We start from the raw sequence: 576,716 nt of genomic DNA on the forward strand, positions 1-576,716 counted from the left end.
CCCCTCACTCCGCTGAACGTGCCTCCTACATCCCCCGTGACCTGCAGACACTAAATCCTAAGTCACCCCCCTCCCCCGTTTTGGAGTTTTCCGGGAGATTCCCGCACCCCTGATGGCGCCTGGCTCCGTGAGACGCTCTCTGCACGTCTCGCATGGCACAGCTTTCTGGTTCCTTCTACAGCTGTGGCTGCTCCCCATCTCTCCGCCAGGCCCCTCCCCTGTCCGCAGGAGTGTCCTGCAGGCGTGGCTCCTCTCCTCTCCCCCCATCTCGGCATGTGTGGCGGCTCTACTTTTCTGCTCCCAAACGTGCCTCTCTCTCTATATATATTTTTTATTGATTTTTTACAGAGAGGAAGGGAGAGGGATAGAGAGTTAGAAACATCGATGAGAGAGAAACATCGATCAGCTGCCTCCTGCACGCCCCCCACTGAGCATGTGCCCACAGCCAAGGTACATGCCCTTGACCGGAATCGAACCTGGGACCCTTGAGTCCGCAGGCCGACACTCTATCCACTGAGCCAAACCGGTTAGGGCCAAACGAGCATCTCTAGCTCACTCTCCCTGAGCACCCAGTTGTTCATCGGAACATCTGAGAGGCTCAAAGATGAGAGGCAATCGCAAAGGCCGTTGCCGAGGCCGAACTTACGATCCTTCCCTCCCGCGGCAGCCCTGCTGGGCCCTCAGTGTCCACCGGCTCCCGGAGACCCGCTGCCCGCCCTCCGCTGTGCAACTCAGCCCAGGGGCCCTCGACTCCGCTGCCCCTCAGCCCCCATGGCCAGGCCATTGCCAGTTGCTCTCCATCTCATTTCCTTAGAAGCTTTGGACTCTACGGTTTTTAAAAAAATGTATTTTTAAAATTGATTTCAGAGAGGAAGGGAGAGGGAGAGAGAATCATTGATCGGCTGCCTCCTGCACGCCACCTACTGGGGATCGAGCCCACAACCCGGGCATGTGCCCTTGACCGGAATCCAACCTGGGACCCTTCTGTCCTCAGGCCGATGCTCTAGCCACTGAGCAAACTGGCCAGGGCTCACAACAGATTTTCCCATCTTCACTGTCACATCCTGATCCAAACCACAGCCATTCCTCCCAGGACCACAATCGCCTCTCAAGTGGTTTCCCCATGCCCCCTCCAGCGTGCCTCCGGCCCGAGGTCCCTGTCACGGCCACTGTGCCCCCGGTGCTGCCCCCTCCGGCCCGAGGTCCCCGTCACGGCCACTGTGCCCCCGGTGCTGCCCCCTCCGGCCCGAGGTCCCTGTCACGGCCACTGTGCCCCCAGTGCTGCCCCCTCCGGCCCGAGGTCCCTGTCACGGCCGCTGTGCCCCTGGTGCTGCCCCCTCCGGCGTGCCTCCGGCCCGAGGTCCCTGTCACGGCCACTGTGCCCCCGGTGCTGCCCCCTCCGGCCCGAGGTCCCTGTCACAGCCACTGTGCCCCCGGTGCTGCCTCTCGCTCAGAGATGGGGGGGCCTGCAGTGGGTCACAGCAGGGCTGCAGCCCGGCGCCCATTTCCAGGGCAGGAAGGCGGAGCCGTGTGTAGGCTGGAGGCCCCACAGACACAGAGCCCAGCCAGGCCTCCTCCCGGATGGAGAAGAGGCTCTGCAATCTGCAGTATCAGGTTTCGGAAAACACAGGGTCAGGGTCAGCAGAGCAGCTGGTCGTGGGGAAGGCCAGGCCCAGCTAATTTCCTGTCAGAGCGGCCGAGGCCCCAGCCCGCTCCCCCCGGTCCGCTCCGGGCTGGCCACAGGGGAGGAGATGCCGGGAATGGCTCGCATTCCTCTGGCTGGGGCTCCATGGACCTTGGATGGACCTCGGGGACCGCGGGGAGTGAGGAGGTGGAGCTGCTGGGGCCAGAGGCGGGGGCTCTCTGCGGGGACCAGGCATCTGTTGTGGGTCCATAGGCTGGAGTGGGGCAGGGGCTGCGGAGCAGATGCAAGGCAGTTGCTGAAGCTTTAGGACAGCAGTTCTCAACCTGTGGGTCGCAACCCCTTTGGGGGCCGAACGACCCTTTCACAGGGGTTGCCTAAGACCATCGGAAAACACATATATAATTAGATATTGTTTTTGTGATTAATCACTATGCTGTAATTATGTTCAATTTGTAACAATGACATTGGGGGTCACCACAACATGAGGAACTGTATCAAAGGGTCGCGGCGTTAGGGAGGTTGAGAACCACTGCTTTAGGATAACTGAGCCCAAATCACGTGTCAGATGAGGAGGCAGAGGCTCGGTCAGGACCAGATCTCACCAGGGTCAGGCGAGCGTCCAGGTTCTAAGTCCTGACAGCCCCCTGGCCGGGCCTGCATTGCCGAGAGGCCAGCCTTGCTGAGCTGTGGACAGCGGGGGACACAGGCTACGCTTTCGCTCCTCCTGGAAGGGAGGCGGGGACTCTCACTTCCAGACGGGGACACGTGCTCCCCCGGTGGTCAGTGGAGGGGTGGCGGCGTGTGCAGAGGGCGTGAGAGTCCCGGCTCCACTGTGGGCTCCAGCCCATCCCGGGCCAGGCAGTTAGACAGACGTGAGCAGAGCAAGGACGAGGGGCCAGGACAGAAGGTCACGGGGGGAAGCCCTGGGTGCCGAGCAAAGGACCACTGTAGGGCGGGACCTCGCCCCCAGGTGACCTTCCTCCCCTAGAGACACCATCTAGGCCGGTGGTCGCCAACCGTGGTCCACGGGCCCCTGGTGGTCCGTGAGGTCCGAAAGGTTGGCGGCCGCTGCTCCAGGCCTCAGTTGTATTGCAGCTCCAGACCCAGAAAAGCAACAAAACCAGACCAGTGGCCCAAGGCTGACCTCAGGACCAGCTGTATTGGATAATGACCGCCCGCCCTGGTGCTGACCAATCAATCAGTGGAGACCGAAACCCTGAAAGGACCCACCTGGAAAACTGCTGAGTATGCGCCTGAGATCTCCCCTGGGACCTCCCCTAAAATCTCCACCCTTAAACCCTGAGGACGAGGACCCGGCGCGCCCTCCCTCCTGGGAGCACGCCCGCACCTCCTTCTCCCTCTCCCGCCGCCCCTCAGATGCGGTACCATTACCTTCCTCACTGCCAAGCTCCAAGGGCCCCTCCTTTACCTCTATAACTTGTTTCCTAAGCCCATTTCTTCCAGGAATTACTTTTCCTACCTCTGTGATTTACCAAATAAATGTTCTCTTGTAGTCGGGGTCCCGGCTCCGAATTCTTTCCTAGCCAGAACCCAAGTACGGAGGTTGCTGAACCCAGGCCCAGTCTGAGCCCATGAGCCTAACACCTGGTGCTGTTCCTGCACCACCTACAACAATTCCACCCCCAGAGAGAACTGTATACCCTGGTCCAGTCCCAGGAGGGTGAGGCTGTGGAGATGGGCTCCTGGCCTTGCATCGCCCCCCCAGGGACCTGGCCAGGAGGGGGGACACTGTCATGGTCCCTGTGCTCTCCATTCTCCGGCACCAAGACCGGCCGGCGGGCTGAAGTGTGATGCTGGGGAGGGGGAGCCCAGGATGCAGGCTCACAAGCCCGGATTCACACTGGCTCCATCAGACATTATGTGGCCTGACTGGGTCCCCTCACCTCTCCACACCAGCTGCAGGGAGGGGAGGGGCTACTCAACCTCTCCCTCTCCAGCAAGTTGTAAAGTGAGTCTGTGACTTGAGCAGGGCGTCTCCTGCCTGATTCTGTGGGACACAGCCCCACCCAGAGCCACACCCTCTCTCCACCAGTGCCCCCCGGGGAAGCAGGCACCCACTTGTGGAGTTAGGGGCAGGCCTCTACTCTCTCCCGGACTCCAGGCACTTGACCCTCAGGCTGGGCCTATTTTTAGGGGTCCCAGGCATTAACCTGACTGCCCTTTCCCCTTCCCCACCCTCTGCCCCCTCCAGTTAGGTCCCAGTCCTACAGGCGTGTCTCTGAAGCTTCCACCATATCCTGCCCACGGCAGCCCAACTGCCCCTTCTTCCCAGGCCGCTGTGCAGGGAGAGCTCTCGAAACACACATCACAACCTGGCCTAACTTCCTTCCTTTTTAAAAATATGTTTTTATTGAATATTTAGAGAGAGGAAGGGAGAGGGATAGAGAGATAGAAACATCAATGATGAGAGAGAATCATTGATTGGCTGCCTCCTGCACTGGGAATCAAGCCCACAACCCGGGCATGTGCCCTGACTGGGAATCGAACTGGGGGACCTCTTGGTTCATGGGTCGATGCTCAACCACTGAGGAACACTGGCAGAGCTTTCCTGCCTTCTTTAAAAATTAAATTTATTGGGGGTGACATTGGTTAATAAAATTATAGTTAACTTCCTTTCTTGCCCTCCTCTAATTCACCTTCGCCCAGCCAGCTCCTTCTTGTCATAGACTCAGCAAAGATGTCATTTACTCAGGGAAGTCTTCTCTCATCCCCAGGGCTAGGCTAGACTGGGATCCCCCCCCCCCCCCCCCCCCCGGCCCTCCCGCCTTGCTACAGGCCCCTACCTGTCCCCGCCCTGTCACAGCTTGGGTTACACTAGATTTCATAACTTGCAGGTATGGATAATCGCTTGTTTGCCTGGGGATCAAAGTAGCCAGAACAGGCATTAGCACGCAGTGAGCATCAATAAACACACAATGAATGACGAACAGAAATGAATAGACAGATGTGTGGAAAGGTTCCTTCCTACAGCTGGGGTGTCTGGGGAGCATGTGCACCGTCGGGGCTTCCCCGGCACCTCGCATATGGAGGCTCTGGGCAGAGCCGTGCCTTCCAGCTGCTTCCCACTGCTGAGGCGCCAGGGACAGAGCGGGGCAGGCCTCCAGCCCCACCTGCTAAACTCAGCTGCCCCAGGAAATGTAGGTGTTGAGACAGGTCTCCGAAGGCAGGTGGAACCCAGACAATGGCGGGCTGTGTCCCATAGGGTCTGCATGTCTAAGTGCCTGTGTCACTCGGGTGAGGACAGTGTTTGCCTGTGAGTGAGTGAGTGCACTTCCCCCATCCCCCAGCAGCTCCTGGCCCAGCTCGCCCTGAGCCCACGCCTTCAAAGGCACCTCTGCTCTTGGCCTCCCTCCCGCCTCTCCTGGGGCCATTCCCCACCTGGTGTCCGTCCTGGGCGCCTGTGCCCCGGGCACACCCGTCATTGCACATGTCACCGTAGTTTGTCTGTATGACGTTGCACCAGTGTCTCGTTGCTGTTGTAACAAATCACTACCAATTCAGTGGCCTAAAATGACACAGGTTTATTATCAGCTCTGGAGGTCAGAGTGCAGCATGGGTCTCGCTGGGCTGAGATCAAGGTGGAGGCAGGGCTGTGTTCATTTCTGGAGGCTCCAGAGGAGACTCTGCCAGTGTCCAGAGGCTGCCCGCTCCTTGGCGCATGACCCGTCCACTTTCATGCCAGCAATGGCTGGTCGAGTCTGTCTCATGTCACATCACTGTGCCTCCTGCTCCCACTCATGACCTTGTGATGACATTGGGTCTATCTGGAGTATCTCTTAAGATCAGCTGTCAGGCAGCCTGAACGCTCTTTGGCATGTCAGGTAGCAGCTCACAGCCCTGGGGACTAGGACTTGAACGTCTGGGGGCCATCATCCTGCCCCCCACAGACGGCCTGTCTCTTCTCGCGGGTGAGCTCTGGGCCTGCGCTGTCTCCCACCCGCCCAGAGGCCCTCCGTGCCCAGCCTGCACCAGGGGGTCATGACCTCCTCGCTGAGTGAAGCGGATTCAGCCAACAGTTTCTGAGACTCCGTGTGTGCCGGGTACTTCTACATACAGCATCGCAGGTTTTGTTGTCAATCCTCACTCGAGTATATTTTTCCATTGACTTTTAGAGAGAGTGGAAGGGAGGGAAAGAGACACAGAGAGAAAAACATGGATGTGGGAGAGACACACCGATTGGTTGCCTCCCACACGAGTCCTGACCAGGGCCAGGGATTGAGCCTGCAACCGAGGTACGTGCCCTTGACCAGAACTGAACCCAGGATGCTTCAGTCTGAGGACCGATGCTCTATCCACCAGCCAAACTGGCTAGGGCATATTACAGTTTTAATCCCCATTTTACAGTAGAAGAAAATGAGGCTCCGAGAAGTTAGGAACCACCAGAGGCCAGAAAGCTGGTAGGTGACAGGCCCAGAAGCCTAGCATGCACTGACCTCAGGTAGGAAATGCTGACAGCGTTGTTCCTTTGGGTCTAGAGCTTGAAAAGAGAGAAACCTGAGAACCCAGGTGTTGGCCACGAAAACGCAGCTCACGGGGTTCAGCCGGCCACGCTGTGTGCACTGCTGCCCACTGCTGCTCGGAACTCCGTCTGGGCGGGAGACTCCCGTCGGCCTTGACTCTTCCTTCGACCTGAACCACAGGGGCCAAACCCACGTCCCCGTCTGAGTTCCCTCCCAGCTGCCCCCAGCTCCTGCCCATCCGTCCTCACGGTGTTTCCCTGTAAATCTCTTGCACATAGAGCCCTGGCCTCCGTTTCTTCACGGACCAGCACCAGCAGGAGTGGTTTGAGGAGACAGTGTAAGAGGGGATTTGGGACCGGCTCACTCAGGGGCGAGGGGCAGGAAGGTGACATCCTGGCTGACAGGGGCCCCAGATGCCCCTGGTGCCAGGGAGCAGCTCAATGCTAAGCAGTTCCCTGGGGAGGACCAGGGAAACGTGGCTGGAGGAGAGGAGGCTGTGCAGGTGCGACGATGCAGGCGTTCGGCACCTATGGGGGAACAATGCCTTTAAAAACTGGCCGGTTCCTGCCAGCTCACGTGACGTCCTGCAGGGGATGAAGCGGGACTGCAGAGGCGAGGCAGCGGCGACGGCGAACACGAAGTGTGAAAGGCAGACAGCTCTGTGGGAGCCCACGCAGGCCTTATCTCTCGCCCTGGAGAACGACAGAGTTGAGTGACAGGCTCAAGACAAGTTGTCAGAGCCGCAGAGCTCAGCCAGCACGTGAGGGTCAGGCCCTGCTGGTGAAGACCAGGAGCCCTGAAACGTGAGACGGAGGCATGTGGATGGATGCCCCCGAGGGTGTGGGGGCTGCAGCCTCCCTGCCCCCCTCCTCTGCTGCCCTGAGGGGCCACAGCGGCCTCACCCCAGCAGGGCAATAGGTGCTCCCTCAGGAGTTGCCCAAGGACAACAGTTAGGGTTGAAATTCCAGAATAATCTGGCTGGGGCCGTGCTGGGCCTCAGGGAGGTCAGAGAAGCACGGGGAGGAACAGGACCTGCACGGGGGCTGGCAGGGGCCAGGCGCACCGGGTTGGGTTTTGACGGTGCCTGAGGAAGGGGCTGGAGCGGAAGGTTGGATAAGCAAGAATCCATAGACTCGAGGGCACTTCTGTGAGACGCAAGATTTAAAACCTCAGCTGGGATGGCAGGGCAGGGGGCAGGAGCCTCTGCTGGGGGCTCTTAGTCTGGAGCGCAGTGGCCAACATTTAGCCAAGTGTTGATGCCCCAGTTCTCCTCGGGGAGGAGAGGAGGACATTAAGGGCCGAGGAGAGTGGGCATGTGGGATAGATGTGCTGCATCAGGCCAGTGTGACGGGCGAGGCCAGAGGGCGGGCCAGGGGCTCGGGCGCAGAGAAAGCTGGGGAGGGGCTACTAGAGAGAGGTGTCCCTGTGGGCAGACCAGACGGGCGGCAGACACAGCTCTGCTTCTCAGCTCCCAAAAGCAGACAGGACGGAGGGGCAGGAGGCAGGGCCAACAGGAACCCCTGGGCCCTGCTCACTTCCCAGACCAGAGCCAGTTTTCAGAGATGGGACCCACCGAGGAGGCGGCCAGGTGTGTAGTATGTACCTATCAGGCCCTTTTCAGAGCAGGGCCTGCAGGGCCCGGTGGTAAGAGGAGTCCTCGCCGGCAGTGGGCTCCCTTGTACCCGGGTGTTTGGTTAGAATTCATTCATGTGTGCTGGCCGCTGGAGCAGCCCCCACATTGGGTGCCTGGCCTATTGGTAGGAGCAGAGAAGGCCAAGCAGAAACCTCTGAAACGGCCTCGTCCCGCCTGGGACAGCCATGAAAAGGAATACCTCATCCCGGGGGAAGTGGCAGGAACAACTTAACGGGTGAAGGAGTGGTGGTCCTACTGTTTCTGCATTTAACCACCGGTCTGACCTCTGCAGACAGCGGGCAGAGCCTGGAGGAGGCTTGTGGCGGCCTGGGCTTCACCAAGCCGCAGCCCCGCTCCGGCCGTGGCCGCGGTGCCGGCCCAGAGCCGCTGCCAGCGCAGCTCGTCAGGCCTTCGGTATGTGCGCATTTGCAGTCATTTGGCGAACGTGTTCTTTTCCATTCCAATTAGAAAAGAAGGTCGGAAACAGCTCACACCCATGTGGGAGAGACAGCGGTATTCATTTACAGTTTTGCATAACAGGGCTATGGCAACTGTCTCGCTCTGTCAGAATATAATCCCCGGAGATCGGGACTGTTTGGATCCCACAGAACACGGCCTGGTCCCGTGACGTCAGTGGCAATGCTGATTACACAGGAGGAACAGGGGGCCTCTGTGCCGGAGGCCACAGCGAAGGCACATGCAGTCAGAGACGAGGATCCAAGGACCTGCCACCTCAGTGCAGGTTTTAGGGTTCAGTGGTTGGGGGTGTGCCTGGATGTCCCTTTCCAGGTGAAGGAAATTGCTGCATCTTCTATCTCAGCACAGCGAAGAAAACAGTGTCTGGGACCCCTCTTTGGGCTTAGAAACGACACATTTTCTGGGTGACACGGGAGGCTGCTGGCCGCAGGTGGGTGCCCTGACAGGAAGAGGCTCTGTGGAAGTCCGGGCGGCTGTGCAGGCAGTCCTGCCGCTGGGTCACACGCTGGCGGACTCTTGGGTGGGAGGTGTCAGTCTCAGGACAAGGAGAGGGTGTGGGATGGTGCTTGTGGCAAGTCCCCGTGGAAGAATCACAGAGCAAGCCCGGTCCTGGGCAGCGGAGGCTTGCAGCCTTCTGAGAAACAGTTCTGGGGGAACACGGGACCCCAGCACAGCAGGCGCAGCGCCTGGAACCGCGTGAGCTGGGTCTGTTGGATGCATCGGCTCATGAAGTTGGATGGGCCCGGCCACAGTCCATCATCCAACGGAAAGGCTGCCTTCAGGCCTGTGCCTGCGCAGGCCGACGGCACGAGAAAGTGGCTGCTGCGTGAGGATTCCGCAGGCAGAGCCTGTGCCCTGCTTGCACCTTTGGCCACCTATCGGGTCCTGCACAACCAGCTGCCAGGAGAGGGAGCGGGGGCTGGGCTGGTAGGTGGGCCGACACGGCACAGTGGCTGCAGGACAGCGGTGGGAGGGAAGGAGAAAGTGCTCCCATCAGGTGCAGCTGTGGGGACAGTCCTTCCGTGGCCAATGGCCTGGCCGTGTGGTCGGGTCCTGGCCAGAAAGGACTGGAGACGGGCCAAGGAGGTGTGGGGAAAGGGGTGCAGGTGGACACACAGAGAAAGCAGGAGTGTGAAGATTCTAGCACCACGTGCTAATGCAGGTTAGAAAGCACCAACATGGGAGGCAGGAAACAAGCAAATGAACGACGTGGACGGTTACACTGGGCAGCCCCTGTCACTGCTACAGTGGAGCCAGCACACGGGGCGTACAAGTGAAGCAGCCACTGTGACGGAGGCAGAAGCCATGAAAGGGGTAGCACGGGCCCAACAGCTCGGACTCCCACACACCAAGGCCACGCCAGGTCCTGCCGCCTCAATGTCCAACCAGCCCGTCAGCCGCAGCAGCCAGGGCTGAGCCCCTGATGGCACCGACTCGCCTCAGGGCCAGTCAGGTACAGTGACCCGACCATTCTGGTAGGGCCGGCGTTCCTCTTCCTTGGGATGAGACCGGTTCGGGGTATGGGCTGGCCTTTCCTGACCACAGAGCCTCAGTCAGCACATCCCAGGACTTTACCTGGTGCGAAGGCAAGGAATTCCACCAGCACAGCATCCGGGACACAGCGAGGGCCTGTTGAACGACAGCTTGTGGCTCCCTCGGTGCCCTTTGCGTTCCTGCGTCCTGGGACCAGGAGGGTTATCTGCCCGTGATCAGATGCAGGGCTGGTTTACACCACGGGGGCTGGAAGGAAAGTGTGTGGAACCTAGGTGATCCACTGGGCACCCCGGGTCACCCCCACCGTAATTGTGCAAGGACATGGGCAGCAACCCCGACGGAAGAAGGGTTTGATTACCAAGCATTTAGGCCCTTTCCTTCCCGCTGGGTGAAGGCAGGGACACATGCCAGGGAAAGCCATCAGCATCTGCCAGGTTGTGGAGGGTGAGAGGATTCAGGATGGAGGGAGGAGGGAGAGCTGAGATTACCTGCCTTGACAGGGGGTAGTTAGGCCCATGACCTTCCCCTTTCTCTGTTTCCCTGAGGAACAGAGGCCCAAGGGGAATGGGTGAACTGCTCTCTGAACTGGTGGAAAACCAGATCTGTGTGGCACAAGGGTGGGTGGTCTCGGCTTGCAGGGGTTGTTATGCTGGCCCAGCGGCCGTGTTCTGAAACCTGTCACTTAGCTTGCACCGAGGCCATGCTTACCCGTGGGCCTGCTGAGGACCCAGTGGCCAGGATCCCAGGCCCGTGCTGGGGTGCGGGGTCCTCGGACGATTCCCGGGGCCTTGAGGACTTCTCACCGGCCTCGCTGAGCTTCAGAACCGCACTGCAGCCTAGGGCCCCTCTGCCCAACTTGCCTCCCTCCCTTTCTCCTTCCCAAGGATCGTACGTGCACCATGGTCTCTGGCTAGCCTCCCTGCTTCTCAGAGGGCTGGACCAACACCGGTGACTTCGAGTGGTCCTTGGACCAGGAGCTGCCATCACCTGGGAGCTTGGCAGAAACACAGAATGTCTAGCCCCACCCCAGACCTACCAAATCGGAGTCTTCATTTTAGCAGATGACTCAGACACGCATTGTAATTTGAGAAAACGCTGTTTAGATGATTTGGTCTTTTCCAGCAAATCCTTTAAATCTCAGTTTAGAACCTGAGTTTTTGCAAAGGCAAACAGTTGGAATCACAAAATTACAGCTTACTTGGGCCCTTCATTTTGCAGGTCAAAGCCCAGCTAAGGGACTGGGTGAGGGTCATACAGTGAATTAGAAGAGAGCCGCACCCGTCTCTTCCTCCCACTGCAGGCGCTGCTCTGAGCAGCTACTTCCTCTAAGTCTGCGTGGTTCAGTCTGGCAGCACTTGGAAATGGGGTGTAATAATTTAAAAAATTTGGTCTTTGTCCTGGATTCCTGGCATAGAGTTCCTAAGACCCCTAGAATTTCCTGATGGGAACATCTTGTTATTCACCTGTGTTTACGTAATTGAGTGACTGTGGTGGGGCCGGAGCGGCAGGATGGGGGCTGGTCACCAGAAAGACCGAACTTGTGAATAGAGCCTGAACGTTCAGCTTTTGGGGAGAGGGAGGCAGTGAACAGATGAGGTCCTAGGAGGGGGGCACGCCCTGAAGCAGGCGAGTCTGCTCTGAAACTTCTGCCGAAAATGCTCACAAATTGTCGCAGGCCACAGGTGGTGGAACTGTGACCCCAAAGCGGTAAAGTACTTACCAATCCCTCCCAGCTCAGCACAGCCAGGCCCTCACCTAGACTGCAGCCTCGCATCTAGAACCTGAAGCCCACGCCTGCTGTCCTGTGCCCGAGGCTCCGTGCCCAGCAAAGGGCAGTGATGACGTAGCAGCCTGAGGTCGGAAATGGTCCTGCTGTTTCCCATGAACCTCTAGTCCCACGTGAGTCCTGAGCGCTGTCCCGCGGGCGCCCTGAGCTGCAGAACGACTTCATCTCACAGAAAACGAGGGATGCTCTTTCTTAAGAAATAACTTTAATTCCAGGTGGTTAGTGGATGTAAGGCAGAAAACGCCTTTATGAAAGTTAAAAGAATCCAGTTACAAAAGAAGCACTGGGTATAGTGTCAAACAGCCGAGGGTACAATGGGCTCCGTATTTTACATAGTACAAAAATTTATTTCATATACAAAGAAAAATACAAAGAATGTGCAAAAACCATTTTCACAGGTGGCAATTTATAAAATGAAAATGATAGAAAAATCCTTCATATTATTCCCTCAATTTCTTATGTCACAGTTATATTTCCTACTGTGTAGATCATTTTAAATTTGAAAATCTGATTTATTTTTAACCTATAAAGACAAAGTAGTTTTTTAGTTTGTAAAAAGGGAACCATTTCATTAAGGAAATCTTATGTAATTTTATATTAAATTATAAGCAGACTAACTGAAGAAGGATATAGCAATCATATATACATATTTTTGAAATATTAGTTTGGTATTTAACATATTAACAGTTCAAAACAATGTCCTGCTCTAGCTCCCTGCCTCCCTGGCCACTGGGGCCTCAGAGGAGCTGCTCTGTCCCCGAGAACAGCCTCCTTGGGTCCTAAGCTGGACAAACACAAGGTTATCAAAAGGAAGGGGAATCTGAAAGGGGTGCCCGCGGTCCACGTGCTGAAGCGCCGTGTGGGTTCCAATCGTGGGCGTGGGCTGTGGAGACGCCCTCGGCACAGGTGTTGCGAGGTCATGAACAGCTGGTCTCTCCCACCTCCCGCTTCGTCCGGAGGTCAGTGCAAGCGCTTGTTCTGCCGTGAGTGCGTCCGGCTTCCTGCAGGTTGTTGTGAAGGAAGCTGTCAGGGAGTGGAAGACCCGCAGGAGCACAGGGTCCTCGGGCAGCTGCGGCCCGCGAACCCAGTGTTTGGAAGCAGACTTTCCTGCGCTGGCGGGGCCATTGCTGCATCACCCCCGGACCACCTGTCCATCAGGACACTCCGTGTGCCCTCACTCTGCCCGCCTGAGCACCGATGTTCTTGCCGCAGAGCCCGGCGGCCGGGCAGAGACCCTGGAAGGACCTTCTGCAGCACCAGACGGCTGAGCATTTCTAAGGTCAGGTGCTAAGAGTAGGAGCCGCCGATGGGAAACCTATTCTGTGCAGAATGTAACCTCTGGAGGGTTTTGATGTTTGCTTGTCAGAAAGCTCTCCAAGGAAGTGATGACCTTGGGGAACCAACGGACCCAGGTAGGTGCACCATTGGCCTGGGGATGGGTGCCAGTTGGCTCAGGAAGCACCTCTGACCCTGACCACTAAGACCCTGTTAGAACAACCCAGTGCAAGGCACGGAGTCCTGGGGCTCTTGACCAGACCTGTGTGGCTCATCCACTCAGGCCAAGTAGACACAGCAATGCTGAAGGAGGGGGCTGGGCAAGACCGGCCAGGAGAGCCTCGGGCCCCAGGCTGACTCATAGAGCCGAACAGGAAGCTGTCCGCTCCTCGAGGACTTGTGCACTTTCCTGATTCGAAGCATGAGTCTCTCCTCTCTCTCCCACTTGGGTGGGCATCAGGCGTCAGAGATGCAGCTCTGGATCCGGTCCATCCACTGTTGGGCACTCTGTCCATCCTGGGCACAGAAGTTGTACACACGTTTGCTGGTCTTGAGCTAAAACCAAATGAGGGGAGTGAGAGATGAAGGGCAGGCTGTTCTAAGGCTTTGGGCAAGTAAGCAAGGCCATCCCTGTGACCGCACGTCCCCGCACTGCCCAGAACTGCATCGCTCTCCCTTCACTGCCATACTGTCAGCGCCTATATGTTCACTTTACCTTCTAGTCCCCAGAGTCACCATTAACATCCCCTGGCAGACTGACATCTGCCGGAAGGTGCTGGCAGGAAAAGGAGACGCACGAGGACCACCTTGACATCCTCCCTGACTGAGGAGAGGGCTGGGCGGCGGAGCCTCTGGCGTGTCCCAGGCCCTGGAGCAGCGCATGAGGTGCTGAGTAGCACCCTGTGCTCCTCGGGGAAGCCGAGACTCACCCAAACGGAGATCAGGGTGGCTTTTGTGTCCACTCCACCCCCTTCTCTGGTCTCCAGTCTCCAATTGGGGCCACACTGGAAACCCAGAGTTAGGGTTGCAGCCTCACAGCCTGAGCCAGGCCCGGAGTATGACCTCTGCCCTTTATGCAGCCCTGCTGGGCTCTGGGGACTAGATAAGTCACATATCATGTGGCCCATAAAATGCCCAAGGCCCACCTACAGCTGCTGAAGATGTCCGGGTAGGCAGTCACCATGTGACTGGGACAGTTTTTGTGGACGGTCAAGCATGAAGACACTGGGCATGAACGAGGTAGCACCTGTACCCAACAGCAGGTGGCGAGTGAAATAACAACACTTAGCAGGGAGCTCATTTGCTTTCAGGTGTGACTGGACACCTTTTGAAGGGCCCTAGGTGCAAAAGCACGTGCAGCTTCTGAGACATGCGGATAGCAGGGGAGGTCAGACATGCGGATAGCGAGGGAGGTCAGACATGCAGACAGTCGGGGGAGGTCAGACATGCGGATAGCGGGGGAGGTCAGACATGAAGATAGCGAGGGAGGTCAGACATGCAGACAGCCAGGGGAGGTCAGACATGCGGATAGCGGGGGAGGTCAGACATGAGGATAGCGGGGGAGGTCAGACATGAGGATAGGGAGGGAGGTCAGACATGCAGACAGCCGGGGGAGGTCAGACATGCGGATAGCGGGGGAGGTCAGACATGCGGATAGCGGGGGAGGTCAGACATGCAGACAGCCGGGGGAGGTCAGACATGTGGATAACGGGGGAAGTCAGACATGCAGACAGCCGGGGGCAGGTCAGACATGCAGACAGCCGGGGGAGGTCAGACATGCGGATAGCGGGGGAGGTCAGACATGCGGACAGCCGGGGGAGGTCAGACATGAGGATAGTGGGGGAGGTCAGACATGCGGATAGCGGGGGGAGGTCAGACATGAGGATAGCGGGGGAGGTCAGACATGAGGATAGTGGGGGAGGTCAGACATGCGGATAGCGGGGGGAGGTCAGACATGAGGATAGTGGGGGAGGTCAGACATGTGGATAGCGGGGGGAGGTCAGACATGAGGATAGCGGGGGAGGTCAGACATGCGGATAGTGGGGGAGGTCAGACATGCAGACAGCCGGAGAGGTCAGACATGCGGATAGCGGGGAGGTCAGGGTGGGACAGAGTGCTGAGTTCAAGTTCTGCAGCGATCCGATGGCCGGGGTCTGGGACCCATGCTCCGTCACCACCTGTTGCTCCGAGGCTCCACGATTCTCAGAGGAGGTGGAGATAAGGAGCTCGTGTGGCGCCCGAGAAAGACAAGATCAACTTACATCAAAGAAAGCCTTGTCACTCGTGTGCTTCGGGGCCCCCATGCTTGGGCCCGCGGGGAGGACCATTTCCACTTCGGCCAGATCAATGTGGCCCTTACAGCTGGTGTCCTCTCCCGAGTCATAGTATCGCAGCTGGAAACAAAGGGTGCAGAAGATGTAAAGGACAGAGAGGGAAAACGGCCTGGCTCTTCTAACTGAACTATGCTGAGGAGAATAGGCAAGAAAAGCTCAGAGGGAAGGGAGGGGTGGGGGTGAGAAGAGATCAACCAAAGAACTGTGTGCATATATGCATAACCCATGGGCTCAGATAATAGGGGGGCGGGAGCATCCTAGAAGGGGGAGCAAGGGGGATATATGTAATACTTTCAACACAAAGTATATAAATAAAAAAGAATAGACAAGAAATGAAAAACAGCCTAGAAATTCCTAGCCAAATTCCTAGAAATTGATAAAAGATAAACAACCTAGTAAAAAAAATGGTCAAAGGAGCTCAACAAGCACGTCACAGAAGAAACACAAATGCTCTACAAACTCCTGCAAAGATGAGCAACCTCACTGACCAAAGAACAGGAAGTGAATCAGTGAGATTTCACTTTCACCTACATTAAGAAATGTTAAACATGGCTGATAATATCCGGTTGAACGTAAAGCACTACATATTCTTAGTGGGGATATAACTTGTTAGAGATTTTTGGAGAACAATTTGGCAATATCAACTAAAATGTAAAGTGTCTGTGCTTAGTGATACACCCTTCCCACCTCTACAACTTATCCTATAGAAACACTCTCGCAACTGTGCCAAGACACACATACAGAGGTTTTCTTTACTGTTTTTATCAGGTAAAATGGAAAAGATGTATCTGTCTCTCAATGGGGTGTTGGTTAATTACAAGGCAGGACAGCAATATATGGAATAGCATACAGCTTTTCAAAAACAACAAAGGTCTGTATGAACTGGCAGGAAAATATGTTCAAATATCCTATATAATAAAAGGCTAATATGCAAATGGTCCCCTCGGGAGTTCGACCGACTGGGAGTTCGACTGCCCTCTATGACATGCACTGACCACCAAGGGGCAGCGTGGAATGAAGGAAGGCCCTGGCTGGCAGCTGGAAGACCCTGATCAGCCCTGATAGTCGGCCAGGCCTGAGGACTCTACCCATGCACAAATTTCATGCACCGGGCCTCTAGTATTATATAAAAAAGTGAATTCCCAATTAGCATGTAGCTATAAAATAAGTTTGAAAAACAGAGTAAGTAGCATAACATTTGATTGAGTGGTATTTGTACCAGGACTGTCCTGTATACACTCATTTAACCTTCCTAGCAACTCAAACTACATACAATACATCTACGTCTACACACAGATGTATAAAATATTTAGAGAAATAGATACCAAATTGTTAATAGTTACCTCTGGGAGTTGTGGGCTCAGGGGGCTCTCCCATCTTTATGAGGTATTTGAATTAAATACAACAAACATGTATGTATTACTTTTGGAATATGAAAAGAAATGAGGAAAACTTTTTTAAAATGAAAGATGCTGGTGAAAAGCCTTCCTGGTCCAGTCAGATTCCCGCTCTCACTTCCCAGCAGGAGTGCCTGGAGCCTCGGGCACTGAGGTTCTGGCTGGGATGTTCCTGTCTCTCCCTCAGGCCTGGTGTAAGCAGGGAAATGGAAAATCTGTACACCTTTCATACTGAAGCAATCCCACAGATTGGTAGGAACACAAGTATAATTTGACATAATTGTAAATTACAGAAAGACTATGACATTCTCCTGTGGTATATTTCGTGACTTAATGGAACTTTTATACATAGTGCAGACTTGATTTCAGGGACTGTTAAGTCTAAAAAAGGCTTGATTGCATATTTGGAAAGAAATTCTCTACATTCCTCCCCAAAGACTGCATAGCCTTTATGGAATCCTTTGAACGGAGGGGATCTCTGCATAACATCTTCACCTGGAAGGAGTTTCCAGATGCGGGTCCAACCAGAGCACAGGTTGAGGGTAACTGTCCTTATCGCTCTCCATAGGCTCCATTTTAGAGACGGTGCACTGAGAATCAAAACACGCCCCTTCGCTTCCAGGGACATGGGAGGCCATGCGACTCTCACTAGTGAAGGTGCAGAGGGGCTGGGGGGTTGGCTAGGTGTCCCCCTCCCCTGGCATTGCTGAAGTCAAGCTTATGACACTAGGATGTGTGGGCTGCAACGGCAGTAGCTAAGAACCTAACAACAGGCAGCAGACTTCCCGACAGGTCAGTGAAGTCGATCTCGTGCTTGCCCACTGTGGGTTCCAGGTGTGCGTGGGCCTGTCCATCTGCCTGTTTCGGGGCCCCTCCCTTGTTGCTGCCGTCTATGAGGAAGAATCATGCCTTCTTTAGAACCCTGTGCATGGCGGGCACAGGGAAGGTGTGCAATCCCATTTGTCGAATAAATGAGTGCCCTCAGCTGTGCGTGGATGCTTTAAGCTGCCGGCCGAAGGTAATGTGTATTCTGGGAGTGCTCACAGGCTCCATATGTGCATATAACATGCAACACACTGAAAATCTCAAGGTCTCCCAGTGCGGGTTTACGAGCAGAAGATATTTGAGCACTAAAAAGCAGAGTTTGCCCGGCTGGTGTTGTTCAGTGGTTGAGCATCGATCTATGAACCAGATCACAGGTTCAATTCCTGGTCGGGGCACATGCCCGGGGTCGGGCTGGATCCCCAGTGTGGGGTGTGTGGGGGGCAGCCAATCAGTGACTCTCATCATTGATGTTTCTATCTCTCCCTCCCTCTCCCTTCCTCTCTGAAATCAATAAAAAAAATATATTTTTAAAAAAACAGAGTCTATTGCTCTTAATGCGCTGGGCTCCGCTGTCACTGTCCCCGCCAGCACACGCCAGGCAGAGCCACTCGGGAGCCCTCGCTCAGGGACACGCTGATGTCAGGAGAGCACTGTACACGGGGGATGCCCCATCTGCACACAGGCGCACGGCAGCTAGGCAGCCGAGAGCGATCTCTGTAGGCTGTGAGCATTACCTGGTGTTTTGTTACATCCAGCACGAACCAGCGGGGCTTCCAACCTTTCAGCAAAGCCCCTCTTTTGTAAAGTGTTCCTTCAAAGGACCTAGAAGAAATGACAACAGGGCAGTTCATTTTGATTTTTCATTAAAAAAATTTTGTAAAGGGATGTCTGCAGATTTTGTTTGTTAAATTTCTATTTCTCTCAATTGATCCCTAAAAAAGAAAAAACAAACAAACCAATCAGAGTTCTCCCTAGAATGTTTCTATCGGACCTTTGGGGAAGGCTGCCACTTTCTGCTGGCATTACCAAACTTGTGGGGCTTGGCGCTCTCGGTGGCCACCTTGGGTGCCATGCTGGGACTGACGCATCCCCGGAGCCAGCAGAGCTGGCCAGGGAACAGAAGCCTCCCAGTTTCCGGGAGTCAATTTCTATCTGCGTGAGCTAGCAGGAACTGGGTTTCTGTTTGCCCCTAGAGAAGTGCTGACTACCACAGAATCCCTTAGGAGATCTGGCAGACAGGAGGGAATAAGAATCAGGACTCAGCCAGATAACTACTAGCTCTTGGCATATTCTAGTTGTAATTTTGATCTTTCCTCTTCAAAGAACCATCTAACACATTGAAAACAGAAACAAAGAAAGACTCAAAGCAAAATCAGTCTACAGAAGGCCATGCTGACTGGCCCAGCCTGTTAAAGGGCCGGGCGTGGCAGAGGCAGGTGGGGAGAGCCCCGCAGCCTGCTCGTCGCATCACCTGTTCTCGTCGTTCTTGGACGTGTACTGGCTGTACAGCGTGGCGGCTCTGCGGTCCACGCCATTGGACGGGGAGATGCTGGCGCTCTGCTCCTCTGCCATGCTGTCCGGGAGGTGCAGCAGGGACCTCTTCTGATAGGGAGGGAGGTTGGTGGACACCATACCTGGGGAGCCTGGAGGGTGTCTCTGGGGCTGAAACAGGAAGAACAGGAGGAGGAAAGCTTTAGCAGACTTTAAGCTGCTCATCCGGTAATTTCCTTCCTAAAAATTTATCTCAAGGGAAGAAACGGAACCAGTAAGCAAAATGTGCATAAAAAGATGTTTATCCTGGAGTTGTTTATAATAATAAAAGACTGGAAACAAGCTGAATGCCTATCATTACGGGACTGGTTAAAAAACACAACATTTCCGTACAGTGGAATTCTAGACAGCCATTAAAATCGATGCCTCTGGTTCATTATAGTGACAAATGGGAGGACATGTGTGCCACATGTTATGTAAAAACAAGAAAGCAGGCTTTAAAATAGTATGTGTAATAAATCCCTTCTACATGTGCACTTAGAATAAAACGAGTTTGACAGCAATGTTGTTTATTTCTAGGTCATAAACTATGGATGATTTTTATCTTCTATTTTATAACTTTCTGTGTATTGTCTTATTTAAAAGAATAAATATATCACACTTCCATAATCAGAAAGAAAAAGACAAAAAACTATATTTTTCCTGAGAAAAGAAGTTAGGCGTCCCCACCTGTGGCCTGAGAACAGCTCCTGACCTGCCACTGAAGGCGAGAGACAGTGCCCGAGGACCCTTCAAGTCACTCCGGCTTTCTTCTGCCCTCCTCTCTCCTTGACCCACTGTGACTTCTGACCTGCTGACCTCCCTGCTCCCCAAGGTGCTCTCCAGAACACTGTCCCAGCTTCCCGGGTATTGCCCTGCAGCCAATCTGATGTGGGTTTGCCTGGTGGCCGCACCAAGTAGCAGCTGTGTGATCCCTGTGCCTGTCCTCATGTCTGAGGTGGACCCACGCCCTCACTGTGTGCATGGTGCCAGCACAGGCCCTTGCCCATGGTACGTGCTTGATAAAAGTTTCTTATGTCAGAAACAGGAAATGGGGCATATGAAACAGGAAACGGAGTATTTGGTTTTAAAGTATTTTGATAAATGTTTCCTAATTCAGAAACAGAAAACGTGTGTGTGTGTGTGTGTGTGTGTGTATGTGTGAACAACAGAAAACAGCATCTTTTGTCTTTTTAAAATATTTTATTTTCCCTATTATTCCTCTGGAGCAAACCTGGTCTTGGCATCCCCTCCTCCCTCATGTGGTAGAAGATCAGCTGAAACCACAGAGGCTCTGAGATAGAAGAGAACCAGTAATTTCCCGTGGATGCGGCCCTGAAACATCAGTGTTATGTCACTGTGGTGAGGTGAGGCACTCAGGAAGTATTCGGGGATTTGGAACTTTCTGCCCTGGAACCCCAGGGCACGGCCCTCCCGTTGCCCCATCCTTTGGCCATCAGCCCCCCTGGGTCACCTGGCAGCGGCCCCACCTGACCAGCACCCTCGCAAAGCTCAGCAGTAGCTCCTCAGGGGGCTGTGCCAACTCACGCGGTCTGCTCTGGGCTCTTCTTTGAGGTCCACGGCTACCCTTTCCCACAGCTGCTGCCACTTCTCGGGGGTTTGGTTCAATTTGTGCTCCAATCTTTCAATTTCCTGCAAAGTAATTAAAGGGGTTTTCGGACAGATCAGTATTTCATCGAAGCCATGTCTCTGCACTGGCGCAGATGAACGGGGGGTGGGGGTAGGGGTGGGGAGGGGGCGGAGTGGGGGGGACGGACGGACGGGACACGGGCAGCTAACGGGAGTGGTAAACACGGCCTCGGCTTCCTGAGCCAGGAACAGCGTGCAGCTCCAGCTGATGGGAGGCACGAGGCAAGGGTGATTTATGAGGATCTGTAACCAGGACGGTTTATACAGAACTGCTTCAATACGGAGAGAAATATGTATCCCAAACACCCTGGCCAGCCCCCTGGAAATCTGATGGCCACAGCAAAAGGTCAAGCACTGGGCCAGTGTCCAAACCCTAATAGCTGAGGTAGATGGGAAGTCTGTCCTTGACAGAGGAACCCCTCAACTCTGATGATTGAAACCAGATGTGGAAAGAACAAGTCAAGAAATTCCTCAGGAGCAGTTTCCTGCGGCTGGGGGAGCTGGCGGTCAGCACAGCGCCGCTCCAGCGCTCTCCCCAGCACGCTCCTGGTCGGGGCGACTGAGGCTCTTCAGCAGCTGCCTGGCCCCCCGCTCTCCTCGGGGCTGCTGCTCTCGCCAGCGTGGCTACTGCCAGGACGGTTTCTCTCCAGAAGATTCCTAGTGGAAGACACTGGCAGTACTCCCACCAGGCCATCAGCTGCCCACACTGGTGGCCAGAGGAAGCGGAGCACCCACAGAAGCCATAACCCAGGCCTGACTCAGGCTGCCTGGGCAGCTAAGACAGCTGGGAAGCTGCAAATTGTTGCATTTGCTTGACCGCTTCCTCGAAATACTGGAAAACTCAGCCTGGTCCCCCACTGCTGCTGGGGAGCAAGTCTGGTTCCTCCTCCCCCTGGAGCTACCTCGACCAGAGTGGGGAGAGCTGCGCCCAGAAGTCTATGAGCCGGTCCATCTGAACCAGCCGGGTTCCCCAGGCCTCCTTGACTCCGCGGAGCCCCAGGTGTGTGTCTACACACTGCTGACTTACACTGAAGAGGCTGGTCAGAGCGTCGGGCTGCGTGCAGCTGATGTCGTCATAGCACGGCCACACTGTCCTCCTCTGGCTCTGCGGCCCAGCACCCCCGGCCAGGTCACAGTCCTCAGGGGGGAACTGCTTCGGGGCCAGCATCATCCAGTCATATGACGGCCCTGTGGAGAGGGTCTCCTCGATGTAGTAATCCCACTTCTTGAGGCTGGAGACATTCACGTTGGGCTTCAGGGCCTGTTTAAAGAAAATTGTGAAATGTGGTTTCATCTTGACCCCAAGCTTATTTGCAGGCCAGCCCCTAGAATTTGCAGGGTCTCGGGCAAGAGTATGAATAGAGGTTCAAATGTCACATATCTAAGTGTTTAAATGGACACATCAAAATAAATGGTTACATAAACTATATTCTACCCTCCTACTTTGACGAAGATAACTCCGTAATGACCTGGAAGGCCAGGCTCAAATCTGGGGCTCCTGGAATTCTACACCGGAAAGTGTGGCCCTGAGGAGCTGGTCCCACCCCAGCCCTCAGCCTGACCCCCTGCTCCTCCCACCCATCTCTCTCCTATAGTCTGAGGGCCTTATATGAACGTGTGTGTATACCCCAGCCCAGCAGCTAAAATCTGTCCACTTCTTGCCAAAACACTTTGTCGTAGCTGCCCTTTGGGCCTAGGGCGACATGCACTGGTTTGGGAGACAGACTCGGAGAAGTGGGCGGTGAGTAACTGGAATTTGGGTCAGAAATTTTGAGGCACCAGAGGGTGGTTTAGATGAAGGAGGGGCATCTAAGCATGTACTCTTGGTTTCTCATATCCCTCACCCCATGAGGAAGGGGCACCGGAGAAAGGCCAGCTGGGGTCCTAATGCACGGGGCCAGGGCAGGGGCCTCCGTGCCCCTCAGTGAGGTGCTACTGCTCATCAAACCAGCCTGTCCCACCTCAGAGCCTCATTCACAGAGGTGTGCATGGCAGAGCGTGGCTGCCCTGGGAATCAGCCTTCCTGGACCGGCTCCAAACACCCCTGCTTCCCACAGGGTTCCCCATGACTTTGGCACAGATGGACTTAGAGAACTCTTCCCCAAGTATTTTAGATTTTTCAGTTTAGATGACCTGTTGAGGTTTCTTTCTTCCTGGGGAAAGCTGACTTGCTTTGATGTTCCTGAAGGTATCCCTTCCAGGTTTTGGGGGCCAGATCCCAATTTTTTGTGGTCAAGAATTTGGTGAACAGTCTCCATACCATCATAACCCCAACCCATATTCTATCAAACTTTTGAATAGCTTCTGGTCCGACACCTAATCAGACATTTATAAAAAGTCTCAACAGCGGTGTACACTCAAAGTAAGGGAAACTTTGACATAAAATATTCAGAAAATGAAACATAAATGCTTTTTACCTCAACTTCCACTGGTGAATATAAATAATTAAAGAAAACGGGACTCCTCTTGTGCATTCTGTCAACACATTCCCAAATACAAAGTCCTTTTTTGGCGTGCTTATCTCCTTTATCATCAAATAAAGTTCCTGTAAGTCCAAAGACATTCAACAAAACTCAAATCAGCATGATGTGTGTAGCAGACGAAAACTGGAATATTTCTTGTGGCTCCACAGACAGCAATGTATGTGCAGAAACCTTAGGAAATAACTGCAAAGCTAAAGATAGGAATGAACTTCACAGTCACAGGGACACAGATCCAAATGGAAGGGAAGCAGCTGACAAGGCTTCCAGCATTTCCAGGACATCATGGCTCTCTTCCAATCTACATTCTGCACCTGCATTCTACATTCCTCACCTACACCGGGGCCCCAGAGGCGAGCCAGGAAACATGCTACACATTCTTGCAGAAAAATGGAAGGACTTAGAGTTGATCTAATGAAACTCAGTTAAAATAATTTTATGTTTCTTTTTTAAGTCATTGGATGTCTATTATGAAGCCATTTCAAGTGTTTTCTTGTTTAGTAGTTTATATACACCGCAAATCATGGTCATGGAGACCTGGATGACAGAGGGTGTGGTCTGGACTCTGGGTGACTTAAAAACAAAAGCTGAACTTAGGGGAGGACTTTCAGGGGTTTTCTGACATTATTTTTGTACCTTTCAAAAGTCAGTCTCTTACATGACCCCACTTCGTTTTATTTTTATTTTCTATTTTTTAAAAAATATATTTCTTATTGATTTCAGAGAGGAAGGGAAAGGAGAGACAGAAACATCAATGATGAAAGAGAATCACTGATTGGCTGCCTCCTGCATGCCCCCTACTGGGGATCGAGCCCACAACCCAGGCATGTGCCCTGACCAAGAATCGAACTGTGACCTTCTGGTTCATAGGTCGATACTCAACCACTGAGCCACGCAAGCTGGGCCCCACTTTGTTTTTAATTGAGAGGAATATGTGTTGGGGTGAGGCAGGAGGTATTTTTTTTTAAAGGCTAGGACGGGTGCCTCTCTTGCTTTGAATTGAATGACTCAGTCAAAAATCAATAAGCATTTTACCAGTTTATCATAAAAGAATGTCTTAAGTCCAAGGCTGCACAAAATCCCATGAAGGCCCCCAAGACTAATTAATGTTTTCTTCTCTATCTTTGAACTGCAGAGCCCAGTACAGTAGTTCTCAGCGTTGGCCACATGTTAATAACACCAAGGGCTTTAATCTCTGAGGATGGGCCCCAGAGATTAGTTGTTTTAAAAGTTCTCCAAGTAATTCCAGCGTCCAATGTAACCAGCTCTATTTAATGCCTTCTCAACACATGGGTGCTTAAGAAATTAAGGTTTCCGATTAAGACATGTGGAATGGCAATTCTATAAGTCAACAAAGGTCTGGAAGTACTAACAGGTGGGAATGGTCTCACCAGTGCTGTCTCCCTTACCAAAAGTATGAAGTATCTTACTAGACAATTTTCCTAATCCTTACTCAAGGATATCTTTTTATTGATTTTAGAGAAGAAGGGGGAAGGAGAGAGAGAAACAGCAATGTGAGAGAGAAACATCAATCAGTTGCCTCCCATATGCACCCCAACCTGGTTATATGCCCTTACTGGTGTACGGGATGATGCTCCAAACAACTGAGCCACATCGGCCAGAGTTATTAGACGATTTTAATAGCATGCATTAGAGAGCAATATTTACTGTTTCATACTTTAAATTGAGAACATCAGTAAATATTTTCAGTCACTAAAAGAGTCCTTGTTATGAATACATAGGTACATATAATATTCTGAAAACTGCTGATTTTTAAAAATTTGCCTGTCTTCTCAGTCATGTGTATCCTCCCCTTCCCTCTCCCTACAACAACAAAAGAATGTAAAATCTTCTTGGAAAATGTTTTCACAGGGGCTTACTGAGTTTCAGCATTTACTCCTTACAACTATTAATGCTGTGAAAAATTATAACAAATAATGATGGTATGTCTAAAATTTACTGAGTGCTTACTATGTGCTAGCAATTGTGCTAAGAAATTTACAAATATTTCCTACTGTGCTCACCATGGCTCAAAGGGCCATTTTGATGAGGAAACGGAAGAAACTCGAAGTACTTAACTCGTCCAAAGAACTCAGTTGGTGCTGGAATGTAACCCAGGTCTGTTTCTGCCAGAGCCCATGGCATTTTTTTTAAAAAAAATTTTTCTTTATTGATTTCAGAGAGGAAGGGAGAGGGAGAGAGAGATAGAAACATCAATGATGAGAGAGAATCACTGATTGGCTGCCTCCTGCTCCCCACTGGGGATCCACCCTGCAACCCAAGCATGTGCCTTTGACCGGAATTGAACCCGGGACCCTTCAGTCCATAGGCCGATGCTCTATCCACTAAGCCAGACCAGCTAGGGCGAGCCCACAGCATTTACTGCTACTCAAATGCCTCCAAGGGCAGTGCCTTTCCTACCAGAGTGTGCCAGGAGTGAAAAAACAGTCAAATGTTTCTCCTCAAACAGGGGTGCCACTTTGAGATACTAAAGTAGTAAGCAGATTTCACTTTTCAGAGGTGCTTCAGGGATGACCACTTGCAGGGCCTCAGGACTAACACACACATCATCTCAGAATCTGGGCCCGTGTTCACATCCACTCTGCTCCCCTAGTTCAGGCCGAAACCCCACAATGGCCTTGCCATACCTGAGGCAGTTATGTTAGTAGAGGTTTTAATAAAAAACACACAAGTAACAAAAAAGATAAAACAAGAGCATGCAAACACATACCGTGCTCTAATCTTTCATAGTCTGAATCCAGGAGAAATGTTTTAAAGCGATTAGATACGTAGTGGAAAGCCAAGAACTTTAAGTAATAGAGGTTGAATTCAAACTCGGTTGGATACTGGTTGTGAACCTGAAACACACAAGGCAAAGAAAAGAGTAAGAACCAAACCAGACAAAACGTGGAGGCCGTGCCTCTGAGCGCTGACCGAGGTGTGCAGGACACTGTGTCGCCACTTAACTGCATCCCCGCCATGAGTGAGGGTGGGAGGGAACCAGTCTTTCTGTACCTTGCATGTGCCAGACGCCTTGCGAGGGCTTGTTATAACAATCTCATTTACTCTCCACACTGCTAACATAATCTCACTTATTCTGCATAACAACACTGCAGGATCAGCAATGTTTTTCTGACTTTATTGAGACATACAACACTGTGTAAGTTTAAGGTGTACACGTGATAATTTGATATGCATGTCTCTTGTGAAATGATTACCACAGTAGGGTTATAGTTAGCAACTTTCAAGTATTATTACCTACTAGAGGCGCCTCGGCCTGGCCTGCGGGTTCGAGCCAAAACCAGCTCTCCAACATCCCTCTAGGGGACCTGGACTGTAAGAGGGCACAGGCCAGGCTGATTGGGGCTGGGGAGGGGCGCGGAAGGTTGGCCGGCTGGGGAGGGACTGCGGGAGGGTTCCAGGGTGTGTCTGGTCCATCTTGCTCAATCCCGACTGGCCAGACCCCAGCAGCAAGCTAACCTATCAGTCAGAGCGCCTGCCCCTTGGTGGTCAGTGCACATCATAGCGACTGGTCAACTGGTTGACTATCTGCCCCCTAGTGGTCAGTGCATGTCACAGCGAACGGTTGAGTGGCCTTAGCATATCATTAGCATATTACACTTTGGTTGAACGACCAACCAGCCGACTGGACACTTAGCATATTAGGCTTTTATTATATAGGATAGTCATCATGCTGTGCATTGGGTCCTCAGAACTTCTTATAATTTTAAGTGTTTACCCCTTGACCCACATCTCCTCATGCCCCCCCCCCCCCCCGCCCCCAGACCCTGGCAACTACCATTCTGCCCTGTTTCTATGAGTTTGGCCTTTTCAGATTCCACATCCAAGTGAATTCATATAGTATTCATCTTTCTATGACTTATTTCATTTAGCATAATGCACTCAAGTTTTTGCAAATGGAAAAATTTCCTGATTTCCTTATAGCTGAATAGTATTTCTTTATCCATTCACCCATTGATGGGCACAGGTTGTCTCTATGTTTTGGCTATTGTGAAAAATGCTGCAGTGAACAGGGGAATGCTGGTATCTCTTTGAGATTGTGATGGCATTCCCTCAAATATATACTCAGAAGTGGGTCTGCTGTGTCATATGGTAGTTTTATTTTCAGTTATTTTGAGAAACCTCCATACTGTTTCCATAGTGGCTGTACCAATTTACATTCCCACTAACAGCAAATATGGGTTCCCTTTTCTCTGCATCCTCACCAACAATTTTTACCTCTTGTCATTTTGATAATAGCTGTCCTAACAGGTATGGGGCGATATTTCATTGTGGTTTTGATTTGCATTTTCCTTATGACTAGTGACGTTGAGAACTTTTTCATGTACCTAGTGGCCATTTGTATGTCTTCTTTGGAAAAATGTCTATTCAGTTCTTCTGAATAGAGACTAAGGATGAGCAAGATTAAGCAGTTTGTCCAACATCATTCAGCAGGAACCAGTGAGCCCAAATTTGAACTCTGGCTTGTTTGGCTCCAAAATCTGTGCCCCATTAACTACCTTACATCAAGCAAGGCACTTGACAGATAGAAATGAATGTGAGTTATGGTTCTTGCTTTCCAGGCACATGTGGTGAATTAGTATCCTATCTAATAATAGACAAACATGGTAATTGACCATACCTTTGCTACGCTGCCCATGGGCTAATCAGCACGATATGCAAACTAACCGCCAACAAAGATGGCAGCTAATTTGCATACTGCAGGCAGGGCAAGTCAGCGCCATCCTGCCTGCCTCGCCGCCATACAGGCCTGCTATTTGCCACCCGGGGCGGTGGGGTGGGACAGCGCCATCCCGCCTGCCCTGCCGCCACCCGGGGCGGCAGGTGTCCCATGTGCGACCTGACCCGGGGTGGCCGGGCAGTGCAGCAGCGATCTGCCGGCCTGCCCGGCCGCCGTCCGGGTGTCCCATGTGCGACCCAACCCAGGGTGGCGGGGCGGGACAGCGTGGCTCCTCTGTCACCCCAGCTCCCTTAGGGGCCTAAGCCTTTAGTTGGACATCCCCCGAGGGCTCCCTGGCTGCCAGAAGGATGTCTGACTGCAAGCTTAGGCCTGATCCCCTTGGGAGTGGGCCTAAGTCGACAGGTGGACATCCCCCACGGGGTCCTGGACTGCAAATGGGCGCAGGCTGGGCTGAGGGCCCCCCCGCCCCCTGCCCCGAGTGCACAAATTTTTGTGCACCAGGCCTCTAGTCTATAATAAAAGCATAATATGCTAATTAGAGCAGACATCCTTCTGGACGTCCCTTTGGAGACCTTCCGGATGAAGCTGGGGCTGCGAGGGAAGCTGGAGCTGGCAGCTGGGGGAAGGAAGGCCTACTCTTGCACGAATTTCGTGCATCGGGCCTCTAGTGTAATATAACAATAAAAGTTGTACTTACATAAGTTTGGCGGTGAAAGGAATGAGAAGAGATCATTTAGGGAGATAGCAAGGGAGGTTTTCTGGACAAAAGAAATGTGTGCCTGCCTGAAGGCAATGTAGAAGGAGCCATACAGAGAGAACAAATTATAGAGAAAGAACTGATAACTAAGAGAATAAGGCCCTGGGAAAACAAGAATGAACAAGGCTGAGGGCCCAGAAATAGGGAACAGTCTTGGAGATGAGAAGGGACAGAGGAGTAGATAAAACAGAAAGATATGTTCACATGCCAAGGGAAGGCAGAGGAGCTCATGCCTTTTAACCCTACATTTTCATCAGTAGATAGGCAGTGAGATCACTGGACACAGCCATAAAGATAAGGGAATGCCATGGGAGGGAGGGAGGGAGGCTGAGCGGGGACCAGTCCCCAGGCCCCAGCATACTTCAGGAGGCTTCATGCAGACTCTGTGGAACCATCTTCTGTTGGCAGAAGGTAGGCTGATGACCTTGTGACACTCTCCAACCCCCACAGCAAGCTCACCTCTGCATTCTTCAATCTCTTGGGACTGGTTAGAGAATTTTGTTTGTTTGAGATAAGTTCCAATCATAGTTGTCCTTGCTTAAAAGCTGTTTTAAATGAACACTGCTGGCAGGCTGTCCAAGAGCCAGCTTTTCTCTCCATGTTTAACTTGGCAATGTGGACCCATACTTTTCAGCCAAAGTGAGCAGGCATGTGGATAATATGCCAATTGCCCAATAGATCAATGGGAATTTAAAGTCATAATCCGATATCACTGATTTATCAATTGGGTAGAAATCTAGTTTTCTATGATGATTAAAAGTTTTTCTTTTCTCCAACACTTCTTATTGGCTTTTTAATTGAACTAAAATTTTAGTTCAAAGCAATACAAAATAATTTTAGGAAGACTTAAGAGAGTTGTACTCTTACGCAAAGGAGCTGCGCTTCTGTCTGAGCCACTGCCCTTCCTGTTGCATCAGACTCCATGGACAGGAGAGCTTGGGCAGCTGTGACAAGGCTCTGAAGGGCTAGGGAGTGCGCCATATGCCAGGTTTTTCAGAACTGTAAGCATATGTATTACGTATGAATTTCCTCGTCAGTGAAAACGAAAGGAATAAACATGGGTTTCCTGTGATTATGTTATATGAGCAACGAATTATAAAGCTTAAGCATACTTGAAGAGTTTATATGCATAATTAAATAAAACAAGTTGATCTAATACATATTTAATGATCAATATTATTTTGCAGCATAAAAATAAGTTCATGTAAAATGGTTATTATAATTAGTAATACTTTCTTTGCCGGGGTCCAACCCCAGCGGGTCCAGGGGTTCCCAAAGGTGTGGACGGAGTCGGCGAAGAAGGAATGACACGGAGACAGCGTTCAGTTGATCAGCAGCCTAACCAGGATCTCTAGCCAAGTTCTGGTCAGGATCTCCAGTGAAGTTCTGGTTAGGATCTCCAGCCAGGTTCTGTGTCCATGTTCTCTTGCTAGGTTCTCCAGGTTCTCCAGCCAGGTTCTGTAGCCAAGTTCCCTAGCTAGGTTCTCTAGCCAGGTTCTGTCCAGGTTCTCCAGCCAGGTTCAGTCACTAGGTTCTAGTCAGGTTCTCTTGCCAGTTTCTGTAGTCAGGTTCAGACCAGGATCTTTTGCCATGTTCTCTCCAGCGAAGTTCTGTCTGTAGGTTCTGTGTAGGTTCTGTCTTCTTGGTTCTGTCTTCTAAGTTCTGTGATCTAAGTTCTGTGTTCTTGGTTCTGTGTTCCAAGTTCTGTGATCTAAATTCTGTGTGTTACATCTGTATTTATACCAGTTGATTCCAATCCTGTCAATCTCTATTCCAAAGGTTAGGGCGTTTCTTATCTCCATTCCAGGGAGTAAAGATTATGTAGCTTAAGCATGATTGTTCATAGTTAAAGTGATTAATTACCCGCCTGGCACTTAGTTAAGAGGTTTTATCCCCTCCCTAACTTCAGGGGAAAATCCCTACCTGGGGAAACAACCTTTCTCAGAGACCTTGGTTAAAACACATAGTGCCAAGAAGGTGAGCAAACATATTAAGAACAGTATGCCATATATGCCAGGTCCCTTGAAACAGCAAGGATGGACCGGCTCCCGGCATTTCTTCTAGTTCTAAAATGAAAAATACAATTTTAAAAAACGAGCTCTCTTTCCTTTCTTTGTCAGCCCTCTGTGTCTTTGGTTCAAATATCAACCATGTCCTCTAGTGCCACAATCCTCTTTCAGACACTTGTCCCTATGGATACAAATGCACACCAGAAGACACGGGCCCTGGGTGGGGCTTCCACTAGGCCGTTCTCAGGGGTTCCTGGCTCCTTTCTGAAGCATCGTGCAGACCTATAGTTCCCTTCATGACCTGTCATTTAGTGCTATGGCTCCTGGCTCCTGGTTCAGAACAGCCCTTGAATTAAACTCAGGAGTCACAGGCCAGGCCCCGGGCTCACTGTGTCCAGGGAAGAAGAGTCAGAGCTACAGTATTTCCACGGACCCCGTCCACAACAGGCCCTAAAAACCCTTAAACACTTTTATTAAACAAAGCCCCAGAAAAACAACACATTTCCCTCATGACCATTCACCACAGAAACCGCTTGCCTCATACACATCTGTATTTTTCCTGGATTATCCTGATATTTAATACCCTGAGGAATATAATTTTGAAGACCCACTTCTGATGTAAAGTAGCATGGAAATGATAGTGAGTATGACCTTAAGTTGAACTTACAGGCATTTCAGGGAGATCACATGCTGGGACTAGAAGTAAAACTCCTCTACAAGTGGAAAAATGCTTTCACAGCCCATTGTACTGAGTGACTGGCCTCACACAGACCTTGAACTTGGGAGCACTAGTGTGTGTGTGTCTGCATCTGTGTGCCACACTGACACCTGTAGTTGCTAATGCTTTGAGTGGAAATACAATCTGCCCCCAAACTGGGGTCAATTATCAGGTCTATTGGAAGAGGAAGCAAAGATGCCGAGCAATTTGTTGTTTTTTTGTTTGCTTGTTTGTTTTTTACTTTTTTAGCAACAGTTTAAGCAACAAACATGCAAGAATTTCTCAATGAAAAATTGGATTGACCTGAAGTCTCGGTTGATTAATACTTAGATACCACATTTGGAATCTGACATTAAGAAACACAAGGAATTTTCTGAAATGTCTTTCTACCACAATAATAAAGACCTAATTGCATTCATAAGACAAAATACGGCGCTTAGATTTCCAGTAAGAAAGAAAAATGCCACCTCCGCCATTAGTCATAAATCCCAGGGACTCATGGCTTTCGTTTCCTCCTTTACATGGAACACTAGACTCTTCTACTGCACACACCACAGTGGGCTCCCAGGCACAGTCCCCATGCGCCACGAGGAGCTATAATCAACATACAACAAGCTGCACATATTTAAAGTGTACAATTTGATAAGTTTTGACATATCTATACACCTTTGAAACCATCACCATAACCAAGACAATGAACCTTTCTGCCTCCTCCTGCACATTTCTCCCTAAGCAACCACTGATTTGCTTTTATTTTATATAAATGGAATCACAAGTATGTACTTCTTTTTTCTGCCTTTCTCCACTAAGAGCAATTATTTGAGATATATGTATGTTATCAGTAGTTAATTCCTTTTTATGGTTAAGTAGTACTCCATTGTATGGATATTACTACAATTTGTTTATTCATTCTCCTGTAGACAGACATTGGGTTGCTTCTAGATTTTTGGTTATCCTATATAATAAAAGGCTAATATGCAAATTGTCCCCACGGGTGGAGTTCGACCGACCAGGAGTTAGATGTGAGCTGACCACCAGGGGGTGGCAGCGGCAGGCAGTCAGGGGAAGGGAAGTCCCAGCCAGCAGCCAGCAGCTGCTAGGGACCCTACCTGTGCACAAATTTTGTACACGGGGCCTCTAGTTACATATAAAGCTGCTATAAACAGTTATGCACAAGTCTTTGTAGGGCATAAGCTTTCATTTCTCTTGCATAACCGTCTAGTAATGAAATGCGGAGTCATATGGAAATGTGTATGTTTAGCTTTTTAAGAAATGACCGAACGGTTTTCCAAAATGGTTTTGCAACTGTATATTCCCATCAGCAGTGTTGGGAGTTCCAGTTCCTCCACATCCTTGTCCACATTTGAGGTAGTCAGTCTAAAAATATCAGCCATTAAAACAGGTATGCAGTGGAATCTCATTGTGATTTTAATTTGCATTTCATAATGATGATGTCAAGTATCTTTTCATTTGCTTATTTGCCAGCTGTGTATCTTTGGTGAAATACAAATGTTTTGCTCATAAGAAAAATAGGTTGTTTGTTTTCTTATTATTAAGTTTCGCATATACCATTTACAAATATTTCCTTCCACTCTGTGATTTTTCTTTCCACTTTCTTAAGTGATTTTTGAAGTTTTTAATTTTGAAAAAGTCTAATTTATCAATCTTTTCTTTTATGAATCATGCTTTTGGTGTTGAATCTAAGATATCCTTGCCTAACCCAAGGTCACAAAGATTTCTTTCTATTTTCCTTTAAAAGTTTTATAGTATTAGGTCTTATATTTAGGTCTATGATTCCTTTTGAATTAATTTTTATATTGGTACTATGAGTGGATTTTTTTTGGCATCTGGAAATCCAATTGGCATCATATGTTGGAAAGTCTATCCTTACTCTACGAATTGTTTTTGCATCTTCATAAAAAACCAATTTTCCATATATCACATATGCGTGGGACTATAGACTGTATTCTATTTCATTGATTTATTTGTCTAACTTTACATCAATTATTACAGTCCTGATTACTATAGTTTAGAATAAGCCTTGAAATCAAATAATGCTATTCCTTCAATTTTCTTCTTTTTCAAAGTTGGTTTAGAATATTCTAGAATCTAGATCCTTTGCATTGCCATATGGATTTTAGAGTTAGCTTGTCAATTTCTACGGAACAGCATCCTGGGCGTTTGATTGTGACTTCATTGAATCTTATTTGGGGAGAGTGGCATTTTAACAATATTAAGTCTTCTGACCCATGAACACGAGGTATCTCCTGATTCATTTAAGTCTTTACTTTCAGTAATGTTTCCTAGTTTTCAGTGTCTAGGTCTTTAATAAATTTTGTTAGATTTCTTTCATGTTTTTATGGTACTACTGTAAATGGTAATTATTTTTAAATCTCAATATTCCAATGGTTAACTTTTATAGATTCCATAAACAATTATATTGTTTCTGAATAAGATAAGTTGTACTTCTTCCTTCCTAACGTGGATGTCTCCATTATTATTATTTTCTTGCCTTATTGCATGGCGAGGACTGTTAGTACAACATTGAGAAGTGGTGAAACAGACATCCATGTCTTGTTCCTGACTGTAGGGGTACAGTATTTTGTCTATTAAGTATGATGTTAGCTGTAGGGTTTTAAAATAAATACTATCTATAGTTTGAGCAAGTTCCCTTCTATTCTTGGTATTCTGAGAATTTTTACAGGGAATAAATGTTATATTTTGTCAAATCCTTTTGTTGCATTTATTGAGATGACCATATGGTTTTTATTTTTAAATTTCTTAATATGGTGAATTACACTGATTGATTTAAAATGTGAAACCAATCACGCATTCCTGGGATAAATCCTGCTTAACCATGGTATATTATTTTTTAAATATATTGATGTAAATGGCTTTGATTTGCTAACTTTTTGTTTAGAAGATTTGAATATATGATCATCAGGGATACTGGTGTATAGTGTTCTTTTACTGTCTTCATCAGGCGAAGGTAACGCTGGGCTCACAGACTGAGTTGAATATATTCTCTCTGCATCAATTTTCTGGAAGAGGTTTTTTTTTTTTTTTTTTTTTTTTTTTTGTAGAATTGCTATTATTTCTTCCTTAAATACCTGGTAGAATTTACCAGTGAAATCACTTGGGCTTGAAGTTTTCAGCATGGAAATGTTTTAACTATAATTTAAATTTCCTTAATATGCCTATTCAAGTTATGTATTTTTTCCTGAGTGTGACAGTTTATGTTTTTCAAAGCATTTGTCCACTAATTGTTGATTCCTTTGGTACAAACTGTTCATAATATTCCCTTATGGTCATTTTAATACCTATAGAATCTGTAGTGATGTCATTTTTCTCATTTCTAAAATTGATAATTTGTGTCTTCTTTCTTTGATGAGTCTGGCTAGAGGTTTATCAATTTGATTAATCTTTTCAAGTTAGCACAGAGATTTTTGGGCCCTAAAGGCAAGTCTGCTTCAAATAAATTTAGCCTTATTATATTATGTAGAATGATAGGCATCTCAGCCAATAAATTCATTCTATATAAGCATTTCCCAAAATATGTTGATAAATAGAGTTAGGCCTATCTTAGGCATCATCTGAATTCTGTTGTTCAAAATAATTTTGTATGTATCTTTTCTTCCCCATTAAAAAAAACACTTCATTGTTGAGAGTATTATAGATGTCCTCCCCTTCTCCCCCCCCCCCCCCCCCCCCCCCATTGCTCCCTTCCACTCCAGGCCTTTACCACCCTATGGTCTGTATCCATGGATAATGCATATATGCATATAAGTTCTTTGGTTAATCTCTTCCCATCCCCCTCCCCACTTCCTTCTGAGAATTTGGTATGTATCTTGATGAAGATAAAAAAGAAACAGATTTAAAAGTCCAAGCTATGTGAAGCATTTTAGTTTTGTTTTCCATTATGGAGTGAAACCTGCCAATTTCACTTATTTTATGAGAAGAGAATCTGAAATGGAATTTGGAGGAACATGAATTTATAGAGTCTTATATTTTGCCATGGGCCATTCAGTACTTTGTAAAATTTAAAGGCCCATAAAAATAAACTATGACTCAAATACCAGAAAAGATCAACATTTTGAGAATAAAATATAATAAGTTAAAATTGGATTTGCTTTCAGTAACTACAAATGATCCTATAGAGAATGGTATCAATATTTTAGACACACCCTAGAAAAATAAGTAGCTAATATTAGTTTTTGTGTATTTTACAGATTAAGTTTAACAAACATTAATTGTGAGCCTTGTACCATGCTAATCATCTTACATAAGATTTTAAATCCTTTCTACATATATATAAACCGAAGCAGAGAGGTTTAAAATTGTTAAAGATCAAAAATTAGTGAGACTGATTACAAATTCAGATTTACTTTATGGCTCATATAGTAAAAGCTTTAATGCAGACACCAAACTCTTGAGTATGCCATGAACCCATTAGCTGCAGCTATTTTGCTAATATTACTGGATACATTTTAAAGTTACCAACCTGTGTAAGGGCAGCTGAGCTCCTCACACATGTGCTCACAAGGGAAGCTCATATCTTTAAAGGTAAAATAGCTTTTGTCTTTGAAATGAGACCGATCATAGTGCTGGCATACAATAACTGTGAGGAGAGTCATTACAAAGCCAGACCACAATGAGTCAATTTACAACTTGAATAAACTTTAGAGGCAAAATTATAATTATTTGTTTTTCTCAAAGTGGGAAATAATAAAAAAGTTCTAAGATGTCCTCAAAGACTTATTCCAATGCTGAAATAAAGGAGCTGCTCTCTTATACTTCATGTTTTCATTAATATTACGCATATTTTCCCCCTTGGTGTTATATCTTTAAAAGAAATTTTAGGCAAAGATTTCATTTTTGTACTTTGGATGTATTTTCCTTTTGAATGTGGTTCAACTATTTTAAGAAAAGGAAGCAGCCTGTAATGATATCATTCGAGCTAAGCCAATTTCTTTTAGCAGTAACAAAAAAATCTGCCAGATGTTGCTATTATGAAATAGTGATCTAGCATTTATAATTCATTGGACACCTGGATATACTGGCATAAACAATGGCTTTTTATATGATGAGGCAGCTCTAATTTAAGATCAATGCTTCATCTGTTTTCTTTGTAACTCTTATTAGCACTAATGCACAAGTCTGGGCATGTTTCCATGGACTGCCTTTTGGCCTTCGGCGTGTTAGAAATGGTGAACAGCAGCGAACATATTCCACCTGGGGAAGTTTCGCCTGCTGCCGCGTAATTTTGCACTTATTTTAAAAGTTGGGCCTGCCGCTGAGAGACTGAGGACAGCACTAATTTGAATTGTCTGGCAAAAGCCAGAGTCATGTAAAGCACCAGTGTTCACTCGAAAGGCATTCGGAGACGGCAGTTTCTAATGCCCAGGCCTAGTGTGAAGGAGATGATGACACACTGCCTTATAATTAAGTCAGCGAGAGTCAGAAGCACTATTTGTTAACCATAGTCTTCTAGAGTCTCTAGTTTTTCAATGAATAAACAATCCCTTTCAGCACAAAATAATTTGCTTTACCAAAGCTGATACCTATCATAGCCACCCACCCATGAAATCCTGCAATTAAGGTCAGATGCTCACTCTGCCACGACTTGTCTGCACTCAGGTGGTTATGTATGACGTTCTAGGTCAAAGCAGGGTTCAGACTAATTTTTAACGAGGTACAGCCAGATTTGAAATCATACAAAAGGGGTCTTTAGACCCGGAACAACATTATTTTCTACAGTTTGTGAAGCATTCGCTTAGAAATAACTGAGCTTTTTATTAAAAATCAAACTGTTTTCAAAGTCAGAACTAACTGGTTTACATAGAACATTTGAATTTTAAGTCCTTATTTAAAATAAAGTTACTTTATTTAAAATAAATACACCTCAAGTTAGTTTATATAATTTAACATGATGCAATTTTAGCATCTACTGTGATGTATTCTAAACATAATAGGAATGTAATTTAGTGCTTTGGTTTAGTGTATGTTAAAATGTTAAGAGGTACTCACAGAGCACAGCTGACTTTCCAATATTCTCGATTACTCCTATCCAGCCCACCCCACTCCACCCCAACAATACACCACAGGCTGTACATCCCAAGCAAGTATTGTTATTATCCTTGAGACACAATGAATGATGTTCCATCTGTGAGGCAGGTATGTCTTATAGGAGAACCTCCCATCTCTTACTGATTGTGAGTGGATTCTGTTGCTGACTGTGTTTAGCTACGTGGAAATCTACAAGTTGAACATGGACATTTAACACATTTAATAGTGCATTTAACTTAAGCCAAATCCAGCCATACAAACTCAGTCCCCTATATTTCTCCCTCAATTTAAGGGAAGGAATAATTTTTTTTAAAAAATTGATTTTACAGAGGGAGGAAGGGAAAGAGAGAGAAAAACACGGATGTGAGAGAGATACATCGATCGGGTGGCCTGCCATATGAGCCCTGACCGGGAATGGAACTTGCAACCTTTTGGTATATAGGACAATGCTCCAACCCACTGAACCACACCAGCCAGGGCAAGGAAAGGGATTTTTAAAAGGTAAAAAGCCCAAAAAGAGGTGGGAAGAATGGGACGAGAGACAGTAGCAGGCCAAGAAAATCCAGTAAATTTCTGAAAGATGGAAAATAGAAGAATAGCAATTATGTGATAGAAAATGAGAAGCTATACTGGGATACCCCTATAGGATGAAATGATTTGAGAAGGTAACAGTTTGCCTATAAACCCAGAAAGGCTCAGAACTCAGAGGCCCAAGTGCTGAGTAACATACAAAGGGGTGAAATGAGAGCGAAAAATGAGGACAGGTTCTAAGTCATAGAGGCGGTCGGAGACCTCATGCGATTACCTTTCTGCAAGCAAGAGATTGTTCTCTGGGAAAACCAAACTTCATAAGCTCTGGCCTTGGGAGCACCAGACACACTGGGCAAGCGATTAGGCTTGAGAATAAAAAAGCTTGTCAAGTACAGATCTGCACACTTGTCTGAGACTTCCCTGCTCTGCTCCAGAAAACAGGCAGGCAGGCTCAGGAGGACGCTGGGCGCCCAACACAACATCTTCTCTGGAGAAACTAAACAGCCGCCGTTCTCTTTTTCTGGACTCCAGCCTACCGACATGTTGGACTTACTAATTAAAAACACTTTGCAAGTTCATCGAAGTGTAATTTACATGTAATAAAATGTCCCAATTTTAAGCATTATAGGTTGGTTAGTTCTGGTCATTGTGTACACACTGTACAGTCATGTAACCACCACCACAATCAGGACACGGAGCAGTTCCCTCATCTAAAACTTAGTTCATGCCTCTCCGTAGTCCATCCTGTCCCCTGACCATTGGTCCCAGCCAAACACTGATCTGTGTTCTATAACTGTGGTTTTGCCTTTTTCAGAATTTCCTACAAATGAAGTCATTCAGTGTGTTGTCTTTTTTACCCAGCTTTTTTCCCCCATAATTGAGATTTTATTGTTTGTTTTGGGGATCAGTACAGAGACATTTCAATTTGTACACATTTCTTAACATACATACCAAAAATGTAGTCATGTAGTTGTGATTCTTTTCTAAAAAGATATTCCAGTGACTTTCCAGCTTAAAATTTGGAGGCTAATTTTCCTTAATAGAATATTAAGTACTAATATCTTCAAAGGTTGATACGCTGTTACATCAAAGTCCCACTCATTCACAATTTATTTTTTATTTTTTAATTAAATCTTTATTGTTCAGATTATTACATTTGTTCCTCTTTTTTCCCCCCCCATAACTCCCCTCCTCCCAGTTCCCGCCCCACCCTCCGCCCTCACTCCCCACCCACTGTCCTCATCCATAGGTGCACGATTTTTGTCCAGTCTCTTCCCGCATCTCCCACACCCCTTCCCCCCCAGGAATAGTCAGTCCATTCCCTTTCTATGTCCCTGATTCTATTATAATCACCAGTTCATTCTGTTCATCAGATTATTTATTCACTTGATTCTTAGATTCACTTGTTGATAGATGCATATTTGTTGTTCATAATTTGTATCTTTACCTTTTTCTTCCTCTTCCTCTTCTTAAAGGATACCTTTCAGCATTTCATATAATCCTGGTTTGGTGGTGATGAACTCCTTTAGCTTTTCCTTATCTGTGAAGCTCTTTATCTGACCTTCAATTCTGAATGATAGCTTTGCTGGATAAAGTAATCTTGGTTGTAGGTTCTTGCTATTCATCACTTTGAATATTTCTTGCCACTCCCTTCTGGCCTGCAAAGTTTCTGTTGAGAAATCAGCTGACAGTCGTATGGGTATTCCCTTGTAGGTAACTGAGTTTCTTTCTCTTGCTGTTTTTAAGATTCTCTCTTTATCTTTTGCTCTTGGCATTTTAATTATGATGTGTCTTGGTGTGGTCCTCTTTGGATTCCTTTTGTTTGGGGTTCTCCGCGCTTCTTGGACCTGTAAGTCCATTTCTTTCACCAGGTGGGGGAAGTTTTCTGTCATTATTTCTTCAAATAGGTTTTCAATATCTTGCTCTCTCTCATCTTCTGGCACCCCTATAATTCTGATGTTGGTACACTTGAAGCTGTCCCAGAGGCTCCTTACACTATCCTCGCATTTTTGGATTCTTTTTTCATTTTGCTTTTCCGGTTGGGTGTTTTTTGCTTCCTCGCATTTCAAATCATTGACTTGATTCTTGCGCTCCTCTGGTCTGCTGTCGGGAGTCTGTATAATATTCGTTATTTCAGTCCGTGTATGCTTAATTTCTAGTTGGTTCCCCAATATAAGATCGAGGGTCTCATTAGTTTTCTTGTAGATCTCATTAAGTTTATCGGCGGCTTCTAAACAGTTCTTGAGAGACCTTAAAAGTGTGGTTCTGAACTCTATATCTTCCATTGACAATTTTGTCCTGTTTCTTTGTCTCCGAATTTTGTTATGCTTCCTTGGTGCACCCCCTAGTGGTCTTTGTTCGCAGTCTTATAGTTAAATCTTGATTGTTGTAGCTAATTCCAGGGAGGGTTTGACCTCCAGGCCAAGTGGCTATGAGAATCAGCTGTGTCAGCAGTGAGAGAACTTCTGTCCTCTAGGGAGGTGCTAATCTAGCCTTTGCCTGAGGCTATCCGGCAAATGCCTCTGTGCAGGGCTTGGGCGGGGCGGGTCGAACAGGATCAACAGGGTGGGCCGGAGAGAGCAGTTATGGCGGCTCTCAGTCCTGTCCCCAGGGGCTCTGCCGCTGCAAAGCTCAGAGAGAAAGCTGCACTCCCTCCGACCGAAGCCAGACAGTCCCGCTTCTCCCTTTTGAGTCTGGGTCCCTAAAGACTCGCCCGTATCTGGAGCTCAGAGTCTGCGACTCCCTCCCGATTGAAAACGCCAACCGCGCCCTCCGCCGCCAGCCGCTCCGCGCACTCTGCACCTCAGAATTTGACTTCAGCACTGCGCCTCCTCTGAGTGTCCGTATGCGTTTCTCTTTCCTCCTAGTTGTAGGACTTCCACTCAGCCAGCGTTCCTGTGGTTCTGGGTGATGTCCCTTCCGTTTTTTGGTTTCACTTTTGAAGTAGTTGTTCAAAGCAGCAAACTCCGGCGTTAACCTATGCCGCCATCTTGGTTCTCCCGGTCTTCCACAATTTAATATCATATGCTCTAACATAATCAAATTTCAATTTTTCACAACACTCTAACAAAGGTACTAGGAAAACTGGACTACCACACCAGAGATGTTACAGATGCACACAATTCTGACAGGGAGAGCCAAGATCAGCAGTGGTTTTCTTTAGGAAACAATGCTACCAAAAACATGGGAATAGAAGTAAGTTAAAATGTTCAAGACATAGCAAATGCACAACTGACTCCAAATTGCCATTTAGTTTGCTTTGTATTAGAAGATATAAAAACTACCCTCATCTATTGGATGTTAAGCTGACACCCAAGACAATCAAAGCCTCCCATATTCAATATCCCACTCTTTGCTGGTTGTACCCCAAAATAAACAACCAGCAAATGGTTTCACCTCTTAAAAAAAAAAAGCATTTACACTTAAAAAAATGGGATGAGGTAGAATTCCCTCCTTCTTAAAAATGTTTCTAGAGTTACTAAAAAACTTGCATTGACAAAACAGTTGATAAAACTATTCCTCTGGAATTGTACAAGAAGGGAGACAGGGACCACGGGTAAGACATGGTCTAAGATATTTATTAAAAAATAATAAAAATACGTTATAAAATCTAAAAAAATAAAGAAAAAAATAGAACAGACTGAAAACAAAGTAAAATGACAGATTTAAGCCCTAACATAGCAATAATTAAATGGAAATGGTCTAAATATATTATGACCTAACTATATGCTACTTATAAGAAACTCACTTCAAATATAAAAGTTTTGTTTGTACAAGTTTTATTTATAATAGCCAAAACTGATATTTCTTGGCTTCTTCCTCTCCTGCTTCATCTGAGGCCGGACTCTCCTGGATTTTAATTTCTCCATTTCCTGCAGGTAGATCTTCTTTAGGTTCCTGGTCAGCCACTTCGGCCTGCTTTCCCTTTGCTCCCCCTTTCCCTTTTGCTTGCACTTTTTTGTCTGAAGATTTATTTATTTTTGCCACCTTTTTTGGCTTTGTTTCCACTTTTGCAGGAACAGGTTTGGCTGACAATCTTGCCGACTTCCTCTTGGGCTCCTCCTTGGCAGAGCAGACCTTTCTCTTGGGCATCTGGCAGTGGGGTGGTGCGTGCTGGGTGCCTGAGGGCCATGTGCGCCTAGTGGCTTCTCAAACCTGGGCTGCCTGGCTGCTGCCACTTCTTTCGCTGCCCAAGCTACTTGGACCCGTGATGGGGGCAGTGGGAACTTTGCCTGGCTTTTTTCACAACCAAAATGATTTTAAGATTCACCATGTTTTTGTGTATATTATTATTTCACTCCGTTTGCTTGCTGAGTAGTATTCCTTTGTCTGAATACACCTGAATTTGTTCATCTGCTCACCAACTGAGGGGCAAGCTACCCCTTCCTAGTGACACCCATTCCCTTCCTTTCATTCTCTCTAAGCCCTAGAAACCATTTATTCTCTAGCTCCATATTCTTGTCATTTTGAAAATGTTATGTAGAAATGGAATCACATAGTGTGTAACCATTTGAGATGGCTTTTTTCCCTTTCTCTTCACACAATGCTATGGAGATCCATTCAAGTTGCTGCATGTATCAACAGGTCATTCCATCTTTATTGTTGAGGTGTATGCCATGGTATGGATGTAACAGTTTGCTTAGCCATTCACCTATTGCAGGACACTTTGTTCCCTTCCTGCCTCCAGTTTTGGCTATTATAAATAAAACTTGTACAAACAAAACTTTTATATTTGAAGTGAGTTTCTTATAAGTAGCATATAGTTAGGTCATAATATATTTAGACCATTTCCATTTAATTATTGCTATGTTAGGGCTTAAATCTGTCATTTTACTTTGTTTTCAGTCTGTTCTATTTTTTTCTTTATTTTTTTTAGATTTTATAACGTATTTTTATTATTTTTTAACCTGGTTACAAGTATAATACATCATGATACTAAAATCTTCGTTTTCTTTTTCCTGACTTCTGTGGATCACCTGAATACTTCTTAACATTCCATTTTGATTTATCTATAGTATTTCGGGTGTACAGCTTAGTGGTTAGACAGTCATATACTTTATATATTTTCCCACCAATATTTCCAGTACCCAGCTTTATATAGCTTTCTTAGTGGTTGTTCCAGGTATTATAGTCTATATCTCACCACACTTTACTGACATTTTACTGCTTTCAGTGAAGTGTAGAAACCTTACTTCCCTTTATGTTCTCCCATTTAAAATATAATGGTCTTGCCCTGGCCGGTGTGGTTCAATTGGTTGGATATCATCCTGTACACCAACAGGTGGTAGGTTTGGATTCCTGGTCTGGGCTCATACCTAGATTGCGGGTTTTCCCCAGTTGGAGTGCATGCAGGAGGCAACCAATCAGTTTTTCTTGCGCACATCAATGTTTCTCTCTCTCTCTCTCTCTCTCTCTCTCTCTCTCTCTCTCTCTCTCTCTCTCTCCCTCCTTCCCTCCCTCCCTCTCTCTAAAACAAAAAACAAAAAGCAATTGTCTTAACTATTTCTTTCAGGTATATTGAGAATCACATCAACCATCAAACAATTTAGAAAACTCAAGAGAAGAAAAGTCTACTGTATTTACCCATATTTTCCTTTCTGCTATCCCAAGATTCCTTCTCTTACCATTTATTTTCTTTTTAAATATATTTTTATTGGTTTCAGAGAGGAATCTTACCATTTATTTTCTTTTTAAATATATTTTTATTGGTTTCAGAGAGGGAGAGGGAGAGGGAGAGAGAGATAGAAACATCAGTGATGACAAGGAATCATTGATTGGCTGCCTCCTGCATGTCCCACACTGGGGATCAAGCCTGCAACCCAGGCATGTGTCCCAACCGGGAATCTAACCGAGACCTCCTGGTTCATAGGTCGACATTCAACCACTGAGTCACGCTGGGGGGGCCTATCATTTATTTTCTGTTTGAAAAATTTTCTTTAGCCATTTAGAAATCTATAATGCATTTCAAATAAATTTTCGTGAATGATGTAAAGGTCATAAAGATATCCAGTTATTCCAAAAGATAGAAAGCCACTGCTAATGGGTATAGAGTTTCTTTTTGGGGGTGATAAAATGTTCTAAAATTGATTGTGGTCAACGTACAAGTCTGAATAAAATACTAAAAACTTTTAAATTATATACTTTAAATAAAATTTAAATATTACACAGTGAATCAAAAAGCCGATTAAGTAATTAATAGAATAAAAGTCCAAAAACATAACTGTACACCCAATTGGTCTCTTCAGAAGACCTGGTTCTAATTATTATTCCTGAAAACATTCCCACCTTTCCTTCTAATACATGGCTGAAACCAATGTATTACAAAGAGGCTCACTGTTCTGACAAATAGTTTGATATGCCAGAGTCCATTCATTGCTGTGGTGCAGATGAAGCAAAGCTGGAAATGTTAACCGTTTCCCTTGGCCAATTTAGCACTGGTGCCAATGCAAACCCAGTGCCATCTGATTTTCAAGCCCAATCCTGACCAAGGCCCCATTAGCAGTTTTATCTAATGTGCCTGAGATGAAGGTAGGAAGGAGTCTATAGCATTCACATCTCCCCAACCCTGGTTCCCACTGGATTTTACTGGATTATATACCTGGTTTCTGTCTGGTCTCCTGATTAGCCCTGAGTAGGCCACCTAGTAGAACCAAGTCAGTGTTCTCAACCTCTTAGGCTGGCTTGGCTGGGCCCTGATTCTTTCTCTAGGGGTTAGGCTGTACTTCTTGTATTCCCAGGCACAAGCTCAAGTCCTCCCAAACTGGGAAGACTGCAGGCTGGATTTCAGGCCCTACCATTACCTACTCTAAGTCAAACCTTCTTGGAGAACAAGCCCACGTTTGCTTCTCTTCTTGGGAGACGGTAATTTAGAGTCTGGCCACTTCACATGGGGGGCCCAGCCAATAGCCAGGTCAGCTGTCGTAGTTTCAGAAACCAACTAGTTTTCTCCTCCATTCCCAGGAATCCACTGCTGAGACCTCAGGAAGTCTTAGGGCTGACTCCATCACTTATGGCAAGAAGGCACCTGGCACAGCTCTGCACATGCTACTTCTTTTCTTCCCTCATATCAAGTCAACTGAAGCATGCTCTACTCACCTGGTGCACACAGTCTAAGAATTGCAGGAAGACTGGGGTAAAACCACTACCCTGACAGTTGAGGGTCAAGCTGCTCCGCTGACTGAATTTATGACCAAAAGAGAGCCACTCTTTTTCAACCAACATCCGGAAGCCTTCAAGTGTCCTATAAAAGGGATCACTGAGTAACTGCACCAGGGATGTCACCTAAGGCACAAGCAGATGGACACTTATTATTTTCAGTTCTGAAAAAATCCTCTGGCTAAGACAAAGTACTTCCTTTTGATGATAGCTAACTCACCGGCAAAGTTACCTGGGCAGCAAACTTGTTCACTAACTGCTCCAGGACAGCCAATTAAATTAATCCCGCAAACTTTCTAGTAAAAATTAAAAGTCAAATTCATTTTGTCTACATGTTTTCTTTCAGGGAATCCAGATTTTAATCCTTACCTGGCTAGTTTGCCGACTGTGACTTTCTTCTAGGTTAATTAATGAGGCCAGAGGATCAGTTCAAACCTACTTTTCGGCAGGCGTAGATTAATGTCTGACTATAGTTCACATTCAGACCTTTCCTTTTCACTCTGGAGTAAGTAAGGGAGGAGCTTAGAGGGAACCAGGCAAAGGACTGACTAAACCTGGGAAGGACGGCCCACGTCCCACACTGCAGGCCAAGGAGCGCCATGTGCATGCCTGCCCGGTGCACCTGTGGTGTGGCACCCGATGCCCGAGCCAGAGCTGCAGGCTATGTAAGGCCTGGAAGCCCACAGCACAGGACACCTGATGGACACCAGGGGGTGTTAACACAGGACTTTTCTTTGTTGATACAAATTAGTCACTAATCAAAAGGTTCACCTGCAGAATTTAAAAACTAATTGAAACACAAATTCATACATATACAACCAAATATATGAGAATATGTGTAAGAGTTTACTTGTGCTGTGATGTCCCAGCCTTCTTCCAAACAGACCAACACGGAGGAACCATTCTCCAGGACCTCGGACACCACCACGGCCAGCTGCATGATCCTGTGAAGCTGAGACGGGAAGGAGCCACGATTAGAGCCAGGGCTTTCTGAGCACCCGGGACAGACAGACTTGTGTCAGCCTTAGATAACCAAACAAGTCAGGGGATAAAGCACTTGACCTAAACGTGAGTTTTAAACACTTAAAGTTCTTTGTCAAAATAAAGATTAAGCAATGTGTTCAGGGGACACATGATGAGATAAATTGATCTTAAATGATTTCCCCTGACGTAGAACATCTATAATTCCATAGAGTGGAAAAGTTAGAGATTCTAAGCATTCCCCCCTCCCCCCACCCCGTCAGAGTTACTAGACTTAACATTTGTTTTTCCATGATGATGTAGTAAGTACTATGATGATGTAGGAAGTTCTATTTTGGATCCTCTTAATTTTTCTGGAATTAGATAGTGGGGATGTTTGCACAACTTAGTTATTATACTAAAAGTCACTGAATTATATACTTTAAAAGGATGAATTTTATGATGAGTTATATCTTTAAAAAGGACACTCTTATTTGTCTGTATGGGAAGAAAACTTATACTTGTGCTTAGCTTTTAAAGCCAAGCCACTGACTCACAGTCTCCAATGAACCATAGGTTGTGAGCACAGCATATAGATTTCAAAGTCAAACGTGCAATGCATCACTTGACATAATTTGCAGAATGAATTCAACTTTGAACTGAAATAGAAAACCCCGTATTTTAAACAGAACTAGCTATTTTATTTATTTACTGGAGGCCTGGTGCACGAAATTTGTGCGAGGGGCTTGGCCCTCGTAGCCCTAGCTTTGTCCAGAAGGTTGCCTGGAAGGACGCCCGGAAGGTCATTCAGCTGTCTGGTCTAATTAGCATATTATGCTTTTATTATAGATTTTTATTATTTATATATTTTTTGAGCTAGCTATTTTAAATACAGGAAATAAGGCACACGTCCTCTCCAGCACTGGAAGCTCCTCACCTACTGTTCCTGTAGACAGCTATTTCCAGGCCTGAATTCTCTTGCACTTAGCACTTGCTCTAAGTTAAATTTTAAAATGCCAGTATCTCAAGTAGAGCAATGCTTTCTACTGTTTTTTGGGGGGCACTAACTTCTGGTATGAATCTACTTTGGAGTAAGGAGCAAAACACAGAATGTACCAGAAACACAGATAGGCTGGTGGTGGGAACAGTTTGGGCTGGGGCTCATAACTTAGGGACAGAAGAGAGTACTGATCAGCTCCTTTTGTGTGTTCTCAAAGGATCCGGAATAGCCTTAATAGTAACATACACTGACATAGACTTATGTATTATGTTTTTATTTAAAATTTTTACTGGGGGGGGGGGGGGTTGAGAGAGAGAGAGAGAGAGAGAGAGAGAGAGAGAAACATCGATGTATTCATTGGTTGTTTCTTTTATGTGCCCTGACTGGGGATCAAACCCACAACCTTGGCGTATTGGGACAAAGCTCTAACCAACTGAGCTACCCAGCCAGGGCTGATACCCTGATACAGGTTTACAACTAATTGTACTATACGTGGCTGTTTTTTTTTATAGTTTAAGTACCTTAAAAATAGTTACTGCACTGGGTACTCACATCTTTTTTTTTTTTTTTTTTTTTTTTTGCCTTTTAGTCCGATACACTGTGGGAAACAACTATTTTTCCTCCTCAAGGGAGGCAGGAGGCTTGGAGGCAGAGGGGCCAGGTGATAGAGGGGCTGGAACTCATGCGGGGGAAGGAGCAATGGCCACAGCATCAGGAGCCTAAAGACAAGGCTGAGGCTGTAGTGCAGACATGTTCTTGGCCCAATGTCTGCGTCAGTGTCTAAAACATGCGTGTCATAAATGTCTATGTGTGCTGGTTACCTACTTCTCCCCAATTTTGCAATAAGAGTTCAATTAAAACATCCCAAGCTTGACTCACCTGAAGGAAGGATATGTGGTTTTCCCTTAACCTTAGGGAAGCCTCAGGGCACCCAAAGTGCCTGCGGTGGCTGTTTTGGGGGTTAATCTAAAATCTAGAGACATGGACCAGGCAGAGACAAATGCAAGGTCAGAGAGTAAGAGAGAAGGGTCCTTGGAGTCCTGGACCCTCACTCTGTTGACAACAGAGCAGGAGGCCTAAAAATATATGCTGATTAAATTTATTGTATATAAAAAAGTGTCCACCTAAAAATAATGACCTCCCCTTAGCACCCTATGGAGACCAAGTTTTCAATTACAGAGAGAAAAACCTGGGATGGAGAAGTCTGCCTCTCTTCTCCTGTAGCATACGGGTTCCTGGAACCGAACGGCTTTTATGAAGGTACACAGTAAAGGCAGACGGCGGGGCGTGGGGGAACACAGTATTTCCCTCAAATGCCAACTCTGTATATCCTTGAGGTCAAAGGCAAGTCGCTCCAGACATTACCTGTGGAAACCACTCGGAGTCTCCCAGAGCCTTCAGGAAGGTCACGTCTGAGTCCGTAGGAATGGTGCTTGGGACACAGGCCCTCATCAACTTTTTAAAACTGGCTTTCACTTGTCGGATGTCATGAAATTCAACGGGAACAAACTCACAATTTAAAGCAAATTCTAACTTAAAGTTCTGTGGATAAAGATGCAGAGAATTAGGCAGATGAAGTGTCATGGTAAGAGAGCAGTGATTTCAACAGGGCAGTGCTTAAATGATATACAGCTATGGGGGCCAAGTAGCTGCAGAGGCTGCAATGGGTCAGGAAAACCAGTCTTGTGTGGCTAGGTGCCCAGATCGCTGGAAAGTCCTGCACTGAGGCCTACTGGTTTCCCTCAGCTGCTGTCATTCCGAGACCCTGAAGAGACTTCTGGTCGGTGGGAACCTGATGGGTGCTTGTAACATCATATATCAGCCAATATAAAGCCATGGACCTGAAGTCTGGAGTGGACCAGTGATACATGGACAGCACGGTTAATACAAAACTGTGAATGAAGTCTCCCGAGATGCACATTGTGATGAAAAGGCAATATGCTGCTGAGGTTCCAGAACTCTACAATTCAAGTTTGTAGAGATACGCATATTTATTTCTTATTAAGGAAGTAAAACAGTCATTGGAAAAATGAAAAAAAAAAGTGATGATAAACATTGAGAAGAAAATAAAAATTACTATCTTACTGCCCTAACATGTAGGTACTCCTTTAAAGTCAAAATAAAAAATTCTACACAGTAAAACATGAAAGGCTTTGCTGATTTCTAGCTTTGGGACAATATTTTTTCACGCATTAGGACACGTGTCAAGCTATATTTATTTGAATGTATTTATCATTTATACTTTTAATCCACGTGGAATTTATCCTATGTGAGGTTGCATTTGTAGTTAAAGAATGCTTACCTGATGGCACAATTGTATATTTTATTTTGAAAACTTAGTCACCTAATTTTGAAGATTTAAAAATTCTCTAACTTCTCTTGCTACACAATGAATTAATTTTCTTATATCCTTCCCACTTCCCTCACATTCTGCCCAAATGACACTACTGGGTCATCTGCTTTCCTAAGAGTAAAACTGCTTTCTGGAGGCTGGTTGTACAACAATGTGAATGTATTTGACACTATGGACTAAAGGAGGATAAATGTTACGTTATCTGTATTTACCAAAATTAAAAAAAAAATGCTGCAAGGACTTATTATAGGGTCCATGTTATGTTTTGTATTGGTTATTTTAGAGTACTTTTAAAACGGCCTATTAAAGTTTTAAAGTAAAAAGCAAAAACCCCCAAATTAAAAAAAATAGCATTTCTAATACGTATCAAGAAAAAAAGTTTCTTTATCTTAGTAATTCAACTTTTAGGAGTAATCTAAAATGTAGAGAAAGAACCCTATTGAATCATATCTCAATTAAAAATAATAAGCTATATGCTTGAAAACATGACTGTAATTTTATATACAGAAGATAAAGAAATGGAAACATTCAACAATATGGAATGTTGCATAGTGATTAAAATGATTATAAAGAATATTACAAACATGGAAACATGCTATGGTTAGAATACAGAACTTGGCTGTACGCATGGGTTCTTTTCTATCAGTTATTTTTTAAAAGTTATAACAGATAACAGATAGTTTACTTTTCAGGAACACTACTTTCCCTTCCATTCCCAACTACAAAGGAGCTAGGCATGCCTGTCTCATAGACCTGGAGTTATCAGCCATAGTGTTGAGACACTGTTAAGTCATAGGAACTTATTAGCAAGTATAAAGTATTAAAGTCTGTGAATCAGGAAATACGACCAATTCAAGATTACCCAGAGGAAGCCACTCTCACTCGCTTTCCTCGGTGTTTCCTTTGTTGGGAGGCAAGGAGTGGAGCTGCAGTTAGAGAGCACGGCGCTGGCCTGAACGTGGCTCAGGTCGGACAGGTATGGACAGTGCTCCATAGGCACAATTACATTACAACAAGCAAAACCTGAATGGGACGTACAAAAATCCCAATAACTGCTGTGCAAGGAGGGCGAGATTATGTTTTTAAAACGTAATTCTTTATTGATAAAAAAAAGATCAGAAAGAAAAAAGAAAGACAGAAAGAAGTGAAGGAGGAAGGGAAATAGGGTCCCCAGTGGCCGGTTTTTCTTAGTCATATGTGCACAGCCACACAGCAAACCTGAGGACTGATGCACAAAGGATATGGCAGAGATGAGCATTCAAGAGACAACCTGGGGGAGTGACTGCCATCATGAGTACGTGGTGTGCTCAAGTGCAGGGTGTGTACTCTGGGAGGCACTAGTGCCAAGCAGGCTGTGCTGGCTGCAACCCTGGGTTGCTGTTGAAAGGTGTTCCAACTATTTTCTGGAGAGAAAGTATCTGCTGTGTCAGAAGACACGTGTGCATATTTAAACATGGAGCATTACCCAGCAGTTTCATGACTCCTACCCTAAAGGCTGGTGACTAAGTGGCTGCAGCAGCCTCGGCAATGGGGGAAGAGCTTGCCCCCGAAGGGATGACTCAGCCACTGGCATCTTGAGGACCCAGCATGTGGGATCCTGCCCACAGCTCCGTCCACAGTTCAACCAAAGGTCTGTCTGCACTGTCCCGTGCCAACTGAGGTGCCAGCTAGACTAAACTTTGGGGGATTTTCTGAATTAACAAATACTTCTATTTTCCCCACACCTGTCAACAGCAATGGACTTTATTTTGTGCTGGGTAAATTGCAAAAACATTATCTGCTTTTGGAGATAGAGACTATCTTTATAATTTATAGGACCTGAGCATAGTGAAGCTCTTTAGCATAATAATTAAAAAAATAAAGGGGAGCCCAGCTGGCGTGGCTCAGTGGTTGAGCATCAACCTATGAACCAGGAGGTCACGGTTTGATTCCCAGGCAGGGCACATGCCTGGGTTGCGGGCTTGATTCCCAGTGTAGGGTGAGCAAGAGGCAGCCGATCGATGATTCTCTCTCATTATTGATGTTTCTATCTCTCTCCCCCCTCCCTTCCTTTCTGAAATCAATAAAAATATATTTCAAAAAATAAAGGGGCTTAGCATCTAATAGTTTGAATGTTCTGACATATCTCAGGACACGTGCCTCTGCCTATACAGCCTGTGAAGCTTCAAAAAAGGCAACTTCGAGAACACAGCCTGGCCTTCCCTCGCTCCAGTGCAGCGAGTACCACCGTCTTCTTCCCACTCTTCTACCTCCTGGCAGCTTTCTTTGTCAATAGGTTTTCAATAGCAAAACCTTCTGACTTGCCGTAGACACAGATTCCTGTGGAAGCTGAACTAAGATAGTGGAAAAACAGCCTGAGTAAGCCTTATTATTTCTTTTTTGTGGGTATACATTCCTAATATTCCTGATGTTTATGCTGATCTAGTTATGATTATGAAAAATACTTCTTTTCATAGCTAATAAACATGTAAAAGTGTACATACTTCTCTATCAAGGTACATGTAGACATACATACATATATAATGAGCTAAGTGTTTTTAATATTATTAACTCCAGGTTAAGAACCCATGCTGTAAAAAAAAAAATCCTAGGAAAGCTGATTTATGAGATAAGTTAACACTGCCTCCAAATATCTATAAAGTTTCTAAGTGAGAAAAAGAAATCTTACCCTTAGTTGTGACTTTTCACCAAATATATAAAGGGCTGGTTGGCGTTTCAAGAGCTGGTTTTGCAGATAGGCGCTGTTACTATAGGAGGCCGAGTGATCCTTGCCTGCCAGCCGGGCGCCAACATCAATGAAGGACGTTGGAGAACTGATCAGGCGAGTGCTAGAGCGAAGACTTGCCCATACACCTTTACAAAAGCCAAAATAATCGAGTGAGGTAATCTGATGTGGGAATGCCACTGAGCTGGGAAAAAGACGCATGCTCTGTAGGTATTGTTTTAGAGGTAACAGCAAGGTAATTAATCTAGGACCTAGATTCTAGGTAATCATGGATCATACTGGTCATTTGTCATTTACGTTTACGATGTATAAGCACTATTCAATACAGCATCAAGATTAAGCGTGGAAGGACTAAGCAGTCAGCCACGTCAATCCCATGACTGTATTTTGATGTAAAGTTAGTGTTTATGAGTAAACACTGGGATCATAAATAGGAAGAGCGCACTGGCACTGGGCAACAAAAATGCAGGCGGGGCAACGAGGAAGCCTGGGCAGGAGAATGTGACTCCATTTCTCTGGGCTTCATGAAATAAGAACATGCGTCCGCTTCAGTCAATCAATTCAACAAGAAATCTAGATTAAGAATGACATTAGAACTTTACTAAACCCACTAAAATCTCAGGCTGGATTTGGAATATGTGTGCATCATGCCAAAATGATGCAATTTAAAGTCAGTAAAGATTATATTACACTCTTTCCCCCCAGTACACTTAGTAATGTACATTGCACTGAATCTTAGGAGGCTTTATGTAAAATTTATAGTCAGAGGCAGATGTCTTCTAAGGGAAAGGTCAAGCTGAGCTGCTAGAGGAGTCTCATAAGTGACCTTAGTTACATTCATTAGAAAAATCAAGGATTCCTGTATGCAACTAGACTGTTGGATATTAAATATCCAAACCCCAAAGCACACGCTAAGTCTGACATGTGACTGGCAATGCAGCACCTTTACAACGTAGCCCCTTATAAGTCCTATAAACTGTGAGGTTCACCTGGGGGATGTGTCGCGGTATAAGATACCGCAGCTGCTTCCCCTGGGTGGGCTTCCTCTCCCGGTTTGGAAAGGCTCTTTGAGAGGCTTTCCTCTTTGCCAAATGTTAAATCAAGCCTCGTTTCTTGCCCAGAAGTCACTGTGATTATGTCACACTGGCTCCTCTCTTTATGAGCGATTATAGGGTCAGGAGACCAGTTCCTAAGAAAAGGTTTTATAGGTGATTTCTGCTTAACGTAGATGAATCTTTCTATGTAACCCCTAAACTTGTCTTAGATATTCTGGCAAGCTTTTGTAAATGAAATCACAGAGGAAATTCAGAATGGGGGTGAGAGTAAAAGATAATTTGACAGACAAATGTGATAAACATCACTGGTAACACACGTTTTCATATGAAGGTGGTTAAAAAGAATGACACATCATGACCGATAATACAGTACCTTGGTTATGGACTCTTCCCTTAGTTGAAGATTTGGGATTTGACTGAGTAAAACATGTATCTCTGTGCCCATGCACTAGGAGGTGAGGATAAAGGCAGAAGGAGGATAAAATGCACAGAGCAGCAAACATCAGAGCAAATCGAGTAAGAGAAGAGTAGGTTATTTAATTTTTAAAATCAAGTTAACATAGAAGAAAAGATGCAAATATAATAAAAAGAGAAGATTTGATTAACAAATAAAAAGCTGCACAGTCACACAGAAACGATGAACTGAGCACCTGCTAAATGAAATGCCAGCACCTGTTTATAAACGTGAGCGCAGTGAAATGAACGCACAGCAGCGAGTGGCACGGACAATTATACCAAATGGAACCAGCTTTTGAAGACTGTCATTGGGTGACAATAATAAAGTCAAGGAATTTAGTGACTACATTGGCCCTAGTGTTTGCGGAGGCTGATTGACGGGAAGTGCTACGTACTGTACAACACATTTGCTCTTTGAGCAAGGCCACCACATCAGGAATGAAGCTCTAGCAACCATTTGGAATAACTAAGAGCATGTTTTTGCAACAAAGCACTAAGCATTGCCACACTATCTTCTTTTTTCATCTGGAAATTACAGTTATTTTCCATAAACAAATAGTTATAAGTAGCAAAAAATCATGATCCTGTGACAATACCTAATGCCACTAAGAATATAGCTTGTGATGACTGAGGTAATGACTTCTTCTGAAATCCCTACTTACACCAAAATGATAGGCAGTATTAGAGATAATACTTTTGTAATTTGAGTAATATTGTGGGTTTGTGTTTTTTTCGACAAAAAGTACTTTGCAACTATGGCAAATTTTTACCTGATAATAACAAAAATAGTGAACAGTAAGTTACAGTGTATCCTGAGCAAAGGAACTGCTCAAATCAAGTAAGGAAAATGCTTCAGCATTCATTCAGGATTGAAAACGTTCACAGCAGTATTGTTAAGCTATACATTGCGACACTGCATAAAGTATGACATCACTTAATAAAAAAATCATTAGAAGTAATTTTCATTGCTGCCTTGTTCCTTTAGAAGGAAAGGAAAGGCACTGATGGCTTCAGTGGCTAACGGAGGTGAGAGAGCTGAGGCTGCAGAGGTGCAGGCTGACTGCACAGAGGGGAATGCTGCTGCGAGACAGAATGGAGACCGGGACACAGGCTGGACACCAGGTCTCCCATGTGCTGGCGGCCTCTCCTTTCTGTGGAGGTTTGAGCTTTCCTACTGAGCATGGGACCTAAAGGCTTACAATGAAGTTTGAGTTGCTGGTTCCTGATTCTGAAATACTGTTCCCTAAACTTACCACGCTTTCTTATGCTAGTGCCTCGACCTGGAATGATTTCTCCCTTTTTTCCACCTGACAAACTCTTTATGCCTTAAGCTCCAGAAACGAGAACTTTTCTGAAAACCGTTCCAGACTATTAGCCCAGAGCTGTGGAGAGCTCTATTGAAACTCTGATCACACTTCATTGGAGTTACGTGAACATTTGATCCTACTGGATTGTGTGCTCCAAAGGGCAGGGACCTAACCACATTTATTCTCATATCCATATGTATATGTAACATCTGATTATTTTCTTTTGAAAACTGATACACTGTGAACTGCTGTGGTCTTCTATATCTTCAACTCAATTATTTGCTTTGAAAGAATAAAAAGGCGGTGTTAAATAAATAAAAAAATTAAGCACTTTCCCCAGATAGAGGCTCATTAATGAAAAACTGCCAAGTATTTATCACGTAGCAGAAAAATCAGCAATGAGAAAATGGCCTGCAATACGGGGCCAGCAGAGGCTCTGAGAACTGTAATCCCACCTGGCAGTGGTGACCAAAGGGTGATGCTACTGCACTGGTGGTGAGGTCTACTCAGCTTCCTGAGTGACTCCTGCGTGGGAAATACTTGTAACACCAGCCGGCAGCTGTATTTTTTTCCAAACTGCAGCATCCTCCTTAATGGTCTGTGAAATCACTTTAGTATATATATTTAAAAAGTGAAATAGATTAAAACTGAAAATACTATGTGCACTGCATGTGGTATAGATGAACACTGTTTCATGAAACTTCTGTTTTGGAATACATACATTTTGCACTGTGACTCAGCCCTGAACTGTGATATAAAGTGAATATGCATATCTATAATAATAAAAGCATAATATGCTAATTAGACCTGACATCCTTCTGGACGAAGCTGGGGCTGCAATGGAAGTCTGGGTCCTGGGTGCCAGAGGGAAGCCGGTGCTGGCAGCTGGGGGGAGGAAGGCCTACTCTTGCATGAATTTCGTGCATCGGGCCTCTAGTACATACATAAGTAGAAAATGTATTTCTTACTGTGAGTCATGATAAAAAATGTTTGAAAGCTACTGGAAGATACTGAGCTTTTGCATCAGTATCTGGCTTAGGGCAACTGAAATGCAAATGTAGGCTTTTCTCCCATGCCAGTGGAGTATTAGGCAACAATAATGATAATAACCACAACAATGATAATAGAACTAACATTTATTGAGCTCTTATTATGAGCCAGTTACTAGGTTAAGTGCTTTACATAAATTATTTCATTTATTCCTTATAAATACTCTAAAGCAAGATACTATTTATCATCTCCATTTTACAGATGAAAAAAATAAGAGAATTAAGAGGTTTCCTAAATTGCTCAATATCATACACTAATTGGTAGGGCTGCAGTTTGAATGTAACTGAACTAGACTCCTTGTGTCTTGTCACCTAGGCAACGCTGTGAGCCTGGCCTCAGGGTCTGGCTAAGGGATAGCTTCAGGGAAAAAGTGATGTAGTTCATCCCTCATGGGAATGGATTGTTGTTCAGAGCATGAGTGTTTCCTAAGCACTAGGGTTGGTCTCTCTATTCTGTGTAGACAAAACAAAGAAGAGAAGGAAAAGAGATGGTTGGGTTGCATGTGGGGATGAGGTCCTGTACTTATTAATGTATGAGAGATAAGCTAGTCAGTGAACGCTGCACTGAAATGGCCTGAACCAAGCCTGGTCCCAGTTATGCTATTTGCTAAGTGACCTTGACACTTCCTATCTCAGAGCCTCTTAAAATATACACTGAGTGGCCAGATTTTTATGACTGGCCAGATCATTATGACCACCCCATCAGTATAATTAATGAAGTGAATTAGTTATGCAAATAATAATAATAATAATAATAATAATAATAATAATACCTTGAAAGTATTTGCTTAGGAAGTTTTCAATATTCAGTATTTTTGGAAGTGTCAATGAAGTACTGATGGGGTGGTCATAATAATCTGGCCGGTCATAATAATCTGGCCACTCAGTGTATATTCTGCAGGTTATTTCAAGGATAGAATAACATTTGTAGAGGAACTTGTAGGGTTATGGAAATGTAAAGAATGAACAATTAAAAACAGCCTCCAGCTCCTGGCCTGGTAGCTCAGTTGGTTGGAGCATTGTCCCGTACACCAAAGGGTCGTAGGTGTGATCCTCGGTCAGGACACGTACAAGGCAACCGATGGATGTTTCTCTCTCTCAGTGATGTTTCTCTCTGTCTTTCTCTCTCTTTTCCTCTCTCTCTAAAAATCAATAAGCATATCCTTGCACGAGGATTAAAAACAAAAAGCTGCCTCCATGTGGCTACTTCTCAATATACTTAACTATTGTATTTTTGTATTTAAGAGGCAGTCACAATTTTCTCACGGCATTTTTCTACTCAACAAAGTAACTTGTCCAAGTTGTGAGTTTATGCATTTTTCCTCCATGGTGCTCAAAAGCTATTTTAATTACAAATGAAAAGCAATGTGATCTAGTCACATTCTCATTTTTCTTAATGATTCTTGTGTAAAGAAGGCTGCTTCCCCTGCCTTACCAGATAGATCATCAGTGTGCACACTGAATGCAAAGTGATTACTGACAGAAAAAAAGGTGAAGGAGACAGTGGAGGTCAATCTCATCTGTGCAGAGCAGAAAGGCACACAGTGGAAATAACATAAGAAGGAAACCAGGAGCCGAAACCGGTTTGGCTCAGTGGATAGAGCGTCGGCCTGCGGACTGAAGGGTGCCAGGTTCGATTCTGGTCAAGGGCATGTGCCTGGGTTGCGGGCACATCCCCAGTGGGAGATGTGCAGGAGGCAGCTGATCGATGTTTCTAGCTCTCTGTCTCTCTCCCTTCCTCTCTGTAAAAAAATCAATAAAATATATTTAAAAAAAAAAAAAGGAAACCAGGAACTAAGAGTCTATGACAGTGAAAGGAATGAAAACAACAACAACACATCACACAGTGAAAATACACAGGAGAGAAGAAAGGAGAAGGTTTGAGGATGATTTTACAGATAGGAGGCCCTTCCCACGCAAGGTAAATGAGAAACTCCTGGAGCAGGGTACCGCTCTCTCCAGGAGACGGAAGAGACTCTGTCCCTGAGGGAGGTCCAAGGAAATGAACCATGTGCAGGGCATGCAGGTGTCTACGCCTAGTCTTGCCCTGAGTGTGTGTCTGCCTGCCATGTTCATAATAAGGAATCTTCTGGGACTTCCCAAACTTGCTTGCCCCAGTCTATTCCTGCTACTCTCTGTGAGGAGGAAGGACACTATCAGAAGACACAGAAGAAGCAGATCTAGGGATCAAAGATGTTGAAAGTATCTCATCTTCCAATGAATCAATGGGATCCTGGAAATCTGGGAGGCGTTGGGAGTAAAATTATTTAGGAAGGCTGTCAAAATAATAATTAGGGCCTAGAATACATAGAATGAATCAGAAACAAATTCAATAGGAGATTTTAACTCTAAAAGGTAAATACAGCCTTTCAGGTACTCTTGAGAAGAACAAAGAAGGGACTCATAATGAGAATGTAACCACTAGTGGGGATCCCTTGGTATAAAACAGCCAGAATCTGAGGCCAATATAAAAAAAAATAAAGGAGATAATGCAGTTGAAACAGACTGATGAATATCCATGAGCCTTAGGTACCAACATAGGGGGAGAGACAATTTTGTAGCTAAAATGTATATTGCAGGTCACTTGGTCCAGTTGGGGAACAGATAATGTGTTCCTGATGAAGTTTACAAAAACAAAACACAAGAGCCAGGCATGGGGCTCCAGCTAACAGACATGTGCTGGAAACGGAACTCTGTTGAATGGAAAAACTGCTGACAAGCCTTGCTGACAATATAAACTTTCAGATAGTGAATTTTAAAATAGTAAGAGGAATAGCAACCTTGAACCAAATTCGACAGGAGAGCTTGGCAACAGAAATACCAGGAACTTTAGGAGAAAGGCACTGTACTTTTAGTTCAATTTTACCAAGAAAGAAATGAGAGAATGAGGTCTGTATCTTAAACTTTAAAACAATAGTAATTTTAAAATTTAGAAAAAAGCTATATAAGACTCTATGGGTTCATCTGTGTCTCTTCCAAATTCGTATGTTGTAGTCCTAACCCCACTACTTCAGAACTCGACCTCATTTGGAAATATGACCTCACTGCAGATGTAATTAGTTAAGAGGAGACCAGACAGGAATGTGGTGGGCCCCTAATTCAGTATGATGGGTGTCTCTCTAGAAAGAGGACATTTGGAGACAGACACGCAGGGAGACTATGACGTGAAGATGACGGCAGAGATCTGGGTGGTGCTTCTACAGGCCAAGGGAGAGATGGCCAGCAAACAGCGGGAGCTGGGGAAAGGCCTGGCACAGATCATTCCTCACAGCCTCAGAGGGCACCAGCCTGACATTGTGATTCTGGATGTCTAGCCGCCAGGACTGTGAAGCAATAACGAAGTCACACAGTTTGTGGCCCTGTTTTATAGTAGCGCTAGCAAACTAACACAATGACCGTGAGGCCTAATTAGGAAGTTGACTGAAGAAGGTTGAAAGCTCTTAGGACATCCTACAATAGCAGAATGTGCTGATGAGGTTAAAAAAGAAAAAAGTATCCAAAGCACCACTATGGCTGCCAGGAGATGTGCACAGTAATCTTGGTTTTCAAAAGGAAACAAGTGAATTTTATAAACTAGAGCCTTGATGTTGATTCCGAACCAAATTCTGGAATAGATTATTAATGAACTATTTCAGATTATTTAGAAAAAGCACTAATTCCTACAATGAGTCATGTTAAATTAACCATAAACTCTTTAGTGCTGCAGTTATCAGTTTGAAAGACTGGAAAATACTGGATTAAAAAGATGGGCAGAGATTTAGAAATATGGGCCAGGTGAGTTTTAGTAGGAGGACTCATAACCAGTATAGATGAGTGATCAATCCCTTTCTTCAGAGAGGCCTCTATATTATGTTGCTGAAGACTTCTGTCCTCATCTCTGATTGTTCAACATTTTTTTAAACAACAAATCACAAATCACATGAGAACTAATGACAAGAGGCTTGGAAAAATATCTAATACAGTAGTGAACAGAATTAAGATCCAAATGTCTAAAACAATAGTCCATTATCAAAAAAGATGAAATTTTGTAGGTTTAGTACACAGTATATTTAGGTTCAAAAACGAACCCTCAAGACTAGTATATTTTAAGAACTATAGTTCATGTGAAGCAGACAAATAGATTTCAAATAATACTAATCTTCATATGGATCAGCCTAGTGATGGGGCTGTCCCTAATGTAATCTTAGGCTCCATGAGTTCAATTCTGTGGAGAATCCACAGGATGAAAAAGATAGTGAACTGGACTGGAACCATCTGAATTGGGGGTATTTAGAAGTAGATAAAAGATGAGAACAGTTTTAAATCTGAAGGGCTATAGTGTGGGAGATCTGATTTAAAATTTTCTAACCTTAGAGGGAAGAGTGAGGGTCATTATGTAAAAGTTACATGGTGGTAGTTTTTTAGATCAATATGAGAAGGAATTTTTAACAGTTTTTTACAAATGCAAAGGACTACTTTTGGGAAGAATGAGTTTCCCGTTACTGATGATGTTCAAGCAGAACCACGATCACATACTTGGTATGTTTTCAATGACTCAGCATTGCACGGGAGTGAGAGGAAGAGTCTAAGATTCTACTAATTCCACTGTGAAGTAGCACCTACTTACAATCAAGATACCTGGTCTGGAAATGCCTCTGAAAAGTAAAATCATCTAACCTAAACCTCCAGAGAACAAAGTAGACCACCCTTTGGAGCTAAACAAGCCAATGCTCAGCCTTTCTCTTCTTCCTCATGCCAGCAGCTATAGCCCAGAGAAAAACAAGGTAACCTGAATATCATTCTCCCGTATTCCTCACACTAACATTTCAGAGAACAGGAGTAAAAATCACAGGCATTGGAGGCACAGCCCTTGGGACTCAGATCACTTCTCCCAAGCTGGTTATGCTTCTGTGGTCAGTCTTTCTACCCTGCAAACCTGAAGCATCGTGGAGTCTTCCCAGGGCTGACCACCATTTAGACATGCTCCCCTCAACTCCCAATGCCTCCAGACTCATCAATAGGTAAGATTTCAGCAATTATTATACCTCTTGTCCCAGTACTAGAAATAAGTTTGATCATTCATTGAGAAAAGGGTAATTGCTAGAAATAAATTTGATCATTCATTGAGAAAAGGGTAATTAAAAACAATTTGAACCATAATTAGTTGATTTAAAGAATCACTATCTAAAAAAATTTTTTTTGCTTTTAAGATTGTATCAGTGCTCAGTTATAAAATCAGTCTTACTAACCTCCTCGAGCAAAGCTATTGGATGGGTTTACATCCAAATGTCCTGGCACTACCTGCTTAAGCACAGTGGACATTCTCGAAGTTCTCCTTTCAGTCCCTAAAGTCAGCCAAAAAGAAGAACAAAAACCATGTCGTTCGGGTTAACATTACTCAAATGACAAAAAGTTATCTTCATGTGTAGCATGTCTAATTGCTGCCAAACATTGTACTTTTTAAGTACCCAGAGCTTCAACAGAGATAACAGGGCACTGTTACTATTTCCTCAGAGATACATACATTTGCAAGATTACAGGGAGTTAGGTTTGGCAAGTGCAATCAGAGAATTTAATGATAAATGAAGCAAGGCATGCATGGTGTTACTTTACAAGAAAAGCCACTTTCTGCTTATGTTGAGCTAATTCAAATAGCTGATTAAGCCAAGGAGACCAACTTTTCAAGTCACATGCTCCTGTGTCTAACACATTAGGGTTACCTCTACATGAACCCTTTGGGGTTCCATCACATGATAACTGAAACAAAATATTAGTACAAGTCTTAATGGCTTCATCCAAATCTAGTGAAAACAAACTGTATTGCAAATCATAAAAGGCTGCAGAAATTTCAGGAATTTTAAACATGTTGATTTTAATAAACGTACATTTAATAAAGAGATGTTCACTTTATATACTTAACTTTGTAATAACATTTTAAAGTCTATGTAAAATAGATTCTAGGGGAAAAAAACCCCACATGACTTTATTTATGTTCTCCACACCCTCTCTCATTACTCTTTTAAAAAGGAAATAATTGAATCTCTAAATGTGGTTACTATTCACTAGACATTAACAATGGTGCTCTGAGTTCTAAGTAAAAGGAGCTAAAGTTACAGCTCCACTAGATAAAACGTTAAGGGGTCATATTGAACAAACAGTGCAAATAAGTAAGGGACTAATCCTCGGAATGAATCCGACATTTCAGAGCTGTCAAGAAGAAAAGAATGATCAAATCTTACCTGGAGGCAGAGCAAGTGCCGGCCTGACCGTGAGGGTGTTGTTGCCACGGAGTTTCTGATGGACAGAAACTGCACTCAGGATGGCTTGCAGGTACTTTTCTTGTTCTATGCTGTTGGAAGATTCTAAGGAGGAGGTAGGGGCTATTAAAGAAAAAGATACAGAATAAAACAACTTGTGTCTATGTTAATAAAAAAGGCACATATGTATTTTTTCTTTTTAGTCTTCAAGCTACCACACCCAAATGCAGAAACCAGCCCCACTTAAAGCTCCAAACTATCAGAAGCCTAATCCTCTTACATTGGTTTCACCACACCCATTTCTTGATTGCCTCCTCCTCCCAGAAAGAGCTTAGATCTGGAAAACCACACAGCCCCGTCTTGCCAAGAGCAGGTGCGGTTTCTCATTATCCAAGCAACTCAAAACGAAGATTCACGCAAGACAACATCTCCGTGATGGTCCCCCAACCACCCTGTCCATGCTGTTTGGAAGCAGAGGGTGGAGGGGATCCCCTGGTATCCGGGAACGGGCAGGTTAGAATTTCCCAACACCAGTAGCTTTATTCCAACTTCGCTGCATGGGCTTAAGGGAACCTGAACTTGCAGGGTTGTTTGTGGAAGAGTGGAGGAAGTTGGGGAGAAGACAGCAGCAGCTACTGCGAGATTCCTGTCCTACAAGATGGGCAAAAAGTAGGCACAGATGGAAACAACTGTGAGAGCAATTTTAAGGGGAGGGAGTCTGGGCCTGGGGTGTGTGGAGTGAAACAGAAACCACTGAACTTGGCTCAGACGCTTTACAGAGCAGCAGAGAGGCCTCACTAGAAGGACAATAGATATTAGCAACTTCTCTTACAACCTGAACGGAAATAATTAGAATTTTATCAATTTTGAGATGCAATTATTATATTTTATTATAAAATGCACCATTATTTTATGTGCTCAGAATAAAACTGTCATTTAAACTAGGACACAACTCTTTCTGATCACTTCCATTTTAAGATGCATCCTGAATTCAAAGAAATTAAAATATGAGCAAATGTGTAACCTCAAAAATAAAAAATTTAGTAACTTAATACAGTGGGGCCTTGACTTATGAGTGTCCCGACTAACGAGTTTTTCAAGATACGAGCCGTCTCTCGGCTGATTTTTTGCTTTGAGTTGCGAGCTAAAATTCGGGTTACGAGCCAGCTTCAGATACCCCACCGCTAGTTGGCGCAGCGAACGTCACAGTGAACGCCACAACATCAGCCCAGCATCACATGTCTCACTCGTTCACTTTTTGATTTGACATACGAGTAATCTGAGTTACGAGCTCCGTCACGGAACAAATTAAACTCGTAAGTCAAGACCCCACTGTATTAGATTTAAAAAATCAGAAACTAGTGGAATGAAATACTTTCAGTTTCTCCCATTTAAAAGCTCAGTAATATGCTCATCAATGCTCCTGAAATGATTCGCTCATTTTATTTAATCTACATATACTGTGTTCTATTTTACCCACCAGGATGGAAACAATTAAAAGCCAACTGCCTTCAAATATACCAATGTTGAGACTTCAAGCCAGGTAGAATTAATAAAATAATAATAATATAATGTTGTTTGTGTGTTGCCCTCAGTCAACTGAATGGTCAAAGACACACTGGCCAACTTTCAACTATCAGGAGGGAAACAGATGAGAATAAAGAGAGAAATAAAAAAGCACACAGTTTTACCAGCTGAACCACAAAACCTGACTTACCTCATCTTGGAAAAGGAAAAAATGCTGCCTCCCCTAAATTGGATCTGAGTGGCCCATTGTTTAATTTTATTGAGCATCCTACATAATAAAACCCTAACATGCAAATTGACTGAATGCGCACTGACCACCAGGGGGCAGATGCTCAATGTAGGAGCTGTCCCCTGGTGGTCAGTGCGCTCCCACAGGGGGAGCACCGCTCAGCCAGAAGCCAGGCTCACAGCTGATGAGCGCAGCAGCGGTGGTGGGAGCCTCTCCTGTCTCCACGGAGCACTAAGAAGCAGCGAGCAGGTGGGCAGTAAGGAGCGAGGGGTACCGGACTGTGAGAGGGATGCCTGACTGCCAGCTTAGGCCCGAATTTTGTGCACCAAGCCTCTAGACCAGCTGTGGGCAAACTACGGCCCGCGGGCCGGAACCGGCCCTTTTATGTAATGATGTTTACTTTGAATTTATATTAGTTCACACAAACACTCCATCCATGCTTTTGTTCTGGCCCTCCGGTCCAGTTTAAGAACCCATTGTGGCCCTCGAGTCAAAAAGTTTGCCTACCCCTGCTCTAGACTATTATAAGCTGGAAATTATGAGAAAGGTCAGCAACAATAGCTCCTGACTGCCTTCAAGGCCTCAGATTTGGTGCTCAGAAATATCCCCATAAAGAGAGACAGTAGAACTTATTACTTCTGTTTTCTTAAGTTGGCCATCTTCTAGCTTCCTAAAAACCCCTTTTCTTGAGAACTCCTAAGCAGCATTTTGGTCACTGGTTTGCTGACTTGTTTTTTCGTGTGTGTGTGTGACTTGTGGGATTGAGATAGGGTATCTCATACCACATGGGCCAGGATCCCTACTTGCCTCTGAAGCTGCTAAGTACATTTGAATACTTCCCAGAAGAAAAAAAGAGAATAGCATAATCTAGTTCCCAGCTGTGGATATTCTTGTCTGCTGAAATGAAAGTAGCCTAGAACCAAAGACTTTATTATGTTAATTTCTATTAAGAACCAAATATAGATAGGCATATCAAGACCTCAAATTCCAGGTGGAGCCCCACATGTCAAGTATAGATCTTGTTTAAGTTGTTCATGTTGTACTTAGCACACTGAGAAAGTCTATGTGTGAGAGGCATGGTGACAGGGAACAGTTGGCATTCCCAGATTTTACTCCTTTTATTTTTAGGTATACTCTGAAGTGAAGGGATCAAAATTGTGCTGTGAAGATGCTTACCTGCCTGAGGAGAGTTCTGAGATTTGAAAAGACCAACTACTCCCTTCCCATGGAATCCTCCAGCTCGGAGGAGCAGAGTACCGCTTCTTGAGTTCTTCCAACATACGACAGGCAGGCGATTGTGTCGGTAGCAGCGGGCTACTCTTGGTAAACTACTGTCCTGCACAGCTTGAGGTACAACTAAAAGACCAGGGTAGCTTCAGGGACAAGGAGGGAGAAAGAGAATGGTTTGGGTGGGTGAGGGTGGAGGGTGGGGGGAAGAGAAGGGAAATGAAATGGGGAGGGAGGAAGGGAAGAGGAGAGAGAGAGAGAATATGAGAATATGAATATCATAATTCCATAGTCATTTTCTAAGATTCAGAAACACTGGTTGAGGGTAAGACATATTTCAAACATGGAACTCAGTTTCAACTCAGTTCTTCAGGGGTTAAGCAGAAAAGGCCTCCATGGCGGAAACAGCTATCTCATCCACTAATCTGTAGTTTCTTTCTTTCTTTTTTGGAAATAAGCTCCTTTCATTGATACGGCAGACTTTTGCTGAATAACCTTAGCTTAAAAAAGAAAAGTGTTATGTAGAAGTATTTAAAAGACTCCCGCTAAACTGATTATCTTCTTTGCCTTATACATGACTTTTCATCAACTTGAAATAAAGATTAATATATCAATATCAACTTTATGAGAATGACAAGTCAAACTGTCACCTCATTAGACGGCTGAAATGATGAGAGAATAGAGTACACTAATATTAGACTGCCTGATATGGTGAAAGGATTAAAAATAAAACCAAGTGATTTTTTGGTATGAGAACAGTATGTTCAAATGTCAAAACAAGTTTAAATATTTTATCAACACTACAGGTTAATAATGTTTTAAGAAGACTAGCTCATATAATTACAAAATGTGATGCTGGGAAAATACACAGACAAGAGTACCCTGCTTTTATAGGTTAGTAAGTGTAAGAAGAGAGGCAGGTTTCTGAGTCATTTCTTTTCTTAGTTTATTTAGAAACTAGAGGCCTGGTGTATGAAATTTGTGCATGGGTAGAGTCCCTAGGCCTGGCAGGCGATCAGGGCCTATTGGGCATCTCACCCAGTCCCGGTTGGGGCTGGGCTGGCCGGGGCCTGCCAGCCAGGGCCTGCTGGATGGGGGGAGGGACCAGGGAGGTTGGCCAGTCATGGGAGGTTGGCTGTGGGAGCACACTAACGACCAGGGGGCAGCTCTTGCATTGGGCGTCTGCCTCCTGGTGGTCAGTGTGTGTCATGCCGACTGGTCGACCAGTCGTTCCGGTAGTTCTGTCATAAAGGTCGTTTAGGCTTTTATGTATATAGAAATTACACTAAAGAGATTTCTTATTAATAACATCCCAACCTCTAATTCTGTATCTTTCTTTTTTTATTGTGTTAAAATATACCTAACATTTAACATGTTAACCATTGTAAGTGTATGAATCGTTGACATTAAGTACATTTACAATATTGTGCAACCACTACAACTATTTATTTCCAGAACTTCTAATCCCTTATCTTGATATAAACCAGTGCTGAGAGGAAGGAGAGGAAATCCGGTTTTTGGTGGTGTAAATCATAACCTTCAATGACTTCAGTGAAAGCCAGATTAACTTTCCATACTTGAATAGGAGGTACCTTGGGAGCACTCTGAAGTTGCAGGCTATGCTCTCTAACCCATAAACTGATGAAGAGAAATCTGGCTGTGGACATAATCATCCATGAAGACTGGAAAAGCAGTTCCATTATCAGGGCCCCTATTTCTAACTCCACTTTAACATCTGTCCTCGTCCCCCTTCCCCTCCCCCATAACCCTGTTTCTAGACACACTGATTTTGTGTATTAGATAAGGGAGTATTGCTTAATGGCTTTGGGGCCGTTTCTAACTGGGAAAGAACCAGTGCACCCCTTCCCTGCTCACCCGTTGTGGACTGTCCCCTCCTTCCATGGGACATGCGCACCACATACCAAGCTCCACTACACACAGGTCTAAACTTCCCTGCTCCCAGGCCTGGGCTTGAGTGACAGCTGGATACCCACTAGTGCTGAGGCAAATATTGTTGAGCCTGAAGCCCAGCAAAGGTACTCCCAGGACCTTTCAGTTTGCAGGCCGACGCTCTATCACTGAGCCAAAACAGCTAGAGCATCTTTTACTTTTAATTGGAGCATTTAGTCAATTTAAAAGTAATATAATTACAAATATATTTGAATTTAAATTTACCACCTTACTATTTGTTCCATCTGTTCTATTTTTTCTTTTCTCTCCTTTCTTGCCTTCTTTGGGATTATTTGTTTATCATTCCATTTTCTTCCAATATATAACATGAGGTTTATATATTGTTTTATATCACCATAAATGCTTTATAACAAGTGTTCTAACAAATGGTCTATTAAAATTTTATTTCATTCTGACAGACTGAAATGATAAATGAGGGCTGTTTTCTCACTGGCAGGCACTAGTTTGATAGCAAGCTACCCCAACAGCAGGACACCACACCCTGATGCTATCACTTACACTAATCTACAAAGAGAATTTAGTTAGAAGGATAAAGTACCCAGGAAAATTACTGCATACTCAACAGAATCACAACCTTCCAGCACTTAATGCAATTGTTTCTATTTGGCCCAAATTGCAAACTATATTCTCAACTTGTTTTTCAAGTTTCACATTGGTAGTATTTGTAAACTTAAATTATCATTTAAAATGAGATATATATAGCCCAGCCAGTGTGGCTCAATGGTTGAGCGTCAAACCATGAACCAAGAGGTTGCTGGTTTGATTTCTGGTCAGGGCATGTGCCTGGGTTGTGGGCTCGATCCCAGGTAGGGGGCATAGAGGAGACAGCCGATTGATGATGCGTTCTCATCCTTGATGTTTCTATCTCTCTCTCTCCTTCTCTCTGAAATCAATAAAAAGATATTAAAAAATAAAAATATATAATGAGATATTTATAGTTCTTCAAGAACAGTGGGGTTGCAACTAATAGTAATATTAAGACAACTTTCTAAAATATGTATAAGGCTTACAATTTACAAAGTGCTTTCACAGAATTATTCTATTTAATCAAACCAGGAATTTATAGATGCCAAGAACTTGAGAATGATTGAATTTGTGGATGGTGGAAATATAGTTTTAAAAATATAAACCATGGCATAGGGCTTAACAGATATACAAACAGCAAGAGGTAAGAATAGAAAAAAAGAAAATGTGCTTATTTACATTCTTTAAGTAATATCCCTTGAAGATATTCTAATTAGACAGCATGAGAAAGCCCTGTCTACTCTTGGGTCAGCAAATTACAGCCTGTGGGCCAAAACTGGCTCTGCCCATTCACTCACTCACTGTCCACACTGCTTTTGTGGCAGCTGAGAAGTTGCAATCAGAGAACATACAGCTTGCAAAACTGAAAATATGTATATCTGGTCTTTTGAAGAAAAAGTTTGTAGACCCCTGGTCAATAGCAGACTTTCATCTTTCCTATCTGCCTGGGCAACTCCTATTCTTACTTCAGGTCATCTTCTGACATGCTAGAAGAGAGGCAAATGGGAAAAGACAAATAAGGGCAATTCATGAGCTACTGTTACGTTACTTTCTAATCTGATATAGGCACTGCTCAGTGATGTAACTGCACTTCCAAGAATGCCAATGAGGTGCTTGCTCATGCTTCATAAAGTGTCCCTTTATCACACATTTCTCTCTCTCTGGGCTATGATGCAATTAGCCCATTCAAGACTCAAATGGAAGAAAAGAAAGGTCTCTTTTTGGAGCCCAGGGACACACTTACCTCCGGCAGAGTGAATACATCCTGTTGGAGGCTGTGATTCGAAAATACTCTGGTTTTGAGCGAGAAGAGCTGCCACTTATGGTTCCCAAACCTAAACGCTGATAGTCTCTGAAACAGGCTTTTTCCACCAACTGTTCCATTGTAGACTTCTCAGAGGCCTTCAGAGTGGTACTTGTGGGGAGTTCACTCTCATCTGAAACTGTGATGGCAGAAACAGGTTTTTAAAAAAATGATATAACTCCAAGGAGAAGAGGAGCCTTAAACCAAGGGAGGTTTATATTAAGGCCACAGGTCTATGCATAGCACCAAATATGTAACTTCTGGGGGGAAGCATTATGGTCAAATTTGAACAGTAATGAATAGTCAAGAAATAAAATGCCAGGAGCTCAACTGACTCAAAATGTCAGCAGAATTAACTCAAAATGTCTAAAAAAAATACCATTTTGAATTCATTACTATAGTTTTGTTTCAGTCAGACTTGCTTATTAATGCCAACGTGTAGTGATTTCTATTTAGGACTCTATAGAATAAACACTCAACTTTGTCAGAGGCCAACCCATCAGTAAAATTAATCTTTAATATGAGCACGACACAAATTCATCACCAGGGTTTCAGTTAACTTTTCAAAGCATAAACTTTTATTAGAAGATTCTAGATTAAGCAGAAGTTCAATAGTGGGAAAAGACCTTTCTTAGAGAGGTCTGAAGAAATTATACATTTTTTTGGAAATATTTTTGTCAGAGGATGTGGTATACATGAAAAACTCCCTCATAATTTTGCAATCACAGGTTACAGAATACTTTAAGATTTTAGATGTGGAAGAATTTACCCAATAATCAAGTATTTTAGGGAGGATTAAAAAACACACACACCAACATTCCTAATTGGTACTGCATGTTCTAACTAAAAAAAAAAAATCCATTGTTAAAAACTGTCTGAATTTACTTTCTTATTTATTTTTAAAGTAAGAGAGGTCAAACTAAGCTTTCAAAGTTTTTGGGAATGTACTCAAAGTTATAATGTCAAAGGGAACACTATGGCTCTTTTCCATTAAAAGAATAAAACCTAACAGCTCATCCCTATAAATACTATAGATATTAGTTTGTGAACTACACAATGTAAAAATATTGTCAGGTATCAGTTTTGTGTTGCCTTTTATTTTTAGAGGAGCAAAAGAGCAATATATAATTTGGTCTTTTGGTGTAATATCATCTATAATAATAAAAGCATAATATGCTAATTAGACTGGACAGCTGAACGACCTTCTGGACATCATTCAGGATGTCCTTCTGGACGAAGCCACTGCGGCAGGGGCTGAGGCAAAGGCGGTTAGGGGCGATCAGGTAGGCAGGCAGAGGTGGTTAGGGGTAATCAGGCAGGCAGGCAGGCAGGCAGGCAGGCAGGCGAGCAGTTAGGAGCTTGCGGTCCCGGATTGTGAGAGGGATGTCTGGCTAAAGGGATTAGATCAAACCCCCAAGGATCGGGCCTAAACCGGCTGTCGGACATCCCCCGAGGGGTCCCTGATTGTGAGAAGGTGCAGGCCGGGCTGAGGGACCCCTAGTAGAATAATAGTTTTTGTTCCATGAAATCATAAAATCTTTGAATTAGAAGAGTCAATAATGATGGGAAGCAATAATTTTAAAGGGCTTTCCATGTGCCTGTGCAGAGGCCAGGGTTCCAACAAATGGTCACTTGAGTAATAGTGAGCCTTCTCATTGCCCCCAGAAGCAAGCTTGTAGGTATCCACACTAAAATGGACTGATCTCTCTCAAGATGATGCTTGATCCTCCTCCCCCCCCCCCCTCCTCCTCCTCCTCCTCCTCCTCCTCCTCCTCCTTCTTCTTCTTATTGTTATATAAGCACTGGTGATTGATTCTAATTCTGAGAAGGAAAAGGGTGCAATGGTATCCTGCCTCTCTATTAGATCAAATTCTCTCTAGCGTTAATACCATAAGCATACTTGATTCTGGGTTAAGGAATAGAAAACAGTCACTGGTTTGCTACTGGTTTCCTGCCTCTACATTCTTTTTTTAAAATCCTCACCTGGGGATATTTTTTCCATTGATTTCTAGAGAGGAAGGGGGGGGGGGCAGAATTGACATGAGACACATTGATTGGCTGCCTCCCACATGTGATCCTACCAGGGCCAGGGAAACTGCAACCAAGATATGTGCCTTTGAGCGCAAATCAAACCTGAGACCCTTTGGTCTGAGGGCTGATGCTCTAACCACTGACCTAAACCAGCCAGGGCTGCCTCTATATTCTTGACCAAGAGGTATCTCAGCTTTTCAGATTCTGCCCTTTTAAATATTTAGCAGCCACCTTTTAAAAAAATCATCTAAGAGTCCCTTTATCTTAGGTCCTCCGTTAAATTTTTTTTTTTTTAATTAATATCAGAGAGGAAGGGACAGGGAGAGATAGATAGAAACATCAATGATAGAGAGGATCATTGATTGGCTGCCCCCCAACATCCCACACTAGGGATCAAGCCCACAACCTGGGCATGTGCCCTGACCAGAAATTGAGCTGTGACCTCCTGGTTCAGAGGTTGATGCTCAACCACTGAGCAATGCCACCCGGGTTAGGTCATCCATTTTGATTAAGAGCATCCACAATATACTCACCACAACTCAAAATCTTCAACTTCAGATATCTAATGTCCTTATATTCTTATTCTTATTCCATAACAATAGAGGTACAGGGACTACTTTATAACTAAATTTCCTATGCAGTGGGGTTTCTTTCTTTCTCCCTTTAGTGAGACCCACATAACCATGGCCAATCAGAGCCAAAGATTTAGTAAAGGAGAAGTATAATTTAATCAATTTTAAACGAGTAATGGAATATTGGGAAAATAATTTTTTTTTTCAGTTCTAAGAAGCTGGTAAGTGCCTCCAGTCTTCCTATGAGATCTAAGCTTTTGTGAGTCAGGTTTAAGTGCAACTATGTCTTAGTCTCTTATTCTTATATGGAGAACGAATAAAACTGATTCATGAAGGAAAAACAGGTTCTCACATACCAGATATGTCATCTTCCTCATTCCATCCAGGACGACTCACTCTCTCTTCCACAATGGTCCCTGTCCTCTTCTTCAATAAATACTGACGCCCAATTGTCATTTTCCCTGCCCTTTTGGCACCTTTCACAATCGTTTTGGAGAAGGTGCTACAAGTTATAAAATGAAAGAGAATGTCAATTCAATCTGAAGACACCACTTATATTTTTGATACCTGCATAGATCAACTTGTTTCTTCTCCATTCCCACAGCTACTAGTTTTGTCCAGACCCTCACTAAATCTCTCCTCCTTGAGATTTCTTTTTACACATAGCGGACTAATTTTCAATAAAACACTGTCATCAGGACACGGTTTTAGGCAAAAGTGCAAGAACCTAGAGTTTGGCTTTTTGGTCAAGCATGCCCCCAATCCTCCCTGGCTGCCCACCCACTGTCTCCACCAGTTCCCACAAACGGTGCCTGTGGGAGTCCCGAAGGAAAGCCAGCCTGCGCCTCCTGCAGACCCAAACTCTCTGCTAACTCACAGGCTTTTCTTTGGGATCAGATGACAGTTATAGTTGGTGACACCTTACTTCTTAAATGTTTTAAGTGCTGCCTGGTGTCCTACCTTTGATACTGTAAACCTTTACAGATATAAAAAGAGTAATACTATTCCCCCCCCTTTTTTTTTAAAAAATATATTTTATTGATTTTTTACAGAGAAGAAGGGAAAAAGACAGAGAATTAGAAACATCGATGGGAGAGAAACATCGATCAGCCGCCTCCTGCACATCTCCTACTGGGGATGTGCCCGCAACCCAGGTACATGCCCTTGACCGGAATCGAACCTGGGACCTTTCAGTCCGCAGGCCGACACTCTATCCACTGAGCCAAACCGGTTTCGGCACATTCCCCTTTTTGAGAGGAGAAAAAAATAAGAAATCAGACATTTGAGCATCCTTTTGAGAATCGGCTTTAATCAAAGGCAAACTAGTATGCAAGTCACATGGACCTAAGAGTAGTTTATTTTTTGCTGATAGAAAATCTGGGTACAGAGTATTTATAATATAGGGAATTAAACAAATAACCTACTTCCTAAATAATCACATTGAGATGAAGGTTTCGTGTTTGGTTGTTTTTTGTTATATTCTTCTCTACCACAAAGAACACAACTCTTTTTTTTTTTTTTTTTTTTTTTTTTTTTTTTTTTTTTTTTTTTTTTTTTTTTTTTTTTATTGCTTAAAGTATTACAAAGGGTATTACATATGTGTCCATTTTATCCCCCCGCCCTAGACAATCCCCTAGCCTCCCCTATCCCCCAATGTCTTATGTCCACTGGTTATGCTTCTATGCATGCATACAAGTCCTTTAGTTGATCTCTTACCCCCCTACCTCCTGCCCCGCAACCCTCCCCGGCCTTCCTGCTGCAGTTTGACAATCTGTTTGAGGCAGCTCTGCCTCTGTATCTATTATTGTTCAAAAGTTTATAATGGTCTCTATTATCCATGAATGAGTGAGATCATGTGGTATTTTTCCTTCATTGACTGGCTTATTTCACTTAGCATAATGCTCTCCAGTTCCATCCATGACGTTGCAAATGGTAAGAGTTCCTTCCTTTTTAGAGCAGCATAGTATTCCATCGTGTAGATGTACCACAGTTTTCTAATCCATTCATCTACTGATGGGCACTTAGGCTGTTTCCAGATCTTAGCTATGGTGAATTGTGCTGCTATGAACATAGGGGTGCATATATCCTTTCTGATTGGTGTTTCTGGTTTCTTGGGATATATTCCTAGAAGTGGGATCACAGGGTCAAATGGGAGTTCCATTTTCAGTTTTTTAAGGAAACTCCATACTGTCTTCCATAGTGGCTGCACCAGTCTGCATTCCCACCAGCAGTGCACAAGTGTTCCTTTTTCTCCACATCCTCTCCAGCACTTGTCGTTTGTTGATTTGTTGATGATAGCCAGTCTGACAGGTGTGAGATGGTACCTCATTGTTGTTTTGATTTGCATCTCTCGGATGATTAGTGACTTTGAGCATGTTTTCATATGTCTCTTGGCTTTCTGAATGTCCTCTTTTGAAAGGTGTCTATTTAGGTCCTTTGCCCATTTTTTGATTGGATTGTTTATCTTCCTTTTGTTAAGTTGTATGAGTTCCCTATAAATTTTGGAGATTAGGCCCTTATCGGATATGACATTGGCAAATATGTTTTCCCACACAGTGGGTTTTCTCGTTGTTTTGTTGATGGTTTCTTTTGCTGTGCAGAAGCTTTTTATTTTGATGTAGTCCCATTTGTTCATTTTCTCTTTAGTTTCAAGTGCCCTAGGAGCTGTATCAGTGAAGAAATTGCTTCGGCATATGTCTGAGATTTTGTTGCCTTTGGATTCTTCTAGAATTTTTATAGTTTCCTGTCGTACATTTAAGTCCTTTATCCATTTTGAGTTTATTTTTGTGTATGGTGTAAGTTGGTGGTCTAGTTTCATTTTCTTGCATATATCTGTCCAATTTTCCCAGCACCATTTATTGAAGAGACTATCTTGGCTCCATTGTATGTTCTTGCCTCCTTTGTCAAATATTAGTTGAGCATATTGGTTCGGGCTGATTTCTGGGCTCTCTATTCTATTCCATTGATCTATATGCCTATTCTTGTGCCAGTACCAGGCAGTTTTGAGAACAGTGGCTTTGTAATACATCTTGATATCTGGTATTGAGATCCCACCTACTTTGGTCTTTTTCAGGATTGCTGCAGCTATTCGAGGTCTTTTTTTATTCCAGATGAATTTTTGGAGAAGAACACAACTCTTTTTGTGTTTTCTTGCCATTCAGTGAAAAGTGGTAAGGATTCTTTTGTTGTAAAATAGTTTTACTAGACCTGTCTTTTGTCATTTGAAATGTAAATCTGAGGGTTATGAAACATTTCTTAGATAATTGTTAGAAATCACAAAATACTGATGTTTCCTAAATTAAAGCCAATTGTGAATCACTTCAGGTATAACTTAAATTCAATGGGAGTTTTGAAAAATTTTTCTAATTAGAGCTATATCTCTGTTTTATATATATAGATAATTCTAAAATATTAAAAAATTTTAAATCACTATATCTCTTTTTGTAGCTGGATAATATAAACTTGATATAATAAGCTTAACTTTACATATAGATGTATATGTAATTCCCCTGACAGTTTCTAAACATAAAACATCATACAAGCTTTGTTTCTTCCACTGAGGGCTGGGATAGTGAATGTCAAAGGCTCCTCTGTGACTCCACAGTGCGAAGACAAGATGCCTATTTCACCTTCAGATACTCAGGAAGCTGTTCATGCTTCAGCATTTATACCTGGATATGTGTGGTCTCCTTCACTTATCACCTGTCAGTGGTACAGGTGGCTATCTATGCAATTGAGAAGCGATACACTGTCTGGAACCTCAACTCTTCTATAATGCCCAGCCTACCTCACTTTCAGGCAAAGGAAAAGCTTTCTTCTCCAAAGTCTGCAGAGTAGCCCCTAATATGTAATTTTTATTGGCAGATACCCAAATTCCAGATAATTAATGATGAAAGCCCCTGTATTTTATCACTAATTAAAGAAAATTTTAAAGCAATTGCTATTTTGTCATAACTGAAATTTAAGTTTAACATAAATTCCTAAAATTTTCAACAGAAAATAAGGGTTCCTACTAAAGAAATATGACAACTAAAATACAATGCTGGATCCTGGATTGGATCCTATACCAGCTAGGAAAAATGAGTAGTTACAAAGGATCATCAGCAAAATTTGAATTAATTTTACTGCGTGGACTATGGGTTAAATAAAAGTTCTACACCAATTAAATTTCCTGGTTGTGATTACTGTACGGTAGTTAGGTGAGATAATAATGTCTTTATTCTTAGGAAAGACAGAATAAAGAGGCGTTAAGTATGTAACTCAAATGGTTTAGAAAAAATACATATGAGAGAGAAAAGGATAAAGAAAATGGATCAAAGTATAAATAATTGTGAATCTGGCTAAAGGGTATACAGGAATTCTTTGTACTAGGCTGTAACTTTTCGGTAAATTTTGAAGTTGTATCAAAACAAAAAGTTACAAAAAAATAAAAAGGAAAAATAAAGGCTCCCATCTTTAGATCAAAGCAAAACGGTTTACTAGGCCTGGATATTAATCAAAACTGAATGGATTGCTCAAAGGCATTTAGAAAGTGGTCAATATGGAAAAAAGGGAAAATAGAATTTCACATTCTAAAACTGCATATGAGCAATAGACATGAGAGTCAAGCCTCTTGCAGCTTTTAGTTTTTGAAACTTGTTACATATACCAATTCTGCTTTCTGAGCTTGGTCCAACGGGCTTGACACAGTGGCAAATGGAAAGAGCAGTCTTCACACCTTGACCCAAAGGACAGGCCACTTCCCCAACAACCAGTGAGGGGAGGCTGAAATGAGGAAACCAGACTGTCTTCTTACCGAAAGGAAGTGTTCTTTTCTTTCTGTTTTGGTAAAATTATTTGCGGAGTAGTTTGTCCAGTAGCAAAGGCAAAAGTGGTGAAAATGGACTGAGGATATCGGAACTTCATCAGCTGCTTCTTAAAGATCTCTACTACTTCGGGACTCACTTCTTCGTCAAATGCTACTTTAATCAACTGGAGACAAAAAGAGATTAAATGCATTGGAAGCATTAAGGATTCCCAGATAATTTCTCCCAAAATTACTTAACAGTAAATAGTAATATTAAATGGCAAGAGTTTGGAGGTTGAAGGGACCTTGGATATCATGCAATACAATTTAAAATGTATATATATTTTTTATTGATTTCAGAGAGGAAGAGAGAAGGAGAGAGAGATAGAAACATCAATGAGAGAGAATCATTTTGGCTGCCTCCTGCATGTCCCACACTGAGGACTGAGCCCATAACGAGGGCATGTGCCCTGACTGGGAATTGAACCGTGACCTTCCTGGGTTCATCGGTCGATGCTCAACCACCGAACCACATCAGCTGGAAAAATTTTTAATTTTAAAAATAAAAATTATGGCACAGGGAGGTTTAATTGACATAGATGGTTAGTTGGCAAGAAAAATCATGTATTGTGAAAGTCAGGTTGCTTTCAGACTACCTTTTCTATGATGAGACAGAGAAATTAACTTGTAGTAGCTGAAGTAGAAACATGTCCTTCTCTATGACCTAACCAGGTCTCTTCCTACATACAGTTACAATAAACCTAATTAAAAATTCAGTGTGACTAGAATCCTAACCAGCATAGCCTGGCAACATTCTAATTTAGAGCCCTTTAGCAGTTGGAGCAGTGAAGAAATCCCCAGGAAGTCACAATCTCGGGTGATGGGAGAAGGTCTGGAGCCTAGAGACCTTCGGCCTCATATTTCCCAATTAGCATATGGAGGAAGAGGGAGGGCTTCTTGACTGGAAGAAATGAGGGAAGAATTGGAGCCCTTGGAAATCTGAGACAAAGCATGAAGAATAGCAACGGGAAAAACTAAGGAAAGACCACTCATCCAGTGACTGGTCTGCATCAGTAACTCCGCAAGTTCTGATACATTCAGAGCTCCCTGGAAAAAGCTACACTTTATTAGGGATGACTTAGTACCCATAGTACTTCAGCCCTAGCCGTAATGATCAGAACTTTACTTCTTCCACAGAAGAGCCATAAAGCATTTCCTTCTGAAACAGATGCCAAGAGAATTGCTTTCTATATGAAGGCTTCACACACAAACTGAGGCATGACTTGGCAGAGAACAAGAGTCAACTGTGCACCTGAATTTCTAAGATCACTAAGTATTGACAGATAATCTGCTGGTACTCTGAGTTGGCCACAGGGCTCAGGAAATGAGGGATTAAATCCAAGATGATTCATGTGTTTGCAGCCTTGAAGATTACCCTCTTGGACCTTCTGATCCTCCTCATCCACTAGCCACTAACCACATGACCACAGAAAGTGGCCGTGACATCATTTGCAGAAAACTTTTAAATAGAATGGCTCCCTTTCTTAATACCTGAAAAGATGCGGATGTGATCTGCAGTCCTTCTTGCATGTTCTGCTGTAGCTGGTTCTGCATTGTGATCTTCTTCTCCTTGGTGATGGAGGCGATCGGGAAACTTCGCATAACTGTCTGTTCACCAACTACAGGAAGACAAGGCCTGGGTTCAGCAACAGCATATTACTGCTCATGTCCAGAGTCCCTGCTGCTCACCTCACCAGACTCTGCTGGGGAAATGTCTCTGGAGAGCACAGCGCCCAGGAATGCAGTGAGAGAAACGCATGATGCAGAATCACATTCATTAATGTTACTGTGTGGCGCTGACTCCCAGGACACAGTTCTTCCCCAGAGGGAAGAAACGGGCACAGCCTGCCCGCCTTCAGTCTGTTTCCCCCGCCTCTGCATTCTATACAAGATCCTTGGTTTAAGGCAATCTTATAGGAAGGGTAGGTTTTACACAGAAAAACAGAAGTATCTTTAATATTGAAAAGGCATCTATGATATTTAATGTAAGAATAAAGCAAAAGAGAAAAGGTTTTAAGTGTGCATCTGTAGGTGGTAAAAGGTACTGTACTACATGCATGTGCCCGTGGCAGGGCTTAGGACCAAGATTTTTAGGAGTTTATGTATTAAAGCAAAAAAAGGAAAATATAAATAACTATAAACTATCTGAAGTTACGGAGATGGGTCTCTAAAAGAAGTGTCCCACGTGAGCTCACAGTTCCCCGTGGGACAGGAGTCACACACAGAATACAACATGGAATTAGCTCCTACGTGTGAAGGAGCAAGGCTTTCAATACTGTAGAAAGGGCGAAGATGTCTGCATGTTAGGTGGCTAGGGAATGATTCCTGGAGGAAGTGAGAGGGAAGGGGAGCTTTGAAGAGATTGTAAGAATGGATCTGAGACAGCCGCGCCAGCAATAGCACAGGAGCAACAATAGGCAAGGCTTTTCAGCTAGTGAGCAGACGGGGTGAGAACTGAACCAGGTTTAAGGGACTTAAGTGCCCATATACTTATCCACTCATTATCAGCAGAATTTCTCATTCCTTGGATCTATCAATTCCTAACCTGGAAAATTCTGATTATTCTCTTATGTTAAGCTCATACCTAGAGGCTAAACAAAATCTGGATATACATAGGATTTAAGTTCATGGATGTATTAAACAAACTTATATAACACTAGAGGCCCGGTGCACGAAATTCGTGCACTGGGTGTGTGTGTGTGTGTGTGGGGAGTATCCCTTAGCCCAGCCTGCCCCCTCTCACATACTGGGAGCCCTCAGGCGTTGACCCCCATCACCCTCCAATCACTGGATCGGCCCCTTGCCCAGGCCTGACGCCTCTGGCCTAGGCGTCCGGCCTGGGCAGCGGGGACCTGCAGTGGCAGCGGGGGTTGGAGGGGGGGCCGCGATCGCATGGGCTCCGCCCCTGCCTCTGCAGGATGCCTCTGGCTGAGGCGTCTGGCCCGGGCAGTGGGGACCCACAGCTGCAGCGGCCCCACGATCGTGGGCTTCGCTTTAGGCCCAGGCAAGGGGCCCCTAGCTCCTGGGACTGCCAGCTTCGACCGTGCCCAGCTCCCATCGCTGGCTCCACCCCTACTTCCTGCTATCACTGGCCAGGGCGGAAAAGGCACCTGATTCTCCGATCATGGCTGGGGGGCAGGGCAAAGGCGGCCCCCAGCTCTTAGCTCCCCTCTGGGTTTCCGATCACTGTCAGTGTCAGGGGGCTTCTTCCTGCTTTCCCTTTCGCCTCCCTGCATTGTGCCTACATATGCAAATTAACCGCCATCTTGTTGGCAGTTAACTGCCAATCTTAGTTGGAAGTTAATTTGCATATAGCCCTGATTAGCCAATGAAAAGGGTATCGTCGTATGCCAATTACCATTTTTCTCTTTTATTAGTGTAGACATGTAAAATGATCAGATTTCTGTGTGTCATTGAAGGAGACATATTAAGTTAGAAATTTAAAAAGAGAAATAAACTAAAAGAGGCAGATAAAAAGGTTTTCTCTGATAAGAAGAATTTTCCTAAATGTGAAATTAACCCCCAAATTGACAGGATAAAACAAGAGGACAATATAAGCTTTCACACTAAGTATGCTATTGATTTGTTTAAAATAAATAAATTAGAGCAATTTAAATGACCAACAGTCTCATATATTTATATGTCCAGTATGTATGTTTATGGCCACTGAACTCACAAAAGTCATAGTATAAAAAAATTATAAGTACTGGATACTTAATTTCTTTTAAAAATACATATGCTTATAGATACAAATGTAATTTATGTATAATAATATGACAGGAGAAGGCTGAGAAATTTTGCTCTATTTTCATTCTTTTTCAAAATGAGCATGACTATTCCTATTTCATTTAAAATTTATGTACTTTTTGTTTATTATGTAGTAAACAATATTTTATGATCAAGATAATGAACCATCCCTAATCGGTTTGGCTCAGTGGATAGAGCGTTGGCCTGTGGACTGAAAGGTCCCAGGTTCGATTCCAGTCAAGGGCATGTACCTTGGTTGTGGGCACATCCCCAGCAGGAGGTGTGCAGGAGGCAGCTGATCGATGTTTCTCTCTCATCGATGTTTCTAACTCTCTATCCCTCTCCCTTCCTCTCTGTAAAAAATCAATAAGATATATTAAAAAAAAAAGATAATGAACCATCTTGATTCTATGCACTGTGAAATTTTTTAAAAAGTGTTTTGTTAAATTGATTTCAAAGAGAGGAAGGGAGAAGGAGAGATAGAAACATCAATGATCAGAAAGAATCACCAATCAGCTGCCTCCTACATGCCCCATATTGAGGATCGAGCCGTCAACTGGGCATGTGGCCTAACTAGGAATTGAACTGTGACCTCCTGGTTCCTGGGTTGACGCTCAAACACTAAGCTACACCAGCCGGGCCAACTGTGAGTTTTTAAAGACACTGCATTTTATAGGTCTGAATCCCACCATTTAACAAAATGCATAGCACATAGTTAAATAGGTACTCATCAACTGCTGCTGGATGAGTAACATCAGAAGAGGAAAGAACTTTAGTGACTATTTATCCCAATGGTTCCCAGTCCTCAGTAGGCAACACAAGCACTTCTGGGGCTTAAAAATACAGAGGTCTACGTCTCCTATTCTTAGAATCCTAAGTCAGATTTGAATTCAATGTTTGAGAGTTGGGCCCAGAATTGCTTGTGTGTGTTTTTTTCCTAAGATTTCTAGATAATCCAAATTCATCAGTCAAGGTTGTGAACTACTACATCATCACTAACCAAGCTCATTTCCCTCATTTTATAACAGGGGAAATTGAACCCTAGTGAGGCCAGGAGACTAAGATGTCGACATCTTGATGTGGAGCTTCTTGATTTGGAGTCCAATTGTTTTACCTAAACCTAATATGCTTTTCCATCAACCAGTTTAAGATCAAATACTGATTTCAAAAAGATGATTCAGACTTGATAGGACCTGCTATTCCTTTCTAATAAAGAAGAGTGTGTAGGAAAGTAGAAAACAGAAATAGAAGTTGAAGGAATTTAGTGGATAGGAGAGAAGTTGTCTGCTAAGAGCCAAATGGGGTTAGTTGAAATGTGATGAGGGAGGTGGGGTTAGTTAATTAGTTGGTACAATCCTGGGCTTTAGCACATTGTTCCAAAAAGTTAGCTTTACAGTTAACTGTAGGGCTCAGAAAGGTGGGGCCATTCAGCAAGGGGCATTGTTAGCAACCAGATACTGTGACTATACCTAGTCACAATATGCTGCCAATGAAATTATGATCGTGTCAGTGAATTTACTGTTAAGAAGATACCCTTGGTTCTTCTAGTAAGAATCTATGATCCAGAAGCAGAACAGACTGTTGAACCTCAGATGGAAGGCAGGGGAGTGTGGGTGGGAAGAGATCAACCAATGAACTTGTATGCATATATGCATAACCTGGGGACACAGACAATGGGGTGGTGAGGGTCTGGGGGGTTGAGGGGATGAGCGAGGGTTGCAAGAGGTTAATGGAGAAAAAGGAGGACCTATGTAATATTTTCAACAATAAAGATAAAAAAAGAATATATGATCCAAATTATCATTAGCTGTGACAGACAAAAGTATTCTTAATAAACCCTTTGTGGCAAAAAGCTGACTTTGAATCTGGAAAGATCTGCAAATCAAATCCTCATGCAGCACATACATATCCATACTCTGATGGCAAACACCAGCCATACCTAGCTGATCGTGGGGCGTCCCCCTGAACAGAATTCTGTACGTGGTGAGGAACAAGGCTCCTTCGGCCGGCAGCAGCTGTGGGCCTCCCAGGAGGCCTCCAGTGGCTTCTTCTCTCCCATCAGGATCCAGCAGAACTCGAAGACCCTCACAAACAATTTCTTCTCCTGGCAGCAGGGCAGGTCTAAGAATCTTAGGCTAACAACAGAAAAAGCATTTTAAACATAACTCTTGTGGGGTTTCCAACACTTAGACAAGGTTGGTTATCTTTCCAAGTTACAGATCTAAAGAACTTGAGCCAGACATCCTAGGCAGCCAATATTGACAAAACAGATTTGGGAAGAGGCAGAAATGTCATATCTCTGTGCAAAGGTGGGAAGATTCTTTGCAGCATTGCTTATTAAAAGGAAAATCATTGGAAATTACTAAAATGCTTGAAACATCTATTCAATGCAATAATTTTTAAAAAAAGACATGAATCTATATGTGTTAATGTAGAATGATATCCAGAATACACTGTTAAGTAAAAACACCAGTTGTAAATATATATATATATATATATATATATATATATATATATATATATATATATATATATCACGATCCCCTTTTTGTTAAAAGTATAAGAATATGAGCCAACTGTTAAAGGTGGTTAAGGGTACTGGTGGGGTGGGGATAGGCAAGACAAGGGGACTTCAACTCTGCACAATGTATATTGCTTTAGTGCCTCAGTTATGTTTGTAAACTGAAAAAAACCCAACAACTTAAAAAAGTGGATGCATCTTTAAAAAGACCCACCCTTCTTGGCCCTTAATGAAGATTCACACAACAAATGGCCAAGTAATGAACATTCACACATCTTGGGAAATACAAAACCACAAGATTCACTCCTCTGAAGAGTTCAGTACTAGGAAAAAATCCATCTCTCTTGAATATCACTTATGCTTCCTTTTAAAGCAGTAAAAACAAAATAAATCAGCATTTTTCTTTCTTGGCTCTAAAAAGCTCGGAGCTAAATGTAAAGCCAAAGCCCAATAACCACTTTTCTCAGGTTTCTGATGACATTATATTTCTTACCCACCTGGCTTCTGATTTCTCCTCCGAATTTATTTTTAATAATTCTGTTGTATAGGTAAGCGGGTCCTGAACCCTAGCCCACAGGCTGGTGCCAGGCGAGCTGCAAAATCGTCAACTGGGAGGCTTGTTAAAGGACAGACCCCAGGCCAAGTCCTAGGGTGCTGCAGTGGGAAATAAGGAACCAGGAGGCTGGGCAGGGCTCAGGGCTCTCAATTTTTTAATCGACTTCCCAGATACTTGTGACGTATGCTCGCACTGTATAGAGATTGAAGAACCTGGTGTTCGTACAGTACTTGCCTTAAGTCCTTTTTTTGGAAGTAGGCAAGACATAAAATCCTGGCTTGGGCTTGGAAGTTAGAATGTTCATAATTTATGACCTGCCTGTAAAAGCAACTCAACAAGAGGCCACTGTTGCTCTTTGCTGAACAGTATCCTTTTTATGAGGAGTACATGATGGACTCCTCTGGAAGTGTAATGTATTATTAAAACTGGAGCTGATCTCTGTAAAAGGTTAGGAGAAGGCACTTCCTGGGGCACAGCAGTCTATTGTTGCTGTTTTTAAGAAGAGATGTTCTACCCCGGAAGCACGTGGTCTGACACATTACCTTCTGTATAGGTGGAAGTCTTCTACTCTCTCGATGTACTGCTTCCAGGGTCTCAATATGCATAGCTACAATTCCTAGGATGAGTCAGAGTATTCAAAACAAAAGGACACAAAACAAGCAGAATTACAACAAATTCTGGATATTTTAGAACTAAAAACTAATCATATTTTGGTGGTTCCTCAAGGAATTGAACATAGACCCAGCAACAACTCCTTAGGGATACACCCAAAAGAACTGAAAATAAAGATTCACACAGATACTTATAAGTGAATATTCATAGCAGCACTATCCGCAGTAGCCAGAAGGTGGGAACAATGTAAGTGTCCATCAACAGATGAATGGATAAACAAAATGAGGTATTCCCATAAAATAATTGGAATGAAGCTCTGATACCTACTACAACATCAATGAACCTTGAAAACATGCTAAGTAAAATAAGCCAGACACAAAAGGAGAAATATTATGATTTCACTAATGCAAATACCATGCCATCTTATTTTTATTATTATATTTTAAAAATATTTTTATTGATTTTAGAGAGGAAGGGAGAGGGAGATAGAGATAGAAACATCAATGATGAGAGAGATTCATTGATCGGCTGCCTCCTGCACACCCCCTGATCGAGCCAGCAACCTGAGCATGTGCCCTTGACTGGAATCAAACCCGGGACCCTCCAGTCCGCAGGCCAATGTTCCATCCCTGAGCCAAACGAGCTAGGGCTACTGTGCCATTTTAAATATATATTTTATTGATTTTTTACAGAGAGGAAGGGAGAGGGATAGAGAGTTAGAAACATCGATGAGAGAGAAACATCGATCAGCTGCCTCCTGCACACCTCCTGCTGGGGATGTGCCTGCAATCAAGGTACATGCCCTTGACCGGAATTGAACCCAGGACCCTTCAGTCCACAGGCTGACGCTCTAACTACTTAGCCACACCAGTCAGGGCTATTGTGCCATTTTATATAAGGGACTTGGGCATTCATGGATTTTTGGTATCAGTGAAGGGGTGGTGGTGTCCTGGAACCAATTCTCCATGCATACCAAGGGAGGACTGTAAATAGCATGGCTTAACTCCACGGAAGACAAGTATTACAGGTTGTTAGCTGAAAAAAGTAGACCCATAACAATTCTTACTCAATTACCTACAATATTATGGTTCTCTAATATCTGTAAAGTGATTACCTGGGATCATGCAATGAAGGCTCTTGATGTGGTCCTGAGTAACTCCACTCTCTGTACAAACTTTGTCAATAAAGCGGGTAATGAAACGCACAACAGAATTGGCAATGTCATTATTCTCTGAATCTTCAAACCCACTTTCTGTATCATAGCTCTCAGCTACACTTCCTGCAATACTAAGAAAGTCAAGGAAAGAAATCATAGTCAGTTCTCAAAATGTGACAAATTACTACCATATCACAATTTCCATGCAATTTAAACTTGCTCAGAGAGACGTCTACCTAAGCAGAAGGCTCACTCACAGCTCCTTTATAAGGGACAACAGTGAAACAATATTCTACTTTCCTACATTTGGAAGCTACTGCCAGAGACTGTCCTTTGGACGCCCCCCCCCCCCTTTTTTTTTTAAAGAATAAGGTACCTTCTTTGATTTTCCTAAAAGGAAACCAGGAACTATGGAATATAAAGCAAAAAAGGACACTTTCACTTATTATCTGATACTTGAACCTTCTAGAAAAAATTGTCCTCCTAAGTTAATTACCACATTGAGCCAAAGTAGCAGCTATCTTTGCCCTCTGGCAACTGGGGCACATGTTCCCTGGTAGGCAAAGTAAAAGATCATTTTTCAGCAAATAGCCCATTCTTCCAAATGGGAGAACCAAGCTGTTCTATGAACCCTTCTCTTGTCCGATATTTATCTCTCTTGGAGAGCATCACAACCCTTTTGGTCACGTTGAAACCATCATTCTACCATAGGTGTTACATTCACACTGGGAAGGGATTAAGTCTGAAGTGGAGATGTGAAACTTCAATCCCTGCCCTTGTTGCTTAGTCAACAGTTCCCACTTTGAACAAATGCTCGCCTCCTCTGCCTTCTTTAAGGCGGCTGAGTATGGAAAAGACTCATTTGCCTATTCTAACCTCAGTTCTCCTTCCCCCAAATCCAACCATGCTAGCCCATTCAGTGTTATAGTAAAGCTAAGCAATGAATATGGCATCATATCATCCCAAATCATTAAAGAACTTAGGTGCTTTAGCCCCTCACTATGTAAAAATCAGGTTGTAGAAAACGTCATGAAGGCAAAAAAAAAAAAAAAAAAAAGAAGTGAGGTAGGAAAAAGAGTGCTAGTCAGGAAGGCCTCTGGGGAGGTGACATCTGAGCTGAGAACTAGATGAAGGGAAAGAGTGATTCTTTCAGGGAAAGTGTTCCAGGTTGTGGGACAAGCACAAAGGCCCTGAGGAGATGCTATGCTCAGTGTGCCTGACATTAGGCTTAGCAGGGAGATAAGTCTGGCCGACAGAAAAGTGATAGGAAATAAGGTCAGAGCAGTAGCCAGTGGCCAGATGCCACCAGGCCTTGCAGTCCATGGGTTTCATTCCCAGTGGTAGGAAAAGTTGTTGTAGGGTTGAGAAGAAGGCAAGGATGAGGACATGATTCCAGGCAAATGTAAGGGATAACTGAGGAAAAGAGAGCCTAGAAACAAATAATCACTTTAGCAAGAAGGAGGTCATTAGTAACCTTTCAAAGCACTTTCTGTAAACTGCTGTGGCAGAAAGGAACGAAGGGCTGGATCAGCATCTGGTGAGACTGGAAAAAGCAGGTCAACAAAGAGAAGAGAGTATGGGAGGTGGTTAAGAAGTCAGATGAAGTGATGGTCTCTTAGTAGAAAAGAACTGAGCAAGTTTGAAAATGGTTAATTTTTAAAATATGTACAGCAATATTTGTCCAAAATAGCTTACATTCTCTGCTAAGCCAGGAAAAAGAGGGTCTGTGTGCCCACGTCTCGGTACCTGTTTGTGACAATGCTGTTGCTCCCACTCTCCCAGTCGCCGGGTGCTGAGGTCCGTAGGAGCTTGTTTTTACTTGTATCGAGTGGGACTAGCAGGTTGACCATGAGGTTGGCAAAGTGGATGGCCTGACTGAAGACGATGCTCTCCTCCCGCTGCACCAGCTCCTGCTGCGTGGATTTGCTCAGTGTCGGCCAGAGGCGGAGCTGCTCGGCCGCCAGGTCCATGGCTGTCTTCTCCTGATATTGGTCATCAGGAATCTTGTCCTAAAAATAAAGGGACACAATCCAAATGCATCACGAGTTTCCGAAAACATGGAAGATGTTCCCATAATTCATCTATTAAATGCCTATATCAGCAAAGGTGTAAACATACACACAAAACATAATAATAACAAAACCAAACCTAGTCTTCCTTTTCACCCAGATCCAGCAGGCCCTGAGTGGAACCATGTGACAAACCTGAGGAAGCAGTAGCAAAGCACAGATGGACAGGTGGATACACTTGTCATTGCTGACATTTCACTGCATTTATTTACCTCTGTGGCTCCATCCCTTTTTGGTTGCCAGTTACAACAAATTATCAACCTGAGAACCTATAAATGCTCAGGTATGAATGTTCAAGTATCATTACTAATACTCTTATACATTTCTTCTGTTCTTTTGGAGAAGAAGATGGAATGATCAAAGTCACAATACAGAACTAGATTTCCTTGTAAATGTGGGTGTCAAACATTATACATGAGGATATGGGTACCTGTGGGATTTTTAAGAGGGGTTTCCTGGTAGGGCGAAGAGTTAAACAATAACATGAACTGACAGCTGCATAGCATTTATAGCTGTGAATAGCTGGTCCACCTACATTGTCACGTGTATCTAACCTGGGGCTCAGAGACGGACTTCTCTAGAATACAGGATACAGAGCATGTTTTTGCTTTATGAATGCTTTTGAGAGATAACAATGTTAGCATTACAATACCAAAAGCACTCCACCAGCCCAATTATTTCTGGAACATGACCTCAAACTAACAGTGTTTATCCTTACCCAAGTGTATTTGGTGTTATGAAAGAAAAATCAGAGTTTAAATTACAATCACACCAACAGTGCACAACAATAATCTGGAGCATCAGCTAGATGTCAGATAGTGCTGTTTGTTATTAAAGTTCTGCTCTTACCACCCTCAATATCAGACCAAGAATATGCTTACGTTTACGAGGCACCGAGTATTTGAATACTGCTGTGTAGTTTCTATTAGATATCTCAGTAGCTTTATCTCACAAGATAGAAGGCCAAATTAAAATAGAGAATGATTGAAAGGGTCAGCAGTAAGTATTTGCCCAGCATACAAAATGAAAAATTTCTCTTAAAGTGAATCCACATAGACAATGAGGCTTTAATTGGCCTCATTGAATTAATGAGGATGAAAATTTCTAACATTTATTATTTACTACATGCCAGGCACTCTTCACTGTGCTTTACTTGTATTAGACATTAAAATCTCATATAGTCATATCTGTTCATCTTACCAATGAGGGAATTAGGCACAGAGGGTAATATGAATTACCAAGACCAGATAGCTAGTGAACATTTTAAAATTTCACAAAAATCTAAACTACTCTTTCAAATTAAAAACAAATTGTCTCTGTTCTAAAATATTTTTCTTAAAAAAATATGTTATACTGATAAAATATATAGGAGCATATAGAATATTACTAAAAGACGACCTTGATTCATTGTTGGCATTGGCATACTTCTGAGCAGGACTAATGAATTTTGCATTTATTTTAAAGTTGATCAACTTGAATTTGACATTTCTTCAAGAAGTTAAGGCACAAAGACATGTACCTAGGTATTTTAGGTGTGTTCGTTCTGTTCAATATCTTATAATTGTATCCAGGGAATTCTTATTTATTAAAATACTAGAGGCTTGGTGCACAGATTTGTGCACTGGTGGGGTCCTTTGGCCTGGCCTGCAGGGATTGGGCCGAAACCAGCTCTCCAACATGCCCAAGGTGTCCTGGATTGCGAGAGGGTGGTTCTCGGGTGATGCACCCTGGAATTGGGCTCCCTCCTCTCTGGTTCCGGGTGCATCACCCAAGAACCACAGCTGCCAAGTCACCGCAGCTTGGCAGCTCCTGCATTGACTGTCTGCCTCTTCGTGGTCAGTGCGCGTCATAGCTACCAGTAGGACGGTTGAACGGTTGGCCGTTCACTTAGGCTTTTACATATATAGATAATAAAATAATTCTAATGCTAAAGAACTGTACTGAGAGGTTATTACAGAAAAAAAAGAGAATGTCAGAAATCAACAGAAGAAAGATGCTCACCACATTGCTCCCTAAGTAAATGTCAAACACATCAGTAGGAAAGTGACTATATTTCCTTTTGCCCTGGGGACATTTGAATACACTTTCCTTGAAGCCAGGATCCTGACCCACACATGCACCTTCCTCCACCTCTCTTACCTTCTGCTTCAGATGCAGGGCATGATTGTCTTCCTTGGCTGAGAGATACAGGGAGCGAACTTGTTCCTGCACTGCATTGTAAAAGGTTGTCTCCCAAAATTGCTGATTTGTCCAAATGGGGTGGTCTTGCACACAGGTGTAAGCAAACTGGCTGACTCCGGGGGCCAATTTCTGTGAGAACACACAATATGAAATCTATCACCATGGGGCTGGTAGAATTATGACAGTTCTGAAGGTTACAGGGGCCACAGTTAACCACAGATTGCTCAAATGACTTATCTAAATAGTATCTTATGGTAGTATAAGCTTAGCAACTAGCAACTTACTTTAAAAAATGTTTTTATTGATTTCAGAGTGAGGAAGGGAGAAGGAGAGAGAGATAGAAACATCGATGAGAGAAAATCATTGATTGTCTGCTTCCTGTACACCCCCTTGGAGATGGAGCCCACAACCTGGGCATGTGCCCTGATTGGGAATCGAACCGTGACCTCCTGGTTCATGAGTTGACGCTCAACCACTAAGGCACACCTGCTGGGCAACTTACTCATTTTTTTAACTGGCAACTTTGGGCTTGCTAGAAAACCCTTTCAGATCTCAGTCACCTTACCTAACAAAATGAACATTTTAGCAACAGCTAAAAAGGAAAGCTATTATATGAATTAGAGACTATGCACACAGTAGGCACTGTAGAGTTGGTAGCTTTATTACAATTAGAACACATAAAATCCATTGCCTCCTAATTATAAAACTCCAGATAATTTAAAATTTCTTATACTTGGTTTTAGAATACCTTTTTTTTTTGGTGGTGGTGGGGAGTACTAATTGAAATGTGAGTGCGCATACAGCTTGGTCTTTCATACAGAGTGAGGGCATATCATGAACTTGAGACTCAGGAGTAACTGCACCCTCCCTGCTGCTCACTCCAGCCCTTGACCTCCCCACCAGGCTGTTGCCTGGCTCACTAGCGACTGTCCTAGCTTCAAGGGCATTTCCTGGTAACCAAGTCTGGGTACAGGAAGGTAATCTTGAACCAAACCTTCCTTTCCAGGACCTCCTGCTGGGCTTCAGAGTGGCAGTCTTCCTTACTCTGTGATTAACAACAGAGGGAAGGAAAACTAACTCTTGCAGGCACTCAAGGAACTTCATAAATATTTATATATCTCATTTAATACTAAAAATCTTATAAGTGCGTTATTATTGCCAATTTAAGGAAAACAGAAGTTTAGGGAGGTTTAAGTAATTGCCCAAGGTCATATAATAATTACATAAGTGGTGGTTTAAAGGGCAGACTTTGCTGGTTCCAAAGCCCCTGTTTTTATGATACCAAACTGTCTTGCAAAGGAACTGAAAGCAAATCACAAAACACATTAAATACCAGTTAGCACTGCTGTCTGTTCCTTTTTTCTGCACTTCAGGATTTTGTTTCCCAAAGTAATATTCTGCCTTGACACCTCTGATATGATTTCAAATTGATAATGCATTTTATTGTATTTGAATATTTTTAAAAAATATATTTTATTGATTTTTTACAGAGAGGAAGGGAGAAGGATAGAGAGGTAGAAACATCAATGAGAGAGAAACATTGATCAGCTGCCTCCTGCACACCTCCTACTGGGGATGTGCCCACAACCAAGGTACATGCCCTTGACCAGAATCAAACCTGGGACCTTTCAGTCCACAGGCCAATGCTCTATCCACTGAGCCAAACCGGTTAGGGCATATTTGAATTTTTTATAAGAGTTTATTTGAGCCAAACTGATGACATATGCCAAGGAGTAAAATCTCAAATACCCCCTGCATTTAAATTTCAGATAATTTACATTGCTGAGTTTCAGTTAATGATTTGAGTCATCTTTTCACAGCTATTGCTTTCACCTCTAAAAGATAAAAGATGTTTCAACATTTTTTATTCCATCATTTATTAGCAAACAGCAGGTAGCATTCTCAATAGTTAGACACTTTTTGTCCATTTTATTCTTTGGAATTGAGTTCATCTTTTTTCTATCAGTAGAACTAAAGTTTCTGATAATAAAAGTTTTCTTTTGAACCATTTTAATAAGCAGACTAAACCTAGAGCTGGAACAGGCACCAGGCATACCACGAAATGCAGTACCTGTGTAGTTAGAGGTGGTGTGGCTATATCAATTTGCCTACGAGAGTCTATGTACTTCTCTATCCCATGTGTAAGTTCCTTTCAAGAGGGGATGTGGGTTACACTTTTTTTTGCCCCTAAGAATTCTAAGGACTAACAATGACCTTGTAGCAGTGCACAAGCCTATTTTGGAAAGAGAGATTAAAGGCACAAAATTCAAGATAAAAGCATAATTCTCAACTGTCTTTCTCATGAAGACAGTCCTCTGTTACAAGCACCACTTGTTACAAATGCAATGTAACATAGCAGTTCTTAACATGTTAGAATTCTAAAATTATGTTAGTATAGATAAGCTCAGAAAAAGCGCTTAACAAATCTGTACCAGGCTCTCACTTAAAGTGCTTTTAGAGTCATCCACACACAGAAGTTATTAATTATAAATCTTATTACAACTTGGCATCTCTGCAGGAATTGGAGAGCACACCACAGCCCTGCCTTTCTCCTTCAGCATTTTTCTCACTGACGCTGCATATTTACTTTCCTTGGCACGGACCAGTTATTATCTTCCTGTTTGTTTACAAACTAAAAGTGAATATGCAAAAACTTGCCTAAATCTGTTGGACAAGAGTGAACTGTATATGTTCCTAGGCAGAAACATGGTGTGAAAGAGAGTGGCAGTAGCCCAAAGGGTCAGAACCCGCAGCTGGTTTACTCGGTGAGAATTATAGCAGGGTGAAGTGGTTAGAGGATAAACACTTGTTGGTGGCAAGACAGACACAAATGACCAAGGCATCTTAGACATGCATCCAGATCATTAATTCCAAAATACTCAAAATATTATTATTTTTCCAAACATGAAATCTGCCTGTTTTCTTTGTGGTTTCCTGCTATGTCTTTTCAACTGCAAGCATGGGGCACTGTGTCCCTGGACGTGAGGGTGGGCAGGGCCATGGCACTGATGGGCAGGTGTGTCCTTAGGACCAGCAGAGGGCAGTAGCACCTTGTTCTGCCTAGATTCCATCAGGGCTTCAGAAAGGAATTGCAAAAATGGAACTTTGCCGTCTGGCTGGGCTAGAAAGTGGGTGGTGAGAGGTGAATGCTGCATGTCCTCACCGTACACCTGAGAGACCCTATAAAGAAAATGGATTTACCCAAGGTCACACAGCAAGATGGGTAGAAGAGAAGAAAATAGAAATAAGGGTTTCCATTATTCTACGTCATTTTTGTAAGGTACAAAAATTAAGATATTTCACAAAACAAAGCCACAGTATAATTATCTAGAGAAAAATGCAATGCTACTGTTTAGGGTTTCAGATTCGGTATATCCTGTGATAGTAGCAGTTGTTTTAGGAAACAAAGAAAATAAGCCTCTGTGGATAAAACTATCTCCCAATTTTAATCACTTCTCTGGTTTGAAGAAAAAACTTTCCCAAGATGGTTTCTCATAATGGCCGGCATTCCAGCTTCATGACCTTTATTGCACAAGGAGACTCAGTCTACACGCAGTGTGGGGAGCGATGGTGGTAGGGAATGCTGCTGTCAAATGACATGTCTCCCTCCAATGTTGGCAAAAGTATTTACTTTAGACTTCATGATTCTTATGATTCTGTCCTAAAGAAAAAAGTGATATTTTGCCATGCAATTTTATGAAGTCAACACATTCTTAAAAGAATGTCTAAGAATGTGTTGACTTCCTTCCTTATCTAGAAGAAATAGCCTCAAATGTACTAGATTAAGCAATGCCATTCATTTTCCACAGAGCATTCAAAGGAAACCCAGCATGGGACAGGATATGGAGAATAAACTCACAGGCTCACCAACAAGCAGGCCAGATTCAAATCCAAATAAGTGGGCACAAATCATCTCAGAGATGAGTTGGTCAAGGGAAAGCTTAAGAGATCAGTGTGAGAGGCCTGTGTAAGGCTAGACATGTTTGCTCTCCAGGCCCAAGGCTCCAATTAGGGAGCTCAGAGGCAAATCAGGTTTCAGGGGAAAAAGCTAGCTGGTAGGATTGATTCCATAAATATATAATGGTCTTAAAGAATAATGCAGAATACAAAGATTCACTGTGTAAGTTGCTGAGTATTTCCTATCCATTCTGGCTCTGGAATACACATGTATCTCATTATACAGTTCAGGAGTGGCACCAGCCGTCCCTTTATGATTCTACACTGGCCCGACCAAGTCTGGATGTTAAGTCACTTTAGGAATTAATTTCTGAGTAGCTTCTGATGAGCTTTGAAAGTGCTTAGTCTTGAGAGACAAACAAAAGGAAGACAGAAAAAAATATGTATCTATAACCTATATTTGTCAAATCTGAAACATGCTTGCTTTGATTGGAGTCCACCGTGTACCTGTCTTGATCCCATTTCCCTCCTCTCCTAGAGGAAGCAATGACCCTAAATTAGGTATTTTTCATTCCCATTTATGTTTTTTTACCAGTATATATTCATAAAGAATATATGTAGGATTATACTGCAGGTTTCATTTACCCCTTACTGAAGTTTTTCAAAGTATACAATTCATGTAATATTAAACTAAACTATGTAATTAACTGGGACAAAACACAACTGGCTCTTTGTAAACACACTCAGAAGGGGAAGAAGAGAGTGGCCTATAAACAATGAGTATTTAGGATAGTGTGTGGATTAGCCAGTGGGATTTAGAGAACAGTGAGTAATCCAATTCGTTAAGCAGAGGAGATTGTGAAAAAGTAGAATTTCCCTGTTCTACTACCTGATCCTCTAAGACTGAACCTCAAATTCATAATGATCTAAACCAAACCTCTCCCGGGATGCCTAGAAGGTCCACGCACACAAGTTCTGCAGAAGAAGTACATTCATTCACCAGCCTTAGCCAGTGTTCATTGATGTGCCAATGTCAGCAGCTGGAATGACAGGGTTGAAGTCCTTCAACCACCTATCTTTCTAATGATTCTCTGTATTAGTACATATTGAGAGATCAAGAATAAATCAATTTACATTTTGTGTGGTTCAGAAATTAGTAGAAATCAAATACAAGCTTATTGTCAAATCCTTTGCCTGGGTTTGGTATTCTTAGAAATAAAAGACAGAATTCAAATCCAACCCACCTCCGTTTTTGGCAGGTTTTTAAACTTTGTATAAATGGTAACATATGTGTTTTATTCTGTACCTTGGGTTTTTGACACATTAAGTTGCTAGACTTATTCAGGTAATAATAACAAATAATAATTATAATAATTTAACCTGTACTGAGCCCTCACTATATGTATTTATTAACTTACTTAGTCCTTACAGAAATCTTATAATCTATTGAGGTGAGTACTGTTATTACCTCTGTTTTAGAAGGTGAAGAAACTGAGGTACAGAAAAGTTAAGCAATTTGTCCAAGAAAATAGTGCCAGGAGGTGGCAGAATCTGAGCTTGGATTCAAACCCAAGGGGATTAGCTACAGAATTTTGTTTCTTTTTTTTTAAAATTAAATCTTTATTGTTCAGGTTATTACAGTTGCTCCTCTTTCCCCCCATAGTTCCCCTCCACCCGTTTCCCACGCCACCCTCCGCCCGCCCCCCACTATCCTCATCCATAGATGCACGATTTTTGTTCAGTCTCTTCCTGCACCCCCCCACCCCTTCCCCTCCCCAAGAATAGTCAGTCCATTCCCTTTCTATGCCCCTGATTCTATTATAATCACCAGTTTATTCTGTTCATCAGAATATTTATTCACTTGATTTTTAGATTTACTTGTTGATAGATGTGTATTTGTTGTTCATAGTTTGTATCTTCACCATTTTTTTCTTCTTCCTCTTCTTAAAGGATACCTTTCAGCATTTCATATAATACTGGTTTAGTGGTGATGAACTCCTTTAGCTTTTTCTTATCTGTGAAGCTCTTTATCTGACCTTCAATTCTGAATGATAGCTTTGCTGGATAAAGTAATCTTGGTTGTAGGTTCTTGGTATTCACCACTTTGAATATTTCTTGCCACTCCCTTCTGGCCTGCAAAGTTTCTGTTGAGAAATCAGCTGACAGTCGTATCGGTATTCCCTTGAAGGTAACTGTCTGTTTTTCTCTTGCTGCTTTTAAGATTCTCTCTTTGTCTTTTGCTCTTGGCATTTTAATTATGATGTGTCTTGGTGTGGTCCTCTTTGGATTCCTTTTGTTCGGGGTTCTCTGCACTTCCTGGACTTATAAGTCTATTTCTTTCACCAGGTAGGGGAAGTTTTCTGTCATTATTTCTTCAAATAGGTTTTCAATATCTTGCTCTCTCTCTTCTTCTGGCACCCCTATAATTCGGATGTTGGTGTGCTTGAAGCTGTTCCAGAGGCTCCTTACACTGTCTTTTTATTTTTGGATTCTTTTTTTTCATTTTGCTTTTCCGCCTGGGTATTTTTTTGCTTCTTCATATTTCAAATCTTTGACTTGATTCTTGCGATCCTCTAGTCTGCTGTTGGGAGTCTGTATAATATTCTTTATTTCAGTCAGTGTATGCTTAATTTCTAGTTGGTCCTTTATCACAACTTTGAGGGTCTCATTAGATTTCTTGAGGGTCTCATTAAGTTTATTGGCGGTTTCTAGAAAGTTCTTGGAAAACCTTAAAAGTATGGTTTTGAACTCTATATCCAGTAGTTTGCTTTCCTCCATTTCTGTCATTTGTGTCCTGTTTCTTTGTCTGCATTTTTTTATGCTTTGCTGTGTTGATAGAGTGGCTTTCTGTACTAGGTGTCCTACAGGGCCCAGTGGCTCAGCCTCCCCAATTACCTGAGGTAGACACTCTTTGTGCATCCCCTTGTGGGCTTTGTGCACAGTCTTGTTGTAGTTAAGCCTTGATTGTTGTAGGTAACACTGGGAGGGATTGACCTCCAGGCCAATTGGCTGTGAGAATCAGCTGTGTCTGCAGTGGGAGAACTTCTGTGCTGGAGACACCCCTCCAGGGCAAGACTTGCTTCAATGGGGCTTTGGTGCTCACTGAGTCTTCCCCTGAGTGTGTCCTTTATGAATCCGAGGCGCTGCAATCTGGATGATCCCACTCTGACCACTGGGCACACTGGCTCCTGGATCTCTAAGGAGGTGCTAATCTAGCCTCTGCCTGAGGCTATCCAGCAGGAGCCAGCTGTGACGCAATGCAAGTTGCCCTGGGGCCTTGGGGCAGCTTCAGTTTGTTAGGTAATTATCAGATTGCAAAGGGCCAGGCCTTTCATATGCAAAAGCCTCTGTGGCTTGGGCAGGGAGGGGTCCCAGGGGATCAACAGGGTGGAGCGAGCAGTTATGGCTGCTCTCAGTCCTGCCCTCAGAGGCCCTGCTGCTCAGTGTTCCGGCAATCGCTGCAAGCACCCCTGAGAGAATGCTGCCCTCGAGTTCCGACCGATGCCGACCGAGTTCCAGTTTCTCCAGTATCAGTCTGGGTCCCCAGAGACTCGCCCGGAACTGGAGAGCTTGAGACACCCTCCCGACTGAAAAAGACAACCGTGTCCTCAACCGCCAACCCTCTCCGCATGTGCCTCTGTACCTCTGTATTTTACTTCCGCACCGCACCTCCTCTGAGTCTCGGTATGCTTTTCTCTTTCCTTCTAGTTGTAGAATTTCCACTCAGCCAGCCTTCCTGTGACTCTGGATGATGTCCGTTCTGTCTTTTAGTTGTATTTTTGAAGTGGTTGTGTGAGGCAGCAATCTCTGGTGTTTACCTATGCCGCCATCTTGGTTTCTCCGTCAGCTGAGCTCACAGAATTTTGTTTCTTAATCATTGCATGATTTAACTACTGCATGGAATTCCACTGTATGAATATATAACATTTCCTTGTTTCTTTAATGGATATTTGTATTGTTTCCAGCTTTTTGCTATTATATACAATGGTGTGTGAACATTATCTCACATGTCAACTGTCAATTTTGATTATTGGTTTCAGCACCATTTAACAGTGCCTGGAAGTACGTGAGAGGGGCCTAAGAAATATGATAATTCCCATTGTTATCTATAGCCATAAACATTTTGGGGTTACTGCATGTTGTTTATTTCTTCAATGAGAAATTATTCAATGCAGATTTTTTTGCAAATCTATTTTTAAAATTAACAATAATTCTTTAGTATAAAATATCTAGTCGATCTTTAAATTTTAATTCTTGTGTTTAAAAAGCTTTTCTGGTTTTAAAATTATTTTTATTATTTTTTATAAATAGTTTGACTTAGGAGGGACTCAAATAAGGTCCATATGTCACTATTCATTCATGTTGGTGAGGTCAGTTTTAATCTATAGGTTTCTCTACCATCTACAGATCTGTCCGCCTCCTGCCCCACTTGCAATCTGTTTGGTAAAGAAACGGAATCAGTTGTCCAACAGAGTTTCCATCAATCTGATATTTGCTAACTGCAACGCAGTTAATGTAGCATTTTTTTTTTTTTATCCTCTGTATTTACTGCAAATTGGTAGTTGGATCTAGACTAGAGCCTTGATCAGATTCAGGCTTGTTTGGCAAGAATACCAAGTCACTTCTGGTTGTCTCTTCTGCTGTGATATTAAAGGTTATTGATGGTCAATGCTCAGATTCATTAATAATTAGGAGTAATAAAATAGTGCTATTTTCATTCTAGCAATACTTCTTCACTTATTAGCTGGGATATTTCTATAAAGAGAAACTTGCCCTCATCAACTGTATAGTGACCCAAATAGTCTGTATTAGAAAGCAAGATAAATGCATGATTTTATTCCTTCATTTATCAGATTTTTAAAAAAAGTTATTTTTTAGCATCTATCACAGATGACCAATTAGCTTTTTTTTCATATTTTTATGAAATCATGGACTTAAAAAATATATTAGATTTAACTATTCTTAAACCTGTTTAGAAACAAACCAAAAAAGTCTACCCATATGTGTTTACGGGAAATTTGTGTTTTTCATTAACTCAATATACCAAACCCTATGGGATCCCTGTCTACAAAGTGCCTATGATCTTATACGAAGAGACAGGAACTCCACATGTGATGGCGGATGAACCTAATAATGTTGCTTGTAATAGCACTGTAAACTGGCAGAACATAATCAGCAAAAAAGACTAGTAGATACATAACAAGGTGTTTTCTCTGAGGTGTCAGAGCAAAAGGAGCAGCAGGAGAAAGGCATTGTGGGTCCTGGCACAGGAAATAAGGAATTTGGTGAGTCACAGCTCTCACTATGTGTGCTGGCAAATGGCCCAAAAGCTCAACAAAAATGTTTATTACAGCATTATCTTTAATAGCTATGCCCCTCTCCAAAGCTACCAATTTTAATGTCTAGCTATACAGAAGAAAGGTTAAGTACATTGTTAACACAGAAGAAAATTATGTTGCCATTAAAGTGGTTACTATGGCGATGTACTTATGAATGAATTGTTTATGCTACATTTCAGAAAACAAATCAAATATGCTAATATTATGTCTGGAAGTACACAAAGACTGGGAGGAAAAAGGCAAAATGAAAATGAAGTAAAGGTAACAGAATTTTAAAAAACATTTATTTTCAAGAGAGAGGAAGGGAGGGATGGAGGCAAGTAAGGGAGACAGAGAGAGAGTCAGAGAGAGAGAGAGAGAGAAAGAGAGAGAGAGAGAGAGAGAGAGGAGAGATGAGAGAGAAATAAGTGACCTTTTGGTGCACGGGACAACACTCAACTAACTGAGCCACATCAGCCAGGGAGAATTCTGAATAGTTTGTTTTGCTTCTTCAAAAATAATTTTAAGAGATTTAAAAAAATTAAATGAGGCAGACCGAATATTCTTTGATCTCTAAACCCCACTGAAATGAGAGCAAAGAAATTTTTAAAAAATATATAAGAACAAAAGAATGAGAAAGGCGAGAACACTAGATCAGCAAGTTAATAAAATTTTAGAAGTCATAAAATGTATTTAAAAGCAGTAACAAAAATTAAAGATCAGATAAAGCTGGCACCCCACACTACTTAGAGAAGGAAAAGCCCTTTTCACACTTTAAAAGAGTGAATTTTATGGTAGATGAATTATATCACAATAAAAATAATGAAAACAAGCCAAATGTTCATCAACTGGTGAACACAATGTGATATATATGTGTACAATGTAGGATTATCTTATATAATAAAAGAGAAACATGTAAATTGACCATCCCCCCCACGATGCTCACCAGCCAATCAGGAGTGAGTATGCAAACTAACCTGACAAAGATGGCAGGTTAATTTGCATACACAAGTGCCAGGTGGAGAGCACAGCGGGAGAGCTGGCAGCATGGGGGGACGTGGCTCCCTCGGTCGCTCCCCCAAGCCACGAGGTGGAGAGTAGAGTGGGAGAGCCAGCAGAGAGTGGAACAGCTTGGGGAACTTGGCTCCCCAAGCTGCCAGTCGGAGAGCAGAGAGGGAGAGCTGGTGGCTTGGAGGACTTGGCAGAGTGGGAGGCTGTGGGACGGAGACAGAGCAGGAAGGGAAAACCAAGAGCATGGGGAGCACCAGGCATTCTGGGAATAGTAGTTCTGGTGGCAGCCCCAGAACCTGAAGCAGAAGCCTAGAGCCTAGGGAGCACCAGGAATGCTGGGAATTGTAGTTCTGGTGGCAGACGGATCTCTTAGACCAGTGGTTCTCAACCTTCTTAATGCCGTGACCCTTTAATACAGTTCCTCATGTTGTGGTGACCCCCAATTTCATTGTTACAAATTGAACATAATTAAAGCATAGTGATTAATCACAAAAACAATATGTAATTATATATGTGTTTTCCAACAGTCTTAGGCGATCCCTGTGAAAGGGTCATTCGACCCCCAAAGGAGTCACGACCCACAGGTTGAGAACCGCTCTCCTAGACACTAGAGCGAAGTGAGCCTGGAGCAAGTTACTGTTGCGGTGGGGGATGGAGGGAAAGCAAAGGTGAGAGACATAAGTAAAATCAGTGTGTCTAGGAAAAATTAAAGGGAAGATATCCTAAAACTTCCAGGAAATCTCTACCAATGAAGCAAAGGAAAAAAAAATGCCTCTATTATTTTGTGAGCAACAAACTAAACTGGGTTGGGGGTCTCAGACAATTCGCTCATATGATTGCAAAGACAGACAGAAACTCCCGGATTGGAGAGGGCTCCTCTGAGGGCTCCCCGATTGGAGAGGGTGCAGGTCAGGCTGAGGGACCCACCCCCAGTGCACGAATCTTTGTGCCCTGGGCCCCTAGTTTAAAATAATAAAAGCATAATATGCTAATTAGACCGGACAGCCGAACGACCTTCCGGACATCATTCCGGACGAAGATGGGGCTGCAAGAGCCGAGCCCCTTAAACGAATTTCATGCATCGGGCCTATAGTATGGCAATAAAAAGACATGAGGTACTGATACATACTATACCATGGATGAACTTTGAAAACATTATATGAAGTGAAAGAATCTAAAATGTCCAGAATAGGCAAATCCATTGAGACAGAAAGTAGACTGAGGTGGCCTAGAGCTTGGGGAATGGGGGAAATGGGTGGTGACAGCTGATGGGTATGGTGTTTCATTCTGTGTGCATGAAAATGCCTTAAAATTAATTGTAGTGGAAGGGGATATACTAAAACCCATTAAATTGTATACTTGAAATGAATGAATTGTATGGTATGTGAGTTATATTTCAATAAAATGTATTTTAAAAGGTTGATGATAGGAGAAACTGGGTTGAGAACACTTGGAAACTATATTATCTTTGTAACTTTTGGTAAATGTCAAAGTACTCTAAAATAAAGGTTTATTTTAAAGAAAGGATGGAAAGCTGGTGTGGCTATGTTTACAGAAGATGATTTAGATTTCAAAACAAAGAATATTACTGCAAGTAAAGGTAATTTCATAATGGTAAAGGGCCAATTAATCAAGAAGACATAAACCCTAAGTGTTTCTGTACCAAATAAAAGAGCTTCAAAACACACGAATGAAATATGATAGAAATGCAAGGAGAAATAAATATACAACTATATTATCTTTAATAGCTATTAGAGAGAGATTACAATCTCTACATAATAAATAGAAATGGAAGCAGAATTAGACTTGAATTACAATATCAACTAACTTAACCTGATTGGCATTGATTGCACAATAGCAAACTACCCATGCTTTTCACATGTATACAAAACATTTACCAAGGCAATCTGCATTCTAAGTGATAAAATCAGTCTTAATACATTTAAAATTATTCAAATCATACAAAGTATATTCTCTGATCAAAATGGAATTAAATTATAAATCAATTAACAGAAAGGTATCTGGAAAATCTCCAAATATTTTGGAAACTAAATAATTAATTCATGGATCCAAGAAAAAATAAAAGGGGGCAATTAGGAAGTATTTTGTACTAAATGAAAAAAATTTAAAACATGTCAGAACTTTTGGGATGCCATTAAAGCAATACTTTGGGGAAGATTTATAGCACTAAACACCTGAATTAGAAAAGAAGAATGGTTTCAAATCAATGACCACAGCTTATACTTAGAGAAATTAGAAAAATCAAAGCAAAATAAAAGTCATAGCAAGCAGAAGAAATTGATGAAGATTAAAAAGTCATTAATGAAATAGAAAACAAAAAATAAAAAAGAAAATCAATGAAGCCAAAGCCAGTTCTTTGAGAAAATTAATAAAGTCAACAAGTCTCTAGCCAGACTGATAAAAATAAAAAGACAAAATTACCAGTATCAGGAACGAGAGGTAACATTACTAAAGATTCCATAGATATTAGAAGGATCATAAAGGAATATTATGAATAACTTTATGTCAACAATATTGACAACTTAGATGAAATGGAATCTCACTGGCACTTAATACGTATTTAGCAAACCAGCGGCTCAAGGAGATAGTGGGAGCAGTGGCCTGGCTGTATAAGGTCACAGCACAACAGCCAAGGCCCCTGTGGGAAGTCATGGAGTCGCTGGAAAACATCAGCACCTGCCTGAGGAGCAGGAAGCAGTTTGGGGATCTGCAGGGGTAGCGAGGCAGGCCGGGCACCTGGAAAGCTGGCTACGACCATTTAGCTCTAGATGTCCTGTATGTAGTAGTCAATTCTATATTATTAGGTTAACAAGACAAAGGTGTATCCCTGGAAGAGCACTTTTCTTTCCTGTGTGGGTAAACCTCAGAGTTTAAATCCTCTGATTTGGATGATGTTATCACTATCTTAGGGACTGTTCTAATGACAAAGAATCTAGAGGAAAAACACAGGCTCTGATTTAAGTAAATTATTCACTTGAATTTGATTACCAAGTAAATAATCTGATAAAAATGAACATTTTCTTTATGCGATTTTCAGTTCTTACTAGATGAAAGCAGAAACCACAGTACTATTGAATTATAATTTTGTAGTACATCTTTTCCTTCCTTTCCAGATACTCAACTTTTCCAGAGACAATGAAAAATTAAGTTATTTTGTTAGAATTATGGAAAGCCAAGTAAATCTTGAAAGCATTTTCCATAAACAACACAATCAACATCTTGGGGCCTAAATTTCTGAATTTCACTGAAGTTTTGACTCAAAAACTTAAGTCAAAGGACAAATAAAGATTCAAATTACAGGTTGCATCCATGATACAATCTACTATGGGTGAAGTAACTGCAATTGTTACTTCTGTGCCTACATTTTCTAAGGGTTTTATTTTGAAACTGTGGTCTTCCGAGAATGAGTGACGGACAGCCAGTGTGATTCACTAAGGTGGTGCCTGTGCAATGTGGAGGCCACAGAGCACTAAATACCGGGGTTGGACCTTGAAAACTTTCTGAATGATAGAATATTCTCAGATGAGTCACCTAAGCTCTCAGCTTAAGTTCTTTTTGAAGATAACCTTCTTGACTCGGACGTATATCTGATAGAGGTAGGCCATCCTATTTTTGAGAAGAAAACTTAGTATTATAAGCTGACTATATATAGTAGGAGAAGGAAATGTATATTTTGAAAGGAAATATGCCCTCGCTTTTGAGGAGAACAGCTCTTGTTCAATTTTAGCTTTCCTGTTTCTCATTTGTTTTGGAAAGATTCATTAAAACTGAGACTCTAGAACAGTGGTTCTCAACCTTGGCTGCACATTAGAATCACCTGGGAATCTTTTTAAAATCCTGATTTCTGGGCCTCATCCTCCGGAAATTCTGTTTCTTTGTTACTAATGTTGTGGCCCCACCCCATAACAAAGAAACAGAATTTCCCGAGGATGAGGCCCAGAAATCAGGATTTTAAAAAGATTCCCAGGTGATTCTAACGTGCAGCCAAGGTTGAGAATCACTGCTCTAGAATGAAGAACAAGCTGTTGACTTGGTACCTATTTCCCAGGAAGATTCATCTATTGATTCATATGGATTGGGTCAAAGTTATCCAAGTGTTTGCATGGGTAAGCCCACCACTATACCTAGAATTATCTAATTCTAGACAGTTAGTAAATAGCAGTAATTATCTAGGTAAAATCAACCAAGACGGGTCCAGGGCTAAGAAGAAATAGCTGTAAAGTTGTATGTTCTAGGACCAGAGATGGTTGAAGGGCCAGGGGATCATTTTCTACTTCTAAGACTTTCAGGAACACCACAAAATCCACTCACCACCCCCGCTCTCTCGCCACTATGTCCATTTATTAATGTCCAGAATTTTACTATTCCGATGTCATTCTTATAGCTTAAGGCCTAGTTCCTACTAAAGAGTAAATATCCTTGCAGGCTTGAGAATACCTTTATCCAACTGGCTGCTACTGAATATGAAAGAAGGCTTGGAGATTAAGTTTCCTTAAAAGGCCAGAAAAACAGTCATGAGGGAATTGGAAGTCTGACGCAAGAAAGAAGTAAGAAGCCTACTGAAGCTGGAAAAGGAACTGAACAAGGCTGGGAAACGACGTATTTCCCCAATATGCTGGGTCAACTCTCCTGGGAGGTCCAGGTTGGGTCCTTGGCATATGCAGAAAAAGGTTTCCAATTCATGCAGAGGTGGAGAAATTCAAATTCAACATACATAATTGGCAGAAGATTTTTTCTGCCTATCACCAATTACTTGTAAAAATGTGAGCACAAATGTGAACGTATATAGACACACATAAACATGCATCCCTTGTTAAACCTGAGTCACTTGTTTGAAGTACAGACTCATTAAGTGAAAAGAAACCTCAGAGAAAGTTTAATTTTTTCATTGACACATGGGGGATGCTAAGACACACAGAAGTAAAGGAACATAACCAAAGTCACAGAGCTAGTTAGAGCAGTGCTGGAACCAGAAAGCGATGTTTTATAAGGTACTAAATAATTTGGCCACATCCTTTCTTTCTCGACTTCCTGAGTATTAGTCACTTGTGTGGATGCCACCCTGCAGGGGAAAGAGCTAAATGCTCTGTGTGTTGAACATACTCTTTGCTTTCTAACTGCCATGACACTGGCTAAGCTATTTCTTCCACTTGGAATCTCGCCTTCCAATTTCTAATGGTTAAAATTGTACACATTCTACAAGGGCCAATTCAAATGCTAAATCCTTCAACATGTCTCCCCTGGTTGTTCCCTCTCTATTCCCTATCTGTTATAATCTGTGTCCCCTAAACTTCATATGTTGAAGCCCCAACCCCCAGTGTGGTTGTATTTGAAGGAAGTGATTGAAGTTAAGTAAGGACATAATGGTGGGGCTCTGATCTGATAGGATTAGTGCCCTTATAAGGAGAGAGACCAGACAGCGGGCACTCCTCCCCAGCTCCCCCTTTTCCAGAGCATATATGCAAATGAGGAAGAGAGATGTGAGGACATAGCAAGAAGGTGGTTGCAAGCCAGAAAGAGAGTCCTTAACCAGAAACCAAGTTGGCTGGAACATTGATCCTGGATTTCTAACCTCCAGAACCATGAGGAAATAAATGTCTGTTGTTGAAGCCAGCCAACCTATGGTATTTTGTTATGGCAGCCCAAACAGACTAAGGTACATCTTTATACAGAACTCTGTTTATACTTCTCTAATAATTTTTTCATTCTGTTTTTAAATTTAGGACTATTTTTGCTCAAGAATGTGCTGAAATGACCTGTTAGAGAACCTCTCTCAGAATTATATAAGATAGAGCAGCTTTGGGTAGATTTCAGTTGCCAATATGGTAAAATATAAATGCAATAAAGGGATTTGTATTACAACAAAAGTGATCAAGGTAGAGGGGGCTTTTAAAATAATATACTGTTACATAAGACATTGTATTATATGAAATCAGCTCCTATATTATTTCTATTTTTGCATGCTCATTAAGAGATGGTAATAAATACTTATTACAAGACTAACAATTTATTAGGTTCTAAAAATGAAGCATTAAAATATAATCAATTAAACATAAATAATTAAAATTTTTGTGTACATATAGTCTCTCTCCTAATAGCCTTTGATGGCAGAGACCATGTCTGGCACATCTTGGCATCAACTCAAATGTCTAAAGTATCTTAAGTATGGGTGGATATTGGAGACACATAAAATGCTTGTTGAATTCTAAAATGGCTAATTGCATATTTTCCAAGGGTTTCCCTTCTAACATTACAATTTTTATTCTAATTTTATTAGCGGGAAACATCACCCAAGAGTATACTAAAACCATCTAATTTCTCACAGTCATTCCAGATGGTTCTCTGACTCCTGGTAATCCCCTGCCATCAATATTGAAGCACTCCTCTGACAGAGGTTGCCTGGCTTCATTTCCCCAATCCTTAAATCTCCCCTGAAAGTGGCTGCTCTTTATCTTTATGTCTCACACATCATGTGAAAATCTATCAGTGACAAATGGGGACAACGGCAAAGCTGCAGAAATTGAAAACAGACCTCATGAGTTAGGGACAAGATGTTGTTTCCCTTTGGACATAAAGGGAATTTGCTGAGTCACAGAGTCGAGTATTTATAGCACCATGCAATTTATTTTCTGCTGTAATAACCTATTCTGTAATTCAGTAGCTCCTCCACAAGTCTCCATCAAAACTATGATTTCTAAAAAATGCTAACAATGCTGACTAATAAGAAGGAAACAGCACTACCTAAGCAAAATGAAACTAGAAGAGTAATCTATTTATAAAGTGTTCTTTAGGGACAAGTTGTTAATAAAATCTTTGCTTTTGCTACCCATAAAGAGTCATGAGTTCTGCATTTTCCATTCTTTCCTAAATATGTTATCAAGATGTACCTCACTGAAGGTCCTATCCTTAGGCCTTTCCCCACTACATCACACAATAAGAATTCACAACCAGAAGAAGCTAAAAGCTACAGTTTGTAAAGCTGGCATCCTATTAGCTCCATCTGGCTGCAGATATGTATTGTTTTGGTTGTCTAGAGTTTTTTTAAAATTAAGGCAACATTTAAAAATGAAGACAGCCTATCCTATATAATAAAAGCCTAATATGCTAAGTGTTGGGTCGTTCAGTTGGCCATTCAACCAATCAAAGAATAATATGCTAATGATATGCTAAGGTCGCTCAACCGCTGCTATGATGTGCACTGACCACCAGGGGGCAGACAGTCGACCAGTTGACCAGTTGCTATGATGTGCACTGATCACCAGGTGGCAGATGCTCCAACTGGTAGGTTAGCTTGCTGCTGGGGTCCAGTTGATTAGGACTGAGTGAGACAGGCTGGACATGACCTAGAGCCCTCCTACGGTCCTTCCCCGGCTGGCCAATCTCCTGTGTCTCTCCCTGGCCTCAATCCTACACCAGTGGGGTCCCTCGGCCTGGCCTGTGCCCTCTCACAATCTGGGCTGAGGGGACCCCCTGCCTGCTGGGGTCCAACCCCAGCGGGTCCAGGGGTTCCCAAAGGCGTAGACAGAGTCGGCGAAGAAGGAAGGACACGGAGACAGTGTTCAGTTGATCAGCAGCCTAGCCAGGATCTCCAGCCAGGATCTCCAGCCAAGTTCTGGTCTGGATCTCCAGAGAGGTTCTGCCTAGGATCTCCAGCCAGGTTCTGTGTCCATGTTCTCTTGCTAGGTTCTCCAGGTTCTCCAGCCAGGTTCTGTAGCCATGTTCCCTCGCTAGGTTCTCCAGCCAGGTTCAGTCACCAGGTTCTAGTCAGTTTCTCTTGCCAATTTCTGTAGTCAGGTTCAGTCCAGGATCTTTTGCCATGTTCTCTCCAGCGAAGTTCTTCTGTCTCTAGGTTCTGAGTAGGTTCTGTGTTCTAAGTTCTGTGTCCTAAGTTCTGTGTTCTAAGTTCTGTGTTGTGCCAAGTTCTGGTCTGAATCTCCAGAGAAGTTCTGCTTAGGATCTCCAGCCAGGTTCTGTCCAGGTTCTCCAGCCAGGTTCAGTAGCCATGTTCCCTCGCTAGGTTCTCCAGCCAGGTTCTGTGCAGGTTCTCCAGCCAGGTTCAGTCACCAGGTTCTAGTCAGGTTCTCTTGCCAATTTCTGTAGTCAGGTTCAGTCCAGGATCTTTTGCCATGTTCTCTCGCTAGGTTCTGTCTCTAGATTCTGTGTAGGTTCTGTGTCGAGGTTCTGAGTGTAGGTTCTGTCTTCTTAGTTCTGACTTGTTACATCTGTATTTATACCAGTTGATTCCAATCCTATCAATCTCTATTCCAAAGGTTAGGGCATTTCTTATCTCCATTCCAGGGAGTAAAGATTATGTAGCTTAAGCATGATTGTTCGTAGTTAAAGTGATTAATTACCCACCTGGCACTTAGTTAAGAGGTTTTATTCCCTCCCTAACTTCAGGGGAAAATCCCTACCTGGGGAAACAACCTTTCTCAGAGACCTTGGTTAAAACACATAGTGCCAAGAAGGTGAGCAAACATATTAAGAACAGTATGCCATATATGCCAGGTCCCTTGAAACAGCAAGGATGGGCCGGCTCCCGGCACCTGCCCCCTACAGTGCATGAATTTCATGCACTGGGCCTCTAGTTCTATATAATAAAAGGCTAATATGCAAATTGTCCCCTTGGGAGTTCGACCCCTCACTATGACATTCGCTGACCACCAGGGGATGGTGCAGAACATGGTGGGCAACCAGCAGCAACAGCGGGGTGCTGAGGGAGCAAGGGAAGGAGAAGGTGGGGAGGCTGGGAGGTGGGGAACCTGATCGGCCCTGATAGCTGGCCAGGCCTAGGGACCCTACCTGTGCATGAATTTCGTGCATCGGGCCTCTAGTTCTATATAAAAGCTAAGTTTCCAGCTTCTCTTGAAAAATTGAGATGTGTTAACAATATTCCTGCGTCCCTGCCTGGTGACCTCACCACATTGCTGCTCTTCCTTTGGCCTGCTTGGCTCATCTGCATTCCTGTTTGGCATCAGTAGGCATTTAGTTTGTAACCCTTGCTAAAAGCAGATCATACTACAGACAATATTCCATGTGGATCTCCTCTTAAAGAACTCTAATCAATGCCTGTCTGTTATGCTAGCCTACTAAGTGGCCTCTGTCCCTCCAGGCTCTCAGTCCTCCCCAACATCTACCCTGCTGTATGTTTCTGGAACACAATTACGTCACTGCCTGTTCCAGAGTATGCTATTGCTCGCTGTGAGTGTCGAGAATAATATTAGTCTAAACTCCTTAACATGACTTCTAGGCATTCTGTAATTTGAATCTAAATTACCTTCCACAACTAATGACTAAGTAGATTAAGACCATCCTAAAAGGAAGTGTCAAGAGGACTGCTATGATGTTCTGCCCTTTCCAACATTTTAATCAATGATGTGGATAAAAAGAAGGATGATGATTTTCAAATTTAAGGAGGAAAAGGAATAGGAAATATTTATAATTTGTCTAATCCATCCTGTGAGATGCTTGTCTTAATCCTTTTACTGCCATTGGCAAGTACTCACCAAGGAAAACAAAAAGATCTGGGGTCAATGGTGTTTTAAAATTATGCACATGTCAATCATAAATAAACATAAAGATCCTAAAGTTCTGTTGCCTTTTATAGCATAGTAAGCATTCCTAAAACATTTTTGTATATAGAATCTCAGTTTTGCAAGACAAAGAAGAAAAACAGGATGATGGATAAAAGATATAAATGAATCGAAGCAATTTTTTTTTGGCAAAAATTTGAAGATTTATTGAGATGGAAAAAATAGTTTAGCATTCTAATTCTAATGCAAACAAAATTTTGGGGCTGTAGGTAGAAAACTATTAATGAATGAATTGGGGTTACTCCATGATTAAAAATTCTCCCCTTTCAAGAAGTTGCAGAATTGAAGCACTGATTAAATAAGATCTGCATTTATTTGTAGAGGAGGCTATCTGCACAGCACTGGCACCTAAGGGTAAATTATACTATAATCACAAAATTTTTCCAGAGCACCGAGATGGGCATGCTGATGGGGGCTGGGTGGTAATTCTCAAATGTACGGTCAAGGTTTCAAAACATTGGGATGGAGCCACTGAAACAGCATGAAGCTATGCTAGAAAAACAAGTAACCGCCAATTGTGATCCAGCATTCCACTACAGAGAGAGTTATGCTGTAAAAAATGTAAAATGTACTAATTCCAAAAAGGTGATATAGTCCAGATAACTTTTTTTACTCAATCCTTCTAGAGGATTCACATTCCAGTCCTGGTGGACCCATCTCTCATGATAACACTTTGCACGGGCACGCCCAGATGTCAGCTGCAGTGTGCTTCCCAGAAGTCATGTCAGTTTCAGTTAACTTTTTTGGATGGGAAAGATAACAGATTTTAGCTTTGGCCAAGTGTAGTCTCTGCACACCAATTAAACAAATAAATTTGTTTTGTAAGAAAAAACACTGAAAACAAAATGTGTTCTTTTTGCACATCTTTCCTCGTAACACCACAGATCTTTATGAAGTGAGTCAAGCCCTAATTGGTTTGCTCAGTGGTTAGAGTGTCAGCCCTTGGACTGAAGGGTCTCAGGTTTGATCCCGGGCAAGGGCATGTACCTTGGTTGCAGGCATGATCCTGGTCCCAATCAGGGTGTGTTCAGGAAACAACCAATCAATGTATCTCTCACATATTGATGTTTCTCTCTCTCTCTGTCTCTCCCCCTCCCTTTCACTCTAAAAATCAATGGAAAATATGTCCTCGGTGAGAATTAATAAAAAAAAAAATGAGTCAAGTCATCAAACATGCAATTGGGAAATCAATCACTTAGCAGAGATTAAAAAATCCATCCCAACACAAATAAATATCTCCTTAACTCGAGAGACAGCAAAAATGTAAATGGCAGCCAGAGATCACTTCAGAAAGAGCATTCTAGGACTTGCTTGAGCAAAAACAAACCTCTTCATTATTTGTTAATCTATGAGAATTCTGAATTAGTACCTTTGTTACTTTATAAAAAATGTCCCACAAAATTCGCAGGTATCCGGATGAAGCCAGTAAAATTTCGATTGTAACCATGAGGAAGAAAAAGAATTATGAACCGGGGCACAATATATTGAATCACAGAGTTGTAACATTGCATAACTTCAGCAGATGTTGTAATATGTGAAGTAATTTAGCATGGCACCATTGATTAGCACTTCCATATGGGCATCTTATATTTGTGAAAATTTTAATACAGTTCTTTAAAAAAAATTGAGAGAGGAAGAGAGAGGGAGAGAGATAGAAACATCAATGGTGAGGAGAATCATTGATTGGCTGCCTCTTGTACACCCCCTTCCCCCCACTAGGGACTGGGGCTTGTGCCCCAACTGGGAATTGAACTGCAATCTCCTGGTTCATAGGTTGACACCACACTGGCCAGGCTACAGTTCTTATTTGTTTGTTTGTTTATGAGAGAGTAAGGAGGAAGGGACAAAGAGAGAGATACCAATTTTATTGATTTTTTTTAAGACAGAGAAGAAGGGAATAGAAACATCGTTCATGCATCATACTAGTATACTTCAACTCCCACTACCATCATCATCACCATCCTTGCTGCATCTTATACATAGTAAGTACTTAAATGATTGCTGAAGTAATTGACTCAAAATGAATTACAAATCTATTGGGAAAGATGTGCAGCTCCTTGTCTCTAAGAGTATGACCAGATCCAATTGTATAAAAATGTAACAAGAACTCTTGCCACCCACTCCCTTTAACAAGTGACTAGGGGTTGCACTCACATAGCTGCAATTCCTTAAAGGTCTCAGGTTAGACACCGGGGTTCTATTTATTGCCACTTCCTATTACTCCAGGACCAGAGTGAGGGGGGAGGTAAGGAGCCAAATGTCAGACTCAGCGATCTCATGCCTTCGAGAACAGTCAATGTTTTTTAATGTATATATTTTTTATTGATTTCAGAGAGGGAGGGAGAGGGAGAGAGGTCTGCAGCTCATGGTGGCTGCAGGTGACACAGGTTCCCTGTAGGAAGCAGAGGGCCTCTTCCTCCCATGAGACTATAACACTAATTAGTTATTTAAAAAAGACAGTATCAGACAAAAATTTAATTGATCTCTATTTTAAAATGAGTATAATTAAAAATTTCCCTTAAATGTATCTTAAATATAAATGTTATTTGAATCATAAATTACACATAGTCTAGGAAGGTCAATATAAGTAGCTCTAGAGAAGTAGCTCTAGAGAAGTGGGTAAAGATTTGATTGCACTAAAATTAGTTAACTCTCCACAAGAAAAATTTTATTTCATAACCTGAATTAATCATGAGGGGAACCTGGCATAAAACAATGGATGGCTCAGAACTAACGCAATTCCTCTTTGGAAATCAGCTCACAGTCTTGGTGATGCTTGTGGTGACTGGGATCACCCATTACCCCATTATTCCTTACAAAGTACAGCTCAGCACATGTTAATAATATAACGTATTATTATATGTTACATCAGATATTACATATAATATATGATGCTAATAAATTATTAAAAAGAATGAAAGGCTTTTGGAGGTTTAAGAAGTAAAAATGGCTTTGATATGGCTTACTTTTTTCACTCTGATAATATCTTTGTGGGTAAAAAAGTTGTTTAAAAAATTTCATAGTGAATTCTGTACACAAATCAAAACTATAAAGTATTAGAAAATTCATGAGGGAAAAAGTTGTTTCATGAGCTTACACCTTGATTTCTGCAGCCTAGATATTGGAGTTTCAGATAAGCCCAAGTCTTAGATGAGAAGAAGTCAGACTATGTCTTAAAGAAGAACTAAAAAAAACAACATGATTATATCTAGAAAATGTTATTAATAATAATTATTAATCCATGCATATAAAGCATTTAGCATAGTTCTAGTATGTTAGATGTATTCAATAAAAGTATTATTATTCTTTAATTTAATTTCTTTCTATGGCAAATAGCCATAATAGTTATCCTATATAATAAAGAGCTAATATGCTAATTAGACTGGATGGCGGAACGACCTTCCATAATGACCATTGGGCGGGGTTGGGGCCGCAAGGGCCAAGGCAGCCAGGGCTGTGAAGGCCTACTCTTGCACGAATTTTGTGCATCGGGCCTCTAGTATTAAAATAAACATTAATATATTAGTAATTGTCATAGTCACATGACAGTTTATAAATAGGGTCTTATGGATGTCCTATTCCTAACTGGGCTGTAGTGACATTGGGAAAATACAGAAAATTGCTTCTGTAGTTCTGTCTAGATCACATGCAACACAAGAGGCTATATGTAACCTTTGGTTTGGTGTGAACCATATTAAACAAATTAGCCAATATTAGTGGGGAAACTAAGTTGGGTAAAAGAAAGCAATTACACACCATCGTTATGCAGGACCTTTTCAAGAATATTTTTTTAAAATGGTGTCCAATCCATTCCACATACATATTTTAAATCTGCATTTATAACTCTCCTTTTAAAATTAGGCTGTTGCCCAAAGCACTTATGAAAAATGTCTAGAATTTAGCTGAGGACTTTATATAACCAAGATTATGGTATTTTCTTAGTATATAAACCACCCTTTACAATAATTGTACTCACACCATATTCTCTCAATTTCTTAGTATACAGACACTATTCCCCCTTAAGGCACCAAATTCCAGAACACAAAAACCAATATTAAAAACTAAGAAGAGAGTCGAGTCAGACCATCTTCCTGTTCCCCAGCATCTGGTTTGACTGCCACATTGAATGGTAATTTGTCCTTCAAACTCCACTCTGTTACACAATAATCTAGAAGAAATGGCAGGTCCCTCCTTCAAGGTGGATATTTCTCATAGAATAATTGGGGTTAACAGTTTTGATTGGAAATTGATAATAAATCTTGAGGTTGAAGGTTAATTGCTGGTAACAAATTATCCTTTGTGACTAACAACTTCCTCTATAACATTAATAAAAGTCTCTTGATTTGTGTAGTTTTCATGTATATTAATGTTGAAGGATGCTCTAAGACTGGCTGAAGCAGAAGAAATAACAGAAAGAGGGCTCTGAAAAGGACGAAAAGAGGAGGGAACAAGAAATGAGCCCAGGAAAGCATGGAAAGTTGACAGTCTAATGGAGAAAGCTTCAAATATTAATTATTACTAAATAGCCTGATGATCACTTATAAGTAACCACATTCCTTTAAATATTAGTTTTGCTATTAGTTTATCTAAACCATTTTTTGAAAAAGTGTGAGTGTAGAAGTAAAAACTCCTTGCTAGGTATACATTATTAAACTTCCTCGATGCGGCACACAAGGCCCTACATGGTCTAGCCACATACTGCCGTTTTTCCTGCCTCCGTCTCCAGCTACAACTCCAGTAAGGATCCCTGGTGTCTTCTCTGTCTGGAATATGTATGCCTTCCCTGCCTACCCACTCCCCATCTCATCCCACCTATAAGACAAATGCCTATTTATCTTTCAAGGCACAAATGTGACAATTTCTTTGCAGTGTTCCTTGTTGCGCCAGGAATAAAGGTATCTAAAATACATTATATCTGTTTTTGAACACTTATGTTGTAATTTATTTTACTAAACTACCTTTTTCTGTAAGTGTGTGCACTCCTCAAGGGCAGAGATCCTGACTCATTCACTTTTCATTCCTAGCACTTGGGCATTTTAGTAGCTCAATGCCAACTGAACTGAATTATGCTAAATTTCTTTTGGAATAGAGAAAGAACCAGAGTTGGAGTAGGCTGCCTTCTTTTCTGAAGAATAACCAAAGGGCCCCAAACCTTTGACCATAATATGAAAGAAGTTGAAAAGTCTAGAAAAATATTTAACGAATACTTGTAATTCTTCACTGAAAAACACAATAGTTAATATCCATTCTAGATCTTTGGAGTAAATCACTTTATAGCTGCCTTATAGCACTAGTTTAAACAGTGAACACAAACTAATATTAATGAAGAACAGCAACTCTAAACCAAGTATAATAATTCAATTTCTCAGAAGCAGAGGTTTTCCAGGTATTAGGAACAGAGCAGCCATCTAAAGCTGGAAAGAAAAAGTGAGGGAAGCAAGAAGAGGCTGTGATGAAACAGAGGAGAAAGGAATGGAATGCTAACTTGTACTAAAGGACAAGAAAAGAAATGAAGGGAGGAAATAAAAGCAAGACGCCATTCCTCTGGCCATTCTAAAATTCTGCTGTGCCGGAGGCATCTGCAAGAACAAGCACATTCATCTCTTTTCCAGGCCAAATCTGGATTCAGTCCAGTGTTGATGCCTGTCTTCACTCTCAAACGTTTTTCTGCTGACTTATTTTTAAGATTAGTATTTGATTTTACAGCAGAAAAAAAAAAGATGAAAAAAGACTCTCCTTCTTTGTGTATGTGTCAAAAATGTAATCCTTTGAGACCTTTTGTAGGAAATACAATGTACCCAGATCATGACGTCTAAGAACAATAAAATTCTTTTCCTCTTCTGTAGATTTTTAGGAAACTCTCTTATCACTTATTAATTAGTAGCAATCACAATATCATAAATATGATACTAGCTATCATTATTACTTCTATCACCTTCCTCTGGACTTTTTTTTTTTTTTTTTACCATGTTCTGTTAGATACACAGGCTTACACAAGAAAGACACAGATAAATAGATTTTAGTTTGTTCATTTTGGAGGGCAGGGGTTGGGCAGAATTATTGCTAGAGCCTGGTGGCAGGAAGGTCATCGCTCAGGAGATGGCTCAGGAAATTCTGTGGTTCCCATGCTTTAATGTTTACTTTTTGCTTCTTTGATTAACTAAGCTAGTTTACACAAATGACTTTTTACAGGTAGTGACCAACTTATTTTCCTATCGTACCACCCTGAATATACAATAACTAGGTCTTAAGTTTTATTTACATGTAAAATATATATTTCTTCAAACTAGGAAATGCTTTACATTTCACATTTTTCCTAATGTATTTATGAAAATACAATTAGTTTAATTATATATTACATTTTGAATTAGATACAAGCTGAAACAAAACAGAAGGTGACCTAAGCACTCTGGGGGTGGAAAATTCTTAATTAGTAATTAATCGTTCTAAGGAAATCATCTACCAACAAGGCAAACATCAATATATTATGCTCAGCCCTAGCCAGTGTGGCTCAGTTGGTTGGAGCATCATCCCATGTATCAAAAGGTGGTGGGTTTAATTCCTGATCAGGGCACATACCTAGATTGCGGATTTGATCTCTGGTCCAGGCACATATGGACGGTGACTAATCAATGTTCTCTCTCACATCGATGTTTCTCTCTTTCTCTCTCTCTCTCCTCCCGCCGACACTACTACCTCTTGCCTCCACCTCCTCCCACTAAAATCAACGGGCGTGTCCTCGAGTGAGGAATAAAATATATATATGCTAAGTAAAAGAAGGCAGACATAAAGAAACATATGTTATATGATTCCATTTATATAAAATGTCCAGAAAAGGCAAATTTATAGAGACAAAAGGTATAATATATTAGTGGTTGCCGAGGAACAGGGAGTAATTATAACAATTTGAAACTGGCTGTTAAGTCACCATCTTCAAGAAAGGCTTCATAAGTTAAAGAAGCATGAGTAGAGAAAAGTGAGAAAAAACAGTAGGGGGGAAAAACCATAACAAATTCCCAAGGATCTAAGATAGATCATGTTATAAGTGGAACATCTTTTATAATAAATAAAGCTCTAAAAGATTTATAGCTCATCTGGGCCAGTGAAATGGTCTGCTCTTATAAGAATGGTAAGGATATGTACACGATCTTTTCATTAAAAAGAAAATATACATGCAGTCATTAAAGAGAAATAGGTATATGTGCTATGTACCTATTTAAGTATATGGAAGGGTCTCCAAGATGTACTATTCAGTGAAAAAAAGCAAGGTAAGAAAACAGTGTGAATGGTTTGATAAGTTTAGTTTAAAAAAATGTAATTTTACCTGTATATTCTGGCAAAAATGCACAATTTTTCCCAACCAGGAAGAAATAACCATCAGAGGAAATGGGACAGAGGTGGGAAAGGGAGCTTTCATTTTGCACCGTGAATCTTTCTGTATTATCTGAATTTTCTAACCATGTATATGTATTACTTTTATTTTAGAAAATGCCCATTTGGTTGGTGGAATTACTTACTATATTAGAAAGAGTACTATAAGCTCCTACTGGCCATGAAAATGATTTATTCACTCTGCTGCCCACTATATATTGCCTGGCATAATAACTCTGTATGTTGAGACGTATAATAAACTTTTGCTGCATTGAAAAAATATACTAATAAATATTTTAAAATACTTTTAAAGTAAGTTTTAAAAAGACAAGCAGCTGAGTCCAATCTTTGAAGTCAGGCTGAGCAGGAGCCAGGAGTTGATACTGGCTGAGCAGTATGCGAACGGCTCATTTGCAGTCGGTGGCCAGGATAACACACTTTACATCTACAGATTTTCCTGAATTAAAAAATGCATATGACCCAGAAATAATTTCCCATAAGACAGAAATTTAGAAAGCATCTAAGAATCAGTATGACCCGCCCACCCCTTCCCACACCTCCCGTGTCAGTTATCAATGCAGAGCTCTTTTCTCCACATCTACCTTTCTTTGCTCTGCTTCGTGGTACAGGAGCTGGACCCGCCAACAGTCCTCCTTGGCCAGCGGTGCACTTATGCCAGTACAGGGCAGTGAAGCGACACTGAAGTCTGAGTGGTGTGCTTTTTCCTTCTGGCTCCTGTGGCATGCACCCAGAAATGCTCCCCACTTAGCAAGTTCCAGTGGTACCCCAAAGAGTGGCTTCCTGTGAAGTCTCACGGGCACCCTAGTGAGTGGATCCCTAGCAAGTCATGCCAGAACTCCAGTAGGCAGTTTCCTGCTTGCCATCCCTGGAATGTGGCACCTCCATGAATTTCCATGCCATCCACTGGCCACAGTCGCACCTCTCCAACAAGGTCTGGCTCTCAGTTTTGTGGGGGAAGGGCCCTCTTCCCAGTTTTCTCCTTTCCTGGGGACTCTGCCTGAGCCTAGAGGTACCAGCTGCTCCCTTTACCTGCTATGCTTGTATTCTATAGAATTCTCTTTAATTCTTAGTAGTTAATCCTGTTACTATTTAATAAAATTTAAGCTACTTAATTAAAATTTCCCTGCTCGTTTTACTGGTGTTTCTGATTCCTGACTGGACCTTACCTAATTCACACCCAAAACAAATCAAGCCAAACCAAACCAAATCAAATCAACCCAAGCCAACAACAAAGAATTCAATTGGTAAACCCACTCTTAAAACATACATCTGTATGTTAGGTTTGATAATACAGAGAAACACCATGGCATTTAGCCCAACTTGTTAACTAATTGCATTAACAACTCCCATAAAACTAAAAGAGACAGTGTGGTAGTTTTGCGATGTGTAAACGAAGCTAAGCTAGAACTATATTTTCCTGAATTCTCTTCCCTCTATGCCTCCAGAGAAAGTTGTCCAAGATTTGGAAGGCAAAAACGAAGCAGCAGCCATACATCTGGAGGTCAGTTTAGGATTCCAGGTGCTCTTGAGTTCATAGACTTTGTCACTGATCTGCTGGTTCACCTTGTTGACATGGAGAAGGAACTGAGCTCCGAGCTCTTCCAGTTCCTGCTGGATCTCTTCCTTCAGCTTCTCCTAGACCAGGGCCAGGTGCGTGTGCAGCTCCATGGCCAACAGTGCTCCTTCTCTTGCAGGTCACCTGCACTGTCGAGGTGGGAGGACGTAAGAGGTAGGCACAGATTCCAGTCTGTCACGGCAAAAACGCCTGCGTCATGTCCAGCTGTTCTTCCTGATTGCTGTCCCGATGACCTACAGAGACCTCAGGCCCTAATTCAAAGACTTCCATAAGCTTTTACCACAGCTTCCATAACACTGTAAGGGCTGGTCCCTATAATAAATTCCTTACTTCATACCACTATGGTGTTTCTGTTATCAGGGTCAAATCCTTACTAATATACATTGTAAAATGGTTAAATGATTCAAACCCGCCCCCCCCCCCCCCCCCAAATCATAAGGGACCTGTGTCACTTGAGCAATTGGGTTTCTACTATCAATTCTTATTTTCCCTATGTTTCTCCTTATTTATTTATACACAATATCTAGGTTTTAAAATAGCTTAGATGTTGAAGTGGGAAATTTTTTTTAATGTCATTTTCTTTAACAAATGCCCATGTGAGCACTCTTAAATGCTATGAAGCTAATTAGATATAGGATGAAGTAATCTAGCTACTCTGAGATACAGAGGCAAATTTCCTAGGTGGCTTAGGATGCAGGAGAGCCTGGCCTATTTTTGTGACAGTGTTCTCCATGCCAGCAGAGGAATGAGATAAAAAACTAAGAACTTAAGCTGGGCAGGAAGACCACGAGATAATGTCCAAACTCCAGCAATGTCATTAGTTCCACACCCAAATTCATTTGTTGACATTTTTGGGGTTTAGCCTTGTTTCCTGATCATGCTCAGTGTGACTTCCCAGTTCTCAGAAGTGTGAACCTCATAAATTCCACTTTCGGTTTTAGAAGCGGGCAAGTAGGAAAAAGAGGGATATTCAGTGCTTGGCAGCAGAGAAAGAGCTCTTGATTAGGGAGAACTTTAGGTTAAGACCTTTAACTCCAAGACTGTGGACATGCTATTTGAAATAGAGTTTTTAGAAAACTGGTCTTATCAATAAATACTTTTTGAGCACCTACTAGCTACTAGGAAAGTATCTAGGCCTCATCAGTTAGAAATGGTGGATGAAACAGAAAGGACAGGCAGAATAAAGAGTAAGACTACTGCTAGCATCTAGGGACATGATCTTTTCATGCAGAGGACTCTACCTGAGGCACATCATCTGGTGCCTCAAGACCTGGATATTTAATAAACTCAGGGAAATATGGAGTCACTTAAGCTGGAAGTCCTTCCATGTTCCCTGTTGAAGTCCCAAAGCTACTGTGTATGGCTCAGCAGTGAGTCAGCCTGGAGGCCACAGGCGTGTTGTTTCCCACTGCACATCTCAGAAGGATGTATTACATGTGCTGTGCAGAGTGTAACTATTTAAATTCTTCTAAGTTCTTCACAGGAATAGAGAGAATAAAAAGAACTTGCTGAATTTATTTGCCATAAAACTAATTTCTTTATGAAAAGACACGGAAGTGCTGGAGAGGATGTGGAGAAAAAGGAACACTTGTGCACTGCTGGTGGGAATGCAGACTGGTGCAGCCACTATGGAAGACAGTATGGAGTTTCCTCAAAAAACTACAAATGGAACTACCATTTGACCCTGTGATCCCACTTCTAGGAATATATCCCAGGAAACCAGAAACACCAATCAGAAAGGATATATGCACCCATATGTTCATAGCAGCACAATTCACCATAGATAAGATCTGGAAACAGCCTAAGTGCCCATCAGTAGATGAATGGATTAGAAAACTGTGGTACATCTACACGATGGAATACTATGCTGCTGTAAAAAAGAAGGAACTCCTACCATTTGCAACGGCATGGATGGAACTGGAGAGCATTATGCTAAGTGAAATAAGCCAGTCAATGAAGGAAAAATACCACATGATCTCACTCATTCATGGATAATAGAGACCATTATAAACTTTTGAACAGTAATAGATACAGAGGCAGAGCTGCCTCAAACAGATTGTCAAACTGCAGCGGGAAGGCCGGGGAAAGTTGGGGGGCAGGAGGGAGGGGTATAAGAGATCAACCGAAGGACTTGTATGCATGCATATATGCATAACCAATGGACATGGGACGCTGGGGGGTGGGGGAGGCCAGGGGATAGTCAAGGGCGGGGAAAAAAAAAGACACATATGTAATACCCTTTGTAATACTTTAAGCAATTAAAAAAAAAAAAAAACTCAAAAAAAAAAAAGAAAAGAAAAGACACGGACAGGAGAAACGTAATAAATGTAAGTGACAGAATCTTGAGATTCACTAAACATTCCAGAAAATTCTCAGAAGGTTCATAGACATTGTCAATGAAGTTAAACTCTAATTTCCACCCCTATAGATTTATTTCATTTGTCCATTTATTCATTCAACAAATCTTTACTGATTGACATTAGAATATCACATCAGGTAAGACAGACAATATCCCAACCTCATGGAATTTACTTTCTGTGGTGGGGGAAAACACTCAAAAGTAAACAAATAAATACATAACATAATTTCAGTTGGTATAAAGTGCTATAAAAAGTGAAGCAGGGATGAAATGGGTGGTTGTTTTAGATGATTTAGTATCAGAGATTAAAATTTCTATAAATAGCATACGATAAATGTTATAACAAATATAACCACAGATATGTCTTAGACATACTGGATTCATGTACTGAATACATTTATATAAATCATAATGAGCTTATATATATAGATCAATGAAACTTACCCTATAGAAAGCACTGGTCAAAGGGAGTAATGCTGCAGCAATGTTATACTCCTCTAAACTCGAACAATCCTTAGACAAAACAAAGAGAAATAAGTATTAATTAGCACATTTATCGGAAATGATAAACATATGGAAACAAAAATCTGGGATATACTGTTTATTGTCCAATGGGGTTCTTTTATTCCAAATTGTTACTAAGATGTACTAAGGTAAGTTTGGGAGAAAAAATACTGTCCCTGAAGCACATTCTTTTAGAAATGAGATAAAAATACATTTTGAGAAAGACATTTTGATATGCTCATAATGAATAGCTAGCTTTACTTACCTGTTTTCCAAAACTTGTTATAAAGTACGTAATTCATAGAAAACAATTTTTGGAGGCGTTTTTAAAAAATATATATTTTATTGATTTTTTACAGAGAGGAAGGGAGAGGGATAGAGGGTTAGAAACATCAATGAGAGAGAAACATTGATCAGCTGCTTCCTGCACACCCCCTACTGGGGATGTGCCTGCAACCAAGGTACATGCCCTTGACTGGAATCAAACCTGGGACCCTTCAGTCCACAGGCTGACGCTCTATCCACTGAGCCAAACCGGTTAGGGCTTGGAGGTGGTTTTGATACATTTAACTATTGCATTTCACTGAATCTAAATACACATTTTTTTTCTTCATATTTTAACTTCTCTGAAACTGGAATGCATTTTATAATTAATTGGAAATATTTTTTCTCTCTGAATGTCACATACAAAGGTATTTTGTTATTGATCAGGCAAGAAATACCACTGATGCTAAAATCCATTGGATGGAATGTTGTTGGAATAGTCAGAAAATCCTACTGATAATGTGAAATGGTATAAAAATAGTATGGCAATTTCTCAAAATTGAAAAATAGAATTGTCATATGATCCAACAATTCTACTTCTGGGTATATAACCAAAATAGTAGTGACTTGAACAGATATTTGAACATTCATGTTCATAGAGGCACTATTTAGAATACCTAATATGTGAAAACAACCCAACAGAGGAATGAATAAACAAAATGTGTGCATGCATGCATGCACAGAGGAATATTATTCAGTCTTAAAAAGGAAGGAAATTCCAACACACACTACAAGGATGAACCTTGAGGAGTTATGCTAAGTGAAATAACTGTATGATCCAAACTAAAGAGCTTCTGCACAGCAAAGAAAACCATCAACAAAATGAAAAGGCAGCTTACTAAAAGGGAGAACATGTCCAGTAAGAGATTAATGTCCAATATATTCAAGGAACTCATATAAGTCAATAGCAAAAATACAAATAACCCAATATAAAAAATGGGCCAAGAAATTAAATAGACATTTTCCAAAGAAGACATACAAATAGCTAACAGGTATATGAAAAGGTGCTCAAAATAATTAATTATCAGGGGAATGCAAATCAAAACCACAATGTATCACCTCACATCTGTTAGAATTGCTATTATCAAACAGACAAAAAATTACAAGTGCTAACAAGGATGTAGAGAATGGAGAACCCTTGTACAGTGCTGGTGGTAATGTAAACTGGTACAGGCACTATGAAAAACAGTATGGAGGTTCCTCAAGAAATTAAAAAATAGAACTACTATATGATCCAGTAACCCCATTTCTGAGTATATATCCAAAGAAAATGAAATAATAATTATTTTTAAAAAATCCTTACACAAGGATATGTTTCCATTGGTTCTTAGAGAGACGAAGGGAGAAAGATTGAATGGTTGCCTCCTACCCATATACTAGATGTACCAGTTAATAATGGTGGGTTTTGTAATAAAAGAAAACACGATAATTTCAAGAGAAACAACAAAAGTGCTTTATTCCAAGTAATGTCCACTGCTAGCTATACATTTCCCCCATCTTTCAGGTAATTTGTGGATACCATCCCAATAGAACTTTTCTTGTTTTTAGGCAAACCATTCAGAGACCCAATTTTCCACTTCTTCCTACTGCTCAGAAAGTGTGTGTGCCATCGATCAGAACAAGTGGTAATCTGAAGGAGCAAGGTCTGGTGAATACAGCAGTTGGGTTAATACTTCCCAGGCAAGATCTTTTAATGTGTCTTTAACTGGTTTTGAAGTGTGTGATGGTGTATTATCATGAAGCAAAATTACTTTGTGGTGTCTTCTGGAACATTCTGGTCATTTCACGATCAAAGCATGGTTCACATTGATTATTTGTTGTCGGTAGCCACCAGTATTAAGGGTTTCACCTGGTTTTAGAAGCTCATAATACACCACACCTTCCTGACCCCACCAAACGCAGAGCATTATCTTCTTTCAGAAGCGATTTGGCCTTGCAGTCGATGTTGATGGTTGACCTGGATCAACCCATGATTTCGTGCATTAGGGATTCTCAAAATAAATCCACTTTTCATCGCTAGTCACAATTCGATGCAAAAAAGACTTTCTTTCGTGCCACTGAAGCAACATTTTACTCATGACTTTTTGGTTTCCCATTTTTCTTTTGTTCAGTTGATGTGGCACTCATTTTCCTTCTTTTAAAATCGTTCCCATTGCTTGTAAATGATCGGAAGTTGTTTGCTGAGCAACGTTTAATCTTTCTGCAAGTTATTTTTGAGTTTGACATGCATCTTCATCCAATAATGCTTGTAATTGTTGGTCTTCAAACTTTTTCGGTTGATCTGGACGTTCTTTTTCTTTCACATCGAAATCATCACTTTTAAAGTGTTTAAACCGGCGTTCACAAGTATCTTGAGATGGAGCATGTTCACCATAAGCTTCCTGAAGTATACAATAACTTTTTCTTCAAAATAAAGTAATGAATTAAAACTTCCCACAAATGCTCTTTTTTTTGGGCATAAAATTCGACATTTTTAAGCGTAAAAATATCTATGATGTTAACACCTTCAGCAAATTTGACATATGAAGTTTTGAAGCTTGTTGCCAATATAACAAAATAGCATACATATCAAATCGCATATATATCAACATATGTGTAACTCCATCTATTGAAAAAAATCCGTATTATTAACTGGTACACCTAGTATGCCCAAATCGAGGATTAAAACTGCATGAGAGGACACTCAATAAACTGAGCCATCCTGCTAGGGCTGAAATTATTATCTTGAAGAGATTACCTGTACTTCCATGTTCATTGAAGCATTATTTACAATAGGCAAGGTATGAAAACAAATTGGCCATCAATGAACGAATCATAAAGAAAATGTGGTTTATATTCACAATGGAATATTATTCAGCCTTAAAAAGGAAGGAAATCCTGACATTTGCAACAGTATGGATGAACCTGGAGGGCATTCTGGTAAGTGAAATAAGTCAGACAAAGACAAATAGTTCATATTATCTATAGGTGGAATAATAAAAAAAAAAAGAACTCAGAAATAGTAAAATGGTGGCTGCCAGGGGCTGGGGCATGGGGATTAGGGGGAGATACTGGGAAAAGAGAACAAACTTTGAATTATAAGATGAGTAAGGTCTAAGGATCTAATGTATAACATGGTGACTATAGTTGATAATACTGTATTGTATAATTGAAATTTGCTAAAGGAATAGAACGTAAGTATTATCACCAAAAAAGGGAGAATATGTGAGGTGATGGATAAGTTAAATCAATTTTCGAAATCCTTTCACATTATATACATCAAATTATCAAACTATACCCTTTATATATACTACAATTTTACTTGTCAATTTTACTCTCTCTTAATAAAACTGGAACATAATATACTGTCAGGCCATGTAGAAAAACAGCATACCTTTTTCCTATATGGTATCACTGTATGTTCTCTATCATCTCCATGGATTTTATAAAATAATCCCAGAACACGGCAAAAGTGTGAATCATCTTTTTTTTTCCTGACTTATTCCTCACCCCTTTGCTTAGGACACTGCTATGCACAAGAATATCATCCCCTGTGTCCCAGCACATCTGAATTTCTTTAACAGAAATGCCTTGCATGTTTCTGAAGACTGTCATGAGGCCCAAGGCAATAAAGTTCAACACACTTGAGCTGTAATCTTCTCCCAAGGAAATGGTTGGGATGCCAAGATGCCTTTTGACTTTGATTTCACAGCAGGGCTTCATTTGTAATAATTCTGTCCAAACTTTAAATGACAACAGCTGTGATATGAAGTCCAACATACTCATTTATAAAAATTTCCCACAAATTAAAAAAAATTAAACAATGGGGAATTTCAATCCATGACCAATTAGCAGGGAACAGGCAATCATAAAACATTTAGGAGCTATTTATTATCTTACAAAATGTTTACACATTTTAGTGCATGTCTCAAACCTGAGCGCCAGTCAAATGCTGATTGCAAAATATAAATATAAAATTCTTTGCAAGTCACGTTAGAGACATTCTAAGTTAATTAGGTTGAAAAATGGAAAAATTTTAAAACAATAAGTCTACAGCTATTGACATAGTAATAGCATTCCGGAATAGTGCAGTTATCTTTTGGGGAATCAGTCCGTAAATACACATCCTGAACTCCCCAATGCTTTTGCCACATAATAGCAATGTAGTTACAGACATACCAGGCAATTTATAAGCTTGCAAGAACTTGAATATTTATACATGTTTTATTCGGAACTTTGCTATGTAGTTTTCCTTTAATTTTCCTGCTACAATTGAAGAGTGAGCCCTGCAATCTTAATTTCCCATTACCCTCAATTATTTCATACTTTTGATCTGCACACCTTTGAACTGCCATGGCCAGCATTCCTGTTTCATAAAACTCTGGAATTTCTCAAAAATGTTATATTTAAACATTAAAGAAAAAGATTGAAAGGCACAATGGTCTTTTGCAAAGATGTCATATAACTGACTTTTCTGTAGTTTAGTAGATGTAGCTCAGGAAAATTTTTTTGAATTTTCCAAATACTGAGAACATTTGCATCTTCTACATAGGGACAAAAATTAAAACTACCAAACCCAAAATATCCTCTTTATATCATACTAGTGGCCCAGTGCACGGATTTGTGCACATTGAAAGGAAATTAATTAGAAAGTGGCCGGCGGGGTAGGACTGGGCTAGACGGGCCAGACACGCCCTGGAGCCAACCTCCCATGGTCCCTCCTGGCTGGCAGCACCTGAGTTGGTGCTGCAGCTCGAAGGGCGTATGTGGAGTGAGTGGGGTTCCTCTGGCAGGTGAAGTCCTGGTCTGCGGGGATCGGGCCGAAACTGGCTCTCCGACATCCCTCAAGGGGTCTCAGAGTGCGAGAGGGCAAAGTTGCTGTCTTACAGGGTGTGGAATGCAAACACAAGTGTGCAGTAAACCAGATTCGGGGCTGACAATAACAACATAACCCACAGCGGAAGGTGGAATTGCATGGCCTGAGAGGAATAGGGCTCCCTCCTCTCTGGTTCCAGGGTGTGTCACCTGAGAACTGCTGCTGCCAAGTCACCGCAGTTAGGCAGTTCCTGTATTGAGCGTCTGCTCCCTAGTGGTCAGTGCACATCATACCTACTGGCTGGTCAGCCGGTAGCTCAACCTTTTATATAGATAGACTAGTGGCCCGTTGCACGAATATTCGTGCAATAGGCCTTCCTTCCCCTGGCTGCTGGCACCGGTTTTCCTCCAGCACCCGGGACCCAGGCCTTTGGTCCGGCTGCAGCAGTGAGGCTTGGCTTCTCTGCTCTGGCTGCGCCCAGCCCTTTTTTTTTCCCCCCAGCTCCTCGAGCAGAGGCCAGGGTTGGCTGGAAGGTGACCCAGACCCCCAGCCACTCCTTGAGTGGAGCCCAGGCCCCCAGCCCCTCCTTGAGCGGAGTCCAGGGCTGGTGGGAAGCTTGGCTTCCTCTGTCGCCGGGAGCAACCCAAGCCTCCTGCTCACTCCAGCTCGTGGCTGCCGCCATCTTCAGTCATCTTCAGTATTTGCTCTGTGCCTGCATATGCAAATTAACCGCCATCTTTGTTGGGTTAATTTGCATAGTTGCTCTGATTGGCTGGTGGGTGTAACAGAGTGGTGGAGTGATGGTTAATTTACATGTTTCTCTTTTATTAGTGTAGATTACTCTGCTGCTCAAAAATGTCAGCTTTGTTCTGACCATTACAGGATAGTGAGCACACTCTTCTTCCAGACTGGAAGCCCTCCATGGTATTGACCCAACTCCACACCCAACCGACCATGTGACTCCGCCTGCTACAAGCTTTCTATGTCATCTTCTAGTCCACATCATAGTTATTCCTACCACATCAAACGACCCTAGGGATACTGTTTATGCCTTGCTTTATCATTTACATTCTTCCCCCCCTTGGCACCTCCAAAGCATTCCCCCGTGTATTTCCCTAAGCACAAAATAAAGGGCTCTTGCTGTAGTGTCAGCCTCAGGTTATATTTTAATGCTAAATAAACTTATACAACCAATGAGAATGTATCAGAATTTTGAATATTATGGTTATATAACATGCACCATGACTGCCATTGGGATAGAAGGTGAATGCCAGGCTTGACAAATAATATCGAGCTTTGTCTTAAGTTTTTGAGAGACTGGCCCAAGTCTGCATCAAATTTTTTTTTTTACAATCCACTTTTATTTATTTACTTCTCAATAAGTTTAAATCCTAGAGGGGAATAATATTATTCAGATTCTGTGTCCAATGGCCTTAGCAGGAAGGTTCTCAGAATTTAGCATGAACCATGCAACTGTTTCTATGATCACAAGTTACCTTTCTCCAGGTTACTCTGGTTTTGTTTGGTTTGCCACCAGGAATCACTGTGTTATTTTTTGCTTTGTACACATAAGCACATCTCTTTATATACATAATCACATTTATATAGAATTCAGTTTCATCTCAAGCATAAACACCTTCACTTTTAAGAAGAGCTGTGTGTTCCCTCTGGTTTCGAAGACCCTGCTTACAGACATCAAGAGTGGCCTTGGACCACAACCTTCCCATTTGTTGCCACAGAAGTCCTGTCCCCAGGCTTCTGAAGGCTCCAAGTGGCGGAGAGCTGCTTTAATTTTACATGCCTGGAGACTAGAACACTGCACCTGGCGTACGGTAACAGCTAACATTTACTCAGTGCTCACTGAGTATCAGACATTCTTTAAGTATGGATTTACACAAATTATTTCACTTAATTTTTACAACTTCTCCAGGAGGGAGATACCAGAATTATTTTCATTATGCTGATGAAATAACTGATTCATTCACAAATTAAATACCTGGGGTTAGTTACACGGTCACAAATGTCGGAGCCTGAATTCAAAACCAGGTAGTCCTGCTCCAGTATTTGTGTGATATAAACCTCTGAGCTCTCTTGACCCTAAATGCAATAAGGTATGGAACTAAGCTAAAAATGGCACCTGTGGAAACACAATTCAGGCAATAGAAGAAGTCTTCTATTAATTATAAATAATATCCTCCAGAGAGTTTGAAACCATACTAAATCTATGAAAAAGCAATTGAAAATAGGAAATGTGATTGCTAAAGGGCTAGAAGAAACATCTTTTGTCATGATATATTCAGTGATTTTTTTAAAAATAAAGAAATATAGAGGATCAAGTCAATGCTTCTAAAATATGCCTAATGGGAATGCTGGGAATAGAGAACAGAGAAAGTAAAGGTAGGAGAAAGTAAAAGAAATAATGAAAAGGACTTAGTCCCCCTTTGCAAAGGGTTTGAAATAGGATAAATAAAAAGGTATTTGGTAGAATGAATAAAATGTGGCATATAGATATAAAGGAATGCTACATGAAGATGAAAATATAAATTACAGCTATATCCAACATCATGGAGAATCTACCAGATAATTTTGAGTCAAAGAATTAAGATAAAAAGAATATATCACCTCCATTAAAATCATCCTTCTTATCAAATTAGTCAGTACTGAACCCTATCTTCCTGATTAACATTGGCCTCTACCTCTATTTGTCTCATAAAAGCACCTAAAAATCTACCATAATGATGCCAAAGAATTGCTTAAATCAAATCATACTGACAAAGGAGAACCCAACAAAGTTAGATCAGGTAAAAAAAGAGAGAAGATAATCAGTTAAGCTAGTCCTATATAATAAAAGAGAAACATGCAAGTTAACCATCCCTTCACGATGCCCACCAGCTATGCCCACCAGCCAATCAGGAGTGATATGCAAATTAACCCAACAAAGATGGCGGAGGCCGGAGCCGGGATACTTGCGTCGCAGCCACGGTTACCATGCAAGCATCCTGGCTCTGGCCACTGCAGGCCTGTTGGAGATGCAGAAGTCAGGGGAGACAGAGAAGTCCGGCTCCAGCGCCTGAGGCTGGCTTCGGCCTGGGAGATAAAGAAGCCGCCTACCCTGTGATCCCAGGGTGCAGCCAGCTGAAGAAGCTGACCACACTGCATCCCAGGGGAGACAGAGAAGCCTGTGGCCCAGGAGACGGACAAGCCACCTGCCCCAAGGTCCCAGGCTGCAGTCACCCGGAGAAGCTGCCAGCCCTGTGGTCCAGGGTGCCAGCGCCTGTGGCCTGGGAGATAGGTTCCCTCTTCTCCTACTGCAGTCATTACTCCAATATTCCCCTTCTGAATTTCTCTCCTCTGTTGCAACCCAACTCCACTTTTCATCTGAAGGATGAAGGATACGGAACAGAGAGAGCAGTATTAAAAGCTTACATTTTTAAGCCGGTAAGGTTGGTACTTAAACATATAAATGGAAAACTAGAGTCCTTAGGGTAACAAAGGCTACAAAGGGAGGGGACAGGGACAGGGCATAACATATTATATCCAGCAACCCATATGGGGACTGAAAACTTTGCAATGATGACAATTAGTGAAGATATGAATCAACTAAAATAGTTGACAGGGACAATTCTCCCATCTTTGAAAATATCTACATCAAGTCTGTTTAAATAGATTTTCATCTGCATAATATAACAAATTCTGACAAGACCACCACCATGAATGTGGTCAGTGTTGTGCTGATAAATGTTTAACAACTGGCTCTCAATCAAAGAAAACAACACTCTGATTTATACTATTGGCCAATTTCTGTGGCATAAATTCTCCATCCATGGCTGATTTCAGCTGCTAATGTGATGCCACTAAATGCAGAGCTGAGGAGAAACATGCAGTAATACACTATTATATTCTACCAGAAAGACCCAAAAGATATAAATAATTTCAAGAGTCAGAACAGTGAAGTGTAGTAAATAATTGAGGAGTGATGAATTTAGAGTATGTATTACCTTTGGTTTTAATGTAATTTATTCACTTTTAAGATTATATAATTTAATTTTTAATAATGAACATGTTTAACAACCAGCTTACACAATTCCTGAAAATTTGTGAGCCAGTAAGAGCAGGCTCTAGCATAATACTGAGTGGAGTGTAATGGTTAAATGGCATGGCTCATGGATTTGAAAAGGGACTCAGCCACTTTCAGGTTTTACTGGTCAAGTTACCTGATCTCTCTATACCTCAGTGTTCTCATCTGTGTAATTATAGTACCTACTGTATAGAGTTGTTTAAAAGATAAAATGAAATCTGTGTATGACACAGCACAGTACCTGAAACAATAATTCACTCAGTTTGTTATAAACTGTTACTGCCTCAAAAAGTTGTTGACAAAATTACTCATGCTGAAAGAATGAAATTTTATTGATGAGAAAAATGCCTTATTTTGTGATCTACATGGAGACAGTCAATTTTACTTCCTAGGCAGTAGATGGTAATCTACTAACCAGAAACTGCAAGGGGAAAAATGACCTCAATCAGCATGATTGAGGCAATGTGTTATTAGCTGGATCATAAAGCAGAGAGGATGCCATACATTCTGGGATACATCTGCAGTAAGAGGCTTCACCTCAGGTATTAAGTCTGATCAACTAAGCATCAGACTTAAGATGAATGGTGAGAAGGATTCTGAGGCTGCTTCTAGACTTAGCAGGAATAGAACTTGAATACATAAGCAACAGTTACTATGGTTAATGATGGCAAGAAAAAACACACCATGATCTATACTAGTGATGGCGAACCTATGACACGCGTGTCAGAGGTGACACGCGAACTCATTTTTTTGGTTGATTTTTCTTTGTTAAATGGCATTTAAATATATAAAATAAATATCAAAATATAAGTCTTTGTTTTACTATGGTTGCAAATATCAAAAAATTTCTATGTGTGACACGGCACCAGAGTTAAGTTAGGGTTTTTCAAAATGCTGACACGCCGAGATCAAAAGGTTCGCCATCACTGATCTATACTAATAAAAGGGTAATATGCTAATTAGACCTCACATCTTCTGGACGACCATCTGCACATCCTTCCTGACAAAGCCGGGCCCGGGTGAAGCTGCCTGTCAGCAGTCCTGGGCACCAGTGCCTGCAGCTGGCTGCAGCCTGGGAGACAGAGAAGCTGCCCACCCTGTGGTCCTGGGTGGCAGCACCTGTGGCTGCAGCCTGGGTGAAGCCATCTGCCCACCATCCCCTGCGGCTGCAGCCGGCCTGGGCAAAGCCGGCCCAGGTCCCGTGTGCCTATGGCTGACCAGAGGGAGGGAAGCCCAGGTCCGAGGTGCCTGTGGTCGGCTGGAGGAGGGAATCCTGGGTCCCAGGTGCGGGGCTGAGGCAGAGATGGTTAGGGGCAATCAAGCCAGCAGCGGAGCAGTTAGGGATGATCAGGCTAGCAGGCAGAAGCAGTTAGGGGCAATCAGGCAGGCAGGCGAGTGGTTAGGAGCCAGCGGTTCTGGATTGTGAGAGGGATGTCTGACTGCTGGTTATCCCTCGAGGGGTCCCAAATTGGAGAGGGGGCAGGCCGGGCTGAGGGACACCCCCCCCCCGCCCCTGTGCATGAATTTCGTGCACCAGGCCACTAGTTTCATTATAAGTGCTTTAAAACAAAATCATTTGATGTCAAGGGATTAAGGGAGTCACTTGGGAAAAATAATAAAGGCTTTAAATAATTTTGCAAAAATGAGTCATGTAATACTTTAAACAATAAAGAATTTTTTTTTAATGATTATCTTTAGGATAGTGCTGTAAAAGCCAAACAAGGTAAGGTATCATGCAATTTTGTTACAAAAATTATTTTAGCCAGGCTGTTGTGGCTCAATGGATTGAGCACTGTCCCATAGACCAAGAAGTCCCGGGTGCAATTCCTAGTCAGGGCACATGCCCAGGTTGCGGGCTTGATCCCCAGTAGAGGGTGTCGAATCAATGATTCTCTCTCATCGCTGATGTTTCTATCTCTCTCTCCCTCTCCTTTCCTCTCTGAAATCAATAAAAACATATTTTAAAAAATTATTTTAAATACTTTTCCCTCCCACAAACAAAAATCAGATTCATACTTGGGTTCTAAAAAGATGAGCACATGATAAATATTATAACCTAAATTTTTATTAAAATAAAATTTTATAATTTCTTCTTTTAAATATAATGTAACAAACACTTTCCCTACTATTTGGTATGAAGTTTTAGTCCCTAATTTACATGGATTTATTGCTGATGATAGTAAAGTTATCTACTCTTAAGGATGTGAAGGATACAGGAGTGATCATCTCTGTCATATCCCTATATTTAATTCTCCAGTCTGGTGTCTGCAGAAACCAGACAGATCCTGGAGAATGAAAGTAATACAAACAAGTAGTAGCTCCAACTGCACTTATATAACAAAGATGTGTTCTCTTTGCAAAAGCGATGATCATGGCTTCAGGTATATAGTATGCAACCACTGATTTGGCGAATACATTCTTCTCTATCCCCATAGAGGAGGGGCATCTGAAACAGTCTTCATTGATATTAAATGGATAATGGTAAACATTTACAATTTTGCCTAAAGTATATTTTAACTATACCCCCTCCCATCCAAATTCAGTCTGAAGAAATTTGGACCATCATATAGAACATACATTGATGATATCATACTAATCAGACTGGATAAGCAAGAAGTGGCTACTATGTTGGAAACCTTGGTAAGACATACGCACTACAGAGGATAGGAGATACACCTTATGGGGTTTTGGCACTTTGGGATATCTCATTCAAAATAAAAGACAATCTGTTGCATCTTATATCTCCCATTCTGAGAAAGGAAGTACTACTTCTGGCAGGCCTCCTCAGGTTATAGAAGCAGCATATTCCACATCTGCGACTACTGCTCTGGCTCATACCAGGTGGCACAAGAAGCTTCTGGCTTTGAGGGGGACCCGGGCAGGAAAGGACTCTATAGCAGACACAGAAACCATCACACCTAGTGACCCACTTGGAGAGTCTGCAAAGGGTCACCGCATATTGCTGTAACTCTGAGCTCTGAGAGGTTAGAGGTTGTAGTCCCTGAAGAAGAGACATTTCTACCAGAGTACAAAACAAGAATCCATAAGCTACAGCTATCACCAAGGTATTTATTTATTATTTATAAAAATATGGGCCCTGGCTGGTTTGGCTCAGTGGATAGAGCATCAGCCTGTGGACTGAAGGGTCCCAGGTTCGATTCCAGTCAAGAGCACATGCCCGGGATGCAGGCTCAATCCCCTGTAGGAGGTGTGTAGGAGGCAACCAATCGATGATTCTCTCTCATCATTGATGTTTCTATCTCTCTTTCCCTCTCCCTTCCTCTCTGAAATAAAAATACATTAAAAAAAAAATATGGAACGTTTCACGTATTTGTGTGCCATCCTTGCGCAGGGGCCATGCTAATCTTCTCTGCATTGTTCCAGTTTTAGTGTATGTGCTGCCGAAGCGAGCACTCACCAAGGTCCTTTAGATTCCTAAAGCAGACAAGAAAAGAGTTACTATTTTGGCAGAGATAACTAAATCTGGATGCCAGGTGGAGGTAGGGTCAACGTTACACAATGGGAGCAAGAAGGAATATGTCCGTCACCTAGGTAAGCCCCTGGGTACATTTCGGCACTTCCTTGCCAAATTCTGATGGAAAATGAACAAGTGCAGTGAATCTGAGCTCAGAAAGACATGTGACCAGGGACTAAGACTCCTCCAGGATGAGGGCCTGGGTCATATTGCCAAGGAAGCCACTGAAAACAACAGAAGAGAATCAGGAATGGGTAGTAGAAGGGAGATAAGTAACATTTACAGCAATAGGGGAAAAAGTTTTTTCCATTTACCCTTTTCTAAGCTTCCCCCGGCGAGAGAGGCACACTAGAATTCCGAAGGAACTGTTCCTCAGTACACATGAAGAAATGAAGCTGAGTAGCACAAGGAGTAGACATGGGAATGCCCTATCCAGATCTCTTGAAGAAAAGACTTATTGCCCCCACGACTGGGAGTGCTGTCAACAGCCCTTTCTGGGGTGGCAGCCAATATTCAATGACTGATCAAGATGTGGGTATAAAGACTGAACCATTTCAGCTTAATGTGGGACAACTCCAGCTTGGGAACTCTGTGTGGGCTTAGCTAAGGTTCTCCTTGGGCCCTCAATATTGCTTGGCTTCTCCTTCTGCCCAGTTCTACTCCTTTTCCTTTCCTTCCACAGGTATTGATCCCAACAGCACTAAACAAATACCCCTTGTGCTTCACTCTGCCTCAGAATCTGTTTCCAGCCTGAAACAACTCCCAATGGAGTAGGAGCACACATTTTTGACTGGGGTTCCAATAGATCTGTAGTTTGAGAAGATCAGTAGGGATTATAGATATGTTTGAAAGGGAACAAGAATGAGCATCGAATGAATGCTTAAAAGGCTACTATACCAGTCTAGGTGGGATAATGATAGCTTTGATTAGGGTATTAGAGGTGGAGGTAGAGTGAAGTGGATGGAGTTAAAATAATTTTACAGGGTAAAAATTGATATAACTTGGTGTTAGGGTTGAGGCAGAAGGATTGATTTCTTAGGGTTTTTTTTTTTTTGTACAACTAATCAATGATGATGCCATTTGGCAACAGTAGGAGCAATGGAAGGGGTCAGGATTTAAGGTTAGGGGCAGAGGAGATGGATATCACAAGATCAGTTTGTAACTATTAAAGGTGAAGTGTCTTTGAGACATGAAAATAAAATATCAGGTAGCCAGTACAGATGGAAATTCAAGATATGGGTGTGGAAGAGATCATCCTTGAGGAGGGTATAGGATGTAATAAAAAACAACAACTACGTTTTGAAAAATTAAAGGCCAAGTGGAGAAGAATGAGCTTCCAAAGATGGAGAAGGAATGGCCAGGCAGAGGGAGGAAATGTAGGAAATGTTCATCATGGCAGGCAAGGAAAGACCCTCTAACTGATAAACTGCTTCCTCCACCTTCAAAGCAAGGAAAAGCTGGTGGACTTAACCATTAAGAGATAACAGTAATAATTTATATAGTTTACATAGTTTCTAAGTAGCTCCTATACTGCATATTTTATTTGCTTTCCTTTGCAGACCCTACCCCCAAAAGAGTACAGTTTAAGTTCCTGTGAGGAAAAAAGAGAGTGAATTATAAATCTGCCACATTTAGGACTAACAAATAAATACAACCTGTAGAAAAGCCTTCTGCATTACAAAGCCTTCATGTGTATAAGTCAGGTTATATAGAAACACAGTTCTTTTTAGCATTTTAAATTCATGTTATTACTATACTGCTTTTATAATATTAGCAAAGGATAAAATAACCAAGTATGTATATAACAAATTATCACAAATACTAGTAACTAGAGACAATTTTCTTCATGATTTATATTGTAAAATGAATGACAGCATAAAAGCAGAGAAAAACTTAGCTAGCTCTTAGTTTCAAGAAGAATTTTCTTTCTGCAATGCCATTGTAAATAGATAAACCTGCACATTGGCAGAAAAATTTAAATTATAAGACTATAATTATCAGCAACATAATTTATGAAAATCTTTTTTGAAAGTCAAATTACGAAGACTAAAATACATGAAAGTGAGACTTAACCACAGCTAACCATCCTTAAAGATAAACAGGCAAGGAATTATCAATCTTGTGGCTAAATATATTTTTTTCTGAAGCACTGATAAGACATTCAGTAAAATGTGAAGTGTTGCATAAGGCCAGGGTAGTAACATGAAAGCAGTCCTGGGAATCCTAAGAAAACAATGTGCAAGTTCTGAACATTTCCTTTTTAAAAAAATTTGAACTGGTATTTAAAAAAATTTTTATTGCCCTGACCAGGGCGGCTCAGTTGGTTGGAGTGTCGTCCAGTACACCAAAAAGACACATACCTAGGTTGCAGGTTCTACCCACATTCAGTCACGTCCATCTCTTTCTCCCTTTCTTTCTCTCTCTCTCCCTTCCTCTCTTTAAAACAAAACAAAAAAATTTTTTTAATTGAATTTATTGAGGTTGCATTGGTTAATAAAATTATATAAGTTTCAAGTTGAACTTATTTCTTCCTGACATATAAAACTAGACACTGATCTGAAGATTAACCCACTCTAGATTGGCTTTGGCCTTCTGAAACCCCCAAAACCATTTTCACTGCCAAAGGTCACTATCAAGGACTTCTTACTTGCCAACCAAATGGATAATGTTTAGACATTTAACTTCCATACTATTTGTTAAGGTTGAGCACATACTTTTTCTTCTCCTCCTCCCTGCCTTCTTTCCCTTCTCCTTCTTCTCCTCCTTCCTCTTCCTCCTCCTGTCTTCTTCTCCTCTCTTAAAAACTCACAAGCTTCTTATAAAATAAAATACAGGTAAACAAAAATGTAATTGTGTGGAGATGGATCATAACTAGATCTACTGTGGTGGCCAATTTTCTGAAACACAAGTGGTTGACTGGTGAAGAGTGAATTTGGCCCTAGCTGGTTGTGCTCAGTGGATAGAGCATTGGCCCAAGGACTGAAGAGTCCTGGGTTTGATTCCGGTCAAGGGCATGTGCCTCAATTTCAGGTTCCAAGGCCCTGGTTGGGGTGTATCAGGAGGCAACCAATCAATGTGTCTCTTTCATATTGATGTTTCTCTCAGCTCTCCCTCTCCCTCCACTCTCTTTAAAAATCAATGGGAAAATATCCTTGGGCAAGGATTAACCAAAAAGGAAAAAAAAAAAAGAGTGAGTTCGGCTGTGGTGCCCAGTACCTTTATTTCAGAATGTCAGGGAAGTATGAAATGGAGGGAGACCATGTCTTTCTAACCTTGGTGTTCTGTCCAGGGCTCCACAACTGACTGCATCTACTCCTAATCTTCCCACTCACTGTGCACAATGCCCACTGCCTTCTTTCTCTTCTCCAGTTTGCCTCTCTTCTCTTCTTAATCTATTTGCCTATCACAGACCAGCAGCATGAGTTTGACCTGAGGACTTGTTCAAAATGCAAATTCTCAGGCTCCACTCCACACCTACTGAATCAAAAATCAGGCGTAGGGACCAGCAATCTGTGTTTTTACTAACTCTCCAGTTACCACAATGCATGCTAAGCTTGCAGAATCACGGGCCTATAGGGTACCATGATTATTCTTTCTGATATGACTTTGAACCATTTTGGAAAAATTGGCCAATTTTTTACTTGATTTCAGATTCAGGTGAATGTGTGAAATATTTTGTGTTATTCAAATTACTCTACATTTGCTTAAGGTAACTAGCACTGGATTCTTTAAACCAAAATCTAAGTATTTAAAAAAATAAGTTTATCTTAAGTTTATGTTTATTGTATGTCTTCATTCTTTCAACCAATAAATATGAGCCTACAAAATGAAAACTTGTATATGGGCCCTACCATTGCAGTCACTCTGTTTTCAAAGGACTTATCAGCTAGGGCAGTGGTCGGCAAACTCTTTAGAAACAGAGCCAAATATCAACAGTACAGTGATTGAAATTTCTTTTGAGAGCCAAATTTTTTAAACTTAAACTATATAGGTAAGTACATTATTATTAACTTAATTAGGGTACTCCTAAGGCTTAGGAAGAGCCACACTCAAGGGGCCAAAGAGCCGCATTTGGCTCACGAGCTGCAGTTTGCTGGCCACGGAGCTAGGGGAACAAAGAGGCAGGCCCCACAAAAGCTAATGCAAATCAGTGTGTTTAACATGCCACACCAGCAGTGGAAAGAGGTATTATGGGAACATAGATGCGGAAGTGAATCCATTATAGCAATCAGAAAAGGCTTAATAAATGAGGGGTATTTAAACTGGACTAGAAGGCGAATAGGCTAGTAAGATTCATTTCTTTTCTTTCACATCATTTCTCTCTTATATGCCATTAGTTAGTGGCTGTAATTTGAAGAAATATTATTATAGTTATAGACCGAACACTATTTTATTGTTTAAACACTATAAGTATACTGGAAAAAGCACAGGACTGAACATCATCAAGATTTACTCTTATCTATAGTATGTCACTATTTGGTGCAGTGATCTTGAGCAAATTACTTCACCTCTCTGGATCTTAGTTTCTTCATCTAGGAAAGAACTTGAACTCAGTGATCTCGAATGACCTTTATTTTTATTTCTTATTTATCTAAACCCTTTTGAACTCCATTTCTGATTTCAACTGGTTCAATTACTAAAATATTCATCAAGAAAAGGAATACTTTTTTGTGTGTATAGCTATCTAGGCAAATAGCCTCTGTAAATACTTTGGCTACAGAGTAGATTCCAGAAGCTAGTTGTATGAAGTTTACAGAACAGTGTTAGGCTTGAAATGTGCTCATGACAGACCACATTAGGAAAGCGTGTCTTTAAAATTACATTGCCTCATCTCTAATGAGAAGTGTTTCACAAGGCCATGGCAAGTGGTCCAAATCTTGGCTGACCAACTTTCTGATGCGTTGATAGAAAAGTCATTCCTCAAACTGCAAAACCTGCTCTGAAGCATACCCCAATTAAAACAATAACAACAAAACACATACGGCCAGAATTGCATTCCACAATGGAGAGCTTCAGAGGTTTAAATTAAGTGGAAGAATGTCTGCTTTAGTTAGACTTTAGAGGGAGATTAGACTCTGAAAACATGTCTAGAATATTACAGAACAAATATAATTCTTAATGCACAGGAACACAATGAAAACTATTTACTATGGGTGTGAAAATTTGAACTTATCAAAAGTTGAGTAACTTTTTAAAAAATCCTCACCCAAGGATAGGTTGTTTTTTTTAAAATTTATCTTTATTGTTGAAAGTATTACAGATGTCCCCTTTGTTCTCCCTATTGGCCCCCTCCTTCCCATTCCCACCTCCCCTCCCCCGCCAGGATAAGTGAGAGAGAAACATTGATCAATTGCTTCCTGTAATCGAATCCACAATCTTTTGGTGTACAGGACGATGCTCCAACCTACTGATCTTATTCTTTAAAGAATGAAAAGTTATATGAAAAGGGGCATTATCTTTTTTATTCTAAAACAGGCTGTAGATTGTCACCATTGTCTAGTCTGGCTCCTCTTGGTACATGGAGATCAAGCTGTGAACTACAGGAAAAGGAATTTAGCAGAGGCCTTTGGAATATACCATCTTACTGGCCAAGTATCTGTACCTAATTGACTTTCCTCACCCTTTTATTTTTATTTATTTATTTATATTTTTTTCTTTTCACACTTGTAGCTAGAATTACTATCAAACTCCACTCATTGGGCCAGAGACTCTTGTGGTGTTTGCCAAGTCTTGCCTCTCATGTAGCACATTACCTACACTTGCGAGTCAATGGGCCACCAGTGGTTTCCTCACCCTTTTAAAAGGGCATCTCTTATTCATGGCCCCAAGTGCCTGCCTAAACTTCAGTCAAATGTTGCAGCAAGATCCAAGCTAAGTGGATTTCACTAAAGGCAGACATAGAGTTATAGACCAGAAGGTTTAGTAACTTGGACCGAATTTAATGCTAGTACCATTATTAAAAAGTGAGCTTTGCTAAATCTCTGGTAGGTCTTTGTTGGTCTCAATTGTTCTTTTTTTTTCTAACCAGTCTTCTATTACTAGGGTCAAAGGAAAATGAATACAGGTAAAGTGAAGCAGGACCGACTTCACTGAGGTTTGAGCATGCAATTCTAGAGCAATAACATCTAACAGAAATATTATGTGAGCCATATGTATAATTAAAATTTTCTAGTAGTGTGATTAAAAAACACAGGAATAATTAGTGTGATAATACATTTTATTTAAATCAATACACTTGAAATATAATCACTTCAACTTGTAATCAATATAAAAATAATTGTGAGATTTACACTCTTTTTTTCTGACTAAGTCTTCAAATTCCAGTATGTATTGCACACTCATAGCCCATCTATTTGGACTAGGTACATTTCTCGTACTTGGTATATAGTTCCACACCTTAATGCTGCTGCATTAGTCTGTAATACCCTTAATATCTAAGTTTTATAGACTCAACGTTATGGGAACTATGATTTTCCCTTTTCATTTTTTTTTCTTTCACAACAGCTTTTCCTTTGGCTTTTAATTTCTATTTTTGGAATATAACTTAGAATATTTATGATAGGAGATATCAAGCCAAGGCACTAAATGTCTTATGAAACTAAGAAATGTCAATCTCTGCACTTAAAGGAATTAGGAGGTTTGGATTTAGGTAATAAAGTGCTTCTCATAAAATTAGTCATAGATAAAAGGGAGGAGAGATCAATCTGAACTTCAAAGGATATTAAAGCCAGGCAGATTCAAAGGCTAAGATGTGGATCTTTTCCTTTTGACCTTGTTATTAAACTGAGTTGTCTGTTGCAAACTCTATAATCTTGAGTTGTATTTATAAAAAAGCGTTTCATCTTCTTTTTTTTTTTTTTTTAAATATATTTTATTGATTTTTTACAGAGAAGAAGGGAGAGGGATAGAGAGCCAGAAACATCGATGAGAGAGATCGATCAGCTGCCTCCTGCACGCCCCCCAGTGGGGAAGTGCCCGCAACCAAGGTACATGCCCTTGACCGGAATCGAACCTGGGACCCCTGAGTCCGCAGGCCGACGCTCTATCCACTGAGCCAAACCGGTTCGGCTCATCTTCTTTGTTTTTTCCTCTTTTCACAGTGAGGCTTGTTCATTTCTGTGCTGAATAGACAGAAAATCACTGATTTTCCTATATCTCTGACACTGGTGAACTTTTACATGTAGGCTTGAGAATTAGGAAAGTTTTGCCTTTTTCCTTTTTTACAACAAACTACCACTGCAAAGATCTAAATAGGGGGGAGAAAAAAGGATGACCTGACTCAAAATATCACAATGCTGTAACTACTGAGATTCATGTACTAGAATACATGTTCCTTTCCAATGGACAAGTTATATTTACCAATATAGATCATATACTAGACCACAAAATAGGTTTCAATAAATTTAAAAGGATTCAAGTAATAGAAAGCGTGTTTTTAGACCACAATAGAATCAAATCAGCATGATTTCACAAAGAAACCCCTGAAAGATTCACAAAGATGTTTACTATATAATCCAATTCTAAATAACCTGAGGCTTCAAGAAGAAATAAAAGAGAATGAGACAGAATTTTGAAATAAATGAAAATAAAAATGTATCTTATAAAAAATCTGTTAGCTACTGCTAAGGTAGTATGTAGTGGAAAAAGAACAGTCTCAAATCAATCACCTCAGTTCCTACCTTAAAAAAATGGAAAAAGAGTCAATTATACATGAAGTAGAAGAAAGGAAATATTAGATCAGAATTCAATAATAGAACACAAAAGCAATTGAGAAATCTATGAAACCAATAATGATTTGTTGAGAAATTCTATAAAATAGACAAATCTCTAGATAGACTAACCAGAGGAAAAAAGAGTAGACAACATATGATTGCTATGAGAAATGAGATTACTACAGATTCTATAGCTATTAAAAGGACAATAAGGAAGTATTAGAATATTTTTGCTTATAAACTGAACAACTTTGATAACACAAATTCCTTCTAAGCATAATCTGCCAAAGCTCTTAAAAAAAAAAAAGTAACCTGAATAAAACTACATCTATGAAATAATTAAACTTATAGTTACAAACCTTCCCATAAGAAAAAACCCAGGGCTGCATAGCTTAATTGGTGAATTCTACCAAATATGTAAGGAAGAAATAACTGCAATTCCAAACAAACTCTACCAGAAAGTTGAATAGAAGATACACTTGCCAACTCATTTTATGAGACTAACAATACCCTGCTTCCAAACCAGAGAAAAACATTGAAAGAAAACTATGGATTAATTTCCTCATAAACATAGATGGTAAAATTCTAAACACAGTTTTAGCAAATAAAATTCAAGAATATATTTTAAAAGTTAATGCATCATGACCAAGTAGAATGGAAAGCTGGGTTACATTAGAAAAACCACCTAATTCATCATGTTAAAAAACTGAAAAAAGAAAAGAACATATGACCACCTTAACAGACGCAGAAAAAAGCATTTTGCATAACCCAATACCCACTCTTGCATTTAATTTATGTGTTAATTTGGAGAGAATGACTATTTTATTACGTTAAGTTTCCTGTCCAATAACTGGTCCATTTTTCCATTATTTGTGTTATCATTCTTACCTAAAACTCTCAGTACCTTAGGTATCAAAAGATATTTCCTGAAACAGACAGTATCTATGAACAACCTAGGCTCTAGCAAATATATAAATGTTGTAAACATTGGCAAAGAACAGATAAAACTATCTTTTGGGGGACTGGTACTATTTATTGTATGCCTAGAAACCCAAGACACTTTAATAGAAACTAAAGTTTCTAACAGTATTTGGTAAAATGGAGAGAGATGCAATATACAAAGTCAATAGCTTTGAATTGTTCTGGCAAAAAGTAACTAGAAATGGAAGTGGGAAAAGTGATCCATTCATAATAGCAATGCAAACTATAAAGTACTAGGAAATACATTTAACAAAGCAAAACACTTTTAAGAACAGTTTAGAGCAGTGGTTCTCAACCTTCAGGCCCTTTGAATACAGTTCCTCATGTTGTGACCCCAACCATAAAATTATTTTCGTTGCTACTTCATAACTAATTTTGCTACTGTTATGAATGGTAATGTAAATATCTGATATGCTGGATGGTCTTAGGCGACCCCTGTGAAAGGGCTGTTCGACCGCCAAAGGCGTCGCGACCCACAGGTTGAGAACCGCTGATTTAGAGGCTTATTGAACTTAGTTGGAGGTCATTTGTTTCAGTATTAGATTGTGCTGCATTATGGTATGATCTTCATTTAAATCACTGGTTGCAGTGATTTAAACCAAGTACTATGTTTACAGCAAGCAAAGTGCACAGGAAATGTAGGTGGTTTGAGCAGCTGTGCAGTACTGAACAGAGGCACACAACCCATTAGTAAGTAAGCAATTGCAGTTACTTAAAAATGAAATAAAGTATTACTTTTCTTCAATTTAGGTGAATTTTTTTAATTTTTTATTATTTTTTTTTATTTTGTTTTATTGCTTAAGTATTACAAAGAGTATTACATATGTCTCCTTTCCCCCTCCCCCCCCTTGACATTCCCCTGGCCTCCCCTACCCCCCAGTGTCTTGTGTCCATTGGCATGCATACAAGTCCTTTGGTTGATCTCTTACCCCCCTCACCCCCAACCCTCCCCGGGCTTCCCACTGTAGTTTGACAGTCTGTTCAATGCTGCTCTGCCTCTGTATCTATTTTTGTTCATCAGTTTATAATGGTCTTTATTATCCATAAATGAGTGAGATCATGTGGTATTTTTCTTTCATTGACTGGCTTATTTCACTTAGCATAATGCTTTCCAGTTCTGTTAGTCAGGTGTAAGGACATAAATACACATTAAGTTGGCTCTACCTACTTAGTAAGCGAAGCTGTTAGGTATTTATGTTGGCCCAGGGAGCACCAAGAAATAATTGCTGAGAACTGAAGACTCTGAACTCAGAGACTTTAAGAACTTCTCAAACCTTTAGCTTCAGAAGTTAAACATAAGAAAATAAAAAATAAAAAACTAGGCAAAAGTAAATAATAAAATAGCAGAAATCAACCAGTAACTGAAGATTCAAAGGCAAAGGGTTTGTAGAGTAATAAAACTGGCAAAACCTGTTTAAAAAAATCTCCTTAAAAAGGAACAAATCAACAACAGACAAATGCCTAGGAAAAAATTACCAAGTTCATGAAAAATGAAAAATCTGAATAGTCTATAATCAGATATTTGAAATATGCTACAAGGAAACACTAAGTTCAGATGGCTTCACTAGTGAGTTCTAAGGATCACACTAGTTCATCTAACATGCATCTTTCAGAGAAGGGATGCAGAGAATACGCCCTACTTCATTTCCTGAAACTAAGCATAACCCTGCTCCCATACCAGTCAAGAACAATATGAGAAATTATAGGCTAATCTCAATCACGGAAACAATCATGGGAAAAATTCCTAACACATCAAGTTCAACAACCCATGGAAACAACTGATAGTCACAGAAAAAACATTTCATAAAATTCAACACCTTTCAATATTAAAACTTCAACACTTTTTGTATTAGTTTCAGGTGTACAACACAGCAGACAGACATTCACATAGGTTACAAAGTGTTCCCTCCGATAATTCAAGTGTCCACCTGGTAGTTATTAAAATTTGGTTAACTATATTCCCTATGCTTTACACCCCATGCCTATTTTGCAACTACCAATTAATAGGAAGAGGATATTTTAACCTGATATAGGACATCTATAAAAATATTTTAGAGCCGAAACCGGTTTGGCTCAGTGGATAGAGCGTCGGCCTGCGGACTGAAGGGTCCCAGGTTCGGTTCCGGTCAAGGGCATGTACCTGGGTTGCGGGCACATCCCCAGTAGGAGGTGTGCAGGAGGCAGCTGATCGATGTTTATCTCTCATCGATGTTTCTGACTCTCTATCTCTTTCCCTTCCTCTCTGTAAAAAAATCAATAAAATATATTTAAAAAAAAATATTTTAGAAAATATGAAGTTCAAATATTAAACTTTAAAAGAAGGACATTATCACTTTTATTTAATGTTATATTACAAATCCTTGACAGACAATAAAAAATATATATTAAATCCTTGAAAGACAAATCCTTAACAGACAATAAAAAATATATAAAAAAGATATAGTTTGGAAAATAAGATAAAAAGCATAACTATTACTGGATGATATGACTATCAACATAAAGAACTAAAAAGAATATGTAGATATATCATTAGAATGAAGAAAGTTTGCAACATTAATAAATTTACTATCTTCCTATATGTCAAAAAAAAGCAATGAGACTATATTGACTCTCTCTTTTTTTTAAAAAATATATTTTATTGATTTTTTACAGAGAGGAAGGGAGAGGGATAGAGAGTTAGAAACATCGATGAGAGAGAAACATCGGTCAGCTGCCTCCTACACAACCCCCACCAGGGATGTACCCACAACCAAGGTACATGCCCTTGACTGGAATCAAACCCAGGACCCTTCAGTCCGCAGGCCGACGCCCTATCCACTGTGCCAAACCAGTCAGGGCTATTGGCTCTCTTTAATAAGAATAACATTTACAGTAACAATAGTAACAACAAAAAATAGGGTAGCCAGAAATAGATCTAAGAAAAAATACACTAGTATATGACCTGCATGGAGAAAATAATATTGTTACAAAAGACATTAAAGGCTTATATACATTAAGAAATACACCATGTTTACAGATAGGAAGATCTGCAAAAATGTCACTTTTCCCCTTAGTCTGTGGAGTCAACATAATCTACACTAATAAAAGAGAAATATGCAATTTGGTGTTACTTCGCTACTCTCACCAGCCAATCGGATGAGTATGCAAATTAACCCAACAAAGATGGCGGTTAATTTGCAAACATAGGCGCCCAGCGGCCTGGGTCCCGGGAACATCATCAGCACCCAGGTCACTCCGAGGTAGTCCCTGTGTGGGCCCTGAGCAGCATAGGAAGGGCCTGAGCCAAGGGGCTCCTAGGCAGGGGCGGAGCCGGCCATCGGAGCTGCAGGGGGCCCCTGCCCAAGCCTAAAGCCTGGGCCAGAGGCGTCAGGCCTGGGCGGGGTGCGGAGTCAGCGATTGGAGGGGCCTGGGTGGGGAACGGAGCTGGCGACCGGAGGTGTCTGGGGGTCCCCTGCCCAGGCCTGATGCCTGGGCCAGAGGTGTCAGGCCTGGGCGGGGGGCAGAGCTGGTGATTGGAGGGGCCTGGGCAGGGGGTGAAGCTGGCGATCGGAAGGAGATGGGGGTCCCCTGCCCAGGCCTGACGCCTCACCCAGAGGCGTCAGGCCTGGGCGGGGGGCGGAGCCGGTGATCAGAGGGAGATGAGGGGTCTCCTGCCCAGGCCTGACCCCTCGGCCAGAGGTGTCAGGCCTGGGCTAGGGGCCGATCTGGCTATCAGAGGGTGATGGGGGTTGACGCCTCTGGCCCAGGTGTCAGGCCTGGGCGGGGGGTGGAGCCGGTGATAGGTGTGAACTACAGAGGAAACACCTTTTCTGACTGCTCATTGGCTAAGCTCCCTGTATGCCACTGGTAATAGTCTTAGTAACTTGGGTAATAAGAATCCAAAAAGGTGATCTAGGGTTTTTCACCACACTCCTGGCGAAAAAAACGGCGAAGGCCCGCTGCTGGAGGGCTAAGAAATGTTATATCCTGCCCTAGCCAGTTTGGCTCAGTAGATAATGCCTCGGCCTGCCGACCGTAGGGTCTGGGTTCAATTCTGACCAAGGGCATGTACCTAGGTTGCAGGCTCCTCCGTGGCCGGGGCCCAGGTCAGGGCTCATGCAGGAGGCAACCAATCAAAGTGTTCCTCTCACTTTGATGTTTCTCTCTGTCTTTCCCTTTCTCTTCCACATTCTCTAAAAATCAATGGAGACATATCCTCAGGTGAGGATAAAAAAAAATAATAATAAAGAAATGTCATATCCTATGAAAGACACATCTTGAAAATGCCTAAAGAAAGCTGTCATTTTTTCATGGTGAAGGGACTGGAGTCCGTGTTGATGAAAAAACCTTGGTGGCTACAGTGACTGACAGTGGCTGCAGCAGTGGGGTGATGGGGCTGGTGCCTTCCCCCTATCAGCCCAGTCACCTCCCACAAACGGAGGCCAGACTTCGGCTTGGGCCTGCTCCCCAAGGGGAGCAGGGAGCAGGCCTAAGCCGTCAGTAGGACATCCCCTGAGGGCTCCCAGTGAGAGGGGGTAGGCTGGGCTGAGGGACCCCCCATGAATTTCATGCACCGGGCCCCTAGTTTTATTCATGCTCATGGAATTCAAAAAGGTGATTCTAAAATTATATAGAAAAGCAAATATTTCCTAGGAGATATAGCATGGAGACTGGTCTTGCAGGTATTAAGAGTTATTATAAAACTTTAAGACTATGTGATGCTTTTGTGAAAACAGGCAAACAGATGAACAGAACAGAAATCCTGACAGACCCACATATTTACAGAAATGTGATATATGAAAAGGGGGCCATGACAAAACACTAGAGAAAGGTTATGTTATTAAATAAATTGTTTTGGCGGGCAACTGGTTATACATTTAGAAAAAAATTAACTGGATCTCTAACTCATACAATCCACACAAATCAATTTCAGATGGGTCAAGGATCCTATCTAATAATAGACAAACATGGTAATTAACCATACCTCCACTACACTTCTGATTGGCTAATCAGGGTGATATGCAAATTAACTGCCAACCAAGATGGCGGCCGGCAGCCACGCAGCTGAAGCGAACAGGAGGCTTGGTTGCCCTGGCGATGGAGGAAGCCAAGGTTCCCCGCCTGCCGGCAGCCCAGCTCTGAGCTCCAGAAGCAACAATGTTGCAATTATAGAAGCTAAACAAACCCCAGATACCTGCTTTCAGCCAGCCGGCCTCAGAGCTGGAGCCGCAACAAAGTTCCAATTACAGAAGGTAAATAAATCCCAGAATAAAAAAAAAATAGAAAAAAAGGAGAGACTGGGAGCTTCAGTTGTAGGCTTGGCCTGCCTGAAAACAGCCCTCAGCCCCTCATCCAGACTGGCCAGGCACCCCAGTGGGGACACCCACCCTGAAGGGGGTGCGGGCAGCCTAAAAACAGCCATCAGCCCCTCATCCAGGCTGGCCAGGCACCCCAGTGGAGACCCCAACCCTGAATGGGGTGCAGGCAGCCTGAAAACAGCCATCAGCCCCTCATCCAGGCTGGCCAGGCACCCCAATGGGGACCCCCACCCTGAAGGGGGTGGAGGCAGCCTGAAAACAGCCCTCAGCCCCTCATCCAGGCTGGCCAGGAACCCCAGTGGGGACCCCTACCCTAAAGGGGGTGGAGGCAGCCTGAAAACAGCCATCAGCCCCTCACCCAGGCTGGCCAGACACCCCAGCGGGGACCCCCACCCTAAAGGGTGTGCGGGCAGCCTGAAAACAGCCATCAGCCCCTCACCCAGGCTGGCCAGGCACCCAAGTGGGCCCCCATCCTGATCTGGATCACCGTTCAGGGCAAACCAGCCGGCCCCCACCGTGCACCAGGCCTCTATCCTATATAGTAAAAGGGTAATATGCAAACTGACCCTAACAGCAGAAAGACTGGTCACTATGACACACACTGACCACCAGGGGGCAGACGCTCAATGCAGGAGCAGCCCTCTGGTGGTCAGGGCACTTTCACAGGGGGTGCTCTGCTCAGCCACAAGCAAGGCTGATGGCTGCCAGTACAGCGGTGGTGGTGGGAACCTCTCCTGCCTCCTCAGCAGCGCTAAGAATGTCCGACTGCAGTTTAGGCCTGCTCCCCGCTGGCAAGTGGGCATCCCCCGAGGGCTGCCAGGCTGCCAGAGGGATGTTTGATTGCCATCTTAGGCCCAATCCCCCGGGGAGCGGGCCTAAGCCAGCAGTTGGTCATCCCCTGAAGGATCCCAGACTGTGAGAGGGCACAGGCCGGGCTGAGGGACCTCCCCCACCAGTGCACAAATTTTTGTGCTCCGGGCCTCTAGTTTAAATATAAAAGGAAAATTATTAAGCATTTAAAGAGAATATGGGAATATATTTTGGACCTCATGGTAAGGAAGGATTTCTTAACATAAGACATAAATAAAGTACAAACCATACAGGAAAGGACCAATGAAATTGATTGACTACATTAAAATTACAAACTTACATTTATCAAAAGATATCATAAAGACAAGGAAAAGACAACCAAAACCTAGAGATACCTGAAACATAAAATAATTGGTGTTCAAAACATATTAAGTACTTTATAAATCAATGAGAAAAAAACAATGCAAAAGAAAAAAGGGCAAAGTAACAAATAGCATTTCCTTACATAGAAAAAATGCAAAGCCAATAAATAAGAAAAAATGTTCCATTTTATTAGTTATGAGGGAAATGCAAATTATAACTATGATATACCCTTTACAATCACTAAAATGGCAGAATTAAAAAATTAAGACTTTTTAATAGCAAAAGTCGGCAAGGATGTGAATAGGAACTCTCACACATTGCTATTAAGACTGAATTTGTAAAGCTATTTTAGAACATGTCATAATCTATTAAACTGGAGTTGCACAAACTCTATGACTGAAGGATGACAAAATAAAAACAATGTGTACATGGTGAAGCTTGTTGACTGTGAGGTTCATTATAGCTTGACCTAGTTGAGCTATTCTGTTGAGAAACTCCTAATTTAGGATCTTTAGTAAAATCCTTTTCTTTTTGGCTAGCCCCAATTCTCGGAGAATTGTCTTCCGATGTCTTGCCTTGAGGGCAAGCTTCCAGAGTTCTGGGAGCTGAAGGGAATGTGGACTGGTATTCTCAATATTTGGCATTCACTTACCCCCCTTGCTTGTAACAAAACAGAATTTCCCTCAGCCAGACCTAGTGTCTCCCAGGCTAGTGATGTCCTCTCTCCTAAGAATAAATACACAAACAAACCTCTAATCTTCTGCTAGGGTGAAGGAGAGGCAGCTGGCAGTTTACACAGAACCAGAAAAGGATCGGGGAGGGGAATGCAACTGTATCTTAAGGAAACTTTCAACCAAGCCTCTTTTTAATGTTTTGGCCCCACCATAACCTCCTGCTTTCAGAGATAACTTGTCCCTAATTACTGAGCCTTTTGCAGTTCTGCAAATTGGGTTGCTTCAAGGGTTTTACAACTGTTAAGAAAAACCTTTTTTGGGTCTGCTGAGTCACTCATCCATCAGCTTTCTAGTTTCCAAAATGTTGTTCTTGTCTTCTGTTTTGCCTGTGGGTTTATGTATTTTTAAAAATCCTTTACTTTAGTTTTAGTGGAGTTCTGGGTGGTGGCTGAGGTTAAATATACATATTTAATCTTTTCACTTTAACCAGAAGTGATCCTGTTTACTTCTCTCATCTCCCACCACCTTTCTACAATATACACAATAGAAATACTTTCCAATTTTAAAAAATACAGGCCTTCCACATACTTCTTTTTTTCTATTGGCAACCTCCTCTATCTGGAATACTCTCCCTCCCAATCCTGGTCGGACAAATGCCTTCTGTGACCATCTCGTTCTAAGTCCAGCAACCTTACAATACATTCACAGTACTTTTCCACACACCTCTGAGTGAACCTCCCACTATATTATAAAGACTGGTTTACCTGTGAATTTCTCCTTCTAGACATAAACTTCTTAAGAACCAGGATAATATCTTAATCATCTCAGTATGTCCAGTACTTAGTACCTAGTACAGAGACTAGTACATGGTAGAAATCAGTTGATGTTTGGGGGAAGAATAGAGAGAAAAGCAGTAAAATATATGCCCTCACTATTAAAGATGCATTCAATATAATTTTGATGTGTAGTCTATTCTGGGCTGCTATAACAAAATGCCACTGGATGTTTTAGAAACAATAGAATTTTACTTCTCACAGTTCTAGAGGTTGGAAGTCCAAGACCAGGATGCCAGCATGGTTGGTGAAGGCCCTCTTTGAGGCTGTAGACTTCTCACTGTACCCTTACTTACCAATGTCAAGGTTGAAAGGGTAGGGAGCTCAGCTGGCTCTCTTTCATAAGAGCATTAATCTCATTCGGGAGGTTCTGCCTTCAGGACGCAATCACCTCCCCACAGCCCCACCTCCTAATACCATCACCTTGGGGGTTAGGTATCTAATTTATGAATCTGGAAGGGCATATTCAGACCGCAGCACCAAAAAAGCCCAAATCTGCTACCTCATACATACAAGCTGGTCATCAGCAGTACTTAATGTCCTTAAAAACGTCTAGATGAAGTCAATCTGATGTGAAAGGTTTGGGATTCTAGAAAAGATGCCCTTTATCTCATACTTTAAAACCTCTCTCTGGCTTCCTATATTATTCAGAGTCCTTAGCCTAAGAAGCTCAATGTAGGAATTTACCTAGCAACCAATGAATTGTGGAAATGTCGGCGAGGGAATATTCAGCTGTGACAAAGCCTGACGCTTGGCTTTGGAGCCTCTTTAAGAAGGCAGGTACCTGGTTACTTTAGAGCAGCGGTTCTCAACCTTTGGGTCGCGACCCCTTTGGGGGTCGAATGACCCTTTCACAGGGGTTGCCTAAGACCATCGGAAAACACATATAATTACATGTTGCTTTTGTGATTAATCACTATGCTTTAATTATGTTCAATTTGTAATAATGAAATTGGGGGTCACCACAACATGAGGAACTGTATTAAAGGGTCACAACATTAGGAAGGTTGAGAACCACTGCTTTAGAGAGACCAACCACATTCAGCTGACATCACACAAGGTCACGTGTAGTAGCTTACTTTTTCTTACTTTCTTATAAAACCTTTTCAGTGAATTTAAAGTCACTGACTGACATTCTGGCACAAGTTCCTTATCTTGTCACAGCACTTTGAATGGTATTGTGTTGGATTATCTCGTTGTACCTTCCATCTGCCTTAACTTCTCTTCCATAGTTTCCATCCACTTGTCTCAATTTGCTCCACCATGTGTAACTGCTTTAGGCGTGTATTCCCGTTCACTATATAACCTTTTCACGGTGTCTAGTCTGATGTTTCACCCATCCCTTGAGTTTTTTGTAATTATGTAATTTATTTGTTTACTTACTTTATGCTCAAAATTTCAAACATATATCAAACTTGAAAGAAGTTTACATGGAACACCTCTTGTATATTTTACTATTTAGACTGTGTCCCTGACATTTTACTATGCTTGGTTTATAATTTATATATCCATATATTTATCCACTAATCCATCTTGAGTGTTTTTCAAAGTAAATTGCAGACATCAATTACACTTGCCCCTAAGTATATGCCTTAGCATGTATATTATTAGAGTTCAATATTTACTTTTGCTGCACAATTATATACACCACATTATAGAAATCTTAAGTGTACACTGAGTGGCCAGATTATTATGACCACCCCATCAGTACAATGAATTAGTTATGCAAATAATAATAAAACCTTGAGATTATTTGCTTAGGAAGTTTTCAATATTCAGTATTTTTGGAAGTGGCAATGAAGTACTGATGGGGTGGTCATAATAATCTGGCCACTCGGTGTATATTCACTGGGTTTTGACAAATGTCATAATATTTATAAGATTTATCCAAATGGTTGCATGTATCATTAGTTTGTTTATGTTTATTGCCTAATAGCATTACACTGTCTAAATATCTACATGACAGTTAAAAATAATCTATTCTCTGATTAATGGCCTCTGGGCTGTTTCCAGTTTTAGGCTATTATGAATAAAGCTCCTATATATATTTTATATAAATCTTTTTGAAGATGTTTTCATTTCTTTTTTATAAGACCCAGGAGTGAAGCTGTTAGCTCACAGGATAGTCTATGCTTAGTTTTGTAAGAATTTCTTTCACTTTTCTCTGAAGTGATTGTACCAGTTTACATTCTCAACAACAAAGTGTAAGAATTCCAGTTATTTTGCCACCAAGCCAACATTTGTCAGTCTTTCTAATTTTAGCAGGTCCACTTACATGCTGATTTTTTTTCAATTGAAAAACACCAGTACTGTTTTCAGTCTGTGACTGGGAGTCCACAGATGCAGAGGACTGACTGCATGCAGAGGGGATCCCGAGGGCAGGGAAATGGTCAGCTTTCTAACCCCTGCATTGTTCAAGGGTCAACTGTAGTACCTCATAATGGTTTTATCTTTTTAAAATATATTTTTCTTGATTTCAGAGAGGAAAGAGAGGGAGAGAGAAAGAAACATCAATGATGAGAGAGAATCATTGATCAGCTGCCTCTTGCACACCCCCTATTGGAGATCGAGCCCACAACCTGGGCATGTGTCCTTGACTGGAACTGAACCTGGGGCCTTTCAGTCCACAGGCTGATGCTCTATCCACTGAGTCAAATCAGCTAGGGCTCATAATGGTTTTAATTTGCATTTCTCATTTTTATTGACTATCATATATCTGATTTATGATGGATCTGTTCAAATTGTCCATTGTAAAAAATTGGTTTGGCTTCTTGAATTGTAAAGTTCTCTGTATAAATGTGACACCAGTTCTTTGCCACATACATATTTTAGAAATATTTTTTTCCAGTCTTACATATTAATTTTTTAATAGTGTCTTCTGATAAGCGTAAGTTTAAATTTTGATGAAGTATAATGATCAATTAATTTTTTCTTTTTTGATTACCATTTTCTGTGACCTAAGAAATTGTTGCCCATTCCCAAGTCATGAAACTATTTTCTACAAGTTTCAGGATTTTATTTATCTCCTTATTTAAATTTATTGGGGTGACATTGGTCAACATGAACATATAGGTTTTAGGTATGGGTTCCTTTGTTACAAGTGCTGTATATCGATGGGGTTCCTAATATATGGTGATAGGAGAGGATTTGACTTTGGGTGGTAGGCACACGGTTTTATATTTTGTATTTAAGTCTACACTCTACCTCAAATGAATTCTTATGTTTGATATGAGGTAGAGATTGAGATTTACTTTTTTTCTATATGGACAGCCAGTTATTTCAGCACTATTTGTGGAAAAAAACTTCCTCCCCTATTTGATTGCTTTGGTGTCTTTGTCAAAAATCCCCAAAATGTGGGTCCATTTCTGGGTTCTCTTTCCCACTGATCTATATGTTGATGCTATGACAGTACCATACTGTCTTGAATACAGCAGGTTTGTAAACCAGTCCTTTAAAAATTTATCTTGACATTGAAAGAACCTGAAAAACGTAATAGCCCCTTGGCAGTACTCATGCTCCATTTCATTTTCCCTTGAGGACAGGAAAGACAGAACAACTTCAAGATCACGAAAAGCAAAAATTACTAACGTTTTTGAATCACTACCTAAAATCAGTTTATTTAAAGTTTCTTTTTAAAACAACAACACAGATGTTTGGCCTCTCTGCCTTGAAACTATGTTTTTGTAAAAAATGTTCAGAATGTCATGTTAAATCCCCACAAGTAATGTTGTGGCAACAGGAACACAAATACTAATAAATCCCAAATTGGTAATAAATAACCCATTGAAATGAGAATACCACATGTGAGCCTATTTATAACTCAGAAGAGCCTTTCTATAATGTTAAACAACCCCTGTCCTGGGATGAAGATGGAATCTAGTTTTACGTATTTATGAAATACTGATATATTAAGTGCCCATCAGTCCAGATGTATTTGAGGGAAGCAAAAAAAATCCATATCTTATTTTTTTTTAGACGGATACGTATTCAAAGAAAAATATTTGTAGCCCAAGGGAAATGGCTATTTTACAAGTGAGTTACTAACTAGTATATGCTAAAATTAAGTTTAGAGAAAGCCTTAAAACTTGGTTCTTCAGTTAATAAACAACACAGAAAGTACTAATGGGAGAAAGCTCCCTAACACAATTTTTGTAGTTTTATCACCAATTAGTATAGGGAATCAGGAAATCACCAAACTTTAGGGCTTCTAGAGACCTTGACCTATTCATCACATTCCTTTGTTCTCTATAACAACAGTACCAAAGTAACAGTAACAAAGTAATAAGAGACATGTGGCTTTTTTAGGGCACATTTATTGTGTTGTGCTCTTCTCATAAGGGTGCTTGATAATTTCCTTCCTACAAAAATTAGAATCTTTTTTTAAAAAAAATATATAAAATAGATGCATATGTTTTATATAATTTAATTATGCTTGTATATGTATGTTTGTGTGTGTTTCCAGCTGAGAAAGATTTAAATTGGAAGACAAAACTTCTAATCCATAGGCCAGAGATAACCACTTAAGTTGTTAAGAATTTTAGTATGATATACTTATATATGTATAATTTTAGGTCAAAAATAAAATTATATTGTATTTACCTTATGTAACTTCTTTTTGCCCACCTAGCAGTGTATAATAGAAAATTTTTAATATAGGTATATATACACCTCTTTCTATTTAATAGTTGAATAGTATTCCAAAGAAGAGCTGTACCACAATTAAATTAATAAATATCAATGGTAAACATTTAGGTTGTTTTCAATTTTTGTTATCATAAACTGTTATAGCTAGTCTCTCAAGAGTAAGGCTGTATTTCCAGTAAAGATGAATCATCTTTTATCTTGTCAATTTGCTTAAACAATCTACAAAGTGCTTATTATAAGATTACATTTTTAATACTAGGTTTTAAGTTAGAATTTCTGAAAAAGTTATCTTTTTGAAATGTGTTTGAAAAAATAAATATACCCTGCAAAATAAGCTAGTAGCAGTGCCTTATACATTAATGTGTATAAGTTATAAAGAAGACTGATACAATGAACTCCCATATACCTAGTAAGAAGTAGGTAATAGAATATTGCCATTACCTTTGCAGATCTCTATGCTCACTGCCCTTCCTTTCTGTCCCCCAGAGGTAATGTTCTTGAATAACTTGTTTATTATTCCCTTGATTTTCTCCCCACCCCCCAGCTTTGTTAAGGCAAAATTGACAAATAAAATTGTGGTATATAATGTGATGATTTAATACACATATACATCAGTTTTACCACATATTGTAGTCCTAAATTAAATATCCCCAGATGTTACATGTTTTTAACTTTATACCAGTGGAACCATGTTATAATTGAATTGCCTTTTAATTTTTGCACAAAATTATCTTACGATTCACACACATTGTTCCTTGTAGGTATAATTCATTCATTTTCATAGTTAAATAATATTCTAATATAATAAGATGCCATAATTTATTTATCTATTCCACTGCTGGTTGGGATCTGAGTTGTATCCAAAAATAAATGATTTTGTTCATGTGTCTTAGTGTATGTGGGGAAGAGCTCCTCTACAAGTGGAATCACTGACCACAGAATATATTCATATTCAGCTTCATAGGAAAATGGCAAACTATCTTGTTTCTTGTTATCTTATATCTTACTAGAGGTCCGGTGCACAAAAATTTGTGCACTCGGGGGGAAGGGGGGGGTCCTCAGCCCGGCCTGTGCCCTCTTGCAGTCTGGGACCCCTCGGGAGATAATGACCTGCTGGCTTAGGCCCGCTCCCGGGTGGCAGAGGGCAGGCCCAATCCCTAGGTGCAGCCCCTGGTCAGGCTCAGAGCAGGGCTGATTGGGGAGTTGGGGCGCCACCCCTGTGATGCACAGAGCAGGGTGGATCGGGAAGTTGCGATGCCACCCTCAGTCACGCTCAGGGTAGGGCCTATTGGGGAATTGGGGCACCGCCCCCTGTCACACTCAAGGCAGGGTCGATGGGCAGGTTGCGGCACCACTCCCTGTCATGCACAGAGCAGGGCCAATCCGGGGGTGGGGAAGCTCCCCCCTGTCAATCACAGAGCAGGGCCCATCAGGGGGGTTGGGGCTCCGTACCCTGTCACGCACAGAGCAGGGTCGATCAGGGGGTTGGGGAGCTCCCCCCTATCAGGCACAGAGCAGGGCTGATCAGGGGGTTGGGGCGCCTTCCCCTGTCACGAACAGAGCAGGGCAGATAGGGAGGTTGTGGCCCCGCCCCCTGTCACACACAGAGCCGCAGGGCGATCAGGGGGTTTGGGCGCTGCCCCCTGTCACGCTGATCCCGGTGCCGGGAGGCCTCACGGCTCCGCTGATCCCAGTGCTGGGAGGCATATTACCCTTTTACTATATAGGATAGAGGCCTGGTGCACGGGTAGGGGCCGGATGGTTTGACCTGAAGGGTGTCACGGATCAGGGTGGGGGTCCCCGATAGGTGCCTGGCCAGCCTGGGTGAGGGGATGATGGCTGTTTGTAGCTGGTCACACACCCTTCAGGGTAGGGGTCCCCACTGGGGTGCCTGGCCAGCCTGGGTGAGGGGATGATGGCTGTTTGCAGCTGGTCACACACCCTTCAGGGTGGGGGTCCCCACTGGGGTGCCTGGCCAGTCTGGGTGAGGGGCTGAGGCCTTTTTCAGGCTGGCGGGTGACTGAAACTTCCAACCGCTCCTTTTTTTCTTTTTCTTTTTTTATTCTGGGCCAGCTTTAGCTCTGAGGCTTGTCTCCAGCTCTGAGGCTTCCACTGCTGAAAGCAGGTTTCTGGCCTTTGTTTACCTTCTGTATTTGAAACAATGTTGCGATCCTGCTGGCTGAAGCCCGGCGACTAAAGCAGGTTTCTGGGGTTTTGTTTAGCTTCTATATTTGTAACATAGTTGCTTAGAGTTGCAGCTCAGAGGCCGGCAGCGGCAGGTGGGGAATGTTGGAGTCCTCCATCACTGAAGCAAGCAAGCCTCATGTTCGCTTTAAGCTGCCTGGCTGCTGGCCGCCATCTTGGCTGGCAGTTAATTTGCATATTGCCCTAGCCAATGGGAAGGGTAGTGGTTGTACGCTAATTACCATGTTTCTCTTTTATTAGATTGGAGGATTACATTTTCTAAAGTGATTATAGCACTTTACACTCTAACCAACAGAGTTTACATGTTCCATTTGTTCCATTAATACTTGATATTATTAGATTTTTAAATTATTACAAAATAGTTTATAAAAGGCTATCACATTGTGGTTTTAATTTACATTTTTCCAATTATTGACCTAGATCACCTTTTCTTTTTTTAAGATAATCTTTTTTATATACATAATCCAAATAGGTTTCCTTTTCTCTGAAATACTTCTTTAGATTTCGCCCATTTAGAATGTGAATTGTCTATGTCCTATTGATTTGTGAATATTTTTAATGATCTCGGTACTAACCCGTTGACACATGCTGTGCAAACACCTCTCACTCTGAGATTTGCATTTTCACTCTCTTTCTGGTGTTTAAAAAATATACTTTTATTGATTTCAGAAAGGAAGGAGAGGGAGATCGAAACATCATGATGAAAAAGAATCTTTGATTGGCTGCCTCCTGCACACCCCACACTAGGTATCGAGCCCACACCCAGGCATGTGCCCTGACCAAGAAAAGAACTGTAACCTCCTGGTTCATAGTTGATGTTCAACCACTGAGCCACACCAACTGGGCTCTTTATGATATTTTTTAATGAACAAAAGTTCTTTATTTTAATACAGTCACATTTATTAATCTTTTCTTTTAAGATCAACACTATTTGTGACTTGTTTAAGAAATATCTCCCCACCCCAAAGTCATAAAGAGATCTACTTTATTCTGTTTGAAAATTGTATAGGTTGGCTTTCATATTTAAGTCTTTAATAGACATGAAACTGACTTTAGTGTATAGTGTGAGGTATCTGTAAATTTTTTATATATGTCGGATATTATGAGTACATGGTCACTTAATTGTTCTGGCATTATTTACTGAATTTTTCATTTTGCCACTAATGTGAAATGTCAACTTTGTCATTAATCATGTTTCTATATACATGTACATCTGTTTATGAACTCTATGTTCTGTTCTATTGGTCAATTCATTTATGATTGTCCAGTACCACACACACTGTCTTAATTACTACAATCTTAAGCTAATTAAAAAAAATTGAAAAGTTTATTAAGGTATACTTGACAAATAAAATCGTAAGATATTTAAGGTGTTGATCATGGTGATTTGCTACAGGTATACATCCTGAAAGGATTCCCACAACTGAGTTAATTAACACATCTATCACCTCACATATTTATTTTTTTTGGGGGGTGCAAATATTTAAGTTCTCTTCTCTTAGAAAATTTCAATTATATAATGCAGTGTTATCAACTACGATCAGCAGATTTTATAGATTCTCAGGCCTCGCTTATCTTATAGCTAAAAGTTTGCATCTGTTTCTAAAAGTTTGACATTTTGCCATACTTTGTTGTTCTATTAGGAGTGTATTGGTAATTCTTAGGGTTTTGCTCTTAGGTTGGGATTTTTCTCTTTTTAATATATTTTTATTGATTTCAGAGAGGAAGGGAGAAGGAGAGACAGATAGAAACATCAATGATGAAAGAATCACTGATCGGCTGCCTCCTGCATGCCCCTCACTGGGGATGGAGTTTGCAACCTGGAAATGTGCCCTGATTGGGAATCAAACCATGACCTCCAGCTTCACAGGTCAATGCTCAACCACTGAGCCAAGGTTGGGATTTTGATGGGAACTGCAGTGACTCTTCTTTTGAGAAAAACTGATTGTTATAATATTGAATCTTCCAGTCTATGTACATAATGTATCTTTCCATTTTTTAGGTCTTCTTTCATCCATTAATTAATATACTTAATTTTATTATTAATTATGCCCTGCAATTATCACTTTCCAGAATTTAACATGCATTTTGTTTAGATTGTCTTGAGTCCCACAGCTAGTCTTTAAAATCTTAATATTTAATTACATTTATTACATTTTTCCTGCTTGTGGAAAAAGTTTGAGAGGGTTTTGCATCACTTGCAAAGAATATGATGCCAATGTCACAGACTATCTAACAAGCAAGTCAGGATGGGGAAACCAGATTATTTGCTCCTGATAATTATGTCTTTATGATTTTGTGGAAAGTTTATCTCTGTAAATTCATACACATCTTTTGAAGCCAACTAGAAATACATTTTTGTGCTTCACACACACAAAGTGCTTAGTAAATACTTAACTAATTCATTTATCATTTGGATTATTGACTATTCATTGCCCTCTGCTTTAATAGTATAATTGAAAACTGTCTAAAAAGGGCATGAATATACACATCAAGTAAAATATAACCAAATATTTTCAAGATGGCTGTTTGGTTTCAGAAAGCTTGCTTATAAAACCAATAAGATAACCTAGTGTTTTGTTTTTTGTTTTTTGTTTTTGTTTTTCAAGAGAAAACAAAGAATAAAAGACTCTCAATATTTATGCCAAGTAATAAATGAGAGTTTCTGTCAGAAATGGGGTGGATATTGGCTCTTCATCCTATAAGCTGTGGAAGGCTCAAGACTTGATTTATCGGCAATTACTGAATTTCTGGGAAAAAGAAAAGTATTCACAAGTAAGAAAAATAATCTGAAAAGACTAAAAGTTACCTGCAGAGTACAGTTCATCATCCTTATTATGTAGTCAAACTGCTGATGGTCTAGTATTGCCCGGTTTTGCTGGACATGCAAACCCAGCTCGTCAGTGAGACACTGTCTTGCTGCCTTTCCTTTAAGGGCTCTCAATGCGGCAGGAAGGGTCTGAGGACAAGAGAGGCAGACGTGAACGACAGGCACCACTGGGAAAATAAATTGTAATCTCACTGAAAGTTCAAGTGCATCCTGTAAGACACTTAACAGTTATCAGAAATTAAACTCCTGGAAAAGAGCAGCTTCACTACTGAGGACAACTATAAAATACAGGATTTTTAGTTATTTTTATGTATAAGCATGAAAAATAAGCAGAATTAGTTTATGTGTAATTAAAACACAAACATGAACTACACTTAAAAAAACTCATCAAAACTCTAGTCACCAGATCACTTCTTTCAATAACCGGCCATGTCTCCATAGCAAGAATAAAAAGGAAAATTAAAATGACAAGAAATACAGGTGATTTGCTACTTTTAAACTGGGCAGCAATTTAATCACTAGTTTTAATTTATGACTGGAAAATTCTACAATCTCTTCTCAATACAACATCATAATAAAAAAAAGAGAAAAGACTCAGAGCAACAAATAGATATCTTTAGGTTTATTCATTAAAAATCATCATTTCACTACTCATTAGAATGCCTCTGCCAGTTCACCACGCAAAGCCTAGTAAATATACTTCACATAAAATAAGAATAGCTTTATGAATAAAGGAGCAAATAAGAAGGGAAGAAGCCTGAGAGTAGGAGGGCATGGGATTTTTAGAGGCAGGTATAAGAAACAGGATGGGACAGCTGGAAGCAAGAGAACAAAAGAAAGTCTAACACTTTAGCCATAGGAAAAAAGGGAAACTAAACAACCTCAAAACAGAAAGAGGCGTGGGGTCATTTGTTGTAATGGTCAAAACCTTACCTGCTTTACTAGCCCTTTGTAACAGATGTTCAGAACTACGATGAATCACTAAGAAAAGGTTACATTATGTTTAGCGTGTTTTATTAAAGAAGGCAAGAAAATCTGCTTTAACGAGGCACATTTAAGTTGAATACCACTTATCCAACCGGATTCTTTGCCAGAAATATAATTATATTTAAAATGTTAATCATGTATGGTGTCAGATGGATAATAGACTTATCAGGGTAATCACTTTGTAAGTTACAGAAATGTCTAATCACTATGTTTTACACCTGAAACTAATGTAATATTGTGTGTGAACTGTAATTGAAAAATTAAAATGTTAAGTTCCTAGGTAATATGCCAAAATAGGATTTAGTGAACAATGTTAAAAGTTTGAGGGAAACAATGACTTTCAATATTTGTCTGGTAGCCATGTAATTAGGCTTGGCTAAGATTTTACAGTCTCCAGGGGTGGGCAAACTTTTTGACTCGAGGGCCACAATGGGTTCTTAAACTGGACCGGAGGGCCGGAACAAAAGCATGGATGGAGTGTTTGTGTGAACTAATATAAATTCAAAGTAAACATCATTACATAAAAGGGTACAGTCTTTTTTTTTTTTTAGTTTTATTCATTTCAAACGGGCCGAATCCGGCCCGTGGGTCGTAGTTTGCCCAAGGCTGTCCTAGACACTATTCATCAAAACACTTGATAAAGAAAAAGGATGAAATTAGAGAGGTCAGTTAGCAAGTTAAACATGTAAATCTGAAAGGGAAATGATGAATTACACGTGGCAAAGATAGCATTTTATTACCTTTTCAGTCTCCAATGTTTTATTTTCAAATATGAATGAGATGCAGTTTCTAACAACTTCCAATCTCTGTGCACTGTTGAAAACTGTTTTCACCTTATCCATTATCGAAACTAGTAAAGGAATATAAAGAAAACAAGTAAATTAAACTCCCCTGGCAATTACAAAAGCAAGGGGAAGAGTACTGGTTTAAGCTTATATGACTAACTGTTTTCATGATTGACACTTAGAATTATTTGTTTCCCTTGTTACATGGCAGAGAAGGTATTCCATTTCATTATTTTGATTATATTTTCACGTTTTAAAGTGTCAGGCTAGTCAATGGCTTATTAAGGATAATTTCACAGGAAAGATTCCAATGATACACTTAACTCATGCAAATCAATTAATATTTCATAGTAAAAATCACAGTAAGCAAAAGTAAACATCTATTTTAACTTTAATTGTAAACAAACTGATATGTGTTTGGGATACAAGATCATGACAAAAATAGCTACTGTAAGAGAATTACTAATGAACAAAAGAGTTGATATTTCTATGATATTACCAAAGAAAAACCACATGCCCCCCAAAATTAGATTCTCAGAATGGGAAAGAATATTTGCAAATCATGTATCTGATAAAGGACTTGTATAAAGAATATACAGAGAACACTTAACTCAGTAATAAAAAGACAAATAGCCCAATTAAAAAATGGGCCAAGGATCTGAACAGACATTTGCCCAGAGAAGATATAATAATGGCCAATAAGCAAATGAAAAGATGCTCTGCATCATTAGCGAATGTGGAGAAACTGGAACACCCATACATTGCTGGTGGGAATGTTAAATGGGACAGCTGTTTTGGAACACAATCTGGCAGTTCTTCAAAACGTTGAACACAGACTTATATGAAACAATTCCACACCTAGGTATATACCTAAGAGAACTGAAGAGATATGTCCACACAAAAACATACACATGAATGCTCACAGCAGCATTACTAATAGTAGCAAAAGGAGAAATAATCAAATATCCATCAACTGATGAATAAATAACAAAATGTGACATACAGATGGTCCTCAACTTAGGACAATGGTTCAAGTTATGGTTTTCAACTTGATGATGGTGCAAAAGCAGTGAGCATTCAGTAGAAACTGTACTTCAAATTCTGAATTTTTACCGTTCCCAAGCTAGCTATGTGTGGTAGGATACTCTCTCCCAATGCTGGGTAGTGGCAGTGAGCCACAGTGATCATGAGGGTAAACAACCAATACTCTACAGGGTACTCTGTTGCCAGTGGTTTTTGGATGCTGTGTTTCTCAGCATGTTTAAGGTAGGCTAGGTTAATATGATGGTCAATAGGCTAGGGGTATTAAATGCATTTTTAAAAAAGATTTTTTATTGATTTTTTAGAGAGAAAGAGAGGCAAGGAGAGGGAGAGGGAGAGGGAGAGGGAGAAATGTCAATGCGAGGGTGAAACATCAACAGGCTGCCTCCTGAACATCACGTCTCAGAGATCAAGTCCACAACCAGGCATGTGCCCTGACTAGGAATTGAACTGGCAACCTTTCAGTGTATGGAATAACACCCAACCAACTGAGCCACACTGGCCAGGGCTTAAAGGCATTTTTAGCTTATGATATTTTAAACTTAAGATGGATTTTTCAGGATGTAATCCCATTTGTAAGTCCAGGAGCATCTGTATAGCCATAGAATGGAATAATATTCAGCCATAAAAACAGTGAAGCACTGACACATGTGATGTGGATAAACTGAAAATATTATGATAAATGAAAGAAGCCAGTCACAAAAAAGATCACATGCTATAGAACTCCATTTATATAAAATGTACAGAATAGGCAAATCTATAAAGACAGGAAGTAGATTATTGCCTAAAGCTAGGGAAGGAGTGATTTTTAGGGGAAAATTATACCCTGCTAATGGGCATGGGTACATCTATATGAGATAATGAAAATGTTCTGAAGTTAGAGAAAATGGTTGTATGACTCTGTGAATATACTAAAAGCCACTAAACTGTACACGTTAAATGGGTGAGTTTTATGTATGTGAATTATATCTTGATACAGCTATTTTAAAAAAGGATTCTATAGTAGTGGCAGTTAGATGAATGGCTACCCTTTGTGAGAGGCAGTGAATGGAACAGTACTTCTGGGTGTTGGGAATGCTCTGATTCCGGTTACTTGAGTTTTTGTGTCTTCTGTCTTGATAAGAAGTTACTTTTAAACACACAGAGAAATACATACCAACAGGTGGACCTGCTGGCACAACACACTTCTTGTCCAGTCGTGAAGCAGGAGGTGCATTCTGGTTCTTAGCAAGATTCTCCTGTATCAATTCCTGTACCCGGGTTTCATTAATCTTTGGGAAAGGAAGAATATGAACTCGCAAGTGGGATCCTTCTGTGGGGCGTGGAACTTTTTGAAATGCCATATGAGGGTTTGGGTTCTCCTGCAATATCAAACACAGGTAAGATTATGCAGATTGTCAGGAAGGGAGTGGGAGCTGAGAGGGAACAAGCTGCAGTCAGATGAGTACCTGTACACTCAGATACATGCCATAGAACAGAGCCCCAGAGGCTTACTTTAGCAGCATCAGAAACAGCTGACCCCCCTCCTTCCCCTTTCATGAACATGTTTTCACTTGATTTCTAGGTCTTCTTGCTATGTCTTTATTTTTTATCTCCCTAATCTCTTAACTATGTGACTATCCCAGGGCTCAGACCTTGGGCTTCTCTTCTATTTACACTTACTTCCTTGGTGATAATTTCCAGCTTCATATCTTTAAGCCACAAAAACACCAAGAACTCACAGATTTTTATCTCCACCTGAGCTTTCTCTTGAACTCCATGCCCATATATTCAATATAAGTATTTCCATCTGGATTTAAATATCATCTTATATGTCCAAAATGGAGCAGTTAATCTCCACCTTTCCAAATCTGTTTTCTGCAGTCTCACCTCTTCCGTATATGGCATGTTTATTTTTCCAATTACTCAGGTGAAAAGCTGAGTCACCTTAATGCCTTTCTGTAACACCCAATTATCCATTCCTCTGCAAACCTCTGGACGCTGCCTTTAAGCATGTCTAAATCTGACCACTTTCCAACACCTTGGGTCAAGCCAACATCTCTCCTCTACTACAGAACCACCTCTCCTCACGGGCCTCTCTGCTCCCACCATTGCTCCCTCGGCTGCTCCATTCTTAACACCACAGGCAGAATGAACCAAAGTTAAATCACCACCAACCACTCTATTCGATCAAATAGCTCTTTATCTCACTCAGAGTAAAACCCAAAGTTTCCACAATAATTTACAAGGCCCCACAAGATCTGACTTTTCTATGCGACCATGTCCTACTACTGTCTCTTCCTTCATTCTGCTTGACATTCAGGCCTTCTTGATCCTGACCCAAGGCCTTTGCATTTAACTCCCACCTCTTCGGAATGCCTGTTCCCCCACCAATTTACTGAACCCTCTCTCCCTTTCTGCATTTCTTTCCTCAAATGCCACCTTTCTTGGCCACTCTATGTAACTTTATCTCCCCAACACACACCCTAGCCCCTTATTATATTTTCCTCCTTAGCACCTATCCACCTTCTCACATACTCTAAATCTTATTTAACTTGACTGTCTATCCTTCTCTCAGTAACATGAAGCTCCACAAGGGCAGACTTTTCAGTCAATTAAAAAAACTTTTTTTATCCTCTCCATCTAGAGATTGCCTGGCATGTAGCAGGCATCCTAAGCTACCTCCTACTGTATCCTAACAAACGGGATACAATGTTGAGCACATATTAGGATTGTCATAATTAAATTAAATGTGTCATGGATTTTGATCCAGTCACCTAGATAAGTAGGATTATATTTCAAATACTACAGGCAGAGTGAAATCCACCTCTTTATCAAGTTCTCTAGGGGAGGCTGCTTTACAACCATTTTGAGACGAATTCTAGCATTTATTATCCTTTGTAACCAGAAAATTCCTTCTCCCCCAAAAGAACCTATATTATTCATGTTGTAGATTAAGGTCATCACTACCCTATGCATTTTCTGACATTTAGTTAAAATGGCCATTGCCATCGTGTATTAGAGTTGCTCCCCACAATTCTTTTTGGTTATTTGGCCCAGACCCAGAAAAAAGAAAGGTTGGGCCACAGCAGATGATGTAGGAAGCACATCTCAGCAATACAATGGAGATAATATTCCTTTAAAGTGTCACAAAGCCTCGGTCCCCTTTTTTGCTCTGCTCACTATGTAATACTGGATAAGTAACTCTGCCTCAGGTACACACTCATGCTTCTTTTAAAAGGTTCCTGAGAAGTTGAAATTAGATAGAAAACTTGTTCTGGCCAGAGCAGCCCTCACCCACACTTTGTATTCCCCACCTTATGTCATTAACAAGGACAGGGAAGAATAAATACATAAATTCCTACGCCAAGACTTCATGATCACCACTTTCCAAACTATATGGTGACATATTCCTGTTCTAAAATTATTCCTGGATTAACACCAACATCACTGGACTATAGTTTATAAAATGCCCCTTTTCAAATAGCATATTTGTTTTTCTCTGTTCTTTAGGCCCAAGTCTAAGGTATGTTTTCAAAAGTTATACATATAAATTTTCTAAAATCCCTTGGGAAGATACTTTTTTCAGGATGGGGAGGTAATTCACATGCATTTTAAAGTTTAAATCAGAATTATTTAAAATATAGTCTTCACTACTTTTGTTACTATTGACACTTTTTTTATAATAAAAATTAAGACTTTAAATATATTTTCCATGATGTAATATTCATTTCAACAAAGTTTGAAACATGAAAAAATTAAAGTAGAAATCTTAGTAATGTCAGATTTTCTAGCTATATTTTATCTTTTTCTCTTTTCCTATATGTGCTTCTACCTTGCTCCAAAAATGACTTAAGGTGGGTTAAAAAAAGGATACACATATTGCTCAAAATTCTATAATGTGCTAAGTTCATACTAAACTTTATAAGGCAGAACTAAGATCCAAAAATAGTCAAGGCTATTCTGAAGAAGAGTAAGTGGGGAAATAAAACTTTCTGGATATCAAAACTCTTAAATCTTTAATAACATAGTATGTCGACTGGTATTAATAAAGGGCTTAAAAAACTAATGGAATAGAGAGCCCAGAAATAGGACTATATGTGAAAACATGATAGAGATAGGAGGCACTATAATTCAGAGGGAAAGACTGGACAATTCAATGAGAGAGGGAGTATAAGAAGTACTTTTAATTCATGGTCTCTGATGTTGGACCACCTGGGTCAAATCCCAGTTTAGCACTGTGATGCAGTGCAGTTTATTTTAGTTCCCTCATCTGTAATGAAGATAATAATATGGTACCTACTTCATAAGGTTCTTGTGAGGATAGAATGAGTTGTCAAAGAAAAGCTTTTAGAACGAACACATGCATGTGCACATACACACACATACACACTTCCCCAGAATAATTCTGAAAGTCTAGGACACATTCATTTGAATAAATATTTATTCACTGCATATTCTCTGGCATGACACTAGGCCTCTAAAATCTTTTCCCCAAAATTCACATATCACCAGCTACTTGTATTCTAGCAGCAATAAAAATAGTACTAAAAAGCAGTTTAAATAGAAATCACTAATTAAAGAAAAGCTATTGCTTTTAGTCATTAATAGTGTTTTTTTTCTCATAAGCAATTTGAAATATTATAAAACAAATCCATACACAATTCAGAATAACAAGCATGTTTTAAAGCAAAGTTCAAAGATGAGGCTATCCTGTAATTGAATAGACAGTCTACATAAAAATTCAGGCAATGGGTTAAAGTTACTGAATTATAATATATTCAATTTGCTTAAAAGATTTAAAAAAGGCTCATGCCCCCAAATCTAGCATGTTTTGGTTCTCTGGCTGCTGTGTCTGTGCATTGCTGCCCCCTAATGGTCAGTGTGGTAAATATAAAGGACTATATTCACCACCTTATGCCCGGCTTTGTCACATTAGGACTTCTGAGAAGACAGCAGAAATGATGGGAAGTTTAAGGGTCATTGAACGCTACATATTAGAAACATCTGCTCTTACTCAAAACTCCAAATGCAAGTGGGCAAGTCCCTTGAAGATTACTGAGCTCATTAAAAACTGCAGCCTAATTTTGTGTTGAAACAATGAAATTCATTATTTTCCAATAGAACAAAAAAGCAGCCAAGTTGTCAGTTTTAATTGCAGGGAAATGCAAATGCAAAGTAAATAATCAAGGAGTTACACAACTGAGCATATATAGTGAACACGGTAACAATTTTGTCCAAAGCATCCATGATGAACTGCCCAAGAAAGCTGGCAAAATGCACCACCGCTTAGAGGGAATTTTGAAGTTGGATAATGATTTTCAAGGAATGTTTCCATAATCCTGCTGTAAGGGTATATGATAGTAATGGGAAGTACGATTTTCTCAGACTTGAAAAATGACATACATACCATCTGGTATGGAAACATGGATTTTTCTCTTTTCTTGTCAAGCTAAATGAGAATATGCCTAGGGCCTAAAGAAAACGAGGCTGAGACTATTTCAAATAAAAGCACAGCAAAGCAAAGCAAAACAAAAAACCCCAACCCCTACTGGAAATTCAAAGTAGGCAACTACTGCATTGGGGGGAAAATTTCCTCCTACACATTGGTCTCAGCAGTGAATGACAAATCAATGTAACCTTGTTAGAGGTTACCAAGTTTTCCATATTAATTTAGTCATTTAGTAATTATTTAATATGCACCAGTTGTACCTAGAGCTATGTAGGGTAGCAAGTTACACAAATCCTTTTAAATACCACTGAAACCAACACTATCACTGGACTAAGTTAACACTGACAAAATGTAACTAAACATTTTAGAGTTGCCTGGCTGTGAACACAGTATTGATGGAATGAAACATTCTAAATTTCTCATGTTCATAGGCCCGGGGTGGGCAACCCCTGGCATGGGTGCCAAACATGGCATGCCAGTAACTTTTGCTGGCATGCGAAACCCTCTCTTATAATCTTCCATTTACAATTTTTTCTTAATATCGACTTTTTTATTTTTCAGATAAATTCAGTGTTGGTGCATCTTAGATAAATAAATAATTTTACATAACAAGTTATTTTAAAGACCATAGACATGGATTGACGAGAGAGGGGAAGAGCAATTTCTATGTCTCTGCCTTAACTCTCCCTGCCTTCCTAGATCCGACCACTGTTTTGGTTTCATCCACATACGCTTGTGAATCTTTGTTCTCAGTGATGAATTTTGTTAAGTCTCGTAATAGGAGTAGCCTGATGGATGAAAGTAGTAGCTCGTGCATATCTCTGAAGGTCACGAAATATAAACCTGATGTAAAATCTCTGTCATCAGTGATGCAGCAGCAAAAGTCCCACTGATAATATCAAACGGAGTCATAAAGTTTTCTGTTGGACTATCAGTGTACATGTATACATTACAAAATAAATGTATCTTTCATCATCATATACCATGTTTTTGTCGCTCGAATGAATTTTATTATTTCTTCAAGGTTCTTCACATACATACACCTTAAGAGATATCAAGTAGGAGTAACATGTTCTTGTTCTCAAAAAATTAGGGTTGGCACACAGAAGAATTTTGAGTCAGAGATTTTGCTGGTTTTGGCAAGCGCTCACGAAAAGATTGCCCACCCCTGTCATAGGCCTTTCAATGATCATCTAATTGAATTAATGTCTCATCCTTAATACAAATAAATTTGGTGTATGACTTGAATATTTAATGTGCTGTTGCCTAATACAGGGTTTCTCAACCTCTAGTACACCCTCTCCAGTTGTGACAACCAAAAATGCCAAATTTCTGGGGGGAAGGGATTATCCTTGTTGAGAAGCACTGTTCTAACTCATGATTATAGCTGGAAGCTTCATATTCTAATACAAGTACTATTTTTGTTGTTGCTGTTAATCCTCATCTGAGGATGTTTTTTCCATTAATTCTCAAAGAGAGGAAAGGAGAGGGGGAGGAGAAGAGACAGAGAAAGGGGAGAGAGAGAGAGAAAGAGAGAGAAGGAAAGAAACTTTGATGTGAGAGACACATTGATTGGTTGCCTCCCACACACACCCTGATGGGGACGGGGATTGCATCTGCAACCCAGGTATGTGCCCCTGACTGGAATCAAACTCAAGACCCTCCAGTTCGAGGATTGACACTATAACCACCACATCAGCCAAGACTAAGACAAGTACTATTTTTATAAGTAATCAGGAAGCATATAGTGACTAGCTAAGAGACCTATATTCTCACTCACCTATTGACATGCAAATTAAAACCATAATAAGATACCACCACACACCTATTTGAATGGCTAAAAACAAAAAACTAAGGATACAAAGTGTTGCTGAAGATAGGGAGCAAATGAAACTGTCATATATTGCTGGAGGAAATGCAAAATGATAGAGACACCAGGGAAGTATCTTAGTTCTTCTTTGATTTCAAAAAGGAAGGGAGAGGGAGAGGGAGAGAGAGATAGAAACATCAATGATGAGAGAGAATCATTGGTCAACTGCCTCCTGTATGCCCCACACTGGGGATCTAGCCTGCAACCCGGGCATGTGCCCTGACCGGGAATTGAACCATGACCTCCTGATTCATAGGTTGATGCTCAACCACTGAGCCACACTGTTTTGGCGCTTAGTTCTTATAGAGTTAATGTTCTGTTACCAGTATGCTACTCCTAAATACTTACTTAAGAGAAGTGAAAAATTATGTTCTAGTACATACAAAAACCTATGCAAATGTTTAGGGTGGTTTTATTCATAATTTCCAAAACTGTCCTTCAGTTGGTCAACATATAAAATAAAACTTTGGTACACTCTTGCAATGGCATGCTACTCAACAATAAAAAGGAATTAACAACAGATTTAAGTAGTGACATGGGTGAATCTAAAATGCATTATGCTAAGTGAAAGAAATCAAACTCAAAAAACTACATAATGACATTATGGAAGAGGGAAAAGTACACAGACAGAAATCATATCAGTTGCCAAGAGTTTGGGGTGGTGGGAGAACATGACTATAAGGGCACATTAGGGAAATTTTTGGAGTAAAATAAATAGTCCATGTTCTCACTGTGGTGGTGGTGGTTGTATACTTCACTCATTTGTCAAAACCCATAGAACAGTACATTTAAAAAGGGCAAATTTTACTATGATGAGAATTTATCATTGTAAAGTTGACTTAAAAATGCACAAACAAACCAGACAGGATGGGGGAAAGAGTATGATTTTTATGCTTTGGGTTGGGACCCTCATTTTCTCATAATAATCTAAACGAGTTGTTTATGTTTTGATTCTTTAAGAGTAAGATGATCACAAGATTTTACTTCATTCCTATAGCAACAACAAAAACATCCCTTTATGCACAATTAGCAGAGAGTACAGATATCATCCATGTAGAATAAATTTGCCGGTTAGTGAAATTAACTCTCTGCAGAAATATAAAGGGTGTAGATCTTACATGATTTACAATGGCAATTCCTATAGTTGGGATGTTCTCCTGTTAGGATTTAAAAACCGATTTGTTTCCATTTTGGGCAATGAAATACTGGTAAAGGACAAATAAAAATCTCATATTATTTTATAAGGAAGTCCAAGTGCTCTCATTTACCCCTTTACTTTTAAGAAAACTGTCAGACAAATTATACCATGTAGCTAATATTTATGTACTACTGCAGATGCAAAACAAGTTAAAAAAAACTGCACTACATAAAACAGTAAAACACATATCCAACTAATTACTTGATGCCGTAAACTGGAAGTTTTATAAAGTTCTTGTCCTGGCCTATTTTAAAATTCTCATTTTGTGTGCAGTTAGTGGTCCTTTATGAGTGTATATCAAGAATCATAGGGATAGAGCGGTAAGTAACTAAATGTGCTGTCATTCAGACATTGAAGATTCTGAAAGCCAAGGTGGGTGGACGCAGTATTGTCAACTGGGCAAGGAAAGAAAAACTGTAAAAATGTATAGCAAATAATCTTCATGGTATAAACCTTATTAATGCTTACCCAATTTGTCTGTAATGGAGTTAGTCCTTTTCTTTCCCTTCTTTCCACTTTCCCATTTCCCCCCCCTCCACCAGTCACCAAATACATTTTTTTTAATTATTTAGGGAGCTCCAGAAAGTCAAATAGCAGCTAGACCCAGTTACAATTCACCCTACTCACATTTGCTCACATTCCTACAATTCATTCCTACTCACTAAGAAGCAATATAAAGGAGTGGCAAGAAGAAATTGAAAAATTAAGGTCCATTTTTGAGGTATTTCAAAGGGAAGTAAAGGAGAGATGCTAGATACACATATCAAACCTCAGTGCAATAAAGTATTTACAAACATCAGAATGGAACCACCAGGTCCCGATTATAACCCAATAATAAGAAAACAGTCAAATTATGATTGGCTCTTGCTTACCAGAGGGAATTCTAGAAATTTGATTTAAAAAAGAATACTGGCTAGTTAAAAATGGAAACATCTGGCTGATTTCCCTTGCATTAAAACCATCCTTCCTCCCTCCCCTCAACTTCCTGCATGACTATCGTGCTCTGCTTTCCAACTTTGTCAAGTATTTACTTCAGGAATGTTGGGATCATCAAGGACTTTAAATTCTTAAAACTAGAAAGCGTTATAGAAAGTCTGATGACAATCTATTGGGATATTCTCAAATTCTCACTCATCATGTATCCTCCTCTCAAGGATATTAGGGGAATCATGTACCTAGAAAATGCTGGCAATAGTAGGTGCTGAATAAATACATACTGAATGAATGGAATTAATGAAATGAAATGAAATAGAATTGGATTGTGGGAGGAAAGAAGCCCAATAAGTGCTCAAGAAATGTAGAGTTCATTTGAAGGGCGATTCCATACAGTCCCTCGTGATGACCTCTTTAACAGTGTTAAAGGACAGGGGCTGTTCATGCTTTGCATTCACCTTTAAGAATACATAAGTAGTAGATATTTTACTGCAGTTTTCTTTTTTGTGTTGGCTTTGTGTTAGCTATGTATCACAAAATTTAAGGTCTAGAATGGCCAGAAAAAATTTATTTCATTTCTGCACTGAAGTGGCTTGGTATACTCCCTAACACGCATTGTGTACTCAGTCTTGTAACAGGACAAACGTGTGTCAGAAGCCCAGCTCTGGTCACTTACTGGCTATAAAATGTTGCAGTTCTGGAATAGGTTTGCAAAGATCTAAGGAATAAACATTCAGTATTAAAGGAATCAGTCCCAGAGTATTAAACACTGACTCCCAGTTAATGTTTTTTTACTTTTTGAAATATATCAATAAATCATTCCAAGTGGGCAAGGAAAAAAGCTTTCTAATATTCAGTTTCCTCACTTATCAACATCAATATCACTATCTACCTCACAGGGTACAGGGTAACCTCCAAGATCATATGAGAAAGTACGTTAAAGTGCTTTATAAAGAACAAACTATAAAATCAGCCATTGGAAATACCACATTTTTTCTAGTTGAAGATGAGCCAGCCTAATGGAGTGAACGAACATCAACTTAGGAATTGGATAGATAATAATTCCTGAATTTAAAATCTGGATTCAATTACTTAATAGCCATTTACAATCCTGAGCCAATTATCCCCAGTAAATGGGGGTAATGACACCTATATCTTACATAACTGATATGAGGACTAGAGATGATATACTATGTGCTTAATCCCATTCCTGGCATGTTTGCTTTAAACACCATTTATTATTACAATAAGCCACTAGAACTGTCTCATGTGTTCATGCTATACATTAGTTGTACACAGCCATCATAAATGGCAAAGACCAGCACAGAACACAAGTTTTCCTTCTGACAGAATTTTCCCCAAGTTCTAGCATACTAATCAAGAAATAGATTAATTACAGTATTGGACATTTATATGTGGAATGTAGGGCATCCACCCAAAGGATACATTTTAAAGTAACTTCAGAAATAAAATTTATAAATAATTGAATAAAGAAACACAATTTGGTTCTCAGATTTTGAAGGGATGTGACTAATAATGACCCAACATCCAAAAAGGTGAACCTATGCAAATAATTAAGTTAAACAATACCAGGATATGGGTCCCACATCCTTCTTAACTATTCTCCTGAAAAATATTTCCACCTTATCTAGTTTGGCTCAGTGGATAGAGTGTCAGCCTGTGGACTGAAGGGTCCCGAGTTGGGGGCTTGATCCCCAGTGTGGGGTGTGCAGGAGGCAGCTGATCAACGATTCTCTCTCATCATTGATGTTTCTATCTCTCTCCCTCTCCCTTCCTCTCTAGAAAAAAAAAGACAGATGAAAAAATACTTCCCTCAACTTTCCCCTTACTTTCCTTTTTTTAGTAAAAGGATTTGACTCTGTAAAAGCTTTATAAGCAGAGGAAGGAGTTATAATCATTAGCCATTTTTCCACATGCACATAACCACCCTGTCATGTTAGGTTATCTTCTTTCTTGGTATCCAAATTATTATTTCACACGTTACCAATGTGAAATATTAATCTTTTACACTTATTGCACTTCTGTTATATGGAGAATATTTTCACCCTTGAGTTTTTATAGTTGGTGACTGGACAATCTGCTGTCTTTTAGCATTTCACGCCCTGTCTGTTCAAAACAATTCAACTCAAATCATTTTCCTGATCCAGTGGACCCTCACTATTAAGCTAAAGCAGAGGACATGGGGCAGTTGTGTCTGAGGTAGTTCTGGTCTCCAATGGGTATAATAGTTATGTCTTAAATAAATGCCCAAATTTACTCTTATGAAGATAGAAACCTAAATGAAAATCACAATGAGGGCAAATGACAAATGGAAAATTGTAACTAAGAAGTTTTTATAATGCAATAATTGATAGGAAAAGCATTAAAAAAAAAAAAAGATCTATTTTGATGCACAGTAGCAACCGTAATATCTTATTAACTTATCGTCCCAAAGGTCTGAAGTTAGAACAAGAATATAATCACTGGAAAGATGAAGCTTTTCAGTTTCTCAAACAAAATACTTAATTAGCACTTTAAAAATTAATGACTGTCTAAATAAATATACTTACTTACATTTTTGAACAGTTGCTCAGCAAGTTCTCTGACATGCTTTATCATCTTCAGTGGGTTATTTTCTTCAACTTTAATTCGCTCTACTTCAAAAGCTACCAGCTTAAAAAAAGAATGAAATGGCAAAACATCAATTCTAAGATATGCTGAATTAGAAAATTGTGTGATAATTTCATACAATTAGCAAACCAAGAAGCATCCAAAATATATGCTATTACTAAAATAATATTTTAGATTTTTGCTGAGCTTCACCTCTATTCTAGATGCATGGAGTCTACCCAGTCATTGGATGTCCAGTGGTCTCTCCCTGATGATTTAGGGCCCTATTTCCTCTTGGAAAAGTCATTTCTGGAACTCAGAGACCCTTTCATTCTCCAGGCCTCACTTAGATATTTCTCACTTTGAGAAGTGTGGGTGGTCAGAAAGTCACCAAACATGTCCCTAACTCACAAAACACGAACCAAATGTCAGGTCACTCAGATGCTGGTTCCAGCTCTGCTGACAGTGAAATTTAGAAAAAGTCACTAAAACTCCTAAGCTCCAGTTTCTTCATCTCTAATGTTGGATGTAGGAACAAGATGATCTTTAGGCTCCTTCCAGTTCTCAAATTATATAAACTCTAATCCATGTCCCTACTAAAGAAATAGCTGGGAGAACTGAGAGTGTATATTTGGAGTAGGGAGAAGAGTACTGACAGGAAAAAAATGTGTGAGGAGGAGGGGGTAGATGGATGAATTTTTTAAAAAGGGTATAAGATATTTTCTTCTAGGAACTACTAGATTTACTGGAATAGACAGACATATAAAGCCATGACTTCACCTATTCTAGGCCAGGATTCAGAAAGACTGTCAAACCAGGGCAAACACTTTTCTTTCTAACAGGCCTATTTGATGGAGTGTGGGGATAAGCTGCTTCTCAAAACTTCATAATCCTGTCATGTGGTAGGCTGCCCAGGCTAAATGAGAACAAGGATCCCTTTCTCAGAAGCACACAACACTTTCCTACAAAAACACATTCTAATGCAAACCAGCTAAGTGGCTAAAGGCGCTAGACAAAAAATTACTTAGGTCTGATGTCTCACTGCTTTTAAGCACTTGACAAGTATGCATATGAACTAGTTTTCAAGTAACATCAACAAGATGCCAAAAATCATCACTGCTGGCAGAACCTAGAACAAGATGAACATTAAGAGACGCAATAGGAATCTTGGACAAGGTCCTTGACTTATCATTGTTTCTAATATAATGTTTCTAACCTAAAGGATATAAAAGCAAATAATACAAGATAAGCTGCCAGATGAAGTAAGAGATACAAAATAAAGCTCAATGCAGACTAGTAGACTTCCAATGTACTTTGGGGAGGTGGTGAGATAAGAGCAAAGTATGAAGAACGGACGGTCATGGTCAGACTGAAAGGTAGAGGGAGGGCACTCCAGGCAAGGGAAGGACGTACAAAAATAGTCAGAGGCTGTAGCAAGCAAGTTTTTAAAAAGTAATTAATATGAATTATTAGTTGTGATGAAACTGCCAGAGGAGAGAATTTGGATAGAAAAGAAAGGGGGTATATAAACAAATATTATTATTTAAAATGCTGCAGAGACTAATAAAATGGAAGAGCTAGAAAAGAGTATGAAGAGCATCCAATTTAACCCCAAAAACATTATATCTCAATTATTTAGGATCTAAAGCAGCAGTTCTCAACCTGTGGGTCGCGACCATTGGAAAACACATATAGCATATCAGATATTTACATTACGATTCATAACAGTAGCAAAATTATAGTTATGAAGTAGTAACGAAAATAATTTTATGGTTGGGGGTTACCACAACATGAGGAACTGTATTAAAGGGTCGTGACGTTAGAAAGGTTGAGAACCACTGATCTAAAGGCTGATATATGTTAATATTAGATAACCAATGATCAATCATATTTAATGTTGGTATTAGAGAATTAGTGATCAATAACTGTAAGAAATAATTGTCCACCTCAGGGCAATTGCTCCTAAATCCTCATATGATTTTTTTTTTTTTACTATTAATTAAAGCATTTGGTGCAATTCTCCATACTCAGAATTAAAACATGTGCCTCTTTTTTCAATTTCACCTGTGACTACTTAATTATCTCTATGTAATAAAAACAAAAGATTCTTCTCTGAACCAAGGATCTTTAAGACCATGAATCCTAACTTCTCTACATAAAATAAAACCAGCAACTCCAAAATATGATCACTATTACTATTCTCTACGATCTTGGGTGCTAGGAGTGTTTTCTTTTACAGACTTCAAGGAACTTTACATTTATTGGTTCAAATACAGTACTCTTTCAGAAACTGGAATGGGAGTAACTTTCCTCATTCTAGCCATGAGAATGGGCTTCTATGAACATAGTTAAATGGAAAGATGCATTAAAATAAGAGAAATCACAATGAACACAAAATAGCATCTGTTCTAACTTTCCCTTTCTATGGCCAATTCCTTGGTAGAGACTTAAATCTGTCTTTTATATATTTAATATCTCCCAAGGGAGCTATCACGGATATCAGTAAGAATGCTATTAAGCTAAATTATGTCTCTAGGACACTGATGGACAATATATAACTGCTTAAAGTCACATATCTACTCATAAAACTTTGACTTTTTCTCTATGAAACCAATAAAGGAATTGTGTTATTGCCTTAAAAAATAAATGTTCTACTTACACAATCACTGTCAATTTTTTCAAAAAGATTTTAATCAACAATTTAAAATTAAGTTGTTCAAGATTCTATGTATGTCTGAGATATCCCATAGTTATATTTTTTCTAATTGTTCTAATCCACATATTAAATACCAAGATCTGATAAGCATAATAGTAATAATATTTGGATTATTTGATATTTAATGTATAACAGTTATAATTTTGATTAAAAGTTTAAAATACTACTTCTTTGTACCAGCCTAATTTTGTCTATAAATAATGTATTCATTTGATAAAAACTGTACCTCATCAAAGAGATCACAGGATCTATAGGGAGGGCCTCTTTCTGAAACAAAACCTGCAAACGCCATTCCATTGAGAACTTTAGTGAGGAAATCATTTTCAACCAAACCACGCTGCCCCAAAAAAGCTGTCTGTAAAGAAAGAAAATGTGAAATGAATAATTTATCACTCAATAATGAATCGATGGTCAAAATAAAATATAATCTATCTATATATATAAAAGCCTAAGTGATTGTCGACCATTCGACCGGTAGCTCGGTAGCTATGGCATGCAATGACCATGAGGGGGCAGACGCTCTGACCAGTAGAGAAGGGAGCCCGATTCCTCGAGGATTCGGCCATGGGTTAGGTTGCTGCTGGGGCATTGTTGGCCCCGAATCTCCTTCACCGGTACCCCGGACCCAGAGAGGAGGGAGCCCGATTCCTCGCAGAATTGGCTGTGGGTTAGGATGCTGCTGGGGGGAGGGTGGGAAGAGATTAACCAAAGATCTTATATGCATACTAGAGGCCCAGTGCACAGATTCGTACATCAGTGGGGTTCCTCAGCCTGGCCTGCGGGGGTCAGGCCGAAACCGGCCTGGTGCATGGATTTGTGCACTGGTGGGGTTCCTCAGCCTGGCCTGTGGGGATTGGGCCGAAACTGGCTCTCTGACATCCCCACAGGGGTCCTGGATTGCGAGAGGATGCAGGCCAGGCTAAGGGACCCCACGAATCCGTGTACCGGGGCTCTAGTAGAAAGATAAAGCTTGAATAAGTGTCTTCATGCAAAAATGTGTTATTATAAATGATAGTTCTCTTAAAAAGGTTTTTGATACCTGAGATACTACAGGTATTGAAAAGAATAAAAATGAATCTGTCTGTAAAGCAGGAGAAATCAAAAATTAACACTCAATTTTAAGAGAAAACCAATTTAAAGTTAACATTACAATCTGAATGAAAACATATTAGTTCCATAGTATTATTAAAAATTATCAATACAGTGAACAGATGACGTGTTGTAGAATTGTGCACCTGAATAGACTCTACTTTGTACTAGCCTAATTTTGTCTGTAAATAGTGCATTCATTTGATTAAAAACTATACCTCGTCAAAGAATTATCACCCCAATAAATTCAATAAAAAGGAAAAAAATCATCATTTAACCACACAGATATTTTAAATAACCCCATTTGATAAATTAAAGGGAAAATCCATGGCCAGAAAAGGACAATCAAGTTGTTTTATTTAATTGGAGTCTACATTTTGGACAGATTCCATATAGTTCTGTACCTTACCTTGTGAAAATGTATCACTGGTTCTGCATGAATTCTTATAAGCTGTAGGCATGATCTATATCCTTGGAAAAGTTGTGCAAATAATCTAAGAAAAACTGCACGTACTTCTTTATCCTGAAAATATAAGAAGAAACATGTTAGGTAATTGAATTTCTTAAAAAATAAAATGAATTATCACAAAATCAAAAAGTTGTAAAGAAGTTGAGGGATTATTAAATAAATCTGTATGTCTGTGCTTTCTACACATCAGTCTCATTTGTGGCAATCCTGAGTGATTGGCATCTAGTCTGCTCCACTGTTGGCAGCATAGGCTGTTCAATAGTTCTTTTTAAAACTGAACCAAACAAAACTTGCTTTTAGTACATTCAATTTTCCTATCAGAAAAAACACGTCACAGTCTCCCCTTTCACCATGCTAAAGAAGGGCATATTTCCCAAGTCATTTGCTTTTTATAGCCACCAAAAGAATATCACAAATACAAAGAAAAAAATCAAAAAGACTTTTTAAAGCTTATAAAATTCTTCCAAAATTTATCCAACTTATAAAAATGTATTCTCATATTAATAAGGTCTGACTTCAACTGTTTTAATAATTCAAGCTTTTATATAAATCACAGTTTTAGAATTGGGAGGAAACTTACAGATTTATTTAGTCAACCCTTATTTAATTAATGAGGAAATAGTCAAGAATGCTTAAGGAACTTGTCAAAGGTGTCTAGCTCTATGAAGCTCTTTGGCCACAAAGCTCATCTCTAAGAGATGCACTGAGCAAAATTAAAAAGGGATCTCTGTTACTACTCACCCTTTTATGGCTTCTAGTTGGAACTATTTTCATCTACTCACTCCTCAAACTTGATTCTCTCCTATTATCAACAATACTGTTATAATTTTTTGTAAGTTTCCCTCTCCCCACTTTTTTTTATCCTTGCCTGACCTTTTTAATTTGCTGCTTGACACAATTTTCCAGGCTATAGCTTCGGTTCTGATTTTTTGTCTGTTACTTATTATGCTTCCTCAGGACAACAGTTTTAGCCCTTCTCCCCACTGGTCAGTGTGCTACCCTGTGACTCCTCTTTGAGCAGGACACGAGGTGAGTCAGTAGCAATTCTCCTGATTTCTAATTTGGTGCATTGTTTACTAGGCTGTCCACCTAACTCTCATTTTCACTAGGTTGTCCATGCAATTCAGCTTCTTTAACAATCGTACAAATAAAAGTACAGTTCTCTTTAAAAGCATAAAACTTAAATCTTAAACTTCTTACCAGCATTTTTGAGTGGGATAAAGCTGTTCGTGGAGGGGGGAAAGCATGATCTGCCACTTCCAAATCTGGGTGTAGAATCTAAAGCAAAGAAGTTTTGTTATACAGAAGATCTTAATGTCAATAAAACCTATTATTTAATCTACTTGGAACATCATATGAAAAAGTGTCAGTATATGAATTACAATATATTTTTTTCCATGAACTACAATGTAGTTCGCTGAGGTAGTTCTGCATATATTATTGTGAAATGATCTCCAAGAGAAAATATTTAATGAAAACCCAAGTTCTAGAAAAATTCACATATGTAAGCCTATATATGTACATGCATCAATGTACATATAAATGAAAATGCAAAGTTCTGAAAGAATATACACTAAGCTATAAAACAGTAGTTACCTCTGGGAAGGGAATAGTCTACCACAGAGCTATTTGGCCATATAGTTGAAAATTTTAAACAAGCATTTATTTTTATGTTTTTTAGTATAATTAAAAATTAATTAACTGAAATATTGGGGGGAATATGAAGGCTTTAGCTCTAGTAATGGCTTAAAATGCAGAATTTCTAAGTTTCAATTTTCTGATGATGCATCAATGGGCACCTAAAAATGTTGTCAGTAAAATAAAATACTCTGCTTTTACAAATCAAATAAGGTAAAATAACTACAAAAAATTAAATTCATTTCAATGAGAACCATCCAGGCCATAGATTTCTTAAAACTTCACTACACAGAATGCTGGACATTTAATCTATCTATAAGTAACATCTTCCTGTAGTAACCTGAAAACATTGGCAAAACAACATTCCACTGTTTTGCAAGTAGCACACCTATCATGGAGGAATGAGATGTCACTAGGAGGTTGGAGGAGAAGGAAAAAGTGCTGGCTTCTAATGGAGGGTTAGGGGAATCAGTGACTTCAAGGCAGAGTCTAGTCTTGTTTTCACACGTGTGTTTCCAATACCTACGACAGTATTCTGTACTAAGTAAATACGCTGAGTGAAAGAATGAATATACAACAAATATTCAGTTAGAATTCAAAGTATATTCTTTAGATAATATTTAGTAAAGACTCCTAAATACTCCATGAGACTATATTCATGTTTTAAGACCTTTTTAAAAAGTAATTGCACTGCTCATTATATTTAATTATAATTATCTTTGTTTATATTTAAGTCAAGAGAAAATTTCTATTTAAAAAATGGCATACCAAAGAAAGAGCTGCTTGAGTCTGATGTAGAAGTGGTTCCGGGAGGGAAGAGAGGTGAATACATTCAGGAATTTTAATAGTTCCTCCATCCAAATCTGCTATGATTACATCTAACTGAAAGAGATAAAAATTAATATAATTAATACAATATATTTGTTGTTGAGCAAATTAATTTGATCTTCACTAATTCAAAATGAGAAGAACCAAGTGTGGAAGAGCTTCCTTTTTTTTTTTTTTTGGTTAATCCTCACCCAAGGATATTTTATCTATTGATTTCTAGAGAGAGTGGAAAGGAGGGAGGGAGAGAGAGAGAGAGAATCATAGATGTGAGAGAGACACATCAATTGGTTGCCTCCCACACTGGGGCCTAGGATTGACCGGCAATCCAGGTACGTGCCCTTGATAAGGAATTGAACCCGAGACCATGTGGTGCACGGGCTGACACTCCACCACTGAGCCACACCGGCCAGGGCTGGAAGAGCCTCTTGATTGTCCATAGTAAAAGAACGCTGGGTTCATGGCTTCTGAGCTTCTGTTTACACTACAGTAGTCCCCCCTTATATGTGGTTGTGCTTTCTGAGGTCTAGGCTACCTTCAGTCAAATGGTCTGAAAATATTGAAAGGAAAATTCCAGAAATAAACAATTCGTAAGTTTTAAATGCATGCCATTATGAACAGTGTATTGAAATCTTAGGCTAGCCCACTGTCCTGCCTGGGACATGAATCATCCCTTCGTGTAGCAGTCAGGTAATGCATGTTTTAAAAATTGTTACAGCACACTGATTAAAAATCAATGATGTGGAGTATTTTCTTCTTTGGTATTTCTTTCTATTCATATGGCATGAGAAGTAGAATAATTTTTTTTTCCTCACCCAAGGATACACTTTTTTTTGATTTTAGAGAGAGGGAATGGGAGGGAGAGAGAAAAAAAAACACATCAATGTGAGAAACATATACCTTCAGCCTCCCCTACGTGCCCTGACCTTTTGGTATATGGGATAACACTCCAACCAACTGAGCCATTCTGGCCAAGGCAAGAAATAGAATAATCTGGTGGGGCTCATACTGAACCTGCATTCCACTAAAATCCTTCACTCTTTTACAAATAATTTTTGCTTTTTAACTTTTTAGTTATCCACCATTCAGCATTAATACAGGCCTAATTTTAAAATATGAATAAATTAAAGTACTCATAACAAAAGTATAAATAGAATGCTATATAGATTACTTTATCTTCCTTTCCCATAGACAGGATGAAGAATACAGGAAGATAAACTTAATATGCCACAGGAGAGGGCATTTGAAAATATTAATGAATTCATTTTGTAAATCTCTCATATTTGCTATAGAAAAATTAATATGTTTAGGTTTTTTAATGATGCTTTTTTCCAGCCAATCTTTTCTATAGGGAATGCAATAGAGCTGAAAATAGTAATAAGTTGAAATGTTATAAAAATCAAGGTAATAAGATAAACCTCTGGCCTCAATAACTGGCAATTTAAAGTTAAATACTTACAAGTTCATGGACATCAGTTTTAAAGATGGAATGTACTCCAATAATGAATGGTGTTGGCGAACTTAGAACTTCTAGTAGCTGAGCTGGGAGGATGGGAATATAAGGATAACTGGAAATAATGAAAATATATGTGAGATATATTTGTTTTTCCATAATATAAACATTTTTCTTTCATCTTTATGCTATGAATTTTTTTAAGATTATCTATGTTTTGAAATTATCAATAATATTTTCATGGTTATTACTATTTACTTTTCAAAAGGACAGACTTAAAAAAAATCTTCATGAGAATGATACAAGCAGCTATAATAAGATCTAAATAAGTGCAATCCAGGGCAGCTTCCTTATCCTTCACCCCTCCTAGACAAGCAGTCTCTTTGGGTGTTTAATCTGGCTTCAAAGCATTTTTCCTTACATGGAAATATAAAATCAGAGAGTAATGCTGACTCCCTGATGGGCCCTCCCCATCAACACTGGTGATTTGTCTACATAAAACAATCATTCAAATTCCTTTTTTCTATACTTGACTTTGCATTCAATAAGAGTGGTAAAGTACAAAAAGTAAGGTACTTATCTAAGGGTTAAGAAAAGCACATAGGCAAGTTTTTTTTAAAGTTTTAAAATAAAATCTGTAGTCTACTTTTTTTCTAGTTTGTATGAACTTAAGTTTCCTAGATGTTATGAATATTAAATCAATAAAATAATATATTAGAATAAAATATTCTGCTTATAGCACTATCAGGCATCACTGTTTAAACTATTTTATTTTTTACTTTTTATCATCAAAAAATTTTAACATACCTCTCAGGAAACAGAAAGAAAATAAAACAAAGCCGCATATATCCAATCCGATATGACAATTACTAATGCACAATATTTCTACCTACTTTTATTCTCTTCCCTACTGTATTATTTGAAGCAAATCCAGATATTTTATCATTATATACAAATACTTTAGTAGGGATCTAAAAAAGATAAGGGTTCTTTTTTTTTAATAGAACGATAATACCAATATACCCCTAAAATTAATGATTCTTTAATATTAAAAAAATCACAGCACTAACTTAATTTTATCACCAACCATATTCAAAGAGAAATAAATGCTACTGATAATACTATTCAAATTAATTAATTTTTCACTAAATTAATCAACACTCAGTAATGGACGGCTTGCAAAAGTTCCAAATTCTAGGCTAGATTTCAATCAGAATCGTGACTTTGTAAAGTACAACCTTATAGTTCAAACTATTGTGCCATGATGTTTTGACTAATCGTTAATAATTAATGCATAATTTGAGAATAATAAAAGTACAAGTAAAAAAGCTCACCTATATTTAAGAGGAAACATTAAAGACTCCAGGGCTCTGCACGCATCACTGAGTCTCTGGAAACTTGAGGAATGGAAGAGAACCTTATTTTCCGTGAGGACTGCACAAAAGAGGCTGAGGACATTTTGAATTCCTGAAAAACACAAGAGTAAATGTTTACCAAATGCACTGAATTTTATATGTGTTGCCAACAAACACAGACTTAGAATGACATGGAATGAAAAAGCCAATATTTTTTAAATCTCTGAAGAAAAATATTTGGTTAAACTATAAATTCCATACAACTTATGGGATTTGTTTTCCCAAACTTTGTCTTTACTCTTCAAATCAGTTTAACACTAATTGAACATAGTTTGGAAACATACTATTACCTTCTTTTCAACTAAATCTCCAAGGTCTGTATTTAAATTCCTATTTTAGACACTGCCATTGCTCTAATAACTTTTTCCCTCTTTAAAGAGCATTTGTCTAATGTTAATATAACCACACCAGCTTTGCTGTTGAAATTTTCCTGGCATATCTTTTTCCATTATTTTATTTTAATCTTTTACTTCTTTTTTATTTTAACCTTCTACTTCTTATAAATAGCATATAGTTGAAATTTTTTAAAAGTCGAGTCTGACAATCTTTGTCTTTTAACCAGACCATTTAGTCAACCTACACCTATGATTATTTCTATATATACATACATAGTATCTTATATATTTATTTGTTCTACCTCTTTTTCCTCCCTTTCTTTATAATTTCTATTTATCTTGGATCTTCTTTTATCCCTTTACCAGTGTGGAATTTATAAGCTGGTTCCTTTATTATATTTTTAGTGGCAACTCTAGAAAATATGGCATGCATACTTATCAAGTTCAAGTTAAATAGTATATCATTTCTTATTTTCTCTTTTATTATGAACCATCTTTTTAAATATCTGTTCAACCTTAATTACATGGACCCACTAAATTAAGAGACCCCATTAGTTTTCTCAAGGTAAAATACTTTCTGTATTTCCCTTAACCAATGTGACACATGCAGATTTCTTCATGGCCCATTATTATTTGCTATACTCTTTTCTTTTTTTAAAAAAATCCTCACCCAAGGATATTTTTCCATTGAGTTTTAGAGAAAATGGAAGAGAGAGGAAGACAGAGAGAAATATTGATATGAGAGAAACACATTGATTGGTTGCCTCCTGCACGTGCCCTGACCACCGTCTGGCGCCGGGGAGGAGCCTGCAACTGAAGTACGTGCCCTTGACTGGAATCGAACCCAGGGCCCTTCAGTCCTTGGGCAGAACTCTATCCACTGAGCCAAACCAGCTAGGGCTGCCATATTCTTTTCTCACTTCCAATTTATCCCATATGATATATCTGAACTTATGAGTTCAGCTTTTTAATCTTCTCTCATTTGGACTAATGTAAGAGTTTCATAACTGGTTTCTTTAGTCCAGTCCTTATTAATTTCAAATCTATCCTCCAGACAGTTTCTAGCATCATGGACATAAAATATAAATCTGATTAAATTACTTTCATCCCTCAAACCCTTCAATATTTTCCCATGCTTTGGGGTAGTGATTTTCAAAAGCATTCTGTTCCACAGAAGCAATTTAGTAAGAGAAACTTTGCTCCAACATGTTTTATATATTAATCCCTCTGAGATACAGTTGGTAAAATGAAGATAATATTAAAAGCTATCCTATAAGATTGCTATAAAAAAGAATGGGATAATGCCTGGTTCTCAGCACAGTACCATAGTAAATCATCAAGGCATATTAGATGACAATATGGCTAATACAATTATTGTATTTGTTAACTTTAATTTCCTTTGAAGTTGGGATTCTGATGCTAAAAATGTTTGAAAACAACTTACTCACAAGATGAAGTCTGAGTTCTATGTCAAAATGCCTTCATGGACCTACATCCCCATTTTTCCAATTGCGTCGCCACCTCCCACACCAGTGTGATCAAAATTGAACTGATCCGGCTCTCAGAACACTTCCTTCAGTTTGATATATCTGCTACTTTCACCCATTTTCTTTCTGTCTGATGTCGCTTTCATTAAAATGTGAGCTCCTCAAAGACAGCTCTGGCCTTATTCACTGATATACCCCTCCTGCCAAGCACAATACCTGCTACAGGCCCTTAAGAACATTTTGCTAAACTCACCACCCGAGTAGTGACATGAGTCACTATCAAAAGGTGTTAAAACTTTCATTAAAAGATGTCAGAGAATATCTTTATAAATTTATATAAGGAAAGGGTAAAATACACAAATCCTAAATGAAAGGATTGATAAATTATTTTAAATAAGACATTTCTGTCAAAAATGACATTTAAAAAATGGAGACAAGTTTCAGACTGAGAGAAATTGCCTAGAAGTATATAAATGTAAAAGGATAAGTGCCCAAAAGATGATTTTTAAATCCCCACTAAAATCAACAGGAAAAAATCAACATAAAAGAATATAGTTGAACAACATTGGTTTGAACTGTGTGGGTCCACTTATACTCAGGTTTTTTTTCAATAAGTATTGTAAATATATTTTCTCTTCTTTATGACTTTCTTAACATTTTGTTTCCTCTAGTTTACTTTATTATAAGACTACAGTATATAATACATGTACCATATAAAATATGTGTTAATCAATTGTTCATGTCATCAGTAATGCTTCTGGTCAACAGTAGACTATTTAGTCGTTAAGTTTGGGAGAGTCAAAAGTTATACATGGATTTTTGACTGCTCAGGGAGTCGGTGGCCCTAACTCTCATGCTGTTCAAGGGTGAAATGTAATATGAACTTACAATTTACAGAAGAGGAAACTAAAATGGCTGATAAACATATGAAAAGATGCTCCAACACCTCTAGTAATTAGAAAAATTCAACCCAATAAATTCAAGAGTTACAACTTTAAACCTGTAACAATAACGGAAATTGAATCCTGATAATTCTAAGTTTCTTTGAGGATGGGTAAGGAAAAGGAACTATATACATATTGCTGAGAAGAATATAAATAAAGTTAAGATGCACATACCTTATGACTTAGTCATTACAGTAATTCTTATTAATGCCATTATTTACTGAAAGTCTTTCACATGTACTTAAGAATAAAATAATACACTGAAACAGTACTTGAAATAATAAAAGTGGACACACTGTAAATGTGAAAATGAATAGTGTCAAAATCATGCTATGAAACTATACTTCTCTGATTGAAGATGGCAAATGTTGACTGAAACAAAAAAATTAAAACTAGCAATTTATTATTCAAAATTTATAAAACTCAATGATTATTAAAGAAATGTAAATACAACTTTCAAGTGATACGAACTTTTTAGGTAAGTTTGTAGCATTTATATTTGTGAATATAACATTGTCAAACATCATTAAGACTTTTAGGATACCTGTATAGCAGTGAAAATAAGAGAGCAAGCGCCATATATATCAACATGAATAACCCTCCTAAGTGTAATATTGAGTGAGAAAAGTAAGGTGTAAAAATGATTATACAGTATAACATTTATGTATTGTTTAAATCATATGAAACACTATGACATATTACTGTTTCGGTGTATATAAATTAGAAACATACAGTCAACATATGAAGTTATGTTTGGGACTAATCAACACCAAATTCAGGATGTGTTAATCTTTGGGAAGAGTAGGTGCGGGGAAGCATGAGACTTGGTTGGAACGTTTGTAAGGAGGACATTATGAGAAAAGGGAAGTGTGCAGAAGGTTGCCTGCCCTGTTTATCGTAATTCTGACTTAGGGGAGTGCCGAAGGCGGTGCCCCTAATTATTCCATGACCTTTCCAAACAAGTCTGTGCATGAGCAGACCCCCGGATGTTTACTGGAATCCTTATGCTTAAATTTTTGGGTGTCCTTGCTTAAAAGACACTACAAACACATGTGTCCTCCCAAGATTACTTACCCTACTGATTGTATCTAAAGATAAAAACTGTAATAAAAAGCATAACAAGGCAGGCAATTGGGGCTGCCTGGTTCCTTTAGTCAGGCTGTCCCTTAGTCTTCTCTTCCACAGCAAACGTTGTGTCAGAGTAATCCATTCATCCATCGCTCCGGGTCTGCTAGTCAGCCCCAGCAAGTAGGCATATGCAGGAAGTTTCAACTATATTTATGATGCTATATTTATTAAGCTAGATCATGGATACATGTATCTTTTAAAATATTTCTTTGGAAATAATTTAAAACTTATAGAAAAAGGTGCAAGAATAAGAATAATGCACAAAGCACCCATCTGGCCTTTACCATGATTCACCTATTATCAAAATGTTGTTCCATTTGCTTTAACATTTACGTGCTGGTGTGCTCTCTGACCTAAACATACCCTCCACGCGCACATTTTTCTGAGCCACGTAATTGTATACATTATAACATTTAGCCCTAAATACTTCTGTGTTTTTGTTAAGAATAGAGATAATATCTTACATAACCACACTATGGTTATCACATCCAGCAAAATTAACAGTTTTATAATATATTATTAAGTCTAATCTCACATTTGTATAGTCATGTGTCCCCTAAGGTTAGAATGGAGCTGGAAAACTCCTATTGCTCAGTGATGTTGAAGCCACTGTAATGGCTAGTACAACACGTTACTCATGTTTGTGGTGATGCTGGTGTTAACAAACCTCCAGGATGAACAGCCATATACAGCACACACAATTATGTACACTACACAAAGGAAGATGCTGTGAAGATTGCAGAAATGACCGTGAAGGGTTTAGAATAGTGAAAAAAACTCAGTTGATAAAGCATGGGCAGATTTTGACAGGATTGACTCCAATTTTGAAAGAAATTCTATTGTGGGTAAAATGCTATCAATCAGAATTGCATGCTATACAGAAATTTTTTGTGAAAGAAGCAATCAATGTGGCAAACTTCACTGTTGTATTATTTTAAGAAATCGCCAGCCATATCCACCTCAACCTTCAGCAATCGCCACGCTGATCAGTCAGCAAGCAGCCTTCAACACTGAAGCAAGACCCTTCATCAGCCAAAAGAGTATGACTAACTGAAGGCTCAGAGGATGGGTAGCATTTTTTAGCAATAAAGTGAAGAAGAAAGGCATGCACTTGTAAGGACTCTATCCTACTTGTATCATTAAGAAAAAAATTATAGTATCAAGGGGGGAAATAGTACACTAAACTTATTAAGATAGAAGTTATGTCTCATATAGTAGAAATGAGTTAGGGACAATACCCTAGTGCTTAAAGGGTAAGGTTTTCATTATCCAGAAAGGTTATATGGTGTAATACAAAATAATTTACCCATACCTAATTTACGCATACCACAACCCATAGCTCAAATATTTTAAGAAATTACATTAATGTTTTTATTCCTAACTAGCAATGCTTGTTGCTGCATTCATAGCTACATAGTTATTCATAAATCCAATTTCTTTCATCTACAAGTGGAAATCAGTTTTCTATGTAACCTTGAATTGTTACTTAGTCTTCACTAGCCAGAATCCATCCAAAGCTGCACAATAACAGAGAGAATATGAAAAACAAACATTCCGGTGATAATTACTACTGATTTCAGTACAATGGTACAAACACATCCTGTTGATTACTCAAATAGTAAAACATTCTGAAAAATTACTTCCTGATTTTAACTTTTCTTTAGGGTTAAAGTTCTAAAATTCCTAACATAAACACTAACAAATGCATTTGTTTCCCATTTAAAAAAAAACAGCACCAAGAACTTTTCTCCAGAATCCTCCCCTTTTCTGAATAATAATAGAACATTATGTCTCAGCTTTCAAATGGGAAAACTGAGACAATAAAGGCCCCTGTATTAAGACAGGATATATTTTAGAAGCCTTAAACAATTTGTTATAGTCCTTTCTGGTCAAGCCACAATGGAGAGAATATAATAATGGTCATGACTTGACACAAGGCACAAGAAAGATTTATCATTCATCCAATCAATATTTGTTGAGTACCTACTATGTTCTATACACCAGATGACAGCAATGAAGAAAACCAAGATCCCTACCTTCACTGATTCAAGCTTTATATATTTTACAGTTTAGTTTTGTAACTATCACTGAGAGGCAATTTTAATATGTTACAAATTGAGAATATTATTTGCAAATGTTAGAAATGGAAATCTTCTAAGTAAAAAATTGTTAAGAAATGTAATTGAATTGGGCAATTGTACATGGGTATATTTGGTTTTCTAGGTCTAAGATAATCACATCAGATTATTCCAACACTAAATGGCCTAGATTCCTAGTCTGTGCCTGTTCTGATTCGGTCAGATTAAAATCTACTTTAACAACTAAATTTAAGAACCAGGAAGCAAAAGGGACCTTAGGAGTAGAATAGCAAACAAAGGGGAAGGACAGTATAGAGTAACTGGGGAATTAAAGCAAGAAGCAGAAATAACACTTTTAACTAAAACTTGCTTCTCCCATTCCCTCCTGTGTTCTACTGTTAAAGCTTTATGGAGCTGTTGAGATACATAAGAAATTGCTAAACTCTAGGGAGGGATATAAATAAATTTGAGGCAGGCTCCTACGAGCTCACAGTTCAGTGAAGACAGCAGATTGGTAAATAAATAGTTAAAACACAAAGGATAGAGACATGAACAAAGTGCCACAGGGCACAAAAAGGGGGCGATTTGTCCTGCCATAATTCATAAGTTGCATATTCTTAAATGTTGCAGTGGCCATATTTTATATGAAGAATAATCTCTAGAGTGCTGAAAGAGCCAAATATAATTTTAGACAAGAGAACTTTGTGACAATGAAGGATAACCCTTAATAGATATGTTGTCTCAGAGCATTTGCATTTATTAAAGGACTAGAGGCTCGATGCATGAAATTCGTGCAAGAGTAGGCCTTCCTTCCCCCGACTGCTGGCACTGGCTTCTCTCTGGCACCAGGGACCCGGGCTTCCCTCTGGCCGCCAGCAGGCACCCAGGACTCAGGCTTCCCTCTGGCCCCAGCTTCGTCCGGAAGGATGTCTGGTATAATTAGCATATTATGCTTTTATTTTTAGAGATAATTTGATACAAAGATAGAGATAGCTATTTAATAGCAGCACTTAAGCACCATACAGAGTAAATGAAAACAGTCTTGAACCAGGATTCTTTGGAACTGTTCTCAAATAATATAATGCAGCAACTACATACTTTATGTGTAACTCTAACAAGCGTAGCACACTCATCAACAAGCACTCAAACGGTCAATCATTGTCTTCCTTTGGTATTTTTAAATAGTTGCCTTTAAAAAACTAGCATAAATATTTAATCTTTAATTTTGAAAAGTGATTTACTTCCTGATGACATTCTGAAGACTTTCTACAACCCTATGCTCAAGTATCAACAAACAACTATTGCATGAAGGCCTTTCATGGTTCTACACATTGCTTACTTCTTCCTTATGCCGGGAAAGCCCTTCTCCCCCTTGCTAGCTAGCTAAACATTAGCTCTTGGTATCTCTATTACTGCACTAATTATACTGCACTGTAATTTTAAAAAAATACCTGTTTCTCCACTAGGCTAAAAGTATATCTGGGATAAGAGCTATGCTTTTATATATTTACTAGAGGCCTGGTGCACAAAAATTTGTGCACGGGGGGGGGGGGGGGGGGGGGAACGGGAGGAGGGGTCCCTCACTCCGGCCTGTGCCCTCTCGCAGTCTGGGACCCCTCAGGGGATGATCACCTGCTGGCTTAAGCCCACTCCCCGGGGGATTGGGCCTAAGATGGCAATCAGGCATCCCTCTGGCAGCCTGGCAGCCCTCGGGGGATGTCCACTTGCCAGCAGGGAGCAGGCCTAAAATGCAGTCGGACATCCTTAGCGCTGCTGAGGAGGCAGGAGAGGCTCCCACCACCACCGCTGTACTGGCAGCCATCAGCCTGGCTTGTGGCTGAGCAGAGCTCCTCCCATGTGAGAGCACCCTGACCACCAGAGGGCAGCTTCTGCATAGAGCGTCTGCCCCCTGGTGGTCAGTGTGTGTCATAGTGACCAGTCATTCCCAGTTAGGGTCATTCTGCTGTTAGGGTCAGTATGCATATTACCCTTTTACTATACTAGAGGCCCAGTGCACAAAACTTGTGCACAGGTAGGGTTTCTAGGCCTGGCCAGTGAGCAGAGCCGATCTGTGGGGCCAACGGCAGGGTGATCGAGGGGTTCCCTGCTGTCACCTGCTTTGGCTGGCGTGGGGCCTGTGGGCAGCTCCTGTGTTGAGCATCTGCCCCTGTTGGTCAGTGCACATCATAGCGACCTGTCCTTCTGCCGATCAGTTGATTTGCATATTAGGCTTTTATTATATAGGACAGCAGGGATCCTCAAACTACGGCCCGCGGGCCACATGCAAATACAAATATTGTATTTGTTCCCATTTTGTTTTTTTACTTCAAAATAAGATATGTGCAGTGTGCATAGGAATTTGTTCATAGTTTTTTTTTTTTAAAACTATAGTCCGGCCCTCCAACGGTCTGAGGGACAGTGAACTGGCAGCCTGTTTAAAAAGTTTAAGGAACCCTGCTATATAGGATAGAGGCCTGGTGCACGGGTGGGGGCCAGCTAGTTTGCCCTGAAGGGTGTCCCGAATCAGGGTGGGGGTCCCGCTTGGGTGCCTGGCCAGCCTGGATGAGGGGATGATGGCTGTTTGCAGCTGGTCACACCCCCTTCAGGGTGGGGGTCCCCACAGGGGTGCCTGGCCAGTCTGGGTGAGGCGCTGAGGGCCGTTTTCAGGCTGGCGGGTGACTGAAGCTCCCAACCTCTCCTTGTTTTCTTTTTCTTTTTTATTCTGGGATTTATTTACCTTCTATGGCTGTCACTGGAACTGAGAGCTGGCTTTAGCTCCGAGGCTCGGCTCCAGCTCTGAGACCTCGGCTGCTGAAAGCAGGTATCTGGGTTTGTTTGGCTTCTATAATTGAAACACTGTTGCAGCTCCAGCTCTGAGGCCCGGCTGGCTTAAAGCCGATTTCTGGGGTTTGTCTAGCTTCTATAATTGCAACACTGTTTCTTAGAGTGCAGCTCAGAGGCCGGCAGCAGCAGGTGGGGAACCTTGGCTTCCTCCATCACTGGAGCAAGCAAGCCTCCTGTTCGCTTCAGCTGCCTGGCTGCTGGCCGCCATCTTGGTCGGCAGTTAATTTGCATATCGCCCTGATTAGCCAATGGGAAGTGTGTCGGAGGTACGGTTAATTACCATGTTTGTCTATTATTAGATAGTTAATATATATATTATTATTGATAGTATTACAGATGTCTCCCCTTCCCCTCCTTCTCTATCCTCCTCCTCCTAGCTCCTACCCACCCCCCTAGGTCTTCACCACCCTATTACCGTGTCCATAAGCTATGCATATAAATATAGCTTTTGAGCACTTTGGTTTACCTCTTCTTGTCCCCTCAATTCCCACATTGAGGTATGTCAGTCTGCTCCATGCTTTGGTTCTCATTTTGTTGGTCTATTCATTTTATTCATTAGATTCCACAAATAAGTGAGATCATGTGATATTTGTCTTTCTCAGATTAGCTTATATCTAGCATAATAGTATCCGTGTCCATCTATGCTGTCCCAAAGGGTAAGACATCCCTCCTCTTTTTTACAGATGCATAGTATTCCATTGGGTACATGTCCCACAGTTTTTTAAAATATATATATTTTTATTGATTTCAGAGAGGAAGGGAGAGCGGTGGGGGGCGAGGAGGGAAGAAACATCAATGGTGAGAGAGAATCACTGATTGGCTGCCTCCTGCACGCCCCACACTGGAGATCTAGCCCTCAACCTGGGCCTGTGCCCCAACCAGGAATCAAACCGTGACCTCTGGTTCATAGGTTGATGCTCAACCACTGAGCCATGCCGATCGGCCCCCTAAGCTTTTTTATCCATTCATCTACTGATGGGCACTTGGGCTGTTTCCAGATCTTAGCTATTGTAAATAACGCTTCTATGAACATAAGGGAGTGCATTGGTGTTTCAGGGGTTTTAGGGTATAGTTCTAGAAGTGGGATCACTGGGTCAAATGGAAGTTCCATTTTTCATTTTTTTAGGAAACTCCATACTGTTTTCTATAGTAGCTACACCAATCTGCACTCCCATCAGCAGTGAACTTATATTACCTTCTCCCTACATCCTCACCGCACTTGTTTGGTGATTTTTTTAAAAAAATATATTTTATTGATCCTTTACAGAGAGGAAGGGAGAGAGATAGAGAGTTAGAAACATCGATGAGAGAGAAACATCGATCAGCTGCCTCCTGCACATCTCCTACTGGGGATGTGCCCGCAACCCAGGTATATGCCCTTGACTGGAATCGAACCTGGGACCTTTCAGTCCACAGACCGACGCTCTATCCACTGAGCCAAACCGGTTTTGGCTGTTTGGTGATTTTTTGACAATAGTCATTCTGACAGGTGTGAGGTGATATCTCATTGTGGTATTAGTTTGCATTTTTCTGGTGATTAGTGACCTTGAGCATTTTTTCATACATCTCTTTGTCATTTGTATGTCCTTTGGAGAAATGTCTATTCAGGTCCTCTAGGCCTATGATTTTTTATATTTCTATTCCTATTAACTAGCACAGGACCTAGTACATGGTAATGGCTTTGTAAACATTTAATGGAAAAAAAAACTACATTCCTGCAGGTGGGCATTACAGGAACTTTACTCTTTGTGACATTTATTAAAACAAATTAAGTTATAACTATCTTCCCTAGAGATCATTAGGCCTCTACAGTTGAGTACATATTGTAAGCCATTTCTTCAAAAAAGTGCTCCAGAATAGGCTTGTGAAAAGATTTCATTTGTTTCAAATCACCAAGGAAAATAGCTGATATTCAAACTGTTAAAAAATGATTGACCATAGATATTGTAAAATACCATTCCTTTTTTACCTAGAGGGAATTATGCCATTCATAGTAAGGTCTAATTGATGTATACTCAATTTCTCCAACTAGATTTTTTACTCCATATAATGAAAAGGAAAATGCCTATTTCATTTTTCCCATTATAATTGAGGATAACACTAAAATAAGTAATAAATGTTATATTAGTAAACTGGGAAAACTGGAAAAAAATCGATCTAAACTATAAAGCTGCTGGGAAAACTACTTGGCATTGATCTTGGCAATGCTTTGTGCATGTGATGCCAAAAGTGCAAGCAGCAAAACCAAAAATAAGCAAATAGGTCTATCAAACTAAAAAGTTTCTTTACAGCCAAAGAAATAATCTATACTAATAAAAGGGTAATATGCTAATTAGACCGGGAGACCTTCCAGGAGATCTTCCAGACGTCCTTCCGGACAATTAAGGGCAATCAGGCCAGAAGGGGAGGGCAGTTGGGGGTGTGCAGGCTGGCAGGGGGGCAGTTGGGGGCAATCAGGCCAGTGGGGGGGGCAATTGGGGGCGAGCAGGCCAGAGGGGGGGCTAGTTGAGGGTGAGCAGGCTGGCAGGGGGAGGCAGTTGGGGGCAAATCAGGCCAGCGAGGGGGGCAGTTAGGGGTGAGCGGGGGGGGGGGAGGGCAGTTGGGGGCAAACAGGCTGGGGGGGCAGTTGGGGGCAAGCAGGCTGGCAGGGGGGTTAGTTAGGGGCAATCAGGCTGGCAAGGGGGGGCAGTTGGGGGTGAGCAGGCTGGCAGATGAGCAGTTAGGAGCCAGCGGTCCTGGATTGTGAGAGGGATGTCTGACATCCCTGAGGGGTCTCAGATTGGAGAGGGTGCAGGCCGGGCTGAGGGACACCCCATCCCATGCATGAATTTTATGCACTGGGCCACTAGTCTATCTAATAAGAAATGAATATCCAAATATGTAAGAAACTCATACAATTCACAGAAAATAAAAACAACCAACAAACAATCCGATTAAAAAATGGGCAAAGGCCTTGAAAAAACATTTTTCCAAAGAAGACATACAAATGCCAATAGGTACATGAAAAGGTACTCAACATCACAGTCATCAAGGAAATGCAAGTAAAAACCACAATGAGATATTTTATACCTGTTAGAATGATTATTATAAAAAAGAAGAGAGGTAAGTGTTGGCAAGGCTGTGGAGAAAAGAGAACCATTGTTCACTGTTGGTGGGAATATTTCCAGCTATCATGGAAAACGGTATGGAGATTCCTCAAAAATTTAAAAATAGAACTACCATATGATCCAGTCATTTCACATCTGGGTATATATCTAAAGGATATGAAAACACTACCTCAAAGAGGTATCAACAGCCAAGACACAGAAACAATCTAAGTGGCCATAAGTGAGTGAATGTATAAAGAAAATGTGGTATATATAATGCAATGGAATATTATTCAGCCATAAAAACAAATCCTGCCTTTTGTGACAACATGGAGAAAACTTGAAAGCATTATGCTAAGTGAAACAAGTCAGACAGACTAAAACAAATATTTCATGTTCTCACTTCTATGTAGATATAAACTCATACAAATAGAGAGTTGAATGGTTGTTGCCTGGTGCTAAAGTTTATGGGAAATAGGAAAATGTTGGTAAACATCCCAGGTATAACATGAATAAATTCTGGGGATCTAATGAACAGTATGGTGACTATAATTAACACACACACACAATAATTATGTGAGGGTATGGAAGTTTAACTAACCTCACTGTGGTAATCATTTGGCAATACATAAGTGCATCAAGTCATCGCATTGTAAACCTTAAACTTACATGTATTATATGTCACTATATCTCATTAATAAAGCTGGAGAAAATAATAAATACAGATGATACAAGACTAATGTTGTTTGACTAGGAAAACAGAGTGACAATGGCTGAAGGCCCAACATCATTTTAGTCTGTGATTTTTAAAATGTCCAATAAGTAATATACAGTAAACACTGGGAGTAACTATTCTAAAACTAGTGTGTTTGCAGTTAAAATCCAAATTTTATGAATACGTATGACAACAGATGTTATGAGAATTTCACAAAATTATTTGGGGCAAGGAGAGACACCTGAGTTAAACAGCTATGGATTCCATTAAAAAATCAGAGGGGCTATAAAAGCCAGCTCCTATGAACACAATCTTATTAACATAATAAAAACTACAGCCTTTCACACTTATTGCACAAATCTTCAGGTAACCAAAAATGGTTCACATGATCTGCAACAAGAAACAAACAAAAAAAGATGGCAAGTAAGAAATGAAAGTAATTAACAGGAAATTATGGGGAATGAATGAGATGGGTGATCGTGGAAGTCCATGTGATGATTGCAGGCAAACCCAGAGAACTCTCAAAATGTAGAAAACAAATTTATTATCATGACAATCCTTAGAGAGAAGAAGCAAGGAAATGTTATCATACAATGAGACCTTTCACAGGAAAACTAGTCAAGGCTACAAAAGAATCTTATAGTCCTATCTGCTTCCTGTCTGTGCTTTGTAAAATCCACCCCCACCATCCACCCCCAACCCAGATAATGAACTCTGATAATGGTCTAACATTGGCTTTCAACAACAGTCCAACTGAAATGACTGGTGATAAGAGCATGCCTTTAGACACAATTATCAGTACCACATGCTCTAGAAACTACAACTCTGCATACAGCGCTGTTTCAGAGGCAGCTTTCTTTATCCTTTCCTGTCTTATCTTTTCCTCAGTCTTTCCCTGAAAAATTAACTTTTGAATATGTAAGCAAAATACTTAAGAGTAAAAGAATGAAATTTGATCTTCAAATGAGTAATCATCATGTTTTTTTGGCACACTTCATCCATTCACAGAATATCTCCTAATAAATGAAAATTGCCATTCTCTTCATGGCTAGCACATTCATTCTTTAATTGAACAAACACCGATGCCTTCTGTACCCAAACACTATGCCAGACATATGGGACACAAATAATAAGTTCTAATTATTCTTTGATTATTCTCTTATCATAAAGGCAGTTCTTGAAGCCACAGTCTAGTAAGGGAAAACTCCATATTAATAAATAGGGGAAAAATGTAGAGAAGAATTGCTATACAATCCCTGGAAATATCTGGGAATCAATATATCAACCCTGTACTGCCTATCTCTAGACATTTTGTTATTTGAAAAAAAGAAAATCTCTAATTTGTTCAAGCATTGCACTTAAAAATTAAGTTATATATATAAAGTTATATAGTTTTACAAGTTTTGAAAAACATTTTTATTGCAGATAAAACACAAATATAGAATACCATAGAAATTAAATGCACAGCTTAGTGAATATGTTATAAACATGGGGAATGAATGAAATGGGTGATGGTGGGAGATGGTGAAACACTATCTAGATCAAGAAGAACTTTGCCCTTTTTTTGGCTTTTTTTCCAGCTACATTTGAATTACAAAACAAGCAAACTTACTGTTGGCATTGGCTTACTATTCCACTGTACCCATATCAAAGGATAATTTAAAAAATTATAGAATTTTAATTTTTCTGAAAATTAGGAATTGGTTTTGTTTAATCCTAATGAATCATTGCATGAAAAGGAAAGATTGATAAAGCAAACTTTAAATAAATATTTATAAAATCTTTATCATTTAACCTGTGCAGCTTGTCTCCTTCAAAGTTCTTAGATGTTCCTGGAGCCTATTATTACTAGATTCTACCATTAAAGTCTTTATAATGGATCAGCAAAATAGGACACTACACCTCTGATTCTATTTAATAAAACAGATTCCAACTTCCAACACACTCTGTAGTAATTCAAAGATTACCACTTTCAGGGGAGAAGAGAAGAGTTTAGAGTTTGAACTATTGCGGGGAGGCAGATGTAAATGGGAAGAACCACTGCTCTGGGCTTGGTATCACCAGCCATCTCTATTAGGATACTAGAAAACTCTACTTATGTTTTTTTTTAATTTTGTTTTATTGCTAAAGTATTACAAAGAGTATTACATATGTCTCCTTCTACTTATGTTTAATCTCTTCTAAGGCTTTCTAAATTTGACTGATTGAAATAGCAGAAGAAGAATAAGGATGGAGTCACTAATGAAAAAGAAGTGGTAAGGTACAGAGCTGAACAAGGAGCAAAATTTGTGCAAGGAACTAAGAATTCTATGGAGAAGCAAGTATGAAACCCAGGGCAGGAAAGGTTATAACTGGAAAAAGACAAACACAGATGGGGAACAATTAAAAGACTGAATCAAAGAGAGGGGGCACTCATGCGCAGTCATATATAAAGGGCAATTAAGTGGTAAAGTAATTGGGAATCTGACATGCTTACTGTTAAGTTACATTACTCCTAAAATGAAGTACAGAGCTGTCCAATGTACAGAGAGCACTTCTAGTGCCTCCCCCCAATTCTTTATCCTAGCCATTGGTCGGATAAGGACGACAAGATTTTTAGTTTCATCAGACAAAATTCTATAAAACTAATTCATCTAAGGAAAAGCAAAATACACTATCTTTTAATCTTTTAAAGCATAAAGAAAATATGTCTACTTTTGAAAAATCTAATTGACTCCAGAGTAAAAAGGACCTTGGTTAAAGTGTTTTGTGTGTTTTCTTTTTTTTTAAAAAAAGTATTAGCCATGGAATCATATATTTTACATATCAGGTATATAATGGTTTGCTTTTTATTTTCTTGATTCAGGTCAGGTGACGTGAGCTTAAAATAAATCTTTTTTTTTGTTTTTGGTAGGCTTCCACAAGAGGAGTTTGAAAGTCGGAGCGCATACCCAACTGCTGGAACAGGAGAGCCACACTAGCGCCTGTGACAGGAAGACTGTCATGCAAAGGGGTCTGGATCAGCTGCCTATCTCCTGCGCCCAAGGAGAACAGCTTCTGCAGAATAGGGAAAACACACACAAACACATCAATGATTTCTTGCCAGACATTTTCTTAAGGTAAAAAAAAATCCCTTTGTTGTTCAGATTTTGAGTCAATGATGAACATATTAAGATCCAATTAATAGATGCAAAGGGTGATAACATAATCCAAAACATTCAAGTTACTCTGTGCCCAAGTGAATATGTATAAGAAAATCCAGTAGTTGAAAATTTAGTAACAATGAAATACAAAATCATTGCCAATCATACTTAACTGAAAAATAATAAAATGTTAAAGTCAACATTTATATGCCAATTATATCTCAATAAAACTGGGAAAAATAAGAGAAATATAATATGAACCATATATGTAATTTTAAAATTTCTAGCAGCCACAATAAACATTTTTTAAATTAAAAAATAAACAAAATAAAGTCAACAAAAATTCCACTAAAATAAAGGCCTATAAAACAATTACACTGCTTTAAAGGTTAGATTCAATTGTGACCAAACTCACATTTCAAATTCTACCTTTGGAGCACAAGTAGAAGAGTAAGGAAGGCAAAAAGGGGGATAAAAACTTAAAATAACAAAAGACACTAAGACACACAGAAGACTGTTAAAAAGGCAAAACGCAGTGAAAAAAATGGTACTGTCTTTGTAAATAATCTTGGCCAGACTGAGGTTAAATCATGTAATTTACATAAGAATAAGCAAATTAAGTGATCAACTAATCAATTCTAGGGCTTAAGAAAAGAGTCTTTAAAAAAAACGTATGCTGCCTTAGGAACATTAAATCATAGAGCTGAGGTTCTTATTTTTATATTTCAGATACAGCTATGATAATCTTAAGACAGAAGATGAAAATCACATGACCACTTTGAGAAAGTTTTATGTTAGTAAAAGAACTTAATTTAATTTCTCATTTGAGGCTCAATCTATGGCAAAATCCTGGGGAAAATTTCAGGTATAGATTATACTTTCCAAAGATCTGTGAATTTGGATCATGGTCAATATTGCTATTATTAAAGATAGCAAACTGAAATAAGAAAAATAAACCCTTTCAAATTTAAATGTAAGCTATTCTATTAAAGATTACACACAACACTCAAAATCGCTTTAGGACCACATATAATTACTGTTATTCAGGGAAATGAATTAATGATTCTATTCAAAAATAATTATAAGATTACAAAAAATTGTTTTGAAAATTTTCTTAATGTTATCTAATTTTTTCACTCAAAAATTTTCTGATTTAATTAAATGAGGTATAACTATATAGAGGAATAAAAGGAGTGTAAAGAACACATTTTAAAAGTTCACTTTAAAAAGTATATTCCCAAGAAAATGTAAACTGGAGTTCAAGTTACACAAAATATGACTTCTAATTACGCTATGTGAAAGGTGACCCCTGTGTTAAAATTAACCTCATGACCTAAGAAAAGAATGGAATCTTGGGTCTCTAGAAGGCAGACCATAGGGACAATGCTTAACTAAACTAAAATCCTCTTTAAAATGAAAATATTTAAAGAATTCTTTTTCCCCCCTTTCTTCACAAATTAAATTAGCTGAGAGAGAGGATAAGAGAAACAGGCACTCGCCACTACCTTTTTTATTCAATTTACCTGAGACCCTCCAGCCGCTGGGACAAGGCACGCACACAGGTTTGCAATGAGACTTTCCAAAGAGACATTCAGACTGTCCACATATACAGTGTAGATCAAACCCAGGCAAGCCTGCAAAGGGAGATGCATGCAGTTAGCTCATGAAAAGAGTAGGCACTACAAATAAATTGCTGTGACATCTGCCCCTAGGACAATTTCTCTTTGAACCTAGCAGAACACATTGGACAGTGACCATGAAATAAATTTTAAGCAGCAAAATGTTATTAAGTTTATTAAGTTTTCCTCCAGAACCAGAACCTCTAAATGAGCTTTTGACAGGAGCTTATAAAAAGCAGAAATCCATCATTTGTAAAACAGGTGTTTGTGCTGAGATAACCACTCTAGCAAATTTGTGGGTCTTAAAACTGTTGTTGTGTGTGGGTTCTTTTTTGGTCTCAACTTATTTTGCAAAACATCAAATTTCAAGATAAACATTTAGAAATTTTATCTTGTTTTGTGATTCTTATAAATTCAGAGCATTTATTCTACATAACAATGTAACTTATATGAATTATTACAAAAAAAATTGGGACAAGATATGATTAACACTTTAAACTCAGAAGAAAGTAGGTGATAAAAAGACAAAGTGCAATCCTTATGAATCTTTCAGCGTATTAAATGTTGTAACTCCAAAACATTATTATTTGTTAGGAATCACCTCACTGTCATTGAAATACTGACACCAAGTTAATTTTTCTAAAATACATATAATCTCAACAATATGGAAAAGTATGCCAGAAATTATGATTAATTTCCCAAATCCTTGGGAACTTTTTGGGTATAATTTATATTTCCAAAGAACTATAATTTTGGACCATGGTAACATTACTAAAACTAAAGGTAGCAACTGAAATAAGAAAAAAATAAGCCCTCTTCTTTCAAATCCTACACATATTTATATCTAAATTAAAACCTGTTCTTACATTTGAAAATTCTGAGTGTCTAGAAAGCAAAATATCTGAAAGTTAAAAATATTCTAAAGCTATTTTGGCAAGGGTAGGATCAGAACTATTTGAAAACACAAATACCCCTCCTCTTCATTTCAACCTGGATTAAACAAAAGAAGGTGAATAAAAATACACAAAGTAGTTATATTACTAATGTATTTTAAATATGCTACAGGTAATCAAATTATTTCTTTAAGATATATACAATTTGGAGTCAGTAAAAATGTTTTGGAAAAAAGCACTACATTCTTAAAACTTAAATAGTCACATTAACTTTCTCAGTTATTTATTTCATCCAATATGAAAATATGTCTGCTGTTAACAGTAATTTTATTGACAAATTCCCACATCAATTTATTTTAGCTATAAAGATGTTTTAAATACTAAGAACTTGTTACCATGGCTCAAAACAGATTTATACAATAATATATGTCAATGATGACAATGAGGAGTTCTTTACCCTAAAAATTTCTGGATAATATAATCTGGATACCAGCACCAGGCTTTTGGGAGCAAACACTTCTGCAGGCTGAATTAAACCAGTCACTTCCACTTCACCTTCAATCTCTTCCTTCTTTGTTCCCTAGAAAAAGAGGTACCATAATCAACACAGAATTTCCTAGGTTTATAACTCACAAAAGAAAGACATATACACTTCCATATAATTTTCAAAATCCAAATTTAATTCAAAATAATTTATAATATAGTTTACAAAACTGAAACTAAAAATAAATAGCATACTTTGAAAGGCATCAAAATTATAAATCAGGACACACTTATTTCATTTTTGAAAAGCTCCAAATATATACCACAACTTTATTTGAGCATCTGGTTTCTGTGTGAGGTACCAGTAATAAAAGGTAAATTAGACATATTCAACTTACTTAAATAGCAATTCCAAAACTAAAAAGTACATTCATTTAAATGGAAAGTCAGCATAATGATCTCCAGTTCCATACATGCCATTGCAAATGGCAAGAATTCCTTCTTTTTTACAGCAGCTTAGTATTCCATTGTGTAGATGTAACAGTTTTTTAATCCACTCATCTGCTGATGGGCACTTAGGCTGTTTCCAAATCTTAGCTATGGTAAATTATGCTGCTATGAACATAGCTAAATAAGCCCATCAGAGAAAGATAAATATCACATGATCTCACTCATTTGTGGGATATAATGAACAACATAAACTGATGGAACAAAAACAGATCCAGAGACAGAGAAGCATCAATCAGACCATCAAACCTCAGAAGGAAGGTAGGGGAGGGTGGGGGTAAGGGAGAGAGATCAACCAAAGGACTTGTATGCATGCATATAAGCATAACCAATGGACACAGACAACAGGGGTGTGAGAGTATGGGGGGGGGGGGGGGATAAGGACACATATGCAATACCTTAATCAATAAAGAAAAAAATGGAAATAATTTTTAAAAATAAATGCAAAGTCAATTTTCAAGAAAAATCTGTTTTAGAAGTCAGGCACTAATTTTAATTTCTGTTTTCCTGCTTGTCTAAATCTTTTAAACAAAAGCGATATTCATTTAGAATTCCAAGGCTTGCAGAATGCTCCATGCTCTCGGAAGTAAAGCACAATCAGCTCTAAATTCCTTTTGGCCCTAAGCAACAAAGTTGATTTTTTAAAAAGAAAGAATATTTTTATACACAAAACTAATTCCAGAATGAGCTTCATGCCCCTGAACTGTACATTTAAAAATGGTTAAAATGGCAAAATTTTTGTCATATATATTCTAGCACAATAAAAACATGTAAAATAAAATAAAAAATAGTTTCAATGACTAAATATTATTTGTTAATGAAATAAACTTTGAACAATATTATTCTCGTTTATTAGTAAACATTTCCTGTGCACTTATTGTTCCATAATACTATATAAAGTACTATAAAAGTTTTAAACAAAATATAAGACAAAGTAGTAAAACATTCAGATTTCTAGATGGTACTATAAGATGTAAGGACATTTTTTCTAACTAGAATCCTCTTTTCTTTCCTTTCCAATAATCAAAGGTCAGCTTAAAATGTATCTTCCTTCCTGAAGCCTTTCCTTGACTGATTTTCCTCTTACTCTAATTCCTGGTTCAGTTCAGCAACATATCACATTTGGTTATACTTATTACTCCTGCCAAACCTCTCCCCAAAATGCCATATCCAACTTGACATCTCCACTTGAATAATTAACAGGTATCTCAAACATGGAAATCATAGCTTCAATCTTTCTCACCCAAATTCCACTCCTCCTGCAGTATTCCCTATCTCAGTTATTGAAAATCCTATTTTTCCATTTAGCAAATCAAAAATCCTGATTCCCCTTTCTTTCATATCCCATATCCAAACTGCTAGCAAATCCTAATTTCTCACCCTCTCCACTGCTACCACAATACTGTGAGCCACCATCACTGCTTGTCTGGATTATGGTAACAGCCTCCCTCAGTCTGCTCTACTTCTCCTTAGCTCCACTTTGCTTCCCTGCTGCTCCTTAAACATGCTGGGCATCCTCCCAACTAAGGGTCGTAAGCATTTGTTCCTTATTCCTTTGCTTGGAATACTCTTTCCACCAATATGCTAATGACTAATTCTGTCATCTCCATTAGGTCTTTATTCAAGGGACATCTGCTCTTTAAGCCTTTGCTGGCACCCTCCTTGAAACTGCTAGGCCCTAACACTCCCTATCCACTTCCTTGCTTTATTTTCATCCATGGCACTTGTTATGTTACCATCCACTATATTATCCATTTCATTTATTTTGTGTTTTGCTCCATGAAGACCAGGATTTCTGTCTAGTTTCTTCCCTGGTAATTTCCCACTTCCTAAAACAAGAGCTGAGCACATAGTTGATACTTATTTACTCACTGCAGATATCCAAGGGGGGAACTATCCATTTAGTTTTTATATGTGTGATATGGTCCATATGCTTTTGAAAGATTTTCATTTGCTACAAAGCAAAAGCTAAAATTAGGTTGCTTGCTTTCTGGAATCCTTACAAATAATAAAAATGTGATGAATATAAATTTACCCAAGATTTCCACACCTAATTAATCATATTCTTCATGGATTACTAATAAATTTGAAATGACAAAAGAATGACTGAAATTCTTGAAAGAGATAAAGCTATCCACATTTTTATGAGATTGTGATAAATGCCCTAGAGTAACATTAGAAGTCAGCTTGAGTAAGTAGATAACCATTTCAAATAAATGACCAATAACCTACTTTAACCAAAACACAAAACAGAATGCATCGGTCATTTTTTAAAGCTTAATTTAGTTCTCTAAGTAGAATAGTTATTAACAAGAAAGAAGATCCAATATAATTTAAATCAGTGTTTATATCCTTTTAGTACAGACGGTGACCTTTACTTTGTAAATGGGCCATAAATCATAACATGTTGTTATTCTAAATTCCAATAGCTCTCATACAATACATCTTAAGTTTGGAGAAAATTCATTTTTTTTTTTCAAAGCAAAATGTACTGCTATGATAAAAAAAATTTAAACCTCTAAACAGTTGATCAAAATAAAGTTTGTTTTAGGAGATGATAACATGGTGTTTTTTATCAGATTTTTCTATTAACTTATCATGTGAGACAGGGGTGGGGTAACCTTTTTTCTGCCAAGGGCCATTTGGATATTATAACATCATTTTCGAGCCATAAAAAATTATCAAATTAAAAATTAGCCTGCTATTTTTGGTCAAACATTTAATTCACTCACTCCTAATGCCTTGGTAGGGCCAGACCAAATGATTTCATGGGCCTTATGTAGCCTGTGGGCCGGATGTTCCCCACTCTCGATGTAAGGGAATATTGCCTCTTCTCTGTTCCTAATAGAGTATCTTTTGTATAATAATTATGTAATTATATTGGCTTTATTTGGTTTGTGTTTTACAATGAGAGATTTTCACATATTGAAAATATCTGTAAACTTAATAAGCAATAAATTAAAAATAGGTTATGAATGTAATAGGTGCTATAACAATGCCCTGCAATTTAATGTTCTATTGTATAAAACATTTTCACATATTTTATCTCATTGAACTATATTTGCAAGTGTTCTAGCCTAAGATTATTCCTTGACTTAAATAGGTCTCCTTAAAGATACAAATTTACTTTAAACACTGTTTACTGAATTATCTCACAATGATTGCAAGATCACCTTACCTCTTATATGTATCACAAGCACAAGCTACAACTTGCCCATTTATAGACCTTTCTCTACCCATTATTATTACGGACTACATCTGCTAGTGGGATTCCTAACTTCTATGCAGTTTACATTCTTATAGTTCATAGTCTCTCTACTTCAATAATATGGTATAAATTAGTAACCACCATATAAATTTGCCCCTGAAGTGCTACTGCCCTTTAAACATATCCCGTGACAAAAATGCTAATAATTTCTAGATTATTGGTTTTATGGAATGTATCCATACAGTAGAGGGGCACAATCTTTAGAAAGTTTATCCTATCACTCAGGCTGAGCACTTCAAACTCATCTTTGTTGCACTTCTAATACTTGATTCCTGTCCCTTCTACCCGGAAAAGATTTGTTTCATTCAATATCCTCTCTGTACTAAGTTCATTTTCAATAGCACCATTTCACACTAAAACTTTCCTACAGACTTTTTAAAAGCACAGTTTAAAAAGCAGGACAAAAGGAATTATGCAAATAACAAACTTTCAGTTCTACATTCCTTTTTTGAAATGTAAGTAATTTGTTACAGTGTACTATTACCTAGAATTGCCTCTGTAAAGCAATTTAAGGACTTAAAATTTTTTTAAAATTGAAAATAAAGGAGTCTAAGTAGTTGCAAATCCTGTAAAGTCTACAATTCCCTCTGACAAGCATCTTTATTTCTTGCCAAATAATCTGTTAATCTGTTACATGTCCACATAATAAAACCTATTTATCCTGCATTGGTCTGGAAAAATGATGACTATGTGAGAAATACACATTTTAGGATAAAAAGGCTTTATACAAATTAGGTCACTAGTCTTCAATCAGAGTCTAGTCTACCTCTAGCATAAAACAAACAAACAAAAGTACGCTAGTATTTCTTCCTTCAATAGCTCCTGGGCTTTACAGTATCTTGAAGGTAGAACAAATTAGTTTATGGGGCTACTATATATTCACCTAGAAAGCTTCCTATTTTTGAGCGGCACAAAGTTCACAAGTTGTTGTTTTTTTAATATACTCATAAGGCAGCATTTTCCAAAGAGTCTTTTATTGGAAACAAATAGATATTACTTAGGAAATGGTCTACTAATCAAAGAATTTTGGAAACAGTAAAATAAAGCCAAGTTAAAAAGATTTCTTTGCTGCAGAATTTCTCAGACTTTGGTATGGAAATTTTGTTTGTATAATGACAAGCAAAGGAGATAAAATATAAAGCATATCTCAACTTTTTCTTGTAAAACATGAGGGGATTAAGAAGTACAAACTGGTAGTTACAAAATAGGCCTGATTTATTTTGGAAATAGAATTGACCTGATTTGCTGGTGGCTATCCTTAATGTGAAAGATGAAAGAAAGGGAGGATAAGAGATAATCCTACATTTTTTGTTTGAACATCTGGATGGATAGCAATGTTAAATTGAGATTAGGAAAATTAAGAAGAAACAGACTGAGACTGGGAGAAAGAAATGGGGAGTAATCAGGAGGCAATGAGCCTTGCATATATTAAAGGCTCAATAAATGTGAATTCCATCCCTCTTCCAACCACTGTTTTATCCATTATAGAAAAGCAGGACAGCAAGAAGCTGAAACTCTGTTAAGAAATAATAGCATAAAGTCAATTACATCTCAACTTAAAAAAGAAAAGAAACAATGGCTATAAAAACAATTTAAAGGTAATCATAAATATAATCATAATATGCTTCATTTATATTGACATGGGACCATCTATATATATAAAAGCCTAATATGCAAAGTGGCCCCTCGGGAGTTCAACCAACAGAGAGTTCGATCGATCGCCATGACGGGCACTGACCATCAGGGGGCGGCACGGAACAAAGGAAGGCGCTGGCTGGCAGCTGGCAGCCACTAGGGATCCTACCTGTGCATGAATTTCATGCACTGGGCCTCCAGTATCAATATAAATGAAACAAGTGAAAAAAAAGTTCTTATATGATGTGTATGTGTTTTTACATATGTATATTTTTTAATTAAATATGTTTACATTTTTAACTTGAAGGAAAAAGGCCTGAAAGGTTATACTCCAAAAGATTAGCAGTTGTGCTCTGGCTGGTGTGGCTCATTTGGTTGGAGCTTTGCTGCATACATCAGACGGTGGCAGGTTCTCGTCCTGGTCAGGGCACAATACCCAGGTTGGGTGTTAGATCCATGGTCAGAGTGCATGTGAGAGGCAACCCAGCAGTGTTTCTCTCTCACCTCATGTTTCTCTCTTTCTCCTTCCCTTCCTCTCTCTGAAATTGAAAAAAAACAACAAAAAAGATTGGCGTTGTCTTTGGGCCATGGGATTATTGTTGATATATACCACATAAAAGTACTATACACATATCCAGAGAAAACTAATTTTCTAAAATGTTTACAATTGTATTATCTTTATAATAAAAAGTTTAAAGTTATAAAAAGTAAACGGAAATGAATCAGTATGTGTTTATTTATTAAACACTGACTACTAAGTTGGCCACATAGTGGATGTCACAGAAGGATAAGTACAGACTGTGTCAGGAAATTTATAATCTAGCTTAAGTGCTAAAACCAACACAGATGAAATAACATTAACTAGTACAAAATAATACTGTAACATTTTGAAAATTCATATTTAAAGTGCTCAAGAAATCTGAGAAGGGACGAGGCTCACAGCAGCGAGCTAGGATTTAAGGGATGAATACAATAGTTAGAGGGAAAGGGAAAGGACAAAGAAGGCTCAATTCAACAAGGAAGCAAATCGAAACACTCAAAGTGAGGTTAGCAAGTTTAACTGTAATTTTAATTTCATCTCCCTAATTTTAGTCCTTATACATCTTTTGAAAAACAGGATAAACTAAACACTAAAATTTTATGATAGGTATATTTAACTAAAATTCCTTGCCTATGTTGACATTATTAGTTGATAAAATGGATTAACTTACAATGCAATGTTTCTTATTTTTAACTTAAAATAAAATGTTTCTTATTTTTTAAAATAAGAAACGTGACAAAGGCAATTTGTTGAAGGTTTCAATTTTTGGCATATTTTACTTCAATAGTTTTTTTAAAAAAATATTTTCATTGATTTCAGAGAAGAAGGGAGAGAGATAGATAGAAACATCAATGATGAGAGACAATAATTGACTGGCTGCCTCCTGCATGCCCCCTACCGGGGATCTAGCCTGCAACTTGGGCACGTGCCCTTGACCAAAATCAAACTTGGAACCCTTCAATCTGCAGGCTGACGCTCTATCCACTGAGCCAAACCAGCTAGGGCTCAATAATTCTTAATGCATATTTCCCCTCCAAATTAATGTCAAGTGAATTAATCAGAATTAATGAATTAGTCATTATAACTGAGGAATATAGTTACTGACAGTGAGGTATGTTCCTGCTCATCATTTATCCCCAAGATATAACTGATTCAAGTTTAATTATTAGAAAGTACTCAAGAATTCTTTGGTGTATCTTACAAAATTTTTAAGAAAATCAAAGACTGACTTAAAGTGTCAAAATGATGAGAAATGCTATTAAGCTAATCCTTCTCTCTGAAGAGAAACAGATAATGAGTGAAACTTCTGTGTGAGCTGAAGAAACAGCAGATAGACTTCATGTTTGTTTTCTAACAAGATTAACCATTTCAAAATTAGGTTCTCATAGATTCCAGAACATTATTTTGTGAACCATCATAATCAATGGACTCTTTTAAAAATTTTTTTCCAGTATGTAGTCTCTAGAACACTGTGAAGTACAATATTGATTATATTAGAAGCAAGCCCAGTTCCAACATCTCTATGCATGAAATGCCAGTTTTTGTTAAAACTGGTAAAAATTATAAATGATAAAACACTTAATCATATATTAGACTAAGCAATTACATCATCATTATTTGGTGAGTTATCTATAATAATAAAAGTGTAATATGCTAATTAGACCAGACGTCCTTTCAGATGAAGAGGGGCTGCAAGGGAAGCTCAGATCCCGGGTGCCAAAGGAAAGCCAGTGCTAGCAGCTGGGGGAAGAAAGGCCTACTCTTGCATGAATTTCGTGCATCGGGCCTCTAGTAAGATCATAAAACAAGTTTACCAATTTATAGGTTAAATAAAATATTCTTCCCTGGAATTCCTGATAGAAAAGTTTTGTGCTAAACACAAAGATCAAAATTTCAGTGTTGTTTTTTTTAAGAATGTATGTTGAAACCTTGTTTAATGATCATGTAACATGACATATTGAAACATACCATAAAGAAATGAAATATTTGGTTATAAATAAGTACAAACAATAAATTCTAGCATTGTACATTCATCTAAAAAATGTCTTGATCAGGTGACTAGGAATAGTATTCTGTGGATCATAGTTTAAGTGGAAATTTTAAAGTATATTTAATGTGAACAAAATTAAAATGAGTCTTTAAAATTAGATAGTTAACATGATAGAATAATAAAAATATTACTGGAAACAGCGATCAGGCTATCAATCCCCAGACGGAAAGTAGGGGAAGGCAGCGGTAAGGGGAAGAGATCAACCGAAGGACTTGTATACATGTATATAAGCCAAACCAATGGACATGGACAACAGGGGAATGGGAGCATGAGTGTGCGGGGTGTGGGGGGGACGGGGGGAGGTTGGGAGTTAATGGGGGGGATGAGGACACATTTGTAATACCTTAACTAATAAAAAATAAATAAATAAAATTTAAAAAAAATGAAAAAAAAATATTACTGGAAGTACCTACTTCATTTTACAAACTAGCAATCTCATGCCAGAGGAATGAAAAGACCTGCCAAGGTCATACAGCTCATTAAAGGCACAATGGGGATTAACAAGTCAAGCATTCTAACTCTTGGGATAGTTCTCTTTCCATTCTCTTATATTCTTACTAGAGGCCTGTTGCACGAAGAGATTCATGCAATAGGCTTTCCTTCCCCTGGCTGCCGGCACCAGTTTTCCTCCAGCACCTGGGACCCAGGCCTTCGCTCCAGCCCCAGAGGAGAAGGCAAGCCTGGAGGCTTCTCCGCTCTGACTGCAACAGAGAAGCCAAGCCTCTTCAGTCTTCAGTCATCTTCAGTCTTTGCTCAGGCTGGAGCCTTCAGTCTTTGCTCCATGCCTGCATATGCAAATTAACCACCATCTTTGTTGGGTTAATTTGCATACTCATCTTGATTGGCTGGTGGGCATAGTGGAGTGACACCAATTTGTATGTTTCTCTTTTATTAGTGTAGATATACAACCTTTACAAGAAAGAGATATTGATTCCAAGAAACTGTTTGGAAGAGGTTACATATGAGAAGTCAAATTGTAAATATGAAAACATGTTCAGACTTTTTTTTCCTTTAATTATATATGAATGTAATAATCTTTCTTGTGTTTAAATGAAATAGTAGTAACAACACACAATTCTTACTGCAGCCTTTCCTGGTATAAAATTGCTATCAGAGTTTACGAAAAGGCATTTAATGTTGAAGGGCTTTGGGAACTTGTTCTCAAAACTTGTTCTCTGTAGTTTTAGTGCCTCATAATTTTAAGCGTATAATATTAACTAACCATAGCTAAGTCAATGAAAGTTTTTCCCTACAAAAAGGAGGCTGTTTAAGTCTCAGCATTCTCTCCACCAGCCAATTCTCATTTGAAAGGGAGAAACAGGTACAGAACCCTTTTGTAAGAAGCATAATTTTCACTCATTAATACTATAAGAAGAATCCCCTGTGAATATTTGCATATTTGCATATGTTGCAAATTATCAAACTACAGAACAAACTCAGAATATATAAATCCCTCACATTTTTTACCTCTGTTTGACTTATGTTAGTTATGCTAGTTTTCACTAGACTCTCTTTGTTGAATAAGGTGTATTAGTCTCTAGAATACTATCAAGTATAATGTTGATATATTAGAAACAAGCTCAGTTCCACACTTCTCAATGCATAATTTCTAATTCAGGTAGGTAGATTATCATTAACAAAACCCTCCTGAAGGGAATCAATATTTTTCCAAAAAGATATTAATCATAGTGTTATTTATAATATTGACAAAAAGTGAAATACATGCCCATTAGGAAATTAAGTATATTATATTCACATGGCAAATTAGACATTAATTATGTCTACAGAAAGTTTTAGTTAAAAAAAACTTTACTATTAAAAGAAAATAGGTCAAACTATTTTTGCTCTTCTCTTACTTTTCTCCCAATGTATTCCAAATTTTCTACAATGAGCATAGTGTAGTTTGATAAGTGAGGTGCGGGGGTGGAGTAAAGAAAAACAAAATATAATTGGGTTATTCTTCAGAAAAATCTATCAAATGTTTTGTATGTGATTTCCTCCACTGCTCCAAGTATTCCCATCAGTTTAGAAATCTATTTTTATTACTTCATTTTTCCAGGCAAATTGCTCAATCATTTGGAATTGTTATACTTTATTATGAGCATTTAAATGTATTTTTCCTCACAAAGCTAAACTTTAAATTATATTTATTAAAATGTACAGATTCCATAGATTTATAATGTTTTCAATGCCAGATATTGATAATAAATAATAAATAAGACCAATTATGGTCTTACTCTTGACATATTCTTGAACCAATAACACTGATATAATTTTTGCGGCCTTCTTTTTGTATCTGGTCTTTGGAGGCTGATTGATTCAGGTTGACTTAGTACCTAAATGTCCCTGGGTAAGTCCTTTAGCCTCATCTATAAAATGGAAATGTTAATAGAGCTTCCATATGACTTAGCAATCCTTCTTCTGGGTATACACCCAAAAATTTGAGAACACTTATTCATAAAGACACATGTATTTCTATGTTCACTGCAGCATTATTCATGGTAGCCAAGACATGGAAACAACCTGAGTGTCCTTCAACCCATGATTGTATAAAGAAGACTGGTATATATAATTAGAAAACTATTCAGTCATAAGAAAGAATGAAATACTGACATTTGCAGCAACATAGATGGATCTAGAGAGTATCATGCTAAGTGAAATAAATCAGATAGAAAAGGACCAGAACTGTATGATTTTACTCATATGTAGGCTATAAAACAGAAAGCAATAAGTGAACAAACAAGATAAACTCAGACAGAGACAACACTATGAAGGTTACCAGAGGGGAAGAGGGAGGAGGGAGAATATAGAGGATAAGGGTCAAATATATGATGATAGAGGGAGACTAGCCTATGGGTGGTGAGCACACAATGCAGTATACAGATGATGTATTATAGAATTTTATTCTTTTTAAAAAAAATCTTTTTCTTTAATGATTAAGGTATTACATATGTGTCCTTATCCCTCTATTGCCCCCCACTCCCCTAATGCCCTCACCTCCCTGGTGTCTGTGTCCATTGGTTAGGCTTATATGCATGCATACAAGCCCTTTGGTTGATCTCTCCAGAATTTTATTCTTGAAACTTATATACTACTAGAGGCCCGGTGCACAGATTCGTGCACAGGGCAGGGGAGAGATCTCTCAGCCTGGCCTGCACCCTCTTGCAATCCAGGACCCCTCAGGGGATGTAGGAATGTGCCAAGCAGCAGGTGTCCAGGGAGGAACCTGAGCCGGGGCCTGGTGCCACACCACTCGTGCTCATCCCTGCCCGCTGCGCCTGCCGCTGCCACTAGGTAGCACTGCCACGGAGTCAGGAGAGGCTCCTGCCACCGCAGCTGCACTTGCTAGCCATGAGCCCAGCTTCTGGCTAAGCAGTGCTCCCCCTGTGGGAGTGCACTGACCACCAGGAAGCAGCTCCTGTGTTGAGCGTTTGCTCCCTGATGGTCAGAGCATGTTATGGAGACTGGTCAACTGGTCATTCTGGTTGTTCAGTCATAATGGTCACTTCGGCTTTTATATATAGAGATTATAAACCAATGTCACCCTATTTGTTTAATTAAAACCTATATTACAATAAAATAAATAAAACTAATAAAATGAGAATGTTAAAGCCTACCAACTGGTATTCTTGTGAGAAGAAAATCAAATAAACTACATGTGAATTAAAGAAAATGGACTATTACAAAGTATTATAAAACTTTTAGCATAGTGCCTGGAATATGATAAACCTTCAATGTATTATAAGCACTAAAATCTTTTTTTCAACCCATAAGCTTTTTGCCTGGATTGCCCATTTTTCTTTCCCTTAGTCTAAGTCTTAGCTTTTGTGTTTTAAATGTCCACTGAGTCCTTTAAACTTTCCAAGACTTATTCTAGCTACCTAGTCTTCAATTATTAATTCTTTCATTGAACTGATTCTAGCATATGGTACTTTGGAATATCTTTACACTTAAGTTTTGGTTTTGCCTCCCAAGCTAGATTTTAAGCAAACTGAGATGAAGAAACGTATCTTATGCCTGCTATGCATCTCCCTCTTTATTACTTATTTACTTCTCCAAAGTATCCTCATTCATTCCCACCTCTTTCTTTGATATTTTGTTTCCTAACATATCAAATATTTGTACTGCAAATTTCATTATTATTATTTGTTCATAAACACTTTTTAAAATGCATTTAAAAACTTTAAAGTGATATAACTAAATAAAAATTTAGATAGGTTTATCAATTTTTAAAATCCTATATACTAAAACCCTAATATGGCCCTAACGGTTTGGCTCAGTGGATAGAGTGTCGGCCTGCAGACTGAAGGGTCCCAGGTTCGATTCTGGTCAAGGGCATGTACCTTGGTTGTGGGCACATCCCCAGGAGGGGGTGTGCAGGAGGCAGCTGATCGATGTTTCTCTCTCATCGATATTTCTAACTCTCTATCCCTCTCCCTTCCTCTCTGTAAAAAAACTCAATAAAATATATTTTTAAAAAAACACCCTAATATGCAAATCGACCAAACGGTGGAACAACCAGTCGCTATGACGCACACTGACCATCAGGGGGGCAGACGCTCAATGTAGGAGCTGCCCCCTGGTGGTCAGTGTGCTCCCACAGGGGGATCGCTGCTCAGCCAGAAGCCAGGCTCATGAATGGCGAGTGCAGCGGTGGCAGCAGGAGCCTCTCCTGGCTCCACAGCAGGCGGACATCCCCCAAGGGGTCCCGGAATGTGAGAACGTGCAGGCCGGGCTGAGGAACCTCCTTCCCTTCCCCTAGTGCACGAATGGCATTGCACCAGGCCTCTAAAAAGGAATTTCACATCTATCATAATTTACTGATCACTTAGAAAAAATTTACAATCACATTGCCTGGTTGAATAATTCTGGAAATATATTACCCAAAGTTTTATATCAAAGATTTGCTGGTGATTTGTGAGAGTACACTGTTATCATGGAGAGATAAAAGTCAACATTTTGAAAGTTGCACAATCATATTTTGGATGGTGTGTGTCCCTAAGTTCCTCCTCTACTTAGGCTTCCAAATAATGTGTCATATTATATTTGCTATGAAGTAATTCACACCGAGAATTAAAAGATCTATTTTTGAATTGATGATATGATCCAAAAATAAAAGAAAAACACATTTTTAAACAAACAACATAGTTGAGTGTTCACACTAAATATGGGAATATTACTGATGACCTATAAAGGAACATCATCTGGGTTTTTATTTCTTCTTTCAAATTCTACCTCCTTGTTTGTACCATTTTTTGGGGACCAATTCCAAAATTCATTAATTTTCTGTTCTGAGCACAGAAAAGGTGTCATATAATTCTGGTTAGGACATATTACCCTAGCACAATTATACAGGAGCCAGAATTTTTATGACTTATTTGTATTTTCAGAATCGTGGGAAGAGTTGTAAGAAGCAGTTTCTAACCTTCTACTAACTGACTATAAAAACGAAATAAATTAGCCCTAGCTGATTTGGCTCAGTGGATAGAGTGTTGGCCTGCAGACCGAAGGGTTCTGGGTTCGATTCTAGTCAATGGCTCCTCCCCAGCAGGGCACGTGCAAAAGGCAACCAATCAATGTGCTTCTCTCACATCAATATTTTTCTCTGTCTTTCCCTCTCTCTTCCACTCTCTCTAAAAATCCATGGAAAATATCATCAGGTGAAGATTAAAAAATAAAAAAATTATATTTTTGGTCAACTTAAAATGGCAAATGGGGAAATATCTGAGCTAAAAGCAATAATTTTTTAAACTCTGATTTCAAATATACAAGAGCCCAGATCTTAGTTTCTAATATTCTGTACTCAAATGTCCCAGGGCTGCTCAGAGAAATGCCTGATTTTCAAGGCTGAGGAAGGGAAGGAATAAGATGAGCCTGGATCAGCTTGTTATAATAAAAAGTAAAACAAGCTTTTTTAAAAAATGATGGGGCCTTGTCAAAATAATATAGGAACAAGTCTGAAGGAGTACCTGTTGGTCAAATCCAGGATAATTTATGCATGAACACAAGTAAAATCATTAACTACATACTATCGAAGAGAAAAAGAAATTGGAACACATGAGTTTTTATCTCAGACAGACAAGGTGAGAATGCTCTTTGCTTATAATAAAATGTCAACTACTGACTGGTTAAAGGTATATGAAGTTAGAAAAACATTATTTTACAATTGTCATACTAAAAGTTGTCACAGGCAAGAATCACAACTAAATGCTAAATCTTAGGGGGAGCATGATAAATGAGTAATAGAATATTTGCACAGTCTTATAGTGTCTTCTTAAAGTGCCTTGCTTATTAGTTACAGGCAAAAAAATTAGCAACTATACAATAGAGATATCTGACAATCACTTGACCAGGTACCCCAAATTAACATCATCAATGGAGGCAGATAGATATTGTGTACTTCCAGATGTGTTCTCTTACAGCAGGGATGGGGAACGTCTGGCTTGTGGGCAGTATAAAGCTCACGAAATCATTTAGTCTGGCCCTGCTAAGGCAACTGCAGGTGGGGTCTGAAATTCAATAAATCTAGGAGCTTTTTCATAGCAGCATACTAGTAAATGCATATTAAGTGAATGATGTTATCAATAGCCCAATGGCCCTTAGCAGAAAAAAGGTTCCCCACCCTACTTTACAAGGAATCCTTATAAGGAACATACTTAGTATCCCAAATGTTGGTAGTATTCCAACTGTATAACCTGAATCTAAAAATGAGAGACATCAGAAAAACACAAAACAATAAGCATTCTATCAAAAGGGGGCATGGGGACCTGCATTATTTTCAAATGTCAATGTCAAACAAAACGAAATGCTGTGCAACTATGCTAGGTGAAAAGAGAAAAAAGAGAATTATATTAACTGCAATACACGATTTTAAACTGCATCCTGACTGGGGGACATAAAAAAGAGCAATAAAGGACACAGAACAAATGATAAAACTGAAATATGGATGGTGGGTTAGATAAAAGGATAATGCTGATGTTAAATTTCCCAAGATTGATAACCATACTATGTCTATGTAAGAAATCATACTTATTCTATTAAAAATAATAAAATATTATTTATAATAAAGAAATGGGGTAAAATATTAAAAACAGGTGAATATGGGTAAAGGATATATAGATGTTTGGAATATACTTTTAACTTTTCTGTTAGTTTAAAATTATTTTCATATTAAAAGTTTGAAAAATATCCAAGAATTCCTAGAACCTCTTTACACCTGCAACATTGTCCGCTTTTTTCTTTACTAAGGTATAATTGAGAAAATTGTAAAATATTTAGTTGGTGATTTGATATACAGATACATTGTAAAAAGGATTTCCCCCACCGAGTTAACTAACACATCCATCACCTCACAGATATTTACCTTTGGTTATGAGAACATTTGTGAAGTACTCTCTTAGTAAACGTCAATTATACATGTTATCACTTGAGTCACCATATTTTACTACAGATCCTCAGACCATAATCTTCTTATAGCTGAAAGTTTCTACCCTTTTACCAACCTCTCCCTATTTCCCCAAATCCTCAGTCCCTGAGACCACCATTCTACTCTCTATTTCTATGAGTTTGACTTTTTTTTCCTTAGGAGTCTACATATAAATGATGCCATGTACAATTTGTCTTTCTCTGTCTGGTTTATTTCACTTAACATAATGCCCTCAGGTTCCATCCATGTTGTCTTAAATAGCAGGATTTCCTTCTTTCTTGCGGCTGAGTAATATTCCCGTGCGTGCGTGCGTGCGTGCGTGCGTGCGTGCATGCGTGTGTGTGTGTGTGTGTGTGTGTGTGTAACATCATTATCCATTCAATTGCTTATAGACACTTAGGTTGTTTCCATGTCTTGGCTACTGTGAATAATGCTGCAATGAACATGGGAATACAGATATCTCTGTGATATCCTGTTTTCATTTCCTTTGGCTATATAGTAATCAGAAATGAGACTGCTGAATCAGGAAGTTCTATTTGAAATTTTTGAGGGACCTCCAAACTGTATTCCATAGTCATTGCACCAATTCACATTTTCTCCAACAGCCTCACCAATACTTATCTCTTGTCTTTTTGATGAAAACTATTCTAAAAGATATTAGATGATATCTCATTGTAGTCCTGACTTGCAGTTCCCTGATAATATTGAACACCTTTTCATGTACCTGTTGCCATTTGTATTTTTTTTTGGGGGGGGGGGGGGGAATGTCTATCAAGGCTTTTGCCAATTTTTTAATTGGATTTTTTTTTGTTATTGTTGTATGAGTTCCTCGTGTATTTTGGATATTAACCCCTTATCAGATAACTTGTAAATATTTGCTCCCATTCTGTAGGTTCCTTTTGATTTTGTTGGTTTCTTTTGCTGTGTAGAAGCTTTATAGTTTCATATAGTAGTCCCACTAATTTTTGCTTCTATTGACATTTGCTTTGGGTGTCAAATGTAAAAATTCATTGCGAAGATCTTCATCAAGGTTACCCTCAAGTTTTCTTTTAGCAGATATTTGGTTTCTTGTCTTAGATTCAAGTCTTTAATCCATTTTGAACTTATTGTTGTATATGGTGTAAGACAGGGTTCCAGTTTGTTCTTTTGCATGTGGCTGTCTAGTTTTCCCAATACCATCTACTGAATGGACTGTCCTGTCACCATTCTATATTCTTGGTCCCTTTGTCACAGATTAATTGACTATATAAGCATGTGCTTATTTCTGGGCTCTATATTCTGTTCCACTGACCTATGTGTCTGTTTTTATACCAATACATACTGTCTTGATTACTGTAATTTTATAATATATGCTCAAATCACAAAGTGTGATGATTTCAACTTTATTATTCTTTCTCAAGATTACTTTGGCTATTTGGAGTATTTTATAGTTCCAGGGGTGGGGTTTATGGTGAGATGTTGTCTTAGCCTTTTCTAATCATTTCAGTGTGGGCATTTTCTTGTAACTGCTTGTATAGGACTTGCTCAGCAATTTCTGAATTTCTTTTGGTGGGAATTGCTTCATGTGTAGCTGTAGATTCGATGTGTCCATGGAAGGAAGTAAGTTCAGGAACTTCCTATGTCACCCTCTTGGACTGGAATCCCGCTACACTGTCTTCTAGTGTATTACTTTTCTGGCAGTTTATTTGGGGTAGGGGGGTGGGGAGGGAGATGGGTTAATAGTAAAGGAGAAAGGAGGGAGAACTTAAATAATCAGAGCTAATTTCATTACACAATTCTAGAAAGTTGTGAAGAGACTCCCTCAAGAATAAGAAAATGCTGCATTCTCAGCACTGACTTAAATTCTAAAGATCAACATGGATAAAAATGAAAGGTCGTCTAAAAGAGGAAAAAGAGACTCTTGAGTAGGGAACACTCTTTCTTATTTAGACTGAATTGATCAAAATAGGAATTAGATTAGCCATCTGTTGGCAACATCCACCCAAACATTATTCAAGCTAGCGATGACTATAGTCATAGACTTTTAATTTTTCTTTCCTCATTGACAATAGAATCCTTCATTTCAAATATAAACAACGGATTATGTTAGTCTGGCAGGTGTTAAATATTTGACATTAAATAGTCCTTAGTTTGATTCCACAATCAAAATACTTCCATTTTGATACAGCTTCACACAAAGATCTGACAAGAAGAGAATGTGTTGATGATGCAGATAATACATATTTTGTTGTATCTAACCTTTTAACTTATCACTGTAAATTAATAAACTAGCATGCTGATTTTAATACATCAGTCTAATCAACTTGGATAATGTAATTCTACATCATGAAAAGTGATTTGTCTCCCCTTGTAGAAATGAGATTTCTACATCTAGAAAATTCTTATCTTGGAATTTAATTAAAGTAACCAAAACAACAAATGCTCCTTTGTGAGGCCATTTCAGAAAGAAAGCCAACCTTTTTCCCTAGTGATACTACTACTCATTCATTTGTATATAGTAGAAAGTACAGCGAATAATGCAAATTGACTCTCTCAATAACCTTTAAATTCTTTTATAATTACAAACTCTTCTTGTATTACAGAGCCTTGAAAGCAAAATAAATAACCATAAGAAAAATATTTTCCTTATTCATTTTCAGAGGAGTGGGATTTGCATGCAATCTGACTTTCTCAAGGAATCGACCCGAATGAGACTTGAAGAAGAAATCAACAATTTGAGAACATGCTGCACATGGGAGGCTGGGTTTTTCAGGGCATCTATTATGAATATTATATTGCCTAATGCCCAACATCATAAGTGCCAAATGGTATAAGGTAGGGCAAGTGTGGTTTCTACTACAACAGCCCCAAGCTAGGCAGTTTCTAGTACCCAGAATTCGTTTCTTATTTACTCTTCAGCCATGAAATTACATAAGCTGCCCAATAATTGTCATAAATCCTTTCTTGCATAGAGGAAGTATATCCAGCTGCCTCAAACTAAGAACTCCAATTAATATACTGAAAAATCAAGTATTTTCAATTTCTACAGTTGTAGCTTATAAATTTCAGTTCCACCATCTTGCTACTACCACCACTAATCGTAATGAGGTATATTAGTATTTACTTAGGTGCTTCAAAAATATCATCAAGAATTGTAATAAGTGATCTATAAACATTCTGATTAAATGCTCTATATATATTCTGTGAAAGATCCCCTCAGAAAAAGGACTGACAAGGAAAATGGCAAGTTCAACATGAGAGGATACAAAACTTTTTAAAAAAATTTTGTTTTATTGCTTAAAGTATTACAAAGAGTATTACATATGTCTCCACTTTTTTCCCCCTTGACCTTCCCTGGCCTCCTCTACCTCTCAGTGTCTGTGTCCATTGGTTATGCTTATATGCATGCATACAAGTCCTTCGGTTGATCTCTTACCCCCAGCCCCACAACCCTTCCCAGGCTTCCCACTGTAGTTTGACAGTCTGTTCAATGCTGCTCTGCCTCTGTATCTATTTTTGTTCATCAGTTTATAATGGTCTTTATGATCCATAAATGAATGAGATCATGTGGTATTTTTTTCATTGACTGGCTTATTTCACTTAGCATAATGCTCTCCAGTTCCATCCATGCTGTTGCAAATGGTAAGAATTCCTTCTATTTTGCAGCAGCATAGTATTCCATTGTGTAGACGTACCACAGTTTTCTAATCCATTCATCTGCTGATGGGCACTTAGGTTGTTTCCAGATCTTAGCTATGGTAAATTGTGCTGCTATGAACATAGGGATGCATATATCCTTTCTGATTGGTGTTTCTGGTTTCTTGGGATATACTCCTAGAAGTGGGATCACTGGGTCAAATGGGAGTTCCAGTTTTAATTTTTTTGAGGAATCTCCATACTGTTTTTCCTTAGTGGCTGCACCAGTCTGCATTCCCACCAGCAGTGCACGAGTGTTCCTTTTTCTCTGCATCCTCTCTAGCACTTGTCATTTTTTGATTTGTTGATGATAGCCACTCTGACAGGTGTGAGATGGTACCTCATTGTTGTTTTGATTTGCATCTCTCGGATGATTAGAGACTTTAAGCATGTTTTCATATGTCTCTTGGCTTTCTGAATGTCCTCTTTTGGAACGTGTCTATTTAGGTCCTTTTCCCATTTTTTGATTGGATTGTTTATCTCCCTTTTGTTAAGTTGTATGAGTTCCCTATAAATGTTGGAGATTAAACCCTTATCGGTGATAACATTGGCAAATATGTTCTCCCATGCAGTGGGCTTTCTTGTTGTTTTTGATGGTTTCTTTTGCTGTACAGAAGCTATTTTGATGTAGTCCCATCTGTTTATTTTCTCTTTAGTTTCCAATGCCCTAGGAGCTGTATCAGTGAAGAAATTGCTTCGGCATATGTCTGAGATTTTGTTGCCTTTGGATTCCTCTAGTATTTTTATGGTTTCCCGTCTTACATTTAAGTCCTTTATCCATTTTGAGTTTATTTTTGTGTATGGTGTAAGTTGGTGGTCTAGTTTCATTTTTTGCATGTATCTGTCCAATTTTCCCAACACCAGTTATTGAAGAGACTGTCTTGACTCCATTGTATGTTCTTGCCTCCTTTGTCAAATATTAATTGAGCATACTGGTTTGGGTCGATTTCTGGGTTCTCTATTCTATTCCATTGATCTATATGTCTGTTCTTGTACCAGTACCAGGTAATTTTGAGAACAGTGGCTTTGTAATAAAGCTTGATATCTGGTATTGAGATCCCACCTACTTTGTTCTTCTTTCTCAGGATCACTGTGGCTATTCGAGGTCTTTTTTTATTCCAGATGAATTTTTGGAGAGTTCGTTCTAGGTCTGTGAAATATGTCATTGGTATTTTAATGGGGAGTGTGTTGAATTTATAGATTGCTTTGGGTAGTATGGACATTTTAATGATGTTGATTCTACCAATCCATAAACATGGTATGTTCTTCCATCTGTTTATGTCTTCCTCTATCTCTTTTTTTCAACATCCTGTAGTTTTCTGAGTAGAGGTCTTTTACCTCTTTAGTTAAGTTTATTCCTAGGTAGCTTAATTTTTTTGGTGTTATGGTAAATGGGATTGCTTTTTTAACCTCTCTTTCTGTAAGTTCACTATTGGTGTATAGAAATGCCATAGATTTCTTGGATACAAAACTTCTTAAACAAATTCACACATATGCTATTCTTAGAAGCATTCAGATGATGATTTTTATTTTAAAAGAGAACAATTAAACTTGGATGTAATTGTTGTTGTTGCTTTCAACAGTATAGTAATGCATTTTTTTTAAAGTAGCCCACAGAACTCAAGCTGGCAGTTCTAACAAATATGGTATAAACAAAATCCTAAATGTAGTCCTTTTGACTATACTTAGGCTAGAAAAGTTGTCATACCTGAAGATTGATCTCCGCCTCATAGAAGGTTAGGCACGAACAGTAATGTCGATCTGAGTCTATATCTGTCAGGACCACCACAAAAAACGTTGGCTGCTTCCTCTCTCTGGACAGCTGCCACCCACTGGGCTGACAAAACTAAATGGGATAGAAAAATGTTGTCACATTTTAAAAGTACTATGAAAATTTATTATTTACAAATCTCTGAGAAATGTTAAATATCCCCAAATTTTTAAAAATTTCCAGCTGATGTGACAATACCTCAACCAATATAAAAATTGAAAATGTACAGATTCATTATGTAAAATACCTTCACTAATGTGCATTTACATTTTTTGAGGACAGCCTAGATTTTCCACAGATGCTACTCAGACCTAGGTTGGCACACATAGGAACATAGCACCAAAATGAGAGACCTTCCCCCATTACTACAGATCAAAAAGTTGAAGATAAAATGCCAAGTCTCTGTCATTGCTGGAAAACAGAATTATTTTTAAATATCTTCATTAACCTTAAGGGACTTCAATTCAGCGCAATAAAAGAGATATCTTGTTCATTAAGACAGACCACATTCTGGGCTATAAAATACTCTTTAACATATTAAAAAGAATAGAAATTATACAATGTACACTCTCAGACCACAGAATTAAATTTGAAATCAGTAACAGAAAGATAGCTGAGAAATCTCAAAATATTTGGAGATTAAAGAACACACTCCTAAATAACACATGGATAAAAGCAAAATCTCAGAAGAAATTTTAAAATATTTTGAACCAAATGAAAATAAAAATACAAGTTATCAACATTTGTGGGCTTCAGTAAAAGCAGTGCTTAGAGGGAAATTTATAGCATTGAATGCATATATAAAAAAGAAAATTAATCTAAAATCAGTAATCTAAGATTCTATCTTAGGAAACGAGAAAAAAGAGCAAATTAAACCCAAAGTAAGCAAAAAGAAATTTATTTTAACTAGAGCAGAAATTAATGAAATAGACAACAGAAATTCAAAAGAGAAAAATCAATAAAACCTATAGCTGGTTCTTTGAAAAGATCAATAAAATTGACCAGACACTAGCCAGGCTAAGAAAAAGAGTAGATACAAATTACTACCATCAGAAATGATCCCATGAATATTTTTAAAAAATAGTAAACGAATATTATGCATAACCTCATGCCCACAAATTTGATAACCTAGATGAAAGACATAATCTGATAAAATTTACAAAAGAAGAAATAAATAATCTGAAAAAGCCAGTATCTATTTTTTAAAAATGATTCAATAATTAATAACCATCTAAGACAAAGTATCAGGCTCAAATGGGTTTACTGATAAATCTACTAAGTATCTGAGGAAGAAATTAGACCACTCTATACAAATTCTTCCAGAAGACAGAAGCAAGGGAAATACCATTCTAACTCATTCTATGAATCCAGCATTACCCTAAATACAAATACCAGGAAAATAAATTACAAGAAAAAAACAACAGACCAATATTTCTCATGAACATAGATACAAAAATCTTCAAAATACTTGCAAGTCAAATCCAACACTGAAAAAATGACATACCACAACCAAGTAGGATTTATTCTAGGTATGCAAGGTGGTTCAATATTTAAAAATCAACTGTCTAGCCTGCCCAGTGTGGCTCAACCTAACTTAAGCATCAACCTATGAACCAGGAGGTCAGGGCACATGCCTGGGTTGTAGGCTCAGTCCCCAGTAGGGGCATGAAAGAGGTGGCTGATCGATGATTCTCTCTCATCACTGATGATTCTGTCTCCCCCCCTCCCGTGCCCCCCCACCTCCCTTTCTCTCTGGAGTCAATAAAAATGTATTTAAATAAATAAAAAAAACCATAATCATATCAAGAAGCTAAAAGAGAACAATTAAACTTGGATTTCCTTCAAGCACATGATCACATCAATAGATGCAGAAAAAGCATCTAAAAAATTCAACACCTATTAATGACAGAAACTCTCAGCACACTAAGAATACGGGGACGTTTCTTAACTTTAATGTGCAGATTAGAAAGAAGGAAATGTAACTATCTTTGTTCTCAGATGACATGATTGTATGTGTAGAAAATCTGAAAAGGTCAACAAAAAGTAATTAACATGGAAGTAATAAGCAATTATAGCTAGGTTCCAGTTCACAAGGTTAATATACAAAAGTCAACTGCTTTCCTACATACCTAACAATGAACAAGTGTTATTTGAAATTAAAAAATGCGTCCTGGCTGGCTTGGTTCAGTGGATAGTGTCGGCCTGTGGACTGAATGTTCTCAGGTTCGATTCCAGTCAAGGGCACATGCCTGGGTTTCAGGCTTGATCCCCAGTGTGGGGCGTGCAGAAGGCAGCCAATCAATGGTTCTCTCTCATCATTGATGTTTCTATCTCTCTCTCCCTCTCCCTTCCTCTCTGAAATCAATAAAAATATATTTTTAAAAAATACAATACTGTTTATATTAGCACCCCCTAAAATAAAATGAAATACATTAGCACCTCAAGAAATAAAATATAAATCTAACAAAATAAATCAAAGATATATACGTGGAAAACTAAAAAACTCTGATAAAAAAAAAAAAGAACTAATTAGAGAGAGTCCATGTTCATGGATAGGAACACAATATTGTCAAATGCAATCCCAAAACAAAATCCCCGGAAGTCATTTTATGGGTATTGTCAACCTGATTTTAAAGCTTACAGGGAGAAGCAAAAGACCCAGGTGGCCAACACAATCCTGAAAGAAGAGAACAAAGTCAGAAGAATGGCACTATCCAACTTCAAGACTTACTATACAGCTACAATAAGTAAAGCTGTGCAGTATTAGTGAAAAAAAGGAGACAAATCAATCACACAGAATCGAGAGCCCAGAAACAAACCATACAAATACAATCAACCAAACTTGATAAAGAAACAAAGACAATGCAGTGGAGAAAAGACAGTCTTTTCAACAAATGGTGCTGGACCAACTAGATATTTATATACAAGAAAATAAATCTAGACACAGACTTTACACCCTTCACAAAAATTAACTCAAAGTGTATCACCAAAATGTAAAATGCAAAACTATAAAACTCCTAGCAGATAGCACAGGAGAAAATCTAGATGACTCTGTTCAAATGACTTTTTAGATATGACACCAAAAGCATGAATGATGAAATCATCATTGATAAGCTAGACTTCATTAAAATTACAAACTTATGCTCTGAGAAAGAAACTGTCAAGAAAACAAGACAAGCCAAGGACTTAAAGAAAACATTTGCAATAGACATATATGGTAATGTATTATCATTTAAAATATACAAAGAATTCTTAAAACTCAATAATAAGAAAATGAACAACCCAATTTTTAAAAAGGGTAAAAACTGAACAGACACCTCACCAAAGAAGATTTATAGAAGGCAATAAGCATATGAAAAGATGTCCAACACCGTAAGTCATTAAGAAATTGTAAATAAAAACAAAATACTACTACACACTTATAGTAATGGCTGAAATCCAAAACACTGACAATACTAAATTGTCAAGGATGTGAAGCAACAGGAACCGGAAAAATAAACTGTGGCACATCCACACAAATAATATTCAACATTAAAAAGAAACTATCAAGCCACAGAAGGCATGGAGAAACCTTAAATGCATATTACTAAGTGAAAGACACCAATTCAAAAAGGCTACATATGGTATGATTTCAACTATATGACATCATGGAAAATGCAAAATTATGGAGACATTAAAAATATTAGTATTTGCCTGGAGGTGGGTGGGTAGAGAATAGATAGGACACAGGACTTTTAGGGCAGTGAAACTATTCTGTATGATTCTGTAATAGTGGGTACAACACAAGAGTGAATTCTAATGTAAACTATGGACTTTGGTGATAATGATGTATCAAATCAATGTAGATTCATCCATCGACTATAACAAAAATACACCACTGTGTGGGGAATATTGACAGTGTGGCAAATTTACATATGCAAAGTGCTCAGTCAGAATAGCCTCTGGCATATAATTCAATGAAGTAAATGTTAGATTACTATGATTATTACCTCCTTGGTTCCAATCTCTGTTTCTATCTTCATATCTATAAAACTTTCTCATTCTGTATCAAATTTTTCCAAAACCTGTCTCTCCTTTCATCCTCATTTACTCAATCTAGAAAGACATCCAAAAGGTGAAATTTGGATGATTTTCTACATTTGGAGAGAGATGTTAATCACATTCACAACTTCTCTGCAGAATGAAAAATTCTACTAGACCAATAGATTTTAATGTAACAAAGTATAAGAAGTTCACTGATGTGTTTACAGATTCCACACTGCAACTAACCTTTAAGAAATGACTATTAAATTTTGGTGTGGTATTCAAATAAGAGTTTCCATAATTATCTGAAAAGGTTATTAAAATACTCCTCCTCTCTTTCCAAGTACATATTTGTGAGACCTGATTTTCTTCATATACTTTAACCAAAACAAAATACGGCAAGAGCTTGAAAACAGGAGCAGGTAGAAGAAGCCAGCTAGCTGTCTTTTATTAAGCCAGTATTAATGATATTTACAAAAATATAAAACAATAGCACTCTTTTCTCTCTTGTTTTGAAAATTATAGTTTTTTAATAAAAATATGCTATTTAATATGCAATGGTTTATTATTATTTTTAAATGAATAAATAAATTGCTTTACATTTTTCTAGTTGTAATTTCTAATACATAAATGAATAGATAAAACTACATGAACAAAACTCCTTGAGGATCATCAATAAGCTGAGAGACCCAAAAGTAAGAGACCTGTTATTCTAGTGAAATGTATGTTAACATGTAACTAGCCTTGGCTTAAACTATGTGATAGCAGAAAGGGATAAGCCTGGTAGAACTGGGAAGTTTTATCAGGTTACAACAAAACCCAGAAGTTTCTTTCAAAATCTTCTTTCTCTCAACAAACGTCTTCCCTGAATTAAATATATTTTTCTAAAATGAATTTCAATCAGTTTCAAAATCAGGAAACAGGTGTCTGTGCTTGGGTTGTAAAATAATATAATGACTTATACAGCCTGCATCATCAAGTCACATGTACAACCAAAAACTCTTCTGATACAAAGTGAATCCACTCTGTAAATTAATAGCAAATAACCTTATTCTCTTAGAGGTCATCATTCATTCTTATTAGCTGCTCATTAGGCTTTGAAAATGGTATAAAAGGTATTTCACAAAATTTAAATGAAACTATGTAGGTTTTCAATAAGGATGAAAATAAATCTCCCTATGTTAGTTCCAATTCTATCAAATATACAGACTTCTCAAATCAAGGGTACCAGTCACAGAGAGTTCACAAATAAAATTTCTTTTATAAGCACACAGATCTATCACTTAGAAAGTAATCAGATATTTTGCTGCTTAAAACTGGAAAAAGCAACTCTTAATGTACTCGATTTTCTAAAATGGTTTACACAAACACAAAATATAATTAAAAATTACAGAATAGCCAAAAATGCCCATAGCAATTTTGTGACAAATTTAAATGATCTCTTAAACATAAAATATTATAGAAGGTTCTCTGGGTAACAGTCATTCAACATTTCTGAAGACCTTCATCTACATCTATAAATTTACAGTTTACTGAAACACATTTTATTGTCCAATTTTTATGTAAAAATTAAAGGTGTCCCTTGTTTATAAAAATGCCTATAGGAATATTCCCTCTTCTAGTAGAAAATAATAAACACATAACATCCACAAGGAGAATATGAGTCTAGAGTCTCATATCCCTTATTGCTGGTAGACTCTCAGTAAGACCTCCTTAGTTACTTAAATGGCCTCATTTTCCTAAGTTTACAATATAACAGGGATTCTTTTAAATTCTGATTTTTTAAAAAAGTCTAACAGTAAAACTTTTGGGAAATTCCACAGATCATTTTTCAGATTCAGTAAGTATTTCTTCAAAACTAAACTTAATATGACCATAACTAAGATAGTAATGGTAATTCATGGTAAGCTTGGTCAGGTATTTTTCACTAAATTTTTCACAAAGAGGCAGTCAAAATAGTCATCAGCTAGACATTGGTTACATGAGATCCCTAATTTGATACTTAAATTACAGTTCTATAAAGGAATTTTTTATACTCTACACAAAAGTATGCTTGGAATCATATTCCATAGGAAATTTTGATGCTGTATTCTCAAATGAGAATATTAATACAAATATCCAGAAAATAAGTGATAGCTCTTAAAATTGAGTCTACACAAAGGTTTCTCAAAGGATGAAAATGTCAGTTAAATGTCTACCTTTCAATTCACTGTATCATAAGATTAAGTAATAACAGAATTTAGGGTATCAGGAGATGTTCTCACTATTTAATGAGATGTACTCCTCATAGGATTTAGACTTGAAATATAAAAATGCTAGTTGATTAAACCATTTCAAATCTTAACTAAAAGTATGCTGAGGAAGTAATAAACAATGAGGGAGTGGACACAACAACTCTTGAACCTGAGCTCAAGTCACATTTCTGACAGGAATGTAAGAGAATGTTTAGACAGCTGGAAACAGAGTAGTCACTAAAAGATAGTAAGCAGAATGATAAGCATTAAACAAACAGGATAAAAACAGGATTTTACGCTCCCCAGTGTCTTCATTGGCAAACGGGGGAAAAAATGCTATCACAGGTGCAAAAGTGTTTAGAATTGACCGTCATAACTGACTGGCCTACATTTTGCCCTCCTTTTCAAGTCACTGAGGAAATATATCTATTTGGAGTGATATTATCTGTGAACACGATGACAAATAAGATTGTTTTCAAACATACACGTGTCTGTGCAACAACTTCTGTTTATGACTACTCCCATCTACCTGAATCTCATCATTTCACACAGAACAGGCTCATAAAAATTTTACAGCATGTCTGGGAACAGTCAATATGGAGATTCCTTTTCAGGATGTTATCTGTCTTTGTTCAGCTCCCGTTTTCTGTAAGACCTTGGCATACCCTGGAAACAAATGATACTTCAAGTTTGCAACGTTAGAACTGACAGACACTGCTAGACTCCACACATTAATGCATTACAAATACCAACACTGTTTACTTGCTTGTTTCTTTAGTTGTCCAAATGTATGAAAAAAGATCATCTGCCAAATAGGCCACTCATCTGCAAACAAACATCTACTATTCCATCAAATTTATAAAACACATTTTATAAATTTATAAACACAAATTTTATACACACACACACACACACACACACACACACATATATATATATATATATATATATCCTACAAGATTAATTTACAAATGATGAAACCAATGCTATGAGGTGTTAATATCATATAGCTAGTACGTAACAAAGACAGGACTAAAATTCAAGTCTATATCTCTAGGAACTATCTTTTCACTGAATTATCTTTACCAATCACCTTATGGATATTATTTTATATTAATATAAATTCATGGTAGACAAATTTTAAAAGAAAAATGAAATAAAAACTAGGTTCCTTTTTTTTTTCTAAAAACTAAGTTCTTTAACATGCAACCTTTCTTTCCTTGTAGCATTTATTTCTGAATTTATGTAATATTTATATAAAAGGGAACATACATATACAGTTATGAGTTCTGTTTTTCTCCACCTTCTATAACATCTACATTTTCTCATTTACTTTCCTGTTTTGAAGAAAATTATTTTTGAGGACCAATATTATAATATCATATAGATATACAAAAGTATCATAACTTAGCCAATCCCTTATTGCTGGTTGAGTAAGGTGTTTATAGCTTTTAAAATAACTAATGCCGGGTCAATCATGGCATTTTATAAATCTTTCCAGGCATACCTCATTATTTTCATTGGGAAGGAGAACTGGTTTTGTAAAGCACAACCAAAATGAGCACAAAAATGTTTAATTACCCTTGAATTCCTTTTAAAGGTTAGGCAACTCCCAAGTTATTTTGTTTTGCTGATAGATTTCTAAAGAGGACAGAAAAGAAGTGACAACAAAGAACTATTATTGTGAGAAATATTCTGACCAAAGAAGAACTAATTTGTAAAATAAAGGAACAGAAACATTAGGAGACTGAAATCTGTTGCCAAGCCAGGCCATGGCAATGTCAGGTGTGTACTGACATTACCATATACATATATTTTTCAAAAGTTCAGAGAAAGCATAGTGGTCATAAGCCTTTGGAAGAGAAGCCAATTTAAGATTTGGGAAACTTTCCAATATTCTGTTGCCATAAAATAGAGGTATTATATATATGCCTATTTTTAGTGGACGGGGTTTTGATGAAGTATACTTTAAAAAAGACTATCCAAGACAATTTGCCTTAAATGAAGCTTAATTTAAATGGGTCATCTATATTGCTTTTTTTACAATCAGATATTTTATTACAACTACAGAACATTATATTGTCCTCATCAGTAAAATAAAACTTTTACTATGCCATTGTATGCCTAGAGAATCCAAGCAAATGGTTGTTAGTTATGTAGGCAGATATTTATATAATAAAAGTCTAAGCGACAGTTACAGCAGGACGACCAGAATGATTGGTCACTATGATGCGCACTGACCATCAGGGGGCAAACGCTCAGTGCAGGAGCTGCCCCCTGGTGGACAGTGCTCTCTCACAGGGGGAGCGCTGCTCAGGCAGAAGCCCGGCTCACGGCTGATGAGCACAGTGGTGGTGGCGGGAGCCTTTCCTGCCTCTGTGGCAGTGCTAAGGAGCAGCAAGTAGAGCGGTGAGGAGCAGCAAGCAGGCAGGCGGTAAGGAGCAAGGGGTCCCAGACTGTGAGAGGGATGTCCGACTGCTGGCTTAAGCCCGATCCCCGTGGGCCTAAGCCAGCAGGCAGACATCCCCTGAGGGATCTTGGACTGCGAGAGGGCGCAGGTCGGGCTGAGGGGACACCCCCCTCCCCCAATGCACTAATGTCATGCACTGGGCCTCTAGTAATAACATAAAAACAAATGGTTTTCTTTGATAACAGCAATAAGTAATTAGAAATAAAAGATCCTATTTATAATTTTAACACATTCTCAAGGCCCGAGGATGAGCTAACCTACCTCTCCACTTTTCATATTTTGGCATATCAGTCTCATGAAGAGCCTTAGACATAAGGCTTTAAATATAAGATTTCAAGAAGTAAACTCTAAAGAGAAAAGTGAGCATTTGGAATAGCTTCTTCTAACATTCAAGTTTTGAAGAATTACAACTACACATGATTCACAGATTCAAAACAATTTCAAGATGAAACACATAAAAGAAAATTTATTCATGACTTCTAGTTAAGCATGGCATATGAAACAAATGTGCATACCTCTAAGACCTCCTGAAAACCCTCCAAAAATTACAACAAAAACAATACAAACAGCAAAGTAGTAAGAAACGAGGTAACAACAGGTTTAAAATGTTAAGATTTTGGAAGCAGAAAACAGGTTTACGCTATAATTCCTTGAAGAGATAAGGAATGAGAGATACCAGGTATGTAAGAATGTCACCAAATATGAAGGAAAGATCAATTTAACAAACAAAAAAGGAACTCCATGGCCATAAAGACAATGCAAGGAAAAGCAGAGAACTTGAAACACAGAAAAATGAAGGATTCAATATCATTGAAAAGAGCAGTTTATATATCAAAGGGCATTTATTTACAGAACAAGGGAGAAGTAATAAAAAATTTTTAAATAATAATAAATAAATGATCTGAGACACTGTTCCATTAGGTGCCCAAAAGAGACAAAAAAAAAAAAAAAAAAAAAGAAAGAAAGAAAGGAAAATGGTAGAGAAATTAGGAAAAAGAAAAAAGGTCGCTGCAGGAGGAGTTTTAATTCAGTTCACAGGTAATAGGAAATTCAAAAAGAGTACATATAAAAATTTATAAAAGAAATAACACCACCCTCTTCTCCCCCAAAAGGCTTAGAACCTTCAAATGGGACTAAACTTCCATTATGTCCAGCATAGTGAATTAATATTTTTTAAAACCCATTAATTTTAGCACATCATCAAGACATTTCAGAAAATGAAAAATAAAGAGAAGATCCTAAATGTTTCCAAAAGAGAAAAAATAGGCATTATACAATAAATCAAAAAATCAAAAGAGTAATTGAAATCTATTAATATTAACAGATATAATCAGTAAATAAAATAAATTTCATAACTTAAAAAATAGGATATAATTCATTATATCTATTCTTAATTAAATAATATAATATCACTGATATTATTTACTGGACATATTAGCTAAAGCAAATACACAGGAGCAAGAAATTAAAGATAAAAAATTGGAAGGTATAATTCTTATTTGCCAATGATATGTTTGGATAACCTGGAAAAGGACTGACTAAAAAAACTGCTATAAGCAACAGGAGAATACAACAAGGTAATAAAATATAAAATTAATATACAGATATGCTTTCACTTTGGAATATCACTTTTACCCTGCATACTGAAACACCTTAACAAGCTGGACAAAATGTACGAAATAATGGTTTGCAAGACACTGAATAACAGGCAATGAAGAACAAAGACCCCTGGAAGGCAGAAAACAAACCATGTGAGCTATACCACTGGCCCTGTTCTTGCCTTGAGAGAAAATTTACAGGCCATGGTGTAGGGAGGAGAAACAGAGGCAGAGTTTAGAGGACTCCCTAAATAAGGAGACACAGTAAAGGCTCTTTGCAGATTGAAGCAGCTAGAGTTCTTAGAACAGAACACCAGAAACAAGGGAGCTGCATAGAGAAAAAACGTGGGAAATCTACAAAGGGTTCCTCTCAAGAATTCAGCATGGTATTGATCAGAACATGTGTGTGAGGAAAACACCTAAGGCTGGCCAAAGAGCTATCTGAAAAGATTAAACAGTGCTCATTGTTTAAGCATGGCTGAGAAAAGTGCCTATTTCCACAATCCAGAATAAAAAATTTAATAATTCACAGGGTACTGAACAGAGTACACAGAAAGGTCTTATGTGAGTAGTGGGAATAATTAGCCCTAGACTAGATTTGCTCTGAACTCACATAACAGTTCATAACAGCAAGATCCAAAGAGATTGAATTGTTTACAAGTAACTTAACTGCATCTCAGAAGTTCAAGATTTATAGGAATACGAAATATCCACCACACGACAAGATAAAATACATGATGTTGATCATTCTATTAAAGATTAACAGGCATGCAAAGAAAAGGAAAAGACAACCCATAATGAGAATAATCGATCAAAACAGACCTAGAATAACAGAAATGCCAGGATGAGCAGAAAAAGACATGGAAAGAATTTTACTATAACTGATTCCCATATGTTGAAAAAGTTAAATAGAGACATGAAAACAGCAAAGACTCAAATCAAACTTCTAAAGAGGAAAACTACAATGTATAAAGATATAAAATACTCAATGTATGTCAATAATAGTACAAAGTTAGGGGCGGTAAATGCAGAGAACAGTAGTACTGCATAGTTCACATACTATAAGGAAGGTGGTATAGTATCTCTTGAAGGCAGAGTGTGGTAAGTTGAGCACAGCATAAGTTAAAGATGTATAAGCCCAAAAATGACAAAAGAGTTAAAGCTAATAAGCCAACAAAGGAAATAAAATGGAATAATCAATAAAAATACTTGATTAAATCTAGAAGAAGAAAAAACACAAAACATAAAGGGGAAGAAAAGACCAATGAAGCAAAATAATAAACTCAAGCCTAACCATATTAATAATCACATTAATGGTTAAGACAATGAGAATGGATAAAAAGGCAAGACCTAACTATATGCTGCCTACAAGAAACACTTTAAATACAAAGACCTGAAGAAGTTTTTAAAAAAAGGATGAAAAACAGATATCCTATGCTAATATTTCCAAAAGAAAGCTGGGTGCTATGTTAATATCAATGTAGAGAGCAAAAAGTGTTAGAACAAAAAAGAGCATTTTAAATGATAATATGGGCCAATGCATCAATAAACAAATAGTTATGTCCCTAATGAATATATAAACAAATCTCAGAGAAGTGCAGGAAAAAATAAACTAATTTATTCTATTTTAGTTCAAAATCTCTCTTTCAATAAATAATAGAACAAGTAGACAAAATAGTAAGGATGTGGAAGACTGAACAATACCATCAACCAACTTGATGTAATTGATGTTTATAGAACACTACACTACAGCAGCAGGACATGCATTCTTTTCTACCACACTTAGGAGAGGGAGAAGGAGGGGGAGGGGGAGGAGATAGGGAGGAGGAGAGGGAACTAACTCTGAAAACTGAGAAGACACAAATTGCCTATATCTGGAATGACAGAGATGCCATCACTAAAGAGTCTACAAATACTAAAAGGGTCACAAGAGAATATTATGAATCAATTTTTGAAAATAAACTTGACAATTAGATGAATCAGACAAATTCTCTGAAAGACCCAAACTACCCAAGCTCACTCATGAAGAAACAGCCAAAAAAAACCTATATTTATTAACAAAATTGAAATTGTAGTTAAAAACCTTTCCATAAAGAAAACTACAGTCCCAGATGGCTTGCTTCATTGGTGAATTCTACTGAACATTTAAGGAATCAATAAAAATAGCAATTCTGCACAAAATCTTTCAAAAACTTGAAAAGGAAGAATACTTCCCAACTCATTCTATGAGACCTGCATTACCATGATACCAAAACCTCTCAAAGGCATTATAAGAAAACTATCCCTTAGGAAAATAGTTACAAAAATTATTTTAAAAATATTTTTTAGCAACCTGAATCCAACAATATAGTACAAGGCAAATACATAATGACCAAGTGGGAGCTATCCCAACAATACAGGTTGGTTTATATTTGGGAAGCAACTGATGTAATTCAACATCTTAACATGTTTGCAATAAGAAAATATAACATATAATGCACCAAACCAGCATTATATGAAATGCTGAAAGGTATTCTTTAAGAAGAGGAAGAAGAAAAAGGAACTCTTACCATTTGCCACAGCATGGATGGAACTGGAGAGCGGATAAATACCACATGATCTCACTCATTTGTGGAATATAATGAACAACATAAGCTGATGAACAAGGACTGATCCAGAGACGGAGAGGCATTGATTGGACTGTCGGGACTTGGAGGGAAGGTAGGGGAGGGTGGGGGTAAGGGGGAAAGATCAACCAAAGGACTTATATGCAAGCATATAGGCCTAATCAATGGACATGGACAACGGGGGGGTGAGGGCATGAGCGGGAGTGGGGGGGTGGGGGGTAGAGGGTAACGTGGGGACAAGGACACATATGTAATATCTTAATCAATAAAAAATATATTTAAAAAAAAAAGAAAGAAAATATAACAAACTAAAAAATGAAAATGTAAGAATCATTTCAATAGAAGCAGAAAATGCATTTGACAAAATTCAGCATCACTTCTGTTATAAACACAGAACATGCTAGGAATAAGCTCATTGCCCTTTGAAGAGTTAGAAATACTCATATGTAATGACTTTTAATTAAAAATGAAAATTTTAAATAGTCATAAGAATTCCTCTTTTTTAAAAATAAATGCAAAAGTTAATTCTTGAATAGAAGAAATAAGATGAGTTCCAATTCTTCTTCCTTCCTGGTTTATAAACATTGGAATTTTACTAATTTTCTGGATAATAAATGAAAGCACTGTTATCATTTGGGGCTTTTCCATTTATAATTCCATTACCATAATCTCAAAAGAGCAAAGAACCCACAGAATCTTGATTTCAACTGACTTCTTAAAAGGCCTATACATAATATGACTGATAGTACACATAAAATTTTAACTTGAGAAGTTACAGTGTAACATTAATTTGCATTCTTGTTCTTTAAAGTGCTTCATAATTGTCCAAGGAAGAAGGTAAACATGAGAGTTACTGGTTTTCTACTTAAAGAAAACAGGATTCAAGGGTCTGCTATTCCCTAAACACAGCTTCATCTAAAGAGCAAAAGGGGATGAACAATACCGGAGGTATTATTATTATTATTAAAGAAAAAGTTTACAAACAAAGGGAAAAAAGCAGGTATCACCTACCCAAGGAAAAAGGACTTATTAGAAGGTCTGAACAGGAAAAAAAACAGCACAGGATGAAAACTTTGATGACATAAAATTACATACTATACCCTGGCTGAGTAGCTCAGTTGGTTAGAGCATCACCCTGGAACACCAAGGTTGCAGGTCCCATTCTTGGTCAGGGCACATGCAAGAATCAACCAATGAATGCACAAATTTTCTCTCTCTCTCTCTTTCTCTCTCTCTCTCTCTCTCTCTCTCTCTCTCTCTCTCTCTCTCTCTCTCTCTCTCTCTCTCTCTCTCGTTTATTTGGCATTGATAACGAAATCAAAGAAGACCTAAAATAATGACATACAATGTAAGAAGACTCACCATATTAACAATGTCAATTTTCACCAAAATGAACTATAGATTTAATACAATATCAATCAAAGTCCAAGCAGAGCTTTTTTTGTAGATGTAGATGTAGATAAGCTCATTCTTAAACATTACATGGTAGGACAAAAGTACCAGAATAGCTAAAAGAATTTTGCAAAAGAAAATTAAGTTGGAGAAATCACCCTACTAAATTTCACTTACTATAAATCTACAGTAATCAAGAGAGTATAATATTGGTGAACATACACAGAGGTCAGTGGAACAGAACAGACAGTCCAGAAATAAAGCCACATAAATATGGCCATCCAATCTTTGACAATAGTGCAAAAGCAGTTCAGTTGAGAAAGAAAAGTTATCAACAAATGGTGTTGAGACAACAGGTCATTTATATGCATGTAAAAGAAAAATTAATCTCAATCTAAATTTCATATCTTATACAAGATTAACTCCAAATAGATCACAGATCTAAATATAAAGCACAAAACCATAAAACTCTGCAGAATAAAATATAAGAGAATATCTTCATGACCTGAGGTTAGGCAAACTCTTACAATAACATCAAAAGCAGGATCCATTAAGAAGAATAAATTAAGACTTTATTACACTTTTAAAACTTTGCCTCTAAGAAAGACACTGTTAAAATGAAAACCCAAGTCTTCAAAATATATAACGAATTCTCAAACTCAACAGTAAAAATACAAACAATCTCATTAGAAAATGTGCAAGACTTTGAATTCACATTTCTACAAAAAAGATACAAGTTACCAGAAATATATTAGTCGTTAGAGAAATGCAAGTAAAATACACAGTGAGACAGTACTTCACATCCATTAGGATTGGTATAATCGAAAGACTGATAAAAGTGTTGGAAGGATGTGGAGAAACTGGAGCCCTCAGAAACTGCTTGTGAGAATGTAAAATAGTGTTGCCGCTTTTGAAAAACAATCTGGCAGTTAAATACAGAGCCACCATACGACCCACTATATTCCTAGGTATATACCAAAGAGAAATGGAAATGAGGCCACACAAAAAAACGTGTGTATGAATGTTCACAGCACGTTATTCATAACAGTAAAAAAATGGAAACAATCCAAATGTCCTTCAATAGATGAATGGATAAACTATCATACAACCACATAATGGAATACTAAGTAATAAAAAGGATAAACTACTGATACCAGTACAATCAACAACTTGGATGAATCTCAAATACATTACACTAATTGAAAGAAAATAGAACCAAACAGTTATATACTGTATGATTCCATTTATACTGCACTCTCCAAAAGATAAAACTACAGTAATGAAGAACAGTATCAGTGGTTGCCAAGGGTTACGAGTGGTGGAAGGCTTGATAATAAAGGGAGAGCATGAGGGAGTTGGCTGGAGTGGTGTAACTGTCCTGAGCCTGGATGTTTAATGGTGGTTACAAGGATCTAAATAGTCAATTTTACGGTCAATAATTTAAACAATAAAAACTTATCTATATATATAAACCCTAATATGCAAAGAGACTGAATGGCGGAACAACGGAACAACCAGTCCCCAAACAACCAGTGGCTATGACGTGCGCTGACCACCAGGGCGTGCGCGCAGAACATGGCAGGCAGCAGAGCACTGAACATAGTAGGTGTCGGCCGCAGCAGAATGGTAGACCAAGGTGGGACACTGGTCACTGTCATCAGGACGAGCCTCTGGTAGTTACTGAAAATTCTTTGCTCCTGCGCGCTGCAGTCCTGCCTGGCACTCGCACCTGCTGTTGGCGTTGGCCCCCCTCACACCCGCTGCCAGATACAGAGCTGCTACTCGAACCTGTGCTGGCACTTGGCACCGTCAGCAGGTGCGAGCAGCGGCTGCTGGCTTGATCTCCCCTGAGGGCTTCTCTGCCTCCCCTTGCTCCTGAGGGGTGATCAGGGCAGCAACTGCCACTCACACCTGCTGATGGTGCCGGCCACGCTTACACCCACTGCTAGTGCCAACCCCAATCGCTATGCACTGTCAGTGGGTGCAAGCAGGCTGGCACCATTAGTGCGTGGGAGCTGCAGTGGCGGGAGCGTGGCTTCCGGCAGACAGGGAACCAAGGCTTCGGTGGGAGGGGCCAGGCGGGGCATGGAGGATGTGCCAAGACCAACCCCTGTGCCCACTGCAGCCTCACGGCCCACAGTTCTTTTCAAGGTGCACGAATTCGTGCACTGGGCCCTTAGTCATAGAATAACAGACAAAATTCTATTAATCCCAGCAGCTTCCTATGAGAAGTAAAACAATGAGCATGGCCAAATTGGAGTGGTTAAGGTCAAATAAACAGAATTTTTTAGGGGTTTTTGATTACTTAGGGGGGGAAAAGTGGGTGTCAAGTGTGGCACAATTGATGTTATGATTTTACTAGAAGCAGACCCTGTAATAATGATATCAGTGCAAGTAGTTTATTTGGGAGATAATCCCAAGAGTACGGAAGAAAAGGCAGTCACGCTATACAATAAAATGAGCAGGCTACAACTGGAGCTCAGCCATGCTGAGGAATTCTGAAACACATCGTAGGACATGCATTAGCATTATCCCACACAAGGGGCGAAGGAGCTAGAGGTTTTCCCCTCAGTTTCTGTAAGTCATCAGTGGAAGGCTGCTCTGGGAAGCAAGAACCACCCAGAATGACTGGCCTGACAATGTGTTGGGCAGAGCAGATTCCAGGGGACAAAGAATGCCCTCAAGCTAAAAATCGTAAGTGCTGACAGTCAGATGTCAGGATAATGTGCGTAGATTTGGAAGGTGCTCATAAAACATGGGGAGGGCGCTGAGGAAAACGGACTGGGCACTGACAGTGTGTGTTCTAGATGGGTAAACATGTGTGGTTGGAAGTGCATAGAATTATCGCTATAATAAAAGCCAAGACGCTGTCTCTGGAGGGTCAAAACAGAGAGGATATTTTAGTTTTACTCTTTCTGAATTTCACCATAAACATAAATACTATCTTCACAAGGCTTAAATGTGATTATCTAAGAGAGAATGATGGCAGCTGGGGTTGAATGATGAAGAAGAATTAATGGATTATTTTAAAAGTGCAGTTAATGTGATGAATGTGGTATGTTAGGGGAAGAGAAGAACCCTGAATGAGATTTAGGTTTTTGGGGTCTGAGCAACTATAAGCATTGTTAAATGGGATCAGTAACAATACCTCTATTTTTGCAGGATTGTTATGAATATGAATGTGCTTAGAACAGTGCCTACTATGTAATAAGTACTCAATAAAGGTTCCATTAAGAAAAATAAAGTAGGCTTGTACACACACTGAATTATATTTAAATGTTCTCCATATTCTTCATAAAACCTGGGCATGTGCCCTTGACGGGACTCGAACCTGGGACCCTTCAGTCCGCAGGTCGACACTCTATCCACTGAGCCAAACCGGCTAGGGCAGTTTAATTTTTTAAATTATTAAAATTATCAAACCCCTTATTAAATTTAAATTAAGGGACCGCAATTTCTTTAACAAATGACTTGCAAGAAAAATTAGGGAGTGAAGAAAATGATTAACTAAGACAAACTGGTATTCAGATATATTAGCAATCAACATCATCTTTATTGCTACTGCTATTGCAATCCTAACCTATATAATAGCAGCCTAATATGCAAATTGTCCCCTCAACCGGGAGTTTGACCAGGGGGTGGGGTGGGGCAGGGCCCGCTGGCCAACCACCCACGGCCCCTCCCCCTGGCTGGCCCAGCCCAATCGGCCTCAATCGCGGTGGGCTGGCCGGACCCTACCCATGCCCGAATTCATGCACCAGGCCTCTACTTATTACATAAGGGAATAGTAAGTGACTGATGAATGAAACAGAGGAAACCTCTCCCCTGAGACATAAGTGGTATGATAGTAGAGAGAACAAAAGGCCATTGTTGGAGGATAGGATCTAGGTCAGTGATAGCGAACCTTTTGAGCTTGACATGTCAGCATTTTGAAAAACCCTAACTTAACTCTGGTGCCGTGTCACATATAGAAATTTTTTTATATTTGCAACCATAGTAAAACAAAGATTTATATTTTTGATATTTATTTTATATATTTAAATGCCATTTAACAAAGAAAAATCAACCAAAAAAATGAGTTCGCGTGTCACCTCTGACACGCGTGTCATAGGTTCGCCATCACTGATCTAGGTCCTATGTGTCAGTATTGCTATAAGCAATAGTTGCAGTGATAGTGACCCTGGGGCTGGTGGCAATTAATTCAATTTGTTTATTGAACTATAGTATGTGCTCAGCACTGAAAACAGTAACAGAATAAAATCCCTGTCCTATGGGAGTTTACTTTCCAGTGTTTCTGGTGATTCCAACAATGTACTGTTGTTACTTAAACATAAAGTAATGCAAGAAAACACCTGGCCCCAGCCCCGTGGCTAAGTTGGAACATCATTCTGTACACCAAAAGGTTGCGGGTTCAATTCCCAGTTGGGGTGTGTGCGGGAGGGGACCAATCGATGTTTCTCTTTCACACTGATGCTTCTCTTTCCCTCCCTCTCCCTTCCTCTCTCTCTAAAATTAATAAAAACATATCCTCGGGTGAGGCTAAATAAATAAATATAACACCTGAACCTGAAACATGTATACAGAGGTGGGAAAAAGTGGGTTCACAGTTGTTCATATGGAAAATAATATAGTAATTAATAAATAATAATACGAGAATAAACTCTGTGTTTCATGTACTCACAACTGTAAATCTACTTTTACCTATTCCTGTATAAGTAGTTGTCTCTTTTCTGAACCCTGGCAAGGGTAGTGAAAATGGCTATGATTACTGGTACTATAAAGTTTGCAAAGGAATAACAATTCAAATTACAGTAATACCTGATATAGAAACCACCAAATATTAAGTACGGAAACCTCAGAAAACACCTTTGGCAGCCAAGGATCAGATGAAATATGATTCCAAGTATCAATTCAATTCATAGCTAAGATTTCAACAGCAAAACAACCTAAGTTTTACTGTAAATGGTGACTGACTGGAACTCTGCACAAAAGCTATCACTCTTCAAAACACAAGATACAGTATAACTTGTGATTTGGAAATAAATCAAAATATTCATCCAGGGAAACTTAATGAAATACGATCCAAGCAATTCAAAATTTGTCAGTTTTAGCTGCATGAGTTTTATAAAAATGTTTGGTATGAAATGCTAACACTGTTTTTGATAAGACTTGTTTAAACAAGATGAGCATTATTTGACAAAACAGAAAGACAATGTTCCAGCCTGATATGGACAGTTGGCTATCAACTATCAGTCACCCAGAATATTTATTGCTTGCTTACTTAGTACAGCCTTTCTGAGCAATGCACTTACAGAATACTCACTGGCTGCTAAATATTATTGTTAGAAGCAGCAAGCAGAGATGGTTATCTGTTTAAGCTGTTTATCTTTGTCCCTTTGAAAAAAATTACAGCAAATAGAACAAATTGTACTACAGCAAAAACTCAGTCTAAATGTATCTGGATAACAGCAAAATGGGTGTTTCCTGGGAACTTCAGAGGCAACAATTTCTGAAAAGCAGCCTGAAGGGAAAAATCTTCTTTTCAACAATTACATTGTAAAAAATAAAACACATAAAGAGAATTTTTCCCCTTGAAAAAAACAACATCTAAATCAGCAATTCACACAAGATAGATTGCCATATCACAAGAGTGTGCCTACACACAAGCATCAGGATCAAGAAGAATGAAGATTTAATAGTAAGATTTGACCTACACAGCAAACGAAAAAAGAAGAAATAGCAAAGTGATCTCCAATCAGATTAGATCATGGGAAAATAAAATAACAGCACATCTTATGTTCACATAGCACCTTGGCATTTTAAAATCCGGACTTTTAGACCAAAGATTAGCTTAGTCAGGGTAGATTTTTAGCTTACTCAGGGACATTTCTACTCCTTTCCTGAAGCTAAATAGCTTTTCCGGGGATGGGAGCTCTTAACTTGTTGTTTAATAGACTACCATATATTACAACTGATTATAAAACATGATGTATATCCCATTATATTATAAACTAGGGGCCTAGTGCACGAATTTGTGCACCTTGAAAGGAACTGTGGTCCACAAGGCTGCAGTGGGCACAGGGGCAGGTCCTGACCCATCCTCTGCGCCCCCACCTGTCCCCCAGTCCCTTGTCTGCTGGCAGCCCTGCTCCCGCCACCACCACTACCATGCACACTGATGGCACTGGCCCCACTTGCACCTACTGACAGCAGGTGCGAGCAGGGCCAGTGCTGTCAGCAGGTGCAAGTAGCGGCTGCTGTCCTGATTGCTACACAGGATCAGGGGAAGGTGGAGAAGCCCTGAGGGGCGATTGGGGCCGGAAGCCACTGCTCGCACCCGCTGATGGTGCTGAGCGTTCGGGGCCGGCGTCATGCACTGTCAGTGGGTGCAAGTGGCGGCTCCAGTGCCGGCAGCGGGTGCAAGCGGGGCCAGTACTGGCAGCAGGTGCGAGCACTAGGCGGGACCGCAGTGCACAGGAGCAAAGAATTTTCAGTAACCACCAGAGGCTCAATAGCGACCAGTGCTCCGCCTTGGTCTGGGGCCCCGCTCACCTGCTCCACCATCCTGCCAAGGCTGATGCCTGCCATGTTCTGCGCTCTGCTTCCTGCTGCTGACACCCGCCATGTTCAGCATGCCCCCCCTGGTGGTCAGCACACGTCACAGTGGCCAGTTGTTCGGTTGTTCTGCCGTTCTGTCTATTTGCATCTTAGGGTTTTATATATATAGATAACCACAGAGCTGTGCTTTATTCAGTTATTTCCCTAGAACCTAGCAATATGTCCCTTGCCAAAAAGATGCTATATAAAACTTTTGAATTTGACTCTATTATCTTATACAATGTACTCAAGTATCCCCTGAGATCATGAAAGCAGATGTTATAACTGTTTTATAAAAGAGTAATCTGAATACAGAAAGATTAAATAATGTCCCCAGATTCAGCCAGGTAGGCTACAGAACCACAGACTTCCAGGCTCAAAATGTCCCCTTGTATAACAGTGCTTAGAAGACCTGGGTAGCAAAAATTCATGGAGAATTAACTCACAGAATTTAGACTGAAATTAAGCAATCACCAGTTAACAATACTCTATAAAGAAACCACTTACATATTATCTACTACAGAGGACAAATAAAAGAGTAACACCTGATTTATAATCCTGAATTTTCCTTGTTTTTCTGGTCCATTGAGAATCAGAAGGATTTTACTAACCTACTAACCTCGGGATGTGACTTCAAATCAGAATGGCAAAATAATGAACCTTTGACCACTAACCTTATACCAAAAACAAAGATAGGAGATATATATATATATATAGTGAAAGATAACAAAAACGGCATAGTCAGGTTCAAAAACAAGATGAACATCTTTAATGGCCAGTAATAAAACAGAAATGGGTTTGATTTTTTTTTTTTTTAAGTAAACTTGGCTACAAGCTAAGGCCTGTCAATTATAGATCTTTAAATAGGAGTGACAGAGTTCAGTACCACACAAGCCCTCATCTCTAAGCAGTAACCTGGTTCCAGAATGGAGGGTAGAAAACATGTACACACAGCAGTCAATCTTCACCTGTGGGCAGGGGGGGAGTAGGTGCTGACATAACTTATTAACATATTATACAAGAAACTGAACCAGAGTACCAAATGTTTCCATCATCTTTCCAACATAATATGTGATAGAATTATTATAATTCTGGAATAAGACTTGGTTCTGGATTGAGGACAGAGGGTTAAAGTGAAAGTTAATGGAATACCTAGAAATAGATAGGTATGAGCAGAGGGAGGAAGGGGAGAGAAAAGTAACAACAGAAAAAATAATTCCACTCAAAATAAGCCTGCAAACCAATATTCAAAATTGTATGGAGAGCTGGGGGACTGGGTGAAAGATGGAAGGGACTTTGGAGGAATATGTGAAAAAGCTGAAGGGATTAAGAAATATAAATTGGTAGTTACAGAATAGTCACGGGAATGTAAAGTACAGCATAGGGAATATAGTCAATAATAAAAATTATTTAAAGTTAAAAATTATATGCAGAAATATGCTAAATATTACAGCCATAAACATAATCAAAACATGAACTCACCCAGTATGAAATTAATTTTATAGAAATAAATGACAAAAACAATTAAAATAAGTTCATAGAGAATATTCAAAGAGATAAATGAAAGTAAAACTTCAATTGACAACGAGTAAGAAATAATGAAAATAAAAGCAGGGGGAGATATGTAGATAAAAAGTCATTGAAACAACAACAACAACACACACACACAGATGAAATAAACTCTTCTCTAGATAACCTCTAGATAAAGACAGAATTCTTGAATTAGAAGATAGGCCTGATCCATATCCCACAAACTCAGCAAAGAAAGTCAGAAAAAAATAATTTCATTGAAACCACAGCTAAAAGACATATAAGGTAGATTGAGAAACTCCAATATTCATGTAATATGAGTTGAAGCAAAAGAGACAAAAATAAATGGTGAAAAAATAATTTCTGAAAATGTGAAACAAAATAAAATCAATCTTCAAATTCATAATGAAACTAGACATTTGGAGTCAGCATCAAGAGAACATTTTGAGATTGTTTCTTAATCTATGATTTTTCTGAGAAAACACAGATTTCTCTCCTTTCTCAATATCCTACCAGTCTATCAAATTACACATTCTTATGAAAAATAAAGGTGGGTCAGATGATGCCTGCTGGGGGTAAGCAGGGACAGTTCCAGTAATGCAGCTGTGAGGACTAGAGTTGTCAGATAGGAATGGAATAAGAAATTCTATTACCAGGGCTCCAGAAAACGTTCATCTGACAGGCAGCAGAAGTGCAGTCAGATGGTGATATAACTTTTCTGTTTTATCTCTCTCTTTCATACAATTCAAGTAAACGCAAGTAATAAATCAAATTCACAATAAACACTGAGTGAGTACAACACCCTATACTACATACCAGAAAGGGTACAAAGCTTGAGAGTTTACAATTTATATAAGACAAGATAAAAAAACTGAAAAGTGATAGGCCAAGATGGAATAATGGGGACTGGATTTAATCTCCTGCCAGAAACAAATTTTCTAAAAAGAAAAAAACTGTATAAAATCTATGAAATAGTTTCAAGACACTGGACATCAGGTAATAAATGGCAATCTGTGATCTGTGATAGATGAGGTGAACCCTCTGATTGCCCCAGCTTCCTGCACTGAACCTCCAGGTTGCAGCACAGAGAAGGATAAAATCCAACAGACTCCCTGAGTTGAGAAGACATAGCAAATATCCAGAAAGACCAGGGAGCCAGAGTTTGCAGAGCAGAGGACCACAGCAGAGAGAAATGCTCAGAGAGAAAACAGAATTTTACAGAGGGTTCCCCTGCCCCGAAGTATCTAAGAGTATGGTTCAGAAGGAAAAGAAGAGAAATAATAATGATCAGAGGGTGTGTGTGTGTGTGTGTGTGTGTGTGTGTCTGAGAGAGAGAGAAATAGAGAAAAACTAATGAGAAAGACAAATATTACATGATCTAACTTATTTGTGGAATCTAATTAACAAAATGAATTGACTAACAAAATAAGACTCAAAGCATGGAGGCATGGAAGAGACTGACATACCTTGCCCGATGTGCGGATGGGGGGACAAGAAGAGATAAACCAAAGAACTTACGTATTTATATGCATAACCCATGGACATGGGCAATAGGGTGATGAAGACCTGGGGGGGAGGGAGGGGATGGAAGGAGGGGGGCAAAGGGGAAGGGGAAATGGGAGACATCTGTAATACTGTCAACAATAAAAATATATATATTTTTTTAAATCACTGAAAGCAAAAGTTGGTTCTCTGAAAAGTTCAATAAAATTTATAAACCTCTAACCAGACTGACCAAAGAAAAAAGAGAAGACACAAATTACCTCTATCAGGAATAAAAATGTAATTACTACAAATCCAACAAAAAATAATATTACAATAAGGGAATATTTCAAATAACTTTCAAATTACATAAACTCAATAACTCAAATGAAAATGATAAAATTTTAAAAAGACACAAAATTTTAAAGAAGCTCAAGAGGGCGGGGAAAAAAAAGGGACACATATGTAATACCCTTTGAAATAATTTAGGAAAAAAAAAAGCTCAAGAAGAAATAGATATCCTGAATAGTCCCAAATCTTTGAGGTTCTAGTTTAAAACCTTCCAACAAAATATATCCAAGGCCTTATATAGCCTCGTGAATAAATTCAAATAAACATTTCAGGAAGATATAATATTAATTCTACATTAAATTTTTCTGAAAATAGAAAAGGAAGAAATGTATCAAAACCTTTTATTGAACTCAGCCAGGTGGCTCAGTTGGTTGGAGCATCATCTCCAAAATCAAAAAGGTTAGGGGTTCAATTCCAGGACAGGGCACATACCTAGGTTGCAGGTTCCATCCCTGGTCAGGGAGTATACAGGGGGCCCACCAATCCAAGGTTTCTCTCGCATCAATGACTGTCTGTCTGTCTGTCTGTCTGTCTCTCTCTCTCTCTCTAAACACACACACACACACACACACACACACACACACAACCACACACAAACAAAATAACACAACCATTTTTGAGGCAAGCATTACCTTGAGAACAAAACCAGACAAAGACATAACAAGAAAACTACAGACCAATATCCCTCATGAAAAATCCCCAGTAAAATATTAGTAAAAATCCCCAGTAAAATATCCCCAGTAAAATATAGTAAAATATTAGTAAAAAATTATAACCAGCAATGTGTAAAAGAATAATACAACCTACTAAGTAGAATTTATCTTGGGAATTCAAGGCTAATTCAATATTTGAAGACAGATTAGAGTAATTCACCACCAAGAAAACTATCATATGATCAGCTCAATCAATAGAGAAAGAGCACTTGAGAAAAATATGACATCCATTTATGATTTAAACTCTCAGCAAACTAGGAATAGAATGAAACTTCCCAGCTAAAAAAGGGCATCAACACAAAACTTAAAGCTAATGTATGTAATGGTGAAACACTGATTGTTTTTGCCCTCAACTATGGAACAGGCAAGGATATGTTTTCACCACTACTACTTAACTTTGTGGTGGATGTACAATAAGTGCAACAAGACAAAAAAAAAAAAGAGAGAAAAGAGGCATACAAATTGGAAGGGAAAAATTCTCCTCTATTTATAAGTGACGTAACTGTCTACCTAAAAAAATCTGCAAAAAGATACAACTAATCAATGAGTTTAGCAAGGATGCAAAACACAAGAACAATATTTTAAAAGAACGACTTACAAGTTCATCAGAAAATATGAATTATTTAGGAATAAGTCTAACAAACTATGTGCAGAATCTATATGCAAAAACTACACACCAATAATGAAAGAAAGAAAAAAAGCTCTCGATAAATAAAGTGATATACTATGTTAATGAATTGGAAGATTTAATTTCATTAATATGTTAATTCTCTCCAAACTGATCAATAGATTGAACACAATCCCAATCAACATCCCAACAAGATTTTTTTGTACAAATCTACAATCTTATTCTAAACTTTATATGAAATTTCAAAAAAACTAAAATAGTCAAAAAAAATTTGAAAAAGAACAAAATAGAAAATCTTAGTACCAGATTTCATGATAATATAAAACTACGGTAATTAAGATAGGGTGGTATTAGCCAAAAGACAGACACAGGTTATCAATGGAACAGAATAAACAAAGTCAAAACATAGGAACATACATATAGGGTGTGTCAAAAGTAGTTTTATAGTTGTTTGTATGAAAAATAATACAATAATTACTCACAACTGTAAACCAATTTTTGCCCCATCCCTGTATATGAACACTTTATTTTCATAAAGGCAATTCAATAGAAAAAGGGTATTTTCTCAAATAATGGCATGGAACAATTGAACACCCATGTCCACAAAAATCACTCTCAAACCATAATTTCCACAATATACAAAAATTCACTAGTGGATCATAGAACTAACTAAATGGAAAGGCTACACCATAAAACTACTAGAAGAAAACATAAAATCTTTATGACCTTAGATTAGGCAAAGCTTAATATGATGCCAAAAACACTAAAAAAAATTTATAAAGTGAACTTTACCAAAACAAAAATCTTTTGCACTTATAAAAATGAAAAGATAACTACAGATTAGTAGAAACACTTACAAAACATATACATATATAGAAACTATATAAAAAACTTTCCTTGTAATCTGTAATAATAAAAGGGTAATATGCTAATTAGACTGGACGTCTTCTGGACGTCATTCCGGGCGTCCTTCCTGACGAAGCCGGGGCTGAAGGGAAACCAGCCCGGGTCCTGGGTACCTGCTGGTGGCTGGAGAAGGGAAGCAGCCCGAGTCCCAAGTGCCGGAGGAAAGCCAGTGCCGGCAGCCGGGGAAGGAAGGCCTACTCTTGCACAAATTTTTGTGTATCGGGCCTCTAGTTCAATAATAAGGAAACAAGCAACTCAATTTTTAAAATGGGCAAATATTAGTACAGATATTTCACCAAAGAACGTATTTCAGAGAGTAAATAACAACAATAAGATATCAATACACATACCAAGTATTGGCCAGGATGTATAAGAACTAGAAGTCTTATATAGTACTTATAAGAATGTAATTTGGTAAAACATGTTAGAAAAAGAGTTTAGCAGTTTCCTTGCAAAGTTAAATATACACCTAACATATTATCCAGTTATTCAAATTTCAGGAATTTATCCGAGAGATGAAATCATGTGTAAAGATAAAAACTTTACATAAATGTTCTTAGCAGCTTTGTTTATAATAGCTGAACACTGAGAACAACCAAATGTCTATCAACAGGTGAATAGATAAAAATGGCAGCATATACATACAACAAGATATCAATCAGCAATAGAAAGACACAATTTACTTACACATGCAACAATAATATTAAACTCAAAATAATAATGTTGAGTGAAAGAAGCTAGATCAAAAAAATACATACTGCATGATTCTATTTATATTAAATATTCTAGAAAATGCAAGCTAATCTATAGTGACAAAAGACTGAGAATGTCAGTCAAGGAAAGAGAAACTTTGAGAGATAACATACACATTAATTTTCTTGATTATGTTAAAATCTTTAATGGGAATATACATGTCAAAATTCAAATGGTTCACTTTAAATATGTACATTGTATTATACCTCAGTTAAAAACACATGTAAATATTTCCAGAACTTTGAGAACTTAGAATACTTGATACTTTTAAAAGTAAAATTATATAGCCCATGATTTTCATAAGTAGTAGGGTTTTTTAAAATAATGAACTAGCTGATCTGATTTGTTTTCATATGAAATTTTTACCCATAAATTTTTTAAGAAATTAAGCTAAAAAATTTACAGGGAAAAAAGGTTACTACAAGAATAAAGTCCTTAAAAAAGCAAAACTGTTGCTCATCTGTTAATCATTATAGCCTAGGATGCTGCCTGGAACAGAATAAATTAAATATTTATTCAATAAGTTAAGAAGCTCAAGTCACTTTCTACTGCTGCTACTCCTCAATTACTCATTGGCAAGGTTTATTGTTAAAACTCATTATAAGTGAAATTATTCTACTTCTAAGACATAAAACTCTGAACTTTCCCTCTTCCTAGCCCCACATTTTCACCTTCTAACAATCTATTACTTTCCCTAGACTATAAACCTACCCCACAGTGTCTGCTAGTCCTCACAAGCCTTACTACTCATCCTCGATCCCAAAATAAAATAAATCAAATTCCATTGTCCAACACTCAAAGACTTCCTTATGAAAATTCTGGTGCCAAAATATTTTCCAGATTTTTCTCTTATTATATTTCTTCAGCCTAAACAACTATGTGCCAATAAAGCTTTCACTGTTTTCAAACATACCTGGGACTTCCTTGATTCTGTTATCTTTCAAAATGTTCTGTCTTTGAGGGCCTGCCTCATCTTCCAATTATCCATCATAAGCCCCAGCTCATTCTCACTTCCTCTATAAACATATCCCTGGTTTACTTTAATTAAAATAACTATCACTTCCATGGGTTTCTAGAGTACTTTATACTTCTTGTAAGCAAATACTATGGGTACAGAGGGCAGTATCCAAAAAAAAACAACAACCTATAAATGAAATAAATAAGATTGTTTTCTAAGTTAAATTTTAAAGAATCAATATATTTTACTAGAATAAAGTTACCTTTTAAAGAGATTCTGGTCCACAGGACAAACGAAGAAACAACTGACACTTTGAGTTATTTAAAAACATTTTCTCAAAAGAATTGTATTAACTATAAAGGAGTGGGGAGAAATGGAAATTACATGTATACTCAGAAATAAAAACTTAGTGAGTACACCAACGTTCATAACAAACAGTATTACTCAATAGCCAAAAGGTAGAAACAACCCAAATGTCTATCAACAGATGTATGGATAAACAAAATGCAGTATATATATGAAAAAGAATGAAAATCTGATACATCCTACAACATGGATGACCCTTAGAGACATTCTGCTAAGTGAAATAAGACACAACAGGATAAATATTATATTATTCCATGTATATGAGATAACTAGAAAAGTCAAATTCATAGAGACGGGAAGTAGAAAAGAGGTTACCAAGGACTGGTGGAAGAGGGGAAATGAGGAGTTATTGTTTAATGGGTATAGAATTTCTGTAAGGAATGATGAAAAATTTTTAGAGATGGGTAGTAGTGATGATGGTTACACAACAATATAAATAATTTAATGCCACTAAAATTGGTTAAAATTGTAAATTTTATGTTATGTTTATCTTGCCACAATTAGATATTTAAACTCAGTGAAAGAAGAATTGATGGGTCTCAAACACTGGCCCACGTAGAAGGGACCATGTCCACCTAACAGATATAAGTTTACTATGAAACATGAGCACATAAAATTATCAGAACCTGGCATAATTAAACAATCCTGACAATTTCCCACTTAGTGAAAAGTGTTAGTTATGTATGCTAAAACAAATACAAGTCCTGCCCGACCCTCTCTTAGATGTTCCAGCCCTGGAAGCTATGTAAAAGGAGATTCTATTAAGAAATCTAACATTTTTTATTATTATAGAGTATTTTTAATGTGCTAATTATATCAAGAAATAATATCTGAATGTCATAGAAGTGAAATTGGCCATTTTGAATCCACATCTGTTTAAAAGACAGAATAGAAAAACTATGATTTGTGAATGAGATGATGTTTATAGTGTTTGTTTCAAAAATCTTTCTTTGCCTGTATAGCAAGGCAGATAATATATAATAATAATTGAAACCTAACTTTTACTGTACTGTAACTGTTAAACAGGAAAATGGTATTTGAGAAATAATTATTGGAAACTCATCAACTCTAGAGATGATATAACTATAAAGTATCACCAAATACTTACTATATGCAAGATTGTATGATCCAAATTTAGTACACTGAAGTATAAGACTATCTTCACTCTTGAGGAATACCATCTAGTTTGGAACTCGATAGGTAAATGTTAAAAGGTAAATATAATACAAAATAACATTCACTTGATGCCCAATGAGTGGAACAAGCACTGGATCCTAACGAAGCTAAAGGAGGAAATCTCCAGATCAAACATAACACAAATATTATCCTATAAACTTGCCCATGCTTTTCAAGAAGTGTAACTTCTCTATCTGGTTACTACTCTCCTCCATTTGAAGTCTTCCCTAACTATTCTAGCCTTTATATATCTCTACTATACTATATGATATATTCTGTATTGAAATTTTTACAAAAAGTATCCATATTGCTTAGCATAATTCAATACATAAAGAAAGTGTCCCATAAAGACTCAATGAACTAAAATGACTGTTTTCAAGTTAAGCACTCAGAAATAATGCCTATTGTACACAATAAATGCAAATAATTAATTTCTGTTTAATGTTTGCAATACAGGCCACTGGGGGGGGGGGGCAGAGAAAATGACCTATATTTTATCCTTTTGTTCCTTTCAAAAAGTATTAGCACTATGGACATGGAAGGCATTTAACAATTCCTTTTATTTCAAGATAATTCTATACTTTCTAGGTGACCCACTGCATATTTTTGTGGTTTGCTACAGGAGATATATTTAATGAAGCATGAAATGATCTAATGCCAAGAAAATTCTCAGTTACAATGAAGCTTCAGTTCCCAGTAGATTTCTAGGGAGTTTTTGGGTTTTGCTTCCATGTTTCTCTTACTTGGAAGAGGTCCAGAGGGTATTGGCCTAATTTAGGATACTAAAGTAAATGTTTCATTCAATTTATTTGTAATGTAAAATTTAATCATCCTAAATTAATTTACAATGAATTTAAAGTTAAAATTTTCAAGACTATCAAAGATAATTAAACTCAACTATAGAGGAAAAATTATGTCAATCATGATCTTTATATATTACTTTAAAAAATAACTTTTCAACTCACATACAAAAGTAGAGCAAAAGCAAAGACAATAATTTTAAGAAACAGAAATTAAAATAAGAACTCTCAAGAGAACAGTTAAGGGTGTAGGGCTGTAGAAAGATGCATAATTTGACAACCAACTTTTTTTCTTAGAGATAACGTACACAAAGTAGTTTTATTTCTTCCTAGAAAATAATTTTTATTGCTATATTGCTTTAAAACATCTTACTCTAAAAAGTAGAGATCTGACCCAGCCAGCATGGTTCAGTGGTTGAGCATCGACCTATGAACTAGGAGGCCACAGTTGGATTTCCACCAGGGCACATGCTGGATTGCAGGCTCAATCTCCAGTGTGAAGCATGCAGGAGGCAGGTGATCAATGATTCACTCTCATCACTGATGTTTCTATCTCTCTCTTCCTCTCCTTTCCTCTCAAAAACCAACAAATGGATTGATCCAGTGGAAAAACCAAGATGGCGGCATAGGTAAACAACGGAGATTGCTGCCTCGCACAACCACTTCAAAAATATAACTAAAAGACGGAACGGACATCATCCAGAACCACAGGAAGGCTGGCTGAGTAAAAATTCTACAACTAGAAGGAAAGAGAAAAGCATACCAAGACTCAGAGGAGGTGCGGTAAGGAAGTAAAATAAAAAGGTGCGGAGGTGCATGCGGAGAGGGCTGGCGGCTGAGGTCATGATTGTCTTTTTCAATCGGGAGGGAGTCTCAGGCTCTGAGCTCCAGTTCCGGGTGAGTCTCTGGGGACCCAGACTCATACGGGAGAAACGGGAGTGTCTGTCATCGGTCAGAACTCGAGGGCAGCTTTCTCTCGGAGGCACATGCAGCGATTGCTGGGGCCTCTGAGGACAGGACTGAGAGCAGCCATACTGCTCGCTCTGCCCACCCAGTTGATCCCCTGGGGCTCCGCCCCAACCAAGCCGTGCATGGAGGCTTTTGCATATGAAAGGCCCGGCACTTTGTAATCTGAAAATTACTTAAAAAACTGCAGCTGCCCAAGGCCCCAGGGCAACATGCATTGCTTTACAGCCGGCTCCTGCTGGAGAGCCTCAGGCAGAGGCTAGATTAGCACCTCCTTAGATCCAAGAGCCAATGTACCCAGTGGTCAGAGTGGGACCATCCAATTATAACTCTGCAGATACATAAGGGACACACTCAGGGGCAGACTCAGTGAGCACCAAAGCCCCACTGAAGCAAGTCTTGCCCCATAAGGGTGTCTTCAGCACAGAAGTTCTCCCACCATAGACACAGCTGATTCTCACAGCCTGGAGGTCAAATCCTCCCAGTGTTACCTACAACAATCAAGGCTTAACTACAACAAAACTGTGCACAAAGCCCACAAGGGGGTGCACCAAGAGTGTCTACCTCAGGTAATTGGGGAGGCTGAGCCACCGGGCCCTATAGGACACTTAGCACAGAAAGCCAATATCAACACAGCGAAGCATAAAAAATGCCAAGACAAAGAAACAGGACACAAATGACAGAAATGGAGGAAAGCAAACTACTGGATATAGAGTTCAAAACCACACTTTTAAGGTTTTTCAAGAACTTTCTAGAAACTGCTGATAAAGGTAGTGAGATCCTCAAGAAATCTAGTGAGACCCTCGACGTTGTGATAAAGGACCAACTAGAAATTAAGCATACACGGACTGAAATAATGAATATTATACAGACTCCCAACAGCAGACCAGAGGAGCGCAAGAATCAAGTCAAAGATTTGAAATGCGAAGAAGCAAAAAAACACCCAATCGGAAAAGCAAAATGAAAAAAGAATCCAAAAATACGAAGATAGTGTAAGGAGCCTCTGGGACAGCTTCAAGCATACCAACATCAGAATTATAGGGGTGCCAGAAGAAGAGAGAGAGCAAGATATTGAAGACCTATTTGAAGAAATAATGACAGAAAACTTCCCCTACCTGGTGAAAGAAATAGATTTACAAGTCCAGGAAGCGCAGAGAACCCCAAACAAAAGGAATCCAAAGAGGACCACACCAAGACACATCATAATTAAAATGCCAAGAGCTAAAGACAAAGAGAGAATCTTAAAAGCAGCAAGAGAAAGAAACTCAGTTACCTACAAGGGAATACCCATACGACTGTCAGAACAGAAACTTACTCAACAGAAACTTTGCAGGCCAGAAGGGAGTGGCAAGAAATATTCAAAGTGATGAATACCAAGAACCTACAACCAAGATTACTTTATCCAGCAAAGCTATCATTCAGAATTGAAGGTCAGATAAAGAGCTTCACAGATAAGGAAAAGCTAAAGGAGTTCATCACCACCAAGCCAGTATTATATGAAATGCTGAAAGGTATCCTTTAAGAAGAGGAAGAAGAAGAAAAAGGTAAAGATACAAATTATGAACAACAAATACACATCTATCAACAAGTGAATAAATAATGTGATGAACAGAACGAACTGGTGATTATAATAGAATCAGGGACATAGAAAGGGAATGGACTGACTATTCTTGGGGGGGGGAAGGGGTGTGGGGGATGCGTGAAGAGACTGGACAAAAATCGTGCACCTATGGATGAGGACAGTGGGTGGGGTGTGAGGGCGGAGGGTGGGGTGGGAACTGGGAGGAGGGGAGTTATGGGGGGAAAAAAGAGGAACAAATGTAATAATCTGAACAATAAAGATTTAATTTAAAAACAAAAAAAACTATTGATCGGGCCCTAGCTGGTTTGGCTCAGTGGATAGAGCATCTGCCTTCGGACTGAAAGGTCCCAGGTTTGATTCCAGTCAAGGGCATGTACCTTGGTTGCGATCACATCCCCAGTAGGGAGTGTGCAGGAGGCAGCTGATCAATGTTTCTCTCTCATTGATGTTTCTAACTCTATCTCTCTCCCTTCCTCTCTGTAAAAAATCAATAAAATATATTTTAAAAACAAACAAAAAAACAAAAAACAAAAAAAAAAACCAACGTGTGTGTGTGTGTGTGTGTGTGTGTGTTTTAAGTAGAGATCTGTGAGTATAGGACTTAAGTTGCCATTTATGCAACTGATGTACAGCAATGATGGGCTGAAGTATGAAGTTTTAAGTGAAAACCTTTGGCTTGCTCTAAAATAGAACCTAACTTTCCCACAGAAATAGGAGAAAGATATATATCATAAGTCATTTCCAGTGCTACCATGTAATCATGTAACATATTATTTATTACATATCTGTTTTCTCTAATGTTTAGAGCTAGAAAATTTGTTCTGGCAATTTAAATCAACTTGCTATCTGTACCAAAGCCACAATTTCTCTGATAGGAATGATAGAGGGTATGAATTAGAAACAAAAAACAACCATTAAAGATTTGAATAAGGGAATGAATAAGGGATGGCACATATACATGCATTTAAATTCAGGAATTAAACTAAATAAGCTTGACCAACACCAGCATATGTGTGTTTGTGAGAGAGACAGAGAGAGAGAGAGACTATGAATGACCATGAATGTATGAACAATCCTATCTAATAAAAGAGAAACATGGTAATTAGCATACGACTGCTACCCTTCCCATTGGCTAATCAGGGTGATATGCAAATTAACTGCCAGCCAAGATGGCGGCGGCAGCCAGGCAGCTTGAAACTAACATGAGGCTTGCTTGCTTCAGTGACGGAGGAAACCAACATTCCCTGCCTGCCTTGCCGGCCTCTGAGCCTTCAGTTTGAAACATTGTAACAAATATAGAAGCTAAACAAAACCCCAGAAACCTGCTTTCAGTGAGCTAGGATCTCAGAGCTGGAGTTATACATTGTTTCGATTATAGAACCGAAACAAACCAGATACCTGCTTTCAGGAGCGGAGGCCTAAGAGCTGGAGCCTCAGAGCTAAAGCTGCCCCAGAATAAAAAAGAAAAGAAAAAAAGGAGCGGTTGGGAGCTTCTGTCACCAGCCTGAAAACAGCCATCAGCCCCTCACCCAGACTGGCCAGGCACCCCAGTGGGGACCCCCACCCTGAAGGGTGTGTGATCAGCTGCAAACAGCCATCATCCCCTCACCCAGGCTGGCCAGGCACCCCAGTGGGGACCCCCACCCTGATCCAGGACACCCTTCAGGGCAAACCAGCCAGCCACCACCCATGCACCAGGCCTCTAGCCTATATAGTAAAAGGGTAATATGCCTCCCAGCACCGGGATCAGTGTGACAGGGTGCAGCGCCGAAACCCCCTGATCGCCCTGCGGCTCTTTGTGTGACAGGGGGCGGGGCCACAACCTCCCTATCCACCCAGCTCTGTTCGTGACAGGGGAAGGCACCCCAACCCCCTGATCGGCCCTGCTCTGTGCCTGATGGGGGGAGCTCCCCAACCCCCTGATCGCCCTGCGGCTCTGTGTGTGACAGGGTGCGGCACCCCAAACCCCTGATCGGCCCTGCTCTGTGTGTGACAGGGTGCGGTGCCCCAATTCCCTCCCCCCCCCACGGGCCCTGCTCTGTGACGGGGTAGAGCCATAACCTCCCCATTGGCCCTGACTGTGAGAGTGGCGGCACCCCAACCCCCTAATCGGCCCTGCTCTGTGGGTGATAGAGGGTGGCACCCCAACCCCCCCCCACGGGCCCTGCTCTGTGTGTGATGGGGTAAAGCCATAACCTCCCCATCAGCCCTGCCCTGAGTGTGACAGTGGCGGCGCCCCAACCCCCTGATCAGCCCTGCTCTGTGGGTGATAGAGGGCGGTGCCCCAACCCCCTGATCCGCCCTGCTCTGTGTGTGACTGAGGGTGGCAGCGCTACCTCCCAATCCGCCCTGCTCTGTGCATGACAGGGGCGGTGCCCCAATTCCCCAATCGGCCCTGCTCTGAGCCCAACCAGGGGCTGCACCTAGGGATTGGGCCTGCCCTCTGCCACCCGGGAGCAGGCCTAAGCCAGCAGGTCGTTATCTCCCAAGGGGTCCCAGACTGCGAGAGGGCACAGGCCGGGCTGAGGGACCCCCCTCTCCCCCCCGAGTGCACAAATTTTTGTGCACCGGGCCTCTAGTTCTATATAATATTCTACTCAATGAGATTATACATTAGTAAAAGCATAAGATCAGAAATAAAAAAGCTGTTTTCCAAATAGTTGACTTAATTCAAGAAAGCCTTTTAGGAAAAAACAATTATTTATAATGTGCATGATTCAAGTATTTAAGCCACAATTATAACTTTCAATCAACATAAACCCAAATTACACTAATGTCGTCTAGTGCTCAGGTATAAAGAAAATAACCATTTTCTTCCAACACTGAAAAAACCAACTGCCTTAGATGCAAGATTTAGTTTTTATGTCATCTCTGTACTATACATATTTACCAAATATAATAAGAAACTTGGCAATTAAATACTTTTTGCCCTGAGCTAACTTTAGAACCTAATTCTTATATATTCAATAGTATTACATATATGAGTTAACAAAAATTAAATATTTTCTGGTGTTATTTTTAAGCTAATAAAAAATAGGTATAATTTCTATTCTCTTACTAAATTATAAATTGTTTAACTGCTTGTAAAAGTATTATTTTTTAGTATGTTTTCTGTTTTCTAAAAAGAAAAAATTCACCAAAATACTTGTAAATATTCAATAAATGCTAATGTGTTATTTGGTAAAAGAGCCATGTAGAGTCTGAGGGGGGAAAAAAGAAGTACATGCTAGGATGAGAAGCACATATCTTAACAAATAAATGGTATCCTTATTTCAACCTGCCATTCCTTAAGCTTCTTTAAATAGTTCAAAATATTTTTAAATTTCTCTTGAGATTTCTTCTTTGACCCATGTGTTATTTAGAAATGTGTTGTTTAATCTCCAAGCATATTGGAATTTTCCAACTACTTTCTATTATTGATTTCTAGTTTAATTCCATTGCGGTCTGAGAATAGACACTGTATGATTTCCATTCTTTTATATTTGTTAAGGTGTGTATTACGACCCATAATGTGGTAGAACTTTCCTTCCTCTGAAGCCATATCTGTCTGAAATCAATACTACTTCTGCATTCTCTTAATTCATGTTACCATGGTATATCTTTCTGCATAATTTTCAGTGTTTTAAAATCCTCACCTGAGGATATGTTTATTGATTTGAGAGAGAGAGAGAGAGAGAGAGAGAGAGAGAGAAACATCTATGGGCTGCCTCTTGAACGCACCTTGACCAGGGATCAAACCAGCAACCTAGGTATGTGCCCTGACCAAGAATCAAACCTGCAACCCTATTGGTGCATAGGACAATGCTCCAACCAATTGAGCCAGCGGCCAGGGCTGAATCATTTACTTTTCTCTATCTGTATCGTTATATTTAAAGTGGGCTTCTTGTATTGCTTTTTGATCCTATGTAATAATCTGTGTCTTTTAATTGATGCAGAGAAAAACACCTTCAAAAGCAGTTGTTTTTTCAATCCTCTCCAAAGGATATGCTTCTTATTGCTGAGAGAGAGAAGAGAGGAGAGGGGAGAGGGAGAGGGGAGAGGGGAGAGGGGAGAGGGGAGAGGAGAAGAGAGGAGAAGAGAGGAGAAGAGAGGAGAAGAGAGGAGAGGAGAGAGGGAGAAGAGAGGAGAGAGGGAGAAGAGATGAGAAGAGAGGAGAAGAGAGGAGAAGAGGAGAGAGAGGAGAGTGAGAGAGGAGAAGATAGGAGAAGAGGAGAAGAGGAGAAGAGAGGAGAGAGGAGAAGGAGGAGAAGAAGAGGAGAAAAGATGAGGAGCAGCGGCTACCATCTTAGAACAGCTCGTCGCGTCGCTCTGTGACGCGCTTATCCGACTAAATTCTCAGATTTCTCTTCCTCCTCGTCTCTAGCATAGGAGGAGCTCTTTGAGGGAGGGAGAAAGAGAGTGAGAACTCTCGTCGATCCTCGAGATATCTAATCTTCTTCGTCTAGCTCTCGGATCTTCTATTTCTCTTCATTTCTCTCTCTTCTAGTCTTCCGCCTTCTCTCTCACTCTTCTCCGACTTCTATCTCCCTCTTCTCTTTCTCCCAGAGAGCGGAAGAGACTTACGAGGCGCCTCTCGGCCTGATCCTCGGGAGCTCTCCTCATCTCGTCCCTCTTCCCCTCTTTCCTCCATATCCTCTCTTCGCTCCCGCATCCCGCTTCTTCGCAACTCTCTTCGCCAGCTCTCGCCTCTCTCACGCTCTTCCTCTCCTTCTCCCGCTCTTATCCTCCGGCGCCTCTCTATTCCCCCATCATCTGCCGCTCATCTCCCCTCCCTTCTCGCTCTCCTCTCTTCTCTCCTCTCTTCCTTCTCCCCTCTCCTTCTCCCTCGCTTCTCCCATACTTCTCACCTCTCTTCCTCCTCTCTCTCCTCTGCTTCTCCTCCTGCCTCTTAGTCTTCTCTCTTCTCCCTTCACTACTTGCGCCTCTCTCATCCTCCCTTCGCTCTTCCTCTCCTACTCCGCATCTATCTCCTCGCTCTCCTCTCTGAACTGACTAGCCGCTCTCTTCGCCTATTCTCACCTCTCCTCTCACCTCTTGCACCCCTCGTCGCTCTCTCTGCTTCTCTCTTCTTCTCTTCTCCTCGCTTCTACATTTTCGCCTCTCTTCGCACCTCTTCTCCTCTTCGCTCCTCCGTTCGCCGCTCGCTCCCGCTTCGCCCGCCGGTTCCGCATTCGCCTCTCGCCCCTCTCTTCTCCTCTCTTCTCCTCTCTCTTTCTCTCTCCTACTCCTCTTTATCTTCCCGACTCCCGACGTTCCTCCTACCCACTCTTCTCCTCTCTTCTCTCTCTACGCCTTCTCCTCTCGCTCCTCCTCTCCGCTCCCCCTCCTTCCACATCCCCGCCCCCCCCGTCCAGTAACTCTTCTCCTCCTTCGCCTCATGCTTCTGCCTCCCCGCTTCTCCTCCCTTCTCCGCGCTTCTCTCTCTTTCCTCCCTATCGTCCGGCTTCGCCGCTCTTACCCATCTCCTCCTCTCCTTCTCCTGGTCTACTCTTGCCCCGCTGCCTCTCTTCCACTCTCTTCTCGCCTTACCGCTCATCGACTTCTCCTCCTCTTCTGCCACTCTCCTCCCTCTCGTCTCCTCTCCTCTCTCCTTCGCCTCCTCGCTCTTCTCCTCTCTTCCCTCTCTTCTCCCCTTCGCCTCCTCTTCTCATCTCTTCTCTCTCTCTCCTCTCTTCGCCTCCTCTCTCATCCTCCTCTTCGCCTCTCTTCGCCTCGTCTCTCTTCCTCCTCTTCGGCGCTCTCCCCTCTTCTCTCTTTCGCCTCCTCCCTCTCCTCCTCTTATCCTCGCCTTACCCCTCGCTTCCCGCTCTTCTCCTCTCTGCTCCTCGCTTCTCCTCTCTTCATCCTCTCTTCCCTCTCCTTCTTTTCTCTTTACTCTCCGCACTCTTTTCCTCGGATCTTAATCTCTTTCTCTCTTCTTCTCTCTTAGCTCTTCTTCGTCTCTCTTTCCGTTCTTGCTTCTCTCTTCCTCTTTCTTTGCTGGCCTCTTCTTTTTCTTGCTTTTTCTTGCCCCCCTCCCCTGGCTTCTCCTCCGCTCCCTCCCCTTCTTTTTTTGCTTTCTCTCTTCTTTTCTAGGTCTCCACCCCCCTGGTCTTTTCTTCCTTTGCCCCCCCACTGCCATCCCAAACTTTTGTTTCTTCACGATGCTCCAACCAACTGAGCCCTCTGGCCAGGGCCAAAGGCAGTTTTTATTGCCTGCTCTTTTCCTCTGTATTGGCCATATGTTCCTGTTTCTTTGCAAGTCTCATAATTTTTGGTTTATACTATACATTATAGGTAATGTATTTGTTAAATCTGGATCCTGATCTCCTACCCATCCAGGGATTGTTGTTGTAGCTTGTTTACTTCTTTAATGACTTGGCTGGACTATTTTAGTGAAGTCTGTGTCCCCCACAGTGTGCACCCTGGGATGCTGCTCCTCAGAGAGCACAGCCTAGGGCATGCACACAAATACTCTGGGATGACAGGGTTTGGGCAAGGCTCTCCTTATCTCTCTCCCTGATCTCTCTGTTGTCTGTCTCTGTTGGTATCAAGCCCAGCTATTAGCCTCCCCTAACTACCAGCTCACTGCTTTATTGTTTTCAAGAGTGAACTAGGCATAAATTGCTCTCCAGTTTTATTTAATTAAATCCGGTCCAGCTGGTCTACAATTTATCTGGTTGGACTCCCAGAGCTATGAGTCTTCTCTTAATTGCCTACCATCAAAATTACCATTGTTTTTTTGAGCACACCATTAGGTTTGAACTTTCCCAAATGAAGTCAGTTCCCTTGGAAACAGTTTAGAGTTTGCTCTTATGACCTGTCTCTCCCAATAGGCAAAATTTTTATACCACTTCTCTGGAGCTGGCAGTAGAAACAGTGGCCAGCTTCTGTCAGAGTGATACCTCTATTTATGAGTATTAGGGTGCTGGACGGATGCAGTCATTTCTAGTCTTCTCATCTTCCCCTACAAATATGTGAAATCATACAGTACTTGCCTTTCTCTTTCTGACTTTTTTAATTTAGCATAATACCCTCAAGTCCAGTGATGCTGTCACAAATGGCAAGATTTCATACTTTTTATGCTGAGTACTATTCTACAGTATAACATACACCATGATTTCCTTATCCATTCATCCATCGATAAATAGATTGTGCCCATTGTTTGGCTATTGTAAATAGTGCTGTAATGAACACAGGGGTGCATATACCTTCTTTTTGAATTCGTGTTTTCATTTTCCTTGGATAAATACCCAGAAGTGGAATAGCTGGCTAATATGGTATTTCTACATTTAATTTTTTCAACCTCCATATTGTTTTCCATACCAATTTACATTCGCACCAACAAGGGTTCCCTTTTGTCCACAGCTCCCCAAACTCCCTCCACAACCTAGTTCTTTTTCATAGCCAAGTAGTATTCCATCACATAAAGGTATCACAGCTTTTTTACACACTCATCTACTGATGACATTTGGGTTGTTCCATAGCTTGGCTATTGTAAATAATGCTGCAATGAACATAGGGGTGCATATATTTTATCAAATTAGTGTTTCAGGTTTCTTCAGATAAATTCCCAATAATAAATTTGTTTTGTTGATGATCACCATTCTAATAGGTATGAGGTGATATCTCGTTGTGGTTTTCACTAGCATTTCCCTGGTGATTAGTGATGTTGAGCATTATTCCATGGCAATCTGTATGTCTTCTTTGGGAAAATGTCTATTCATATCTTCTGACCATTTCTTAATCAGAATGTCTGATTTTATGCTGTTGAGTTGTTAATGTTCTTCATATATTTTGGATATTAACCCCTTATTGAATATATGATTTGTAAATATTTTCTCCCATTTGGTAGGTTCCTTTTCATTTTGTTAATGGTTTGCTTTTCTGTACAGAAGCTTTTTAGTTTGATGTAATCCCACTTGTTTGTTTTGCCTCAGCTGCCTTTGTTTTTAGTGTCAAACCGAAAAAGTCATCACCAAGACTAATATAAAGGAGCTTGTTGCCAATGTTTTCTTCTAGGAATTTCATGGTTTCAGGTATTTTTGTGTGGGTGAAGAATTCAAGAATATTATTTTATTCATTACATTCCACATATATGTGACATCATATGGTACTTATCTTTCTCTGACTGCCCTATTTCACTTAGCATAATACTCTCTGGGACCATCCATGGTGTCACAAAAGGTAAGATTTCCTTCTTTTTCATAGCCAAGTAGTATTCCATTGCATAAAGGTACCACAGCTTTTTTATCCACTCATCTACTGATGGGCATTTGGGTTGCTTCCATAGCTTGGCTATTGTAAATAATGCTGCAATGAACATAGGGGTGCATATATGCTATCCAATGAGTGTTTCAGGTTTCTTCAGGTGAATTCCCAGAAGTGGAATTGCTAGGGCATAATGCAGTTCCATTTTTAATTTTCTGAGGTAACTCCATTTCGTTAATGAAATGGATGGATCTGGAGAGTATTATGGTAAGTGGCATAAGCTAGTCAGAGAAAGACAAGTATTATATGATTTAATTTATATGTGGACTGTAATAAACAAAATAAACAAACAAAATAGAAATAAACTCATAGATATAGAGAACAGACTGACAGCTTCCAGCGAGGAGAGAGTTTGGGGAGCTGGGTGTAAATGTAAAGGGACTAAGCAAAAATAAACAAACAAACACCACAGGCAAAGGTAGGGTGATTACCAGAGGGAAAGGGGGATTGGGTGAGATAGAAAAGGGTAAAGGGGGATAAATGGTGATGGAAGGAGACTTGACTTGGGCTGCTGAATACACAATATAAATACAGATGATGGATTATAGAATTGTACACCTGAAACCTATATGATTTTATTAACCAATGTCACCCCAATAAATTCAATAAAAATAAAATAAACAAAATAACTATGAAAAAGAGGGCAAAGTCCAGATTTCAAGACCCATTATAAAGATGCAGTATTCAAAATAGTGTAGTATTGGCATCAATACAGGCAAATAGATCATGGAAGAGAACAGAGTGCAGAGACAAATCCATATACACAAGCAAGCAATTTCTAACAAAAGTGCAAAGATAAGTTCACTGGAGCGAGGATAATCTTTTCAATAAACAGCCTGGAACCACTGGATTTCCATGGGCAAAATGTGGACTTTGTTCCATACCTTGCACCATATACAAAAGTCAATGAAAATGGTTTTAGAGAATCCAAGATGGCGGCATAGGTTAAAGCCGGAGTTTGCTGCCTCGAACAACCACTTCAAAAATACAACTAAAAGATGGAACGGACATCATCCAGAACCACAGGAAGGCTGGCTAAGTGGAAGTTCTACAACTAGGAGGAAAGAGAACAGCATACCGAGACTCAGAGGAGGCGCAGTGCTGAAGTCAAATACTAAGGTGAGGAGTGCATGCGGAGCGGGCTGGCAGCTGAGGGCCTGGTTGTCTGTTTCAATCGGGAGGGAGTCGCAGACTCTGAGCTCCAGATCCGGGCGAGTCTCTAGGGACCCAGACTCAAACGAAGAGGGACTGTCTGGCTTCGGTCGGAACTCAAAGGCAGCTTTCTCTCCAAGGTTTGCAGCGGTTGCTGGGACTCTGAGAGGCAGAGCCCCTGGGGACGGGACCGAGAGCAGCCATAACTGCTCGTTCCGCCCGCCCTGTTGATCCCCTGGGACCCGCCCCGCCCAAGCCCTGCACAGAGGCATTTGCCGGATAGCCTCAGGCAAAGGCTAGATTAGCACCTCCCTAGAGGACAGAAGTTCTCTCACTGCAGACACAGCTGATTCTCACAGCCAGTTGGCCTGGAGGTCAAATCCCCTCCGGTATTACCTACAACATTCAAGGCTTAACTACAACAAGACTGCACACAAAGACCACTAGGGGTTGCACCAAGAAACCATAAAAAATGCAGAGACAAAGAAACAGGATGCAAATGTCAGAATTGGAGGATATAGAGCTCAAAACCACACTTTTAAGGGCTTTCAATAATTTTCTAGAAAATGCCGATAAACTTAATGAGATCTACAAGAAATCTAATGAGACCCTCGATGTTGTGATAAAGAACCAACTAGAAATTAAGCATACACTGACTGAAATAAAGAATATTATACAGACACCCAACAAAAGTCAATGAAAATGGATCATAGACCTCAATTAAAACTTTTTAAAATAAGCATTTAGAAAGAAACATGAAAAAATATTAGTGACCACATTGGATTAGGCAACAATTCTTAGATATGACAACTAAATCACAATCAGTAAAAGAAAACATTTTCATGAAATGCATACTCTTTTTTTAAAAAGAAATAGGTGAAAAGCTACCCCAGAGTGTTTCTAATATCTTTTTTAAAAAAATATATATATTATTAATTTTTTACAGAGAGGAAGGGGGAGGGATAGAGTTAGAAACACCGATGAGAAACATCGATCAGCTGCCTCCTGCACACTCCTTACTGGGGATGTACCCGCAGCCAAGGTATATGCCCTTGACTGGAATTGAACCTGGGATCCTTGAGTCCGCAGGCCAACGCTCTATCCATTGAGTCAAACCAGTTAGGGCTGAAATGCATACTTTTAAAATTTAAAACTTCTACTCTTCATAAAAAAAACCTACTATTATGAAAATGGGGAAAAACACAAGCCACAACCTTGAAAATTTTCAAAGAATATATATATGATAAAGAACTTGTATCCATAATATAAAAAGACATCTCAAAACTTAAAGAGAGGAAAACAACCCAATGAGAAAACTGCAAACCATTTGAATAGACACTTCACCAAAGATGATATCCAGATGGCAATTAACATGAAAACATGCTCAATATCATTGTCACTAAGGAAGTGCATGTTAAAATCAGGAGATACTACTACATATCTATTATGATGGCTAAAATAAAAATAAAAACCAACAATATTAATGTTGGTGAGGATGTGAAAGAGTTAGAGTTCACATACACTGATGGTGAAAATATAAAATGATATAACCACTTTGGACAAAGGTTTAGACATTTTTTTGAACGTTAAATATACACCTACCATTTGATCCATCCATTCCAGTGCTGACAGTTTACCCAAGAGAAAAAGACAGCATTTGTCCAAAGAATTTTAAATGTTCATGGCAGTTTTATTTGCAATAGCCAAAAACTAAAAACAAACCAAAGATATAGCAACAGTTAAACGGATAAACAAATTACAGTATTTCTATAAAATGTAATATTACTCAGAAGGAAAAAAGCAGACTACTAATACATGATATAAAATGATGAATCTCAAAATAATTGTGTTGACTGAAATAAGCCAGACAAAACAAAATATATATAGTATATGATTCCAATCTATATAAAACTCTAGAAACTGCAATCTAAATCTATAGTGACAGAAAGCAGATTAGTGGCAGAGGGAGGGAGGGAGGTGGTTGAAGAAGGGTGGAGGAAAGAACTACAAAGGGGCAAAAGGAAATTCTTAGGGGTTATAAATATAGTCATTATTCCACTGTGGTGTTTTCATTTTATATGTGTGTATACACACACACACACACACACACACACATATATGTATGTATGCCAAACTTTTCAAACATGTAGTTTATTATATGTATATTAAACCTCAGTAAGCTTAGTGAAATAAAAAAAGGAGAAAACCCTTTTGTTACACTGATTAGATAATGATGTCTGAGATCCACCACACAAAAAAGCACAGTTAATTTAAAAATTTATAAAACTGAACTTTATTAAAATTAAAATTTTCTGCTTTTGAAAGATACTTATAAAGGAATAAAAACACAAGACACAGATTGAGAAAAAAATATTTACAAATGATATACATAATGAAGGACTTGTATCCAGATAGATTTTTTTTAATTTCTATACTCAATAAGAAAACAAAAAACACAATTTTTAAAAGTGAGCTAATATCTGAACACATACTTTATCAAAACAGATACACAGACGGCAAAATGGCACATGAAAAATTGCTCAATATTATGTCATTAGGGAAATGAAAATTAATACCACAATGATATGCCACTACCCACCAATCCAATGGCTAAAATTCAAAAGACTGACCCTACACCAAGAGTTGGCCAGGGAGTGGCATCACTGGGACTCTGATATACCAATTGAAAGAATGTAAAGTGGGACAAGGTTTTCAAAGAACACTTTGTCAGTTTCTCCAAAATGTTAAATACATATCCATAGGTAATATACATAAATTCAACCTCTAAGAATTTATCCAAGAGAATGAAAATATAAGTCCACACGACTTGATACAAATGTTCATTGCAACTTTATTTATAACTAGAGGCCCGGTGCACAAAATTCATGCATGAGTAGGGTCCCTAGGCCTGGCCAGCGATCAGAGCCAATCAGGTTCCCCACCTCCCTGCCTCCCCGCCTCCTCCTTCCCTCACTCCCTCAGTGCCCCGCTGCCACCACTGGTCGCCCACCATGTTCCACGCCGCCCCCTGGTGGTCAGCGCACATCATAGCAAGCAGTCAAACTCCCAAGGGCACACTTTGCATATTAGCCTTTTATATATATAAACAGTCCAAAATTGGAAAGAACTACTGTTCATCAACAAGTGAATGAATAAACAAATTGTGTAACGTACATGCAATGGAATACTACTCTGCAATAAAAGGTAAATTATTAATACTTGCAATAACAAAGACGGATCTCAAAATAAATATGCTGAATGAAAGAATCCAGATAAAAAAAGCATACTCCATTTACATGAAATTCAAGAAAATAAAAACTAATCTTGTATCCATTTCATTGAGCTGCTATGACATATTATCACAAATATGGTAGCTTAAAACAACAAATTTATTATCACAGTTCTGAAGGTCAGAAGTCCAAAGCAAGGTGTTGGTAGAGCTGGATACTTCTGTGGGCTCTGAAGAATCTACTCTTATGTCTCTTGCCTAGCTTCTGGTGGCTGCCAGTAATACCTCACAAGCTTTGGCTTATAGATCCATCACTCCAATTTCTACCTCCATTGTGTCACCTCGTCTCTATGTCTCCTCTCTTTCCCTTATAAGGACTTTTGTCAATGGATTGAGGACCCACCCTAATCCAGAATGAGCTCATCTCCAAATCCTAATCATCTTCCAAATAAGGTCAAATTCACAGGTTCCAAGAGAATTTATCTTTGGGAAGGCTACCATTTGACCCACTACAAATGTATAGTGATTGTCTGGGAGTGGGGAGAGATGAGGACAAAGGATTACAAAGGAGCATAAAAAAAATTTTGAGGTTATGGATATTTCCATTATCTTGATTGTGGTAGAGGCTTCATGGGTATGTTAAAAGTTATTAAAGTATGCTCTTTGCAATTAGAACAACATCATTTCACATGTCTGAGTCTCAAAATACAACCATCAAATGCTATTGGCCAAAGTAAGTGATGATAAATTTAAAGTAACATAGAGGGGGAAAGGTTATGAAAGAATATGAAATTGAGAAAGAACTGAGCTATAAATTTAATGAATGAGAGAGGCTAAGGAGGGAGTTCCACTACTTGAAAGAAAGGTAAAAACTTAAAAAGTTTAAAATTAGTACCCAGAACAATGCCTGCTACAAAGACACTCAAAAGATACTTTTGAAAGTTAAATATTTGCAGCTTATTGTAAATGTTATACTGTAATGAAGCTGCTTTTTAAAAAGTTAAAATATATACATATATAGAAGAGGCAATGTATCAAATTATTAACACATGAAAAAAAATCAAGAATCAATGAACCATTCATTCAGAGTACCCTGTAGAGGTAAATCATATGGTAGTATTCATAGGCCAATTGAACAAAAAGTAGGGAACACAGAACATCAAAGAATGTTGCGAAAGCACATGGTAATAGATAATTTTAAGGGGGCTGTATGTGCCAATACAGCAAACCAGATTTTCTAACAGTAACACTAGTATAAGTATGATTAAAAAAAATTAATGTTTCCATCTTAATTCTCATTTGCCCAGAACAAAAGTTTATACAGCAATGACTAAAGTGGGATGAAAAGTTAAAAGAAGGAATAAAAGTGGAAGAAAGTAGGGACCCTCAAGGACTGGTCCCTTCCAAAACTCAATACAATACCTACAATTTGGTGATGCACTGGAAAATCTGCTGAAACACAAAAATTCTTGCCATATTGTTTAGAAACCACTAAATTAGACACATATGCAAAACGCATTTTTCTTTTCCACAGAAAGTTCGAAGTTAAAAAACATAGAAAAGCAAATAGCTATAGATTTATCTACAAATAAACTTTAGTATATTATATATGGATACTATATCACATGCCTAAAGACCAAAAAATAATCCTTGAAAAATATCAAATACCCTCTTTAATGAGCAACCCCATTTGTTCTAATGTACCAAGTTTAATTCATATGACTAGAAGCTTGGTTTGGCAGTATTAATGCATAAAGCAAATAATCCATAAAAGTTTGACAATAATATTTTTAGCTCACATGATTCTTGGATTGAGCTCTTAAATGCTTCGACTTTATGCTACTCTAGGGACTCCATTCAGACACAAATACATTTGTTAGTCATTGTGAGACTGAGGGAGGAACTCAGTACATACACCATTATATTCTGAGAATCCAAATTTCTATATCCCATTTGGTCAGACATTTAGAATACAGCACTTAAAAAAATAATTGTTGTTTGCTTCTAAATGAAGTCAATAAGTCATGACAGTATAACTGAGAGTACATAATACTATGTACAAGAATATATTTCTACGAATGATTAGGATCACCAACGATCGTGACCTTATGAGTTTAACAATTTAATTGATCTCTCATAAAACTTTCATAAACAATGTTTGAGAACAATTACACAAAACATCGTTAGATGTAAGCAGTGTTTACAAGTAACTTGATTAAATTATGAAGCACAAACATTTTTTATTTTTAATGAGGGAGAAATATATCTAAAGTTAGAACTTAACACAAACATCTGAACCAATTGTTTCCCCAACTATTTGCAAACAAAATATTTCAAATTCCACACAAGACTCTGCAAACCCATGAGTACAAACTCTAATCTTGACACTGAATTTGGATCATCTCCATGGAGGAAATCCATGAACCAGATGTGAATTTATTCTTCCAGATGTATTTTATATGTTTGAGGAAAAATAAAACATTTCTTCACTGCCTTTATTTGAGGCCACTTAAAAATGCACTCAGATGGCAATAGCAAAAAGGAAAAACTACAAATGAGTCTTCCACTACCTTAAAGCAGTCATTTATTGAATTGTTACTAAATAAAACAAATTACATATACAGTTGCTACATTATCAATCAACATTAAAATAACTGGTAATTAAGAATCAATTTAACATTTATACTTCACCAATTTTCTCAGAGTTTAATTGTTTTAAACAATTTTTGCTTTTACATTATATGGAATTAAAGAGAAAAATATAAATACAGTTTTAACTAATATAACATGACTTCAATAGCTGAAGTCAAATTCCTACACAGAAATAAATGAATCACAGCAAAATTTAATAAAATTAGTAATACACCTAAGTCATATTATGTGATCCCAAAGTTAGACATCATTTTATAATACCAATGATACAAGTTCAATAATTAAGAAATTTAGTATCACAAAAAAGAACCTCCAACATATTAATATCTCAAATAACTATAAACAAAACAAAAGAATGGTTCCTCTGACAAATTTCCTTTTCCCTCCACCAGAGATCCTTTGAATACTTAACAGCTCCTTTTAAAATATTTTTTTAAAAATCAAACCAGGAAAATGAGTGACCCTGTTGAAATGTTTAATTTTATAAGGAAAGGGATGTGCACACATATTAATTAGTTATGACAGTTGTAAGTGGGTGTAACTTTAATAAATACTTTTATGAATTCTGCTTAATACAGTAAAAATAGCAGCTAATCAGGCATAAATGCAAATTACAGAAGTATATATATATATACACAAGTACATTAAAATAACTTAATTCTTATACATATTGTTTTCAATCATTTCATAAGAATGCCAAAATTATATCCTAGCATAAAATTAATATTTTAAATGTATTAACCATTTTAATTTTAATAAAAATATAATTTTAGATGATTTCACAGAAACACTTAATGGTTATTTCAAGAATTTAAATTCTAAATTGAAAGAAAAACTTTTCCAGGTAGGAAATATTATTAAATAATCACTAGTTAATCTAAGGGGTGGGATGATTTCCTATATGCATCAAAAATAAGTGTGAAGTAGTAAACAAGAATATACACTATGGGCTCAGTGAAACTATGCAATAACTCAAATCAGAGAAACACTGTTTCTTTCCAACATTATAAAATACCAGAAATGGATCACTTTACACCACACTTTTACTTAGTGCACAATTTTGGTGGTGTGCCAATAACTCAGCTTCACTAAGAATTCCTCTCTGTAAGTAACTGTGGTTGGAGTTTAAATACAAATAAATTAAGAGCAAAAATCTAACTTAAGTGCTTTGTTACAGGTGTTTTCTTTTCACTATTAAAAACAATCTACGAAGCACAAAAAGTTGTATTTGTTTGAGAAAACACCATTTCTAATTTTTTTTTTTTTAATTTTAATTAAATCTTTATTGTTCAGATTATCACATTTGTTCCTCTTTTTTCCCCCCATAACTCCCCTCCTCCCGGTTCCCACCCCACTCTCCGCCCTCACTCCCCACCCACTCTCCTCATCCATAGGTGCACGATTTTTGTCCAGTCTCTTCCCGCATCTCCCACACCCCTTTCCCCCCCAAGCATAGTCAGTCCATTCCCTTTCTATGTCCCTGATTCTATTATAATCACCAGTTCATTCTGTTCATCAGATTATTTATTCACTTGATTCTTAGATTCACTTGTTGATAGATGCATATTTGTTGTTCATAATTTGTATCTTTACCTTTTTCTTCCTCTTCCTCTTCTTAAAGGGTACCTTTCAGCATTTCATATAATCCTGGTTTGGTGGTGATGAACTCCTTTAGCTTTTCCTTATCTGTGAAGCTCTTTATCTGACCTTCAATTCTGAATGATAGCTTTGCTGGATAAAGTAATCTTGGTTGTAGGTTCTTGGTATTCATCACTTTGAATATTTCTTGCCATTCCCTTCTGGCCTGCAAAGTTTCTGTTGAGAAATCAGCTGACAGTCGTATGGGTATTCCCTTGTAGGTAACTGAGTTTCTTTCTCTTGCTGTTTTTAAGAGTCTCTCTTTATCTTTTGCTCTTGGCATTTTAATTATGATGTGTCTTGGTGTGGTCCTCTTTGGATTCCTTTTGTTTGGGGTTCTCCGCGCTTCTTGGACCTGTAAGTCCATTTCTTTCACCAGGTGGAGGAAGTTTTCTGTCATTATTTCTTCAAATAGGTTTCCAATATCTTGCTCTCTCTCATCTTCTGGCACCCCTATAATTCTGATGTTGGTACTCTTGAAGCTGTCCCAGAGGCTCCTTACACTATTCTCGCATTTTTGGATTCTTTTTTCATTTTGCTTTTCCGGTTGGGTGTTTTTTGCTTCCTCGCATTTCAAATCATTGACTTGATTCTTGCGCTCCTCTGGTCTGCTGTCGGGAGTCTGTATAATATTCTTTATTTCAGTCAGTGTATGCTTAATTTCTAGTTGGTTCTTTATCACAACATCGAGGGTCTCATTAGATTTCTTGAGGATCTCACTACATTTATCGGCGGCTTCTAGACAGTTCTTGAGAGACCTTAAAAGTGTGGTTCTGAACTCAATATCCTCCATTGACAGTTTTGTCCTGTTTCTTTGTCTCCGCATTTTGTTATGTTTCCTTGGTGCACCCCCTAGTGGTCTTTGTGCGAAGTCTTATAGTTAAACCTTGTTGTAGCTAATACCAGGGAGGGTTTGACCTCCAGGCCAATTGGCTATGAGAATCAGCTGTGTCAGCAGTGAGAGAACTTCTGTCCTCTAGGGAGGTGCTAATCTAGCCTTTGCCTGAGGCTATCCGGCAAATGCCTCTGTGCAGGGCTTGGGCGGGGCGGGTCGCACAGGATCAACAGGGTGGGCCGGAGAGAGCAGTTATGGCGGCTCTCAGTCCTGTCCCCAGGGGCTCTGCCTCTCTGAGTCCCAGCACCCGCTGCAAAGCTCGGAGAGAAAGCTGCACTCGCTCTGACCGAAGCCAGACAGTCCCGCTTCTCCCGTTTGAGTCTGGGTCCCTAAAGACTCGCCCGGATCTGGAGCTCAGAGTCTGCGACTCCCTCCCGATTGAAAACGCCAACCGCGCCCTCCGCCGCCAGCCCGCTCCGCGCACTCCGCACCTCAGAATTTGACTTCAGCACTGCGCCTCCTCTGAGTGTCCGTATGCGTTTCTCTTTCCTCCTAGTTGTGGGACTTCCACTCAGCCAGCGTTCCTGTGGTTCTTGGTGATGTCCGTTCTGTCTTTTAGTTTCACTTTTGAAGTAGTTGTTCAAAGCAGCAAACTCCGGCGTTAACCTATGCCGCCATCTTGGTTCTCCCTCTAATTTTTATTTAAATCTCACATTCGAATTTGAACAACATAAAAATTACTCTAAATTGCAGAAAAATGAAACTTTCATTCTGTCTTCCATTTTCTTAACATTTATTTTATTTTTTCTTTATATATCTGTGCTGTTTTCTGGGTGATATCCTCAAATCCCTCTTCAAGTTAATTATTAACAATACTATAGTCAGAAATGTTATGGTACAGAGAAAAAACAAAAGTTTGTTGAATGAAAATCACTGACATTTTAATTTCTATTACTGTATTTTTTTCATTTCTAGGCATTGTTTGGTCTCTTTAAAACTTTCTGTTCCTCTTTCATGTTGCAAAAGTTCTCTGTTTTCCCTATTCCTTATTTTCATTTATTATCATTTTAAAACAAATTTGTTTTATAGCCTCTTTAAGGGTTTTTAATTTATATCAAGTTCTTGTTGTATTTACAGTCATGTGCTGCATAACAGCATTTTGGTCAACAATGGACTGCATACATGACAGTTGTCCCAGAAGATTATAATGGAGTTGAAAAATTCCTGTCACCTAGTGACTCTGTAGCCATCATAATGTCATAGAGCAACACACGTTTGTGGTGATGCTAGTGTAAATAAACATACTGTGCTGCTAGTCATATAAAAGTATAGCACATATAATTACATACAGTACATACTAGTTGATAATGACAATAAACAACTATTATTGCTTTATATGTTTACAATACTATACTTTTATTATTATTTTAGAGTGTACTGTCCTTAATTATTAAAAAAAAGTTTGCCATAAAACAGTATGCTGTGTTCTGCCGGCAGCAGTCTCATACATGCTGTGTTTATTGCATCTCTTGATTGCATCCTTTTCTCTTGTGCTTGATTTAATCTCATGCTGTTCTATAATTTAGTGCAGCCTAAGTGTACACTGTTTATAAGTCTACAATAATGTACAGTAATGTCCTAGACCTTCATATTCCCTCACTGACTCAACAGAGCAACTTCCAGTCCTGCAAGCTCCATTCATGGTAAGTGTCACGATACAGGTGTACCATTTTTTATCTTTTATACCATACTAGAGGCCCGGTGCACAAAAATTTGTGCACTCGGGGGGGGGAGAGGGTGTCCCTCAGGCTGGCCTGTGCCCTCTCGCAGTCTGGGACCCCTCAGGAGATAACGACCTGCTGGCTTAGGCCTGCTCCCGGATGGCAGAGGGCAGGCCTAATCCCTAGGTGCAGCCCCTGGTTGGGCTCAGAGCAGGGCCGATTGGGGAATTGGGGCGCCGCCCCCTGTCATGCACAGAGCAGGGAGGATTGGGAGGTTGCAATGCCACCCTCAGTCAAGCTCAGGGTAGGGCCGATTGGGGGGTTGGGGCACCGCCCCGTCACACTCAAGGCAGGGTCTATGGGGAGGTTGCGGCGCCACCCCCTGTCACACACAGAGCAGGGTCAATCAGGGGGTTGGGGAGCTCCCCCCTGTCACGCACAGAGCAGGGCCCATCAGGGGGTTGGGGAGCTCCCCCCTGTCACGCACAGAGCAGAGCCCATCAGGGGGTTGGGGCGCCGCCACTCTCACACTCAGGGCAGGACCGATGGGGAGGTTATGGCTCTACCCCGTCACACACAGAGCAGGGCCCGTGGGGTGGGGTGTTGGGGCGCCGCACCCTGTCACACACAGAGCCGCAGGGCAATCAGAAGGTTGGGGAGCTTCCCCCTATCAGGCTCAGAGCAGGGCAGATAGGGAGGTTGTGGCCCCGCCCTCTGTCACACACAGAGCCACAGGGCGATCAGGGGGTTTGGGTGCTGCCCCCTGTCATGCTGATCCCAGTGCCGGGAGACCTCGAGGCTCTGCTGATCCCGGTGCTGGGAGGCATGTTACCCTTTTACTATATAGAATAGAAGCCTGGTGCATGGGTGGGGGCTGGCTGGTTTGCCCTGAAGGGTGTCCCGGATCAGGGTGGGGATCCCCACTGGGGTGCCTGGCCAGCCTGGGTGAGGGGATGATGGCTGTTTGCAGCTGGTCACACACCCTTCAGGGTGGGGGTCCCCACTGGGGTGCCTGGCCAGTCTGGGTGAGGGGCTGATGGCTGTTTTCAGGCTGGGACTGAAGCTCCCAACCGCTCCTTTTTTTCTTTTCTTTTTTTTATTCTGGGGCAGCTTTAGCTCTGAGGCTCCAGCTCTTAGGCCTCCGCTCCTGAAAGCAGGTATCTGGTTTGTTTAGGTTCTACAATCGAAACTCTGTATCAACTCCAGGTCTGAGATCCCAGCTAGCTGAAAGCTGGTTTCTGGGGTTTTGTTTAGTGCCGGGGTCCAACCCCAGCAGGTCCAGGGGTTCCCAAAGGTGTAGACGGAGTCTGCGAAGAAGGAAGGACACGGAGACAGCGTTCAGTTGATCAGCAGCCTAGCCAGGATCTCTAGCCAGGATCTCCAGCCAAGTTCTGGTCTGGATCTCCAGCGAAGTTCTGTTCAGGATCTCCAGCCAGGTTCTGTGTCCATGTTCTCTTGCTAGGTTCTCCAGCCAGGTTCTGTCCAGGTTCTCCAGCCAGGTTCAGTCACCAGGTTCTAGTCAGGTTCTCTTGCCAATTTCTGTAGTCAGGTTCAGTCCAGGATCTTTTGCCATGTTCTCTCAATCTAAGTTCTGTGTTCTAAGTTCTGTATTCTAAGTTCTGTGTCTTGCTGTCTTATTACATCTGTATTTATACCAGTTGATTCAATCCTATCAATCTCTATTTCAAAGGTTAGGGCGTTTCTTATCTCCATTCCAGGGAGTAAAGATTATGTAGCTTAAGCATGATTGTTTGTAGTTAAAGTGATTAATTACCCACCTGGCACTTAGTTAAGAGGTTTTATTCCCTCCCTAACTTCAGGGGAAAATCCCTACCTGGGGAAACAACCTTTCTCAGAGACCTTGGTTAAAACACATAGTGCCAAGAAGGTGAGCAAACATATTAAGAACAGTATGCCATATATGCCAGGTCCCTTGAAACAGCAAGCATGGACCGGCTCCCGGCAGTTTAGCTTCTATTTTTGTAACTATGTTTCAAACTGCCAGCTCAGAGGCCTGCAGCGGCAGGCGGGGAACGTTGGAGTCCTCCGTCACTGAAGCAAGCAAGCCTCATGTTAGTTTCAAGCTGCCTGGCTGCCGGCTGCCATCTTGGCTGGCAGTTAATTTGCATATCGCCCTGATTAGCCAATGGGAAGGGTAGCGGTCGTACGCCAATTACCATGTTTCTCTTTTATTAGATAGGATTTTTTACTATACCTTTTCTGTTTAGATATGTTTAGATACACAAATATTTACCATTATGCTACAATTGCCTACAGTATTCAGTACAATAACATGCTGTACAGGTTTGTAGCCTAGGAGTAATAAGCTATGCCATGTAGGTTTGTGTAAGTACACTCCATCATCTTGGAGGACGATGAAATCACCTAACAACACATTTCCCAGAATGTATCCCTATCGTTAAGCAGTGCATGACTGTATTCTCTTTCTTTTTATGTCTACTCATTCTCTGCATGGTAGTTTGTTTCCCCCACTGGTTTACAATGTCTACCACCTTCAGCTGAGGTTGCTATATTCTGTGGGATCCTTGTATATCATGAGCTAGGAAGTCACATCCAAAGGACAGGTACATTTATTTGTTCATTTGCTTTTGCTAGACCCCAAGTAATTTCATTGGTCCCTGACAGGGAGATGGGAAAGTTCATCTGCACACTGGGGTTTGTATGGACAATTTACCTATCCATACCCTTTTGTTTGTTTTACATTATTCTTTAATTATTATATGAATGACTTCACCATTGTTACAGAAATTCCTAGCTTCAGTAAGCAAATAAATATGACATTACATTAAATGCGTTTCCCTGAAATAATAATACATTCAAATCATGCCAGAAATGTATATTCCTATTCCAAGTACTGGCAGTCATAATCTTTTTTATAAATCACCTTTCTAAAAATTGATTTTTAGAGAGAGATAATAAGGGAGAAAGAGAGAGGAAGAGAGGGAGAGAGAAAGAGAGAGAGAGGAAGAAAGAGAGGGGGGGGGGAGAGAGAGAAAGAAACATTGTTGTTCTACCCATTCATGCATTCATTGGCTGATTCCTGTATGTGCCTGACTGAATATCAAACCCAAAACCCTGGAGCATCAGGATGATGCTCCAACCAACGGAGCTACCCAGTCTATAAATCACCTTTTTAATAAAGAACTGCAATATACTGCTTTGCATTTTTAGAATAGTGATTACACTAATAAAAGACAAACATGCAAATTGACCATATCTTCACTATACCTTAAGCCACGCCCACGAGCCAGAGCAACTATATGCAAATTAACCCAACCAAGATGGCGGCCGGCAGCCACGGAGCTGGAGCGAGCAGGAAGCTTGGTTGCCCCAATGATGGAGAAAGCCAAGCTTCCCGCCTGCCACCTGAGCTCCACTCAAAGCAACAATGTTTCAATTATAGAAGATAAATAAACCCCAGATACCTGCTTTCAGCCAGCCGTGGCGACGGAGCTGGAGCAAGCAGGAGGCTGAGTTGCCCCTGGCGATGGAGGAAGCCAAGCTTCCCTCCTGCCCGCCCTGGCCAACTCTGAGCTCCTCTCAAGGCTACAAAGTTTCAATTATAGAAGGTAAATAAATCCCAGAATAAAAAAGAAAAAAAGGAGAGGCTGGGAGCTTCCGTCGCCAGTGGGCTTGGCCAGCCTGAAAATGGCCCTCAGCCCCTCACCCAGACTGGCCAGGCAACCTAGTGGGGACCCCCCCACCCTAAACGGGGTGTGGCCAGCCTGCAAACAGCCATCAGCCCCTCACCCAGGCTGGCCAGGCACCCAAGGGGGGACCCCCACCATGATCTGGGACACTCTTCAGGGCAAACCAGCACGCCCCTACCCGTGCACCAGGCCTCTATCCTATATAGTAAACAGGTAATATGCAAACTGACCCTAACAGCAGAATGACTGGGAATGACTGGTCACTATGACACACACTGACCACCAGGGGGCAGACGCTCAATGCAGGAGCTGCTCCCTGGTGGTCAGTGCACTCCCACAGGGGGAGCTCTGCTCAGCCACAAGCCAGGCAGATGGCTGCCAGTACAGCAGTGGTGGTGGGAGCCTCTCCTGCCTCCTCAGCAGCGCTAAGGATGTCCAACTGCAGCTTAGGCTTGCTCCCCGCTGGCAAGTGGCCATCCCCCAAGGGCTCCTGGGCTGCCAGAGGTATGTCTGATTGCCAGCTTAGGCCCAATATCCCGGGGAGCAGGCCTAAACCAGCAGGTGGTCATCCCCCGAGGGGTCCCAGATTGCGAGAGGGCATAGGCAGGGCTGCTGGACCCCCCCCCCCGAGTGTACAAATTTTTGTGCACCGAGCCTCTAGTTATAATAATAAATACATTTGAGCAGTATGTTAAGAGTTTATATAATCCTTCTAGTAAATTTATAACACAGTGTCTTTTATTTGTTCCCATAAACACCCTGAGAAGAAGATAGGGAGGGTTACACTACACACCCCCTCCCCACCCCCGCCATTTTAGACATAAAGAACTGAGGTCCAAAGTTGTTGGCTTGTACAACACACACACAGAAGTATACCACACCCTCACCATTCATTAGTAGTACACTAATGTGATTTTCTATTATTTGTAATTATTCTTTTTTGTTTCCTGATAACTCAGGACATTAAATCCTACAGCTCTCCTCAACTATTTTATTGCTTCAAGTGTAGTATGTAATACTAATTGAGATTCCAATTGAGACACATATAATATTGCTGTAGGGATTATGACAATACCACCTAATCTCAATTCTAAGACATCTCTTTCACAGTTTAATATTTCTACAATCAGGATGGCTCTTCCAATTAACGTCACAAAAAATCTATTGGTGATTATGCAGAAAAGTAAGTTATGACAACACTACAAACACAAATACAAACACATAAAATATATATCTGTTCATCTGAATATCACTTTGGTTGAGGTATGTGCATTTGTAGCATCAAATGTGACTGATTTTTTAAAATATGTTTTTATTGATTGTAGAGAGGAAGGAACATGAATCTATAATAGCTTTCTATTGCCTCCCTGTTCAAACACAAACTTCTACAAAACTTTCAGGAGCATCCATTATCTGGACTCATAAATTTACACAATTTTAATAAGCATTTTTCCCCATTTCTACCTCCCAGTCTCTACTTCAGTCAGTCTCTTAAAGGAAGTCCCTATCTTTCTTACAACCCTGCCTTGATCTGTTCACTTCACCCATCCTCTTTCTTCCTAGCCAATAAAACCCGACCATCTTTCCATCACAATTCAAGTCTTGATCTACTTAATTTTGAGCTCCCATAGCCAGAGACACTGTTAGTTACCAATGGCACTTATGTATTTATTTGCTTCTTAACTATTCCTTTTTCCATACCTTGGAAATATGGAAAACATCATCCATCCTTTGTCTTCTCCAAAGAAAAGAAGGACTTAAAAGACAGGAAACTAAATCTCAGAGAAATTAAATGAAGGGCTAGATTGAAGAGCTAACTAGTTCAACCTAGTCAAAACTCCAGGTTAGTGATCTTTTCCTTCTACATAGTATTAACATATGTTGAAAGGAGCAAAATAAAAGATATGTATCAAACCCAGGTCTTATTTTGCTTAATATAAAAAATAAGATCACAAACTGGGCCCATTATACGTTAACCTACTGAAATTCCTGTTTCCCAATTAAACTAAAAGTTTATAAATTTTGAATTAAAGTTCCAATACAAATTGGGAGGGGAGCAGAAAGAGGATTAGTTATGGACTTAGTTAGTGACACAAAGCTTTATTTAAACTTGGTAAACCAGTCATAGGAGTCTCTCTTGGGTGCTATTTACACATTATTTTTTTATGATTACAATCATGCAATATGATTCCATTTGGGATTTCAAGTAAAGTTGGAATGCTGTATTCCCTAAAGAACAAATAGTGTTTGGTTTAAGGAGGAGAAAAAAGGAATGTGATACTTCTGGTCAAAAGTTCTCTTTCTGGAATTCATGATAAATGAAAAGAATTTTGGCAGTCCCTATGTCATTCTGCATCTCACAAGCAACGTGCAATTCCTCATGTCACTACAACTTGGTTATTCACTGAAACAACTGATCTTATTACAAAACAAGTTAAACAAACAAACAAAGCCTCCTTCAGTTCCTGCCTTGATTCATTATTAGCATTTACCTTTCCTTTCGCCTCACCCACATCCCAGATATTGAATGTCAAAGGGTCTCACCGAAGGGCAGGACATACGACAATTTAAACATCAATGAAATTGGATTCAGCTCTCCTTAGTCACTGAGTGATGACTCTATTTCTATTTGTACATTTTTTAAGTAATACTATGTCCTTCCTGGAAGTTCGTTTTGCATTCCAGATTACAGCAGGGACCGAAGTACAACAAAGAAAAAATGCAAAAAGTCAAGTGCCAGGGCAAGTTAGAAGCACACACATATGCAGGTAAGTCTAATTCACATTCCTTTTCAGTAAGATATTAATCTTTATGAAAATTTTAAAGAACTATCACTTAATTTAGCCTAAAGAAACTTAATTCTGCCTTAATATCAAATTTAAAATGTGATCAGAGGGTTACTTAAATTCTAACATACATGGGGGAAATGTACAAAGCATTTTACAACTCGGTAATAAATAATATGGATTGAAACACACATCCTGTTATTCTAATGTCATGTGATAATCGGATATAAAAAATATTTCCATCAATTTTTCACCTCCCATTATAGAACAGAAACTAAATATATCTGCCGCCATCTCAAATCAGAGATGATATGACTGAAGTAGTTAAAATTTATTTCTAAAGTTTATCTTATAGGAGTTAAAAAAATAATTCTAGAAGAATACATTTAGAGGGCTAGTCACAGTCTTTACTTAAACTGATCAGAGTTCATATAATAAATGATGCCTGTCTTTACTTCTGCTGATTACCTGCAGGAGCACCAAAAAAAAAAAAGTATCTTCCTCTGTGAGAGTCACATCTGCAGGAAGAGGGCTACTAAAAAAAGAACCATCTGCTGTTCCAAGTTCATATCCTGCCAGTGAATATTTTGTAATCGTCAGGGCTGAAAAACATTTCGAAAGAAATAGTTTTATACTCTTATATAATTAAGGCAGAAATTCCAGCCTCAGAAAATTAAAATGGCAGTTGTATTTATTATTAATATATTTCACTGAATAAGTCTGATATTGTGTGTCTCTGATTTGTACCCTATTTTCTAAAATCCTATGATAACATTTTCTCAGTATTCCCTGTTCCCCTTGCTTTTTGCATCAAATATATTTACCATTTATGATCCTCATGTGTAAATAGTAGTATCAATAACAAAGTAGAGACAAATTTCATTTTGAAAAATCCAGAAAGTGAGAATTTGGATATATGTACAGATTAAAATCTTAGAGTTATACCACAACAAACATGATTTATTTTAGCTGAGCTTAATCTTTCAAATAAAGCGAAACTTTACGTTAAATAAATATTATTTAATTGTATGTATGCCACTGCAAAGTTATAAGTAGATTTAAAAATGCTTGCCCTGGCCAGTGTTGTTCAATGGTTACAGCACTGGCCAGCACACCACAAGGGTCTTGGGTTCGATTCCCAATCAGGAGCATGTATCTAGGTTGCAGTTTCAATGCCCGGCCCCCTGGTCAGGGCATGAGGGGGAGGCAACCAACCAATGTGTCTCTCTCACCTCTCTCCCTCTCCCTCTCCCTCTCCCTCTCCCTCTCCCTCTCCCTCTCCTCCTCCTCTTCCTCCCACCCTTCCACTCTCTATAAAAAAGTCAATGGAAAAAATATCCTCAGGTGAGGATTAACAAAAACAATTCTTAAGCAAGTGATGTGCTATTATCTTGTAGGCACTGGTGAAAACCATTCATAAGAGAGTCTAATACATTTGTTTTCACAAGGGTTCTCTGATTTCACCGATAGCTAAATTAATAAATGATTGCTTAGTAAATGAGAATTTAACAGTATGTAAATCAAAGAATATTTAATTTCCTGGAATGAAATTATTCCAGGAATAATCGTGTGACATCAAGATCACATGATATTTAACCGGTAGCTTGTCTTACAATTCCTTATGTTTTTATGTTTATTTCAGTGGTTCTCAAACTTGACTACTATGGAATCACCTGGAGGCTTATAAAATTTTTTAACAGCAGGAAGGCCGGGGAGGGTTGCGGGGCAGGAGGTAGGGGGGTAAGAGATCAACCAAAGGACTTGTATGCATGCATATAAGCATAACCAGTGGACATAAGACATTGGGGGATAGGGGAGGCTAGGGGACTGTCTAGGGCGGGGGGATAAAATGGACACATATGTAATACCCTTTGTAATACTTTAAGCAATAAAAATTAAAAAAAAAAAAAAAGGATAAAGAATAAACATAAAAAAAAAACAAAACAAAACAAAAAAAACAAAAATAAAATTTTTTAAGTGCCAGGACCCATCCTGCACCACATAAATCAGAATATCTTGGCAGTTAGGTCTCAATATCAAATTTTTTTATTTTTAATTGTGGTAAACACACGTAACATAAAATTTACCATCTTAACTATTTTTAAGTGTACAGTTCAATGGTGTTGACTGTATTCACATTGTCGTACAACTAGATCTTTATTTTTTTTTTAATTTATTACTTAAAGTATTACAAAGGGTATTAAATATGTGTCCATTTTATCCCCCCGCCCTAGACAGTCCCCAAGCCTCCCCTATCCCCCAGTGTCTTATGTCCATTGGTTATGCTTATATGCATGCATACAAGTCCTTTAATTGATCTCTTACCCCCCTACCTCCTGCCCCCCAACCCTCCCCGGCCTTCCCGCTGCAGTTTGACACTGTTTGAGGCAGCTCTGCCTCTGTATCTAATATGCTGCATGACTGAAACTCTATACCCATTGAACATCTCCACAGCTTCTGGCAAACACCATTCTACTTTGTTTCTAAGAATGTGACTACTTTACAGATCTCATATAAGTGAAATCATACAATAAACTTCAAGATTCTTCCATGTTGTTTTGTGTGACAGCATTTTCTTTATTTTTAAAGCCAATGCATACACATTTTCTTTGTCCATTCATTAGTCAATGGACACTTGTATCACTTCCACATTTTAACTATTAGAAATACTGCTATGAACATTATTGCACAAATATCTTTTTTAAACTCTGCTTTCAATTATTGTAAGTATGTACCCAGAAGTGAAATTGCAGAATCATATGGAAGTTCTATTTTTAATTTTTTGAGGAACTGCCATACTGTTTTCCACATCAATTGCACCATTTTATATTACCACCAGCAGTGCACAAGGGTTTCAAAATTCTCCACATTCTTGCTAACACTTTTTACTTTCTGTTTTTTTCACAGTAGTCATCCTAATGGGTGTGAGGTGGTAGCTCATTGTGGTTTTGATTTGCATTTCTCAATTAGTGATGGATGGTTGGCAATATTCAAGGAATAACCTTTGGAGCCAGAGATATGAAACTGACATTCAGAAGAGAAAATAATCACGCACAGACTGGTAATGGTTGAAATACACCTAGGTAGTAGTAAAAACTTTAAGGTAAGACTGGTTTGCTTCCTCCATCCCACTCAGACTGCTTCCTCCCATGAACCTCCCCAGTCTCCCCTTTCTCCACAGAGTATTCTCTCTTTCAATCCAATTCCGTTCTAAAGAAAGAATTTAATATGATTTTGGGAATGTTTCTGATTGCTCACTGGGATATCCTATTTAATAAAAGGGTAATATGCAAATCAACCGAATGATGGAACAACCAGTCACTATGACACGCACTGACCACTAGAGGGGGCAGATGCTCAATGCAGGAGCTGCCCCCAGCCTGCAGGCCCCGATGGCCAGATGGCGACCGGGGGAACTCAGGGTGGGTGGCAGTAGGGGGCAGGGCCGGCTGCGGGCAGCCGGGGAAGGTAGCCCTGATTACAGGCCAGGCCTAGGGAGTGTACCTGTGCACGAATTTCATGCGCTAGGCCTCTAGTTTACTTATAAAGCCTTAACACTAATTAAGAATATACTTTGGTATACCAAGTACTTACTTGGAAACCTGTATAATAAACTATATATTTCTTAGTTATCACAGAGTGTGTAGTTATACCTCAAAACAAGTCCTGAAAATCTAATTAATATACAAGTTCTGAATCATGAGAATTTTCCAACATCTCATTTGTTCAAAACCCTCAATTATGCAGAATATAGCCTAGATCCTAAAAGCAAACCAAACAAGCAAACAGTTAAATAGTAAAATTAGATACCAACATTCTTTGTTAACCGGAACTTGATTTTTCTCAGAGGAGAATCCTTTGACTCTCACTGAGTTATTAAATACTATCAGTTTTAGCAAATTTAACTAAATGATTTTCCAATCTATAACAAATGCATCCATATTGGGAGGTGAAAATAGAAACATGAAAGTATGAATAAACTTTATGAATAAAGTATGAACAAGTGTACCTTCACACTGCATATTATTTGCAAGCATCTCTTATTACAGCACATTATGAGAACTGATACTCATATTGAGTGGCTTACTCAAAGATTAAATTACATTGGTATGCAGTCTTGGGAAGGTGCATAGCTCGTAAGATATGTAGCTGTAGGGCACACACACAAATACCTTGCCTATACCTTTCTTCTGCTTTCAAATCTTGACTCTTTTATGAATCATCGCATAAGCAGTTTATTACTTTGTCTTTACCCCTCCCTGACTAAGGTACTCTCACCATTCCAACCACCTAACTTAACTAGGGGAAACCCTCCCCCTATTTTTCCTACTAAATTGAAGAATGCATAAGTGTTAAAGTGTCAAAAAAAATTTCAAAATTGAATCTAAGTATGTTCACCTTTGAAAGAGAAAGGCTGGGAGGAAGAAGAGTACTGAGGAAAAGAAAATGGAAGTAAGAAGTAAGACATGAGGCCTAGCTCACAAATACTTGTAATTTATTTGAGCAAAAGTATTCATTGCGCATCTCTCAGTAGTTAACTTATAACAGACACTTTCAGGTATTACATACTATTAATATTTGTTCTGCTTTCTTCCTGTTTAGTATCAGTAGGAAAAAAACTGAAGGATTTCCTTATTATCTGGGTAGTTTTATAAAATCCCACAACAGGAAATCTCCCAAAGAATGGGATATTTAAATTTTTGTATTTATATTTTTAAAATTCCTTAAAGTACACAAGAATTAAATTCTATTCCTACTTGAAAATAAAGTAAAAACTTTTACTCACTAAAGTAAATAAATTTTCCTATATTGCTTTAGACCTAGCTATACATATACACATGTAACAGTTTTTTAGATAAAAAATTGTATCTCATATATGTGTATCACGGTTTATATCATGTAATATTTTCTCATATATGCGTGTCATGGTTTACTTGATTTATTGACCTAACCATAACACTGCCATTGAGAAAGTTTTCAGTATTTTACTATTATAAGAAAAATCAATGAACATGCTTGTTGTAACAAATTAGAATCCTAGCATGCTTTGTAGTTTTCATTGTACAAGTCTTCCACCTCCTTGGTTTAATTAATTCCTAAGTATTATATTCTCTTTGATGCTACTGTTAATGGAACTGTTTTCATAGTTTCCTTTTAAGATAGTTCGTTGTAAATGTATAGAAATGCAACTGATTTTTGTGTGTTGACTTTGGATCCTGCTGCTTAGCTGAATTTATTTATTATTCCTAACAGGTTTTTTTGGAGGGGTGAATTATTAGGGCTTTGTATATGGAAGATCGTACCATCTGTAATCAGATCATCTTCTTCCTTTCCAATTTGAATGCTTTATTTTATTCTTTTTTAATTGCTCTGGATACAACTTCTAGTACTAATAGAAGTGGCAGGATGGGCATCCTTGCCTTCTTTCTGATCTTAGAAGAAAGTTTTGTCTTTCTCCATTGAGTATGATGTGTTCATATATGGCTCTTATTATGTTAATGTAGTTTCCTTCTATTCCAAGTTTGTTCAGTATTTTTTATCATAAAATGGTGTTAAATTTTGTCAAAGACTTTTCTGAATCAATGAGATGATTATGTGATGTGTTTTTTTTCACTTCATTCTGTTAATGTGGTACACTGATTGATTTCATATGTTGAAAGATTATTGCATTCCAGAAATAAATCCTACTTGGTCATCATGCATAAACCTTTAATATGTTGTGAATTCAGTTTGCTAGCATTTTGTTGAGAGTCTTTTTTTTAAAATATATTTTATTGATTTTTTTACAGAGAAGAAGGGAGAGGGATAGAGTTAGAAACATCAATGAGAGAGAAACATCGATCAGCTGCCTCCTGCACACTCCCCACTGGGTATGTGCCTGCAACCAAGGTACATGCCCTTGGCTGGAATCGAACCTGGGACCCTTGAGTCCGCAGGCCGACGCTCTATCCACTGAGCCAAACCGGTCAGGGCTGTTGAGGGTCTTTACATCAGTGTTCAGAAGGGATATTGGTCTGCAGTCATTTTGTAGTCTCTTTGTCTGGCTTTGGTTATCAGGGCAATGCTGGCCTCAGAATGCACTAGGAAGTGCTTCCTCCTCTTCAAATATTTGGAAAAATTTGAGAAGGGGTTTCAGTTCTTCTTTAAATGTTTGATATAATTCACCAGGGAAGCCAGGATATCCAGGGATATTTTTTTCCAGAAGATTTTTGGTTACTGATTCAATCTACTTACTAATTATAAATATATTTAAATTTTCTATTTCTTTGTGAATTAGTCTTAATAAGTTTTTTGTTTCTAGAAATGTTTCCATTTCATCTAGGTTACCAATGTGTTTAGCATACAATAGTACTATTTACAGTATTATTTTATTTTATTTTTTTATATCTGTATAGTTAGTAGTAATGTCCCCACTTTCTGACTAGTAATTTGAGTCTTCTCTCTTTTAACTAAGACCATCTAGCTAAAAGTTTACCAATTTTGTCGATCTTTTAAAGAAAACTTTTGGTTTCATTGATTTTTCTCTTGTTTTTCTACTCTATTTTGTTTACCTGTAACCTTTAATATTTCCTTCCTTCTGCTAGGTTTGGGTTTAATTTGTTCTTTTATCTAGTTCCTTAAGTTGTAAAGTTTGTTATGTATATTTTACCATAGTAAAAAAAAAAATTTTTTTAATGTTTTTCACTTAGTATGTCCCCAAACTCTATGATAACTTGCCTCGCTCTCAAAAAATATTTTTTTAAAGAACAAATTAACAAGAGAACTAGAAGACAAGCCACAAACTGAGAGAAAATATTTGCAACAACACATCAATTAAAGGACTGTTATCCAAAGTATGCATAAGACTCTTAAAACTCAAAAATAAAAAAACAAACAACTTAAAAAAATGGAACAACGACCTTAACAGATACCTCACCAACAAAGACATACAAATGGCAAATAAGTATATGAAAAGATATTCCACTTCAAATGTCATCAGAGAAATGCAAATTAAAACAACAATGTGATGTCACTACACAAAACACAAATGCTGGTAAGGATGTGTGGACCAATGGGAACTCTCATCCACTGCCAGTAGGAATACAAAGTGGTTAAAAATGGTACAAACACTGTGAAAGACAGTTTAGAGGCTTCTTATAAAACAAGATATATACTCTTACTGTACAAGAAAGCAATCACCTCCCCTGCTATTTACTCACAGGGTTGAAAATTTTATATCCACATAAAATCCTGCACATTGATGTTTATAGGAGCATTATTCATAATTTACAAAACTTGGAAGCAATCAAGATGTCTTTCAGTAGGTGGATAAGTAAATTGTGATACATCCAGACAATGAAATATTATTCAGCACAAAGAAGAGTGGTGCTACCAAGCCATGAAAGGACATGGACGAACCTTAAATGCACATTACCAAGTGAAAGAAGCCAATATGAAATGGCTACATATATATGATTCCAACTATATGACATTCCGGAAGAGGCAAAACCATGGAGCCAATAAAAAGATCAGTGACTTGCTGTTGGGTTTGGGGGCAGAGGGGTAATAGAGCACAGAGGATTTTTTAGGGCAGTAAAAATAATCTGTATGATATTGTAATGATGGATATATGTCTTGAATATTTGTCCAAATCCATAGAATGTCCAACACCAAGAGTGAACCCTAAGGTAAACCACAGACTTTAGGTAATTTAATTATGTGTCGACCTTGGTAAAAGTGTACCATTCTGGTGATTGGTGCTGATAATAGGTGAGGCAATGCATGTGTGGGGACAAGGGACATATGGAAAATCTCAGTGCCTCCATCTCAATTTTGTCGTAAACATCGTTATGTGAGCACATCTATGGGCTGCCTCCCACATGCCCCTGACCTGGGATCGAGCCCACAACCCAGGCATGCGCCCTTGACTGGACTACCCCTCCCGCCCCTGTGCCCAAGCAACTGAGCCACACCAGCAAGGGTTCTTATATACCCAGTTTCTTATATGTCCCTACATAGCCTATTACAGTGTTAAATAATAAGGAAGAGAGTCCTAGTCAGTTTGGCTCAGTGGCTAGAGTGTCGGCCTGCAGACCAGAGGATCCTGGGTTCAATTCCGATCAAGGGCACATACCTTGGTTGCAGGCTCTGCCCTGGCCCAGACCCTGGTCCAGGCACATGCAGGAGGCAACCAATCAATGTGTTTCTCTCACATCGATGTTTCTCTCTGTCTTTTCCCTCTCTGTTCCACTTTCTCTAAAAGATCAATGGAAAAATATTCTCAGGTGAGGATTAACAAAATAATAATAATAATAATAATGATAATAATGGGAAATAAAAAACAAAAGCAGGTAAGAGCTCAAGCTTCAATGTAAATGCAAAAACCAATTGTACCACTTACTAGCTTATATGATGCAAAGTAATTTACTTAATTTCTATGAACCTCACTTTTCTCATTTGTAAAATGGTAAGAATAAAAGTACCTACACTTTAAAACATTATGTGAAGATTAAATTAAATAGCAAATATTAAAAGAATATAAGCACTCAATAAAGGTCAGCTTTTAGGATTACTATTAGGAAGTACCTGATACTATTTAGTATAATTGGTGTTTAGCAAATTTCTCAGTTTAATTATAAATAAAACTTTCAAATTATGGTAAATCTACAAAACTTTAGAAAATAACAAGATAAAGCACATATTTATTTGTGAGTTGATTATCTATCTTCCTAACTACACTAGCTCCATGCAGTCAAGGATGAAGCCTATTTTACATACTACAATAGAGAAAGCAGCTATCAAACTGTCAGTGAAGCACACTGTACACAAATTAAAATAACTATTGAATAAATTAATGTAATGGCTAATATTTTATATAGTCCAAAATTTATACATATGCTTATATCATTAACAACAACAACCCCTCTTCCTTTCTAACCAATTGATTCTGCCATCCTGAAAACTAAAAGCAAACATTAATATTTTTGCAAGTGTCACCACAGAATATCAATCTATTCAGCACCCATCTATCCTATAAACATATTCTAATACCAAGAACATATGCCATGTAAAAACTCTGTAGTGGAACATCACACATTGTTAAAGATACTGATAACTGTGGAATACTACTGAAAGAATAGTACTGAACTTCAAAGTCCTAAACAAACTGTTTTTTAGATTGAAAGTGAGAAATAATATATTTTGTCAGTTTTATTAATTTATAAACTTAATTTATAGGAAAAAATTCTCAACAAAATAAAAGGTATTGAATTTATAGTTATAAACCTTTCATCAGTTTAAAACAGGTAGGGGAAATAGCTGTGTTTTCTTTCAAACTATATGTCCTAATAACTTTATATGAATAAATGTTTATTATTTCTGCTTGTTTTCTTATCTAGTTTAACTCAGCTATCAAAACAGGAATTCCTGTCCACCTGAACCAACGCAGACAGTAACCAAACAAGCTGACCACAGGCTCAAAGAATCATGTCTCCCACAAAATACTATTTCTTGCTCCTTTGCTATTATTTCTTTGGTGGTACGCAGCCTTGAGAAAATGGTTTTGTTGTTACCTGCATGTAACTTCTCTCCTCAAAGCAATCAGTGGCTATTTATTAAACACATAGCCATGGACTGTGCTTAAGCCTTGAGGAATCTAAGGTGCTTCTCTTGTATCATCTTACAACCATATTAGATGCTCCTGTAATTTTAAAAAATTTATCTATTACCCTTGATGCTAACTTTACCTTGACCCACCTAAAAATCTTCAGCAATGCTAGGTTCAATCTGTAAAATATATTGCACATCCATCCACTGCCATTGCCCTGGTTCAAAGCACTTTTTTCAATAGAGATATTGTAATAACTAACTAGCTAACTACCTGATCTCTTGTTTCCACTCTTGTTCAGGTATAGGCTAGTGTGTGAGCTTTCTAATCCCCAGACTATCATTTCTATATTTTTTTCACTAAGTTTAAACAATTTATGAAAAGAATCTAATGAAATGCGCAAATACACATGATCCACACTTAATTACGAAAACTGTGTCACAATACGTCTTTTTAAAAAATTGACGTATAACATTATGTTTGTTTCAGATATACAATACAGTGATTCAATATTTGTATGAAAATGTGAAATGATCAGGTCCTCCTCTAATTTTGTTGAAATCAATTGCAAATCATCTAACTTCCCAAAGGATTTGTATCCTTATATAAGAATGATTTAGTTTCTAATTTTTTTTGGAAGTATACAAAATGACTTCTCAAAAAATTATCTTATAAATATTAATTATACATGTAACTTTCACCTAGAGACAGATTCTCTAATCAAATATATTTAAAAAGGGATTGGCAAAATACTCTTAAATTTCAATATACCACTGACAGAACAATATTTTTTAACTTTTTATTTTGAAATAACTTATAATCTAAGCAAGTTGCCAAGATAGTTAGAGAAAGGCTCCTTGTACTCTTCACCCAGTCTCCCTCAATGGTTACTCCCTCAATGGTTAACTACAGAGCAATATCAAAACCAGAAACCAAAACTGGTACAAATGTGTGTGCACATTTTATCACTTGTATATATTTGTGTAATCACCATCACAAACAAGAAATAAAACCATTCCATCACCATAAAGATCTCCCTCAGGCTACACTTTCCTTCATAGCTCCACCCAACTCCATCATCCACCTCAATGTCCTGGCAACCACTAATTTGTTCATGGCCTCTGTAATTTTGTTATTTTAAGAATGTTATATAAATGGAATCATATGCTATGAGTCTTTCTGAGATTGGCTTTCTTCACTCAGCATAATGCCCTTACGACCCATTCAAGTTGTCTATCAATAGTTTGTCATTATTTTACTGCTCAGTAGTATGCCATGGTATACTACATATAGATAAACTAGAGGCCTGGTGCATGAAATTCGTGCACTAAGGATGGGGAGAATCCCCTCAGCCTGGCCTGCACCCTCTCACAGTCCGGGACCCCTCGCTCCTTACCATCTGCTTGCTCGCTGCTCCTTACCACTCGGCTCACGGCTCCTTAGCGCTGCCACTGCCACGGAGGCTCCCGCCACCGCCACTGCGCTCGCCAGCCATGAGCCCGGCTTCTGGCTGAGCAGTGCTCCCCCTGTGCGAGCTCACTGACCACCAGGGGGCAGTTCCTGTGTTGAGCGTCTGCCCTGGTTCCACTGTTTGGTCGATTTGCATATTAGGCTTTTATTATATAGGATACGAAGGTAGGTAGGTAGATAGATAGATAGATAGATAGATAGATAGATAGATAGATAGGCCATTGTCAGATATGTGTTTTGCCAATATTTTATCCTAGTCTTATTCTCATCATAGGGTATTTAGCACAGCAATAGTTCTTAATTTTAATAAATTATAATTTATAAATTTTTCTTTTATATATCATGCCTTTTGCATCATGTCTAAGAAATCTTCAAGTCTTGATTCCCAAAGATGTTCTATGTTTTCTTCTAAAATTTTTATTGTTTTACATTTTAAACTTAAATCTATGATCCATTTTGAGTTATTTTTATATAAATTGTGAGTTCTGGGTCAAGATTAATTTTTTTTCTATGAATATCCAATTCATCTCACCATTTATTGAAAAAACACTGAATCGCTTTTGCACCTTTGTCAAAGATCTGGTAGCTTTTACCATAGGAAGCTATTTCCGTGTTCACTATTCTGTGCCACTGATCTATGAATATATGCTTCTACCAATACCACACAGGCTTCTAATGAGGTGCACTGCTTGATAAAATACTAGTCATCTTTTTGTCTTGAGATAAGATCATTGTTTCCCAACTTTCTTCATAAATACCATTAAGTGTAGGACTAGAAATCCCATCATGAGGCAAAGTATGATGAAACATCTATCCAGTTTTCCTCTAAGATTCCTGACTAACATGTCCTCTCAAAAATAGCCTTAATAACAGTCACCACCAACCTTATACAAAACTGATATTCATCAAGAAACATTGCGGCCCAAGCCAGATAGAGCATCAGCCTACAGACTGAAGAGTCCGGGTTTCGATTCCAGTCAAAGGCACATGCAGGGTTGTGGGCTCAATCCCCAGTAGAGGGTATGTAGTAGGCAGCCAATCAGTGATTCTCTCTCATTGATGTTTTTATCTCTCTCTCCCTCTCCCTTCCTTTCTGAAATCAATAAAAACATTTAAAAGAAAGAAGAAACAAACAAAAAAAAGAAACAATGCCATGAAGTTCCTAAGCCTAAAGGTACTCAAATAAGACTTCTTCGGCATTTGATGTAACGTTCAGGTTAGTAAAAACAGAAGTAAAAGTGTCATAGAGTTGCACACTTGAAACCTGGATGGTTTTATTAACCAATGTCACCCCAATAAGTTCGTTCAATCAATCAATAAATAAATAAATCCTACACTGCAAAGTAGCTGCAGGATGTGAAGTACAGCATAGGGCATATTGTTAATAATATATTAATAACTATGTGTGGTGTCAGTTGGGTGGGTACTAGAATTATCAGGGAGATCATTTTGTAAATTATATAATTGTCTAACCACTAAAACTAATATAAAATAATAGAGTGTCAGCTGTAATTGAAAAATAAAATCAACAAACAAGACAAACAAAGAAGCTCCTAAGCTTCAGGCAACATAGATCCTAACTCAGAATTTTGACTAAAGCAGTACAAACGCCTTTTCTCTTCAGCATGTTCAAGTTCCAATTATGTTCCAATTACTCTTGCTGCATAATAAACTATCCCAAAAGGTAGTAGCTTAAATTAAGCACCACTTTATGCTCATAGAGTCTGTGGATTACAAATTCAGACAGCTCAGGGACAGAATACTATTCTCATTCTTTGACCAATATCAACATAGAAGATTTAAGATCAACAGATTAAGACTAGTTATTTCTGAAGAATAGGATTACTGATGGAAGAAGAGGTGTTTAAAGAAAAATGTAATGATTTAACATTGAAATTTTATCTTAAGTGGCTGAAATAGTTTAAAATTTGTTTTTAAATAACTTTAAGGTTTTTTGTTTATTATTTTTATAACTTTAAGTTTTAACTATATTGATGTTTTGTTTAAATAATTAAAAATATTTTATTGACTAAAATTATCCAAACTACAAAAGCTATATTTTAAGCCATTCTAGCTGGAAATAATTGATCATCTGTTTTAATTTTACTTTAAAACAAAAGTCCAACATTTTGCACCTGGATAAAACAGTTCAGAGTCAACAAATACTTCAAAGAAAAACATTTGTAAATATGGCAGGTATAAGATGGAGACAATTAGTAGTTGGTATTCATCCCCACACCCAAGTGTATATAAAAAGGTCAAGTCCTAAGTAAAAACAAGAACAAACATGAAATGGGAGGAAAAATAACCAAATAAGGATAAAGGCAGAACTGGAGCAATTACCTAATATATTAAATTCACGATCATACATGACTTAAACCTTCTGGAATTGGGGTGTAATCATTATAGAAACACCAGTCAGCATTTCTTCTAAGACTCCTAGATAACTAAAGGGCTCCTCCCAACTTTCTATGCTAAAGGTTAAGATGTATCTCCCTTGGAGAACACATTTATGTTATCAAATCTTATATACTTACATACTTTGTTGTGTAAGTATTGCTATTTATTGTTAACTTTTTTTATTGACAATATTTTTTATTCTGTATAGTTCTGTTCACCTTTGTTTAATGTAGTAGTTTAAGGGAGTTTTTATTTTATTTTATTTTTTTTATGTTGCTATGTATAAATGTTCTTCTTGACCTCTAACATTCAAGGATTCAATGACATTTGAAAATGTCTATATTCAGCTATGCTTACACCCACCACACCTCTAACAATGTCCATAATATAGTCCAAGTAATCCAGTTCTAAAGAGGTTCTGTAATGCTGGTATTTCTTTGCTCACCTTGCCCTTTCTCCTCTGCATCCTTCTTCCACTGATTAGGTAGAATGACCACAAGATGAATGCCTTTCACTAAAATTTCCCATTGATGCCCATTGATAACCATTGGTGCCTTTCACTAAAATTCGTTTCCTCCAAGAAACAGCATACCTGAAAAAGCCCTGAAAACAGTAAAGTGCTATTCAAACATCATTACTGTACAGAGCTTATTTTCTTCACTATAAGAACAACTCCCATTCACACAATTCAAAATTTAGTTTTAAGTTATGATAAAACCGTAGAAAGAATATCCTGCAATTAATCATATTTCTTCTAAACAATCTAAAAATTACAACTCTAACTTATCCTAACATAGAATAACTTTTTAATTGCCCTCCTAAGTTTATTCTTCTATGCTTACCAGTGTTTTCACATTACAGGAACAGTTACAAATGGGGAAAACTACCAAGCATTTTAAACTGTTTATATCTTTAAAAAGATGGAACTTGTCAAGCTATCAGATCATCTGCTTTACTAAACGTGACTGATTGTCACAGTTGGCTAAATAAAACCCATTTCTATATAGAGTTCACTCTTCTAATTGCCATGGTAAAGTAGGCTTTTCTAGTGTAAAAACTCCTTATCACCAAAAAACCCCCAGTATTTTCCTTATATTTATCTAAATATTTTCAGACATAACATCTAATTTTTATACAAATAAATGCAGATTCTTGTGGTGTAACGGCAAATCACCAATCATCCACAACCAAACCCTATATTCCTTTTCTAAAGATAAGCAACAATTTTTAAGAAAACACCAAAAAAAAACCAAAACCACAAATTCTTTGATCTAATCAGCTACTACTCTTAAGCAAAACTGATTTAAATGACTACACATCTCCTGTTTTCATCTTCCTTTTTTCATACAAGGCACTCTTGGAAGTGTGTATCAATTCTATGCTACACATTCGAAAGCAGGAACACTGGGGAAAGTCTATATTTTTAATTCTTTCTGAAATTTCCTTTGCTCATTGATTCCCTCCCTAACGACAAGGAAAAGTAAAATGTCTATGTAGAATAGAATTATGAATTTCAAATAAATAATAGGTACCAAAGTTCTCATTTTGTTTTTATTAAACCAAAGAACTTATATACTTATATGCATATACTTATATACTTATATGCTTGTATCCATGGATACAAACAATAGGGTGAAGACCTCGGGCAATGGGTAGGAGCTGGGTGGAAAGGCGTAAAGGGGTGAGGGAGAATGGGAGACATCTGTAATACCGCAACAATAAAATAAAGATAAAAATCAATTGTGGTCTGACCAGTGTGGCTGACCAGAGCATCAACCCATGAACCAGGAGGTCATGGTTCAATTCCCAGTCAAGGCTCGGGTTGAGGGCTCTATCCTCAGTAGGGGGTATGCAGGAACCAGCCAATTGATGTTTCTCTCTCCTCTCCTCGATATTTTTATCTTTCTATCTCTCTTCCTTCCCCCCCTCTAAAATCAATAAAAATATATTTTTTTAAAAATCAATTGTGCCCTAGCTAGTTTGGCTCAGTGGATAGAGAGTCAGCCTGTGGACTGAAGGGTCCTGGGTTCAATTCCAGTCAAGGGCACATGCCTGGGTTGCAGGCTCGATCCCCAGCAGGGGGTGTGCAGGAGGCAGCCTATCAATGGTTCTCTCTCATCATTAATGTTTCTAACTCTCCCTCTCCCTTCTTCTCTGAAATCAATAAAAATATATTTTTAAAAAATCAATTGTATAGTATATGGGGGAAATATATCTTAATAAACTTTCATGTAAATAAAACCCACAGGAGAGCAGTTGTGAAATAGTAACTAAAAGTCAGTATGTATGTTTGGGCAATGTAGTATAGTTGTTCTTTCTTTGCATTGCAACCTCTACATATACTTATATAAGGCACAGTTAGTTTTAAAAGGAACACTGTCAATGTAGAGATTTCCAGAGAAAAGCAACCAAGAAATAAGGCATACATACTCATTATCACGACAGAAGATATGACTAGAGATATTGGAAACATTAACTCTCATGACTTTACTATCCTCTTGTGAGATGACTTCTGAATCCATATCCCCAAGTCTAACCTATCCCCTGGATTTAAAATGCATACCCACATGCTAGATGAATATACTTACTTATCTGTTTCACATACATTTTGGCCTCAAGCAGAGAGGTAGCATAGTATGAAGAGCCTGAATACTGGAGGCCATGATTCAATCCAGCAATTAGATTCTAGGCCAGTGATGGCGAACCTTTTGAGCTCGGCGTGTCAGCATTTTGAAAAACCCTAAGTTAACTCTGGTGCTGTGTCACATATAGAAATTTTTTGATATTTGCAACCATAGTAAAACAAAGACTTATATTTTTGGTATTTATTTTATATATTTAAATGCTATTTAACAAAGAAAAATCAACCAAAAAAATGAGTTCGCGTGTCACCTCTGACACGCGTGTCATAGGTTCGCCATTACTGCTTTAGGCCCCACCAGTTACCAGTTATATAGACCTTGAAAAAATTACCTGACCTCTTTGTGCCTCAACTTCCTCATCTATAAAATAAAAACAATAATATTTACCTTGTAAGGTTGTCATGAAATTTTTGAAAGCTCTTAAGATAGAATTGGACACATCCTAACTGATATGTGTTTGTTAAATTTTTTTTAAAAGAAGCATACCTAGCCGAAACTGGTTTGGCTCAGTGGATAGAGCATCGGCCTGCGGACTGAAAGGTCCCGGGTTCGATTCCGGTCAAGGGCATGTACCTGGGTTGCGGGCACATCCCCAGTAGGGGGTGTGCAGGAGGCAGCTGATCGATGTTTCTCTCTCATCGATGTTTCTAACTCTCTATCTCTCTCCCTTCCTCTCTGTAAAAAATCAATAAAATATATTAAGACTCTTCTTAAAAAAAAAAAAAAAAGCATATCTAATAACCAAATTTAAACTCTCCATCCCTAAAACTGTGCCTCTTTCCATACCCTAACCTCTTTTTTTCAGTGAGTCCTTAAAAGTTCTTGTCATAAGGGTCAATAAGGATGAAGACCACGCTCAGCAATCAGACTGTCCACAATCCAGAAAATGTCGACATCACTCTGAAGGAACGCACAGTTATTATGAAGGGCCTAGAGCAGCCGTGGGCAAACTACGGCCCACGGGCGGATCCGGGCCCGTTTGAAATGAATAAAACTATTGAAAAAAAAGACCGTACCCTTTTATGTAATGATGTTTACTTTGAATTTATATTAGTTCACACAAACACTCCATCCATGCTTTTGTTCCGGCCCTCCGGTCCAGTTTAAGAACCCATTGTGGCCCTCAAGTCAAAAAGTTTGCCCATCCCTGGCCTAGAGGCACAGTGAAAAATGACTTCAACTGCATCAGTATAAAACTTCATCTCCTTAAAAGAAAAAGCAGAGGCTTCAGGTTGACAAATGGTGTGGAAATATAAAGGAACTAACTATTGTTCACACCATCTGTAGTCATGCACAAAACATGATCAAGGGTGTTACACTGGGCTTCTGTTACAAGATGAGGCCTGTGTAAGCTCACTTCCCCATCAACATTGTTATTCAGGAGAATGGTTCTCTTGTTGAAATCAGAAATATCTTATGCAAAAAATGTATCCACAGGGTTCAGATGAGGTCAGGCATCGCCTGTTTAGCATCTCAAGGCTCCCGCCCCCCCCGAAAAAATGAGTTAATTCTTGAGGAAATGACATTGAACTTGTATCAACTTCAGCTGCTTTGATTCAGCAAACCACAACAGTTAAAAACAAGGATATCAGAAAAGTTTTGGATGATATCTATGCTTCTGAAAAATGAACAGTTTAGTAGGCTGATGAGTAAGATCTAAGTTGTCCAGTTACAGAAACAGCAAGATGAGAGATGACTCCTCAGACTTATTTGTGATATTTTAAAGATGCAATAAAAGCTGTGTATGCATTTGGGGAAGCAGGGGGACATGCGATCTTGCCAGTGAGGGGGAAAAGAGAAGAGGAAAGAAAGAATTATAAAGGAAATGGAGGAAGAAAGAGAGAAGGAAGAGAAATTGAGGAATTATGGCAGGAATTAAAAAATGTTGGTAGTGCTTATCTCTGGTTGAAGAGATTACAAGTAATCATATTCTTTATATACTTTTCTGTATTTCTGAGATCTTCTAAAAATTAGAGATGTACTTTCCTTTTCATCAGAGGGGGGAAAAAACATGCTGTTTTGAAAATACATTTAATGATATTTTGGATAAAGTCTAAGTCCTTCATTACTTGATTCCTTCCACTTCCTATATCTCTCATAACCTCTCATTTCTGTACCTCTGCACAAGCAGCTATATCCCCAGTCACCTTCACCTGGCTAATTCTTACCCATCCTTCAAAACCACTCACAGGTACTATCTCTTCTGGAAAGTCTTCTTAGACCACACCCTGCACTCTCCAAACCCACTGTACCAATCTAGGTTAAATACCCCTTCTACATTCATCTTTATTTATTTATTTATTTTAAACCTCATCTGAGGATATTTTTCCATTGATTTTTATAGAGAGTGGGAAGGGAAAGACAGAGAGAAATGTCGATGTGAGAGAAACATATCGATTGGTTGCCTCTTGCACGAGCCCCGACCAGGGGGAGCCTGCAACAGAGGTACATGCCCCTGACCGGAATCAAATCCGGGACCCTTCGGTCCACAGGCTGACACCCTATCCACTGAGCCAAACCAGCTAGGGCTACATTCACCTTTAGAATCTAGTGTACACATATGGCACTTACCACAGTAAGTTCAATAAAGTATTCAAGGCTTCTTTCCCTCTTTCACTGAGATAAAACACTTGTTTTCCTACCCCAGCATCTAACACAGTACCTGACACATAGTCGGAGATCAAAAAAAAGTTGTTTAAATGGCTTCAAAGTCATATTATTTCTATTCTATTATGTTGCCTCTCTAGACAAGTATAAAAGTTGGTAAAGTGAGTGCATAAAGTCTGGGAGTATTCAAAGTGAAACAGAATGCCATCATTCTTGTTCCTTCAATCATTTATTCACCAAATATTTATTTAGTACCTCATACACGTCACACATTGGGAACACAAAGGATTTCTTCTCTCATGACACTTTGGGGTGGGGAGAGGAGAAGCCAAACATTGGCTCCATACGCAAAGCTACTAAATAAACACTAGTGACTTATCCCTAACATTAAGAAATACATTTGGAGTGAAGGCGGAGGGGCAGGGGGGTTAAGAGATCAACCAAAGGACTTGTATATATGCATATAAGCATAGCCAATGGACACAGAAATTGTAGGGGGAGTGAGGGCATGTGCTAGGGGGTGGGAGCAGCCGGGGAGAGGTCAATGGGGGAAAAGAGAGACATATGTAATAATTTAAACAATAAAGAATTTAAATTAAAAATGAATAAATAAATGTCAAAAAAAGAAATACATTTGATATAGACCATATAATGAAAGACAGCATCCTGTTTAGAAAGGTAAAAGATTTTGAATTAGATATGAGATTAGGTTACTTGAAGACAGCAATTTTCAATCTTTTTTTCTGGCTCCCACATACATGGGCATATCCAGATTTATGCATTCTTTCCACAACATGCTAAATAACTCTACTAATGAACATGACATGAAGCTTCATAGTGCTTGCCAGTTACACTATCTCTTCTTAAAAAAAAAAAAAAAAAAAAGCCAAAGCAGTTCTTTACGACTTGCAAAGCCAGAACTTCAAGAGAAACCAATCCTAATTTTCCTGGCCACAATGATTAGACCCGGGAGGACCACCTGAAGGCTGCCTTCTAAGGTCTCTCTATATTGGAGAATGTAGCAGAGACTCCTGGCTGCCCACCCAATATCTTATTTTTCCTTTTTTCTCCTACTAGGAGATTTTATTGGGGATGGCAATATGCCCAGCTCAAAAACTAACAAACAAAAAAAGCCTACTAAATTTTTCTCTCTCTCTTTTAGTCAGGTATAGTTATATACTAGTTCTGGTCAAAGAGATACAAATGGAAGTCATTAGGAGCACTTCTGAGAAAGCTCTTTTTTTCACATTTTCTATTTAAATTTATTGAGGTAATATTGGTTAATAAAATTATTTAAGTTTCAGGAGTAAAACTTTATAATCCATCATCTATATATACCATTATGCGTTCACCACCCAAAGTCTAGTCTCCTTTCGTCATCATATATTTGACCCCCTTTATTCTCTATTTCCCCCACCCTCTTTCCCCTCTGGTAACCACCATACTGTTCACTGTGTCTATGAGTTTGTTTGTTGTTTTTTTGTTTCACATACCACATATAAGTGAGATCATATGGTTCTTGTCCTTTTTCATCTGACTTACTTCACTTAGCATGATACTCAAGATCCATCCATGTCACTGCAAATGGCAATATTTCATCTTTTTATGGCTGAGTAGGTTACACTATATGTGTATACTCTTTAATAAATAAATAAATAAATAAATAAATAAATAAATAAATAAATAAATAAATAAAGGTGTCACAAATTTTGGACTTAATTATCAGTACCAAATTGCCAGGCCCTCTCCAAATTCTAAACATTTTCTGATATGCAATTAAACAGATAGGCTCATTAAACATTTACGAGAAATTGACAAGAATGGGTATGCATTGCTTGTTTAAACTGTGGTGGGTTAGAGGGAAAACAGAGAGAAGGAAACCCAAGACCATGTGACTTCCACAGATCCAAGAATAACTAGGGACAGTCCTGTTTATATATGGGGCTTCCTCTAGTCTAAGAGCTTTCCTCCCACTGTCCCTTTCATCTGTAATTTCTGAAAGACAGTCTTTCCAGATAGGCCTTTAGGCTAGTTTTAGTTTCTCTCATAAAGAAAACTGCTTCCAATAGGTTCCATGAGAATATTAGAAAGTATATGAATATGAGGGTAGATGTGAGCAAAACTGTATAGGAGAACCCAAAGAACCAGATAAATTCACTGAAGGACAATGCTAATGTCATAGACTAAGGTCTAGCAGAGGCATAAAATCTGACATCAGAGCTTTGAAATTAATTGAGCTAAAACAGTGTCCACATGAGAATGACAAAAGAAATAAAGATTTTTAAGAGGATTAAAAAAATCATCAGGCAAGGAAAACAAAAGAAAAAATAAACAAATGGGACTAAATCAAACTAAAAAGTTTTTGCACAGCAAAGGAAACCATCAACAAAACACAACCTACTGAATGAGAGAAGATATTTACCAATAATACATCTGATTAGGGGTTAATATCCAAAATATAGGGTGGGGCAAAAATAGATTTACAGTTGTGAGCTAATATGCTAAGTGTCCAACCGTTTGTTTGACCGTTCGACTGGTAGCTATGATGTGCACTGACCACCAGGGGGCAGATGCTCAATGCAAAGGCATGGAAACATAAAACAGACTGATGAATCTCAAAGGGAAGGGAGGAGGGGGAAGGGGAGGGCTGGAAGACATTAACAAAAGATCTTACATGCATGCTAGAGGCCCAGTACATGGATTTGTGCACTGGTGGGGCCCCTTGGCCAGGCCTGCGCCCTCTCACAAGCCCTCTCACAATCCGGAACCCCTCAGGGGATATCGAACTGCCGGTTTCGGCCCAATCCCCATAGGCCAGGCCAAGGGACTCCACCAGTGCACGAATCCATGCGCTGGGCCAGTTTCGGCCTGATCCCCACAGACCAAGCCGAGGGACCCCACCCATGCACCGGGCCTCTAGTATTTGATATGTTGTTCTCAGCTGCATTCACATATCCTTTCTTGAATGGAAGAGAAAGCAATGCCATTTTAGTTAATGCTTTGTTCAGTTGGAAGGAAGAGACTTGCTTTGATAGCTTTAAACCCTGAATTCTTATTTCAAGCAGCTCTGCTTTTGGTGTTCAGTGTTAGGCTATGTCTTTACACTCTTGGCTATGCATGTTATTGTGAATTATATTCTTCCATTGACCCAAAGGACAGAGTTTTAATTTAGTTCCATTAGTTATCATCAGCATTCATTAGGCTAGAATATATTTTTCTTCCTTATATAACATAAAAATGTCCAGAGGTAGGTGATTTGGTGCTGGTGTTGCAATTTTGTGATTTTATTAAAGACTAGGCTCTAATTTTCTATACCTCCATTTATGGGATGTCCCCTTATTTTCGTGTTCTTATTCTAGGCAGAAAGAAGGGGAAAGGAGGAGAGGGTTAAAAATGTGACTGCGTCTTCCTCCTTTTAAAAAGAGCCTTTCTGCTTCTTGTTGGAAAATTGGAAAGCCACATGCAAAAGAATGAAACTAGACTGCTCTCTGACACCATACACAAAAATTAACTCAAAATAGATTAAAGATTTGAATACAAGACTCAAAACAATATAATGCATAGAAGAAAACATAGGTACTAAACTTATGGACCTTGGTCTCAGAGGGGATTTTGTGAACGTGACCCCAAAGTCCAAGGAAATAAAAGCAAAAATAAATAAATAGGACTGTATTAAATTAAAAAGCTTCTGCACAGCAAAAGAAAGTATCAACAAAACAAAGAGGCACCCAACCAAATGGGAGAAGATAGTTGCAAACAATACCTCCAATAAGGGGATACTATCCAAAAATATATGAAGAACTCAAAAATACATGTTGAACTCATGTTGAGTTCAACAACAAGGAACAAGCAATTCAGTTAAAAAATGGGCAGAGGACCTGAACAGACACTTTTCCTAGCAGACATACAGATGGCTGACAGACATATTAAAAGGTGCTCAACTTCACTGGTTATAAGGGAAATGCAAATCAAAACCAGGAGATACCACCTCACACCTGTTAGAGTAGCTGTGATCAATAATAACAAGTGTTATAGAGAATATAGAAAAAAGGGAAGCCTTGTACGCTGCTGATGGGAATGCAAACTGGTATAGCCTTTATGGAAAACAGTATGGAGGCTCCTCAAAAAATGAAGAACAGAGCTATCATATGACTCAGCAGTCCCTCTTCTAGAGATCTACCTGAAAAAATTAAAAACTACTTATTTGAGCCAGTCAATGAAGGAAAAATACCACATGATCTCACTCATTCATGGATAATAGAGACCATTATAAACTTTTGAACAATAATAGATACAGAGGCAGAGCTGCCTCGAACAGATTGTCAAACTGCAGCAGGAAGGCCGGGGAGGGTTGCGGGGCAGGAGGTAGGGGGGTAAGAGATCAACTAAAGGACTTGTATGCATGCATATAAGCATAACCAATGGACATAAGACACTGGGGGATAGGGGAGGCTAGGGGACTGTCTAGGGCGGGGGGATAAAATGGACACATATGTAATACCCTTTGTAATACTTTAAGCAATAAAAAAAAAAAAAATAAAAAAAAAAAAAAACTACTTATTTGGCCTGGCCAGCGTGGCTCAGTGGTTGAGCATCGACCTATGAACCAGGAGGTCACGGTTTGATTCCCAGTCAGGGTACAGCTCAATCCTCAGAGGGGGTGTGCATGAGGCAGCCAATCAATGATTCTCTCTCACCATTGATGTTTCTCTCTCCCTCTCCCTTCCTCTCTGAAATCAATAAAAAATATTTTTAAAAAGCACTACCTATTTGTAAAGACATATGTACCTTTTCTTTCTGTGCAGCATTAATTCACAATAGCCAAGATGTGGAAACAACTGAAGTATCATTCGTTGGATGACTGACCAGAGAAGTGGTACATATGCAGTATATAAGAAACTCTACAACTTAACACCTCTAAAAACAAAAAATCTGATTTAAAAATGGGCAGAAAACCTAAATAGACATTTCTCAAAAAAAAACATGCAGATGGCCAACAGACATATAAAAAGCTCAACGTCACTAATCATCAGAGAAATGCAAATTAAAACCATAATGAGATACACTCATACCCGTCAAGATGGTTATCATCAATAAATCAACCAATAAAAAGTGTTGGTAAGAACAGGAAGAAAACGGAACCCTCATGGTGGGAATGCAGATTGATGTATGCACCCCTATTTTCACTGCAGCATTACTTACAATAGCCAAGATATGGAAGCAACCCAAGCATCCATCAATAGATGAATAGATAAAAAAAGAAGATGCAGTATACATATATACAAGGGACTTAGCCATAAAAAAGAATGAAATCTTGCCATGTGGGACATGGATGAACCTAATGGGTATTATGCTAAGTGAAATAAGTGAGACAGAGAAAGACAAATACCAATGATTTACAAAACAGAAACAAACTCACAGAGAGAACAAACTGATTGTCACCAGATGGGGGAGGAGCTGGGAAAATGGGTGAAGAAGGGGAAAAGGATTTAAGAAGTATAAATTGCCAGTTATAAAAATAGTCACAGGGATGTACTAGTAAAGTACGCATAGGGAATGAATATTGTCAATAATATTGAAATAACTATATATGGGTTGGTCACTTCATAAGGCATATAAATGTCTAATCACTATGTTGTACACCAGAAACATAATGTATGTCAGTTGGAAAACAAATGAACTACAAATAAGTTATTGAAAAAATAAATTAAAATATTTTAAAGAATTATAATTATAGTAATAAAACATTTTCAAAGACCTTTTCCATCTCCCACATCTCTAAAATAAACAATGAGACTAACATAATTTAATAATTAAAACTGCACAACTCATTTTATCTACCTCGGTTCTACAAACTTGAGAGGATATAGAGGACAGGGGAGAAAAGAGAATGGGGTGTTCTCGGATTGCTCCAAATGAAAGAAATCCTTTTTACATCACTAAGTTTTATACCAAAATCACAGAAAACATATCCTAATAATGACAAAAGTGACATCTAACACATAATAATTACTATGTACCAGGCACTGTTCTAAGCTCTTTATGTATATCAATTCATTTGCTTTTTATATTATTTTTTTCCTATTAGATTGATGAAAAAGGCACAGAGTCTTTATATAATTCGCTCAAGGTCACAGGTTACTAAGTGGAAAAGCCAGCATTAAAACTCAAGCAGTCTGGTTCTGAAGTCATGCTCTCTCTCAATCACTTTACCAAAATGTCTTTCTAGATGTTACACCTTAAAGTTATTTGGAGGGTCAAACTGGACAGAGCTGAAATTATTTCCTTCTTACTATCTTGTCAAGGTACTGCTACTCTCCCAGTCACCCAAATTTGAATCTGTGAGATAACTTTTAGCCCACAGTGCAATCTATATTCAATTAGTCATACAACCAAACCCTAGCAATTAATCCCTTTCCACTCTTATTGTCATCATCCTGAAATTCCACACCCAAAAACTGCATCTACTTTTCAGGAAGTCAACAGCTCATGCTAACCTTACTAATGAAACACTAATGAACTGCAAGTCTCTAGTACCAATTTTATAGAACATAATTATAATAAAATATTTTTATTCCCCCATAAAAGTTCTCCTTATTAACTTTAGTCCATCATTCTAGCCTGTACATTAACTTTTCCTTCCAGATATATACCAAACACTAACTGGATAAGCAAAATTTTAAATTAAAATGTATCAATCACATTCCCTATTCAAATGACTCATGAAGGCTTTAAAGTTTCAGTACTGAAAATAAATTCTACAGGAAAGTGAGTTTTTTAACCCTGAAATTACACTTGGGGGTAGGATGCTCTCACTTCAATTACCAGAACTTATAATACCCTTACGTGCTTTCTTTAATCCATTTTGGTTCCAATGAGTATCAGTGAGACTTTAAAAGGGCTTTACCATATAGGGAGAACCAAATAGAAATAGAGGCCAAGATTTAAAACAGTCTGCAGATAATATAAATCAGAGTATTCTCGAACCTTTTTTACTTCCTGAAACATAGATGTTAGTTACACAGTATACCATGGTAAATAACAAGATTCTCAATAGTCTCAGTATCTCAACACAATGATGGCCCAGACAAGTGGCGCAACTCCACACTCAGCTATCACAGCGTATTTGCTCTCAGCATTCATCAATCCTAATCTTTTCCAAACCAGTGAATCATCCAAAGCCCGAAAGTACTGTGAAGTTCCCTCATATGGATCCCTTGATTCCCAACTCCCTTTGTGCCAGGATGTGGGAAATACTATCTTCTCTTCCTCTTGGGAGGCAGAAAGAAAGAATAGTTGATTCTGACCTATACCTCAACTCCTCCTATTTTGTTTTAAATCTGGAAAAAAAAATAACTCTTCTACCTGCTTGGTAACTGACAATAGAAATAACTTTAGTCAATTACTATACTCTTAACCTCCACATAATATGAAGTAGCTACCTGAACCAAAAGGCTAAGGCGACCTGAGATTATAGAATTCATCACTATTGGTATCTGAATCGTGCCAGATATAAATTTAGTGTGACCTGGATTAGATTAACTTCACATTCTTCAATGCCTTGTCATATTTCCAAACCCTTGTGGCACTGCAGTTAACACCTCAGAAAATGACTGCCAGAGCAGTAGCAAGAGCTCATGGCTCCACTAGCCAGAGCTGGCACTACTCTCCAATCTCCAATAGGGTCTGTTGCAAAGTTAGCCAAAAATAATGTCCAAAGATTTGCCAGAGTTGGAGTTTCTTTTTGAAAAGCAGAAGGCAACTTAATTAAGATCCTAAAAATACACTGACATAGTATAACATCCAGTATTACATGGAACCAGATCCCCATCTTAGTCACTTCCTAGATTATGTAAGTGTCTGGACTCTCACCCTGAGCATAATACAATTAAATAGGATGGTAAGATTCCATATTCTGCCCTGCATATGTTCTAGAAAATATAACTTTATTAGGTTAAGAGTTCTTTATTCGTAATTTAATGACACATCTAAACATTGTAGAACCTTCAACTTTTGAAAAAAATTGAATATGTATATACATATATATTTGTTGTTGTTGTGTTGTTAATCCTTACTCGAGGATATTTTTCCCAATGATTTTATTTTTAGAGAGAGTGGAAGGGATGGGAGAAAGACAGAGAGAGAAACATCAATGTGAGAGAGACACGACTGGTTGTTTCCCATATGCGTCCCTACCAGGGCCAGGATCAAGCCTGCAATCAAGGTTAGTGCCCTTGACTAGAATCGAACCTGGGACCCTTCAGTCTGCAGGCCGACACTCTAACCACTGAACAAAACCGCCTAGGGCCAATATGTATGTATTTTAATACAAATTTAGCCAACAAGTTTTTGAGGGAGAAAAAGCATAGTTTTTCCAAGTATAGTAACAACTGGAATATTAACGTAAATAGGTCAAGTTAATGTTGTTATACACTTGTGAGAAAGAACAAGGCTATTGAGGATGGTGTGTATCACTCTGAAGGGAAAGTCCATCATCACCATCAAAATGCTACTAGACTAAATAAGACACCTGTCTTGTTTACCACTGTATTCCTGACAACCAACACGTTGTCTAGTACCCAGCAGACACTAAGAAAATACTTAAAGATGTATTCAATACAGGCTAAAGCTACATGAACCCTTGGCAAGAGTACTGTATACAAACTAATTTAATAACCAAAAAGGGGTGGGATTTTACCAGAGGACCTTTAAGGTTCCTTCCAAACCCTAAGATTCCATAGCATTTTAATCAGTACATTAGTGAAGATTTTAAATGAGCATCACACTCCATTACAGGAAAGACCTTTAGAGAAATTTCTACCAATAAACAGAGGCAGCATCACAAACTACCAGTCTTTTTATACAAATCTTCGTCAAGCAGGAGGGAAAAAAGAAAGAAAAAGAACAAAAGAGAATCATTAAACTAGACAATTAAACTAAGTCTACAAGTTGTATTCAAATAAATCCTTAAATGCTACATTATGTATGCTAAGAAATAATTAGGAGAAAAAGCCCCTTGTATAAAAAGTACATAGAATCATCCTTTTTCTTTGCAACCCCAAATTAAAAAGCCCAGTATCAGTTGAGCAATTGCTCAGTTACAGGACTTAGAAATACATAGGATTTTTATACTTGTACTTAATCTGCTTTAATGATAAGCTGTAAATGTGTGACACTACATTTCTCTACCCTTTTCTCTGTCCTTGTATGGAATGCATTGAATATGTAACCTATTTGATTACAGATAATTATAATCACAGTCATGTATAACTCATGTCTGACTAAGTCTTGGCTAGTATCAGCCAAGAAACTAATATCCATTACTCTTCATATTATATATATTTTTAATTATTTGGTAAGGTTATAGTTATAATGATTGGTAATATCAAAAATATGCAAATTATAGAAATAATTTTACTTAGTTCATTTGCTTTCCTTAGATTATTTGCAAACTATGGGCCAGCATTGTTCCTGTCTCTGCTTTATTATTTTTTAATAGTATGTATCATTTCACATGTACCATATAATTTACTTATTCATTATGGTTAGTGCCAGTCTCTCTCCACTAGAACTTTAAATTCTAAGAGAGGGATTTTAGCTGATTCACCACCATATCTTCAACACCCATCTCTGTACTTGACACAGTCAGCACTCTATAAAGACCTGTTAAATGAATGAACTAAATTTTTAAATGGCTATAAATTTTAAAGCAAAAGTCTGGAAAAGTGAGCAACCTACCCAAAAAGTTGTATTTTCCTAAGCACTCACAAGCCAGCTCTTTAATTATCTTTTTTTAATCACCAGTGATCTATATCTAAGTTATTCATTTCTGAACTCCACCCCTGTCCCTTTTTCAAGTTTAGAAACAATTCTTCACTTTTAGTAATAGCATCACATCATTCTGCTTAAAGTTTTCTCTGTCACCAACAGGCAACAAACAGGCTGTTCTATGATCTAACACTACAGATGATACCTAGGTAGAACAACATTAATTTAAATAAATATTCATGTAAAGTTGAAAAGCATCTTCCAGAAATTTTAAAGAGGCCACATTAAGTTTAAAAGAATCTCTAGTTGATGAAATGAGTGAAAAGTATTATTATGAGTAGGGAGCCTTCTTTTCAACACAGAACATGGCTCTTCCTCCATTAATCTTGTCTGAAAGTAAAATATTTAAAACCAGAATCCGGGTTTCTACCTCATCTTGCTTATCAGTACTCGGAAATCTCAGGAAAAGCAAATGTTTTCTGGGTCAAAAGCCCAGTGAACTTCAAACAATGGAAACCACGATTAATTCACAAAATGGTAATAGTTCTCGTGTAAGTTTTATAGCAGTTTCCAAAGTAAGTACATAGTACTCAATTCGAGAAAAATACTGAAGATCTTACTACTCTTGATGAAATTCTTTAGTCAATTATGAAACCAATAGTAGAATCTAACTTTTTCATTAGAACAGTATGGCTATTATAATCAAAGCCATTCCTGAGTTCACACATACCACAGGTGGTTCTTATAAATACAGTTGACCCTCAGTGTCCTTGAGGGATTGGCTCCAGGTCTCCCAAGGACACCAAAATCCTCAAATGCTTGAATCTCTTATATAAAATGGTGTCATATCCTATATAATAAAAGGCTAGTATGTAAATCGACCCAACAGCAGAACGACTGGTCGCTATGATGCACACTGACTACCAGGGAGCAGACACTCAATGCAGGAGCTGCCCCTCTGGTGGTCAGTGCACTCCAAAGGGGGAGCGCTGCTCAGCCAGAAGCCAGGCTCAAGGGTGGTGAGTGCAGTGGCAGTAGCAGGAGCCTCCCCGCCTCCATGGCAGCACTAAGGATATCCAACTGATGGCTTAGGCCCACTCCCAGACTGCAAGAGGGCACAGGCTGGACCCATCCCCGCAAGTGCACAAATCTTATGCACCGGGCCTCTAGTTTGTATATAATCTCCACACATTCCTTCTATACTGAATTACATGTAATACCTAACAGTGAAAATGCTGTGTAAATACTTGTTATACTGTATTGTTTAGGGAATAATGACAAGAAAAAACAATGTGTACAGGTTCAGTATAGACACAACCATCATAGTCCTAACTACATACTACACATCAACAACAACCTAATGTTTTTTATCAAATATTTTTCATACATGGTTGGTTGAATTTGGGGATGCAGACACCGTGGACGTGGAACCTGCAGACATACAGGGCTAACTGTATGGTCTAGCTTTGAAAGAAATAAAAGCTGCTGACTCCTTAATTACCACAGATTTGTGCTATTAGGCCCTTCTGATTTTAGTGTTAAAACACTTCTTGTCATGTCTTTCTAATGTCAGTTCAGACTTCCTAACTAGAATAAGACTTGTCTTGTTAATTTTTTAACTTTATAAAGAAGGAGATGAAATAACCTTTAAAAAAAAAAATCAACTTGCCCCATCTAACACAAAGAATAGAGCATTATATTCTAGTTTTAAAAAAACTTTAGCAGAAAGTCAAAAGAACAGGGTTTTAGTATCATCCCAGGGAATAGTAAATAGGTTTATGACATTGGGCAAGTTATTGAATCCCTAGATTTCAATACCTAATTTTTAGCATGAATGAAAATTAATATGAGTACTTAAATTTAATTTACCTAAAACTGTCACTTTTCTCTTTAGTTTTCCAAATATTGAATTTACACAAATTTTCCCAACTTCTGAAATGATCTGTCTAAATTTCCACATGTATTTCACATTCTGAATAATTACTAACTTGAAGTATCTTCAAGCTAGAAAAAATTAGCCATTTAAAGAAATAAACCTTACTAAATAAGAATTTATTATTTTTAACTTTAACTTATGAAATACTGATCCTATTTTTATCTTTCATTATATTTAAGGAGATATCAGAAATCATTCCTGCCACCCCAGTTCATGGACACATTTCAGTGCAACGCAATAGTAAACTATTGCTGACATAAGTACAAGCAATATAGAAATACTTCCAATTAAGGCATACATATATAACTTCAAGGCATTACTTAAAGGAGTCTGGTAATGATAAAAATTTGCTATAACTGTAGGCACAGCCACATCACTGATAAATTCAAGTTTATTAATCACTCAAACATTAAAAGCTTTTCTTTAATAAATATACACCTTAGTAATGCTATCCTCTAAATCTTTGTATACTGGTGATATTAGTGACATTTTATAGATACATAAGTACCACTAGAGGCCACTAAATACTTCACTTTTTAAAACATACATATTTATAAGTTATACGGAGATGACAATGAATACTCAAGGCACAATACAAACTCAAACAAAAAGATGTGGACCTATTTCATGCAGTAATCAGGATTTCTGGATCATCGAAGACTTTGATTGATTAGACCAAGAACTTGGGTATGAGAGAATGGATAATATCAAAATATCATTCCTTATATACCTTTGAAAATAGATTATATAACCTAGAAAGTTGGTGCTCTCTAAATAGCTGTTGCCTTTTATAATCAATCTATATACCAATACATAGGTATATTTACTGATACAGATAAAATCCCAGAGTTCAGTATTCTTTCTTAAATCTCACAAAGTCTGTCACATATAATAATGTTTTTATATCTAAAGTTGCCTACCATCTATACCAATTAAAACTTTAATAGCCTAGCTGGTGTAGCTCAACAGTTGAGTGTCACCCCAGGAATCAAAGAGGCCACTGGTTCGATTCCCGGTCAGGACACATGCCCAGGTTGCATGCTCAATCCCCTTGTGGAAGGCGTGCAGGAGGCATTGATGATGTTTCTCTCTTATCGACCTTCCTCTCTCTCTATCCTCTCCCTTCCTCTCACTCTTAAAAAAAATCAATAAAAACATATTAAAAGAAAAAACTTTAATAACGAAGATCTACCCCCACAGATTTGAATATACCCAAAATTCTGGCTTAAAGAGGAAAACCTGGCTCAGCAGAATAGATAACACCTGAGAAAACTCTGTTCTCAGTTCCTCTGGGAACTGCTGCTAGTCTCCCATGTCCCCTCATTTCTTCCAGTGTCGTCCTCCTTACTAAAGTTAAATAAAAAAATAAAGGGCTCAAGTAGCATCGAGAGATTCTGCAGAGCCACGTGAAATCTATGAAACAAAATGGGAGTTCTTGCTGACTACCCAACCTTTTTGCGTGGTGGTGCACTATTTTTCAAGTATTCCAGGGAACCTTTATTCAGTCGTGCATTTGGCTTAACTAAAGGTCGCCAAGATGTTCTCCTAAGTTTTCTTTTAAAATCTTTATCGTTTTAGTTTCCACATTTAGTCTATAATCGATCTCAGATTAATTTTAATGTATGGTATAAGGTAAGGTCAAGGCTAATTTTTTTCCAAATGGATATTCAGTTGTCCTGGCACCATTTATTGAAAACCCTATCTTTTCCACAACTGAATTGCCTTAGCAACTCTACTGAAAATCAAGTTATCATATACGTGGGTTTGCTTCTATACTTTTACATGGATCTACCTGTCTATCCTTAAGTCAATGCCACATTGTCTTGCATATTGAGCTTTATAATAAGTCAGTCTTTAAACCAGGTAGTGCAAGTCCTCCAACTTTGTTCTTTCTTGTTCAAACTGTTTGGCTATTTGCTATACAATATGTCTTAGAGATTTGTTCATGTCACTGCATAAAGCTGTATCTGATACTTCTCAAAAATATTTTAGTAATAAAATATACATAACATAAAATTTATTATCTTAACCATTATTAAGTGTACAGTTCAGTAGTGTTAAATACATTCACATTTTTCTGCAACCAATCTCCAGAACTCTTTCCTCGTGCAAAACTGAAAATCTATATCCATTACACAACTTCTCATGCTTCCCTCCCCGACGCCTGGGCAAGCACTAGGAGCCTAGAAATTTGACTACTGTCTGTCTCTATGAATTTTACTATTCTAGGGACCTCACATAAATGGAATTATGCAGTATTTGTCTTTTAGTAACTGGCTTATTTCACTTAGCATAATGTCCATGTTCATCCATGTTGTAGTATATGTCAGAATTTCCTTCTTTAAGACTGAATAAAATTTCATTATGTGTATATACCACAATCTGTTTATCCAATCATCTGTCAATGGATACTTGGGTTGCTTGCACCTTTGGCCTATTGTAATTAATGCTAGGGCTGTATGTACAAATATCTGGTTCGAGTCCCTACTTTCAGTTCTTTTGGGTGTATACCAAGAAGTGAAATTACTGGATCATATAATTATATGTTCAACTTTTTGAGGAAGCACCATACAGCTTTCCATTGCATCTTCACAATTTTATATTCCCAGCAACAGAGCACAAGGATTTTAATTTTTCCTTATGTTTGCCAACACTTGCTATTTTCTGTTGTTTTTAATAGTAGTGATCACAATAGGTGTAAAGTCATATCTCACTGTGGTTGTGATTTGCATTTTCCTAAAGATTAGTGATATTAGCATCATTTATGTGTTTGTTAGCCATTTGTACACCTTCTATCTCATACCTTTTAAAAGTTGCATTATATTCTAATGAGCAACTGTGGTACCACTAATCCAATCAGTGATGGACAGTTTTCAATCTTCTGCCATGAATAACCTTATACATGCATATCTGTAAGTAACCAACAAATCACTTTGTTCAAGAATAGTTTCAGTTTATGTGTATTTTCCAATATATGACCTTTCACTCTCAAAAGCATTCTGATAAGCAAATTACATGAGAGATGAGTAGCAACATTCCATGTTGTAATAGGGCCAGGCTATTTGCAAACAACATGACTTTGTGCTAGGTTAGACCTGAGTAGTTTCTACATCTTCCTCCGGAAGTGTTTTATGGCCCCAAAGCACCAGGTTTAGCAGAACCCCCGCATGGCAAGAAGACCTTGTCTAAGGTGGTTCTGAGAGTAGTACTGAAGTAGCAGAGCATGGAGACAGGGGAGGTGAAAGATTCTGTAGCGTAAATGAGGCTATTGATGCACTAGTAAAATAAGCACAATTGAAAGTAACTGAAAGTCTAATATACAAGAACAAACCATTTTGGTGAGCATGTAGGAATGTGAGGAAAATAACACCAAGATTGACTATCCTCCACCTCAGAGGTGTAAGAGAATCTACTGTCTCAAAAGTGTCCTGTAGACTCCATCAGATTCCAACCTGCCATGTGGTTTTATTACTTCAAAGAGACAATTGTCTGGAAGTAGGAAACTAAAATGTGAGCGCAAATCACCACTTTCCAGCTTAAACCCCATATATATCCACTTGCTCTGTTGTGAACAGAACTTAAAATTCCTTTTGTAGTCCTTAGTATATTTTAAAAGCCATGCCTTCATACTTCATAGCAGTATTCTTATGTTTTCAGCCTCAACGCTACACAAAATTAAGAGTCCTTCCACATATCCTTTACACCATCTTTAAAACTGAATTCATCACCAAGTGCCCTACCTCAGCACAGAGGGTTTAGATGCTACCTAAGTATCTTTTATAAGTATATATTTTTTACTTTTAGCTGTCTTCTTGTATTTCTCAAATCTCTCTAGCTGGCAAATTATCCTATCTTTATTCTAAATGATTACTTACACAGCTAACTTATTATACTCACGTGCAAGAACCAATGTTTTTATCTATTATATTTCATCTTCTCAGATAAAGGGCCTATAATTCCAGCCATTTAAAATCTTTGTGCCTCTGATTCTGTTATCCAGTATGTTTACTACCTTTCTCATTCTCTTTTCATGCATTTTCCTCTGCAAAGAGGGAGAAAAGTCTCTCCCATCCTTTCTACACTCAGTTCTTGAACAAACGGTATCTATATCTAGGCCAGAATGACTACTCTCCCATTTGTTGTATTCAATGCATTCTAAACAGCTTAAAGAATGAATGTATACATGGTACTTACACTTCTCTGCCCACAAACAGCATCCTTTACTAAGGCTACTTCTCCTATATTACAACTGCAAACGTTTAATACAAGATTTTCCCCCTCTTCTCTGCAATCTATACTTAAAATTACAGAAAAATGGATTCAATTGAAGGTAGGCAAATCACTATTCTATAATTTAAATAACAAAACTAATTTCTTAAGAACCTCAAATTTAGAAACTCTAGTAACTAAACATTTATTCCTCTTTTACTCAAGTCACAGCATTTTTTTTAACATAGTACCTTAGCTTTCTAAAAAGAAATTAGACAGCCCTGGTGAGTTTTGCTCAGTGGTTAGAGTGTGGGCCTACAGTCCAAAGGGTCATGGGTTCAATTCCCAGTCAAGGGTACATATCTCAGTTGCAGGTTTGATCCCCAGCCCTAGTCTGGGTGCATAAGGGAGGCAACCAATCAATGTCTCTCACACACTGATGTTTCTTTCTCCCCCACCCCTCATCCTTCCCTTTCATTCTGTCTGAAAATCAATGGAAAAAAATATCCTTAGGTGAAGGTTAAAAGAAAACAATTAGACAAATCTACAAATGTCTCAGTGCAGACAGTCCCTAATAAAAATATGGCACATTTGCCCTGGCCTGTTTGGCTCAGTGGATAGAGCGTTGGCCTATGGACTGAAGGGTCCCAGGTTCGATTCCGGCCAAGGGCACATGCCTGGATTGCAGGCTCGATCCCCAGTAGGGGGCGTGCAGGAGGCAGCCGATCAATGATTCTCTCTCATCATTATGTTTCTTTCTCTCTCCCTCTCCCTTCCTCTCTGAAATCAATAAAGAAATATATTTTTTTAAAAATACGGCACATTTTCTGAATTATAATATTAAAAAAATTAGGGCATCTTTAAAAATAAAAAAAGCTAGTGCCAAAACAATACTGGTTTGCTGATGTCCAAAAGCTAGCCAAGCCCTAGCTGAAATGGCTCAGTGGATAGAGCGTCGGCCTGTGTACTGAAAGGTCCTGGGTTCGATTCTGGTCAAGAGCACATTCCCGGTTGTGCGCTTGATCCCCAAAGGGGGGGGGGGGGGGACATGCAAGAGGCAGCCAATCAATGATTCTCATCATTGATGTTTCCATCTCTATCTATCTCTCTCCCTCTCTCTTCTTCTCTGAAATCAATAAAAATGTATTTAAAAAATACAAAAACAAAAGCTAACCAATAAAAACATTTCTTCCCATAGTCCAAAATAGATTGTTAGCCATAGAATGCCTCTGCAAAACAATTCTTAAATTTTCTTTGAAATATTGTTACTAAAATTAACTGAAACTTTATTTATATGACTGTCTGTGGTTTCCTTGTATGCTTAAAAAACACAAGAAAAAGTTAAAAATATCCCAGAATTGGGAAAGTAGTCATTATGCTTGGTTTAGCTTATTTTCATATTTTTATTTTTAAAATCCATCCAAATTAAAGTTCAGCATTTCCCAATAGAAGAAAAGAAAAAGAAGGCAATTTCTTTACATAAAAGCCCAAAGAATAAATTCAGCATCCTCTAAATTAAATTTGGGATTTGACTTTTTAGGGACTGAACGCCTAAAATCCTTTCCTACAAGTCATAAAGTTTAGTCATCAGACGGGACACAATTATGTTTCCTTTAGACTTTAAACAAATCAAATATATGCTGTCTGGAAAGAAGAGGTGGAAATAGAAAATAAAATTTCAATATAATATTGTACTCTGAACACAGACTTGTCCTCAGACAAAATAAGTAAAGTTGGTATCCATCTAACACACAGCATTCTTTTAACATTTCTAAACCTAAGTTCTTCCAAATCATAGAACCCTGTTTTCAGATCCTATATTTACACTAAAAATACAAATGCTAATCATAGTTTAAAGTGTCACTTTCAGAATATTCTCAGATCTTAGCTCACACTAAGACTCAAAAGAGCTGGGTTGAATCCTAACTCTGCTGCATCTCAGCTGTTAGACCCTAATAAGATTGTTTAAACTCCCCAATCTTTAATTTACTTACCTGTAAATTAGATAAACTACCATGTATCATCTAATTTATGTAAGTTCATCACAGTCCTATACAATTGTTAAATATTAACATTAATATTATATGCTAAAAGTTGTTCTACTATCTTGGAAACGGTAAGATTTTTCTCCTTTGTAAATCATCACAAAAGGGCCACTACCACCCTAAAATCAACAAACCACTTAGAGACCGAGCCAGATCACCTTCAATTAGTCTAAGATTTTATTAGGCTTATTTCTGGTCTTGAAGCTATAGGAGTTACTCTAGTTACACAGTATTTCACAGTTATTCAAGTTATTGCTGTTCATATGAAGAACAGTTACATGTCCCTGCTATACAAAGTATAGTCCAAAGCAATAAATAATAAAAATACAATGAAAAATTAAGTTAATGATTCTATTGTTTTTAAATGAATTTTGACAGATGTTAAATAAATTAATGTTTTACTTGACACAGCACAGTAGACATTAGAGGATTAGAATTGCTATCAATTACAGAAAAAGAAAAAAGAAATTTCTAATGTAATCCAGCAGCTCAAATATTCTTTTTTGTTAATTTATTGGAGTGACATTGATTAATAAGATCATATACTAATAGGCTTCAGTGTACATTTCTATGATACATGATCTGTATATTGCATTGTGTGCCCACCATCCAAAGACCAATCATCTTCCATCACCATATATTTGGCCCCCTTTACCCTTTATTACTAAATAAAATCTAGCCCCAAAAAATCTTGAAATGCTTTCCTAAGAATCAGCCAAGAAGTCATCTAGGAAAATGTCAGGTGAGGAAAAATTCTGTCTACTTATTATCACCTCCATTCCACCAATTAGCAGCGTATAACTCTACTTGTTACTGGAAAGCCACTGACAGCACTTGAACACAGGAGTGTCTGTCATACAAAGAAAAAAACATTTACTAAATAATAAAATCAGTAAGTGTCCCTCCCTCACTACTGGAGAAACATCATACCATCTATTCCCTTGAATTTCAAAACACAACAATCATCCCTTGTCAATAATAGCTAAATAGCTAGTGCCTACCCAGCTAGCATGGCTCAGTGGCTGAGCTTCAATCTATGAACCAGGAGGTCAGGGCATATGCCTGAGTTATGTATGGGCTTTATCCCCAGTGTAGGGAGTGCAGGAGGCAGTCTATCAATGATACTCTCTCATCATTGATGTTTCTCTCTCTCCCTCTCCCTTCCTCTCTAAAATCAATAAAAATATATTTTAAAAAATATCGAGTATCAGATCATATCTCTCTACCCCAATAATGTCTGCTGTTCTTGAAACTTATGAAGGTAGTTCACTGTTCAAATTGTCAAACTGTTGTAGTTTATATCCCTCCAAGCTTTGATGTGAGAGAAGGTAGGAACTCACAGAAAGTTCAAAAAGGGCCCAGCCAGCATGGCTCAGCAGGTGAGCGTTGATCCATGACCAGGAGGTCATGGTTTGATTCCTGGTCAGGGCACATGCCCAGGTTGTGGGCTCCATCCCCAGTAGGGGGAATGCAGGAGGCAGCTGATCAATGATTCTCTCTCATCATTTATGTTTCTATCTCTCTATTCCTCTCCCTCTCTCTCTCTAAAAATCAATAAAAACATTTTTTAAAAAGTTCAAAATGGTCCAGCAACAAAAATTTCCCCTTTCAGTCATCACTGAAAGGATGCTTAAAGAGGATTTAAAAGCTTTAATAGTACAAATAAATACTTAGTTATTCATACAGGAAAGCCAATTACTAATATTTATAGGCATGTGGGGGAGGAAAAAAAGGAATACAAGGGGCTTCCCAAAAAGTTACTTTTTCTATGATCCCCACATTCTTTCCCCATTTTTAATAACAAAATTCAAAATTTACCTTTTATGTGTGTCTACAGAACATGCTCCCTTCTTTATAAATAACCAAAATTAGGCACTTAGCAATGTATTTTTTATCTTTAGTGAAGCAGAAATGGACAGTCATTAGCAAAAATTTAAAAATTCACAATTTTTTTCAACATCAGTTTTATCCTAATTGATATTTCTGATCCATGCTAACAGATGAATAATTCTTCTGGCGCAGGTGTTGCAAGATGTCGAACAAACAGCAGCAACAACAATAATAAACCAGCTATCTCATTTAATGAGCATTTACTTTATAGAATAAATTGTTCTAAGCATTTTATGTGCATTTTTAACCCATTTTATCTTACAAAAACCCTATGAGATTAGTAGTGTCATTATCCTCATTTTATAAATGAGGATTCTGCTGCTCAAAGAAGTTAACTTGTCAAAAGTCAAACCATACAGCTGGGATTTGTAGTACCCTCCAGAGCCTCCACACTTCACTATCATATTATACCAAACTAGAGGCCCTGTGCACAAATCCGTGCACAGGTGGGGTCCCTTAGCCATTTCACCCGATCCCGACTGGGGCAGATCTGATGGTCAGTGTGCATCACAGCAACTGGTTAACTGGTCGTTCAGTCATTTGGTCGTTCAGTCGCTTAGGCTTTTATATATATAGACTAGAGGCCCAGTGCATGAAATTCGTGCATGGGGAGGGGCGTCTTCTCAGCCCAGCCTGCACCCTCTCCAATCCGGAACCCCTTGAAGGATGTCCAACTGCCGATTTAGGATCCCAGAGATCGGGCCTAAACCGGCAGTCGGACAATCCTCTCACAATCCTGGACCGCTGGCTCCTAATCACTCACCTGCCTGCCTGCCTGATCACCTCTAACTGCCCCCCTCTGCTGGCCTGGTTGCCCCTAACTGCCCCCCGCTGCCGGCCACACACATATACACATATTACAGTATGTTTGAGAACCAAACTGCATAGTCATATTGAAAAATACTTTAGTGATCATCTTTCCAGTCCCTCACTTTACCATCATGAAATAGCCACCAAATAGGATGTCCTAGCCATTATTAATTATGCACAACCATTACATTCCTTTAAAATGGCTGACAAAAATTAAAGCAGCTGAATTGCACTATGATAAAGCAACCTAAAGTTCCTAAAAAGAGAATTTGGGTTTGTGAATTCAACATGACTGGTCACCATTAAACTAACCTTTCTTTTTGTTTGTTTGTTTAGTTTTCATAAAAACAATAATCTGGAAATTTTCCCAAAAAATGTAATAAACATTTGTGTAGTGACACACTATCACTAAAGCTACTAGGCTAACATTTTAACTGAAGAGTCAAAGAAACTTTTCAGCTCCCAAGTACATAAAGATCAATTTATTCTTTAATATTAGAGAGAAGTTTAAATGGAAAAATGGACAGCAAAACAGACATTCCAGAATCAATACATTCAAAGGTTACTGTGCTTGGGGTACTAGGATGAGGGATTATTTCTAGTAACATGTTACAGTTAAATCACCAAATTATTCAACAGTAACTATAACATAAATATAATCATAAATATAACATAAGTATCATTATAAAAGTACAATAATGCACCATCAACTTACCAATTCAATTCCCTGTGGAAAAGGTGTATCATCCCAGTCCTTCTGTGGAAATCTCTGGATTATTTTCCCCAGACCTGCTCCTGACCCTATTAATAAGATAAAAATAAATGGGATAATATAAAATCTGAATACTCATTATATTAATACTTACTTATAAATGAATGTTTGTTGAATAAACTGATATACTGATTGAATACGTTCAAGATTTAAAGGACACAAAAACATTTACCTTCTAAACATAATACTGAAATGACAGGCAATTATATCCAACAGACTCTCAAAAGTAACATACATATGTAAAGCTAAAAAAAAAAAAATAGACAGAAACATTCAAATCTAGTCTCTATCACACCATGGGAGTAACTACCTTTGTTCCCAATAAGGAAAGCAATCTTCTCAGTATCTCAAGTTGAAACTTTAAAAGAACTTTTCAATGGAGGCAAAGTACTTTTAAGTGACAAAATGGTAGCTAGCACTAAGCTTCAGTTATGGGTTATAAACAGTATTATGAGTAAAATAAAGACTTTTACAGTGGCCTGGGAACTTGACTATTGCCTAGGCCAGTGACAGCAAACCTTTTGAGCTCGGCGTGTCAGCATTTTGAAAAACCCTAACTTAACTCTGGTGCCGTGTCACATATAGAAATTTTTGATATTTGCAACCATAGTATAAAAAAGATTTATATTTTTTATATTTATTTTATATATTTAAATGCCATTTAACAAAGAAAAATCAACCAAAAAAATGAGTTCGCGTGTCACCTCTGACACGCGTGTCATAGGTTCGCCATCACTGATCTAGGCAGAGTTTCTCAACATCAGCATTACTGACATTTTGGGCCAGATTGTGTGTTTATGGGAAGGTTGGGGGGAAAGGGTCTAAGTCCTGTGCATTGTAGGATGGTTAATAGCATCCTTAGCCTCAACCCACTAGATGCTAGTAGCATCCTACTACCACCACCACCAAGTCATTACAATAAATAAGTATCTCCAGATATTGCCAAATGTCCTCTGGTGGGGGCAAAACTGCCCCTGGTTGAAAACCACTTGTCTGTGCCATTATTGTTATAAAATTATCCTGGGACACTAAAGAATGGATTGACTTATTCTTGAACCTTGGGGATGTAATCTGTGAGTAATTTGGGAATGGAAAGTATATGTTAGCCCTAGCTGGTTTGGCTCAGTGGATAGAGCATCGGCATGTGGACTGAAAGGTCCTGGGTTCAATTCCAGTCAAGAGCACATGACAGGTTGTGGGCTTGATTCCCAGTAGGGGGCGTGCAGGAGGCAACCGATCAATTATTCTCTCTTATCATTGATGTTTCTATCTCTCCCTTCCTTCCTCTCTGAAATCAATAAAAATCTATTTTTTTTAAAAAGAAAGTATATGTGAGATCTAAACTGCTTTTTGCTACACTTTTTAAAGAGCTTCATGAGTTGGCATATTCTACTTTGTGTCCTAGCTTACTATGAAGTGAAAGCAACATTCTGATTATATGTACATCTAACTTAAGTAAGCCTGTAACACCTGATTCAAGTTGTTAATATATATTTTCCTACCTTCTCTGTTAAATTTTTTTAATCACCCACTATCATCCTTCACTCTGATCCCTGTCCATTTAACTTCCTCCTTGCCCCTCACCTAGAGTTTAATCACTTTATGGCCATATTTTTACTTATAAAAGATAAATGGAAAGTTAAGTTCATTTTATTAACCAACTCAGTACTATGTTCTAAAACTGGTCATATTTGAAAAAGGCAAAATAAAAACATTCTCAATTAAAGTTAACAACTGTTGCAGTATAGTAACTCCTCATATATCCATCATTATAGGGAAATGAAGGATTTCATTAAGAGTAAACTAAACTCGCCCTAACCGGTTTGGCTCAGTGGATAGAGCATCGGCCTGTGGACTGAAGGGTCCCAGGTTCGATTCCAGCCAAGGGCATGTATCTTGGTTGCGGGCACATCCCCAGTAGGGGGTGTGCAGGAGACAGCTGATCAATGTTTCTCTCTCATTGATGTTTCTAACTCTCTATCCCTCTCCCTTCCTCTCTGTAAAAAATCAACAAAATATTTTTTTTAAAAAAGAGTAAACTAAACTAAAAGTGATGTCTCACACGCATTCATTTTCATCCACTTCAAGCATCACCACTTCTGATATCTCAAGCAGAACTAATTCAAAAAATGGCTAGGTACTGAAAATACACACATGAAAAAGACATGGCCCCCATCCTCAAGGAACTCATAACCTATTGGAGAACAAGCAAATAAACTGATAACTTCAGTATATCATCATAAGCACAATGATAGAAGGGAACCAAATCTAGCCTAGCAGAGAAGACCATGGAAAACTTTCTAGAAGAAAAGACAGCCAGCTTTTTCTTTCAGCACCATCTTTGTATCCCCTAGCATACTAAATGCTTGGCACTTAGTTCATACAGAGTTAAATGTTTATTTTAATAAATTCATTACTACTGACAGAAATTGTTTTAAGCTTACATCTCCCTGTCTTTTTAAACAGAGATAAATGCATGTTTTTTTTAGCTCATCATATTTAATCAGGTATTCTTATATTGTTTGTTTAGTTCTGAAAGTCATAGCTAATATATTTTAGGCTCTTAAAATAGTTTATCATATTAATTTTTACTAAATATAAAAATATATGTTAACTGCACATTTTTTTCAAATATATAAAAATATAAAGAAGAAATCGCCCACATTCCCACACCTGAGGAGGATTACTGTTAACATTTTGGACTATTTTATCCTAGGGATGATATAGGGAGGTTTTGTAAACATGTACTTTTTCTACAGAATTGAAGTCATACTAAACCTAGCTTTATATATTGGTGTAGTACTTAATATTTTACAATGGGCCTTTGCTGTAGTATGTACATTATCTAGTTTCTCACTATTATAAATAATGCTACATAAGGCCCTTTCTATATAAATACTTATCCTCATCTCACTTTTCCACAGAAAAAAGAATTCTTAGAAATACAACTACTGGGTTAAAGAGTATGAAAATTTTAAAGATCACACAAAGCCAAAGGGCCCACCAGAAAGACATTTAACAATTTTTTTAACATTCTGTGTATAAGAATGACACTGGCATTTTCACTACAACCTTACCAACAACTGTTATTTTAAATTTTTACTTGTTTTAATTATTGCAAATTTGACAGATAAAAAATTCCTCTCTGGCAGGAGCATAACTTTCAAAAGACTCTAGAAGCAACATATTATTTATTGATTTCACAATAATATGCAGTGTTTCAAAAACATGAAAGTTTAGTTTGAAATGGAGATATGACATTTATAAATGCACACAGAAATATGATTCATGGTGGTAAGACTTTCAGTTATATGAAAATGGAAATTAGGTTAGAAAAAAAGCAACAATAAAATGGTAGATTGATATTTCACTGCAAATAAAATGTAGAGAGAGCTACAATAACTTAGTTTCCAAATATGTAAATTGCTGGAGCTAACAACTGTTGAGGAGCTTATGAAAGTACCCTGCAAAAGTAAACAAATATTTTCTGAATACTGCTTCTTGATTTGTAAGCATTTAGTCTGAACGTTTAAACATTTCCCAAGTTCTTATATTTTATATGATAACTATTTTTAAGGCAATACTGGTTGTATTTAAAAATTCTGAGATGACTTTTTGTATTGAAGAACAAGCAACAATGAGGGAAGACTGTTCTAGAGTCAGGTGTCCAGACACCTGCGCACTGATCCTTATGTCCAGAGGTGAAGCAGGCCATGTCAATCAGAGTGGCTGTAAAAGCAGCTTTTATTTGTATTACATAGGTAGGGAGAAGGGAGAAATTACTCAAAAGAAAGGGGACCACTTCCTAGAAAGGAGGGGTGCTAGGCGGCAAAAGATTGTCCCCTGCATTATATGCAGCTGACTTGAGAGAAGGAGGGAGCGGTTATTAGTCAGTTCCTTCCTGTTGTTGTTTTTTGGATCCTACTCTCCTACCCCATTATAAAATCAAGAAATATAATGGCCAAATAGAGTTACTATATCAAAAGGGGGTAGGGGGAGCAATCCTCGGCAAGATACCAAAACGTTTGGAAATGGCTTTCTTTGAAAGAAAAAGTAGATATGCTAGACAAGCTGCCCTAAACAAATTTAGACAGGATGAGGAAATACTGGTGCGGCCAGGCACACTTTTCCCTCCTTTATGTTTGGTAACCCACTTTCCCTTGGGTCCTGGAAGAGCTATCAGGCTACCCAGGCCAGTCACTAGGATTAGCAACTGACCTAGGATGAGCCAACCATCCATTACCCTCCTGGCAGGTCTTCTAGCCTTGGCCAATGACTCCAGAAGAGTCAAAAAGTATTCTCTGGGGTTGCTAACTAGTATACTGTTGGTGTGAAGTTGCCAGTAGCTAGGAGGAAGAAGTAAATCTGCAGAAGAACTAAGAATATCATAAAAATGTACACTTAAAACCTGTATGATCCTATTAACCAATGTCACCCCAATAAATTTAATTTTTAAAAAAATAACAAGTAGGGGTTAATTAGGTGGAGAAATAAAATATAGTACTCTGCTCTACACAAAACAGGATGCTTGGTATTTGTTGACTATAACAATTGACAAAAATTATTTAACTGACTTCTTGTGTTACAGTGTAGATATACCAAGTATATACAGGGGTAGGCAAAAGTAGGTTTACAGTTGTGAGTATGTGAAAGTTTATTCTTGTGTTATTATTTATTAACTATTGTGTCATTTATTTGTATTACAACTGTAAACCTACTTTTGCCCACCCTGATGTAGAAAGTTTGATTAAATATAGACTCTGAACTTTAAGAAATGCTACTCTAACACATAATTCACTAAATCTTTTTCTATGATATGTTTATCTAAACAACTAGTTCAGAGGTTATCTACACTCGACTTGTCTTATGATGTCCATCTACCCACACTCCTCTAACAAAATGAGGCTGCCCACAGTTCAAGGAAGGGCAGCAGCTATGCTCATACCCCTTCCACCAGCCAGAGAGAATTACTAAATCACTTATTTGGTTATTACATTTACTGTTGTTTGTCTGTCTCACTTCACTAGAATGAAACCAATGAATTTTGGCCTGCTTTGTTTACTGATGTGTCCTACCCAGGCACTTAGAATAATCCCTGGTATATATTAGATACTCAATAGCATGCTGTTGAACAAATGAATGGGGCTATAACGCGGGTAAGGACATCTATAAACTGGCAAGCAACTTATGACCAGAGTGACCTAGACAAATCAAATTCCTCTGCTAGGGAATTCTGAATTTATTTTAAAAAGGAAGAAACTGAATAAAGCAGCCAAAAAGACATATAAAGACTTGCTGTTGTGACAGAAAGGGGTCATGTGTAAAACCAAAGTTACAGAGCAGCAGAAACTCTTGGCCAAGACTTGCCAGTAGAAACAAGCTAACCGTAGACACATGTAGAAAGAAGCAGAGGTACCACAAGAAAGAAACCATGCAGCTGCCTAGGTTCTACCTCCAGTTCATTCTAGCAGCATTACAGTGTCAAACTTCCTATGACATTCCTTCCTCTGAAGCTGGGATGGGTCTGTATTCCTTGTCACTAAAGAGTCCAAACTGGAGAGCACTGTACGAAGTACAATCACACTGGTAAAGGGTCCCCTTCACTCCTTGCTCCCTTTCCTCATTCCTACAATGAGAGAAATGACTTGTTGGGTCATGGTATTTGTTGACCATGAAATACTGGTGCGGCCAGGCACACTTTTCCCTGGGGTTTTTTATATTCTAGTTGCCACCTTACGATGTTTACCAAGTTTTGGGGGTTAGAGCATGTGTTAGCATCTCTGTGGGCAATTAGTAGACTTGACATGTCCTAGGAAACCTTTGTACGTAGCTCCCTTGGTCTCAAGTGATTCCCTTTGTGTTGTCTCTCGATGTACACACCCCAACACAAGTCGCAAGTCATGGGGCTGTCATGACAGGTAAATCACCTCCAAAGTCCTGCCTTCGACAGAGACCAAACCTTACTGACTCAGAGTAAAGACTTGTACAGATATATTTTTGTTTTAATTTATAATCTATTTTTTTCATTTGTTTATTCTGGTGATGGAGTCTCATTTAAAAACAGGATAAAGAGTGCTGTTCATCAAAAGTTGCCTGGGCCTTTGGTGTTTGTTCTCTGGCCCCAGGACCTCCCATTATTAGGATGTTGACTTCAGTGAACCAAGTCCACAGTAAAGAGGGGCTTCACGTTTTGTTTCTTCTTGGCAGCCTTGGCTGTTTGGGGTTTCTCTCTCGCTTGAATTGTCATTATGGTGTGTGTAACATCCCGTAATAGCAGGTACTGGTTGTCATCTAGTGCCCTGCGATGGAAATTATTTAGATATATTTAGTATGTGTTGCCATCAAGGAGTTTTTTTGTTTGTTTGTTTGTTTGTTTTAATGATTGTATTAACTTACCTTCCTAACAGTACACCAGAATTTGCTTTTTGGGGGGAAAGGATTGTATTGATAACTGTTGGGGATTCAGCATTGAGCGGCAAGTTGCCTTTTTCCCTGCCTTGCCTGGTGGCACCTTTTTGTATTTGTGTGAAGTAACTATTTGAAGACGAGTATCTGGATGCTTTGGCCTTTTCTCTTCTGTAAATTTAAGGGTGTTGAGGCCATGGGGAGGCATGGTCTTGGCCCCATCACTGCCTTTTGCCCCTCAGTGTTCTCACAACTCTTAAAATCATGATCTACTGAAAATGAAGGAAAATGTGATTTAGATGTGACATACAGCACAGTAAAGCATGTTCCTGATCCCAGAAGATTTATTAGTTTTTTACTTAGTTACTCCAGAAATGAAAAATCAGCATTTCAACCTCTCAGGTGCCCCTGCAGTGACCGGGAGTGGAAGAGCCCATTCGTTAGGAGCTGGAGGAACTTTTGTGATGGGCAAAAATGAATGAGAGGGGAACACAGACTTTGTGACTCCTATAATAAGAGGGGGCTGGCTTTTAGCCCAGCTGTCCATTCTTATTCTAAAAGTTTTGTCTCTCACTAGACCCAGGGTACAGATGAGTTCCCAAATTCAACTATTTTCTGCAAAGTGACTTTGATAAAGGTTGGTCCAGACATTTCTGATCAAGAACCTGTATGTGTGTGTTTCTGATGAAGAACTTCAATGTAATTCTGATCAAGAATCTGTTCATACATGTGTTCGGCTTGAGGCATCTGCCTCAAGTACACAGTGTTTGCTATCCACGTGTCCTAGTATTTATTTTACCTTCTGTTGGGGGTTTTGTATATTTCTCCAACTCCTTTTCACCCTAAGCCAGTGTCCTCTTGAATAGTTTCCATATTTCGGTAGCCATACCAAAGCCAGGATATTTTCATTTGATTAGATACCAGTATTTGTGGATGTCTAACTTAGTTTTTTAAAAAACTTCTAACTGGGGCCAGTGTACGATCCAGAGGCTGATCTGCAAATCAAGCTACTTATATACTTGTGTGGGGGACCCTGTGCTCAGCATTGGGTGGCTTTTCTAAGAGAAATATGGGGAAGGGTTGGTTGCAATTTTTTTAAATCTAACTTGGGGGGGGGGGGGAATCCTATTTTTTACAATATTCTTTTGTTTTTCTATTAACATTTTCCTTTAGCCTTGAATTTTACTAAATTTCCTCCTGATTTAAAAATCTTGTTTCTAATCTGGGAATTTGAAATATTGGTACTTATTTAATGTTACACCAATTTTTCCAAAGAGTTCAAACCACTTTATTACCAGAACATGGTAAAAAAAAATTTTGCAGCCATTTCAAGCAGCTGGTGGGCTTTTTATAAAATAACACCATTACCTGGTACCATTATATGTTCTGAGAGGTGAAAGTAAAAATGTAAAAAGTGTAGGCTTTTTTTTTTTAAATAACAATAAACTTCCAAAGAAAGAAAAAAAAAAGATTTAGTCAGAAAACTTACACTAATGAGAACTTTCTCTAAATATCTGAAGAGCTATTATACAGAAGAAGATAGTGTGGAGCAGACTAGAGCCAAAGATATAATTCAGAGGATATATTTTGATTCAGTATAAAGGAAGAACCATCTGAGGAGAACGATCAAAAAATAGAATGGCGCTAGCTGGTTTGGCTCAGTGGATAGAACGTTGGCCTGCGGACTTGAAGGGTTCCAGGTTTCAATTCTGGTCAAGGGCACATGCCTGGGTTGCGGGCTTGGTCCCCCGGTAGGGGGCGTGCAGAAGGCAGCCAATCAATGATTCTCTCTCATCATTGATGTTTCTCTCTCTCCCTCTCCCTTCCTCTCTGAAATCAATAAAAATGCTTTTTTTTTTTTTTTAAATAGAATGAATTGCCACAGAAAACAATGATCAGACTGAAGTTTCAGTACAAGATACACTTTTCTGTGGTCTGAAAAACCAGGCCAAATTTAGAAAGTCTGACAAGTAGACTATTACATAATTCATTTATTCAACATTAACACTATGTGAGGCCTTGCATTAGGTGCCAAGGAGAGAAGCATAAAGCTTGTTATAAGAATATTTAGGACTTGAACTGAGTTTTTTGAGGTGCAAATACAAGGGCAGATACAGCACAGTACCATGACAGTAACGTTTTGGAAAGAAAACAATATTGTTTAGAAATCAAGTCATAAGTCTAATAAAATCAGAAATAGAAAAACTTAAAAAAGTCTACCTGTCAGAATGGCTATAATCAACAAATCAACAAACAACAAGTGCTGGAAAGGATGTGGAGAAAAAGTAACCCTCTTGCACTGCTGGTGGGAATGCAGACTGGTACAGCCACTGGTATTCCCTGTGGTGTTTCCTCAAAAAATTAAAAATGGAACTTCCATTTGACCTAGTAATCCCACTTCTAGGAATACATCCCAAGAAAACAGAAACACCAATCAGAAAGGATATATGCACCTCTATGTTCATAGCAGCACAATTTACAATAGCTAAGATTTGGAAACAGCCTAAGTGCCCATCAGCAGATGAGTCGATTAGAAAACTGTGGTACATCTACACAATGGAATACTATGCTGCTGTAAAAAAGAAGTAATTCTTACTATTTGCAAAAGCATGGATGGAACTGGAGAGCATTACACTAAGCAAAATAAGCCAGTCGGAGAAAGATAAATATCACATGATCTCACTCATTTGTGGAATATAATGAACAACATAAACTGCTGAACAAAAATAGAATCAGAGTCATAGAAGCATCAAACATACTGTCCAACCTATGAGGGAAGGCGGGGGGTGAGGGAGGTAAGAGATCAACCAAAGGACTTGTATATATGCAAATGAGCATAACCAATGGACACAGATAGTAGGGGCATGTGCTGGGGGATGTAGGTGGCTGGGGAGAGGTCAATGGGGGGAAAAGGAGATTTATATAATACTTTAAACAATAAAGAATTTTTTTAAAAAAAGAATGTCCACTAGAGGGGAGGCGGGAGTGGGTGGGTGGTTGGATGGGGAGTGATAAACCGGGGAATTTATATTCATATATGGACACAGACAATAGAGTGGTGAAGGCCTGGGAGGGGCAAGTGTGGGGTGGAGGGGGTCAATGGGGAAAAGCAAACAAACAAACAAAGGTGATATCTGTAATACTTTCAAGAGTAAAGAAAAAAATTGTCCACTATCATGACTTTAATTCAACATTGTACTGTAAGTCCTAATCACTGCAACAAAGAGAAAAGTTATATGGATGGGAAAAGCAGAACACTGGCTTTATTTGCAGACAACTATGAAAAATCTTAAGAAATCTAAAAAAATATATAAGCACTAATAAATAAGTTTAGCAAGGCCTCAAAGGGTCAATATAAAAAATGATTGTATTTCTATATACTAGCAATAAAAGTTAAAAATACCATATGCCATAGCATCAAAATACATGAAATAGGGCTGTTAACAGGTAAATGGAGAAATAAATTGTGGTATATCCACGCAGTGGAATACTATTCAGCACTAAAAAAGAAAAAAACTGCTGCTATTCGTACAACATGAATAAATTTCAAAATAATTATGCTGAGCAAAAGAAGCTGAATATAAACAAGTACATACCACAGGATTCCATTCATACGAAATTTCAGAAAAGACAAATCTAATCTATAGTGATAGAAAACAGATCACTGGTTGCCCAGGGCTAAGGATGGGTATTAGGGATGGATATGAAAAAGGGGGTGCAAGCAAACTTTTTAGAGTGATAGACATTTTTTTTTCAACTGGTTGTAGAGGGAGGGAGGGAGGGGGCGGAGGAGGGAGGGAGGAAAGAACATTGACTGGTTACCTCCCGCACACACTCCTACCAGGGATGGAACCTGAAATCTTTTAGCACACTCCAACCAACTGAGCCACACTGCCGAGGGCAAAAAAAAATTTTATTTTTATTACAGTGGTATTTATATGAGTAAATAATTGTACTACTGGAAGAAGGCAATCTGGGAGAGATACATCTTTGAATTTTGCTTATAGTTAGAATGGAATCTATCATAATCAATGAAAGATGAAAGAGTCCTGGCATAACTCATCTGTAAAGTATACTTTACTCTTGTAGTAGTTCATTCTATATTTGAACATACTCTTCTAGTCTATGTTTGGATAGGTACTGTGACAAAAATGTGCAGTATCTCAAGCAACCTATTCAACTTTTATATTATTACTAGTGGCCCGGTGCACAAAATTCGTGCACATTGAAAGGGAATTAATTAGAGGAAATATTTTAATGTTGCTATTTGCCTTTTCTCTATAATAAAAGTGTGAGAGATAAAAGGAAATGAGTACAATGTATATGAAAATAATACATCATTTTATTAATAAATAAACAATAATAAAATGATATAACAAAATACTCATGATGTAAAAACAACACTGATGCAAATAATGACTGATAAAGTGATTAAACTTATTCTAATATCTCCCTGTATACCACATTAAGGGCTGGTTGGGGGAGTGACTGATGACTGACAGGCAGTGGTCGCCCCAGCAGGGCCGGATCTCCTGCAGGAGATCCGGGCTGGAGGGGCGACTGCTGCGGAAGATCCGGGCTGGCGGGGAGACTGCTGGCGGTCACAGTCGCCCCGCCAGCCCGGATCTCCCGGCGGAAGGTCTGGTTGGGGGCGTGACTGATGGCTGACGAGCAGCAGTTGTCCCGCCAGTGCCGGATCTCCCACGGGAGATCCGGGCTGGAGGGGCAACTGTTGCGGGAGATCCGGGCTGGCAGGGCGACTGCTGGTGGTCGCAGTCGCCCCGCCAGCCCAGATCTCCCGGCCGAAGGGCTGGTTGGGGGGCGTGACTGATGACTGACAGGCAGCAGTTGCCCCAGCAGGACCGGATCTCCCGCAGGAGATCCAGGCTGGAGGGACGACTGCTGCGAGAGATCCGGTCTGGCGGGGCGACTGTTGCGGGAGGCGTGACTGATGGCTGACGGGTAGCAGTCGCCCCGCCAGCCCGGATCTCCCGGAGGGAGGGCTGGTTGGGGGCGTGACAGCTGGCGGACCGCCAGGGTCATGCCGCCAGCCCTGGGTCGGGTCGCACAGGGGTCGCCCGCCATCCAGGTCACAGATAGCAGGCCCGGATGGCAACGGGGCAGGCAGAATGGCGCTGTCCCATCCTGCCTGCAGTATGCAAATTAGCCTCCATCTTTGTTGGCGGTTAACCACCATCTTGGCTGGCAGTTAATTTGCATATCGCCCTGATTAGCCAATGCGAAGGGTAGCGGAGTGACACTAATTACCATGTTTCTCTTTTATTAGATAGGATCACAGAAGTTCTTTAAGAGAAACTTATATAGAAAACTTTTAATTATGCCATGTGTACTATCATAATCAATCAAATTCTTTTATTTCAAAAATAGTGCTAAAGATATGAATATAAACTGAGAAGACAACAGTCTCTGTTAAAAATTAAGTAACACATCCTTAGTCAGTTTTGCTCATTGGTTAGAGAGTTGGCCCAAGACTGAAGGGTCGCAGGTTTGATTCCGGTCAGGGGCATGTGCCTCAGTTGCAGGATCAATCTCCAGGTAAGGGCTCATGAGGGAGGCAACCAGTCGATGTGTCTCTCACATCAATGTTTCTCTCAGTCTCTCCCTCTCCCTTCCACTCTCTCTAAAAATCAATAGAAAAAATACCCTCAGTTGGGGATTAACAAAACAAAAAAATTCAGTAACATAACTATTTCTCTCTCTTCTTTAGCTCTTTTTATATATACCTTTTGGGTTTTAATCACAAAGTACTTAGGTATCTTTAGATGAATTTAAATAATTTTAAGCTCTTTCTATGCCCCAGAAGATAGAAAATGTATTGCGTTATTAAATGCACTAGGTTCATGTCTACAAAATAAAATTTTCTTGGAAATATGGTTTTAAAAGATAGAATTAGTTAAGATTAGGTCATACTGGATTAGGGTTGGCCCCAATCCAATGACTAGTGCCCCAGTAAGAAAAAACAGATACAGACAAACAGGGAAAACGCCATGTGAAGACAAATACAGAGACTGCCCCAGCTTACTTCCTGGTGAGAATTTCAAGACTTCAGAACAGGAAGGGGAAATCCAAGTGTAGCCCAGCAGTACAGTGAGCTGAAGCAATGAAGTTGGGAGTCCAGGAAAATCAAGGAAGTTAGAATTCACGGAGTGGCATCCCAAAGAAAAGAGAGATTCATGGGAAAAGAGAAGTAAGTCCAAAGATCTGCAGAGGGTCTGAGTCTTTGAAGATCTGTGTATTGATTAGTATTTGAGTATACTAAGAAAACCAGGTAAGGCCAGGGAATAAATCCCATGAAAGAAACAGAAAGAATGATCCCCAGAGATCACACAAGGCTAGGAATAGTTTGTGTTTGCAACAGCCAAGAGTAAAACTAACTTAATTCCCTGGGCTTCGGGCAGAGAATTCAGAAGGGTACTGCCTCGGTAGAGTAGAAAACTCAACTCTAGGCTAAACACTGCTGTGGGCCCATCTACCGAACAAATGAAAACCAAGCCTCAAAAAAAAATTTAAAAATAAAAAAAAATCAAGGTATTTCCAAATGATTTAATTACATCCCAAGACAAAGTTCAAGAATATTTATAGTAACACAAAAATATAACATCCAGCAAAAAAATACCAGGCATGAAAAGAAACAGAAAAGTGTGAGGCATACTGAGAAAAAAAGTCAATTGATTGAAACAGACCTCAAATTGACACAGATGATAAAGTTAGTAGATAAGGACATTCAAAGTTAATATAACTGTGTTGCATATTTTCAGGAATAGAGATATGACAAATACACTGACTAGAATTAATGAATTAGACACTACAAAAAAAATAAAAAAACTTGAAGTTTAACAACAAAAATTCTCCAAAATGAAATATAGACAGACTGAAATATATATAAAAATCTAATTATCAGCTCTACAAATGCCAAACACACACATATAACCACACACACACACACACACACACACACACACACACACACAAATGGAGACAACTATACCAAGGCACATCTTAGTCATACTACTTTAAAAATATATAAAGAGAAAATCTGAAGAAAAATGGAGAAAAAAGACATTATGTTCAGAGTAACAAAAATAAGAATAACAGCAAAATTCTCATAATAAACAATGCAAGCAAGAAGACAGTGGTGTCATATCTTTAAAACATTAAAAGGGCCGAAACTGGTTTGGCTCAGTGGATAGAGCGTCGGCCTGCGGACTGAAAGGTCCCAGGTTCGATTCCAGTCAAGGGCATGTACCTGGGTTGCGGGCACATCCCCAGTGGGAGATGTGCAGGAGGCAGCTGATCAATGTTTCTCTCTCATCGATGTTTCTAACTCTCTATCTCTCTCCCTTCCTCTCTGTAAAAAATCAATAAAATATATTTTAAAAAATTAAAAGGGGAAAAAAATGTCAACTCAATATTTTAGGTCTTATGGGCCTGAGATTCTCCTCCCCCACCAAGAAACATCAGACATCCCAACTTGGGCAACATCTTCTGCCAAGTAGGCAGCACCAGCATGGACCAGTGGGGGAAGGAGATAAAACTATAACACCACAAAAGCTCTGAAAATTAAACTGCCACTGGAATATCAGCTCACAAAAATAGATCATGGTCCATATGGTAAATCTAAACAGAAGGACTAAGTTAAAGGCCAAAATGTCCAGGATGTAACAATAATAATAATAAAAAAATCACCCATCATACCAGGAACCATAAAAATATTACACCTGAATGAGAAAGACAATAAACTCCTATCAGCACAGACATGAATCAGATGTTGGAATATCTGACAAGGATTTTGAAATAGTTGTCATAAAAATTTATCAACAACCAATCACAAATTCTCTGAAACAAATAAAAAAAATAGAAAATAGCAAAGAAACAGAAGTTATAAATCAAACAGAAATTCTCAAATTATAACATATCCAAAATAAAAATCTCAGAGGATGGGTTCAATAGTATAATAGAGATGGCATAGCATAAAACTAGTGAACTTTGGGACAGATCAATAGATTTTACCCAATCTGAACAACTAAGAGAAAATAAATCAAAATATAAAGAACAGAATTGTGGGGACTCGTGGGACCATAACAAAATATTTAATATTCATATTACTGAAATACCAGAAGGAGAAGAGAGAGTGGGACTGAACAAATATTCAAAGATAATGGCTGAAATATTCTCAAATTTAGCAAAGCACCAAAAAAATTTCAAGTTGACTGAACCTCAAACAGGATAAACTCAAAGAAATTTACACCAAGACACATATCATTACTAAACTTCTGAAAACTAAAAAGAAAAAAAATCTTGAAAGAAGCCAAGAGAAATAACATATTGCCCACAGGATAATATCAATTCAAATGAAAGCAAATTTCTCACTAAAAACCATGAAGGTAAGGAGAAAGTGGCCCACTACTTTTCAAGTACTGAAAAAAAGAGCTGTCCACTGTGAATTCTATTTCCAGCAAAACTATCTTTCAGGAGTGAAGGAAAAATGCACACATTCTCAGATGAAGGTAAACTAAAAGAATGTGCCACTAGGAGACCCATTCTTAAAGAGCAGCTGAAGAAAAATGTTCAAACACAAAAGAAATGCTAAAGTAAACAAAGCACTACTAGAGCATCAGGAAGGAAGAACAAAAGACAGCAAAAACATAGGTTCATAAAATAAATTATCATGCTCCTCATGAGTTTTATATTTCATATCTGATGATTAAAACAAAAATTATAACAATTCAATTCAATGTTTTAATACCTTCTACATTATCCCCAAACAACTAACTGTTCATCCTCTGCTTTAATAGCTCTAAGTAAAAAGGAAATAACTACTTCCCAAAGTATTATAAAGTTCTTCTGCATGTTGAAATATCTGTTCAGAATCCAACTCTCTGTAGGACTGGGGTTTTATTTTTGCTAAGGTCAGTCACCTCAGATCTAGACCCAATCAACATGTATTGTGCAGTTATTATACATGAGGCATTTATTCCTAACAACCTATGAAAAAAAAATTAATCTCAATTTTACACATAAAGAAATAAATTTACGTATCAGGTAATATTTCCAAAGTCACTCTGTATAAATACTAGGTGTACCAGTTAATAATGCGGATTTTTTTTCAATAGATGGAGTTACACATATGTTGATATATATGTGATTTGATATGTATGCTATTTTGTTGTAATGACAACAAGCTTCACAACTTTACATGTCAAATTTGCTGAAGGTGTTAACACCGTAGATATTTTTACACTTAAAAATGTCGAATTTCGTGCCAAAAAAAGAGCATTTGCGGGAAGTTATAATTCATTACTATATTTTGAGGAAAAGTGCTGCTGAATACTTCGGGAAGTTTATGGTGAACATGCTCCATCTCAAGATACTTGTGAACGCTGGTTTAAACGCTTTAAAAGTGATGATGGAAAAATACCACATGATCTCACTCATTTCTGGATAATAAAGACCATTATAAACTTATGAACAAAAATAGATACAGAGGCAGAGCTGCCTCGAACAGACTGTCAAACTACAGCAGGAAGGCCGGGGAGGGTGGGGTAGGAGGGGGGTGGGTAAGAGATCAACCAAAGGACTTGTATGCATGCATATAAGCATAACCAATGGACATAAGACACTGGGGGGTAGGGGAGGCCAGGGGATTGTCAAGGGCGGGGGGAAATAAAGGAGTCATATGTAATACTCTTTGTAATACTTTAAGCAATAAAAAAAAAAAGTTGCTGGGAAAAAAAAAAAAGTGATGATTTTGATGTGAAAGACAAAAAACGTCCAGGTCAACCAAAAAAGTTTGAAGATCAAGAACTACAAGCATTATTGGATGAAGATGCATGTCAAACTCAAAAACAACTTGCAGAAAGATTAAACGTTGCTCAGCAAACAATTTCCAATAGTTTACAAGCAATGGGAAAGATTTTAAAGGAAGAAAAATGGGTGCCACGTCAACTGAACGAAAGACAAATGGAAAACCTAAAAGTCATCAGTAAAATGTTGCTTCAACGGCACGCAAGAAAGTCTATTTTTTTATTTATTGTCTAAAGTTTTACATATGACTCCTTTTTCCCCAATTGACACTCCCCACCCCCCGTCCCCCCCCCTGCCCCCAGCACCTGGCCATTCCCACCCCTGGCAAGCTCCCACCACCCCAGTGTCTGTGTCCATTGGTTATGCTAATATGCATGCATACAAGTCCCTTGGTTGCTCTCTAACCCACCCCCTAGTCTTTTTTGCATCGAATTGTGACTGGCAATGAAAAGTGGATTTATTTTGAGAATCCCAAACGCACAAAATCATGGCTTGATCCAAGTCAATCATCATCGACTGCAAGCCCAAATCGCTTCCGAAAGAAGACAATGCTCTGTGTTTGGTGGGATCAGGAAGGCGGGGTGTATTATGAGCTTCTAAACCCAGGTGAAACTGTTAATACTGATCGCTACCAACAACAAATAATTAATTTGAACCATGCTTTGATCATGAAACGACCAGAATGTTCCAGAAGACACGGCAAAGTAATTTTGCTTCACGATGATACACCATCACATACTTGAAAACCAATTAAAGACACGATAAAAGATTTTGCCTGGGAAGTATTAACCCACCTACCGTATTCACCAGACCTTGCTCCTTCAGATTACCACTTGTTCCGATCGATGGCACACGCACTTTCTGAGCAGCACTTCAAAATACACAAAGAAGTGGAAAATTGGGTCTCTGAATGTTTGCCTCAAAACAAGAAAAGTTCTATTGGGACGGTATCCACAAATTACCTGAAAGATGGGGAAATGTGTAGCTAGTGATGGACATTACTTTGAATCGAGCACTTTTGATGTTTCTCTTGAAATTATCATGTTTTCTTTTATTACAAAATTCGACATTATTAACCGGTACACCTAGTAAGTGGCAGACCACATATGTGAAACCAAGTCACCCTAAATCTAGTCCTCAAATGCTTCTCAACCAATAGCTGGTGTCATGATGTCAACTGGCTCTTAAACCTCTCCTCAGGGCAATATCCTCCCTCCTCTATCCTTATTCCAACAACCTTTGTGATTACTTAAAATGTCTCTATCTACCCTTGAAGCTTACTGCTTGCCTGACTTGCAATCATTAGTAGCTGTACTGTGACAGGGCAGATAGGGAGAACTGCCAAAATTAACTTCTTTTAACAAAGAACTTAATCTGGGTATGACTGTAATAAATATGTTTAGTTCTAGGCCCTGACTCTCTCCTATTCCTTCTGTTCTACTGAAAGAAACCTGACCATTCCAGGGCAAGCACAGAGATACAATATTTAACATTTTCTGTTCTCAATGTAACAAGCTAAAAATAAGGTCTCAACCCTCTCCCACAAATAATGCTTCAAGTGCTTAAAGCCAATTATTTTATCTTCCCAAAGTTAAATACGATTTCCATTTCCCTTCCCATCTCAGTCACTCTACTAAGTCCAAGGGTCTTTCTATTTCTCAAAACACCATTACATCAAAGACATCAACAGTAATTATGAATGAATAGAAATAACCCAAAATATAACTATCTTCCCACAGTAAATATCTTCAAATTATTCTAAGCAAATCCTCAGACATACATATATACCACTGAGTCTTGTTTTAAAAAGAACACTACATTGGTAATCAGGAGATATTAGACTTGTCTTAGCTCTATCTCTAACTAACAACCTTATGCAAATCCTCTTACACCTCTGAGTCTTAGTCTCTCACCTATAACGTCATCTTCGGTCCTCTGGGCTCTGACATTCTATGCATCCCTAAGCACCAGAAAATGTGAAATACAAACATCTTACCACTAGAGGGCATAAAACTATGGTTGTCAACCTAAAAAGTAGACAAAAATCTCCTCCAGATAGTGTCCCAGGCAAACTATATTCATTTAAATTATATGAATTTAAATTAAACCTCAATAATTTGTCTCCTGGAAAAGAACTCCAGGCTACTGCTCAAACATTGTTATCTTTGGGGGCTGATTAAAGTTTTCTTAAACCAAACTGACTATCACAAAGACATGCTTACTGTGTAAAACTGAGGAAGAGGCATGAAGAAGTAGAGCAGAAAGAACACAGGAGAAGGGAGGAGAAGAAAAAGAAGCAGTTGGAGTTTTGTTTTTGTTTGGTATGGGGGAGTCTGGGGGTTATGATGTTAAATTTCTGCAGTATATCTGTGACTTTCAAAGTGTTAGAGTAATATATTACCATTTTCCCACAGAATATTTAGCCCTTGTTGATAGTTCAGCAGAAAATAATATTCCCACATAAAAACTTCAAATTTCATAAGAACAGCTTTAAAATACCAATATGTTAGCAGTAACTATAACATCAATCCTTTCAAAATAAAAAGAGAATTGCAAATATAGAAAACAATTCTTCCGTGACTGTATCACTTTCACTATTTTTTAAGTATCCCTCTAAGATTATTATGAACAAGTGCTTAGTTTAGCATAAGAGTTTTAAAACAGAAAATTTTTAAACTGGGGAGAAAGGTTACTGATTGAACAACAGCGAAGGTCATCATGTCCATCTTCCTTAAACAAAGGTTCCTATTTGTTGCGTAAAGCAACCAGGCATGATGCACAGACCTTTCTCATTAAAACTCACCCAATGTGTCCCTATCAATGGATTCCCTAACCGTAAGTCAATAAAGAAGGCAGAAAAATCTCTAAGTTTTAACGCGTCTCTAGCAACCTGTGCTGTGCCTTGCAAACCAATCAGGCCTTTGAAGAATACAGATGCCAGATTTCTTCTTCCCAAAGAGTTTAAACACATGTCTTCTACCTATAATGTTCCCCCTTCACAAATTCACATTCTTCCGCATCTCTAATTTCCTATCCCCAACTCAAAGTTCACCTTTGAGCAGAACTAAAGTAAAAATAATCCAAGCCTTATGTTTTCTGCTCAACGCTTCTCAAAACATCAAATTTTCTATTCTGCAAAAAGCATTAAACAAGTGATAAGATGGTTAAAATATATATTACTACAGGTTGTTTTTCCTGAGGTTTCATTCTCCTGAAAACAAACACTGCCTTCTCCTACATAAAAACAATCTTTCTCAAGCTCCCAATGCCATCTATACCCCATATTGAGCCTTTATACAGACACAGCAAATTAATCATGACCAAAATAGGATTTCCCATCACTTCCACTAAACTGGCATCTTCTCCTCTTGCATTCCCTATTTCAAAGAGGGGCATCTTATCCACCTAGGCATTCAGTCTCTCATTTAGGATTAGGTTCATCAGCATATGACAGAAAACCTAAAGTAGAAGTTTAAGCAACATAGGAGTTTATGTCATTTCATATAAAAGAAGTCTAGAAGTAGGAGTTCAGAACTAATGCCAGAGCTATAGGCTCAGGATCCAGCTTCTTCAGGTTCGCCACTGTTATCTACTGGGTTTGGGCCTCCTGTTTTAGTATGTCTGTTAGAGCTCCAAAGAACATGTCCATGTTTCAAGTACAAATTGACAGAGGCACAGATTATTGGAGGAGAATTCCTAGAAGGACAATTTCATTTATGTATCACTGGCAAAAACCTAGTCACATAGCCATGCCCAACTGAAAGTGACAATTAACACTGCTAGAGGGAGAGAGATTAGGAGGCAACTGGCACTTTCTACCACAGTCTGCCCATTAGACTAACAAGTGGCAACACCTCGTGCAGAACCATCTGTAACCCAGGAAGACAGGGAACTCCCCAGGAATAAAGCCACAGGTGTGGGGTTGTGAGAGAGAGAGAGAGCCGTACAGAGAGTCTTTGGCTCGTGCAACATACATGTGCCTTCAGTATCTGCGTCTTGCCCAATCCCAGAGATACCACTTCTATTTAACGATGGAATGCTGTCCACTAGGCTTGTCTGCATAGATGGCTCATGTAACTGGTACCAAGTACTTGAACATTTGTCCTCTATCAGATGCAACAGCAAGCCTGTGTCCTTTTTCAAAAGTAGAATATTTGCTTGCCAAAAAGGATATATAGCTTAGCTCCAAAATTGGGGGAGGGGAAATGGAGGAGGGTTCACTGATTCTTCTGACAAGGCTTGCAACAAGCTCCATATAGCAACCAAAGGGCAGTTTTATGAAGTACTCCGAAAAGGGGTTGTGACAGTACACTTAAATGCAGTACCTGAAACCAAGCCCAAAGAGACTCACCAGTTATTATACTTCCTTTTGGTAGCAGTGAATATAAGATGCAGTAGCTTGTCTTCTACTGCAGAAGAGAGAGCTCAACATATTTTTCAAAATGCAGTAACCTCAGAAACTTCACCTGAAGTGTCAGATAATTAAAATTTGTATGCACTGCCATTATCTGAGTCTTTACAAAGTATCTAGAGAACCTGCTAGTTCTCTCTCTCAAAGTCCTATCAATTAGCATGATGTCATCACTGGAGGGGGGCCATGCGGTACACTTTGAGATGGCAAAATGGACAAAATCTCTATAGACCAAACTATGGCGCAGAGCTAAAAAGCTGACCTATTCATGCAGGCAAAATGGTGTCAGTATACTACATTGTTGGCTATTTCTAATGTTTTCTGCTGTGTGTGTGTTTACTTTTTAAAGGCATTTGATAGGTCAATAGTTAACAACCAGGTGTCAGGGTCTGCTTCTAGTGAAGAGACCACATGTGAAGCATGGCTGTACAAGGTAGATCCACTCTCACCAGCCAAGGAAAGACGGGTTGCTTCTGTTGGCAAGGGAGACTTAATAAAAATTATAAGATAAGGATACCTAGAATCATCCAAATACTCTCAGTGTCACCATTCTAATATTGGACTCATACTCTTTCCCAATCACTGCCCCAGCTTATATTTAAGAGACCTGATTAAGCTGTGGTTTCAACCTATATTGTAGTTCAACAACTTGTTGCATTGGACTGGAAGGCACAAGAAAGTCTCTCTTTTTCTACAGAGTGATTCAGGTAGGACCCGGTGACTAAGTTGGGTTACCAATATGTATTTGCCTTACTACGTTTTGCAAGTATATCTAAATATTGAACAGAGGCTAAGAAAGTGAAAAACTGAAGAGAGTGACAGAGCTTTGGAAATATATTTAACTTCTTATTCCAGCTATTCCTTAAAAGCATAAGAACATTTTAAGCCGTAACCGGTTTGGCTCAGTGGATAGAGCGTCGGCCTGCGGACTGAAAGGTCCCGGGTTCGACTCCAGTCAAGGGCATGTACCTTGGTTGCGGGCACATCCCCAGTAGGGGGTGTGCAGGAGGCAGCTGATCGATGTTTCTAACTCTCTATCCCTCTCCCTTCCTCTCTGTAAAAAATCAATAATATATATTTTTTTTAAAAAAAGAACATTTTAAAACACAGGTTTTTTTTGTTTTGTTTTTAATATATTTTATTGATTTTTTTACAAAGAGGAAGGGAGAGGGATAGAGAGTTAAAAACATCGATGAGAGAGAAACATCAATCAGCTGCCTCCTGCACACTCCCCACTGGGTATGTGGCCTCAACCAAGGTATACATGCCCTTGGCGGAAATCGAACCTGGGACCCCTGAGTCCGCAGGCCGATGCTCTATCCACAGAGCCAAACCGGTTAGGGCTAAAAAACAGTTTTGAGGTAGATTGCTCAATTGTTTTCCAGAAAGATTGAGTCAGTTTATACTCCCATTTCCTTCAGGGGGATTTTATTTACAGAAAAAAATTATTTAATAAAAGTATGGCTTAAGCAACAAAAGAGGAACTGCATAGCTTCACAAAGGTGAGGATACTAAAGGACTGGATCGGGAAGATCAGACCATATACTTAATTCCAGTCATGTCTCTAAAAAATAACAAATTGCTACTTGTCTTTGGCTTTTATTATGTCCTAAGACTACTTAAAACTAGGAATCGGAGTTCTGAAAATCCAACGTCTTACCTTTTGTATTTGTCTGATTTACTGAGGCTGAAAGAGCCCCTTGAGGACATGGTTTAAATACATCTCAGTATTCTATGAGTAGAGAACTCTTTGAAATTGGGAAAAAGTCCTTTCAGCAGAGGTAATTCTTTTATTTCAGCAGACTACTTTACCTAATAGGAGGTGAATAATAATTCACTGAATATTGAGTAGTCAGATTTGTAGGGCTTTCTTTTTAGTGATTTTCCTAATAGACTGAGTTAGGGAAAAGAATTTACTATTATATACTAGTATTCCTTTGAAAGGCCCAGTCTGTACATTTCCTTTTCCTAGATTCATTGTAACTCTGTGTACTTTATTAATTTAAAAGGACCATTACTACCATGATTTGAAGAAAACAATTAACTTGTTAAACTTGACATCTCAAGTTTTCTTCTTCAAGGAAGTATTCTATTGTTCTAGTTTATTTTAATTATAACATTTAGCCCTGGCCAGTGTGGCTCAGTTAGCTGAGTGTCATCCTGTATATACCATCCTCGGTCAGCGCACATGCCCCAATTTGCTCCCCAATAGGAGGTGTGCAGGAGGCAGCCGATGGACATTTCCCTCACATCAATGTTTCTCTCTCTTCTTTTCACTCTCTAAAGAAAAAAAAATCAATTACAAATTTAAAATGTAAGATTTAAAATTTTGAAATGGAACTTTCTTATTTAAAGAAAATAACTACCTTTTGGTCCAGTTTTTAAGTGAAAAAAATCTTTATAGTTAATGACATCTGCTTGTTGGTAAAAATATGTTCAATTTATTTTTTCCAATTTAAGCTAAGTTAGATGAAAAATTAAGTGTCAGAACAAACTTGGAAAATAATAGTATGAAAATTAATTTGCAATGGAAAGTAGCAGTTGGGACTGGCGTGAATTTTACAAATGTTTTATATAATTGTCCCACGCGGTTATATGGAATTTGAAAAGAATGTTACTTGTTTTTCTTTTGAGACATGTTTTACCAAATAATTTTAGCCTGAGTAAACTAAAATCTACACAGGATTAATTTAACAAAATTCTTTTTTTTAGAGAAAAGAAATGAGAGGGAACACCAGTAAGAATTCATTCAGAGTAGTGAAAAACTGAAGATTTTTTAAAATACAAGTTAACTAAATTACTAAAAACTGTATTGTCCTCCTCTCCTCCCCCGAAGTCCCTTTCATTACTATTGTTCAGATTGTGTGTTTGAGGAATGTGGTTGTAGAAGAATGAAGGATGTTTGAAAATACTACAGCATTTGACAAAGTTATCATAATATGTTTTAAGAGATTATATGATAATAGTCTCTGGCCTTTTTTCAATTGTGTGAAAGATAGGACACATAATTTGTATTAACGGCAACCGTTTATCAAATATCATGTGCAAAGCTTTATTTAACTTCACTAATATCTCACAACATATATATAAAGTAGGTTAAGTTATCGAGACTTGGAGACATTAAGTAATTTGCTCAAGGTTATACAGCTGAAACTGGTGGTGTCAGTATCTGAATCCTGAGGGGGGGTTTTTCAGTCTAGGGCTCATATTTTTAAACTGTGCACAAATTCTCTGTTGAAATTGGGGGGACCCCCAGATAAGTACGTTATTTAATTATTCTAGAAATGCTTATTGACTATTATGCGGCAGGCATGACACTACAAGACAGATAACTAAATACAAGCCAGATATCAAATGCTCTTTTATAGGTTAGGCCAGCAGTTTTCTTTCTTTTTCTTCTTTTATTGATTTTAGAGAGAGGGAAAGAAAAACAGAAACAGAAACATCAATTTTAGAGAGAAAATTGATCTGTTGCCTCCTGCACGCACCTCAACAGGAAATGGAATCTGCAATCTGGGTATGTGCCCTGACCAGGAATTAAACTTGTCACCTTTTGGTGTACAGGCTACACTTTGGCCAGCTGAGCCACACTGTCCAGGGCCAGAACAGTAATTTTCAATCTATGTGCCGCAAGAATTTTTGAAAAATGCAATAACCTCTTTCCCTTTAGATTGTCAAATAAAAAAAATGACAACAGCCAACAGAACAATAGCTATCCAGTGTGAATGAATCAAAATTATACCTTTTCTTTTTGTCATAGTGGCAAAAAAATACATTTTTGATGTGCTGCTGAATTTTAGTAATTAGTTTATGTGTGCCATGAGATGAAAAAGGTTGAAAATCACTGGGTTAGCCTAATAAAAGAACATTTAAGAAAAAGCTGGACTCTTCTACTTTAAAGGTTTTCAGCCTTTCATAAGTGGAGTGCCAAATGGCTTCCTTTCAGCCATCCAGTCAAGTGTCTGCCAGTGTAAATTTTCCATTCAATATGGCATATTTTTCTTTATATTTAGAAAATATAGTTACATATCCTCTAACTTAGTCAAGACTTTATATTCTTAAGTACAACTTTGAGGTTTTGTACAAACTCTTCTCTTGAAATGAGGAATCTAAAGCCTAGATATTTAGGTAATTATTCTAGTTTATACATCAGATTAGGAGTAAAAGTCTCCTGCTTATTTAAAGTATGCAGTTTTATCCAGTAGAACTTACTGCATTTCTTTTAATATTAGTAATTAACATTTATATAGTTTTAATTAACCATAGTTATTAATATTTTAAGAATACAATAATCATTACCTTGGTCATTCATACATGGTCTGAGCGCTTTAAACAGGAAGTAAATTGTAGTTTCTTCCAGAGTATGTCATGACAATCCAAATAAAAACAAAACTAAAAAATGTGTTTGAGTATTTGCTATATCTGATATTTCTAGCTTATGGTTTTTCTTTGGGGGATACAAATATAGGATCATTAAAATTACTATAAAATATGAATAATATATGTGCTTCACTTACTTTTGTCCATCCATACACAAATGTTGATTTCTTATGCTGATATTTTTTTAAAAATAAAGAAATGAGGATAACAGAAGATTCTTAAATATTTTATTTTGGGCCTTTAACAGGTATAGAAAGAAGGTATCTATAAAATGACAGGAGACTATATACGGTTCTATATACCAGTATGTGTATTGTGCATAATTTTTGAAACAAGAAAAAGTAGTAAAACTTCTTTAGGATTAATTAAATGTTTTACTGAATAATGAGAATATGTTGATCTGTTTTAAAGAATGTCATCACTTTTTACATAAGTGTCTTATATGGTCATAAAATTATAAACTGCATATAACTCTGTGAGGATAAGCTTTATCCTCAGATAAAGATCTGAGACCTCTAGTGCCATAGCTCTTCAGAGAATATTTTGAGAAAGCATCAACCAATTCTGTTTACATAAGTGACTTAATTAGTTAAATTCAGTAGGTATAGGATATTTTGTTAATAATCAAGGACTTAAATAATCATGAGCACTGGGTTAAAAGTTATGGTTTTATTTTCATTTTCAGTTGTATATTCGTGTGTTGTGTATGCACATATATGTGTATATTTATATCTTAGTTGATGACAGGTTAGTTGTCTTTTGGACATTATGGCTTGTAAGAGAATTTATACTTACATACAAAGCATAAACAATAGATTACTACAGTCTTATCTGTCCCCACTATCAAGCAGCAGCCCCCCAGAGGCTTACTCTCTATTTTATGACCCGACGATGACCCGACGACAATCTGTGAAAGGACATAAAATTACCAGTTAGGCTGTAAGGATTAAATGAAATGTTTGTAAAGTGCTTTGTATATATAGAAAGCAATGAATAAATGTTAGCTATTATTATAACTATTAATTTGCATGCACCTTTTTTCTTTCACTCAACATAAGATGGGAATGGAGGCTTTAGATAACTTGTCCAAAGTTTCCCGTCTTATAGTAAAGACCTGTGATTTGATTCCAAGTATTCTAACGCTACCATCTATACTCTTTTGACACCTTAGCTGTACTGCTTTATTTCATTGAAATGAACTAAACTTTTCTCGTTTGAATTTAAGTAAGACTGGTTGCAAGGAAAAAAGAGTAACTCAAATTAGTCCAATCAAAAGGGGGTACAATGAAGATCTCATAGAAATCCAAGGGCTTGGTTCACAGGAGCTAAAACTAGCCCCCAATGCAGACACTGTTGCTTATCTCTGTGTGCCTTCTTTGCTCTCCTCCCCCTTTCTTCTTTGGCCAGTTCCTGTGCCCTCTAGTAGTTTCATATTCCTTTGGGATCTGTACTGACTGTCTACTGCTGCTGTGTGGCTCTTACTGCTTCATTGGTTGTCTCCCATTTCCTGGGATAAATTCTACTGTACCATCTCACCTTTTTGAGGGAGACCACATAAGTGAATGGGTTGTTCACTGGTACCTATTCGGTCTAGTCATCATTTCTGAACAGAGGTAGTCACAGGATCCAAAACACAGTCACTGGCCTCAGCATGGCTATGACATTTTCACCTAGAAGTGGGATATGAGTCAGCAAGTATAAGATTTACTGATAACTAACTGACCTAGTTTAGGTGATACTGTCAAAAAAAAAGTCATGTGAAATTTTTTACTAGATAAATATTTTCTTTACTTTTTTTTATACTTACCCAAGGATATTTTTCCATTGATTTTTAGAGAGAGTGGAAGAGGGAGAGACAGAGAGAAACACCAATGTGTGAGAGCCACCTCAACTGGTTGCCTCCCGCATGACCCCAACCAGGGCCGGGAGCCTGCAACCCAGGGTGTGCTCTTGACGGGAATCGAACCCAGGACCCTTCAGTCCACAGGCTGACGCTCTATCCACTGAGCCATCCTGCTAGGGCTAGATAAATATTTTCTAAGGTACATTCTACAAAACATTAGTTTCAGGGAATGGCCTATGAAAAGTGGTAACTTTGGCTAAATATACGGTGGGAAACGCTGTTCAATGCATTTATTTGTTGAAGATTCACAGTATGATGGCATATTAAAAATTCTGAAAATTCCTGCAATATGGAACTTTGGTGAGCTATTTTTAATATAAGATTTCCCACACTACTGGGTCACAAAACTCTTACTGTATGATCGATATCTCACTAAGCAGTGTTTTGGGAAGCATTGTATTAGAAGATGATAGGGGTTTCTTTTCTTTTGGGGGGAATGGTAGGATCAGTGTTATAAAATCTACTGGTAATTCTATTTGACAGTCGTTTACAGTAGAGGATACCTGTTAAAAACACAGGCTTTGGCATTACATAGATAAGATTTTAATTTTAACCCTGCTATTTATTAGATGTGATTTTGGATAAGAACTTGAGCTTTCTGGGCCTGTTTGATAATCTGTGGTATTTCCTATCAGGTGCTTACCTTAGTGCCTGACATGGTAAATACTTAATAAGTGGTGATCTATAAAATTACCTGTGTTTCTGCTAGAAAATGTTGGGTACACCAGTTAGGGAAATTATTCTTCTGCAATCATTCATCCGAAGTTTTATCTAGTATAATTATGTGTCAGACTTCATTTTAGGATAAATATGGAATAAATATAGGTTCAAACAAGAATCTCAAATAAAAAAAAAATATTGCCCTAGCTGTTTTGGTTCAGTGGATAGAGCATTAGCCTGCGACTGAAGAGTCTAGGGTTCAATTCCAGTCAAGGGCATATGCCCGGGTTGTGGGCTCGATCCCCAGTAGGGGGCATGCAGGAGGCAGCCGATCAATGATTCTCTCTCATCGTTGATGTTTCTCTCTCCCTCTCTGAAATCAATAAAAAACATTTTTAAAAAAAGAAAAAATATCGGTGGGTGAGAGGCTATTAAATTTTCTACACTTAGGAGAAGAAATGATGGGGTTTGGTGTGAGGTGAAGTTACTGTTTGAGAACTGCTGTGCAGGAGTGTGTGTGTGTGTTGAGGGTACCATATGGTGAGAGAGTATATATGCTCTGGAGAGGGTGGGCCAGATTATGAAGTCTCAATTTTCCTAATGATGTTTTGATTTATAAACCAAATGTATATGACAAACGAAATGCTCTGAGTATGAGAGACAGCCACAGATCATTTCTGGAAAAAAACAGCTGCAAGGATTTGCATCAGTTGTTATGCTTTTTATCATCAGCCCCCTACACTTTGCTACGCTTAACTGGACCAGAAATTGGCATCAGTGATCAGTAGCTTATAAATAACGTGACCCAAGAACTGTCCAGTAGTTTTGTCTTACAAAATGATGAATTAACTCAGGCTGATCCGCTTTCTTAGGGAATTTGAATATGAGATGGCAAAGAAGACAGTAAGCAGAAGCTGCAGGACATGTATTAGAAACCATGTATTAGAGCACTCATGGTGGAAAGCAAACGAAACCACAGCCACCTAAGAGGTAGAGTCAGGAAACTGAATTATGACAGTGATCAATCAAGTTCCTATTGGTGTACCAATTTTATTTTCTTCTGACCAGTGTTCCAGCTCTCAATGAGGCCTCACTGTGGAGACTTTTCTTGTGCTTCCACACTACCCAAATATTCTTTCAGTAAACTCTCATTATGAAGTAACAAATGAATCTGCATGTAGTTTTGGCAATCCACAGTCTTTAAGGAAAGTGCAATAATTACCCAAGTTGGTGTAAATGGCAGTGATTAGTTGGGTGGTAGGAACAGGGACTTTGCTTGTAGCATTTCTGACCAGGGAAGTTGTGTTTCTTTCATTTTTTTGACACAGTTGCCTCAGTTATTGAGGTAAAGAGACCTAGTTTTATGGCTCTGCCCATTAGCTATGCGTGATCTTAGATAACTCTCTTAATTTAGTGGGCCAGAGTTTTCCTCTGTAATTTGAATTAGTCAAACTTTTCTTTTTTGGCCCAGAAAAGAAGCTTTTAGCAAAATTGGCCATTGTTTATAGCACTTAGAAATGGTAAAAGATAGCAATAAATTTGAAAAATGAGAGGAAATAATGAGGTCAATCTAAGTAAACATTAAAATATTGATACAGCTTAACTAGGAAAGTCTAATAGTATTCAGCGTTCTATTTTTGTTTATGAAAAAGGAATGTCTGCAGGGTAATATATCTTCACAGATGTGACATTAACTTATCTACTTTTGCTACCATGTACTTGTTTTTTTTCTCCTTTATTTATACTTCAAATATTTATAACCATTTCCTCCAAAGAATGTGACAAACAGGTAGATTTGTTTTTCAAACAGTGCTTTCCTAGGCTTTTCATCCAGAGTCAACCTGATAAGGGGATAAAAGACCAGCTACTTTTTTTTGTTGGAGAAGCTTAACCGATGAATTGTCTTACACTATTGATGAACTAAATTATACTCTGATTTACTAGTACTATAGTAATAACCCCCCTCCTGCCCGCCCCCCACCCTCACCAGGCCCTCACCAAGTACTAACTCTTAACCTCTGAGAGTTTCTCTTTTCTGGGATTCCTCTTACTTTTCAGCATCTGTGGTCTCCCTGAACTCTGTCCTCTGGTTCCTCAAGACAGTAAGGTTGTGAGGTTTATATTAGAGTTTTAGGTACCCCCATGGTGCTGACTGGACTGCCCTCAGGCAAGAGTTGTGAGAAATAATCTAATTTCCAAGCATTGACTCCCCTTTAATATTTGCCTTCTTTTGGTCACTTTTTAGTGCCTTTAGGTAGTATTGTTGTTGTTGTTTTATAATTTATAGTTACAGTTATCTACAGAAGATTTGATCTGGTAGGTGTTATGCAGTCATATGAGAAACAGAATTCTCTCTCATTCCTTTTTGTGTGGGGAAATTCCCTTTATGATTATGTTCCCTGCTGTAGATACCCGCTTTTATATACATCATGTGCTAATTACTTAATTGTCATTTTGAACAGTGCCTTTTTAAAATTGCCTGATTCAAAGAGAAAAGTCATAATCCCTGATCTTAAGAAATAATTTAGTGGGGAAGACAATCCGGTAAACAGAAAATAGTAATATAAATAAAAGGAAGCTTGATAGAGGGACAAACAAGATACTATGAAGAGCATAGAAGTAGGTAAGCAATGAGACACAAGAAGATTTTGGGGAGGATGCAATTTCTTTGTTGTATCTGAGAAATATGGGGCTTAATAGGAAGAAGAGTGAAGCACATAGTAAATATGTGGGGCTAAGAATGAATAACTCTGTGGGAGAATTACAGGGAGTATTGGTGTGGCCAGAGTTGTAGGATATAGATGAGAATGTGTGAAAATATGAAGCCAGAGAGACTGGACTGGAGCCAGATCATTAAATGACATGCACGAGGACTTCGTACTTTAAATTATAGATAGTGGGAAGCCACTGACATGTTTTAAGTGTGGGTGTGACATAAATCAAATCTGCATGCTAGAATGATCATTCTGATATTAGTGTACAGAGTGGGGAGCAATGGGAGATATGGATACCAATTAAGGCAAAAAATTATGAAGGCACAGGGAGTGGTGGTAGAGAGGAGAGGATGAATCCAAGTGAGAATTTAGAAATAGAAGAGGTGGGGCTTGGTAACAGATTTGTGATATATGTGGTATTAATAAACAAGGAGAAGTCTAGAATGTCTGGAAGTTATCCTTCCTCTTAAGAGATTATTATAAATTACAGTGACATCTCTGTAGGGCTCAGAGTTTTTGCCCTTCATAAATATGATCAGGAAGCAGCAGCACATTTTGGCCTCTGATAGAGGCATTACTGTCTATGACGTGTAGCAGTAAGCATTTTATGATTTTTACAGTAGTGATACTTTCAGAGTAATAAATAGAAGAAACTATCTAAAGTTGTCAGTGATCATTTCATTTGCTTTTTATTTTCTTGAGCATGTAATCACAGATTTTACTACCTATTCCCCTCCCCGCCTCATGTTATATGAAGTAGTAACTTTTATCTTTAGCGGGTTGTTTTTGCTTTATTTTTAAAACAAAACAGTAAATAAACAGAAGACTATAAATTAAAAGGTCTCCCTAACCTTGCCCACTCTCATTCCTGCTTCTTAAAGTAAGACCTCTTTTCAATTTGTTTATTTTTGTTTTGTTGGTGGACACATTATAGAGTAATGAATATATTGAACAACTTGATTTTTTTAAAATATATTTTTATTTATTTCAGAGGGGAAGGGAGAGAAAGAGAGAAATAGAAACATCAATGATGAGAATCACTGATAGGTTGCCTCCTGCACACCCCCCACTGGGGACCAAGCCTGCAAGCCAGCATGTGCCCTTGATGGCATCAAACCCAGAACCCTTCAGTCCACAGGCTGACGCTCTATCCACTGAGCCAAACCAGCTATGGCTATATTGAACAACTTTATAGACAGCATCTACTGTTCTCCAATGTGAAAGATGGGGAATTTAGTAAACCCAATAACTAACTTCTCTATCTCCTATTTGTTTGGTATGTTAATATTGTTAGTCTAAAGCAGCGGTTCTCAACCTGTGGGTCGCGACCCCTTTGGTGATCAAACGACCCTTTCACAGGGGTCACCTAAGACCATTGGAAAACACATATATAATTACATACTGTTTTTGTGATTAATCACTATGCTTTAATTATGTTCAATTTGTTAACAATGAAATTGGGGGTGACCACAACATGAGGAACTGTATTAAAGGGTCACGGCAATAGGAAGGTTGAAAACCACTGGTCTAGAGGATACTTTGTTACTTTAAATATTACTAAACTTTTGTTGAATTATCACATACATGTATAGTGTCTGCTGGTTAGTTACTATGAAAGATAAATTAGTATTCTTTCTACCTATCTTGAGCTCCAGTATTATTTGTTGTGACTTTTTAGAATACTTATTTAGACATCAATTTATTTACAAATTTAAATATTTGCTTTCTCCTAAAATGAATTTTCTCTTTGTTATATCTAAACTTTCTAGTTTTTAATCCTTTAAATGTTTTTATTCTGAACTGATTATTCTTCCACATTCCTTAAGTTGTTTAACTCTAATTGGACACTATGTAATAAGATTCAGAGAAAGTTCCGATGGGAAAATTACTCAGTTCCATTAGAGGAAACAGGAGAGAAAGATGACAAAATTATGGTTATGGTCTTCAAACAGCTGAAGAGGAGTCATGTTAAAGAAGGTGACATCAACTGGCGAAAATGCTTGGAGAAGATTTTGACTAGGTGTAAAGAAAAAAAGTTTTAAAATAATTTAGATTTTACAACAAAAGTGACAATCTCTCAGGCCCCTTTTAGCATCACCCCCCACCCCCTTTCCTATTTAGAATTCCATATCTTTCCACTTCAACTTTGGTCTACTCTACCCTCAGCTTTCTTGTGCTGATTGTTCAGTGCAATAATTTCAGCACTGAATGAGACTGAAAATTCTTTTTTTTCTCATATGTTTTACAGTTATTAAGTCCTGCTGGAGATTACATGACCATTTGACTTTGCCCCCTAAAGATGAGAATAAGGTATTATGGAAGTACAGAAAAGGAACACTTAGTCTTGGGACACAGAGTGTCAGGAAACATTTCTAAAAGGAGATGACACTTGAAGTTAATCTTGTAAAGTGTGGAAGAGTTAACCTGACAATGAGGGAAAAGGAGATGGGATTGAAGAGGGAGAGCTTCTGGCCGAAGGGACAATATATTCAAAAGCAGATAGGTGAGTTTGAATGGACCTGACTTGTTTGGGGTGCTGTTAAGTAGGTTGTTGAAACTAGAGTGCTCATAAAGACATGAATCAAAGTTAGGTAAGTTTTAGATTAATAGAAATTTGACCATTATCCTGATTATGGTGAGAAGTCAGTTAACTGGAAGTAACATGCAATACAAATTCTGGCAGCATGATCTGGAGTAGGCAGCAGTGAAGTCAGGGAGAGCAATAGGAAGCTATTACAATAGTCCAGTGGTTCTCAACCTTCTGGCCCTTTAAATACAGTTCCTCATGTTGTGACCCAACCATAAAATTATTTTTGTTGCTACTTCATAACTGTAATGTTGCTACTGTTATGAATCGTAATGTAAATATCTGATATGCAGGATGGTCTTAGGCGACCCCTGTGAAAGGGTCGTTCGACCGCCAAAGGGGTCGCGAACCACAGGTTGAGAATCACTACAATAGTCCCTGCATGAAAGGATGAGGACCCAAAACAAAACTGTTGTAGTGGGCATGGGAGAATGTTGCAGTTCAAAATCATAAGAGGTTCACGCTCATTATTGATACAGGGAATTCTTCTTTATGAAAAAAGATCACATACAGAGGTTCCTACAAGATGGCATTTACCTAGTTTTCAGTAATGCAGGCTCAGGAAACTGCATTATTGATAGGTTAAAACTCAGTTTGTCTCCTGGAGAATACCACTTTTTAAAATGACAATGTAGTATTCAGTATTCAATATTCAGACATACTCACAAACACAGTAAGAAAATACACATTGGCAGCCTCAACTTAGTCACAGGGTCCTACCTGAACCATCCTGTAGAAAAGGAAAGACTTTCTTATACCTTCCAAAAGAAAAGACCTGAAATGGCTCAAATTGGCCCAGCTTAAGGTAAGGGGTGGGAGTAACTAGAAGTGATACTTTCCCTGGGACCACAATGAATAGAATTCATGCTTCCCCTATTACTCAGCCATAAACAAGAATGAAATCTTACCATTTTTGACAACATGGATGGATCTATAGGGTATTATGCTAAGTGAAATAAGTCAGAGAAAAACAAATACCACATGATTTCACTTACATGTGTAATCAAAAGAGTAAAATAAAAGAACAAACAAAATAGAAACAGACTCATAGATACAGAGAACAGACTGATGGTTACCAGAGGGGAGGAAGGATTGGGGTCGGGGGGGTGGTGCTGGGTGAAAAACGTGAAGGGATTAAGAAATACAAATTGGTAATTACAAAACAGTCACAGGATATACAGTACAGCATAGGGAATATAGTCAATAATATTATAATAACTATGTCCGGTGCCAGGTGGAAATATCAGGGGTACCATTTTGTAAAGTATATGATTGTCTAACCACTATGCTATACATCTGAAACAAATGCACAACAATACTGAATGTAAACTGTAATTGAAAAATAAAATTAAAGTAGATATGCTTCCCAAAGGAAGGGAAGTTGGGCAGAAAATTAACATATGTTCACTTAATGTACATATCTGTTGACCCAGCAATTCTACTTCTAGGAATTAAAACTTACACTATTATTATGAGCCAGACACTGTTTAAATAATTTACAGAAATAAACTCATTTAATCTTTAAAATCTACCTCTATGAGGTAGATACTACTATTTATTATTATCCCATTTTCTAGACACAGAAAAATTAACTAACTTGTCTAAGGCCAGAACTACTAAATATTAAACAACCTGTCTAAAGCCAGAACTACTAAAATTAAATAACTTGTCTAAGGCCATGAGTCAAACCCAGATCACCTGGCTCCATCCCATGCTTTTATATATTAAACTTTACTGCCTCTCTCTTTATCTACATGTTCCAAGAAATTAAAGATGAATGCAAAGATTTAGCTAGGAGGATTCATCACTGCACTATTTATAACAGCAAAAATGTAGAAGTAACCAAAATGTCTAATCATAAGAGATTAATTGGTAAAATTATATGTATATTAAATTATGTTAAGACTGGAGAAACCAAGATGGCAGCATAGGTAAACACCGGAAATTGCTGCCTCGCACAACCACTTCAAAAATACAACTAAAAGGCAAAACGGACATCATCCAGAACCACAGGAAGGCTGGCTGAGTGGAAATTCTACAACTAGAAGGAAAGAGAAAAGCACACTGAGACTCAGAGGAGGTGCGGAAGTAAAGTGTAGAGGTACAGAGGCCAACGTGGAAAGGGCTGGCAACTGAGGACACAGTTGTCTTTTTCAATTGGGAGGGAGACACAAGCTCCTGATGGCCCTGACTCCAGATCCGGGCGAGTCTCTGGGGACCCAGACTCATATGGGGAGAAACTGGACTGTCTGGCAGCAGGCAGAACTCGGAACTCGAGGGCGGCTTTCTCTCAGAGGTGCTTGCAGCGATGACCCTGGGCCACTGAGACCCGGGACCTCTTAGGGCAGGGCTGAGGATCAGCCATAGCTGCTTGCTCCGCCCTGTTATTCCCTGAGACCCCGCCCCACCCAAGCTGTGCTAAGAGGCTTTTGCATCTGAAAGGCCTGGCCCTTTGCAATCTGAAAATTACCTAACAAACTGCAATTGGGTCAGAGAGACCCAGAACTTCCAAGAGAAGGCCCAAGGCCCCACAGCAGCTTGCATTGCTTCACAGTGATGAATGCCAAGAACCTACAACCAAGATTACTTTACCCAGCAAAGCTATCATTCAGAATAGAAGGTCAGATAAAGAGCTTCACAGATAAGGAAAAGCTAAAGGAGTTCATCCACCACCAAACCAGTATTATAGGAAATGCTGAAAGGTATCCTTTAAGAAAAGGAAGGAAAAATAAAAAGGTAAAGATACAAATTATGAACAACAAATACACATCTATCAACAAGTGAATCTAAAAATCAAGTGAATAAATAATCTGATGAGCAGAATAAACTGGTGAATATAATAGAATCAGAGACATAAAAAGGAAGTGGACTGACTATTCTCAGGGGGGAAAGGGTTGTGGGGGGTGCGGGAAGAGACTGGACAAAAATCGTACACCTATGGATGAGGACGGGGGGGCGGGGGGGGGGGGGTAAGGGCAGAGGGTGGGGTAGGAACCGGGTGGAGGAGGGCTATGGGGGGAAAAAGAGGAACAACTGTAATAATCTGAACAATAAAGATTTAATTTTAAAAAAATTATGTTAAGACCCTTTGTAGCTCTCCTAGCTGGTTTGGCTCAGTGGATAGAGTGTTGGGCTACGGACTGAAGGGTAAAGGATTCTATTCCAGTCAAGGGCACATGTCCAGGTTGCAGGTTCAATCCCCAGTAGAGGACGTGCAGGAGGAAGCCAATCAATGATTCTCTGTCATCACTGATGTTTCTCTCTCTGTCTCTCTCCTCTCTCTCTCTCTCTCTCTCTCTCTCTCTCTCTCCCTCCCTCCCTCCCTCTCTCTGAAATCAATAAAAATATATTAAATCAAAAAACACGGTGGCTAATAAAAATTAGTTATAGACATATATATATATTTATAATATGGAAAGTTATCAGTATTACAGTTAAGTTTTTAAAAACACAGACTGCATAAACAAACAAAAACTGAACTTTTTCTGTAAGAAGTAAAATAGAAATGATATATATAGATGCATATGGATGCACACAAAAACCTCTGAAAAGTTATCTGTTAAAATCTCAGCAGTACACAACTTCATACCCACTAAGATGGCTATAAATAAAAAGGACAGATAACAACAAAGGAGTAGCAATTGCAAAGTTAGGGAGAACAACCTTGACTCCTTAGGAGAATGGCAAGTATTTCACTATAGTTGAGACTTACTCATTTGCCAATTATCAGTTACTCACAAATTTCCTTAAGTCTTTCAACAATTTCTTCGATAGCCTGAAACCTCATGACATATAAGTACAAATAACTCTTGACAGTATGCTGATTTCACCATACCATTTCTTTAAAATTATCCACTAAAAATAAACAATCCCCACTGAGCCTCTATGTAATACTAGAGGCCCAGTGCACGAAATTCATGCATGGGGGAGGGGAGATACTCTCAGCCCAGCCTGCACCCTCTTCAATCCAGGACCGCTAGGGGGATGTCCTACTGCCTCTCGCAATCTGGGACCGCTGGCTCCTAACCGCTTTCCTGCCTGCCTGATCGCCCCTAACCACCTCTGCCTGCCTGCCTCATTGCCCCTAACTGCTCCTCTACCGGCCTGATTGCCCCTAACTGCTCCCCTGCTGGCCTGATCACCCCTAACTGCCTCTGCCTCTCCTGGCACCCAGGACCCAAGATTCCCTCCTCCGGCTGGTTGCAGACACCCAGGACTTGGGCTTCCCTCCCTCTGCCACAGGGGACCATGGGCAAGAGGCTTTGCCTGGGCCACAGCCACAGGCACTGGCGCCCGGGACTATAGGGTGGGCGACTTGTCCCTCTCCCAAGCTGCAGCCACAGCCACTGGTACCTGGGACCGTGGGGCAGGCAGCTTGTCCCTCTCCCAGGCTGCAGCCTGGCTGGTCCCCATTCCTCTCTCCCCAGTGTTGAGGGTCTGAGCAGTTGAGGTGTGAGGGTGTAACAACCATTTGCATATTAGCTCTTTATTATATAGGATGTTCATAGGAGAAAAGACCAGTTATGCTGTTTTGTTTTGGCTTTTAAATTATATGCCTTGGTGACTAATTATTATTTGATCATTAGTAGGACAAAAACAGAACCATTATTCAAGAGAGTAAAAAGAAAACAACAGGACAGACAGCCTTCAGAAATCACTCCTTCAATTTAACTGTACAAACTAAATCAGTTCAGGATTTAGATGTTTTGAGGCTTCAACTATTTTGATTTTTAAAACTGCTTCAATTAACATTCATGCCTGCTGAGTAATAAAAATGGTATCATTATTTGTTCAGATCAAAATCAAACAGGAAAGATTACAAAGCATTAATTAAATATATATAAACACATAGTGCTACAAAACTTATTTTTCTTTTAAAAGTTACAAAAACATGATGCTTGTTTAGCTGTGCTTTGATTTGTACATGAATGCTATGACCATGTTTCTGGGCAACAAAGTTTTGTCAATGTTGGGAAAATGGCTGGAAAACAGTTACAAATACAAAGACGCCCTCTTCCCACACTTCCCTATGTGTATCTCCTTTTCTTGTGTGAATTCTAATATAGCAGACCAGTTGGTACTATAATTTAAGGCCTGTAGGTAAGGAATGGAATATCTCCTGAAGTGCATTTCTGGTATAATTATCCAGAAAAGGTAGATCCTTGGACAGTAAATTAGAACCCGTAAAGTGGACCTTAGCTAGAATGTTGGTGGTGGTGAGAATGGCACCAGGTGTAGACAGGTGGGGTCAGACAACCTCAGTATTTGAGTTCTGGCTAAGAAAGAATTCAGAGCCAAGACTCAAACTATAAGAGTAAGTTTATATAGAAATCACAGAGGTGGAAGAAGTGAGTGGTAGAAGAAATGGGCTCAGGAAACAAGTTACAGAGACAAAAGAAGGGCCCTTGGAGCTTAGGAGAAAGGAAGGTAATGGAAATACAAGAAGAAAGGGAGGGGAAAGGCAAAAGTGTGCTCCCAGGAGGGAGAGCACACTGGGTCTTCCTGAGTCCTCCTGAATTCTCTGTCCTAAAAGCTTTTAAGGGTGGAGATCTCAGAGGAGATCCCAGGGTAGGATCTCAATAGAATATTCATCAGCTTTTCAGGTGGGTCCTTTCAGTGGTCTCCACTGATTAGTTGGCTCCAGGGTTGGGGTCATTAGTCAGTGCAGCTGGTCCTGAGGTCAGCCACAGGGTTGCTTGTCTGGTTTTGCTGCTTTTCTGGGCCTGGAGCTAGAAGTTATCTCTAGGGAAGAAAGGTCAGGGGGGTCTAAGCTGCATGACCAGTGATGTTGTTGCAAATGGTAAGATTTCATTCTTTTTTATGGCACGTAATAGAAGGTGTTCCAGGTAAAGTGTTACCCTGGGGAAGGGAGGGAAGTCCTTGTTTTCCCAGTTTGGGCCTTTGCTAGGCACCTGGAGCACATCGCCCTGATAACCTTTTGTACCTGGGCAATGGTCTTTGCTCTGCTCATATCTGACTAATTGCCAACCACTGATAGATCTGACAGGTATGGACTGTCTGTGTGGCCCCCATCTAAGGCCTAGACTTAAGGAGCCATGTTGAAAGATAACCTCCATCATATGATGGCAGACCAGAAATGAGATAGGACAATACCCCTGTATGAGACCACAGGCAGAAAAGGAGTAAACTCTCTTTAGACCTCACTATTTCTGCAATTTAATCGAAACATGTCTTATTAAGCACTAATTGGCCAGATAACTCTGTGATATAAAAAATTAAATTTTTTTTAAAATATATTTTTATTGATTTCAGAGAGGAAGGGAGAGAGAGATAGATACATCAGTGATGACAGAGAGTCACTGATCAGCTGCCTTCTGCACGCCTCCTACTGGGGATCAAGCCCGCAACTGGGGCATGTGCCCTTGACTGGAATTGAACCTGGGACCCTTCAGTCCACAGGCCCACGCTCTAGCCACTGAGCCAAACCGGTTAGGGCTAAAGTCTTTTTATACTAAAGAGAAAGCATTCAAAGTTTCCCAATCAGATACTTTATTTTTAAAGATTTTTTTATTGATTTTTAGAAAGAGAGGAAAAGAGAAAGACATTGATGTGAAAGAGCAAAACATTGGCCTGAAGCCTCCTTCATGCCCTTACTGGGATCGAGCCTACAACTCAGGCATGTGCCCTGCCCAGGAACCCAACTAGCAACCTTTCAGTGCACGGGACAACGTCCAATCGAGATACACCAGTCAGGGCTCCAACCAGATATTCTTACCTCTCAATATTAGATGATTCAAACAAATGGTCTTAATCTGGTGCCTCCACTTCCTATCCTTTTTCCTGCTTAAAGTTCTGCAGCTTGATTTAACAACACAACATTCCGCTGAAACAATGCTGGAGTAAAATTATCCTTGATATAAATTCTGAAAAGACAGCATGCTGTACTGAAATACAGACATGAAGAAAATTCTCGTCCAGGATTTGCCAATTAACAGCTGTGTAACCACTCACAAGTAACAATGGGGGGTAAGGGGATAAAGAGGTGTACTGGCTCCTTATCCATAAAATGGATTAAATTCGATGACTACTACAATTAACTTTCAACTCTAAAATTTTATGAAATGCAAAGATCTTCATTAACTCCATCATTCATTGATCTCTATCTGCCACACCTGACACTGAGTAATATTCTCTCACTTTTTCTAACTTTCGATTTCTGAAACAGAAAATTCTAATTTATAGTGGTTATGTCTTTTCATGTAAACATATAAAGTTAGCCTTTCATGTAAAAAATAATAATAATCTGGAAGGCAATTATGACAATCCCTCTATAAGTCATTAGGGACCCAGGTTCTCTCTAAGGTGTGGGCCCCTAGCTATATGGTCCAAATTGGCTGTTGAAGCTCCAGTCTTTCTATCAGGATGCTAGTCTCAGGAGGGAGAAAAGTTAGGAAGGCATACCCTCATCCTTAGTAATATTTTTGGGATACTGTGCTCATCATTTCCGCTTACATCCAACTGGCCAGAACTTATTCACATGTTTTAATATCTGTTAGGAACCTGAAAACAGTCTCTCTTCTGCATGGTCAAATAAACAGTCAAAAAATCAGAGGTTCAATCACCATTGAGGAGAATAGCCATTGGCAAAAATTAAATATCTCTCCCAATGCCTTTTTCTATGGTTCCTTTTCTTTTTCATCCTCTTAGCAATAGTGTTCCCCAAAGCTCAGTCCTTGGTCCTCTATTCCTGTCTCTACACCTACTTTCTGAGGGTACTCACACAGTATCATAGCTCCATCTACTCTAATGACTCTCAAATCTTTGTATCCAGCCCCTACCTGTTCCATCTTTTGAAGTCTCCATTCAGACAGTATCTGGAGGTGGGGCCATAATGATGGTATTTGGAAGTGACTAGGTCATGATGACAGTGCCCTCATGAATGGGATCAGTGCCCTTCGAGACCCTAGAGAGCTTTCTTGACCCTTCCACCATGTGACAACATGGTAAAAAGAGGGCCATCTATGAGTCAGGAAGCAGGCCCTCACGAGACCCTGAATCTGCCTGTGCCTTGACCTGGGACTTCCCAGATTCCAGAGAAATAAATGTTGTTTAAGCCACTCAGTCTATGGTAATTTGTTATAGCAGTCCAAATGGACTAAGGTATTATTTTTAGTCATCATTATACATGACATCTTCAGAGCTTTTGATACTTACTCATCATTTCCTCTTCTTCAAAATTCTCTACACCTAGGGTTTCCATGATACCACACTACCTCGATTCTCTTGCATTTCCACTGACCACTCCTATTCAGTTTCCTGACGGCTATTGCTCTAGCTACCTCTTAAATATTGAATTTTCTCTGGGTTCAATTCTTAGAGCACTCTTCTTTTCACTTTATACACATTTCCTGAACAATCTCATTTGTTCCTTTATATTTGAAAATCAGCTGGCTATAAGTAATTGCAACTTAAATCTCTAATCTTGACTTCTCGCCTCACCTCCACCCATATACCTAAACACCTCTCTACCTTGATTATAGGCAGGTACCTTTAATTCAACATATCCAAAGCTAAGCTCAGCAGCCTTCCTTCACCCAAATTCATTTCTTCTCTTAAATTCCCTATTTGCATTCACAGGCTCATCTCCCACCCAATTACCCAGGCTAGGACTTTTGTTACCCTCAATTATTCCTTCCGTTTTACAGCTCACCTCCATTCATTACTAAATTTGATAATTTCAGTTTTCCAGTTCTAGAATCCATACCTCCCTTTCCATTTCCACTGTAAATCTCCCGAGTTTTCTCACATTTGTCTTTCTCACTCCAGGGCATCGCCATCTGAACCACATTTCTATGTTGTTTCCTGCTTTTCAAGAACCCCTACTTCTCAACAGGCCTCACTGCCTACAGAGGCAAGGCTAACTTTGATAGTCTGATATACAGAACTTTTCCCAATCTTATCCCAACCCACTCCAATATCCGAGCGTACCTAAATTCTCATCTACACTATACTTCTTTACATCCCTGGAACAAGACATTCACACATTTATGTGTTTTTCTCTCTGCCTGTAATCTCCTCTACCCTCCTTTCCACAGGGCAATGTGCACTCATCCTACATAACTTGGTTTAAACACCGCCTCTCATAAGAAGTCTTCTTTTTCCCTCAGCAAAGTGGGTCCATCTTCTTCTTTATCATTAGTTATTTCAAGGCTGTCTCCATTAATGACTTAGGAACAGAGTCTTACTCTTTACTCATTTATTTTTGTTCTAGCATCAGCACAATGCCTGGAAAGCAATAAATACTTGTCAAAGCAATGAATTCCAAATGGTTCTTTAACAGTTGGCAACAAATAGCAACCAAGAAATCCCAACTACTTCAATACAAAATGGGGGAGAGGGAGGAAACCCAGGCTGACTGTAAATTACAATAGTTCAATAATAACCAATTATTTTTAAAAATATTTCAAACTATGGTATTTCAGGTATTGTCCATAAATTTACCTTTTTGTTTATCTCACTGAGATAGTTTAAATAAAACTAATGAAATATCTAAGAAATATTTCAAATGCTTTCTCTACTATACATAAGCAGGTTGATATGAAAATATAAGAACCTCAGATGATTATGATATTTGACTAAGTTAAATACCATCTAGATTAATGGGCTGCAAAAGTAAACAAAAAAGGAAAAAGGAAAGTCTTATCAAGGACTTAACCCATGTGGTCATTATCAATTTTTCTTGGACAAATTTCAGTAAAAGAAAGGGAAAAAAAAGATAGCTGGATAAATAACTTAACCTATTAGAAACAAATGATATCTCCTAATTATTGTGCCCCTGTACAAATGCAAAATCAGGAAAATGAAGTCCTGATTTCAAATTATCAAAATTGTCATCCTATGTACCAAAAAGTTGCCGGTTTGATTCCCAGTCAGCGCACATACTGATCAATGTTTCTCTCTCACATCAATGTTTCTCTCTCTCTCTCAATCTCTCTCTTTCCCTTCCTCTCTCTAAGTATGTCCTCAGGTAAGGATTAAAAAAATAAAATTAAACTGTTATAAAAAATCAGTGGTTTTCAAGCTATATTCTCAGCATGAGAATATAATGTTCTCAGCATGAGAGTAGTATAAATACAGTAGTATTATAAGAGCACAAAACTGGAAACAAGTTAAATACACAGAAATATTAAACAAATAATATATTAAAGATAACAGAAGCTGGATTTTTCACTGACAGAGAAGAATGTTACAAATATGAAAAAGAATAAAAGTAGAATGGGTCCTGGAATGTTGAATTGAAATCGGAGGTATTGGTGTGAACTCATTGCTTTCAATACATAAGCAAAATATATAGGTGTGAATGTGCATGTGAGTATGTATACATACATATATTTCCCAGCTCCGTCCACTGGGACAGAGTAACAACCCAACAATAACAACCCAACAACAAAAACCACACTGGCACTGAGATCTTAGCTTCTAAATGTCATTCTCTACTAAAAGGACCCAGGGTTTCCTAGAGAAATAAGTGGATGATTCCAGGATTAAGGCAAGGTCAATACAAGATAAGCCCAGAACATACTCCTGTGCCAAAAAGTAAAGACACTCTCAAAGAATGATGGGCCATGTCCTAACAACACAGTAGCCAGCTTGAATGGGCTCTCACTGGCTAGATGGGAAACAATTTGAACCTCCAAAGAAATAGTAACAGAATATTATCCACTAAAAACACAAAAAACCACCAGCCATACAGATATAATGAAATACCTTAAAAGTTTGATGAGGAACAAGACATTTACATAGTTTCCAAGTAACCCTCACAAAAACTGTTTCCTACATATTAACTTTATAGTGGAGAACCCTCGCAGGCATTGCTTTATATCAAGTAATCAAAGTGAAATTGCACACCAACTAACAGGATGCGATGTGCATCCCTTCTATGATATTCCTGCCCAAGTACATAACCTGGATGTGTCTAACCATAACAGAACAGATAATCCCAAACTGAGGGATTATCTGTTCTACAGATAACTACAAAATAACTGCCCTGTAAACTTCGTAAATTTCAAGATTATGAAAGTCAAAAGCTGAAGGCGTTGTGCCAGATTAAAGACTGAAGAAACATAACAAATAAATGCCACACATAATCAAATTGGACCCTTCGGCCAGTGATGGCACAGTCAGCAAACAAAACTTAACCCTTTGCGGTCGTATTAAATTTGGACATGGGTGTCGTACTGGTCGGAATTAATTTCCATTGAAAGAGCAGTGATACATAACATGCAAGATTATGAAGGATAAACAAGATTTATTAATTCTTTTTTGGAACTATGTCACTACTAGTAGAATCACTATAAACGTTATCACTTTCGAAGTCAGAGTCAGTATTCAAGGTGCCAAAATAAAACTCTTCATCGTTACTTTCAGATTCGCAGTACACTTCTTTCGGTAACTTTCTTTTTGCCATTTTGGAGTATTATTTTGAAATATCTTAACAAGCGAGAATGTCTAATTACAGTTAAACGTAACTTGTAAAGCTTTATTTGAAATTCTGCGAAGTATCTCCGAAGCTTGTCGATTTCTTCCCTCTCAAAAGGCGACTGACTCGCCACGGTGTTTTGCATGGCGAGTGTGGAACGACCACGTTTGTTTATATTGAGTTTCGATATCTCCAATTTGTCAGGGCAATGTTTTGGTTCGTGACAAGGTCGCTTAGACACTTAAGAGCTTTCAGAGAAATTATGAACTGATACATGAATGAACAGAGTTAAGATTCGTACGGTTCCTTGCTGTGGTGGCTGAAAGCAGACATATGATGGGAAGGGTAAACAAGCTTTGGTGGCTGAGAGTAGACAAATGACCGCAAAGGGTTAAACCACTTGGAGAACTGGGTGGAGTACTATATTGGTGTCAATTTCCTGATTTTGATGAGTGTATTGTGACTTTGTAGAAGAATATGCTTGTTTGTAGAAAATACACACTTAAGCATTCTGGGGTGATAGGACATCAACAAGGTCAGCAGCTCCAGGGGGAAAATTCTTTGCACCATACTTGCAAGTTTTCTGCAAGTTTGTGATCGTTCCCAATTTTTTTTTAAAGTGAGAAAAGAACAATGTCGCTAAAAATGAAATTACGTTAAAAAACCAACTGTGATTCTCCATAATGTTGATCTTCCTAAGAAAGAGACACCAGACTATGCAAAATTACTAGGAAATAATACATACAATTTTGGATCCAGAAGACACTTTAAACATAGCCCAACCCCTTTTCTGAACAGTTGACCTCAATCAAGTCATGAGCAGGTGAAAGGTTAAAGAATATCAAGGGTTCCCACTAAAGGTTACTAGGAGAGGAACTGTGAAAGGAACAGTGGACTAAGAGTGGGCGGAACAATGGTATTTTGACGCTACAAATAACTGTAGCCATCAGCAAAACACAGTCTCAACTTTATTTCCCTCTGGAAAATAAAGGGACTGTCTAGTTGACATCTACATAACATCCCTTGCAAATGTGCAACCAGATTCACCCGGAAAGAGTTGTGTTTCCCCAGATCAAGGTATTATTCCAGGATGCTTAGCGATACAGGGGTGCAGAGGGATTCCAACACAACATACAGGTGCATGTACCCTGACTCCTAAGCAGCAGAACTTCATCAATTACGTTAAAATGCCATACGTCTGCCAAACTATTCCTTACGAATAAAACTTTGAGACGAGTGGGAAAGGCTCCTAGGATCACCTTCAAGCGATCTACTGAAAAGACAGGGCTCAGAATCACTCTCAAATGACGGGTCACACGTGTCCTGAAGCAGCAGGGCCCGATTCCTAGAAGTGTCCGCAAGCGCAAGGATCCCTCCTCTCCCTTCCCCGGGAGGCCCGCGAGTGCACGGGGCGGGGACCCGCGCGCTCCCCGGGAGCCGGGGGCGCGGAGCACGGGACTGTCGGCACTTCCTCTCGGCGAGGACGGCCCCCCGCGTCACCGGTTACTCACTCAGGACGCAGGGCAGGAGCGGGTCCCGGAGGCACTGGGCGCAGTGGGCGCCCGCCCTCCCAGCCCTGCGGTCCGGGCCCCATCCCGCCCGCGCCCGGGCGCTGCCCTGGGTCCTCGGTCCCCGCCTGAGCGAGGATCCCGGCGCGAGGATCGCCCCCGGCCCGGCCCGCCCCGCCCCGGGGCCAGAGGGACGCGGCCTCCGCCCCTCCCCCGCCCTCGTGCCGGTCGCACACGCCCACCGCGAGGCTCCGCGGGGCCGGGAAGGCCGGACGCCGACCCCCCTCCGACGCGGCCCGCCGGGCCCTTCCCGCCTCCCTCCCCGCCGCGCCGCCCGGCCCCGCGCCGCCCACTGGCCCGCAGCCGGGGGGCGGGGGCGCCGCCCACCCCCAGCCTCACCTGGCTTCTCGTGGTCGTAGCCGACGACGATGAAGTAATCGGCCAGCCGCGCCATGGCCGCCGCCGCCGCGCCCGAGAAGCGGGTGCCCGTCGCCGCCCTCGCCGCCGCCGCCCACCGTGCCCGGGAGGGCTCAGCATTTTCCCTGCGGCGGCAGCGGCGGCAGCGGCGACACTTCAGCCATGTTTGACACCCGAGGCCCGCTCTGCGCCTGCGCCGCGCCCGCGCCGCGCCGCCCCCTCCCCCACCCGCCGGCCCGGGCCCGGCCGGAGCCCACCCCCACCCTCCGCGGGCGGCCGCTCCCCGGGCGCGGCGAGCGCTCAGCCCCAGGTACGCCCGCCACGTGCGGCCACCGCCGCAGCGCGAGGCGGTTCGCTTTGCAGAACTGGCTGCCCCCGGGTGGCTCGCCCCCGCCTCCCCTCCTCGATTTTTCCTAGAGCGGGGTGTCCTTCCTTCCGCCCTCTCTGTTCTCTCTGGATTTGGTGAGAGGAGACAGGGATGGTTGCGGGGTCCCCCTAGAAAGTTGGCTGCTTCCCCTCCCCCCACCCCGAAGACGAGATCCTCCCGCCCTCAGCTGGAAGCGTGGAATTTGCACCGCCAGGGCTTTAGCTGCACGTTTCCTGTTTATGTTGTGTAGATGGGAATTTTAGGAACATGCCACCCAGCAGGCGGGGGAGGGAGAGGCTTTTGCGCAACCGTCGGAGGCGTCTAAGTCCTCGGTGCAGGGTGGGCTGGGGGCGGCCGGCCGGGGCTTCCCCGGGAGGCCCCGGGCAGGGCTGGACTCCGCCGTGGAACGCGGCATCCCCGCGATCCTCCTGACCTGGCCGCGTCCCACCGAGTCCGAGGGAGGAGGCTGGTCTCTCCCCGGGAGCTCCTCCCGCCTGGCCTCCTCCCCTTGCTCCAGTCCCAGCTCCGGTGGCAGGACCAAGTGGTGACTTCCAACTTCCTTGTTAAACACGCAATAAACATGAATGGATGCCTCCCATCATCCAACCTAAGAATTATCTAGGTTACTTCCTTTTTTGTGGCACCTCTTACTGATCAGCTTGAACTGGTGAGGTGTCTTTGTCCTCTGTTTCTATCTCATGACGTTTTAGTGGCAGGGTATGTGACCCGTGGTAGGCTGACGTTTGGGAATCTCCGTAGTTTGCAAATGTGGTCATCTTCGTGGTTGCTTATCGCTACTCCTTAAATAATTGAGTATTTAGCCCTTACTACCATTTACATAGAAGATGTCTTAGCAAGGTGTCTGGTAAGTGCTTCACACATATTTTTAGGAAGTGAATGTCCCGTTTCTCCAACTATCAGGAGGAAGTTGCAATAGCTGACACTCTGAACTGGGCGTCCTCTAGACAGTTGGTGTCTCCAGTCCTGAAAGTTTACTGTAATCGACCGTTTCCTCTTTGTGTGTCACATTGTCTTCATCTGCAGATTGAGAGGGTTGGGCTGCCCTGGAAGAACTTAAACTCCCAGGAAGGAATATTTGAACTCTAGGAGTGTATTTTGCAAATTGCTTGTTGTCACACTGAATCAGCTTTATTGCAGGGGTGGAGGTAACATAACAGATTCATCTTGAGAATAAAAACAACAAAAAGAGCTTCAATCGCTCCTCATGTTAGAATCCTTTCTATAACTTCCCTGAAAGCTCATCATCCACTTTCAGTAAAGTGTAATGTTACTTCCTTGGGAGGCAGAGTTCCACTGTTTAACAGACCTTTTGTTAGTTCTTCCATAGTAAGTTCTTCCTTGTTAAGTCATAGTTGTCCTGTAACTTCCCCTGATTTTGCTCTCTGGAACTACCCAGAAAAAAAACTAAAAATCCCTATCTATGTATGATAGCCTTTCAGATTTTTAAGGCAGCTATCAAGTTCCTTCCCCATTTTACTTTTTTAGAATTAAGGTGAAATTCACCTATCATAAAATTAACCATTTTAAAGTGTACAGTGTAGAGGTATTTGGTACATTCCCAATGTTGTGTGTAACTATCACCTCTATCTAGTCCCAAAATGTTTTCATCACCCAAAAGAAAATTCCACACCCATTAAGCAGTCACTGCCATTTCCCCTTTCTCAAGTCGCTGGTTACCACCAACTTGCTCTCTGTGTCTGGATTTACCTATGCAAAGAAAAAAACCACAGCCCTAGTCAGTTTGGCTCAGTGGATAGAGCGTCAGCCAGCAGACTGCAGGGGCCTGGGTTCAATTCTGGTCAAGGGCATATGCCTGGGATGCTGGCTCAATCCCCAGTAAAGGGCATGCAGGAGGCAGTGATCAAAGATTCTCTCTCATCACTGATGTTTTTTTCTCTCTTTCTCCCTCTCCTTTCTCTCTGAAATCAATGAAAATATTTTTTAAAAGAAAAGAAAAAAAACCACACTCATGCTAAAAGCCCATGATACCAAACCTAGATTTAACCTGATCTAATTGCAGTTTCAACTTCTCCCAGAAACATAATCTTAATGGACCTGTATGGAATTGTCTGATAAGTACCAGTAAGGTAATCTGTCACATGCATCCTCTCCATTGCCCATAGAGAGAAGAGGCAATCTACATGAAAAAAACCTTCTTTTACTCTTTCCTCAGAAAATATGTCAGGGCCTAAGAATAATCCTTTATTTCAGTGGTTCTCAACCTTCCTAATGCCGCGACCCTTTAATACAGTTCCTCATGTTGTGGTGACCCCCAATTTCATTGTTACAAATTGAACATAATTAAAGCATAGTGATTAATCACAAAAACAATATCTAATTATATATGTGTTTTCTGATGGTCTTAGGCAACCCCTGTGAAAGGGTCGTTCGACCCCCAAAGGGGTTGCGACCCACAGGTTGAGAACTGCTGCTTTATTTTCTTTTGTTAATAGCTCTCTTGCCTCAGCCTCTTCTCTATAAAAACCTACCATTTGTGTAACCCCTCAGAGCACTCTTCTAGTTGCTAACTGGGATGCTGCTGAATTCACGAGTCAATTAAAGCCAATTAGACGTTTAAATTCACTTGGTTGGGTTTTGTTTTTTAACACCTATTATAGATATTCATTACAAATTCCATCATACAATATGTGACTTTTTTTTTCTTTCATTTAGTATAATATTTTCAAGCTTCATCCACTTTGTAGCATGTATCTGTACTCCATTCTTTTATGACTGAATAATGATACTCCATTGTATGTATATGCATATGCAAAGTCCAATTTCTCTATTTTTGTTTTCTGTGCTTTTGGTGTCATATCTAAGAATCCATTGCCAAATCCAAGGTCATTTATTCTTATGTTTTCTTCTAATAGTATCATAGTGTGTGGGTCCAGAATGAATCACCCCAAGATGTGCCTCTATGGCAGTGATGGCGAACCTATGACACGCATGTCAGAGGTGACACGCGAACTCATTTTTCTGGTTGATTTTTCTTTGTTAAACGGCATTTAAATATATAAAATAAATATCAAAAATATAAATCTTTGTTTTACTATGGTTGCAAATATCAAAAAATTTCTATATGTGACACGGCACCAGAGTTAAGTTAGGGTTTTTCAAAATGCTGACACGCCAAGCTCAAAAGGTTCGCCATCACTGTTCTATGGTATGCAGATTGTTTTGAGCTACAGGTAACTTTAGCCACAGGCTCAAGAGAAACTTCTGCCCTCAACCCTAAAGACCTAGAAGAACTTGAATTAGGGGCCTTGTCCATAAGAGATTATAAGAGATAACTTCTTAGCCCTGGCTGGGTAGCTCAGTTGGTTAGAGTGTTGTCCTGATAAACCAAGGTTGTAGGTTCAATCCCCAGTCAGGCACATACAAAAATCAGCCAATGAATGCATCAGTAAAAGGAACAACAAGTCTCTCTCTTTTCCTCTTACTCTCTAAAATCAATAAAATTTTTAATTTTTTTTTTAAATAATAAAAAAGAACTTCCTTCAACCTATCTATAGGGCAGGGCAAACTTCTTTTGAAATCCCCAGGCACCTTACTTCATCCATCCCTCAGGATGTCTTATATACCCATGTTCCCCTTCTGTCTCTGAAGCCCTCTTGCATGTGGGGGTCTCTGACTCTCATGTATGTGGGGTTCCCATACAAATGTACATACTAAATTTGGTTATTTTGTATTGCTAATCTGTCGCATGTCTATTTAATTATTAAATCAACCAGAAGAACCTTGAGGGTAGAGGAAAGTTTGTTCGTATCCTGGAATAGTTTAGCTCTTATATTAAGGTCATTGATCTATTTTGAATTAATTTTTAAACATGACATGAGGTAGGACTCCCATTTTACTTATTTTTGTGAGGGGGGGAATTTTTGTTGGTAAATGGGTTACAGTGATGGTTTGTTGGGGATAAAAACTCCAACAGAATCTTGGTTTCTCTCCACCCTGCCTCTAGCTCTTGGCTTCTGCCTTCTTACTGGCCCCTATGGATGATCAGGACTTGGTGGCATGGCAGGCCCTCTTGGGTCCTTGGGATCTCTGTCCTGGATAGTGGTAGAGGTACCGCCTTGGACCCACTGGCTTTGGGTGAAGAAGGGCTTTGGGCCCTTCGCCAGCTCCCTAGGCAGCAGCCTCTTTAGGGACCTTGTTCCCAGTCTTAGCACCATTCTCCCCCTTGGTCTGCCTCTCCAGGAAAGACCATACAATGCTGGTGGCTACTGATATCCCCCCAAAATGTATTATAAAAAGGAAGAGTTACAAATGGTTACTGTAACATAGCAATTTCAGGAACATTCCAAACCTATTTAAAGAAATAATGACTGAAAACTTCCTTAGCCTGGTGAAGGAAAAAGACACACAAGTCCAGGAAGCACCCAGAGTTCCAAACAAGATGAACCCAAAAAGACCCACAACAAGACACATCATAATTAAAATATAAAAGGTTAAAGACAAAGAGAGAATCTTAAAAACAGCACGAGAAAAGCAGTTAGTTATCTACAAGGGAGCTCCCATAAGACAATCAGCCAATTTTTCAACAGAAACATTTCAGGCCTGAAGGGATTGGCAGGAAATATTCAAAGTGATAAAAAGCGCCCTAGCTGGTTTGGCTCGGGATAGAGCATCAGCCCGTGGACTGAAGGGTCCCGGGTTCAATTCCAGTCAAGGGCACATGCCTAGGTTGCCAGCTTGATCCCCAGTGGGGGGCATGCAGGAGGCAGCCAATCAATAATTCTCTCTCATCTTTGATGTTGCTATCTCTCTCCCTTTCCCTTCCTCTCTGAAATCAATAAAAATATATTTTAAAAAGTGATGAAAAGCAATGACCTACAAACCAAGAGTACCCAGCAAAGTTGTTGTTTAGACTCAAAGGACAAATAAAGAGCCTCCTAGACAAGAAAAAGCTAAAGGAATTCATCACCACTAAACCAATATTACAAGAAATGTTAAAGGGTCTTCTTTAAGAAGAAAAGAAAAAAAATCAAAAATATGAATAATAAAATTGGCTTCTGCCTTCTTACTGGCTGCTTTGGAAGATCAGGACTTGGTGTCAGATAGGTACTAGATTGTAGTAAGTTATGTATACATATCTCATCATTAAATTGCATACCTGAAACTAACATAATATTGTATCTCAACTGTAATTGAAAAGTAAAAAATTATTCTTAAAGTGTTTTTTAGGCAATGAGTTCCTGGGATATTGACATATCCCAGGTATATGTAGAAAGACACCATGTGTTGGTATACACGCATGGACATATTTAGCATACACTAGAGCTATGCTTTGCTTTTCAGCCAACAGCTAGCAGTCTGCTGAAACTGATAAGCCCTGACAAGGCAGCCTGATTATTGAAGTTGGCTGAAGGTCAGACTATCCCCTGAGATAAGTACCAACACCTTTCATCAAAGAGTGAGGACGTCCCTGGCTGGGTGTCTTCGTTGGTTGGAGTGTCTGTCATCTAATGCACCAAAAGGTTGCAGGTTTGATTCCAGGTCAGAGAATATAACTAGGTTGCAGATTCCATTCCCGCACTTACTGGAGGCAACTGATGTTTCTCTCACATTGACCTCTCTCTCTCTCTCTCTCTCTCTCTCTCTCTCTCTCTCTCTCTCTCTCCCCCCCCCCTTCCTCACTCTCTAAAATCAATTAAAAAACATATCCTTGGGTGGAGAATTTATTTTTTTTAAAGTGAAGATGTAAAGCAAGCCCAGACTGTTTACAGAAGGCTGGTAGGAGCAAGAAGGAAGACTATGCAACATGATGAAGTGTAGAGAGCCTTTCTTTTATGCTTCGGAAGACAAAAAAGGAGGTGATTACTAGCGAGCAAGAGTTATCAGTCTATTTCTCCTACAGTTGACTGTCGCGGAGTAAGTGGTTAATCTGTACAGTCATTTCAAGTGCTTCCTGTGGTTAGCCACTACACTTCAGAATGGTGGTATGAGAGTGTGACTTGACTAAACTTCCACAGGCAGGGCTGGGGCCTCTTCAAACGGCCTCTTCCAACCAGTGACAAGTGAGACTAAGTAGCTGTGGCAGAAAATTCCTTGATTCATTGCCACATCTCCATTCACTCACTTGTCTAAGTGAGAAACTTAGTGATTGTTACGCTTGACGCCCGCCTCTCTCTCAGCCTCACATTCATCACTCAGTCCTATTGATCCTACTTCCCAAATATGTGCACTCGCCCCCACCCCTACTGCCACCCCACCAGCCAGAGCCACTATTGTCTCCCACCTTGACTATTGCAATAGCTTCCTAACTGGCTTCCCTGCTTTACTGGTGGTTCCAGGCTTTCCATTTAGGTAAAATGTAAGGACAGCAAGTGAGTTATGAACACTTGTTCAAATTAAGTTTGTATAGTAAACACACCGTTTACCTTGGGTGTGTGTTTGGGGTGTAGGAAGGTGGCATCAGAGATGGCTATTAGAAATTGTCCAGCTGTTGCTTTCTCGTGTGTGATTACATGACTAGTCGAATCTTGACACTCATATGAAGTACCCCTGATGTTAGCAGCTACAGTATAAATCGATGCTGTGCAAGATTGCAGAGCTTTTACTTAGAGTGCATGTGTATTTAGTAAGCAGGATTGGCTACATAGTTTGCGGAGCCCAGTGCAAAATGAAAGTGTAGGACGCTCTGTTAAAGAGAAACTTTTAAAATTTTCAAAATAGCCCCTAACCGGTTTGGCTCAGTGGATCGAGCATCGGCCTGCAGACGGAAAGGTCCCAGGTTTGATTCTGGCCAAGGGCATATACCTTGGTTGTGGGCACATCCCCAGTGGGGAGTGTGCAGGAGGCAGCTGATCGATGTTTCTCTCTCATCGATGTTTCTAACTCTCTATCCGTCTCCCTTCCTCTCTGTAAAAAAAAATCAATAAAATATATTTAAAAAAATTTTTTTCAAAATAGTAACAAGCAGAGCATTAAACCAAGTGCAGGGCCCTGTGCAACTGAACAGGCTGCATGTCCATGGTGCAAACTGGTTCTGTTGGTGAAGTTTAGAGTGTGTGTGTGTGCGTGTGCATGTGTGTGTGCTGTGCGTGTGTGTGCTTGTGTGTGTGCGCGCAAGGGTAGATTAATAGAGATTATGGGGGAACTGGGCCCTCTCCACTCCAGGGCACTATCAATGCTTCCCTCCTCCCTAATCCATCCACCACATTTGATGGCCAAAATGACCTTTTAAGTAAATGTATATCAGGTCATGTCTCTCCCCTCTTCAAGCCTGTCAAGAACTTCCCACATCACTATAAATAAAGTGCATAATTTTTAACATGTCCCAAAATGTACTGTTTACTTTAATCCTGATGACCTATTTAATCTCATTTCACATCACTCTTCTTCACTTGATACATTCCAACTATACTGGCCTCCTTTCATTTTCCTCTAATGTACCAAATTCCTTCTCATCTCTAAGCCTTTGTACATGCCATTTCCTCCATTTGGAACATTAGGCCCCGCTAGTTTTGCTTTTCTTTCAGAACTCTTACCACAGTTTATAGCCACGTATTTATTCCTATGAGGATTTATTTATGACTGGCTACCCCACCTTGATGTAAGCATGTTGAATGAAGGTAAGAATGATGTTTGCATTTATGATTACTGTGTGCTCAGTACTTAGCACAGAGCTAGACATGCTCAGTAAATATCTGTTAAAGGAATGAAGGAACTTTCAAGTCATGCAGGCCCATACATAAGAAGTGCCTCATTCCAATGGCTCTAATCTGATAGTACAAGATCCCTACCTGGATGCAGGTAGCCATTCTCATTGTCTAGGGATAACTCCAAAGGGGCCAATCATCTCTTTTATAATCCATTTATGAATGCCACTCATTGTTCCATCAATAGTAAATTTATCTCAAAGTCATTTCATCTTGTTCTGTTATAGCTTGTTATAGCTGTTAGTATAACAAGCTTCTATATGTTAACCATCTTCTCTGTGTTCTCTTTCATTTGTCCTATATCAACTTACATTCTTTACATTTTTGTGCAGGAGCACAAAAATGAGGCAGCAAAAGCATTACTTTTCTTTATGCTGATGCTCTGGAAAAATATTATGCCCTAAAGAGAGGTGTTAACTGCCCTTTAATACTCCATCACTCCAATGAATGCTATAGAAACAGTGGTCTTTATTCTGTGTCAGCATTCTTAGCTTGGTCAACCTCCTGCAACTGTATGCCTAATTTAAATTGGTTTGTGTACATGTGCATTTTTTCTGGAAAAGACCTATATTTTATTAGCTCCTTGAAGAAGTTAAAGAACCCTCAAAAGTGCCCTGAGCTTTGCTTTGTATCCTTCTTTACTTCTCCATGTGGGTGAGCAAATCCACAAAGCTGACTGTGTCCTTTCTCTAACCCCACTTTGTGTTTTCAAATGAACTTGGTAAACAAGCACTCAGGTTAGCAGAGGCATTCTGAACCATATGAATAGTAAATGCATTATAAAATGTCCTGTTTGAAAAAAGAAGCATCTGAAATAATTATGCAATGCATTTAGCTATGCACTTTTGTTCTTATTAATGTCATTAATATCATTTACTGCTTCTCATTACTTTTCTACGTGACCTGAGTGTGCTCACACTGGCTTTAGGAATTGTGTCCATGTTAGCTGAGAAGCCACCACCACAAATTTTTTAAAATTCCAAACATTACTAAGAAAAAGGCTTGGACCTAGGGCCTAAAAATAATTCAGTTGCAAGGTGAAGAAAAAGTTAAGACATCATTATACAACAAGCCTTCAGCATATTTGTATGTCTGTATATATAAGATTAGGATACACACATTTATTACAGTGCGTTGGGGTTTATTTACAATCTGACCTTTTAAAAATTCTTGGGCACAAAAAAAATGTGGGTTCTTATTAACCAGAATTCTTTTCTCTTGCCAGTGAGATTTTAAAGATGTTCTTTCCTTCCTTCCTTCCTTCCTTCCTTCCTTCCTTGTACTCAGTGTGAATCTATAATCACTGTAACTTGCATAGATGAAACTCCACATTAACAAATCAGCAGAACTCCCACTGTGGTGTTTCCTTCTAGATCTGACCATTTAACCGAAAACGCATCCTAGTAATATTTTTTTTCTTCTGCGATGATTAAATAAGCGAACCCGCGGTTCCACGGAAATTAAATAGATGCCAATATTTGGCAAATTTTATAGCTTTTTTCTACTTATATCCCAGGATCTCTCTCCTCTCCTCCCCTCTCCTCCCCTCCCCTCCCCTCCCCTCCCCTCCCCTCCCCTCCCCTCCCCTCCCCTCCCCTCCCCTCCCCTCTCCTCTCCTCTCCTCTCCTCTCCAGATACGAATGGGCTAGCAAATTCCGGAGCTGCCAATGCCAACCTAGAACTCTAAAGAAAGAATTGTCAGGGCTGTCAAGCACGGGATTTCTACGCCCCTGAGCTACACCGCGCACCTGGGCTGATAAGGAGCGTGCCAAGGCTCTCTAGTGAGAGTTTCTGGCACCGCGACCGAGCTGCTGGCGGGTGCGGGAGGGGGGTTGGGAGGGCGGGGAGGAGGGAGAGACACAGATCCGAGTCTGCACTCCTGGGTTTGCTTTGCCCAAGCCGCCCAAAGCTCAGAGCGAAGTTTACAACTAGAGCATGCTCCCTGATCCCGTAGCCAGAGCTAGAGCCTGTTCACCTCTGTGGGATTAGAGGCTTTCCTAAAGGACATAGGAGACAAGGAGGTACAGCAGCAGAGTCCTCTGCAGACCAAACCTCCCAGGGCTGGTGGGAACTGGAAGGGGAATCCAGACCACGCGACCTTCCCTGGCTGTAGGCCGGCGCCCAGCTGTCCTTGACCTCCCCAGTAGTCAGAGGCGCGCGCCTGGGAAATGAAAGTAAAACCTTGTTCTGGCGCGGACCCAGCTGAAAGCTGGCGACAAATCGGGGCGCATCCATCCCTGAGACAAGACAGACAGCCCGTCCTGGACAGGGTCTGTGCGATGAGCTTGACTTAGTCAACAGGGGACGCACTGAAGAGGAAGAGATGGGACCTGGGAGACAAGCAAGAAAAACCAAACAGGACGGGGAGGCTGCTGGAAACAGAGCAGACTTGCAGTCATACCTGCTGTCTGCGGTGTGGACAATTAACCGCCTGGCCGGGTCTGCCGCGGTGACTGCCCTGCGGCCAGCCAGGAGGCTGCGCTGCACCGCCCTGACCCTCCAGGGCCAGGAATCTGCCCCTGTCCTCAGCTGAAACTCAGGTGGTCCGCTCAGGTGACTTGAGGAAGAGTCCTCAGACGAAACTACTGTGGCACGCCCTTATCTTCCCCAGGTGCAATGTCCACGGTTCTGGGAAATGAAAAGGGCATCTGAGCCAGTAGCGCGCGGCCCAGTCCAGGAAAGGTCCGCGTGACCCGGCGCCCCGCCGCCTGTCCTTGTATGGCAGAACCAGCCGGCAGAGCGGGCAAGAGGCTGAGAGACCTGCTGGGGGCAGGTTACAGGTGGGGCAACCAGAGGAGGGACGTGACTTGCCCACGTTCACACCGCGAATTGCAATAGCGTCCTCGTGGTCTCGCTCCTCGCGCCCTCGGCCTCCCGGTCTAGGCACTGGGCTTCGGGACCTGCGACTGGGGTAGTGAGTGGGTGATGGGACACCACGGGCTCGCACTCAAGAAGCAGGGAGCCTTTCTTGGGGCTGAGTTCCCTCCCGGATTTGGTCCCCAAAAGACAAGTAAGAAAGCAGAGTCAAGAAGCAGTGATGGGAGAGTACAAAGGGGTGACAAACGTGCTTGAGGGTGATTCATCGTGAACAGGCATAAAAGCTTGGGCGGGGGCTCGCGCTCTCCTCCCCCGTTTGAGGAGAGGATGACCCTAGCGTAGAACAATCCTCGCCGCGCCCCAGGTTCCCGGGCTTGCTTGCCAGCTGAGGTGGGACTCTGCTGCTGAGACTGCCTTCGGTGTGACTTTGGACACATACATTCTCCCTCTGAACTTGAGTTTTCCACTTAGTGCAATGAGGAAAGTAAGGCCACCTTCCTCGCGTAATTCAAGGGGAGGTGTGAGGTGTGAGGCTCAAAGGGGACCGAGATGTGGCCGTGCTTTGTAAACTGTAGCCTTTAACTGGGGGAAGCATTGGTGTGCTCCCTGGCAGTGAATCCTCACGTTGAGAGTCGGTGAATGAAGGGTCTGAGGCAGCCAGGCAAACTCAGGTTGTAACCTTATAAGGAATAATTGGATTACAAGGGGGAGGGAAACCGAAATGGTATCTTTTTCCCTAATGTTGGTGATTCCTGTATTTCCAAATAGGCACGGGAATTCTGAAACTTAAAATACCCCCTCCCCACCCCAATTCTCAAACTAGCCTCGCTGAGCCTTGCCCTATTGTGAAATCTTACCAGCCCATTCCAGAACCCCGGAGTCTCTGCCGCTCTAGGGGGTGGGTGTTGGCGAGACCCGCTCCTCTAGGCTACGCTTTGTGCCCTGTGCCTGCTGCTCTGATGGAGTCTGGGGTCGCGGCCAGCTCAGACTCGGAGCCGGCAGAGGGCGCGGTCCACTGGAGACCGCAGCTACCGAGAGCCGGGCTTGGCCCATCTGCGTGGTAGCCCTTCTGGCTCTAGCAGCTCCACGCCAGGAGGCCTCGCACGGTAGGCTGCAGACATATTCGGGAAAGACCCCACGAGGTTGTACCGGCCCTGCTTGGCCTGGGATTACGATGTGAACCCTGTGCCCAGAGTCGGGACTGTGGAAATGCCTGCACCCGTCTCCTGAGGCTCACCCCTAAGCCCTCTGGGCATAAGGATACCCCTGCCCCTCAACCCCAAACTCCATACCCCACACCCACAGGCAAGCGATGAGCGCGCGCGATCTAGGAGCGCGCACGCTGGAAGGAAGAGAGGGAGGGAGGGCGGGAGGGCAGCCCAGGCCCCGCCCCCTGAGCTCCTATAAAGCAGGGGAACCGGCGCTAGCCACTCAGAGGTTTCTGGGTGACACTAGACGCAACAGTTGGAGCATTACCACCTCTGGTTTCTCGCTGCAGCTGGGACGTTGGGGTTTTGTCACAGCCAGAGCGCCGTCTCGAACTTTCTCCTCCCAGATCTTGGCAGATCCTGCGCTCAGCAGGTAGGTGCGGCAGGCGGGGCGTGTGAAGAGGGGTCCCTTGCCCAGGCGGGAGACTGGGAGCGCTGGGTGAGCAGTCCTTGGCAAGGGTGCGCCCCACATCCCGGGTCCCGCTCGTGCACACAACTGGAACTCCAGACCCCTCTGCTCGGTCAGCCGAATTCCGAAGAGTTGAGCAGGGAACCTGGCGCTGGGCAGAGGCCTCCCCTGCGGGGCCTTGTCACCCGCTCGGCGAGTGCAAATGCCGCTGGCGCCTCTCTGCGCCCCGGGGAGATAAGCGTCCGAGCCAGGCAGACGCGGGCTGACGCTGCCCGCGCCGGGGCCCCTGCCCGCCCTCGATGCCCAGCCTGGGCGGTGCGGCAGGTTCCGGAGCTCACACTCCTGTCTCTCCCTCCCCAGGGGTCTGCGCATCGCCGCCGGGATGAAGCTGGTTCCCGTCGCCCTCCTGTGCCTAGGCTCGCTTGCCTTCCTAGGCGCAGACACCGCGCAGCTCGACGTGGCGTCCGAGTTCCGAAAGAAGTGAGTCGCAGGCAGGGCTTTCCTCGATCCTCGTGGACGTGGCCCTGGGTCCCCAGGGGTTAGAGGTGAACGCGGGTAGCGACGGGGCCGGGACTTCGCCCGAACCCATGCGAACCGAGTCCGTTTGTGTTTTCTAGGTGGAATAAATGGGCGCTAAGTCGTGGGAAGAGGGAACTTCGGGTATCCAGCAGCAGCTACCCCACGGGGCTCGCTGACATGAAGGCCGGGCTGGCCGAGACCATCATTCAGCCACAGGACGTGAAGGGGCCCTCTCGCGGCACCCAGGCCAGGTAACTATGCCCAGCGCTGCAGCTGCGGGGTGGGCAAGGGGAGTTCTTCACCGCCCTGGCCCTGGGCGTCGTCAGGGCAGTGTGGCCGCTGAGAACGCGGTAGCAGTTCTCAGTCCCCTCTGGTCCTAGAAGGCCCCCGTTCCCGGTGTCGGGGGCCCGAGCCCTGCTGGAAAGGGTGTCTCATGGGCCGTCCTTTTCCTCTCCAGCAGTCCGGACACCGCCCGCATCCGAGTCAGGCGCTACCGCCAGAGTATGAACAGATACCAAGGTTTGCGGAGCTCCGGCTGTCGCTTCGGGACGTGCAGCGTGCAGAAGCTGGCGCATCAGATCTACCAGCTAACAGACAAGGACAAGGACGGCGTCGCCCCGAGGAACAAGATCAGCCCGCAGGGCTACGGCCGCAGGCGCCGGCGCTCCCTGCCCGAGGCCGGCCCGGGCCGGACTCTGCTGTCCCCACAGCCGCACGCACGCCTGGCTCCAGCCTCCCGCTCGAATCAAGTGCTCGCCACCCTCTTTAGGATTTAACTGTGGTAGCAGCTTTCAGTCGCATTTGCATTCGGATGGAGCCTCCCGAGGCGGAGGGCTTCCCGAACCGAGCCTCTCAGCGCGGACCGGGCTGAGTCCGCCCTGCACAGACCTGGAGTCCCGAAGGCACCTTCCTGCGGCGAGCCCTGGGCTTTGCAGGGGTCTCTCCTCCTCCGAGGCGGCGTTCCTTTCGCCCAACCCCGGCCTGGGTGTTCCGGGGGGCGGGGAGGGGGCCGAGGAATCCCAGGGAGTAGAACCTGCAGGCTCCCGGAGAGAAACTGAGAATAAAACGCCGAGACCCTGCCGGTGCCAGGGTCCGAGCCGCTGCCATGCCTTCCCCCAAGCTGATTTCTCACGGGGTGTCACCCCACCGGGGCGCCAGCCCCACTATTACTTGAACCTTCCAAAACCTAGAGAGGAAAAGTGCAATGCGTGTTGTCTATACAGAGGTAACTATCTATATTTAAGTTTGTTGTTGTCAAGATTTCTTTCGTAACTTCAGATATAGAGCTATTTTTGTACATTATATATATATTGTATTAAGGGCATTTTAAAGCAATTGTATTGTCCCCCTCCTCAGTGTTTTAATACGTGAATGTCTCAGCGAGGTGTAACGTTGTCTGCTGCGTGGGATGCGTGCGAGTTTGTGTGTGTGGAAGGGACTGATTACCTCTTGTGGGAGAAGGAAACACCGCGTCTCTGTATAATCTATTTACATTAAAGGGGTGATATGCGAACTAGCAAACCAATAAACTGTCTCGATGCTGATTCATTCTCGGGTCACGCGTCGTGGGGAGGAGGGAAGGTACCCCTGGTCCTGGGCGGCCTGGGGGCCTTTGGGTCGCGCTGCCTGGCGTGGGGAGGTGGGAGAGCTGCGCGGGTGGGCGCTGGCCCCTCTCCGCGCCCACTGAGCTGTCAGGAGTCGCGCTCCTCCTGCGGGGCGCCCGGAGCCTTGCACCGATGGCCCAAGACTTTGCGGGGACGCCGGAGGTGCCGCCTAGATTCTCCCGGTTGCGCGTCCCAGGTTTTACGGAATTGCTCAAGGCCCTGCGCGAAAGCGCGCCTCGGATGGTTGCGGGGGGGTCTCCGGAGCCTGCTAAGGGAGGAGCTCCCCAGGGCTGCCGCGGTGTTCGAGTGAGAGGATACTCCGGCAAAATGCTCCGATTCCCCCGGGAAACCGGCAGCGGGGCGACACACCTCAGTCCTCTGCAGGCCGGGTGCCCCAGCGTGCCGGCGGGCTCATAAGCGAGGCTGTGGCGCCCCCAGCCGGCCGCCTCGGACCAGCGCGAGAGCCGGCAGGCAGTACGTGAGGTTTAATAAGCTCTCCTACGTGGGAGTCGGCACATAGCCTTAATGAAAGAGGAAAGACAAAAAAAAAAAAAAAAAAAACAGTCCGCAGATGCCAAGCAGGGCCAGCCCCCCAGGCCTGCACGGCGGCTCCGGTTCGGGGACTGTGACTCAGCGGCCACACGCTGCGCGCTGTGCAGCTGCGGGCTGGAGGCACGCGGGAGGGACGTGCCGCAGGAACCGTGCGCCTCTGACAGCCTCAGACCTTCATTGTTCCATCTCCCCTTGCTGCTCTCCTCTTCCTTCCTCCTCCCCAAGCCTTTCTCATTTTTTTCTCACTTCTCTCCAGCCTTCCTTTCTCTCCTTCCTTCCGCTTTGCTTTCTTTATGCTTCATCATCTTAGAAGTTGACCCCAGTTCCGGTGATAGAAGCTGGACGCTGAGCCCCATTGAGTGACAACAGGGCAAGGGGACATGGGACTAGGACAGAAGGGGAAGAAAAGAGGAGACACCCCTGATTTTGATTTTCCTGCCTCATTCGTCGTGTCCGCCCCCCCCCCCCCCCCCCCCCCCCCCCCCCCGTATCCTGAAGACCCAGACTACTGGGGAAGGGGAGACCAACTGCTTGTCCTTTCCAGAAGTTTCCCTGGCCTTTCTACTTCAAGGCGTGGCTGAAGCGTTGGTGCTTATGCTAGTAGGTGATCTCAGAAATCTTCCTGGTGAAGAAAGTCGGAGGGTGAGCTTGGAGAATGGAAATGTGTCCAGTATCCAACCTTCTCCTGGGCCTTTTGTATCGATTGCATATCACAAGGCCCCTTCCGAGGGCCTAGAATAGTTCCTTTCAGAAAAGGCTTGCATATACATTGAAAGAGATAAACTTACATGCTGACTCATAGACACAGACAATAGTGTGGTAACGGCCTGGGGGAGGGTCAATGGGGAAAAAAGGGGGGACATAAAGAATACTTTCAAGAATAAAGATACATTTTTAAAAAAGAAAGAAAGAAAAGTTGGTTTTAGGCCTGGGGTCCAAAGCAACCTGCTTCTGAAGCATTTCAATTTAGAAGAAGCTCCAGCATATGGAATTCCAGCACATGGAATTTCCTTCAGACCAGACAAGGCCTCAGTACTGGGCACCTGGCTGTCTATGGTGTCAATCTCCATGGGGTTTCATTGTCGTATTTGATGTTAATTTTGTGAGATTTATTAGAATTGAGGGGCCTGCAAATATAGCCACAACCATCCTTGTCCCCAAGGGCCTTTTAATAAACATCCACTTGGAGGGAACTCTGTGCTAGGCATTGCAAAGGGTACAGGGTATGTATGAATGAACGAATGCCTAAAACTTACAGTCATGGAACTTCTGTGCCAGTGAGCGTTCTGGGTGGTCTGAAAGGGCTACAGAAACTACAGAGAGCAGCAGACACCTCAGCCTCGCAGACAGCGGCTTGGGATGAAATACTCACCCTTTTCCTTGAGCCAAGGTTTGCCCCATCACCACAGAGCCCTCCAGCCAGACCGCACCCTGGCAGAGCTTCAGCCGGCAGAACAAGCTGCCAAAGACAGGTTGGGCACAGCTTGGGGCTGTCCTGAGCAGGGAACAGGCACTTAGCCTTCTGCCCAGGGAGTCTTATGACTCCCTTCAGGGGATCCAAGGCAAATGAGGGAGATGGTTTAGCTCTGAGCTGAATGAGGCAGCTGCTCAGCTGGAGTCCTTTCCAACTGAAAATCCTGTGATTGGAGACATGTCTGAAGAGACAGAGACTCTCTTAAGACCAGACGGGTACAAGTTCAGGATTGACTGAGGTCACCATCAACCCTGGGGACCTACTCTGGGAGCCATGCAATCTACCTTCTGCATTTTTTTTCATAAGGTGTTGAAGCCTGTCAGGATAAGGCCTTCTGACGCCAAGAACATGTCATTTATCAACAGTGATGAATCATTTGTGAGCTGATTCGACCTGTCTGCAGCTAAGGAGTACACACAGCTTTTATCTTTAGCTACTGTAGCTGGCTGTGGGAACGGTACCATGCATTTGTAATCAAACAGGGTGCCGGGCGATTTCTTAAAAATCCAACACCTTGGCTGCACAGTTAAGGGTGGAAGTGGAAGGGAGTGACTGTGGGTAGGGGGTCTGGGGGACAAATAGAAACAGGTTCTTTTCTTTCTTTTTTTTTTTTTTAGCACCTACTTTGTATCAGACATTCTCCTAGCCGCTTTTCATACCTTATCTCATTTAATTCTTGTAGCAGCCTTGTGAAGTAGGTGTTATTATCTCGTGTTGTAGATAAAGAAACTGAATCTCAGAGACACAGAGTAACTGGCCAAGGTCACACAGTGAGTAGTAGTTGAGTGCTGGAGTTTGGATTTGCACGCAAGGGCTACAGGCTATTTTGATGTTATGAAGACAGAGAGAATAAAGTGGGATAATTTTAACATTTGGATTCTCAAGCCAAATGTCCCCAAATGTCCTCTAATCCGGGGATGGCATGGGTAGGTGATTTACACCTGTGGTTCTGAAAGATTTACATGAGGCTGGTTGGACTGGGAAGAGCTGCTTCAGTGGTATGCTCGGTGAGGGCAAAATAAATAAATGAAGTGAGTTTTAAAATTCTTGGTCTTGGTTTGAAGTAGGGATTATAAATCAGGACTAGTCTTCTCCTCCTGCCCCCCCACTGAGCTAAGCCACTGACCTCTTTGGTTTTCATTGCCAAATATAGTTAGAACATACACCAAAGGCCTCAAGAGCTGGCTTCTGAGGGGAAGGCTTTCTGGGCTATTCCTGGCCAAACACAGTCCAGCACTGTAGGTCTTGAGTCTCCTGGAGGAACACCTGTGTCTACAAAGCTGCAAATAGAATTTCCACCCTTGAGGTGGAACCTTTTGTGTTTGGCAACTGTTGCCCAAGGCAGCTTTTCAGACGTTGTTGTAAACGGACTCTGAGAGAGAGTTCGGAGTGCTGCCCTTCCTTTCTTCAGCCTAGAACGAGAGGGCCTTGTTATTCTGCGTCCCATAGAGGTTTCTGCCAAAGCTGGACTGGAGGCTTGGTCTTCATTTGCATGGGAAGAAGGGTGAGGCTAGATAGCTATCTGGTGGTCCCACTGGTCTTGTTCTAAAAGCTATTTTGGAACATTCTGGAAAAACAATAAAAGGACGGTGACCGCACAGGCAGCTGAATTTAGTGGGTTATTGTACATTTATCCAACAGCAGTTCTGAATATTAAGAACATTTGAAACATCACAAATGCATTTTACTTATTACACAATATTTATTCAGTGTGAAAAAAAACAACCTATTTTATACCACTCCCAGAGATAACCTCTATTAATATTTTAGTATATACCCTTTCAGACATTTATATATAATACACATACACATATATGCATACTTTTAAAAATTGAATTTAATACAGAGAGGTGAATTAAACATACCACTCTGTTTAAGGCAAATTGTCATTACCAGTCTATACAAGACTTCTCTCGTTTTAATTATTTTATATTTTCTCCTTTAATTCCCATACCCCTTTCCATCTCCTTCATAGGAACCCTCTTCAACGTGTTTGATAACTGTACTTGTTAAATGTTATAAAATCTGTTATGCTATTTTGTGACTATGTGTTTTAACATGAATATATATATTTTAATTAGTCCCTCTTATTGAATTTACTGGGGTGACATCTATATATATACAAACCTAAGCGACCTTTAGACCGAATGACCGGAATGACCAGTTGACTAGTCGCTATGAGGTGCACTGACCACCAAGGGGCAGGCACTCAATGCAGGAACTGCCCCTTTGTGGTCAGTGTGCTCCCATAGCCATCCTCCTGCAGCCCCTCCCCCTGGCTGGCCAACCTCCTGTGACACCTTCCCCCCCCCAACTTCCCACAGCCCCTGCTCCCCCCTCCCCCCTGCCGGCCAACCTCACATGGCCCCTCCGCCCAGCTGGCCAGCCCCCACATAGGCTCAGATTGGGGGGGCTGGCTGGCCAACCTTCTGGGGTCCCTCTCCCTGGCTGGCTGGCCCTCTGATAGGCCTCAATCGCTGGCCAGGTCGAGGGATCCTACCCTGCACGAATTCATGCACTGGGCCTCTAGTTAGTTAATAAAATTATATACCCTGACCAATTTGGCTCAGTGGATAGAGCATCGGCCTGCAGACTGAAGGGTCCCAGGTTCGATTCCAGTCAAGGGCATGTACGTTGGTTGCAGGCACATCCCCCATGGGGAGTGTGCAGGAGGCAGCTGATCAATGTTTCTCTCTCATTGATGTTTCTAACTATCCCTCTCCCTTCCTCTCTGTAAAAACTCAATAAAATATGTTAATAAATAAATAAACAAATAAATAAAATAAAATTATATAGGTTTAGTGTACAATCCTATAATACATCATCTATATATTGTATTGTGTTCACCACCCAAGTCAAGCCTCCTTCTATCACCATTTAGCTCCCCTTTACTCTCTCCTACCTCGCCTCACCTCCTTTTCACTCTGGTAATCACCATATTATTGTCTGTCTATGAGGTGTTTGTTTTTTGCTTAATCCCTTTACCTTTTTCATCCAGATCCCAGCCTCTTCTCCTCTGGCAGCTGTTCTCTGTATCTATGAATCTGTTTCTATTTTGTTTGTCAGTTTATTTTGTTCATTAGATTCCCCATGTAAGTGAAGTCATATGGTACTTGTCTTTCTCTGACTGTCCTATTTCACTTAGCATAATACTCTCCAGGTCCACCCATGCTGTCACAAAGGGTAAGATTTCCTTCTTCTTCTTTTTTTTTTTTTTTTTTTACAACCCAGTAGCATTCCATTGTGTAAATGTACCACAGCATTTTAAAATAATATATTTTTATTGATTTTTATTTTTTATTTTTTAAAAAATATATTTTATTGATTTTCTACAGAGAGGAAGGGAGAGGGATAGAGTTAAAAACATCAATGAGAGAGAAACATCGATCAGCTGCCTCCTGCACACCTCCTACTGGGGATGTGCCTGCAACCAAGGTACATGCCCTTGACTGGAATCGAACCTGTGACCCTTCAGTCCGCAGGCTGACACTCTATCCACTGAGCCAAACCAGTCAGGGCTTTATTGATTTTTAGAGAGAGGTGAGGGAAGAAAGAGAAAGAGATGTGAGCGTGGCTGCCTCCTTCACACCCCTACTGGGGATTGAGCTGCAAGCTTGGCATGTGCCCTGACGGGGAATTAAACCTGCAACCTTTTGGTACATAGGATGACACCCGACCAACTGAGCCACAATGGCCAGGACTGTTCCACAGCATTTTAATCTACTTATTTATGTATGGGCACTTGGGCGCTTTCATAGCTTGGCTATTATAAATAGTGCTTCACTGAACATAGAAATGCATATATTCTTTCGAATTAGTGTTTGGAGTTTTTTCAGATATATTGCCAGAAGTGGAATTGCTGGGTCATAAGACAATTCCATTTTTAATTTTTTGAGATAATTCCATACTGCATTCCACAGTGGCTGCACCGATCTACATTCCCACCAACAGTGCACAAGGGTTCCCTCTTCTCCACATCCTCACCAACACTTGTTTGTTGATTTATTGATGACTAGAGGCCTGGTGAACAAATTTGTGCACGGGTGGGGTCCCTTGGCCTGGCTGGCAATCAGGGCCATCTTGGGGCTGGCCAGGGGAAAGGATCGTGGGAGGTTGGCCGGCTGTGGGAGGTTGGCTGTGGGAGCTCACTGACCACCAAGGGGCAGCTCCTGCATTGAGCGTCTGTCCCCTGGTGGTCAGTGCACATCATAGCCACCGGTTGACTAGGTGTTCGGTCATAATGGTCGCTTAGGCTTTTATATATATAGATACGCATTCTGACAGGTGCAAGGTGATATCTCATTGCGGTTTCAATTTGCATTTCTGTGGTGATTAGTGACATTGAGCATCCTTTCATATGTCTATTGGCCCGTTGAATGTCTTTCTTGGAGAAGTGTCTATTCAGGTCATTTGCCCTTTTTGAAATTGGACTGTTTGTTTTTTTGGTGTTAAGTTTTATAAGTTCTTTATAAATTTTGAATATTAACCCCTTATCAGTTATATCATTGGTGAATATATTCTTCCATTCACTGGGTTGTCTTTTCATTTTATTGATGGCTTTCTTTGCTGTGCAAAAACTTTTAGTTTGATATAGTAACATATGAATATATTGACTTAAATTTTTTCCTGCTTTTCTCATTGAACATGTAAAACACAATTATCCAGCCCTGGCTGGTATTGCTAAGTGGTTAGAGTGTTGGTCCACACACTGTAGGGTCAAGGGTTTGATTTCCAGTCAAGGCCTGTACCTGTGTTGCAGGTTCAATCCCAGCCCAGCTGGGGTGTGTGGAAGGCAGCCAATCAATGTGTCTCTCACATCGATGTTTCTCTCTCTCTCTCCCCCTCTTTCCCTCTCTTGTCTCTCCCTCCTTCCCTCCCACTCTCCCTAAAAATCATTGGAAAAATATCCAGTGTGGCTCAGTGGTTGAGTGTTGACATATGAACCAGGAGGTCATGGTTCAACTCCTGGTCAGGGCACATTCCCTATCAGGGCACATGCCCAGGTTGTGGGCTCGATCCCCAGTAGAGGGTGTGCAGGAGGCAGTCAATCAATGATTCTGTCAAATCATTTATGTTTCTCCCTCTCTCTCCTTTCCTCTCTGAAATCAATACAAATTAAAAAAAAATATCCTTGGGTGAGGTTAACAACAACAAAAAAAACAACACAAAAACAATTATCCATATAGACCGTTTCTTCTTACTGCTACATATTATGCCATAATATGCATCTTCCACATTTTACTTTTCTTATCTCTCTCTCTCTCTTTTTTTTTTTTTTTGTGTGTGGCCGTGTCACTCGTGGTTAAAAGGGTCGTGGGCAAAGAGCTGTAGGCCCCAGTTGTGCGCAAGCAACTGCTCTGGTGCTGCAGCCTGATCCCCCCCCCCCCCCCCCCACACACACACACGCAGGCGCAGCAGGGACTCAAAGGCAGTGCGTTACTTTTCTTATCTCTTAATGAGGGACACTTGGAGTACCTCCAGAACTCCTCTACCACAAATAAGATGAACATCCTATTTGCTGTCCTCTTGTAGATGGGAATGAGAATTTATTGAGATGACATCACTTGGCCAAAGAGCTTCTATTACAGATTATGCTAAATTCAGTGAGAGTGCCTGTTTGTATTCCCATCAGCATTGCCTGAGAGTTCCTACCGCCCCAAGTCCTTGCCAGCCTCCTCATGGATCCACTTTTCTGATGTTTGCCATCCTGATGTATATAAAGCAATATGACACTATTGTTTTAATTTTCACTACTGATTACTTGTGAACTTTAGCATATCTTTTATTGATCATTTGAGTTTTCCCTAATGAGCCACACAGTTTTTTAAAAGTTGGATCTTATTGATCTACTAGGGGCCCAGCGCATGAATTTGTGCACCTTGAAAGGAACTGTGGGCCGCGAAGCTGCGGTGGGCACAGGGGCAGGTCTCGGCCCATCCTCCGCGCCCCAGCCCAGTCCCTCCCGCCACAGCCCCGGGCCCCTGTCTGCCAGCAGCCCCACTCCTGCTGCCACTGCTGCTCCCACGCGCTGACAGCACCAGCCCCACTCACACCCGTTGAGCATGGAGTGATTGGGGCCGGTGCCAGCAGGGTGCGAGTGGGGCTGGCGCCATCAGTGGGTGCGAGCGGCGACTGCTGCCCCAATTGCCCCTCAGAAGCAGCAGAAGGTGGAGAAGCCCTCAGGGGCAATTGGAGCTGGCAGCCGCCACTCGCACCCACTGACAGCGCCGGGTGCCAGCTGTGGGTGTGAGCAGGGCTGGCACCGGCAGTGGGTGCGAGCGGCGGCTCCAGTGCCATCAGTGGGTGCAAGCAGGGCCATCACCAGCAGCGAGTGCAAGAGGTGACTGCCAGCCCCAATCAACCCTCAGGAGCAGGGAGAGGTGGAGAAGCCCTGAGGGACGATCGGGGGCTGGCAGCTGCCGCTCACACCCGCTGATGGCACCGAGTGATCGGGGCCGGCACCGGGTGCCAGCAGTGGGTGTGAGCAGTGGCTCTGGTGCCAGCAGCTGGTGGGAGCAGGGTTGGCGCCAATAACAGGTACAAATGCCAGGCAGGACTGTGGTGCACAGGAGCAAAGAATTTTCAGTAACCACCAGAGGCTTGCCCCGATGACAGTGCCCGGCACCCTGCCTTGGTCTGGCACCCCTACTCACCTGCTCCACCATCCCGCCACTGCCGATGCCCACCATGTTCTGGGCTCGCCCCTGGTGGTCAGCGCCTGTCATAGCTACCGGTTGTTCGGTTCTGCCATTCGGTCTATTTTGCATATTAGCCTTTTATTAAATAGGATAACTTGCTTTTTGTCACTCATCTGTATATTTTGGACATCTTTCCATGTCAATAAATATATCTATACAACATTATTTTTATTACCTGCATAGTATTTTAATCAGATGAAGATGTCATAATTTGTGTGACCATTCCCCTTCTATTGAACATTGAGAGTTCCCCTCCCTACATTTTTACCATGCAAAATATCATATAAAACTTATAGATATTTATATCATCAAATAAACATCTTTGTGCCTTTGTCTTAGGGTAATATTATGAATTGTTTTAAGGATAAATTCTTAGAAGTAAAATTACTTGGTCAAAGGATATGTACTTTTTTGTTGTTGCTAAATCATTTGATATACTGCCAAATTGCCCTCTGGAATGATGAGTTTTTACTTCTACAAACAGTATATAAATGTAAGTTTTCTATATTCTTAGCAACACTGACCATTATATATTTTTTATCCTTTTCTAATACTTTGTCATTCAATAGGCAAAAATGGTATTTCTTACTAGTTTGTAGAAAGCTTTAATCTTTTCCTATGGTGCTGAGATGGCATTTTATATCTTAATAATTCTTTTTAAAAAATAGGCTTTTATTGGTTTCAGAGAGAGGAACGGGGGAGGGAGGGAGAGATAGAAACATGGATGAGAGAGACACATGCCCCCTACTGGAGGTCGCCCACAACCTGGGCATGTGCCCTGACAGGGAATCCAACCAGCAACCTCATGGTGCATGGGATGAGGCTCAACTAACTGAGGCTTTAATAATTCTTAAATATATTTAACTTACAGTTTTATTCTAGTAACTCTATTATTTTTATCAGCTGACTCTTGTTCATTGTGATTTGTTAACTCTTCTGTAATTTTGGGTTCTTAGCTTTTCTTATTAAAGTTTAATCTATGGTGATTCTGTATGGCCTGGGTGGAGATGAACCCATCCAGGGAAATTTATGTTTGCTTCTTCATATTGCCCCAGAGTTATTGCCACCTTGGAGCCATTTTTAACATGAATTGCTTGATTTGGGGTTCCTAAACCATGCACACCTGCATCTGTGCTGGAGGTGTGGGGTGTGGCCTTTTGAGAATTCTGGATTTACCGAGTGTCTTGGTTCCTTTTCTTCTGTCCCTAAGTAAGTCTGTGCTACTAAGAAGAGGACAACCCTCCCCAAAACTCAAGCAACTACTTTTCAGCTCCAGTTTTCCATTCTGATTTTTAGTTTTCTTGGTTTGGTCTCTTGTGTAGTGCTTGTATTCGGTTATGCATTAAAAATTATGTTAAGTATATTGTACTTAGCATTTCTAGATGTTTAATGGCAGAATTTCCAGCTTATCAAGTCTGCCATATTGAACTAAGAGTTAGCATTAACTATTCTCATTATTACTTTAATTTACAGTATTTCTCTAATCAATAGTGATAGTGAATACTTTTTATATATTTATGATAATTTATATTTCCTTATATGATTTTTTTAGTACTTGGTCCTTTCATTTTACTGGAGTGTTTGTTTCTTTGCTATTAATTTGAAATAATACCTAATGGTCAAAATATTAAAGTTTTGTCACATACATTCTTTTTATCCTTTTTGTGGAGTATGGTTTATTCTTTGTCATATAAAACTTATAGATATTTATATCATCAAAGACATCAACTTTTCCTTTATTATTTATGTTTTTGTTGACTTGCTTAGGAAGCCCTTCTCTATATCAATATTTTAGAATATTCACTTATTTTTTATAATACTTTTATGACTTCACTTTGTACTTTAAACACATTTTAATGTCAACTCAGCTTTATTTTCGTATATGGTGTGAGGTAAGGATTTAGCTTTATTTTTTTTTCTCCCAGATTGTTAGCCAGTTGTCTAATGCATGTATTAAGTAGTACATTTTTTCTGCAGGATTTGAGAGGCTTCCTTCATCATATACTGCAGAGGTTTTTAAGTTGAGTTCTGCAGGGCCACAGGGTTTCCCTGAGTTACTTCTGCAGTTTCCTGGAGAGACAAGGAAGTGGCAAATGAGCTAGATTCTTTCTTGATTTATACATTAGGGATCCACTTAAGATTTTATCTGAAGAAAGAGTTCACCTGCCTGCAAATCAGTAATATAATAAACTAGAGGCCTGGTGCATGAAAATTCATGCACTGGAGGGGGACCCTCAGCCTGGCCTGCCCCCTCTCACAGTCTGGGAGCCCTCAGGGGTGGGAGGCGACCTGGTGATTAGGGGAAGGCGATGCCCCATCACACCTCTGCTGCTGCCACTGCCGGCAGCGCAAGCTTCAGCCAGCCCTGGTTACCTGAGCCTCGGGCGGCCCTGGGAGGCTGGGGGGTTGAGGGAACTGGGTGCTGCCATCTTTGAGGGTGGGGCAGTCAATTAGCATATTCCCTTCTTATTAGCTGTTGGCGCTGCCATCTTTGAGGGTGGGGCAGTCAATTAGCATATCTCCTTCTTATTGGCTGTGGGCGCCACCATCTTTACAACAGTGTGAGGGTCAATTAGCATATTCCCTCTTTATTAGATAGGATTCTTAAACAGTAAATATTTAAAACTGTTTCTGGTCCTTTTATTCTTTTCCATTGCTTAGTCTGTCTTTTCTTGCACAGGTTTCACAATTTAAAACATTATTATGAAACTTTCCAAACTTACGCAAAAATAGAGATAATAACATAATAAATCCCCATGTACCTATCATTAATATCCAACAGTGGTCAAGGTTTTGCCACACTTAATTAATATTGCTTTTTCTTTTCTATTTGTTTTGCTTCTTGCCAAAATATCTGGTTTTCTTTCCCTTCCTCTTTCCCTCCCTGCCTCTCTTTCTCCCTTTTTTCTTCCTTGCTTTCTTCTTCTTTCCTGTCTTACTCTCCCCTCTTTTCCCCAGACACCCTGTCATCTCACCCATACTTTGGTATGCATCTGTTTAAAAGAAGAAAAAAATAATAATGTTTCATTACATAACCAAATCCTATTGTCACATTTAATTTAATAATTTTGTGGTATCATCTCATACCCAGTCCATAATCAAATTTGCCTTATTGTCTCAAAAATGGTTTTTGACAGTGGTTTGTTCAAAACACACTCCAAACAAGATTGATAGATCTCTAACGTTTCTTTGAATCTAGAGCCATTTGCCTCCCTTTTTGTTTTCATGCCATTAACTTGTTGAGAAAAATAATGTTTTAATAATTGTCATTTAGAATTTTTATTATCAAGATGAATCTTGATTCATCAAGATTTCTACTTCAGTTTGCCTGTGGCCAGCTCACTTGTTAGGGTAGAAATGAGGGGACTGGTGTGGTCACTTGCAATATTCCTTACGGAGAGAAAGAATGCTGAAATGGTAATCTCTGTACTTTTCTTTGCTACACTTTTTTCACTTGACCTTTCTCGTAGTAAATCAGAGGCATTGCCTCGAGGAGAAAGGATTGGTACAACCGGAATGCAGAGAAAGAAACAGAACAAAACAATGTTCAGTGTTCTGACTTTTAAAATAGCCTCTTGAAGCCCACATCAAAAACAATAGTTTTGAAAGCCAAAGTCTTTTATTTGCTGAGAACCAGGTTTTATTGAGAGAAGAAAAGGCCCTTGAGAATCAAAAGGAAAGGCCCGGAAGCATGAGGGATTGAGCTTTGCCCTAAGAACACATTGGAAAGAGACTAGAGGGAGAGCCTGACCAAGTCCCTTCACCCGGAGTCTTCTGGACTGGGGCGGCGGGGGCGGGTGGGGGTGGGGGTGGGGGGACGGGGAGAGACGTACAGGGGACCTAGGAGGCTGGAGGAAGACCTGGGGGTGGGGGGTGAGAGTCCCACCTATAGGACAGCAGTGCGGGACTACAGATCAGCCTAAGGAAGCCAGGGAGGCTTGCCAATGTCCAGAGCTCATCTGCCATTTGAGTGAGCCCCAGGTTAGCTGTTCTTTTACCACTGCCCTGTCTTTCAACAGCCTGCAGGACATAATCAGATGGCCCAGCAGAAGGAACACTTGCCTGTACCCAGAGTCATTCTTGAGCCCCATCCAGACTGCTTGGCATCGCAGAGGGCACTAACAAGTTACCTGCAACTTCTCAGATCAAAGGGTGGGGGCATTTTACATCCAAGGAGTGGTGGGGCTGAAGGCAGAGCCACCTACCTCTGTATTGAGTGGCATTTGCAAGTCACATATGGGATACCCTAGATCTTCCAGCCTAGTTTTGCTCATGTTCTAGCCTGATTTTTGTCTCAGTTTGATTGGTTTGTTCTACCAGTTAGAGATCGTTAACTACCTGTTTAAAAAAAATAGATATCGGGCCCCATTCCAAATCAATTGACCTAGATTCTCTGTGGGTGAGGCATAATATCATTGTGTAATTGTGAGTAAATTTTATCTTTGTGAGACCACTTAACTTTGTTCAGTCAGGCGTTATTATTCTTCAGCTATTTAAAAAATGTACCCCAGTGATCATAACAGACTGAGACTGAGAATGAGTGAATGTATGTGTGTGTGTGTGTGTATGTATGTATGCAGTTTTAGATTTAGAGTTGTATCCAGTAACACAGTCAGATATAGAAGGATTAAGTGCAGCCTGCAGGGGCAAGTGTTTGGAGAAGACCAGCTGCAGGTGATGGGAAGAATGCCAGCTCAGGCGAGGCAACAGACAACAGGGGGTTGTACTGTGAGGAGTTGGCATCAAGGAGGAATAGCAGGAAGCAACAGGACATCAAAAATGGCAGAGAGCACAGCAGTGGGCATTCTAGGAGCAAGCAGAATAGGCAGGACCAGGAGCAATCCAGCTGTAGGAGACAGACAGAGGATTCTGCTTGTGACGGCTGCTATGGGCTGAACTGTGTCTCCACTCCTCAAATTCATATACTGAAGGCCTAACCCAGAGAACCTCAGGATGTGACTGTATTTGGAGATAAGACTTTTAAAGATGTAATTTAGGTAAAATGAGGCCTATGTGTGGGCCCTAATCCAATATGACTAGTATATTTATAAAAAGAGGATATTAGGACACAAACTAGACACAGATGGAGGGATGACTACATGGGCACACAAAGAGATGGAGGCCATCTGCAAGTTAAGAACAAGGGATCAGGGAAAACAAAACTGATCTTAGACTTCTAGCCTCCAGAACTGTGAGAAAACATTTTCTGTTGTTTAAGCTACCCAATCTATTTTTATTTTGTTATAGCAGTCCCAGCAGACTAATACTCTGCTGTCAAAAGGACTGGTGAGGACAGGGCAGGGCTGTGGCCTTAGAGATAGTCTATCATAGCTGGTTCTCAGCAGCAGGCACACAACAAGGGTCAGAGAACCAGGACGGGATCACAGATTCAAGACAAGTAGGAACTCATCCATTCAATTATTCATTCAATACTATTTTATTAAGCTCCTACTTTGTGCTGGTCCTTGTTCAAGGTACATGGTATATTGCTATTGTTGTGGTACAGGTGAGAGGTGTTGTTGGCCTGTATTAGGAGGGTAATAGGTGATTTGACACTGAAGCTGTTAGATGAGACAAGGTCTCAAGGTCTGGATGGTTTTTTACTAAATGCTATTCTTGCTAAATGTTAATATATAGCACAGTGTTTTACAGATCACCTATAAACAGGAGGAGCTTGACAGGAACCCCACCAGGTAAGTGTAGCCAAAAGCCAAGAAGAAATCAACATGTAATTGACTAAGTAGTGTATACAAAGGCAATGCCTAAACTTCCCTTCTGCAGAGGAAGCTTCAAATGAGAACCCCTTGACACCTTTACTTGCTGCAAGTAAATAAAACTACCTTGCTACAACTATGTCTTGTTTTTGAAAAGAAAACTCCACCCTAGCTGGTTTTGCTCAGTGGATAGAGGGTGGGCCTGTGGAATGAAGAGTCTTGGGTTCGATTCTGTCAAGGGCACATGTCTGGGCTTGATCCCCAGTAGGGGGCGTGCAGGAGGCAGTCAATCAATGATTCTCTTTCATCATTGATGTTTCTATCTCTCTCTCCCTCTCCCTTCCTCTCTGAAATCTATAAAAAAGTATTTTTTAAAAAAGGAACCCCCCCCAAGTGGGTGAACCCCTTGAGTTTGATAACAATTTGGTGACACTCTTAAAAGGACTCCCTTTCGGTCTGGCGGGGGCATTGGCAAAGTAGTTGGTAGCAGGAGCTCATCCATGGCTTCGTCGCCTGCATCTCCACTGGACAGAGAATCTGCTCTATAGGAGACTCCACTTGGTGCTGACCACCCACCAGAACAGCTGTGTGGCCTTCTTCTACAGCAAAGTGCAGTGGCCGCTTGAATCCGCTTTGTTTAGCACTTCAGAAGGGAGCTGGGTAGGTCATCCTTGTGTTCACTTAAAGTAGTGTTTCTATTCCTATTTTGGGAATAGAGTCATTGGAAAGGTAGTTTCAGTTCTGGTTCATGCCTGGCTTCAGGTTGGTGGGGCAGGAACTGTCGCCAGGATGCCGGTTTTAGGGCCCAGCCTAGGTCTAAATCTGGATGGTTGAGGAACACCAACAGGCAATCAAAAAAATCATCTGCAATGATCTCTGGTTCCATAATCCTAGATGTCCTTGAGTGACATCTCTGGTCTGGTTGTCTGTCATGCAGGAGTTGGATTTTGCTCTTTGTGTGTATGTTTGCATTTGCCTTGTTTCTCTTACAAGTAAATGTGCTAGCATGGGAAACTCAAATTTAATCCCTGAATGCAGCCCTGAAAGAAACCTCTGTTCATTTGAATTTAAGAAATTAAGTGCTTATACAAATTAAGAAATGTAAGAAATGGGGCAGTGGTAGTGTAACCAAACAAAGAAACAAACAAAAACCAAAAATGGAGGTTTGGCTTCCTGCTGCAATGAAAGCAAAACTGGTGAGGCAGGTACTGGTGCAAAAGGAAAGAGGTTTAATTCAGGAGCCACAAGACCTAGGAGAATGGCAGACTCCCATCTCAGAGTCCAATCCCCAATACCCGCTTCCTGCTCAAGTGCATCTTTCTTTCTTTCTTCCTTTCTTCCTTTCTTTCTTCCTTTCTTTTTTGGCCAGTATTTCAGATGTCTCCTGTTATCCCGCCCTTTGCACCCCTCTACCCAGCCTGTCCCATCCCAAGACTTGCCCACACTATTCTGTGTCTATGGCCTTTGCATATATGTAAATATGTTCTTTGGTTAATCTCTTCCCATCTGCCCCAACCCCCTCCCCTCTGAGCTCTGATATTCTGTTCCATGCATCCACTCCTAGGGACCTATTTTATTTGTCAGTTTATTTTGTTCATTAGATTCCACATATAAGTGAGATCATGTGATACTTGTCTTTCTCTAACTGGTTTATTTTGCCTTGCATAATAATTTCCAGGAATATCCATGCTGCTTCAAAGCGTAAGAGCTCTTTATTTATTTATTTTTTTACAGCTGTGTAGTATTCCATTATGTAAATGTACCTCAGCTTTTTTTATCCACTGATCTACTGATGGGCATTTGAGCTGTTTCCAGATCTTACCTATTGTAAAGAATGCTGCTATAAACACAGAGGTGCATATATTATTTCTGATTGGTATTTCAGGATTCTTAGGATATAGTCTCAAAATTGTGATTATCGGGTCAAATGGCAGTTCCATTTTTAATTTCTTGAGGAAACTCCATACTATGTTCCACAATGGCTGCACCAGTCTGCATTCCCACAAGTAGTGTACGAGGGTTTCCTTTTCCCACATCCACGCCAACCCTTGTTGTTTGCTGATTTACTGATGGTAGCCATTCTGGCAGGTGAGCAGAACAAAAGGAGTAGCATGGGCTCTCAAATTAGCTGGGCCGTACATTCTTTGGGCAGATGACAGTCCTCAGGAAAACAGAACAATGTAATCAAATGCTCAGAAAGATCTTGGCCAGACTGTGCTAGGAAACCCAGGACACCCGGCTCAAATGACGACCAGTTGCCCTGACCCTTCAGGGAAGCACTTAGGAATATCTATACTAAGTCCTTTTGAACTTACGTAAGGTAGGCCTTTGCAGGCTCCTCTCACATTTTAGAATGCCCGGACCCATTTCTAAAACAGGCTGTTCAACAGATTATCCCTTTAGGAAAAGTAACTGAAAACAAATAAAAATGTGAATCTGATTTTACCCACACCAATAGACACTAAGCTACATCCGTATGATCCAGGGAACCAGGTATATTTAAAAGGTTGGAAATCAGGATCCTTGCAAGATCAACGGAATCCAACATGGACAGGTCCCCATTTGGTGTTATTAACAACTCATTCTTCTCTTAAACTACAAGATACACCTTCCTGCATCTATCACTCTCAAGTGAAGCCAGCTCTATCACCCAGTGACAATACAGAACCAGATCCACAGTATTCCTGCACACTCTGGTCTGCCCCCAGGCTGCTCTGGAAAGGCAAACTAATCATGGCGATTATGCACTCCTGTTCTCAGTAATTCCAGAACCTAGGGGACCCCGAGGCTTTCATAAGTCAGGCGTAGGATTTCACTCCTCTAACTCAAAAAGAGCTACTCTGTCAGTGTTCAGCAGGAAGCAGTGACAGAAGTATGACCCTTGTCCCCATTACCTCAAAAATGAGTGAAAAATCTCAGGAGGGAATTATTAGATAGGACAAGGGTCTCCAAGTCTGGGTGGTTCTTACTAAATGCTGTTCTTGCTAAATGTTAAGATGTAACAGTATTGTCCTAACCGGTTTGGCTCAGTGGATAGAGCGTCAGCCTCCAGACTCAAGGGTCCCAGGTTCAATTCCGGTCAAGGGCATGTACCCTGGTTGCGGGCACATTCCCAGTGGGGAGTGTGCAGGCGGCAGCTGATTGATGTTTCTCTCTCATGGATGTTTCTAACTCTCTATCCCTCTCCCTTCCTCTCTGTAAAAAAATCAATAAAATGTATTAAAAAAAAAAAAAGATGTAACAGTATTTTACAGAGCAGCTGTAAACAGGATGAGCTTGACAAGAACGCAACCAGGTAAGTGTAGTCAACTGCAAAGAAGAAATCAATGTATAATTGGCTGAATAGTGTATATAAGCAATGACTAAGCCTCCATTGTGGGAGACAAAGCTTGGGGCATAAATCCCGTTTCCTTTACTTGCTGCAAGTAGGTAAAAGTACTTGGCAACAATGACAATCATATCTCGTTCTTGAATAGAGCACTCCAATAACAAAACTACCCAATATGGAGGTGATGCTCCCTCAGTCTTCCTGACCAGGCACATACCTACCTGCAGAGGGGTTTGAGCAGCCTCGTTTTCAGAGAGAAGGAACTGTGGGAAAGGGATCAGGTGGTTTTTTTTTCTCTTTTCATTTACAGTTGACATATATTATTATATAGTAAACCTCAGTGATCAGACAGTACACAACTTACTAAGTGATCATCCCAATAAATCTTGTACCCATCTGACACCATATACAGTTATTAGAATATTATTGACTATATCTCCTAGGCTATCCTTTACATCCCAATGACTATTCTATAACAACCAATTTGTACTTTTTAATCCCATTCCCTTTTTCACCCATCTCCCCAAAATTCCTCCCATCTGACAACCATCAAAATATTCCCTGCATCTATGAGTCTGTTTCTATTCTGTTTGTTCATTTTGTTTTTAAAATTCAATTGTTGATAGATATGCATTTATTGCCATTTTATTGTTCATATTTTTATCTCCCCCCCTCCCCCCCACAGTTCTTTTTCTTAAAGAAGACCCTTTAACGTTTAGTATAATACTGGTTTGGTGGTGATGAACTCCTTTAGCTTTTTCTTATCTGCAAAGCTCTCTATCTGTCCTTTGATTCTAAATGATAAGTTACTGGGTGGAGTAACGTTGTTTGCAGATCCTTGTTTTTCATCACCTTGAGTATTTCTCACCAGCCCCTTCTGGCCTGCAAAGTCTCTGTTGAGAGATCAGCTGACAGTCATATGGGCACTCCCTTACTGCCTTTAAGATTCTCTCTTTGTCTTTAACCTCCGACATTTAGTTATGATGTGTCTGGTGTGGTCCCCTTTGTGTTCACTTTGTTTGCTTCCTGGATTTGTATGTCTATTTCCTTCACCAAGTTAGGGAAGTTTTCTGTCATTATTTTTTCAAGTAGCTTTTCAGATGAGATCGGGCGCGTTCAGGGTGGTATGGCCATAGACTCAAGTAGCTTTTCAATTATTTTCTGTATCTCTTCTCCTTTTGGTACCCCTATGATGTGAATGCTGGTATGCTTGAAGTTTTCCCAAGGGCTCCTTATACTATCCTCATTTTTGGATTCCTTTTTCTTTTTACTGCTCTTATTGGGTGCTATCTTCCCAATCTCTGATTTGATCCTTTGCTTCATCTACTCCACTGTTGATTCCCTATATTGTGGTCTTCATTTCTGATGGGTTCTTTTTTTTTTTTTTTTTTAATGATTTTCATTGTTGATAGTATTACAGATGTCTCCCATTCCCCCCACATTTACTCCCCTCCTTCCAGGCCCTACCTACCCACACTCCTTCACCATTCTATTGTCCATGTTTATGGGCTACACATATCTGACGAGTTCTATTTTATGTTTTCAAGTTCTACTTTTATGTTTCTTATCTCTTTTTTAAAAAATTTTTTTATTGATTTTATAGAGAGAGGTAGAAGGATTGAAACATCGATGAGAGAGAAACATTGATCCGCTGCCACTTGCATGTCCCCTACTGGGGATTGAGCTTGTAATCTGGGCATGTGCCCTGACCAGGAATCAAATTGGGGACCTCGTGGTTCATGGGTTGATGCTCAACCATTGAGCCATACCAGCTGGGCATGTTTCCTATCCTTTTGTTGAAGTTCTCACTAAGTTCATCTACTCTTTCCTTAAGTTCATTCAGCATCCTTATAACCAGTGTTTTGAATTCTGCACCTAGTAGATTGCTTATCTCCATTTTGTTTAATTCTTTTTCTGGAGTTGGGTCATGTTCCTTTATTCCTCATTTGGCAGCCTCCCAGTGTTTCTATGTATTTTGTGGAGCTGCTGCATCTCCTGGGCTTGGTAGAGTGGTCTTGTGTAGTAGGTGTTCTATAGGGTCCAGGGGCACAACCTCCTTGATTACCCAAGCTGGGCACTCGAGGTGTGCCCCCTGTATGGGCTGTGTATACCCTCCTCTTATAGTTGAGCCTTGATTACTGTTGGCATGTCAATGGGAGGAATTTACCCCCAGGCCAATAAGCTGCAAGGACTGGTGCTACCACTCACCACTATGGAGGATCAGCTATGCAGGGGCCCAACCCACAGAGCAGGCCTTCAGAGGGGGTCTGGTGCCCACTGAGCATACACCTTGAATGTGTCTCTTGTGGAGCAGGTTGGGTGGTGGTGCTTTGATGTGGTCTGAAGCTGTCCATTGGGTGTGCTAGCTCTGGGCTTTGTGGAGGTACAGGTCAAGGTCAGCCATTGCCTGTGTTCTGCTGGGGGTCACCTGGCATAAGCTACAAAGCAATCTGCAGGTGCCCAGGCGAAGCCAAACTGTGAACCAAGGCCAGCTGCTGCTAGTGCCTGGCCCAGGGCCAAGGAAATATACAGGGTACTCTGAGGCCAGATGCTGCTTGTTTGAGAGATTTTAGGAAAATCTGAAGCATGAGCTAAGACAGGCCATTCATATGGAAAAGGCACTGGACACTCAGCTTGAGTGGGCCAGAAAGTTGGGTGGGGTGGGGCTCAGGGAACCACTAGGATGGGTAAACAGTGATATCTAGGTTGACGGAGTCTCAAATATGGCACCTGCCTGTATGCTTTGTTGGGGGAGGGCTCAGAAAAGGAACAGTGACCTCTGCCAGCACATCTGTCTGAGAGAAAGCTGCCCTTCCAGCTCTCTCTCTGATGCCAGGCAAATCAGGTCCTCCCTGTATGTCTCTAGTGCCTTTTAACCTGCTGCCCCCTCACTGAAACTCAGAGGGAGTGAGTTTGAATAATCCCATGCATGGGCCCTTTAAGAGGAGCTGCCTGAGACTCCAGCAGCCCTCTGTCTCCCTCAGACTTAATCCCTACTAGTTTTTACAGCCAGAACTTATAGGCACTGGGACCTTGGGCTGGGTGACCTCGTGGGGTGCTGGGACCCCTTGCTCCTCAGAGGGACCTCCACAGCCAAGGCATCCCTCCTGATTTTTATCTGCCACATGTGACTGCGGGGCCAGCCCATTCGCATCTCTGTCCCTCCTACTAGTCTTGATGTGACCTCTTCTTTAATTCCCTTGTAGGGCTTCCATTCAGCTAGATTTCAGGCAGTTCTGAATGAAGGTTGCTCTATAGTTTAGTTGTAATTTTGATGTGGATGTGGGAAGAGGTGAGTACCATATTTACCTACATTGCCATCTTGACCAGAAGTCCTAGATGGGTTAGTAATCCAGGTATATGATTTTTATCTTTGAGGGAAAGTAAAATTTCTTTTTGTAGAAATTTTTCACTGGCACCTAACTTAACAAACTTGGATATTTCCCTTGAATGTCTCCAACTCATGTTCTTTAACATGTAACATTCCAACTTTATCTTGATTTGACTTCATTCATTTTTCTAAAATGTCACAATTTCTTTCCCAAACTATGTCTTAATAGAAAACTCAAGTATTTCCAGGCAATAAATAACTCGATCATCTGTGTCACTGTCGACAACCATTAGATAAACTTCCCTAATTCATACCACATCTGCTCTCCAAATCCTGTGTGACCTCGAGCATAAAAAAAATCTCCAAATTATTTTACCCCCCAAAATAATCATGCATCCCAAATTCTCCCCTTTCCAATTTTCTATTAAATGAAAGACAGATTGCCAACACTGAATCAGCCAACTTTTGTTAAAAGCCGGGAAGTCTTTCAAAAGCTTTCAGAGTGAACTGTCTGTCCTGTTAAATAGGACAAGTTGATAATGGGAAATATTTGCATCTATGTGGTGCCTATTGATCTCTTTGCCAGTTCTGGTAACTGCGGACTGCTTGGACACAGGTACCCTTCTCTATTTCATCACTGTGGGAGACTCTTTCCTCTCCCCAATATTTGAAAAATTAAAGTGATGTGAAAGCCCCACTCTGGGTCCTTTCATTGGTAGGCAGCATGGAGGAACAGCATGGAGGAATAGCATGGAGGAACAGCATGGAGGAATAGGAAAGAACATGGGCTTTGAAGTCAGGCAGCCTTGAGCTTGTCATGATTCTTCCACCTCCTAGCCCTGTAATTGTGGGCACATCACTTACCCAAAGTTTTAGTTTTATTAGCTATAAAGTGGGGATAATAATATTTACCTTATAGGCTTGTTGTGAGGATTAATGGTACAAGTATGAAAGCATCAACTCAGTACCTGGCAGTGTAGTAAATGCTCATTAAATGGCAACTCTTTCATTGAAACAACTAAGGATGCCCCAATTAAAAAAAATAAAGAGAAAGACAGGTACCCACTCTTTCTGCATGACAGAATCCAAAGAGACCATTTCACCTTGGATTAATCACCTTTCTTTCTTTCTTTCTTCCTTTCTTTCTTTCTTTCTTTCTTTCTTTCTTTCTTTCTTTGAGTTCAGCTTTTTACTGAATGTGTCACAAAAGAGGTTCAGTTAAAAAAGACCAAAGTCCATATCATCATCAGACTCCACAGATTCTTCTTTCCTTTTTTTTTTTTTTTTAAATATATTTTATTGATTTTTTACAGAGAGGAAGGGAGAGAGATAGAGAGTTAGAAACATCGATGAGAGAGAAACATCGATCAGCCGCCTCCTGCACATCTCCTACTGGGAATGTGCTGGCAACCCAGGTACATGCCCTGGACTGGAATCAAACCTAGGACCTTACAGTCCGCAGGCTGACACTCTATCCACTGAGCCTAACCGGTTTCGGCAGATTCTTCTTTCTTTTTTTTTTTTTAATTAAATCTTTATTGTTCAGATTATTACATTTGTTCCTCTTTTTTCCCCCCATAACTCCCCTCCTCCCAGTTCCCGCCCCACCCTCCGCCCTCACTCCCCACCCACTGTCCTCATCCATAGGTGCACGATTTTTGTCCAGTCTCTTCCCGCATCTCCCACACCCCTTTCCCCCCCAAGAATAGTCAGTCCATTCCCTTTCTATGTCCCTGATTCTATTATAATCACCAGTTCATTCTGTTCATCAGGTTATTTATTCACTTGATTCTTAGATTCACTTGTTGATAGATGCATATTTGTTGTTCATAATTTGTATCTTTACCTTTTTCTTCCTCTTCCTCTTCTTAAAGGATACCTTTCAGCATTTCATATAATCCTGGTTTGGTGGTGATGAACTCCTTTAGCTTTTCCTTATCTGTGAAGCTCTTTATCTGACCTTCAATTCTGAATGATAGCTTTGCTGGATAAAGTAATCTTGGTTGTAGGTTCTTGGTATTCATCACTTTGAATATTTCTTGCCACTCCCTTCTGGCCTGCAAAGTTTCTGTTGAGAAATCAGCTGACAGTCGTATGGGTATTCCCTTGTAGGTAACTGAGTTTCTTTCTCTTGCTGTTTTTAAGATTCTCTCTGTATCTTTTGCTCTTGGCATTTTAATTATGATGTGTCTTGGTGTGGTCCTCTTTGGATTCCTTTTGTTTGGGGTTCTCCATGCTTCTTGTACCTGTAAGTCCATTTCTTTCACCAGGTGGGGGAAGTTTTCTGTCATTATTTCTTCAAATAGGTTTTCAATATCTTGCTCTCTCTCATCTTCTGGCACCCCTATAATTCTGATGTTGGTACGCTTGAAGTTGTCCCAGAGGCTCCTTACACTATCCTCGCATTTTTGGATTCTTTTTTCATTTTGCTTTTCCGGTTGGGTGTTTTTTGCTTCCTCGCATTTCAAATCATTGACTTGATTCTTGCGCTCCTCTGGTCTGCTGTCGGGAGTCTGTATAATATTCGTTATTTCAGTCCGTGTGTGCTTAACTTCTAGTTGGTTCCCCAACATAACATCGAGGGTCTCATTAGTTTTCTTGTAGATCTCATTAAGTTTATCGGTGGCTTCTAAACAGTTCTTGAGAGACCTTAAAAGTGTGGTTCTGAACTCTATATCTTCCATTGACAATTTTGTCCTGTTTCTTTGTCTCAGCATTTTGTTATGCTTCCTTGGTGCACCCCCTAGTGGTCTTTGTGTGCAGTCTTGTAGTTAAGCCTTGATTGTTGTAGCTAATACCAGGGAGGGTTTGACCTCCAGGCCAAGTGGCTGTGAGAATCAGCTGTGTCTGCAGTGAGAGAACTTCTGTCCTCTAGGGAGGTGCTAATCTAGCCTTTGCCTGAGGCTATCTGGCAAATGCCTCTGTGCAGGGCTTGGGTGGGGCGGGTCGCACAGGATCAACAGGGTGGGCCGGAGAGAGCAGTTATGGCGGCTCTCAGTCCTGTCCCCAGGGGCTCTGCCTCTCTGAGTCCCAGCGACCGCTGCAAACCTCGGAGAGAAAGCTGCACTTGCTCTGACCGAAGCCAGACAGTCCCGCTTCTCCCGTTTGAGTCTGGGTCCCTAGACTCGCCCGTATCTGGAGCTCAGAGTCTGCAACTCCCTCCCGATTGAAAACGCCAACCGCGCCCTCTGCCGCCAGCCCGCTCCGCGCACTCCGCACCTCAGAATTTGACTTCAGCACTGTGCCTCCTCTGAGTGTCCGTATGCGTTTCTCTTTCCTCCTAGTTGTAGGACTTCCACTCAGCCAGCGTTCCTGTGGTTCTGGGTGATGTCTGTTCCATCTTTTAGTTTCACTTTTGAAGTAGTTGTTCAAGGCAGCAAACTCCAGCGTTAACCTATGCCGCCATCTTGGTTCTCCAGATTCTTCTTTCTTTGCTTCCACTTTCTTCTCCTCAACTGGGGCAGCAGAGGTGGAGAGGCTGGACCTCCTGCTGTGGCAGGTTCACTAGCTCCTAGATTGCAGTTGAGGCTCCAGATGTTGATATTAGCCAGAGCCTTTACAACCAGCCCTGGCCAGAAAGGTTTACCCTGGCTGCTTTAATGAGGGCATTGCTTTTATCCCTTTTGACTGCAGGATGAGGGCTGAGGTCCATCCCTGAGATAGAAGTCATGGTGCAGGTGACTGGGGGACACGTGCTGCAGGGGCGTGGTGCTAGTCGCTGGATGAAGTGAGGGCCTCACCTGAAAATGGCCTTAGTTTCCCCAAAGGACAGAGCACCTTACTGGCAGCTGAAAAGCCGATCAATTATCTCTAAAATGAGGAGATGGAATCAATGATCTCTGTTTCCTCCCTAATAGTTCCAAAATTCTAAGATCTTATATGGGCGGGGGGGCGGGGGGGGGCGGTAAACATTGATGAGCAAAAGAAATATATTTCCTGACTAGTTCATGGGAGGCTCAAGCTGTGCTTCACCAGTACGTCCAGTTCCAAAGCTTATAGGATTATGTCTTTTCAAGAGATGAGGGCTTAGAGGAGGAGGTCTGGGTGTACTATACCAGTGAACTTCGTGGCTGCAAAAACAATCATTTCTTCAGGGGAATAGAATGAAAGCAAAGGGACTTTTGACTTTTTCAAGATGTGTGTGTGTGTGTGTGTGTGTGTGTGTGTGTGTGTGTGTTTTAATCTAAAATACAAGGTATGCAAATAATCCTGTCTTCTGAAGATACTTTAGAAAAATCTGGCATATTAATGACTCCACTTGAAAGGACTGAAAATGGGAGCCAGAAGGGAACTTTTCTTTCTGAACAATGACTGAGAAGAGAATTCTAACGAACATTTTGGCACACACATCTCATTTTCTGGCTGCTTCAGGACCCAAGAGCCAGTAGGTCATAATTAAAGCCAATAATGGCAACTCCAGACAGTTATCCAAATATTTTCCTGGTGCTGTCAATTCTCCACATTAAATGATTTAGCATCATATTTGGGGAGTGTAGAACATACATGCAGAGAGGGAATTAAATGTTGATAGGAATTTTGGAACATTTGCTGCAAGTTGCCCCCAAAAGATATTGTTTATTACATTCAAAGGAATCATAGAATATTTTCTTCAGTAGATAATTTTAAAGGACCCTTTCCGTGCAGAGAGCTCCGAGGTTTGTCCTTAAGTCCTCAGGACAAGATCACATTTTCTGCAGGAAAGAAATCGTGTGTTTGGGGTTAAAGCCTTGTGTCGTGCCTCCACTGCACCTTTCAGGAATGTTCTCTTTGATCACCAGGCTGCTACAGATCTACAGTTACGCAACTTACAAAAGGCCAAAGCTGCTCACTTTTCTGTCACCACCATTTCCAAAAAGACAACCCACAAATACATCTGTTTGTAAAATCTGGGTAGGATCTTGGAAACAAGGTTTTCAATTTTGTCTTTTTGTTTTCTTTATACCAGTTTTGTATCTTTAAAAATAATAAGTATGTAAAATCCTCCACCCCCTCCTTTCATCCCTACATTAAAACAATTAGAGTTTCCTCCTGGATGGAAATTTAGCAGCTTAATCTGAAGAGGGTCTGAGAGAGTTCCAAAGTACCATTGTGAGATGAAATAAACTGGCCAATCAGTCACTTTTTAAAAATAATTTTTTAAACCCTCACCTGAGGATATGTTTTTATTGATGTTAGAGACAGTGGAAGGAAGATGGAGAGAAAGAAAGAAACACCGATGTGAGAGAGAAACATCCCATACACCCGCCGACCAGGAATCAAAACCAGAACCTGGGTATGTGCCCAGGACCAGGAATCGAACCCATGACCTTTTGGTGTAAGAGATGACGCTCCAACCAACTGAGCCACAGACCAGGACCCAATCACTTCTTGAGTCTGTAGGCCGACGCTCTATCCACTGAGCCAAACCGGTTAGGGCCCCAATCACTTCTTAACGGCAAAACTGGATTTGTTCTGCAAAACAATTCAGCAAAAACTTGGGTTCCAAACTCCAGTGCTGCATGCACCGTGGCAATGGAAACATTCCAGCCACAACTTGAAGTGGGGAGCCAAACACAATGCTAAGGCAAGGAAGACATCCGAGGCCAAACCAGACAGTGATCTTGGCACTGCCTGCCTCTGAGCCCAGAGCTGCAGCAGCTGAGGGCTGCTGAGGTGCCCTTTCGAGGTCTCTAAGTCTCTAAGTCCACCAGAGTCCAGATTTAACCCCCCCTCCTCCCTGATCTTTCTCTACCCACACATTTCACCCCATGGTTACATCATTATAGATGGTGAAAATACTGTGATGTGTATACAAAAATCTTAGGCATGCTTCCATTTAAACATACTTGGGTTTCTTTGAGGACCGCCCCCTTGTGAACAAGCACCTCCTTGACACTGGCCAAGAAAACCTCAGATTTGTGGCCACAGCCTCGGCCCTGTGATCGGGGTCACTCTGTGGCCGTCAGCTTCCTGCTTGGCTGGCAGAACCAGGCAGGCCTCTCGCTTGGGGCTGGAGGGGAGACGTCCTTTGGATTCTCTTGTCCAAATGCACAGAGCCCACTCAAGAAATCTGTATTTTCTACATTACAGGATGGCAGCGTGCCAGCTTCTGGGCCAGTGGGCTGACTCAGAGAGAGATGGGATTATTCCATGACACTGTTTGCATTCCAGGCCTAAGGGGAAAAGAATGTAAAACTTTGCTGCCACCTGCTGTTTCCTTAGGAATAAATTCTTGAAATGATCCTGGGATGGTGGTGTATTGGTTTATTTTAGCATAGTGCCTTGAAGAATTTGGGGGATTTCAGAAAATATGTTTGTATAGTTGGCTATCAGCAGGCCTGTCATTTCCTAGGAGGGATTGTTGGCCACATGGGTGGTTTCCTTCTTTCAGGCCATGAAGTCCTGTGGGCCCCCTCCTTTGGTATAAGCTTGCAGATGGGGGTAAGAGGTCAAGGTGGACTCCTTGACCTCAGACAACTTTGCAAGGGAGCCCATGCAGGGTTCTGGCCAATGAGATTTGGGTTTGGAAGTCCTTTCCTCATGGGCCAAAGATGCCATGAAAGCCATAACGGAAGACAAATTCCCCAGTGACCGACCCTTCCCCAGGGATGTGTTGGTGGGTAGTGCTTCCTGGAAGTGTCCCTCAGAAGCACTCTCCTCATCTGAGGTGGCTGTAAACCTTGGGTTGTGATGTCTTCAAATGTTCTATTTTTGTCTTCCTTGATTAAGGAGGAGAGGTTCCAAGGAAAATGAGGGCCAGACCAATTTGAATTGCTCCCAGGTGAGAATGCTTGGCTCCAGTTGGAAGGGGGAGGGAAACAGTACAGCCTTGAAGCACAGTTAAAGAGCACAGGGAGAGCTGATAGTCACAAAAGCTTAGATGGGCTTGAAAAGGGACCTTAGTCAGGCCCCCAGGGGACGGAGACCTCCTGGTCTTGACTAATTGGCAGCTGGTTGATGTCCCAAATCAGAATGTGGGGTTTTCCTCTTTGCAGTCTCCGGGAAGATCTATTTGTATGTAAATGAGTTGCTATCCTTGGTCTTTTGAGAATTCTTCCAACCAAGATATTTTTATTGGCAGAGATTAATGAATTTATTAATGGTGTTTTTGTGTAACTCTAAGTGCCTATTCTTCCTCTTTTTTTATTACAAAAATAAGATCTGGGACTTTGTAGATGGACACAGAATGAAGTTTTGCTATCAAAAAGTTCATAAGGTGAAAAGTCTGTGGGTAGAGTAAATCACAGGAGCTAGCATGCTATGTAGGACCAAAACTAATACTGTATAAGCTTCCAGATATATGTGTATTACTTATATATTAAATATAATTCTTTGGGGGGGGGATGGAAGAACAAGAAGATTATAATGCACAAAATCCCTCCTTCCATGTTTCATTCCCTAAACACGGGCATTGTTAATGTCTTGCACAAGCTCAACGGTGTTTATGCTGCATGTCTTCTCTTGTTTATGACCCCATCGCTCTCTCTTAGAATTTTGTAAAGGCTTTGGACAAGTTCCACACTGTCTCAGCTATGGAAAGAAGAGCCCAGGGCAGAGGTTTGTATTCTACTAAGGAAATATCGCTATCTCCCCTGGGGGCTACTGCGATGATGCCAATGGGGGGTGAAGTGGGAGGCCCTAAGTGCGAAGGAAAACTCACGAGGACTGGTAAGAGCAGTGGTTTCAGTTACCCCTCCCTTCCCGGAGATCCTTTCTTCATTTGTTAGGTTTAATTTTTTCTTCCCCCAGCTTTATTGAGGTACAATTGACAAATAGAATTGTATATATTTAATGTGCTCAGTGTGATGATCTGATATCCATACATTGCAAAATGATTACCACAGTTAATTAACACACCCATCACCTCACAGTTACCTGTGTGTGTGTGCATGGTTGGGGAGATGCTTAAGATCTACCCTTTTAGCAAGTCTCAAGAATACAAGACTGTATTCTTGGAGTCCCAGACTGTATTCATCTTACAATGGAAAGCTTGTACCTTTCACCAACAGCCACTATTTCCCCTCCCCCATTCCCTGGCCACCAGCGTTCTACCTTTTGTTTATTTATTTATTTATATTTTATTGATTTCTTACAGAGAGGAAGGGAGAGAGATAAAGAGTTAGAAACATCAGTGAGAGAGAAACATCGATCAGCTGCCTCCTGCACACCCCCTGGGGATGTGCCCGCAACCCAGGTACATGCCCTCGACCGGAATCGAACCTGGGACCCTTCAGTCCGCAGGCCGACGCTCCATCCACTGAGCCAAACCGGTTTCGGCTGCCTTTTGTTTCTATGAATTCAGTGTTGTTGGTTTTTTTTAGAGTTTACAGAGGAGTGAGATCATACAGTACTATACAGTATTTGTCTTCTGGAGGTTCTCTGGTAGTGCACAGACCTCCAAGGTTCTGAATTTTCCCCCCCAGAGAATAATGAGGTTGGTGCTTACTTGTGTGCTTGATTTTAATAGCATGGGAGCCCCCCATCCCAAGCGTCTGTTGATCCTTTGGTGATCCTGGGGAAGAGAGTGTAGTCATTGCAAAGAGAACTGAAGGCAACCATAAGGTAAGGCAGGTGACTGGTGACGGGTAAACTGTTCCCCTTACAAGACTATCTGAGCTCTATCCTGACAAAGGTTATTTTGCAAGGATATTTATGAGGCTCCCTGGTGACTAGATGAACAAAACCATCACTATCTCTGAAGACCTGTCCTCTGATAAACACATACTCCTCCTGGATGGTGTCAGGACATAGTCGTTTATATGTTTTAGATACTGGTTTTTGCCCCTCCTATTGTGCTGGGTAACTAGGATGCTGTCAAGAAAATACAGCAGGGCTTCTATGGACTTAAAAAGAGCATTTCAAAATATTGCATTAGCCTTTTGTCCCTTCAGTCTGTTTTTCCTAGAACAAATGTAATCTTAGTTGCTACAGATTCTGTTTAAAATAGCTCTTCTGGTGAGTCACCTAAAGTGAAGCTGCAGAAATGGTTTTTGTTTTAGCCACGTCAAGCTTGAAATGTTAGCCAACTTCTAGTAACTGCTCATTGGGGGGGAGCTGCTGGAGTGCTCTCACATGTGTTTTGGGAAAGATTCTAAAATGTTTAGAGAGAAAGACATGCCTCAGATGAGCCAGTGAGTATTAGGCATCTAAGAATGGGCTGCAAGAGCTTTAGGTGTCTTCAGGCTGCAAGAAGCATTAAGGGATGGTCTCTGCAGGCTCAGACGCTCCTCATGGCTCAAGACACTGTGAAGGTCAAGCCCCCATCCCCGCAAATGGACAGAAACTCAAGGAAATCTCCAAGAGGCATGCAGAGGGTCAGAGGACCTTGCAGATGCTCTGAGGAAGAAATTAAAGCTTTAAACGGAACATTAAGGCATGACTTTAAAGGTCATTATCTAGTTCACACTTACATCAGACTCTAAATATTGTCAGAAAGTGAATAAGTTTGCCAGGACCACGAACAGTAAAATCGCTCAAAATAGACCTCTGAAATCTTCAAGGCCAGTGTGGCTGTGGCAGGCCATGAAGCTCAAACTGATGCAGCCTCCCAAGAGACCTGGACAGAAATGAGAAACTGCAGCTGCTTAAAGGAAACTTTAGACTCCCGGACTCCAAAACTTGCAAAAGCCTTTCAAACCTAGTCTTTCCCTCTTCCACCAAGTGGAGGTGGGGCGGAAAGGGGAGACTCACACTCCTTAAACGAAGTCTCTTGTTAGAGACCAGCTTTCCTAATGCCTCTGAATGTTCTGCCCTTCTCCTTCCCCATGGTATAGCTTATTGCCCAGTTATCACTGGGCAGTAGCTATCAGCGTTACCCACCAGCTGGCCCCACCCTCTGTTGGCCAAAGCCAAGTCACCTCCTGCCAGGCAGCTGCTGGGTGAAAGTCCAGAACTGCTCTCCTGAATAAACAAGTTGAAGGAAGGCAGTTCCCAGCAGTGGATGGGGCTGTGCTCCAGAAGTCTACTTGAAAATCTGTCCTTTGGAACTTGGAAGACATTCCCCACATGAGCCATGTTAGGCATCGTGGCTACGTTCCCAGGCTGGCCCACAGCACTGACTTAACCCAAAATGGGCTTGGAAAGTAGTGCTCTAGAACTCACCATCATGGGTCATAGATTTGTAGTCTCCTCTTGTGAGTTTATAGACATTTTCTGAGCTAGGCATGCCTCAGGGTGGTGGGGTGGGTTGATTTGGTGCCTCTGGGTGCCAATGCAGTGGCTGAGATCTTCCCCGTCTCATGAAACCCTCACTCCCTTTTTCTCCACCTACACGCTTTAGGTTGAGGTGAAGGGATGACGACTCCAGCTTTTCTTCAGTTTGGTTCTTCAGGCATCCTCGTGTTGGGCCAGACAGGCCTGGGTAAGAATCCCGGCTCTCCCACGTACACGGTTGCATAGTCTCTCTGAGCTTCAGTTTCTCTTCAGCAGAATTGGGAGCATATATACCTAAGAGAGACTTGGGTTTGCCTCCCCAACATCTGTTCTCCTTCTCTTGGTAACCATGACTTTTGTTAGGGTATTCACATCTTCCCCCCCACAGACCACTCCATTCCTAAAGGCTTAGGCCTAGTGCAATTTCATTTTAAGGCCATTATTATAGACCTACCAGTAGATGCAGACCTAATTCAGTCCAATGAGCTTACAGAGGCTTACTGGTTCCTTCCAGAAAAAAAAGTTCCTTTTACCCTGCTATGTAAGAATGGGGGGTATATGTGGTCCCAGTAGCAATAAAAGGCCACCCTAAGACTGTAACAGGGGCCAGCCCTAGATGGAAGCTCTCAGGCGGGTGGTAGGGTAGAGAGATGGAAAACAGAGGTCTCCTTGATAAAGTTGCTGAGTTCCTAAATCAACGCATTCTGAAGCCTGTTCTACTTCTGTTGTTTCAAGCGTGTAAACCAATAATTTCTTTCACATTATGCCATTTTGAGTTGAGCTTACTGTTCTTGCAATGGAAGACATATTAATAGATACATCACAGCACAGGATTTTCCATGGTTATTCAATGAGATAAAGCATTCACAGTATTTAGCGCAGAGTCTGACTTAAGTTAGAACTCCCATCCCTCCAGCCCAAGAGTATTAGTAGGAAAGACCACAGTTTCTTGGGCCTTACCCCGTTTGGTGGCTTGGGCAGCTTGCCTGGATGAGAGATGGCCCTGCTGGACAGGTTCTAGTTTTAGGATCTACCTTTTGGAGGGAGTGGGTCTTGTAAGCCTGGGGGTCCCCTAGGCCTGCTAAATCATTAGGTCTAGCCCTGCCAAGGCATTAAGGGTGAGTTAGTTAAATGTTTGACCAAATGTAGCAGGCTAATTTTTAAGTTGATAATTTTATGGCCCACAAATGATGTTATAAATATCCAAATGGTCCTTGGCAGAAAAAAAGCCCTGGGCAGGTATGGGCATTGAGGAAGGTTGGAGGACAAAGAGGGAAGAAAGGAGAGAGCCATCACTTGCTGGAGCAATAACAAAGGACCTATCTTTGGGACAAGTCTAATCTCTTATCTTTTTCTTTCTTTCTTCCTTGTCCTCCTCTCTTCCTCACACGTTTTTGAAGCATCCATCTTATATAAAAACTGCTGTTTAAAATTTTCACCCTGCATTTTGGCTGCTGTAATGCTTGCTGGCTTAAATAATAAGGAAAATAAGACTACTCCCATTTCAGAGAGGCCATTGAACCTTCTCCAGATGAAGTTATCACTGCTGGTGTCAGGCCAAGCCTTTGGTCGAGGTTTGAAAGCCCCAGCACATAAGCGCTCTTTAAGAACTTGCAAAGGGAACCGGAAAAGCCCCACATTGGGGAGACAAAGAAGGTAAAATGGTATAAATACAGGAAACTTCCTGTGTGATGTCGCCCAGAATTTGAGAGACATTTTTCTCTGGGCCTGCGTGCGTAATAATAATAAATGTAACTCCATCTCTCTAAGCATTGCTTGGTTCTTCTCCGGTTTTCTGTAACATTTTCACACCCCCAATTCTCACCAGGGGAATAGGGGAAGTCAGGGTTGAGATGGACCTCTGGTAAGGGAGGGGAGGTATTTTTTGGGAGGGGAAATAAGAACTTCCATCTACCTCTGATGATTTATTTGCATTTAAGAGTAGCAGGGGTCTTAGTTTTAGCCTAGACGGTGGCTTTAGACTTCTACAGGAAGGTGGCAAGGCTGGTCTCTTGGAGCCTTTGTATGAGGAATAAGAATCTAGGCTGCACAGCCTGGTTCAAGGACAAAGGGTTGTGTTGTGACTGTGGGAGGAGAGAGGAGTCATTTGGAGTCTGTGTAATGGCTGTCAGTCAGATTTCTGGTCATTTCATCATCCCCAGCTTAGGCTTGAGTCACTGGCGAGAGGAAACCGCAATAAAAGACTAAGCCCGCATAGAGCTGGCACAACTGAAATCTGTGCAAGGGACCTGGTCCACGTGACATTCCTGCTTTGCATAAGGAGGGTGAGCTCATTTGTTCCGTGCCAGCACACGGCTTTTGGAGACGGAGTGTAAGAAAACATGCCTTTACAAAAACGGGTCAAGGGTGCCATGTTCCAACAGTGGAATGGATGCCTGGAAGTGCAAACAAAACTCCAGTGTGATCTGACTAGAACAGGATTGAGCTGCCAGCCTCTTATCGGGACACTGGATTTATGACTGTGGTCAAGAACTGCCCTCACCTCTGTTTTTATCAGTCACATTCCATTAATGCCTCATAATGAATCTGTGGTCAATAAAAAACCTAATTGTTTTTTCACATGAACTGCCACCAAGCCAGGAATCCCCATGAATTTATTTGTACTGTTGATTTTTTTTGAAAATAAATACAGAAGTTAACAATGATCCTTGCTGAATTTCATGCTGCATCTTGCTTCTTTTACCTCTTAGCGATTACTCTGAACTTTGAGCTTACCTTCTTCTTCATTCATGTCATATGCAGAGATGTTAACGAGGACAGACTATAAGAAGCATGCCTGGGACTCTGCATGGGGAACTTCCTGCTCATAGACACCCAGTTATTTATCAACCTTTTGCGTACAAAGCCATGCAGTCAGCGGCAAAACCATGTCACGGTACTTTTACACCGCTCACCCTCCTGGCCTTTTTACTCATCATTGGATTGTTAGATGCTCTATTGCCTTACTGAAATCAAGCTACACAACCTTTGGCATTTTGACCCCTAGCAGTTTGCCACTTGCCCAATACCTTGTGGTGCCCCTACCACGCTCCATGTGGTAGGGGCACCATAAATGTTTGTTGAATTAAATTGCATTTCCTGAATCACCAGCTTAAGAACAATATATTTTTAAAAAGGGAAACGGGGCATGATTAAAACTGAACCCTGTAAGACTGCAATTTTCATTTAATCTACTTTGGCCATCTTTCTATAACTGCGTAGAATTCACATGTATGGGTCTCATTCTTTCCTAAGTGTTTAACCAATTATCTGTGTAAATTCTTTAGGTTCTGCCCTGGCTGGGTGGCTCGGTTGGTTGGAGCATTGTCCTGTGCACCAAAAATGTTGCCAGTTTGATTCCTGGTCGGGGCACATACCTAGGTTGTGGTTTTGATCCCCGGTTGGGGCACGTACAGGAAGCAATGGATCTATGTTTTTGTCTCACAGTGATGTTTCTCTCTCTCTCTCTCTCTCTCTTTCTCTCACACTCTCTTCTGTCTCTCTCTCACTGCTTCTCTCTCTCAAATCAATTTAACGCCCCTCTTCCCCCATATATCCTCAGGTGAGAATTTAAAAAAAATTCTTTAGGTTCTGACATTACAGTCATTTGTCTTTAAATTATGCAGTTAATTCATTCGTTTTTTTAAAAAAATAAATATTTTATTAACTTTTTACAGAGAGGAAGGGAGAGAGATAGAGAGTTAGAAACATCGATGAGAGAGAAACATTGATCAGCTGCCTCCTGCACAGCTCCCACTGGGGGATGTGCCCACAACCAAGGTATATGCCCTTGACCGGAATCGAACCTGGGACCTTTCTGTCCGCAGGCCGACACTCTATCCACTGAGCCAAACCGGTTAGGGCAATTCATTCTTCTTAAAGTATAATGAGCACCTGCTATATATCAGATTTTGGGTCAGAACAGAGAATTAAAAAGAGAAATGGGCAAGGTCCTGACCCTTCAGAGTGATTTTTGCTATATAATCCAGGTAGAAGATAAGGGGGGGCCTAAATTTGAGGGGGAAAGAGCAGATTAGAGAACATACTAGCACATGTGGCAGAATTGGCAGACTGCTGACTGATTAGATATATGAAATAAAGAAAAGGGAGGATGTGAGCATAGTTCCGCGATTTGTTTGCATGACTTGATCACTGGACTTGACCATTCACTGAAATGGGGAATGTGGAAGTTTGGAGGGGAACATCATGAGATCACAGTGACATACCAAGTTTGAGCTTGTGGGACAGTGCGATGCTCTTGTCCAGCAGGCAGTTGGAAATGATGAGTCTTAAGTTTAGGAGGGAGGTTGGAACAAGACTGCCAAACAAGAGATTGTGCTGGGGGTTCTGACTATTAATTCAACTGGGATAAACCCAAGGGACATATTTGCAGTAATTCAAGCCCTTGGCAACAAATAGTTTAATGTGAACTTCAGGTCAGCAGAGAAATTAAATTTATTTTGGAGACTATCAGGCAAAAGGAGGCCAGCACTTTGGGGAGGGTTCTGTGGTCATTCCACTTGCTAGGCTTAGGCTAATGACTGCTTCTTTTTCTATGGGGATGAAACTTTGGGAATTAAAACGGCTGCTGGATTAACTAATTAATACAGCCTCAGAAAAGCGAGCAGAGGGGTTTGGAGTGTGGCATGAGTTATACGAGTGAGGCATAGAGCTGTGGACAGACCAGCTTATGATGAAATCGTTCCCAAGTATGTTATTTCCTTGTAGTCTCTATTCCACAATATTTACATTAAAAGAAAATTACCAAAGTAGTACATTTATAAAAGTAGTACATTTCGGCCTTGCAAATACTGTAGGTTGGCTCATTCAATAGCCATTCTAAACAACTTCTCTCTTGTCTTCTATTCTAGAGGCTGGAAAACAACATACACAAATTCCAACACCTCATTACAACCTGAGTTGGCCAGGAAATACAGTTTGGGTTAATGAGAAGTTCCCAGAAGTCCCTGAGGTGGGCTCTCATTTCTGAATAGAAAGGCAAAGATTTGTAGGGAGAAGCCTGCTCGCCCTTCTACTGTCTTCCAGCAAAGAGCTTAGCTACAGTACGGAGATGGCAGCAACCACATTACCAAGAGATTGAAAGCTGTAAGCTTAGGAGGATAAAGAAGCCTGATTGCTAGTGTTATCCTTTAGCAACTATGCTGACTCAGATCCACCCACTTCTGGATTTTGTGTTATGTGGGGCAAAAAGCCTTATTTTTCTATCTGGTGCACTGGCTCTCAAACTTAGCTGCCCATTGGAGCCACCTGTGGAGACTTAAAGTTTCCCAGTGCTTAAATTGCCCCTTATCCCACCAATTGAATAGGACTTTCTGGAGCTGGGACCAAAGCCTCAGTAATTTTTAAACCTTCCTAGGTGATTCCAATGTGTGGCCAAGTTTGAGAGTCAGTGGTTTAAACTACTGATGTTTGTTTTTGTTGTTGTTATGTCCAGTGGATGCTATTGTTACAATACACATGTGGAAACGTATTTAAACAACCAAACCATATAAGATCCCCTGTCTCCAATCAGCTCTGTCTTTGCTCTCATCCCTGGGAGAATCATGGTTTTAGTGTTGTGCCTCTTCCTTTAAATTTTCCTCTCTGCACATACAAAAGTGTATTAGTTTGCAATTATAGAAATCTGTCTGGGGGTGTTTGGGTGGGGCCTGAGAAGTGACATTGCCAACAGCCTAGAGAAATTCAGGACAATGGGGACTTCAAGCTTTCTGCCTCCATAAACTGTTGGAACACCTGGGAAGTGTCAGTATTTTAGCATCCAAACCGTCTCTCCTAGACTGCCTTTAGCATTCTAAAATAACAGAAAATAATATTTTGTTGATAGTCTAACCTTCTAATTCAGAAGTTTTAAGAATGGCTCCCAACTTTCTGTCTAAGACAGCCGTGGGCAAACTACGGCCCGCGGGCCAGATCTGGCCCGTTTGAAATGAATAAAACTAAAAAAAAAAAAGACCGTACCCTTTCATGTAATGATGTTTACTTTGAATTTATATTAGTTCACACAAACACTCCATCCATGCTTTTGTTCCGGCCCTCCGGTCCAGTTTAAGAACCCATTGTGGCCCTCGAGTCAAAAAGTTTGCCCACCCCTGGTCTAAGATTAAGTATCTATATATATAAAAGCCAAGTGACCAGAACAACGGAACGACGGGAACGACTGGAACCACTGGTCACTATGATGTGCGCTGCGGCCGATTGGGACCCCGAACAGTGCCTCCCAACCTCCTGTGGCCCCTCCCCCCAGCCTGCCCGGCCCAATAGGCCCCCGTCTGGGAGGGCCAGCCGGACTCCACTGGTGCACGAATTCGTATAACTCTAGTATAACTGAGACACTGAAAGTGTTGCTGGGCAAACCCTCAATTTTTCTGTAAACAAACCCTCTTTTTTGGGTTCCTGCCTCAGGTTTCATTTCTTTTGAAGAAACAACTTTTTTTTTTGGTTCATGTTTTTCTTTTAAGTTGCAAATCACTTTGAGATGCAGGAGAGGTTGAAATTGGCATCTGATGGCATTTGCAGCAGCCCTGTTTCTTGAGAGCATATCTAAAAATGTACATAAAAATATTCTTCCATGAAAAGACCCAGCTCTGAGTGAGGATCCCTGTAGCAACAAAGTATTAATTTTGTCCATTTACATGTAACTTGTGAAATACATGCTAATTTCTTCCTCATGGGAGGCAGCATTGCACAGCAGGCTCTGGAATGAGAAGCTATGAGTTCAAATTCCAACTCTGCCTCTAATGACTACGTGATGTGGGGCACGTTACTAATTCCCTATGCTCCACTTTCCTCATCTATATAATGGGGATATTGTTGTAAAGATTAAGGAGATGAAAGGAGATAATACACATAAATCATTAGAAATGTGTCCAGTACATATTAAATCTCTAATAAATATAATTTATTATGATTATCTGTATTAACTTGAACACATAATCCTGAATATTTATGCTCAGAAGTGAATACCCTTTTTGTGAAATTTCTCCCTCCCTTCCCCCCACACCCTCCACCAGACCTTCAACTGACATAGATTACAACCCCTACGCCCTCCTCCCACACCAATGTCTATTGAATTCCCTGTTGGAATTTTACCATCAACATCTTGTTTTCCTCTTATCTTCTCACTCTACACATTCTTCCTGAGTTCTAGTTATCACCATGTGCTGAATGGTTCCCACATATGAAGTTCCATCTAAATCTTTTTTTGCATATTCTCCAGACTCCCGTGTCCTTGCAGACATTACCACTTAAATGTTGCATAACATTTTATCCTTTACACTGTATTCCCTATTGCAGAGAATGGCATCATAATTCACACGCAATTGACCAATATCTGGATGTAACCCTCCTCCCTTTTACTTCTGTCAAACAGTCTATCAATTATGTCTCCAATCCATCCACTTTTTTCCAACTCTCTTTGCTACAGTTCTAGTTTAGGGCATTGTCCTCTCTTTCAACTTCTGTAGCCTTCCCACTCTTCAGCCTTCAGTCTGTACCTTTAGTTATGTTTCTAAAATATAAAACTATCAGGCTATCCCTCTGCTTAAAACTCTTCAATGGCTCCCTGTTGTTCTTAGGGTAAAATACAAACTCCAAACCAAAAGTTTTTACGTCTTTCATGATCTGGCCCAGGCTTAGTCTTCCAGCCTTGTGTTCTTCTCTTCTTTAGATTCTAAGGTCCAGATGTGCATTTGTCATAAATCCAATGTGCATCTGCCATCTCAGAGCTGCTCCTTCTTCTAGTTTCTTCTCCTTGCCCCAACCCTTTGTCCTAACCCACTTTGTCTGCCTCACACCTTCTGATCCTTCACATCTCAGTTCAAATATCACATCCTCTCAGAAAACTTTGCTTGACTCCCATGCTTGGGTTAAGGGTACCTCCTATGTATCCTACAGGACTAGTTCTTCTTATCATTGCATGTAATCATACTATATTGTAATCATCTATTTATTTATCTGTATCATTTAGTATAGATATAGACAGATAAAGCTTGATAAAGACAAGGTTTGGGTAACCAATACCTATTACTCTATTACACATTTCTTCCACATCTTCTGGGAACAGCATACCTTTTCTGAGAACTAATTCTCTTGTAGTTTCTGGGGGGTTTGGTATGTCTTTACATGACTTAGATCAAAGGTGAGCGCCTGGTCCAAGTGGGAGCAATCATGGTATAAAGGCTGTGGTAAAAGCATAATGGATGCTGGATTCGAATCCCAGCTCTTCCCTTCCATAGTGTATGGACATTTTTGTGGCTTTATCTTTATCTGTAAATGTGAATATTATCTACCTTATGACAGACGCACCTTGAAGAATAGCAGTGGATTAATTGTAAATCTAATCAGGTGTGGTTACAGATATAGTTTCATTGTTGGAACAAGTCAACATACCTGGCATGTAGCTGTTTCTCTGAATGCTTCTTTGTCTCTACATGTTGGAAAAGAGCATCAGGAGCAGTTTGCTTTTGGTTGGCAAGACCAACTATATACCCTCACTATCCTATCTCAGACGTGTATCAACTCTCTAGCCCTATATCATAATTTTGTTCCAAGGAACCTTAATTACCTTTTTATTCTGAATCACTCTGGGTCATCGCATTGATAATGTCATGCTGATGCTATTAATCATGCTTCCTGGTAAGCAGGAAGTAGCAACCACTCTTAGATACATTGGAAAAGCAGATGTACGCAGGTGCAAAATAACTTCCACAAAAATGCAGGGGCTTGCCACCTTGGCAAAATTTCTAAAGGCCCAGTGATCTGGGACACAATGAGATATCTTTTCCAAAGTGAAGAAAAAGTTAATGGATCTGGCCCTCGAGACACAAAGAAAGAGGTATAATACCTATTATATCTCTTTAGATTTTAGAGGCCACATAAAAGGCATTTGGACATGCAACTCTCACTGATTTACTGAGAATCCTGAAAAGGGACCAGTTCCGGCACCTGAAAAGAGCCAAACAGAAGGCAAGGCCTCAGGTCCAGGCTGCCATGCAAACCACTCTACCGCTCGGGGTGTCTATGTGGCACATCAATGGTGCTTGATGCCTGTGGCAGATAAGGACACTGTATGGGGATGTTAGCAGGCTCATATAGGTGAACCACAGCCCAGACCCTTGGGATTTTGGAACAAAGCTTTACCATCCTCAGAAGACAACTATTCTCTGGAGAAACAGCTTCTAGGCCAGCGGTTCTCAACCTTTGGGTCGCGACCCCTCTGGTGGTCGAACGACCCTTTCACAGGGGTCGCCTAAGACCATCCTGTGTAAATATCAGATATTTACATTATGATTCATAACAGTAGCAACATTACAGTTATGAAGTAGCAACGAAAATAATTTTATGGTTGGGTCACAACATGAGGAACTGTATTTTAAAGGGCCAGAAGGTTGAGAACCACTGTTCTAGATTGTAACTGAGCTTTAGTAGAGGCTGAATGCTTGACCATGAATCACCAAGTTACCATGTAAAGATCAGCTGCCTCTTGCATACCCTGAACTGGATATTGCCTGGCTCTCCAAGCCATAAAATTGGGAGTCACAGCAATATTCCACCATTAAATAGAAGTGGTATTTATGAGATCAGGCTCAAGCATGTCCTGAAGGCACAAATGAGTTGCATATGCCAATGGCCCCATGCTCCTATCACATTGCCTCTACCCCCTCAGCTTGAATCTGTGGCCTTGTGGGGAGTTTCCTATGACAAGTCAGATGGGGGGGGGGGGGGGAATTGCAGGCCTGGTTTAAGTATGGGCCTATATAATGTGCTGGTGCTGCCCAAGGTGGATGATTATAGTATTGCAGTTATAGGAATGGCTTTGAAAGGTAGGAATGAAGGAAAAATCCTCTGATTGGGCAGATGTATGGATTTATATTGACTTAGGGGGAGCAGCTAATGGTTTGGCTGGATATTCAAGACTTAGAAGGATCATGATTAGAAAATTGGTAGTGACAAGAAGATCTGAGAAAGAGCTTTGTGTGTGGAACTCTCTGAATATGAACAGAGTGTTAAGAGAGCGTGTCCCGGTGAATGATCACCACACAGAAATCTCATCAGAAGAGAATCTTAATAAGCAGGTGGATGAGCTGAGCTGTGTGTGGACATCTGTTAGCCTATTTCCTCAGCTACTTCTGTCTTATTCCAATGAAAACCAAGCAAAGTGTTTTTCACTGGCTCAGCAGCATGACTTCTAAGCACCACTGCTGAATGTACCCCCTGCCAACAGCAGGGCCCGGCAATAAACATGCAACATAAAGGCTTAGGCAGCCTGGTGGCAGGTTGATTACAAAAGACCACTTCCATCACGGAAAGGGCAGAACTTTGTTCTTTTTTTTTTTAAATGTATTTTATTGATTTTTTACAGAGAGGAAGGGAGAGGGAGAGGGATAGAAAGTTAGAAACATCGATGAGAGAGAAACATCGATCAGCTGCCTCTTGCACACCCTATACTGGGGATGTGCTCGCAACCAAGGTATATGCCCTTAACTAGAATCGAACCTGGTACCCTTCAGTCCCGCAGGCCGAGGCTCTATCCACTGAGCCAAACCGGTTAGGGCAGAACTTTGTTCTTAATGAAATAGACACTTACTTTGGATACAGATTTGCCTTCCCTATTTACATTGCTTCTACCAAAACCACTATCTAGGAGTTTACAGAATGTGTTATTCACATGGTATTTCATGGAGCCTTGTTTCTGATGAGACTTGTAAGTGTGGGATTAGGCAAGTGACGGGGAGAGATGTGGAGGGGATTTTTAAGAAGCTGTGTGCATGGGAAAGAAGAGAAAGGAAGAGAATAAAAGAGAGAGAGAGAGAGAGGAGAGAGGGAACACTCTGCCACAGGGAAGTTACAGAGACTGGGGAAGGAGAAGAGGGAGAAGACAGATGGAGGTGTTGGGTTAAGATTTGCTCGTGGTCTGCAATGTAAATGTCCCTTCTCTGTCCCCATGGAACCTGGTAAAATCTATATTACTCCCTATTGCTTCAGAGGTGAACTTAGCAACTGCTGGCCTTAAGGTGGGTTCAGGGTGATGGCATGGAGGTGATTACACACAGGTTACAATTCAATGAGATAAGGTAAGTGAAAGCTGTGGCCCAGAACCTGGCCCATGGAAGTCACTCAGTAAATGTCTATTTTCCTTAGAGCCATGACCTTGGCTGACCGCCTGCATCTCCCTGGCCACAGCACAGGGCTCGGCATGCCGAGACTTCTCAGAATCTGCCTCCCTGTCAAGTGGATTTGATAGCAATTTAAAGTATTGAGCTATGGAGACTTCTGTGCCATTTCCCTCTATGCAGAGTTCTCGCATGCCCCGTGAGGTGGGAGCACAGCTGACACACACACACACATTCACGAAAGAAAACGCTCTTTAGCCTGGTTGGGAGAGTCCTGGTAAGCACTGATGTAATTTGTTTTCACAAAAACTATAACAGGCTTCTGAGTTAAGCATTTGCTCAGCTGGTCTTCGCCAAAGAGACAGTTGCTTTGTGTCATTGCCTGTTGACAATGAGCACAGTCACGTGTTGTACCTCAGCGCCAAAACATTCCAGGGTGAAATAATTCTGAGGGAGGTGAGCTGCTCTAGATGTCCGGAGGGATCACATTGGGTGCCTAGCCAGGGCTCTCCTCGGGAATTCTACTCCAGGTGACAAAGGAAATGACAGCCAGTGCAGGCCCCCTGCTGTCCGGGGGTACACATACTCTCAGAGTTGCCATGAGTTTTAATCAGGATGTTCCTTTCATTGGAATCAGAAGAATGCAAGTTTTGCACTTACTTCTCTGCTCCCCTTATCCGATTGTGATAGGAACTCTGACTCATTCATTGTCACAGGCCTGCTGCTTAACACAAAGCCAGACTCAACGCACACATTTGGCGAAAGTTTGTAGATGGAAGAATGAATGTAGCATTCTCCTTTGGGTCCTCTGTTTTCAGGCTCTTCTTTAGGCCCTTTCTTTGGCATGGGTCCCTGCTCACTGCAGGTGTCTCCTAAGAGCTCATGTCCCTGTGTTTCCTTCTCATCCTGGAAACGGAAGTTCATTTTGAAGGCTGCGCTATTGTTTGTCTTGCTTGTAATCCCAGGCTGAATGGGACTGATTTGTTGCATGCTTGGCTGGTCTTCACACAGCATGTTTTTGTGCTGCGCAACATTTCCTTTCAGACCAAGAGTGGCCCGGTAGAGTGGCAGAACCAGAATGCCCATTGCTGTTGCTAGTGTTCTACATTCCAGCTTTCCCACTTCCTAACTGTGCCATTCAGGCACGTTACTGGATTTCATGGAACCTCAGTTTCCTCTGCCCATAACATGAGTACAACTAGGTGAACTTGGCTGAGATTGGACCCAAAGATTTTTGGATTTCTTGATAATCAGAGGCAGAAAAAGAATTGTCATTTAAAATTTGCAAGTAGCCCTAGCTGGTTTGGCTCAGTGGATAGAGCATCAGCCCACGGACTGAAGGGTGTTGGGTTTGATTCCAGTCAAGGGCGCATACCTTGGTTGCAGGCTCGAACCCTGGCCATGGTCAGGGTTCATGTGGGAGACAACCAATCAATGTGTCTCTCTCATATCAATGTTTCTCTCTCTCTGTCTCTTCCCCTCCCTTTTACTCTCTCTAAAAGTCAATGGATAGCCCTACCAGCATGACTCAGTGGTTGAGTATCTACCTATGAACCAGGAGGTTGCAGTTCGATTCCCGTTCAGGGCACATGCCCAGGTTGTGGGTTCGATCCCCAGTGTGGGACATGCAGGAGGCAGCCAATCAATGATTCTCTCTCATCATTGATGTTTCTCTCTCTCCCTCTTTCTTCCTCTCTGAAATCAATAAAAATATATTTTAAAAATCAATGGATAAAATTTTAAAAATTGCAAGCTGTTTTATGTCTCCTAACAGGGTAAATGTCTAGGAAAATGTTTCCTGTGGACAAAGATCTTCTGAAATGGGCAGGGTCTGGTATTCTGTGGTTCCAAGAAACTGAAATGCTTAGAAAAGCAGTGTACAATATTATTATTATACTAGGCAGAGCCGAGCCCTGCAAATGGTTTCCTCTGGAACAGTGTTTATTTCCTAGGTACGAATTACTTTAGAAAAACGGATGAGCCATTTTCAACTGGTCAATCACAGACGCTTGGGAGCTGAGACACTGAAGATGGCTGAGAGATTGCGTCACGCTGCTCATAAATCCATGCCAGGGGAGAGAATGTGAAATGGAACTTAACTGGGCTTTCTGGGGCTCAGCGTTGGCTGGCCTCCTCGAGTTATACACGTGGTGTTCTGTGGTCAGAATGCTTGCTTTATTATTGTTTAGAAGTTGGAGTTCTCCCTGAAATGGAGTCTTGTATTCTCTGGCCTCCTGGACCAAGATCAATCCCAGTGCAGGAAGTAAAGACAAAAGAGATGGGCCTTAGATGAAAGTTGGAGAAACAGCTGCCTCCTTTATGTGGACCTCACAGGCTTGGGGACTCCATTAAGAGTATTTGCACCGAGGGCGGCAGGCTGGCCTTTACCCCATGGCAGCAGCGGAGAGGAGAGCAGAAGACACATCTGGGACCTGGGAAATTTGAGCAAATGTCCTGGGTCTTCAGGTTCTCTCTGTTGTAATTCTCTTCTGTTCTTTCCAAGTCCATTTGAACACAATGGGAAAATGGGGGAAGGGTATGAGGGCTCATGCTGGGCCAGAGCACAGGCTTAGGAAAGTCGGACCCTGAGGAGAGCTCAGACTCAGACCCAGGAGTCCCCCACGTGGAACAGGCAGCTGGCTGAGTGGGAAGTACGGGTGAGATGGGTGGGCCACGTAGGCATTTCCTAGGTTAACTTGGTAAAAGCCTGGGTTTCCTAAAGACAAGCGGGATAGGGCTCAAGCGACAGTGTGATAGGGGCATTCAGTGGAAGCCTGAGTTTACAAACTGGTGCGGGCTGACATAGCTGAGTGATATTGGGATACCAGATGGACTTTATTTAGCTGTCCAGGGCCTGTTATTTCAGTCAGACTTTACTAAGTGCAGCTATGATCATTACTAGTGTAACTGATGGAGTGCTCAGATGCTCTCCTGCTCAGCAGTTCTGTGAGTCTGCGTGCTGCTGGAAGCACCATGAGGTCAGCCTGCCGGAGTGTCCATCAGTTCTCCCCACGGCTTCCTCCCCACTCACCGTCCTGCTTCCACTCAACTGGCATGGCGTGTGGGGCAACACCGGGATGTTCCCCAACATGGAGCGAGGGGCAGTGTGGTAAGTCATTCGGAGTCATTCTTTTTTTTTTTTTAAATATATTTTATTGATTTTTTTACAGACAGAAAGGGGGAGGGATAGAGAGTTAGAAACATTGATGAGAAACATCAATCAGTTGCCTCCTGTACACCCCCTATTGGGGATGTGCCCTTGACTGGAATTGAACCTGGGACCCTTCAGTCAGCAGGCCGACGCTCTATCCACTGAGCCAAACTGGTTAGGGCGAGAGTCATTCTTAAGCGGAGAAGAAGCTTGTACTTCAGCTAGTCAGTCGCATTCTTGGAAGTCATGGTTCTGAGGTCTCCCTGGTTGCAAGAGGGCCAGTTCCCATTTATCTTGTGACTTGCTGAGATATGATTTGAGCATTTCTTAAAAGCAGAGGAGACATTACAGAAGAAGCACAAACAAATCCCCGATTTCAAAATAGCAAAACAACATAAATCTTTCTTAAAATGGACACGTGGGTAAGTCAGTCCGTGCTTTGGGACAAGGCCAAAAGCCATGTGGCAGATTGTGTTCTCCAAAGATGGACACAGCCCCATCTCTGTTCCCACGTGCTACTCCTGTGATGAAAACTTGACAGTGCTCCTTTTGAGAGATGGGACCTATGTTCCCAGGGGCAGGCTAGTGACTTTGGGGGAAGTCATTGCTATGTGACTGAGCCTAGGTCATAGGAAGGGATGCCGTTCCTGCCTGGTTCCGGTGGGATGCTCACTCGTGGAACCTTGATTAGATATCTATGGCTGTGTAACATATCACCCCCAAAATTAGCAGTTTAAAACAACACACATTTGTTATCTAGTTCACAGTGTTTCCGAGTGAGGAATCTGACCATGGCCTGGCTTGCTCCTTTCCTGTCGGATTTCTCACAAGGCGACAATCAGTTCTTCGAAGATTATTGGACTGAAGTCCTTGGTTCCTCACTGGCTGTTGGCCAGGGTAACCCTCAATCCCTTGCCATATGGGCCTCTCCAGATTGGCAGCTTACTTTATCATAGCAGGAGAGGGGGAGACAGACAGAGAGAGAGAGAGAAAGAGAGAGAGAGAGAGAGAGAGAGAGAGAGAGAGAGAGAGAGAGAGAGAGAGAGGAGAGAGACTGGTAAGACAGAAGTCACAATGTTTCGTAACCAAATCATGAAAGAAATACCCCCCTCAATGTTACCATATTTTATTGGCTAGCAGCAAGTTTTACTCAAGGGGATAGGATTACACAAGGCTGTGAATACCAGGTGGTAGGGATCATTGGGGCCATCCTAGAGGCCTTTTACCCCAGGACCTAACCACCATGTTATGAAAAAGCCCAGATGGGGAGACCACATGTGGATACTCTAGCATTAAAGACATGCATGAAAGAGCTTTCAGATAATTCCAGGGCCCAGCTATTGCGTAAACTCCCCAGCCTTTCACACTTCCTCGCTGCGGCTCCCGACATTGCGGAGCAGATAGAAACTGCTCTTGCGGTGCCCTTTCCAAATTCCTGTCACATGTAATTGTTGAAAATAATAAACTGGTTGTTATTTTACACCACTTGGTAGTAACTAGAACAAGTCACGTATCTTAAAACTTAATTGCTCACCTGGTTTGAAATGTGCCCATTGCACATTTTTTTTTTTTTTTTTTTTTTTTGGCAACTAGATTGATATCACATTTCAGCCCAAAGTTTGCAACCTAAGAATACTGTAAGAGTCCATGCAGGTTTCAAAAACCTTGAAACTTTCTGGTTGCCATAGGCACTACTAACTTTTTGGCTCATCTAAAAAAAAAGTAGCAGCCCACTTTGGGTGTCTTTTCTGTAGCAGCAGATTGTAAAATGCCTTCATAAGGGGCCCAAGACAAACTGAGTTTTCTCAGGCTCGGTTCTGGATTCAGCAGAGCTTCCATGGCCAAGGGCACACTTCTGAATCAGACAAGATGTTCTAAACTTTCTTATCAATCCAGGTTGAATAGGACAATTGTAGTGCTTGGTCTGGCATAAACTGCGCATCAGAATAATTCTGTATACTTTTTATAGTACACATGTGTGTTAAATTACCTTAGCTAGAATTCCTCTATGGAGGAAAGTGCCTTTTTTTTGGAAGAACGAGTTCAGTCAAGAAGCAGTAGGAGTGCAAGCATGTGCTCCCTCCCACCAGCCTCCCCCCAGTTAGGAATTTGTTTCTGACGTTGGAGAGATGGCAGGAAGAGGAAAGAACAGAGGACAGAGGAGGCAGAAGGAAGACAGAGGAACCAGAGGAGCATGTGAGGGTGGGTACAGTGAGGGCAGGTGTAGTATTGGGGCTAATAGAGGAAATCATTATAAGAGAGTGGCTAACAAGGGCTGAGGACAGCAGGGATGTACAATGAGGATTTCCAGGTTGTCTGTTGTACCGTGGGTGATGGGACGCCCTCCCTATGACCCCCAACATTTTCAGCAAAGTCTATTAATCTCATCAATGGTGTAGCTGAAAAAAATTTTTTCATGGAAAAGCTAAATGCTGTACTTGGATTGATATGGTGCTGAACAAAGAACTTTACTACTGAGAGAGCAGGGCATGAGATATATGCATCCTGGGCATTTACAGAAATCCTGGAGAAAGCTTGGACTTCCATAGGCTATTTGAGCAAGTGTTGCCTAACCCTCAAGATGCAGGGAGGTCCCAGACATGTGGGCTAGCTGAGCATCTACATGTGTCAATCCCAGCCCAGTTCCTGGCCCCTATGTCCCTCCTCAGTTTCTCACCTTTTCTTTTCCCTTGGCTTATATATATGACACCCTGACCTACACTTATAAGCCCAGCCCTGCTCCAGGCCCCTGGGACATTCTAGAGAGACAAGAGGCATTTAACTAGATCCAGTCTAGGGCCGTGGTCGGCAAACTGTGGCTCACGAGCCACATGCAGCTCTTTGGTCCTTTGAGTGTGGCTCTTCCTAAGCCTTAGGAGTACCCTAATTAAGTTAATAACAATGTACCTACCTATATAGTTTAAGTTTAAAAAATTTGGCTCTCAAAAGAAATTTTAGTCGTACTGTTGATATTTGGCTCTGTTGACTAATGAGTTTGCCGACCACGGGTCTAGGGCTCCACATAAAGTCAGCTTTGCTGCCCATACTTTGTGACTTCACAAACTGGAACCTATCTTATTCTCAAATCCTGAGGCCTTCTCTCTTTGCCCACTCTAGGAGGGGGTGTGTCTCAGGACTTGTAATTGAACTTCTGCTTTGGAATCTATTTCTAAATTTCTTTCCTGGTATTTTACCTATTCATTTTCTCTTAGGGCTGAGGAACCTGGTCTCTGGGCCTAGATCTGACACAACATTGCTATTGGACTCTTGCAAAGTCCCTTTTACTCTCTGGCTCTTGGATTCCTCCCCTATAAACATTGCGGTGGGGAAGGTGATTACTAACTCGGCAGGTTTGGACATGCATTATATAGGCCATTGTGTAATGGACAAGATGGGACAGGTCCTGGGAGTCAACTGATCCTGGCAGGGCCCATAAAGTTGTGGTAAAGTCTAGTTTGTGATTACAGGGCTCCATCAAGTGTTAGGATGCAGCCATGGAGCATAAAATAGAGACAGGCACACAAGCTTGGTCTTCAATACTCAGGCCATTAACCACACAAACTCAATCTGTGGCTGGGGTCTTGTGGAGCAGGGTCCAGCCCTGCTGTTGGAGGATGCTGGCCAGGGTAGACAGGGACTCAGAACCATTGACCAGAACCCAAGCCAGAGGACTTGAGTTCAAGGCAAGACTCAGTTTTCAGGGGGCAATGGAAAGACAGGGAAACTGAGGCTGAAAGTCAGTTGTAAGGACCTAATCCGTATAGCTGGCAAGTTGTTACCAGGAGACCATGGGGGTTATATCTAGCTTACCAGTTTTGGGGGATAAAAATAACAAGATTATTTGGGGGGCAACTATATTAGCTAATGCAGTTGAAATTTCCTAGCTCCTCCCTTTTCTACTCAAGGATGCCCTAGAATGGGGCAAACGCTGCGTATGGAGGAGGATGGGTTGCTGGTTCTAGATCTCTCCAGGCAAAGAGTCTAGGATTCCTTGAACAGTCTTGGACATGTTTGGAGGAGTCGGGAAGGACAGTCCACAGCACCCTTCACGCGTCCAGGCCAGTGCACACCTGGATTGGGCCCCTTTCTATCCTGGGTGTTGGATCCGTCCTTGGGCAGAACACCACACATACTTGTGGGGCTCACTCCAGTGCGGGGGAGATAAATCACAGTGTCTGACGCATCATAACCCCTTAATCTGTGTTGGTTAAATAAATGTAAAATTAAAGTTGACTAAATGAACAGGAAAGACTGATGGCTGGGAGAAAGGACAGAACAGCAGTGATCCTGGGAAACAGTCCTACTTCCCTCACGTGATCCTTACTATCAACAGCTGAGCCTTAACCTTTCCCCTGTAATAAGAAAAATAATTCTCAAAACACAGTTTCAGGTTATACATTGCCAGAACCAGGGAGATATTCCTACCCTTAGCCCAATAACCTCACTCTTGGGATTCCATCATAAGGAAGTAATTCAACAAAACAAAAAGCTAAATGCACAAATATATTTCTGATAGCATCATCTGAGGCTAGCAGAAAAATGGGAACAGCCCACATGTCCAGTAATAAGGGACAGGCGGAGTAAATTTTGGTGTATCCACTCAATATTCTGAGTATTATGAAACTATTAAAAAGATCACTACAAATATGTACTGAACATGAAAAACACATAATCAATAATTTCATAAAAAGGTATACGAAATGCTACATACATTATTAGTGCAAATGTGTTGGGTGTTCTTCCTTTTCTCAGCCCATTGATCTGTCCGAGTTCCTACTGCTGTGGTTAAGTTCCAAACGAAATGTAAAAGGTACTTCAGATATCTAATGTCCCCCCCGCCCCCGCCAGCCCCCAGCTCTGATTTATTTATTTATTTTTTAAAAAATATATTTTATTGACTTTTTACAGAGAGGAAGGGTGAGGGATAGAGAGTTAGAAACATTAATGAGAGAGAAACATCAATCAGCTGCCTCCTGCACACTCCCTACTAGGGATGTGCCTGCAACCAAGGTACATGCCCTTGACCAGAATCGAACCTGGGACCCTTTAGTCCGCAGGCCGAAGCTCTATCCACTGAGTCAAACCAGTTAGGGCCCCAGCTCTGATTTAGAAAATGATACATATTGAAATCCTGGGAGCACAGCAGGAGTGGGGAAATGTAGTTTTTGAATCTTTTTGAGTCACCATATAAAAAACAGACCAAGAAACTAGTTAACAAAATTAAAGCTCCAAGGACAACATCTACAAAAAAGCTAGGTGACAAATACAAGCACCAACAACCATAATGTGTTGTGGGCATCTGTGGGGGGGAAAGTAGAGGGGAGCATCAGGGCAGCTGATGGACCTGACGTCAGACCTAATGGAATTTGAGAGCAGTCGCTAAAACTGGAAGGGGTTTGTCCACCCCAGTAATGGATGAGAACTTGCTTGTGATAAGGCCTAAAGGGACTGGGGCACTTGAGTCTCTTTGAACATGAACTCCTGAAACTGAGTAGCCCATGCGCCATTTAAAGACAGGGCCCTAAGGGAGACTTCTAGAAGGGGAAGAAAAATTGGTAACAGCGAGACCAACACACTTTTCCCCTAAAAAACCCAAACCAAACCCAACCTAAAGAAAGAGAAGGTTCAGATACAAGTGGGGAAGGAGAAAAGAAACAGAAAATGTCAGAAATAAAACCCACAGTTTTATTTTAAACTTTAAAAAATATGTGTATTTTTATTGATCTCAGAGTGGAAGAGAGAGGGAGAGATAGAAACATCAATGATGAGAGAGAATCATTGATGGGCTGCCTCCTGCATGTCCCACACTGGGGATCGAGCCCACAACCTGGGCATGTGTCCTTGACTGGAAGTGAATCTGGGACCCTTCAGTTCACAGGCCGATGCTCCATCCACTGAACAAAACCAGGGAAGGGCAAAAACCCACAGTTTTAAAAATAGACTTTTATGTCAGTGGAAGTGATAAAGCTGGACCAGCAAATAAAATAAACCAAAATCCAGCAAAAAAGTGGTCGTGGAGGAAACTAGGCTGCTCCTCAATGACGAGTCACCTGTCTCGGCTGACCCTGAATTCATGCTGGAAAATCTGATGGACAAAACCAAGGAGTGTAGGAAGGGAACTGAAAATCAGCGGAACAACTATGCACAAGAAAGTGGTGAGCTACGAACGAGATACAAACTCGCCTCCAAACATGCAAAGCAAACTTGGGAGCTTGAAACACAGCTCTTGGGGAAGGAGAAGAAGGACTCCCGTGAGAAGCAGCCATTGGCGGCTGTGAGGGACATTTAACTCGTAAAGGAGAGAAATAGGACAGAGAAATGCAGACATTACAGGAGGAGCTAAAAAAAAAAGCTGGAAATGAGACGGTACCTCCAGGAAAAAGCATTGCTGGAGAAGCAATTGAGCGAGCCAGCTCAGCCTGTTGGGAAAGAGAAAGACAGGAGCTGAAGAGGAGGGCCCAGGCCTTGGAGGTGGCCGCAGGGAGGCAAGCTTCTGAGTTGTGCGGCGACCTCCTCACAGAGAGCCAGTGGTCGCACAAGGAGTCAGTGCAGCAGCCCCTGCAGTGCCGGAGGTGCAGGCCACCAAAGCCCCTTACAAAGCCAGAAGCAGCAGCCGCAGCGGGAACGTTGGCCTACGGAGCACTTAATCCAGGGAGGCAAGGACTGCAGGGTGCTTCAAAGACCACAGGAACCCCTTTCCTGGGCACCAAACCAAGGGTTAATCCACAGGAATTCCTCAACGGTCACTGATTCAGTGAGGCCTGGAACAAGTGTTTTCAGGTTCTGCATGAACCTGGTTAGGAAGGCTTTGGGATCTCAATGCTGCTGTAAAATAGCCAAAATGCTGTGTTAGTGTGCACTATTGGGTGCTTTTCCCCCAGCCCTAATGCTAGGTATTTGTGTGACCAACTTTCCTTAATTAGGTTTTTCTTTAATTAGCTCTTGTCAATAAACAGGATGTTCCTTAAACCTCCAGATAACCTAACACCATTTGCCAAACACTCAGACATGAAACTAGGTCCAGAAAACCACCCTGAGAAAGTGAAAGGACAACAGTTGTGTGATTTATTTCATCCATCTGAGTCAGATTTTTTTTTTTTTTTTTTTTTACAGAAAAAGTACCTTTAAGGATAGCATCTAAGGTTGACTTTATATAGTGCTTTCTGCTTTTTAAACAACCAACATCAGTTTATCTTATTTCTTTTGGCCAACTCAACACAAAGGCAAAATGTTTTTAAGCTTCTTTAAAAGTTCCTGCCAGTGTACTACCAGGTAGCCCCTCTCAAGTTTTCTCATGAGCGAGAAAGTACTCTAATAACAGCAAGATCAACAAACACCAGGCATCTGTCTGATGGAGCCCTTACAGTTTTAGTTTTCAGTAAATTGAGACTGGAAGAGACATTAAAAGGGATGTGTAGTATGTCAAATCTTTTAAAAATCTTGTGAAGAAATACCTCTAGTGAGGTGGCTGAATGCCTTTGTTTGTTTTAGGAAAATGCATTTAAAAAGTTTTAAAATATCTGGATGACTTTTTAAAGAGTCTTGTGCCATCTATTTCCCTAGCAACACCCTAAATTCTAAGTAGATAAGATTACTTAATGTCAAATACAGTAAGTGCTTTATTTTTAGGTCCCCTATTACATTTTCTTACGATATGGGCTCTCAATAGTATATAAAATGCCCATTATCATTAATATGTGCCATATATTTATGCCTTTTTAGTGGAACTGGGAATAGTATTTTAAGTTAGTACAGACTTTTAGGGTAGTTTTTCCCCCCATTTATGACATTGATGGTTAGACCAGTGATGTATTTGAATACCAAATCTCAGTGTACCCCATATTTTCACATTGTTCCACAATGGGCAAATATAATCAACTTTGCTTTCCAAAAGTTGTCAGTAAAGAAAAACTTCAAAACAAAACAAAAGCCTTCCATTTATTTATTTAAAATGAAAAATAAACTTTTACTTTTAGAATGCAGGCTGGTACTTTTTGACATTACATGAACACAACAGAAGAGAGAGCTCGGTGAAGTTAGAAAAGTTATTTTAACAAAATTCAGGAAAACTAAATTCACATCAACATAATGAACAGAAAAGTGTCAAGGTCAAAATTTTTATGAGGAAATGGAATAAGCAGCATTATAATATACCTACAGACAATGAAAGCATATGAGACAGCCATGCTAAAAAAGGAGATAAAAATATAATATTCCATTTAAAACAAGAGATTAGAGAACAACATAAATGAGAATTTGAAAATGAAATGAGATAATTAAAGAACTAGAAATATCAGAAAACATTATTTTAGAAATGAAGACTCAGAAGAAAATGCAAGGGGAAAACAATATGTAATGTCTTAACATAAATAGAAGGAAAACAGAAGAACTAAAAAACTATCCTTTATATTTGGAAATACTTTTAGATTTATAGAAAAATTACAAAGGTAGTACAGAGAATTTCTGTATATCCTTCACCCAGCTTACCCTATGTTAACATAATCATATTGCATTTGTCAAAACTAACATTGATATGGTATTATGAACAAAACTGCAAGGTTTATTTGGATTTCACCAGTTTTTTTCACTAATGTCCTTTTTTCTTTCCAAAGTCCAGATTACTTACTTTGGAAGACAACATACAGACACTTAACAAATATTTGCAATGCCCAGCATCCAAAAAATTGCTAATTATGAGAAGAAGCAAGAAAATATGACCTATAATTAGGAGAAGAAACAAATGTATCTATTAAAGAAATAATGGAATTTTCAAAAAAGAACTTTAAACTAGTTATTATAAATATATTCAAGTATTTAAAGAGTAATCTATATATATAAAAGCCTAAGTGACCATTACGACCCGTCGACCGGTCACTATGATGCTCACTGACCACCAGGGGGTAGATGCTCAATGCAGGAGCTGCCCCCTGGCGGTCAGTGTGCTCCCACAGCAGGAGCTCTGCTCAGCCAGAAGCCAGGCTCACAGCTGGCGAGCTCAGCGATGGTGGCGGGAGCCTTTCCTGCCTCTGCAGCAGCGCTACCAAGTAGCAGCAGACAGGCACAGCAGGCTGGCTCGGGCTCCTCCTTGGCTGCTTGCCACTTCGCACCCTGCTATATCCCTTGGGGGATGTTGGACTGCTGGTTTAGGCCCTATACCGGGTGGAAGAGACTGGACAAAAATCGTACACCCCCACACCCGTTTCCCCCCAAGAATTGTCAGTCCACTCCCTTTCCATGCCCCTGGTTCTATTATATTCACCAGTTTACTCTGTTCATCAGATTTTTTATTCACTTGATTTTTAGATTCACTTGTTGATAGATATGTATTTGCTGTTCATAATTTTTATCTTTACCTTTTTCTTCTTCCTCTTCTTAAAGAATACCTTTCAGCATTTCATATAATACTGGTTTGGTGGTGATGAACTCCTCTAGCTTTTTCTTACCTGTGAAGCTCTTTATCTGACCTTCAATTCTGAATGATAGCTTTGCTGGATAAAGTAATCTTGGTTGTAGGTTCTTGCTATTCATCGCTTTGAATATTTCTTGCCATTCCCTTCTGGCCTGCAAAGTTTCTGTTGAGAAATCAGCTGACAGTCGTATGGGTATTCCCTTGTAGGTAACTGAGTTTCTTTCTCTTGCTGCTCTTAAGAGTCTCTCTTTGTCTTTTGCTCTTGGCATTTTAATTATGATGTGTCTTGGTGTGGTCCTCTTTGGATTCCTTTTGTTTGGGGTTCTCCGTGCTTCCTGGACTTGTAAGTCTATTTCTTTCCCCAGGTAGGGGAAGTTTTCTGTCATTATTTCTTCAAATAGGTTTTCAATATCTTGCCCTCTCTCTTCTTCTGGCACCCTTATAATTCTGATGTTGGTACGCTTGAAGTTGTCCCAGAGGCTTCTTACACTATCTTCATATTTTTGGATTCTTTTTTCTTTTTGCTTTTCCAGTTGAGTATTTTTTGTTTCTTTGTATTTCAAATCTTTGACTTGATTCTTAGGATCCTCTTGTCTGCTGTTGGATCTCTATATATTATTCTTTATTTCAGTCAGTGTATGCTTAATTTCTAGTTGGTATTTTTTCATATCCTCCAGGGTCTCACTAAATTTATTGGCGGTTTCCAGAAAATTCTTGAAAAACCTTATAACCGTGGTTTTGAACTCTATATCCAGTCATTTGCTTTCCTCCATTTCTGTCATTTGTGACCTGTTTTTTTGTCTCCGCATTTTGGTAGAGTGGCTTTGTGTGCTAGGTGTCCTATAGGGCCCAGTGGCTCAGCCTCCCTAATTACCTGAGGTGGACACTCTTTATGCACCCCCTTGTGGGCTTTGTGCATAGTCTTGTTGTAGTTAAGCCTTGATTGTTGTAGGTATCACTGGGAGGAATTGACCTCCAGGCCAATTGGCAGTGAGAATCAGCTGTGTCTGCAGTGGGAGAACTTCTGTGCTAAAGACACCCTTCTGGGGCAAAACTTGCTTCAGTAGGGCTTTGGTGCTCACTGAGTCTGCCCCCTGAGTGTGTTCCTTATGGATCTGAGGAGTTGTAATCTGGATGGTCCCACTCTGACCACTGAGTACACTGGCTCTTGGATCTAAGGAGGTGCTAATTTAGCCTCTGCCTGAGGCTACCCAGCAGGAGCTACGAAGAGATCTGCAGATTCCCCTTCTTTTTTGGGGTTTGGAGGTGCCCAGATGAGGCCCAGCTGTGAAGCAATGCAAGCTGCTGTGGGGCCTTGGGCCTTCTCTTGGAAGTTCTGGGTCTGTCTGGCCCACCTGCAATTTGTTAGGTAATTCAGATTGCAAAGGGCCAGGGCATTCATATGCAAAAGCTTCTGCTGCAGCCTGGGTGGGGCAGGGTCTCGGAATCAACAGGATGGAGCAAGCAGCTATGACTGATACTCAGCCCTGCCCTAAGGGGCCCCGAGTCTCAGTGTCCCGGTAATTGCTGCAAGCACCTCTGAGGGAAAGCCGCCCTCAAGTTCTGAGTTCTGCCTGCTGCCAGACAGTCCAGTTTCTCCCCGTATGAGTTCTGGGTCCCCAGAGACTTCCCGGAATTGGAGTTCAGAGCAGTCAGGAGCTTGTGATTTCCTCCCGATTCAAAAAGACAGCCGCGTCCTCAGGTGCCAGACCCTTTCCGTGCACGCTCGAGCCTCCATACCTCTGCACTTTACTTCCACAGCTCCTCTGAGTCTCAGTGTGCTTTTCTCTTTCCTTCTAGTTGTAGAATTTCCACTCAGCCAGCCTTCCCGTGGTTCTGGATGATGTCCGTTTTGTCTTTTCGTTGTATTTTTGAAGTTGTTGTCGGAGGCAGCAATTTCCAGTGTTTAATTTTGCCACCATCTTGGTTTCTCCCCACACTGCCTATTATTATTATTATTATTATTATTATTATTATTATTATTATTATTTTTAAGATATTTTATTGATTTTTTACAGAGAGGAAGGGAGAGAGATAGAGAGTCAGAAACATTGATGAGAGAGAAACATCCATCAGCCACCTCCTGCACATCCCCCACTGGGGATGTGCCCGCAACCCAGGTACATGCCCTTGACCGGAATCGAACCTGGGACCCTTCAGTCCGCAGGCCGACACTCTATCCATTGAGCCAAACCGGTTTCGGCACTGCCTATTATTTTAATTCACATTTCTTTCATTATGAATTATTTTTAGCCCTTTTTGATGATTACTATATTTCTGGAAGTTATCTTTGAATTTTAATATAGAGCATGAGTAGGTAAGGTATAGCATTGATAAATAATGATAATTTTGTCTTAGCTCCACTTGTTCCTGTTTTATTCCCGCCCCCCCCCCCCACTTGCTTCTGTTTTATGCATTTCTAATTGCATTGGCCTTAACTTCTAGAACATATTAAATCATAATGGTGAGACTGATTATCCTATTTTGGTTACTGATTTTAATGGAGCAGTCAATAGATTTAAACTTTAAGTAAGATATTGATACTTTTTATGTGAAGAGAATATCCTACTCTTTCTAAAATTTTAAAAGTTAAAAAAAAAGACACAACAGAAATGACTGTGGAATTTTTGCAAATGCATTTCAGAATCTGGATTTGAATGATTTATTTTCTTTATTGATGACTGGTATAATTTAATACATTTTTTATTGTTAAACATTTTTACATTGCTAGAATAAACGCTGTTTGGCTATCGTGAATGATTTTTTAATGTGCTTTAATCCAGTTTGTTAAAATATTTTTTAATTTCCTATTCATATTTAACAGTGAGACTTGTATTTTTTATTTTGGGTTTATTTTGGTATTTTTGTACTTTGTATTTTTGAGTATGTACTGTTCTTGACAGGTTTTGTTATCAGGGTTATGATGACCTCATAAAATAAACCAGGCAGCGTTTCTTCTTTGCTTTTTGGCCTAAATTACTCCCTGCTCTCCTGGCCCAGGGAGAGCAGGGCTGGCCCACACTCAGAGCTACTCCAGGACTCTGGTGACCTCCAGCTTGTTCCGGTTCTCTTCTGACTCTCCGTGGTGTTGTCTCTGGCATCTCTCTACTTCTTTTGGTCTGACTTCCCAACGTGCTCCCCCAGCATCAGTGCTTCCACCTGGCCTCTGTGTGAACCCAGGGGAGGGGATTTCCTTGGCAGATGGAGGTTCTCCATGTGCCCCTCCCACTTCCTCCTGGAGCTCTCCCAGCTGTGGTCACTGGCGTTCTCCTGGGGCTTCTCTTCTAGCTCTCTGCTGCCCTCCCCTGCCACCCTGGCCACCACATCTGCCCTTGTCATGGCTTTCTGCAGCCAGAGCCATCGAAAAATGGGACTCCCTTCCACAGGTTCAGGGTTTGTGGGTGTCTGGACGTCCCTGGGTGGTCTCGCCAGCAGCTGGTTTGAAGGGGGCACAGTGAGGCAATGGTTGCTCTGGCTGCCTCTGGAGAAAGAGAACAAAATAAACCAAAATAGGTTCTGCCCTTAAGGGGGGAACACACATCACATTTCTGCCAAAGGGCCGCTCTGAGAAAGCCTGGTGTGTTTGGGCAGGACAACTCTGTGAGCCCCAGAGTGGGGAAGGTGAACCCAGAAACAGCTGTGTTCCATGACTTACACCTTTACCCCCCCACCCTGCCCCAAGCGCCTTTCCTGCTACCTGAGACAATTTGTATGTCCAGCCTTTCTGTTCAGCTGTCAGCTGTGAAGGACACCAGATGTTAGGCCTGAGCTATGCAATGAATTGTCTGGCTCAGGCTGACACTTTCCTTGCCATCTCCCCTGAAGCCATCTAAGGCCAAGGCCATGGGGAAGCAGTTTCGTAAGTATGTTGTTTATCACTATTTTTAAAAATTTATCTTTATTGTTGAAAGTATTACAGATGTCCCCTTCCCCCTTCACCCCCTCTCACCATTGGCCCCCTCCAACCTGCTCTCACCCCTTCCCCACACTACTGTTTGGCCATGGGTTTTGCATATATGCATTTAAGTTCATTGGTTAATCTCTTCCAGCTCCTACCCCCTCCTTTTCCTCTGAAAAAGGTCAGTCTGTTGTATGCTTCAATGTCTCTGGATCAGTTTATTTTGTTCATTAGATTCCACATATGAGTGAAATCATGTGATACTTGTCATTCTCTGTCTGGCTTATTTTGCTAAGCATACTACTCTCCAGGTCCCTCCATGCCATCTCAAAGAGTAAGAGATCCTTCATATATATATATCTGCATAGTATTCCATTGTGTAAGTGAATCACAGTTTTTTAATTCATTTACTTGGGCTATTTCCAGATCTTAGCTATTGTAAATAATGCTTCTATGAACACAGGGGTGCATATATTCTGATTGGTGTTTCTGGCTTTCTAGGATCTATTCCAAGAAGTGAGGTCGCTGTGTCAAATGGCAGTTCCATTTTTTTTTAAATCCTCACCAGAGGATATTTTTCCATTGCTTTTCAGAGAGAGTGGAAGGAAGGAGGGAATGGGAGAAAGACAGACAAACAGACAGACAGACATGGATGTGAGACAGACACATTGACTGGTTCCCTCCTGCATACCCCTGACCGGGGATAGGGAATGAACCCACAACCCAGGAACCTGCACCTGACCTGGAATTGAACCCTCGACCCTTCAGTGCGTGGGCTGATGCTCTAGCCACTGAATACATCATCCAGGGTCCATTTTTAATTTTTTTGAGGAAACTCTACACTATTTTCCTTAATGGTTATACCAGCCTGCATTGTCACCATCAGTGTACTAGGGTACCTTTATCTCCACATCCTTGCCAGCACTTGTTTGTTGATTTATTGATGGTAGTCATCCTAGCAGGTGTGGCAGGTACCTCATTGTCATTTTAATTTGCATCTCTCTTATAATTAGTGATTTTGAGAATTTTTTCATATATCTGTTGGCCATTTGTATGTCCTCTTTGGAAAAGTGTCTATTCAGGTCCTCTGCCCATTTTTAAATTGGATTGTTTGTCTTCCTTTTGTTGAGTTATATGAGTACTTTATGTATTTTGGAAATTATATATTTATATCTTTACATATTTTGGAAATTAACCCCTTATCAGGTATATCATTGGCAAATAAGTTCTCCTATCTAGTGGGTTCCTTTTTCATTTTGATGCTGGTTTCTTTTGCTGTGCAGAAGCTTTTTATTTTGATGTACTCCCATTTATTTATTTTTTCCTTTGTTTCTCTTGGTCTATGCTTTATATTAGTGAAAATTCTGCTATGTGAGTTGTCTGATATTTTACTGCCTACGTTTTCTTTTAGGATTTTTATGGTTTCATGACTTACATTTAAGTCTTTTATCCACTTTGAGTTTATTCTTGTGTATGGTGTAAGTTGGTGGTCTAGTTTCATTTTTTTTGCAAGTACCTATCCAATGATCCCAACACCATTTATGAAAGAAATTGTCTTTACTCCATTGTATACTTTTGCCTCCATTGTCAAGTATTAATTGAGCATAAAGGCTTGGGTCAATTTCTAGGTTCTCTGTTCTGTTCCATTGATCTATATGCCTGTTCCTGTGACAGTACCAACCTGTTTTAATTACAGTGGCTTTGTAGTATAGTTTGATTTTCAGTATTGTGACCCCTCCAACTTTATTCTTCTTTCTCAAGATTGCTGCAGCAAGTCAGGGTCTATTTTGGTTCCATATAAATTTTCAGAGTATTTGTTCTAGATCTGTGAAATATGCTGTTGCTATTTTGATAGGAATTGCATTGAATCTATAGGTTGCTTTGGGTAGTATGGAAATTTTAATTATATTAGTTCTACCAATCCATGAACATGGTATATTCTTACATTTGAATATATCTTCTTCTATCTCTTTTTTCAATGTCCTGTAGTTTTCTGAGTACAAGTCTTTTACCTCTTTGGTTAAGTTTATCCCTAAGTATCTTAAGTTTTTTTGTTACAATGGTAAATGGGATTTTTTTTTAAGTTCCTCCTTCTGGGAGTTCATTATTGCTATATAAAAATTCCATAGATTTCTAGGTATTAATTTTGTATCCTGTTATATTGCCAAATTCATTTATTAAACCTAGTAGTTTTTTGGTGGAGTCTTTAAGGTTTGCTATGTACAACTAGAGGCCTGATGCACAAAATTCGTGCAAGGTGCTCGGACCTCACAACCACAGCAGCTTGCCTCGGCCCTCTCAGCCCTGGCTTTGTCCAGAAGGTCATCCAGAAGGACATCTGGTCTAATTAGCATATTGTGCTTTTATTATTATAGCTATCATGTCATCTGTAAATAATGACAGTTTTACATCCTCTTTTATAATTTGGATGCCTTTCATTTTTTCTTCTTGTCTGATAGTTGTGGCTAGGACTTCCAGTACTATGTTGAATAAGAGGATGATAATGGACATGTTCCTGTTCTTAGGGGAATTGGTTTTAATTTTTGCCCCCTGAGGATAATATTTGCCATAGGTTTGTCATATATGGCTTTTATCATGTTGAGATATGCTCCCTCTATTCCCACTTTTCTGAGAGTTTTTATCAAAAACTAGAGGCCCGGTACATGAAAATTCATGCATGGAGAAGGGGGTCCCTCAGCCTGACCTGCCCCCTCTCATAGTCTGGGAGCCCTCAGGGGCAGGAGGTGACCCAGTGATCAGGGGAAGGCAACGCCTCATCACACCTCTGCTGCTGCCACTGCTGGCAGCGCAAGCTTCAGGTGGCCCTGGGCAGCTGGGCAGCCACCATCCAAGGCTTGCCTGTGCCTCGGGCCAGCCCTGGGCAGCTGGGGGGCTGAGGGGACTGGGGGCCACCATCTTGTGACTTTGGGCACCACCATCTTTGAGGGTGGGGCAGTCAATTAGCATATTCCCTCCTTATTGGCTGTGGGCAGCATCATCTTTGAGGGCAGGGCAGTCAATTAGCATAGTCCCTCCTTATTGGCTGTGGGAGCCATTATCTTTGTGATGGTGTGAGGGTCAATTAGCATATTCCCTCTTTATCAGATAGGATCAGGGTGTTGGATTTTGTCAAATGCTTTTTCTGCATCTATTGATATGATCATGTGATTATTGTATTGTTTTGAGAATTAGGGTAATAACTCCTTAGATGATACTCAATGCTCTCTAACATCAATTTCCAAGCTGTCTTTCCAACTTTTCACCACTGCTCCATTGTGCATACTCTATTAATCAGCCAAATTTTTACCTCCCTTCTTTTGTTCATGCTATTCCCTTAGACCAGTGGTTCTCAACCTTCCTAATGCACGACCCTTTAATACAGTTCCTCATGTTGTGGTGACCCCCAACCATAAAATTATTTTCGTTGCTACTTCATAACTGTAATTTTGCTTCTGTTATGAATTGTAATGTAAATATCTGATATGCAGGATGTATTTTCATTGTTACAAATTGAACATTGCTAGGGTCCAGCCCCATCAGGTCCAGGGGTTCCAAAGGTGTGGATGGAGTCGGCGAAGAACGATTTACACGGAGACAGTGTTCAGATGATCAGCATAGCTCTCTTTAGAATCCGTGGATCTTCCCTGTGCCTGGCTGAGGCCACAGAAAAAGATGCTAAGGCGCCGAAACCGGTTTGGCTCAGTGGATAGAGTGTCGGCCTGCGGACTGAAGGGTCCCAGGTTCAATTCCAGTCAGGGGCATGTACCTGGGTTGCATCCCCAGTGGGAGATATGCAGGAGGCAGCTGGTCGATGTTTCTCTCTCATCGATGTTTCTAACTCTCTATCTCTCTCCTTTCCTCTCCGTAAAAAATCAATAAAAATATATTTTTTAAAAAAAAAGATGCTAAGGCAAGCTGAGCCTTTATTTTATAGTGAGAGGTAAACAAGGTAGTGGTTTCCATAGTTACACAGTTCTTGTGAGTTTCACTTGTTTTGGCCACTTCCTGCACTTCCCTCAGCCCATTAGCTTCCCAGATAAGATCTAGAGAGCCTCATAAGGTCAAGCCTAATTATGCTAAGAGGACTGTGCCCTCTAAGCTGGGAATTGTTTGTGACTTTGCCAACTGGTCAGTCTGAGGCTTAACCCTATATCAGCTCCCCACAGAACATAATGAAAGCATAGTGATTAATCACAAAAACAATATGTAATTATATATGTGTTTTCCGATGGTCTTAGGCGACCCCTGTGAAAGGGTCGTTCAACTCCCAAAGGGGTTGCGACCCACAGGTTGAGAACTGCTGCCTTAGACTAACCTCCTCCCTTCTCATTATTATTTGCTGAGAATCTTTTCAAATGTCAATGCCCAAGTTAAATACTACCTAAGCCATGGGGAGTTCCTGGTTGTCCTGTTCAGAAAATCATTTTGCCTCCTCTGGGAGCATTACCATTGTAACAGTTTTCAGTCAAGAACCAGGATATGAACCCTGGTTGATGTTGCTCAGTAATTAGAGCCCATGCATAGAAGGGTTGCAGGTTCGATCCTGGCCCTGGCATGAGGGAGGCAACCTATGGATGTGTCTCTCTCACACTGATGTTTCTCTCTTTCTCCCCCCCCCCCTTTTACTCACTCTAAAAATCAATGGAAAGAATATCCTCAGGTAAGGATTAACAAAAAAATGTCAAAACAAACAAAACAAAATGAAAAAATCCAGGAGATGAGATTGGCTCTTGAGAATGAAATTTAATGTCAAAGTTCAAGCGACAAATGCCCTGAGTTTCTATGGGCATGGCCCTCATTGAGATCTGATCTCTAGGCTTCAGGCCTTAGGCAGTGGTTCTCAACCTTCCTAATGCCGCGACCCTTTAATACAGTTCCTCATGTTGTGGTGACCCCAAACCATAAAATTATTTTCGTTGCTACTTCATAACTGTAATTTTGCTACTGCTATGAATCGTAATGTAAATATCTGATATGCTATATGTGTTTTCCGATGGTTGCGACCCACAGGTTGAGAACCGCTGCCTTAGAGGCTCTGCTAACTCCAGAATTTCTTCTCAGAAGGAGTAGGGGACAATCTGGTGGAAGGGGAAGCTAGACATCTTGTTTTGCATGGCAAACACACTAATTTCACTTGCACTGTGTGTTTGTTAGAAATGGCTTAGGGGTTAGGGATAAATGGTGTTGGTCCTGCTGATGAACAATGGATATATCCTAATCAGTGAGTGGGCAAATGGAGTCCTAGGCCTGGCCAATAACTAAAACAGTTCTAACCAAAGCTGTTCTTAGAAGTGAAAATGTGAAAATAAAGTACGAGTTGGTCATATGAGCTCTCCCAAAAGATAAGTCTGAGTGTCACAATGTGTTCACACCTAGAGGTATCCCATAGCCACCTCTAGGTCTCTTTGTGAAAGGAAAGATCTTCTGGGGAGATGGGATCTTTGCCTGGGTTGTTCGAGCTGGACTGGCTGGTGTGGGAGAAAACTTGAGATCCTTAGAACTGGAGCTTCTTGTCAAAAGAAAGAGAACTGGAGCCTAGGCAGGAAAGGACTTTACTTCTCCAGAGACCTCTCAGGTCTGATGAGAGCTTGGCCCAGATCTTTCTACTAAGAACCATGGTCATCTCTGAAAAGTGTGTTGGGGTTGTCCCCAGGGATTCCAAAGGTCTGGCCATGCCTTGGAGCATGACATTGGGTGGGCATGTGACTGCTGTGTAGGCATCCTCCCTTTGGCTCAAAGGACTGGCTCAAGGAGGGAACAACCCAAGTCTGACACACAGGACTCAGAGATGTGTCCTCCTTTGGATTGCTGCGGGAGGCAGCAAAGGATGAGCCGAACCCAGGAGTGATGGAGTGACCAGCAGAGAGCCTTTTATTTTTATTTTTTAAAAAATTTTTTATTATTTTTTTATTTTTAAAAAATTTATTAATTAAAATTGTAATTTTACCACAGTTTTAAAAAGCACATAAGATAGAATTTACAATTTTTAAGTTCAGGGATATTAAGTACGTTTACATTGTTGTGCCACCAATCTCCAGTCTCTCTTTACCTTGCAGAACCCATCCCCCCACCCCCCTACCCCTCCCCACCTTGGCAACCAGCACTGTCAGCAGAGAGCCTTTTAGAGCAGAGCCTGGAAAAGCCTCATTTTGCACAAAACCAGGCCCCAGGATTCAGCCCTAGCCTCTTCCCTGCCTTTCGCTATGAAAAATTTGCTCTTCTCTTAGACCTCCAGGAATCATTAGTGCTGTTTGCCAAATATTCCCAGTTCTCTCTTCCAGGCACCCTCATGGCTGGCTGGAGCCAAAGTGACCATTTGTGGCCAATGGGCTGTGAAAGGAAGAGACATGCATCATTGCTGGACCAGAGGACTGTATTGCCAATACAAGACCCTCCAGAGCTCACTTTCTGCCAGTGGTTTGGGCAATGTATCAGCCTGGGTTCCCAAGTGAAGAGGTATGGAGCAAAGCCTGCAGCCACGGAGAGGTGGCATGATGGAAACAGACCTTTGTTGTTATAAATAAGCCAGCTATGTCTATCAACTCCACCTCACTGAAGATGCAGGTCTCCTGTCTATTCCCAGGTTTACTGTCCCACAATATTGGAAGACCTACTCTTTATCACTCAAGACTTTGTGCCCCCTGATTTACTTATGTCCTCCTCTTTCTTTTCCTGGTTCCTGTCTTTCACACACATGTCCCCAGGCCCAGTGTTACCTTGTCATTGCTTAGTTCCATCCCAGGGACTTCCATGTCCCCTCTGACCATGAAGACAGGTGGCACCCCTCAGGCAAGATTGTAGAAGCTGAGGCAGGAGAGAGCAGAGGGTGTGTTAGAGCTTCCAAGATGGCCCTGGTGACCCCCACCTCCTGGTATTCACACCTTTGTGTAGCCCCTCCCACCTGATACTAGCGTAGGTCTGTGTGATCAGTAGAATGTGGCAAAACTGGTGGTATGTCATTTCCAAGATTAAATTATAAAGGATTGCAGTATTTGTCTTACTCATTCTCTCTCTCTTGACAATTCACTTTGGGGAAAACCCTGAGATGCTATGGAGGGGTCCATGTGACTAGAAACCAAAGCCTCTTGCCAATAGCCTTGTGAGTGAATTGAAAGCAAATGCTCCAGACCCAATCAAGCCTCAGATGACTGCAGCCCTGGCTGACACCTTGATTGTGGTCTCACAAGAGACCCTGAGCTAGAACCACCTTGCTAAGCCACTCTCAAATTCCTGACCCCATAACACATGTTTGTTGTTTTAAGCTGCTAAGTGTGGAAGAACTCATTATGCAGGATTAAGTAACTAACACAGGGCCGGTGCTGGGGTGATTGGGTTTGGGAGGTCAAAGCCCAGTACGATGATGATGATGGAGCTCTGCTTGGCCTAGGCTATGCCCCTTGGGCATGATTGCAGAAGGACCTCTCAGGACAGCACTCAACCCAGCGGAGGAGGGACAGGAAATATGAACACAGCTTGGTGTCTATCCCTGAGAAATGTCTCTTGACCCGGTTTCAAGAGACTCACTCAAGCCTGTTTGTGATGAACAGGGAGTTCTAAATAAACATTGAAACAACTTTATGAAGACTGTAATGGTGACACATTATCTAGAACATCCTTGTTGAGTGTGACACGGAGAGAGAGAGAAAGAGAGAGAGAGAGAGCGAGCCGGTGTGACACTGTAAGAATTCCAGCACAACTGTGTTGATGCTGGATGCGAGGAGCAGCCTCAGGAACTAGAGCTTGAGGAGTCATGGATGCCCCACAGGCAGGTGAGCAAAGAGATCCCTTCCCCTCCCCCACCCCCACCCCCCGCCCAGGGGACACATTTGATAAGAGTGAGGATCTAAGTTATTGAGAGGGAGCAATCAGCTGGTAAAATCAGAGCTATAGCTGTTAAGGCATCTTCACTCATGCTTATAGCCTTGCAGGGCTTGGAAAAATATGGGGTTCAAAGATAAAAAAGAACAAATACTGTTCTGCTCATGAAACATTTGCTATGACTAACTTCAAAGCAAATCGTTCACGCGCATCTTATGTTTCAAGCTTTGCAACAATCTATAAGGTAGAAATTTTCCCATTTTACAGATGAAGAAACTGACCTTCTAAACTTGCTTCCTCCAAGTGCTTTCTCCAAAAGTCAAAGCAGGGGCCACTTGAGCAGGCTCCTTCCACTCTTAAAGACACAGTCTTCTGGTTCCCCCATCTGACGTGGAGGACGCAATCCTGGTTGTGTTCTAAGCACATGTAGATCTGGCCCCTTGGAAGAGAGCCCATGCCATGCCCAGCCCAAGGCTCTTGGCTGCAGGGAACTGAGCTATTTTATCCATGGAGTCAGCAGAATGTGCAGATAACTTATAATAGCCATTGGAAGAGTGCCCATGAGGTGAAGTATGAACCTCCTGCACTTCAGCTCTACACAGATCTGTGCAAAAGCCAAGAGGAGGAAACCCCTGGAAGCAATCGAGGTACAATGAAAATGAGTTTTAGGCAATTGCAAAAGAAGAGATGGAGTACAACAATGTGAATATACTTAACACTACTGAACTGTACACTAAAAAAGGGTAAAGATAGCAAATTCTGTGTTACGTGTTTCTACCACAATTAAGAAAAAGGAGATCTGGGGAATTATCACCATTCAGTAAACTGGGATCTGATAGAAGGAAGTGACGGGTCCAATGAGGTTGAGCGTGAATCTGTGCATGATGTGGATCAACAAGTTGGAGAAGCGAGTGAGCAGGTGATAAACTGTCAGGTCATGGCTGGGAAGCCCAGGTAAAACCATCACAAAAAATACCTGGAACCCTAGGACAAAGAAAACTAAGGGGAAAATAAACAAACGGGACAAATCAAAATAAAAAGCTTCTTCACAGCAAAAGAAACCATCAACAACACGAAAAGAGAACCTACTGTGTGGGAGAACATAGTTGGCAATGATACAGCTGATAAAGGGTTAATATCCAGCTAGCGGATCTCAGTGACGGCTTATTAAAAACTCCCAGATGCTCCTCTCAAGAGTACTGTCTTCTCTTAGCCCTACAAAGCAATCGCTGCGGCTGTGTAACTCGGTACTGCCAGCCAGAGCTCTTAAAATGCAGTTCATCTTGGTCTGTGGTCTCCAGATTCTTCCCCCATGCCTCTCTCTGGAAATCTCCCAGATAAATCACGTGCTACCCCTCTCCTCGGAATAGCCAGCAGGAGAGTTATCCGGGCCTCGAGAGGGCATCCAGGAAGCCATAGTCCTGTATGGAGGTGGGAAAACAAACCCCCTGAGAGGAAAAGGGACTTGCCCAAGGTCATGGTTTTGAGTCAGGGTCAGAAGTCAGCTCTCTGGCCTCCCAGGGCCGCCAGGGCTCGGAGTGCTGGTCTGGTGACCTTTTTCTTTATGCTGCCTGAGGGTTTGAAAGACACTCTCTCTGGCCCTCACCTTTCAGGCATCACGACCAGAGAGGCCGGTGGAGGGCTCAGCCAGGCCAGGAGCATCTGCGCTAGGAGAGAGCAAGTGCTCAGGGCCTGCAAAAAAAGAGCTGGCCCAAGGGAGGGAACACAATATCCAGTGGCCCTAGAATTCTCCCCATGCAATGACTTCTCTTGTCAAATGGTAGTGTGACAGTGAACCCAATAAACAATCTGTCTTGCTGGAATTCACCCTGAACATAAACTTGGTAAAGCATTCGCAGCCATTGGAACTCCCCGCCTACCCCATTTACTAGTAATTGTCTCCTGGCAGGACTATGTTGTTTCTGTGGCTTTGTGGTAATGTTTTTCTTATCAGCAGAGGCTGATTCCTGCCTAAGTCCTGACCAAGGTTGCCGGCTACATGCCATGCTGAGTTCTGGAGGGGAAGAAGGTGATAACACCACTTTACAAAGCTCTTTTCCAGGCACTGCTCACTTGATCCCCACGGAAGCCATGGGTGATAGGCAGGGAAGTCTTTATTTGTCTTAAGTTTGTAGATGATATTAGCTCAGAGAGGGTGAGTGACTGACCCAAGCCCACACAGCTAGTGAGTTACCCAGATCGGTGAAACTGTTCAAACCCCAGCTCTGCTATTTACTATTGAACTTAGAGTCCCCTACTCACTAGTTGTGGAATCTTGAGCATTACTTAACCACCTTGCCTCAGTTTCCTCATTTTTAAAATATGGCCTGTCCCTCATTGGAACGTTGGGAGATGAAATGAACCGATAGATGTAAAGTACTTAACCTGTACCCGGCAGTCACTGAGTGCTGAGTAATATTAGAAATTGTTGTTATTATCATCAAGTCTGGCTCTGCTCCGAAACAAGACAAGTCTCCTCTGAGCTCAGATGAGGATCCTTTTGGGCAAAAGTCACAGTGCAGCAGAAGCCTTAGAGGATAATCCAGTTTGTCCACTCATTTAGTTTTATTATTATTTTAAAATATGACATTTGAAGATAATCTGTGATGCATAATAAGGTCAGTGGCACACAACCGTCAGCAGTTCACAAAAATGGCTAAAATTCCTATTACATTTATGTAGCTGAAAAAAATGTTAATTTCCCTCTTGTTATTCTTTGTGTCTATAATCGATATCCATGTCATCACATTTCTCCATTACATGCCCCATTTAATCCTGATAATTTGCACTGACAATGACTCACATTAAGAGACAAAAATAGAAAAAAAAATCCCAGGATTACTCATAATATTTAGGTAGTTGGGGGACGGGAAATGGGAGGAAGTATAAGAATGTTAATTTCTTTATCTTTCATAGCAATTAGTCAATTGATACTGTCTAAAATTGAAGCATGTTAAAAAAATAACGATTCAAGTCTCTCAATATTTTTCATAATTGTTTTCTTAACGTTAGAGGTATCCTTGAGAAATAATATCTCTTGTGGAGAATAAACAAAGTTAAGCGATTCCATTAACTTCACTTTTTAGTGTCTTTGTCTTTTAAATTCAAGGAAGATTAAATTTTATACCTTTTATTAAACAGCAAGTGAAGTATGATCCCTTTTAATGAACTATTCTTTATATCCATCTATCCGTCCATCCATCCATCAATCCACCCACTGTCCCTTCTTAGTTGCCTACTTATCCTTCTCTCTGTATATACAATGAGAGAAATAGCTGCATGATGGTCACTTGCATTAGCAACAGGGCCACTAGGCCACGGGGCCATGATTGTTTTGCGGTGGCAGGATTTGGAAGATTTTAAAATATCTTGGATTCTTTCCAAGTATGCATCATTTTTATAAAAATAAAGTATTATCTTTAAAAAGAAAGGGAGACCATGCTTCTGGATTTCCTTTAACATTTGGGGTCTCCTTACTCTTGCCATGCTTCCCCACTCCCTATACCCCAGAGCCAAGTTTTTCAAGCTCATCCAATATCCATGGTGGCTCTACCCTAGGCCCCTGCTCCCAGAGCTAACATCAGGGGTCCTGAGTGGCAGAAAGTCTCCGTAAAGAGACTGTGAATAGCCTGGCAGGGAGACATACCTGGAGGAAGGTGACCAGAGGACGGGAGACAGGAAAAGGCCTCTGAGTCCCTGGCATTTCCTTGTCCCACAAATATGAGACGACCAAGCCTGAAGGGGAAGAGTGACTTGTTCAGAGTCACCAGCATGTTACACGCATCCAAGGCAATCAATGGTCCCTTCAAAGGCAATCAGAGTTTTTCAACAAGCACCAGTAAGAAGAGGTGCTCCTTATTCTTGGTGTGGAAAATGGAGAAGGAAAGGGCATGTCATGGTGTGGGAGAGGAATTGGGGTCACAATACCTCCCCCCCCCCTCCAGCAGCTAGTTTGGCTTTCCTATTAGATCTGCCAGTATTAGCATCTCTACAGACTACAAGACCCACAGGAGGCATCTACAGCGTGCACTATACTGAATATTTAGTATCCGAAAAAAAGGAGTTCTGGGCAGATATTATGTCTGGATTTGAGCAAAGTGGAGGGGATTCAGAAGCCTTTGCAACAAATTATTATCTTCCCTACTCCAACCTGGGGACATGGCCTAAGTTTCCTTAAGTTTTCACAATATTTTACATTTCTTTGGGAATGGGGTGGTGGTAGGGGTGTGGAAGGGCTCTTGTCACAATTTGAGGAGGACAGCCCCTTTCCAACTACAGGATATTGTCAGCACCTCCATGGTGGACAGCTCCATAGCAACCACCAGAGTCTGCCTATCTACAGGGCCCCTAGGCCACTGGACTATTAGTTCTATGAATAATGGTTTATTTTTCTTTCTCTCATTCTCTTTCTTTCTTTCTCTCTCTCTCTCTTTCTCTCTCTCTCTCTCTCTCTCTCTCTCTCTCTCTCTCTCTCTCTCTCCTTCCCTCCCTCCCTCCCTCTCTCTTCCTTCCTTTCTTTCTTTCTTTCTTTCTTTCTTTCTTTCTTTCTTTCTTTCTTTCTTTCTTTCTTTCTTTCTTTCTTTCTTTTCCTTTCTTAAAAAAATCACTTTGAAGAAAAAAAATCACTTTGTTGTAAGGGAGCTTCAACTTAAGAGGTTTTATTCTTTAAACTATTTAAGGCAATGTATAAAAGGAACATCAAATTGTTCTGAACAAAGAATTCCTTTGGGTAAATATAAGAACCTGAGCGATTCAGTGAGAAACCGCTTGGGGATGTGTGTGTCATAGCCCAAGAATCTTCATTATCAGGATTTTCAAGTTCAAATCAACATCAAGGATACATCATCTTACAAAAATTGTTTTGGGTTACTTCCCAGTATTAATGCAACATGGGAGAGGTTAGTTGGGTACTGAAATCTTGGAATTTTAATGTTTTATCACTAAAGTTCAGAATATTTGAGATCTGCGCTGTCCCAGAAAATCCAGAATTATAATGATCATGCCCATAACTAGCGGTCCAGGATGATTCAGGTAGAAGAGAGAAGTCTAACTGGAAATGGAGGTCCTGGAATTTAAGAACATCCTGTGTCTTAAAATACTTGAGAGGCCCGACTGCTGTGGCTCAGTAGTTGAGCGTCAACCTATGAACCAGGAGGTCACCATTCAATTCCCGGTTGGGGCACATGCCAGGGTTGCGGGCTTGATCCCCAGTGTGGGGCATGCAAAAGGCAGTCGATCAGTGATTCTCTCTCATCATTGATGTTTGTTTTTATCTATCTATCTATCTATCTATCTATCTATCTATCTATCTATCTATCATCTATCTATCTATCTCTCCCTTCATCTCTGAAATCAATAAAAGTATATTTAAAAAAATAAAATATTTGATGGTGAACAGAAATTTTCCGGCTAAGAGTGAGCAGAAAGCTTTGAAAAAATCTGATCTCATCTCTGCTAATGTAAGTGAAACACTGCCACTGAAGCCTGTAAAAAGGTGTGTGGCTAGGTCAGGTGCTGGCAGGAGAGGCTGGTTAGCTTACATTAGGCTTTTTATAAATCAGCCTTTACCTGGGGAAGTCCCTTGGCCCAGAGTTATCACTACTGAGAGTGGATCCATCTCACTCAGAGCAGGGTTTCACTGTCCAAGCTCGCAAGAGCATGTTGTATAAACTACTTGCTGGGTATTCATTGCCAATGAGAAAATAGAATTTGGGGACTAGACATTTGCTGCTTCTAGTCACTACCTCCTTTTTTTTTTTTTTTTTTTTTTTTTACAGAAAAACCATAAGGTTGTTCAGAGTCACCAACATTTCACTTGGTGAGCTTGGACAGTAAGGGGAGAGAGTTTTATGATGGCGGGTTTGATGCAGCAGGATCTGAGCAGTCATTCCCCTCACGTCCAGGATGGGGGAAGACCTGCCGCAGAAGCTGAATAGGTCAAGGCTTTGGGTCAAGAAACTGACACTGTTTGGGTCATTCCAAAAGCAAACCCTGAAACAAGGATCTGAGTGCAGAGTTTATTTGGAAGGTGATCCTGGGAAACAATGATAGCAGAGTGGGGAAGTGAGACAGGGAAAGGAAGGAAGCTAATACAGGTGTGTTATCACCGTGAGCAAGAGGAACTTAATCTCACTAGGGGCTCTGAGAGACAGTGCACAATATGCAGCTCAGGGTTAAGCCACTCTAGGGGCAAGAGATATGGGCTCTTTACCCATCAACTCTCATAAGTCATTGGTTGAGTGACGCTCTGAACCATGGGGTGGGGTTAGTTGGTTAATCTGCTGACATATCCAGCCTACTGCACATGTGGATTGAATGAGGTCTGATGGCCAGGGAAAGACCTCAGATCAAGATATATAGGTGTGTCAGTTAGAAGACAGTCTTCTGGGCACCAAAATATATAGTACTGAGGGGATATAAGTGGGGGCACAGGTAGCATGTGCTACACCCTACCCCTATCACTATGTTGTGACCAGTCATGAATTGGGTGCTGTCTCTGCTTCCTTTCATGCTCATACTTCCTGACTGTGCTTGTATGACTGACCACTACCCTTTGTGATTGGTCCATTCTTTCTATTTTAAAAATAAATTTGTTTAATCCAATCAATTAGATTTTGCTCTTCCTACTTCTGATCCCAGGATTCTCATTTTAGTTTTATTTAGAATGTGGGGCATTTAATAGCTTAATTCTTAGAATTTTGGGAGTGCCTTGCTGATGACCATATGTATGGCTCCCAGGAGGTGGGGGCAGGAAGGAGAAACACATCCGTAATTAGAAAAGGAGGAACATTTAGAAACAGAGTATTTGATCTGTTCAGAACATCTTATGCAACTTGACTGCTGATTCTTGAGTTCATCTGGAAGAGAAAAGATGCAAGCTTAGCCAAGAACATTTTGAAAAAGAACAATGGTGAAGATTTGTCCTATAAAATATCAAAATATACTATAAAGCTACACTGACTAAAACATTGTGGTTTTGGCAGAGGAATAGACAAATAATCCAACAGAACAGAATAGTGTCCAGAAACAGACTCATCCACATGTGGAAGTTTAGTGTATTATAGGTATTTCAAGTGAGAGGCTAAAGTGAGGGGGTTGAGGGTGCGTTATGTAATAAGAGGTGTTATTAGATATCCGTTTGGGAAAGAGTTAAGTTAGATTCCTGCTTTGCACATATACAAACATAAAACTCAAAAGAGAAGTAATACTAAAGAACAAAACTAAAACATTTTAGAACAAAATATATAAGAGGTGTTTTTTGTGTTTTTTTTTTTTTTTTAATTTGGGGTGGTGAAGACCATTTGAAAGAAGACACAAAAATTTATAAGCCTGGTAGAGTCTGGCAGATTTAACTCGTAATAGTGAAAACTTTTGTGCGAGCTAAGATAACATAAGTTATGAACACAAAAGAAACTCTCCCTAGTTCCTTTCTTTCTCTATATGACTCTCCTATCCCCAGTCCCTGTCTGCCTCTCTGAGTTGCTGCTCCTCTCTCTTTGGGTTTTCCCACAACTCGTCTCTACCCTGTTCTCACTGAGTTTGTCTAACAGTCTATTTCTTGGAGAAAAGCTGACTGGTCTCAGACAGACAAACAGGGAACTTACACATAGAATGAGGAAGCAATAAGAAAAATAAATGGCACAGTAGCGGGAAAGACTTGTAGTATATATAGAGTGTCCCCAAAAATGTATATATACTTTAACAGCTGATAGCTCAATTTTGAAAATGAAATGTATTTTAGTAAACACTGCCTTTAAAATTATTCAAAGTGTGTGTATACATTTTGGGGGACACTGCTATGTATAATAAAATATCAAGATTTATAGAAAATATGTAGCAACTACAAATCTATAAAAAGGCAAAGAGCTATTAGAAAATTGGATCCAGGATATACACAGGCAATTTGAAAATGTTGTAATGTGACTTAGTGGGTGCTCTGGCATACCCCTGAGATTCCCTCTTTCAGAGTTGGGTCCACATTCCCAGATTCGGGGCGGAGGGTGTCTTGGAATCTCATGGCTCTCAAATGAGTCCCTCCACAGTACTTGTCATTCAGTTAGAACAAAAGGAAACTCTGCCATTCCTGGGAGGCAATCACACAGAAGTCTGAAATATGCTAAAAATGGTGGTGGTGTCTGTCTTTTATAAATAAAAATGGTCTTTATAGCTACCTCTGTAATAATTGTGCTGGTGTCCTAAATGTAACTTCAGGTTTTAAAAAAGATTTTTTTTGTTGAATTTTAGAGAGAGAGGAAGGGAGTGCGAGAGAGAGAGAAAGAGAAACATTGATGTGAGGGGGAAACATTAATTGGCTGCCTCCTGCACCCAACCCACGGAGACACACCGTCCAGGGCCATAACTTCAGTCTTTTTAATTAAAACACAGTTCTCTTCGCAGAGAAAAAAAGTGAATGACCAGTTACATAGATGACATTTTATTGTCTAAATCAAGCCTTTTTGGGAATTTTTGAGGTTACTGAGAAATCTGCTCCACCCTTCCTATTCTCCTGGAAGGAGATCTGACCTCTGTCCAGGCCACCCTGATGACACACAGATCAGCACCAGGCGGCCAGGACAGGGGGCAGGCGCTGAACGCTTCTCCAGGATCTGACTGTCCTCAGAACACAGAAACACCACGTGGTCTGGAGCAGACTTGCACTTATGTGATTTGGTGGAAGGGAAGTGTCCCCGACAACAACAGCTGGGGTTGTAATTGCTATTTCCCTGGCAGTTCTGCGAATCCATGTGCTCATCCTCCCCCATCTCTTTCACATGCACAATGTGATAGGATGTTTACTGCCTACCTTGAGCAGCTGAGGTCCCGAAAGGCCAAGGATATAAGCAAGGAGCACCATGGCAGGACTTGAACCATGGCCAGACTGCATACCTTCCTCAATGAAGGCATGGCTCCCCTTCCCTCTATGCTCCTTGTACAGACCTGATTATGCCAGAGTGGAAGTATCTCTGTAAATCTTGGCCTTCTCTTGTAACACCTGGGTGAGGGAGTGGGGCCGGTAGAGTCCACCACCTGAAACATCTCTTACTGTCAGGGATTCATATATACCTGTGGAGTCCAGAGGATGCAGCAAACAGTTATTTGATTTTCCCATCAGGTCATTCATGGGTCCATATAGAAGTAGCCTTAGATAGCAAATGGTAGATCCCTTTGCTCTTCTCACCTGTCTCATAGTCCCCTGCTTCTTTTTCTACTTTGTGGCCTTTGCCAGGGTCCCAGCTACATTCTAGAGTTGTGGCATCATATCCTGAGGTCTTCAGGTCTTAATGTCTTTCAAAATCATCAGAAAGAGGCACCCATAAAACAGACAATCCTCTTTTTAATATTGATTGCCTTCCATTGTCTGGGTTTTTTATGCTAACAGAGTTTCTATTGTTGGACCAAGTATCCTGTCACCAAAAAGGATTTATTTGTAAAAAAGAAAGGATTGCAATCCAGTACATGTAGCCATGGCAAGCCATGTGGAGGGAGAGAAAGAAGCAGGAGGCCCCTTGTACAGAGGGGAAAAGAACGAGAAGGGGAGGAACTATTACAACATAAAGCTCTGTTGCAAACAGAGTTCTTCCTGTGAGAGTCTGGGGATAGCATAGAGTGTGCTAACTCTTCCCACAGGCTCTCCCAATTTCTGTCCAGGGGAAAGAAAACCTCACACTGCTATGTGTCTGTCTCCTCTACCAGGTGGTGGGTGCTTGCGGGCAGGAATGCACCATTGTCCTTCCTGTCCCCACACCAAGCACAGGGTCGATTGCAAAATAAAAGCTCAATGAACGTTGGGCAAGTCAGTCAGTGGAAACACTCAGGCCAGAGAACAGCAGACCTCAACAACATTCCTGAAGCCCATCTCTCCTCCACATGTGCAGCTTTCTTGCTCCCCCACTCCTTTCTGTTCCTTCATTCAGTGACATTAACAACTGTCCTCACCAGCTCTGGCCAGAGAGAACAGGCTCGTTCCTCACCTCACGGAGCTTCTGAGCTGTTCTGGAGGAACCAGATGAGCCAAGCAATCACAGTCCTGTCTTATCACTGCAAGATCTGGGGTCAACAAGGCCACGGTGGGAGCTCAGAGGAAGGGCCTTCATCCAGACAAGGGGGATCGGGGAAGGCTTGAGTTCTTTCTAGAAGCTGTTAAGTTCCTGGCCCGAGTTGCAGAGGGCTAGGGGAACCCGCAGAGCGGGAGCTGGCCTGCAGGGTGGCCAACAAAACACTTGGCTATGATCACCACCCTCTGGCCAGGAAGAGGAGTGAGAAGCTTCAAATGTAGCTTTCACACTGTTTTTCTTTTTTCTGGAGAGCTGCCACGTGCCGCCACAGAGAGCATTTCACGGGTAGATGCATATTATTGCAATGTGTTTATCTAGGAAACCAGAGCCCAGCTCCAGCATCTGGTTTTCAGCACAATCCTGAATGAAGTCCAACTTTCCAGTTGGGTTAATAAAAATAAAACTTGGGAAGTTGTGGGCTGGCTGCATCAGGGGTCGAGTCCTGGGCTCATGCTGGGTCACAGATAGCGGGTCCGGAAGGGCTTGAGGGGGTCATAGCTTCATTGTGGACGGGCCATGAGGCCGGCACCAAAGACAACCTTGCACAGGGAGGGAGTGCTGCCCTGGCCGGCTCTGAGGAACACGCCTCACAGAGGAATGGATGTCTTGGGATTCGGTCTCAATCTGACAAAAGTTGGCCAAACACCTACTGTGGCCAAAGCCCTGGGCTGGGTCGTGCTGTAGGGGGTGAGATGCAGATGTGAAGCAGCGCCTGTCCCTCGCCTGCCAGGGCACAGAGCAGTGGGGGAGAGGCCCAACCAGATAATCCAACTGGTGAGTAGGACCCATGACGGCCCCTGTCAGCGCTTACCACTTTAAAGCTATCGGGAGACTTGGGATCAAAGGGGGACCCATTTTTAAAAGCCAGCTTAACAAAAGATACAGCTGGGCTTCAGGGAGACCTGGAACCCAGGACAAAATGTCCATGGCTCTCTTTGCCCCTCACATCCGCCAGTCTTGCATATTTGTTTCATTCTCCTCTCTCCTTGCAGACTGGGTTTCTCTGCTTTCCCGATTGCATGGCAAGAAGACACGATTGCCCCACTGTTCCTGAGTTCACATGAGCCCCTTTCCTCTCTCTTCCTTGCCCAATTCCAAATTCCTTGGGGAAAGGAACTCATTGGGCTTGGAAGGTGACAGGCTCACTCTTGGTAAGCTCAGCTGTGGCTATGGATCGGAGTCACATGTGTAAATGTGGTTAAGGGGACCCCCCCCCCCCGAGATCCTATTCCTGTGGGCTCTTCTTTATATAAAGCGCTTGCTTACAGTAAGATGCAAATCCCTCTGGTCCAGATCCCACCTTTGTGAGGGAGACAGGGGAAGGATGTGGGGGCTCGCCTGTTAGTGTTAGGCAGGGCTGGACCCAGGGCTCCTAGCTCCCAGCCCAGTGCTCTTTCCAACACACCCTGTTCCTTTGGTCCTGATGTGAAGATAACAATTGCGAAATAGATCTGCCTATGCAGTTCCCCTTTGGGAGCAGCTGCGGGATGAGCAGTGTTGATTGGAGAGAATTTTGTTGGTGGGCTTTGGAGCGAGCTGGGAGCCAACACCAGTGTGTGGCTGGTTGGAAGCCTTGGTGTACCAGAAGGTGTGTGTCCTAGGTTCCTGATGGGGGAAGGTACCAGAAGGTGTGTGTCCTAGGTTCCTGATGGGGGGCTCTTTCAGGGGGTCCTAGGGGAACGATGCCCCCTTATTCTTATCTTCCTTATCTGGAGGTTGCCTCAAGACAGAATCTAGGGAAGGCCAGGCCAGGGCAGGGCAGAGGTGCCTCTTTCTCTTGAGTCCCTGCTCAAACCAGGGAATCAGAGAGTCATAACATGGCCTTTTGTGGAGAGGCTTTCCCCTGAGGCTTGAGAGGAGAAATCTGGTATCTCTTGGTTATCCTTCAGCTCTCCTGGCAATGACATTTTTCTTTCATTCTACCATCTCGATGTGGCAAGTGTATGCTGATGCTCCCCAGGATGCTGCCAGGTTTGTGTGCACCTTGCTGCTTCTGCTTCTATGTCTCCAGCACCACCCGAATGCAGTCATTTCGATTCCCAGTTCTAGGCCTGAGCCCATCCTGACAGTAGCCTCAGTTCCCGTTCTATGGGGTATGGAATCATTTTCCTACCTGAAGGCTGGCATAGGGAGCCCCAGGCTGGGCCCCTGGTTCAGGGTTCATGGGGAGGCTTTCTCCATTTTCCCTTGCTCCTCCCTTGGTCCTGCATACTTCTTCTATGTGCCAATTCTAATGACACTGGCATGGGCTGTACTTCCTGTCCCACTGGACCCTGCACTGGAGTCTTCTCTCCTTTCCATTTGCCTTTCTTCTATTGGTTGCAAGTGTTGTTGGGAGTCAATGGGCAGCATCCTTCCCTGCCAGAAACAGATCCCCTAGGGTACCAATGAGGGATTCTGGCATTTTAGAATCAACTCTGTCATGTAAACATGCCCTAGATCAGGGGTGGGCAAACTTTTTGACTCAAGGGCCACAATGGGTTCTTAAACTGGACCGGAGGGCCGGAACAAAAGCATGGATGGAGTGTTTGTGTGAACTAATATAAATTCAAAGTAAACATCTACACTAATAAAAGAGAAAAATGGTAATTGGCGTACGGCGCTACCCTTTTCATTGGCTAATCAGGGCTATATGCAAATTAACTGCCAACTAAGATTGGCAGTTAACTGCCAACAAGATGGCGGTTAATTTGCATATGTAGGCACAATGCAGGGAGGCGAAAGGGAAAGCAGGAAGAAGCCCCCTGCCACTGACAGTGATCGGAAACCCAGGGGGGAGCTAAGAGCTGGGGGGCAGGGCAAAGGCGGCCCTGCCCCCCAGCCATGATCGGAGAATCAGGCGCCTTTTCCGCCCTGGCCAGTGATAGCAGGAAGTAGGGGTGGAGCCAGCGATGGGAGCTGGGCATGGTCGAAGCTGGCAGTCCCGGGAGCTAGGGGTCCCTTGCCTGGGCCTAAAGCAAAGCCCACGATTGCGGGGCCACTGCAGCTGCAGGTCCTCACTGCCCGGGCCGGACGCCTAGGCCAGAGGCATTAGGCCTGGGTAGGGGCGGAGCCTGCAACCACGGGGAGCTGGGGGTCCCCTGCCCAGGCCTGATACCTGGGTCAGAGGCATCAGGCCTGGGCAAGGGGCCGATCCTGCGATTGGAGGGTGATGGGGGTCAACGCCTGAGGGCTCCCAGTATGTGAGAGGGGGCAGGCTGGGCTGAGGGACACTCCCCCCCCCCGCCCCCCAACACACCCAGTGCACGAATTTCGTGCACCGGGCCCCTAGTCATTACATAAAAGGGTACGGTCTTTTTTTCAATAGTTTTATTCATTTCAAACGGGCCGGATCTGGCCCGCGGGCCGTAGTTTGCCCACAGCTGCCCTAGATTATATGAATCATCCTACATCAGCTCATCAACCTGAACCCAAGCAACTCTGCCCTAGGAAAAGGAGGAAAGCAGACTATATTCCTCATTCTTTTGATTTTAATTCTCCCCCCTATAATGCATGCAGGTATCACCTGGTACACTCAAGGCTGACCTTCACTAGTCTCCTTCTTAATCCAGATACTGAAATGACATTGTTTACATCTCTGCACTTGGGTCTATAAGGTTCTGAAGGTGCAGGGGCTGTTCTCTCTAATCAACTTCCCTTCCTTGAACATGGTTTCTACAGCTTTTGTCCAAGGCTGAAATTCCCTCCTCCACCTACCTGCCCACCACCAACCTACCATCCATCCAGTCAGTCCGTAAGTGCTTCTGCCAGGTTTTATGGCAGACAATGAGAATACAGCAATGAACAAGTCCAACTTGAGTTCTCCCCTCAGGGAAACTGTGTCCTGCCTCCATCTCCCTAGCACCTCTCAGCTGGAGTCACTGATGTCTCTACCCCTAGGCCTGGCTCATCCTTATGGGGATGACAGAAAAAATGAGGTGGTGGGGGGGGAATGATAAACATATAATCATATAATTACATGCTTATCATCATGCTCATTGGCTAAATGTTACATAGGAAACCAAAGTGAGTAACAAGAATTGGGGTGAGCTATTTAGAAAGGATGTTGGGAGTAGGCTTTCTGAGGAAGTGGCCTTCCAGCTGAGATCTGAAGGATGTGGTGGAGGGACAAAATGTACAAACAGCAGGAAATAAAGCATGCTAAGGTCCTGAGATAGGAAAGAAAATGTGTTCTAGGAATGGAAAGGCAGTGTGGCTGAAGTACATGGCGGATGAGAAAGTGGCAGAAAATGAGACCTGGGAGGTAGGCAGGAGACATTCATGCACAGCTTTTGGGCGATGGTGAGGACATTGAAAAGGGATAGGGGTTAAGCAAGGACTGATGTGATCTGATTTATATTTTTAAAAGGTTACTCCAGCTGCCACGCGGAACATTGATTGGAGAGGGGCCACATGGGAGCAGAGAGACCCAGTAGGAACTACTGCAGTCTTTCAGTTGAGAGGTGATGGTGGTTTGATCAGAGGTCATGGCACTGGAGACATATTTTGGACCATAAATGGGAAGATTAGAGATGGTAGGTAAGGGGGACTCCATGTATGACTCTCACATTTCTGGTTTGAGTGGTGGTGCCATTTACTGAGAGATGTGGAGAGTGCAAGCAAAGAAGCTTTGGAGTTTAGGGGAGGAAATCCAGAGTTCAGACTTGAGCATGTTAAGATCTCTATTAGATAGACATCCAAGTGGGTCAAGGAGGCAGTTGGAGAAATGAGATTGGAACTCAGCAAAAAGGTTTGGGCTGAAGTTAACTAAATCCGAATATTCAGCACATGGAGAATAGATGAGGTTTTTCTTATCTGCTTCCCTGGGGGCTCTGCACCAGAGCTAAGGTCTCTCGTCTCTCATGCTGTCTTGAAGACAAAGGTCAGGGGCGAGGGTCCTGGGACACCCTTCCAATAAGAGCAAGGGCTCTTGGGTTCCTGCAGGACCAGGACTGTGATTCAATTGGGGCGGGAAAACTTTCTCTTCTCCAGTGGGACCAGCCTTTCCTAGGATTGTTCTCAATTCCATTGATTATTTTTTGCTTTGCCCTGGAAACAGCTACTTTTTTAGGCAAGTCCTCTCAGAAAGTGACAAAGCATGGAAAAATTCTCTTGGAATTGGGTTCAGCAAAGGCAGAGATGGCACATCTTGCTCTGTGGTGTGGAGGTCATCTTTGAGGTCACGCCACAGGCACAAGGGCTGGAAAATGGATGCAGGTGGCCAGGCTGAGTCATCGCCATTCTTCACTCCTGATAAACCCCAGCATAGCTTCACGCGATGTGGAGGGAGGGCAGAGGGGGGTACTCGGATGTGTCTGTTACTCAAGGCAGGAAGGGAAGAATTGGAAAAGAAGGAGAAAACATTTCTGTGGTGCAGGAGAACACAGTGTGCTTCCAGGAGGAATGTTTTCTGCCTGGGGCTTTGGTCTCTCCCTATGTCTGAGCTATCTGGGATGGAAAACTGTTACTTGACCCAGGGACCCTCCAATGGAGGTTTCTGCTGCCATCTTCTTGACTGTAGAGGACACGTTTGGGGAAGTAGAGTCATCTCCCTGCTCCCCAACAGCAGAGGATCCTGAGCTACATCTTTAGGGATCCTGCTCCTGCTCCTCACTTTTTTGATATATTTCTCCCCCTCTTTTTCTCTGCTTCTCCTTTCTCATATCTGTATTTCTGGATTCTCTCTCACACAATGGAATGATGCAGTGGTGATCATGTTGGCCATAGAAGTTGAATGGTGGTGGGAACAGAAAGTTAATGAGAAGGAACAGAGAAGCTTCTACATGCATTGAGCCCAGGAGGTACTTCTTCAAGCCACAAGCTATGGTACTCAGTAGTCCAGGCAGAGGTACGGGTTGAGATGGACACTGGGTGGGTAAGGAGAAGGGGAGCAGAGGTCTCCATGGGCACATTTCTTAGAAGACAAATTTTTAAGGTGATATCTTGACATGACAGTTGTTAAGATTATAATGAAAGAGGATCAGAGAAGCAATGCTGAAAGCACAAGTATACACTTGTAGAGATGGAAGGCAAATTGTGGCCCCTGATGGCCCTTCACCCTCACTGCCCTTCTACCATCTGCAGGTGCCTCTCTCTAAGGTTAAAACCTGTTCCTCCGGTGGGCACGAGAAAATGTAATGGGCAGGCAAAGCAATAACTGTTGAAAATGCAACCATGGAGGTCTCTCTGGGGCGTGTTGTGGCTCAGGAAGGCTGGCACAAAAGCTTTGGACAGCAAAGCCACACCTCCCCTCTTTTTTTTCTCCACCTTTTATGAGTTTTATGGAGTTACTACACCAACTCTGGACAAACACGCTAATGGCTTCTCACCTTTCTCAGAGTAAAATCCAAAGTTCTTATCATGGACTTAAGACCCCTCATGACTTTCTCCTACTACACACTCCCTCGTTCACTCCATTCCAGCCACACTGGCCTCCTTGCTGTTCCTGGAACATGCCAGCACGTCACATTTCAGGGTATCAGCATTTGGTGCTCCCTCTGCTAGGAAGCTCTTCTCTCATAGTCCTACCTGGCTCACGCCCTCACTTCCTTCAGGCTTCTGTTCAGATGCTACCTTAACAAAAAGGCTTTCTCCTGGCATCTACTTCCCTCATTCAACTCTCCTCTCTCCATCTCCTTACCATGCTAACTTTTTCTTCATAACTCTTTATAAAATATTACATAACTATCTGTTTATTTTTTTTTTGTCTGTCTGTCCTTGTTTGGATGTAACTGTTTTGTTCACTACTGCATTCCCAAAGCCTAAAACAATGTCTGGCACATGAAGGAATGCAATAAATACTTGTTGAGTGACTGACTGACTGAGTAAATCTGGTGAGAATAGAGATTTTGGTGACTCTTTAGGATTGATATGTAATTTGCAGAGTAAATGTTTGTCACATTTATCAACATTTTTCATTCAAGTAAACCTTTTTTCTAATAATCTCATCTCATCAGTGCAAGGAAGTCCTCAGTGTTGGGCCATGAGTCAGATAATTACTGGAAGGATTGCAAGGAGCAGCACAGGCCATCATGGAGATGCACAAAGCTGGGCCCTTGGTGCCTGAGAAGAGGCCATAGCATGCCCAGGATGTCCACAATGATCTCACACTTACTTGAATTTCCCCAGAAGGAAGCCTGGACTATGTCCCTCTCTGAGAATTACGTGGAGGGAAGGGGTGTATTAGTGGGGATTCTTCAGAGAAACAGCAACAACAGGATACACACACACACACACACACACACACACACACACACACAAATTCATCTATCTATCTATCTATCTATCTATCTATCTATCTATCTATCTATCATCTATCTATCATCAGCTATCAGTATCAGAAAGCTAGGTGGAGCATGGACAGGAGATGGGTAAGACTGAAGAGGGGAGGAAAGAGTGGGAGATGAGAGAGATACCGATTTGAAGGAAGAGATATTGAGGAAGTGTCAGCTGAATGATCACTGCCTCAGTAGGGTAGATGGAGAGGCTACTTTGAAAATTCTGAGTTTGGCAGAGGAGGATTTGAGGGCTTGAAGGGAGAAGAGAAGGGTGACCAGAGCAGCAGGGAGACAACTTGGCTGAATGAGGGTCCACTGGAAGGTCCCTAGTAGAGGAAGGATGTGGTTCTGGGCCAAACTTCTCCTGGAAGTGACCCTCCTGCAGTCCTCACAGGCAAAGGGCTTGTGGATCAGGGAAGAGGAGACTGGAAGTCAGGAAGGCCAGAGTGTGTACGGCTGACCTGCACTGGGAGAACTGGGACAGGTGGAGAGCCTGAAGGTCAAGAGCAGGCTGGGCAGAAACAGGCAAATAAGAGGTAAGACTGGAGGCTGCACTTTCAACGGGGGGATTCCAGAGCCAGTGGAAGTGGCAGGTGGTTCCTCATGGTGATCATGTCCCTGTGCCCCTGTATATGCTCTTTCCTGGGGTAAAAACACCCCTGCCTTAGACATACCCTGGCAGTGGCAGCCCCAGGCTCATCTTCCTCAACGTCTCAAGTGGAGACCATCACCTCCTCTGCTCCTAGCCACCTGCACTGCCTCCTCACAGCACTTTTTAGGCTGGATTGAAGACCACTGTGTCCATCTACTTCACCCATTCCCCACGCCCCCAACCATGAGATTGTGACTTCTTTGGGGGACAGGCTGTGTCTTACTCACCTGTGGGTCCCCTGAGCCTGACATACTGTTTTCAGTCCCCTATGGGTGTTGAATAACTGTCCTGAAATGGGGATCTCCTGACGGTGGCTTTACTAAGGAGCCCTGTCAAGACCTGGGGCTCCTGGGACCCCATCTGAGAGGAAGGGGAGGGGATATCCTTGGAGGCTGGGTGTCTCCTTTGCTCTTGGCTTTTCCTCTTCTTTCTTTCCTAGCTTCCTAACTCGTCTCTTCCATACTCTGTTCTAAGGAGAGGTGATAGAAAGATCCAGACCAGATCATGGCCTGAGATGACCGAGGGCCCAAGCAGCCCCCAGGTGCCCAGAACCTCAGCCGTTCAAGCTCAGACCAGCCTTCAGCATGGGCACTGAGGCTCCTCCAGGTGGCAAGCTGAGCGCCTAGAGGAGGCAGAGGGCGGGCAGCACATTCACCGATGCCCGAGGGACCACAGGGGGCGCCTCCTTCCCAGGAGACCCGTGACTGTTTGAGGCCTCAATATCTTGGATGGAGAAACAGGCCCAGAGAGGGCAAAGAAGCTGCTTGTGGTCTCAAAGCGAGTTCCCAGAATGTAGAGCAGCCACCCAGGGCTCATGCTGCCACTCCCCCGCTGTGTGATCTAGTGCCAGCCACAATTTAATTGTTGCATCTATGAAATGGGGATAAAAATGGGACCATTAAATGTAAAAAGTGTTCTTTCACATGTGTCACTGAGAGAGGCTGGGTTGTCCCTAAGACATCTGATTTCCAGCCCAGTCCCTTTTGCATCCATCAAACGTGTTTGGCAGAGCTTGAAGGTCAAACGTTATACTTAGGATGGGCCACCACTCAAGGATGGCAATTCTCCGCCGACCACTGTCAATGTCATTGACTTGACTCCTGCCCAGACTATTATTATGTGATGAGGGTGCCATCACCGGGACTTTGTAGTTTCATGGGCCATTTTGTTTTTTACGTGGTCCAGCTAGAATTGTGCACATGTTTAATCACTTACAACCAAAAGAGTCCTCCCCAACATAGAGCCCATGATAGTTTGTCTTCAGGAAGACCAGTGTGATAGGTGAAGATTCCTCAAGAGATCATCAGAGCTCAGTCCTACAATGACTCCATAGAGCTCATCCGCTGATGGCTGCCGTCTTGTGCAGGGCCCAGTGGGGCCCCACTGATCCAGAGATAGCAGCCTGGAGTGGGGGCAAGTGAGGCATGCCCAGACCTTGTACAACTGAATACCACCGAGCCTGCCTTGTTATGTTGCACGTGTCTGTGACTAGAAAGAAGTTGAACTGATTACTGTCAACCTCTGCTGCCCAAGTTAAGTCCAGTCACATAATCCAGAGAAAAGGTATTAATTTGACACCAAGACTGGGGCTTACTCTCCTGGCAAGCACATTTGGGGAGGGTGTGTGAGCCTCTGAAGGGCCCACGTAGAAACAAAGGTGAGGAGAGAAATTCTGTGTCCCTCTGATGTCCTTCATCACAGCAGTCATGAAGCTGCCATTCCCTGTTGTGACTTAACCTTTTGCAGCTCTTTCTAAACGGATTTCTGGGTCTCAACCTGGAAAAGTGGGGGCTCTAAAGGGAGCCAGGGCCTCTGGCCTGCAGAGGTCTCCAAATGAGGAGGATGACAAGGATGAAGATGCGGCAGAAGTGAATACTAAACCACACTATATAGAATTGATAGTTTTCTGGATTTGTACTCAGAGCAGGACTGAAATGACCTCAGTAATAAATGGTCATTTTAGATGAGAACTCTGTCATCCTCAACACATATTTTGCTGCCAGCATAAATGATCCCCAACGTTTATATGTTCCAATTGTTATATAACTTTTGCTTATGTACCTAAACATGAATACCTTCAAACTGGTCCTTCACCTGTCAGCCGTAGGATGCTGATTTTGTGGCCACTTGTTATCTACTGCTTCTAGGGGATAAAAGGCTAGGTCTCTATGGTGTGGAGTTCAGGAAGTGTTTATGGTAGAGCTGGCCCCTTTTCCCTCAATCTAAGGTATTGGTTCTCAATCTGTGGGTCACGACCCCTTTGGGGGGTCAAACGACCCTTTCACAGGGGTCGCCGAAGACCAGGGGTCCTCAAACTTTTTAAACAGGGGGCCAGTTCACTGTCCCTCAGACCGTTGGAGGGCCGGACTATAGTTTAAAAAAAAACTATGAACAAATTCCTATGCACACTGCACATATCTTATTTTGAAGTAAAAAAACAAAATGGGAACAAATACAATATTTGTATTTGCATGTGGCCCGCGGGCCGTAGTTTGAGGACCCCTGCCTAAGACCATCGGAAAACACATATATAATTACATATTGTTTTTGTGATTAATCACTATGCTTTAATTATGTTCAATTTGTAACAATGAAATTGGGGGTCACCACAACATGAGGAACTGTATTAAAGGGTCGTGGCATTAGGAAGGTTGAGAACCACTGATCTAAGGGAACCCCCAAGTCCCTTGGATGCCTGAGGACTGGAGCTTGCCTACTGATATCAGATTGCTGAACAGGGTGGGTGCTTCCCCCTCCCCTCTCCCCTCCTACAGTCCTTGCATCCGGTGGGGATGAGGAAAGGGTTTGGTGACTGGTGGGTCTAGGTGATGGCAAGGATGGTCTTCAGGCTGGGATGGTGGAGACTTGGCCCATGCTGTAGTAGTGGAGAAGATTTGGGCAGCGAGAGGAAAAGTGGGGGCTCCACAGGGAGCCAGGGCCTCTGGCCTGCAGAGGTCTCCAAATGACGAGGATGACAAGGATGACGGAATACAAGCCATAGTCTTGGCCTCTCCAGGCCCCTCAAAGCAAAAGGGGAGTGCCCATAAAGTTTTCACCAGCAGGCATAATGCCTGGGTAACAGGGGTATTTTTGCAAATATAAAACGGATGCATTGAATTACCATTTACTAGTACGTCACTGCTTTTCTGTTTTTCTGCGGAGACCCACCTACAAAGATTATCACTAGAGGGCAGGAGAGACTTCTTTAGAAGACAACAAGGCTTCCAGCCCGGCCACCGCTTCTCCATTGTCTGGGCGGTGCTGCCTGATCTTTCCCCATCACAGCCCACTGAGAACGAGAATGTGTGACTGGCACCCGGGGGGAAACGGAAGGGGACCCGGGGACGTTATGTAATTACAGTAAAACACAAAGGAAAACGTTAATACTGAATTTGTATAACATTCTGAATGCAATTATTTCAGACATGTTATTGTTAAACATGATCTAGCTTCCATGAACATATCTTTTTATATCTAATTTCAGGCTGATAAAATTTCTGATAAACAATTTTAATGTTTTATTCAAATTCTTGATGATCCTCATTGACAGGAAATTTTGTTTGTACAAACTGGTGATACAAAAAATTTGAAAACAACTTTATAACCACTCAAAAATTATAGCAGTTGAAATTATACTTAAGGAATATAAGCCTTTTCTCCTCTTCCATTGACAAATGCAGGGTTGACGTTTTTGTGATAAGGCATTGGATTTAGAACCCACCAAATCTTTCCGGCTTGAGTGGACTGAAAGAACAATGAAGCATTAGCCGCAAACCACACACGCATTCTTACAGCAGCCAGCCTGCAGCCAGCCTGGATGTGACGACAAAATCTCAGCTGCTGCAAAGGATAGCAACAGCCCATGTACATAGAGTGAACCTTCCCTGAGAGATGCTGATTGATACCTCTGACCTGACATGACTATTCAGAGCATCTCCTTTCACACACACAAAAAAAGTGCATCAGGCCGAAACCGGTTTGGCTCAGTGGATAGAGCGTCGGCCTGTGGACTGAAAGGTCCCAGGTTCGATTCCGGTCAAGGGCATGTACCTTGGTTGCGAGCACATCCCTAGTGGGAGATGTGCAGGAGGCAGCTGATCGATGTTTCTCTCTCATCGATGTTTCTAACTCTCTATCTCTCTCCCTTCCTCTCTGTGAAAAATCAATAAAATATATTTTTTAAAAAGTGCATCATTTTGGTGTTGATAACATAACATAACATAACATAACATAACATAACATAACATAACATAACATAACATAACATGGATGAGTCTCACACACATTATCTTGAGTGTGAGATATTAAGCCAGAGACACACAAAAGTACTTGCTGTGGGATTGATTTCATTTCTTTGAAATTCTAGAACAGGCTTAACTAATCTGCAATGATAGGAGACAGGTGAGCAGTTGTCTGGACAGCAGTTGAGAGTTCTGGGGGGATGGCTGTAAAGGGATACATAAGAACTTTGGGGGTAATGACAAGGTTTCCTATCTTGGTTGTGGCAGTGGTTACACTGGTAGATCACCCACATATGCATTTGTCAAAATTCATACTATTATATCGTTAAAATGGATGCATTTTATTGTATATAAATTATATCTCATTAAAGTTGATTTCAAAAGAAGAAAGTACACCAGTTTGGACAATAAATAATGTGGTTTCTGTATGTATGTGGGAAAAGAAAGATTCAGGGCTGCCCTCTGATGCTGTTCCCACCAGAACCTCCCTCCTGCTCTCCTTGCCCCTCCCCTCCCCCCTCTTGGCCTTTGCTTCATGCTCCCTGGGCTCATGGAACACACACTCCTCCTTGTCCCCAATGGGCAGCAGCACACTCATTGTCCTTGCAGCCTGAGGGGGCCTGCCTGAGAGGGTGGTCCTTGAAGAAGTTGTAGGTGAGGCTCTCCCCAGGAATATCCAGCCCACATGCTCCAGCTGCCCACGTGCTCCCGCTGAGGGCTGACGCCATGGCCATCGCCACATTGCTGCACACCCATGGCCCATTGGAGGCACTCCCACCAGAAAGCCTGGCTTCCCTTAGAACAGGTATCTATGCTTGTCCCTAAGTCTTACTCACAAGGCTAAAATCAGAAAGGGGAAGATTACGTAAAGGAAACAAATAAACACCTACTTCTTGGTCCCAGCCAAATGTGGGAGGAAGGAGAGGGAAAGTGCGAGGGGGAAGGAGGACAGAAGGGAGAGAGAGCAGCTAGACACATGCATATTAAACTCCTTTTCTGGACTTTGGTCTAGAGCAGGAACCCACACCCTTTTTTGTGAAGGGCTAGATAGTAAATACTTTAGGCTTCAGGGGCGGGTCTTCTGGTCTCCATGGCAACTATGTAACGCTGCACTGTAGTACAGAAACAGCTGTGGACAATACAGACGTGAATGAGTGAATGAACGTGGTTGTGTTTCAATACAATTTATTTATGGGTGATAAAATTTGAATTAATGTAATTTTCCTGTGTCACAAAATATAATTCTTCTTTGGATTTTTTTTTTCACAACCATTAAAAAAATGTAAAAGCCATTTGTAGCTCATAGGCTTTACCAAACAATTGGACTGCATTTGGCCTGCCCGGCATAGCTTGCCAACTCCTTGTCTAGAGATGTGTGTGCAGTTGGGGGATCCTGAGGGTGCAAGGCTTCTGGAAAGGGATGCCCCTTGGGTTTCTGGGTTTAAGAGACATGACCTTTGCCCTTGCTGGGATGTTCTCAGTTCCTCTTTATTTTGCATGGAACCCTGTACGACCCCCCTCCCTAATATACAAATGTATTATTTGACTTTCAGTCATTTGAATTTGAAAACCTATTTTCAGCAATCATTGGACATGACATACATAGAATAATAAAAGAGGGCCATAAATTGACATAAAAATGTGTTAGGAACCAAAGGTTATGAGTAATCAAATTCTGTGTCTTTGAGGTCTATGAAAGGGTGTGTATGAGGTGACTACCTGAATAAGTCCAGGGTGGGACCCCCTTCAGGTACCATTATAGGGAGCTGATTGTACACTGGCCCAGGAGTCCATTGCAGTCATCCCCCCTGATCCCCAAGCTTGCAGGCCAGGTACACAGTGCCCCCCTGTGGGAAGGGCTGGAATAGCTCAGACTGCATTCACAGACATCCATCCACAGGCAACTCCGCTTGCTTCCTGTGTCCGCCCTCCTCCGCCCCACATCTCACTCATTCTGCACCCCTGAATTCTTCCTTTCTTCACTCCTCCTCCTTGTCACACTGCACAGTCTTTTGGTTTTGCTCTTGGGCGTTTTGCTGAAATCAGGAATTGGCACCTCAAGGTGGTGCTGTTGCACAGCTCTTGGGCCTCCCACCTCAGTCACTTGGGGGCTATCCTGGACCCACTGGGATTGATGAGAGAAAATGGCAGTTTTGCTCAGGAAGAGCGAAGCTGGATGACATCCTTGTCCCCCACCCCATCAGCCTTCAGAGTCCTGTCCCTGGGGTGCTGAAGCCATAGAAAGGCTGGCCACCCTGATTTCTTCTCTGCTCCCTTCCCTCACTCCCTCTGCCCTTCCCCTTCCCTGGGTAGCTTCTCTGTGTAGTCAACAGACTGTAACTGTGGTTCTCAGGTCTGTCTCCCCTTAGGGCCTGGGCTGGGCTGTGTGTGTCCCTCCAGGACCTAGGACAGGGTTGGGCCCAGAGTGGGCCTTGATCATGTTTGTTGGCTGGAACTGAATCAGCAATTCACTAGCAGGATCTTCCCATCCTGGCTGGAAACCGCTGACATGTTCTCAAGGGCCCTCAGCCACTGAGGATGCCTGCTAGTCACAGTATTTCAGAACACGCTGTCATGTTTACTGACACAGCATTCAGGGGTGGGGAGGGACGGGGACCAAGGAGGGAGCCCTAAAATAGGGCGGAGAGGGATGGAGACAGGGGCAGAGACATGGTCAGGGTTATAGAAAGGGACTTTGGCAGGAACATTGACATGGTGTAGGGGCAGAGGAGCAGGAAGCAGAGTGCAGGGGGAGTGGGCGCCAGCCTTGGCCCTGGGTGTCCTGCTGGGCCCTGCCTCTCCCAGGGAGAACCACGCATAGCAGGCAGGGACAGGCGTGTGAGAGCTCCGTCAGCATCCCTGGCTCTAATTATGGAGGCCAAGAGAGGTCTTACTCTCTGGGGTGTTGTGAGAGGGAGTTTCAACTCTCAGGTTTCCTCTGCTGAGGGCTCCAGAGGATAATTGCTGTGGGAAAGGGCAATCGGGTGGCAGGAAGAGATTTCTCTGGGGCCTAGTACTTTGTGGATTGAGTGAGGCGCCAGGGAGGCCCTGGAAACTTGGTGGGTGGGACCACACGGCTCAGCCCTCTGTGGCAGTGGCCTGGGTTGTTGCTGCTGCTTTCATCTTTAGCAGGTTTGTTTTTTCCTCACCAAGGACATTCAGAGGAGACTTTCTAGCATGCGGCTCTGTGTCAGGCACTGATCGGAAGCTCCAAGCCTAGGGCGTGGAAGAGGAAATGCCTGAGAAAGCAGACTATCAGGTGGCAGCTGCTTTAATAGGGAACTCTACACAGTGATGAGGAGGGGCTCAGAAGAGGTTGTCCAGCTCTGCCTGGAGGTGGGGCTCTTGGGGACACCTTCTCAGAGCAAAGGGCACTTTTGCAGATGGGAAGTGGGGAGACAAGAGGGTGGTAATTCCAAGCAAAGGGAACAGCATTTGCAAAGGCATGGAGGAGAGAGAAAGAGAGAGAGAGAGAGCGCGCGCTTTGGGCCATCTCTTTGGGCAGTTGGGCTTGGGAAGGTTTGACACCAGGGCTTGGGAGGGTATCCCAGGATGAGCCCCTCCCAACACACAGCCTTACACACACACACACACACACACACACACACACACACACACACACCCCTCCTCTTCAAAAACTCCCAATGGACCTACTATGTGGGATACAGTTGCATTGTGGGAGGGTGTCTGAAAGGGTTAAGTAGGATCAGTTTTCACTAAAGTCTCCAGGAGATCAGACTGCTGGCTGCCATGCCCAGGCATACATTCTGTTCTTCCAGTCTAGGGGCGCTCTGCTTGGTCCCCAACCCTTCCTCTACCTCCCCTCAGCTCCCACTGCAGCACCTCCAGAAAGTCTCTGAGAGAGAGGCTCAAAGCAAGGCTCTGGGTGTGACAGCCGAGGTGTGGCCACCACCTGGGTTAGATGGTGGCTGTCTGGACAGAGACCATGTGGCCTCAGAGCCTAACATGGTTACTATCTGGATCTTTACAGGAAAAGTTTACTGACCCATGGCCTAATCGCACATGTAGTTTAACATTGGATCATTTAAAACGTGGTGATGGTGAAGCATCCATCTTATATAAAAACTGCTGTTTGAAATTTTAACCCTGCCATTTTGGCTTCTGTAAACGCTTGCTTGCTTAAATAATAAGGAAAATAAAACTCCTCCCATTCCAGAGAGGCCATAAACTATGCCCCAGTGTCAGTGCTGGCGCCAGGCCAGGCCTTGAGATATGGTCTCATGGTCCCTTCCCAGCACACAGGCTTTCTTTCTCAGAAGGCCCGGAAGTCTCATGCTCTACTCACTGGGCTAGAAAAAGTATAAATAGGGAAAGTTTCCTACATGTGGGGGGCTCAGAATTTCAAAGACACATTTTTCTCTGGGCCTGTGCATAATTATAATAAAATGTAACTCCCCTTTCTCTAAGTGTTGCTTGGTTTTTCTCCGGTCTTCTGTAACAATGGGAGTATATGGTCAGCAGGTGTTTTACTTGTGAGAATTAATGAATTCTCCAAAGTGACTCATTGGGCAAAACTCTTTGGACTGGGATAACTCTACCATGATTCTAAATAAAAAAGCAAACAGAGTCTTTCCCCTCATTTGAAATTGAAGAGCCAAGATGTAATAATTATCAAAAGTTATTTTAAGCCCTAACCGGTTTGGCTCAGTGGATAGAGCGCCGGTCTGCGGACTAAGGGGTCCCAGGTTTGATTCCGGTCAAAGGCATGTACCTTGGTTGCGGGCACATTCCCAGTGGGAGGTGTGCAGGAGGCAGCTGATCGATGTTTCTCTCTCATCGATGTTTCTAACTCTCTATCCCTCTCCCTTCCTCTCTGTAAAAATTCAATAAAATATATATATTTTTTAAAAGTTATTTTAAAGTTTAGTCAAAATCAGACTTAGTAGTGTATTGGAGTGAATAACTACCCTAGCCTTTCTTGCCAGCACTTCTTAATTTAGAAATTAGCGGTATCCTAGCAAAATAAAACATGAAAGAGGGTTTGTATTTTTAAAAATGTTTATCAGGTCATGCCATTTCCTTGTTTAAGATTCTCCAGCGATTTCCTGATGTATTTAAAATAAAACCCAGGCTCCTTATCAGGGCCTCTACCCTTCTGCAGACTCCGTTTCCCACCCTCCCTTGTTTTACAGGCTTTGGCTACACTGGTCTTTCTATCGTTGCTCTCCTTATTCTGCCCTAGGACCTTTCCACTTGCTTTAGCTCCTGCCCAGAATGTTCATTGCAGCCACAACTCCTCATCATTCATGTGTAAGCTCACATTTATCTCTCTAGAAAGGTTTTCCTGTTTTAGCTAGAGTGGGCAGCCCTTTCCCCCAGATCATTCTCTAGAACAGTGATTGTCAACAGGTGTGCCAAATAGTCATGCAATACCTGACTATTTAGTCAGGGGCACTGACCTCTTTCCATTAGATTGTCAAATAAGAAAATGACAAAAGCCAACACAACAATAGCCATCTGGTGTGAATGAATCAAAATTATAGCTTTTTTTTTTTTTTTTTTGGTCAGATCAGCAAAAAAAAAATAAAATGTATTTTTTGGTGTGCTGCAGAATTTTAGTAATTAGTTTATGTGTGCCATGAGACGAAAAAGGTCAAAATAGTTGCTCTAGAACAGCACTTTGTTTTGTTTGTATTTTTAAAAATTCATGGCAATTATCATTATCCAAAATTATCTTGTTCATTTACTTGTTTACTTGCATATCATCAAACTCTTCCTGTTAAAAAATTAATTCTATAAGGAGGGCCCTTATCTGCCTTGCTCATGTTTTGTATCTTTTCCTACCATAGTGCTTGGAATACATTAGAATAGATGCTCAATAAATATGTGTGCAGTAACTGAATGAATAACCAGGTAAGCTAAAGGCCTAGGAGCAGGGGCAATTCCCAGAGAAGAGATGTAGGCAGAACAGGCACCTCTAAATGTGTCTCTTGAACTTTTACTTCGTTTCATCACTCTGGGCTGGAGTGCTACAGGAGGTCTGGCAACTTTATAGAGGGTCAGCAAGCAGAAATTGAGGGGTAAAGGTTAGTGGGGAAGGTGGCTCTGCAAAGATTTTACTCTGTTCTCTGCCCCCAAGCAGCACAGTTTTCCATTGTGACTTATGTAACTTTCCGTGCAGCTTTCTTGCATAGCTTCTTCCGGGTAATTTTCCATGTGGTCAGTCAGCTCCATCAAATGCAGCCGTGGGACTCAGAGTGGCTGCGAGGGCCCGAGGGAGGCTGTGGTGCGTTCTTTGCACACATAGTAATTCCAGCACTCCTGGGCAGGACAGTGCAGGAGTCTGACCCGCGGGATGTCCCCGTGGGGCTCTTTTTAGAGAGAATGGCCAAAAGAAGCCCATTTTGCCTCCAAGTTAAAACTGAAATCTGTGTTCTGCTGCTCAGAGCAGATGTTAGGACACCAATTCTCTGCAGGAGTTTGGGCTGTAGTCTGGGAAGTGACTATTTATCACAGTTTCCTTTCCTCTGTGTTTCTCTGTGGTTAATGAAGGCAAAGAGGGAAGCCAGGGACCTGAGCACATCTCCAGAGGGGTCACAGCGCTCCTACAGAATTTCACAGAACAAAGGGAATGGTGGGCCAAGCTTCCGAAACCTCTGCATCCTCCTCTGTGGAGAATACCCGCCACACCTGCAGCCCTGTCTCGCCCCAACCAGGGGGTGGGGGGCCTTCTGCAGTCCTGGGGCTGTGATTGACACTCCTTTAGCCACAGTTCAGGGAAGAGGCAGCACGGAAAATGCTCCATCATGTTGCAGAGACTGGGCATCTCCCAGCAACACATTCTTTTTGACTTACCAGCACAGCTGGGGGACAAGTTTCTGCGTCATGTTCTCGGTTATATGAGTACTTGTTGTTTCTTGGGCTTCTTCCTGTCTGACCCAGTTCTTAGTCTAAACCTTGCTTCTTAATTTACCCAGGTGCTTAAGGAATTTGAGGCACACCCACAAAGTATTGAGGCCAGCTCAGGACTAGTTCTCTAACATTTTGGCTTGTTCTATAGTTTCTAAGGGTGTGGGTGGGGAGAGTGGTTGCCCAATGTGGGCACCAGGGTCTAAGCCAATGGTTCTCAACCTTGGCGGCACATTAGAATCACCTGGGAATCTTTTTAAAATCCTGATTTCTGGGCCTCATCCTCCGGAAATTCTGTTTCTTTGTTACTAATGTTGTGGCCCCACTCCATAACAAAAAAACACACACAGAATTTCTGGAGGATGAGGCCCAGAAATCAGGATTTTTAAAAGATTCCCAGGTGATTCTAATGTGCAGCCAAGGTTGAGAACCACTGGCTCTAGACCAGTGATGGCTCTAGACCAGAGGTGACACGCGAACTCATTTTTTTGGTTGATTTTTCTTTGTTAAATGGCATTTAAATATATAAAATAAATATCAAAAATATACATTTTTGTTTTACTATGGTTGCAAATATCAAAAAATTTCTATATGTGACACGGCACCAGAGTTAAGTTAGGGTTTTTCAAAATGCTGACACGCCGAGCTCAAAAGGTTCGCCGTCACTGCTCTAGACTCTAGAATGATTAGCTGACGCTAGGAGATGAGAACTACTATACAAGTGGATTTCAGCAAATGTATATACACACGTAACCACAAAGAAGACGGAGTGCTGTTCAGTTACTGCTGCTAACCCCTCTTCGCTAGGGACTTTGACACAGAGAGCCAGATGTGGCCGAGGAATGCACCTCTGTCCTGATCCTGTCAGCATCCTGTTCTTTTGTTGTCTTAGCCTAGTTTTATTTCCTAATCCTGTGTTGTCTGCAATGAAATGATTTGCTTCCTTGAAATGGGGATTACCATCAAGAGCAGACAATTCCCAGTCTGTCCAATAGCAGTTGCTCAAAGTTCACAATAAAAGAGAAAATCTTCAGTGGCTATGTTTTTGAGGAGGGTTGTTTTCATTCAGTGTGTCATGGACTCCTCAAGGTACCAGAGGCTGCCTTTGGTCCACAGAGTCAACATGATATTAGAACAGGCCCCAAATGCCCTCTGATTCATAGCTATGAGCCAGAACCTCTCCTGCAGCTCCGTACACTATGCACAGGCTTGCCCCTGATCCCTGCTGTTCCTGACCTGTCATCTTTTCATCTTTGGATTCACTTTACCTTTTGCACTTGACATTTGGTCCATGCTTCTGGCACCACTTTGCCTATGGCCGCCTGGATAAAAACTCTCTTTCCAGCCTTGCTCCCAAAGCTCTTCCCTGGCCCACATCCCTCTAGGCGGCTTCTGCCAGCCTTGTCCAGTTGAAGAGCAGGATCTAGACGTGTCTGATTGTCTCTGACAGCCTCCTGCTGTGCCCAAGACTGGCATCTACTTTGTGCCTCATGCTGGGCCTGCCATGAGCATGGGGCTGGTTGAAAAGGGTAGCTGCTGACTTTTAAAAGGCTCCTAACTGCCAAAGTCATTGATTCTCCATCCTGTGGTCTCCTTCCATTAAACATCCCCCTTCCGTAACCACTTAGGGTTTTGGTGTTTAACCTTTTCATGACCACATACGAGGACCACACACATACCTTCCTGAGAGCACCTTTTTAGTAATGAATAGTCCTTACATTAGTTCAGCAACTTACGGTCAACAGAGTACTTTAGTATATTTACATACATCATTTCATTTCCATGCTTCGTTCTACTTTCTTTTGCAAACAAGACCCAGGGTCAACTTATCCTTTAGGCTCAATAGGGCCAAGGACCCATGAAAATATTTTAATTTCTTTTAAAACAGAACAAAAAATAATTTTAAAATAATTTAATAAATAATAATGAACCCAGTTAGGACTATATTTGTCTTCATACCAAAGCATTAAAAATATCATTTTATGGAGGAAGGAGCTCATGGAAGTAAAAGTGTCTGGGGCTCATGAAAATCATAAAACAGCCCTGACAGGACTGGTGCTCTTCAGTCGGCACCAACATTGACTTGCTGTGCAAATTGAATGCGTTTCTTAACATATTAGGTGGTGTGGTTTTTTTCTACCAGAAAAATGGAAAGAAAATTTTCAGCACCCATTCATTTCTCAGAGCTTCTATTAAGACAAAGGAAATACCTAAACTTAGAAGAAGGGCTTATAAGGTTAACCGGTAGGACTATTTCTATTGCAAATAACAGGTATCCATTTCAAATTAGCCTAGAGTCTAGACTCTAGAGACAAAAAGAGAACGTATTGGATCTCATAACTGAAAACTGAACCAAGAAACCCAAAATATTTTTGCCAGCAATCTGTTTCTCTATTTTCTTCTGTCCCTTGGGATGACTTTTGTCTATGTTGAATTTCTTTTCTAGCACGTTTTCTGGGATTTGAAAGAATCCCAGAAACTCCAGGCTTTTTAGGATCCTTAAGCTGGTGAATTTAGACGATGAGACTCCTAGTAACCCAACCAATTCCTCAGAGGACTCCACTGGCCCTTGCTTAGATGTCCTGTGTTTCCTTGTGTCCAGGGGATGGAATGCTCTGTCTGGCCAGCTTGAGCATTTGCCCCACCGCCTCCCCAGGACTTGACTCCCTTAGAAGAGGGCAGGGCAGCTTCCAAATGAGGAAACACAGACCAAATTACATGTTAACTCCCAGACTGCAGTCTGCGGCGTTGTTGACATTATCTCTGTTGCAGGACATTAGAACATGTTGAGATTTGCTGACCCTCTACCTCACTTTCCAGGCTTGTATGGGAACCATCAGAGTTAGTAGAGACCACACGGATTCATTTAATTTTCACAAACGCTGTGAGGCAATTATTAGGTCTACTTTTTTCCCCACTTAAAAAAAATTAGTAAACTTCATTGTAATTTGCATACCATGATTTGCATACCATAGAGTATATCCAGAGTGTGGGATGGAAGTAACCCATGTGGATGAAAAGGGGCCACATGCTAACCTGACTAGCTCGGGAAAGGCCTGCATGGCGGCCTGGCAAACCCAGAGACCTAAAGTAACCACAGAGGATGATCTGAAATTAAAACTTTTAAATTAAAAAGCAGTCTATGGTGGGTAGTCATGTCCTAGGCTGGTATCTTCCCTGACAAAGATCAACTGCGATCTTAACAGAGCCTATTGTCTTTTTGCACCTATGATAACATACCTTTGGAAGGTCAGGGTAACTTGTAACTTCCTTTTTTCCAGACCCCTCAGGGAACAACCAATGTGCCAGGGTAATAGGGCAGAGACCACAGATTCCCTCATTGCTATTGTTATCGTGTTAATTGTTGACTGTTAACTATCCTGTACCCAGCTATGTAAAAGAAGCATGTACATGTATCTATCATTTTACTTCTTATGCAACCCCAGAGGTTTTCCCTGCTTTGCTTTCTCCCACCTTCCTAATCTATCACCAATGGATGTCATGTAACCCACTTACGTCTCCTCCTTTGATGGTAATTTATAAAAATGGGTGAAAAACCATCATTTTCGGGAGCATTGTCTCAATGCATTGAGATTCTGCTTCTTGGCAAATGTCGACAGTTTGGCTCAAATAAACTCACAAAAATTTTTTTACAGTTTTGAATGTGTCTTACATTAACACCCAGTAGCATGGGATGGAAGGAAATACACACAGTACCAAGATTTTACTCTCCTTCCATCTGCCCATTTCTTGGACACAACTGGAAGGCAGAGGGCCATGGTGCCCCTGGGCATGTAGAGAAGGGTGGAGAGTGCATCTGGAAGGCAAATAGAGGGCAGCCAACACAATAATGCAAATTCAGCTGATTGATGAAGACCCTTCGTTTGGAGGTGTTAGCGACTGGTTCAGATTCACAGTTAATTCAGGGGAAGTGCTGGGGTTTGAACTCAGTCAGTCTAACCCCAGAACCCGTGCTTTTATCGAATATGCTCTGTCACCTCTAAGGTGAAGATCTGAATTCAAACACTGGCTTGACCACCCATAGCTCAGGTGAGAACTTTATCTCACTGGTCCCCTTCCTTGCAACATAACCTCTTAGCAGCAGCAGCAACCAGAGCCCATAGTCCAGCCCACTCAGAGTCATACTGACATACTCACACTTACTGGTTTCCCTCCAGTCCCTCAGCCTGGCCTTGCAGAGCCATGTGGTTTGGAATATCAGAGGCCGTCAAAGTGCAGTCTGAGCCTCCTGCCATGGGGCGGGCAGCTCCTCTCACCTGCGGGCAGGATTGTGATTGAGATTTACATTGCACTCCAATTAAGCCTCTCCTCTCCTAAGTCCTCAGGGGGACATTCTCAGACTTGGATCATGCACTCCTAAGAGCTAATACATTTTCAGATCCTGTTCATCTCATAAATAGGTCCATTAGCACCTCATCTATCTGACTATGCACTTCTCTGCCACTGCTCGGGGCTCCCAGATAAGCACATTTCCAATCAGGCGTGCAAAAGGAATATCATTACCAGCAATAATATTCACTGCATGTTTTCTTTCCTGTCGCATTATTTCCCAGCTCTTTAATTAATATTATGTAACATCTATTATACACTTACTGGGTGCTAGGCACTGCACTGTTTTCACATGGATTGTCTCATTTAATCTTTTTTGTTGTTGTTAATCCTCACCTAAGGATATTTTTCAATGATTTTTAAGAGAGTAGAAGAGACAGGGAAAGACAAAGAGAAACATCGAAGTGAGAGAAACACTTTCACATCGATTGGTCGCCTCTTGCACAGCCCTGACCAGAGCCCGGGGCAGGGGAGTAGCCTGCAACTAAGGTAGGTGCCCTTGACTGGAATTGAACCCGGGACCCTTTGGTCCACAGGCCGACGCTCTATCCACTGGGCCAAACCGGGTAGGGCTGTCTCAGTTCATCTTGACAATAAACCTAGGAAGTTGGTACTACTTAATCCCTACTTTACAGGTGAGGAAAACTGAAGCTTATAGGGTTTAAGGATGGTATCTTAGGTGACATAATTATTAAGCAGTAGACCCAGATAGCCTGGCTCCAGAGCCCACATCACTTAACTATGATACCTCCTGTTTGTGGACCAAAAAAAAAGGGTCCCATACTAAACCCGGCAAGTTCAGGTGGGCTTTACAAACTCAGATTCCACATAGGATGGTCTGAACATAAAATTTCCTAACTAAAAGCAGGCTATGACTGGTAGTCATGGTCTAGGCTTGTAGCTTCCTTGACACAGATCAATCTTTACCTTAGGTGAGCCCATTTTGCATCTAAGATAATATACCTTTAAATGTCAGTATAATCTAATTTTTCCAGACCCTTCAGGGCACAACCCCAGCACTCCCTAGAGCACAAGGCCACACTGTCATCTTGTTTCTCACATGCCCTCTCTATGTGCTATAAATGCTAATTATTAACTATTCTGTACCCACCAACATGAAAGTATGTGTCTCTCTGATTTACTTTTTATTCAACCCTAGAGATTTCCTTGCTTTGCTGCCTCTCACCCCCTTATTCTACCACCAGTGGGTCTCATGTAACTCTCCTTACATCTCCTCCTTTTATTCTAATGCATAAAATAAACTGCAAAACTGCCATTCTCCGGAGCGTTTTCTCAATCCATTGAGATTTTGCTTCCTGGCAATTGTCATTAATGTGACTCAAATAAACTCACAAAAATTCTCTACAGATTTGGACTTATGTGAACATGTACAACTTTGTGAGTATACTCAAAACCACTGAAGTATACATCTTAAGAGGGGGAATATTATGGTATGCAAATTAGATCTCAATTGAAAAATAAAAAAAGAATAGAGGCACAATAACTTTGATCCCCTTCCCTTAACAATAAGATTCACAATCCTGGCACATCATATACTAATACTGCACATGGATAGTGAGCAGTTTGTTAGAGTGCATAGCTTTGGCTACTTTCTATTCATTTGGACAAGTTTAAATAATTTTGGTTCTAACTAAAAGCAGATCTTGAGACAAGGATTTGGGTGCAACTAGTTTATCTGGGGATTGGAGAAATAGTAAAGGGAAAGGGACACACTCAATGAAGGGTAAATTAATAAGTGAGTCACTTCTTTGGGCATTTGGGGCTCAATCCTACTGGGGCCCTTCGGTGAGACTATTTTTTTTTTTAAATATATTTTATTGATTTTTTACAGAGAGGAAGGGAGAGAGACAGAGAGTTAGAAACATCGATGAGAGAGAAACATCGATCAGCTGCCTCCTGCACATCTCCTACGGGGGATGTGCCCGCAACCCAGGTACATGCCCTTGACCGGAATCGAACCTGGGACCCTTCAGTCTGCAGGCCGACGCTCTATCCACTGAGCCAAACCGGTTTCGGCCTGTGAGACTATTTTAAAAATACATCAGAATTTCTCTCCAGGAGGTGAAGTAGAGAATTGACGTCACTGCTGGAGGTTCATCTCTGGGTCACTGGTCCCTTCCTTCTGGTCTTCTCTGTGGTCATTTTACTGAGTAAGGTCTCATACCCGAAAGGGACCAGGCAATGACCAAAACGGTGAGCAGAGGGGTTGCTCACTGCTTCTGCAGGTACACAGCAGCCTAATGTTTTAGTGACACATCAGGTTTGCTCTGGAAGGAAAGGGTCACTGAATTTCAGTAACTGTACTTCTTCATTTGAGTAGCTCAGATACCTGAAAGTGTGTGCCTTGCACTGACTCAGCAGAAATCACATCACATCTTTGGATACACTAGTACATGAGGCGTATACACAGAGGGGCCATATAAGAAATTATTCCAGCTTTTTAGAACAAACAATCAAACCAAAATAGAATTGGATGTTTTGCCAGTAGAAATGAAATGGAATAGACAAAATCCAGAATACTGAGGCCTGCAGAGTTAGAAAAGTTGACTGCTTCTCATTCTCAAAAAATAGTAAGAGATAGGAATTTAAAAGACTTGGAGTGACAAAGTCCCAAGAACACATCCCAGTGGATTCAAGTGAACCATGGACAATAGCTGGTAAAGGTGTTTTGATCCTCTGGTCTAGCCAGAAATCACTATCACTTGGGTAAGAAGAAAGCACATTTGAAAACTCTGTCTTACAAAGGGTACGTTGAGTGTGGATATTGGCAAATGAAACGGCCTGGATGCAAATAGATTAGAGGCTTCCCAAATTGTGGAGGAAACTGTATTGTAAGAAAACCACAAGCCTGTGTAAAAAGCATGAGTCTGTTAGCTTAGCCTTGAAACAACCTCTGGCAGGAAATTGTTCAACCCGTAAGGAGAGCATTCTCAACTCCCTCCTTAGATGCAGCCAAGGAGAGTAAGGGTCCAGGGGGAAGCCCCTCAGAGAGTGATGCCAAGGATGACAAAGAACAGTGGGTGAGAGAGTTCCTGCCCAAGATAGGCATCCTTTGTACTGTCTGCCCATGGAGTTTCAGCATCGCAACACCAGTGTATCTGTAGAACATGACTGCTGTGGGTCTCTCAGTCTTCCCTTTTCCCAAGGGGATTGTTGATTGAAGTTACCCGATTCCTGTTCCATAATTGGATATTTGTATGTTGGTCTGAGTATGAGGCAGACTCCTTGCCCTTTGAGTTCTCAGATCTTTGGTCTAAGAGAAGTCACTGTGGAAGGCAATGCCAGATGGGCTCTGGATTGTCTTCAGTGAGGAGCAGTTGAGGTGTTCTACTTGTGGAAAGAAGAGAGCAAAAGGGTATTTAATGACCAGAAGAGTATGCTGTGGTGGAGACTGTTATTGTCACCCAGTAGGCTCACCATGTGCTCCTCTAAATTCCCCAGCCTAAGATATTGGCCACTCATTTTCCTTTCCTGTAATGTCTTCCTGAGCTTTCGGCATCAAGGTTTTGCAAGCCTTAAAAAATGAGTTTGGATGTTTCCCCAAGCCTCTAAATGCACTTCCTCTAGCCTCTAAATGCACTTGTTTAGGTCAATATTATTTATTCCTTAATTTTTTTGTGTGAATACATTTGAGGCTACAGTTTTATGAGAAGAGTTTTAATTTCAGATTCAATTTTTTAATACATATAGGACTATTGGCATTTTCTATTTATTTTTGTGGACATTTTGTAAATTATATTTTTAAAAACTTGTATATTTTACCTAAAATTTCCAATTTAATAGCATAAATATTGGCATATAAAATGTCAACTTATTGACATAAATTTTATCATATCCTCATTATCCTTTTTATGTTTTTAATGTCTGTGGTGATATTCCACTTTTATTACTGATTTTGGTATTGATGTTTTTGCTTCCTCTTTTCCAAGATTTGTCTTGCTAGGGGTTTATTAATTGTATTAATCTATTCAAAGAATAACCTTTTGACTTTGTAGATTTTCTCTATTGTATTTTCCCCCCTATTTCATTGATTTCTGCTCTTATCTTTATTCCTCCCTCTTTTGGGGGTTTAATTTGTTGTTCTTTTTCTAGCTTTTGAGTTGGAAACTCAAATCTTATTTTTTAAGATGTAGACTTAATGGTGTAAGTTTTCTCCAAGGCACTGCTTCAGTGGTGTTCTTGGTCACTCAACCTCCCTTCTTCCACACATCAAGCAGTGAAAGACTCATCAGTAGTGGAAATGCCTGATCTCTGAGTCACTGGAGGAAAGCCAAGCAGGAGAGCTGCCTGACCTGCACTGGCCTGTGATAGAAGCAACATGAGAAACATAACTCTGGGCCCTGGCCAGGTAGCTCAGTTGAATAGAGCGTCATCCCAATATGCCAAGGTTGCAAGTTTGATCTTCATTCAGGGCACATACGGGAACCAATGACAGCATAAATGAGTGGAACAACACATCGATGTTTCTCTTTCTCTCAAATCAATAAAAAGAAAAGGAACATAATAACTCTGATGTGTTAAACGACTGAGTTTCATTTGTTTCTTTTGAATATGTTTGCTATAGCCTACCCTAGCTTGACTAGTACAAGAGGGCTTGTCTTACTTCAGCTCCTCTGTTTGTTCACATTGCAGTTTGCCATGATCTCTTCTCTTTGATTCCCCCCAAAACCAACATTATGAGATTTTTTTAATAAGAGATTTTTACTGAAGATGTGGGGGTTGTAGAGATGGTATTACAGCACAGCACACAATAGGAAACAACTTTAAAATCTAATGTGCATTCCCCTCTAACTCATAGGGAATTTTTCATTGTCAGTCTTTTCGATTTGGCCCTGTTCTATCGTCAAGTTTTTGGGTTCCCTTCTTTATTTAGACTCTTCCCTCACAGTTCACATTCTCTCTTCTTTCCATCCCTCCTATTCCAGAGCACCCCAAATTCTTCAGCTCTTACATGTACCTTTTCCTTACCTTGGATAAAATCACATTCCTAGTCCTGGTGTCTTTTCTATTGACCAATGAACACCCAGAAGTCTGGGGCAGAAAAGGACTGTGGGCAACCTGTTGGGAATTAGGGAATGCCCTTCCCTTAGTCCCAGAACCTAGGATAGTATTTAAAACAAATCTTCTGCCGCTTTTTTTGTGTGCCCAGGTTTTTATTTTATTTCATTTGTCTTATTTTTCACATAGTTGAAATCCTGCTCTGTAATGTTCTATCATGAGCATTTAGTATATGATCTTGGTAAACATGCTATTACATTAAAATTTTTTCCTATTAAAACCACAATTATCAATCGCAAGGGGTATAAGAAGGACATGCAACTCCCCTCCCTGAAATCCCACCCGCTGGACAGAGAACATTTAATAAACTGGGCTGCGTGACTTTAGCTGCTGACATCTAGACAGAAAGAAGAATATTCGGGAAGTCTGTGGAGAGACTGCTTGGACAGAGCTGTCCCCTAATAGCAGTACAAGAGCCTAGGTCCTGCCGGGGCAGCTGGTGTCCTGAGTCAGGGCTGCAGATTCAGATGCATTTGGGTGCATTTGGAGCAGTTGTGGAGACAGAGGGCAGGCAGCAATCTGTTCTCAGAAGGATCTAGGAACCTTTAGGGCAGTGGTCAGCAAACCGCAGCTCGCAAGCCACATGCAGCTCTTTGGCCCCTTGAGTGTGGCTCTTCCACAAAATACCACGTGCAGGCGCGCGTACAGTGCGATTGAAACTTCGTGGCCCATGCACAGAAGTCGGTTTCGGCCTGGGGGAGTCTATTTTGAAAAAGTGGCATTAGAAGAAGTGGGGGTACGTTCGCTGAGGTCGACCCCTCAGATTGAGGACGTTTTTAGCAAAGGCCAGTTTAGGAGTACCCTAATTAAGTGAATAACGATGTACCTACCTATATAGTTTAAGTTTTAAAAATGTGGCTCTCAAAAGAAATTTCAGTCATTGTACTGTTGATATTTGGCTCTGTTGACGAATGAGTTTGCCGACCACTGCTTTAGGGAAAGGCTCCAGCCTCTGCCTGCCGCTCATGTTACTCTGGCCCAGCCTCAGAGGGAGGGGCTGTAATGGAAGGTGAATAAAAACAGGGCTGTTTCACTGAAATGTCTGTGGGAGTATTAGGCCCTCTTGCCTAATAGTGACTGCTGGAGGACAGGAAAGGGGTGGTGGTAGGGGTCCTCCCCCGTCCTGGTGGATAACCCTGGGAAGCAGATTGGACACTGCTGCCTGACCCACAAACTAGACCACACTATGTCGGTCTGAAAAGGAGGGTCAGAGACCTCCACATCAGGCTGCCATAAGAACTGGTCATGACTTCAATGGCCAGCCTGATTGGGCATCAGTCACCAGCTAACAAAAAGGAAAGGGAGGTGAGCGGGCCAAGGCAGTGACTCATAGTATGGCTTCCAAATCCTCTGCTGAGAAGGAGAGAGAAGCTAGAGGGGCAGGTGCCTGCAGTCATCAGGTTCATGGGCAGGTCTGCAGGCCAGGTGAGAGGCAGGAAAACCCTATTCTCCCAAGTAACTCCTGGACAGGAACTCGGTGAGATCTTGTGAGGGGTCTGGAGGTAGAAGATTGGGCTGTGAGGAAGAGAGCTTACCAGGACCAAAAGAGTGGGCCAGGTAACAAGAGACAAGTAAGATAACTTGGCATATGGCTCTATTGGAAGCCTGCCAAGAAATCAGTGCCCTTTCACCTTCTCTCTTCAGGGACATGGAGGTAACACCTGATTTTACTAGCCCTGGAGTATTGTACAAATCCTCATGGTTTCCTATACCCTTCCTGCATCTTTGCAGTTCCTCTATTAAATCAACCATCCTAATATGTCCCTCCATTAAATTATCTACCACTTTCTAATATCCCTAATAGTCCCTCTATTAAATTAGCTATTAAATCAATTATCCTGTCCTGGCCGGTGTGTTAAGTGGTTAGAGCATCAGCCTTTGCACCAAAGGGTTTCAGGTTTGATTCCCAGTCAAGGGCACATTACCTAAGTTGCAGTTCACTCCCCGGTTGGGGCACACGTGGGAGGCAACCGGTCAATGTGTCTCTCTCACATCCATGTTTCTCTCCCTCTCACTCTCCCTCCCTCCCTTCCATGCTCTCTGAAAAAGCAATGGGAAAAATATCCTCAGGGGAGGATTAACATAAACAAACAAACAAACAATCTTAATAAGAATGTACCATCTGTTTGCTGCTGGGACCTTAGATATAGAGGCCATTCTGTGGATAGCCCTGGGAGGCCCCTTGAGACTGGCTGTCAGCAATCAGTTCTGGAGATGAGGATGGAGTTAGAGGTTTAAATGGTGGACTCCTGCAGGGGAGGCTTACGAGGAAACCATAGAAGGTAAGGCTAGAAATTATGACTTCGTTAACATACTTCAGAGATCCCTGGTAGGAATGAAATTTGGCCATGCATTTAGGCTTGCCTCCTGGCGATAGATATCGATGAGGTAGATCTGATTTGAAGTAGGGGTGGTGATGGGGGTGGCATTAGGAGGCAGGAAGGCTAGAGTGATTCTATAGCCCAGGACCATTGACATCACTCTGATCTCATTTCACTTGCTCTCTGGAAGAACTAAAGAGAAGGCCAGCCCCTGGAGGAAGGTGAGTGATAAAAGTCAGAGCCCACTGAAGAAGGAGCGGGTGTGGTGGTGGTGGGGGGGGGGGGCGGGGGACCCCGCACTGGAGTACCTGCACAGGGTCTGCACTAGTGTGCCCCTCTATAATTTTGGCACAAGAAATGAAGATGTTAGAGGCTTACAAAACAGCATGGGGAGAAGGGCATTTTTCTCCACTAACTTTCAACATGCACTCACACGGAAGGAATGTTTGACAGACACAGAACTGGAAATACTCAGAAAACACAAGAGGTTGGGGACTGTGGGCATGAGGAAACAGGTTTGTTATAAATTTAATAAACGCTGGGAGTGACTGGATTTGGAAAAGTTAATCTAAAAGCAATACTACCCTGGAGCACTGGTTTTATTTACTCAGGCCACTTCCTTCCATAAAATAAGAAATTTGTACACAATGGAAATCGAGCTTTCATTGTGTAAATGTAACAGAATGTTCAATCATGAATACATAACAGAAGTAAAGTTTTATTTCTGTGTAGTGGGAGGGAATGACTTGGGTATTGTTTCCCTAAATTCCCTCGGTGCCTCTGCACGTGCTATCCCAATGTCTACCAATGCCTAGAACCTTCTCCTTGCTCATACCCAGAAGGAGGTCAGATTTTCTTGTTCTGCTCTAATACAACTCTTGCATTTTCCCTTTACAGCACAATCACTGTTGGAAGTTGTGTTTTCGTGGGGTCATTTGATCAATGCTCCTTAGCTGATAGCCCCTATGAAGGCAAGAACTGTGTTCTGACCATCAATGTTCTAGGACCTCGTGCCTGACACCTGCCAGATGCTCAATAGATATTTTACAGATGACTGCCTGGAGGACTTTTAACATGTTAAGATTGGCTTCCCAAGTAAGAGAAGGTGAAACAATATATAATTCTGGTAACCTTGGGCCTCCATGAAAATCAGCAGTTATATTTGGGTAGAAAGGCTATGCCTTATTGAAGTTATATGTGAGAGGGAAAAATACCAATGTCATTGTCAGTGATGTTACAAAGTTGCTCAGTGTGGTCAATAGAAGATAAGTGGAAGTCTGACATGTGGCTTCATTAAAAACATTTGGCATGTACTCTCTTCCTTCCTCCCTCCTTCCCTTCCTTCCTTCCTTTGTCTTTTCCTTTGTGTGGTAAAAACACTTACCATGAGATCTACCCTCTTAACGGGTTAAGTGTACAAGACAGTATTGCTATCTATAGACACAAAACTGAACAGCAGATCGCTAGAACTTATTTATTTTTGCATAGCTGAAATTTTATGCATGTTGATTAGGAACTTCCCATTTTTCTCTCCCCTTCCCCTAAGCCCCTGACAACCATCATTCTATTCTTTGTTTCTATGGGTTTTGCTGTTCTAGATAACATATAAGTGGAATCATGCAGCACTTGCCCTTCTGTGACTGGCTTATGTCACTTAGCATAATGTCCTTAAGATTCATCCATTCCTTTTTTTTAAGGTTGAATAATGTCCCACTGTGTGCCGAGCCGGCACGACCATGGGCGAACCTGAGGGTGGGGCGGTGAAGGATGGAGAAAAGACAGACAGAAGAAAGCTGGGTCAAGGTGGGACGCTGCTCTGTGATGGAGAGACAGCACCACAGCCTGCAAGCCGAGTCGTTATTTTATAGCCAGATTCCACGAGGCAAAATAAGGGCATGGTCAAGATGTTTACAATGTTCTTGCGGGTTTCAAATCTACTCAATTACATGCACCTGATCAAGCTTTGTTTACTTGCTGCAACTCCCGCAGCCTATAGTATTGCTCAGCCACATAGGACCACAGGTTCGGACCATAAGGTCAAGCTTACAATAGCCTTTGGCTATAATTGTGCTGGGACTTACACGTGGACTTACATGTGGCTTTGCCACGAGAGGATCGTGTCCTCTCATTAGTCCCAGGATTGAACCTGTCCAAACGCTGTAGCCGCTCTCCACACCACTGTATGTGTATGTCACAATTTCTCTATCCATTCATCCATTGACATTTAGGTTGCACCCACACCTGGCTATTGCGAATAGCCTTAAAGTGAACATGGGAGTGCTGCTCTCTCTTTGAGATGCTGATTTAAACCCTTTTGGATAAATATGCAGAAATGAGTTTGATGGATCATATAGTAATACAACTTAATAGCAAAATAATAATAATAATAATAATGATAACCTACTTTAAAAATGGGCTAAAGACTTGAATAGATATTTCTTCAAAGCAGATATACTGGTACAAAAGTCCAACAAGCATATGACAAGACGCTTAACACCACTAATCATTAGGGAGATGCAAATCAAAACCACAATGAGCTATCACCTCACACCCATTAGGATGGCTATTACCAAGAAAACAAAAGACTACAAGTATTGTCCAGCATGTGGAGAAATTAGAACCCTGTACATGTGAGAATGCAAAATGGTGCAGCTGTTATGAAAAGTAGTATGGAGGTTCCTCAAAAACATTAAAAATAGAACTATCATATAGTCCTTCTTTTTCCTTGCTCCATAAAGCATGGACACAATGGCTAAAGCTCTAGCTGTAGGCTTTTCTTAGAAAGGAAGGTACCCTGCTAATCCCCACAAGGATGAGGGCCAAACTCGAAGAATGGTAGTGTGGTGGCCGGAAGAAGCCTGAGGATTTGTGAAGTGCCCATACTTCCCAACTCTGGACTATTTAGTGACAGGAAGAAAGAGAGAGAGAGAGAGAGAGAGAGAGAGAGAGAGAGAGAGAGAGAGAGAGAGAGAGAGAGAGAGAGAGAAGAGAGAGAGAGAGAGAGAGAGAGAGAGAGAGAGAGAGTTTTATTTATCTCACTGTTGTTTTGGGTCTCTGGGTCTCTATTACCATCATTTGAACCTAATTCCAACAAATAAATGTGGGAATACTAAGTTATTGGGAAATCACAAGCTTTCACTGTTTATTTAGAAAAGATAGGAACTTTGCTGTAGGTAACTAGAAATCGATCTGGTTCAAGTGGGGATTACCTGGAGTGTGATGTAGATATGAAATATACAGATAGGCCAGTGACTGGAGCTTACCTTTTGGGAACCACTGACAGGTGACTTCCAACTGATTTCTTTCTTTTTCTCACTCACCGTTTATACAAATCATGAGCTATAGGAATCTTTGCCCATCCTGAGGTGTTTGGGGCTTGTCCAGTGATTTCTGCAAGAACTGTTGGAGTGACCTCTGGGTTATCATTCCTTGTTAAGTGCTCCAGCAGCAGCTCTTTCTTTCCTGGATCCGTCCTAAACAGAACATGATTCCTCCTTCTTTGTTCCCTCCAAGCACTTCTTAAACCACCCTTCCTAAAGGGGATAGTTGAGAGCTGATGAAGAGCCATTTGTTCTGTTTACACTTATGATGCAAAGAAACAGTGGATCTATGAAATAACTGTGCTTTTAAAAACTCATTTTTAAAAATTTTTTATGCTTTCAATAATTTTTTAACGTTAGTAAAACATAGAACATAAAATTTGTCCCTGGCTGGGTTGGTTAGAGTGTCATTTGTATATTCCAAGATTGCAGGTTCTATTCCCGGTCAGGGCACATAGAAGAATCAACCAATGAATGCATAAATAAGTGAAACAACAAATCGATGTTTTGAAAGGGGGCAGAAATAGAATGTTGGGGAACCAGTTAGTATTTTAAGAAATATCAATCATGCTCTGTTAACCATGATTATTTTATTCTGATTAAAGAAGGCACTTCTATCCTGGCAGGAGCTGACCTGGGGATGCAGCCCTTCCTCCCCATAGGGATTGAACCTGCAGCCTATTATCATGGAAAGATTAACAAAGATTTGTTACAGAAAGATCCCCAGTCCTCTACCTGATAATTGCCCATTTGGTCCACCCGTTGGCTATTTCCCCATGTAACCCCAGCCCTTGCAAATCATTAAGCCCTTTGAAGATCCCCAGTTCTTTTGCATATCTGTAAACTGCCCCTTTGCTATATAAACAGCTGGTTTATGGTGGGCTGCAGAGTAGATTTTTGTGAGTAACCTGCTGCTCTCCCATACTACCAGCAACATTGGAATAAACGCTCATATGATTCAACCCTCTGCTTAATTGGCTTGAGTAGTGACAGTCAGCATGGATCCATTGTTTGTCTGGTTACATTTTCTCTCTCCTTCCCTTCCACTCCCTCTAAGAGGAAACAAAAGTAAAAATAACCCATAAAATTTGCCCTTTTGACATGTACAATTTTATGTAAAATTTTACATGTACAATTCAGTGGCATTAATTATGTTGTGCAACCATTACATTATGTAGTACAACCATCACAATTTTTAAACTATTTTTATCCTCACTGGAGGATATGTTTACTAATTTTAGAGAGAAAAGAAGAGAGAGAAAGAGAGAGAGAGAGAGAGATGAGAAACATTGATCTATTGCCTCCCGCACAGGCCCCAATCAGGGATTGAATCTGCAACCTAGGTATGGGCTTTAAAAGAATCATGTTATCATGAAAGCACTTAGAAATTGATATCTGGAACTGTCAAAATTATCATTCTAATACCAAAATGAAGTGTCAGTGTCATCTATAAGACTGTCATAGCCATAGTCTTCAAAATTAAGAAGTATAGCCCTGACTGGTTTGGCTCAGTGGATAGAGCGTCGGCCGGCCTTCAGACTGAAGAGTCCCAGGTTCGATTCCAGTCAAGGGCATGTACCTTGGTTGCGGGCACATCCCCAGTAGGGGGTGTGCAGGAGGCAGCTGATCGATGTTTCTCATTGATGTTTCTAACTTTCTATCCCTCTCCCTTTCTCTCTGTAAAAAATAATAAAATATATTAAAAAAAGAATATACTTCCAAATGAAGAGTTTTAGGAAATAAAAAAAATTCCATTGTCAACAATATTCACAAGAACAATTGATGAAAATATCATTGAGGATATTAGCTTCATGGACAAAAGAGTTTTCTGGTGGAATTTCACATCTGTAAAATTGATAGATGCGTTTTAAACAGTGAGAATTATGATTTAATAAGAGTAGTCAAAGATATAATTCCTCTATTTGAGTCTATTTCTTTGTGAGATCTTGTTCTGCCAATAGCAACCATTAGGGCAAAGTATTGACATGAACTGAACTTAAAAGCATACTTTCTAGTCTCATAAAATATTGAACTAAGATTTATTAAATCCATTTTCTAATCGTGTTTCTATCATCGAACAGATTTTTGCTAATAACTTTAAAGTGAAAAGAAAAAGGTATATTTACCATTCGTTAAAAATGAAGTAACTTAAAATTGTTTTAAATCCTTTAAAGGTTTTTAGTGTGTTTTGTAATACCTATTAATACAGTTGCATGTGCTTATCATTTATAAATAAATTGTAAATATCAGGCTACAGGTAGAAGGAATAAAACTCATTGCTTAAATGAGACATCGTGGGTGCTCACCAATGACTAGTTTCATTTCCCGCCTTGGTGACAAACTTGATGTGAGAGATGAAAAGGAGAAAGTCAAGATGTCTCCCACATGTGGCCTGGGGAGAGGGGCTGGGGCTACCAGCCAGAAATTCCTCCCCTGGCTGTGAAGACGGGAGCTCTGGCATATTCTGGAAGGAAATGAAGAGTTTGAGTTTGGATAGGTTTTCATGGGCCTGAGAACCCCAGTGGAGAGGTGCCCCAGGAGCATCTGGGCTGGAGATGAGGTTCAAGAGTCATCAGCAGGCAGAAGGTTATTAAAACCATGGGAGTGAGAGATCTCCAAAGTGGGCCAACAGAATGAGAGCGGAGAGCCCCGCTGGCATGGCTCAGTGCTTGAGCCTCGACCTATGAACCAGGAGGGGACACATGCCAGGAATGCGGGCTTGGTCCCCAGCGTGGGGCGGGTGGGCGGGCGGGCGGGAGGCAGCCAATCAATGATTCTCTCATCATTGATGTTTCTATCTCTCTCGCCCTCTCCCTTCCTCTCTGAAATCAATAAAAACCTATTTAGAAAAAAAGAATGAGAGAGAAGGCAGGCGGCTGTGGGACCCTGGCCTTCCAGTGGAGGTATGTGCATAATTTGGAGTGCGGGGAGGTGGCGCCAACTATGGAAACTGTGTACTCAAACGTTCAAGGAAGGCGTGGCCAGCAGGTTCAAATCCGGGGGAGCTGCAGAGCATTCACTGGCTTTGGTAACTAGGAGGTCAGTGCGGACTTGGGGGGCGGTGTATAAGCCAGAAGGTAATGTGTGTGTGTGTGTGTGTGTGTGTGTGTGTGTGTGTGTGTGTGTGTGTTTGTGCGCGCGCGCGGGTTCAGCGCCAGGGAGCAAGTCACCTGTTTGACAGCCGTGACCCCAGAGTCTCACCTTGGGAAAAGTCTGGGCCGGGGAGGAGGTTGGGGCGAATCCGCACACCGTGGGGAGCGACCTCGGGCCCGTGGGTGGCAGCGGAGGTGGCAGCGGAGGACCGAGCGGCCGCCGCGCCCGGCGTCTCAGGTTCCCGCAGGCAGCGCGGCGGGCGCTCAGGTGGCTGCGGGCCTGGCGGCGGCGGGCGGGGCGGACCTGAGTGGCGGCGCCCGGCTCGCGGCCCTGTGCGGTCGGCTGCTCGCCTCTCCTCGCCTCTCCTCGCCCCCGCGCCCAGGTAGGGCACCGACTCGGAAGGCTCGGGGGCTTCTTCCTCCTCCCTCGGGCGGGTCGGCCCCGTAGTGCTGCGCCCGGGAGCGCTGGGCTCCCGCCATGCCGCAGGCTGCACAGGCGGGGGTGGGGGTAGGAGGTGGTGGGAGGGGGTGGGGTGCGGCCTGGCCCGGATCCCGCCGGGCTGGCAGCGGTGCCGGGCAGCCCCCGCCGCGGTGCCCACGGTGCGCTCTACCCAGCGCTGCCACCTGCGCTCCAGCCCCGCGGGCCGTCCCCTTCCGGCCCAGGCATGGCCCTGTGCCCTGAACCCGGTGAGTGCGCGCTGCTGCGCTGCTGACCTTGGGTGGGGACCTGGGCTCTGGGCTGCCCCGCTCACCGCCCGGGTCCTCCCCTGCCGGGGTCCTCGCTTAGGCGCCCGGTCCTGTCTCTGTGGTGGCCTGGGCTCCTGAGGCCTCAGGTGAGCCAGCCGCATCTCAGCTCCCCGGCGGCCTAAACTGGGTTCTCAAGGTTTAGAAAAATTAAATTTGCCGCCACTTAAGCGCCGGGGATAAGTTTCTAGGTGCCTGCGGACTGGCCCGATGCTCACTGCTGAGGTGGACTTCCACCTGGAGCCAGGGGAAAGGCGGGATGACATGATGATGTGGTCGGTTCAGGCCTTCATCCTTACCTCTGGCTCTCTCCCTGTAAGGGATGTGTATTGTGTTCTGGCTGTCTGCCTTCTGCCCTTGAACTTCCCGGCAGCCGCTCTGTGGGGGTTGGGGGTTGTGTGTGTGTGTGGGGGGGGTGCTAATGGCTTGTCTGAGCTGGCAACAGGCTCTGGGTGAGTTTTGAGAGGCCCTGGAGTAGGAGAGGCTTGCCAACCAGAGCTTCATTTCCCCAGAGCCTTAGATCCTTGTATGTGCTTGAGCTTAGTGATAACAAATAGCAAAGGGGCTAAGGTGAACGCTGGAAGCAGTGGGAGGGATTTTAGCATGGTCCTACCCAGTGATGGCGAACCTTTTGAGCTCCGCGTGTCAGCATTTTGAAAAACCCTAACTTAACTCTGGTGCCATGTCACATATAGAAATTTTTTGATATTTGCACCCATAGTAAAACAAAGACATATTTTTGATATTTATTTTATATATTTAAATGCCATTTAACAAAGAAAAATCAGCCAAAAAAATGAGTTCGCGTGTCACCTCTGACACGCGTGTCATAGGTTCACCATCACTGTCCTATGCCCTTCTTGGCTCTCCCCCTGGATGTGGTGACCAACCTGTGTCCATCTTCAGGGAAAAGCTGGCTGCAGCTGGAACCTTCATGGGAGAAATTCCTCCCTGGCTGTGAAGCATTAATGCCAGGTCCTGAAGCCATGGAGCCAGGCCGACAGAGCCCCATCAGCTCTCACCTCCTGAGGGCTGACAGCAGTTTTGGGGTCGTTAGCCTGGCCTGGCTGCAACTCTGAGGATGATGGTAGGAGGCTGCCCTGTCTAAAAATCATGGGGCTTGCATAGGTGGGTTTCTGGAAGATTCTTGGGCCTCTCAGCCCCACCCTCAGCCCACCTCAGTCCTTCTGAGATCCTGGATAAAGGGGGAGTGGCTCTCAGCTAGGTCAAGAAATGGTATGAGATGAGGCCTATTTCCTTTGTCCCTTGCACTAGGCGAATTAATCTTCAGATGGCCTCAGAATCAATCCCAGATAATGGGAAGATAAAACAGTAGCCTCAGAGAAAAGCAGGAAGATACCCTCTCCTCCCTAAAGCTGCTCGCTGGCCTTCCTGGTTCTTCCCCCCAAATATTAATCTCTTTGTTCTTCTGTGTGCTGGCTCCCTACCTAGGACAGGAGACCATGGCTTCGGGCTTTGATATACGAGGGTCTAGACCAGGGGTGGGCAAACTTTTTGACCCGAGGGCCACAATGGGTTCTTAAACTGGACCGGAGGGCCGGAACAAAAGCATGGATGGAGTGTTTGTGTGAACTAATATAAATTCAAAGTAAACATCATTACATAAAAGGGTACGGTCTTTTTTTTTTTTTTTTTTTTTTTAGTTTTATTCATTTTAAACGAGCCGGATCCGGCCCGCGGGCCGTAGTTTGCCCACGGCTGGTCTAGGGCATAAGAGGATGGGCTCAGGGCTGGAGTGCTGGCCATGCAAACTCGGCAAGAAGTATCATTCATAGAGAAGGCTATTTCTCCTGATCAGATTCCACATTTAAACATGGTTTCCTTTTCCTTGTATCTAAGTAGGGGGAGCTTGAGAGAGAGAGATCCAGGCACACAATAATATTCCATAAATATTGTTGAATAAAAGGACACACTGTCCAGATGAAAATTCATGTTCATGTTCTCAGTTGGATTCTCCCGTATCTGATGTCATGGTGACAATGATGTTGAAAGATAACACTTGTAAAGCACATGCTAGCTAATTTGATTGTCATGGCGACTTATGAGGTCAGTACTATTATTAGCCCCATTTTATAGGGAATAAAACTGAGCCAGAGAAGTTTAGTACTTGCCCAAGGTCATGGAACAGGATTCAAACCTAGTTAGTCTGGCTGGAGTCCATATTTTTAACCATACATTGTAATGACTCTGAGCATGCTATAAGTAGATTAATTATGAGCTCATTCACTTATTTATTGTTTTATGTCTTCACTCACCATATTTACTGATGCCTACTATATTTCAGGCATAGGAACACAGTAGTGAATGAGATGGGCAAGGTCTATCATGGAGCTGATAGTTAACAGATGAAACCCTTTTGGCCAACTCCCATGTGGGTCATGTACAGTAAATGCAACTGAAAATGAACCCTGATAGCAAGCCCACAGCATCCTTTTGGGGAGGGGACATAATTGGATTCTAGCCTTTCCTGTTCCTGGGTGTTTGAAGGGGCACTTAAGTGATAAAAGAGAATGTATTCTGGTCTCCTGGGCAAGACATATAGGTCCTGGGCTTGCTTATCATAGATTGTCTTACTGTTTCTTCAGAAGGGAAATAGGGCTTTGAGTTTGGGACCTGTGCTTCTCACTTCTAGGCCATGAGGAGCACGGACATGTTAGGCACAAGGTGGAACTGTGGGGTCCTGAGTGGAGTTTGCCCTCCTGAGACAGAGCCAATTTCCTCTTAAACCACCACTCTTCTGGAGGATCTTGAATCCCTTTGGCTGTGGGACCCTTGCCCATTGTTCCATCCTGTGTCATGTTAGCGGGGGTGCTGCCTGTCTCCCACTGGACCCGATGGAATGGGCCTCACACCCATAGCTGGGCCCAGGAAGACAGTTATCTCTTGGTTGGGAAATGAAGGCTCATAGCGGAAGGCATTTTCCAAAGCCCAGGCCGCGGGATATTAATAGGTACTTTTTCCTGTGATGGCAGGGGTGGGGAGGGTCAAATAAGCCTGTTGGGTTAAACAGAGGTAAGCAGCTTTCTTTACTGCAGGACTTCTCAGATGTTTAGAATCCGCTAGTAGGAATTGTGCACGACTCCCCATAAGGGACGATAGTTTGCAGTGTTTTCCAAGACTTCCAACCTTTTCTGTTCGACAGACTACAGTTTGGAGTATGTGTGTTGAGGCTAAGGCTAACCATAGTTTGGTTCAGGGTACAGAATAAAATTCCCTGAATGTATTGGGTCCAGGTAGTTTCTCAGATGCATGCGCTGGGATGCTCCCCTTGCAGCTCCACCCCCCCTCCCCAGCAGGCTTTCCCCTCTCCCAAACACATCAGCAGAAGGTATCATTTGCCTCTTCTCCCTCTGGCAGAACAGGACTAAGGGATTGGATTCGTTTTCTCTATGAGTTCAGGATGTTTAATTAGTTAATGAATAAATATTACCCTCCCTCTAGGTCAGTGGTTCTCAACCTTCCTAATGCCGCGACCCTTTAATACAGTTCCTCATGTTGTGGTGACCCCCAACCATAAAATTATTTTCGTTGCTACTTCATAACTGTAATTTTGCTACTGTTATGAATCATAATGTAAATATCTGATATGCAGGATGTATTTTCATTGTTATAAATTGAACATAATTAAAGCATAGTGATTAATCACAAAAACAATATGTAATTATATATGTGTTTTCCGATAGTCTTCGGCGACCCCTGTGAAAGGGTCGTTCGATCCCCAAAGGGGTCGCGACCCACAGGTTGAGAATCGCTGCTCTAGGTTGATTGCAGCCTGCTGGCTGCACTGTTTATGAAACAGCTGTGAGGACAGGTGGATCATAATCCCTGAGTAGCTAAGGCTCAGCAGTGGCCCAAGGATCGTGTGTCAACCATGTAATCCTGCTCTGTCCGCACAGGAGCTATTATGTGGGCTCAGGGAGGCACAACCTCACGAATGGACATGACAAGGTGACTCAGGCCCAAATGAGGGCCAGAGCCAGCTCCTGGTAAACAACTGACCCTTCCTTTCTGGGCTCTTCTCCCCAGGATGTCAACAGCACCACAGAAATAGCCATTTTGCTCACGGTTATTTCCCTGACCCACGCCACTTATCTAAGTCACCGGGAGGCCGTGTGTCTGTTCTGAGCCTTCCCACCCAGGACTGTCTTTCTAAAGGGCAGATGGAGAGTGGAGCTTTGCGTCCTGATTCTGCTGTAATCCACCCTGGCGGCCTTTAGAGGACTGCTCTGTGGGTCACTGGAGGCAGCCCCACCTTCCCAGTGGGAGCGGCAGCTGCTGGTAGCAGGGGGCTGAGTCCAGCCAGGCCTCTGGAGGCTTCTCAGAGCTGGAGGCCCACGTAGGAGCCATGACTGGCAGTAAGGAGAGGGTGGGGAGGTTGGGCTCAGGTGGGTGGGGTGGGACATACTTCCTGTGTGTGTGTGTGTGTGTGTGTGTGTGTGTGTGTACACGTGCGCACAGTCACGCTCTGGTAGAGCTTGACAGGCTGCCCAGTCACCTGTGATACGCAGGTTCCTTGGGGCAAGAAAGGAAGGGCTGGAATAAGATCCGCCGGCTTTTCATCTCAGCTTGCTCCTGCTTGTTTCCCCTCTGTCTGAGTCTGTCCTTTCCTGGGAAAGGTTGGAGCAGTTCATAGACCTTCCCTTTTTCAGAGGAGGAGGTTCAGGGAGGAGCTCGCCTTGCAACTGGGCTCAGAGCTCCCCTGCCAGTCCTGGGGTGCCCTCAGTAGGTTGTTTTGATGGGGCCCTCCTAGGGGAGGCAGCAAAGGTGATGGTGTTGCAGGGCACTGCTCAGCTGTCAGGAGGAGTCTGGATGTTAGAGGGAGGCTGTGCTTCCCTTCTGTGGTGGGTCAGGAAGGCTGGTCCGTGGCTTGAGTTTCTTGCTCTGGCGAGGGCTGTGAACAGGGCCAGGGCACTGCAGTCAGGGTCTAGCAGCCGTGGATGATGGGCATGACCGGAGCCCATTAGGACTCTTGGAAATTTTCCACTTCCATTTCATATTCACGGGAGAATTTCCAGCTCGCGCTCAAGGCTGCTCACAGATATGCAAAGCAGAGCCCTCCCACCCCAGCAGCTGCTGATAGGAGCCAGCAGCTGCTGCTCTGACACTGACTCAGCTCAGCCTCCTGCCCAGCCCAGCCTGCAGCCCCGGCCTGAGTGCGTTGCCTGTGTGGCATCCTCAGGAGCAGCCATGGAGACTCCAGTGCCAGGATCAGGTCTGTGTCGTGGGTTCTGACGGTGGGAGTCTGGCGAGAGCAGGAAACAGTTTCATTTGTTTACCTATGGGGCGAGGTGCCTCCTTTCTGGAGGGACTATGGTGCCATGAACAGTTCCTGTTTGTTGAAATTGGTGGCATTTTACAGCTTTCTAACCCCGGGCCCTTCTACAGACTCATGGCGGGGTGTCGTATGTAAGGGTGAGATAAGCTGTATCACGAGCCAGTGCCGGTGAGTCCCGCGAAGCCTCCCACGTCTGCTGGCTGTGGCTGACAGAAAGTTGAAAGCCAGCTTTGAACAAGCAGCTGGAGCTACAGCTCTGCTTGACACCTGCAGAGCGGGCTTTCCTCCCCATGTGGCCTGTGTCTGTAGGCCTGAGAACACAGACGAGCCACGGGGGGGGTGGGGGGGGGGGGGCTGGCAGGTGGGGACTGTCTGCCAAGGATGCCCAGAAGGCAGCAAGGATATAGGAGGCGTCTGAGGCCCACTGCAGGAGATTAATATGGGTTGGAGGGGAGGGGAGAAGGGGGGTGTCTGTGGGGACATGGTACTCTGTGATCCTTGAGTCTTTGATGTGCCTTGTGAATCTGGGTGGAGGGGCTGGGGGTGTAGCATCTCCCTAATACTTGACTATAGGACCTGTTCTACCAGCAATAGGTATGGGCATCTTAAGGGACCCGGTTTGAAAAAGGCTGATTTAAGCTAAAGAAAGAGGGGGATCTTTTGTAGAAAGATGCATCCTGAAAAATACGTTTTGTTGGCTTGAGCAAGCTAAAGATGCTTCATGGAAAAGCATGGCAGGATCAGGCATCAGAGCCCTCGGGCACAAAGGACCCCCTGATGCCCGTTCCCGAGGGGGCCTGGGGTGTGTGCTGGTATGTGTTTGTGGGGTTAGGCGTAGGGGATGGGCAGGGGGTGGTGGGCAGCTTCTGTCCAGGGTGAGAGCTCATGAAGAGATGGGTCTCCGTGGTGCGATTCCTTTTGGGCTGGCCTCCCTGGGGTGTGTTCGGTGGGGGAGGACCCTAACTGTCAAAACCTGCAATGTTACAGTTTGTTTTTCTATTTTTCTCTCTTTTTTATAAACTCTTCAGTCTCCATTTCCTTTGTGTTTGTTAAAATGACGGTATGACAGCATTAATGATCAGAATCAGACATTGCCTCTCCCACAGGCAGTCCTGCCATCTGGCCATCTGAGTCCATGTCTCTCTTACAGCCCTTGTCCACCAGGGGCTGGCTACATGTTCAGATCTTTGCGACCAAGCCTGGGCATCGTTTTATGTATTTATTTTCTTCCCTACTTACTGTTATTTTGTAAGACATTTTTATGTGGCTGTATTGTCCTCTTAATTACAATTTTGGTTGCTTAACAATTTTTTTCAAGTGATTCTGCTCCTAATGCAGACATTTTAAAGCTGCGCGTGCAAACCCCATGTGTATTTTCCTTCCTTCAGATTCTTTTCTTCTAAGTCGTTTCTGGGGGGTGTTAAGTGGTGTGGGTGTCTCTTGGCTTTGGCTGCTCCTTGCCTGGGGCCTATAGGATGTCTCCCTCTGAGATGTGAGGTTTTGAAACGTCACCCCTGACCTGTGGCGTTAGACGGGGGAGGTGAAGGTCCAGATTCGTTCTGACCTAACAGCTCCTCTGGATCTGGTTCCCTGTCTCTCTTCATTTCTCTCCCCTGTCACCTTCTCCCAGCCTCTGCTCTGATGGTGTCCAGCTTCCCCTTCTCTCGGCTATAGGACGTGGTTATCTCTAGACAGCTATGCTCTTCCTCTTTGCAGGCCAGGCCTTTGCTGTTGCCCTGATCTCCGCCACCACAGACTAGCAGTGGTGTGTTGGGGTTCCTCTGTCCTAACCAGCTCCCTCCCACTCAACCCCCTAACGGTGAGAGGGGCCCAGGAAAGGCAGGGTCCTGGTGTGGAGGGAAGGAGGAAATCGGTTTCGCAGTTAAGGGGCCACAGATGTTCTTTACTGCCCGTTACGAGCATGCCTGTCTCCTTCCTGTCTGTCATGAATGCGACCCACGTGCTGCAGAGAAGACCTGGCAGCAAGCCTCCAGGGCAGTGCAAACCTCTCTGGTACCTAGAATTAAGGCACTCAGAGCTGAGGAGGCCTTGGGGACCGCTTAGTCTAGTCCCTTTTTCTCACAGCTGAGAAAACGGGCAGATGCGGAGAATGTCTGTCCCAAGGTTGCGCAGTGAGTCCCTCCTCCCCCACATTTGCTTCCTCTCCCTGCCAGACACCAACTGGGCACCGTCTCACCTTCATCCGCATCTGTTGGGCGGACAAAGCCACTTCTCTCTTTAAACCTTCCCTAAAGAAACCATGGAGATAGATGGACAGGAAGCTCTTCTTCCAGAGCCACTCCCGGTGAGGTGGCTGTTGAAAGGATGCAGTATTCACCCATTCCCTAAGTGTGAGGCTGCGTGTCCACCTGACACCCAGATGGACAAAGAGAAGCGGAACAGCGTCGCAGGTTAAGGGTACAAATGGAACCAGGTGCTGGGTTCAAATCCCTGTGCAGAGGCTCAGAGAGGAACAGGACAGGGGAGCCACGGCTGAGAACGGCATACGTCTCTGCTCACTGGCCAATGAGCTCTCTGTGCCTTCATGGTGTCATCAGTAAAAGGGCAATAATAGGATTAACAGATGTAATAAATATAAAGGCAGAATGTACTTAATAAGTGCTATCTAAGTGTTAGAAAAAAACAAAACAGAAAGGCAGAGAAACAGAAAAGAAAGGCACTAACCAGGTGATGTAGGCAGCCAGTGCTGGGAGTGGATAGGGCACGCCTCTTACAGGAATTGACTTTTCAGCTGGGCTGCGAAAGATAAAGAGTATTCCCGTCTCCAAACCTTTACAACAGTCCCCTCTTATCCACAGTTTTACCTCCTGTGATTTTACTTACTCATGGTGATCTGGGTGTGGAAATATTAAATAGAAAATTCCAGAAATAAACAATTCATATATTTTAAATTGCATGCCACTCTGAGCAGCGTGATGCAATCTCCTGTGGGCCTGCTCTGCCTTTCCCGTGATGTGAGTCATCCCTTTGTCCGGCGTCCCCACGCGGTAGATGCTTCCCACCGTTAGTCACTTAGCTGTCTCCGTCATCAGATCGACTGTGTCACAGTGCTTGTGTTCAAGGAACCCTTATTTTACTTAATAATGGCCCCAAAGCTATTCACATAATTTTTATTCACATAACTTTCATTACAGTATATTGCTATAATTTTTCTATTTTTCTATTTCTATTTTCAATATTAGTTATTGTTGTTAGTCTCCCCCTGTGCCTAATTCATAAATTAAACTTAATCAGAGGTACACATGTATAAAAAAGTCATAGTATATTGCCCAGCTGTGTGGCTCAGTGGTCGAGCATCGACCTAGGAACCAGGAAGTCATAGTTCTATTCCCAGGCAGGGCATATGCCCGGGTTTTGGGCTCGATCCCAGTAGGGGGCATACAGGAGGCAGCCTATCAATGATTCTCTCTCATCGTTGATGTTTCTATCTCCCTCTCCCTTCCTCTCTGAAATCAATAAAAATATATTTTTAAAAAAATCATAGTATATATAGGGTTCAGTATTATCTGGGGTTTCAGGCTTCCACTGGGGGGTCTTGCAACATATTCCCCATAGATATGGGGGTTGGGGGACTCCTGTATTGTATTTGTTGTGTCTTATTCGAAGTTCCAGAGGACTTGGAAGACTGTGGAACCGTGATTGAAAATTCTTTCTTTTCAGCAAACGGCCTTGTTTCATGTGAAGAGGAATGCAGCCTGGGATTCCCCAGGGCTCTGCTGTCATCCTGTGGGACCTTAAGATAATCATCAAACCCTTTGGGCTTCGGGCTTCCCCTCTGTGCAGTGGGAATGAGGTTTGGTCACTGTTGCACCTGGAATGGCCTCCTCAGTCTGCGGGAGGACGGTGCTGACCTCTTCCTTCTCCCCCACGGAAACAGAGCCGGGAAAGGCAGGGCTGTGGGTGTGCTTCGGATCCCGAGTTCAGGCCAATGGGAGCATACTTAGCGACAGTCCGTTCTTTGACTTCCGGACACTTGCTTTCTCATGGAATGCAACTGGCCCTGCAGTCTTCACATCCAGCTACTTGTTGAGCTAGTTCTAGACATTGGCATGCTGGGTTTTTGTCAGGGGAAATCCTGAGTAGGCCGCTGACCCCAAGGACTGGGGGCCTGGCCCTTATTTCAGTACCTTCTCCTCCCCGCACGGTGACTCCGGCCACCCAGTAATTCGTGAAGGTTAATGCTTGTTCTTTCTCTGTTAGCCGAGATGCCGCGCCAGTTCCCCAAGCTGAACATCTCTGAGGTGGACGAGCAAGTCCGGCTCCTGGCCGAGAAGGTGTTCGCTAAAGTGCTCCGAGAAGAGGACAGCAAAGATGCCCTGTCCCTCTTCACCGTCCCCGAGGACTGCCCCATCGGCCAGAAGGAGGCCAAGGAGAGGGAGCTGCAGAAGGAGCTGGCGGAGCAGGAGTCGGTGGAGACCGTGAAAAGGTTTGTCCCCACGACTCAGCTGTCGTGTGCACAGTTGTGCAGACCCAGGCCGCCTGTGTACGTTCATCCCGAGTTGAGGTGGCTCATGGGAACTGGCCTGTCCCTGGGAGCTGAGCTTACTTCTTAGCCAAAATCACTTGACCATCACTTAGTTCATGAAGGACATTTCGGTGTGTCTGTTTAGTTGAAAAGATAAAAAACCCGCTCTCTCTTTGCTGTTGTTTTAATAATGAACCAAGTACATAAATACACACTATTTCCAAATGAAATTGCTATTTTCTTTTTGTAAATTTTAGGATTTCTTGGGAAATACCAATTTTACTTCTTTTCATCACTTGACAAGTACTTTGCATTATTAATTAACTCAGCTCACTGTTTACCGGCTCCTATGCCATGCAATGGGAATGTAATAAAGAACAGGATAGATGTAGTCCCTCCCCTGTAGCATTTACAGTGGTCTAGGCAGTAATTAAGTAAATGGACAAATTAATTTTAAAAAATGGACAAATTATGTGCAGTATTAGTCAGGTCTAATCAGAAAAACAGAAACCACGTGAGTACTGGAAATAGGATTTCATGCAGGGAGTTGGTTACAGAGGTGGTAGAGAACTGAGAACACAAGCAGGGGGGAGGGGGCCACCCAGAGATTGGGCACAGTAGGAAGCAGCTACCACGGTTAGCTGGAGAGTCAGTGGAAAGAGGTGGCATTGCTGGAGCCCAGGGTGGAGAAGCTGGGACTGCGGTGGCCTTTCCCATGGACACTGGAGCCAAGGAGGAAAGGCAACAGCTGCAGAGATGCCTCCTAAGGCAGAGATAGACGCAGGAGATACCTGGCTTTAATCCTTATGGCACCTTCCAGTTTTCTTCCGTGGTTGCCATTGGCCAAACCTAGCCAGAAGGTAGCTGACGCATAGGGGAACATTCACTCCTCAGGGGAAGGTGAGGAGTGAATCTGAGGACAAACAGGTCCAGGCCCAGGCCAGGGGCTCTGAAGGAGATGAATAGGAGTTTGAGAGAGAGGAAAAAAAGGTGTGTGTGCATGGGTGGGGTGGGGGTGGGGGATAGTCCTTTTTCAGAAGGGGTCGTTAGGGAAGGTTTCTTGGAGGAGGTGATATTGTAGCTATAAAGGATGTAAAGGGTATAAAGGACCCAGCTATGTGCAGAGCTGGTGAGAGCGGTACAAAGGCCCTCTATCTTCAAGGCCCATGTGGGGTAGAGGTGTGGTTAAAGGGGTAAGCAAGCGCCAGGACAGGCATCAGATCAGACTGGCCTTGTGCTCCCCGATAAGAAGTTTGGATCTTGGTCCAAGTGCAGTGGGAAGCCCTCACCCTCTCACAGTTTATCTCACCTGGGAGGGCAGCATTAAAGAGTAAAAACCTTTGATGAAGTGTCCAGTGGGGCTCTGGCTGGACGCCTGCCTGGCCAGCGTACTGCAGACTTCAATAGCTAACGTAATGGAACTGGCGTCTCTTCTGCAATCAGGTTCTTCCTAAGGCACCTCCTTATTTTGAAAGGCAAGTCCTTTCCTTTCTTGGTAGAGTAAGGGAAGACTTGGTTCAGTCTTCCCTTAACTTTTTTTGGAAAGAAGTAAAACGTCGAGTATTGGTATAAAGACAAGAACAGAGCTTCACCACCCAGAAAATAAATGCTCTCCCTCCTCAGGGGGACTGTGAGCCCGTGAAGTGAAGGGGTTGTTGTTGCCATCTGCCAACTCTGAGTGCCAGCCTTGTATTGGGAGAGGAGGGGTGGCCCCAGGCTCAGCGGCATGGTCATCCCTGGTGGGCAAAGAAGGGCATGACTGTAGAGACCCTTGTCCCACCGCCCTGGCTTCTCAAGTGGAGACTTCATGGGCTGACTGGTCTGTAGGACCTACTTTGTCTTTTGAATAAGCCTTTAAATCTTTAGTAAAGAGGGGTCCTGGCATTTTTTCATTACCAGGAATAAGAGGTCTCTGACTCCAGTTTCCATTACATAGAGACACTGGGCCAGACGTCTGTAAAAAGAGATTGTTTCCTATCTTCCTCCAAGTGCAAATGGTGCTCTGTGATTCCAGATATTCTTCTGCAAATTCCGCTCCAGAAATGTTGTTCTGTCCCTACGTCCTAGGTTGTGGTGGTCATGGTGTGCCTCCCTTTAGGCTGGAAGCTCCTTGAGGAGTGTATCTGGCTCCCACTGCACCCCGGGATCCAGCCCAGGACTCGGCCTGTGTTGGTGAGCAGTGGGTGTGCAGCAGAGGAAAGAGGTCCTGTTTCCCCTGTTTCACCACAGATGCTGCGCCTGGGTGGCCACAACTCCCAGCAACATTGTGTTCTGCCACTCACCATTGAGCCCTGTGACCCCGGGACAAATTAAGAAACCTCTCTGTGCCCTGTTTCTTCCTCATCTATAAAATGAGGATGGTAATAGTAGTTGCTTTCATGAGGTGTCCTGAGGAATGAGGGAGTTAACATCTGTAAAAGGCTCAGGACAGGGCCTGGGCACAGTAAACCCCATGCATATGTTCCCTATCCAACCTCCTGCTGCTCAGATGGAGATGGGCCGCAACAGCAGCTGCCTCTTGCCGTGGGTGAAGTGCTGGGCTGCCCAGTTTGCCTTCCTTCTGTAATACCTGCATCTTAGTAAGTGGATATTCTTATGACCTCGATTTTGCGGATTAGGAAACTAAGGCTCAGAGAAGTTCATTTGCACAAGTACACGTAGCAAGTAAGTGACAGAGCAGGGACTAAAACTCACGTCTTTTGCTGTGGAAACAAAGAAAGAGGTTTGGAATGAGCCTAGTCAAGTATACATACATATATCATAGTGAAATATGTAAAAAGATTGTCAAGAAATAAACACTTTTATTATGGTGTTGGCAATATATGGGAATTTTAAAACATTAAAAAAATCAGCAACCAATGAAAAACATTTAAAAAGGAGCATTAAAAACAACAACGCATGTCTTTGGAATGCAGAACCCCACACTTTGCCCAGGAGGCTCTCCCACTGTTAGGGGTGGGGTGGGGTCCTTGGCTCCATCGTAGGCACTGGAGCGACATGGGTGTGGCTCCCCAATATATAATTGGCTGCTTCTGAATGAGATGGGGAGAAACTTGGCCGAAGCTCTACTCTACCCCCTGGCTTTTTTTCTGCCAATGACAGCCTGGTCCCTCGACTACCTGGCCGATGTCTCAGTGTCCTCTGGGGCTGTGTACCCCCAATTTTGTCTTTCTGTTTCACTGCTCAGCAGAGGTACCATTATGCAAATGTTCAGGTGTGACCAGTTTAGTGGAGGAACCCTCTCCCCGGCCTCCTCTTCATCTCCAGCTCCTCCCTGACATTCTGAGTATACACGGTGACAGGGAGCTTTCCTGCAAGGGGCCCACCGGCCTCCAAGTCTGCAGTCAGTGGATTTGTTTCAAACTGTGACATGAGATGGGGCTTCCAGTTTGGGAAAAGCCCTCCCTCGCCCTGGCTCCTCTGATAAGCCTGGATATTCCTGGTGCTTGGAGAAGGCTTTTTAAATTTTCTATTTTTACAACCATTTTCTTTTTCTCTTGTATTTAAAAAAAAAAAAAAAAAAAAAAGGACTCTTCTAAGTCTACTGTAAAAGCATAAGATAGAACCAGGAAGTAAAACAGCTTCTTACAAAAAAGAAAAACTTGGTCTGTGAATAGGAAAGATGAGCGCCTAGAACGCAGTGGCTTGCTGTGTAGGATTCCAGTGGCTGTAAGAACTGAACTGGGCCCAGACGGCTCCCTTCTAGCATTGGGGGCTGAGTCCAGGAAGCCAGTGCCCAGGCTGCTGGGAGAAGCACGTGTTTTTACAGGCGAGGCCCCAATCAGGAGGCCAGCAGGGATGGCTTGCTGCAGGGCCCCGCCTCCTTAGGAAAATGGTATTGTCCAGGTCTCCACTGGGAGGGGGGTTGGGGGGACGGCTTACGGTGAGAGGGAGGGGTGGGCAATCTATGGAATCAAAGTCAGAAGCTAAAGACAAGAAGACAGGAAAAGCCCGGTGGTGCCCAGAAGCTATCTTTTGTTCACTTTGAATCCCTTCATATTACCTAGCCCGAGTTCACCTAACAAGTACATAGTTGAAACTTAGCCAACATTGACAACACGAAAAATTTCTGAGCAACCAAAATGCACATTAGGGCTCTCTGGCCTCTCCTATTTCTTCTTTTTAAGTAACTTTATTGGGATGTAATCCATATAACACACTATCCACCCATTTAAGATATATAATTCAGTGGTTTTTATTACATTTGCAGAGTCGTGCAGCCATCACCACCAGTTAGGGCTGGAATATTTTTATCATCTCCAAAAGAAACCTATACCTTTTAGCTATCATCCTCCCAATATTTCTATCCCATCTCCTATTTATTATTACGTTGCACAGATTCTAATAAGCTGGTGATCTTGTTTCTTATCCTGTGACAATTTTTTAAAAATTTATTGCTGACACTATTACAGATGTCCCTCATTCCCCCCCCCTTTACCCACCTCTGCCCAGCCCCTGTCCCCACTCCCTCTGACCATCACCACGCTGCATACATGTTCTTTGGCTAATCTCTTCACCTTCTTTCATCCCTCCTGCCCCACCCATCTCCCTCTGACATCTGCCAGTCTGTTCCATGTATCCATGCCGCTGGTTCTATTTTGTTCATTAGAGTCCACATTGAAGTGAGATCCTATGGTATCAAATTTAAGGAAGCAAATTGGAAGTGAGAGAAGAACTTTTAGAGACAGGGTCGCAGAAGGGATGTGTGGTGATTATGAGCCCAGGCTTTGGTTTGGATCCAGTCCAAACTGGGTTCAAATGACAGCCCTGTCTTTCATCAGGTCTGGCCTTGGGCGCGTCTTCTAACTGCAGGAGAAACATTTTCAATCTGTGCAGTGAGTGCAATTAAAGGACCCATCTTGTGAGAATTAAATGAGCTAATACGCATGACTGCTTAGCACAGTGCTGGGAACATTATTAGCGTTCCTGTTTTTGTTATTGTTAGTATTAGACAGGCAACAGTGAGGGAGGAAATGGAACAATTGTGAAAAGCAGATGAAGAATTCGAAGCACTGCAGTCTCAGAGCAAAACGCCTCGAAGATGGTGACTGGATCGTACAATGATGACCTTGAGTCACCGAGAGAACTTTAGATTATGTGCAGCACGCTCTGACTAAGACTCAGGATTATGATTTTCATTGTAAAAAGCCACACCAAAGTTGGTATTTTTAAAAATTAGGGGACAGACGTGATCTGAAAAATGTAGCTCTCCAAAACGGCAACTTCCTCAAGAATGTACTGAGTAAAGCAGGTAAATAGATACTTGTTATGAATTGTATATAGCTCAGATAAAGTGCTGTTACATCATTTATTTTATGAAACTTCTTCAATCTGGGGGAGGTAACTTATTCATTCATGGCCATTGACAAAGGAACTTCATTTGAAACAGCCAATTCATCTGCTTTTTCAAGTTGAGAATGGAGCATTTAAAACTTAATTTAAAAGGTAGTAAGCTTGTACTTCATTTTGACCTCTGGGATCTTTCTGGAGAAGGGCAGCTGGGAAGGCCTGGGGAAGGGGAGCTAGGGAGGAGGCCGGTGAATGGAGACCGGCCCTTGGTCGGGAGGGAGGGAAGGAGAGAAGACAGCCATAGGGGAGGGTTCTCTATCAGAAGGAAGTGATGCAGGGAGCCTTCTCTAACCTGCTGCTCCGCTGCACCTGCCCCCAGTCTGGAGCAGGTGTCTCCTCTGGGATCCCCAACAACCAAGGCTTTCTCACCACACCAACCATGTTGTCTGATGACAATGAGGACAGTCTGTTGAACTGTCCAACCATCAGAGCCATTACTGGTCAGCCCCTGGAGTCAGGGTTAAATTTCATCAATCCATCTACCCCCAGGGCCTGGCACAAGTAGATTATTCAATAGAGAGAGGTCCCCCTGTGGCCCCTGATTCATTGTACATAATTGAGAGCCTTTGGGGAAAGGTTTGCTCTGGTGCCACGCCCTGCCTGGCAGTCCTCTGGGCAGACTACACAGGGCGGTGAGCTGCAAAGGCCCCTGGGAAGATGCCAGCTGTTCTCTAGAAGAGCAAGAGGGGCCCTGCTTCTTACCTTGGGCTTAGCACATAAATCAATCAAATGTTATGACCGAAGACTCTGGGATGTCTGGTTCCCAGGAGCTGAGGAGGGCTAGGGAGTGGGGCAGGGGAAGAGTTGGGACACCGTGAGTGGCAGAGGCAGCCAAGGGCCCTAGAGCATGCTGGTGCGGGCATCAGAACAACGGAGAAAGGCTGTTCACCATCTTGTGCTGACAAGCTGGTCAGGCAAGAAGGTCCCTGTGGACCAGGAGGACGAAGCTGCTTCCTGGCCTGTGGGCTCTCTGGCCTGGCCTGGATCTGGTGTCCTCATAGCCCCACACCCCGCCAGAGTTTTGGCAGGAGTGTGTGTCTGCCAGGGGGACATGTGGGCAGAGAAGGAGGGGGTGTGCCAGCTGTGGCAGAGTGAGCTGGCTTCCTCTGGTGCCCCAGGGGTGGCACGAGGTGCAGCAGGTGCACCTGTGGACAGACAGATCTTGGCCCATCAAAAGGAAGTGCTTTCTAACAAATGGAATGGATCGTGTTTTGTTCACCTTGTGTTTATGTGCCTAACACTGGCCTGGCCCAGAGTAGGTGCTTGGCAGATGGTTTTTTGAATACAATCGAATGCTGATGTGTTATTCGGAAATGTAGTGAGCTCTCTGTCACTGGAGATATTCAAGCAAAAGCTGCCGCTGTGAGAGGGTTGGAGTATATCATCTTTAAAGTCCTTTCCAGCCAGGAGACCCCCATGGTTCTAAAATTCAGATAACAGTTATGGTAAGCTTTTATTGTTGTGACACATATGGGGAGCTTCAGGTGGTCTTGAGAGGGAAAGAAGGATGTGTGTGTGTGTGTGTGTGTGTGTGTGTGCATGCACAAACACACTCACACACGCACACACACACACACAGCTGCTGCTCTCATTTTTGTTGGCTGAGCCTCGGTTGTATAGAATGGACACTAGATATGGGCTTATGATGTCCCTCCCTAATCTCCAGACCCTTTGAATATCATGAGACATCACTCCTGTGATTATGCTGTGGTATGTGGCACAGTGGACCTGAAGATAGGGACGTTACCAGGTGGGCATCACCTAATCACAGGCTGGTCGTAGAGGGGGGAGTCAGAGAATCGGAGCACTGGAACCAAGGTCATGCCTGGCTTTGAAGATGGAGGGTGTCTGTGTGTAAGAAAGCGAGTGACACCTGCCCAGGAGCCAGCAAGGAACTAGGGGCCTCAGGCTGTGGTCCCATGGAACTGGATTCTGCCAGTACCCTAAGTGAGCTTGGGAGTGGATTTTCTCCCAGAGTCTCCACATAGAAGCTCGGTGTGACCATCATCTTGATTTTGTCCTTTGATACCCTGAGCATTGAGCCCAGTCACGCCCGCCCAGACTTCTCAGCTGCAGACGTGTGTTGTGTGTTGTTGAAGCCGTCTGGCTGTGGCAGCTTGTCATGCAGCAAGAGAACATGAACACAGGGCCCTCTCCATGGACTCCATTGAGCTTTCTCAATTTTCTGAGACACAAACTTAGTGGTTAGCTCTGGTTACTCCAAGCCCTTTCCTAAGGTGAGTGGGCCCTGAGGAGGGGTTGGCCCATCTGGTGGTAAACCTTGTGTCTGCAAAGTCTGAGCTCCAGCCTGCGGATGCTCACATGTGACATCTGGGCTCACCTGAAGACCGAGGCTGGAGCCATAATGGACGTCTTCAAGAAGGAGACTTCTTTGGACACCAGCATGTGGACACTGGCTTCCTCAATGGGCAGAAGGATGTGGACATTTCTAGGACAAGCCTGGTGGGGTGTTGGCTTAGCCAGCCTCCCAGCTTTCTGATCGTGGGGTGCTTTTTTTTTACTGTTCTTACCTTACACGTCACCTTGCTTCTCCTTGGCGGGACCAGCCATCAGGCGGCACTGGCTGAAGCATGTGTGGCACTTGGCTTAGAGATTAACAACAGTGACCTGGCAGGCTTGTGAGTGACACAGAAGCCAGTCTCATGGGGCTCGAGGGAGCCTGTCAGAATGTGAGAGGGAGCCCAAAGCATGGCTCTTCCTCTAATTGCGAATGTCCAAACAATGCGAAAGTGAGAACCTCATTACTCAGGGTGATGATGGACTGACATGAGCTGGCATCGTCCTTGGCTCAGCTCTGTGTGATGAATGGATGGCAGGCTGCGGAGGCCTGGGCCGAGGCTCCTGGCGTTCGTTCAGGCTGAGTTTCCCAAACAACGCAGTGCACCTGTTATGCAGGGCCAGGGGCTGGGCAAAGATGGACTCTGGGAAAGTGGTCGCCTCCACTTTCCAGGTGTAAACAGCCTTGTGCCCAGAGAGGTGATGAGGAACAGCAAGCCATGGCAAGTGGTGGGTGTATAAACAAGGGAGGGAACTGTGGTTCCTGAAAAATCACCAGTGGGTCTGTGAGGAGATCTGGCCAAGAGCCAGGAGGAAGTCAGCTGCTTCCTGTGAGCCATGAGACTCTGAGAGATTAACCGATTTCTCCACACCCTATAGGTGTCACTGGTGCCTAGAGAAGAGGAGGGGCTCTGTGGACTCTGGTGGGTCGTGGTTGTCACCCAGTCCTTTGCTGGTGGCTGTAGGCTCTGACACCACGGGGTGGCAATGCCAGGGAGGCAGAGAGAGACAAGAGAGAGCGGAGTGTTCAGGGCCTCGCCTCACTGCTGTTAATTCCCTTCCTGGGATCCTAGGACTTGGGATGTTGTCATTGGAAACATTACTATTTTAGTTAATGAGGAAGGTGAGTATTCACAAATCAGCATTGCAAATAGGCATGAGATGTAGCATTTAAAAAAATATATTTTTATTGATTTCAGAGAGTGAGAGTGAGATAGAAACATTAATGATGAGAGAGAATCATGGATCGGCTGCCTCCTGCATGCCCCACACTGGGGATTGAGCCCATAACCCTGGCATGACTTCCTGGTTCATAGGTTGATGCTCAACCACTGAGCCACGTCGGGTGGGCGAGCGAGATGTAGCATTTCAAACTGACCTTGTTGTGCCCACTTCTCCACGAGTTTGTAAAGTCATCTATTGGTGCCAAGGTGACGGGTCCAGAGGGACCTGAAATTGATGCTGATTAATCAGTTTTCCATAATAGACTCAGGTCTGTGCCTGCCAGGCAGAAGCAGCTAGGAAGGCTCATGGCAGCCTCGAGGAAGGAGCAGCCGGGGTAACAGGGTGGAGCAGGTACCAGGGAGGGAGGAGGCCCAGGGCTAGCTGCCACCTTGCCTTGTGACTTTGAGTAAGCCCTTTTCTATCTCTGGGTCCCTGACTTTTATGAAACAATGAGGTGTGACTGGTTCCTGGTCTTGATGTCTTCTGGCGCCAATGCTCCAGATTTCCAACTCTGGGAAATAGTGTCACTTCTCTCTGTGACCCTGCTCATAGTCCTTCCTGAGACTGTCATACACTGGGACTTAGACTTTGGGTTGTCTGAAGACAGCGTGCTGGTTGACATGGTATTGTCCTCTTCTGTCCTCGGGGTTAGACCCCTGCAGGATGGTCTGTCCTCTTCTTCACAGAGCAAACAGCCCATGACCATTCTTAGTGACCACAGCGATGGGTGTCTGGATGGCTGTTTTGTATCTTACGCAGGTGTGTTTAAGAGGAAACCATAACTAATTAGATCTTAACAGTAAGACCAACATCAGTGATGAATCAGAGCAAAACTCTCCTGCCACGGGTATAACAAGACTCTTTATCACTTGCCCAAATTAGCTACTGACATCTCCCCCTTTTCCTTGTGCTTGGCTTTTAGAAAGAAAAGTTTCAAGATGATTCGGTCCCAGTCCCTGTCTCTGCAAATGCCAACGCAGCCAGATTGGAAGGGCCCCCCGACAACCACTCCAGCCATGTCTCCTGCAACACCTGTGCCCCCTGGAGCCACTTGCCAGCTTGCACCAGCACCTTTTGCCATGCCCGAGTACCAGCGGGTAACCATCAGCGGAGATTACTGTGCTGGGGTAAGGTGTCTCCCACTCGCCCTACTCTCCCTCTCCGTGGGATCCCCTGGGGGCTGCGTGAGGGTGGGATGTGCCTTGTGCAGAGGCCAGAGCCCGTTGGGCCATTGGGTTATGCCCAGCCCTGAAGCCTGGCCCAGTCTGTAGGTGTCTGGCAGTGGGCAGGAGGTATAGGAATTAGAAAAGGAAGGTCCTGGCTGAGGTTGTGGGGTATGGGTGTCTAGGGTGCTGTCCATTCCTGTGAGGAGGGCCTGGGCTGTGAGCTGACATGCTGTGCCCTTGGCCTATCAGTTCCCTGTGTTCTCTGCCCTGAAGCCCATTGAGGAAGGTGTCCCTTTAGTGTTCCCAGATATTGAATGGATTCAAAGTCCTGTTGTTGATTGGTTTGCTGATTCGGCTCTCTCAGCTTCCTTAGATATAGGTTAGCCCTCCAGCCAGGAAGAGAGGGTGCTGATGAGGAAGTGAATGAGCTGATGTACACACCAAGTCAGTTAACTCAGTCACTGAAAATGTGCTAATTTCAGCTGGTAGGAGGATGCATTTTTATTGCTTACTCAGAAAGAGAAATATCACTGAAGTTAGTGCTGGGGTTAAGTTTGGTTCTGTCTCCCTGGCCCTCAACCTACTACTTGTGCCTACTACTTGACCGTGTTATTCTCTTTCTCTTTCCTTTTTCACGGTAGTTTTAGAATATATACTATACCAGAGAAAGCAAAGTGGCTTACGACTCTTCTTACACATTTCCCCCTAGCCATAACAACATATATTATTTTGGGGGCAATAGAGAATCCTTGCATATGGTACAAAATATAAAAAAACACACCCAAATTATATAGTTCTCCAGCACCCAGTTCCCTTTCTCAGAGGCAGCCCTTGGCTTGATTTCTTGTGTGTTCTCACATACCTGGCCGGTGTACCTGCAATTAATTATATACACATGGTTCGTTTATTTGTACACAAACGGTAGTTTACTATACACTTAATATAACTGAGCCTAGCTTTTTTTCACTTAACAGTACCTCTTGGAGATAATGCCATATCATTAAAGAACTTCCTTGTTCTTTTTTTAAAAAAATTATCTTAAAGTTGCTACCAGCAACAGTGCAAACATTCCAAACACCTGCAAATTGTCATTTTATTTTTTCAAAGTACATTTTTATTGATTTCAGAGAGGAAAGGAGAGGGAGAGAAAGATAGAAACATCAATGATGAGAGAGAATCATTGATCAGCTGCCTCCTGAACACCCCCTACTGGGGATCGAGTCCGCAACCCAGGCATGTGCCCTTGACCGGAATCAAATCTGGGACCCTTCAGTCCGCAGGCCAACACTCTATCCACTGAGCCAAACCAGCTAGGGCATCCTTGCTCTTTTTTACTAACGCATAGTTTTCCACTGTGCGATGTATGCTATCTTACTCATGTGCCCATGGATGGGAATTTTGGTTGATTGGAAGCAATGCAGGCCTTGTCTGAAGACGCAGCTTCCTGTCCTATGTCCCCCCAGCCGATGGCCTTTGGGCAGAGCAGTGGAAAGGGAGAGTCGAGGTGGGCTGACAGCTAGCTGAATGGGAGGACATTGGCCGGGGGCCATGGTCGGCAAACTGCGGCTCGCGAGCCACATGCGGCTCTTTGGCCCCGTGAGTGTGGCTCTTTCTAAGCCTTAGGAGTACCCTAATTAGTTAATAACAATGTACCTACCTATATAGTTTAAGTTTAAAAAATTTGGCTCTCAAAAGAAATTTCAATTGTACTGTTGATATTTGGCTCTGTTGACTAATGAGTTTGCCGACCACTTGCCTGGGGCATTAACTAGCTTCTTTCAGTCAGTCTCCTGGCTGGCATGTCATAGGGCATGGAGCCTATGGGCAGTTGGTCCCAGAGAGCTACAAGTCTATGTCAGGCAGGCTGACCTTGCAGATCTCCTTGGCCCCCATGGGTCTGCTGTCAGACATGAGGCCTGCGGTGCCTACAAGTTGGCTGGTGTTTCCTGGTCCCCTGAGTACCCCCTTGGACATCTTCAGCTGTGGCCTGAGCCCCTGGCTGTGCTGGGTCCATTGGTTTTGCAGACAGCATGTTTGCCTTTGTCTAAGGCAGTGGTTCTCAACCTTCTGGCCCTTTAAATACAGTTCCTCATGCTGTGACCCAACCATAAAATTATTTTCGTTGCTACTTCATAACTGTAATGTTGCTACTGTTATGAATCGTAATGTAAATATCTGATATGCAGGATGGTCTTAGGCGACCCCTGTGAAAGGGTCGTTCGACCCCCAAAGGGGTCGCGACCCACAGGTTGAGAACCGCTGGCTAAGGCGTTGTGTCTGCTCACTTATTTATTCCTGCTGCTCTCAGAAGCCACCTGGAAGGGCTAAAATGGAATTGACACACCTTCCTGGGGACACTTGGAGTCAGGAAAGGGAAAGCTACTTCCTTAGCCAAAAGCAAGGAGTACCATTTAGTAAAAGGATAAAAACATGCGTGGAAAAGATATGCCAGTTTTGGTCCTCTGAGGACTGAGCCAGGGGAGGAGAGAAGGGGGAGAGGGGGAATTTTAGCTGCATCTGTGATGATTTATTTATTCAAACCTATAAGAGATCCGAAACCATGGTGAAAAAATACTGAAATTGTTAGCTCTGGGTGTCTGCCAGTGCTTGTTTGTATGTTTAAAATGTTTCAAAACTAAAGTGATTTTTTCATTAAAGCAGAGGAGGACACTTTCAGGCCTCAGCCCTCCACGCTCCTCTCACCCGCATCTCGTGCGCCCTTTGCTCTGTCACATATCCGCTGTTATGACAGTTTAGCTGCTCATCTCCCGAGCGCATTCAGATTCTGCCCCACACATCCTTCCCAAACTGGCTAAGACTGATGAGGTGGGAGTTTATCTCATTCGTCTTTCAACAGGAGGCAGCTCTGGGAATGCAGAACATCCCTGGGCTTTGGGAATCAGTCAGATCAGGCTCTGCAGTTTGATGTTGTGACTTCCTGGTGCGTGATTTATCCTTGCTGGGCCTCGGTTCCCCCATTTGTAAAACAGGTTGCAGTGAGGACCCAATGAAATCTATGGAGAGGGTCTAGCACACGAGATCGGTCCCTACATGCTTGTGGCTGGTGAATTTGGGTGAGAGCCTGGGGGCGGCAAAGCAGCGGAGTGAGCAGGCAGATGTTTTTATTATTGCCTCCAAAGGACCCATCAGCTGACAGCGAAGACGCTCACCCTCGTGAGGGACACGGTCCAGGCGTTGCCTCTGTGTGCTGGGTGCGGCCGCAGGCTTGTGCTTTAATCAGCAGCACTGGAGGCTGGCTGGGGGTGTGCCGGCGGAGTACCTGCCTCCCTACTAACTCTCCTCCTGTGTGGGTCCAGGAGACTGTCCCAGGTCAGGGGTTTGCTAGGACTCCTGGGGCTCAGCACGCAGCTGTACTCTGACTAGGATTCATGACAGCGAAAAGATACAGAGCAAAACCAGCCCAGGGGCAGGTCCCCGGGGCAGGTCCCCGGGGCAGAGGCTAGGGGAGGTCGCCTCCCAGCGGAGTCACCGCAGCACACTTAATTCAGAGGGTGGCAACACGTGTGAAGTGTCATCTATCACGGAAGCTCATGAGAGACTCAGTGCCCAAGGCTTTTATTGAGGCTGGTCTCACACCTGCATAGCACATCCCCCCATTCCAGACTCCCAGAAGGAAATCAGGTGTTCAGCATAACCCTGTTTGTGCAAGCAGCACAATGAACCACTCTTACAAGTCAGGGAATGGTGGGAATGCTCCCGAAACCCGGTTCCCAGCTGCCAGCAAGGGCCAGCCGTGCAGCAGGTCTTGCTAAGGACAGTGGTCTCAGGCCGGCTACACCAACTCTTCCTGCACACCTTCCTCTGCAGATCACCGTGGAGGACTATGAGCAGGCCGCCAAGAGCCTGGCCAAGGCCCTGATGATCCGGGAGAAATATGCCCGGCTTGCCTATCACCGTTTCCCACGGACCACAGCCCAGTACTTGGGCCATTCACGGGTGGATGCAGCCTCTCCGGGGGAGGGCTTCCCAGGTACGGTGCTGTGGCTGCAGGTGGGGTTCCAAGTGGGCATGGTCCAGGAGTTGGCCAGGACTTTTTACTAGCTGGATCTGTTTCCCCCGGATGGTGTTGTAAGGGCAGGGTGCTGGCTTCACCCCCCACAGAACTGAGCTGTGGAAGTTAGGAGAGAGATGAAAGTCTGGACCTTGGGAGTTTTCCAGGGAGACAGGCAGTCATGTGGGGTATTTTAAAAAACATGATCAGACATTAAATGCCAAATTAGTGTGTGTGTGTGGGGGGGCGGGGGTGAAGGTAAGTTATAGGAGGCATGTTCTGGGATAGGGGAGGTAGGCTCGGGGGTCAAACCTACCTGTAGTCTGATCTAAGCTCTGCCACTTTTTTGGGCAAAGATTTCTCCAAACCTCAGTTTCTCAGTCTGTAAAATGGGAATACTAATAGTACCTGTCACCTGGGCCTGCTGAGAGGATTGCATGAAGGAATGAATGTGAGGCAGTGAGTGCAGTCCTGGCACCCAGTGAGTGTTCAGTAAATGGAAGCTGGTTTACGCTGTGGGTTTGGGAGGTTGGCGAGGGCAGGATCATTTCTGGGGGGCTCTGTTCGGCCGGGGAAGGACCCAGGAGCAGTAGAGGCTGTGAGATGAATGAGCACCACAGGAAACCTCGATATTGAAAGTTGGTGGGGGTGGTGGTGGCGGGGGGGGGTGGGATCCAGTAAGGGCCTGATGGTCTGTGCCAGTGCCCATGACCCAGGCTGCTCCCTGGGTGTAGTTGGTGCCATTTCTGGCCTCCTTGAAGCTCTGAGACCTGGACTTTGAGTATCTGTTACCACCAGGGGCCCTGGGTAAATCTCAGCCCTTCGCACCCATTTCCCTGTTTGTCTGAGGGAAGTTGATCACACCTGCCCCATTTTTGGCAAAGGCCGGCAGGAATGACTGTCAAATTTGTACTTTCTACAAAGCAGAGCGCCCAGGGGTCCTGGCATGAGTGTACTGGGTGGGGGCTGTGGCTTCACCCAGGCCTTCGTACTGCTGGCATCTCACAGGCCACTGGCACATCTCAGGGACTCTGAGCAGAGCAGAAGCCCCCAGTTCCACTGCTGTGAAGCATAACCTGTTCCTTGGCCAGAGACAGAGCTTAGCAAGAGTCAGGAAAAGACATTATGAGAATAATGCCCAGTAATTTACATGTTGGGCATTGCTATTTACAAAGCATTTTCCTATACCCACTCTTGCAGCCCTCACAGTGAGCTGTGAAGGCAGGGTGTGTCATCCTCAGATGAGCAGACAGGATCAGAGGTAAAGTGGTTTGCTCGTGTCTCATAGCTGGGCAATAGCCAGGAATAGCTTCCTGCCCACCATGGCCCAACTCAACCCATAGCGGCTGGCATTCCTTGCTCTGTGGGAGACCAGCCTTATTCTGTGCTCCTCTGGGGGTGGGGGGCACCTTAACCCCTCAGCTGCCCTGGACCCAGGAAGCTGTGGGAGGACAGGGATAGCTGTGCTCTCGGGGCAGTCCCAGGTGCTGTCTTATTAGGAGAGGACACAGCTGCCCTTTTCAGTGCACCTGGTGGCGCTGAAGTGCCCAGGAGTCTTCAGCTCATTTCAGTTAAATTTTAAAAACTTGCCAGCCACGTACCAGGGATTATTCTAGGAAATGGGGATGCAGAAACGAACCAGACAAACATATACCACCCAGGATAACTAAGTGAACTTATTTTACATAGTCATAGGTGCTAAGGAAACAAAGTCAAGCGGGAAAGAGGGTGTGAGATGCCAGGGTGGGCGGGGTGGGGGTGGGGGTAGTGGTTTTTGTATGGGATGACCAGAACAAGCCTCACTGAGAATGTGCCTTTGGAGCCCACGTGAGCTCATGAGGTCAAGGGCACTTTGCCATCGCTCAATCCTGTTTTGCAGAATTCCACCCTCTCCCACTGCCCCAGGAAGACCCTTACCGTATAGATGATGCTCCCCCCAACCTGGGCTACCTGGTCCGCATGCAGGGGGGCATCCTCTTCGTGTACGACGACGAGAAGATGCTGGAGTGCCAGGAGCCCCACAGCCTGCCCTACCCCGACCTGGAGACCTACACAGTGGACATGAGCCACATCCTGGCCCTCATCACTGATGGCCCCACGTAAGCCAGCTGCCCCCCAGTCTGCCTCTCTGGCGTGGGTGCTATTCTGTAGGGAGGGGGCTGGGAAAAGCCATCTAGGTCACCCCTGTGCTCTGGGTATTCTCACACTTAAACCACCCCAGAAAGAGAGTGGTTTCCCTCTACCCCGTGCCCTGTGGGTTTCTGCAACAGTTTTCCATCACAGGCTGGCGTATTAGAGTTGGTATTTCCTGTCCTGCATGCGTAGGTGTGGAGCTCCTGTTTGCTGGTGGCCACCTGTGCACCTTAGGATGGCTATCACTCTGCTCCCAGGCATGATGACTGCCTTGCACAGTCACCAGCCCAGGGCATTCCTGTAGATGGTCGAGGAGCGGTCAAGGCTGTTGCTTCAGGTGCTGGGTTTTCTGTGTTTCTGGAGGGGAGAGTGCAGGGAGCCTGGGAACCCTGTGCCACAACCCCCATGATGCTTGTGGGCTTGGCTCTTGTTAACCTGGCAGGCAGTTGTCTTCTTGACTTTGGCCCCTCACTTCTTGGTGAGCACTTAAGCTAATCAGCAATGGAAGTGCAGCATGACTGGACCCTGGGTGGCTGTGCTGGGTGTGCCCAGGCAGGACTAGGGGTCTCGGGGAGGGAGAGGGTGCTGGTCACCACTGAGGAACTTCTTTCTTGCCCTGCCTTTTGGGTTTTACTGGGAATGAGTGTGAGGCCAGTCTCCAAGGGAGGAGAGTGGGCCCGAGGGGGATGGGCAGGTGGGTCTTGCTCCTCCCTGATCTGAGGGCAGATAAGACCTGGAAGAGGGGAGGGACAGTTCCTGGAAGGCTCACTTCAGCCAAAGGGAGGAGCTTTGAGGGAAAGCGGCTGAGGGTGTGTGCTCAGTGGCCATCCTGTCTGGGAGGCTGTTAAGGTGAATCCTACTGGGGAGAGGGACTGTGTGAGGTTGTTACAGAAGACCAAAGAAATACCAGGCACACTTCCTAGAGAAAGGGAGGGACCCCGTTTATTAACACTAGTGGACTCCGGGAATAATTTCCAAATCAGAGTGAAGAAACACGAAGAGGGCTTCACCTTTTATAACCTTCTGGGGTCTTTGTCTTGCAGATATGGTTCCACCCCTTTTCTGCAGGCTTACAGGAAGGGCCCCAGGTGTTGAGGTCCCCAGATACAATGATCTGTCCTGGGGCCAGCGATAATGACCTTCCCCCCGCCCCAGGGCAGTGCGTTGTTCACAGTTTTTAGACCAGTTTCCTCCTCAAGGTGATCTTTGAAATCCCTGGTGACCCGATACACTCCTGCACTCCTCTCTGGGGCTCATCTTGACTGGCAGATGACCATGCTGTTCCAGGGGCCACAGCCGCTCTTTATGAAAGTCTGAGTGATTGGATGCTAAAGGAGCTGCTGTTTGTGGGGGCGGGCACAAGGAAGCATGTGGCATGAACTGTGGCTGAAGGTTCTGTGTGGCTGTGGGCACAGGCGCGTGGCCAGGCATCCAGGCTAGGTGTGGGCTGGCAGCTGGCCTTGAGCAGGGGACTCCCCCATTCTCCCCAATGGCTTTTTTGCCAGCTGGTGGGGGCATCAGTCAGAGCAGAGATTTCTGTCCTAGTAACAGACATCTCTACATTCCTCATCTGCCCACAATGAAACCTCCGAGCTGAGAGGTCCTTGGGTCTCGGGGTTGGGAGCTGGCCAAGATGGGCAGGTCACGCCTGAGAGTTTGACTGTATTACCAATCTCCTAGGAAGAAGTTAAACTCCTTTCAAAGAATTAAAGGCGGCTGAGGATAGATGGGAGGAAAAGAAAAGGAAGCAGTCAAGGAGGGAGACTTTATTGAGCATCCACTTCACATGCATAAACCCGTTTCACCCTCCCGTTAATCTTGGGCATTACCAGCGTCTTACTTGTTCCTGGGAAATAGATGCTCAAGAGCCGTTGCCTAAGCACAGAGCTAGAAGTCAAAGAACCTGTATGAGGCTGCAGAGTCAGCGCCACTGCCCTGTATCAGCTGCTCATTTACTTCAGGGCACAGGGATGTGGGTACATAGCTCCTTCAGCTGGGTCTGTAGAGAGCTGGGACCTCCTCCCTCCCTGCGCCATCCTGACCTTCCACTTGAGGGTGGGTCCCTGCAGACCCTGGAGGTCTCCAAACCGGAGAGCTCGATGAGACTTCTCAACTATGGTTTCTCTCCCTTTCCAACCTGCAGGAAAACATATTGTCACCGGCGACTGAACTTTCTGGAATCCAAGTTCAGCCTTCACGAGATGTTAAATGAGATGTCTGAGTTCAAAGAGTTGAAGAGTAACCCCCACCGAGACTTCTATAATGTGAGAAAGGTGTGTTTCTGGGCCGGGGTTCAGACCCCTTCCCATCGCTCTTCTAGCCCACAGGGATGCCCTGAGTCGGTCTGGGGCCGGTGCCCTTGGGTGGCCTTCCTTGGCCAGAGCAGGTGATGCGTTTGTGCAGAAGGAAGACCAGCGTGCTGCCTTCTGTGTGTCAGGCCATCATGCCCCAGATGGTACGTGATACCCATGTTGTGCATCTGTTGAAATGTGTCCTCTACCTTGGAAAATAGGCATGACCTGTTCATTGGTCATCAGTGGAGGCCAGGTTATTTTTAAGGTAGAGGATGTATTAAATTCATCACGGAGAGAAAAGACTGTTAAGACCTCTTTGGACTTGAGAGTTCCAGATTTTGCTTCCTTTGGAATCAAGTGTATTTAAAGAAAAGTATGTACTCCCCCTCTGCCTCTCTCTAGAGTGGATGAGAGGGCTTGGCCTGGACTCAGGTGGTAAATGATCTCAGTTTCTGGCTTTTCCATTTTCTTCCATTTAACTAATATACAGTGAAGCAAGGGAGTAGTGCTAAGCATGGGGCATTTGCTGTTGAACAAGAGTCACTTCTTGTAGGTGGGCTCAGGGAGGATGTGGATCCTCTGGGAAAGCCCAGCTCAGGTGGGCAGCACTCAGCAATGGGAGACGGAAGGCTCCATCTGGGGAAGCCTCAGGGTCCTGTCTGTTAAGCATCATGGAGTCTGGCATGGACTCCCACTTGGATGGGATCCTTAAGAAATGAGAGTTTGGCTTCAGCTCCTGGGCTGTGAGGCTTCTGGAAGTGTTTGGGGATTTCCAGACAGAGGCGAATGGATGTACGTAGACACCACCTACCTGGCATTTTCACCTCCAAGCACCATTTGTTCCTTCTCTGTGAACCTGGGTGTTCATACAGATGGGTGCCTCCGTGTCTCTGTCAGCTCCTCTCAGCCCTGCCCAGATGCACCCACATGTCCAGCACAGGCCCAGATGAGTGTCCAAGCTCAATGCAGTCCTGCCCTCTGGACGCATATGCTCTGGGTCTGACTGCTTCCTGTTGCCTGGGGCCGAGGTGGCCTTGCTGACAGCACTGGTTCCCACACTGTTGGTTTCTGAGGCGGGGCCCAGTGGGTATTCCTGGGCCAACCAGCTGCTCTATAGCCACAATGTGGGAGAGTCCTTATGGGGCTGTGTTACATACCAGAGCCCATCCTCAGGGTTCCTTGTCTCTCTGGGGTTAATGTGCTGTCTGGACAGAGATGGCCTTGACCCCTGTGCTGTGACGCAATCACCTGTTCTCTGGCCCCATAGTCAGTCCATAAATCCAGGTCTGCTCTGAGTTCAGGCCTGTGCCTGCCCCTCCCCGCCTTCTGGGAGCTGGCTATTTTATCTTACCCTGGAAGCATCTACTATGAGGGGAGAGCTGGCTTTCTGAAATCCAGGCTGGGCTGGGAGGGTGGCCTCCACATTCCCGAGGTGGCTGGCAGAGTCCTGGGGGCACGCTAGGGCCGGGCTCCCAGGAGCTGTGCATGGCCATGATGTGGGCAGTATTTGTGAAAGCACCTGCAACATTGCAGCAGGTCATGGGTTACGACATCATGAGGCCAGCAGCTGTGTAACTGAGACAACTGGTTTCCGCTCAGAGCTAAGAATGAGAGGCTGAGTGTGTTTGCTGCTTAGGAGTTGGGTAGAATTAGGCCATATTCACTCTGGCTTAAGTGTCATATCAAGGGTAGCAAATAGGTTTCATCTTCTGTACCAAACAACCAATTGGGAGTGGCTACCTCAGGCTGCTCCCAAAGCTTAGTGAAAAGAGTGCTGTGATCGATTATTGGTGTCCACCATGGGTATGGAATGGTCAGTGTTGGCTCAGGAGCCAGGTTTGGCCAGCCCTGTTTGGAAACTCTAATGTTTGTTTACTAGACCTGGGTGTTAGATGAAAGAAGGAATGCATTTGGATCTTAGGATGAATTGAAAACACTGACATCTTTTACTTGTTCCAAAAACAATTGTCTTGGAGATTTTGGAGTGTGGATGCTTCCTGGGTGGTCCAGTTGTTTTCCTTCCTCATCTTGTGACTCAGGGGGGTAAAGACAGACTGTACCCCCTGCAGTGTGTCACTGGTAAGCTGGAGGACACGACCAGAAACCCCAGAATGTGCTGAGTCATGCTGAGGTGGTAACCTTCTTTTGGACTGAGCCAAGCTGACCTTCTTTTGTGCCTCCACATGAGCCCAGCTCAGCCCTGAGGTGTCTGAGCCTTTACACGGTGCTTTTGGTGCTTTGAATGGCTGCATTTCTCTGATGTCTAGTGGTCTGTCTTTCTGGATTAATGGCAGGAAGGGCCTTGATGAGTGAGTGATGTGGCCAACAACATGGGCTGCCTGGTATAATGCCCAGAGAGGTTCAGTGGATCAAATGTCTGGTTTGGCATGACTTGGTGATGCCCGGTCAGCGGGACAGCATTCCCAGGCCTGAGGTCAGCCGCCTCTTCACCCCAGCCCTGGCAGAGTGCCCAGTCAGCCGCAGTAGTAACTGCAGAGTGTGGCGTGGCAGCCAGCTGCACTCTGGCCTGTGAGCTGCTGCCACCCTCCCCACGAACCTCCCTTAGGTCCTTTGGGCTCTTGGAAGGGGGACCAGGATGCCCACTGTGAGCTCAGGTTATCCGCAGCTTAGCTCGGGCTCTGTTTCTTTGGGGCTGGCATCTGAATGGAAGGCTCAAGAGAGGTCAGTGGGTAGAATGGGATTTTGTGGGACAGTTGATGGGCCTTGAGATTATATGAGGATATGGACATCATCAAAATTATTGGAACCTATTTTACCAGTTCATTTGTTTATTTGGCCATCCACTGATTTAAGTAATACATTGTACCAGGCTCTAGAGCAGTGGTTCTCAACCTGTGGGTCGCGACCCCTTTGGCGGTCGAACGACCCTTTCACAGGGGTCGCCTAAGACCATCCTGCATATAAGATATTTACATTACGATTCATAACAGTAGCAACATTACAGTTATGAAGTAGCAATGAAAATAATTTTATGGTTGGGTCATAACATGAGGAACTGTATTTAAAGGGCCAGAAGGTTGAGAACCACTGCTCTAGAGACTTCCATGCACTGGACATGGTCCCTGTCCTGTCTAGTGAGGGAGGAGCCAGGAAAATATTGGTGAGGATCAGAGGACATGTACAGTACAGGGAGAGTCTGTGCCGGCTCCCGAGGTTGGGTAAGGGAGACTCATCAGCTGTGCTTGGGGGATCAGGACTAGCTTTCAAATGGAGGAGGTTTTAGGAAGTTTTCAGGTGGCTGAGATTGACGAGGAAAAAAGAAGGAATGCCAGGCTGAGGACACGCATGGGCAAAGATGTGGTGTGGAATAGCATGGTGCCAGGGGCACCTGGCAATGGTGTGGCGTGGCTGGAGCATAAAGCAGGGCCCTGGCAGGGGAGAGGTAAGGTTTGATGTAAGCCTGGAATCCCAGGCTAAGGAGCTTGAGCTTAATCTTGAAGACGCGAGGGGCACTGATGTTTCGTTAACAGAAGTAGCCGGATCCAATCTACAGCTTAAAAAGATTTCTAGATGCTGGAAGGAGGTGAATTGGGCAGCAAGGCTGGAGGGAGACCAGTTCCAAAGTCTAGAGAAGAAGTGGGGAGGGGGCATCCAGGCGGCACCCTAAGGGTTGGACGTCCTAACTCTTGTTGCCAGAGGAGGCAGCCCGGCTCACGGGTTGGGGGGTGCCGTGTTGCAGGTGGACACGCACATCCACGCGGCTGCCTGCATGAATCAGAAGCACTTGCTGCGCTTTATCAAGCACACGTACCAGACGGAGCCGGACAGAATCGTGGCCGAGAAGCAGGGCCAGAAGATCACCCTGCGGCAGGTGTTCGACAGCCTGAACATGGACCCTTACGACCTCACTGTGGATTCGCTGGACGTCCACGCGGTGAGTGAGCTTCCGCCCCGGGGCCTTAGGCAGCCGGCTGGGGAGTCAGCCGCCTGAAAAGAAGCCATGATTGTGCTTGGAGAGAGGCTGACTGTGCAAGCAGCTTTCTCTTCTAGCCATGGCAACTGTGAGAGATAATTTGGCCTCAGAATAACTGGCTGGGAGCAACCCTGGGCCAGGGGACAAGAGTATGCAACATGGAGTCAGGCAGGTCCCAGTTCTATTTCCACTCCCGTCACTTAGCAGTTGTGTGCCCCTAAGCCACTCACTCAAGCTTTAATTTCCTTGCCTATAAAATGCTTAATGCAACATGCCTATTGACATTTCAAAGTTATTAAAATACTAAATGATGGTGCAGGTACATAGTAAGTAGTTTCCTCAGCAATTCCACTCCTAAGTATGTACCCAAAAGAACTGAAAGCAGAGACTAAAACAGATACTTACACATCAATGCAGCATTATTCACTATGCCCCAAAGGTAGAAGCAACCCAAGGATTCATCAATAAATGAATGAAAAAACGAAATGTGGTGTATCCATATAATGGAATACTTTTCAGCCTTAAAAAAGAATAAAGTGTCCTAACTGGTTTGGCTCAGTGGATAGAGCGTCGGCCTGAGGACTCAAGGGTCCCGGGTTCGATTCTAGTCAAGGGCATGTACCTTGGTTGCGGGCACAACCCCAGTAGGGAGTGTGTAGGAGGCAGCTGATCGATGTTTCTCTCTCATTGATGTTTCTAACTCTCTATCCCTCTCCCTTCCTCTCTGTAAAAAATAAAAATCAATAAAATATATTAAAAAAGAAAAAGAATAAAGTGCTGACATCTGCCATAATGTGGATGACCCTTGAAAACATTATGCTAAGTCAAAGAAGCCATATACAAAAGGATAAGTAGTGTATGATTTCACTTGTGTGAGGTACATAGGATATGCAATTTCATCCAGACGGAAAGGAGAATAAAGATTGCTAGGGACAAAAAAAAAAAAAAAAAAAAAAAAGATTGCTAGGGACTGGGGGAAGAGAGAATGGGGAGTTATTGTTTAACTAGAGGCCCAGTGAATGACAATCGTGCACTGGAGGGGGCGTCCCTCAGCCCAACCTGCACCCCTTCACAGTCCAGGACCCCTAGGGGGATGTCCGACTGCTGGCTTAGGCCTGCTCCCTGAGAAGGGTCCTTAGCACTGCCGTGGAGGCAGGAGAGGCTTCCGCCACCACTGCTGCACTCAGCAGCCCTGAGCCTGGTTTCTGGCTGAGCAGCACTCCCCTTGGGAGTGCACTGACCACCAGGGGACAGCTCCTGTGTTGAGCATCTGCCTCCTGGTGGGTCAGTGTGCATCATAGTGACAGGTCAATCCACCATACGGTTGATTTGCATATTAGCCTTTTATTATATAGGATAGGTACAGAATTTCAGTTTTACAAGATGAAAAGAGTTCTGGAGATGGATGGTGGTGATGGTTGTACAACAATATGAATGTACTTAATACCACTGAACTGTACACTTACAAATGGTTATGATGGTAAATGTTGTGTTATAATAAAAAAATCTGTTGCATAAACAAACAAAATACTGAATGCGATAAGGTGGAGAAAGTGCATTATGAAATTTAACTAGTAATAGGACATACTTTATTTTTATTTTTTTAAAAATATTTTTTTCATTGATTTCAGAGAGGAAGGGAGAGGGAGAAAGAAAAAGAGATAGTAACATGCCCCATACAGGGAATTGAGCTGCAACCCCAGTATGTGCCCTGGTTCATAGGTTGACACTCAGCCACTGAGCCACACTGGCTGGTCAGGGCACACTTTATTGATCGTTCAATAGTTTAGCATCTTCTGCTCATTCAGCCAGCCATGCTTTTAGCCATAGCAGCTTAGAGCACAATGCCCTGGTCCTCCTTCACCAAGGGCCCCCCAAAAAGGACCCCAAGGCTGACAGAGTGAGGATGCATGGTCCTGGCCCCAGCACATTTTGATTTTATGCAAGAACTGACAGAGAAGACCTTTCAGTGTGGCTCTGTTTCAGACCACCTTGTAAAGGCCTGGAGAGGGGAAATGGCTGTGGTGGCCGTAGAACAAAGTGGTGAATCTGGCTGTGGCCCCCTCTCTCCAGGGCCGGCAGACATTCCACCGCTTCGACAAGTTCAACTCTAAATACAATCCTGTGGGGGCCAGTGAGCTGCGTGACCTGTATTTGAAAACGGAAAACTATTTGGGAGGAGAGTACTTTGCTCGGATGGTCAAGGTGAGTGGGCCCGCAGCCTCTCCAAGCCCTCCTCAGACACCTGCCAGCATCTGCCCTCAGAAGGGGGTTGCGTTTGGCCTCCTTGTCATCTTCTCCTTCCCGAATCCCTGCCCACCCACCATCCAGCTCCGGCGAGCTCAGGTGCTCAGGGGCCCAGTGCTCTGGCCCCGGCTGTCAGCCCCGAGTGTGGACAGGCTGGTGCTGAATGTGTCCACTGTGTGGACTGTGGGCAAGAGGAGGAGGAGGGTGTCCACCCTGAGAGCATTCACAGCGTCCAGCCTTGCTGCCCTGTCTATTTGCAGCCTGAGCTTGGCTGGGAGCAGCTGAGCTCCCTGGGGAGCCGTGTCTGCTGCCTGGCCTGGTTATGCTGTGATGGTGCAGACCCAAGGCCTTTCTCTCCAGGAAGGAGCCTCTGCTGAGGCGAGTGAGTACTTGCTTGGCAGCCAGGTGATGTAGATGAGGCCTCCCCAGCCTGGGAGCAGGTGGCTGAGGGAGCTGCAGGATCCAGCAGCCGGGGTGCTCGTGGCCTGACCTGAGCTCTTCTTGGTGCCCAGGAGGTGGCCCGGGAGCTGGAGGAGAGCAAGTACCAGTACTCAGAGCCGAGGCTCTCCATCTACGGCCGCAGTCCCGATGAGTGGCTCAACCTGGCCCACTGGTTCATCCAGCACAAGGTCTACTCTCCTAACATGCGCTGGATCATCCAGGTGCCCCGGATCTAGTAAGTGAGGCGGCCCCCTGCCTGCCTGTGCCCCCTGGGCCCCCCACCTGTCCCGCCTGGGCCGCTGAGTCTGCACTATTGAGACCTGTTCCAGTGCCCACTTAGGCCTCTTCTCCCGGGGATTTTCCTATAGGAAGGGGTGCTCAGGGATGTCTTTGTGACAAACTCTTACTCTTTAAAGAACATATGTGCGCAAATGCCTGGTGGGAACTGCTGCCTGTCTTCTCACTGCAGGATGCGGAGGTCCTTTTGGGTGAGCACCAGGGAGTCGGGCACCTGATGGTGGCCTGCATTGCTGGCCCTCCCCTGGATCTGACTCAGAGACCACCACTGTCCTCTCCAGCTGTCTGGCTGATGGAGGGGGTCATGGCCCCTGGGCGGACTGGGGCCTGTGCTTCAGGGGAACTGAGCTGAGTGGCAGAGAGTTTGGATCCCTGGGGAATAGGAAGACTCATCTCCGTGGTCACCCTGAATCCCTCCACCCTTCTCCCAGTGTGGCCTCTGGTTTGAGAAAGCTCTCAGAGGGGCTTGGGCAGGTGCCGAGTTTGCCAACCAATGCTAGTAGTGCAGATGTTGCTGGGAGTTGGAGGGGAGGGGAAGGACAATGCTCAAGCCACATCTCTGCCTCCACTCAGGGTGTTTTGTGTGAATGGGAAGTGACTGAGGTCGATCTCAGACAGGCCAAGGGGGCTGTTGGGTCCACCTTGATCATCGTCTTCACTTTCCCCAGTGACATATTTAGGTCAAAGAAACTGCTGCCAAGCTTTGGAAAGATGCTGGAGAACATCTTCCTGCCCCTTTTTGAGGCCACAATCAACCCCCAAGATCACCGAGAGCTTCACCTCTTCCTGAAATATGTAAGTGTGGGTGGTGTCCAGGCGATGTGCGTGGAGGCGGAGAGAGGGGAGGATTCCCTGTGGGCCGATCAGGCTTCCCTTCTCAGGTCTGTCACTCCTGTGCCCAGGCATGGGGTTGCCAGCCCCACCAGGCTCCTCAGGGGCACCCTGGGGCTTGGGTGGGTGCTGGGGTGGGCAGCACAGGGTAGACTGAGGAGTCAGTGCCTGGTTAGGTGGGGCTGGAAAGACTGGGTCCTGCGCCAGCAGCACCAAGCAGCAGCCTCCGGCTTCTTTAGAGACAGACATTTCAGCTCTCCTGCTTTTACTTAGAAAGACGGCCCTCGCACCTTAAGCACACAAGCCCCACACAATATATTTATCTTCCATGTCTGTTTAGTTCCATGTGAGAGGGAGAGAAGGGGCGTAGGAGACCTAACCAGAAAGGGCATAGTGGGGCAGGTGCTGGTCGCTTGCTCTGTGTGCCTGGCATAGAGGTAGCTGAGGACAGTGAGAAGCAAGGTCAGTATCTGGTGGAGGTTCTAGGAAAGATTTCTGACAAGGAGGAATGCAGGGGAGATTCTAGAAGGCTGGGGTCATGGGGTAGGGGTGGTTGAGTTTGTGAATGTGTGTGTGTGTGTGTGTGTGTGTGTGTGTGTGTGTGTGTAGGGGGGAGGCCCCGGGGGATGGGCTATCAGGAAAGGGTTTCAACAAGCTGAGGGACATCACTGTATCTATGTTTTAGACAAACACCGTCCTGGCTGCTGTGTGGTGAGTGGCCTGGAACAGAAGGTGTCTAGAGTTGGGGGAAAGGGTCAAGATGAGTCAGGGACCTGTCCCAGCAGACAGTCAGGGGCTTGAACTAGCCATACAGCCCCGCTACTGCTGCTGCCTGCTCCGGGGCCCGCATGTGACACGATCCTGCTTCAGCCTCATGGCTGCCCTACTTTACACCATGGTTGGTGTTAATAATACGAGTGTTATGTACTAGCCGTGTGTTGGACCCTGTGTTGATAATAAGCAGCATTATGTGCTTGCTGTGCGTCAGACCCTGTGCTAGGCGCCCTCCAGGGACTGTCCCATTTAATCCTCACACCAGCCCTACGAAGCTACTAGCTCCAGTTTACACACGAGGAGATAAAAATGAAAAAGTGGCAGAACTGGGACTCATATCCAGGTGCCTGACTCCCGAGCAGGTGTTGTTATCCCCATGCCAGACGGCCTCCTAAGTAAGAAAAGTGTGGCTTATGCGGGAGGCAGGCCAGGACTCCGGGAAGCGTGCTGGGCTTGGGTGTAGGTCAGGGATGGCGCTCCTTTTGAGCTCGGCATGTCAGCATTTTGAAAAACCCTAACTTAACTCTGGTGCTGTGTCACATATAGAAATTTTTTGATATTTGCAACCATATTTTTGATATTTATTTTATACTAGAGGCCTGGTGCACAAAAATTTGTGCACTCGGCGGGGAGGGGGGTCCCTCAGCCCGGCCTGTGCCCTTCTCGCAGTCTGGGACCCCTCGGGAGATAACGACCTGCTGGCTTAGGCCTGCTCCCGGGTGGCAGAGGGCAGGCCCAATCCCTAGGTGCAGCCCCTGGTCGGGCTCAGAGCAGGGCCCATTGGGGAGTTGGGGCGCCGCCCCCTGTCATGCACAGAGTAGGGCGATCGGGAGGTTGTGATGCCACCCTCAGTCACGCTCAGGGTAGGGCCAATTGGGGGGTTGGGGCACCGTCCCCTGTCACACACAAGGCAGGGTCGATGGGGAGGTTGCGGCGCCACCCCCTGTCACGCACAGAGCAGGGCCCATCAGGGGGGTTGGGGCTCTGTACCCTGTCATGCACAGAGCAGGGCCAATCAGGGGGTTGGGGCGCTGCCCCCTGTCACGCACAGAGCAGGGCCCATCAGGGGGTTGGGGCGCCGCCCTCTATCACCCACAGAGCAGGGCCGATCAGGGGGTTGGGGCGCCGCCACTCTCACACTCAGGGCAGGGCCTATGGGGAGGTTATGGCTCTACCCCGTCACACACAGAGCAGGGCCCGTGGGGTGGGGGGGTTGGGGCGCCGCACCCTGTCACACACACAGCTGCAGGGCGATCAGGGGGTTGGGGAGCTCCCCCCTATCAGGCACAGAGCAGGGCTGATCAGGGGTTTGGGGTGCCTTCCCCTGTCACGAACAGAGCAGGGTGGATAGGGAGGTTGTGGCCCCGCTCGCTGTCACAGAGCCACAGGGCGATCAGGGGGTTTGGGCGCTGTCCCCCGTCACGCTGATCCCGGTGCCGGGAGGCCTCGCGGCTCCGCTGATCCCGGTGCTGGGAGGCATATTACCCTTTTACTATATAGGTTAGAGGCCTGGTGCACGGGTGGGTGCTGGCTGGTTTGCCCTGAAGGGTGTCCTGGATCAGGGTGGGGGTCCCCACTGGGGTGCCTGGCCAGCCTGGGTGAGGGGATGATGGCTGTTTGCAGCTGGTCACACACCCTTCAGGGTCGGGGTCCCCACTGGGGTGCCTGGCCAGCCTGGGTGAGGGGATGATGGCTATTTGCAGCTGGTCACACACCCTTCAGGGTGGGGGTCCCCACTGGGGTGCCTGGCCAGTCTGGGTGAGGGACTGAGCTTTCAGGCTGGGGGTGACTGAAGCTCCCAACCGCTCCTTTTTTTCTTTTCTTTTTTTTTTTATTCTGGGCCAGCTTTAGCTTTGAGGCTTGGCTCCAGCTCTTAGGCCTCCACTGCTGAAAGTAGGCATCTGGCCTTTGCTTACAATGTTGTGATCCTGCTGGCTGAAGCCCGCGACTAAAGCAGGTTTCTGGGGTTTTGTTTAGCTTCTATATTTGTTACATAGTTGCTTAGAGTTGCAGCTCAGAGGCCTGCAGCAGCAGGCGGGGAACGTTGGAGTCCTCCGTCACTGAAGCAAGCAAGCCTCATGTTAGTTTCAAGCTGCCTGGCTGCCGGCCGCCATCGTGGCTGGCAGTTAATTTGCATATTGCCCTGATTGGCCAATGGGAAGGGTAGCGGTTGTACGCCAATTACCATGTTTCTCTTTTATTAGATAGGATATTTAAATGCCATTTAACAAAGAAAAATCAACCAAAAAAATGAGTTCGTGTGTCACCTCTGACACACGTGTCATAGGTTTGCCATCACTGGTGTAGGTTGACAGGACAGGGTGGAGCCTGAAGGTGGGCTACAGGGAGAGGTCCAGGGGGCCTCCTGGTGCCTGGGGTCTTGGGGGGGTGGACAGTGTGCCTTTCAGGGGCCATTGCTGACAATGGGGGAAGAGCAGACTTGAGCAGGAGGAGGAAGAATTAAGGTTTGTATATATTTTGTGCTTGAGGCCTGTGGGAGGTCCAGTTCCAGGCCCTGCCTCCGTTGGTATAGAGTTCAGTAGAGGGGCTGGCCTTGAGAGTCCCGGTGAAGCTGGAGCTAGTGGGGACAGAGCAGAACTTGAGTCCTCCCGGTCCCCCATGCCCGTCCAGGTCATGCCGAGAGCTATGGGGGGTGGGGGGGACCTCGTTCCTTTGACACATAGGGCTCTGTGATGGAGAAGATTCTGCCCAGCCCCTCGTGGTCTCTTGCTCCTTTGGGAGAGGCTGGCAGACCCAGCTGGGGCCAGTGTGGAGAGAAGTGGGCAGTCTTTCAGGGGCCCTTCCTAGAGCCCCACTCTGGCTGAGTGTAAGGAGGGACACGTGTTAGCAAACTGCCACACATGTGTCCTCACAGGTACATTTATGGTCAGGGCCTGACCTCTGGGAGCAGGTGACTAGGAAGCCAGTGCCTAGGGTGGGGCCCCAGGGCATAGTCTGGACCCCAGCCGAGGTGTAACTGAAGTGGAAGGTGGGAGTCTCCGGACCTTCTCTGACCTGGCTCAGAGGGCAGCTCCCGGGGAGAGGCGGTGCGCAGAGCCACCTCCTCCCAGAGCCATGGCTCAGCCCTCCAAGGAAGCCATATTGGATGGGACCCACCTTGGCCTGTTTGTGAAGCATTCCAGCTGTTTTTTACATGACTACACCTGGGACATGCCCTTGGGCACTCTCCACCTACAGCCCTGGAGCCCAGATGTTGAGCCCATTTAGGCTCAGAGCCTGTGGTCTCTGGCTAATCGCCTTGGTTCTGGTTTGCTTGCAGCCCAGCCTTCCCTCACAGGGCCACTGAGTATTAAATCAGTTGATGTGTGGTAAATGCTTCAAGCAGGGCCTAATGTATAGTAGGTGCATGGGACATGCCTGTCCCCTTCCCCCTCAGAGCTGCTGTCCCTGCTGCTGATGGCAGGACTGCTGGCTACCCTGCAGCGCCGGCCTCCTCCTTGGCACAGCAGAGGAATGAGCAGTGGGTAAGGCTGCCTCGCTGTTCACCTGGCCCGAGTTCCCCTCGCCATTGCCGCCATCACACAGGGCTTAGTATGCTCCAGTCTGGCCCTCTGGGGTCCTTTGGAAGCCCTGGAGGAAAGATGATGGCATTGTGCCCACTCCCCATCCCACCCCTGGGGGCACTGTGCCTCAGGCTGGCCCTGGGGTCCCCAGCTGAGGCATGAACCTGAGAGGCCCAGCCTCCAAGGCCTCCGGCAGCTCCTCTGCCTTGGCTTGATGTAGGGCCCCTCGTCCCACCCAGGTGACAGGGTTCGACAGTGTGGATGATGAGTCCAAGCACAGCGACCACATGTTCTCGGACAAGAGCCCCAACCCGGACATCTGGACCAGTGAGCAGAACCCGCCCTACAGCTACTACCTGTACTACATGTATGCCAACATCATGGTGCTCAACAACCTCCGCAGGTGGGTAAGCTGCCCTGCACCCACGGCCATGGGCCCTCACACTTCAAACCCAAGGACGTGCCCCAGCCTCCCACACAGGGCCAGGTACACAGGCAGCCATGCCCACTACAATAGGCACAATCAATCATACATACCATGAGGCCAGACTCCAAGCCTGCACACACATGTGTGTGCGCACACACACACACACACACACACACTAACACCTACATGTGTACCTGCCTGTACCTGATATGATACAAGCATAGGACGTCCAACACGCATGCAAGTGTTCACACGTGCAATCATTCATGCAACAAATTATTGCACCTGCTACGTGAACGGCACTGTTCTAGGCACTGGACACATTATAGGGAACAAAGCAGACTAAGCCCATGCCTTCATGGAGCCTGTACCCAATGGTCTTACAGGCCAGGCTCCCACCAGGGCACACATGCAGATGAGGCACACATGGCAGGAGCCAGGCGCCCAGCGCACAGGACACTGAGCCATTCGTGCCCCTCTCTGCAAGTCTAGCACCCCTCCCGCCCCTGCTGGGCATGGGGCCTCACTAGTTTGTGGGGTGGAGGTTTTGAATGAGACTCTGATGGAAAGAACATGGCCTGGTGTTGGGTGGGGGCAGTCTGGGCCGAGCTTTTGGACATGGGGCTCTAGTTCTAGCTCTACCACTGACCTGCTCAGTGGCTTCTAATGTCTCACTCCACCTCTGGGTTCTCTGGGTTTGTCCATTTGTGTAACAGAGAAGTTGGACTCAATGATTTCTCACGGCTTTTCCTGCTCTGAAGGTCTAGGAATCTGGGCTGCAGGCCTGGTGAAGAGAGGAGGGGAGAAGTGGATGGAGGACAGGGCAGTCTCCTCCTACCACTGGGCTCCCTCTGTGCCCCAGGGATAGTGCCCCTTGGCTCTGAGGCATTGGGCCTGGCCTCTGCATTTTCGGAGGGGCAGTTTCCAGGGTGCCCTATGTCAGCTGGGTTACTGTCTCCCCTGGAGTAGGCCCTGAGTTAGGGGTGCAGGCCCAGCCTGTGGGGTCCTGCACAATGTGGACCAGAGGTCCTTGCTGACCAAGAGCCTGCCTCACTTGTTCTGCAGGGAGCGAGGTCTGAGCACGTTCCTGTTCCGGCCTCACTGCGGCGAGGCTGGATCCATCACCCACCTGGTGTCTGCTTTCCTGACTGCCGACAACATTTCCCATGGGCTGCTCCTCAAGAAGGTAACCAGCCATTCACAGACATCCGCCTTCAGCGACAGCCCTGCCCTGGGTTCCCCTGAGGAGGAGTGGGATCTCCGGGCTCGTTTGCCCCTGGGAGTCTCTGGGCCTTTTCCTGGGCAGGGCTATCTGTAGTCATTTTCGTTTCATATTTAATTATGAAAGTGATATTATAAGTATAACACAATTTGGATTTCCAACAAATGGAGAAATGGGAAGAAAAACCCCACCCATATTGCTATTGCTTTAATAGAAACAGCCATTTATAGCTTTTTAGTTGTTCCTATTCCATCTTTTTTTCTTCCAGAGCATATTTCTAAATGCTTATTATAATAATAAACAGATTTTTGTTCCTTCCTTGTCCCTTAACTTTATTTAACAAGCATTTTTCTGTGCTGCAACGTATGTATGCTCCTCATTCTAAAGGCTGTTGGAAGGACGGCCTGCCATTTGGATTGTCCATCTTTGATTCAACCATCTCTAGTTGCTGGGCAAAAAACCAGCTTTTTGCTGGTGTAAATAATGCTCCCATGAACTCTGTGCATGTGGTCTGTGCCATTGCTTGGATCGCTTCCACAGGGACGATGTTTGCTCAAACTGCTCCCCTGCTGTGGTCCTGGGAGGTCTAACCACCTGTCACGTTTCTGTGTGGGGTGGGTACTGTACCAAAGAAACCTCTCTAGCCCAGTTAGGTCTGCCCCTTCCCATCTGCTGGAGTGTTTATAGCCTCAACCTGAATGTTTGCAGTCAAAGCAACAAAACCACCAAGTGGGGCATCTTCCAGACTGACCACTGAGGTCAGCGCCTGGGGAGGACAGCTGAGTATGCAGGTTGGGGTCATCTGGGGCATGCAGCTGCCCTGAGCTATGCCTCCACTTTGGGGGCAAGAGGGAGCACTTCCAACAGTGGCAGGAGGGCAGACCCAGGGAGAGAGGGGCATGTGATGTAGGAATGAGGTGAATGTTGAGGTCGGGGAAAAGGAGGAGGGATGGGATGTCCTGGCTTTGGGGAACTCGGGCTTGCCTGGGGACTTGCACAGACACTGCTCAGACCCCTGGCTTCCACTGATGATGCTTCTCCCCTCCCTCCCTCCCTGCCCACCCTTACCTTCCTCACCCTCCCCTCTCTGGCCCTTGTCACCTGAGTTTGGTGGTTCTCTTGCAGAGTCCGGTGTTGCAGTATCTCTACTACCTGGCTCAGATCCCCATTGCCATGTCTCCTCTTAGCAACAACAGTCTGTTCCTCGAATACTCCAAAAACCCTCTGAGGGAATTCCTGCACAAGGGACTGCATGTTTCCCTCTCCACCGACGACCCCATGCAGTTCCACTACACAAAGGTGAGGACTTTAGGGGAGGTGAGGACTGCAGGTCCTCCCAGCAGGCACCGGTCCTGGCCTGGCCTCTCACTGCAGTGCACGGCTCAGTTCTGCTGTCAGGGTGAGGGCAGTGGCCCCGGGAAGACAGCAGGTCAGCTCCTGGTGAGGGAAGGAAGTGTTCTTCCAGGAGCCCTCTTTTGGAGGCTTTGAAATCTTGAAGGTACAATTTCCTTGCCTTTCCCTATTTCCCTTTTCTTTGATTTACTAGCTCCGCGACGCTGGTACAGTTACTTGATGTTTCTGTATCTTATTCTTCTTCATGTGTAAATAGGGGAAAAATTGACTCACATCTACCTTTCAACTGTAGTGTGAGGAGGCTTCATTAAGATGGTGAAGAGCCTAACAGAGCATCTGCACATAGCTTGTATTCAAAATGTTGGCTACCATTTTTCTCAATAATGTTATTACTATTACACTTTGGACTGTGGGGAAAGGGAAGAGGAAGGGAAAGGCAATGTCATGCATGGCGACCAGCATTAGTGAGCCAAACACATTTTGATGGTATTGATAAGACAGCCACTGATTAGTGAAGACAGAAGTCCCAGAGTGTTCTAGGACAGGCTCTCCAAGCTTTGGTCTAAGATCCCTTTATACTCTCAAGAACTGAGGCCCTCAGAGAGCATGAGTTATATCTAGTGATAAATCTATTAAAGGTTAACATGAATAGCTATTTTTATGAAAAATAACCATATTTCCTAAAATAAAAAAATACTGAGAATGGCCTTGTTTTACATTTTTGCAAATCTCTTTTAATGTCCGGTTTAATAGAAGACAGCTGGATTCTCATATCTGCAATCTGTTGTGCTAAATTGTTTCTACCAAAGTATAGGAAGAAAACCTTCCCCTTTACAAATACATATCTTTGGAAAAGGGAGGACCTTTTAAAAGGCCTTGGGGACCCCCAGGGATCCTGGGACCACATCTTAAGAACCGCTGCTGTGAGATACAGAGGCAGTGGGATAATGGAAGGGCTTGGGTTAGTCAGACATTTCACATCCCAGAAGATAAAGTGATAGCACAGCCCAAACCCAAATCCTTTGGGGATTACACTGTCTCACCGCTGATACTGATCATTTCTCCTTATTTAAGGTTCCATCTCTGCTCTTAGTAGTGTACCCAGATTAACTTTGACTTTTGGACAATCTTAAAAAAATGGTCTGTTAAATAAATAACAAACCATGAGCAGGTACTAAAGGTTTGCCTGACCCAGGAGACTGTCCCAGAAGAGCAGGCTGGTGTCCCCAGGACCAGCACAGGGCTTCAGACATGTGCTGTTAACAAACACCTACGTAGGTGTTCTTTCATCTATCTCTCCTGGTAACCTGAGATTTCACACACACAAAATCTTAGGGGGAGGATGTTGTTTGATTATCCAGGTGCCAATCATGAAAGAAAAATTAAATCTGCAATGTCTGATGTTTGTAGCTTTGGAAATCTGTGCAGCATTGAAATGGATATTCTGCCATCTAATACATTCACTTTTGGGGGAATCTAGGAAGCACTTATGGAAGAATATGCAATTGCTGCTCAAGTGTGGAAGCTGAGCACGTGTGACCTGTGTGAGATCGCCAGGAACAGCGTGCTGCAGAGCGGCCTCTCACATCAGGTATGGTGTGGCGGCGCTGTCCCTCCTGGCCTTTCAGCACGTGCACAGTGAATGCCTGTCGACCCGGTACTTTCTAGGCTCTGGCATCAGTGATGAAGGGGACAGGCAGGGTCTCTGTCACATGTTCTAGGGGAGAACCCCGGGGAGGAGACTTTCAAATTTTCCTGGTTGCTCTGTCACCTTTTCCAGACCTCTACTCAAATGTCACCTCCTCAGAGGCCTTCCCTGACCACCCATTCAGCAATAGACACACTTACCTTTCTCTGTCCATTTACTCTTTCCTTCATAATATTATTACTGATGTTGTAATATGTAGATACGTGTTTTTATGTCTTTCCCTCTGGAATGTACGTTCCATTAGGGCAAAGGCTGTTTTGTTCAGCATTATATCCCTCGGCCTAGAATAGCCCCTGGCACACATTAGGCCCTCAGTATTTTTTGACCAGAGGAGGAGTACCTAGGTTGAATAAGAAACTCTAGGGATGGGACCTGGACATCAGTAGCTTCTTACAGCCTCCTGGGTGATTCTGACATGCAGGGTTGAGAATCATTGCTCAGTGGCACAGGTCCCGGGTACCTCCTCTGGGTGATGTCGCTGGTACAGGAACAGGGCTGCACCGGTGTTGCTCTTTTGATGCTGATGCAGAGGAGTTAAAGGCTGCAGACTCAGTGTGTGCACTCGGTTCCTTGGACTGGCTCTCCCCAAACTCCCGACTGTCTGCCTTTGCCAGCTCTGAGGAGGGACTTCTTAAGAGTCTTCACCTTGCCATTTTCCTCACCAGCAGGAATCTGTCCTTTCTGATCAAGGAAGGCATAGTCAGAGATGAAGGGAGTGAATGTGATTGTCAGGGTGACATCCCTGAGGACATGGGGGCCAGGAGGAAATTCGTAAGAGCCCCATGGGGAAAGATGCCCTGATGGGGGACGTCTGATTTGGTGTGGCTGAATGCCAGAGCTGCCGTGTGGCTAGAGAACGGAATCTAAGGTGTACTGTTTGACTTGTATTTCTCTTGGGCCACAGGAAAAGCAGAAGTTTCTGGGACAAAATTATTATAAAGAAGGACCTGAAGGAAATGATATTCGAAAGACAAACGTTGCTCAGATCCGGATGGCATTCCGATACGAGACCTTATGCAATGAGCTCAGCTTCCTGTCTGATGCCATGAAATCAGAACAGATCACAGCCCTGACCAAGTAGGTCGAGCACTGGACATGCATTTTAACTTTCTGGTTTAATTTCACATCTGCTGTGATTAACGGTGGTCAAGATACCACACTAGGACTTTCCTCCTGGGAGAGGATGCCTCTGAAGAATCTTCAAACCAAGTGATTTTGGTTGTACCGTTCACTTTAAGACCCGACATGTCCACTTCTGTTAGTATTTCTGAGTAATAGGTGGTGACTGCTCCTTGGGGATCTGGGAGATAGACAGCAGTCTGTACTCATTCCTAATTTTCCAAATATTTCTCTTGAAACCGCTAGTACTTGCATTGTTAGGGCCAGGATCTTCCACGGATCAAGTGGCTACTGACATGGGGTCTGTGTGGTTTTCTGCCATAGTCCGCTGTAGGCCGTACAGTCTTTGTGGTAGTTGTTCATTTCGGCCTCTGGCTGCCTTAAACAAAATCAATTTCAAAGCTCCCTGTCATAAGGAGCTACTTTGAGAGAATTAAAATAGATAACTTCTGCTCTGGCCGATGTGCTCAGTGGAGAGAGTGTCGGCCCCTGAACTGAAGGGTTGTGGGGTCGATTCCGGTCAAGGGCATGTACCTGGGTTGCAGGTTCCTTGCCCCAGTTGAGTGTGCAGGAGGCAACCAATTGATGTGGCTCTCTCACATCAATGTTTCTCTCTGTCTCCTCCTCCCCTCTTTTCTACTCTCTCTAAAATCAATGGGGAAAAAATATCCTCGTGAGGATTAACAAGACAACAAAAAACTTTTTTTTTCCATTTTTGATGAATTTCTTAAAACTGTTTTATTTAGCCCTCCTCCCTCCTTTCTATTTAGGAAGCCAAATGTGCACATTGAAACAGCCCCTCCTATTCTGTGTCTTGGTTTCCTCATCTGAAAAGGGAGGGTTTGGATTAGATGAGAGGTTTTCAAATGGAGGTCTTGAATCCCCCTCCCAATTTCCGGGTGGGAGAGGGCAGGGGAGTGAGGTTCTGGGTGTTACCTTTGCTTCTTCAATGGGACTTCTACATATTTTTATTTGAAGTACTTTGAAAAGCACCAGACTAGATAATCTCTGTTCCCTTTTGGCTCTAATATTCTATGAATGATTGTAGCCCAATTATCATTTTACTTATGAAAAATTAGGGCCAGAGAAGTGAGATTTACTTAAGGTCACACAGCTAGTAAGTAATAGGACTAGGTTTCCCTACTCCTAATCCAGCCCTTTCTCCACTATTCCACAAGGCCTCACAAAAGTTCTAACTTTTATCACTATAACCCGGTGCATTTTTTCTTTGTCCCTTACCTAACACACGGACTTTTTCCCAATATATAAGTGGTCCCAGGGGACAGGTAGAAAGTATTTTTTAAGACCAGTCTGAATTTAAGCTTTACCAATGTACTCTTCATCTGTGTTACTAGTGCCTGGTACATAGTAGGTGCTCAATAAATGTATGTTGAATAAATGACTTTCTCTTTTGGCAACCTTTTAAGAATATGTGCTCTTAATACACATGCTGTTCAAGGACCTTCTTGTTTATTTCTGTGAGCAAATGCAGACTATGGGAAGTCCCGAATCATGAGATTGGAAGAATCCTATTTTTGCCTGTGAAAATGCTTATTTGACTTCAGATTTTCTTGTCCTGTGACTTTATTTTATAATGCATGTCCCCTCCACTGGTCAACAGAACAATAAGTGTAGTGTTTTCTTTTTAACTAGGCAAACATATATGCTATCTTATCACTAATCAAGAAATTGAATGAAAACCCGGCATTATTTTAGACATTTATTATTTTTGAAAATCTCCCATTTGTATACATTTGCCTATCATTGCAAGCATTGTACAGTTTTTCATTGTTATTTTATCTGTATCAAGTATTTGTTTGTAATTATTAAATAAAGTCTGTTAGGACTACGGCTCCATAATTTAAAACTATTTCAACTTAATACCATTTAAAGCAAATGTTTAAGTTTTTTACTGTAAGACAAGACTGGGCATCAGGGAAAGCTATCAATAACTACTAATTCATTTTTAACTAAGGCTGAGACATGGATGACATTCACTAGGAAACAAAAAAATCTCAAGCTGGAGCTCACCAGCCCAGAAAGTAAACCTTTGCTGTCTTCCTCTCTAACTTCTGCCATGCCTGCTCATTTCCCTTTCCATGGTATTACTTTAATCTGTTCAGCCAGCACTTACTGCAGAAATTTTACCTGTCCTGTAAACTTTTCAGACACCTTCCTTTTCCTATAGCCCTCTGAACTTTTATTACATCATTGTACGTAACTGGCCTTTTTTTGGGTGGGTGGAGGGGGAATCCTACTTTCACGTTCACAGCTGGAATCAAAGGTAATTGTATACTATCCCATGTTCCTAAGACAACAGTTTGTGAGTATGTTATCCCTTACTCTAAAAGGCTCAACTTCACATTATGTGTTACTTCAAACTGCATTGCTGAAATTATCAGTGTCATTGCTTTTTGTCTCATGAAAACAAATCACAACTTCTAGGTTGGTATTTACCAAGGCCTGTCCTGGGCCTTCACTTCCTCGTATCCTGGATTAAAGCAGAATCGCAAACCACCCCTCTGGCTTTTCACTTTACTTGTTTCTGAGTGCTGTGTAGGTGAAACAATATTCATCTTTTTCTGGATTTTTAGGCACAGCTGAAAGAGCTATGTTGATAATATACCTACGTATTCTATACCTGAACAATGACTATTATAAAGAACAAGTGTAACTAACTACAATAAAAGGAACACTAATCAGACAGATATAGTTCCTCAGGAATTTTCACACTCTCAACCTCTAAATAAATATCTTAACAGAAAGACAGAGGGTGCCAGAGAGTAAGACTATACACAGCTGCAAGATTAAAATATAGCTGGAGGCTTTTATGTCTTTTGAGACCAAAATGTGTTCTCCATGATGACATATATTAGTAAATTTAATTAGAAACTACCACTCCTTATAAATGGCTTTTCACTTCTTAGCCCAAAAATTCTACTATGCTTCTCTAATTACATTAATTTTATCTTAGAAATGATTTTACAAGGTAAAGATCAAAACTGTTATAAGGTTCTGCCGGCGTGGCTCAGTGCTTGAGCGTCGACCTATGAACCAGGAGGTCACGGTTTGATTCCTGGTCAGGGCACATGCCTGGGTTGCAGGTTCGATCCCGTGTAGGGTGTGCAGGAGGCAGCCAATTGATTATTCTCTCTCATCATTAATGTTTCTATCTCTCTCTCCCTCTCCCTCTCCCTTCCTCTCTGAAATCAATAAAAAATAAAAATATTTAAAAAAACTGCCATAGGATGGAATATTTTATCAATTATTTTTAAAAGATAAGAAAGAAAAATGAAAGTCTGCTATAAACTGTTTATTATATTGTCATTGTGTTGTCCAGCATAAATATGGGTGATCAGCTGATTTCCCTAACCTCCAAGTAGTTTTCTTATTCCTGGATAAGCCTGATTTAATGAAGAAGAAACCAGTAAAATGCAAATTCTTCAGACTTCCTTTTAATAAATCCAACTTACCATTGTTAAAAATCACTGAACCAAAAGGTACTTTCAAGAAGCCTTATTACTCAGATATATATTAGGTATAAGAAAATTGAGTCCAATTTGAAATGAATTTTAACACATAGTACACAAACATCACAACCCCCCAGAGCACAACACAAAACAGTCCTTTAAGGAATATAAGCATTTGGCACATGAGAATGTGAAACTACATGATAAGAAAAAACCTCTTCAATGAACTAAAATTTACTTGTTAAAGATTATTTATTGCACAATATATCAGTTTATCCTAAAATAAAACAGATACTATTATTCTCCACTTCTAAATTCAGTAGTCAAATCTATTTTCTTAAACTAAAATTTTATAGCACTGTAATATGAGTCAACCCTTTGTTACTGAGTTAGGATAGGGAAAACTTTACAACATAAAATAAAATAAATTCCTTAGAGTTCATGAAACCATTTCACAAATCCTAGAAGGCACACATTATACTTCCTATCATAGTAAGTGCATTTAAGTACTTCATAATTAAAAAAGACAAAGCTGTACAGAATACAAAAAGTACATTTCATCCATTAACACATTTACAACTTTTTATGATTAGTTATTATAACCTACCTAATATTCACATCTAAAGAATTATCACCCAGTTTAATGAAGTGAGCAAAAAGTGCTCATTTATTAGATAAGGCTAATAAAAACATTTTGTTTCACAGTAGATCAGTTAGTGTCTTGGAGCTCATATTGAAAAGTAAAAAGGTTTGGGCAATATCAAGTTTCTGTTCTCTGTGTTAGATAATTCCTTGAAAGGTGAAGGATTCGGAGGGATAAAATCACTGGCTATACCTGGGAAAGATCCAGAAATCTGTAAAGCAACTTTGCTCATTTTCAGAAACATTCTTAAATTAGGCAATCTGATCTGGACTCAGTAAGTCTAATCCATAGGATTTAAAATCTTAGAGCTGAAAAAGATATTGAGGGATCATCTATCCCAAGGTTTTCAAAATATGTTCCATAGAATACTAATGATCATGGAGGAGAGTCAGGGTTTTGCAAATTTGACCTGAATTTAATTTAAAAAAATTTATTTTGGTAAAAAATTAATTTAAAAAACAAGTTCCATCATATAACTCTGTTACTCACCAAATTCTAATACATTGGATATCACCAATGCATTAATACATGTTTTCATTGATTGGCTTTATAATATTTAGTATTATAGTAATTGAAGTTTACAAAGAAATTTATATTAATAAAATAAGATTTATAAAGTGGTGTAGGGGGTGTGTGTGTGTGCATGCACATGCAGCACATGTAGCTAGGGGTTCTGAGTAAGATTTTACTTGGAAAAAAAAGATTTTACTGCTGAAATAAAAGTGTGAAAACCAAAAATAAAGTCTGTTTCTAAAGTATGAGCCTACAAACCAGACGAAGGGACTTTCTCAAGGTCACATGACCATAAAAGGCATCGCCAGGTTGATGTGATAGAGCCCTCGGTACTCTGCATAAACATCCAGTGAGTGTTTAGCTGTTTGGTACTGATCTGCCCCCATCATGAATATCAACCAATTCATTATCAGTATTTTGGGGGTAAAAATCAAGCCATATTTGGTTAGACATTTTGCTTAGAAATGAATTTTTAATTTGCATGCCTATGAAAAATTCTAGTATCCAAAAATTTTGCCATCAATATGAAGCAACTTAAATTGTATACTTTGGTACTTCCGAATATATTTGTAACTTACTAACAGGTCAGAAAAGTTACATGGAATGTTAACATTCTTTTAAAAGAAGACATCAGGCCCTAATTTTATTATATGCTGACATCATAATGTTTAACATAAAACAAAAATTTACTTTTTAAGTAAAATTTTAAAAAATGGTTAACATGCCACTGAACATAATTCCTTCAAAGTATTTGAAAGGAAGTGGAATGAACCACAAGAAAACCAAATTATCTCCTAATTTTCAGAGGTGTTTTATGTACTTATGGTTAAAGGCTTTATCCTATTTTCTTCTTTCTTAACCTAAGAAGTCTGAGGACTTGGCCTCAGTAAGATACTTTCAAGTTAAAATAAAAGCACCATAAACTAATATTGAATGATTCGCCATAATTTGGACATATAACATTTAGGATCTGTGATAAAAATTTCCTTCTGAAACTCCAAGACGCATGAACTTTATCAAAAGCTATTTAGAACAGTTCCCCAGCTGTGGAAAAGCATTTCTAGAAGATTCCCCAGCAGAAATTCATTTATAAGGCAAAATCACACCCAACTTTTAGTCTTCACCCAAATTATACAGAATGAGGGGGAATAAAAGGCTTTTAAATAAAAAATATGTAGTTTTAAACACACAGCTAAAGTTATGAAATAACTGTGGATCATTTCAAGTAATAATTATTAAAGGAGCAATAATTAACCACAAGGGGGCATACATACTCCTTAGATTCCAGCAGAAAAGCTAATTTAAGTAGTAACATGCACTTTGACGTATTCTACATTTTCAGTCATATAAAATTTTCTCTCAGATGGCTACAACTTTTTAACATTCATGGTTTATTTTATTTACTTATTTATTTATTTATTTAATCCTCACGCGAGGATACATTTTTCATTGATTCAAGAGAGAAAGAGAGAAAGGGGAGAGGGAGATAGATAAACATCGATGTGAGAAACATCGATTGGTTGCCTCCCATATGTGCCCTGACTGAGGATCAAACCCGAAACCTGGGTATGTGCCCTGACTGGGAATCAAACCTGAGACCCTTTGGTGCACGGGACACTCTAACCACTGAGCCACTCTGGCCAGGGTTTATGGTTATTCCAGAATGCTCCTACCCTGAAAAATAGTAGTGTTTCAGAAGCCTCTGGAAATGTTGCTGTTACTGCAGCAAAGGATTCAAGAGCAATTAGTTCTAATAAGCTATATTAGAACAGATAAATAATAGGAAAATAATGGTCTATAACAGTAGCAAGTTTTAATTTACCATAAATGGAAGACATGAAAAGTTAATCAAAAGAAATGGGACAAATTGTCAGAAAAGCGAAAATAAGAGGGTGGGGAAAAGTGAGTTCTCGGTGCCTGCGCCCAACATCCCTGCATTCTTTCCCCATGACCCACGTGTTTGTAGCCCACAATAGCAACAAAATACTTCACTCAAGGTCATGGTCTGTGGGGCTGGCCTGCCTCATCAGCCATGTTAAGAATATAGTTAGCCATATCATCTTCAGTGGGCGCATCTGACACCACCCAAGATTCATTTGCTCCAGTCATCTGCAGGCGACAAATAGGGCAATTCCTGTGTCGATCACTCCTGTTAGAGAAGTTGATTAAACAACAGTTCTTTTTCCTCTTTTTTAAAAACAGGTTTGTTTAAAAAGTAATAAATATACATAGTTTATAAAAAAGTAAACAGCATAAAAGTATACAGTGAAAAATAAATCTCTCCCTCCAGCCCAATCTTTAATTCTTATCCCCAGGGGCAACCACTATCAGTTCATCAGTATGTCCTGTAGGCCATTATGTGTCAGTGCATGTTAGAGTTGTCTATTCCTTTAAACATGCATTGTATGAATAGGCCACCATTTATTTAGTCTCCCACAGAAGAACATTTAGGTTTTTTCCTTTCTTTTGCCACTACAAACAACAAAATGGAAGAATTCAAGATTTAAAATAAAAGATAACTTTACATGCAGAATAATTTTCCTGATAGAAAAAGAGCTCACATATGATCACTTAAATAAGATTATGTTTTTCAAAGGGATGTTTTTGTCTTGACAAACATTAATTTGGAAATTTCTAAACTACCATATTTGAGCCAGAAACATGTCATGCAGGGAGAATGCTTTTCTCTTCATCTCTCAGTGAAATCTGAGACCAAAGTAATTAAATTATATCAATTGCTCTTTGGCTGTAGTACAAAACTAAGAAATCTGTTTCAAAAACTAAATGTGAAAGCTAGAGCTGGCATATATTATTCAGATTCCTTTCTGATTCCTCAGAGAGAGATACTTTACAAAGATAATTATGTGTGCTCTTCTGTGTACAAGTCACAATTTTAAAACAATCAACTTCTGCTTCAGGCCAATAGGGACCAGATAACAAAGGACAATAATCCCTGAGAGGTGGGAAGCAAAGAAGGTGAGCCCTACAACTGCCCCAGCTTACTGCCTTGAGAGTTTCTAGGCCACAGAATAAGCAGGGGGAACCCAGGTGGAACTTGGCAGGCTCCTTCCCTAGTTGAAGGAACAGAGCTGAGAGTCTCGGGAAGCTAAGGCAGCTCCGAGTTACATGGCAGAGAAACTGGTGTGGAGAAAGTTGCACAAAGGGAGAATTCCCGAATCTACAGATGGTCCCCCTAGGCAGCGGTTCTCAACCTGTGGGTCGCGACCCCTTTGGGGGTCGCACGACCCTTTCACAGGGGTCGCCTAAGACCATCAGAAAACACATATATAATTACATATTGTTTTTGTGATTAATCACTATGCTTTAATCATGTTCAATTTGTAACAATGAAAATACATCCTGCATATCAGATATTTACATTACGATTCATAACAGTAGCAAAATTACAGTTATGAAGTAGCAACGAAAATAATTTTATGGTTGGGGGGGTCACCACAACATGAGGAACTGTATTAAAGGGTCGCGGCATTAAGAAGGTTGAGAACCACTGCCCTATATTCAGCAGTGTGTGTGCATGTGAGGAAACTACTCCAGGCTGAAGAATCACCCAGAAGTATTTGAGAGGACAGTACCCAAAGCTCACAAAGGGCCTGGGATATTGCCTGTTCCCAAAAGCCAGACTGGAAAACCTCATAATTCACAGAGCATGGAGTACTCTGAAAGGTCTTGCCTCATTAGTGGGACATAATGTGTTCTAAACTAAACACTGCTCTAGTCCTGCCTAACAAATTATAAAAACAAGACCCAAAAGGATCAAATTGTTTCCAAGTAACTATATCCCAGAACAAAGCTCAAGAATATTTATAGTAATATAAAAATATCCAGCACCCAAAAAGGTAAAAATCACAATGTCTGGCACCCAATCAAGAACTACCAGGCAAAAAAAAAAAAAGAAGCAGAAAAATACAACCCAAAATGAGGAGAAAAATCAATCAAAACCAATCAGGAACTGACACAGATGTTAGAATTAGCAGAGAAGAAAAGGAAAGGTTATGATAACCATATTCCATATATTTTAAAAAGAACTAGAGGAAAGACCAAACACATTAAGTTAGAGACATAGAAGATATTAAAAAACTCAAACTTTTAGAGATGAAAACTATAATATCTGAAGTAATAAATATACTGGATGGGAATTAATGGCAAGTTAGGCAGTGTAGGAAAAAAGATTAATAATTTGAAAAGGCATTGCAGTATTAATTATTCAAACAGAGAAAATGACTCAAAAAAAAAAAAAGAAAGAAAATAGCATCAGTGAACTGTGGGACAACTTCAAATGGTCTATATGTGTAGCTGCAGTCCCAAAAGGAGAGGAGAGAGAACAGAAAAAAATATTTGAGAAATAATGGCTGTAACATTTCCAAAATTGGTGATACCATAAACCTATAATTCTAAAAAACTCAATGAACCCTAAGCACAAGGAACGGGAAGAAGACTAGTCTAAGGCACATCATAATCAAACTACTCAAAACCAGTGATAATGAAAAACAACATTAAAAGCAACCAGAGGGAAAAAAGTATAATACCCACATAGGAAAAAAGGATGATAGAGATTTTTCATAGGCAACAATGCAAGAAAAATGAGAATAAAGCAACATCATTAAAGTACTGGAAAAAAAATACTATCAATTTAGAATTCTCTATCCAGAAAAAGTATTTTTTAAAATGATGTTTAAATAGACATTCAAGAAAATCCTATAGAACCTACAAAAAAAATCAAAATTAATAAATGAGTTTAGTAAGGTTGCAGAATAGAAGATTGATACACAAAAATCTATTTTATTTCTATATACTAGCAACAAACAATCATAAACTGAAATTTAAAAATACCATTTGAAATAGTATAAGAAACAAAGTACTTAGGGATAAATCTGTCAAAGATATGCAACACTGAAGACTACAAAAATTGATAAGAGAAATTAAACAAGACTAAGTAAATGGAGAAATAAACTGTTTTTGTGGATTGGAAGACTGGATATTATTAAGTCAAGTCTCCAAATTGACTATTTATTTAACGCAATCCCAATCAAAAGCCTTACAACTTTTGTAGAAATTGACAGTTGATTCTAAAACTCATATTGAAATTCAAAAGACCTAGCACAGTCAAAACAACCTTGAAAAAGAAGAAAGTGTGAGGACTAACCCTTCCTGATTTTAAGACTTACAGAAGCTAGATAATAATCAAGATAATTGCAATATTGATGTGAAATAGATGAATAGATCAGTGGACCAGAACAGAACCTAGAAATATACTCACATGTATTTGAACAACTGCTTTTCAACAAAGGTGCAGAGGCAATTTAGTGAATATAGTCTTTTCAACAAAATGGTATGGAGCAACTGGAGCCATATGTAAAAAGAGAATTTTGATCCATACCTCAAACCATATTAAAAAATTAACTCAAAATGGATCATAGTCCCAAATGTAAAACCTAAAAACTATAAAATTTTCAGAAGATAAAGATTTCTTAGATATGACACTAAAATCACTATCCATAAATCACAAACTGATATACTGGACCTTGTCAAAATTAAGAACTTCTACTCTTTGAAAGATATTCTTAAGAGAATGAAAAGGCAAATCACAAAATGGGAGAAAATATTTGCAAATTATACAATAAGTGGCCAGATTATTATGACTGGCCAGATTATTATGACCACCCCATCAGTACAATGAAGTGAATTAGTTATGCAAATAATAATAAAACTTTGAGAGTATTTGCTTAGTTTTCAATATTCAGTATTTTTGGAAGTGTCAATGAAGTACTGATGGGGTGGTCATAATAATTTGGCCGGTTATAATAATCTGGCCACTCAGTGTATATTTGATAAAGGATTATCTATCTATCTATCTATCTATCTATCTATCTATCTATCTATCTATCTATCTAAAAGCCTAATATGCAAATTGTCCCCTTGGGAGTTTGGGAGACCGGGAGTTGGATCACTCGCTATGACGTGCACTGACCACCAGGGGGCAGCATGGAATGAAGGAAGGCCCCAGCCAGGAGCCAGCAGCTGGGAAAGGCCCCGGCCAGCAGTCGGAAGGCCCTGATTGGCCTTGATCGCTGGCCAGCCTAGGAATCCTACCCATGCACGAATTTTGTGCACCAGTCCTCTAATACAGCAGTTGCCAACCGGTGGTCCGTGGACCACTGGTGGTCTGCAAGGTCTGAAAGGTTGGCAACTGCTGCTTTAGTATATCCATAATAAATAAAGAACTCTCAAACTTTGAATGGACACTTCACCAAAGAAGATATATGGATGGTAAATAAGCACATGAAAAGATGCTCAACATTGTTAATAGGGAAATGCAAATTAAAACCACAATGTGGTAACACTGCACATCTACAGAATGACTAAAATTAAAAGGACTGATCAAACCAAGTATCGACAAGGTTGTGGAGCAATTTCAGCTCTCATATATTGCTGATGGAAGTGTAAAATGGTACAACCACTGAGGAAAACAGTTGGCAGTTTCTTAAAAATTTAAACATATATCTACCATATGATCTAGCCATTCCACTCTTGGTTTTCATACAAGAAAAAAAACCCAAAATATATGTCCATAAAATGTCTTGTCCACAAATGTATAGAAAGCTTTATTTGTAAAGCTAGTGAGTTTGAAAACTGCCATGATTTCAAAGTAGTGAAGAGAGTAAATGACATTTACATGATGAGATAAGAAAGTATCTGTGACTTTCATATCAACTGTAATATAATCAAAGATCTCTGATTCCTATTATTGACTTTGTCACAGGTACTAAACTTTTTGGGGAAAGGGAATGTTTTGTATCTTGATTGTCATGTTGGTTACATAGTTATAAAAATTTGTTAAAATGTAAATATATATGTAAAATGGTCACATTTTATTGTGTGTATGTTATGCTTCAATAAAGTTGCTTTTAAAGGTTAAAAACTATTTAACAGATATTGCCAAAATGTTCTCCAAAGCAGTTGTACCCAATTTATATACTGAGCAACAATATATAAAAATGTCAGTTTTGCCACAAGCTTGCCAAGACTGTATGTGCTAAACCTTGTCCTTCTTATAAGTGAAAGTGGTTTTGTAATATTGTTTTACTTTTTATTTATATAATTATAAAGGTAAATGTCTTTCACTTGATATTTGAAGAGATCTAGATTTTATACTTTTGGATAGATGGGCAGTTTCTGTAAAAAAAAGTAGTGTTTTTAGCTCCTAAATTTGGAGTTTGCATTTCCATTTATTTTAGCAAAAGAAACATTGTAAAAAGAAATACAAAGTTAAAAAAAGCTTTATTTGTAATAGCCAAAAATTGGAAACAACCCAATGTCCATCAACAAGTAAATGGATAAATAAACTGTGACTTCCATACAATGAATACTACTCAGCAATAAAAAGGAACTACTGACACATACTACAACATAGATAAATCTCAAAATAATTATACTGAATGAAAGAAGTCAGACAAAAATAGGTTATATACTATATGATTTCAGTTATAAAAATTCTAGAAAATTCAAATTATTTTATAGTGACTGAGAGCAGATTAGTGGTTGTCTGGGCACTGGAAGGAAGGGGTGGGAAGGAGATTTTATAATAGGACACAAAGGTAACTTTTTGGGATGATGGACTAGTTCATTATCTGTATAGTGAAGATGGTTTTTGTGCATGTGTACACATGTCAAAACATCAAACTGTACTTTAAGTATAGTTAATTGTATATCGATTATAAATTCTCCTAAATGAGATTCTTATTTATAAAATACTAATGAGCTTGACCAGCTGATCTCTCAAGTTCCCTCCAGATCCAATTATTATTTCTTCTAACCACACATAAAGGAACAATGTAGAAATAAGAAAAAGGGAAGCCTGTGATTCTAGACTCAAGTCAGGCACAAATCTCCTTACAGCAAAAGTAAACTGCTAAAACTAAAATACACCCCCACATTTTATAAACTTTAGTCATAAAAATAAAAATATTTTTAACCATTAGGAGGCATGTCATAAAATCCAAAGTACTTAAGAACAAAATCTTATACTTAACTACAATATTTTTGTATTTTTTTGAATTTTATTCATATACATGTTCTCATTTGACCTTTGCCTATTCCATGAAGACACCAGATAACTTACCATTTATCAATGCACTTCTGACAAAAGCTGTGAGTACAAGGCAGGATGAGGTCAACTCTACCATCCATGCAGATACAACACTCCTCCTCATCAGTCAGCTGCTTCACCCTGCAAAGTGAAAGCTAAGCTAGAACAATGATATTCTCTGCTGTCATTATAGTTTAAACCAGTGGTCACCAACCGGTGGTCCGCGAGGTCTGAAAGGTTAGCAACCGCTGGTTTAAACTGTTTCCATCACCTGAAAAAGCATTATCAAACATCTATGTGCCTTCAGTATAAAGCAAATGACTCATACAATATCACACTAAATCAACATACTTTTTAGGGAAGGCATTATATTAGGGAAGAAGTACTAAGAGGGGCAAATTTTATAAAGACTGGAAAGGGATAAATTCTACAGTGATTAAAAAGAAAATATGGACAAAAAACCTGGAAATATTCAGGTCTTTCTGCAAATAGCTTAACCCATTTAAATTATATTAAATTTATATAAGTGAATTCAACCAATAATGATTTATTCACTATACAGGATGAATAAATATGAATATGAATTTCTAAAATATGAATCTTGCCATCAGGGTCTCCCTGTGCTGATGCTGATAATGAGCATATAAATGAAAAAATACCTCAGTCTTAAGTACTGGGTGCTACAGTAAATATAAAAGAGACAGAAAGCACAGTCTTGGTCCTCAAGGAGCTCTCTCACCTTGGGAAGAAAAGAGATGTTGAATCTTCTACTCCAGCCACCATTTAGAGTGCCCTGAATGGGCCAAGTGCCTTTGCATGTGGTGTTTTCCTTTCTTGGAATACTTTTGTGAGTTTGGTAAATTCCAATATTAGTAACTCAGCTCAAAATATCACCTGCCTGTTCTCAAAACCACATGTGCCTTAATTAAAGAACTTACATGTTGCATTTCAACTGGCTGTTTACTGGCTATTAATTTAAAATTTTTTTGAATAAAGGGTGTTTATCTTAGGTTCTCAATAAATGTTTCTTAAAGTGATTTTAATTTGTTTTTATCCTTTGTGCTGTTCTATTACTGTTAGATTTTGTTCATCAGGCATGTATTGCTTTTTTTAAAGATTGAATGTTTCAATGTACAGCCACTAGACTATAAATTTAAAAGAAGCTATTGCTAACATGTTTTTAATTCCCTGCTGTGCTTATACCAGTGTGTGTATATAAGATATTGAGATGTTACTTTAAAATTCATCAATCTGAATATAAAATAGAATATAAGCAAATATCAAATGTGAATTACATGTAGTAAGAGCGAAGTAAAGGAGGAAATGAGTGTATTTCAAACTTGTTGGAAAGACTAGGATTTTGACAGAGAACATGCTAGGTGAATAAACAAAGCTGTGACAGTAGGAAAAAACCTGTGTATGCACACATGCACTCAACAAGGAGCCTGGCGTGATGCTCTGGGAAGAAAACTGAGAGAAAAGGTTGCTTAAATATAGCAAAGAGAATCTGATCCTGGGATATCAGAAAGAAAAGTTTAAACTTGTTCTGACAGGCAAACTACAAATCAGAGTTTGATCAAGGGGAAAGTAACTCCATTGAAATAATACTTCAGGAAGATTAATTGGGAGTGCAGCATGAGGGGCAGTGTAGAGGGAGGAAAACCATTAGATTATTTCAGCAATTCACTTGGGAGATAACTAGGGCCTGGTCTAAGGGTCATTATGAAAAACAAATCATCAGGATGTGGTAATAGATTAAATGTTATGCTTTAGTATTGGGCAAAATAGGGTAGCCATTGAAATGAAATGGGGAAATGGAATAAAAACCTAGATGGATGTGGATCTAATGTATTTTATTTTTTTCTACATATGTTCATTTCAATGTTTAGGTGCTATATATAGTGCCAGACCCAGATGAATTGGAGTCTCTGCTTTTGAGGAGCTTACAATTTACATCTAAGGATGTAGACTTGGGTGTCAACAGCAGAGAAAATAATTGAATCCATAGAGTGACAGGTGAGAATTTAAAAGTGAGGCACTGAGGGCCATGAAGAACAGCATTCTGGATAGGGGTAAAAGAAAGAACAGGAGACACAGAAGCAGCCAATAGAACCTGTATAATGTTCACCTGATTTTTGCTACCTTCCAAGCAGTGCAGTGACCAGAAGAGCCTTGCTCTACTTGTCCTTGTTAGACCACTTACAGAGCATTCAGTTCTATGCTCCCTACCCTGAAAGACACATTGAGAGATAAAGGATTATCCAGGAAAGCCTCCAGGACATAGAAGAGACTCATATGAACAAATCAGAAGGAACTGGGGCTGCTCATCCTGGAGAACAGAGGCTCAGTGAGGATTTGATTACTGTTTTCAAATATGTGAAGGGCTGGAAAAGAGAAGACTTTTTTGGTAGGATTCCAAAAGGCACTGCCACTGAAATAAGTAGACTACAGTAATAATTTAGTGATAATTAATAACAGTTAACTCTTACCTATTATTATGGGCCAGGTACTATTCTAAGCATTTTACATATATTAACTCACTTAACTCTCTCAAGCGTCCTATGAAACAGATATTCATAGGACTATATTGTAGGAAGAATTCATAGTAATTAGAACCATCTGTATGTGAAAAGGCTTGCTTCTCTTAGGCTATGAGCCCCATTTAACTGCAGGTGATCATGTACAAGTTGCACTTTCACTTGGCTAAATATCATCAGTAGAATCTTACTATTCAAAGTGTTATCCATGGAGCTGCAGCAGTGACATTACCTGGAAGCTTGCTAGAATCTTAAGCTCCTCCTCAAAACCACTGAATGTCAAAAGTTAGGAAGCACTGTAGTATAGGATCTTTATGCACCAGAGAATAACAATGCAGGTTGGAAGCACAGCTGTATTGCCAGACAGGCCTGCATGTGAATCTCAGCTAGGCCAATGTCTATCTATGCCATTTATTTGTCTAAACTCAGTTTCTTCATCTGAAATAGGCCAATAATTGTATTCCCATAGGGTTGTTGTGAGGATTCAATGAGTTTATACATGTAAAGCATTCATCACAATGCCTACTACCCTAAAAGTGCTCAATAAATATAAACCACTAATAGAAGTATGCATGAGATGTAAGGCTGAAGCAAATAAATACCTCTTAAGATTCCCTTCAATTTAAAAAGTCTGGTTTTCTATGAACTAGTGTATCAGGATGTAACTGAAAACCAAAAAGCATACAGAAGCAAAAAGCAGCCCTAACCTACTAATCTGGCACTGAATTTTCTAGTCTCAAGGGCACATGAAAAGGAATAACACCCTATCTTCTTCATTAAGATGACTGCAATAAGGAAAAAGTATTACTTCCATTTCATTGACTACCACAGAGCTTAAATATAGTAAATACTATTCGTGGCTTTTAAAATCCTATGTATAAATAATCACCATTTTGAAGGAGAGAGAAAAAGCAGAAAATCAGATAGTTGTCTTTGAAAGAATAACTTTACAAAATACAGGAAAGACAAGCCTTAACGTTGCCTATTCTATATAACAAAAGCCTAATATGCCAAGTGTCCGGTCGTCAGTTCAACCAATCAAAGAGTAATATGCTAATGATATGCTAAGGCTGCTCAACTGCTTGCTATGACGTGCACTGACCACCAGGGAGCAGACAGTCGAATGGTCAACCAGTCGCTATGATGAGCACTGACCACCGGGGGCAGACGCTCCGACCAGTAGGTTAGCTTGCTGCTGGGGTCCAGCCGATGACTGAGTGAGATGGGCGGGACATGCCCTGGAGCCTTCCCATAGTCCCTCCCGGGGTGGCCATCCTCCCGCGTCCCTTCGGCCACAATTGTGCACTGGTAGGGTCCCTCGGCCTGGCCTGCGCCCTCTTGCAATTCAGGACCCCTTGGGGGATGTCGGAGAGACGGTTTTGGCCTGATTCCACAGGCCAGGCCGAGGGACCCCGCTGGTCCACAAATTCGTGCACCAGGCCTCTAGTGATGCTATAAAACTCATTTGGAATTTCAGTAACACTTGTACAGCCCAAACCTAGAAAACCAAACAATCCTATTAAATATAAACAGAAAAATGATAAATGGAAAATATAATTTTACTATAACAATTTTAGTATTTGGAGATCAGCTGATTAAGAATAGACCAGAAAATGCTACTAGAGAAATAGAAGAGAAATTCTTGTTAAGCATATTTTTAACTTTAAGGTAAAAGGCACTGTCAATACAGGTTTCTGCTGTCTACTCTGTATGACAATACCATAGGATGTCAACATGTCTGGACCCAGGGAAGACTTTCCAATGAGGTGTTTACAAATTTAAATTATGATCATGGTTGTCAAATGGCAACAGGTGGGAGCTTTCACGTGCCAAAAACATTATAGAGAAGGAAAAGAAAGTTTAGATAGAACAATAATGTAGGCCTGAGTAAACAAGCACCATCACAGAAAACTCTGGCTGACTTCATTTCCTTCTGGTACATGCAATGTGTACACCAACTACTTGTTCATTCCTGAATGCACTGCCAGATCCTGGAGCCAATATTTACAATTTTAATGCTCCAATTAGATAATTTTAAGGAAAACTGGAATGATTCTGCCATTCTTGGGCCTAATTTCCTGAAGGGCTTTGATGTAAGAACCTAAATATCTATTATAAGAGGGGTATTAACTATAACTCTTTTGTCACTAAATGCAAGCATGTAGAGTAGAGAGTGGATTAATGGAAATGAAGTTGGCAGCAATGTTACCTGGCATAAGCCACTTCAACTTTTCTTTAATTGGGCCCTCTAACAATGTCCTTAAGTACAGAATAACCCAAAAGCTGATCTGGGATATATCAATTGAGACAAAAAGTAATGTGATTTAAGATGTCACAAAGAGCACCAGACAGAATATTAATGAGATTTCAGTAGCTTGCATATTGGAAAATAAGAGAAACATGGTGCTTATGTATTGTGTACCTTCCCATCCAAAGACTAGCTTGACAAGATGTTACAGATGACGAGTTTTCGTCAGGGGCTTCAGAGGTGGAGCTCTGTGCCAACACTTCTGCTGCTTGACTTGTGATGTCTTTATAAAGCTGAATAAACTGGTACAAATTCATGATCCGTGATGCTTCTACAATGCCACGGCTTTTGTTAATCTAAAAATACAAAGAAAATGAAAAAAAAAAAATCCCAACAATACACACACACAAGCCCTCCCCCCACAAAAAGGTTGATAATTTCTCTGATCAATTTTTCCCCAAAAAAGGGGAACAAATACTAAGTCAAACATCCTAGGAAAGAGAAGTTTGCCAGGTTTCCAAATTATCCAACAAGAGAACAAGAGTCTGAGCATATGAATAATATCATGTCTCCTACATTTGTAGATTTCAAAGGAGCTACACAAATTTATCTAAGTTGATATTCAAAATAACTCTGTAGGGTTGATTAGGAATCATCTTATTTAGATTTGTGAGGTCAGGCAACTTTCCCAGACTTAAGAAATGAATTTTAGAGATCAGTATTGGCAATTCTTTTCATTTTAATTTCTTAAAGAATTTCTTAATTAAAGGCATTTATTTGAATCCAGCAACCACATGCCATTTTACTATAATTGAAACAACAGATTGTTTCCTTGAATATCTTAAGTTTTACTTTACACCCAAACTTCCAAACTAAAGTGAGAAAATTATATTGAAGTAAATTCTAACAGAAAGTGGTTGAGTTTTTCTCAGAAGGCCATTTTGAGGTATAGCAAAAACTCATTTAAAATAAAATGAACCAGTGTCTACAGGTTATACTTAGCCTTGCTCTAGCTTACATTATAATGTGAGGATATATTTGGGGCAAGTGTGAGGTAACAGGTAAGGAGGGATAATATTGCTTTCAGGTTGGAGGACTCGTGGAGTGGGGCATATCTTCACTTTTGAAATGACCAAAGCCAGTAGGATTGAGGGCAAAGAACATGAATTAATCAGCAATACATTAGAGATGTAAAAGACTTCCTTTCAGCACAGGAGATGATAAGGAAGACTGTGGGGACAGAAGTAAGCAACGAAACCTATTAAGTACAATATCAAAATAAATAGAACAAACAAAATCATAAAATACTTAGAAAGAAATGAAGAATGCAGGGAGAAATATAGAGAGAGGGCATTAAAATTGTGAATGAAGTAAGTGTTGATGGAAATGGGGATATGAGAAAGTGAAATATAAGGTTACATATTAAAAAACATTATTATAGCAACATTTCCATATTTGGAATGAAAATAATAATAGTTGCAACTAACATTTATTGTTTACTACTTGAGAAGACAATGAGAAGAAAAACTGAGAATCAAGTATGAATCAGATTCCATGTGTAAAAATGCCAGAACCACTGCTAATTTAAAAAAATTTGATTAAATTTTGGGATGGTAAGATCTAAATGGAAATGCAAATATGTAATATTCTTTGTAATAAAAGACTATACGTGCAGTTGAAAACAAATAGAAATAAAGGTGATAGGAATTTATAAATTATAAAACAGATTTTCAGAGCTAAAGAAACTGGGCCAGTCTTCCTTTGAAACTGTATAATTCAGAAGAAATCAGGGAATAATTCACATAGACATAGTATTTAACAGCAAAGTTTATCAAACTGCAACAAATATTTTTTTTATTTTTTCAATCCTCACCTGAAGATATTTTTTTTTCTTTTGATTTTTATTTAGAGTGGAAGGGAGAGAGGGAGACAGAGAAACATAGATGTGAGAGAGACACATCAATTGGCTGCTTCCTGCATGTGCCCTGACCAGGGCCAGGAATTGAACTTGCAATCCAGGTACGTGCCCTTGACTAAGAACTGAACCCACGACTCTTCAGTGTGTGGGCCGATGTTCTATGCTCTAACCACTAAACCAAACTGATCAGGGCACAACAAATATTTATTAAGTACATATTACTGTTATAGGTAATATGTGCACTGCTCTAGGCACTGGTGACAGTGTGTATAAAAAACAAAACTCCTGACCTCATGGAATTTATACTATAGGTAGGAGAGACAGACAATAAAATACAGATTAGACAGAAGTAAGTGTTATGGAGAAGATAAAACAGAGGAGATGAAATGCTAAAGGGTTGTAGGGAAGGCCTCACAGAGAAGGTGACATGTAAGAACTGAAAGGGGTGAAAGAATGAATCATATCAATATTTGGAGGAAAGATCATCCCAGGCTGAGAGAATAGGAAGTGCAAAGCATGTTAGGCAGAAGTGTACCTGGCAAGGAGCACAAGGAGTCCAGCAAGGAGCCCAGGGTGGTTGGAATAGAATGAGGGGGGAGAAATTGGAAAAAATAAGGTTAGGGGTGAGGTGGGGACAGAATGTATAGACTTTGCTGATCATGACACAAAAGGAAAAAATCTCCTTACCCACGAGTTCTTTATGGGTTGGTCAGGAATGGACTTCAGGGCACTCATGAATGCCCAATTTATTGTTTATATGCACATGGATGATTTCACCATTTGTTTGTTGTATAATAGGAGTGGGGATATGAGAAGGCCTAATTAAATTCGTTCCTTCATTTTCACCGAAGTTCTGTGGCCTCACAAAAGTTAAAAACCATCTATTCTAATCTACCCATTGGTGGGTGAGGCTTCCTAATCCTCTATGACAGCGGCTATTATATTTTTCAACACAGTTGATATATTCAATTACCTAAAATGTAAAGATGAACTAAGACAGTGTATTAATGGTGAAAAATCCATTCTATAATTAAAAATTACTAAAACAAAACAAAAAACACAAACCTTTCTAATGGATTTAAAAATTATTAAATAAATAAAACCCAGTGTTCTTAAAAGACATGATCTCTTAAGATAACTAATTTCTAAGGAGTCATCTTAGAGTTATGTAGAGTGTCGCCTTAGGATTCCATAGCTAGCTAAATACAAAAATAGAGGTAGAGGGTTTACTACCACCTTTCTTGATTATAAAAATCTCTGCTATATGGTAATTACACAACCAGTGAGATTCAATTAACCTGGAAGGCAATAACAGTACCAAAACTATGTTTTAAATAGTTAATAATAACCACATTATTAACATCCATTTCAATCATATTACATTACACAATTAAATGTGGTTCTAACCACCAAAATAATTCAAGTTCTGCATCAGAAGTCCCTATCACTCTCACCTTGGTACAGACCACCCGTACAACCACTTTCCAAAAGGCAGAGGAATCAGACCCAGGTTGTACCTCAAAGAGAAGATGTTTTTCCTGACCAGAAGCCACTTTAGCAGTTCTGAAAAGAGACAAACACATTTGTTTATTTTATGAAAAGTCATATAAAATAATTGAGCCATGTAACTAGATTCAAGAAACACTTTAAATCAGAGAAAAAAAATTGAAGAAAAAACACAAAGTCAAATAACAATAATGATTGTAATAATTAGATTCTTAAAACAAAGGGATAGAGAAAGTTTTGATTAAACATACAACTTAATTTCCAAGGTTTTTAAAGTCAATAGCATAGTGGAAAGATATTTATAAATCTGTTTGTCATATCTAATATCTTAATGGTCTTTAAACTTTTAACAAAGACATCTACGAAAAACATATCCAAGGAAACAGATATTTAAAAGAAAAACCAAGCTGGTTTCACTTATCCAAATTTGACTATTGCCTCAATGCATATAAAGTGTGAAAAAAAAATCTTGCTTTTGGTTGAGTCCTTATTTAAGCAACAATAATAACACATCACTTTGGAAAAAAAGTTTATAGGTAATGTGGACTGGATCAAGCAAATGCTTTTGAGACACTCTGAATATAGCTTCCCCGGGCAGAGTAATTTTCATCTAGAGAGCCACAGGATTCTAACATAAAAATATGACTTTTAGAGAATAATATCGCCATTATGCTAATTTAAATCAGTTCAAAGACATACTTAAATGTTACTGCTCCCTTCTATCATTAGTCACATTTCTGTCTGTGCATCAATGGGGATATCACACTCAGAACTAAGTGACTTACAGCTAAATAAATTGAGGCCATTGAAATTAAGCAACTAGCCTGAGGTAACAAAATCTGCCAGGGAATGTAATTCAACTATGCCAGCTCCCAGTTGTTTTCTAGCTATCAAGCCACGCTTTATCCGTATAGGTTTAACTTTATTTCTCAGACAGCACTGCGCTTATGAATGCCCAACTCTGACCGTGAAAATTGGTTTTATGAACCAAATCCAGTCAGAAATAAATGAGAAGATATTCTTTGCCATCACATCTGTATTACACAGTAATCTTAGCTTGTGGATGCTTTCACGGGAACATTTTATTCAGTATCTTTAGATGCAAAGGCAAAATTTTGTTAGACTAGACAAGGTTTACATAAGTTCCGAGACTCAAAGGGATGCTAAAGTTTTAAAAACCGATGGCTACATTTTTTTATTATGAAAGATCAGACAATACACAAACACACAGTAAAATGTAAAATCTCCCTCAATGCCCCCGTTTCCACGGACTCCCCAGAGACCCAGTATGCAGCCTCCTAGCTCTTTTTCTATGTATTTACATATATAACAATACAGGATCTATCCATATAAATATACAGGACTTTAAGAACAAAACAAAATCCAGTGCTCTTAAAAGAAATGATCTTCTAAAACAACTTTAACTTTTAAGACATTCTTTATTCTTCATGACTGGCTAATAACAGTAGACTGTAGTCATGTCCATAAAAAAACTGTATTTCCTTTTCTTTATCTAAATGTGTTCCACATAGCCAAGTATGTTTCTTATCAACCAACACAGCTATCACACAGCTAGGGAGCACATTGATGTACCTTGCCCTAAACTATTACTAGGGACTGTTAATAGTTTATATCTCTACTAAGTGGGTCCAGACTGCTTGGTGATTTTGATTGGCTTTTTGGGGATTTAAAGAGAGGTTAGAGTGGGATAGCTAAGGTGGGCTAATGAAAAAACTTCAGATGTAGGGAGAGCTGGATCTGCCATTAATCCTTGGGCAATCATTATAGGCCTCAGTTAAAATGTCCAACGCTCAGCACAGTGCCTGGCACACACTATGGGTTCAGTGAACGTTAGCTAAATTGAACAGACTTAAGAGAGAACCTTTAAGATCTTATTTAAAAGGCAATTTCATAATTACATGCCAAGAGAGACAGAAGATATATATACATGGATGTAGGTGCTGCCACAGAAAGACTTAATAGAAGGAAGTGACATCTGCTCATCTGTCACTAAGGGAGAAAACACACAAAGAAAAAGTAATATTTTTAAAGTATAATAATAATCTGGGGCCATTTAGGAACAAAGAGCCCTGTGTATTTTGATAGCTGCTATAACAGATTGGTATAAAAATTGATATAATAAAGAACAAATTCACAAACAAAAGACTAAATTCTATTAAATATGCTCTTTAAGAAGGTAGAAAAATGTACATTCCATTTAAAACATTAATCTATTCGAGTTAAATAGTGATTTAAAGATGTTAGCTGATTAGAAATATTAATAACTAAATATCTTATTCTTCTGATGATAAATGAATTATTACTATATATGTATTTCTCTGGTAAAACAATAGCTCTGCGAACAAACACAGAAGATTTATTTATTAACTAGATGAACTGGCTGATATACAGAAACCTGAGTGCCCAAGGACTATCCTAGGAGCCTTTTTCTAGAGTGGATAATTGGCATACTCTCATTATGTACCTCTTTAGTGCTTTCAAACAAGAACAACTTATATGCCTGTGTTTAAAATTTAATTTAATGTTCCTTCCATCTCTTTTGTTCTTATTACATATTTTAAAATAGCCACATAGAAAATCTGATAGTAGGTATTCAATAAATATTTGCCAACTGCTGCTGAAAACATTAAGTCATCAGTACTTCTGATTACCTCTCAGGCAGTCATGACATGTGGGGCATACATAAGCAGGAAAATAAAATGAAAAAGAGCAAGCCTTACACATCATTAAGTTCAGCTACTCTCCCAAGAAATTCTTCATAAGTTAAGGAGCCACTTTCTCGAACCAATGTGACATGTTTTGCTACTTTTTCTGGTAACTTGTTAAGAACCAACTGCGTCTGATCCGAAATCTGTTGTCCCATGATGAAATGATGTCTTTTGAAATCCAGGAAGTGTTGCTTCACATAGTTTCTGTTAAATATATATATAAAAGTTACTATATGTAATATAAAAACAGCAGTATATCCACCACTTCAAGAAAATAAAAGAAAAACTAGGAATACATTTAAGTAGAGTTCAGGAGGCTGATATCATTTTGATATTAGCAAATACTTCCTTCTAGCTCAGGGGTGGGGAACGTCCAGCCCACAGATACAAGGCCCGAAAAATCATTGGGTCTGGTCCTGCCAAGGCATTAGGGGTGAGTTAATTAAATGTTTGACCAAATATAGCAGCTAGTTTTTAAGCTGATGATTTTGTATGACCCTCAATGATGTTATAAATATCCAAATGGCCCCTGGCAGAAAAAAAGGTTCCCCACCCCTATTCTGGATCATGGAACAGCAGTATTGCATGGGAACATAATTTGCAAACCACTGGCATAGAATTCAGCACAAGACAAATCTCTGGTCAAGATTTCTCAAAGAACTAGCAGCTCTCATACTATTGTGCCACCTATAATTTAGTCCTCACAAGCAGAATAATAATGTGCTTTCAAAAAACATTTGGAAGATTTTTAAAATAAAGAACAACTGTTTTGTTTTGTTTTTTAATATAAGAATATCAAGGATTCCAAAAATGCCACATTCTTTAGTGGGTGGTAATATACACTTGATCACTTCTTTTTCTAACAAGTGAATTGTTGTAGTTCAAATATCCTTTATAAAGATATAAAATTACATCACGGGCAATTGGCAAAACCAAAACCCAACCCCCAAACCCAACCCAACCCAACCCAATCCAAAAACATCCGGGAAAATTTAAACTATATCCATTCATAAAAGGATTAAAGAAAAGCTGAAAAGCCTGAAAGTGCAACAAAATGACTAACTCACAAGTACTGTAGTATTTATAAAATATACGTAACTGAAATAACCGATTCTTTTCATCATGAAGTCAGTAATAAAAAAACATCAGTGATAAAAAACTCGGTCCCTAAGGATACACTTCTATTACTCATTCCTTATTCAACCTCTGCTATCTGTAAGCTGTTCTGCAAGATGAGAAATTAACAGCAGTTACAACAGATATTATAGGCAGCGAAACAAATTCAACTAGAGTCACTATAGAGCCTGGAATGCCTGTTCCGAAGAAAATTTTTATAGAAAGAAAAACTACAAAAGGAGAGAGAGTAGAGAGTGGAGGTTAAGAATACTGATTTCTGAGAGCACCAGTATGTTTACTAAGTACATTACATACGTATTTGGAAAAATACACTAACTAGACTTGTAAGAACCCTCTCTGGACCTTCCCTGCTTTTTTGGCAGAAGGGTAAGGTTAAGTGTGCTAGGTGTTTGGAAGTGAACTAAGGAAGACGGGGCTCCACACCTCAAATACCAAGTTCAGTTACAAGAAAGGACAAAGAACATACCTTTGGAAATCTACAATTACACTAAGGAGGAAATTATTTAGAAATGGCAGCCAGGCAGCATCAAAGGAAAGAAAAAAAAAAATCCACACGATTTTTGAGTTCAGAAAGAATCACTTCTTAGAGAGGCGACCTCAATAGAGCAGTGACTAATTTAGGGTCTGGGCCCGATGAAATCCTGAATGGATGGAGCTCAATTCATAGCAGTAGGAATGGGCGGAGGGGGGTGGAAAAGAGTAACTTTATGCAGGGTCAGAATGTGGGCGTGCACTGCAATTAAAGTAAAGGGGCTGGGGATGGATTTGAATAATAGTAGTAAGTCCACGTTCTGCAGCTAACATACAAAGAACAATTATTAGCAAGGAAACGTTTCGTCTGGGCCGGGCCTCCAGGTAGCTGGATCACCAAGGCCAGACCTTTGGGAAGAGGAGCAGCCTAAACTAACGGAGAAACGGAGGACCGGCTACGCCGAGCAGCTGGCTTGGCCGTAAGAGTTAGGGTCGCCGGGCCGAGGGGCTGTCCTCGGGGACGTCCGGTGCGGCCGGGCGCACGTGGTTTTCAACGTGACCGGTGTGTTTACCAAACACGCCGGCCGCCCCCGCCGCCTCGGCCCCTCCTCAGGCGCACTTGAACCTGGAGCTTTGAACCAACAGCCACGTCCGCGATCCGACAGGCTGCGCAGGCGGCAAGATTCAAACGCGGTTCCGGGCTCGAGAAGGACCACCTCTCTCCAGGGCCCCCAGGTCCTCTCCCCAAACGGGACCAGCCACCTCCCCACACCGGGCCATTGAAACGGCCGGGCCGGAGCCGGTGCGTCCCCGCAGGGCCTCCCAGGCCGGCTCCGCGCCCGACGCCGGACCTAGAAGGGCGGCTCCCCCCGGAGCCCGGCTCGGCAGTCCCAGCCCCAGGTTCGCGGAGCTGGCGGGACGGGAGACGACGAAAGGACGGCGGTGCGGAGCTCACCCAGGTTCAAGGCATCGCGCTTCCGGGGGTACAGGTGCCGCCCCTGCCCGTCACTCGGGCCCACAGGCGGCGGCGGGCTGCGGCGGCGGCGGCGAGGCGCGCGACCGTCGCACCTCAGTGACGTCAAGCGCGTTGCCTGGAGACAGCGCCCGTCCTTCCCCAGAGCTGGGCCTTGGCTCCCGTGCTCTGCTGCTCCCGGGGACCTGAGAGGGAAGACCCAGGCGGGGCCGTGCCCAAGTGGAGGCCTCGCCGGGCAGGCTCCTGGAGGTAGGGGCTCCGTGGGGCGGCCGTGGGTACGGCCTGGCCGGCTGCTGCCTCTCCCGGCGCCATGGGCGAGGGGCGGAGGGCCCCCTGGTGACAGAGGCCACCGCGAGCCCAGGTTTGGTCAGGGGTTGGATTCCCAGCCACCACTTAGGAGGCCTCCAACCGCCCACTGGTCACAGTTACACAGAGATGATCTCGTTCCTTACCACGAAGCGGGGTTGAATATGCTTGCCTCACTAGACCAAGAAACATAAAAGAGAACATGTGGGCAGTGACAGATGGCAGCTCTTACTATTATGAACAGGTGTTGGCGATGTTACGGCTTTTCAGAACATACCTAGTCAATAAATGTGGTCCATTAAGTATCCCGTGTGCCAAGAACGATACTAAACACCTACGGGCATTGCTCCAAGCACTCGGCCAGTAAACAGCAGAGCAAGGTTTTAACCGAGGGATGCTTAGCAGCTAAATGAAACTACTACTCACGCTTGTTAATGTTTCCACACCTGTCCTTCCCAATCACTTGTGGATTTACCCTGTGAGGATCTAATCCTGCCCTCTAATAATAAATAGCTCACATTTATTGACCATTTACCACGTGCCAAGCCCTGTTACAAGGACTTTAAAGGTATTAATTCACTTAATCCTCACCGCAATCTTATGAGGTATCTATTATTAATATTTTCATTTTACAGATGAAGAAACAGGCTTAGGAAAGTTAATGAAGTTTTCCAAGGTCAACCGCCAGGTCAGGAGCAGAGCCAGATTCAAACCCAAGCTAATCGAACCCTGAGCCTATGCTTTTAACTCTTGTTCTAAAATACCTCAATGAGCCGAAACCGGTTTGGCTCAGTGGATAGAGCGTCGGTCTGTGGACTGAAAGGTCCCAGGTTCGATTCCGGTCAAGGGCATGTACCTGGGTTGCGGGCACATCCCCAGTAGGAGATGTGCAGGAGGCAGCTGATCGATGTTTCTCTCTCATCGATGTTTCTAACTCTCTATCTCTCTCCCTTCCTCTCTGTAAAAAATCAATAAAATATATTTAAAAAAATAAAAAAAATAAAATAAAATAAAATACCTCAATGAGATGATAAGACTTTAGCAGGACCAGGTCCATGTCTGTCTGTGTACTTTTCTTTTTTAAATATATTTTAATTGATTTCAGAGAGAAAGGAAGAGGGAGAGAGAGAAACATCAATAATGAGAAAGAATCATTGATCGGCTGCCTCCTACAGGCCCCACACTGGGGATTGAGCCTGCAACTCAGGCATGTGCCCTTGACAGGAATGGAACCTGGGACCCTGCAAGCTGAAGGCTGATGCTGTATCCACTTAACCAAACCAGCTAGGGCTGTACTCCTTTCTTATACCTCATTTAGAGCATACTGAGGATTCTCTTCCTAATGGCCAGCAGAAAACCTGACATGCAATAGTTGTTCAGTATTTGAACGCTTGATGAACATTTGAATGCTGCAAAAACTAAGATCCATCATGTGTGAAAGCAGTTAAACTTCGAAGAAATATTTGCAACCCCGTGTTCACTGCAGCAACCTATATGATAAAAGGCTAATATGCAAATTGACCAAATGGCGGAATGACTCGTCGCTGTGACACGCACTGACCACCAGAGGGCAGACACTCAACGCAGAAGCTGCCCCCTGGTGCTCAGTGCGCTCCCACAGAGAGAGCGCTGCTCAGCCAAAAGCCGGCTCTTGGCTGGCGAGCACAGAGGCCATGGCAGGAGCCTCTCCGGCCTCTGCAGCAGCACTAAGGTTGTCCGACTGCCAGCTGCGGGGAGTGGCCCTAAGCCGTCAGTGGGACATCCCCGAGGGCTCCTGGACTACGAGGGGGTGCAGGCTGGGCTGAGGGACCTCCCCCCCCCCCACGAGTGCACGAATTTCATGCACCAGGCCTCTATTATTTATAATATCCAAGAGGTGGAAGCAACCTAAATGTCCATCAATGGATGAATGGGAAAAGAGAAGGTCATTTGCCCATTTTTTAATCAAGCTATTTGGGTTCTGTTGTTGTCTGTGGATATCCTTAGTGTTGCTGCGGAGGTGGGAGAGGTTCCTGCCACCGCCGCTGCTCTTGCCAGCTGAGAGCCTGGCTTCTGGCTGAGCGGCGCTCTCCCTGTGGGAGCGCACTGACCACAAGGGGGCAGCTCCTGCGTTGAGCATCTGCCCCCTGGTGGTCAGTGTGTGTCATAGTGACCAGTAGTTCTGCCATTTGGTCAATTTGCATATTAGCCTTTTATCATATAGGATGCTGCAGTGAGCATGAGCATTGAGTTGTAGTTCTTTATATATTTTGGAACAATTGGACATTGAAATTTTAAAAATGCCATTCAGCAGCAAAAATAAAATAAAATACTTAGGAATAAATTTGGCCAAAGAGGTGAAAGACATATAAACTGAAAATTACAAAACACTGTGAGAGAAGTTAATGATCTAAATACAGAGATATATCATGTTCATGGGTCAGAAGATTCTGTATTTTTAAGATGTGATTTATCTCTGATTTGATCTATAGCTTTAAAGGCAAGTTCAACAAAAATCATAGCAGGTTCTTTTTGTGGAAATTACTAAGCTAATTCTAAATTTATGTGGAAATTCAAAGGACTTAGAGTTGCCAAAACTTTGATCAAGAAAATGAAAGTTGAGGGACTTATACTGCCTGATTTGAAGACACTTCATCAAAGTAGATAAATGCCTGAAAAACTAAGCACATGAAAAGATACTCAACATCATTATTCATTAGGGAAATGAAGATTAGAGGTACAATAAGATATCACTGAACACCCTAGTTACTAGAATAGCTGAAATTTAAAAGACTGATCATAGCCCTGCTGGTGTGGCTCAGCGGTTGAGCTTCGAATGAAACTCATGGTTTCATTCCCGGTCAGGGCACATGCCCAGGTTGTGGGCTCAATCCCCAGTGTGGAGTGTGCAGGAGGCAGCCGATCAATATTCTCTCTCATTATTGTTGTTTCTAGCTTTCTCTCCCATTCCCTCTCCCTCTCTGAAATCAATAAAAATATATTTTAAAAAAAAGACTGATCATAAGAAGTGCTGACAAGGATGTGAAACAGCTGGATTCTCATATACAGCATGTTGGGAATATAAAAGGAAACAACTGTTTTGGAAAACAGATTGGCCATTTTTTAAAAAACTAAACATATACCCACCATATGATCTAGCCATTCATTCCACTCATAGCAATTTGCCCACAAAGTCTGTACATGAACAGTCATAGTAGCATTATTTATAATAGGCCCAAAGTGTAAACAATCAAAATGTCCATCAACAGGTGAATGGAAAACAAATTGTGGTCTATTCACACAGTGGAATACTACTCAGAAATAAGGAGGAATGAACGATTGATATTCTCAACATGGGTGAATCTCAAAATAATTATCTGAGTGAAAGAAACCAGGTTCTCCCACTCCTCAAATATATACTGTGTGATTCCACTGATACAAGATTCTAGACAATCCAAACTAGAGTGACAAAAAGGACATCAGTGGTTGTTTGGAGATGGGGAGTAGAATGAAAAAGAGATGGGCAGGAGGAAACTTTTTGGTGTGATAGATATGTTCATTTTCACGATTATAGTGCTAGTTTCACAGGTGTATACATATGTCAAAACTTCTCATATTGTACAATTTTATATGTGCAGTTTATTTTTTTTAATATATTTTATTGATTTTTTACAGAGAGGAAGGGAGAGAGATAGAGAGTCAGAAACATCGATGAGAGAGAAACATTGATCAGCTGCCTCCTGCACATCCCCCACTGGAGATGCGCCCGCAACCCAGGTACGTGCCCTTGACCGGAATCGAACCTGGGACCCTTCAGTCCGCAGGCCGACGCTCTATCCACTGAGCCAAACCGGTTTTGGCTATATGTGCAGTTTATTAAATGCCAGTTATACTTCAATAAAATCGAGGGAAAGGACTTTCTATTTCAACCTAATCTGAGCCTTGGATTCAGGAAAATTACTGTACAGACTGCCTTCAGTTTTATAAAGTGGGGCCATTACTCCTTTTTATACCTCATGGAGAAAGTAATGAGGAATGAACTATAGGAGAGACTGTACGACTGTTAATTTAAATGAGTATAATTATTGATATCTCTAGATAATTCCTTCCATCTCTACAGCTTTTTTCTTACGTTTGTACAAGCATAATGAATTAGAATGTAAAGCAATAAGACAGTAATAAGGATTATCTTAAAAACCATAGTAAAAGAGATTAAAAATTCTCTCTGGAATTCTTATCATGAAGTTATTTTGTAGCAAGGTAAGGAAATCTTTATTTTTTATGTATTAAAAAAGTAGGAAAAATGTTTGTAGGATACCATAAATATAAATAGTAAGAGTTATGAAAGAAGGAACCTCTAAGTTAATTGTTTTATAAGAAGGATCCTTTTATAATGAATCTTGCCATTTGTAATGTGTATTCAGTTTACATAGATATTTTCCAGTTAAAATGCAGAGGCTTCAATAAAATCATAGTAAACACAGTTCTGTAGTGAAGACCAGGAAAATCTGAGAGACTTTTGAAATATTTTTCTAGGAAAGTATGTTCAATGCCTCCTGCTTTTTGTAAGGTCACTAAACATCTGTGACAGGACTGTGGGAATGTATGAGGCGGCTTTTAGTGATTATGGGTTGTAAACATTTTTAACTTCCTGATGTAAAAATCATAAAGTTGAAAGAACCGTCTAGTAAATCATCTAGTCCAACATTCTTCTTTTATAGATGAGAAGCTGAGATCCAATGAGAAGTAGTTCATCTAAGGACTACGGAGCAAGTTAATTAAACTGGGTTAGGATCCTGATTTCCTGGCCACTAGTCTGGTACTTTTCCTCAATACGATATTGTGTTTCGTTCTATTTGTGTAGAATATGAGGGAACAGCTGGTCACTTACAGTGAAAGTTAAGGTTTCATCATCTTCCAGAATTCTCCTTTCTGGCTGCTTCTACTCAAGATCCGTCCTCTGTCCTCTGCTTTTATTTACACATTTGGAGAGTTCATGCACTCATAACTTCAGTTATCACCTATATTCAGATGATTCCCAAATCAGCGTTGCCAGTTGTTTTCTTCCATTGGTATTCCAATCCTGTACTTCCATACTTACATAGAATATCTCCCATAGGAATGAATGTCACAGTAATGGCACCTGAATTTCACAATTTCCATATCATAGTGGCTTCAGTATTCTTCTGGTCTCCCAGGCTAAATCATGAAGAAATTTCTGTCTCCTCAAGCATTCTGTCATGGTGTCCTATACCTTCTTTAAAATTTCTCCTTGTTTAATTTTTTTATTCTTTTTAAAAATTTCTTAGTGTGTGCTAGGCACTGTTATATGTCCTATATTTATTATATTTTGTAAGCCTCACCCTGGTCCTAAAAGATAGGTGTTAAAAATAGATACTAACATCTTAATTTTACAGAAGAGAAAGCGGTTCTAGAGAGGTGAAATAATTTG

The 576,716-nt window shown here is 41.5% G+C and overlaps 5 protein-coding genes, 1 long non-coding RNA gene, 2 other non-coding genes and 3 pseudogenes across 31 annotated transcripts; 3 read left to right on the top strand and 8 right to left on the bottom strand.

Annotated features, from left to right (window-relative positions):
* Positions 1 to 11,701: 11,701 nt before the first annotated feature.
* On the bottom strand, positions 11,702 to 369,572 carry SBF2 (SET binding factor 2). 9 transcript variants are annotated; one of them, XM_036325352.1, is made up of 41 exons: positions 369,350 to 369,571; positions 323,061 to 323,146; positions 223,855 to 223,992; positions 203,019 to 203,141; positions 201,573 to 201,683; positions 199,858 to 199,963; positions 184,230 to 184,362; positions 182,902 to 183,010; positions 181,386 to 181,499; positions 180,180 to 180,257; positions 178,920 to 179,033; positions 177,648 to 177,776; positions 174,670 to 174,768; positions 163,820 to 164,024; positions 161,578 to 161,687; positions 159,830 to 159,979; positions 120,770 to 120,838; positions 89,117 to 89,287; positions 86,655 to 86,917; positions 84,867 to 85,039; positions 83,683 to 83,756; positions 82,003 to 82,198; positions 77,808 to 77,935; positions 76,266 to 76,441; positions 71,827 to 71,972; positions 68,808 to 69,006; positions 65,018 to 65,214; positions 62,068 to 62,190; positions 61,078 to 61,173; positions 51,926 to 52,110; positions 48,270 to 48,446; positions 45,795 to 45,896; positions 44,885 to 45,070; positions 25,738 to 25,864; positions 22,944 to 23,071; positions 21,554 to 21,787; positions 20,425 to 20,529; positions 18,818 to 19,008; positions 18,081 to 18,168; positions 15,053 to 15,184; positions 11,702 to 13,346 (listed from the first exon to the last, which is right to left on the bottom strand). In XM_036325352.1, the coding sequence occupies exons 1-41, from the start codon at positions 369,402 to 369,404 to the stop codon at positions 13,248 to 13,250; spliced, it is 5,625 nt and encodes a 1,874-aa protein (XP_036181245.1). In that variant the 5' UTR covers positions 369,405 to 369,571; the 3' UTR covers positions 11,702 to 13,247. The 9 variants fall into 9 exon arrangements, with proteins under 9 accessions (XP_036181245.1, XP_036181244.1, XP_036181249.1 ...); XM_036325351.1 differs by having other exon boundaries at positions 62,068 to 62,208; XM_036325356.1 differs by lacking the exon at positions 223,855 to 223,992 and having other exon boundaries at positions 62,068 to 62,208.
* On the bottom strand, positions 40,971 to 43,497 carry LOC118664816 (non-histone chromosomal protein HMG-14-like). Its single transcript, XM_036325361.1, has one exon. The coding sequence runs from the start codon at positions 41,879 to 41,881 to the stop codon at positions 41,573 to 41,575; it is 309 nt and encodes a 102-aa protein (XP_036181254.1). The 5' UTR covers positions 41,882 to 43,497; the 3' UTR covers positions 40,971 to 41,572.
* On the bottom strand, positions 126,872 to 128,239 carry LOC118664815 (annotated as a pseudogene).
* On the bottom strand, positions 133,334 to 133,440 carry LOC118665648. Its single transcript, XR_004970725.1, has one exon. It is a non-coding gene; the product is annotated as a U6 spliceosomal RNA (small nuclear RNA).
* LOC118665548 lies at positions 139,164 to 139,311 on the bottom strand. Its single transcript, XR_004970659.1, has one exon. It is a non-coding gene; the product is annotated as a small nucleolar RNA SNORA62/SNORA6 family (small nucleolar RNA).
* Positions 299,924 to 300,733, top strand: LOC118664817 (annotated as a pseudogene).
* Positions 369,573 to 381,656: 12,084 nt separating the features above from the next.
* On the top strand, positions 381,657 to 383,901 carry ADM (adrenomedullin). Of its 2 annotated transcripts, none has more exons than XM_036325363.1 (4): positions 381,657 to 381,817; positions 382,214 to 382,333; positions 382,471 to 382,623; positions 382,833 to 383,901. In XM_036325363.1, exons 2-4 carry the CDS (start codon positions 382,236 to 382,238, stop codon positions 383,146 to 383,148), a joined length of 567 nt encoding a protein of 188 aa, XP_036181256.1. In that variant the 5' UTR covers positions 381,657 to 381,817; positions 382,214 to 382,235; the 3' UTR covers positions 383,149 to 383,901. The 2 variants fall into 2 exon arrangements, with proteins under 2 accessions (XP_036181256.1, XP_036181255.1); XM_036325362.1 differs by having other exon boundaries at positions 381,658 to 381,817; positions 382,830 to 383,901.
* A 7,388-nt stretch (positions 383,902 to 391,289) lies between these two features.
* On the bottom strand, positions 391,290 to 391,437 carry LOC118665604 (annotated as a pseudogene).
* Positions 391,438 to 486,539: 95,102 nt separating this feature from the next.
* LOC118664821 lies at positions 486,540 to 498,090 on the bottom strand. The gene is made up of 4 exons (XR_004970418.1): positions 497,958 to 498,090; positions 497,063 to 497,220; positions 494,700 to 494,969; positions 486,540 to 487,384 (listed from the first exon to the last, which is right to left on the bottom strand). It is a non-coding gene; the product is annotated as an uncharacterized LOC118664821 (long non-coding RNA).
* On the top strand, positions 497,724 to 545,318 carry AMPD3 (adenosine monophosphate deaminase 3). 12 transcript variants are annotated; one of them, XM_036325370.1, is made up of 16 exons: positions 503,160 to 503,825; positions 507,570 to 507,702; positions 508,110 to 508,335; positions 518,168 to 518,372; positions 522,240 to 522,402; positions 524,303 to 524,522; positions 526,700 to 526,829; positions 530,551 to 530,745; positions 532,858 to 532,989; positions 533,544 to 533,707; positions 534,438 to 534,564; positions 539,138 to 539,301; positions 540,391 to 540,511; positions 541,673 to 541,846; positions 543,381 to 543,491; positions 544,513 to 545,318. In XM_036325370.1, exons 3-16 carry the CDS (start codon positions 508,115 to 508,117, stop codon positions 544,687 to 544,689), a joined length of 2,304 nt encoding a protein of 767 aa, XP_036181263.1. In that variant the 5' UTR covers positions 503,160 to 503,825; positions 507,570 to 507,702; positions 508,110 to 508,114; the 3' UTR covers positions 544,690 to 545,318. The 12 variants fall into 12 exon arrangements, 9 of the variants coding, with proteins under 9 accessions (XP_036181262.1, XP_036181261.1, XP_036181259.1 ...); XM_036325367.1 differs by lacking the exon at positions 503,160 to 503,825 and adding an exon at positions 504,382 to 504,700 and having other exon boundaries at positions 504,917 to 507,702; XM_036325369.1 differs by lacking the exons at positions 503,160 to 503,825; positions 507,570 to 507,702 and adding an exon at positions 497,724 to 497,795.
* A 5,828-nt stretch (positions 545,319 to 551,146) lies between these two features.
* Positions 551,147 to 571,087, bottom strand: RNF141 (ring finger protein 141). Of its 4 annotated transcripts, none has more exons than XM_036325376.1 (6): positions 570,962 to 571,087; positions 568,411 to 568,602; positions 565,681 to 565,726; positions 562,420 to 562,601; positions 557,494 to 557,601; positions 551,147 to 551,502 (listed from the first exon to the last, which is right to left on the bottom strand). In XM_036325376.1, the coding sequence occupies exons 2-6, from the start codon at positions 568,551 to 568,553 to the stop codon at positions 551,352 to 551,354; spliced, it is 630 nt and encodes a 209-aa protein (XP_036181269.1). In that variant the 5' UTR covers positions 568,554 to 568,602; positions 570,962 to 571,087; the 3' UTR covers positions 551,147 to 551,351. The 4 variants fall into 4 exon arrangements, with proteins under 4 accessions (XP_036181269.1, XP_036181266.1, XP_036181268.1 ...); XM_036325373.1 differs by having other exon boundaries at positions 565,618 to 565,726; positions 570,962 to 571,086; XM_036325375.1 differs by lacking the exon at positions 570,962 to 571,087 and adding an exon at positions 570,858 to 570,920 and having other exon boundaries at positions 565,618 to 565,726.
* Positions 571,088 to 576,716: the final 5,629 nt, after the last annotated feature.

This window comes from Myotis myotis, unplaced genomic scaffold (genome assembly GCF_014108235.1).
Source record: "Myotis myotis isolate mMyoMyo1 unplaced genomic scaffold, mMyoMyo1.p scaffold_m19_p_10, whole genome shotgun sequence".
Lineage (NCBI taxonomy): Eukaryota > Metazoa > Chordata > Mammalia > Chiroptera > Vespertilionidae > Myotis > Myotis myotis.

What these genes read in the sequence shown, in the direction of transcription:
- LOC118664816 (XM_036325361.1), bottom strand. Translation starts at nt 41,881, where the DNA reads ATGCCCAAGAGAAAGGTCTGCTCTGCCAAGGAGGAGCCCAAGAGGAAG.
- SBF2 (XM_036325351.1), bottom strand. Translation starts at nt 369,404, where the DNA reads ATGGCGCGGCTGGCCGATTACTTCATCGTCGTCGGCTACGACCACGAG. An exon ending in TCACATCCGCATCTTTTCAG is followed by an intron (nt 76,442 to 77,807) that starts GTATTAAGAAAG and finishes TTTTGTCTCCAG; the next exon opens with TTGATTAAAGTAGCATTTGA. An exon ending in TGGATGTAACAAAACACCAG is followed by an intron (nt 15,185 to 18,080) that starts GTAATGCTCACA and finishes CTTTGTTTCCAG; the next exon opens with CTGCGATACTATGACTCGGG.
- ADM (XM_036325362.1), top strand. Translation starts at nt 382,236, where the DNA reads ATGAAGCTGGTTCCCGTCGCCCTCCTGTGCCTAGGCTCGCTTGCCTTC. An exon ending in GCGTCCGAGTTCCGAAAGAA is followed by an intron (nt 382,334 to 382,470) that starts GTGAGTCGCAGG and finishes TGTGTTTTCTAG; the next exon opens with GTGGAATAAATGGGCGCTAA. An exon ending in TCTCGCGGCACCCAGGCCAG is followed by an intron (nt 382,624 to 382,829) that starts GTAACTATGCCC and finishes TTTCCTCTCCAG; the next exon opens with CAGTCCGGACACCGCCCGCA.
- AMPD3 (XM_036325364.1), top strand. Translation starts at nt 503,654, where the DNA reads ATGCAAAGCAGAGCCCTCCCACCCCAGCAGCTGCTGATAGGAGCCAGC. An exon ending in GCGGAGATTACTGTGCTGGG is followed by an intron (nt 518,373 to 522,239) that starts GTAAGGTGTCTC and finishes CTTCCTCTGCAG; the next exon opens with ATCACCGTGGAGGACTATGA. An exon ending in GTGCTCAACAACCTCCGCAG is followed by an intron (nt 539,302 to 540,390) that starts GTGGGTAAGCTG and finishes CTTGTTCTGCAG; the next exon opens with GGAGCGAGGTCTGAGCACGT.
- RNF141 (XM_036325373.1), bottom strand. Translation starts at nt 568,553, where the DNA reads ATGGGACAACAGATTTCGGATCAGACGCAGTTGGTTCTTAACAAGTTA. An exon ending in GCTAGTCTTTGGATGGGAAG is followed by an intron (nt 557,602 to 562,419) that starts GTACACAATACA and finishes TTCACTTTGCAG; the next exon opens with GGTGAAGCAGCTGACTGATG. An exon ending in CAGAAGTGCATTGATAAATG is followed by an intron (nt 551,503 to 557,493) that starts GTAAGTTATCTG and finishes CTTCTCTAACAG; the next exon opens with GAGTGATCGACACAGGAATT.